This window comes from Tachyglossus aculeatus, chromosome X1 (assembly GCF_015852505.1).
Source record: "Tachyglossus aculeatus isolate mTacAcu1 chromosome X1, mTacAcu1.pri, whole genome shotgun sequence".
Lineage (NCBI taxonomy): Eukaryota > Metazoa > Chordata > Mammalia > Monotremata > Tachyglossidae > Tachyglossus > Tachyglossus aculeatus.
In genome coordinates, this window is record NC_052101.1 from 93,740,369 (window position 1) to 94,317,084 (window position 576,716).

Sequence of the window (576,716 nt, forward strand, 5' to 3'; positions counted from 1 at the left end):
TACAGGGTGCTCATAAGTAAAGCAGCTCCTCCACCTTGTGGCTGGACAGAATAATGTTATCGAAATTCGTTTGTGCCTAACGTCATACGTGAAGGACACCAAAACAGGGCAGGTAATTCGATCAAATTTGAGGCGAAGATACACCCACAAACCCTGTGGCGTCCCCCCATTCCCCCCACCCCCAGAAGCACTTATGTCTTTATCTCTACACTCTCTTGCTTCCCCCTACCTGTAATTTATTGTAGAATCCATCTACCCGGGCCCTTCCTCCCCTCCTCCCCCAAGCCCAACTTGTAATACTAATAATGACTGTGGTATCCGTTAAGAGCTTACCACGGCCCAAGCACTGTACTAAGCACTGGGGTAGATACAAGACAATCGGGTCAGACTCTGTCCCTGCTCTACATGGGCCTCCCAATCTAAGTGGGAGAACAAGTATTTAATCCCCATTTTAGAGATGAGGGAACTAAGATGCAGAGAAGTGAAGTGACTTGCCCAAGGTCACGCAGCAGGCAGGTGGCAGAGTGGGAATTAGAACCTAGGTCCTCTTACTGCCAGGCCTGTGCTCTTCCCCCAGCTCTGCTTATGAGTTCCTTGAGGGCGGGAATCATGTCATAATAATGATGGCATTTGTTAAGCGCTTACTATGTGCAAAGCACTGTTCTAAGCACTAGGGAGGTTACAAGGTGATCAGGTTGTCCCACGTGGGGCTCACAGTCTTCATCCCCATTTTACAAATGAGGTAACTGAGGCCCGGAGAAGTGAAGTGACTAGCCCAAAGTCACACAGCTGACAAGTGGTGGAGCCGGTATTTGAACCCATGACCTCTGACTCCAAAGCCCGTGCTCTATCCCCTGAGCCATGCTGCTTCCCGCTTGTGAGCCCCTTGAGGGGCAGAGTCCTTGTCTAATTCCCCTGGGCACCCTCTTTCCCAAGACTTAGTGCAGTGCTCTGCACACAGTAAGCACTTATTGAATACGAATTAATTAGTAAAATTCAGCCCTTAGTACAGTGCCTGGCACATAGTAGATGCTTGACAAATACCATTAAACCAAAAACACTTAGTCTATTGTACTCTCCCAAGTGCACTGTAAATACCATTGCTTGATTGATGTGGGGATGCTTTGGAACTATCTACTTTTATGGGAAACCTGAAAAAAATAGGATAAAAAAAGTCTTTCCATAGACTGCCATTTATCAGCAGGCGAATAGAGAGAGAGAGAGAGAGAGAGAGAGAGCTGTCCTTCGTATTCGAAGAAGACGCTACCACTGGTGCAGCCCTACTGAAGCAGGCCAGTCTTGGCTGAAAAGACAGATGTGGGCTCTACACACCCTCCCGCATTGTTTCTAGGTAAGGATAAAGCCTTGTTGAGCTAATGGGTTTGTCCCACATCAGGCCTCGCTCTTTTCCACTCCACCCACTTAAGCCCCAGTCTTCACAAAGCCTTTGCCCCAGGGCAGAAAGCTCTCTCCTGATTTCTGCCCATAAGCTAACCCCAATGACAAAAGTTTTTCCCCAATAGGCAGGGTTAATCCATTATGATGCCTGCTAGAGCCATAGGAATGAAGCAGAGGAGACGGAGTACAGCCAGAGACTGCTATTTTTTCATCATTATTATTATTATTATTATTATTATTATTATGGAACATCCCTGCCCCAGCTCTCTCTCCCTCCCTTCAGGCTCGTGTCTCCTCCTGCCTTCAAGACATCTCCATTTGGATGTCTGCCCGCCATCTAAAACTCAGTATGTCCAAGACTGAACTCCTTATCTTCCCTCCCAAACCATGCCCTCTCCCTGACATTCCCATCACTGTTGACGGCACTTCCATCCTTCCCGTCTCACAAGAACGCAACCTTGGTGTCATCCTTGACCCTGCTCTCTTGTTCACCCCTCACATCCAATCCGTCACCAAAAACTGCCGGTCCCACCTCTGCAACATCGCCAAGATCCGCCCTTTCCTCTCCATCCAAACTGCTACCCTGCTGTTCAATCTCTCATCCTATCCCGACTGGATTACTGCATCAGCCTCCTCTCTGATCTCCCATCCTCCTGTCTCTCCCCACTTCAATCTATACTTCACGCTGCTGCCTGATCATCTTTATGCAGAAACGCTCTGGGCATGTTACTCCCCTCCTCAAAAATCTCCAGTGACTATGAATCAACCTATGCATCAGGCAAAAACTCCTCACTCTCGGCTTCAAGGCTATCACCTCGCCCCCTCATACCTCACCTCCCTTCTTTCCTTCTACAGCCCAGCCCACACCCTCTGCTCCTCTGCCGCTAACCTCCTCACTGTGCCTCATTCTCACCTGTCCCGCCGTTGACCCCCAGCCCACGTCCTCCCTCTGGCCTGGAATGCCCTCCCTCCGCACATCCGCCAAGCTAGTTCTCTTCCTCCCTTCAAAGCCCTACTGAGAGCTCACCTCCTCCAGGAGGCCTTCCCAGACTGAGCCCCTTCCTTCCTCTCCCTCTCCCCATCCCCCCCCCGCCCTACCTCCTTCCCCTCCCCACAGCACCTGTATATATGTTTGTACAGATTTATTACTCTATTTATTTTGCTTGTACATATTTACTATTCTATTTATTTTATTTTGTTAATATGTTTTGTTTTGTTGTCTGTCTCCCCCTTCTAGACTGTGAGCCCGCTGTTGGGTAGGGACCGTCTCTATATGTTGCCAACTTGTACTCCCCAAGCGCTTAGTCCAGTGCTCTGCACACAGTAAGCACTCAATAAATACGATTGAATGAATGAATGCACACAGTAAGTGCTCAATAAATACGATTGAATGAATGAATGAATGAAAGCACTGTTCTAAGTACTGGGATAAAAAGAGGTTTATCAGGTTGAGTACAGTCCCTGTCCCACAAGGGATTTACAGTTTGGGGGAAGGCCGGGGGGGAGAAGAAGTATTTAATTCCCATTTTGCAGGTGAGGAAACTGAAGCACAGAGAAGTGAAATGACTTGCCCAAGGTCACATAGCAAGCAAGCATAGCAGCGTGGCCTAGTGGACAGAGCATAGGCCTGGGAGTCAGAAGGTCCTGGGTTCCAATCCCAGCTCTGCCACTTGTCTGCTGTGTTACCTTGGGCAAGTCACTTCACTTCTCTGGGCCTCAATTACCTCATCTGGAAAATGGAGATTGAGACCGTGAGCCCCACGTGGGACAGGGACTATGTCCAACCTGATTAGCTTGTATCTACCCCAGTGCTTAATACAGTGCCTGGAACATAGTAAACACTTAATAAATACCATTTTAAAAAAAAGTAGTTGGCAGAGTCAGGATTAGAACCCAGATTCTCTGATTCCCAGGCCCGGGCACTTTCCACTAGGCCACACTGCTTCTCTCAGTATACCAGCGGGGTTTGCCGCTGGAGTCGACTACACTATACCCTCAGGCAGGAACCTCTGTCCACTCTAGCCACAAACCCAGCGGGTATACTGAGAGAAGCAGTGTTGCCTAGTGGAAAGAGCCCGGGCCTGGGAGTCAGAGGATCTGGGTTCTAATCCTGACTCTGCCAATTACTTTTTTTAAAAAATGGTATTTATTATTGGACACCTCTGTGGTGCCCAAGCCAAGTCAGCTCCTCCTGAAGTCCAAAATAAGTAATCTGAGTTGAAATCATTCACATCAGAATGCCTGCACTGGCAATTACGCTTTTTAGGGCACATTGTTCTCCTACTCCTGAATAGAATTTGTTATATTGGACAAGAAGGAGGTCATTAATGAAGTGGTATACCCACCCCCCACCCCTGCTGTCAACTTTCACAAGCGCATTCCAGTCCAGCAGAGATGAATTGATCACTACCAATAGACAGGGCTCTGGTTCCCAAATTCATCACCCCATTGTGCAGCGCAATGAAATGACAATTCTCCAGTGGTGGGTGTGAAATCTAGTTGGGTGGAGGCCACAAAGTTGAGGGCCATTTTTTTAACCCTACAAAATGGCACTCCAACTGGTTAATAGACTTTTCAAACACAAGTGAATACTAATCATTTTCATGATTCTTAAACCTATTTGACTATCTCCACTGCAGGTCTGGAGGTGATCGGCTAGTTATGCAACCCCAAAACCATCTAATCTATCTCCAAATCATGTCCGTTCAACCTTTACAACATCACTAAAATCCGCCCTTTCCTCTCCATCTAAACTGCTACTGTGATAAACGAAGCAGTTATCCTATAATAATAATAATGATGATGATGGTGGCACTTATTAAGTGCTTACTATGTGCAAAGCACTGTTCTAAGTGCTGGGGAGGTTACAAGGTGATCAGGTTGTCCCACGGGGGGCTCACAATCAATCCCCAATCAATCAATCGTACTTATTGAGCACTTACTGTGTGCAGAGCACTGTACTAAGCGCTTTTACATTTTACAGATGAGGTAACTGAGGCCCAGAGAAGTGAAGTGACTTGCCCAAAGTCACACAGCTGAAAATTGGTGGAGCCGGGATTTGAACCCATGACCACTGATTCCAAAGCCCGGGCTCTTTCCACTGAGCCACGCTACTTCCTCTACTATCCCACCTTGACTACTGCATCAATCTCTTTTCTGACCTCCCTGCCTCCTGTCTCTCCCCACTGTAGTCCATACCTCACTCTGATGCCCGGATCATTTTTTCTACAAAACCATTCAGTCCACATCTCCCCACTCCTCAAGTACCTCCAGTGGTTGCCCACCCACCTCCACATCAAACAGAAACTCCGTACCACGGACTATAAAGCATTCAATCACCTTGCCTCTTCCTGGACCTTCACTTCTCTGGGCCTCAGTTACCTCATCTGTAAAATGGGGATCGAGACGATGAGCCCCACCTGGGGCGGGGACTGTGTCCAACCTGATTTACTTTTATCCACCCCAGCGCTTAATACAGTGCTTGACACACAGCAAGCACTTAACAAATGCCATAATTCTTCTTATTATTACTATTGGTAATTTATTTACTTATACTACCATCTATCTCCCCCTCTGGCCTGTATGTTCCTCGTGGGCAGGGAACGCGTCTACCTGCTCTGCTATATTGTACTCTCCCAAGTACTTAAGCATGGTGCTTTGCACACAGTAAACACTCAATAGATATGACTGATTGATGGTGGCTTCCATTCACTATACCTGCATAAAACCGATTTCCCTCCTCCCAGTTTTTAGCCATGGTCCTTTTTCTTTCTTTGCCATTTGTCAGGAGCCTCAGGATTTCTTTTGCTCTCTTACCCGTCCATCAGTCCACCCACTCTGGCTGCTCCTTCAATGCCTAATTAGACCTGGCACAGGCCCAACTGCATCATTGCCATCATTATCATCACCGGGATTGAATTGAGCGCCTACTGTGTGCTGAGCACTGTAGTAGGCGTAAGGGGGACATTCAGAAACCGCCGTCCACTGCCACCCACCAGCCGCTCCCACCACAGCCTGACGCCATCCACTCCCACCGACAGCCGCCCAAGTCTGGAGGGGACGGTGACATCGAAGGATGCTGGTCCTCCCTCCACTGTCCCCCTCCCTCCCTCACCCCTTTATCCCTTTGGTCCCCCCTCTGTCCTGTCCTTTTTACCTAGCCCTCCTCTCCTTCTCTCTCTGCTCCCCCCTGCCTACTCCTCTGGCCCCTCCCCTTCCCAAGGTGACCTGATCACTTTAAACTAGGCCTTTTATCCTATTTTGTGCTTTGAAGACCAGCTTGAATATGCCACTCACAGAGGTGTTCTCAGGCAGTATAAATCTCCACTACATGGAAGTTCCATTAGGTGTGTATGCCCAGCGATGCCACAATACCAGCCTTATCTGCCCAAGCTGTTCCTCCCTGCTGCTCATCTCTCATCCTTTTGCATTCATTCCCTTCTACGCAGTGTGTTTCAGTAAATCATTTTCACCCCAGCTGGGGTTCTCTCAGATTCATTTATAGCTACTTACCCAGGCAGAAGATATTTTCAATTCTTGGCAAGATCAATATCAGCATCAACAGAATCAATCGAGCCCCTAGCGTGTACAGAAGTACATAAGAGACGTTTGGAGGACAGAAGAATCTAAGCTCTGACTGCTGCCCTGGAGGAGTGCACGGTCTATAATAATTATGGTATTTGTTCATTCATTCATTCATTCAGTCATATTAATTGAGCGCTTACTGTGTGTAGAGCACTGTACTAAGCGCTTGTTAAACCCTTCCTATGTGCCAAGCACCATTCTAAGCGCTGGGGTAGATACAGGGTAATCAGGTTGTCCCATGTGGGGCTCGCACTTTTAATCCCCACTTTACAGATGAGGTAGCTGAGGCACAGAGAAGTTAAGTGACTTGCCCGAGGTCACACAGCAGACAAGTGGCGGAGCTGGGATTAGAACCCATGTCCTCTGACTCCCAAGCCCGTGCTCTTTCCACTAAGCCATGCTGCTTCTCTAATGGGGAAGAATGGGGAAGACAGTAGATACTAATTGGCAAATATGCAGAGTTCAATCAGAGAGTAGATATAAGCATGGCTTATTGGATAGAGCACAGGCCCTGGGAGTCAAAAGGATCTGGGTTCTAATCCCGGCTCTGCCACTTGTCTGCTGTGTGACCTTGGGCAGGTCATTTAACTTCTCTGGACCTCAGTTACCTCATCTGGAAAAGGGGAATTTAGAGTGTGAGCCCAATGTGGGACAGGGACTGCGTCCAACCTGATTAACTTGTAACTACCCCAGCACTTAGAACAGTGTTTGGCACATAGTAAGAGCTAAACAACCACCATGATTATTATATAAGAAATAGACCCCCATGGATAAATCATCTGCAACATGTAAACAAATCAATGAGTGTAGAAGAGTGCTGAGATGGCTGAAGGGGTGGCATGACCTGGAGAAGGTTACTTTCTAAAATAATTTGGAAAAAGGGGAGGGACAAGATTTGGCCCACCTGAAGGTGGGCAGGGTGTTCCAGGCATGGAAAAGGTGTGAACAATGGGGAGAGGCTGGAGAATGAAGGGTGAGGGATAGGACAGAGGTTAGCTTTTGAGCTGGGCTGAAGCACGAGAAGAGAATAGAGATCATTCATTAGAGGGAACCAGCTGATGGACAGTCTTGAAGCCGATGGTCTGTGGAGTTTACAATCCCTCTAGACTGCAAGCTCGCTGTGGACAGGGAACGTGTCTACCAACGCTGTTGTGCTGCCCACTCCCAAGCACTTAGTACAGTCCCCTGCAACCAGTAGACACTCAATAAATACCATTTATTGATTGACTGTTTGATGGTATGGAGTTTTCACTTTATGCGAGAAGCAACACAGAGCCAATCAAGGTTTTGGAGGAAGGGGGAGAGATTATTTTTTAATGATATTTGTTAAGCACTTACTCTGTGCCAGGCACGGTCCTAAACACTGTGATAGATACAAGCTAATCAGGTTGGACACAGTCCATGTCCCACATGGGGCTCACAGTCTTAATCCTCATTTTACAGATGAGGTAACTGAGACCCAGAGAAGTTAAGTGACTTGCCCAAGGTCACACAACAAGTACACGGCAGAGGCAGGATTAGAACCCAGGACCTTCTGACTCCCAGGCCTGTGCTCGATCCACTAAGTCACACTGCTTTTCGGCATTGTGCTTTGATCTGCTTTTCATAATCCTACAGAAGATAAAACCTTCAGTGACAGCTGGAGTCAATGAGGCATAATCTTTTACCAACCCATGGCCAACTTCTAGAGCCTTCCAGAATTTTCATTTTGATTTCCTCCCAGCCCGTGCTAATTAGTTATTGATATACAAGCCCAGATTGAGGCCCTGATGGGTTTTGGACTAGCACATTGCAGTGGGACCCTCCTTACTTCACTCTGAATTCCCACACATGCATGACATTTATGCAAATGTATGCATGTACACAGAAACACATACTCACCAAAGAAAACTATGCTTCATATAATCTGAATTTTAAAAAAATATTGACTATAACCTTCAATGACACATTATCTTCAGTACTTTCCTGGAAACCAAGACTCTAACATACTTTTTTATGGTATTTGTTAAGCACTTACTATGTGTCCAAAACCGTTGTAAGTACAGGGATAGATACAAGGCTTAGTAGATAGAGCTCCATCCTGGGAGTCAGAGGGACCTGGGTTCTATTCTTAGCTCTGCCACTTGTCTGCTGTGTGACCTTGGGCAAGTCACTGCACTTCTCTGGGCCTCCGTTACCTCATCTGGAAAAGGGAGATTAAGACTGTGAGCCCCATGTGGGACAGGGACTGTGTCCAACCTGATTAGCTTGTATCTACCCCAGTGCTTAGAACAGTGCTTGACACATAGTAAGTTCTTAACAAATACCATCATCATCATGGAGCTCACAGTTTAAGTAGGAGGGAGAGCAGGAGAACTGAGTTATAGGGAAGTGAAGTGACTTGTCTGAGGACACACAGCAGAGAAGCAGCGGAGTAAGTATTAGCACCCAGGTCCTCACTGTCAAATGCATCGATGAGGTGCACAGATGGAATACGTTATTGCCTTCTGAAACAGACTGACAACACTGCATGATTTTCCGAACTGAATTTAACATGATATTCATAAAATCCTTAGTATTTTTGTTTTGGTATTTTGTTAAGAAAGTAAACACCCTCATTATGGATTTGCTTTGATTTGCTGCAGCGCCAACAACTTGTTTTTCAGGGAGGAAAAAAAAAACAGTAGGAGTGACAAAGCAATGAGACAAGGCAGCAACGAAACACTGCTGGTGTTGGAATTAACACGTGTGAAATACTTTAATTGCCTCCCCCACCCCGAGATAGTGGGACATTGATTGCAGTTTAAATGACCAGGCTTTAGCCTAGTCACATTGGTGTCCGATCCACTCTCAGTTTATTCACTGACTGGTTATTCCCTTTGTAGATTAATTCCTCTTCTCTTTTTCCTCCTTCCACCTGTCTTTTGGTCATTTCAGCAGCAGGTCATCATAAAAGTGGTCCATCGTGCTTCATGTTAGAAGGTGGGGTAGCAGCACGGACTCCTGGCACAATCGATCAATCAGTCAATCGTATTTATTGAGCGCTGAGTGCCGAGCATCCAATTAAGAGCTTGGGAGAGCACAATATAACAGAGTTGGTAGACACGTTCCCTGTCTACAGAGAGCTTACTGTCTAGAGGGGGGAAACAGACGTTACTATAATAAATAAAGAAATTATGGATTTGCGTGCAAATGTAGTGGAGCTGAGGAAGGGGTGAATAAAGGGTGAAAACTCCAAGTGCTAAGGTGACGCAGAAGGGAGTGGGAGAAGAAGAAATGAGGGTTCAGTCAGGGAAGGCCTCTTGGAGGAGACATGCTTTTAATGAAGCTTTGAAGGTCGGGAGAGTCGGATATGGGGAGGGAGGGAGTTCTAAACCAGAGGCAGGATGTGGACGAGAGGTCAGCAGCGAGATAGACGAGATTGAGGTAGAGTGAGTAGGTTGGTATTAGAGGAGAAAAGTGTGAGGGCTGGGTCGTAGTAGAATGTAACCTTACCCTACAGGCTGTAAGCTCATTATTGGCAGGGAACGTTTCCACTAATTCTATTGTCTCATACTCTCCCAAACACTTAGTACAGTGCCCTACACCTAGTAAGCACTCATTAAATGCCATTGATTGATTGATGGTAGGAAATAAGTGAGCTAAGATAGGAAGGGGCAAAGTGATTTGAGTGCTTTAAATCTGATGGTAAGGTGTTTCTGTTCAATGCGGAGGTGGATGGGCGACCTTGGAGGTTCTTGAAGAGTGGGGAAACATGGATTGAACCTTTTTTTAGATCCTGCTGGGAAAGATGGGAGAGTTGAAAAAGGAACAGGAGGAGGGAGGGACTGAAAGGAGACTGGGCGATTTGGGGGAAATCAGGCCTAATGGTTTCAATTTTTTCAATAAAGTTCATGGCCAGGTCATTAGGGGCAAGAGATGCTGGGCCTGGGAGTCAGAGGACCTGGGTTCTAATCCTGGCTCCGCCAACTGCTTGCCGCGTGGCCTTGGGCAAATTGCTTTTTTTTTTGTGGTATTTGTTAAGCGCTCACTATGTGCCAGGCACAGTTCTAAGTGCTGAGGTTGGCTAGAAGGTAATCAGGTTGTACAAAGCCCGTGTGCCACAGTTTCCTCATCTGTAAAATGGGGATTAAATCCTCCTCCTTCCTACTTAGACTGTGAGCCCCATGTGGGAGCAGAACTGTGACCAACATGACTATCTCGATTCTCCCCCAGCAAACAGTAAACACTTAACAAACTCCATAATTTTTTTTTTAAAAAAAGGTTTAGTCGGGAGGAGGTTGAAACCTGAGCTAAAATATTTCGGACTGCATGTGGGTTTTATTTACCCGGATTTGTGGTGTGTAACCTAGTCGAAAGAGACCTGGTTTCTAGCCCCTGTTATGCCACCTGCTAGCTGTGAGAATCCGGGCAAGTTGCTTAACCTCTCTGTTGCCTCAGTTACCACTTCAGTAAAATGGGAATAAGAGACTTTTTCTCCCCACCACTTAGGCCACGAAACACGTGTGGGACTGTGACAGTGTCAAACTGATTATCTTGCATCTATCCTAGTGGTTGGCATATAGTAAGTACTTAATAAATACTATTACTAACATTATCATTATTGCTGTTGTCATTATTGTTATTCATCAACATCATCATCAATCGTATTTATTGAGCGCTTACTGTGTGCAGAGCACTGTACTAAGCGCTTGGGAAGTACAAGTTGGCAACATATACAGTCCCTACCCAACAGTGGGCTCACAGTCTAAAAGGACTGTGCACATGGAAGAGACAGAGGCAGTTGGGCCCTAAACGTAAACCTCTCCTCTTACTATAGGCCTTATGGCATGGAGAAGCAGCATGGCTCAGTGGAAAGAGCCCGGGCTTTGGAGTCAGAGGTCATGGGTTCAAATCCCGGCTCCAACTGTCAGCTGTGTGACTTTGGGCAAGTCACTTAACTTCTCTGTGCCTCAGTTACCTCATCTGTAAAATGGGGATGAAGACTGTGAGCCCCATGTGGGACAACCTGATTACCCTGTATCTACCCCAGCGCTTAGAACAGTGCTTTGCACATAGAAAGTGCTTAACAAATACCATCATCATAATCATGGACATCACTATTAGCAAAACTCAAACTAGGCTCAGAAGCTCTATTGAACTTTGGCTCCTGTTCTAATTTCAGCCATAATAATAATTATTATTATGGTATTTGTAAAGCGCTTACTATGTGCCAGGCACCATATTAGGTGCTGGGGCGATTACAAGGAAATCGGGTTGGACACAGTCCCTGTCCCGCATGGGACTCACAGTCTTAATCCACACTTTAAAGATGAGGTAACTGAGGCCCAGAGAAGTGACTTACCCAAGGTCACACAGCAGATAGGTGGTAGGGTGGGATTAGAACCCAGGCCGGTGCTCTATCCACTAGGCCATGCTGCTCCTCCATGGTATGGTAGGTAGGAGGTGGTTGGGCAGCTGCAGGCTGGTCTATTCCCTTCAAGCAGGGGTTGCTCTACCTTTTAGGCAAAATAGGTCATGACCTCAGAAGCAGCATGGCTCAGTGGAAAGAGCAGGGGCTTTGGAGTCAAAGGACATGGGTTCAAATCCTGGCTCCGCCAGTTGTCAGCTATGTGACTTTGGGCAAGTCACTTGACGTCTCTGTGCCTCAGTTACCTCATCTGTAAAAATGGGGATTAAGACTGTGAGCCCCCCATGGGACAACCTGATCACCTTGTAATCTCCCCAGCGCTTAGAACTGTGCTTTGCACATAGTAAGTGCTTATTAAATGCCATTATTATTATTATTTTTACTATTACTATTTGTCTAAGAGCCACTTTCACTTCTCCCCTCCAAGCTCAAATGCCTTCTGGGACCCTTTCGCCTGAGGGGGCAAATGTATGGCCTAGTGAATAGAGCACGGGCAAGGGAGTCAGAAAGACCTGGGTTCTAATCCCGGCTCCACTAGGTGTCTGCTGTGTGACCTTGGGCAAGTCACTTCTCTGGGCCTCAGTTTCCTCATCTGTAAAATGGGGTTTAAGACTATGAGTCCCCTGAAGGACATGAACTGGGTCCAACCTGATTAGCTTGTATCTACCCCGGCGCTTAGTACAGCGCCTGGCACAGTAAGCGCTGAACAGAAATACCATAATCTTCAACTTGGGGAGTTGTTTTAACTACTAGAGTGATTATCAATGTTAAATGGATGAGAAAAAATGATTTCCTGTGCCTCAGTTCCCTCACCTGCAAAATGGGGATCCAGTGCCTATTCTCCCTCTTACTTAGACCGTGAGCCCCCGTATGGAACCTGATGATCTTCTATCTACCCCAGCGTTTTGTGCAGTGCTGGGCCCAGAGTAAGCGCTTAACAAATACCACAATTATTACGATTCAGCTGATCTAAAAATCAAACAGCAGAGGTATCTGTGGGATTTGTGTTGTTATGGATCAATCGATAGTGCTTATTGAGCTTCTACTGAGTGCGAATTGCTGTGCCAGGCATTTGGGAAAGTACGACCCACGATCCCAGGGGGAGACAGACAGACAAAATGGATTGACAGATAGTGGGCGCAGGAGGAAGAACAAAGATATAATAGGTAAAAATGCAAAGGTATCTTGATGAAATAGCTGAATAATTGACTATATAAATGAATACACACCTAGGTGCCGAGGATAGAAATCAGGAGGTGGGGGCATTCTGGGAGAGATGTTTCCATGGAGTCGCTATGGGTCAGAGGCCACTCGACAGCACGAGACAAGAACAGATACCGCAGTTATTGTTGTCACTATTATTATTTTGTTTTTATTATCCAGAGCCCTAGATGGTTCCCGAGACCAGTACGGTGCTGTAACCAGACAACCTAAATAGGTGGAGTGGTCACAAATTTGGGCTTTCCATCCCACCACCTGAAAAGCCTAACATAGCCCTCCTTCTGCTGGGATGGTGTGTGAGTGGATCTCTCAGCCATGCCCACTCTGACCCAGGGGAGCAACAGGAAAGAGGAGATGTACTGACTATGGAGAGCCATGCATGGCTAAGAGCTTCCAGTACAGCCAGAAAGAACTCTGTGTTTTCTGCTGTTGGAAAGCCCCATTCTTTCACGGCCCAGTCAGCCAGGGTAGCTAACAGCCACTTCTGCCCTGCTGACTGGTTGGCTTTGGTAGCCCTGGTTAGGTTGGTCCATGTCACCCCTGGACAGAAGCAGAGGTGAGTTTTTTCCCTTTTCCTCTTTCATTTTTCACCCCATCCCCCCTGAGGTGATCTTGTTCACTCTTGGGGGGGTATGGGGACAAGGTCCAGAAATCTTTCCTTTCTGTACCCCTGCCCATTTTTATGACCAAGTTTTCTAGATTTTTTTCCTGTGCCCACTAGAGCCTCTAAGAGCATTCTCCTAGGCCTTAAGATCCTGAGAAGACAGGGCTAGTTTCAGTCACCCTTTGGGTCAAGGATGGCGTTTAGAGGCCCCCCAGTAATATCAGCAAAACATGAACCCATCAAGGACTCAAGTCTAGGGGTGTGCAGGCACCAGTCCAACCAGCGAGGCTGAGTGGATAGAGCACGGGCCTGGGATTCAGATAGACTCAGTCGCATTTCTTAAGCAGAGCACTGTACAAAGTGCTTGGGGAAAGTACAACACAGCAATCAACAGACACATTCCCTGTCCACAGCGAACTTATGGTCTAGAGTTTCCAGCTCCGCCACTTGCCTGCTGTGTGACCTTGGGTAAGTCACTTCACCTCTTCGTGCCTCAATTACCTCATCTGTAAAATGGGGAGTAATACTCTGAGCCAATGTGGGACATGGACTATGTCCAACCTGATTAGCTTGAATCTAACCCAGCACTTACAGAGCCTGGCACAAGCACAGTGTAGTGAATAGAGCAAAGGCCTGGGAGTCAGAAGGTCATGGGTTCCAATTCCGGTTCTGCCACTTGTGTGCTGTGTGACCTTGGGCAAGACACTTCACTTCTCTGGGCCTCAGTTCCCTCATCTGGAAAATGGGGATTGAGACTGTGAGCCCTATGTGGGACAGGGACTTTGTCTGACCCGATTTGCTTGTATCCACCCCAGTACTTAGTACAGTCCCTGGCACATAGTAAGCGATTAACAGATACCATAATTATTATTAGGAGGAGGAGGAGGAGGAGCTTAACAAATATCATAAAAGAAAAATCCCACTAGGCCAGCAGGCAGCAGACTTTCAAGGAAGACCAGGCCCTGAGAGGAATCCCAACCAGAGATTTTAATCAATCAATGGTATTTTATTTATTGAGTGCTTACCGTGTGCAGGACACTGTACTGAGCACTTGGGAAAGTACAGGAGCCAGGCTGACCTTGAAAGTGTTAGAAGCCAAACGGCGAGCTAACAGCTCCCTGCCAGGCAGAACCTTCAGCACAATCATCTCCCTCATGCTTTCTGACGTATTGTGGTACCAAGAGGATGACAAATGGCCACAGGAGCGCAGTTCGGATAACCGCACGCTGGCTTTCACTCAGAACGGCCCATATGTCATTTCGTCAACTTTCCACGCGTGATTTTTGATCCTCAAATCAGTTCTCTGGTCGGATCATCAGTTTTTTATGTTTCTTCATTTTTCATCGTCAAATCAGTTCTCAAATCAGATCATCGGTGCTTTTCTCATTTTTATTTTTGAGTGTGGAGCCTTGAGAAGGGGGTGGGGGGAGGACCGGAGCAAGGTGGCTTAGTGGAAAGAGCCCGGGCTTGGGAGTCAGAGGTCGTGGGTTCTAATCCCGCTCCGCCACTGATCAGCTGGGTGACTTTGGGCACGTCACTTGACTTCTCTGGGCCTCAGTTCCCTCATCTGGAAAATGGGGGTGAAGAGCGCTGTACCAAGTGCTTAGCACAGTGCTCTGCACACAGTAAGCGCTCAATAAATACGATTGATTGATTGACTGTGAGCACCTCGTGGGGCAGCCTGAGACCTTGTATCTCCCCCAGCGCTTGGAACAGCGCTCATCATCAATCGTATTTATTGAGCACTTACTGTGTGCAGAGCACTGCACTAAGCGCTTGGGAAGTACAAATTGGCAACATATAGAGAGAGTCCCTGCCCAACAGTGGGCTCACAGTCTAAAAGGGGGAGACAGAGAACAAAACCAAACATACTAACAAAATAAAATAAATAGAATAGATATGTACAAGTAAAATAAATAGAGTAATAACTATGTACAAACATATATACATATATACAGGTGCTGTGGGGAAGGGAAGGAGGTAAGGCGGGGGGGGATGGAGAGAGGGAGGAGGGGGCTCAGTGTGGGAAGGCCTCCTGGAGGAGGTGAGCTCTCAGTAGGGCCTTGAAGGGAGGAAGAGAGCTAGCTTGGCGGATGTGGGCAGAGGGAGCGTTCGATACATAGTAAACGGTCAACAAATGCCATTATTATTAGAAGAAACCACGTCGCAACGGAGCCCTCGCCCGGGTCTTTAAAATGGAAGGGCGAAGGGTTGGGGATCCCAGCATGCAACGCGAACAGGCCCCCCAACCCCATCTCCGCCCACGGCATGCCGGGAGTCGTAGTCGCCCTGTGGCATGCCGGGAGTCGTAGTCGCCCCGAGCGGCTGGCGGAATTGGTGGCTGAAGGGGAGGTCGGAGCGCGTGGCAGGAAGCGGAAAGGCCCCCCTCCCTCCCGGCTCCCCCTCCGCCGCGCCGCGCCGCTACCACTGACGTGTCTTTCCCGGAGCCAGCGGCCGAGGCGCGGACGTCGGCCGCCGCCATGGGGAGTGAGTACCGTGCCCTCCTTCAGGCGCCCGTTTCCTCAGCTCCCGCGGCTCTCCTCGGGGAAGGCGGGGGACGGGCGGGAGGGCGGCCTTTCCCTCAGCTCGGCCAGAGCTTCGGGCCGACGGTTGGATCTGACACGTCATCCTCCCGTTTTCAAGGCCTTTCTATTTGGGCAGCTTCTTTACGCTCCCTGGATGAACCCCAATCCTTTTTTTTTTTTTCCTTAAGAAGAAAGCTTCCTTTCGGCGCCTCATCTCGCATATCTCTCCCCCTCGTCCCCCTCTCCATCCCCCCATCTTACCTCCTTCCCTTCCCCACAGCACCTGTATATACGTATATATGGTTGTACATATTTATTACTCTATTTTACTTGTACATATCTATCCTATTTATTTTATTTTGTTGGTATGTTTGGTTTTGTTCTCTGTCTCCCCCTTTTAGACTGTGAGCCCACTGTTGGGTAGGGACTGTCTCTATATGTTGCCAATTTGTACTTCCCAAGCGCTTAGTCCAGTGCTCTGCACATAGTAAGCGCTCAATAAATACGATTGATGATGATGATGATCTCGAATGAGTCGGGTGGAGGGGTGGGGGAGACTGGGGAGCTTTAATCGGGCCTGAACCGTTCTACATTCGTTCAGTCGTATTTAATCAATCAATCGTATTTACTGAGCGCTTACTGTGTGCAGAGCACTGTACTAAGCTCTTGGGAAGTCCAAGTTGGCAACATCTAGAGACAGTCCCTACCCAACAGTGGGCTCACAGTCTAAAAGGGGGCTTACTGTGTGCGGAGCACTGCGCTAAGCGCTGGGAAAGCACAGTTCGGCAATAGAGCCCACTGTTGGGTAGGGCCTGTCTCTATATGTTGCCAACCTGTACTTCCCAAGCGCTTAATAATAATAATAATAATAATTGGCATTTGTTAAGCACTTACTATGTGCAAAGCACTGTTCTAAGTGCTGGGGAGGATACAGGGTGATCGGGTTGTCCCGCGTGGGGCTCACAGTCTTAAACCCCATTTTACAGATGAGGGAACTGAGGCCCAGAGAAGTTAAGTGACTTGCCCAAGATCACACAGCAGAGATATGGCGGAGTTGGGATTCGAACCCATGACCTCTGACTCCAAAGCCCGTGCTCTTTCCACTGAGCCACGCTGCTTCTCCTGCAGCTTCTCCTGCTGCTTAGTACAGTGCTCTGCACACAGTAAGCGCTCAATAAATACGATTGATTGATTGATAGAGACCATCCCTACCCAACAACGGGCTCACAGTCTACGTTTTTGTTGTCCGGCAGTTAAATTTCTAGAAGTTATCAAGCCCTTCTGCGTCATCCTGCCAGAAATTCAAAAGCCAGAGAGAAAGGTAAGCTATTCATCTTCATATTTCCCTTCCCCACGGCACCTGTATATATGTACATATGTTTGTACATATTTATTACTCTACTTGTACCTGTCTATTCTATTTATTTTGTTAGTGTGTTTGGTTTTGTTCTCTGTCTCCCCCTTCTAGACTGTGAGCCCACTGTTGGGTAGGGACTGTCTCTATATGTTGCCAGCTTGGACTTCCCAAGCGCTTAGTACAGTGCTCTGCACACAGTAAGCGCTCAATAAATACGATTGATTGATTGATTATTCATAGCCCTCCCAAGAGGTCGAGTTGGCCTTAGGTTCCAGGGAAAACCTGGGCCGAGGGTGAAGATTAAAAATGATGAAAATGCTCGTTTGTTTTTCCCTGAAGCAAAGTTTGAAGGGTCGGGCTCCGTCCGTTATAAATTGTGGGGAAATTTCAGTAGAGTTTTCAAGTGTGGCGCTTCAAAAATGCACAAAAGAATTGAAAGCCCCCTCCAGAATGTCGCAATTCAGTTCTAATCCATATTCCTCTGAATTGCAAAAGAGATGAAATCAAAGTAGGGTGGGCTAAGCAAATTGTTTCCGCATCAGAGAATGGTGAATGAAGATCGAGAGTGGAGGTAACCTAAGCACGGTCCTACTCTGCCATCCTATTTTAATAGTAGGAAGAACTGAGGCATTGCTGCCTCTCTGGCATAGAGAGCAGACTTTTCTAAAACTAGCAAAAAAAAAAAAAATGTGAACTTCTAAGTAGATCTCTGGGATCGCAGGCTGAAGTGTGGTAAAGCTCAACTACAATTTTGGCTGTACTTCTCAAAACAGTATTTTTAAAAAAGCAGAATGTTTATTGTCCAACACATACGACTTGTTCAAATAATCATATTACCCTGGTGACTGATTCCTATGTTGTCCTAACTGTAGCCAACTCCATTTTTCAGTAATGCGGGATAATATCAATGACTGAAAATCCTCAGGTCATTTTAATTCATTTTGGGAAACGTTTCTTCCAACTCTGTTGTGTTGTACTCTCCCGAGCCCTTAGTACAGCTCTTTGCGTACAGTCAGTGTCCAATAAATACCACTGATTTAGCCTGTGAGCACTGCTATCATCAGTCCTTGTACCAGAGCAATGCAAAAGAATCACCTGAACAATCTGAGTTTCAACTTATTTCCCCTTCTCACCTTCTGGTGAACATGCAAATGATCAGTGAAGTGGCCAAGAAAAGAGATATGAGGAGAACGGGGGCCTGCATAATCCCCAAACTGGATCATCGGAGTGCCCAATAAGCAAGAACTAACCGCATACTTAATCCTGGGATTTAGGAAAATATTGGTTACTATAATATTTTTGATACTTGTGAAAGTTACTCCTAGTTTCTATGCGAATTCAGCCTGAAATGGTGTTGATTTCATTAGGTCAAGGTCTAATACTGTTGTTATGGTTTTAGTTAAGCACAAGCACTAGGGTAGATACAGTGACCTTGGGCAAGGCACTTTTTACTTCTGTAACCTCACCAGTAAAATAGGGGTTAAGGCTGGGAGTCCCAGGCGGGACAGGGACTGTGTCCGACCTGATTTCAGCGCTTAGAACAGTGCTTGGCACATAGTAAGCGCTTGACAAATACCGTTATTATTATTACCTTGTGCGTACCCCAGCGCTTAAAACAGTGCCTGGCACATAGCACAGACTGAGCCCCCTCCTTCCTCTCCCCCTCCCCATCCCCCCACCTACCTCCTTCCCCTCCCCACAGCACCTGTATATATGTTTGTACGGATTTATTACTCTATTTATTTTGCTTGTACATATTTACATATTCTATTTTATTCTGTTAATATGTTTTGCTTTGTTTTCTGTCTCCCTCTTTCTAGACTGTGAGCCCGCTGTTGGGTAGGGACCGTCTCTATATGTTGCCAACTTGTACTTCCCAAGCGCTTAGTACAGTGTTCTGCACACAGTAAGCGCACGATAAATACGGTTGAATGAATGAGTGAATGAATGAATAAATATTATTATCCACGTTAATCAGGTCAGACACCGTCCCTGTCCCACCTGGGGCTCATGGTTTAAGTGAGGACCGGGAGGCCAGCGGCGGGAACTGGTATTTCCCATTTTACAGTTGGGTAAACTGAGACACAGAGGAAGTGAAGTGATGTGCCCAAGCTCACACAGCAAGCAGTTGGCAGAGCCAGGATTAAAACCCAAGTCCTCTGGCTCCCAGGCCTGAGCTCTTTCCACTAGGTCACACAGCTTCTCTGTTATCTCGATTCCACTATTTTCTGTTATGGGCACGAGAGGAAGGTTCTTCGTACCGTGCCCTTGGTAAGCGTGTCCCATGCTATGCCAGCATATGGGAGTAAAGAGAATTTCCGCATCTGAATAGTTTGTGTCGCTGAAATTATTTAATCTTTTTGGTGTGGGAACAGATACAGAGAGGCAGCATGATAACAGTAGCCGACTCAGAACTCACCCGATACACGGTTCTATTGTAGCTGTATCTGTAAGAGGCGGATCTAGATTTACAAATCCCAAGAGGGTCTGATTGAGCAAACAATACAGGTGATTTGTCGCTGGATCTTTTGGTTCCAGTTTAGCATAGTTGGCTTGTGTCCCCCTTTTGACCGCTGCTACCTGGGCACGCTACTGGTCCAGTACTACAACCTGTATGAGCTCTGGGGATTTTGGGTGTGGGGAAGATGGCTGGAGGATGGAAAAGTCCCAAGATGTATCAGATGGGTATGCTGATATCGTGGTTCCGTGGGCCAGACTTAGAGAGCGAGCTAGTGATACGTGGATCCCCTAATGTACGTCGCAGTCCCACTTGTGTTAGGTTGGCCCTTGGTATTAGGTTGCAATTTTGGCTCCCCCAATTTTTCAGTAGGGGAAAAAAAAAAATCTCATCTGGAGGGGGGAACAAAAAAGATCACTTACCCTCTGCAGATATTAACCCACTTTCGATGGGAATTGTGAGGTAATAAACAGAAATGCATTCTAAAATAGATGTAGAGGTGTGAAATAAACTTGTCACATTAACTCTTTCAGTGGGGTGATTTGTGATAAGTTTACTAAAGTCTAGGATGATGATGAACCTGACAGTTGAAACGACTGATCTAGGATATTTCTTTGAAAGGAGGATTGTTGCAGTGCCAGCTTAATCTCAACCATGCTTTAACTCCATGTCATTCTCTTTTGGTTCAGATTCAGTTTAAGGAGAAAGTGCTATGGACTGCTATCACACTCTTCATCTTCTTAGTGTGCTGCCAGGTAAGTGATCAAAACTAGTTAAACTCTTCGTTTAAGAGAAAACAATAGGAGTTAGACAATATTATATAATTCCTTTTTTTTTTTTCTTTCCAGATTCCTCTCTTTGGTATCATGTCATCAGACTCAGCTGATCCTTTCTATTGGATGAGAGTGATTCTTGCCTCAAACAGAGGTATTGAACCAATTTGGTGGGGGGGTTTGGGTGTGGAGCAGAATTATCTCCTATCTAATTCAACTAAATCCCAGGTTTGGGCTTTATATGTGGTTCAGACCACTAACAGACAAGGAGTGAACAGTGATTGGAGCAGAAATACTCTCCATTGAGTTAACTTGCCAGATCTCCAGGGCCAACCCCTAAGCATTAAAAATCACGTTTGGGGAATGTGTGTGCACAGTTTTTCATGACAAGGTGCATATCAAAGGTCCAAAATACACAGAACAAAAGCAATGTGCCTTAAATATATTCTCAGAAGTGGCAAAATTTTTACCTTTGCCTCAAACGTATTTTGATAAGATAGCCTATAACAAGAGAGTGAGTAATTTCTTAGCTACATCTTTTTCTTATCTCTAGGTTATGCATACAACCCTAAAATCTATGGTGATTTATGTAATCTCTCTCCAATTACCGGCTTGGGTTATTTTGTGTGCTAATGTTGATATTGTATTGGATTAACTTTTTCTTAAATTCCTCTGAGTATCAGTGGTACAGTTTTTAGCACAATGGAAAGTAGAGATGTATTCATAACTGTTATATATTTCTATAGTTGCCCATTCCCATTCTCAGAAAGTATTTGAATGTTATCCTTTTAATAATGAATGAAGAGGTGAGCCTTTCTTATCTCAACAAAACCAGCATGAATCTGTTATGGTGAATTTAAATGAAACAATCTGCCTGGAGACCATGTAATTCTCTAACAGAATGAGACATTGTCTGGCAAGCTGACCAGAATGAATCAAATTAAACTTCACAGTATTCAAGAGTATTTTTCTCTGTTTCAGGTAGTGGTACTCATGCGTTTCCAAACCCCACTCATAATGTGTGTGTCGGGGTGGGGGGGCGGGTGTGTGAGATATGTGCCTCCCCCCCCCACCCCGAGGTAGAAGTGGGGAGAAAATCCACTTTCACCAGCCCAGAGCTCCCTGAAAATGGTGGCTATAATAGATGGCTTATTAACTGATAACAAAAATGTTTCATCTTGTCTTCTTTCTCCCAGGGACACTAATGGAACTGGGCATTTCACCCATTGTTACCTCTGGCCTGATCATGCAGCTGCTGGCTGGGGCAAAGATAATTGAAGTTGGCGACACCCCAAAAGATCGTGCTCTCTTTAATGGAGCGCAGAAGTGTAAGTGAGGGAAAATGTTCCCAAATGAACAGTAGAAATACAACTTCCCAGGATAAAACTGGGGGATCAGAACTTGACAGGAAACGGGTCGGAGGATTAATTGCGGTGGTTGCTGTACCCCAGCACGTGCTAAATGCTGGGGTAGATACAAGATAATCAGGTCCCACGTGGGGCTCACAAAGTAGGAGGGAGAATTTTTTTTTTTAATTCCAGCGCTTGAACGTTAGATCACTCAGCATTTAGGAAGTTGGGAGATGTCTGTGGTGGGAACAAGTTAGACTAGTAAAAGAGGTCCTGTGATTCAAAAAATTGGCAGCCCTCAATCTGTGTTGATTTAATATTTGATAGCCGCTCATTTTTTATTGGTACTCGTGCTCATCGATAGTTGATGGTAATACTGAAGACCAGTAGCTTATTATGTAACCTGACTCGGTAGTATATTGCAGCTAAAATGCAGTTTGGCTATAAATCGTACACATTGAAATGGCTGCTTCACATCTTTCAGCCGTGTCCTATCTCTTCCCTCAAGAGGGCAGTGTTGGGAGGACCTAAAACTGGAGCAAATTTAAAATAGAAACAAGTGTGTAGTATTTGATGTGATATTTTTCGCCCAGGCAATACACAAATTTATATCAACTGGCTCCCGAAAACTGAGCCTTAACTTGAAATACTTTGGAACCAATTTTCTCGTGGCGGGATTAGTTCCATAACCAAGGTCAGACACGATTCTGAGTAATTTGGGTTAAAATAGGGTACACGTAGCTACGTTAAATGTACCTTGGCTCAGAGAGGTTCCACCGTAGGAAAGCTGACTTCTGCTTCATTAGAAGGGTTGACCCTCCCTGGTGATTCCATCTGGTGATCAGATAACCCTCCCTTCCCTGCTCCCCTGATCTGTGGTGCCCCAGCTGATGCAGCTTGTCCTATTCCTGTAACTGAAGTGGTCCCGGTGAAGGGAGGGAGCTGGAGCTGAAGGAGGTATCAGCCCGGCCATGAAATGTGCCCTATTAAAAAAAAAAAAAATCAAAAAGCAGTGCCAATCAGTCATATTTGTTGAGTTTTGTTTGTTTGTTTTAGACTGTGAGCCCACTGTTGGGTAGGGACTGTCTCTATATGTTGCCAACTTGTACTTCCCAAGCGCTTAGTACAGTGCTCTGCACACAGTAAGCGCTCAATAAATACGATTGATTGATTGAGCATTTACTGTGTGCAGAGCACTGTATTATTTGCTTGGGAAAGTACAATATAACAGAGGTGGTAGACCCGGTCCCTGCTCACAACGAGCCTACCAGTCACGTAGGGAGATGGAGGGAAGCAAGATGCAAATTTTGGAAGGAGGGACAGGAGAGTGTTCAAGGAGGGGCAGGAGGATGGAGTGGATGATGCTGGGATGTGGGGTTCGAGGGGGATGAGTGGGACAGAAGTACCGGATCACCAGTTATCAGGGAAGGTCGTTGTGTCTGTCTTGGCTCCAATGAAGTACTCTACTGTAGGCAGTAAACAGAACTTGTGTCATAAAGGAGGCTAGTGTTGTAAAGTCAAGCCGATAAATGGTAATGATGAAATGGCGAGGGGAGACTAAGAAAGGTCTTCATTGTCATTCATCACCACATAGAACCTAATATTATACCAGAGTAAGTCTACAACAAAGGCAAGAAGTTCCATGGTTTCGGCAATGGACACGTACCAAAGATACAAAAAACGAGGAGATGGGCTTCAAAAAGGAAAGCATCTGTTAAACCAACGTAGCATTGATGCAGCAAATAAAGAAATATGAAAAGTAACAAAGTTGGTAATGGGAACTTTTCCCGTGACCAACCAACAAGTTTGTGAATTGGAATTTGGATGCATATTTTTAGCCAGTGGAACCATGACCTTGCTGATAGAGTGAGGCCTAGTTAGTGGATAGAATACGGGCCTGAGAGTCAGAAGGATCTGGGTTCTAATCCCTGCTCTGCCACTTGCCTGCTGTGTGACCTTGGGCAAGTCACTTCACTTCTCTAGGCCTCAGTTACCTCATCTGTAAAATGGGGATTAAGACTATGAGCCCCACATGGGACAGGTAGTGTGTCCCACCTGATTAGCTTGTATCTACCCCAGTGCTTAGAACAGTGCTTTTCACATAGTAAGAGCTTAACAAATACCATCATTATTATTGTTATCCCGCTCTGGGCTTGGCATGGAGTTGGACCCAACCCTGTAGCTCTTCTGATCTGGGCCTGCCTTTTGGACCAGAAGCAGCATGGCCTAGTGGAACAAGTATGGGCCTGGGAATCAGAGGACCTGTGTTCTAATCCTGGTTCTGCTTCTTGCCTGCTGTGACCTTGGGCAAGTCCCACCTTCTCTGTGCTTGTTTCCTCATCTGTAGAATGGAAGTTCCATACCTGCTCTCCCTCTTACTTAGACTTTGAGCCCCATGTGGGACAGGGACTGTGTCCAACGTGATTAACTTGTATCTGCTGTAGCAGTTGGAACAGTGTTTAATGCACGGTAAGTGCTTAACAAATGCCATTATCCAGAAAATCATCGGATGATGGGATGTGGCATGGGGACCTAAATTGGTGGCCCCTTCGGGTCCAGCCCACATTCTTCTAACTTGCCCCCCAGGATTAAGCCAGTGCTAACCCAGTGTCTGTGGGGTGGTGGGAGGGGAGGCATCCTTTCTATTGCAGAGTTAGACTTCCCGTCCGCCTTCTCTCTTCCCACCAAATCCAGAAGATAAAAGGGTCACGGTAACTGCTGTTCACCCTCCACAAAACCCACCTTTGCTAGACAGTTACTTGTTCTTTTCCCCTCCCCCACCCCAGCCCACTGACTACCCGAGTTCAGTTCCCTTTTGAATAGTAAAAGTGAATATAGGAAGTATGAATTCCTTTTGTGAGATGGCATAAAGATAGGCTTGTACTACTGCACACTCAACTTTCCTGTGCCACGCTCATAATCTCCATGGTCCTATATTGTTTTCTTTTGCAGTGTTCGGCATGATCATCACGATTGGCCAATCTATTGTGTATGTAATGACGGGAATGTATGGCGACCCTTCTGAAATGGGGGCTGGGATCTGTCTGCTTATCACCATTCAGGTAATTAGTAGATTTCCCCCACACACATACTTTCCTCACCTTTCCTCCTCCTCCTCAAGAAACCGTCGTCCAGATCTCATAGAAGGCAAAGGCGAGGACCACGGATTAGCCCCCCCCCCGGAGACGCGGGGAGGGAAATTGAACTACAGGACTGTCAACCACCAGAGAGCAAGTGAAGCCTATGGTCCATGCCCCTAGATAATCCATCCCTGATTTTTGTTCATAATTTGCCCCTGCAGCTTTTTGTTGCTGGACTGATCGTCCTTCTTCTGGATGAGCTCCTGCAAAAAGGGTATGGCCTGGGCTCTGGAATCTCTCTCTTCATTGCCACCAACATCTGTGAAACCATTGTGTGGAAGGCATTCAGTCCCACGACAGTCAACACTGGCAGAGGTAAGAACCTTGGCACTGCGCTTGAATTCTGAATGGCTTTGGTGGGTATTCTAAGTCTCCATTTCACCGCTTCCAAGTACTCTGCCCAGAGTACAAGAAGAGAGTTGAAGTACAGGGCTTTTCAGATATTACCAGCCACCAGAAAAAAGTACCATTGAAAGACGTAGGTAGTTGTGGACATTTGGGTAATGCTAATTCCACCTCAACTTTGTAAAAATTGCAAACTATGGCTAGCCAGGAAACTTAAGGCCCTGTCCTGTAGGGAGGGGAGTCCCTGGTGCGGTCATCGACAGTCAGTTTAGTTAGCTAAGGAGAAGCATTGCTCGTCTCTAGAGGAAGCGTAAGACCGTGTGTAATGCCATTATATTGGACCTGCCAACAGTCCATCTAGCCCAGGGTCTCCTCTCCAGGAGTGGTTGCCCTCCTCGCATCTGTCCTCTAATATCCCTAACTTTCCCTCTAGTAACCCATTATGCACTTCTCATCTGTGAATTTATTCAAACTCCCTTCAAGCCTTCGGATATGTTTTGGCCTGCGTCACCTGATGGAGTAGCAAATTCCATACGCTTACTCTCCCAAATGCTTAGTGCAGTGCTCAGCACAGACTAAGCCCTCAATGAGTACCATTAATCTGCCTACCACCAGCTGGGGGAACCTACCATGTTTGGATATGTGTCTCCTCCTGCTGCTGGGGAATTGGCAAGCAATTCTTCATTTGCCTTGTCCACAGCTTTTATGGTTGTGTAGACTTTGATCACATCCACTCTCAGCCCAAGTCTTTCCAGACTGAAGAGCCCTAAGTTTCACTTGGTTGCCCTCCTCCTCTGTCCAGCTTTGAGAGATCCTTCCTAAGGGGCAGCGACCAGAATGGCACGCAGTATTTCAAATGCAAGCGTACCTTGGAGGGAGTAGGTGGTGGCAAAACCATGCCTTTTGAGGGCTTTGTTTTCCGTCCCCTTCTTGATAATGCTCAGCATTTGCTTGATCTCTTGGAGGTGCTACTGATCATTTGACTGATTTAAAAGAACAGTCAACAGTTCCTCCTAAGTCATGACTAAGAGCTCAGAGCCCATCATCTCTTGATTGTAATTTGGATTGGTTGTCCCCATGGATTGGTTGTCCCCAGATCTCACTTTTCCCGTTGTTTTTGCCAAAAAGTGGGAATGCTCCCCTGACCCGTACTAAGTCCATCTGAATATCACACTCAGTGGTAGCTTATGAACTGGCAGTGGGCACAGTGGTGTTTACTTCCGTCGAGGTCTCAGGGAGAGTCTACTCTGTGACCACAGACTGCCCCCGTTCTTCCCGCCGGCCGTCTAGCAACGCGTGCTGCTGGGCACGGGGAGGACCCGGCTAAAGCGTGTGGATGTCTCAGCGCAAACTGTCACCCCTGTTGCAAAAGCAACTCGAATGTGTGTCCTGTTGGCTGGGGGCCATTCCCCTGTTAACCATGGGTGTCCGAGCAGTGCTCATCCCAGTTTGCAAGGGACCAGAAAAGGTGCACTAACTCCCGCGCTTCCCGAGCGCGGTGAACAGATATACAAGAGCTCCTCTCTCAGAGCCAGACACGTGGATTAAAATGTCGCCGTCACAACGTCCGCTTGGAAGCAAAGCACTAGCCCTGCTGGGACTGATCCTGGACCTGCCCACAGGAAAGCTCAGCAACCTAGTGTTTTTTCGGCCCACTCGCTCCCTCAGCTTTATGGGGCTCCCTGCAGTTTATTGCCCGTCTGCGTGGTATTTCACCACCCAGGAGAGTTTAGTGGCATCCCAGGCTTAACGAGTTTGTGCACATTCCCTCATCTAAATAATTGAATGTGGCCGTTCAACAAATGCGAGTGGTGATGATGATGTTAACCAAAATTGGTTGTAACACTGATCCTTTGGGTACGCCACTACTTACATCTCCATTCTGAAAAGTGGCTGTCTTATCCCTACTTTGTGCTTCTTATCTTCTACCCTCCCATCCTATGACTATTCAGTTTTTTTTCCACACTTTGGATGTGAAGCCTTGAAAAAATCTAAATACAGTTGGTTCTCTGATAATGTGGGGGGTGAAGTCCTTGACAGACAATGTTGGGCACACCCATCTGTCAAAACTATGTGTGTGTCTGCACCTTTTCTGTAAAAAAAAAAAAAAAAAAAAAAATTGTGTGTGCATGCCATAGCATCTTGTTCCCATCACACATACACACCCAGACAGATGCACGTTATCAGATGAACACTTCTTAATTTTGCATCAGCGTTCTATCCAAAACATGCATTGGGGGGAACTAACTGTGCAGTAATGTCTGCGCTCCCCTCTTTCCAAATCCTTTTGCCTTTAATGTAAGCCTGAGTGAAGTCAATTGGTTCAAAGAACTCACTGATCCCTAACTTGATTATAGAGTGTATTAATTTGCTGTGAACAGAAGTAAGACTCCTCCCTAGTGCATAATTACCAGGATCACCTCTGGAGCAGTTTTTATAAATGAGGAGTCAATTTGGCTATCTGCCAGAGTTCCTGTACAGGGGCTGCTTGTAATGATCGATGACACTTTTGGCAGAGTTCTGCATCCGTCCTTTAGGATTCTAGAGGATGCCACCTGGTTCCTGTGATTTGCTTACAACTAAGTATACCACTTTGACCAAAAGCATCCGGTGTGCTCATCACAGATATGGTCCAATTCCCTGACCTGTCTGCTATAAAAAAAAAAAAAAGCTATTTGGGTGTGGACATCTCTCATTAAGCACCAGACTAAAGAAGTTCATCGTGCCTCTTTGGTTTGCCCTTTCCCATCCCTAAAAGGCACCTTTCAGGATCATCAAGTGGCCCTATTGTTTCGTCAGCTGGCTTCCTGCTTCTGATATATTTGAAGACTCATCTGAGATTAGCTTGGGTCCGAGACAAAGTAGAGAAACCAGAACTAAAAAGGACCTTGTGGTTTGAGAAGCAGTAGTGACTAAATGGCATTGAATCATGCGGGAGTGTGCATTTTCTTTCCCGCAGAGGCCTTGTGTTTCTATAGTCTCAAAATTGATAGGCCATTGAATTGGGCCTATCGATTTTCGCACTGAGGGGAAAATGCCAAAATTGCCTTAGTTTTCTCATGCTGCCCAATTTGTCTATGACCCAAAAAAGAGCAGTGTGTGCATTAGTCATCAGAAGTATTTAAAGCATCCACTCTGGGCAGAGCACTACCAGGCACCAAAAGAGAATAAGTGAGAATCCCTGCCCCAGAGGAGCTCCACCAAGGGAGGTGGGACAAATGCAGTGCACTTCTGGGCAGGGAACGAGTTGAATTGTACTCTCCCGAACGCTTAGAACAATGTTCTGCACCTAGTAAGCGCTTGATAAATGCCATTGATTGATTTAGGTCTAATTTTATGTTTGTGTAAATGCCAGGGGCCTAGCTCTTGGAAATACAAGAGGCAAGAATATATGCATAGGAGATTTGTAGTGACAGTGGGTAACTAGAGTGAATGGTATTAATCTGAGACCAATTGGTAATAATAATATCAAGCACTATGTGCCAAGCAGTGTGCTAAACACTGGGCTGGATGCAAGATCATCAGTTTGGACACGTTCCCTGTCTCTCATGGGGATCGTGGCCTAAGAGGTGGGGAAAGCAGGTGTTATTCACATTTTGTGAATGAGGAAACTAAGTCTCAGATAAGTGACTTGCTCAAGCTCACTCAACAGGCAAGTGACAGAAGTGAGACTAAAAGCCAGGTTTCTTGACTCCCAGTCCTGTGCTCTTTTCCCCTAGGCCTCGTTGCCTCTTTCACGAAGTGATTTTTGAAGGTTTGGAGGAGAGACAGCTTTTAGCCAAGTTAAGAGAAGTCAGTCAATCGTATTTACCGAGCACTTGCTGTGTTCAGAGCACTGTACTAAGCGCTTGAGAGGGTACAATATAACAACAGACACACTCCCTGCCCACAATCATTCAAGGTGGGGCAAATGCAGTGATTCCGGTGAAAGAGTAGCTTCTTCAGTGGGTAGCCTGTTGGAAGGAGAGGCTGAGGCCCCAAGGAGGCTCCCGAAGTAATTCAGACATGAGGTGATGAGTTAGGACTTTGGCAGCAGGAGCAGAAGGCAGAGCGAATCCATGAGATGTTATGAAGGAAAAATCAAGAGGATTCGGTGGTGGATGCCTTATCTTGATTTGTCCTAACCCGAAGGGGGATTGAATTTCAGTTGAATCCCTTGGATCAGGTCTGCATTCTACTTTTCTGAGCACAGCCTATACTTTGGGGGGATGAGCTGCCATCATTAGCTCTTCCACTGTGGGACCAGTACTCTGTTCTAGATGTTCTCCGTCTCCAGCTGCACTTCTTGTCAGTGGCTTAGGTTTTTCTGGTCAGTTTATGAAATAACTGGTCTGCGTGGAATTCAGGCCAAAACGGCATTCCTTCCTCCTGAGGCAAGAACCGATAGTCTGGGCAACTTAAAATTTCCATTCCTTCTGCAGAAGATTTGAAGAAGTCCAGAATACGTTTTTTTTTTCTTTTTTTTTTTTTTTAACTGGAAAGATGTGAATTAAACTACTCCTTCTCTTTAAGGCATGGAATTTGAAGGAGCCATCATTGCTCTGTTCCATCTGCTGGCTACTCGTACCGATAAGGTCCGCGCCCTCCGTGAGGCTTTCTATCGCCAAAACCTCCCCAACCTCATGAACCTGATTGCCACCATCTTTGTCTTTGCAGTTGTCATTTATTTCCAGGTCAGTCCAAATCCCAATATCCAGGGTTTCATTTGCTATCAGACTTGTTGAAGTGATCTGCAGTCCATTTTCATGCAACAGGAGCTCTTAGATCTTCTCTGAATGCTTAATTAATCTTGTTCCCTTGACTGGTCCGAGTGACACTTCTTTACCCGATCAGAAAGACTAGGGTTGCTCCAGAAACAAGTGCACGTTTCCCTTGCCTTTTTTTTTTTCCCCTGAGATGGGTATTCCAGTCTTTACATTGTGGTCCATATCCAAAAAAGCCCAATTTACCTTCCAGATGTTCACAAGTGCTTCCTATTGAATCATTAGTAACTGTTGGGGGTAAGCAAGGGCAGAACTACTTTCCAAATTAAGTCTAAAAGTTTTCTCAGGTAGGATCCCGGTATGCTAGAAACCTCACCCTAAAACATTGCACAAGTCCTCATCTAATTAGAAAATTCATGTGGCTCACGAAAAGCTTGAGCCTTTTTGCAGTCTCTAAAGAGCAGTTGCGAATATGTGGCCTAAAGACTGACACTTTCCAGTGTCTTTGGCAGAAAACACCTTCACCTTGAAAGAGGCCGCTTTCGACGCCCCTGCCTTCCAAACCACAATGCTGTATAATAGCCGCCAGATGTATGTCCGGGTCCTAGGCACTCGCCTTTATTCTGATAGTATTTTTAGACTTTAAACAGTCCTATATTTAATCTCTTTAAGGGTCCATGAAGTGGAAAGCGAAGAGGCTGAAAAGTCACTTGGTGGGAAAGCATTTAGCATTCACCTTCCTCCCTTCCCACCCTTCTCCCCGAAGCAGTCAGTGGTGAAGGCCATTAGAGAGTAGCGTTCACCTGGGTCTGGGTGGCCTCTAAGTGCTGAAGAGCTTTCACAGAAGATTGAGCCAGGGCCTATGGCTATTGTTTTCACCATGTGTGTGATTGCTGGCGAGGGGGCCTTTGGGATTATTGCTGTGTGGCTTTACAAGAACCGCATGTGCTCTGTGGTGGTACCGAGGGGCCAAGAGGAATAATAATGAGGGACTGTTTTGATTTCTCAGGGTTTCAGAGTGGATCTGCCTATCAAGTCGGCCCGTTACAGGGGTCAGTACAACACCTATCCCATCAAGCTTTTCTACACCTCCAACATTCCCATCATCCTTCAGTCTGCCCTGGTGTCTAATCTGTACGTCATCTCCCAGATGCTCTCTGCTCGTTTCAGTGGCAATTTATTGGTTAGCCTTCTGGGCACCTGGTCTGTAAGTATCTGTCTGTTGGACTTAATATTTTCTGCTTGTTCTGAACAGTGTGGCGATTGCTGCACTCTTTAGGTATTTTGTTTTTTTCAAGAGTGTAAACAGATGAGTTACGAATTGTGTGGCCAAATATATTGGCTTTTGTCTTATCAGCAGGAGGTGTGCTTTTTTTGTTTGTTTTTTGGTTTGGGGGGGGGGGGGTGTTTTCGGTTTTTCTTTGTTTTTTGTGTCCCATTTTTCTCCCACCCTGAAACCCACCAGTGCAAAACTTCGAGAGTATCTATCCTAAATGGTTTCCTGCTTAAATTTTGATGAATTACCATGTGGGTTTGGTTTTTTTTCCAAATTGTCATCTCCAGGATACTTCCTCAGGAGGACCTGCTCGTGCTTATCCAGTCGGTGGGCTTTGCTATTACCTGTCCCCTCCTGAGTCTTTTGGATCAGTGTTAGAAGATCCTGTCCATGCAGTCGTGTACATAGTGTTCATGCTCGGTTCATGTGCCTTCTTTTCCAAGACCTGGATTGAAGTTTCTGGCTCCTCTGCTAAAGATGTAAGTAAATAAATCCAATCCCGAAAGGGAAATTCAATATTAAAGCATTTGTATTGGGAGGCAGGCAGTATCCACAAGGTACTAAGTAACTATCCTGAGGGTACCAAGAGTGTAAATCAGTTTTGCTTCAGAGTAGGAAACCAGAACATGAATGAATACTAGGAATTCTTTCTTCCAAGCATCTCAGATATTCTAGAGTCACATGGGAGTTATTCAGACTTTCAGATGGGTAAACCAAGGCTAAGTTCTGTGCCTAGCCCAATGCCACAGGGTAAATTAAGAAGTGGCTGCTTGGGTCGGAGATGAGCTGGTGATTTTTCTAAGACTTTATATACTTCATGGAAGTACTAAATATTACTTGGTAAAACTTTCCTTTTTTTTTTTTCCTTGATCTCTGCTTCTGTTGGATGTGTGTGGCATCTAGGTTGCTAAGCAGCTAAAGGAACAGCAAATGGTGATGAGAGGTCACAGAGAAACTTCCATGGTGCATGAACTCAATAGGTGAGTAGCCATCGGTGGCCATAGCTGTGGATTTCTCCCCAAATGCAAAACCCAAAAAGTGGCCACATCTTAATCCTCCTAGGATAAAAATCTTCCCACATCTTCACTCTTTCGATGTTCTTTCCTTTGGGCTCGGTGCCTAGGGGCTAGTCTTTCCATGTATAGCAATTCTTCATGACCATCAACCACCCTATCGACCCTCCTTGGTCTCTGGGGTGCTTCGAAACTTGGAAAGGTGTTCCTGTGCTGGGCCATCCCTGCGACTTCCAGGATGGAAAGCAGCTCACGCACCCGGCTGTGAGTTAATGATCCAAAGAGAGGAAGGTTTTGGGAAGACTGCGCGAAACCTGGAGTAGCTGAAGATGGGTGGGAGAGAGTAGCAACAGAAATTTGGAGGTGGTTTTGATTCGAGTTTTCCCCTTGACCTGTTTCCCCAGGTACATTCCCACCGCTGCTGCGTTCGGCGGGCTGTGCATCGGTGCCCTCTCGGTCCTGGCGGACTTCCTCGGCGCCATTGGGTCTGGAACTGGAATCTTGCTTGCCGTCACCATCATTTACCAATACTTTGAAATTTTTGTAAAGGAACAGAGTGAAGTTGGCAGCATGGGGGCTCTTCTGTTCTAAACCTGTCTCATGGACCCAGCAGTAAAGAAGGTGTTCTAAAACTGCTCAGGAGGGGGGTGGGGGTGGGGATAACCAAACCTCTGTAAGAAGCTCTTATTGGAGGGAAGTCTTCATGGCATAAGAACTTAAGTTTAATATGTGCAAGTGGCATAACCTTTCAGTCTACCTTTTTTTTTTTTAGTATGTGTGCATTTTATAGAAGTGCTGGAAAATGTTCAAAATCCTCGTGAAGATTTATTTTTATCTTGCCGTAAACAAAAATGACCGTCCAAATTGGGGTTTGCTCAGTTGACTTATCTGAAGGGATGAAAAGGGTCCATTTGGTAAGGAGAGAGTTCCTATCTTCTCTCTCATACCTGTGTTTGCAGCTAGTTGTATTTCAGTAGTGCTAGCTGTAGCTGGAATTCTCCAGCAACCAAAGGGTTCTGTGATTCTGGTTGTAAGCACACCCAGCGTTCAGCTGGGGTTGGGTGGGGGCCGCAGGAGGTGTCTGGGTCCTGGCAGGGGTGGGGAAAGGGTTTGAAACTTTTGAAGACAAGTCTCTCCTTCCAAACTATTGTTGAATTTTTTTGATTATTTCTCCGTGGTAATTACTGAGCACTTAATATGTTCAGAATGCTGTACTAAACACTTGGGAGAGTACAGTACAATCATCAGTCTCCCCACAGCAGCCTTGCTTCCTCCAGGGTAAGAAAACTAGTGAGCCTGAGACAGAGTGAAAAATTGAAAACAGTGGCTGTCCTCATTAGCTTCGTTAATTAAGCTTTGAGGACCAAAATAGTAGAAATGTCACGTCATTGCTTCCTAAAAGCTGTCATTTGTGTCTTTTGAGGAAAGTCAAGGTTATTTAGCTTTCAAAAGTCGATCATTTTTGAGTAGATGGTCTGTCTTTGACGACTCTCGGAGATGGGTTGCTCTAAAACAAGATTTGGCAAGGTATGGCTAATGGGCCGTACTTGGGCTGGCCCTGCGCCAGTGGCTTCCTCCCCCACCAGCTCCGCCTTCCTTCTGTTCTAGTCGTGGGGGCAGATAACAACCTCCCAGCACACTGAGACTTAAGTCCTAAGACCCGTAACTTGTGGGAGTTACTTACTGTTCCTGAGACCGGGTTGGAGGCAGGAAAGAGCTGCCCTACTGGGCAGGTGGACCTGTGCCACCACAATTTGTCAGCACCGTTGGCCCAGGGAAGACTTGCCAAGATTGCAAAACGATCGCCCACCTCTTTTCCAGAATCACCCGCCTAGCTCGAGTTGCACCCAATCAGTCAGTCACTAGTATTTATTGAGTGCCTGCTGTGTGCAGAACACTGTACTACATGTGTGGAAAAATTCAGTAGAGTTAGAAGACATGATCCTTGACTTCAACAACCCTCTCCATATCTGGTCTAAGCCTTCTGGTTTTGTGTGAGTTTTTTTCCCCCTCCCCTTTGGTAGAATTTGCTCTGCAACAAAATCATGTGACTCACTGCCCACTTCCCTTTGGTCAATCCAGTAGTATTTATTGAGCACCTACTGTGGGCAAAACACTGTACTAAGCACTTGGGAGAGTACAGTAGAAGTACTGGACATGATCTCTGCCCTCCAGGCGCTCACAATCTCGCAGGGAGGACAGGAAGACCGTGAAATGGAGAGAATGAGTTGTGAAGGGAAGGTCCTGTGGTTTTCAAAGCCAGTCAGTTCAACCAGATTGAGGGCCCAAGATGGTTCCAAAGGCATACTGAAAAATCCCCCAGTTTCTAGTTTTATGACTTCTTTTGTGGTGGTTGTTGTGCATAGGACCAAACATGTGCAGTGTGTGTTAGGTTGCCCATGAATCTGCTTCTGTCACAAATCAGTATTGTTCAATAAAGTCATTCGGAACAGTGAAATCGGGATTTTTGATGTCTGTCTGCACTTTTCACATTGCGTCAAAGTTATAGACTAAACCTTGAGGGAATGTCAAAAAGTCTGGCTCCTTTGACCTAGAGGAGAGGGATTTAGGGCCGAATTTCAAGGCAGGATGCTAACGGGGAGAGGATGATGACGATGGTATTTGTTAAGCGCTTACTATGTGCAAAGCACTGTTCTAAGTGCTGGGGAGGTTACAAGGTGATCAGGTTGTTCCATGGGGGGCTCAGAGCTTTAATCCCCATTTTACGATGAGGTAACTGAGGCACAGAGAAAGTGAAGTGACTTGCCCAAAGTCACACAGCTGACAGTTGGCGGAGCCAGGATTTGAACGCATGACCTCTATCAGAAGGGATAATGAAAGTCACGTGATTGCTGAGAGCCAGGGAACTGGGGTGGTTCAGTCAGCCCTTATGGATTGAGGGCAGGAGAGTTCAATTGAGAGGATGCCTGATTGCCGGGGAGGGTGGGGGGGAGATGATGACGGGAATGTTAATCCAAATTATCTGGACATCAAGTGATCAGTGGTGTTTTTTGAGCATTCAGTGTATGCAGAACACCGTATTAAGCACCTGGTAGAGTGTGATAGAGTAAGTAGCCCTTAAAGATCTTAATCTAGGGGAGCTATGAGGACATAGGGTGACCCCCGCCCCCAGTCACCACCTGAATAATTCGAATTGGGTGGGTAATTTGGACCTTTTTTCACGCGCTAATAAGAGTCACGTTGTCTCTGCTCACAGAGGGCGTTATTGGCTGCATATACCAAATCGGTGAGAGGGGGATCGCTGAAGCCCGCTGTTGGGTAGGGACCGTCTCTATATGTTGCCAACTTGTTCTTCCCAAGCGTTTAGTACAGTGCTCTGCACACAGTAAGCGCTCAATAAATACGATTGAATGAATGAACGAAGACCAGATCTTTCTTAAATTTCGGATTTTATGGCTGCCATCTGTTCCCTGAAGGGCTCCGACTTGCTTCCTCCCTCCCACCTTTTCTGCCTCTCTTCTCTCTCTTTCCCTCCACCGGTAAATGCCAGGTGGATGCTAAACTGCGGCCGAACCTTGTGCAGGCCTGCTTCTCCTGGAGAGTGTGGTCCTGGTACGCTGGAAGAGCTGTTCTTTTAGGACCACCCCCGTGGTGCACGTAACGTATTTCTGCAACCTGCCGGTGGCCTAGGTTCTTCTCCCACCCATCAGTCGATGGGATTTGAGTGCTTACCGTGAGCAGGAGTACGCAGTACTCTTGTACGAAGCGCTTGGGAAAGTACAATAAAATGGAGTGAGTAGATGTGGTCCCTGTCCACGAGGAGTTTACAGTTTGCAGGGGGAGGCAGACATTAAAATGGATTGGGGATAGGAGAAATAGTGGAATATAAAAATATTGACATTAGTATTGTGGGGCTGGGGTGAATATCTGCATCCAGGGCCGCTTCAGCTAATTTGTTGGCTCCTCTAAACTATTACTGAGAACTGGGACTGATATTTATAAGCCTCAGTCATTTCAGTGAGGGGACAAAAGTGACTTTACCGAGGGATCAGAGCAGCAAAATCATGAATATAAAAGTATTTCACAAATCTACTTCTAGGCCGTCAGCTCTTTGTGGGTAGGCGGTGTGCCTACTAACTCTTTTGTCGTATTCTCCCCAGCGCTTAGTGTAGTGCTCTGCAGACAGTGAACACTCAATAAATACCATTGATTCTTGCCTTTTCTTTTTTCTAGTCCCCCTTTCTTGGTTTATGTCTAAAGACCAGTGTGAAAATAACTCTTGCAGGATAGTTTTGATGTGTGGGGCTTTGGGGGGGGTGCCGTATTGCTGGAAGGTAGGTGAAAGCTCTCCGTTCCAAAATGAATAACCTCGTTGGTGATCCTGGTTCTGGCTGGGCCAGAACCTTACTTGCATAGTTCTATCCCAGATTTCTGACCTGATTTGTGAGTTTCTGGCTAAAAAACGAAAGCACTTTGTTCTACGCATTCATACTTTGTGCTGAGCCATTGTAATGTGGAAGCAGTGGTGTCTCGGGGCTGGTTGTAATGCCTGTGTATTGGACATCCCAAATAAATAGAAGCCAATAATGAAATGCTGCTTTTGACCTTGTGTTGACTTCATTGTCACACAGTTGGATTTGAAACTGGGAAAGAGACTTGCCAAAATTACTCCCCTTCCGTAAGGTGTTCGGTCTTACAGATTCTTCCTAGACACCTCTAAGGCCAAAGCCATATGAATCCACAGTAAGGATAGTGCTCTTGGGAAAAGCTCAACATACTACTAAACCACATTAACAGAACTGTATTGTATAACTGCTGAGAAGTAATCTCTCTGCTCTTCCGGGCATTATCAGGTACCAGTATCATCATTTGCTTGTTATCTGCCCCAGCGCTTAGTACGGTGCCTGACACGTAGTAAGTGCTTAACAAATACCATAATTATTATTGATGTGATTATGACTTGTTGGGGTATTGTGTCCCATTTTGGAGTCGCATTTTAAAAAGGAAGTGGAGAAACTGGAGAGGGTACAGAGTGACCCGTAAAGGGAGAGAATGTCCGAGGAAAGACTAAAGGAATCGGGGCTCTGCATGAAGAAGACTGAGGACAACTTGCCCCTATAGCTTTTTGAGCTGTAGGCCTGTTCATTCCTGGACTTTGACGGGACCCAAGAGATTCCATGCAGGACTGGGAAGACAGAAAGATAGGTTTCTGTCCTATTAGCCTTTGGAAGCCTGTCCCCTCCCGATTCTCGTGTGCTCCCAGCCCCTTCTAAAATCCCTATCCCCTTTTCATCCCCTTGCTCCTATTAGCAAGAGTGGTTTGGGCTGATTGTCGGGATGACAAAAATTCAAACAAGGATGTGGAGCCTCTGTCCTTGGCATTCTTTACAAGAAGTCCTGGTTGATTTAGCCATTTGCCTGTCTGCAGGCCCGCTACAACCAAATGTGTAGCAAGAACCAGAAACCTTTGGCCACGGTCTGCTGGTCAGAGCAACATGTTCCCCTAAATGAAACCTGGTCAAATTACAACTAAGTGCTGTGGTTGGGGAGGGGCGGGACCAGAGATGTGATTTTGGGAGGGGAAGGGCACAGCAGAGGTGATGTACCTCTGGTGGTGTGGGAATCGGTGACTTGGCTTGGTTATGGGGTGGTCTCAAGTGGAGGAGGGAGGATAAGCTGGGTTCTAGCTGCCTAAGGGCTAATGTCTCTGCAAGAACACTTAAAAATCGTAGGACAGTATTCGAAAGCCTTTCTCTTTACTGCCACACATGCACACCCTACTTCCCCTCAGAAAACATTTGTACCTGAGTACAAGAATGACCCTGATGTGGCGCGGGGCTTCCTGCCTTATGGCAAAAAGCTTGTCAGTGGCCAGTTTCCGGTATTGATGGGGAATGATATGACTGACAGGCAATCGGTAAGCGTTGACTGTGGCTGACGTTTCTAAAGGGGCTGACTGAGCTGTCTTTAGAGTCCTAGGCTCAAGGAAGGGAAGAGGAGGAGGATGAGCTCTAGAGCATGTGCCCTTCTGAAGGGCATTGGGTTTCCAGGGACAAAGAAACCGCAAAGGGCATTGTGGGATGATCAGGAGGCCATGCAAGAGCTTAGGGGGTGGAAGAGTTGAGAAAATTTCCATTGCCCTCCCACTTCTTAAAATGTGTGTGTTTTTACACCTTACATCTCAGCCTTTCCTTCGACTAGGTTTTACTCTGAAGCTCTCATCTTGGATGTTTGGTAAAGTCACAGTCAGAATTTCCCTCCCCCCCAGTGAAGAAAGGTAGTGGCCGCAGGTGCCCAGCTGGAGAGAGCCACCTGCAGAGTTTTGAACAATGACTGCGTGTTAGAGAGGTGAGATGCTGTGAGATTCACTGGTGTCTGAAAGAAAGAAGGAACTTCGGATCTCTGCCCAGAAGCCTTTGAAACCCGAACAGCAGCTTCTGTCCACTTGAGGGCGCTGTTATACTGTAGTCAAGGCCACAGAGCTGGTCGGCCCAGGGAAATGAGCAACCGGACCACAGATTGCTCATTTCTGCTTCCTTCACCAGCAGTGCAGACTACATAGACTGGACCCAAATGGCAAAGAATGCTTAACAGAGAGGCCCCAAAGAGCCAGAGCCAAGGGAGCATCTGCCACTAGAGGACTGTCCCTCCTGAGGGAGCGATATGACCAAGTGATCCCAGTTAGGAAAAGAGAAGTGACCAACAGATCAGGTCAACATCCTCAGCTATTGTTTCCCATCACTCCTGTGTAGGTCCGTAGGCCCCAGGCCCCCGGTTTTGCCTGCGTTAATTCTCTCATCCCTCTGTGTTCCTTGCCACGATGGGCGCGCCGCTTGAGCCGATCCCCGTTTCCCTGTCTGTCTCCGGGAAAGTTGAACAACTTGCTCCAGGGGTGAGCTGGTGGCAAAAATCAGGATGCCTGGCCTTAATTATCAGTTGTTTCTCCACTGCTCCTGGCTTTGAAGCTGGTACCTGGGGCAGGTGGGTTCAGGGTTAAGGTCTCAATCCTCCGTCCCTGGGTGCAGGGCTGGGTGGCAGGTGAGACCCAAAAGGATCAGAACTCTGCTCCTTGGAAGGCTGAGGAAGGGACGATCCCGGCTCCCAGGAGTAGTGTTATGTTGCATAGATATATTTGAGGGCCCGTGAGACTCTGACATTGGGGTTAAATGCTGGACAAATGTCAATCCAAAGAGAAGGTTTACGCACCCACACACACATCCTGCCCACAAGTTGTTTAAACTTGAAAGGTCATGCTACAGACAGGCAATACAGGGAAGTAGCATATCCAAATGCACTCAGATGGGATAAGCATAATGTCTCTCATCAGTGGTATTTATTGAGCACTCACTATGTGCTGAGCACTGTTTCAAGCACCTGGAGGGGTACAACAGAATTAGCAGACATATTCCCTGACCATAACGAGCTTACAGGCTACAGTTTGAGTTTTGTGTTCAGTTGTGTGTTTGAGACTGGGGGAGAGACATTGGGGAGGGGTCAGGAAGAGAGCACTAAATGTTGTTCAGTGCATTAAGCCTGTTTGCATTCTTAGGGTCACAGGCCAGGAGAGGAGAATCAAGTCAGTCGATCGTATTTACCGAGTGCTTACTGTTTGCAGAGCACTGTACCAAGCACTTGGGCGAATACAATATAGTAATAAATGGATACATTCCCTGCCTACAATGAGCTTACAGTCTAGAAGTAGCCTGGCTTAGTGAATAGATCACAAGCCTGTGAGTCAGAAGGACCTGGATTCTAATCTTGGCTCCACCATATGTCTGCTGTGTGACTTTGGGTAAGTCACTTCTCTGGGCCTCAGTTACCTCATCTGTAAAGTGGGGATTAAGAGGGTGAGCCCCGTGTGGAACAGTGACTGTGTCCAACCTAATTTGTATCACAGCATTTAGTACAGCATCTGGCACACATCAAGTGTTTAACAAGCACGATAAAAAAAAATACGACAGAGTTGTTAGACACATTCTCTGCCCGCAGTGAACTTAGTCTAGAACTCCTGAACTGAATGCAAGCTTGTTCCCTCACAGCTGTAGAATGAAACCACATAGAGGCAACCTGCACCCGCTTATGGTAGCAGAGGGCTCTAAATACTGCTCCATGTTCCTTACAGGCCACAGTTTTGTCTAGAGACAGGGTTGGCTGGTCCAACAAAACAGTGAATAAGGTTTGGAAACTGTCTTTGAAATCTTCTTGGGGGCAGAACTGAGAACCTCAGCGGGTGGGGTTCAACAGGCCAGAGAAGACAGCTCAGGGGAGAAACTGCTGGGTGTGTTAGCAGGTAGAGCCCTGGTACTGGCCATTAGGTAGGGGAAAGAGTCTGGGCCGGAGGGAATTGTGAGATCTAGCTGAGTGGTGTTGGGTTATAGGAATTAAATGTACTTGGTCCCCACCCCCCAGGCTCTGATGCACCAAACCCCCTTTTCTCCCTCGGCATTAGCTCAGTCAATCAGATTTATCGAGCGCTTACTGTGAGCAGAGCACTGTACAAAGCACTCGAAAGAGTACAATATAACAGTTGGTAGACACACTCCCTGCCCGCAATGAGCTTACAGACTAGAAGGGTGGGGGGGCAGACATTAATATAAATAAATAAATTCCGGATGTGTACATAAGTGCTGTGGGGCTGAGGGAGGGGTGAATGAAGGGAACGTATCAAGGTGACGCAGAAGGGAGTGGGAAATGAGGCCAGAGGTAGGACGTGAGCGAGAGGTCAGTGGCAAGTCGATATTAAGGAGTTCCTGTTGGTTGTGGAGGTAGATGGGCAACCACTGGAGGTTCTTGCTGGCACAAGGACTTTGGTTTTGCATTTGGGGAGAAATCCACAGCTAAGGCCACCACAGCAACTTGTGCTCTTCACCCTCCTAGCTGGAAAGTTAAGGCCTCAAGATCAGAGACCATGATGCTCTGGCTTCTTTTTTGTATGATCCCCCCAGGTATTCACCTCTGCACCCATGTACTCAACAAATACCATTTAAAAAAATGCAGTTGGTGGTGTCCATTCTGGGGCCTTCAACTCAATTCCTGATTGGTAACTACTGAGCCGCTTACTGTTTGTTTCAAGCCAGACACAAAGTTGTCCAGGGACAAAGCGCCTGAGGTCCAGGGACAGTTGAACAAGTTAGCCCCTCATCAATCAATCAGTGGTATTTATTGAGCACTTACTATGTGCAGAGCACTGTACTAAGCACTTGGGAGGGTACAATACAACAGAATTAGCAGCGAGGTTCCCTCAAATAGATAAAATAGGCAAGTCCACAAAGTTCTGAAACTTCCACAATGAGCAATTTGCTCATTCTTTGGGACCCCTCCCAGAGGGAAGGCTAGTTTATCCATAGGCTGTCAATCACCTCATCAGCTCACACCCTGCCAACTACAAAGGAATAATTGGGCAAGAAGGTGTGGAAAAAAAAATCCCAGAGCCAGGAAGAGAAATCAGACCCTGCAAGGTTTCCTGGTAGGAAATGAAGTTTATAGCTGGTGTTCACCAGGAGGGCTAAGTTTCTCTGGTGAGCTAGTAGGGAAACACCAGTGGACAGCACGTGCCCAACAGAGGAGCTGCTAAGACAAATTGGTGTGCTTCAATTAAGACCAAGTCCAAGGTCAGGAATAGGTGTTTATTCTTGGATCTGAGTTGAGATTCTGTTGTAAAGCTACTATGGATGTTGTAATCTTTACTCAGTAAATTCCAGACATCTGTTTTTGATCAATGAGCGATCTGCGTGATCTGGGTGTGAGGAATCTACAATATCGGAGAGCTTTGCTGTGACAGGGAGGGGTGGGCATTTGGCATTCTCTCCCAGTTCCATCAGCCAACCTGAAACACGCCAAACCCCACCAATCACCAATGTTTCCATAGGTGAAACTTCCCAGGAAGTTTCCAGAAGGCACCATTGGAGCTCCACTCCCCGCCACCCCCCCAAAAATAATCCAGAACCATAGTGTTCTGCTTCCAGGCCACAGAACTCAGAGGCAGGAGCCACGGCCTCATAAATTAAAATGATGCCTGCGTGTCTAGTGCCAAACATGTACGGGACAGGGAAAGACCAGCCGAAAACCAGAGTGCCTGTTGTAAAACTGGGTTAGTGGCCTTGCCCGCCCCCCGGCCCTTCCCAGTTGGTTTAGACAGTCCTTAGCCCTCATGCTCCCTTTCAGCTCTGGGTTTCTGTGATGAAAGATAAATTGCCCTCCCCAGGCCCCCTGCTTGGGGGGTTAGGGGCCTCAAGTTTGAACAGGCCTCATTCTCAATCTTGCCGGGATCCTGCGACCCAACGTGAATGTTATTGTACACATGCTGAGCTTCTCCTTCCTCCTTAGAGAGGGAGAGAAGCAAAAAGATAATATTTACTTTCCGCCAGTCCCACTTGGTAACGCTCAGGGCTCTGAGAGTCAGTGATTAACCTACAGTTTCATCGAGAGGAAAAAAGATCCTGGAGAAAAAGAGCATTGACTGTAACTCAGCCCAGGCCTTCCACTGGGGCTCCCTAGACAGCTGGAATGACTTTAATATGTGGAGTTTGGAGACCTTCCTTCCCCATTCTAGCCCTTCCCCCGACTGGACCGCTGCTCTTCCCCATGGCAGCAGCAAAGGTGAATAAACATGTCTGTTTTCCTTCTTCTTCCCCTCCCACTCCTCCCCTCCAGCTTTGTGAGTTGCCAATCACCAGAGTAAGTCTCACTGCCCCAGGAGTGGACACTATGTGGATTTCTGCTCCTGTTCCAGGTGAAATCAGGCTGTGTGTGATTGTTTTGGGGTATGTAAGACAGAGTGCTTGTGTGTGTGTTGTGCGCATTTGGCCCTTTTCCAGTCTTCAAGCCCCTCACTCATCTCGCTTTTTCAAAATGGATTGTTAGTGTACCTACTATGATTTTGCACTGATTCCTTAAGTATCCATGGGACAGAAGTCAAAAGGACCGGAGCATTTGAATACATCCGATTTATTTCATTAATCTCTCACCTCTTCCCTGATTCTATCTTGGTTTCTGGCCCTAAAAGTGTTTTGTCCTTTTGCCAGCAAACCACCACCCATAAGAGAGCACTAAATTGAGGCATAACCTCGATAGAATGAGCCTGAGATATACTGAGATTCTCAAGAGGCGACAAAGGTACGGTCAATGGCCGGTGCCCAGGCTTAAGAGGAAGCTTCGTTAGAGCTGTCGACCTGGTTTGACTGGCCTCAGAGGCCTGACTTGCAGCCTCATGTTTCTGCTGCAGAGAGACCCTAAGTTTGTGGCAGCCCCCCCAACCCCCTTGCAGCACTTGGGGTGTGTCTGCTCCCAAGACAACAGCCCTCCCCAGTGCCGAGTCCAGTCCTGAGGAGACATGACTGCAAGGCAACGAGAGGAGCTAAAAGGTACTGGTGTAGTACCGTGACCCAGGCGAGTCACTTGAACACGAGCATCTGCCTGGGAGTGTACTCGTGTGTGTATATTTGGGGGGTGTGAGGGGCGGAGGTGGATGCGCATGTTCGTGTATCTCCTTACAGGTGATTGGAGACTATGGTAAGTAGTCAGAGGAACAGCGTGGCTCAGTGGAAAGAGCCCGGGCTTGGGAGTCAGAGGTCATGGGTTCTAATCCTGGCTCTGCCACATGTCTGCTGTGTGACCTTGAGCAAGTCACTTCACTTCTCTGAGCCTCAGTTACCTCATCTGTAAAATGGGGATTAAGACTGTTAGCCCCACGGGGGGCAACCTGATCACCTTGTATCCCCCTCCCCCCCCAGTGCTTAGAACAGTGTAAGCGCTTAACAAAGTCCATCATTATTATTATTAAGTACTTGGTATAATGAGCAGTTTGGGGAATGCCGGGATAGGTCAAAATTTCACCCGCCAATGCTAAATGTCTGCTAAAACGAGTCGATGGAAGTGTTTCCGCAGGTACGAGAGGGTGGGCTGTGGCTCCGAGGGTCTGAGGGGGCTTTCCCATTCCTCGTCTCGCAGCTCTTAAGGAATCAGGAGGCAGCTCCCAGACAACCGTGTTGGGCTCCTCGAAAGGAGAGGTGATGGAGAACGATAAAAGTGACATGAATCCGGTTTCCTTTTTCATGAATGGATGTCATGGCTTTCCTCTGCATTTGGCCAGTTGATTTCATTTCTGCCTGTGATTTCTGTTATCTAGTGAGTGGAAGTGTCTGGAGAATAATGGGAGTGACCCTTCTGACCCTGCTTCATTGTTCCCCACAGGAATCAGGCCGAACTTGGAGATGAGAGTTGGATGGGGGAAATGGAGATTGGTCTGTATTAGGGCTGATCATCTCTCCTGCTCTTGAAGGGCTCTCTGGGTGGTAGGATTTGGCTAAAGTTGGAGAAATTGGCCAATTCAAATGGAAAAACACGGTTGCTGCCTCTGAGTGCTATAAATGAGTCATAGGAGTAGAATCAGTGGACCAAAAACAAATTGGGAGCTGATAATGATGTACTATTAATTAATAGAAACCTTTCTTTTCCAAAGTGCTTCTATATCAATTATCTCATTTTATCTTCCCAACATCCCGAGACAGGGAAAGCTAAAGTCTATTATTTTTTACTTTATAGGTGAAGAAATTAAGGCCTAGAGAAGGTAAGTGACTTGCCCAAGGTCACACAGCAGGTGACCCCAGGTCTTCTGATTCCCGGACCCTTGCTCTTTATGCTAGGCCACTCTGCTAGACCTTGGTGGGTTGGAAGTGGGGAGCCACTAGGTCCTTCACATTCCTGAGTCTTTTTCCTTCCTGTTCCGCTCCCGGCCCTCCCTCATCCTCTCTCCTCTCTCTCTCTCTTCCCCCAATGTGGTATTCCTTCATTTTCCTCCAGACGAGACGGGGTTCCACTTTCCACCCTCGAGGAGGGCGTCGCCTTGGTGGACTTCCCCTGGATGTGGCTTCCCTTGCTCCTCCGCTCTCCCCCGGAGCCAGCCTTCCAGCTCCTTCCTCCCGCCTGTGTTCCCTTTCGTTCAGCAGGATTCCCCCTGTCACCTCTCATTTGTGCTGCTTCACATCTGTACCGACTCCAGGGTCCAGGCCGGAGCCTCAATCCTCCTGCCGCCGGTACACAGGGCGGTGAGATCAAGAAGAGCCCGGACAATGGGGATATTGTGCTGGTGGCTACGGCCGTGTGTGTCCCCCTCCCGGGGCTTGGAGCGGATGCGGCCCCATCCCCCTGGCTTGGGGAGCGAGGATCCGGGAGTCTCGGCTCCGGTTCCCCCCTGTGTCAGCTGGGCCGTGAGAAACGGGAAGAAGAAGCCAGGGGGCCTTGACCGAGGAAGGGGTGGCCGAGTCAGTCAGTCTGGATGACCGGGGCTGGGATTAGGCCCTGGATTGGATTGGATCGGGTATGATTCCGGTGAGTGTGGTAGCCTCCTTTCAAGGGCCAGTGCCAGAGCAAGGAGGCAGGGGAGTGAGGGAAAAGCTGTTAGAGGAGTCACAACTAGGAGACCCAGGGATCCCCGAATCCTGCCAGAACCCTGACTCTACAGAGAACTCACTTATCACATTCCTCTCCCTCAGAGGTTCTTCTCTTCTCTTTCCTTCTTCCCCTCTCTTCCTGTCTCTCGGGCCACGTCAGCCATGTCCCTTCCTCTCTGTGGCCCCAGGGCCCCTGGTTCCAGCCTGGGTGAGTGACAGGTTAATAACCTGTGCGGCACCCCCTTCCGCCTCCCCCTCCCCCGGAGCTGTGTGGCAGGTGTCCCGGCCCCTAGTGAATGCCACGGTCCAAAAAAATTTCTGTTTATCAGCCATCTTCCTTCAACAATGATTTATTATTGCCATAACTTGCCTGCTCCCGGAGCGCCAGCCTGGCCTCGCGCGGTTCTCCTGTCAGTGACTCGCTGTCTCCGGCCTCTTATTTAGTCTCAAGCCCAATATGATTTGGTTACACGCGCCTCCTTCCACCCGCTCCTGCCTCCACCCCCTCCTACCGCCTGCCTCCCGCTCTTCCCCCCCGCCCCCCATTCCCCAACCTTTTCTCATTTTGTTTTGTTTTGTATGAGTGTGTGTTTCCTGTAACCCCGGGCCGCCTGACAGCACTTGTAAAAACCAGGAGTCGATCAGCTGCGGCTTTTCTCCATTAATCAAGCTGCCTGGAATTAGAAAGTAACCCTGACAGGCTTTTATCTTGGAGAGAAGGAGGATGGCAGATGTATTTTATGGTGGATGAAGCTTTGCCGCTTCTTATTAGGCTGGGGCTCCAGTGGTCCAAGGTGGAGGTGTGAGGGGGGGAGGGGGGCGGTGGGGAAAGAGGAGGTGGCGGAGAGGCGGGAGACGAGGGGGAGAGGCCTGCAGATAAATAGATCCGTCAGTCAGGCAGTATGCAGGTCTCCAGGCGGACAGCCATTGTAGGTGACAGAAGAGGCAATCAAAGACAAAACGAATCAAAAGGTACATCTTATCAGCAGCGGGCCAGCTGGACTTGCACAGCGCTCAGAGGCCCCGCAGAGGGCAAGAGAAATTAATCGTGCTGTCTAGGCCAGAGAAATTGTCGCCGTAGAAGGTCCAAGTTCAGACGAGCAGAGGTGGCCAACATTAAGGGAGAGTTGGAGGGAAGGAGGGAGGGAGTGGGGGGAAGCGAGGAGGCTCCTGAGCTCTGGGCAAGGGGGGGGAGAGGGGAAGAGAAAGCCGAGTGCCACTGTCCTGCCAGTGCCGCCTCCTCCTCCCCTTCTCCGAGCCTCGGTGCCTGGCGCGGCTGTGACAGGAGCATTCATCCTGCCGTGATAGCTGGGCATCAATGATTGGTACCTTTAATAATATAGCTCTCTCTCAGCTGTCACCCTGAAAGCACAATTTTTCCTCCTGCTTCTCTTGATGCAAAGATACATCGGTAATGAGAAGGGTGACAGAAAGTGGGAGCGCAAGGAGCCAAGGAAAGTTTGGAAGAACATTAATCAAAAAGTGAAGCCAGAGGTGACGCGGGCGGCGGAGGGAGACAGCGCCATCAATATACAGGCAGGCGGGGTAGGGAGGGAGGGGGTGGAGGGGTGTTGGGGGGAGGCATGGGTCTTTATTTTTAATGCCCTGTCAAGTTAATGCTATCACGACACTTCCAGTTTTATTAACAGCCAGGTTGGGGTCGGGGGGTGCTTGCGGGGACGGGGGGCATCCAAACTTTCCAGTTAGAGAGGACCTGAGTTTGGGGAGTTGGAGTTTCCTGGGTCTGGGGTCTCTGGCTATACGGACATGGGGCTGCCTCAACTCTGTCTCCTGTTCCTGTCTGGCTGTGGCCAGCTCGCCCTCCTCTCTTGGTGTTCTGTCACCTCTCACCACTGCCCACTCCCTCCCTGCTTCCATCTCTGCCTGGTTGTGGTATGTCCATAGTTTCCCCCCTCCTCTGGCTGGGGAGTGGGGAAAAGGGATGCATAAATGTTCTCCTGGGAAGACCCCTTTCTCCCATGGAGAATCGACTGTGGGCTATTCACAGCCCCCACGTGAGCTTGACGGGGTCATGGCTGTACCACGGAGGACTAGGGGTGGAGAGCAGTGCAATCTAGTTGGGTAAATTGGGAACTTCTAGGGGCTGAGAGAGTCCCACCCAGAAGTCTGTCTGTCCATGAATCTGTTCAATCCCCTCTGGAACCAGCTCATCTGTTCAGTCTGCCCAACTTTCGGTGGGAATGAATTCCACACGTTTCCCACGGGAATTGGCAAAGACGTGTTTTGGGTTGGATATCTTGAACCCACCACCATCAAGCTTCAGCGGTTGCCCCTTCATTCTGGGGGTGTGGGATTCGGTGAACAAGATTTACGCGTTTGCCCCATCCACCCCCTTCGTGGTCCTGTAGACATCAAGGCTTGGACACTTGGCCTCTCCCCCGCCAACGAGCTGGGCCCCAAACTGGGCTCAGAAATCTGTCAGGGAAGCTGGCTCTGGGGCAGGTTGGGTTGGGGGCAGGGCAGAGTTGAGTTATCTGTTGGGGATCATCTTCTGCAGGAGTTTCCACCTCATCTGAGTAGAGTGCCAAGGATTTAGCACAGTGCATCGCTCCTGCTCAGCATGGTGGCCCTAGAGCAGGATCCACAAGGCCCCAGGATTGTCATGACAACAGGGACCTATCCTAGGGTGGGAGAGGATGGGACCAGGATGGGGCAGGGAAGAGGGACAGCAGGGTGAGCAGTCCAAGAAATGGGAAGCTTTCAGGGTAAGGGTAACCACTGAACTTAAGTATAACTACAAATAGGCAGGTGACTATGCAAATCTTCCACATGTGACTCTCAACTCCCAGGTGTGCCCCTCAGAAATAGCCTGCTTGTGTGACAAGCAGAAACCCTCTGCTGGTGCTGGTGAATGAGATGCTTCAACAGACCCAACTGGGACCCCCCAAATCACAGGTAGATTCAAAGCTCTTTTTCCTCTTGAAAGTAGGAAACACCGGCTCCTTCGTTGGCTGAGAGATTGGTGTATTGCTGAGGTTGCTTCAAGCCCTTTGGCTTTCCATTCCTCAAAACCCTTTATTAGCTTTCCGGGTCCTGCTGCATCAAGCCAAGCACACACTCCTCACAGTTGGCTTCAAGGTTCTTCACCAACTCACCCCACCTTACATAATTGGTCTCCATCAGACAATCAATTGTATTTATTGAGCAGTCACTGTGTGCAGAGCACTGTACTAAGTGCATGGGAGAGTACAATACAACAGAATTGGCAGACACATTCCTTGCCACAGGAGCTTACAATCTATTGGGGGAGACAAATATGAAAATAAATTATGGAATGTGTACATAAGTGCACTGGGGCTCTAAAGCCCCTTATCTTCGCACCCAAACCCTGTCCTCCCTCTGTCTTTCCCATCACTGTAGACAACACCACCATTTTCCCTATCTCACAAGCCCGTAACCTTGGTGTTGTCCTCGACTCCTCTCTCTCATTCCACCCACATAGTGTCACCAAATCCTGTCAGCTCTACCTTCACAACATTGCTAAAATCCGCCCTTTCGTCTCCATCCAAACTGCTCCCATACTGCTCCAAGCACTTATCCTATCCCGCCTTGACTACTGCATCTGCCCCCTCACTGACCTCCCAGCCTCCTGTCTCTCCCTGCTGCAATCCATACCTCACTCTGCTGCATAGAACACTGATCAACAAAAACATTCAGTCAATGTCTCCCCACTCCTGAAGACTCTCCAATGGCTGCCCATCCACCTTCGCATCCACCATAGGTTTTAAAGCACTCAATCAGCTCACCCCATCCTATCTCACTGCCCTGATCTCCAACTACAGCCCAGCCCACACACTCTGCTCCTCCGGCTCCAAGCTACTCTCTGTGGCTCGATCTCATCTATCTCGCCACCGACTCCTTTCCCAAGTCCTGCCCCTAGCCTACAACTCCCCGCCCCTCCACGTTCACCAGACTGCCACTCTGAGGGCTTAGTCGGGGAAGGCCTCTTGGAGTAGATGGGATTTTAGGAGAGCTTTGTAGGTGGAGAGAGTGGTCTTTCAGATATGAAGGGAGAGGGAGTCCCAGGACAGAGGCAGGATGTGGGTGAGGGGTCGGCGACGAGATAGATGAGACTGAGGTACACTGAGTAGGTTAGCATTAGTGTGAAATGAAGTGTATGGACTGAATCGTGGTAGGAAAGCAGTGAGGTAAGGTAGGAGGGGGCAAGGTGATTGAGTGCTTTAAAGAATCTGGTAAGTAGTTTCTGTTAGATGTGGAGGAAGATGGGCAATCACCGGTGGTTCTTGAAGCGTGGAGAGACATGGACTGAATGGTTTTGTTTTGTTTTTTAGAAAAATGACCTGGGATCTCTTCACCTGCTACTTTCCAGCTCATTCTCTTCAAGTCTCCTAAGCCTAACCCTAACTATACCTCACTCTTAACTTTCCCACCCCTTCTCTTCATTCATGCTGTTTCCCCAGCTTGGAACTCCCTCCCTCCCTCCCTTTCTAAACCTTTCTAAGACCACAGCTCTTTCTATATTCAAAGCCCTCCTGAAAACCCACCTCCTCCAGCAAACTCCCCCCAGTTCCCAGCCCCCTAAGTCCTATAAACCCATCAGCCATCTCCAGCACTTATGCACCTGGGAAGCAGCATGGCTTAGTGGATAGAGCCCGGGACTGGGAGTCAGAAGGACCTGGGTTCTAATCCCGGCTCTGCCACTTGTCTGCTGTGTGAGCTTGGGTAAGTTGCTTCACTTCTCTGGGCCTCAGTTCCCTCACCTGTAAAATGGGTATTAAGACTGTGAGCCCCACCTGGGCCACCAGGTGAGCCCCACCTGGGCCAACGATCTGGCCTCCTACTTCATTAACAAAATTAAATCCATCAGGTCCGACCTCCCCAAAGTCTCTTCCCCCCTTTCTCCAACCCCCCGGCTCTCAACATTCTCTGCTACTCTCCCATCCTTCCCAGTGGTATCCTCAGAGGAACTCTCCTCCCTCCTCTCAAGTGCTACTCCGGCCACCTGTGCTTCTGACCCCATTCCCTCTCATCTTATGAAATCTCTCGCTCCATCCCTTCTCCCCTCCTTAACTTCCATCTTCAACCGCTCACTCTCCACTGGTTCCTTCCCCTCTGCCTTCAAACATGCCCATGTCTCTCCCATCCTAAAAAAACCCTCTCTTGACCCCACCTCACCTTCTAGTTATCGTCCCATATCCCTCCTACCATTCCTTTCCAAACTCCTTGAACGAGTTGTCTACACGCGCTGCCTAGAATTCCTCAACAACAACTCTCTCCTCGACCCCCTCCAGTCTGGCTTCCGTCCCCTTCATTCCACGGAAACTGCGCTCTCAAAGGTCACCAATGACCTCCTGCTTGCCAAATCCAACGGCTCATACTCTGTCCTAATCCTCCTCGACCTCTCAGCTGCCTTTGACACTGTGGACCACCCCCTTCTCCTCAACACGTTATCTGACCTTGGCTTCACAGACTCCGTCCTCTCCTGGTTCTCCTCTTATCTCTCCGGTCGTTCTTTCTCAGTCTCTTTTGCAGGCTCCTCCTCCCCCTCCCATCCTCTTACTGTGGGGGTTCCCCAAGGTTCAGTGCTTGGTCCCCTTCTGTTCTCAATCTACACTCACTCCCTTGGTGACCTCATTCGCTCCCACGGCTTCAACTATCACCTCTACGCTGATGACACCCAGATCTACATCTCTGCCCCTGCTCTCTCCCCCTCCCTCCAGGCTCGCATCTCCTCCTGCCTTCAGGACATCTCCATCTGGATGTCCGCCCCGCCACCTAAAGCTCAACATGTCGAAGACTGAGCTCCTTGTCTTCCCTCCCAAACCTTGTCCTCTCCCTGACTTTCCCATCTCTGTTGACGGCACTACCATCCTTCCCGTCTCACAAGCCCGCAACCTTGGTGTCATCCTCGACTCCGCTCTCTCATTCACCCCTCACATCCAAGCCGTCACCAAAACCTGCCGGTCTCAGCTCCGCAACATTGCCAAGATCCGCCCTTTCCTCTCCATCCAAACCGCGACCCTGCTAATTCAAGCTCTCATCCTATCCCGTCTGGACTACTGCACTAGCCTTCTCTCTGATTTCCCATCCTCGTGTCTCTCTCCACTTCAATCCATACTTCATGCTGCTGCCCGGATTATCTTTGTCCAGAAACGCTCTGGACATATCACTCCCCTCCTCAAAAACCTCCAATGGCTACCGATCAATCTGCGCATCAGGCAGAAACTCCTCACCCTGGGCTTCAAGGCTCTCCATCACCTCGCCCCCTCCTACCTCACCTCCCTTCTCTCCTTCTACTGCCCAGCCCGCACCCTCCGCTCCTCCACCACTAATCTCCTCACTGTACCTCGCTCTCGCCTGTCCCGCCATCGACCCCCGGCCCACGTCATCCCCCGGGCCTGGAATGCCCTCCCTCTGCCCATCCGCCAAGCTAGCTCTCTTCCTCCCTTCAAGGCCCTGCTGAGAGCTCACCTCCTCCAGGAGGCCTTCCCAGATTGAGCCCCTTCTTTCCTCTCCCCCTCGTCCCCCTCTCCATCCCCCCGCCTTACCGCCTTCCCCTCCCCACAGCACCTGTATATATGTATATATGGTTGTACATATTTATTACTCTATTTATTTATTTATTTATTTATTTTACTTGTACATTTCTATCCTACTTATTTTATTTTGTTGGTATGTTTGGTTCTGTTCTCTGTCTCCCCCTTTTAGACTGTGAGCCCACTATCGGGTAGGGACTGTCTCTATGTGATGCCAATTTGTACTTCCCAAGCGCTTAGTACAGTGCTCTGCACATAGTAAGCGCTCAATAAATACGATTGATTGATTGATTGATTTGATTGATTGACAGGGACCAACCTGATTAGCTTGTATCTACCCCAGTGCTTAAAACAGTGCTTGACACACAGTAAAATGCTTGACAAATACCATTATTATTATTATTATTAATAATAATAATAATAATATTTAAGTGCTAACAATGTGCCAAGCATGGGCCTAAGAGCAGGGATAGATTCAAGATAGATTGGACACAGTCCCTGAACCATAAGGGGTTCAGAATTTAAGAGGGAGGGGGAAACCAGGTACTTTATCCCCATTTTACAGATGAGGAAACTGAGGCCCAGGGAAATTAAGTAACTTGCCCAGGGTCACACAGCGGGCAAGTGGGGAAGCCAAGACTAAAACCTAGATCTTCTGACTCCCAGTCCTGTGCTCTTTCCATTAGGATACCCATCCACAGTACTGTTGAGTATATGTTTATTCAAATATACATTCAATGATTTTGCTTACTTTATTTGTAAATATTTTAAAGTTGGTCTCCCCTATTAGCTCTTTCTAGGCCCAGAATATGTTACTTGGTTTCATATTTCCCAAGGGCTTAATATACTACATAATAATTGCGGAATTTGTAGACCGCTTACTGTCCTGTCAAGCACTGTTCTAAGTGCTGGGGTAGATATAGTTCAATCAGGTGGAATGCGGTAGGAGGGAGAACAAGTACTGCATCTCCATTTTGCAGTTGAGGAAACTGAGGCCCAGAGGAATTGTGACTTGCCCACGGTCACCCAGCAGACAAGTGGTACAGTCAGGATTAGAACCCAGGTCCTCTGATTTCCAAGCCCGGGCTCTTTCCACTAGGCCAGGCTGCTTCTCATCGCACCCGATGGGTATTCAGAGTGTGCTATTTCTACTGCTACTGCAGCAAGAAGCAGCAGGAACAGGTGAAGGAGAAAGTGCCAGGCTCAACACTCTAGGGTTTGAGACATACTGAGCCCCCTCCTTCCTCTCCCCCTCCATACCTCCTTCCCCTCCCCACAGCACCTGTATATATGTTTGTACGTATTTATTACTCTATTTGTACATATTTATTCTATTTATTTTATCTTGTTAATATGCTTTGTTTTGTTGTGTCTCCCCCTTCTAGACTGTGAGCCCGCTGTTGGGTAGGGACCATCTCTATATGTTGCCAACTTGTACTTCCCAAGCGCTTAGTACAGTGCTTTGCACACAGTAAGCGCTCAATAAATACGATTGAATGAATTGAATGAATGAATGAACATACTGGAGCTGTGTTCTCTTGTCGCCTCCTCCTGCTGCAGCTGCTCTCCACTCCACCAATCAATCGATCAGTGCTATTTGTTGAACGCTCACTATGGGCAGAACACTGTACTAATTACTTGGGTAAGAACGATACGACAGATGCGATCCCTGCACACAGGGAGCTTACAGTCTAGAGGGGGAGAAAGACATTAAAATAAATTATGGCTCTGTGCATATGTACCGTGGGGCTGAGGGTGGGGTGAATATCAAGTGCTTAGAGGGTAATAACAATAATAATAATCATAACTGTGGTATTTTTTAAGCACTTACTATGTGCCAGGCACTCTACTAAGCGCTAGGGTAGATACAAGATAATCAGGTTGGATACAGTCCCTGCCTCACATAGGGCTCACAGTCTTAGCCCCCATTTTACGGATGAGGAAGCTGAGGCCCAGTGAAGTGACTTGCTCAAGGTCACACAGCAGACAAGTGGCAGAGCTGGGATTAGATCCCACACCCTCTGACTCCCAAGTCTGTGCTCTTTCCACTAGACCACACTACATATTTAAGTCCTTGGGCAACATTGAAGGGAGAGGGAATAGGGGAAACGAGGGCTTAATCAGGGAAGGCCTCTTGGAGATGGGATTTGAATGAGGTTCTGAAGGAGGGGAGAGTGGTGGTCTGTCAGAGATGAAGGGGCAGGGAGTTCCGGGCCAGAGGGAGAACGTGGGCAAGGGGTCAGTGGTGAGATGGATGAGCTCGAGGTACAGAGAGTAGGTTGGTGTTAGAGGAGCGAAGTGAGTGTGCTGGGTTGCAGTAGCCGAATAGTGAGGCAGAGTAGGAGGGGAAGAGCTGATTGATCGCCTTAATGGTAGATGGTAGAAAAAGGATCTGGACAGCACAGTGAACTATGGACTGGAGTGGAGCTAGGCGGGGAGGTCAGCGAGCAGTCATGGTGGGATAGGATAAGTGCTTGGATCTGCGTGGTAGCGGTTCAGATAGAAAGGAAAGCGTGGATACTAGAGATGTAGCTGTAGGGTCGAATGCGTGGGTTGAACGAGAGAGATGAGTCGATATTGCCAAGGTTAGGGGCTTATGAGACAGGGAGGATGGAGATGTTGTCTACAGTGATGGGAAAGTTTGGAGGAGAACAAGGTTTGAGTGGGAAGATGATGTATTCTGTTTTGGACGGGTCAGGTTTGAGGCTGTCCGTGGGAGATGCAAGTAGACTTCCCGCAGGCAGGAGGAAATGCGAGACTGCAGAAAAGGAGAGCGGTCAGACTGGAGAGGTAGATTTGGGAATCATCCGTATGGAGATGGTAGTTGAAGCCGTAGGTCCTAATGAGTTCTTCAAGGGAGTAGGTGTAGATGGGAAATAGAAGGGAACCCAGAACTGAGCCTTGAGGGACTCCCAGAGTTAGGGGGTGGGAGGTAGAGGAGGAGCCCGCGAAAGAGATTGAGAATGAGGGATCAGAGGGATAGGAGGAGAACCAGGGGAGGATAGTGTCAGTGAAGCCAAGGTTAGATGTTTCCAGAAGGAAGTGGTCCACAGAGTTGAAGGCCACTGAGAGATGGAGGAGGATTACGATGGAGTAGAGACTGTTGGATTTGGGAAGGAGATCATTGGCGACTTGAGAGAGGTCAGTTTCTGTGGAGTGAAGGGGGCAGATTGCAGGGGGTCGGGACAAAGAGATTCGAAGGAGGCTATGTGGAGGCAGTCTTCTCGCTGACCTCCCTGCCTCCCGTCTCTTCCCACTCCAGTTCTTACTTCACCCTGCTGCCCCAATCAGTTTTCAAAAAAAGGAGTTCAGTACATGTCTCCCCACTCCTCAGGAACCTCCAGTGGTTGCCCATCCACTTCACATTAAACAGAAACTCCTTACCAACAGTTTTGAAGCATTCAACAGCTCTCCTCCTCCCTGACCTTGCTGATCCCCTACTACGACACAGCCTGCAAACTTTATTTCACACTAATGCCAACCTACTCACTCTACCTTAATCTCATCCATCTCATCCACCCTCCGCTCCTCTGCCGCTAATCTCCTCACCGTGCCTCGTTCTCGCCTGTCCCGCCGTCGACCCCCAGCCCACGTCATCCCCCGGGCCTGGAATGCCCTCCCTCCCCACATCCGCCAAGCTAGCTCTCTTCCTCCCTTCAAGGCCCTACTGAGAGCTCACCTCCTCCAGGAGGCCTTCCCAGACTGAGCCCCCTCCTTCCTCTCCCCCTCCTCCCCTTCTCCATCCCCCCCGCCTTACCTCCTTCCCTTCCCCACAGCACCTGTATATATGTATATATGTTTGTACATATTTATTACTCTATTTATTTTGTACATATCTATTCTATTTATTTTATTTTGTTAGTATGTTTTGTTTTGTTGTCTGTCTCCCCCTTCTAGACTGTGAGCCCACTGTTGGGTAGGGACTGTCTCTATATGTTGCCAACTTGTACTTCCCAAGCGCTTAGTACAGTGCTCTGCACACAGTAAGTGCTCAATAAATACGATTGATTGATTGATCCATCTCACCTCCAACCCCTCGTCCACATCCTCTCTCTGACCTGGAACTCCCTCCACCTTGGTATCCGACGGACCACCACTCTCCCCACATTGAGCATTATTAAAATCCCATCTCCTCCAAAAGGCCTTCCCCCAACTAAGCCCTCATTTCCCCTGTTCCTTTTCACTTCTGTGTCACCGATGCACTTGATATTCACCTCATCCTCAGCCCCACAGCATTTATGTGCATAACCATAATTTCTTTGAATGTCTGTCTCCCCTTCTAGGCTGGTAGATCATTGTGAGCGGGGAACATGCTACCAATTCTATCGTATTGTACTCTCCCAAGCACTTAGTACATTCGTGCTTAGTACTTAGTACACTTAGTACATTGAATGTACATCTGTAAATTCAACTCCCTTCTCAGGCCCCCAGGTTCTCCCCCTCCTCCTTCCTTCACCCCCAACGATCTGGCCTCCTACTTCATTAACAAAATTAAATCTATCAGGTCCGACCTCCCCAAAGTCACTCCCCCCGCTTCTCCAACCCCCCGGCTCTCAACACTCTCTGCTACTCGCCCATCCTTCCCAGCAGTATCCTCAGAGGAGCTCTCCTACCTCCTCTCAAGTGCTACTCCGGCCACCTGTGCTTCTGACCCCATTCCCTCTCATCTCATGAAATCTCTCGCTCCGTCCCTTCTCCCCTCCTTAACTTCCATCTTCAACCGCTCTCTCCCCACTGGTTCCTTCCCCTCTGCCTTCAAACATGCCCATGTCTCTCCCATCCTAAAAAAAACCCTCTCTTGACCCCACCTCACCTTCTAGTTATCGCCCCATATCCCTCCTACCATTCCTTTCCAAACTCCTTGAACGAGTTGTCTACACTCGCTGCCTCGAATTTCTCAACACCAACTCTCTCCTTGACCCCCTCCAGTCTGGCTTCCGTCTCCTACATTCCACGGAAACTGCCCACTCAAAGGTCACCAATGACCTCCTGCTTGCCAAATCCAAAGGCTCATACTCTATTCTAATCCTCCTCGACCTCTCAGCTGCCTTTGACACTGTGGACCACCCCCTTCTCCTCAACACGCTATCCAACCTTGGCTTCACAGACTCCGTCCTCTCCTGGTTCTCCTTTTTTTTTTTTTTAACGGCATTTGTTAAGCGCTTACTATGTGCAAAGCACTGTTCTAAGCACTGGGGGGGATACAAGGTGATCAGGTTATCCCACGTGGGGCTCACAGTCTTAATCCCCATTTGACAGATGAGGGAACTGGGGCTCAGAGAAGTTAAGTGACTAGCCCAAAGTCACACAGCTATGTGGTGGAGCTGGGATTTGAACCCATGACCTCTGACTCCATAGCCCGGGCTCTTTCCATTGAGCCACGCTGCTTCTCTAGACCCTCTCCTCTTATCTCTCCAGTCGTTCATTCTCAGTCTCTTTTGCAGGCTCCTCCTCCCCCTCCCATCCCCTTACTGTGGGGGATCCCCAAGGTTCAGTTCTTGGTCCCCTTCTTTTCTCTATCTACACTCACTCCCTTGGTGACCTCATTCGCTCCCACGGCTTCAACTATCAGCTCTACACTGATGACACCCAAATCTACATCTCTGCCCCTGCTCTCTCCCCCTCCCTCCAGGCTCGCATCTCCTCCTGCCTTCAGGACATCTCCATCTGGATGTCTGCCCACCACCTAAAACTCAACATGTCCAAGACTGAACTCCTTGTCTTCCCTCCCAAACCCTGCCCTCTCCCTGACTTTCCCATCACTGTTGACGGCACTACCATCCTTCCCGTGTCACAAGCCCGCAACCTTGGTGTCATCCTCGACTCCGCTCTCTCGTTCACCCCTCACATCCAAGCTGTCACCAAAACCTGCCGGTCTCAGCTCCGCAACATTACCAAGATCCGCCCTTTCCTCTCCATCCAAACCGCTACCCTGTTTGTTCAAGCTCTCATCCTATCCCGTCTGGACTACTGCATCAGCCTCCTCTCTGATCTCCCATCCTCGTGTCTCTCCCTACTTTAATCCATATTTCACGCCGCTGCCCGGATTGTCTTTGTCCAGAAACGCTCTGGGCATGTTACTCCCCTCCTCAAAAATCTCCAGTGGCTACCAATCAATCTGCACACCAGGCAGAAACTCCTCACCCTCGGCTTCAAGGCTGTCCATCACCTCGCCCCCTCCTACCTCACCTCGCTTCTTTCCTTCTACAGCCCAGCCCGCACCCTCCGCTCCTCTGCCGCTAACCTCCTCATTGTGCCTCGTTCTCGCCTGTCCCGCCGTCGACCCCCGGCCCACGTCATCCCCCTGGCCTGGAATGCCCTCCCTCCCCACATCCGCCAAGCTAGCTCTCTTCCTCCCTTCAAGGCCCTACTGAGAGATCACCTCCTCCAGGAGGCCTTCCCAGACTGAGCCCCCTCCTTCCTCTCCCCCTCGTCCCCCTCTCCATTCCCCCCATCTTACCTCCTTCCCTTCCCCACAGCACCTGTATTTATGTATATATGTTTGTGCATATTTATTACTCTATTCATTTATTTTACTTGTACATATCTATTCTATTTATTTTATTTTGTTAATAGGTTTGGTTTTGTTCTCTGTCTCCCCCTTTTAGAGTGTGAGCCCACTGTTGGGTAGGGACTGTCTCTATGTGTTGCCAACTTGTACTTCCCAAGCGCTCAGTACAGTGCTCTGCACACAGTAAGCGCTCAATAAATATGATTGATTGATTAGTACAGTGCTCTGCACACAGTAAGCACCCAATCAATAGCATTGATTGATTGATTGGTGTAGACAACTCAATCATAGAGATGGCTTAGGTCTGGTGAGAATTTCTGTGTATGTTACGTGTGATTAGAGGTATGTGGAGATGGATGTGGGTTAAGGAGACCTCGATTAGAGATGGGGAGGTGTATGATTGGTGAGGTAAAACCTTAGGTCAGAGGTAGTTTCTCGAAAGAAAACCCTGCACTCTACACCTTTTTGCTTTGTGAAAAAGTTGCCCTGAGACAGAAGATCCAATTATATTCATGATGATAATAATAGTAATTGTATTTTTCAAGTGCTTCCACTGTGCCAAGCAGAGAAACTGCATAGCCTTGTGAATAGAGCATGGCCCTGTGTTCTAATCCTGGCTCTGCTGCCTGTCTGTCGCGTGACCTTCGGCAAGGTCTTCTGTGCCTCAGTTACCTCATCCGTAAAATGGGGATTAATACTGTGAGTCCCATGTGGGATGTGGACTTTGTCCAACCTGATTAGCTTGTATCTCCCCCAGCGCTTAGTACAGTGCCTGGCACATAGTATGTGCTTAACAAATACCATTTAAAAAAAAAAGCACTGTACTAAGCACCTGGGGAGATAAAAGATAATCAGATCAGATACAGTCCCTGTTTCACATGGAGCTCACAGTCTGAGTAGTGGGGAGAACAGGCATTTAATTCCCATTTTATAGGTGAAGAAGCTGAAGTCCAGAGAAGTTAAGTGACTTGCCCAAGGTCACACAGCAGGCAAGTGGCACAAATGGGACTAGAACCCGGGTCCTCTGACTCCTGGAGCCCTGCTCTTTTAGTGGAAAGAGCACTGTCTTGGGAGTCAAAGGTCATGGGTTCTAATTCCAGCTCTGCCACTTACCAGCTGTGTGACTTTGGGCAAGTCACTTAACTTCTCTGTGCCTCAGTTACTTCATCTGTAAAATGGGGATTAAGACTGTGAGCCCCACATGGGACAACCTGATTACCTTGTATCTACCCCAGCGCTTAGAACAGTGCTTGGCACATACTAAGCACTTAACAAATACCATCAATCATCACTAGGCCATAAAATACAGTCAAGATCTCACTGACTTGTGACCTCTGCTCATTAGAGGCAGCATCGATGGGTTTTCTGGTCAATAGGAGGGAAAATTGAGGGTGGAGTGAATATCACCCAATATAATTGCCCAATTGCTACCCAGCAGCCCTTTCCTCACGGGAGAGGGTAACATATTCAGAAAGTAGCATTACCGGTGACTATGCCTACGCATCCCAAATTCAAGTCATTGTGCAATTATCTGGGTAATCTGAACCAAACTGGATACTTCATGTCCCAAAGTGGATGGGTTTTTTTGGTCTGAATTGTCAGGTTTGGTTATCTGCACTGATCGAATTAGCTGAATAATTGCTAGCTCTCCCCTGCCCAGTGAGCTGTGGAGGCTCACCCAGTCTAGCTTCCCCGGGTGGGCCCCCAAATTGTTCTGCTCCTAGCCGGAAGAACCTGGGAATAGAGCTCTCTGCCTCCCTGGGACCGAGCTGAGAGGGGGAGACATTCATCTCAAGCTAGGCCCAAGCGCTGAGAACTTATAAATTAGAGCCTGCTCCTTCTCCCAGCTTTGAAATGTCTTCTGTTATCCTTAATGGGCCAACGGTCACAAACCGCAGCCCGCGACAGCTCTGACTTCCTATTTTCAAAGCTTATCTTGCCCCCTGGAAATGATATACAATCCATATTCCCTCTCCCTGCCTTTGCCACAGCCTGTCCGCCTGGACCTGGGCCAGTCATTCTTTCGCTTTGTGCCTCGGTTTCCCCTGGTGTCAGGATGGGGGCGGTGGGGGGAGGTACTCTGGGAATGTTTGATATGGGACTCTAGAGGCGTAGAGGAAACATTTATTACCCGCTTCCGCTTTGGGGGCTCTTCCTATCTTCAGCAGGTAAGGTGACCTGCGAGTAATTAAATAATAAATAATGTTAGTAAACAATGATAGTGTTCAAATCCAGAACTGAGGTGGAGCCAAAGCTGTGCTGAGCAAGGGTGGGGGCTTCACGTCCAGCCCAGAAGCCAATGGAAAGGGGGATGAGAGTGAGAGAGAGGGGGCCTGAGGGAGGAAGACTTGGATGGGTGGTACCAGGAAGGGATGACAACATCGTGGGCAAGGATTGAGTAGGCCCAGGGAGGAAGGGATTTGCAGGGGAGACCAGGTGCGTCACAGGGAAAGTTGGCAAGAATGAGGTGGTCAATGCGGAGAGAACTCGGAAGTTAGGAGGCAGGGTGATGACAGAAGAGAGGAATCAATCAATTATATTTATTGAGCGCTTACTGTGTGCAGAGCACTGTACTAAGCGCTTGGGAAGTACAAGTTGGCAACATATAGAGACAGTCCCTACCCAACAGTGGGATCACAGTCTAGAAGGGGAACCACAGAGAGGGAAGGATAGGGCAGAGACAGGTGACCGACTGCCTCCGTGACATGGCATCAGGCTTCTATGAATAGCAGTATTGTACCTCAAGTTGGCTAACATGGTGGCTCCAGAAAGTTTGAAGCTCTTTTCAGATGAGCGATCATGGCATGCTCTTGTCGCCCCACGAGACGGGATGGAAGGCACCGGCCTGAAGCCCAGGGCGGGTGAAAGCAGAAACACCCAGGCCGAGCCGAGTCGTGGGCCCCAACTGCTCGAGACTTGGAGGACAATTGGTGGCCCGTACAGGCTCCAGAGCTCTGTTCGTGACGAGCTCTTTGTGGGCAGGGAACGTGTCTACCCACCCTATGGCACTGTACACTCCCAAGTGCTTAGTATAGTGCTCGGCACACAGTAAGCGCTCCATAAATACCATTGATTGATCGATACCCACAGGCAAACAGATGATTGCGTTGTAGACCCTGGAAGTGTTTGATGATGATGGTATTCGTTCAGCGCTTACTAGGTGCCAAGCACTGCTTTAAGCACTGGGGTAGATGCAAGGTGATCAGGTTGTCCCACGTGGGGCTCACAGTCTTAATCCCCATTGTACAGGTGAGTGACCAAGGCTCAGGGAAGTGAAATGACTTGCCTAAGATCAAACATCAGGCAAGTGGCGGAGCTGGGACTAGAATCCAGAGCACGGGACTCCCAGGGACACGGGACAGCCTGTGCTGTCCACTAGACCCGTTTCTGACATCATTCCAGACCCTCCTCTGTGTCCCACATGAGAAAGTGTAGCTTCCCGTCTGCCCTCCACTCCTGTAGGTGGCCTTGACGGTGGGGCTTGTGGCACAAGTGCTTCCCAGCCCACTCCTGACAGGCCGCCCAGAGCTGTGCCAGTAGATGGCTAAAAGCAGCAGATGTTCGATGAAGACGGATGCCCTTTCTGCCATGTTTCCAAGACGAGTCCCCGAATCTGCCACCATCATTGCCCGTCCCGGTTAGAACCAGTCTTTTCACTTTCATCCAAGCCCTAATCTGGCTAGGCACCAGGTAAGTGGCAACCCTGCATTGTCAGGAGCAGATCGACCAATCAATTGTATTTACTGAGGTCTTACTTTCATTCAATCGTACTGAGTGCTTACTGTGTGCAGAGCCTTGTACTAAGCACTTGGGAGAGTACACTACTATGATAAGCGGACACACTCCCTGCCCACAATCTCAGTCTATTAATATAAATAAAACACACCCTTGGAAGAGAGCAATACAACAGAATTGGTACAAACATTCTCTGCCCACAGCAAACTAGCAGAGGGCAGCTAGGCAGAGCCATGCCTGCATGGACATTCAACTGCATTTGTCGCTAAAACATAATCTAGCCATTCCTGTACTCTACATTATTAGACCTGAAACCAGGTTTCAGGTTGAGAGAACTCAATCGTCTCTCCCTAGAGACAGGGATTGTCTACCTACTCTATTGTATTTTCCCAAGTGCTTAGTACAGTGCTCTCCACACAGTAAGACCTCAATAAATGGCATTGATTAGTTGATTGATTCCTTGGGGAGAACGCTCTTGAGATGACTTTCCATTTCCTACCTACCAACTGTCAGAGGGATTGGCAGAGCTAGTAAATCACAATTGCAGAATCTGTCTCTGGTGGCTCCCAGTGACCTGTGGCAGAACACACGGGAAGAAGGGACAGCTCACCCCCACCAAGCCCCAGCAAAAACACCTTCTCCCCACCCTAGGCTTCCAAATTGCTTCATAATGGAACCCATGCTTCAAGGCTTTCAGCCCCTGGGATGGGAGCCCCTAAATTGCTCTGCAAGGCTTTGAGGTTTGGGTAAATTGTGAATTTCAGGTGCCGTCCTTGGGTTCTTCGTGGAACGACACCAGCAGTTCCAGTGGGAGAGGCAGAGAGTCCCAAGGCTAGCCCCACTCTACCGCTGTCTGCGAGACCTTGGGTAAGTCGCCTCTGCTAAAACGGCCAGCGGGAATCCACAAGCCCATTTTCCCAGGAAGCGATGGAGCCGGGGGCGCTGCTTGGGAGGGGGGGGGGGGATGTGTTTTATTAGAGAAATGATTGAGGTTGGTCTACTTAATAAGCAAGAAGTCATTGCGGGCTATAATAGCTACCTGGGATGAGTTTCTGAAAGTGGAGGATTTAAACAGTGAAATTGTATATCATACGCTGTTTTGTCCTTTAAAAAAAAAAAATCAATGCAACACAAATCTGATGGGAGAGGCCCAAGCTAGGAAGAGAAAAAGGGGGTGAGGAGAGGGGAAGCATTTACATTAAGAAAATAGAAGACAGGGAACAAGGCAATTTCACCAAGAGATATGGACAGGGAGGCGATCATCTTTCATGTTCCCTCCCTGGCACCCATATATTTTGTGTCACATTTGCATAGGAGACACGGAGCTGGGATTTATGTGCATCCACTTGCCTACATCATCAACCAGGCTGTGGCCCTGGGCCATGTCTGAAGGAGATCTTGGCCACAGGGCTTACAACACTCAACCACTTACTATAACCGCCCCCCACCCCCCAACCTACCCCAACTTTAATATTAGAACTATTTTTCACATTGGACCTGAAATAGTGCAAAATATGGGTCTGCTGTAATTGTTGTTAGATTATGTGTCATCCTGATAAGATGTAACAAATATTTCCCTCCCTACCAGGGCTGTTTCCCTCCTCATAATGGATGGAGAAACTTCTCATAGTCTCCGGGGAACCGGTCGTAAAAACTTCGCCAGAAAGATTAATGCAATAATCACAAGCCCTCCCAGGAAATGGGAAGAACGAAATTAAAATGGGTTCTTCCACATTCAAACAAGCCCCCACCCTGCCAGTCTATCCTGGCCCAGAAGAGTTCAGTGTGAAGTCCCGACATCCTTCTGGACACAACCGGGATCCTGAGTGACTCTCAAAACTAGGACAGTGACTGTATTACCACCAGTTATACGAATACATGCAGCTTTTTCTGCCACCACAATCCTTTTAGCAGAAAGATGAGGGTTATTACCGTGGGGATTGCTTTTGACACCAAATAATTCAGCTGGCCCAAAAAGCATTTCATCTCAACAAATTTGTCGAGACTTTTCTTTTTTCCATTCCGGGCCTAGCCATTCAGGGAGCACAGACGAGATGCTGCTATTCAGGTTGCTTCCATAATTAGTCCAGAGGTTTTGAAACATTGGATGGACATTTCATTTTGGAATCGGCACCGAAAGGCAAGGGTATAGCCTCTCAGCCGACTTTGGACCATGTTCCCGGAAATCATTTTGTATCTTTCACCTTCATTTTTCAAATTTATGGCAACTCTTGGAAAAAGAAAACCCATAAGTTATTTGGTTTAAAAACTCATCTCTCAAGCAAAGTGACCATTTTAATTGAAGGGCCAGATGACAGGCAGAGCAAATGTTGGGGAGGGGGGAGAGGACAGGGTCAAAGACTGGCGTGATACATCAACCAATCGATGGTATTTATAGAGCACTTACTGTGGGCAGAGCACTGTTCTAATGCTTGGGAGAGTACAATCCAACAGAGTTGGTAGACACGTTCCCTGCCTGCAATGAGCTTACATTCTAGAGGGTAAAGGAAAATTCTGAGTCCAGAGGATTAAGCATCTTCCTAGTCCATCCACCCAGTTTCTCTTACCCGTAAATGGCCCCAGCTGGTTCGGAAGGAGAGTTCTACAGGTCATATTATTTGAATTAGGACCAAAACCATGTGAATTTGGTGGTCTTCATTTCAGAGCCGGCAAGCACAGACCTGTCCCCAACCAGAATGCCCGTGAGCAGAGATGCCGGAGGTGAGTACATAGGACCGAGCCTAGAAAAGGGAGGTGCAGCATTAGGGATGAAATGCCTGCCGGCAGATGCTGACAAAATGAACACCAGGCCCAAGTGGGGTGAGGCAATCACATCTATTTTAAAGCTTGGTCTTGCTATTTAACAAAATGAATGTGGTCTCTTTGGCTTTTGCAAATTGGGAGAGGAAAAGCAGAGATCGGATCTGCATGCAGAAAAGACATCTGACAAGTCTAACCTCAACATATTTATTATAAAACACTCCAGGTAAGGTTCCATCCAAAGCAACAATGGATGAAGATGTTAAAAGTTCTAATAGCTAAATGAATACCGTAACATGGGTTCCTGACTTGAGGCACATACATCAGAACAAGATTTTCATTTTCCTCCCACTCCAAAACACTAACTATACACTAGCTGTTTCAATGAGAGGCTACTTTCCTGACACCAGTAAACTATTACCAAGTTAAATGCTGCAGGCACTTTACTTCATGTACTTGTCCTGTTGATCAGCCAGGATTTTGGCGGAAGATTTAGCATCATAGAAGAGTTCGTTAATTTCCTCAACATGCTCCTTCTCAATGCCATCTTTTCCATTGATCCTGGCGAGAAGGCTGGCTGGGGTCAGTAGTTGCACAGAGTACCTAGACTCAAATAGAGCCAAAGGGCAGAGATAAGCAAAGCTGGAGGTGCAGGATCATCTTTTAAAGATTACCTTCCACCCCCACCCTCTCTACCCCAAACCTGAAAACAAACCAACACAGCAGCCCCCACTGATTGAGCTTATTTATATGTCAAACGGACAAACAGCTAGGCTGCCACTGCTTGTACCCGCCTCATACACACAGGAACGGAGTCAGAAAAAAGTGTGTGAAGGGGTGAGGGAGTGAGCTTGGGCACTCACCCACTGGCATCTTTTCTTCCCATTTTACTGACGGGAAAATTCCATGCCTATGGCGACTAAGACATAGGCAGAAGCTGTGGAGTGAGTCACGAGTAAAGTTACCAGTGTAACAAAAATCTTCCCAGTGCTTTACCCACTAGATTTTATGAAATTCACTGAATCTTTTCACCTTTCAAATACCTGCCTCCTTCCTGAATCAGTAGAGCGCTTTGATCTTTTTACATTTGGTTCAGACAAAGGAGGGGGGACTTGGTTTTTGTTTATTCAAGTCCTGCTTTCATGCAACAGTTGGAAAACTTGCTCACCAAACACTGCTGCTCTAACTCGCTTTCTGTCAAACACTGCACCCCAAAATCCCCCCCTAAGAAAACACAGAACCCCATGCTAAAACAGTAAAACAGATGCAGGCATTCAAAGGGGCCAGAGCCTTTAAACACCTCCTGCAATGGTCACCATTACCGAGTCATGTCTTTGCCTTGATGTTTTCCTGACATTTCACATCAAGTACACCAGGACTCGGTCAGGCAGATTGAGTGCCAAATCAAATATAATCATTGGTCTGGTTCATCTAAGTCAGCGAAGCCATGGGGAGGCTTGCGGCGGGGGGTAGGGGGTGAAAGTTACATGTCCTACACTGCAGTCTTTCATATCTGCTAAACCACTGGATTTCATATTCCTGCTTTTTGCCTCACAAGCGTGTGCACGTGCCCGACACATGCACTCTCTCTCTCTCTCTCTCTCTCTCTCTCTCTCTGTCTACCTGTAAGAAATGGCTTTTTAGGTATGAGAGCCATCACAAAGACAGTTCCAGGTTAGCTGGGGTTAGGGGGCTTGGCTCACCTCAAAGTGGTCTTGGTGCCAATCTCCCCAAGGTGGTTCAAAGCCTCTTCACTGATGTTAATGCTCTCAGTCTGGGCTCTGATTTTTATGATCTGTTTGATTGGGAAAGAAGGATTCAAGTGATTATTCAGCAGTTGGTTCCTTGTCAAATGCTTTCCAATCCATTTAGTTCACACCTAAACCGGAGGAGGTCACCTCCACTGTATAGATGAGGAAACTGAGGCTGTGTCTGATGGCACAGCAAATCAGGAACAACTGGAAAAAGGCCACAAGACTGTACTCCTTTCCCAATTCCCCACAAGAACATACTCTCACCTTACTGTAGAATCCCTACTGTACAATGCAGTTTGGCTGTAAATCATGGGAAAACGGCACTTTCCCAGCACTCTGAACATGGTATCCATTTTTATTCACTTGATAAATAAGATAGTAAAATAAATCAAAAAGTTACTTTCAAAGGTTCACCTACCCTTGTCACATCACTGGGAGAAATCTAATCTATCAAGAATAGCCTTAAGCTTGTTCCAGTTTGAAGATCTTTGTAAAGTTGGAGTTCAAGATACCGCCAAGAAGCTATGGAGTATAAAGCTGTAACAAAAGTGGCACCAGCATCCCAGCAGTCGGTATTACCAGCTGAGTGATAAGGGGCAGACTGGATAATGATGTTGTGGGTTGTAGTGCTGAGATAACTCTGGAGCTGTGCGCCTCATATAATACAGGTATTTTTCACTTTGGCAGCTTCGTAAACAAGATATCAAGAAGGACTTGTTTAAATTTCAGCCATAACAACAGACTCCAGGGGGGACCGGCAAGGGTGGGGAAAGGGCCAGAAGGAAGACGGTAGATAGAGCTAGGGAGATGTCACGATGACCGGGAGACCCCAAATGAAGGTGCAAAATTGATTGAGATGGAAAAAGCCAAACCCCCGGCTGATTTACGGGAGTCACCGGTTTCCAAAAGGAAACTTGGGACTGATATCGTTCTCCTAAAGCCAGCCCAAACCCCAATCCTGGAGCTACAGAACCTTTGGTCTTGAGCAGTAAGAACAGCTGGAACCAGACATCCGGAAATGGGGAAATTGGGGCGACTGCGGGAGAGATCCCCGTCTCTGTCTGACATGCAAGAGTCGGGCGGGTAACTGGTGGGACAAACGATGTGCTGAGAACTCAAAAATCACACCTCTAGTTGTGGGTGTATTGTTGTGTTCACCCTGAAATGTTCTTTGCCATAAAAGACGGTGGAAGAAAATACCTAAAGTGACTAACACATTTGGGTTTGTTCCCCGCAACCAGTCACATTTTGATGTGGACTGGAATTTGGATCCATGACTCCACTCTCTGCTAAGTCACCGCTGATGGAATTTTCCACATGTAAGGGGCCGGAAATGATAACTGACAGAATATCTTTTAAGTGCACTGACAATTCGGTCCTAGGGAATCATTTCACACAGATCAGGCTTCAAGCACACACAAATTTAGTCCCAGGTGAAAGGTAATTAAACCTCAGGAAATTGGGATTTTTTTTTTTTTACATGATGTAAATGTTCTTTTGCCGCATGGATGTCAGCAATGAACTTACAATTCTTTCAGCTTCTCTGCCAAGGAGAAACAAATCCCATTAGGCTTTTCTTTAGAAAAGACGGGACTATTTATTATCCAAGCCTAATGTCTAATTAAGGAGGTGTTTAGCATCGTGTAACCTGCCTTCAGGGGGATCCACTGTGTTGAATGGGAGCTCTGGCTTCATAAACTTCATAAGCACCACTCTGGCTCCTGCTCTCTTTCTCGAAGCAGGTCGGAGCGATCACGACAGCTCTTGTTTCAGCAATTTGAAAATGGATGGTTCGTAAATTAGATCTTTAATCATTTAATAACCTACAGGGATGGTTTATGAGGGTGACTAAATTGATAAGGTGGTGCCCAAGTTATTTATAATAATACTAATAAACCCAACTATGCTAAAATAGTGGTTTGGCTGTGACTTACCGAGAAAGCCCGACAATCAAAATACTGGCTGCCACTGTCCTTAGCTTACCCTTTTGTGACAAATGGAGAGAGGGGTGAGATAGCCCGACCAGACAGATAAGCCGAGTTGAGTTGTATCTACGACACGACCTGGGCACAGGAGGGTGAAGCAAAAGCAGTGTGTGGTCTGGGTTTCTAAACACGTGGCAGACTATTCCAGTTGCACGACAGACAGCTTGCTTTGCTTTCCCACTCAGGGATGGTCCGCTTGGTCCGTCCCTCTCATTTCAAGATGTGCTGACTGACAAGCGTCAGGCCCCTCTGAGCACGACGGCAGTGAGCAGAGGTACCTAAAAGCTACCTTATACCAAACAAGAAAAGCCTTTGCCTCAATGTTTATATTCGACAAATGCCTTGGCTTCACCTTGGCATTTATCCAGCAGCCGGAGACCATTATCTAGTGACAACGCTCTCCTCCATTGACACTATCTCCTAAATAATACAAAGAATTGACATGATAAACCGTAATGGCTCCTGTACTGTGTCAATCCACAGTATTGAGAGGCTAATGAGGGGGGATCTTTGACACGATGCATCATAATGGCACCTCAGGATTACGATCAATACAAAATGCATGGCAAGGACTGACTGATCAAGCCTGGGATAGCTGGGAAAGAATTCTTGGGGAAAACAATGCGGCAATACCTAAAACTCGGGGGGGGGGGGGGGGGGGGGGGGGCAAGGGAGAGAGGACACACACACACAACCCCAAAACAAAGCCACAAAAAGTTATCCGTAGTTCAGATTTAATTATGACAGGAAGAAGTGCTATAGGAAACAGATAAACTCAGTGGCCAAAGTGCTGCCAATGGAAAACTCCAAGATGACCTGCTGTGCCTTACTAATGGAGGAATGAACTCGATTGATGATAGGGCCTAATTCGAGACGTAGGTGGATGAGAGTAGATTGCCTACTCCGATTACTAGTCAAAGTATAGTTTGACTAGGATAATTTGTGGAGAGAGCATGGACCTGGGTTCTAATCCCAGGTGTGCCAGGTGATTGCTGTGTGACCTTGGGCAAGACACTTCTCAACTGTACAATGGGGATACCTGTTCTCCTTCCTACTTAGACTGTGGGCCCCTTGTGGGACAGGGTCTATGTCCGACCTAATTAACTTGTAGCTATCTCAGAGCTTACAACAGTCGCTTGACTCATAATAAGCGCTTAACAAATACCATATTAAAAGGGGGGGGGGGGGGCAAACACCCTCTCAGCCCCCCACCCCATCCAAGAAATCCACCCCTCCAACTTATGCCACTCTCAAGCTTAAAAAATAACTCTGGTAAAAAGATAGGTACAAAACATATATACAAGACAGGATTTGACATATCTTCTTATAAATTTTTATATTAATATCAGTCTCCCCCTCTAGACCAAAAGCTTGTTTTGGGCAGGAAACACGTCTACCCACTTTGTTGCACCGTACTCTCCCAAGTGCTTAGTACAGTGCTCCGCCCACAATAAGTGCTCAATAAATACCACTGATTGATGGGGGGGGATTCAGACAAGCCATGTTGACAGAGCTGTGGCCAACTTGGGGCTTAATGTAAAACTGAAATTCCCAAATACAAAAGTCTTCTTCCCTTAACCCAGAATCCCGAGAAGAGGCCTCACCTGTTTCATTTCTTGCGGTGTGTACAGCATGGTGCGGATGATCATTACTCTATCCAGGAGGTCCAGAGGGATCCCGTGAGGAGAGATCACGTCCTCCGTGCCTCTGAAAAGCCAAACAGCAAAGATGAATCTCATCAATCTAGACCCACTTAGGGAAACTGAAAAGACGCAAATCTACGTTGAGGTGTTAATATTGATGAAGCAATAAACAGCCCTGAAACATATTTTTCACTTGTCACCAGCTCTTCTGCCGCCCCAGGACACAACATGTGTGCTAAGTCCATGGTGACTGGTAGATGATGCTCCAAAAAAAAAAAAAAAAAATTTACCTGGTTGCCACTGGCAAGAACTGGTTATCCTGTATTGGCTAGTAGGATACCATACTGGATACGGCTCCCTTTAAAGAGCCCCTGAAAAAGATCAGCAAGTATGCTGCCTGTCAGATGGTAAGAGACACAGAAGACCTGCCAGGAAGAGTGACTTATATGTGCAACTGACCTGCTAACCAGGTAGATGGGTGGACCAGGGCTACTAGACTAGGCCTCTACTCCTCCAAAGTCTGAGTTGCAGGATATCGTAAATTGGGTTCAGTCAAACAAAAGTAAGCAATTAAATGAAATAGGTGGCCAGGGATTGGGTGCTTCCAAGTGATTTGTACAGTAGGTGCTCAACAGATACAGAAGACGATTTTAAATGATGATGGTACACACATGAATGCTAAGGTTCTGGCTCCTCAATTGCCTGCTGTGTGACCTTGCGCAAGTCACTTCGCTTCCCTGTGACTCTGTTTTCTCATCTGTCAAATGGGGATGAAACACCTCTTCTCCTTCCCCCTTAGACTGTGAGCTCCTCCACATGGAAAAGGGAATGTGTCTGATCTGCTTATACTTGCCCGCTTAAACAGCAGGCCAACGCGTGTACATTCCACTCAGTGTAACTGAGGTCTGACTACCCAACATCCCTGCCCAACTGGCTGCCATTCACCTTACAGTAAGGTTTTTAAGCTTCCAGTAATGTAGTGTTTCCTGCACTGATGAATGGAGAGACCAAGATGAGACAAATTACTAACATAAAAGAAAAATCCTTCAAAACGCTCTTCTTGGGGGGGAGAGGTTGGAAGAGAAGGAATAAGCTCTTCAAAATCCTCAACAAACCCAGCTCCAAATGCTCAGGGTCTGGCAGGAGATGGACAAATAACAATAATAATATTAATAACAATTGTTAAGAGCTTACTAGAGAAACAGCGTGGCTCAGTGGAAAAGAGCACAGGCTTTGGAGTCAGAGGTCATGGGTTCAAATCCCGGCTCTGCCAACTGTCAGCTGTGTGACTTTGGGCAAGTCACTTCACTTCTCTGTGCCTCAGTTACCTCATCTGTAAAATGGGGATTAAAACTGGGAGCCCCCCATGGGACAACCTGATCACCTTGTAACCTCCCCAGCGCTTAGAACAGTGCTTTGCACATAGTAAGCGCTTAACAAATACCATCATTATTACGATTATTATTACTATGTGTCAAGCACTGTTCTAGGTCCTTGTCCCACATGGGGCTCCCAGGCTAAGGAGGAGGGAGAACCAAACTCCACACAGCAATGTCAAAGTGAGACAAAGACAGGATTTGACATATCTTCCAGTAAATGGCACACTCCATTTGTGCTGGGAAAGAGACCATCAAGCTGGACAGAAAGAAACTGTTACGGGTCTTACCTTACACAACAGCCATTGGGCTCTGATAGCCTACCAGGACTGCTCAATAGGGAGGGATGCCTTGGACCCCAGGTGATTTACTTGGTTAGCATCCTGTGATTTCCGGCGAGCTTTACGGAGAGCAGCTTGCCGAAGCGATTTAACCTAGAACCTTTGGCATCGGAGGTTTCCCTCTTTCCCCCCCAGAGAAAGGCCAGCCATAGGAGGAAAACCCTCAACTCACCCTGTGTAAAGGCCCTGGCCTGACAGGAATAGAACCCTTGAACCCCACCGTCCCCAAAGAGAAAGTGGGTCGCAACGGGACGGGCCAACGGAGGAACACTAGGTACCTGATGACACAGTTGCCACGGTTGGAGGCGAAGATGACAATGGGCGCGATGGAAGACTCCAGGGCCCGGTGCAGGTAGGTGAAGCATTCGATATCCAGCATATGGACTTCATCCACAAACAGCACGCCAGGGACCAGCTCGGCTACGCCCTGGTCAATGTATTTGTTCACCACCTTGTTAATCTCGCCTCGGAGTTTGTCTACGTGAGGAGACGGGGGGGGGGGGGGGGGGGGGGGGAGAAAAAAAATCACCACAACCTCACCCATCTCGCTTGGGCACAACCCAATGAGAAGTCGGGAAGACAGTCTGGTGCCAAATCGAAGGATATTTCATTTGACCTGGGAACGTTGGGCTCCGACAGTGCGTATCAAATGCAAGATTATCTAGATTGTCTCTCAGAACTGAACTGCACATGCCGATGGAAGGTCTCCCCTTAAGTGCTCTTCCGCCTTCTCAATTTCAAACCAGGCTCCTCGGTTTGAATTAGGAAGAGAGCTAACCCACAACACCAAAGAACTTCACCGCACCAGCCTGATCTCACAGAGTTTACCCAACCTCGGAACCACCGTTACCGCAAGCACTCTCACGAGATAGTCAATGGCAAAAATGATAATTCAGGCTGGAAATCCGAGGGGTCGGGGAAAGCGGCAAGACCAATGGCAACAAAGCCCTGCCAGGTGTTCTGCGTACCAGACCGCATGGCAATGGGACAAGAACAAAGATACATTTTGGAAGTATCAATCAATCCTCTTAAAATGTAAGCTCCTTGGGTAGGAAAAGAAATGATAAACATGATAAAATCAATAAATATCATTGATTGATTAAACCTCAAATGCAAACAACAATCTTTAAACTTGAAACCACGTGACTGACCAGAACTTGGACAAGCACTTTGGGTTTTTTCATTTCTCACGGTTAAAAGTACTTATTTATTTTTTTCCACCTTCATCATACAGATTTATAGGGGATGTATGGTGGATGAGTGCCAGAATATACGGCCTCTCTTACCAAGACAACGCATTATGTATTGCCTACCTGTGATTTCTGTCTTCTTTGGCTTCATTAGCTGGCCCATCATGGAAAGTATGTCCTGTCCACCCTTAACAACAAAGCAGTAAAGAAGGCAGGTGAACAATTTCATTTCCAGAACTGCTTCCTTAACCAGCTATGAAAGTTTGTGAGGACAGTTAAATTTCCTTCACATGGAGAGGAAGAGGCAGGGGCCTCTGCACTTTGCCCACTCTTAATGCAGAACTCAGTATTCTGAATTTTTCAACACGCAAATTCCACATCTCTTATCCACCAAATGATTCAGCTTTAAAGGCCTTAACCTGGCCACGATGCTGGTATGAAGAGCACCATGAAACCTGGCCTCTTTTCCACTTCGAACTCCATGGTTTCTCACTCGCCCATTGTTCTGAGCAGGTGGGCTAGTAATTTTTGTCATCTACAATGGACATCAACTCAGGTGAGTGATTCTGTGGGCTGTGGTCTCACCCTGTGTTCTTCAGACTACTTGCAAATCTCTGGAGCAGGCAATAAAATGCTTAATAATGCAATAATGTAATGGCTTATGAATGCAAGGAGCCTAAGACCCAGTTTACTGTTGCTTAAGTTGCTTGGAGTTGAGGGTGGGAGGGGGCAAAAGAGATGGGAGGTGAGGCGTGGAAACCGGGCGACTAGTTGCATTACTTTAGTCAGTGGCATTAGAAATGCGTTAGCAGATAAAGCCAAGAATCCTAGGAAAACCTCCCAGCTCAAATACCTTAAAATAGGGCCAACCTTCAATAAGAACACCAGAAGGTGCAGGCTTAATGCTGCTATACATAAACACTGAAAAGCTCTGACTGCAAAAACCATCCACTTTCAAGAGGCTCCAGGAGCAGAGTCAGAGGAGCGGCCAGCCCATGTAAAAACTGACACGTCTCCAGCCTGAGGTGAGACAGACCATTAACAATTAAGGAATTGCATTCATCAGCAGAGAATGTGAACAAAAAAACAAGGGAGAACCCCGGACTCTTGACAATGATGATTGCTGAGCATTATGGATAGAAGACGAGCAGTTTTTCTCCAGAACGAGATGAGCAGACAACCACTTCCATGGCCCGAGCCATCTGTGACGAGCCTCAAAGGGCTGGTTTGCTGAGGTTATCGACATGCTAGGGTCAGTACCTGGGGCCTGGCGTTGGCAACGTCCAAGTCGTGCAGGGTCACATCCTGAATGATCTCTTTTTTCTTGTGAACGTCGCCCTTCGGCAGGGGGACATACTCTTCGGCCTCAAGATCGAATTCCGTGGCATAGGTATCACACCTGCCTTGCCTCTGCAGAAAGAGGGGATGGAGGAAGAACAGTAGACAGGTCATTTCGTGCCAAGCTCCTGAGTGACACACAGCTGACAGAGATAATGGCCTTGGTTCACAATTACAGTTCTGACGAGCTTTGGTCGACAATTCTGAATATGCCCTACTCCCCAGTTGGCAAGAGCAGCATTCTATCTGTTCATCACCAGCCTCAAAAACCCTGTCGAAATACACCTATTTTCTCTCCTGAGAATCTTTTCCCCCTTCTTTTAACTATATGCAATTCCTGATAAAGGACAAATCCAGCAGATTAAGCGGAGACTGAGAGAACTGTTCGGATTCCTTTGTAGGCGGGTGATTTATTGTCTGATACCAAATATTATGCTCATCCATTAAACGGCAAGTAACACTGTACAGTACATTTTAAATCAGATATGAGAAGAATGCCAACTAATGCAGTATTCCTTTCCACATGCATATATCTTGAGAAGAAAACACCAAAGAGATAAAAGGAAGATTAAATGTACTGCACACTTCAATTCTAGAATGACTAAAATTGTCTTGGTTTCCCACCCTGTACCCAATATGCTCTTTTTTTATTTTTAAGTGAAAAGAGTGCATGGGGGGGATGTTTTGACCTTGTGAAGGTTAAAGGACTGGAAGCAAAGGAAATTAGTTAAACAACCAAAACTTGTAGGTACAATCAGGGTAGCGGCAGCGAGCGCTTTCTTGTTCAACATCTCAGTCCCGAGCTGGACAAATCACCCTATCTCAGCACTGCAGGTATTACTGTAACCAAAAAACAGAATTGCACTTTTCTTTCCATCAAAGTCCTTCCTGGCTAAGAAGGAACCTCTACTTCCCCCCACCTTTACCATGGCCAACTGTCGCCTGTGTTGGGTGTGTTCTTTCAAAGCTAAAAAGGCCTCCCGGGGTCATTCTCCCGGGAAACACAACTCAAAGCCCGGACTTTGATTTTACCTTGACGGCGCCACTGTTCGCTTCTATGTAAATCACATCTCCTGCCTCTACTCGCTCCTTCTGCAAACTTTCAAAGATGCTAGGATCCAGCTAGAAATGAAAAGGCATGGTATGCGGGTTAGCCACCAGATGTTAAACCAAAGCATTGCTGGGAATTGGAGTGGGAAGAGCATTACATTTGGAAGAGCTATGGGTTTTTTCTTTTCTTGGTCTCAGTACTTTCTGTTTTCCTCCAACTAAACCTTATTTTAGGTCTTCAGACTACTGAGAAGTGACTTTTGTGGAGGGTGCCTAGGAAATGGATGGAATGAACTGGATAAAAAGAAAGGGTAGGCCAAACAAGATAAAAGTGCCCCAGATTGGAAGTGGATTGTCTTTCAAGGACACGGCATGCATCTTTTGAGTAGAAATATTTAAAACTAGCTGATTGAACCCTGGGAGAATGGGAGTCTGACCAAGAGGAGCGGGCTAATGACTTAACTGCTAGTCTTCAAACTTTTATTATTCAGTCTCGGTTTGGGTTGTTTTGTTTTTGAAATGAACATGACCAGCGTCTCATGAGTCTCCTTTTTACCATCCCAATTGGGCCTTCTAGGGATATTTGAAAGTCTGGCAGCTCTAGGAAGGCATTTTGCTAGTGACTCTGTGTTCAGATACAAGACAATCTGTGGTCTGTAGCTTGTATTAATAGAATGTCTTTAGGTTTCACACGGCTTTGTTTGTTCTCAGAGTGAACTGCTTCTCTTGGCTGGGAGTCGGATATGTATCAGCCATATTTATATATTCTGTACGTGGGATGTCAACTTTTATATATATATAAAAGTTTTATATAGATACATATTTTTTTTAAAAAATCATTGATTCTGGAAGAGACCGGCATCACTTCAGATCTTGGTGAAGAGAAGGCACCCTCTCCCCTCTGAATAATGCAGAAACATGAATAGTTGAAAGCTCAAGCTCTGGATTATTTTTCCTATAAACCCATCAGGGCTTGTGTGCATAGTTGTTTCATTCTGCTTTGGGCATTCCTACTGTTAACTGCTCAAATGAACTGATTCAAGTCAGGGAGTAGAATTCTTGCCTCAACACTGGGGGACACCAGCTCTGGGGTTTACATGGCAGGCAGGGAGAAGCCCCACTCCCCCACAGCTTTGGGATGCACCCCATTCGCCAAGTAACTCTAGCACCTTTTGGTGGTGGGGTCAATGCAGCTGTAGTTAGGACAAGCCCCTGACTTTAAGGTGCCTTGAAATGCCCGGGCCCTGCACCTTGTGTGGCTTTGTGCAGCCTGGGCCATCAAAGGGGTTGGGTCCCCCCCCCTCAGAATCACCTACCACCCTAGGGAACTTCTGTTTTGACTATTAATAGGGGAGGGAGGTAAGTGGTAAAATAAAAGAGTGGTATTTGCCTAATCAAGCTCTACGAGATGGGGATCGTGTTAAGAAAACAGAAACGGCCTTTCAGCAAATGGAGATTTTTATCTCCATAAGCCTATGACCGGGGCAGGGAACACTACGGGAATCGGTATGGATTTAGAGCAAAGGACAGGATGCTCAACTCTTGATTGGGTTGGGAGGTGGGGGGTGGTGCAGAGAAAGCATGGCACTTCTGCTGGAGGAGTAGCACTGACAACTAGGGCGGTGGGGGCGGGGGGACGACGACACAGGGATAGAAATCCTGCTTGGACAGGAGATGGCGGCCTGTGTTTCTGAAAGAAAACTGAGGAAATAGAAAAGGATTCTCTGGAACTCGACACCACGGTCCACATTCTCATATCCATTAACATATTTGGAAGTCTGTGGCTTTTTGTTCTTGGTTTAGGGGAAGAGGGCAGGATCAGTTCTAGAATTTTCAAACGTTAGCCTTTATTCCACCCAGTATGCTGATGGAGAATTAGTGAAATGAATTCAGTCGACAGATGAGGGTCACACCGAGGGGGAAACGAGTTGTCAAAATGAAGAACGGAGTCTGACAATTTTCACTCACTTTCAATTGTTTGGTTCCTTTAGCTGTTTTGAGTCCTATAATTACATGGCTGATGGTTTTGCCATATCCACCCATGGGATTTTCAGTCTCACACGGAGTCAACTCTGTGACTTCACCTTCATAGACTTCCTTTGTTTCCTTTATCCTCAGACCTGAAAAAGATTTGAGATGAACCAGTGCAGAGTAGCCCACCCCCTTTCCTCACACTTTCCCCCTTTAGAGTTAGAAATTCCCCTCTCTAGCATCGAGATTCTCAAAAAACACAAATTCAAAATTACAGCAAGGCATATTTATGATTGTGTTACTCTAGTATGGAGTGGGGGGGAAGCTCCACAAAAACTGGGAGTGTCCATCAGGAATACGGTTTAACAGAATTTCAGGTCAAACAATGACAATAATTACGGTGTCTGTTATGTGTTCACTATGTGCCGAGCACTGTACTAAGCACCGCAGTAGATAAAAGATATTCAAGTTGGACACAGTCCTTGCCCCACAGGGGCTCATGGTCTAAATAGAGGGCGAAGGATTTAAGCCCCATTTTACAGATGAGGAAACTGAGGCACAGAGAAGTTAAGTGATTTGCCCAAGGTCACACAGCAGACAAGTGGCAGAGCTGGGATTAGATCCCAGGTCCTCTGACTCCCAGGATCATGTTCTTTCCCCTAGGCCATCATACCTGAATGGCTCAGTCACAATGGGGCTGTCAAAATGAAATCTGTTACCCTTTTTCACTAACTCCTGCCCCCTCAAAATAGCATGCAAAATGAAAGCTATGTTTTTCTACCATCTCAAAATCCTAAGGGATAAGGGAAAACAAAAGTCACGTGGAAAAAACACCAGTTGCTTTTTCATTTTGGGAAGATCTGATCCTCAGTGGGTAGGGAAGGAATCTGAATAACACCACAATTAGGTGCACTTACCTACCATCGCCAAACTCATCTGAACTTTCAGATAAGATAGCCAAAGCTATCTAAACTGTCTATTGCCTGAATTAGCTTTGGTCTTAATTAGCTTGTTCTTCGTTTGGGTGCCTGTTTTCTGCTGTTATGCTATGAGATCATGATGCAAAATGTTTCACTGAGGGGCTAAAAGGAACATACTACGGGCTGTGAAGCCAAGTAAATCCCTGGAGCTGGGCTCCATTTCACAAGCTGATCCAGATCTCCAGAATTACACTAATTTGTAGGCCACAAATAAGCGTCTGCTGTTCACAAGAGTTCAGATGCTTAAACTATGAGGTGGGTACTTGTCTGGGGGCAGGAGAGGGGAGATCTCCTGGGGGTGGGGTGAAGTTAAAGATCTTCCCAGGTGAAGACAATTCAGCTATGCCTAAAAAAAAGCCAGGCCACTAGGGATCAAGCAATAGCTAAAGATTATTCAACAAAACAAAGGAAATCTTATATCCAGCACATGAAATAATAGAACTTCTCTCCCCCGCCCCAGAAGGCTGGGGATTATTGTTCCTCCTCTGTACTTCAAAACTGCTCCTATTTGAAAAATTAAAATGCTGGAAGTAATACTCTTCCCTCAACCTTCGCATTAAATCACCAAGTAATTTCTCGGATCAAGTCACATGTTTTTCAGCTACTGCGAGCCAACATGGGCCGGTCTCCCCCTGCTGGTCTGGAATCGGAATTGTAACCGAACAAAGTTACGGGCATTCATCGCCACAGAACAAATGACAATTATCACCTCAATCTTTCCACAAGCACACTTAAGTCCAGAAGTCCAGAAGTCAGATGGCCAGGTCAATAGAGATGGCTTGCTTATCTCTGGATAGCTATTGATGCTAAATGACCAGCTATTAAATCTATTTTCCAAGAATACTAGAAAGACCAGTGGAACAAAATTCTGAGTCGTAGCAGCTGGTACCTGACAACGTTAAAAATGAGGAGGGAAGATACCCTTTGGTCACATTTTTGTGTCTGATCTGATGATCTGGTATCCGGCACTTAGCACGGTGCCTGACACATAGTAAGCACATAACACAATAATTGTTTCTGGAAAAGCCAATCCCAGAATGTATAGAAAATCTGGTGTAATACAGCAATCAATTATCTAGCAGAACTATTAACTGCAGTTGCTACACATTCATTGCCTCTCTGCAACCAGCCTCTTCTCTATCAACCTACCCCCATGACCGATCACCAATGTCATCCTGTCCCTTCTTCCCAATGCCAACTCTCATCTTTCCTTTCTTGTGTCCCTCCTCCTCACCCTCTTCCCCCGCCTCTAGTTGAAGGGAGCCTCACCCCTTTTTCAGGGAACCCCTGCCCCCACCACTCCACTCCAGAGCCCCTACACATCTCAGAAATAGGACAAGGTTGGACTTTAGGCAAGACTTGTTGGCTTAACCATGAAGCCATCTTTTCCCTCATTAAAGATGCAAACTAACAGACAGAATTAGTATGGGAGAGCTTTGTGGTCGATCCCTTGTATACAGACAGTTCCCCCTCAGGGTACTGGATTGTCTAAATAAGAAAAGCTGAAGGTAAGAGGAAAAGGAAGTCTTGTTCATCCTCATACCCGAGAAATGTCATCCTGACATTCACTGCAAAGAAAAGAATTTGGAATCTTCCCCCCTCCCCCGGCCAAAACTGGCTATGGTGATCTCTGGTGAAAGTGCATAACAAAATTCCTACATTGTGGTTACCAATCAGCCAAATCTAACCTTTTTCAAATACATCAATAGGTTGCAGCTAGATGAGATGGGTTTTAGAAGATAATTTAAAAGGGAGTTTTAAAACTGCTAAAAAGAAAATCAATCTTTTATTTTATATCACAAAGAAACAAGTCCTCTAGATGGAATGCTTAGCAATATTTGGTGTCAGGTGAATATGACAGGAAAATTCCACAAAATGGTGGAAAACAAAGAATTCCTATCTTTCACTACCGCCAGGATGTTCAGAAGCAGCTCTGTGTTGACAAGCAGGGAATGTGGTGCGCCAACAATGTGGACGGCTGTTAGTCAGAAGGAGCTGAATTGTTGCTATCTCTAGGAATGACAACACAGATGACACAGGTTTCATCTCTTAGTTCAAGTTTCCAGATCCCTGACAGGGAACTTCATCACGTCAAGGAAACGGCACAGACGCCTTGCTTTTTATTTCTGGTCAACTTACCTCTTCCTCCCCTCCCCCCTACCACCTAAACAGGAACTCAAAAAAAAAAAAAAGAGGCTCATAGGACACTGAAAGCCCCTTTCTGAAGTCCCTTTGAAAGGGTGGAAGGATTTGGCAAGACCTGTCCTCACCTTGCAGTCTCCAGGACCAAGGAGAGGACCCCGACAAATCATAACATGGAAGCTGGGGCCTTTTACCGGTCCTCTTTTCAGAAGTAAAGGCAATTGAGGTATCTAAGCAATCGAACAGCATACGGAGGCTAGTTTTGACAGACTTTTTCAGCTGTCAGCAGAGATCACATACCAAAAAAATCCAGAAAGAATTTTAAACACTTGATGGGGTCCTTTCAACTTCATCCTCAGCTAAAGTGAAGCCGAAGTGTAGTTTCCATTGAACCCAAGCAGAAATGAGCATCACGAAGGTGATAATGCTTCTCTCTGGGGTAGAACAACATCCCATTGTACTCATTTGGATTAAAGAGGTAGGGTAAACCTGACTACATGGGGGAACCAAATTTTGGTCTTAGGCCAGGAAGAAAAGACCTCACCCGAAAACCTGTCCAGCAGGGCCCAAGCCAGCTGCTGAACACCTGGATTTTTCCTTCTCATGTCCAAAAGACAAGCCGGTCCAATGAGACGGCAGCTAAAGATGGGAGAAAATGGACCCTCTCGTTGCACTTAATCTAATCCAAAATTAGGAAACTAGGCTTACTGCTGTGGTTATTTTCCTGAAGGATTTTCTTTTTGCTATAATAGTGTATTCAGAAACTTTATGGCCCACAAAGCCCACTGCAAGAGTCTGGAGGCCTCCTCTGGACACTCATTTTAGAGCGGGAAAAGCGGTAACCTGCTGCCCATTTATTGATCCCAGGGGAAGGTGGTGACTTGTCTGTAACGTCCACTTCCAACTATGAATTTGGTGATGCTAGCGGGGCTGTGAGAAAAATCATTGCCCTTACTGAGGAAACCTCTGTAAAATAACCCGAGGGATGTTTCAACTTCAATGCCTAAGCAGAAGATTTGTCCCTTGGTTGGAAGATGATGCTGTCAACGGTGAGATGGCAAGCATGAGTGTGAGTGTCCATGAAAACCCAGTGGTGAACCTTTTCTGTACTCCTCTGACCTCAGAGCTGAAGTGTGTCCGGGGGAGGAGAGATAGCTCTTGTCGTCAGCTGGACGTATTCACTACAGGTGCTTGTGCAGTAGAGGCGATGGCCCACATTAAGTCACCTGCACTCTTTAAGCTGGTCGCCCTTTGCCCAACGGCACGCACCCCAGGACAGCCGGCACAGTGAGAACAGGCCCAGTCTATGGTCTGAGCAAAACCTAAATGGGAGCAGCCACCACTGTGCCCCCACCAATGTGGTAAGCCACTGCTGAGAATGATACTCAGAGTGGCTTAGTTAGGGTCTGGCACGCACCGCCTGACCCTCCCCAGCCAAGACGCCAGGAACGCGGAAAACGTGATTCCCCAGAAGCTCCATTTTCTGGGTCAGGCCAGTGGAAGGACACATAAGGAGGGAGACGGCTTACCCTACTTATCGCAAATGAGGGATGCCTGAGGGATTCTTGGTGATGAATTCTCAGCATCAAGTAGTGACTCGGTCAGAGGGGACATGGTATGGAAGAGACGCTGGTGCAGAGTGAAGGAGCCGGGTGGAAAAGTGAAAAATCCACCCTCTGCACCGCACCAGCCTGGAAGCCGGGGACAGGGGTGACCACGATTGCCCAGAAGCCCTCTAGTCTTTCGGTCAGGCCAGTGGCAGGACACACCAGAGATGGTTTATGCCTTCCTGGTGCCCAGAACCAGTTTTTACACTACAGTTGACAGAGGCTCTCACTTCCAGCGTACAAAATATCAGCAAGCACAAGGGGCTCGGTAATGAAGGTGCCGGGTGCAGAGAGTGAAAAAGTGGGGAAAAGCAAACAAATGAATCCAAGATGTAGTGAAAACCCACTACTGAAGCCAACGGGAACCGGGCCTCACACTCTCACACTCTTCTCCATGTCGGCCAGGAAGCACAGGGCAGGGGAACGGACCGTGGCCCCCCCAGATGCCCCTCCCCACACGCTTTCCTGAGCTAAGCCAGTGTAGGGACATGGAGGTCAAAAGAGAAAGACCAGACAGAGAGGGAGCTTGCTTGCTGCCCAATCCTAGGTTAGGCCCAACAGACTAAACACTGTGGGAATAAGACAGTATACATCGCTCTCCCGTTCAAAATCGACACTCACCAATTGCTCGTCTGAAGTTTTCCATCAGGACTTCTGTTTTCTTGATCTCAGTTGAATAGACTTCACTGCCCACCATGGGGCAAAAGGGGACCTTAGTACCCAACTCCTGAGCAATAGCCAGAGCTAGAGCTGTCTACAAATGGAAAGAGACTCTACTGTTACACCCACTTCAAACTCACAGCCTTACAAGGATTGAACAGAGAAGTGGCTACAAATCCAGCCTATATTTTTCCTCTTAGAGCCAATCTCACATAAGAGATTCTTGGGGACTTTGCAGGTCGGTTGGTTCTGCCTCCTGAATCACAGATAAGGAGATTGGGGGGTGGGAAGGAGCATTTAAAATGCTGAACCAAAGAGTTCCCTCCAGAACTTGCCATAACGCAAAGGCAAAATGTGGCTTGCTGAGCAATTTGATCTGAGCACTGAGTTGGATCTGGGTTGGCTCTGAGCTGGTTGCTTCCTCCTCTAGACTGTGAAGTCCCTGTGAGCAGGGAACGTGTCTACCGACTCTATTCTATTGTACCCTCCCAAGCGCTTCCTACAGTGCTCTGCACGCAGTAAGCACTTAATAAATACTTCCGATCGATCCTGCAGCGGCTCCTAGCTCACTCCATTTTAGCCGCGGATGATGGGAGGAACCTCCTGGCACCTGCCACCCCAAGACCGGTGGCACGGGGAGGGGAGGCTAACCGTATCTGCGTCTGGCTGGGAGTCAGGAAGACGCCATCTCAGTCATGAGTGGCTGTACTTCTGAGGCATGAATTACCCCACTCCTCACAATCGGCTCTCCCACAGACCCTTTCAGAACAGGGTCAGCAGTACGGGTGGCTAAAATGTCCTTTACTGCCCGGGATCCTTGAAAAACTACATTTTTTATCCTTCTTTCAAACAGTAAAAGTTGCAGCATCAAAGCCTCTTACAGAGACCACTATGAGGGAAGATTTGTGGCAGATACCCATTCAGAATGTAGTGTTTCCTGAACAGCTATGAATAACAGGTAAAGGTTGGGCAGGCCCTTAAATTCTAATTGATTTGGATAAAGTTTCTCTTTCAATTGTTTGAGGGCATTTCATGTAAGCTACCCTTCCCCAGGAGAAAACAGCAGCTGCTTGGGCAAAGCTTAAGAAAAAACAAATTGGAAACGTAAAACATTCTGGAATTACAAACATTTAAGTGGAAGGGCTTGGTTTCCAGGGATTTGATGTTCAAAGGATAGTTCATTTTCATTCTTCCATGATTCTGAAGACAAGCAGGGCAGAAATAAGACTCCACTGCTATTTATCAGAAGTATCTCATTGCAGCAATACAAAAGATTAAAAGTACTGGGCGCTTCTCCTAGACTGCTTAGACAGAAGGCAAAATGACTGGGGCAAACTGGAAATTTGTTACTGAAAACCAACTCACTGAAACTAATAAAAAAAATGCAGATTTGGGGAACAAAACTCAACAGCTCCCCTTGGATTTCTGCTCACTTCTCCTTGAGGGAAAGGTAAGTTGAAAACCCCGGTACTGGATGAAGACGCTATGGTTTGAGAGTTCCCAAATCTCTACCTGGGTAAATTCTGAATCAGTGCCCATGTGACTTTGATTCAAAGTTCAGGAAAACAGCACATCATTAACCATGTTAACCAAATACTGTATGACCACCATCAACGTTTGTCTCTCTTTGCAATTTTACCTAAGCCCCCTGCCCTTTTCCCAAACCACTCTACTGCTATTTTTTTCCTCCAGCTCAGCTAAATAATTCAGGAATTATTCAGGAATTCAGTTTTCACAAAGGTGCTATAAAAGAAACTGTATTGACTATCATCTAGTAGATACAACAGCACTAGCTGCCTGGAAGGCAATATTCTAATGCTGGCTCAATCACCAGGTCGGGTAGCTGAACCTCTCTGGCATTGTTTCCCCAGATTACAAAATGGAAGTGAAACCACCCACCTTGTTGATAGGGTTCTTGAGATGATATCTGCAAAATGCTTAGAGCTCATCTGGGCGTATGCACATTGGTAAGAAATATTCTAGTTGGGGCCCAAGTTCTGCATGGCTCAGCCACGAGGGACACTGTCTCTGAGTGACTAGACAAACCCAAGATACATTCATGAGAGGAAATGAATACCTTGCCAGTCCCAGGGGGTCCTGCCAGCAAGACAGCCCTTCCAGCCATTTTCTTACTTCTGATCAATTCTACTATCACACCACATGCCTAGAAATAAAAGAGAAACAATAGTAAGCCAACACTGTAAAAACATTTCATAGAGATGAAATCTAGGCCTTGGATCAAAGGCAGGAAACCTCCAGTTCATGTCTGGCTCTACCACCAAATCAGCAAGTGACTCTGGATAAACCACTCAAAATTCCTGTACTTTAATTTCCACATCTGTAAAAGGGAGGTGATAACGGCTCTTTTCTATTTCACAGGGACACTTTGATGATAAACTAGTGGCAGTAATGAGCTTTGAGCAACTTCCAACAATGGGCTATAATTTTTTTTAATGTACTATCATTTACAGTATAATGGCTTGCCTATGCAGTTTCCTAAAATGTACATTTTCACACTGGTTCAAAGTTCAACGGTATGTTTATTCATTTAACATGTTTTGAGCACCTACTTTGTATTTAACACTAAAGAGAAGCTTGAGAATACATAAAAGATGCATATAAATCAAAGGACCTTCCCTGCCCACAAGAAGCTTACAATCTAGGGAGGTGTTTACAAACCGGGAGGCATTTACAATACATTCCTCTAGGTTACATGACTAATTCCAGGTTTAGATGAGCTATTCTAAAGGTCAAACTGACTTTCACTCCATCCACCTCAGAGTGCAATTGAAACTGAGTTTACAAAAACTCTTTTGTCTCCTTCCCTAAATCTCAGAGGATTGCTCCAAACCAAGTAATCTGGATAGAGTTGCCAATTAGAACTTGGGCCACTGGGTCAGAATACGATCAAAGCCACCTTGTTTCTTCTGCCCTGGCGAAGTGCTGTTATCCAAGCAGGCTCACGTTATGGGATGTACGTTCCCTAATTCTCTAACAATGTTCTAGGCTGACTAGTTAGTGAAAAGAAGCAGCATGGCTCAGTGGAAAGAGCACGGGCTTTGGAGTCAGAGGTCATGGGTTCAAATCCCAGCTCTGCCAATTGTCAGCTGTGTGACTTTGGGGAAGTCATTTAACTTCTCTGGGCCTCAGTTACCTCATCTGTAAAATGGGGATGAAGACTTTGAGCCCCCCGTGGGACAACCTGATCCCCTTGTAACCTCCCCAGCGCTTAGAACAGTGCTTGGCACATAGTAAGTGCCTAATAAATGCCATCATCATTATTATTAAAATAATACCTTGTGGCAGTACTCAACATACTTTTGGTGTGGTGAAGCTCAAACTACACATTGTATGTTCGCCATTTACTTTTATGTAAGACCACAAGAAGTGCCATTTCTGGGCCAAAACGATTGTTCATCCAGCCCACTATGGGCAACTCATCTATGACTTTATCCAAACCCCTGTTATTCTCAGTCTGAACAACTTCGGGGACCAGTCCATGTTTATCCCGGCTATACAAAAAGTTTCTTTTGGCTCTGAGCTGACCACTTACCCACTCCCTGGGGCTACTGGTTCACCAAATTTCACAATTCTGTGTTTGCCCTGTCAACATCTTCATGATTTGGGTTGCAGCAAATTTGCGGGCACATTTTGCCATTAATAATAATAATGTTAGTATTTGCTAAGCGCTTACTATGTGCCAAGCACTGTTCTAAGCGCTAGGGGAGATACAAGGTAATCAAGGTTGTCCCACGTTGGGCTCAGTCTTAACCCCCATTTTATGGATGAGGGAACTGAGGCAGAGAAGTTAAGTGACTTGCCCAAAGTCACACAGCTGACAAGTGGTGGAGCTGGGATTCAAACCCATGACCTTGGACTCCCAAGCCCGGGCTCTTTCCACTGAGCCATGCTGCTTCTCATTAGACTCCCTTGCTTTTCAAGGTCAGAGATGCTGCGTAGTACATGTTCCCCAAGTGCCCAGAACAATGCTCTGCATACTGTAGGCATTTAATAAATGCTGTTGGTATTACTTTTATAAATTTAACCACACCCTCTCTCTGCCTTCATCCTTGTAGCCTGGAGTCCTAATCTTTTTTGATGATGATGGCATTCATTAAGCACTTACTACTTAGAGAAGCAGCTTGGCTTAGTGGCAAGAGCACAGGCTTGGGAGTCAGAGGACATGGGTTCTAATCCTGACTCCGCCACTTGTCTGCCGTGTGACCTTGGGCAAACCACTTCTCTTCTTTGTGCCTCAGTTATCTCATCTGTAAAACAGGAACTGTAGGCCCCTTGAGGGACATGGACTTTATCCAACCTGATTAGTTTGTATCCACTTCAGCACTTAAAACAGTGCTTGACACATAAGCAAGTACTTAACCAGTCTTTTAGACTGTGAGCCCAGTGTTGGGTAGGGACTGTCTCTATATGTTGCCAATTTGTACTTCCCAAGCGCTTAGTACAGTGCTCTGCACATAGTAAGCGCTCAATAAATACGATTGATTGAATGATTAACCAATACCGTAATTATTATTATTACTCCGTGCCAAGGTACGGTCAATCAGTCCTGTCCCACACCAGGCTCACATTCTAGGAATGCATTTTAATCCCATTTTAGAGAAGATGAGGAAACTGAGGCCACAAAAAGTGAATTTCCCTAGTTCACCCAGCAGGCCGTGGGAAAACAGACGAGAATTCACTTTTCCTGACTCCCCGTCCTATGATCTAGACCACAGTGCTTCCTTAAAAATGATAATAATAATCACCGTATTATTAAGCTCTTACTGTGTGTCAAGCACTGGATAGATACATGTTAAACAGGTCGGGCACCGTCCCTGTCCCACATGGGGCTCACAGTTTAAGTAGGGAGGAGAACGGGGACCGAATCCCCATTATATAGTTGAGCAAACTGAGGCGGCCCAGATTAGTGACTTGCCCATGGTCACACACAGCAGACAAGAGCCTGAGCCCGGACTAGCACCCAGATCCTCTGACTCCCGGGCCCGTGCTCTATCCACTAATAATAACAATAATGGTATTTGTTAGGCACCTACTATGTGCCAAGCGCTGGGATAGATACGAGGTGGATCAGGTTGTCCCACGTGGGGCTCACAGTCTTAATCCCCATTTTCCAGATGAGGCCACTGAGGTCCAGAGAAGAAGTGAAGTGACCTGCCCAAAGTCACCAAGCTGCTAATAATAATGATAATAATAATAATTTTGGTATTTGTTAAGCGCTTACTATGTGCAAAGCACTGTTCTAAGCGCTGGGGAGGATACAAGGTGATCAGGTTGTCCCATGTGGGGTTCACAATATATGTTGCCAACGTGTACTTCCCAAGCGCTTAGTACAGTGCTCTGCACGCAGTAAGCGTTCAATATGTATGATTGAAGAGAAGTGAAGTGACTTGCCCAAAGTCACACAGCCGACCACTGGCGGAGCCGGGATCTGAACCCATGACCTCTGACTCCCAAGCCCATGCTGTTTCCACTGAGCCACGCTGCTTCTCTTCTAAGTGGCGGAGTCGGGATTAGAACCCACGACCTCAGCCTCCCAAACCCTGGCTCTCGCTGCTGAGCCCCGCCGCTTCCGATCTCCTTGAATCTTCTTCGGGGGGGGGGGGGGGGGGGGGTCCTCGGTTTAACACGGCGCCAAATTAGGCGGAGACTTTGCAGCTCTTTAGGACGCCCTTGGGGGAGGGCCAGACAACTCGGGGCGTGGCTGAGCATCGAGAGGGAGATCAATCAATCAATCGTATTTGCTGAGCGCTTACTGTGTGCAGAGCACTGTACTAAGCGCTTGGGGACGTACAAGTTGGCAACATAGAGAGACAGTCCCTACCCAACTGTGGGCTCACAGTCTAAAAGGGGGAGACAGAGAACAAAACCAAACATACTAACAAAATAAAATAAATAGAATAGATATGTACAAGTAAAATAAATGGAGTAATAAATATGTACAAACATATATCCATATCTACAGGTGCTGTGGGGAAGGGAAGGAGGTAAGGCGGGGGGGATGGAGAGGGGGACGAGGGGGAGAGGAAGGGGCTCAGTGTGGGAAGCATCATCAATCTTATTTATTGAGCGCTTACTGTGTGCAGAGCACTGTACTAGGCGCTTAGGAAGTACAAGTTGGCAACGTATAGAGACAGTCCCTACCCAACAGTGGGCTCACAGTCTAGAAGAGATGGGAAAGGAGGAGGGAAGGAGATGGGAAAGGAAGAGGGAAGGAGAAGGGAAGGAGATGGGAAAGGAGGAGGAAAGGAGATGGGAAAGAAGGAGAGAAGGAGGGAAGGAGATGGGGAAGGAGGAGGAAAGGAGATAGGGAAGGCCTCCTGGAGGAGGTGAGCTCTCAGGAGGGCCTGGAAGGGAGGAAGAGAGCTAGCTTGGCGGATGTTGGGAGGGAGGGCATTCCAGGCCCGGGGGTCGATGTTGGGACGGGCGAGAACGAGGCACGGTGAGATGTTCAAGTCTGGCCTGGAGGCGGGGCAATGGGAGGCGAACCCGATCCTCCCAGGTGCTTCTGGAAACTTCGGAGGGGCCTTTTGGCTTCGGACCAGGGTGCCCCACTTGGCCCCCTCTCTTTCCTCAACTCCACACTTCCCCGAAGAGCGGCTCCTCCCGCTCTCTTCCTCCTCCTCCCCCCCCGTCCCCCGCCCCGCCGGTACCTCTCGGGCGTTCTCCTGTCCCACCAGCCCGGAGGCTGCCTGTTTGGCCAGGCCGCCCTCATCCAGGCCCAGCCCCTTCACGTGGCTGTGCGAGGCGATGCGCTGGGTCTTCGTGGTGCTCTTCACCTCCTCGATCTTCATCCTGGGCGAGAGCGGGGCCCGGCCGGCCGACCCGCCCGGAGGCCTCTCCGCTCGGCTGAGGGAACAGACGCCAAGCGACGCGCCGCAACGCGACACGAGCCAGGCGGGCGCAGGCTCTCCCCGTTACCATGCGGCCGTTACCAGGGCGCCTCCGAAGCCCCGCCCCCTCCTCGCCATCCCATTGGGTGGCCGCCTCCCTTTCCTGGCTTCCTATTGGGTGCGCGGGAAGTCCGTCACCGACTCGGTGGGCCCTGCCCACCCACTTCCGACTGGTTACCAAGGTAGTTTCCCGCTCGAGCCCGCGCTTCAGGCCCGGAGCCTCCCTCGTGGAGCGGCTTCAAGGCCCTGCTGAGAGCTCACCTCCTCCACGAGGCCTTCCCAGACTGAGCCTCTTCCTTCCTCTCCCCCTCGTCCCCCTCTCCATCCCCCCATCTTACCTCCTTCCCTTCCCCACAGCACCTGTAGATATGTATATATGTTTGTACATATTTATTACTTTATTTATTTATTCATTTTATTTGTACATATCTATTCTATTTATTTTATTTTGTTAGTATGTTTGGTTTTGTTCTCTGTCTCCCCCTTTTAGACTGTGAGCCCACTGTTGGGTAGGGACCATCTCTGTATGTTGCCAACTTATACTTCCCAAGCACTTAGTACAGTGCTCTGCACACAGTAAGCGCTCAATAAATACGATTGATGATGATGATGATGATGACAGATGCGAACAGGGCAGAGGGATAATGATTCATAAGAATGATGGTATTTGGTGAGCGGCTACTATGTGCCAGGCACTGTACTAAGTGCTGCGGTGGATAATAATAATAATAATAATGGCATTTATTAAGCGCTTACTGTGTGCACAGTCTTTTAGACTGTGAGCCCACTGTTGGGTAGGGACTGTCTCTATATGTTGCCAACTTGTACTTCCCAAGCGCTTAGTACAGTGCTCTGCACACAGTAAGCGCCCAATAAATACAATTGATGATGATGATGATGATGCAAAGCACTGTTTTAAGCGGTGGGGAGGTGACAAGGTAATCAGGTTGTCCCACGTGGGGCTCCCAGTCTTCATCCCCATTTTACAGATGAGGTACCTGAGGCACAGAGAAGTGAAGTGACTTGCCAAAGTCACACAGCTGAGAATTGGCAGAGCCAGGATTTGAACCCATGACCTCTGACTCCAAAGCCCGGGCTCTTTTCCATTGAACCACGCTGCTTCTCTGAGCCACACTGAATCGCATTGGACGCCGTCCCTGTCCCGCGTGGGGCTTACTCTCGACCCCCATTTTACAGATGAGGGAACTGAGGCCCTGAGAATAATAATGGTGGTATTTGTTAAGCACTTACCATGTGCCAAGCACTGTTCTAAGCACCGGGGTGGATACAAGGCGATCAGGTTGTCCCACTTGGGGCTCACAGTCTCCATCCCCATTTTACAGATGAGGGAACTGAGGCACAGAGAAGTGAAGTGACTTTTTTATGGTATTTGCTAAGTGCTTACTGTGCGAAGCACTGTTCAAAGCGCTGGGGGGATACAAGGCGATCAGGTTGTCCCACGTGGGGCTCACAGTTTTCATCCCTGTTTTCCAGATGAGGTAACTGAGGCACAGAGCAGTTAAGTGACCTGCCCAAGGTCACACAGCTGATAAGTGGCAGAGCCGGGATTAGAACCCACGACCTCCGACTCCCAAGCCCGGGCTCCTGCCACTAAGCCACGCTGAGTTCAAGCCAGGAGTAACTTGCCCCTGTTTCGGATCCCTGTTGAGGGTACTCTCCACGGCCCCGTGGCCAGTTTGTTCGTACGCTTTAAAAAGATGGGAAGAACCCGAAGAGGCTTCAAAGAGCAGAAAAAAAATAAAGGAGGGGAATCAAGTTACAAGAACAATTTAAAGGAATTAAGGGTTGCTTAGTCGGGGGGAACTTTTCTTGTTATTACTAAAATTTTGTTATTGTTATTATTAAAATCTAGTTCATCAAGGCAAGTTACATTAAAATACCTTAAAAATAAACAGTGTTCCCTTCTTCTGCTTTCCGTTTCAATTCATCATTGCCCTCCACCTCTGGGAGGTGTGGATCTATCACCAGGGTGTGTTGAAGGGGGCTGCGGGGTCACCCCTGCTCACCCCACTCAATTTTTTTTTAATGGTATTTGTTAAGCGCTCACTGTGTGCCAGGCACTGTACTAATTGCCGGGGTTGATACAAGCCAGTCGGTTTGGACTGTGAGCCCACTATCGGGTAGGGACTGTCTCTATGTGATGCCAATTTGTACTTCCCAAGCGCTTAGTACAGTGCTCTGCACATAGTAAGCGCTCAATAAATACGATTGATTGATTGATTGATTGGACACAGTCTCTATCCCACATAGGGGGTCGGTCTTAATCCCCATTTTACAAATGAGGGAATTTAGGCACAAAGAAATCAAGTGACTTGTCCAAGGTCACACAGCAGACAACTGGCAGGGCAGGGATTAGAACCTAGGCCCTCTGACTCCCAACCCCATGCTCTTTTCACTAGGCCATACTGCTTCCCTAGCCTTTCACCAAACCATCCATTCCTCTTGGTATTGATTTTGCTTTGGTCTTTTAATCACAATGGGCTCAGAAAGAGCCTTCCTTGATTGCAATGGGCATTTCTGGACCGTCCGTGGTAGCTGACTCAGCGGTGATGCCATGTTATTTGAAGCTGTTTTTTTACAACATAACAGTAATGGTATTTGCGTGGCTTAGTGGGAAGAGCACCGGCTTCGGAGTCAGAGGTCATAGGCTCAAATCCTGGTTCCGCCACTTAGCTGTGTGACTTTGGGCAAGTCACTTCACTTCTCTGTGCCTCAGTTACCTCATCTGTAAAATGGGGATTAAGACTATGAGCCCCACATGGGACAACTTGATCACCTTGTATCTACCTCAGTACTTAGAACAGTGCTTGGCACATAGTAAATGCTTAACAAATACCATTACCATTATTATTATTAGCATTCTACTGTTTCCTTTGTCCCCTTTGCTTTTTTTTGCTCCACTGTTGGCTCACCATGTAGTAGCTGTTTGGGAATCCTACTGTCATTCCTTGGATCCATTTAGGTTTCATCCTTGTACTTTCTTCTTTATCACTGCATCTTTACCATGCCTTCTAGTCCTTATTTCTCCAAAACGTCATGCGGTTTTCATTTAAATTAAATTCATTGAAAAGACTAAACAAAATCTGCCTTTTGAAATGGCTACATGGCCCAGTGAGAAAGGTAGTAGGTACCACCAAGAAATAATGAAAGGACCCGCAGTCCCTTCCACACTTTGCACATGTAAATATTCACCCATCAATGGTATTCGCCGAGCACCTACTGTGTGCAGAACACTGAAATAGATATTTGGGAGAGTTCAGCGTAAGTAAGAGACATAGATACCTGCCCTCGAGGAGCTTACAGTTCAACGGGGGAGACGAGCAGAAACAAATGAGTTACAAAAAGTGGGAGCTGGCAAAAGAACAATGCTACAGTTGTTGATAGCAGGAGGATGGCAGGATAATAATAATAATGGCATTTATTAAGTGCTTACTATGTGCAAAGCACTGTTCTAAGTACTGGGGGGTTACAAGGGGATCAGGTTGTCCAACGGGGGGCTCACAATCATAATCCCCATTTTACAGATGAGGTAACTGAGGCACAGAGAAGTTAAGTGACTTGCCCAAAGTCACACAGCTGACAATCAAGCGCTTAGTACAGTGCACTGCACACAGTAAGCGCTCAATAAATACGATTGAATGAATGAATTGGCGGAGCCGGGATATGAACCCATGACCGATTCCAAAGCCCGTGCTCTTTCCACTGAGCCAAGCTAAATATCTGGATGTCTAAATTACTATAAATTGAAATAGATGTAAATGCATAAGTGCTAAGGGTAGTCGTTGGATTGCCACGACCTGGGAAGGTAGGGATTAATCAGGGAATGCCACCTGGAGGAGGTGGGTTTTCAAAATTCTGTCCTTTTGGTTTGTGTGCGGCTCCCCGTACTCTTTTCAATTGTGCCTCCGGGGCTTGGGGTTTGACTGGAATCTTTGCTCAAGAAGAGCCTTTGGGCTTCTGGCAGTGAGAAACCTCTTTCAAAAGTTCAAGAATTCCATACCTGCGCTTTTTTCTCCCAGCAGGAGCCATTGCAGTGGGGTAAACATTCCCAAAACTGTTTGGATTTGCCAACAAGCAGCTAGTACCAACAGATAAGGAAGCTGCTCTGTGTTGGCACATCGGTTCTGCAGATGATTCAGCAACACATGATTGAAGGATCCCAGCTGGACGGGCATATATCCGCACAGGCACTGACTCATTTGAGCTGCATTTAGTTACACCTCCAGTTTAGGTTTGTTACCCCATCCATGCTGAGCGGAACTCATTTAGAAAATAGGTGGGCCTGTCCCGGCTGGGGGCAGGGAGTGGTGCACAGGAGGTATGTGGGGTGGAGGGGAGGGGGTTGTGATGACTCCAGGTTTACCTTCCTCTCCTGCCTTTTACCCTGGGCCAGAACGGGGACCTGTGAGCCCACTCACAGGGACTGTCTCTATATGTTGCCAACTTGGACTTCTCAAGCGCTTAGTACAGTGCTCTGCACACAGTAAGCGCTCAATAAATACGATTGATGATGATGATGATGGAGCCTTGGGAGGCGGGGTGTGTGGGAAGATGATCTTCAAATGTCCTTGCCAGCAAAGTTTGTGTTGTAACAAATAACATCAACATAGAAATGTTGATTCTGGTAGCCTGACTCCTATCCCTTACCTCACTGTCACTGATCCTGTCCTGCCATTTGATGTTCACTATGGCTTGCAAGTAATTCCGATGAAAATGCTAGGTACCTCATCTCACATCCTATAAACGTTCAGTTTGGTCAAGAGGTTGATGGCACACTAGTGCTACATTACTGCCAGCCTTCCAACGGAGATAGCGGCCTTGGTTCAGTCAGTTAGTCAATCATATTTATTGAGCATTTACTGTGTGCACAGCACTGTAATAATAATAATAATAATTGTGGTATTTGTTAAGTGCTTACTATGTATGTGTCAGGCACTGTTCTAAGTGCTGGGGTGGATACAAGCAAATGGGGTTGGGCACAGTCCCTGTCCCACATGGGACTCACAGTCTCAATCCCCATTTTCCAGATGAGGTAACTGAGGCCCAAAGAAGTGAAGTGACTTGCCCAAGGTCACACGGCAGACAAGTGGCAGAGCTGGGATTAGAACCCATGACCTTCCGACTCCCAGGCCCGGGCTCTGTTCCCTCGGCCACGCTGCTTCTCCGTGTGGTCTCGCTTGAGACCACACAGAGCTGTACATCAAGCTAAAAAGATAAAGTGAAACCATAGGAAACTCCTAAACCTACACTTAAACCGTTTATGGGATTGGACGTAATTGGTGTCTGATGTAAGCAAGCTCGTGGAGTTGGATATACCAACTTGAACTTGAATGTCACGCTATTTTCTTGGCCTGATCAGGCCCTGGAGGGAAAGGCAAGCTAGTTCAGGGAGGGTAATGAGAATTCATTTAAGCCTTCGTTCTCCTTGCTGTTTCTGGACAGAATGGAAAGCAATTTTAAGACCTCACTTTCTTCTTTCACGTGTGAGATTCTAGGAGCCTAATCCGGTATTTTATAAATCATTTCAACAGGAAAACAATCCCCACCATTAATACAGCCTGAACAGATTATTCCTCAGGCTTAATCAGCTAATTTCACCAAGGTTTCCCCTGCTCCTCTCAATCTGCTCTACACTCTGGCACAGATGTCATCGGATACTCCAAGTGGGAGCTGGAGGCTTGGGGTTTGGGGTTACGGGACACTGCCAGGTTTCACGGAAAGCTTTCAAATTTCAGTGGGACGTGCCGAAGTCTGAAACTGTCAAACGGCATGTTATTATTACAGCAGGAAAGAGTGTGTGTGTGTGTATGTGTGGTGTGTGTATATGTGAGTGAATGCCCTTTACTTTCTGACCCCTTCCCTAAAATCTGACTTTCTGTTCCTTCTTGCTGGGGGGCTTTGTGCACCATAGCAGTTAAACCAAGGATTTCTGGGGTAATGTTTCAGTGTTTAAAAAAAAATAAATCAAAAGTGGCTGCTTCTTTAGCAATAGCGGAAAAGTTAATACGAAAAACCTATTTTTCTTTGGCTCACTAGGAAACGAGGATCCTTAATTTCAATATTCCGTACTGTACTTTGGGATTCCATGGCCATAAAGTGCTTCACTGTATTTACTGAGTTGAGCTGCTCATTGGTACTACTGGACATGAATCACAGGATTAAAAAGCCCAGGTGCCTGCTCACCGTTGGATCCTGTATCTTTTCCTTTGTCGTTCAAGGGAAGCAGCAACGGGTTGTGCATTCTTCCTCATCAAATCCTGTTTATTAAGAAGCCCCTGATGGTAGTCAGGAGCAATTCTGAGCAGCAATGGCTGAAGGACCTGGGTTTTAATCCTGGCTCTGCCACTTTTCTGCTGTGTGACCTCGGACAAGTCACTTAACTTCTCTGGCCCTCGGTCACCTTATCTGTAAAATGAGGATTAAGACTGTGAGCCCCACGTGGGACAGGGACTGTGTCCAACCCAATTAGCCGATATCTACCCCGGTGCTTAGAGCAGTGCTTGACACATAGTAAGGGCTTAATAAATAATTATAATGGCACTTGTTAAGCACTTACTATGTGTAAAGCACTGTTCTAAGCACTGGGGGGATACAAGATGATCAAGTTGTCCCATGTGGGGCTCACAGTCTTAATCCCCATTTTACAGATGAGGTAATTGAGGCTCAGAGAAGTTGTGATTTGCCCAAGGTCACACAGCAGACGTGGGGGAGCCGGGATTAGAACCCAAATACTTAACAAATAGCTTAACAAATACTATTATTATTATTATTATTATTCTAATCTACCCCAGTGCTTAGTACAGTGCCTGGCACAGAAAGAGTGGGTGATTGGAGTTGTAAAAGCTTCTGCAGGTTGTTCAACAACCCTTGGGCTACTAACTCTAGATTACCACTTGTCATTTCAATGGGAGAAGCCACCACTTCACTCACTGTCCTGCTCTGCTTCATGCCCTACCAACTGAAACCAGTAAGATAAGTGGTTGAGAAGGATTCCTCCAGCTTCCAGGAATTAGAGCAAAAGCACAGAGAACCAGTGTGGCCTAGTGGATAGAGCACGGTCCTGGGAGTCAGAAGGATGTGGGTTCTAATCCTGCCTCTGCCACTTGCCAGCTGTGTGGCCTTGGGGAAGTCACTTCTCTTCTCTGGGCCTCCGTTACCTCAAGTGGGGATTAAGACTGTGAGCCCCATGTGGGACATGGACTATGTCAAATCTGATTAGGTTGTATCTATTCCAGTGCTTAGTAGAGTGCCCAGCACATAGTAGGTGCTTAACAAATGCCATAAAAAGGAGTTGGGGGCATAAAGGGGTGGGGGAAAGGAAGAGAAGGAAAATCCATTACCAATGCCTACATTTGGTGCTTGAGGTTTCCCAACCTCAGAGATTGAATTCAGAGAACATGACTGCTAATTCTTGCTCTACAACTGGCCCGTTGATTAGTTTGGGATGAATCCCCCTCTAGAATGTGAGATCCTTGTGGGCAGGGAACATGTCCACCAACTTACTCTATTGTACTCTCCCAAGCGCTGAGTACACTGCTCGGTACAGTACGGCACACAATACCTGCTCAATAAATATGACTGACTGATTGAATCACTTCTCTTTGTTCCTTTTATCTTCTTTTCAGGATCAGACAGTGTCGGGGGCATTGCTGTCATGTAGGAGGGCCCAGACCCTCTCAGGGTGGCACCTGGAGAGTTTCCAGTCCTCTACCAGTCTCGACTACGGGAGGGAGAGCCAAAAGAGGCCTACCCATTCCATTCCTAGCTTGGCCTGTGGCTAGCAAGTGGATGGCAATCTGCTACGAGTCAAAACTCTCTTCTGCTGGGCAGCAGCAACACAGGAGAGAGTCGAAGGTGGAGACTCAAGTTGACTGCATGGAAGGAGGCAATGGTAAACCGCTTCTGGATTTTTACCACAAAAATTCTACGGATCCACTACCAGAACGATGACTCGACAGCGTAAGACGAGACAAGGAGGGCCCAGAGCTAAGCCGAGGGTGATGGTGGATCTGGGGCATTCATTCAGTCGTATTTATTGAGCGCTTACTGTGTGCAGAGCACTGTGCTAAGCGCTTGGGAGAGTACAATATAACAATAAACAGACACATTCCCTGCCCACAATGAGCTTACAGTCTAGAGGGGGAGACGGACATTAATGTAAAGAAATGAATTACAGATATGTTCGAAAGTGCTGTGGGGCTGGGAGCGGAGATGAATAAAGGGAGCAAGTCAGGGTGATGCAGAAGGGAGTGGGAGAAGAGGAAAGGAGGGCTTAGTCAGGGAAGGCCCCTTGGAGGAGATGTGGCTTCAATAAGGCTTTGAAGGCCGGGGAGAGTAAATGTCTGTCGGATTTGAGGAGGGAGGGGGTTCCAGGCCAGAGGCAGGATGTGGGCCTGGGGTCGGCGGCGAGATAGATGAGATTGAGGTACAGTGAGGTTAGCATTGGACGAGCAGGGATGAGCAAAAGTCATGGAAGCCGTAGTGAAAATGAAGGCTGGCCCTGTTGCTTGTCCTGGGGGGGAGGCAGAATGTCAATCAATCAATCAATCAATCAGTCATACTTATTGAGCACTTACTACTTTGTGCAGAACCCTGTACTAAGCGCTTGGGAGAGTACAGTACAACAGAATTAGCATACACATTCCCTGCCCATAATGAGCTCACAGCCTAGAGGGGGAGACAGACACTAATATGGCATTAATGCTTCTCTGAAAAGGAATGAAAAATGCTAATAAAAAACAAATTCCAAATCATCACAATTTCCAAGTCTTATTCCTGTCATTATTTTACCAGGGACTGTGCCCATCATTTAGAACTGAATGGTTAACCGATGTATGGTAGGGATATTTAAAATAATGAAAAGTGGGCAGTGGACTTTGCCATTAATCAATCAGTGGATCCAACAGTGGCATTTATTAAGTGCTTACCATGTGCAGAGCACTGTACTACATGCTTGGGAGAGTACAATACAACAGAATGAGTGGATGTGTTCCCTGGACGAATGTTTAACAGGATGCCATCCATCCAATGCCTGGAAACTCAAGAAAATGATCCTTTGACCTCCTTCCTAGCAGATCTGATTTTCAAAGCTGCCTACAGGAGATATTTTTTTTTTTTACGGTCCTCTTTTCTCAGCTTGTTACCGCCCACCCCAGAAAGGTACCCGGTAGTCACTGGCTACCTCTCAGTAATTTCTGGGCCATCCTTGAAAACTGGGCCAAAATTTGAAAGTTGTGAAACTCTTTATTTCAAGGACTCGTTTCAATTCTCGAAGTATGTGGTTTTCGTGGATGATCTAGTGAAACGGTTTCTGCAAACACATTCTCCTTGTTAGATTTCCAGCCTTCCAACATCTTTCTCGATCCCTGGGTTGGATATTTTTTATCTTATTTTGTTTTAGAGTACACATTTTCCTGAGTTTTTCCTTGCAAGAAGAACTCGGAATTTGTGAGTACTTACGATACCATACTCTTCTCAGGTTTCTATCTTTCCTCAACGTTTCTTATTCCCTCCAATTTTCTTGTAAATTCAGAAATTAATAATCAATCAATCAATTGTATTTATTGAACGCTTACTGGGTGCAGAGCACTGTACTGAGCTCTTGGGAGAGTAAAAAAATAACAGATTTGGTAGATGCATCCCCTGCCCATGATGAGTTAACATGGGAACGGATGGGTTCCGAGAAGGAGAGAAAGCGGAGGTCATCGGGATCCCTACAAGTTCTTAGCAAGTGTCAGCAGATTGAGAATGAAAAGGGCTGTGGGAAAGGTCACTGATCAAAAGAGCCCAATTTTTTTTATTTTTCTTGTTTATTGTTTTCTAATCATCATCAGTGATGCTAAGCATTGATTAGAGTACCGAAATAAATTTAAGTCCCCTTAAGAATTATATAGAGAAGCTCTCTGTACAGCCTTTTCTCTTAAATTCCATCTGCAGAAGTGGGGAGAATTCCCGAACCTGTCTTTCCATCAGGATGGTGGTGAAAAGGCGTCTACCAACCCTGTTATTACATGCATCTCCCCGGCCCATCCTAATGTTGTTCCTTGATAAACGGGGCTGATTCTCCGAGAGCAACGATTTAGATGTCTTCTTCCCGTTTGAACTCCTGAAGAGTAGTCTATGCCTTGTGTGTCAAGTGAATAATCATCGTGGCTATGTATTCTCATTACAGAAGAGAGTTCTCCCTTGGGCTTTTACAACTTTTCCCTCTAGGCTGTAAGCTCCTTATGTGCAGGGAACATGTCCACTAACTCTGTTGTATGGTACTCTCCCAAGCGCTTAGTACAGTGCTCTGCGCATAGTAAGTGCTCAGTAAATACCCTTAACTGATTGATAGTGGACTACTAAATAAAAGCCCTTATCTGTTCCCAAGCTGTCCCTGCCTCCCGCCAAGAAAAAAAACCCAAGCCCAAAATGAAAGAAGCATATGGACTTTCAAGCAATTCAGATTAATGCCTGGGTTTTCAACGTATCTGTATAAATATCGCCCTGTCCCAGTGATCACTAGTCTTATTTTTCTGACGGGGAAGCATATAAAAATACATAGAGAAGCAGCATGGTGTAGTGGATAGAGCACAGGCCGGGGATTCAGAAGGTAATGGGTTCTAATCCTAGCTCCACCACTTGTCTGCTACGTGGCCTTGGGCAAGTCACTTCACTTCACTGAGCAGCGTGGCTTGGTGGAAAGAGCACGGGCTTTGGAGTCAGAGGTCACGGGTTCAAATCCCTGCTCCACCAACTGTCAGCTGTGTGACTTCGGGCAAGTCACTTAATTTCTCTGTGCTTCAGTTCCCTCATCTGTAAAATGGGGATTGACTGTGAGCCCCCCGTGGGACAACTTGATCACCTTGTAACCTCCCCAGCGCTTAGAACAGTGCTTTGCACATAGTAAGCGCTTAACAAATGCCATTATTATTATTATTCTCTGGGCCTCAATTTCCTCATCTGTAAAATGGGGATTGAGACTGTGAGCCCCATGTGGGACAGGGACTGTGTCCAACCCCTAGTAAGCAGTTATATCCACCCCAGTGCTTAGTACAGTGCCTGGTACATAGATAAGCGCTTAACGAATACCATAATTCTTCTTCTTCTCTGTGCCTCAGTTACCTCATCTGTAAAAACGGGGACTGTGCGCCCCATGTGCGACAGGGACTGTGTCCAACTTAACTTGTATCTCCCCCAGCGCTTAGAATGGTACCTGGCACATAGTAAGGACTTAACACATACTATTATTATTCTTATACTTGGATTTAAATGAGAAGCAGCGTGGCTCAGTGGAAAGAGCACGGGCTTTGGAATCAGAGGTCATGGGTTCAAATCCTGGCTCCCCTAGTTGTCAGCTGTGTGACTTTGGGCAAGTCACTTCACTTCTCTGCGCCTCAGTCACCTCCTCTGTGAAATGGGGATGAAGACTGTGAGCCCCCCGTGGGCCAACCTGATCACCTTGTAACCTCCCCAGCGCTTAGAAGAGTGCTTTGCACATAGTAAGCGCTTAACAAATGCTATCATCATTATTATTATTAAATGATCCGCGTTCCACAGTCCGGGAACGTCCAGTAGCACGGAAAGCGGGGCGGTGCAAGGGTCTTGTAGGCAGGCCGGAACGGAACGGAACGGAACGACGCACCGGGTGGGAGGCGGGGAGGGGAGCGGAACGAATGTGGCCGGGGAGCGGGTTGCCACGGGGGTTGGTTTGCGGAGCGGACTGGCCCGGCTCGGCTCGGCTCGGCTCGGCCCGGCGGGTTAGCGGCACCATGGCCGGCCCGCGGGTCAACGTCAACGTGGGCGTCCTGGGCCACATCGACAGCGGCAAGACGGCCCTGGCCCGGGCGCTCAGCACCACCGCATCTACCGCCGCCTTCGACAAACAGCCGCAGAGCCGAGAGCGGGGCATCACCCTGGACCTGGGCTTTTCTTGCTTCTCGGTGCCGCTGCCTCCGCACCTGCAGCCGGCCGGAACCGAGGCGCAGCCCGCCGCCCGGCTCCAGTTCACGCTGGTGGACTGCCCCGGCCACGCCTCGCTCATCCGGACCATCATCGGCGGTAAGCACGGGGCCCCCGACTCCCTCCACCCCGCCGCCGAGAAGAAAAGACCACCGTTTCCTTTTCATTGCGTCGTATTTATTGAGCGCTTGCTGTGTGCAGAGCACTGTACTAAGCGCTTGGGACGTACAAGTCGGCAACATATAGAGCCGGTCCCTACCCAGTAATGAGCTCTCAATCTAGAAGGGGGAGACAGACAACAAAACAAAACACGGAGACAGGTGACAAAGATGGGGTCCCATTCATTCATTCATTCCATTTTCATTCATTCAATCGTATTTACTGAGCGCTTACTGTGTGCAGAGCACTGTACTAAGCGCTTGGGAAGTACAAGATGGCAAGTCACTTCACTTCTCTGGGCCTCAGTTACCTCGACTGTCAAATGGGGATGAAGACTGTGAGCCCCCCGTGGGACAACCTGATCACCTTGTAACCTCCCCAGCGCTTAGTACAGGGCTTTGCACACAGTAAGCGCTTAATAAATGCCATCATTATTATTATTATTATGACAAGTCGGCAACATATAGAGCAGGTCCCTACCCAATAACGGGCTCCCAGTCTAGAAGGGGGAGACAGACAACAAAACAAAACATATTAATCAAAATAAAATAAATAGAAAAGTAAATATATACGTACACTCATTCATTCATTTCACTGTACTTATTGAGCGCTTCCTGCCCACCTGGGTCTCCAGCAGGCCCGGCTTCCGCCGCCATCGTCACTCCCCGCAGCCCGTTTCCTTCCCCGGGGGCGGGGAGGAGCGGTCTCTTCCTTCTGTGGGAGAATAATAATAATAATGATGGTATTTGTTAAACGCTTACTATGTGCCAAGCACTGTTCTAAGCGCTGGGGAGGAGACAAGGTGATCAGGTTGTCCCACGGGGGGCTCACAGTCTTCATCCGATGGTGGTATTTGTTAAGTGCTTACTGGGCGCCAAGCACTGTTCTAAGCGACCAGGTCATCGGGTTGTCCCACGTGGGGTTAACAGTCTTCATCCCCATTTTAATAATAATAATAATAATAATGGTGGCATTTATTAAGCGCTTACTGCAAAGCACTGTTCTAAGCGCTGGGGAGGTTACAAGGTGATCAGGTTGTCCCACGTGGCGTTCACAGTCTTCATCCCCGTTTTAATAATAATAATAACCGTGGCGTTTATTAAGCACTTACTGTGTGCAAAGCACTGTTCTAAGCGCTGGGGAGGTTACAGGGTGATCAGGTTGTCCCACGGGGGGTTCACAGTCTTCATCCCCATTTTAATAATAATAATAACGGTGGCATTTATTAAGCACTTACTGTGTGCAAAGCACTGTTCTAAGCGCTGGGGAGGTTACAGGGTGATCAGGTTGTCCCACGTGGGGTTCACAGTCTTCATCCCCATTTTAATAATAATAATAACGGTGGTATTTATTAAGCACTTACTGTGTGCAAAGCACTGTTCTAAGCGCTGGAGAGGTTACAGGGTGATCAGGTTGTCCCACGAGGGGCTCACAGTCTTCACCCCCCTTTTACAGATGAGGTCACTGAAGCCCAGAGAAGTGAAGTGAGTCGCCCAAAGTCACACAGCTGTCAAGTGGCGGAGCCGGGATTTGAACCCATGACCTGTCTCCAAAGCCCGTCCTCTTTCCACTGAGCCACACTGCTTTGACAGATGAGGGAACTGAGGCCCAGAGAAGTGAAGTGGCTTGCCCAAGGTCACACAGCTGACAAGCGACAGAGCCGGGATTAGAACTCACAACCTTTGACTCCCAAACCCGGACTCTGACCACTAACCCGATTACCTTATATCTACCCCAGCACTTAGAACAGTGCTTGTCACATAGTAAGTGCTTAACAAATACCGTCATTATTTTTTAAGAGAAGCAGTGTGGCTCAGTGGAAAGAGCACAGGCTTTGGAGTCAGAGGTTGTGGGTTCAAAGGACAGTGCTTTGCACATAGTAAGCGCTTAATAAATGCCATCATTTATTAAGCCACGCTGGGGAACCCCCTGGGGGAGAGAGGTCTCCTCCTGTGGGAGAAGGGGGAACCCCTCAACCCTTCTGTTTGCGAAGGCGACATTTAGGGAACTGGCTCTGGCCCCTTCCCCTCCTCCTTTCCCTCCTCCAGGCCTTCCCTCCCTTTTGGGCCAATGTTGTGGGGCGGGAAGGAATGCGAATAGCCCCGTCAAGAGGAAGGGCGGAGGCTTGGGGTTTATTCCGACATAGGGCTATGAGGACACTCTAGGATTGGGAGTTGCTCCTTCCTTTTTTTTTTTTTTTCTTTTATGACATTTGTTAAGTGCCTGCTGTGTACCAGACTCTACACTAAACTATGGGGTAGATCTAAGCTGATCAGGGTGAAACCAGTCCATGCCCCACATGGGGCTTGCATGAGAAGCAGCAAGGCGGAGTGGATAGAGTACAGGCCCGGAAGTCAGAAGGTCATGGGTTTTAATCCTGGCTCTGTCACTTGTCTGCTGTGTGACCTTGGGCCAGTCACTTCGCTTCTCTGTGCCGCAGTTCCCCTGTCTGTAAAATGGGGATTGAGACTGAGCCCCACATGGGACAGGGACTGTGTCCAACCCAATTAGCTCATATCCACCCCGGCGCTTAGTACAGTGCCCGCCACACAGTAAGCGCTTAAGAAATACCATTATTATTATTATTACATTTTAGAGGTGAGGGAACTGAGGCACAGGGAAGTGCAGTGACTTGCCCAAGGTTACACAGCAGATAAGCGACAGAGCTGGGATTAGAACCCGGCTCCTTCTGACTCCCTGGCCTGCCCTCTATCTGCTAGGCCACTCTCGGTTCTAGGCTTGACTGAGTGAGGGAAGCAATTGCAAGAGCCGGACTTGGTAGGGAAGACCAAATCTGCACCAGGTGAGGAGACCATCTTACGGGTTCCTAGTCACCTTTTTATGGTTTTTGAGTATGAACAGCATGTGTACACTGGGGTTAATCAGCAGTTCTACTTCACAAATACCTGGGTGAAACTCCCTCTGTTTGTAAGTAATTTTTGTCTGTCTCCCCCTCCCCCCATTAGATTGCAAGCACCTTGAAGGCAGGGGTGTATATCATGTGCTCAGGGTAGTGCTTTGCACTCAGTAGAGCTGTCCTTCCAATTGAAGATGTTGCTGCCAGTGGTGAGACTGCATCAATAAATACCATTGACTGTGAAGTAAAAGGTCTTAAATCACATTTGGGAATGAGGGTTGTGAGTGTGAATGAACAGGAAGAGGTGGAGCTAGAATTTAGGAGCCCTTTTTCCTAGTTTGATGCCCCAACAACTACTGTCCTTTCAAGCCCTTTGATTGGAATGGCAGCCCACTCTTGCCCTGCTGTCATGTGTTGTAAATGAATGATTCATATTTGAGTGGGGGGGGGGAGGGGGGAGGAGAACCTTTGTGTGCACCTTACAAAGCAAAGTAAGTTGGTGTGGTGTCCAGCCCATCTCCAAGATGACTGCTGCGTGGATTCTCTCAGAGATGGTGGCACCGTTGACCTCAAAGATGGCCACTGCTCAGCTTCTCACAAAGATGGCGAGGAACAAAAATGATCGGTTTGTGGGGCTTAAGTGGGTCTCTAGGAGCCGAGCTGTTGAGGGCTGGTTGCCAGGGGGTCAGTGGAGCTCCACTTGCTCCACTGCAAACTGTGGCATATGACATCATTACGTTGCCGTGTGTGGCATGATGACCTCAGCCCATTGTGCTGAGTGTAAAATGTGACTCAGTGAAAATGTGAGGAATGTGGGAGGCAGTCGTTCTGGCCTCACACCAGGGTAGCCGAATATCTAAAGCTGGCCTCTGCACACCTACTCCTTCGTTGCGCTCCGTACCCCAGGGAGGACATGTTTTTGTAAGAGAGTGCAGGTGTAAGGATGTGAGTGGAGCTCCGCAGAGCTCCATTTCTCTAATCGGCTCTTGGATCTGAGGTCTAAGGCCTCACTATAATTTATCCGCCTTCCTCACTAGCCTGTAAGCTCCTTGAGGGCAGCTGCATGAGGGATCGTGTCTTCTAACTATAATAATAATTAATAATAATAATTACATTTGTTAAGTGCTTACTACGTGCTGAGCACTCTTCTAAGCGCTGGGGTAGTTACAGGGTAATCAGGTTGTCCCGCGTGGGGCTCACAGTCTTAGTCCCCCATTTTACAGATGCACAGAGAAGTTAGGTGACTCGTCCAAGGTCACACAGCAGACAGGTGGTGGAGCTGGGATCAGAACCCATGTGCTCTGACTCCCAAGCCCTTGCTCTCGCCACTAGGCTATGCTGCTTCTCTCTTCACATGTCTGCTGTGTGGCATTGGGCAGTTCACTTCATTTCTCTGGGCCTTGGTTCCCTCATCTGTAAAATAGGCAATAAGACTGTGAGCCCCATGTGGGACCTGGACTGTGTCCAGCCTGATTGGCTTGTATCTAGCCCGGTGCCTGGCATATAGTGAGCACTTAGCCACTTGCTTTTTAATGATATTTGTTAATAGGATGCTTGGTACACAGTACATGCTACTGGTTGATCAGAACCAAGCCTCATCTGTCGGTGTTGATGGGAGCCTCTGTGATCAAGCCCATGGACTGGATAAGGTGGGACGGGGGCAAAGAATAGGAGGACTTTGCTTTTCTCCCCCCCAGCCTGTCCCCAAAGGACTTATGTACATATCTGTAATTTATTTATGTATATTAATGTCTCTCTTGCCCCGCTCAAGATTGTAAGCTCGTTGTGTGTCTGTTTATTGTTGCATAGTACTCTCCCAAGTGTTTAGTACAGTGTTCTGCACAAGGTAAGCGCTCAAATACAGTTGAATGAACAAATGAAAAGGACCGGAGCCCATGGTGAGATGGGAGTGGAGAGCGGCCAAGTGCAGCTGTTTTAGGGGATAGGGTAGGGGACCGTGGGGGTGCAGGGGATGTGGGCTGGTTGTGAGTGGTAGCTCGAGAGCCACACGGGCTCCGGCTTCTTCCCCAAACCCCCGGCCCACCCCGGCCAGGGGTCAAGTGGAGAGACCCACATCAGGGCCAAGCTCTGACTGGGTAGAGTTATGTCTTTCTTGTTTCAAACCTTTTGGGGCCTGATTCTTGTGGCCCAGCAGTGATAGTAGTGCTGGGGAGTAGGGTGGCAGTGAGTTTACTTGCACAGGTGTGGGCCTGTAAGCTAGATGAGGGAGAGGAGGTCCAGGTGGATGAGGGAGAGCATCAGGTGATTCACCTCTGACTAAGAAAGACTTTGGGGGTGGCGGCCGAAACCCGGCCAAGAATAAGTCGCATTCGTCCCCAAGAGCTGGGTTTGGGCCGGGGTACTTTTGGGGTTTGACCTGGGTGGGCCAAAGGATTCTGGCCCGCGCAGCCCTCTTGTCTTACGATGTCGAGTAGTCTCCGACCCATAGCGACGCCATGGACACATCTCTCCCAGAACACCCCACTTCCATCTGCAATCATCCCGGTAGAGTTTTCTTGGTAAAAATCCGGAACTGGTTTACCATTGCCGCCTTCTGCACAGTCAACTTGAGTCTCCGCCCTCGACTCTCTCCGGTGGTGGTGGTGGTGCTGCTGCTGCCCGGCACAGGTGAGGTTTGACTTGTAGCAGATTGCCATCCACCCGCTAGCCACTGAGCAAGCTAGGAATGGAATGGGTATGCCTCTGCTTGACTCCATCTCCCGTAGTTGAGGATGGTAGAGTACTGGAAACTTTCTAGGTGTGACCCTGAGAGGGAACGCAGCCCTCTACCAATCTGTAACTTAATTATACTGATGTCTGTCTCCCCTTGTAGGCTGTAAGTTTGTTGTGGTCAGGGACTGTCTGTTGTTTTATTGTACTCTCCCAAGCGCTCAATACAGTGCCCTGCACACGGTAAGTGCTCAGTAAATATACTTGACTGACTGATTCTACCAGCTGCAGAGGGGGTCCCATGCAGAATGATTTCACCTGGCATGCTCTGGAATGAGGGTTTAAGGTCGTTAACCATTGACTTAGAACATTCTTTGCATTCAGTTCCAACACTGGGGCAGTTATCACTTCCACACAAGGGATTGAATATGCCCATTTCATTCCCTTTCAATTATAGTGTTCCTCTTTGGGATAGTGCCTCAAAGAGTCTTTCGGTCCAAACTGGGTTTGAATTTGTGGCAGGTCTGTTTGGATAGAGCAGGGCACGTGTCATTCTTTCTGTTGTATTTTCCCAAGTGCTTAGTCGATCACGTCCTTTTGGTGCTCAGCGGCTGCTTACCATCACTGGATCGAGCTCGCTTCTCCTCTTCTCCCCTCCCCTATTATATTTGCCCGTTTTCTCCCTCCCTCCTGTTCCTCAATGGATGTATTTTCCAGGGAAATCAGAGCAGAGTTAAAATTCCATTTCTAGCCAGCTCTTAATTGTTCATGTAAATAAGGGACAGTGAAATGCCCAGAAAATCCCCAGATTTTATTTCAATCCTTAGTTATAGCCCCTTCCCTGTTAAACCTTTTGAAAGAGATAACATTTGAATTAGTCGAGTGGCCCTACCCCTGCCCCCATCACCCTCAGGTGAAAGTCTTAATTAGTAGTATTAGCCAGAAAGGAGGCAGTAAAAAAAGAGAGGGGGTAAAGAGAGAGAGGGGGTAAAAAAGAAACCTTCAAGGGGCACTGTATAGCAAGGACCCAGATACTCAAATTGATGGTTGTTGGAGTAAATAAGACTTGATTGGGTCTCTGCTGCCCTGTTCGGATTGGAGGAGAGCTTATCCATGAAATTAATTTTTGGTGGTTGGATTTCCTGAATAGACTTTTTGGCAATGTCCCCTTATTAATTAATGTTGGTATTTAAGTGCTTACTGTGTGCCGAGCACTGTTCTAAGCGCTGGGGTAGATACAGGGTAATCGGGTTGTCCCACACGGGGCTCACAGTCTCAATCCCCATTTTACAGATGAGGTAGCTGAGGCATAGAGAAGTGAAGTGATTTGCCCAAAGTCACGCAGCTGATAAGTGGCAGAGCTGGGATTAGAACTCATGACCTCTGACTCCTAAGCCCGGGCTCTTTCCACTAAGCCACGCTGGGATGGAATAGTTTAATTCCAAAACAGGGAGTTGGCTGTTGTTCTTTCATTCATTCAATTGTATTTATTGAGCGTTTACTGTATGGTATGGTATGTATGGTCATTATTATTATGGTATTTAAGTGCTTACTATGTGAACTCTTCTGTGCTAAAACACGCCCTTTCCTCTCCAAACTGCTATCATGATAATCCAAACACTTAACCTGTCCCATCTGGACTACTGTATCATTTTTCTACAAAAACATTCAGCCCATGTTTCCCCACTCCTCAAGAACCTCTAGTGGTTGCCCATCCACCTCCGCATCCAACAGAAACTCCTAACCATCAGCTTTAAAGCCTTCAATCACCTTCCCCCCACCACCTCACCTCTCTGCTCTTGTATTACAACCCAGTATGCACACTTTGCTCCTCTAATGTTAACCTACTCGCTGTACTTCGATCTCATCTATCTCGCCGCTGACCTCTCACCCACGCCCTGTTTCTGGCCTGGAATGTCCTCCCTCTCCATATCCAACAGCAAATCTCTCCCCTCACCTTCAAAGCCTTGTATCGAAGGCATGTTTCCTCCAAGAAGCCTTCCCTGACTAGGTCCTCATTCCCTTTTCTTCCACTCTGACCGCGTCGCCCTGACTTGCTCCCTCTTATTCGTCTCCCCTCCCAACCCCAGAGCACTTATCCGTAATTTATTTATTTATATTAATGTCTGTCTCCCCATCTAGACTGTAAGTTCATTATGGGTGGGGAAATGTTTCTTATTATTGTACTCTCCCCAGTGCTTAGTACAGTGCCCTGCACACAGTAAGTGCTCAATAAATATGATTGACTGACTGAAGTGCTGCTGTAGGTACAAGATAGTCACGTTTAACACAGTCCCTGGCCCTCGTAATGCTTTCAGTATATGTCTGAGAGCTCAAATAATGCTGTTAATAGTAATTATTGTGTATTTGTTAAGCGCTGAGTATGTAACAAGCACCATACCAAGTGCTGGGGTCTTGTCTTTGCCGTTGAGTCATCTACGACCCATAACAGCGCTGGGTTAAGTTTAGGTTAATTAGATTGGACATAGTCCCTGTCCTGCATAGAGCTCACAGTTATGTAGGAGGGAGAATAAGTAGTGAATCTCCAGTTTACGACTGAGGAAACTGAGGCCCAGAGAAGTGAAGTGACTTGCCCAAGGTCACCCAGCAGACAAGTGATAGAGCCGGGATGAGAATCGAGGTCCTCTGACCTCCAGGCCGGTGCTCTATCCACTTGGCCGTAACCCTTGCTTTCTTTTTCAATGACAGCACAGACCTAACGCATTACCTTCCTCAGCTGCTTGCTGTGAGCTCACCAGCAGTGGGAGTCCATTTCCCTTTCTTGAGGGAGGGAGAATGAGAAAACCTGAGAAGCAGCATGGCCTAGTGGATGGAGTCAGAAGGACCTGGCTTCCAATCCTGGCTCCGCCACTTGTCTGCTATGTGTCCTTGGGCAGATGGCTTCACTTCTTGGTGCCTGTTACTTTATTTGTTAAATGGGAATTAAGACCACGAGCCCCATGTGTCCAACCTGATTAGCTTGTATCTTCCCCAGTGTATAGTCCAGTGCCTGGTACTTAGTAAATGCTTAACAAATGCCATTTTTTTAAAAAATAAAAGATGGTTATGAGTAGGCTGACCATGTATCCTGGGGAGTTAGAACAGAATAGTCTTGGGGACCACTGGGATGGTTCTAGATTTTGCCCTGGGCAACTGGACAGAGTCGTCCAGAAAGGACTGGAAAGTTTCCAGGCTTCCCTTTTTCATTCATTCATCCAGTCCTATTTATTGAGCGCTTACTGTGTGCGGAACACTGTACTAAGTGCTTGGGAAAGTACAACAAAACAATAAATGGTGACATTCCCCACCCACAATGAGCTGACAGTCTGGGGTGGGGGGAGACCGACTTTTTGATCTCATGGCATTATTTGGAGCTGTTCCAAGCCTTGAGGGAAGTAGCCTCCCTGAGGGCAGGGAATGTATCTACCAACTATTGTGAGGTACTTTCTCAAGGGCTCAGTCTGGTGTTCTGCACTCAATAAATAGCATTGATTGATGTGACCTTGTTCTGGGACTGTGACTCCAAGAAACACTCGGGGACTCAAGGCCTTTTAGCCCTTTGCTTTCGCCCTCCCTCATTGCAGGAGCAGAGTAAGTGTCCTAATACGCTTAGCTGAGTTTGGCACCACGTGTGACTCTAGGCAGTGTAACCCAAGCACTCAGTACAGTGCTCTGCACATAGTAAGCGCTCAATGAATGCAATTGAATTAAGCACATCAGAGGACCAGTTTGTAAATAGGAGAGGATTTCCTTGTGATCCATTTTTCACAGGTCACTGCTGCCTCTTCGTTTAGTGGGTGAAAGTGGGAGGCTAATTACTTGGGTAATCCACACAACCGGGATTGGAAGGGAACGTGTCTCCCCACTCTGTTGAATTGCACTCGCCCAAAGGTTTAGTAAAGTGCCCTGCACCCAATAAGTGCTCGATAAATAGCTCTGATTGCTCATGAACGCCTCTCCTGGGCCTCCCCGCCGTGGCCCCTCACACTCTGCTGTCACTCCTCCACCAAGGGTCTGTTGGCCTTCGGTTGGGGGTGCCGATAGTCACATCAGCCCACATCCTCCCCACCCTCTCTCTGGAGGAGAGGCTGTCCCTGGTGGTCAGCCCCTACCTCCGCCCATCGTGAGCCCCGATGGGTCCTGGCTTGACCGCCGTTCCTAACCAGAATTCCCGGTAGATGGGGCAGCGGTAATACATGGAGGACGGCAATTTAAAAAACAAACCCAAAAAACCCACCATGACCTTTCCAATAACAAGGCTTTAACTCATCCTTTTTTGTGATTAATTTTAGGCTGTGAATCTCTCAGGGGGCCAATAGAGTTAGAGCTTTAAAAAAGATTCAATAATGAAAGCTTTACAAACCCCAGTTGCGGGTGGAGAATCTTGAATCATCCTTAATCTGACTCCAGCAGGGTAGAAGAGTCCTGAAAGATGTTGTTATCACGGCCTTGCAATTTAGGAGATTTTGGTGGCTGCTGGGATGAACAGTTCCAGTGTCCTCAGGTCTTTCGTTCTGTGTTGCTAATGCACAACAGCCTCCTGGCAAGGCTTCTCCTTAATGGGAGCCTCCTGTATTTCTTTCCTCCCATTTTACCAATTCTGGAGGCAGTGTTCTGTCACCTTTAAGACTTGAGAGGAGTGCCTGAAAAACTGCCAAGACCGAGAGAAGAATAGCACAAACCCGACACCTGAAAGAAAATCAGCATCTCTAGAAGTTCTTTGTCACCGAAGCAGGGAAAGGAGCGTTCCATTTCTAGCAAATCATCTTTTTATGGTATTTATTAATAATAATGATAATAATAATGATGGTATTTGTTAAGCACTTACTATGTGCCAAGCACTGTTCTAAGCACTGGGGTAGATACAAGGTAATTGGGTTGCCCCACGTGGGGCTGACAGTCTTAATCCCCATTTTACAGATGAGGAAACTGAGGCCCAGAGAAGTGAAGTGACTTGCCCAAGGTCACACAGCAGACAAGTAGTAGAACCAGGGTTAGAATCCAGGTCCTTCTGACTCCCATGCCTGTGCTCTATCCACTAGGCCAGGCTGCTGCTTTGCTTTTTGGCTTTCTCTGTTTGGCTCATCCCTGAGCCTGGGACACTGGATCACCACTGGACCACACTGGGAATTCAGTAATTCAGGGGAGTTTGGTTATCAACCAGTCAGTCCGTGGTATTCATTGAGCTCCTGCTGTGTGCAGAGCACTGGATGAAGCGCTTGGGGGAGTACAGTACGAGAGAGTTGGCAGACATGTTCCCAGTAGGAGAGAAATCTTTCTTCTTTAAATGAAAAAAAGCCAAAAACCTCTACAGCATATAAATACCTTGTAGAATCTTGAGCCAGACCTGATTTCCTTGCATGTTTGGGCACCTTTCCCCAGGTTGACAAATTCTAAAGTTGGGCTGTTCTTCCCTGCCTTCATTCTCTCGACTCCCGGCTGTGGGTGACCTTGGTATACTTTTTGTGACAATGCACAAGTAGAAACTCATTGGACATGAAACTGTGTGTTTAAATTAATGCAGAATAGTTGAGCAGGAACCAAATCGGAAGAAAAATGAAAGCGGGGAGTCATATTTCATTCGGTTTAGGTGCATTTTTCTTCTCTTGGGGCTTGCCCTTGAGAACCAAACATATCGAGTGTTAAATCAGAGATTTTTTTTTAATATTCATGCTACGAATAGAAAATATCACAGGGACAATTGTCTCCCGCGATTCCTTCTTGAGGCTGGGTGTCTAGCTGGAAGGTTATTGTGAAAGTCAATCATAGGCATAGCTTTTTACCTATAATTATTCTTAATAGAGTACATTCCGACTTTTCATTCTGCACCAACTTTCCACCCTACCTCTTCGTGTTTTTGGTTTGCTCCCAAAGCTCAAACCTCTTTGGTACACAGGTTTGGCTAAGCATTCTGGGGAACTGCATGGAAATCAAGCCAGGGTGGATCTCTTTTCTTTGTCTCCGTCTCCCCCCCCCCCCCCCACCTCCTTTTTTTCTGAATTTCCTGCTGGTTGGAACTGCTTTTATCTAGAATTGAGGCTGAATTTTTCCTCCTGTGTTGCAGTTAGGTCTGCATTCTCCTTTACCCAAATATGTGATTTAACAAGAGGAGGATGGAGACGACTGCTGAGTCCTCCCCTGCTATTGGTAATAATAATAATTGTAGTATTTAAGTTCTTACTCTGTGCTTACTATGTGCCAGGCACTGTATTAACTGCTGGGATGGATACAAGCAAATCAAGTTGGACAAAGTTCCCGTCCCATGTGGGGCTCACAGTCTGAATCCCCATTTTCCAGATGAGATAACTGAGGCCCAGAGAAGTGAAGTGACTTGCTGTGTGACACAGGAGATAAGTGGCAGAGCCAGGATTAGAACCCATGACCTCCTGACTCCAAGGCCCGTGCTCTATCCACTATGCCATGCTCCTTCTCAGTGCCTAAGGAGAACGAAGTGTGGTAGCCATCCTACTTGTGTGGATGCTTCAGAAAATCCGGGTGTCACATTCCTTCTAAGAACCTGGTCTTGGGTTTCAGTTTTAACTGCCAAGTGCCAGTATAGAGGTGAGGTGATCACTACTCCAAATGGCTATACTTCTAGCAGTTACACTCCAGTGACTTTTACTTCTCAATTCTCATAGTATTAAAGGTAATCACGCTTTTATCTGCTTTTTTTTTTTTTGGTGTGTGGTCACTGATTTCTAGGGAGCATTCTATGTTTTCCAGCCATTCTCTAATTTTAGTGTCTCACCATTCCCATAGCACAGGAGAGGGTCAGGTGATAGGACGGTACATTATTGCCGTTTGAACAGATGGAAAAACAGAGGCCATGAGAGGTGAAATGATGTGTGGAAAGCGGCAGAGTCTGGATAGAGTTTCCTGGGCGAAGATACTATTTGCAGTGGAAAGGGGGCTTCTAGAGGAACTTTAGATTTGAGAGTCTACAGTAAGAGAAAAAAGCTTCCATGGCTTCAAGAAAGATTTAGATTATATATAAAGGACTTCATTCAATCATATTGAGCGCTTACAGAGCACTGGGAAAGTACAGTACAAGAGTAGACAGTGTTATTCCCTACCCACAACAAGTTTACAGTTGGGGAGACAGACGTCAATACAAATAAAATAAAATTACAGATATGTACATAAGTGCTGTGGGCCTGGGAGGAGGGAAGGGCAAAGGGAGCAAGTCAGGGCGATGCCAAAGGGAGTAGGGGATGAAGAAAAGTGAAGCTTAATCTTGCTAAGCCTCCCTTTCTCCCCCCTTTGTCTCTTGCTCCCTTCATTCCCATCTCCTGCATGAGGACTGAAATTTCGGCCTTCCAGGAGCCTGGGGTGTAAATATTGTTGTGGAATTTAAGTGCTTACTGTTTGTCAAGCACTGTTCTAGGCACCGGGGTAGATAAGTTAATCAGGTCAGATACAGTCCCTGTCCCACATGGGGCTCACAGTCCTAAGTACTACTACTAATAATGATAATGGCATTTGTTAAGCGCTTACTATGTGCAAAGCACTGTTCTAAGCGCTGGAGGGATACAAGATGATCAGGTTGTCCCCTGTGGGGCTCATAGTCTTCATCCCCATTTTACAGATGGGGTAACCGAGGCCCAGAGAAGTGAGGCCCAGATTTATTACTCTATTTTACTTGTACATATTTACTGTTCTATTTTGTTAATGATGTGCATCTAGCTTTACTTCTATTTATTCTGATGACACCTGTCCACATGTTTTGTTTTGTCGTCTGTCTCCCCCTTCTAGACTGTGAGCCCGTTGCTAGGTAGGAATCGTCTCTATATGTTGCCGACTTGTACTTCCCAAGTGCTTAGTCCAGTGCTGTGCACACAGTAAGCGCTCAATAAATGCGATTGAATGAATGAAGTGACTTGCCCAAGGTCACACAGCAGATATGTGGCAGAGTCAGAATTAGAACCCATGACCTCTGACTCCAAAGCCCAGGCTCGTTCCACTGAGCCACGCTGCTTCTCTGTTGAAGTTCAGTGACTTGCCCTCGATCCCACAGCAGGCAATTGGCGGAGCTGGGTTTAGAACCCAGGTCTCCCAACTCCCAGGCTCGGGCTCTCCTCCCTGCTCCCCCTTGCCCCGGTCCCAGAACAACCATTGAATTCCCATTTAACAGATGAGGAAACTGAGGCCCAGAGAAGGTAAGTGACTTGCCCCAGGTTACCCAGCAGGCAACCGGCCGAGCCGAGGCCACCAGTTTGGTAAAAGAGTCTCACAGGAACTGGGAGTTGCCTGCCCAGGGAAAGGACAGGCAAATCGTGTTTCAAAGTTCAAACTGCAGCTGAAAGTGCAAGTTGCCATCTCACTGGATCTCGAGTGTTTTTGCTGACAGAGTTGCTAATCCTGGGAGAAGCAGAAAGACTGGGGAGGTCAGAGGGATCAGCCAGTCAATCGTATTTATTTAGCGCTTACTGTGTGCAGAGTACTGTACTAAGCACTCGGAAGAGTACAGTAGGACAATATACCAGACACATTCCCTGCCCACAACGAGCAGAACAGTTAGGGGAGACCCGTGGACACATTGGAGGAGTGAGGGCCTGGGGCTGTTTGATTTTGGGGTCACAGTTTTCCTGCCTCTTTAAGAGCAGGTGGATGGTCCTTCCCAAGAAATCGTTTCTGAGTCCATCTGTGGAAAAACAGGCATTTATTCATTCATTCAATCATATTTATTGAGTGCTTACTTTGTGCAGAGCACTGTACTAAGCGCTTGGAAAGTACAGTTTGGCAACAGATACAGACAATCCCTACCCAACAACATTTACATCTTTCAGTACAGTGCTCTGCACACAGTAAGTGCTTGGTAAATACGATTGAATGAAATACAATTGAATTTACCTTTTGCTCATTTCCATGCACAACCTCCCCGGGAAAGTACGTAATAGGCAGGTATTAGGCTAGCCATTTGACCATAAGCTCCTTGTGAGCAGGGAACATGTCCAGCAACTTTGTTACAGTGGATTCTCCCAAGCGCTTAGTCCAGTGCTCTGTACCCAGTTGGCGCTCAATAAGCGCCATTGATTGATTGCTAGCCACTGTTCGGCTAAGGAATCCTAGGGCCTGGGAGGTCGTGACTTGCTCAAGAGCCTACACCGCAGAGCTAAGACCACCACCCAAAATACTCTGCTCCTGAGTCAGTGTTCAGGCCGTTCGAGTCCGTTGCCTTTTTTTTTAAAGAAAGTTTTTTTTTGTCATTAATTTCGTCTTCCTGGTCTTTCAATTGCCAAAGACCTTTGACCGAAGGAGCGCATCTCTTCGCTTAATTAGTGCCCACGTTGGCGTCCGTAAAATGTTTCTCACTTCTCAAATTGGTGACCCTAAGAGGTTGTGGAGGAGGTAGGGGCAAACCTCCGAAGGGTAGCGAAAATTCATTGTGGGTGTTCAGTTTGGGCCTGAGGTGTTTCTCCTCAAAAGTCAGTGATGTTACCTTGTGACCTGCCCCTGCAGCTTGGTGGGAGCGAGTGGCCTGCTGCGTTTCGGGCAAAGAGTCCATTGTCTTCCTCGGAAAGGCCAGAGTGGCTGCTTGCTCATCTTCCTCCACTGCCTCCAGCACACCCCCCTCCAAGCGGGGTCTTGAACCGCTCCCGGCGGAGTTCAGCAGCAGGGGAAGCCCGCCGTCAGGTTAGACGAGTTAATCTTCCAGCAGAAATTCAATCAATCCCCTTATTTCATTTTAAGGCCACTTTGCGTAGCAAAGTAGTTTAACCAGTAGCAGATTTCTGCCTCGCCGATGGTTAATTTCATGCCCTCCAGAGGGTCAGCCCACTAATCCAGGAGGGCACGCAGCTAAACTCGCCCCCCACACAGAGCCACTTCTGCCCTGTTGTTTTCCAGTGTCTTTAATTGAGTTGTGGGAACTGAAATGACCTTTCAAAGAACAGTCCAAAAAGACTTAAGGTAGATTCCAACCATAACCCTCCCAACTCTCTCTCTTTATTTATTTATTTTTTAAACCTGTTCTTTATCCCCCCAAGTGCTGAGTTGACGTAGAACTCTTTTGCTGGCGGTCGACAGCTTGACCCTGCTCATCTAGGCCGGCCGGAGGAAATTCGGACAAACTTGTAGGTTTAGTCATTCTTCTGCCCGTGTGAACCTTTGACCCATGGGCTTCAGACCCAGGGCCGCTTTGTCACCGTCCCTACCGTTTGTTTCAAAGGGCAGCATCTTGCCTGGATGTCTGTTTCCACTTTGCTACCGGAGTTCTCTTAAGTTAGGGTAGTAATTCAGACCTGATTCGGAGGCAGGGCCAGGACTTTTGAACTTGCCCAAGAGCTTGGGGAAGGGGGAAATGAGCATAACGCAAGCCTGTCTTCGCCGATGCAAATGACGGCAATGAAAACAGTCCGAGGAGATCAAGGAAAAGGGAAGGTCGCGCATCCAGGAAAGAAGTTTAAAAGGGAGTACAGGGAGTTTGGCATTAGACATATTAAGCGCGCACACACACTCTCTCTCTCCCTCCTCCCCCGCTTCCTAACAGTCCCCATCACTGTCGACACCACTACATTCCCTGTCCCTACGGCTTGTAGCTTTGCAGTTATCTTGCTTATGCCATTTCCCCCTTCCGGAGCATCCTCCCCCACTCTGTTTTGCCAGACCTTGTCACTCTGCTCCTTAGAAGACGCCTTCTTCTGGAACCCCCCACCTCGATTAATCCCCCACTCTCCCTGTCACCTAACCCTACCCCCACCTCGACCCTCTGCAGATCCTTCAGGACAGATTGTTTTGGGATGAAATGGAAAGAGTGCAAGGCAAGCAGGGAGGGCAGGGTACATATTTTCAGTCATCTTTTCGGTGTGGAGTGTTGGGAAGCCAGTGCAGGAAATAGACCAACCTGGAGGGTGACAACTAAGAGCGGGGGTTGCGCTCCTTGAGCTAAAGCTTTGGGGAGGAGTTTGGGGAAGGTGCCCAAAGGCAGGCTCGAAACCAGCTCGACATATAATGTAGGAAGGATCGTTGTTCAGTAACATCTGCACCCGTGGGTAGGATCTCACTACAAGCAGCGTCATCCCAAATGAAGGACAGCATCAAATATACATCTCACCCTAGGTGTATTTAACAATAATAATAATAATAATGATGATGGTGATGTTGGTATTTAAGTGCTTACTATGTGCCAGGCACTGTACTAAGCGCTGGTGTGGATACAAGGAATCAGGTTATACACAGTCCCCATCCCACATGGGTCTCACATTCTCAATCCCCATTTACAGATGAGGTAACTGAGGCACAGAGAAGCAAAGTGACTTGCCCAAGGTCACACAGCAGACACATGGCAGAGTCAGGATTAGAACCCATGACCTGATTCCCAGGCCGGTGTTCTATCCATTGTACCATGCTTCAACCTTACTTGTGTCACTTAGTTTTATCAGTGTTTATGCACTCTTTGCTAATTGGATGTTCTTCTTCATATGTTCTCTTGACTCTCCCGTTATATCGTAAACTTCTTGAGAGCTGGGACTTAATCTTGTTCATCTCTAAATTCTTTTTTTTTTTTAATGGTATTTAAACGCTTACTATGTGCCAGGCACTGTACTAAGTACTGGGGTAGATACAAGCTAATCAGGTTGGACACAGTCCATGTTCCACATGGGGCTCCCAGTCTTAATCCCCATTTTACAGGTGAAGTAACTGAGGCACAGAGAAGGGAAGTAACTTCCCCAAGGTCACTCAGCAGACAAGTCGTGGAGCTGGGATTAGAACCCAGGTCCTTCTGACTCCCAGGCCTGCATGCTATCCACTAGGGTGTGCTTCTTATCAATTCCTTAAGCTCATACCTTAGGTGTATTTAATAATAATAATACACTGTAAAAAGGGGATGGAAGACTTTGAGCCCCATGTGAGACAACCTGATTACCTTGTATCTACCCCAGTACTTAGAACAGTGCTTTGCACATAGTAAGCACTTAACAAATACCAACATTATTATTATTGTTATACCTAGTCAGTGCTTTGCACCCACTAGGCCCTCAGGAATGACTGTTTATGGTAGTAATGGTGCTGCTCAGTTGTTTGGTTTTTAGAGGGCATGATGCAGGCGAAAAGCAGAAGTGGAAAAGCGTCTAGCCAAATTCAGATATCTCCAAAGGGACTCGGTCTCTCTGACCCATCCCCTCGTATGGTTCGCTGCACACAAAGGGTGGTCGGAAAATCCGTTGACTGCTAGGTAGGAGGCTGATTCACGGGTTCTCGATGTCGAGAACCATTGGCCCACCATTTTGGTCTGTCTTGTTTCCAGTGTATAAACCACTCTCTTACCTCCTTACTCGAGAGTGAAGAGCCAGACAAGAGGCCATTGCTTTATGAGGGTGTTTTGCGTAGGTTATGTAGGGTAAGGGAGTCTGTACCCTGGTTCAACTGGAGTTAATGTGTTCAGAGAAGAATTAGCTTGCCTCCATTCCAGTTACACAGAGGGGCCAACTTTTCATTTGGAGCTCAAGAGCAAATTGAGGGCAGGGCGTTTAGGTGGGAAGCACGTAGGGCGGGTTTGGGAGGGACAGGCTGACTTGAAAGGCTCGTAGGTCAGGGCTGGTTGTGGAAACTCTGGTGTTGTTGGAAACCTGGGAGTCCAGCCTGCTGTGAGGATGAAAACAATGACTTGCCCCTACAGTGCCTTTCTCTGCCTTCCCCCTCCGCCCCCAAAAGCCAACAGTAACAAAAAATTCATTCAGTTGTATTTATTGAGCGCTTACTGTGTGCAGAGCACTGTACTAAGCGCTTGTATAGGCATCCTCGTGAACACATCAGTCATTGGCATCACAAAGTAATGTTACTGAACAACATGCAAAAAAGATCTCTTGATTTAACCTGTTCTTTGGCAGGGATCATTCCCTATGCATGACACCCCCCCCACCCCCAGACATTGCAATTCTGGGATATTTTAGAAGAGGATTGCGGGAATTGAACAGGAGCCAATATCAAAGTGAATGGAAGCAAGCAGCATTGGTAGTAGGTCGGCTTCCCAGGTGCCCTGGGCCCGGCAGGCTCTAGAGCAACCCATGTGGGACTCTTCTAGGGGCTCGAGCTCTTCAGAAGGAAGATACTTGGAATCATATACCTGGGGGCGGGTGTGTGTGTGTGCATGGAATGTTCTATTTATGTTAATTCCTGTTTACTTGTTTCGATGTGTATATACCTATAATTCTATTTATTTATATTGTTCCCTGTTTACTTGTTTTGTTGTCTGTCTCCCCTCCCCCCCCTTCTAGACTGTGAGCCCATTGTGGGCAGGGATTGTCTCTCTTTGTTGCTGAATTGTACTTTCCAAGGGTTTAGTACAGTGCTCTGCACACAGTAAGCGCTCGATAAATATGACTGAATGAGCGAATGAATGAAATGGAATTTTGGGGGTGGGAATTCCGTTAGCCTCCACGAATGTCTGCATTCCCAAATTTAGAAACAATCCTCGATTTGGCATTGGTTTTTTTATGACCTCCCCCCGTTTGAGTGGACAACAAGAGCTTCTGATGATGTCTCAGGCACTGTATGGAAGTCTGGTGACAAAGAATCCTTTTAACTCACTGTGAATCAAGGTGGAACTTTGAGCTGGAGGCAGACTCGGCTCTCAGATGTACCCCGGTTGGCGAGGGGTTGTAGCTTGGGGGAGAAGAACAGAGAAACTGGCTGGGGGACACTGGGGCGGGCAGAGAGGCCGTGGATTCCGGTGGACAGCAGAACTGTCGGGAGCCTGAGGGAGATAAAATCATCAGAATCTCAAAGTCTCATTCCTCTATCAGAGGGCCTGCTGCACTGTTTCACAGTCTTGGTTGCTACCCAAAAGTTGCCCTTCTTAAATACTCCCGGTTCTCTTAAAACACAGGGGCTGCGCTCTCACAAAACCCCGTGTTAAGTAAGACTCACGGTGCAGAACTCGCCACGTTTGATACCACGTATGCAAGCACAAGCTGTTTCTTCCAACACCATGGTGTCCTCAATCTAAACAGGCTTGACCTGTTGGATGAACATTCCCTAATCCCCCAACAAAACATCTTGGTCAACTGGCGTTCTGGCCGACCTCATCAGGGCACCTGATGTATTTTCTTCATCGTGTAGTCATCGCCTAGGATCTGTCTGGGTTCTCCTTTGCTGAATTTTCTCTACAACACTTTGGCTCACAGAGGCCTCAGAAAGCAACTCTGACCTTTGAGTAAACTTCCTGTGCTATCTTTTCAAGGAGGAATCACTGTTTAGTTTTCCAAAGTTCTTTTGCGTGTTGAGAGCTATGTGTGAGAGGGGAGGGGAGCTATCCGCTGCAATAAAGCACCCCCGTGACTTTTGTAATTCTAGGTTGCAAGCTATCCAGATGGCTGCCGTTCATTAAAAACAATCCCAGTCCAAACTCCAGGACTGTGTAATGCACAAGAGGGCAGTGTTTGCTTACAGTCTGGGATTTTTTTTTATGATCAATGTATAGGGTAACAGGTCAGCATAGTTGAAGTGACCCCGGATTTAGTCAAGACAAAATAAAATGCAGGCCACAGACATGCTGGGTTTTAAATACACCCCTTTCATATCCTCCCTCTACCCCCAAAGAAAATGGCTGTTGGCAGATTTTTTTCTGGAGAGGGAAAACGTTACTTATAACAGTTTGGGGTTTAAAAATTATTTTTGAACAGTGGAAATGGGGCTTGTCTGAAGTAGCGTCTCTATCAAAGGCAAAGCCACTGTTTTCTGATTAAAAACACTTTGGGAGGAATCTTGTTTCCCATGAGCAGTCAAATTTATTTTCTTGGTTCTCCCCCCCCCATTTGCATTTATACAAAAATTATCCGATTTATCTGATACCCACAAGTTCAATTATCCTAGAAGTTATCAACACACACACAGTCTCATTTTTATTGGAAGTTCATGGCATAAACCAGCAATGGTAAAAAATTTCTATATAGATATGCCAAAGTATATCTCTCCCATAGATGGACTTTGTGAATAAAATATATTTTTGTTTATCTCTGTCTCTCTTTAATGGGTGGAAAGACATATGGGTTTTTGGGTCCACTAGTCAGACCCCGGCCAGGGCCTTTACTGGGGTTTCAAATGCCGTCTGTTTCTTTTCCCCTTGTCCAAAATGGATATATTTCCCAATTTGGGTCTAATGCATTCTTAAGGCTACTGGGAGACCAAAAGCCTGAAGCATCTAAAGTTGGGGCATCAGCAGTGATGTGGAATAAAGCAAGAGGACCATTTTCCTCCTGACTTTTTGTGAACTTTGAAGTTTGGGGTTAGGCCGAGGACTCAAGAAAGCATTAATTCCCGACCTAAGCTATGTATGGCACCCGCTAAGAATCTATTCAAGGCCACTCATTTATTTGATTCACAAAATGTGTCCATTTCCTGGCTCCTCTGTGTGGAGAGGCAAAATAGAATCTAGATGAGAAGTGCTCGCTGCCTCCTTGATCCTCTGATAGTGATCAGGGCCAAAAGCCTGATTCCAAGGCTGGGGCTTGTGTGAAATCAGATGTCTTCATATCTTTTAAAAAAATCTTTCCGAGAGCGGGTGTGCACGTCTGTGCCTCTAAAGTATAAACATCTACGTTACTAAGTATATTAGTGCGAGTGAGCGCCCAGTGCGTTTTAATTGATATTTGGCATTTTCGTATGACATTTGTAGCAACGTGTGGGAGGAACCATTCATTTCTGGGTGATGCTCCCAAGTTAGCTTTTTGAAATGTGCCGGCACTGAAAAGGAATGGGTGGGAGAAAGCTAGTTTTGAACAAGGTTCACGACGTATTTTTTTCAAGACGATGTTTATTTAAAAATAGCGCAACCTCTAGGTTTTCTAGGGAGCTCCGCCTGTGAGTAGAATGGAGAGTCATTTTTGCGGGTGGAGTCAGTATTGTTTTCCAGCTCGGATCCCTAAGGTGGGGCTGGCAAAGCGAGGGATCGGGACAGATGTTTTCGGTGGTAATTTCCAGCTGTATTCTGGAATATATTGTGTACTATGGGTCACAGTCAACTCATAATGGAGCAAAATTGTGAGAATTCCTGCAATGAAAGACGTGAACGGCGCACGGGATAGATATGATGGCAGAGATACGGTGCATTCTGTGAGGAAAATATTTTCAGTGCTATCTGTAAAATTTCGATTGAATAACCATTCTGAAGTGTTCTCTTAAAACCGTTTCCTTCCATAAGCAGTGCAGGCAGAGTAAATACCAATAATTTTTATTTTCCATCTCCTTATCGGTCTGCTTACTGAAATGTTCTTTCAGAGCCTATCTAATCTCCTCAAGTGAACATCAGGTGATTAGTGCCTGCTCCCAATTGGAGTTATGAACTGTGTTTCCCAACTCGAGTTGATTAGTCCTGCATTAGCCGGTAATTATCAGTATTACAAACAGCGGGGAGAAGTGAAACTGGGCCGATGCATTCTGGGTACTACCCGCCCGAATGTACTGTGTAAAATGGAGGCGGCCAGAGCAAGGGCCGGAAGGAAAAGTCAGTTTAAGAAATGAGCGCAGTGAGGGCATCGCTCTGTCGTGAAGAGATCCCTCGCCAACCTAGCCGTCCGGTCCCGAAACATCGTTCTCCCAGAGCCTCAGGCCCCGGCTCGGGGCCTGCCTCTCCATTCCAGAGCCGTAAATGGGGTCGTGTCGATTTCGTCGCGCAAACTGTGCAGGGTGGACATGAGCTCTCATTGATGTGCTTTGGGGATCTGAGACAGCTTACCCTGATGTATCCTGACCCCCCCCCTTCACCCTGCCACTGGCAAGGCCTCTCTCCTTCTTCCCAAGCCGCATTGGGTTTCTGGTTGTTCATCCGGCCGTATTGAGGGGGAGGAAGAGCTTCCAGCGGCCGTACCTTCTGCAGTCCGCCCGAGGGAAAGGTACCAGGGAAACCAGAAGAGTGCCTTGGACTTTTTGCCCTGTCCAACAACTGTCCGGGCTTCCAAGGAGAATGATGAAAGGACAAAGCAATTTTCGGTTCCACGCATTTAGATTGAGATTGTTGTGGAGAGCTGAAAATTCCCTTCCGTTGGCATTGCATCTGGGAAGGAAAAACCCTTCAAGTATGCAAGAGCCGTGTTTCAAAGAAAAAAACAAAAGTCTTGTACTTTTTGAGGCAAAGTGGAGGAGGGAAGAAATAGATTCCTTGTTGTACTTGGCTGTCCTGCACCAAACAAAGCCTAGTCTCTCTTGCTGACTGTCATCATCGGCATTCTTTTTTTCATAGAGCAATTTGGTCACTAGTGAAGCATCCCTCTTCCGTCCCCCATTCCCCTCCCCCCCCACCAAACCAGGTCCCTGGCCGGAGATAAAATCGCATGGTTGGGTGAAATTCTAATGATGGTAATTGTTTCCTCTTTTCAAGTCTGTGGTCCCCTCATCAAAGCCCCCTGTATTTATGTTGTAAAAAAGGGAGGTCATAATTACCTGAGCCTGTGGTTGGCTTTTGGGGATTTCGTGTGGTGGGCTGCACTGCTTATCTCTCCTTGGCATCCCCAGATGCAAAATGATTTTGTTTTTAAAGCACGGCTCTATTGGCCAAAGCCCCGGTCGGTGCCTTGGGCTGCCGGGGCCCGGGGGTACTCATGTACTGTGCTGGAGCCTCCCGAGTGACTCCGATGCTACACAGGAGGGGAGGGGAGTGATGGAGGTGATGACAGCAAATAAGCAGAGAAGCTGCATGGCTTGTTGGATAGAGCACAGGCCTGGGAGTCCAAAGGCAACGGGTTCTAATGCTGGCTCTGCTGTGTGAAGTTACTTCGCTTCCTTGGGCCTTGGTTACCTCATCTCTAAAATGGGAATTAAGAGTGTGAGCCCTGTGTGGGACAGGGACTGTGTCCAACCTGATTGACTGGTATCTACCCCAGCACTTAGAACGATGCTCAGCCCAGAGTAAGTGCTGAACGAGTAGCATAGAAATAAAATAGGAGCTGGAGGAAGAAGTGAGTGGAGTACATCTTGGTGGGTGGGGAGATTGGAGGAGGATAGATACCAAGGCCACATATGGGAGAGAGTGGCAGAAGAGGGTATGATCTTAGTGGGCCCAGTAAGGTGCAGTGGGGAAATACGTAGGTGGCAAATTCAGGAGCAAGGCAAAATTCAGGATGGAGAAGACAGGACATTGAAAAAAAATGTGACTAAAAGAGCACCAGCTAGGATCTTAAATACATTTCTTAATGGAATTTAAACTTTAGTGCCAAAACTATTTCAGTGCAACAGTTGGCAGGGAATTTAAACACACAGAAGTCAAGAGGTCTCCTGTTCTGGCTTCCACAGCTATCTGCCCACCTAGCTTGAGGGAATTGTGTTGTATATGACTTTACATAAGGCTGAGTTGCTGTCTTAAACGTATATCTTGCGTCTATGAGTTGCACGTGCATGAGCGCGATTGGCCTTGTCTGCAGAGGCCAGGCATAACTTCTGAAAGGAATTTTTCGGTGCGAATCAGCGAGGGGCAAACCTAGCATTGGACATCAAACTAGCATTAGGAGGCATCGGGTGAGCCCGATGGGATTAATCTTTTGAGCCCCTTACTGCTATTCCCACCACACCCTGGAAAACGTCAGTACAGGCATGTCCGTCTGAGAGCATCTCAGACCCTTCTAGCCTTCATTCCCATTCTTCCACTCCTTTGGCCCCAGGGAGGCCTTTGAGTCCCCTTAACAGGTCAGTCAATCAATCCAACAGTAGTAGTAGTAGTAGAGAAGCAGCCTGACTAGTGGATAGAGAGTGGGCCTGGGAATCAGAAGGACCTGGGTTCTAATCCCAGCTCCGCCACTTGTCTCCTGTATGACCTTGGGTAAGTCACTTCACTTCTCTGTACCCCAGTTACCTCATCTGTCAAATGGCAGTTAAGGCCATGAGCCCTGCATGGGACAGGGACTGTGTCCAATCCAACTATCTTGTATCTACCCCAGCACTTAGAACAGTGCCTGGTATGTAAGTGCTTAACCAATCAATCAATAGTATTTATTGAGTGCTTACTGTGTGCAGAGCACTGTACTAAGCGCTTGGGAAGTACTAGTTGGCAACATACAGAAACAGTCCCTACCCAACAGTGGGCTCACAGTCTAAAAGTCTAACCAGTACTATTATTATTAGTATTAGTAGCAGTAGCCATTGTAGGCCTGCTGTGTGCTGAGCACTGTACTCTAAGCATTTGGGAAGAGTACAAGAGATAGTAGACAAAGAGAGACAGTCTATTGTGGGCACTTTAGAGAGTACAGTAGAGTTAGGAATCATGATCCAGGTCCTCAAAGAGTTTACAATCCAGCGGTGGAGACAGACACTAAAATAAATCACAGCTAGGGGTGAGTAATAGAGTAATAATAATAATAATAATGGCATTTATTAAGTGCTTACTATGTGCAAAGCACTCTTCTAAGCGCTGGGGAGGTTACAAGGTGATCAGGTTATCCCATCGGGGGCTCACAGTCTTAATCCCCATTTTACAGATGAGGTAACTGAGGCACAGAGAAGTTAAGTGACTTGCCCAAAGTCACACAGCTGACCATTGGCAGAGCCGGTATTTGAACCCATGACCTCTGACTCCAAAGCCCGTGCTCTGTCCACTGAGCCACGCCACTTCTCTTAGAAAGATATGTAGAGAAGCAGCGTGGCCTAGTGGAAAGAGCACGCTCCTGGGAGTCAGAGTACCTGGATTCTAATCCCGGCTCCGCCACGTATTTGTTGTGTGACCTTGGGCAAGTCACTTTACTTTTCTGGGCCTCTGTTCTCTCATCTGCCAGTTGGGGATTCGGTACCTCTTCTCCCTCCCTCTTACTCTGTGATCCCCACTTGGGATCTGATTATCCTGTACCTGCCTTAGTGCTTAGAACAGTGCTTGGCACATAGCAAGTGCTTAACAAATGCCCCAACTATTATTAATATATTATTATTATTATTATGTACATATGTGCAAATGGGGAATGTGAGAACCCGAGCGCTTAGGTGATGAGGATGTACTCAAGTAGCAACTGGGGGGGATCAGCTGGCCTCAGTTGGAAAAAGGGAGGTCACAATTACTTGAACCTGGAGGTTGCCTTTTGGGTCTGATGGCCTGACACTGCTTGCCCCTCCTGGTTTGCAGGGGAGTTACTGTTAAGACTGAACTATTAAATGTGTCTACTACCCCTCACTGTGCCCCCCCCCCTTTTTTTTTCAGCCTGCCTTTTAGATGGTCCCACTGTAGGCAGACTCCACTTGTTAAATCATTATTTGCTATTTGCAAAAGACAAAAGGGAAGAAAAAAAAATCCTTGGTGTCGAGCCTGTATTTAATGGTTTGGAAACATAAAGTAGAGGTGGTGAAGAAAGCTTCCCATTTGTAAATGGGGGAAAAAGATTTACAAAGGTGAGATGTTTAAGGACATCAAAGAAATCTATCTCAGAGCTGGGGGTTGAGTGGAGACAGCAACCATCTGGTTGGCCATTCTGTGCCGAGATAGGAAGGGTATCATCATCAACAACAGTATGTATTGAGAACTTACTATGTGCAGAGCACTGTACTAAGCACTCAGGAGAGCACAATACAACAGAGTTGGTAGAAACATTGCTTGCCTGTAATGAGCTTACCTTTTAGAGGGTGTGCTACTAATCAGAGACGGCGATCTCATGTTCAAAAACAGGGGCTGGACATTGATTTCAAGGGGAAATTTGGACTTTGCTGCAGGTGTGCATACATGTCTTCACAGGTGTAGAAATACATGGTGAAGCAACGTTTGCCTTACAGTAAGTGTAAGCTCAGCAACTGTCATTTTAAAACATTTAGGGGAAAAATCACATATTGCACAGTAAAAATGTGCACAGTGTCTAATTTTTTTTCTATCATAGATTTATTATTTCCTGAACTAGGTAAGTTTAAAGGAGTCAAAGGTATCTATCTTTGAGCACCGTACATTTCTGCTGGGCAAATTTGAGGAATAAAAAGAAACACAATTTAGAGCTCTCAAGGTACAAGTGAAAGGTCTAAATTTTTTTTCTCTCATGAAAACGTTTTCCTTCAGTAATTGAAAGGACTAAGTGGAACCCTAAATCACTTTTATAAATAACCCCTTCTCCTTGGTTTGGGATGGGCATGTGAAACTTAACCGCAAGGGTAATATTTTCTGTGTTAGAAACAGCCAAAATAGAAGATGAAATTGTAGGTGATCTCTCAACTCGAACAGTGTCGCTGCTACCGTAGTCAGATTCGTCCGAGGCAGAATTGCCGTAAGATGAAATTTGCATATGAATTTTTTCTCTGAACTCTTATGTTTATTCTATAACAGATCCTGGTGGGAAAACATAAAATAACCACAAAATGGCAGTTCTCTTAGGCTCGTTAACTGATTTTACATATTTGTCTTTCAAAAGATTCCGCTGCCTCCTTCCTAACGGGAGACTTAACATAGATGCACAAAGGCATAGGTTTGCAGTTTGTTCTCCCTATGCAGAGGATTCAGAGTCCTCCCCCAACATGTACCAAGCAGAAAGTTTGCACTATTTCCCCAGGGGAACAATCTTTGCGCACCTGATTTTAGTTAAATCCTAAAGTTCCTAATTACCCCAAAGAAGTTCAAAATTAAGCAGCAGAAGGATTTAGGTTTGCAGTGGGAACTAACTAGAAATGCAGTTCAGCAGTCCCGTGTCTATCTTGGGCATACGGGATATAGCTCAGTTCCTGCCAGAGTATATTTCCTTAGCAAACTGAAATCATTCTTGAGAACCCTAAGCAGCCTCAACTCTCTCTTGTCCTGATTTAAAAAAAAAAATAATAGCATTTGATAAAATTTTACTGTCTTATGAATAGACACTGTGGAATTTTTTTTTTTGATCCAGCTTCTCCTGAAGCAGAATCACCCCCTGTCTTCCAGTCGTTCTTTGAAATGCAGACAGAATGTGTCCCGTGAATGAGAAATGTGAGACCCTGCCTGTTCGGGGAGTGGAGTAAGGAGAAGCTGTTAGCAAAGCTACTTAAGGAGTAAACTTTGGAGGGGTCAGACATGGAGCACAGTGTGAAAAGGGGGGGGCGGGGAGCGAAGGTCAGTTCCGTTAAAATAGCACAGCATTTACTCTGCAGATTAGTGGCTTGTATATTTCTTACCAACCTGATGCAATCTCAAAAGCTAATATTTAAATATCTTTGGTCAAAGCGTCTGCTTCAATATCAGGGAAGATTCAAGAACAGGCTCATTTCAAAGTGATTCATTTCAGGAATTCCTGGCCGTTTTCTAAACGAGATGGCAAGCCTACTGAATTTGGCGATCTTCCGACCACCTCAGCCTGCCCCATGGTTCTCCAGTTTGCAGCTCACTCCCGGAAACTGAGTTTCAATAACAGCCTGACCCCAGTGTCTCCAAAAGAGCGAGCAGGCTTTGTGGCTGTAGCATTTCATTAACGAGCGATCGGTACTTTTAAATTAAACATAGAAAGTTATCTCGGCAAAGCCTTGCATTTAGGGGACATGGCTGGATTATTGAATTTGGCCAACGTTTTAGCTATTTCAGCAGGGTTTTGCTGGCGGGGTGGTGGTGGTCTGAACCAATTAATATGCAATAGTGTTTGAGTCAGGATTGTTCTTATCAGGTTTGATGAACAAAACTCCCACCTTATTTTTGGGAAAGAAAAATCCACTGCTTTGATATGTCTGAGAATGTGGCTTAGATCTCCCCACACTTTTAGCATTGAAGTGAATGGGGGATTATTTGTATTTTTCCATTTTTCTATCTGTTGTCAAACTAGCACTTCACTCACCTGATGCAGAAAAGCTGATCAATTCCCACTTTTTCAGCGTCAAGTGGGTATATTTGGAAAAGACTCAGTTTTTTTTTTAAGGATGTTTTTGCCAAATTAGAATTCATGAAGAGTTTGTTACATTGGATTGGGTAGAGTAATTCTTAAACTAAACAAAACAAAAAAAGTCTAAGTAAAAAGACAGCAGTTTAAGCTTATGGAACCATCTCATGCGGTCTTGTAAACCATTAAGTTCATCTTCACTGTTCCAGTGCTTTTTGACTCTGTCTTGTCTCTGCTCCTGGTGGAACAACAACAAAAAAGCATAAATTGGCCATTTTCCACCATCTCCCCAGAAATAACCTGCATCTGTTCTTCTAAAGCCACCTTTTTCTTCTCTTGGACTCATGCAAGCTGGGGGTCTTTCCACCAGTCAGGCCCGAAAGAACCCCTTTTGATGGATGCAGTGTAACAGTCTGAGAAGTCACGGTCGCCAGATGGATACAGACTAAAAATGTCATCGTGAATCCGGTCTTCTTTCTCCTTACCGAATGGGACTTTGAGCATTTTTGAGCCAAAGCCCATACAACCTATTTACTGTCTGTAGCAGCATTAGGAATTGCCTGGTATTTTTTGAGGGCAGGAATTGTGTCTACCAACTGTGTTGTACTCTTTCAAGCGCTTAGTGCAATGCTCTGTGTTCAATGAGTAGCATTAATTAATGTGAGAACATGTGGGACTACAACTTGAAGATATGCTCGGGACTCGAGGTCTTTTATTCCCCTGCCCCAGCCCTCCCTCATTTTAACCACGATGGCAGAAGGAGTGGATAAGCATCCCAATCTTTATACGCTTAGCCCAGTTTAGGGCCACCTGTGACCCGAGACAGCATGTTACCACATCAGAGGACAGGTTTGTAAACAGAATTGGGTTTCCCGGTGACCCTTTTTTTCACAATCCACAGTATCATTTGAATTTAAAGGGTGAAACCAGAGAGCCAATTAATTTGTCAATCTATGATGTGACCAGGCTCTGCTTATGACCACCTCTCCCGGACCTCCCCGCTCATACTCTGCACTTGCCACTCCTCCACTGGGGATGTGTTTGAGTTCGGTGAGGGGTGCCGACGGTGACAGCAGCCTGCACCCTCTCCACACTTGTCAGCTGTGTGACTTGGGGCAAGACACTTCACTTCTCTGTGCCTGTTACTTCATCTGTAAAATGGGGATGAAGACTGTGAGCCCCACATCGGACAACCTGATCACCTTGTATCCCCCACAGCGCATAGAACAGTGCTTCGCACATAGTAAGCGCTTAACAAATGCCAGTAATATTATTATTATTTTGGGGGAGAGAATGTCCAGGGTGGTCAACCCCCAACTCCACCCATTGTGTGAGCCCCGATGGGTCCTGGCTTGGCTGCTGTCCCTAACCAGAATTCCCGGTAGGTGGTGTAGCGGTAATAAGTGGAGGACGGCCTTGCTCTTAGGATCTCTAAAACGGAAGAACTGAATGGCAAGCCTGAGGAGCATGGAAAGTCCTTGTTCAGTAAGGAGAAAGAAGGCCAGATTGTGGAGACATTTTTAGTCTGTATCCATCTGGTGACCGTGGCTTCTCAGACTGTTTTGCTGCATCCAATGTTGATGGACCAATATTTCTGATAGGGGTTCTTTCCCTCCTGACTGATGGAAGGACCCTTACTTGCATGAGTACCAGGGAAGTGTTCATTCATTCATTCATTCACTCACTCGTATTTATTGAGCACTTACTGTGTGCAGAGCACTGTACTAAGCACTTGGGAAAGTACAGTGCCACAATAAACAGTGACATTCCCTACCCACAGCAAGCTTACAGTCTCAAGGGGGAGAGACAGACGTTAATACAAATAAATAAAATTACAGATATGTACATAAGTGCTGTGGGGCTGGAGGGGAGAAGAGCAAGGAGCAGAGTGTTCCAGGGGACATGAACGAGGACAGCATCAGCAACAATGGCATTGAGTGAGTGCCCGTTACGTACAGGACTTGGTACTAGACTCTTAAGGGACATAACCAAGAAGTAGAACATGTGATCCCTGCCCTCTAGGTGCTTTCAGTCTAATGGGGAAGATGAATAAACCATAATAATAATAATAGTAATTAATGGCATTTAATGCCATTAAATGCTTAATGGCATTTAAGCACTTACCGTGTGCCAGGCACTGCTCTAAGCACTGGGTTAGATACAAGGTAATCACATTGGACACATAGTTAGGAGTGAGAATATTCTATAAATACAGAGCACAAGTGTCTACTGTGTGACCTTGGGCAAGTCATTTCACTTCCTCTGTGCCTCAGTTCCCTCTTCTGTAAAATGGGGATTAAGACTGTGAAGCCCGTGTGGGACATTGGACTGTATCCAATTCATTAATCGTATTTATTGAGCACTTACTGTGTGCAGAGCACTGTACTAAGCATTTGGGAAAGTACAGTGCAGCAATAGAGACAATTCCTGCCCACAACGAGTTCACAGTCTAGTGGGGTATTAGCCTGTATATACCCCAGTGCTTAGTACAGTGCCTGACATGGCATAGTGGATATAGCATAGGCCTGGGAATCAGAAGGTCATGGGTTCTAATCCCTGCTCTGCCACTTGTCTGCTGTGTGACCTTGGACAAGTCACTCCACTTTTCTGGGCCTTAATTACCTCATCTGTAAAATAGGGATTGAGACTGAGAGCCCATTGAGACTGAGAGACAGTCTTCTAGACTGTGAGCCTGTTGTTGGGTAGGTATTGTCTCTTTCTGCTGCCATATTGTACTTTCCAAGCGCTTAGTACAATGCTGTGCACACAGTAAGCACTCAATAAATAAGATTGAATGAATGTGGGGCAAGGACTGTGCCCATCCCTTAGTACAGTGCTTTGGACATAGTAAGCACTTAACAAATACCGCACATTATTATTAATAATAATAATAATAAAAATATAATTAAAAGAAAAACAACTGCCCCACAATGCAGTCAACTCTGAGGATACCACCTGTATTATTGGGTGCCTTACCCCACACATATGCCTGACCAGTTCTGACATTCTGGTGGCATCCTTCCCTAAGACTCTGCTGGACACCTCATCCCATCCCTGGGACTGGAGGAACAGTGTGGTTTAGTGGGTAGAGCATAGGCCTGGGTGTCAGAAGGTCATGGGTTGCAATCTCATGTCTGCCACATGTCTGCTGTGGGACCTTGGGCAAGTCACTTCACTTTTCTGGGCCTGGGTTACCTCATCCGTAAAATGGGGGTTAAAAGTGTGAGCCCTATGTAGGATAGAGACTGTGTCCAACCTGACAACCTTGTATCTATCCCAGCGCTCAGAACAGTGCTTGGCACATAGCGCTTGACAAGTACCATAATTACTGTTGTTATTATTATCACTGTGTCCTTCCCAATTCCTTGTGACTTTCCTGAACCCCCTCCCTAAGCATGAATTTATCTTCCCCATCTCCCTAGGCCCTCTGTGCTCTTCCCTCCCCACCTTGCCCCCAGCTTTCGTTCTATTTTTTAGAATGTGTAACATGACCACTACCCCCAGCCCTTTGGGCTGCTGCTGCTTCTTTTTTTTTTCCTATTTTCAAACTTTAATTTTAAACTTAGGCTGAGCGTGCACTCTCTCTCTATTCTCTCTCTCCCTCCCCCCCTCCTTCCTTCAGTCGTTCTTCCCCAGTCTAGCCCAATCCCCCTCAACTTTTTGTGGGAGGCAGGGCTGCAAACTGGAGAAGGGGAAGGGGGTGCTGGCCACCACTACATTTAAAATTCAAGTTGAAAAATAGAAAAAAACCTGGGCAGGTGGCAGGGTTTGGGCCAGGCTTGGGTGGGGGCGGGAGTGTCGGGGGGCCCGGGGAGACGGCGGGAAGTGAGACCAGGGGGATGGGGGCGGGGAGAAATTTGTGGTGCATATTTGTAGCACTCGGCTGGCATATTGGGATTGGTTCTTGAGTGGATCCTAATTTGGAACAGGTAAAGTCGTCTACAGGGTAATGTCCTCTCCGATATGTTCATGACGCAAGCTGATTTTTTGGGCTCATGACCCCATTTTAAGTAGTAGCTTTAATAGTATTTATCAAGTGCCCATTGGGTGCGATGCACTGTAATGAGCAATGGGGAAGTGCAAGAGGACAAAGTGACACATTCCCTGACTACATGAGCCTAGACGCTAATGGAGACAGACCTAAAAGTATTTACAAGTAAAGCAGTCAAAATGAAGAATGGAATGTACTTGAATAAGCCTATGCACTAAGGTGAGGAGGATGAGTATAAATTGACCCCATTTAGAGTGCTGGGAACTAATAGGAGAAGACTCGTTGGAAGAGGTGGGATTTTGAAGTGGGCCTGGAATTTGGAGAGAATTGTGATCTGTCAGATTTGGGGAAGGAGGGAATTCCAAACCGGAGGAATTAGCGAGAACAAGGGAGTGCAGAGGGGCACAATCATCCAGTGAATGGCATTTGAGTGCTTAGTGTGTCCAGAGCACTGAACTGAGCACTTGGGAGACGACAGTATAACAGAATTGGCAGATGTGTTCCCTGCCCATAAGAAGCTTACCATCTAGAGGGGGAAACGAACCTTAATATGAATAAATTATGGATGCGTACATAAGTGCCGACACAAGGAGCCAGTTGAGGTTTGGAGGAAAGGAGAGATGTGGACTAAGCAATTCTGTTCGACATTTTCAGGGAGCGAGGAGTTTGTATCGGAGATCTTTAAAAATAGGGAGAATTCTGTTGGGAGGCAAGATATGGAGTGGATCAACTCTCAAGGTCCCTTACAGCCCTGGGATTATCTCACTCACCCGCACAGATTCTTTAGGTGTTTGAAAGCCCAGGTGCAGGAGTTCACTGGTGCTAGAGAATGAGCATCGGAGTTTCGGTATGTTCTGTGACTCTTGTCTCCCCATCTGAATTAATGAGGATGCTGCTGTGCTCCTTGGAAGATGAGGTGAGAAAAACAACTTCCCCCATTCCTTCCTTTAGCCTCTTTTGGCCTGTTCCCAGCTACAGGGGTGCCGCAAGGAGAGATGGAGAAATATCAACCTTTCGTTCAGGAAAGCAAAGGCTAAGAGGGGCCAGGATTGCCATTCTACAAAATCATGCATGGTGTGGATAGAGCAAACCTGAAATGTCACCAAATCCCTCATTACTGAAGCAGCGTGGCTTAGTGGAATGAGCCCGGGCCTATGAGTCAGAGGACCTGGGTTCTGATCCTGGCTCTGCCGCTTGCTTGCTCTATAATCTTGGGCAAGTCACCTTACATCTTTGGGCCTCAGTTTCTTCAACTGTAAAATGGGGATTTCAAACCTGTCCTACTTAAACTGTGAGCCCCACGTGGGACAGGGATTGTGTCTGACCTGATTAACTCGTGTCTACCCCAGCATTCAGAACGGTACTCGATGCACAGTGAATGCTTAATGAGTACCGTGATTATTACTAGGACAAGGCACCCGATGAAACTTGAAGCTGAAACCATCAAAAGGTAGCACTTCCTCACCCAGCTGGGGGTAAAGGAAGCTGCGTGGGATGAAACGATTGACAGGTTCAAAGAGTTTTGACTCAACTCGTGGAAGAGAGGGTCACCCTGGGCCATTAGAGATTAGAGGGGGAATGTTAGGGATGTAGAGGGAAAAGGAAGGTATGGTAGGCGGTTTGTCCCTAGCTCCGAGGATCAATATCAAGATGACAGTTGTGGTTCCTCCAAGCATCCCGCTACCCTGGTTGGAGGCGGGATACCAGGCTGGAGGGATGATTGGTTCGATCCAGTAATGGCACCACTCACATTCTTAAGATGAAATGTAGCGCACCTTCCCGAGGAGATAGTGCAGTGTCTTGGCACTGTACGTGGGGTAAATGACCATGTCCCCATCACCGCTTCAGTCTAAATCGGTATCCCTCAAGATGTAACTCTTCCTCTCAGGGGACAGAATCAGACCCCTTCTAGGTGGGATATGACGTCGCCCTGTTCTTTGCGTCGAATACCAAATATGGAGTGCTTTTCTGTTTAGGAAACCAGAGTAGCTTTAGACTTCAACAGAATCCCCCCCTTTTCCTTCCCCCCCCATTGGCAGAACTCGCCCAATTGGCAGATGAGAACCCGAGGCCTCTGAGGGATAGCGTCGCATTTAACGCCCCCAAAGTAGTGAGCGATGGCTCTAGAGTGGACTTCTCAATACCTGCTCTGCTGTTCCACTTACTGACCCATACTCTTTATTAACCTGAAATGGAGCATACAGTGATCAAGCGGTGGTATTTATTTGGCGCTGACTGTATGCAGAGCTTGGGAGAGTCAGTCAATCAATCAATCGTATTTATTGAGCGCTTACTGTGTGCAGAGCACTGTACTAAGCGCTTGGGAAGTACAAGTTGGCAACATATAGAGACAGTCCCTACCCAACAGTGGGCTCACAGTCTAGAAGGGGGAGACAGAGAACAAAACCAAACATATTAACAAAATAAAATAAATAGGATATGTACAAGTAAAATAGAGTAATAAATACGTACAAATATATACATATATACAAGTGCTGTGGGGAAGGGAAGGAGGTAAGGCAGGGGGGATGGATGGGGGAGGAGGGGCAGACGAAGGAGGGGGCTCAGTCTGGGAAGGCCTCCTGGAGGAGGTGAGCTCTCAGTAGGGCCTTGAAGGGAAGAAGAGAGCTATAGCTTGGCGGATGTGGGGAGGGAGGGCATTCCAGGCCAGGGGGATGACATGGGCCGGGGGTTGATGGCGGGACAGGCAAGAACGAGGCACGGTGAGGAGATTAGCGGCAGAGGAGCGGAGGGTGCGGGCAGGGCTGTAGAAGAAGAGAAGGGAGGTGAGGTAGGAGGGGGCGAGGTGATGGAGAGCCTTGAAGCCGAGAGTGAGGAGTTTCTGCCTGATGCGTAGGTTGATTGGTAGCCACTGGAGATTTTTGAGGAGGGGAGTAACATGCCCAGAGCGTTTCTGGGCAAAGACAATCCGGACAGCGGCGTGAAGTATGGATTGAAGCGGGGAGAGACAAGAGGATGGGAGATCGGAGAGGAGGCTGATACAGTAGTCCAGATGGGATAGGATGAGAGCTTGAATGAGCAGGGTAGCGGTTTGGATGGAGAGGAAAGGGCGGATCTTGGCAATGTTGTGGAGGTGAGACCGGCAGGTTTTGGTGACGGCTTGGATGTGAGGGGTGAACGAGAGAGCGGAGTCGAGGATGACACCAAGGTTGCGGGCACTGTACTGAGTCCACTGTAGCAGAGTTGGTAAACACTTTCCCTGCCCACAACAAGCTTACAGTCTCGAGGGGCAGGTGGACGTTCATTCAATCATATTTATTGAGCGCATACTGTGTGTAGAGCACTGTACTAAGTACTAATCTAAAGAAATAAATTACAGATATATGCGTAAGTGCTGTGGGGCTTAGTGGGGAAGGGTGAATGAAGGGAACAAATCAGGTCTATGCAGGAGGGAGTGAGAGAGGAGTAAATGAGGGCTTAGTCAGGGAAGGCCTCTTGGAGGAGATGTGCCTTCAATAAAGCTTTGAAGCAGCAGAGATTAATGACCCGTCTAGTCCTCATACAGAGTCAGATTGTGTCTCATGAGAGTCGATTGGGCCTGGGATCTGAAGACTGGGAGTGAGGGATGAGGTTTTTGCTCAGACCAATGTGAGACATTTGATTCTGGGGATTGGGGTTGGTAGCCTCTTGGATGACAGATGGAAGTGGCTTCAGCGGGATCTGTTTTTTGCTATTCAGGTGCAGCCTTTGAACTCCTTGTTGTTAGCTTGGCCCCTGAGCAAAAATTTGGCTAGTCACGGTGGTGTTGGCCATTTGTACTAGCTGTCAAAAGGTTCTGGCATGCCAGCTGAGCTCTGGGATCAAGTATTGATCGGCATGCAGGGCCGATATGTTACCCCAGAGAGCTTTGATCTCATTCTGTACTATTTACTATAACTGGTTGTTTCTAAACTTCTAGATCTCTCTCTCTCTCTCTCTCTGTCTATATAGCTCTATCTCTCTCATATCTCTAGCTCTCTATAGCTCCATTTCTTTATTTCCTCCCTGTATAGCCTCTATTTCTCTTTATCTAGATAGGTCCTTTATATTCCAAGATATCACGAATAGTGAGATTCACTGTGTGTGAGTGTGTGTGTGTGTGTGTGTGTGTGTGTGTGAGAGAGAGAGAGAGAGAGAGAGAGAGAGAGAGAGAGAGAGAAAAGAAAAAGAAAAAGAAAAACAAAGAAAAGGCCAATATGGGGCCCAAGGTCCCAGCCATATTGTGCACACAGAAAGGCTGTTTCATGTGTGGTCATGGTTGTTGTTGGCAGTGACTGATGCTGTTTTCTTATTTGCCTCCTAATCAGTCAGTCTTGTTCCTTGCAAAGCTTTTGCTCTATAAAAGAGCTACTCCTTTCCCGATAGCAGTATGACGTGCTGGTTTCCTTTTAGCAATGGACTTCCAGTTTTCAACTGGGATATAGCATTATCTGGACTTGGTTTTCCTGAGGCCTTAAAACTTCCTTGTACAATTTCGCTATAGCACCATGTCAATAGTATTGTTCTGAGCACCTGCTGTGGATAGAGCACTATATAACTTTCAGGCTCCAACTAGTCGGGGAAGACAAGCAGGCATAAATTGACAGTGTCCATTTTCTATTATATTTTACCTTTGATCCTTTTGGGTGGTTTTCGGATTCTGATTACTGAACTTGAACTTGTTGTGCTTCTGACCTCCATTACCGAGCTCAGGGACTTGATCACTTGTACGGACAGACCCATATCACAAGTCTAAATATTAAGTTTTTAAATGTGAGGTGGAGAAGAGCTCATGTCTGTATTGCTAGTGGACTTGTTGTCTGTTCATTCCACTGAATCTTCTGCTTTTTTTTTTTAACTGGGCAATCAATCAATCAATTGTATTTATTGAGCGCTTACTGTGTGCAGAGCACTGTACTAAGCGCTTGGGAAGTACAATTTGGCAACATATAGAGACAGTCCCTACCCAGAGGAGGGTGGCGGGGTGCTGACCAGAGTTGAGCGAGGCAAAGTGGGCAGCTGAAGTTTCAGGGCCGGGCAGGTCTGGCTGTGACTCAAGATAAGGAGATGGGAGTGTTTTGAAGAGAAGCAAAGCAAACAGGTTTTTGAAAAACAACATAAGCACTTGCCCCATAGCTCTTATGCCTTGCTGCTCCCTGAAGGATCCTCTCCTCAGAGCGCCACCATAGACGCCGGGACTCCGTTCCCGAGAGGCCCGCCCGCCATCAAACCGCATGGCCCCCGCTGCTCCCGGAAGGATCCTCTCCTCAGAGCGCCACCAGAGACGCCCGGGACTCCGTTCCCGAGAGGCCTGCCCGCCATCACACCGCGTGGCCTTGCTGCTCCTGGAAGGCTCCTCTTCTCAGAGCGCTCCTATAGACGCCCCCTGCTTCCACCTCCCCCCCTCCCCCCCCCCCAACCCAACAGTGGTCTCACAGTCTAGAAGGGGTAGACAGAGAACAAAACCAAACATATTAACAAAATAAAATAAATAGAATAGATATGTACAAGTAAAATAAATAAATAAATAGAGTAATAAATATGTACAAACATATATTCATATATACAGGTGCTGTGGGGAAGGGAAGGAGGTAAGACGGGGGGATGGAGAGGGGGAAGAGGGGGAGAGGAAGGAGGGGGCTCAGTCTGGGAAAGCCTCCTGGAGGAGGTGAGCTCTCAGTAGGGCCTTGAAGGGAGGAAGAGAGCTAACTTGGCAGATGGGCAGAGGGAGGGCATTCCAGGCCAAGGGGATGACGTGGGCCGGGGGTCCATGGCGGGACAGGCGAGAACGAGGCATGGTGAGGAGATTAGTGGCAGAGGAGCGGAGGGTGCGGGCTGGGCTGTAGAAGGAGAGAAGGGAGGTGAGGTAGGAGGGGGCGAGGTGATGGAGAGCCTTGAAGCCGAGGGTGAGGAGTTTCTGCCTGATGCGCAGATTGATTGGTAGCCACTGGAGATTTTTGAGGAGGGGAGTAATATGCCCAGAGCGTTTCTGGACAGAGACAATCCGGACAGCAGCATGAAGTATGGATTGAAGTGGGGAGAGACATGAGGATGGGAGATCAGAGAGAAGGCTGATGCAGTAGTCCAGACGGAATAGGATGAGAGCTTGAACGAGCAGGGTAGCGGTTTGGATGGAGAGGAAAGGGCGGATCTTGGCAATGTTGCAGAGCTGAGACCGGCAGGTTTTGGTGACGGCTTGGATGTGAGGGGTGAATGAGAGAGCGGAGTCGAGGATGACACCAAGGTTGCGGGCTTGTGAGACGGGAAGGATGGCCGTCAACAGTGATGGGAAAGTCAGGGAGAGGGCAGGGTTTGTGAGGGAAGACAAGGAGTTCAGTCTTGGACATGTTGAGTTTTAGGTGGCGGGCAGACATCCAGATGGAGATGTCCTGAAGGCAGGAGGAGATGCGCAGATGGGCAGTGTGACCTATTGGAAATGCACAGGCCTGGGAGTCGGGGGAACTGTGTTCAAATGACAGCTTCCCCACTGGTCTGTTGGGTGATCTTGCGCAAACCACTTTACCTCTCTGGGCTTTAATTTTCTCCTCTGTAAAATGGGGGCAAGATAGATTGCAGGCCCTATGGGGGACAGGGACTGTGTCCAATCTCATACCCACGTATGTATCCCAATGCTTAATACCTAGTTTTTTTTTTCCAATTGTATTTAAGCGGCTACTACAGATCGGACAAAATCACTGTTCCGCATGGACTAAGTAGGCAGGAGAACCAGTATTTAATCTCCATTTTGCAGTTGAGGAAACTGAGGCATAGAGCAGTTAGGTGACTTCCCCAAGGTCACATAGCAATTGGCAGAGGTGGGTTTAGGATCCAGGTCTTCTTACTCTTGGGCCCGTGCTCTTCTCTTAGTGCTATGCTGCTTCTCTTACTAAGTGCTTAACAAATTAATCAATCAGTCAGTAGTGTTTATTGAGCACTTACGTCAGAGCACTGTACTAAGCACTTGGGAGAGTACAGTGCAGCAGAATTAGCACATACGCTCCCTGCCCTTAAAGAGCTTACAGTCTAGAGGATGGCAAGTGCCATAATACTTATTAGTACTGGGAGTAGATTGTCAGGATATTTAGTAATTGCCACCTAGTAGACAATCATGTTGCCCCAACGGAAGGGGAATTTGAGAGCTTCCTGGATAATTTCTGCCTTTTTCTAAGATTTGAAATATTAAACTTCTTAATTTTTCTCTGGAAATGAATGATTTCTTTCACTTCATAAGGAGGTGAATTAAATACGTGACTGGGAACACCAGAAGCGATCCAAATTTTCATTTTGCAATAATAAATATTGCTACCGAATGATTTTGTAGTATCTAAATGAAAACGATGATGATTCATATTACCTTTCTAGCACTTAACACCTGTAAACTTGAAAGTGCTTTACAAACCCGAAAGATACAAGGCTTCCAGCAGTTGGTACATCCAGGTAAAACTGAGGTACTGGCTCACATCTTCCAGTATATCTGAAGGAGACATAGGCCTTCTCTCTCTACTGGGCAAAGTGACTGACAAAGACTCTTGTTCTTGCTGAGGGAGTTTCTATTCTCTGTGTATTTGTTCTCTAGTCCCTAGACCCTCAATGCATTGTAGGCAGGCACGTGTCTACTGACTCTGTTGTATTGTACTCTCCCAAGCGCTTAGTACAGTTCTCTGCACAAAGTAGGCACTCAGACACCATTGATTGATCCGTTTGGCTCCTTTTCTTGGCCATGAAATAAAAACGTTTTAGTTTGAGGTGAGGGGATGGTCAAGGAGGAAAATGATGACTGCATTCGGAATAGATGTTTTGAGTGATGATGATTAAAAAAAAGAACTGTGGTGCCGGGGTAGACAATCAGATCAGGCAGTCCCTGTCCCACATGGGGCTCACAGTCCAGAGAGGAGGGAGAACAGGTATTTAATCCCCTATTTTATGGATGAGGAAACAGGCACAGGGAGGTTAAGTGACTTACCTAAAGTCACACAGCAGTCAAGCAGCAGCGTCAGATTTAGAACCTAGGTCTCCAGACTCCCAGTCCTGTTTTCTTTCCATGCGGCCACCCTGCTAGTGCATGGTATGTTTCCGAAAAAAGTCTGTTTCTGTAGGGTTCGAATTAAAAAAAAAAAGCCCAATCTACCAAGGTGATATTTATCCTATATGCTTTGTGCATAAGCTCACAGTTTGATTCCCCATTCCCTCCCCACCCTTCCTTTGTGAAATGGAATCTTTTTAGTGCACAAAACAAGCAGGAACTCAACAAATTGCTTTTTAATTTAAACAAGACTTAGCAGAACACAGGCACACGCTACCTTCTTTGCTAGATTGTGAATCAATCAGTGGACTTTATTGACTGCTTATTGTGAGCAGAGCACTCTGCTAAGTGCTTGGGAGAGTATAATACAATAGAGTGGGTTGGCATAATTCCTGCCAACCTAGAATTTACAGTCTAGCGGGGGCTAGAAGAGCTACAGTGGTAGGGAGGAGGAGGAGGAAGGATGTGCCTTCCTTATGTTGCTGACTTGTACTTCCCAAGCGCTTAGTACTGTGCTCTGCACACAGTATGCGCTCAATAAATTTGATTGATTGAGGCAGACCCGGTAATAAATTACCAGTAGGGGAGTCGATGGAGTGTAATGCTGTACTCTTCCAGGATCTTAGTACAGCACTCTGTACACAACTGTAAGATTGTAAGCTCGTTGTGGGCAGGGAACATGTCTGTTTATTGTTATATTATAATAATAATGATATTTATTAAGCATTTGCTTTGTGCCAAGCACTGTTCTAACCGCTAGGATAGATACAAGGTAATCAGGTTGTCCCATGTGGGGCTCACAGTCTTAATCCTCATTTTACAGATAGGGTAACTGAGGCACAGAGAAGTGAAGTGACTTTCCCAAAGTCATACAGCTGATAAGTGGTGGTCGGATTAGAACCCATGACCTCTGACTCCCAAGCCTGACTGTACTCTCCCAAATGCTCAGTACAGTGCTGTGCACACAGTGAACGCTCAAATCCGTTAAGTGCACAACACATTAATTAATTAGTTATGGTGTTTAAGTGCTTACTATGTGCCAAGCACTGTTCTAAGCACTGGGGTAGATACAAGGTAATCAGGTTGTCCCATGTAGGGCTCATAGTCTTACTCCCCATTTGGCAGATGAGGTAACTGAAGCACAGAGAAGTTAAGTGACTTGCCCAAGGTCACAGAGCAGACAAGTGGCAGAGCCAGGAGTAGAACCCATGATCCTCTGACTCCGAGGCCTGTGCTGTAGCCACCACACCATGCTGCTTCTCAAATGCCAATGGTTGATTGATTGATTGAGGATGCCAGGAGAGGTTAGCGTTCTGGGCCTCTAAGCTTCATTCTGTGGCCACTGGTTTTTCCTACAACCGGTGGGTAGATGATTTTAGCAGCCAGGCTGCACAGTGGTCTTGGAAGGCTGAGGACAGGGTATGCAGAGTGAGCTGGCTGAGAATCTATTTCTCGTCATTTCTGAGATGAATGACTCTTCATCATCCTGTTGGATTATGGCTTTCCCCTGAGTGCCTTTGCAGGAATAAACATTTTGATTGAGATTTGAAGCAGGTTTTATTTTCAACCTCTCCTGGCATCCTACATGAAGAATTTTCCATAATCCCAATGTCCACTCTCTTCTGAAATCCAAGAAAAGTCTGTTGGTGTTGTCATGTGTGTGCTTTATTTTTTTTTTTTAAGTTGAGTCAAAAGGATGTGGAGTCAAATGTAAGTGTATTTAGTTAATCATTAAAATTTAGCATGTTTTTGGTTGTCTGAAAGAAACGAAGCTTGAAGCTCATAGTTCTGAGAGTTTGCAGAGTGCTCGTTCATTTGGGGAGCTAGCTTCACGGTAATGTAAGAGAAAGTATGCTTTTTCAACAGACAATTTAAGTAGCTCTGGTTAAATTAAAATTCTTGGCTTTTATGTAATAGTAAACCTTTCACAATTTGTAGACTTAGCTTTAGTGACTGGACTGCTCTGAGAAGTGGAACAGTCAAAACCCATTCTGTGGGCCCTCTGGGGAATTATTCATTCATCCATTCGTTCATTCAGTCGTAGTTATTGAGCACTTACTGTGTGCAGAACACTGTGCTGAGTGCTTGGGAGAGTACAATATAACAGACACGTTCCCCTGCCCACAATGAGGTTACAGTCTCAGAGGGGGAGATAGACATTAATATAAATAAATTACAAAGAAGACAAGGCCTTTTCCCTAGACTCAAGAGACCTAACAACCTAATAGTCTATCAAGCGGTTGGATAAGTTGATAGGGTTCGCGTATTTATCAACTGCCTCGCTTACAAAGAGATCAGAATGCTTTGGGGGGAAAATCTTTACCCTGTCCTTGTGAAGTGAGTGTTATTCTTATTTAGATATCGAGGAAGAAAATGGTTAAAGGATTTGCCCAAGATCACACACAGCCAGTGGCTGGGGCTGCATCAGGCCCAGGAGAGTCCACTTCCTCCGATTCGTCTTCTCCCGTGCTTTGTCCCATGACCCTCTGCCAAGCCATGATTCCACTTTCCGTCACCAGGAGACCCTTGAGGTCTTATGGCCTTGAGGTGCACCTGGATTGATTCTGAGTTGCAGAGTGTAATTGTGCCATGGAGACGCAAGGAAACCAGCTCTAATCTTGGTCATCTGCTTTTGTTTCTTTGTATAAACAAGAAAATTAAATGCGAAAATCTGCAGTTGGATCGCTGAATTTAATGTGTGAATTTCTACCCGGCTGCAGCGCTAAACATTTATAAGGGGAAAGTAGAGTATTGGGTTGATGGCGTTTCTTTTTTTTTTCCCCCTTTTTCTTCCTTTTTGAAAAATCTTATTTTTGATGGAAAGGCAGCCTTGTCGCCAGCCAGTCCTGTCTGCATAGACTGCCCCCCTCCGCTAAACAATGAGCACATTCAGGCACAACTCGTGTTTTCAGTTATTAAAAAACGGAGCCGTCTGTCTCTGCCTGGGACTTTAATCTTTAAGCCTTTATTCCCTGTACCCCACCCCCTCTCTCTTCCCCCAACCTTTTGTTTGTGAAGTTCGGAGCTACAGGATATGTGGGCCTGGAGTTTCTGAATGTATTGTACGTTCCCCTGGCAGTTACAGATGTTCGTAGCCCTGAGTGATGTTATTTCAGTGGTCAGGGTGGGCGGGGGGAGGGAGAAAACAAGAGAACATTTTTCTGTGCCTCCAGCAATCATTTTGACTTTTCAAAAACTATTTATTTTTACATAGCTGTTAACTGCCCTCCCTACCATTTCCTCGCACTTGTAGATTCAGTCCAACTGACTCTATTTCGGAATGCTTCAAGCTTTTATTGAAGTCTGGGTCTTCCAAAGGTCCCTCATCATTTTTTCCTCTGGGATAGCATGGTTCCTGTGGTATAATTGGGAAAAAAAACAACCAACCAACCTCCCCCCCCCCACCTCAAAAAAAAAAAAACCCTTCCCCAAATATGAAACGGAAAACTCTCTTTCGGCCATGGAGTTGATAAACCAGAGACTATCAGGATAGGCTTTAGACATTTCTGCACAGGACAGCTCCCAATGGCAAGTTGAAAAGAATTTCCCCAAATCAGCATGTCTTAAGTCGATCAGTGGTGTTTATTGAGCACTTACTATGTGCAGGGCATTGTACTGAGCACTTGGGAATTGGCAGACAAGTTTACTGCCCATTAACGAGTTTACCATCTACTGGAGGAGTTTACGCTCTGGAGGAGGAGGTTATCAATCAATCAATCAATCATATTTATTGAGCGCTTACTATGTGCAGAGCACTGTACTAAGCGCTTGGGAAGTACAAATTGGCAACACATAGAGACAGTCCCTACCCAACAGTGGGCTCACAGTCTAAAAGGGGGAGACAGAGAACAGAACCAAACATACCAACAAAATAAAATAAATAGGATAGAAATGTACAAGTAAGATAAATAGAGTAATAAATATGTACAACCATATATACATATATACAGGTGCTGTGGGGAAGGGAAGGAGGTAAGATGGGGGGATGGAGAGGGGGACGAGGGGGAGAGGAAGGAAGGGGCTCAGTCTGGGAAGGCCTCCTGGAGGAGGTGAGCTCTCAGCAGGGCCTTGAAGGGAAGAAGAGAGCTAACTTGGCGGAGGGGCAGAGGGAGGGCATTCCAGGCCCGGGGGATGACGTGGGCCGGGGGTCGACGGCGGGAGAGGCGAGAACGAGGTACAGTGAGGAGATTAGCGGTGGAGGAGCGGAGGGTGCGGGCTGGGCAGTAGAAGGAGAGAAGGGAGGTGAGGTAGGAGGGGGCGAGGTGATGGACAGCCTTGAAGCCGAGGGTGAGGAGCTTCTGCCTGATGCGCAGATTGGTAGCCATTGGAGGTTTTTGAGGAGGGGAGTAATATGCCCAGAGCGTTTCTGGACAAAGATAATCCGGGCAGCAGCATGAAGTATGGATTGAAGTGGAGAGAGACACGAGGATGGGAGATCAGAGAGAAGGCTGGTGCAGTAGTCCAGACGGGATAGGATGAGAGCTTGAATGAGCAGGGTAGCAGTTTGGATGGAGAGGAAAGGGCGGATCTTGGCAATGTTGCGGAGCTGAGACCGGCAGGTTTTGGTGACGGCTTGGATGTGAGGGGTGAATGAGAGAGCGGAGTCGAGGATGCCACCAAGGTTGCGGGCTTGTGAGACGGGAAGGATGGTAGTGCCGTCAACAGAGATGGGAAAGTCAGGGAGAGGACAAGGTTTGGGAGGGAAGATTTCTTAGCCAGCTAGTACCGTTGGTCAGAATTCAGGATGGTAGAATAATAGTAATAATTGTGGCATTTGTTAAGCGCTTACTGTGTGCCAGGCACCGTACTAAGTGCTGGGGTGGATCCAAGCAAATTGGGTTGGAAACAGTCCCTGTCCCATGTCTGGCTCACGGTCTCAATCCCCATTTTACAGATGAGGTAACTGAGGCAGAGAGAAGTTAAATGACTTGCCCAAGGCCACACAGCAGATTAGCGTTAGAGCCGCAATTAGAACCCAGAACCTTCTGACTCCCAGGCCCGGGCTCTATCCATTATGCCATGCTGCTTCTCAAAAGCATTAGATCGAGCTAGTGCAAAAAGACTGTTTTGATCGATTTATCTTTACTATGAGATTAAATTAGATATGTTGCCAATTTGTACTTCCCAAGTGCTTAGTACAGTGCTCTGTACACAGTAAGCACTCAAATATGATTGAATGAATGAATGAATTGTCATCTCCAGGAGCAGGGACAGGGTCTTCCGCTTCTAGCGTAAGTTCTCAAGTGCGTGGTACGGCGTTCCGCACCGTCAGAGCTCAGTAAGTGATGCCGATGAGGATCCTTATGTGTTTTTCTGATTGGTCCGGGAGGCAACTTGGCGGATTATTGAGGCCCCGAGGGTGAAGGTGGATTATTGAGGCCTTGAAGGTGAAGGCAGCTCTGCTCTGCCCACTTCATCCAACTGTGCCCATCTCCCAGTAGCGGAAGAGAAGATGGCTGTGTCTATCGGTATCGCCCATATTTATTGAGTGCCTACTTCATGTGGAGTACTGAACTAGTAAAAGATGTAATCCTTGCCCCAAGTGATTTAGAATCAAATGGAGGAGACAGTGGTCGTCATCAGTTGACGAATGGACAGTACTTTAGCTGGTCTCCCTGTACGATCCCAATCGACTGGAATAATAAATGCTTGGGTGGCTCCAAATCCCACCAGTTTGGCGAGTGGTTGAGGATCTTGCGGTTGGTGTTGTTGAGGACTGCCCAGATTTGCCAGGTGTTTCGTGGCTATCAGAGAGCACAGCAGGCTTTCTTCAATCTGCTGGGCCCCAGTTCATGCTTTAAGTTTCAGGGGCAGGTATAATAATAATAATAATTTTGGTATTTAAGTGCTTACTATGTGCAAAGAACTGTTCTAAACGCTGGGGAGGATACAAGGTGATCAGGTTGTCCCATGGCCTCACAATCTTAATCCCCATTTTACAGATGAGGTAACTGGAGGCACAGAGAAGTTAAGTGACTTGCTCAAAGTCACACAGCTGACAAGTTTTTGGAGATCATGTTTTGATAGGAAAATCCATTTTTTGGATAAATCTTCACAGGACAAGGCTAACGTTCAAGCACCAGAGCAGAGATTGTTCCGTGCAGACAAGATTAAAGATTTTGGGGCCATCTGTCTCCTGCTAGTTCTACCCTGAGCCTGCCCCAACATCAGCGTATCTGCTTGAGGATCCAGAGAATTCAGATTTTGCCCTTCGTTTGGATCCTCTCTCCATGGGCCAGCTTCCTTGGATGGATGGGGCCTTCCCCAGTCCTCACTCTGCATCAAATCAGTCATATTTATTGAGCACTTACATGTGCAGAGCACTCTATTAAGCGTTTGGGAGAGGACAATAAGAGTTACTAGACATGAACCCTGACATCAAGGAACTTACAAACTGGAGGAGGGATACAGGTACTAAAATAAATTACAGGTCGGAGGAAGCAATAAGTGTGTATGTGGACGTAAATGCTGCCGGGGCCAGGGAGGAGGGGCTGAGGGGGAGCTGAGTGCACAGTTGCTTAGGTTGTGTGGAAATCAATCGATTCATATTTATTGAGCATTTACTAAGCGCTTGGGAGAGTACAATATAACAATTGGTAAACATGTTCCCTGCCCACAGTGAGTTTGCAGTCTAGATGGGGAGATGTTAATGTAGAAATAAGTGAATTATGGGTATGTACCTAAGTGCTGTGGGACTGAGGAAAGGATGAATAAAGGGTGCAAATCCAAGTGCAAGGGCGATGCAGAAGGGAGTGGGAGACGAGGAGATGGGGGCCTGGTGGGAAAAGATCTCTTGGAGGAGATGTGCTTTTAGTAAGGCTTTGAAGTGGGGAAAGTGATCTGTCAGATATGAAGAGGGCCACGTGAGTGAGGGGTCGGTGGCGAGATAGACGAGACGGAGGTACAGTGCGTAGGTTGGCTTTAGAAGAGTGAAGTGTGTGGGTTGGGTTGTTAGTAGGGAAGCAGTGTGCATAGTGGATAGATCACGGGCCTGGGAGTCAGAAGGTCATGGGTTCTAATCCAGGCTCCTCCACTTGTCTGCTGTGTGACCTTTGGGCAAGTCATTTCACTTCTCTGGGCCTCGGTTCCCTCATCTGGAAAATGGGGATTGAGACTGTGAGCCCCACGTGGGACAGGGACTGCGTCCAATGCAATTTGCTTGTATTCACCTCAGCACTTAGTACAGTGCCTGGCACATAGCACTTAACAAAAACCATAATAATAATAATAATGATAATAATAACAATAGAGCAGCGAGGTGAGGCGGGAGGGAGCAAGGTGATTGAGTGCTTTAAAGCCGATGGTAAGGAGTGTCTGATGTGGAAGTGAATGGGCAACCACTGAAAGTTCTTTAGGAGAGGGGAAACATGGACTGAACAGTTCTGTAGAAAAATGATCTGGGCACCAGAGTGAAGTGTGGACTGAAGTGGGGAGAGATAGGCGGCAGGGAGGTCAACAAGGAGGCTGAAACAGTAATCAGAGTGGATAGGGTAAATCCTTGGATTAATGTGGTAGCAGTTTCGATAGCGGTTTCCCCTCTAGACTCAGCCCATTGTTGGCTAGGAACATGTCTGCTGACTCTGTTCTATTGTACTTGCTTAAGTGCCTAGGACAGTGCTCTGCACATGGTAAGCCCTAAATAAATACGATTGATTGACCTGGATTAAGAAGAAAAGGTGGATTGTAGTGATATTATGAAGGTTACAGAAATGCTGAAGTAGCATTTGGTGGGCGGGGGTGGTGGTGGAATATAAGATAGGGAGATGAGAGATTAATCACGGAAGGCTTCCTAGGGGAGATGTGATTTCAGAAGGGCCTTGAAGATGGGGAAAGTAGTGATTTGCCGTATGAGGCGGAGTAAGTTTCAGGCAGAAGGGAGGGAATGAGCAAGAGGTCGGGGGCGATAGAGATAAGAACGAGGCACAGTGAATGGGTTGACATGAGAAGAGTGAAGGATGCAAGTTGAGCTGTGGGAGAGGAGGGAGGAAAGGAATGTGGAGAGAACTGATTGCCTTAAAGCCTGTGTTCTGGAGTTTTTGCTTAATGCGGAGAGGAATGGACAACCATTGGAAGTTTTTTCAGGAGTGGGGAGATGTGTGCAGCACAGTGCCAGGGACAGGGATGGTCTTTGATCTCTCTCTTTTTTTATATGGTATCTTAGGGCTTACAATGTGCCAGGCACTGTTCTAAGTGCTGGGGTAGATGCAAGCTAATCAGGTTGGACACAGTCCCTGTCTCACATGGGACTCAGTCTTAATCCCCATTTTACAGATGAGGGAACTGAGGCATAGAGAAGTGAAGTGACTTGTCCAGGGTCACAGAGCAGGAGTTAGAACCCAGGTTCTTCTGACTCCCAGGCCCATGCTCTTTCCACTAGGACACACTGCTTCTCTTTGATCTGAAGGAGAAGGCTCTGCCTGGAGCTCCGTTTCTAATTTCTGTACAGATTTGGGGGGAAAGCATGTTTTTTTTTCCACACAAAAGTTCTCAAAAATATCCTTGCCCTAGGCAGATACGCTCTTCGAGTTGTATTTAAAAATGTAAAAAGAATTATGGCAGAGCCACTGTTGTCTGTCTCGCCCTAATGAGAGGTGGCAATTTTTAGGGTTCTAAGGACACGGCATATTTGCAACAAAAAGGCGTCCTTAAATGAAAGGATCCTAAAGCATGCAGTTCAGTGGCGATAGTCCCAAGCTCTCTTATAACGTAGGCATCACCTTCTCACAAAGCTTGCTTTAAGAAAAGTTAGCCTCTTTGAACTCGGTGTCCGATGCCCAGTACATGCGCGGAAGCTATTTCCATGGAAAACGATGTGACATGCAGCATCCAAGCAGGCTTAGGTTATCGGGCAGGTGTTCCGTAGTCCCCCCAGCTGCGTTCTAGCCAAAATGCGTAGTGAAAATATATGCTGTGGCAAGCAGAACTAAGTAGAGGATCATTTCCCCTACCTCCCACAGAAGGGAGGGCACCTTTTTGTGGAATTAGTAGTTCTGGAGCTGCACCACAGTACCCTGGACAAAGAGGAAGGGGAAAAGAAATACCCAGTGAAAGTGCAGGGAAATTGAAGTTAACATCATGGAACGACTCAAGGAGAATTTAGGCCAAGTGGTTGACAAAACCCCACCGTATGAAGAGAGCCCCAGAATTTCCAGTAGTGTCAGTTTTGTGCATCTCCTAGATGCACCAACCTATAACGTTTCCTAGTGCTACTCTTTTCCCTCTAGGGAAGGTGCAGATAATGAGCAATTATTATCACCATCAATGGTACGAGAGATCAGCTCTTACCGTTCGGTTCGAAGAAAACCGTTTGGCTGCAGAAGATTTTATCGGCCATTCCCATTATTGTTAATTTCAGAGGGATGATGCACCCGGCAGCAGGGTCATCAGTAACTCCTATTTACACGAGTGGATATCCTCCACACTATTGAGAAGCAGCGTGGCCTAGTGGAAATAGCACAGGCCTGGGAGTCTGAGGATCTGAGTTCTGATCCCGGCTCTGCCACTTGCCTGCTGTGGGACGTTGGGCAAATCATTTAACTTCTCTGGGCATCAGTTTCTTTATTTGTAAAATGGGGATCATTACCCCTTCTCTTTCCTACTTGGACGGTGAGCCCCATGTAGGGCAGGGATTCTGACCTGATTAACTCGTATCTTACCCAGCGCTTAGAATGCTACCTGACTCAGAGTAACTGCTTAACAAATGCCATCATTATTATTATTTTTGTTGTTATCAACCAACAGTATTTTCAGCAAATCAGCCAGTAGTATTTATCGAGCTCTTATTGTGTACAGAGCACTGTACTAAGTGCTTGGGAGAGTACAGTGTAACAGAGTTGGTAAACACGTTCCCTGCCCACAACGAGCGTACAGTCTAGAAGGGGAGACTGACGTTGCTGTAAATAAATCATTTTAAATAGAGGGTCTATATAAGTATATGGGGCCGAGGGTGGGGGGAAATTCCGAATGCCCAAAGGTCACAGATCCAAGGGTGTAGACGATGCAGAAGGGAAGGGGACCTGGGGGAAAGAGGGCTTAAGTAGGGCTCCATACTTACTTGCATCCTTCCAAGGAGGCTGTTCCTTAACCTCTGCCCAGGCTCTATGAGGATTTAAGGCCCCCAGCCCCTCTCCCCACCCCACTCTGAGTATATTCTCCACTTCTTCCTGCTTCCAGGGAGAAGCAGCCTGGCTTAGTGGATAGAGCACAGACCTGGGAGTCAGAAGGACCTGAGTTCTAATGCCGGCTCCACCACTTGTCTGCTGTGTGACCTTGGAAATGTACTTAACTTCTCTGGGCCTCAGATGCTTCATCTGTAGATTGGGGGTTGAGACTGTGAGCCCCATGTGGGATAGGGACTGTTTTCAATCTGATTAACTTGTATCTACCTCAGTACTTAGAACAGTGCTTGGCACATAGTAAGTGCTTAACAGATACCATTATTATTATTTTTTTCTCTCCCTACCCTGGTTCTTGTGGGGTTCTCCCGGCGGCTTTCCTTACAGCGCTAGCTGATGATGGTGATGATAACGAAATAATAGTAGTATTCGTTAAGTGCTTGCTATGTGCCAAACACTATAATAGGTGTTGGGATAGACGCAAGATGATCAGGTTCATTCATTCATTGTCATATTTATTGTGCGCTTACTGTTTGCAGAACACTGCACTTAGCCCTTGGGAGAGTATAATACAGGAATAAGCAGACACATTCCCTGCCCACAACGAGCTTACAGTCTAGAGAGTTGGACATAGTCCCTGTTCCTCTTGGGGCTCCCAGTCTAAGCCGATCTGTAGACAGCTCCGCCACCTCCATCACCCAGTACCATGCACAAATGATCCTGGACTCAGATGAACTTACAGGGGGACGGTTTTAGAACCACAGCCAATGAGGAGCCAGACACCGGACTCCAGAGAGCTTGGATGGCCAAGGAAGCCGCTTGGGATACCGATCCTGGCTAGGGGAAGGAAGAATTCCCTTGGAGATGGGATTTAAGAAATTCTCCCACCTCCATTGATTCCATTTTTGCATAAACGGTCCTCTCTATTAGTGCAGAGATTTGAGAGCCAAGTATAGTAGCTTTGGTCTCAACCATACGTTACTAGCTCTGACCTTTCTTCTCCAATCTTGCATCTCTTCCTCCTTTCGGGACGTTTCTACATGGATGCCCTGCCAACACCCCAACCTCAACGTATCTAAAATGGAACTCAGTTTCCCCTCCCCAATCCTTTTCTCCACCTAACGTTTCCATCACAGTCTATTTACACCCCCATCCTCCCCATTGCTCAAACCCTTAACTATGGCATTATCTTTGAGTCCTTTCCCTCATTCAACCCCCATATTCAGTCTGTCACCAAAACCCGTCACTTCTTCCTCCACAACATTTCCAGAATCGGGCCCTTCCTCTCCATCAAAACTACCACCACTCTGGTCCAGAAACACATCATATCCCTGACTCGACTACTTCATCGGCCTCTTCGCAGACCTCCCTGGCTCCACTTTCTCCCCTCTCCTGTCCATACTTCACTCTACTGCCTGCATCAGTTTTAAAAGCAAACGCTCTTTTAGCATCTCCCTGCTCTTCAAGAATTTCCAGTGGTTGCCCATCCATCCCTGCAGAAGCTCCATGTATCTGCTGTGTGAGCTTGGGCAAGTCACTTCACTTCTCTTTTGCCTCAGTTACCCCCTCTGTAAAATGGGGATGGAGACTAAGAGCCCCATGTGGGACAGGGACTGTGTCCAACCGGATTTGCTTGTATCCACCCCAGTGCTTAGTACAGTGCTTGGCACATAGTGAGCACTTAACAAATACCACAGTTATTATTATTATTATTAAGGCTCCCAAACAGCCCCCTTCCATCCTATCAGTTAGTCAGTGGTATCGATTGAGAGCCTACTTTGTGCAGAATGCTTTGTGCTCCTCTCCCAGTAACATTCCAGTTCGCGTGTTTAGCTCCTCTCAAGCCAACCTACTCACTGTGCCTCTTGCCTCTGACCTCTCGCTCGTGCCTTTCGTCCTACCTGGAACTCACTTCCTCCTCGACATCTGGCAGTCTGCTGCTCTCCCAATCTTCAAGGCCATTCTGAAATCATATCTCCTACAGGAAGGCTTTCTCTGCTTAATCATTCATCTCCCCACCTTCTGTAATTAAGTTGGTTGAATTGTACTCCTTCCTGGAGGCTTCTTATGAGGCAGGGAATGTGTTTGCCAACTCTGTTGTATCGTACTCTCCCAAGCGCTTAGTACCGTGCCCTGCACCGATTGACTGATTAATTCAATGATTTATTAAGGTCTCTTCCAGCTTTGTAGGTGTTTGGTTGATTTTAGGTCTAGATTCCTGTTATAAGTTGCTCTCCCATTTGATGGATAGGGTTTGAAAATCTGACATTTGAGAGGGCATCTTTATGCTTTGTATCGCAATGTTGAAATGACAAATCTGTCATTATTTCATAATCTATCTGTTGATTTCAGGCCCCCAGAGTTAAAAGTGGGAGATAAATTGTAGACCTCCATTTTGAGTCCACCCTACAGCATCAGCTTGTCTCTTTGCATTCTGGAACTGGATATTTATTCATTCAGTCATAAGAGAAGCAGCATGGCTCAAGGGAAAGAGCACGGGCTGGGGAGCCAGAGGTCATGGGTTGTAATCCTGGCTCCACCACTTATCAGCTGAGTGACCTTAGGCAAGTCACTTAACTTCTCTGCGCCTCAATTCTCTCATCTGTAAAATGGGGATGAAGACTGTGAGCCCCACGTGGGACAACCTGATTACCTTGTATCTACTGCAGCGCTTAGAACAGTGCTTGGCACATAGTAAGCGCTTAACAAATACCAACGTTATTATTATTGTTTATTGAGTGCTTACCGTGTGCAGAGAACTGTACAAAGGCTAGAGCAAAATATAACAGACAAATTCCCTGCCCACAGCGAGCTTACGGTGTAGAGGGGAAGGCAGACGTTAATATAAATCAGTAAATTACAGATAGGTCCATAAATGCTGTGAGGCTGGGAGGGCAGATGAATCAAGGGAGTAAGTCAGGGTGATGCAGAAGGGAGTGGGAGAAGAGGAAGGGGGACTTAGGGAAGGCCTCTTGGAGGAGATACACCTTCCATAAGGCTTTGAAGTAGGGGAGATTAATTGTAGTAGGTAATATTTTGGGAGTTGGTCACATTTTTCTTTGAAAGAATTCAGAATACATGGAAAACTGGAGAGGAAGTTGACTGCTTCCTTTGCATCAAGTAGAACTGTTCCATCGTGGTTCCCCCGCCAACTGTTGGAGTTTTCCTCGGCCCCCATGGGAGGGAGAAGATACTCACTATAGCAGTCATCGAGCAAGTAATTAACCTCTGGAGCCAGTTCCTCTTTATCTCAGCACGTTTTTGAACTTGAGGCATGAGGCATTTAGTAGAGGAAAGGAGGGAGGAGGGGGCAGTTGGGGAGAAGTGCTGCATCTAAGTCGTTCAAACCGATTCCTCATGAAATGAGCCTCGCGTCGCATTGTCTCTGAAATTGCAACACTGCTTTGAAAGCTGCGTGAAACCCTAAAAAAAGGATTTATTGCAACGATTAGGGCACAACGCATAGAAATAGTTCCGTGAGATAGCCGTAGCTTAGTGGGTAGAGCCGAGGCCTGGGAGTCAGAAAGATGTGGGTTCTAATTCCGGCTCTGCCACTTGTCTGCTGTGTGATCTTGGGGAAGCCACTTAACTTCTCTGTGCCTCAGTTACCTTATCTGTAAAATGGGGATTAAGACTGTGATCCCCATGTGGGGCAGGGGCTGTTTCCAACTTGATTACCTTGTATCTACCCCAGCGCTTAGAACAGTGCTTGACACACATCACTTAACAGGTACCATCATCATCACGAGTGGTACATCATGGCTATTGGCTTACATTCAGAGGGGAAAGAATGTGGCACATCTCTTTGATGGGGTTTTGAAATGTAGGCACTGTAGAAAGTTGATTTTCATAAACTAATTAGGCCTGATCAGTAATTTGGGTAACTGAACAAAGTGGGGTTTGGCTGTCTTAGGCAGGCACTGTACCAATATTGTTTGCTTAGCCAGACTTTTTTTCTGTTTAAACAAACTAGCTCTTTGGATAACTGAGTTCTGGATCATCAGCTTTCTAACGTATGAATAAATGATGCAGCCTAGGTAAGAGGACATCGTTCCAGAAGCAGCATGATATAGTGGATAGAGCTCAGGCCTGGAAGTCAGAAGGTCTGGGGTTCTAATCCCAGCTCTGCAACTTGTCTGCTGTGTGATCTGAGGCAAGTCATCTCTCATCTTTGGGCCTCAGTTACCTCATCTGTCGAATGGGGATTGAGACTGTGAGCCCCCAGTGGGACAGGGACTGTGTCCAACCCGATTTGCTTGTATTCACCCCGGCGCGTAGTTCAGTGTCTGGCCCATATTAAGCGCTTAACAAATACCATAATCATCCTTAAGTATGTGCTGGTGAAGGTTCTTTTGCCTGCTGACACAGGCCAGGCATCGAAATGCCAATACACCACTGTGCTTGAACGCCAAGGTAACTCCTAGGAGCTTTGTGCCTCTGGTGCTCAGTATGTGTCTGTATACCAGACAAGAGTGGGGGTTTTTTTTCCAATCTTTTGAAAAGAATATTTTAGAAGAAAATTCCGATTGCCCCAAACCTACATGACGGATGCATTCTTTATACGAAGCGACAAAATGAAGCCATGTCGGATACCTGACTTAGCTCATGTTGTATTTATCCACGTGGCCTCATGTCAATCTACCTGATTGGCAGAGAGCATATCAGGGTTTTCTACCCCCATTATTCTCCTTACCCCATACCACTTACGCTCTCAAGGAGTCTCAAGATTTCAGGGAGGATAGAGTGGGGGAGGCATGTATACCGGCAATCTCAAATGGTCTGTTGGCTGGACTCCTGGACCAGCCAGTGTTGAAGAAGCAGTGTGGTCTAGTGGATAGAGCCCAAGCCTGGGAGTTGGAAGGCCCTGGGTTCTGGGTTCTCATCCCAGCTCCGCCACTTGTCTGCTGTGTGACCGTGGGCAAGTCACTTCACTTCTCTGGGCCTCAGTTACCTTAGTTGTAAAATGGGGATTAAGACTGTGAGTCCCATGTGGGACTTGGGCTGTGTCCAACCTGATTATCTTGTATCTACCCCAGTGTTTAGTATAGTGTGCCTGACACATAGTAAATGCTTAACAAACGCCTTCTCCCCCCTGCCCCTCCCCCCCCCAAAAAATCAGGAGTCACGAATGAAGGCACAGTCACACTTTGAATCCATCCTGAAAGCCCTGTCTCTTTCAAGCCTAACCGGGTTGGGTTGTTGCCAATTTGCCTTTAGTTTCCTGACTAGTGAGACATGTCACATTAGCGCCACTAAGAGACAGGTGGATTTCATGAATCTGTTTGTGTCTGATGTGTCCTGTGTAGATTTAAAAGGAATCTCACCAGTTTCACTGTACTTATGGCTCGATTGTCATCCACCGACATTTATTATGCCTTGTATGTAGACCCCCCAAATTCTAATAATCCTGAGTGAGAAATCTTTACACTCATCAGAGTCTTTCTGTTTTGGGTTTTATTCATGTGAAAGTCCACAAAGGAACTTAGAAATGCACAGTCCAGTAATTCTATTCCCATAGCTTCTCGTGATCCCTTAAATGATCTATTAAAAATCCACTATATAGACTATCTGACTGTAAAATACTTATTACATATCGATAATATATTTTCCTCCCTCTAGGCAGTAAGCTCCTCATGGGCAGGAAGCGTGTTTACCATCTTTTATATCGTGCTCTTCCAAGAGGTCAGTGCTCTGCATACAGTGGAGGGGGTATGGAGGAGAGAGAAGTGGAGGGGGTAGAGAAGCAGCATGGCGTGTGCAATATAGCACGGGCCTGGGAGTCAGAAGGTCATGGGTTCTAATCCTGGCTCCTCCACTTGTCTGCTGTGTGACCTTGGGCAAGTCACTTCACTTTTCTGGGCCTCAGTTACCTCATCTGGAAAATAGAGATTAAGACTGTGAGCCCCACGTGGGACAACCTAACTACCTTGTATCTACCCCAGAGCTTAGAACAGTGCCTGGCACATAATAAGTGCTTAACAAATGCCATAATTATTATTATTATGTGTGCTGAGCAACGCCTCGACTGTGGGTGGTATAGATTGGAGAGAGGAGAGACTGGAGCAGGGAGACCAGTGAGGAGACTGATAAGATAGATGCCTATGGCCCGGTCCGTATCAGAGTGGAATTGTTACAAGGTGGAGAGGAAGGAGCGGACCACCCGGCTCCACAATTCGGCCAAGGTGCTTAGAAAGCGGCTCTGTGGCTTTCTAGAGAAGCAGCTTGGCTCAGTGGAAAGAGCACGGGCTTTGGAGTCAGAGGTCATGGGTTCAAATCCTGGCTCCGCCAGCTGTGTGACTTTGGGCAAGTCACTTCACTTCTCTGTGCCTCAGTTACCTCATCTGTAAAATGGGGATTAAAACTGTGAGCCCCCAGTGGGACAACCTGATCACTTTGTAACCTCCCCAGCGCTTAGAACAGTTCTTTGCACATAGTAAGCGCTTAACAAATACTATTATTAATAATTATTAATAATAATTATTATTATCATTAGGTGTCTTTGAGTAAGAAAGGTGTATTGCCAGTGGCTATGGAGGAATGATTCTCCTGGTGGTACTGGATAGGGGAGGGGTGAGCTCCCTCTAGACTGTGAGCTAGTTGTGGGCAGGAATATGTCTGCTTGTTGTTATAGTGTACTCTCCCAAGCGCTTAGTACAGTGCTTTGTGCACAGTAAGGGCTCAATAAATACAATTGAGTGAATGAATATTTGAAGCCTCCAGGCAGTTCACCTGGGCTCCCCGCAGGGATTGTGTGATCTGGTGTTTGGGATTTTTACCTCAGTGCTTTGCATAGTGTGTAGCACCTAAGTGAATAATACCATAAGAAATGAAACAAACCTACGCTGGGTTTCTGGGTTTGGACTTGGGGCCTTTCTGATAAGACGGGTTAAGGAGAATGGGAGAGAAGCCAGTAGCTGCCAGTGGAGAAGTTCCGTATCTTCAACCTTCCCACCTGGACTGAAGTCTGGGCCTCATCCGCACCACCTGCTTCGCTCACCCCAAAAACCTGTCCCGGTCAGGGGGAGAATAGGAGAGGGAAATGAAGAGAGGAAATATGTCTATCTCAGGTTCCAGAGCAGGCATTGTTGCACTCTGCTGAGTTATCCCTTCACTCCAGATGCCGTTGAATCGTTTCCGATCTGTAGTGACTCCATGGACACACCCTTTCCAGACCGTCCCATCTTCTGCCATAAAGTCGTTCATCCCTGTGTAGCCATAGAGTTTTCTTGGTGAAGATACAGAAGTGATTTACCATTGCCTTCACCCACGCAGTAAAATACTTGAGTCTCTGCCGTTATCTTTGATCAACGTTTTGATCACTTGACCATTCGTCTTTGATTCTTTCCCATGCCGCTGCCGCCCAGCACAGGTGAATCGACTTTGTTGCTTCGGCTTAGACCTTTCCGTTATGGGTAACCCTGTATGGCTTAGCTCTAAGGTTCATCAGCGTACGCAAACTCTCCGACCACAAAAAGGCATCGATTCAAAGGAGAGTCTGCTGAGTTGGAAGCGGAGAATTAGTGTTAATATTTTTAGACCTCTGTATGTTTCTCCTTCACCTAATTGATGAGGCCACTGCACATTGAAGTTATTGTTTTTTATTGGAATAATTGCTAATATCGTGTTCTAAAAAAAACCCACCAAAAAACCAAAAACCTTGCTTTAAAATTGCTAACTAAGGGATTGCTCTCAACTACTCTCATAGCTGAGGCTATTTCAGTAACTTCCCAAATGCCGTTTCTAAGCAAGAGCTGTTGGGTTGGAAGGGGCAGAAACTAGAACAGGAAGAGCAGATTCCTGTGTGTCTATAGAGCTTTCTGTGTCACTCAGTTTTTCTCTCTGCCTCAGTCTCTCTCTCTCTCTCTCTCTCTCTCTCTCTCTCTCTCTCTCTCTCTCTCTCTCTCTCTCTCTCTCTCTCTCCCCCCCCATTTCTCAGTATCTCATCAGTCAGTTAATACATGGTATTTATTAGATGCTTCCTGTGTGCAGTAAGCATTCCATCACTGTAGACGATACCACCGTCTTCCCTATCTCACGAGCCCGTAACCTTGACATTTTCCTCAACTCATCTCTCTCCATAAACCCACGTATTCAATCTGTCACGTAATCCTAAAATCCATCCTTTTCTCTCCATCCAAACCCTTACCATGTTAATCCCAGCTTTTTTCCTTATCTTGCCTCAGCTATTACCTTAGCCTCCTCGCTGACCTCCCTGCCTCCTGTCTCTCCCCCTTCCATCCATACTTCACTCTGCTTCTGGATCGTTTTTCTGAAAAAAACAAAAAAACCAAAAAAAACAAAAAGAAAACCCCAAACATTCAGCCCATGTCTCCCCACTCCTCAAGATCTTTCGGTGGTTGCCTATCCACTTTCAGCTCAAACAGAAACTCCTTACCATCGGCTTTGAAACACTCAATCAGCTTGTCTCCCCCCGCCCCCAAACTTCTCTAATTTCCTACTACAGCCCAGCTACCCACCTTCAAAGCCTTATCGTGATCACATCTCCTCCAGGAGGCCTTCCGCAATTAAGCCCACTTCCCCTGACTCGCCCCCCCTTCTACATCATGTATGCACTTGGATTTGTATCCTTCGAAAGCTCGATATTCGCCCCACAACACTTACATACATATCTATATATTCTATTAATGTCTATCTCTCCCTCTAGGCTGTAAGCTTATTGTGGACAGGGAACATATCTACCAACTCTGTTATGGTGTATTCTCCTCAGTGCTCTGCACACAATAAGCCCTTAATAAATACCATTGATTGATTGCAGCACTGAACTAAGCGTTTGGGAAAATGCAGTACATCATTCATGTTTATTGAGTGCTTAACTGTGTGCAGAGCACTGTATTAATCACTTGGGAGAGTACAGTGTAATACAGTAATCAAGGCGGAATCGGGTAAGTGCTTGGATTAATGTGATAGTTTGGATGGAGAGGAAAGAGCAGATTTTAGCAATATCGTGAAGGTTGAACTGACAAGATTGGTGACGGATTGAATATGTGGGTTGAAGGGGAGAGATGGGTCGACAGTGAGTTGAAGGTTACGGGTTTGTGAGACAGAGGATGCAGGTGTTGTCTATAGTGACAGGAAAGTTGGGATCGGGGGGACAGGGTTTGGGTGGGAAGACGAGGAGTTCTGCTTTTGGGCTTGAGAGTTACTAGACGCTATTCCATCCCACAAGGAGCTTACTCCTCCGGCCCTTCAGTACTGTAAAAAAGTATGTATTTGGAAAAAAAAAAAAGTAGGGATTTAGGATGGTGCTTTAAAATAAAAAGGGATGAAAAGGGAACAGATGATTGGGTAAATATAGCAGAGAGAAGTAGTAGACATCTGGAGAAATGAGGAAAGGTGAAGAGGTGTGAATTGCTTTTCCATACTCAAGATTCAGATTTTAAGTTGTAACTAAACATAAGCTCATCTTGGTTTTGTGGCAGTATGGTATCTTTTCCGATGCTTTCACTTTCCAAATGCCTACACACCATTCATTCATTCAATCATAATGAGTGCTTACTATGTGCAGAGCACTGTACTAAGCTCTTGGAAAGTACAGTTCGGCAACAGAGACAATCCCTACCCAGCGGGCTCACAGTCTAGAAGTGGGGAGACAGACAACAAAACAAAACGAAGCAAGTGGACAGGCATCAGTAGCATCAATGTAAATAAATAGAATAATAGATATATTTTCCCACAGCACCTGTATATATGCATATATGTTTCTACATAGTTATTACTCTATTTTACTTGTACATATTTATTCTATTTATTTTATTTTGTTAATGTGTTTTGTTGTCTGTCTCCCCCTTGTAGACTGTGAGCCCACTGTTGGGTAGGGACCATCTCTGTATGTTGCCAACTTGTACTTCCCAAGCGCTTAGTACAGTGCTCTGCACACAGTAAGCACTCAATAAATACGATTGAATGAATGAAATGAATGAATGAAAATTTCCAACTTGTACTTCTGGTACAAGTACATACAAGTACATAAGTATGTTGCCGACTTGCACTTCCCAAGCGCTTAGTATGGTGCTCTGCATACAGTAAGCGCTCAATAAATACGATTGAATGAATGAATGTATACATTTCATTTCGTCATCTCTATCTGCCTGAGTTGTTGGGGGTGAGGTAGGGTCCCTGTTTTGCAGATGGGGAAAATTGAAATCAATCAGTTATGTTTTATTGAGCATGTACTGTGTGCGGAGCACTGTACTAAGCACTTGGGAGAATACAATGTAACTGTAAAACAGAGTTGTTAGACACATTCCCTGCGCACAATGAGATTACAGTCTAGAGGGGCAGGTGAAGTGAGTTGCCCAAGGTCACACATTTTATAGAGAAGCAGCGTGGCTCAGTGGAAAGAGCCCGGGCTTTGGAGTCAGAGGTCGTGGGTTCGAATCCCGGCTCCTCCAACTGTCAGCTGTGTGACTTTGGGCAAGTCACTTCACTTCTCTGGGCCTCAGTTCCCTCATCTGTAAAATGGGGATGAAGACTGTGAGCCCCCCGTGGGACAACCTGATCACCTTGTAACCCCCCAGCGCTTAGAACAGTACTTGCACATAGTAAGCGCTTAATAAATGCTATCATTATTATTATTATTATTATAGCAATTCAATGACCCTGATTTTTCAGTCTGTGGCTCTTTCCACTGACAGTATTGCCTTTCTATTTTTGGAGTCATTTTTGAGGCAGTCAAGGCCCTTGGGAGACAAACTTCACTCTTACATCACCCCAAGAGGTCCGTGGCCCAAGAGGCCCCATTAGTTTTTTAGAAATGTCATTTATAGTGACGGAGCCAGGGTCATCGCAAGAGAGCGGGCTTGGTGTAGTGGATAGAGCATGGGCCTGGGAGTCAGAAGGTCATGGGTTCTAATCTCGGCTCCACCACTTGTCTGCTACGTGGCCTTGGGCTAATCACTTCACTTCTCTGGGCCTCGATTCCCTCATCTGTAAAATGGGGATTGAGACTGTGAGCCCCATGTGGGACAGGGATTGTGTCCAACCCGATTTGTTCGTATCCACCCCAGCGCTTAGTACGGTGCCTGGCACATAGTAAGCACTTAACAAATACCACAAGTGTATAAATACCACAAGCGTATCTCAGGTGACCAAAACTGGCTCTAATGGTGATGGTAGTTCAGTCACGGTGTGTGTGGCTACCCTCAGATTGTGGAAGATCTCTGCCTCCATGTACGGTCCTTCCCCCGATTAAAGTCCTGCAGTTTATTTGCTCACTGAATTGTGTAATAAATAATAATAATTATGGGACTTATTAATTGTTACTATGTGCCAAGCACTGTTTTAAGCGCTGCCGTCACGTCGGGGGAAAGTTATTCCCCCGACATGAGGTTTGCCTTTACTTATTTTTTTTAAAATGGAATTTAAGTGCTTACTATGTGCCAGGCAGTGTACTAAGCGCTGGGTGGATACAAACAAATCGGCTTGGATACAGCCCCTGTCCCACATGGGGCTCACAGTCTCAATCCCCATTTTTCAGATGAGGGAACTGAGGCACAGAGAAGTGAAGTGACTTGCCCAGGGCCACCCAGAAGACAAGTGGCGGAGCCAGGATTAGCACCCAGATCCTTCTGACTCCCAGGCCCCTGCTCTATCCACTGGGCCATACTGCTTCTCAAATTAGCCTTGCAAATCTTGTTTCTGCTGCCTTTGACCATTGCCAGCAGTGAATGTGGTGTCTTAAATCTGAAACTCATGAAAGTGGAGTTCGGATCTACTCTGCCTCAGTACAGAGTGACATCACTTACCGTCCCTAACTTTTCCCTTTTACTTTCCTAACTTTCCTTCTTAATACTTCATAAAGGATCTCTCAGTAAAGTGAGGGGATGTGGGAATGAACATGGGCTAAAAGGAAAATGGTAAGATTTCCGTTCAGAGAGTTTTTGGTAACTTTCTGAGAAGGCATTCACTACACACTGGGAAAAGGTGAGGATGCTCCTGTCAACGAGATGGTGCTATTTTTGAATTCAATAACTGAAATGCAAAAGAACCAAACAAAATTCATTTGACCACCCATCCTCATTTGTTCCTGACCCTGACACAGATATAGATTGCCCCACATTACTCCGGAAACAGTGGGTAACTGGACACCATGCTTTCTTTCTTTCTTTTTCCTAGTTGTTGCCAGAAAACTAATCGGTTCTGTATCTTAAGTGCTTGATAAAACTAGCCGAGACGCTAGCTGTAACTTAAAACAATTTCTGTTTTAGTTGCTTTTACCAACGCAATACCCATCACTTAGAAAAGAGATATTTGAGCTCACCTAATTTCTTTGTCTTATCCATAGTCCTTTCACTTTCAATTTCTTGCCATAAACTTGTTGGTTGGTTCATTTGTCTTGTATCTTTTTTTCAAAACTCCCCCCGCCCCCAAAACTAATGGCATTTAAGTTCTTACTATGAACCAGGCACTGTACTAAGACTGGAGTAAATACAAGAAAATCAGGTTGGACACAGTCCCTATCAATCAATCGTATTTATTGAGCGCTTACTGGGTGCAGAGCACTGTACTAAGCGCTTGGGAAGTACAAGTTGGCAACATATAGAGACAGTCCCTACCCAACAGTGGGCTCACAGTCTAAAAGGGGGAGACAGAGAACAAAACCAAACATACTAACAAAATAAAATAAATGGAATAGATATGCACAAGTAAAATAAATAAATAAATAGAGTAATAAATATGTACAACCATATATACATATATACAGGTGCTGTGGGGAAGGGAAGGAGGTAAGATGGGGGGGATGGAGAGGGGGAATTTGCTAATAATGGTATTTGCTAGGTGCTTAAAACTGTGCCAGGCACCGTACTAAATCCTGGTGTAGATACAGGCTAATCAGGATGGACATAGTCCATGTCCCATATGGGGCTCACAGTCTTAATTCCCATTTTCTGGATGAGGTGACCGAGGCAAAGAGAAGTGAAGTGATTTGCCCAAGGTTTTGTGGCAGAGAACTAGTGGACCCAGGATTAGAACCCAGGTCCTCTGACTCCGAGGCCCCTGCTCTTTCCAACCATAATAATAATAATAATGGTATATATTGAGCAGTTACTATGTACTAGGCACTGTACTAAGCGCTGGGGTGGATACAAGGCAAGCAGGTTGAACACGGTCCCTGTCTCACGTGGGGCTCACAGTCTCCATCCCCATTTTGCAGATGAGTTAACTGAGGCCCAGGGAAGTGAAGCAGCTTGACCAAGGTCACACAGCACACAAGTGGCGGAGCTGGGATTAGAGCCCATGACCTTCTAACTCCCAGGCCCTTGCTGTATCCACCATGCCATGCTGCTTATCCTTCTATCATTATGCCTGCTCTTTTAAGACGAAAAGGTCATTATGCCTGCTCTTTTAAGACGAAAAGGTCATGGGTGTTTTCCGTGAGTTACTTTCGCTTTTAGTTATGGGGGAAGCTGCATGGGGTAAAAAGCTTCCAAAGGTGTTGTCCGTGACCTATCCTATAAGTTTGTCATGTGAGTAACTTGAGTGACATAAACAAGTTCTTGTGCTACGGTAGGAGAGCGTGTATGTTTATTGGAAATTCGTTGAAGGAGAAATGAAATGTAGAAGTCCTGAAGCGGCAGTCGGGGGGAGGGAACAGAGGATGGAGAGATACAAGATTAATCGGGGAGGTCTCCAGGAGAAGATTATTATTTTGGGTGTTTATTAAGTGGTGACGATGATGGTGATGGTATTAAGCGCTTACTGTGTTCCAAGCACTAAGTGCTGCTTACTAGGTGCTAAGTGCTGGGGTAGAGGCAGGATAATAGATCAGGTACAGTCCCTGCTGTACATAGAGCACACAGTTTAAAAGGGAGTGAGATCAGGTATTTTATCACCACTTTGTAGGTATCCGATTCACAGTCCCATCACCTTTCCACTCAGCCATCCTGCCATTTCCGAAGGACCCTTGAAGATGGGGAGAGTGGTGTTTTGACAGATGTGAATGCAGAGGAAGTTCCAGACAGAAGGCTGGTGGGGCGGTGGGGGCCCACATGACCGAGCCCAGGGTCTGTGATGAGAGAGAACAAGGCACAGTAGGAAGATTCGTTTGAGAGTAGCCAAGAGGGCGAGTTGGGGTGTAGTGGGAGAGAAGTGAGGGTAAGTAGGAGCAGGGAGAGCTGATTGAGTGCCTTAAGTCTTATGGTCAGGAGTTTCTGCTTGATGTAGAAAGGAATGGGTAACCATTGGGGAGTTTTTGAGGTCTGGGAAGACAGGCATAGAACAGTGATTTAAAAGTAGGCAGAGCGAAGTGTGGACTGGCGAGGGGAGAGACTTAGAGGTAGATCTGTGAGCAGGCCGATGCAGTGGTTTTGAGTCCGATTATGACAAGTACTGGGGTCATCATGGTGGCTGTTGGGCTGGAGAGGAAGGGACGAATCCCGGAGACGTGAAGGGAGAATCAACAGGATTTGGTGACCGGCTGAATGGAGGGATGGAAAGAGAGAGAGGAGTCCAGGGGTATGGGCTTGAGAGGCCGGGAAGTTGGTGGAGTTATCAGGTGTGATAAGGAAATTTAAATGGAGGTGAGGATTTGTCGGGGGAAGATGAGGAGCTTGGTTGTGGACATGCTGGGATGGTTAGATGGCTAGCTTTATTTAACTTGAAGATCTTGGGTTTGAAAACTGTTTAAGGTCAGGTCGAAGGGATTGTGAGGCAAAAGCATCACCAACTCCATTTGTGGCGATCTCCATGAGTGTTCAGCATTTTTGTTTCATACAAAGGGAGATACAATCCCTTCAAAATAAGGAGAATCAAGCCCAGCGCTCTAAAATTGAAAGCCGTGTGAATATGGTGATTTTTTTTGTCATCGTTTTTATTTGAGATGCCTCTATTGAGAAAAGTGCTCTAAAAATATCTTCTCAACACCTGCATCATACATATCTTATCTGTAAAATAGGGCTAAACAATTAGCAGTTGTGACGAATAAAGAATAAGAATGTTTATCTGACATTTTGCATCTATAAAGTGCCGTGGAAAGATAAATCATCACATTATTGTAGATGATATTATTGAGCAAGATACCCTCATTGCCTAAGATATATTAGGTTAAAGGCCCCCCTCCCCCAATCAATTATAAGGGGTGCAGCAGAGATGGAGCTGTGGAAGAGAAGGGGAGGTGGGAGAAGTGGAGCGAGATACCAAGCCTAAGAGAGTAGTGGCAAGAGAGGGGAAGAAGGCCAGTGAAAGCCCCACAATGGGGAACTTTGTCAGAAGACCAGGCTGGAGGTGATGGCAGGCGTGTGGCACAGGAATCTGATTCTGAGAATGGAATCTGGGACGGGAGGGATGAGAAGCAGTGCGGCCTAGTGGAAAGACCGTGGGCCTGGGAGTCAGGGGGCCTGGGTTCTAATCCTGCTCTGCTAATTGCTTGATATGTGACTTTGGACAAGTCACCTAACTTCTGTGCCTCAGTTTTCTCAACCATGAAATGGGGATTCAGTACCTCTTCTCCTTCCTCCTTTGACTTTGAGCCTTGTGTGGGACAGGGACTATGTCCAACCTCATTAATTTATATCTACCCAGCATTTAGGACAGTCCGTGACACACAGTAAGTGCTTAACGAATACCACAATCATCATCAACAACTTGACTCTGCCAGGCTTTCCCCAGCTTGGTTTTTTTCTGGCCTCCTGCCATTTCTCCCTGAAGCTTCCCCGGACCTAATCTCTTCCCGATCCTCCTGCTGCCCTTGGAAGGGTGCAGGTGGGATGGCAGTGCACATGCTGATTAGTCAGAATAACAATCACTGGGGAATTTGTTAAGCTGCTTACTATGTGCCAAGCACTGTACTACGCATCAGGGCAGATACAGTATATGCAGGTTGGACATGACCCCTGTCCCACCTGGGGCTCACAATCAATCTGGGCAGGTGGGAGAACAAGAGAAGCAGCAGGGCCTAGTGGATAGAGCATGGGCCGGGGAGTCAGAAGGGCCTGGATTCTAATTCTGGCTCCTCCATTTGTCTGCTGTGTGACCTTGGACAAGTCACTTAACTTCTCTGGGCCTCAATTTCCTCATCTCTGAATTGTGATCCCAGTGTGGAACATGGACTGTGTCCAACCTGATTAGCTTGTATCTACCCCAGCACTTAATATAGTGCCTGGCACATAGTAAACATTTAACAAATACCAAAAAAAAGTATTGAATTACCATTTTACAGAGGAGGAAACTGAAGCATAGAGAAGTTAAGTTACTGGCTCAGGGTCACATAGCAAGTCCGGGCTCTTTCCACTTGGCCACACTGCTGCTCTGATGCCTGCCAACCAAGCAATCAATCAATCAATGGTGTTTGAGTGCTTCCTGTGTGCAGAGCACTGTACTGAGCCCTTGGGAGAGCCCAGTACAACAGTGAACAGACCCATTCCCTGCCCACAATGAGCTGGTACTCTGAACACGCCATTCATTCAATCATATATATTCAGCGCTTACTGTGTGCAGAGCACTGTACTAAGCGCTTGGGAAGTACAAGTTGGCAACATATAGAGACGGTCCCCACCCATCAGCGGACTTACAGTCTAGAATTGGGTTCTCTCTGACTAGACTCCTTAGTTCCCAGGGAACTAGCTCATCTAGAGTCGGTACAGTCAGCCATATTTATTGAGTGTTTACTGTGTGCAGAGCACTGTACTAAGCGCTTGAGAAAGTACAAGAGAACAGCCACATTCCCTGCCCACGGTGAGCTTACTGTCTAGAGGTTCGTAGCAGGAGGGCCATTTCACAGACCATTCTGGGGATCCTCCTCTGTTCAGAGTTTCCTAGGGGCCATGGAATGACATGGGATTGGCTGGCCTCCTCATGGGCATCTTCGGGGAGTTCTGGAACTGAGCCAACCTGCTCGGGCCAGCAGTTGCGCGCCTAGCCTAATCCACTTCTCCTCACTGCTGTTGGAATCGCTTTGCAGGTGTTGCAGCAAAATGGGCCCGGAGTGTCAGAAGATACTCAGATCCTTTCCCCACATAATGTGCTGCCGTGCAAGGCTCGGCAAAGCCCTCCCGTGGCCTAGCGCAAGTGGCAGAACTAGTTACACTGGGCAGTTCAGAGGTCAACAATGAGGGGGGTTAGTGAACCCCTGGGGGTAGTTGAGAGCACTGTAGTGAGTACAGCTATTACCGTAGGCAGTGGGGACAGGTAATGGGAACTCCTGGGCCGCAGCTGGAAGCAGGCTTTTTTTTAGCAGCTGCAAATGTTTCTGTGTGTGAATAGAGATGTCTCCTAGTGGTGGGGTGTGTGTGTGTGTGTCTGGCTTAGATGAGAAGGAAGCATAATACTTGAGAGGGAGGCATGGGATGGGAGATGTATTTTAGATGAAACCTTGAGAGCAGAAGGAGGAGTGGCGTGGCTTAGTGGATAGAGCACGGGCCTGAGTGTCGGAAGAACCTGGGTTCTAATCCCGGCTCTGCCACATGTCTGCACTGTGACCTTGGGCAAGTCACATCACTTCTTTGGGCCTCAGTTACCTCATCTGTAAAATGGGGATCAAGAGTGTGAGCCCCATGTGGGACAGGGACTGTGTCCAACCTGATTAACTTGTATCTACCACAGTGCTTAGAACAGTGCTTGGCACATAGTAAGTGCTTAACAAGTACCATAATTATTGTTTCTAAAAAAGTGTGAAGGTTCAGAGTTAAATCGCAGTGCCGTCACTTGTCTGCTCCGTGACCTTTGGCAAATCACTTAACTTCTCTGGGCCTCAGTGGCTTCATCTGCAAAATGGGAATTCAGTACGTGTTCACCCTCCTACTTAGACTGTGAGCCCCATGTGGGACCCGATGATCTCGTATCTATCTACTTAGTACAGTGCTTGGCATGTAGTAAGCACTTACCATATACCACTATCATTAAATCACTTTTGCAATCCTCAGATGGCTGGTCTGTCATCATCACCTTATGCTAGTTTTTCTCATTGGACATACTTTCTCACGTTGCCTCATATTATCGATTTGATGGCACAGTCCCTGCCCCACATAGGACTCACACTTTTGATCCCCATTTTACAGATGAAGTAACTGAAGCCCAGGGAAGTGAAGTGACTTGCCCAAAGTCACACAGCATGAATTCAAGAACTAGCCTCAGCTTGGTGTGCTGGGGAGTCTTCTTCCCCACTTTCTTCAGGAGTCCTTCCCCCACTAGGGTCTCATTTCCTCTTCTCCCACTCCCTTCTGCATTGCCCTTGTACTTGGATTTGCACACTTTATTCACCCCTCCCTGAGCTCTGCAGCACTTACCACAGAAATTAGCAGTCATTTATTTATATTAATATCTGTCTCCCCCTCTAGACTGTAAGCTCGTTGTGGACAGAGAACATGTCTACCAACTCTGTTGTTTTGTACTCTCCCAAGCTCTTAGTACAGTGCTCTGCACACAGTAAGCGCCCAGCAAATACCACTGATCGATTGATTCAGGACTCCACTTCTTTGTATTGCAGCTCTTAGCTCCATTTGGTTGCTTGGTGATGCAGTGGGTTCTCCAGGTCATTCCACAGCAGAATTCTTTCCTGCCGCCCCATGTGGAAATGTGACCTGAAAGGCCTCCTTCAATCCCTTTTTCCATCCAGAAAAATGTCTAATTGTATCTTGAACTCATTTACATTACTTGCTTCAATGGCCTTAACTTGGCAGCTTGTTCCATATGCTAATTTCACCCTTTTCATGAAAGAATTCTGCTGATTTTACTTGCTTTTGGATGGTGTCTTTTTTTTGTTGTTGTTGGAACCACTCCCTCACTAGTTCCTTGATTCCATTTTATTAAATCCTGTTCAAATTTCGGAATACTTGCCTTGTCACCTTGGAATTGTTTCTCCAGGTAATCTTAAAAGAGAGGGGGTTCTCCTCAAATGTACCCTGCTTTGCCTCCTTCACTTCTGGGAGAATTCCCTCCCACTTCATGTCTGACAGACCACTGCTCTCCCGATCTTCAAAGCTCCGCCCGAATAAGATCTCAAATCAGTCGACGGTCTTCATTGAGCACTTACTGTGTGCGGAGCACTGAGGAGAGTACAGTACAGTGGAGTTGGGAGGCACATTCCCTGCCCACAAGAAGCTAAGAGTCTAGAGGGACAGACAGACAGTAATAGAAATTTACAGCCACGGACATTGGTGCTGGGGGGCCGAAGGTGGGGTGGATACCAAATTCCCCAAGTGCGTGGATACAAGTGCGGAGACGGGACGGAAGGGAGAGAAGGCTCCAACAAACTTTCACTCACTGCCTCTCCCTTCTATGTCGCCTATACACTTGGGTCCAATGCTCATCCCATTCCCAGCCCTGTAGCACTTAGGTTCATATCCATCTACTCTGTGCCTTTCTCTCTCTGTAATTTATTTTAATCTCCATCCTCTGCACCCCCCTCCACCCCCACAACTAGACTGTCAGCTCCTCGTGGGCAGGGATCGTGTCTGCCAACTCTGTTGTATTATTCTCTCCCAAGCGCTTAGTAAAGTGTCCTGTGCACAGTAAGCAGTAAATAAATCCCTTGAATTGATTGATTTTTGTGTCACAGAGACCATATATCTTGGGTGGATAAAGAGACCCCCAAATGCCACCTCTTGTTTCCTCAGACCTGGCTTTTCCCCTACACCCCTCTCCTGTTTGAGGCGTCAAGGCGATCCTCGAAGCCGGGCAGCCCTGCTTTTTAGTTGAATTTGGAAGAGTCGGTGTTTAGGGACTCACCTCTGAGAGAATCACCTGTTCACTTATGTGACTGATGTGGGCCAGAAGAGGTCAGGGCTGTGGGCTATAGTAATAATAATTATGGTATTTAAGTGCTTACTATGTGCCAGGATTTGTACTAAGCAAATTGGGTTGGGCACAGTCCCTGTCCCACATGGGGCTCACAGTCTTAATCCCCATTTTCCAGATGAGGTAACTGAGGCATGGAGAAGTGAAGTGACTTGCCCAAGGTCACACAACAGACAAGTTTCCGGAGTCGGGCTTAGAACCCACGGACCTTCTGACTCCCAGGCTCTATCCACTAAGGCCATGCTGCTCTCTGGTAGCAGACCACCAGGCCAGCGGGCTCCTCCGCTCACAAAGCTTTCCGGACCACGAGCCAAAAAGTACTCAGTCATTTCTCCCCCTTTTAGCTCTTAGCCTTTCCTTATCTTGTAATAGTTAGGCTTTTAGATGTGATCCTCAAAAGGCCAGGGTCTTTTCAGTTTGAGAAGGTGGAGTTCATTTAAGGGAATTAAGATCCAGTAACCAACTCCAACTGGCGTCCTCATAAAGGACATGAAAGTTTCCAAAGTCATCTCTCCCTTTCCTCTTTCCATGAGGGCTCGTTGAGCTGCGTGTGAGTCAACAGACAGACCCGTCAAGGACCCAAGGCTCTATCCAGAGGAGTTTTCCGTCTTATTTCACCCAGGGTCCCCAGCTAGTTTACCGCAAAGCAGGAGGCCAACTGTGTGATTCAAAAGGAAGGCTTCCCACTCGGTAGTACTTAGCACTGTCTCCAGTCTCTCAAAGAGGCCTTGAAAAGCCTCCTCTTAAGGAAATCTTTCTAAGGCAGTTTTCCTCATTTTTACAGCATGAGGCACAGTGACAAGACCACCGTCGGTCTGAGGACGCCCACCAGAATCGCAGAATGACCTAATAGAAACTGTATATGCTTTTTTACAATCCCCGGAGGCACTTCTGCAAAGGCGGTAGGAAGGCCGGAGATCGATTCGAATTCCTCGCAGTTCTCCGTAACCCACAACCCTTCCAAGGAAGGGCCACATGCCGGTAGCCTGTCTCCCCCCGCCCCCCTGGCATGGTTGTTTTAGCAGTGTCAGTTGACCGTTTCGTGGGGAAGACCCCCCCACCCCTGGGCCCATTGCTCCTCCACCTCCTTTGCAAGGGCCTGCTAGTTTCGTGGTACTTGGTTAGCGTGAATTTCTTTATTATCGTGGGGTCATCTTAGGTTTTCTCACAATGTCCGGAAATGTCAGCTTGTGGAAATTTGGAGCTTACACACCACCCTCTCGTCCTGACTTCAAATCGCAGTGCTCTATCTGAAAGGAGAAAGCTTAGAGAAATGCCAGTGGAAGTTTATTTTCACGGATTGGAGTTTGACGTGTCGATCTAAACTTCTGGGATTTAGTTGGATTTTTCAGAAGAAGTTCATCTCGTGTAATTTGCCCACCCACCTTCCCCACATTTTCATATTATTTGGGAGGGAAATTTTGTAATAGTCCTCACTTGGCATATTGAGGGTGATGTTGGGAGAAAAAGAGACAGTGCCTTCCCCAATTTTGTATAGTTTCTCCAACTTACAACATATGAGAGCAGAGAATCACTGTTATATTTGAAAAACGGTCCTTAAGAAAAAAAAGTTTTATGCTCCGTGCATGAAATAGACAATGCTTCCTGAAACGGGAGATGTGAACCTCAAAGAATTTAAAATAAAGCATTCATTTTATTATTTTTTAAAGAAGAAAAAAAGTAGCATAGTCAGTCTTTTTATCCTAAGTGCAGATGAAATTGATTAAACCTTAAAAACTGGCCTCAGCACACCCGGTTTATTAATTGAAGAATTTCCTCTTCCCCAGAATGGGAAGTGCACATTAAAACAGAGCTTTGCCCCTGAGTAGCAGTGATACTTGAGAACTGAACATTTTCCACAATCCTATTTTCTCCTCTGTGCTAGAGGAAATCCTAACATGGTAAAAAGAAAAAAAGGAGAGAGAGAGAGAGAGAAAAAAAAAAAACGACGTTTAAGGAAGTCCTCTTTCATTTCCTTGTAAAGCATGAAATCAAATTATAGCTCATAGCCCGCAATTATTTTCTATCTACATTTTAAATTCCATTTTCGGCTTCTCTTCACTGCCCGCGAACAGGAGTTGTACTGTTGTGCAAAGTCAGCTAGAAAGATTACCAAAAACAGAACGTGACAAAGTAGAGTTTAGTAAAGAGTCAAAGATTGCCGGTTAAGAGGTCACATGCTCACGCTGAACCGTCGTGTCTGCTTCCATGGGGAATGGGCAATCAGGCAGCCGATGTCTTCTTTGAGCTCTTTGGTTTTTCGATTAGTTTCAGTCCCACCTGGGTAGTCTTTCCCGGTGTTCAATACAGTGATCCACATGCAGCAAGTACTTAATGAATACTATCAGTGCTATATATGAAGTATACAACTCGTATATATCGTTGCCCTTCACGGTGGAAAGTCACCACTCACCACGAAATTCAACCCGCAGTTGCAGGTTGTGTCAGTATGCTGAATGTTTGCAGCATCTGGCGTTTTCAATCAGTCAGTGGTATTTGCTGAACACTTACTGTGAGCAGAGCTCTATACTAAGCGCTTGGGAGAGTACAATACATCAGAGTTGGTAGAACTCCATCTTCAATATTTTTTGTTGGTCGACCACTGTTTTTTCATCTACCCCCTTATCTCTGGTACCGTACGAAGCTTTTGCTTAAAGTTGGTTTTAAGAAGAAGTTAAGGTGGTAGATTCTTGCTTTCAGTACCACTACTTGTGTAACCCCTTGCCTCCTCGTCATAGTCCTAAAGCCGAGGGAGACTCTGAGGGGTTATTAAGGCTGTTCATCTGCTCCAAATCATCCCCTAAAGCCCTCCAGGGAAGGAGATTTCAAAACGCCTTTTGGTAGGTAATAATGATCACTTTAAAGAATTTTTTTTTCCTTGTCTAATGCTTGAAGATGCAATCTAAGTCTTTCTCTTTTTGTTTCGTTTCGGGAGGGATTATCTGGTTGCCATCCTCTAGATAGTTGAAGATCACTATTAAGGCGCTTCTCATCCTCTTTGGCCTGAACAATCGTATTTCCTTTTGCTTTTGTTTAGGAATCGTATTTTCTTACTCTCTTCTCAATGGGTCCTTCTCGAGTCTTCGCCACGTTTTACACGTCCCTCCAAAGTCTTGGAGCCCAGAACAGGCACAGTATTCTAAGAAGGGTTTGTTCGGTGCTGAACATGATGGGAGGATTACATCATGGCTCCCACATTGGATTAGAGGAGGGAGGAATCCTGAGTTACAGAAGATGGAAAGTGATGTTTGGAATCAGTGTGTTTTTAGAGGACAGCCAACCTTTGTCTCTCTGATGTACACAGGTGGGTTTTTGCATTAGTTCCATTGGGTACTTGAGAGTTGTATAGTTTATCAGAAACTATAGCCTCTCAGAAATCACACCAAGATTGTCAAATTGGGCAAAATGAAAATTTAGGCCGTTTTCGCATAGGCATGCTTCCAGGATAAATAAAAATCACAAATTCTCATGTGCTAGAGGTAAACCTATCCAAGGTTATATCTGTAGAATCTTAGTTTATAAGAGTCAGATGACCTGGGATCTAATTCCGGCTCCACCATTTGCCTGCTGTGTGACCTTGGGCAAGTCACTTCACTTCTCGGGACCCCAGTTTCCTCATCTGTAAAATGGGGATTAAATCCTACTCTCTCGTCCTTAGGCTCTGAGCCCCGTGTGGGACGGGGACTGTGTCCAACCTGATTGTCTTGTATCTACCCCACTGCTTAGTACTGGTCTTGACACATTGTAAATGCTTCTTGTTATTATTCTTGTTATCATCGTTATTATGTGGCACTTGGATTCTTTTCAACTAGTTTGCACCTGAGTATACCAAATAAGCTACTTCAATAGAATTCTCAAAATGAACTCTGTTTATTGTGGTAATAGTATTTTACCTTTATATCAGGTCTTACTTCTGAGGATTTGAGTACTTTTCCAACTCTAATGGCAGTAAGTGGAAGACTTTTGTACAGATTGGAAAACTGAGGCCCAGAGAAGCGAAATAGCACAGTTGAAATGAGTATAATAAAACCACTTATCACAGTGGATAAAAGTAGGCCTTGTCTTTAATCAGTCATATTTATTGCATGGTTACTGTGTGCAGGGCACTGTACTGAGCACTTGTGAGAGTACAGTATAGCAAGAAACAGACACATTCCCTGCCCACAAAGAGCTCACAGTCAACAGAGGGAGGCAGCCATTCATATACCTAAATAATAGGTATATACAGATGTGTATATATATGTTCTTTGGGGATGGGAGGGCGGATGAATGAAGGGAACGAGTCCGGCTGACGCAGAAGGGAGTGGGAGAAGAGAAGAGGAGGACTTAATCAAGGAAGGCTTCTTGAAGGAGATGTGCCTCGACTAAGGCTTTGAAGCGGGGGAGAGAAATTGTCTGAATATGAGGAGGGAGGGCATGCCAGGCCAGAGGTAGGGCGTGGGTGAGAGGTAGGCGGCAAGATAGACGAGATTGTGGTACAGTGAGAAGGTTCACGTTAGAGGAAGGAAGTGTGCGGGCTGGGTTGTGGTAGGAGAGTAGGGAGGGGAGGTAGGAGGGGGCAAAGTGATTAAGTGCTTTAAAGCCAATGGTGAGGAATTTGGGTTGGAGGCAGAGGTGAATGGGCAACCACTGGAGTTTTTTGAGGAGTGGGGAAACATGGTCTGAATGTTTTTGAAGGGAAATGATCTGGACAGCAGAATGGAGTATGGACTGGAGTAAGGAGAGACAAGAGGCAGGGAGGTCAGCAAGGAGGCTGATAGTCATCCAGGCAGGTAGGATGAGTGCTTGCATTAATGTGGTAGCAGTTAAATGGAGTGGAAGAGGGGGATTTTGCCTGATGCGGTAGTCAAGGCGGGATATGATAAATGCTTGGATTAGCTTGGTAGCAGGTTGGATGGAGAGGAAAGGATGGATTCTAGAGATGTGAACCGACAAGATTTGGTGACATATTGAATATGTGGGTTGAATGAGGGAGCTGAGTTGAGGATAATGCTTTAGTTCTGGGCTTGTGAGGCAGAGAGGATGGTCTTGTCTACAGTGAGAGGAATGTTAATATGTTTTGTTGTCTGTCTCCCCTTTCTAGACTGTGAGCCCGCTGTTGGGTAGGGACCGTCTCTATATGTTGCCAACTTGTACTTCCCAAGCGCTTAGTACAGTGCTCTGCACACAGTAAGCACTCAATAAATACGATTGAATGAATGAATGAAAGTTAGGGAGTGCTTACTGTGTGCAGAGCACTGTACCAAGCGCTTGGGAGAGTACAGTACAACAATAAACAGACTCATTCCGTGCCCACAATGAGCTTACAGTCTGGAGAGTACAGTCTACAGAGTTGGTAGACACATTCTCTGCCCTTACGGAGCTTACAATGTAGAGGGAGAGATGAGTTCTCTTTGGGTATGTTAAGTTGGAGGTGTCAGAGGGACATCCAAGTAGAGAGGTCCTGAAGGCAGGAGGAAATGTGAAACTGCAGAGGAGACGACATATCAGGACTGGAGAGAGAGATTTGGGAATTATCTATGTAGAGACGGTAGTCGAAGCCAAGGGAGTGAAGGAGTTCTCCAGGGGAGTGGGTATAGATGGAGAATAGAAGGGGACCCAGAACTGAGACTTGAAGGACTCCCACAGTTAGGGGGTGGGAGGCAGAGGAGGAGATTGGGAAAGAGACTGAGAAGAAGTGGCCAGAGAGGAGGAGAACCAGGAGAGGACAGTGTCAGTGTAGCCAAGGTTGGATAATGTTTCCAGGAGAGCGGGGTGGTCGACAGCATCAAAGGCAGCTGAGAAGTCGAGGAGGATTAAGATGGACTAAAGGCCATTGGATTTTGTGACGTAGTTTAAGAACACTACGGGGATCCTAGTAGTGTTAATAAGGAGAAGCATGTTATCACTTAATTTCTTTTGAGCCCCATGTGGGACAGGGGCTGGGTCAGTCTGATTATCCTGTATCTATCCCAGCATTTAGGACAGTGTTTGACACAGAGTAGCATTTAGCAAATATCATGATTATTTCTGTAGCCCTAGTGCAGTATTTTTATTATATTAAAGCAGAATGGAAAGAAGAGGGGCATGTTACCTTGCTTTCAAACTTAATAAATGATTTCAATGTAGACTCAGAGGTCATGGTGTAGCATGAGAAGCTAAATGAAATTACCTAATAACTGTGGCATTTGTTAAGCGCTTAGAATGTGTCGAGCACTGTACTAACCACTGGGGTAGATACAAGATTATCAGCTACCACAGGCTCACAGTCTAAGTAGGAGGGAGAGCAAATGTTGAATCCCCATTTTGCAGATGAGGGAACTGAGGTCCAGAGTATAAAGATAAGAATAATAACAACTGTGGTATTTGTTAAGCACTTACTATGTGCCAGGCACTGTACTAAGCACTGGGGTGGATACAAGCAAATTGTGTTAGACACAGCTCTTGTACCCCGTGAGGCCCCCAGTCTCAATCCCCATTTTACAGATGAGGTAACTGAGGCACAGAAGAATTGAAGTGCCTTGCCCAAAGTCACACAGCAGGTAAGTGGTAGCGCTAGGGTGAGAACCCAAGTCCTCTGACTCCCAAGCCCATGGTCTTTCCACTAGGCCACACTGTTTCTCGAGATGCAACGCTCCGTTATTCTTTGCTGCAAATGCTTGGACTGGAACTCCTGATAGAGGTAGCTCTCCAACAGAGTACTTGTCAGCTAGAAGCAGAACTTCCAGCTAGACCACCTCCTTGGCCTTGAGCAAGGAGGCAACCTTACTGAGCTGCAGGTGCCAGGCCGTTGATTTCTCCCCCTTCTAGACTGTGAGCCTGCTGTTGGGTATGGACCATCTCTAGATGTTGACAACTTGTACTTCCCAAGCGCTTAGTACAGTGCTCTGCACACAGTAAGTGCTTAATAAATACGATTGAATGAATGAACGCTAGCGTTTCAGTGGAATTTTAATTAAAATCACACTGTGCTTCCTTCTCGTCTTTCCAGCTGCCTGTCTTTTTTTTTTTTTTCCCTCTCCTAATGGTATTTGTTAAGCACTTACTATATACCAAGCACTGGATTAAGCGCTAGGGTAGAGACAAGATAATCAAGTTGGACACAGCCCATGTCCCTCGTTGGGGAAGATAGGTCAGACACAGACCCTGTCCCACATTGAATCCCCATTTTACAAATGAGGGAACTGAGGCGGTGAAGTGACTTGCCCAAGGTCACACGGCAGACAAGTGGCAGAGCTGGGATTGGTCCACCGACTCCCAGGCCTGTGCTCTTTCCACTAGGCCATGCAGCTCCTTTGGCTCACTGCTCTGCTTAGAGTAAGCACTCTGACTTGCTACTGATCCTCTGACTTGCAAGCCCATGCTCTTTCCACTAGGCCATGCTCTTGTTGTTTGTTCTCTGTGTGTCTGACCTCTTCCCCCCTCCAATTGGTGAGCCTACTGAGGGCCAGGGATGTGTTTGAATCAGTGTTCTTAAGTGTTTAAATAATAATAAAATAGTGATGGTAATAATAATAATAACGATGGCATTTATTAAGAGCTTACTATGTGCAAAGCACTGTTCTAAGCACTGGGGAGGTTACAAAGTGATCACGTTGACCCATGGGGGGTTCACAGTCTTAATCCCCATTTTACAGATGAGGTAACTGAGGCACAGAGAAGTGAAGTGACTTGCCCAAAGTCACACAGCTGACAATTGGCAGAGCTGGGATTTGAACCCATGACCTCCGACTCCAAAGCCCGTGCTCTTTCCACTGAACCAAGCGCTTACTATGTGCCTAGCACTGCCCTAAGTGCTGGGGTTGATACAAGCCAATCGGGTTGGACACAGTCCCTGCCCCACAAGGGGCTCACAGTCTTAATCCCCATTTTACAGATGAGGTAACTGAGGTCCAGAGATGTGAAGTGACTTTCCCAAGGTCACACAAGAGACAAGCGGCAGAGCCGAGTTGAACCCAGGTCCTTCTGACTCCCAGGCCCATGCTCTAGCCACTAAGCCGCGCTGCTCTCCCCAGTGTGTGGTACAGTGCTTTACGCATAAGTGCTTAATAAATGCTGTTGCTAGTAATAATGATAATAGTAATAACAATAATAATGGTCCTGAGTATCCCTTTTTCCAAAGTGCTTTCACATCAGCAATTTAATTTTCTACTCACAGCATCCCCGGGAGTCAGAGAGAGGCCCCATTATACAGACAATTCCCCTTGCTCACAGGAGGAAACTGAGACCCAAAGAAATAACTTGCCCAAAGTCCACTACAGGCCAGAGGCAGAGATGGTACACATGGCAAGCGTGAAACAGGAATCTGTTGTTCTGCTGGTTTTTCTTCTTTCTGGCTGGCATCCAGTGGTTCTTTTGGTCTGCTATCTTGTCCACTGTTGTTTATTTTTTCTTGACTTTTATCTTAAATGTCTGTTGCTTTGGTTTGTTGTTTCTCCCTTTTCTTTCTCATTATTTCCTTTTCTGGACTTCTATGGGTGAAGATTCGCTTCTCTTCTGTCTTTTTAAATGAAGGCCGTCATCTCTTACCCTGTCCGTTCTCCCTAGAAGGTGAAACTGGCTGGAGATTTTTTTTCTTTTCTGGCTAGTGGGCATCTGTTTTCTCAGGGAAGGATTTTTTTTTTTGCTTTCCCCCTCTGTACCTTCTGAACCTGCTCCAGTAAGACTCAGAAATGCACTAGTGACCCTTGCAGTATTTGTTGAATGTTTATATTTCTGTTGGGGGTCTTTTGATTCTTCCCCTTTCCCTCCTCCACACGCAGCAGCTGACTTCCAGATAAACCTGATGAGTGCTTTCATTTATTCAGCTCTGTCTAGCAGGGTTTCTTTTTGTTTCTTTCAGATTCTTTTGGAGTCTCTTCATCGGACCGTTGTGATTTTGGTAAACCTCTGTCAATTTCTATAGATCGTTGCACTTGCCTCTTCTGCACATGGAGTTCTTTTCCCCTACTGTGTTGGTGTGTGGACATTTTGGAAATTCCTAAAGGAGCTTTTTTTTGTGTGGGGGGGGCGGGGGAGTTGAGTGGGTCACGCAGATTATTTAACTGCTGATAGGAAGCTGGAGTTTCTTTGATCATTTCTGGGGCTGCTATGTCTTAGAAGAAATACAAACCACTTCCTAGCCATGCCTTGGCTTTTCTCCTTTCTAATGCTCCTGCCAAATCACGTTTCCCCTTGGTGTGCAGTTGATCAGCTTGGGGTATTTATGAAGGATTCCTTTTCTCCGCTTTTCAGGTTAAGACAATAACTGGCTTCCTGTCCTGTTGTTTAAGAATGTTCAGAAAGCCTGTCAACAAACATTTATTCTAGACCTACTGTGTGTACAACACTGTACCGAGCTCTGGCAAAAGTGTCCACTCCATCCCCAACTGTCAGCTGTGTGACTTTGGGCAAGTCACTTAACTTCTCTGTGCCTCAGTTCCCTCATCTGTAAAATGGGGATTAAAACTGTGAGCCCCCTGTGGGACAAGCTGATCACCTTGTAACCTCCCCAGCGCTTAGAGCAGTGCTTTGCACATAGTAAGCGTTTAACAAATACCATCATTATTATCCCCTTGCTTCAGGGAAGGTAGTATTATATGTTCTAACTTTGGTTGAAACTCTCCTCCTCCTCCTCCCAAGCATACAGATGCCTTTATTTGTCGCTGAGGACTCCTCTGCATCTCGTTAAGGTGATTCTCTGAGAAGCAGTGTTGCTTAGTGGATAGAGCGCGGGCCTGGGAGTCAGAAGGACCTGGGTTCTTATCCCGGCTCCGCCACTTTTCTGCTTCTGCAAGTCACTTTACTTCTCTGAGTCTGTTACCCCATCTGTAAAATGGGGATTAAGAGTGTGAGCCCCACGTGGGACAGGGACTGTGTCCAACCTGATTAGCTTGACTCTACTCAGCACTTAGAAGAGTGCTTGACACATAGTAAGCGCTTAAAAAATACCATTATCATTATTGTATTCCAGTTAGTTTTCTGTTCAAGTTGCTTTCTTCTGTCATTTTTCTTGGATCTCTTGATCAGTTTTGTTTCCGGTCATACAGTTCTCTCTCTCCGTTTTTTAGCACAAAGTTAACTTTGGTGCCTATTTTGGGGCGACTGCACCTGGAGTGACAGTGGACTTCTCTGAGGTTTAATGTCCATTTCCATTTAATAGAAGCGTTTCAAACTCTTTGTCAATTTTCCAGGAAAATTTTTAGTGGTGGAGAAGGCTGGAACTCTTGGCTAAAATGAGGATGTGGATTCCGTATGGATTTTTATTAATTCATTTACTAATTATTAGCTTGCAAGTTCCTCGATGGCAGGGAGCATGTCTTTTCTTTTCTCCGTCAGTCCTCCAGTCGGCCAGGACAGTGTTCTCTGCTCTTGGTGATGAGAATTAAGCAAGAGTTGGCTGAGGGGAGGTCTGCCCTAGTGATAGTGTAGCGTTTGGAAACCATGCGAGGTCATTTAACATGGTGTGCCGGCCTCTGGTAAGCTCGTTGTGGGCAGGGAATGTGTGTGTTTATTGTTACGCACTTAGTCTCTGCACACTAAGTGCTCAATAAATACAGTTGAATGAGTGAATGAATTTGAGCACACCATCCATCCTCTACTTACCAATAGTAATTGTAGTATTTTTCTCACAATTATCATTATTATTTTGTAAGCTTATTGTGGGCAGGGAATGTGTCTGTTTATTGTTATAGTGTACTCCCCCAAGCACTTAGTTCAGTTCTTTGCACACAATAAGCACTCAAATACAACTGAGTGTGAATGTCATTGTTACTCTCAGTACTTCTTCTCCGTGAGGGTCGCTGTCCCATTTCACCACCTTCTCTGGCTCTAACAATCTCCAGCATCTCTCTTTCATCCAATTCCCCCATGTTTCGCTTTGGTAAGGTGAGGCAGAGTGAAAACTAGTGCTAGGAGCAAGGCAGGAATTGGTTTCAGGGCAAGGGAGTAGACTACCACCAGAGGGCAGCACGGAGCCCTTCTTCAAAGCATCCTTTATCTTTGGCATCCTAGACTTCGCAAGCACACAAGGAAAATTCATCTGGCATAATAATAATAATATAATAATGATGGTATATGTAAAGTGCTTACTATGTGCCAAGCACTTGTCCTAAGCAATGGGGTAGATACAAGGTAATCAGGTTGTCCCACTTGGGGCTCACAGTCTTACTCCCCATTTGACATTTGAGGTAAATGAGGCACAGAGAAGTGAAGTGACTTGCCCAAAGTCACACAGCTGACACGTGGCAGAGGTGGGATTAGAACCGATGACCTCTGACTCCCAAGCCTGGGCTCTTTTCACTAAGCCACGCTGCTTCTCTGGCTCCAGGCACTTACTTTCTGCTACCTTTGGTGGTCCTACAGCACAAGCAGGCCTCGGGCAGGTTACTGCTCTTGGGAGAAGAAGAGGGGGAAGTAGACTGGGGTGAGCAGTCCATGGTATTTGTTGAGCACTTATTCATTCAGTCATTGTCATATGTATTGAGCACTAATTGTGTGCCGAGCACTGTTCTAAGTGCTTGGGAAGTGAACCTTATTGGGTAGGGATTGTATTTGTTGCCAAATTGTACTTGCCAAGCGCTTAGTACGGTGCTCTGCACACAGTAAGCACTCAATAAATTTGATTGAATGAATACAACTCAGCAACAGAGGTAAGCACTGCCCAAAACGGGCTCACAGTCTAGAAGGGGAGACAGACATCAAAGCAAGTAAATGGGCATCAGTAGCATTATTATAAATACATAGGTGGAATACTGTACTGAGCTCCTGAGCTTGAGCATTCAGGTGGATGATCTGTTGTTCTCCATGTGTTTTAAACTAGGTTCTCGTGGATGCACTGAATTTACTCCATACAGACACAACTCCAATTCCAACCACCCAAGCGATGCAGCGCATATCATCTGGCGCCCCTAACCCAGGCACACACTTGACCAGATTTATTCATTCAGTTGTATTTATTGAGAGCTTACTGTGTGCAGAGCACTGTACTAAGCACTTGGGAGAGTACAATACAACAATAAGCAGACACATTCCCTGCCCACAACATCTTTACAGTCTAGAGGTCCAGTGTTCCAGCTGAAAATGGCAGGTAAATTAATCACTTAATCGCATCCCCACCTGGGCTGCGATTAAGCTGTCAACAATGAGGGGGTTTGGGCATTCAACTGAGAGGCAATTTAAATTAGGAATAGATGATGGAGGTGTCGACGAGTTAACTGCGTAAGAGATTATGTCTATTTCAGAGGAACTCATCGACCTCTGACAAGCCAAGGAGTTCTGGCTTCTCCACCACTAGCTAAAATGGTAATAATAATAATGATACTCAAAATACTTGTGATATTTAAGTGCTTACGATGTGTCCTGCACTCTACTAAATACTGGGGTAGATGAAAGATAATCAGAATCCACATGGGGCTCACAGTCTAAGTAAGAGGGAGAACAGGTATTGAATCCCCATTTGGCAGATGAGGGAACTGAGGCCCAGAGAAGTGAAAAAGTGAAATGACTTGCCCAAGGTCACAGAGCAGGTAAGCAGTGGAGTTGGGATTAGAACCCAGCTCCCCCGCCCCAACCAAAGCCTGGGGCTCTTTTCACTAGGCCACTCCACTTCAGGATTAAGAATACTGCATTGAGTTTTCAAAGAAGTGGATGTCTTTACAAATGTGATCGAAGAAGACAGCCCTAATAGAAGAGTTCGAAGGTTTGCAGCAGTATACTGCAATTAGCCTGCCTCAAGGTGCTTTAAGAAGAAAAGAGGAAGACTTATGTTCATCTCAGATCAGACAGGTTGTTCTTTAAAGTTTAAAAAGCATCACCACAGTCTGCAGCTCACTCTTCTACTTTTACCGCCTCTTTCAAAGGCTTATAATCACATCACAACTCATCTTTTATTTGAAATTGTGATATAAGGCTGTGAATGACTTTGTTAAAGATTAAACAATAGTTTAGTGGTACTTATTGTTACACTGTATAGCGTGTAAAGGAATTTCATATTACTTTCCAAAAGGTTTTAGAACAGATCCTAATTTATAACATGTATAGGGAAAATTTATCTCACAATAGGGAAACAGCATGGCTTAGTGGATAGAGCACGGGCCTGGGAGTCAGGAAGACCTGGGTTCTAATCCCGGCTCTGCCGCTCGTCTGCTGGGTGACCTTGGGCAAGTCACTTCTCTGTGCCTCAGTTCCCTCATCTGTAAAATAGGGATTAAGACTGCGAACTCCATAAGGGACACAGACTGTGTCCAACCTGATTATCTTGTATCTATCTACCCTAGTGCTTAGAACAGTGCCTGGCACATAGTAGGCGCTTAACAAATGCCATTAACAAAATGCAACCATATCTTCCAGGAAAATAAGCTGGCTGTATCGTGAGCTATGTCTATAGGAGAGATAAATTCCCATTTATGCATACAAGCATATAGAATTATCTGCAATTTATTTATATTAATGCCTCTCTCCCCCGCTCTAGGCTGTAAGCTCCTTGTGGGCAGGGAATGTGTCTGTTTATTGTTGTACTCTCCCAAGCATTTAGCATGGTGCTCTGCACACAGTAAGCGCTCAATAAATACGATTGAATGAATAGAATTGAAACTGTGTGATCCTTGTAAATGTGGCCTGTTCTTGGCTGGAATGTACCCCCAAGCATGAGCTGCTTGTCTCTTTTCTTTTATATTTTTCCTGCGGGTTCTCCCCTTTTAGTTTCCCGACTGTATTCCCTTGTGAGCCTCCACCCTACCTCTAAAATACTCTTTACCACTGCCCCTGTGCAAAGCACAGGCCTTTCTGTTAGTATCTTTAAGAGAACATGCCAGAGTATATTCAGTTCTTCCAGAACATATGCTTCCACGGTCTGTGTGTTTGGATAGAATGCAGTGACAAAATTCAGGAACGTTTTTCGGGACTGTGCCTACCTGCCTATAGCACGAACAGGGCTATTTAAAACTCTGCATTGGACTGGAGCTAATAGATTTTGTGGCCCCCTGTCCACTTGTGATGTGTGATGTCAATATTAATGACCAGGTCATGATGTCATGTCTACTAATTGTATTTTACTCTCCCAAGGTCTTAGTAGAGTGCTCTGCATATAGTAGGTGCTTAATAAATACTATTTATTCTGATTTATTTACTATGATTGAGCTCATTGTGGGAAGGGAATGTCTGTTGTACTCTCCCAAGTGCTTAGTACAGTGCTCTGCACACAGTAAGCGCTCAGTAAATGCAAATGAATGAGTGAATGGTATCACACTGCATCATAAGAGTAGAGCCATCTCCCTCTTTAAGGGGCTAGAGCCTGGTGAGGTGCCTCTCCTTCCCCCAACTCTCTCAACCCATTAACAGCCATAGTTGCCCAGCAATTGATTAGGCCACTAGCTATTGCTAATGAGGCTATTAGCCTGTCTAGTGCCACTCTTTTCCGCACCTCCCACCCAAAGCTGATTTCTTGGGGCTGCAGCTGGTGTGGAGCCTTTGCGGTTGTGGATTTTGAGGACAGGGGAAGGTGTGGCGAGGCCAGATGAGGGAAGGTGATATTACGGTCCGCGTCCTCCCCCTGGCCTGGAATGCCCTCTCTCCACACATCCGCCAAGCTAGCTCTTTTCCTCCCTTCAAAGTCCTACGGAGAGCTCACCTCTTCCAAGAGGCCTTCCCAGACTGAGCCCCCTTTTTCCTCTCTCCCCCCCCCCCCACCGCCCTACCTCCTTCTCCTCCCCACTGCACCTGTATACATTTGTACGGATTTATTACTCTATTTATTGTACTTGTACATATTTACTATTCTATTTATTTTGTTAATGATGTTCATATAGCTTTAATTCTATTTGTTCTGATGACTTGACACCTGTCCACATGTTTTGTTTTCTGTCTCCCCCTTCTAGACTGTGAGCCCATTGTTGGGTAGGGACCGTCTCTATATTTTGCCAACTTGTACTTCCCAAGTGCTTAGTACAGTGCTCTGCACACAGTAAGCACTCAATAAATATGAATGAATATTAAAGTGCCTACTATATGGCAGGCGCTTTTTTTTCATGATATTTGTTAAGCACTTACTGTGTGTCAAACACTGTTCTAACCACTGGGGAAGGTACAAGTTAATTAGGTTGGACACAATCTCTGTCTCGCACGAGGCTCACAGTCTAAGTAGGAGGGAGACCAGGTATCCCCATTTTACAGTTGAGTCACGGAGATGTTAAATGACTTGCCCGTAGTCACACAACAGACAAGTGGCAGAGCTGGGATTAGAACCCAGGTCCTGACTCCCAGGCCCCTTCTAAGGTCTGGGGTAGATGCAACCTAATCAGGTTGGACACGGTCTACATCCCATATGGGGCTCACAGTCGTCATGCACATTTTCCAGATGTGGTAACTAAGGCACAGAGAAGTGCAGTGACATACCCAAGGTCACACAGCAGAAAAGCAGTGGATCCCGGATTAGAACCCAGGTCTTTCTGACTCTCAGGGCCGTACTCTATCCACCAGGCCACCCTGCTTCTCTTTGTGGAGTACTGGTGGGGAGGGGAGGGGACCCTTAGCCCAGGCAAGACCCCGGGACTCAGGTCCCTTGAGCCCCTTCATTAATCTGGTCCTAAGTGCAATGCAGTGTCAATCAGTCGGTGGTATTTACTGAGCGCTTACTTTATGCAGAGCACTGAACTAAGAGCTGGGGAGAGGACAGTACAACAGAGTTGGTAGGCATGAAACTGTTGTGTGCATGACATGGGGGTAATAATAATAACTGTGGTATTTGTTAGGCCCTTACTACATGCCAGGCACTGTACTCCACGCTGGGGTGGATACAAACAAATCAGGTTGAACACCATCCTTGTCCCATGTGGGGCTAACAGTCTAAACCCCATTTTCCAAATGACGTAACTGAGGCCCAGAGAAGTGAAATGATTTGCCTGAGGTCACACAGCAGATTGTCTCTATATGTTGCCAATTTGTACTTCCCAAGCGCTTAGTACAGTGCTCTGCACATAGTAAGCGCTCAATAAATACGATTGATGATGATGATGATGATGAAGTGGCGGAGCCGGGAATTTGCATCTTGATTGCTAGCTTGTCCTCTACCATGTTTTACACTTTGCATAGTTCATCAATCAATTAATCAATCGTATTTATTGAGTGCTTACTGTGTGCAGAGCACTGTACTAAGCGCTTGGGAAGTACAAGCTGGCAACATGTAGAGACAGTCCCTACCCAACAGTGGGCTCACAGTCTAGAAGGGGGAGACAGAGAACAAAACCAAGCATACTAACAAAATAAAATAAATAGAATAGATAGGTACAAGTAAAATAAATAAATAGAGTAATAAATATGTACAAACATATATACATATATACTGGTGCTGTGGAGAAGGGAAGGAGGTAAGAGGCGGGGGATGGAGAGGGGGACGAGGGGGAGAGGAAAGAAGGGGCTCAGTCTGGGAAGGCCTCCTGGAGGAGATGAGCTCTCAGTAGGGACTTGAAGGGAGGAAGAGAGCTAGCTTGGCGGATGGGCAGAGGGAGGGCATTCCAGGCCCGGGGGAGGACGTGGGCCGGGGGTCGATTCCGGGACGGGAAGGCTGAGTAGGTGCGAGTGGGTTTGTCGTTAATGTAACTTGGTGATAACAAGGGCCTTTTTCCCGGGGTCTGGGGGAGGGGAGTCAGGACCGGACCGGGAATGGGGGTTGGGGGACAGGTCACTTAAGGAAGGTCACTTAAGTGGGTGGGGGTGGAAGCAGGGGGCGTCTATGGCGGCGCTCGGAGGAGAGGAGCCTTCCGGGAGCAGCGGGGGCCACGCGGTGTGATGGCGGGCGGGCCTCTCAGGAACGGAGAGTTCTTTATTAGTTCTATTAACTAACTATTAGTTATAATAGTTAATATAGTTAATATAATATAATATATAATATAATATATAATATATACAATATATATAATATAATATAATAGTTTATTAGTTCTATTAACTAACTATTAGTTATAATAGTTCTTTATTTCTTTATTTTTTGGTGGAAATTATTGAGGTAGTTCACCCACAGAATTGGAGATTTCTAATAAAAAAAAATGCTGGAGCAGCTTTTAACCCTGTGGAGATAAGGATCCTGCTGTATCGTTCAATATTTCTGTAGTCAATTCCAAGAGATGTAAAGCTCTGATAGACCGAAGAATATAGAGGGTCATTTGTAGCCCTTAATTTTTGCTGCTGTGTTTCCCACCCACTCTCTCACCCATGATCTCCAGCCTCAAAATGATTTTCTACCCAGGGTTCATGGGAATTAGAAAAGCGACACATTCATTTGGGAGAAATGGTACGGATTTTGAAAGAGTGCGGCAGTCGTGTCACTTCCTTGTGCTTCTGATCGAAAGTCTGGTGGAAAAAAATAAGTGGCAGAAGTAACCAGCAATGCTCTGTGGCTGTTCTAAAGTTACCAATGTGTGTGAGTTTGGGGGGGACAGTTTCATTAAGTCATGGAAATCTTTGGTGCAGTTGGGGTCAGTTTGGCATCTCCTGCCTTTTGGGGATAAAGATTTCTGTCACGCCTTAATGAACAGAGAAGTGGCGGGGCCTAATGGGTAGAGCACGGGCCTGGGAATGGAGGGATCTGGGTTCTAATCCCAGCTCTGCCACTTGTCTGTTGTGAGACCTCGGACAAGTCACTTCACTTTTCTGTGCCTCCGTTACCTCATCTGTGCAATGGGGATTAAGACTGCGAGCCCCAGGTGGGATGGGAACTGGGTCCAACCTGATTAGTTTGTATCAACCCCAGCAGTTAGTACAGTGCTGGCACAATAGTAAGTGCTTAACAAAAGCCATTTGAAAAAAATAGAGCTTACACATGTCTTCGTAGAGTTGGAAAATCTACAGGGTACTGAAATTGCTCCTGAGTGCTCAAATGATGTGAACTTCATCTTCTTTGACTGCCAGTCGATCCCAACAGGAATGAGCTGTAAAATACACTACGCACATGCAACATTCCCCTTTAATGCCAAGTGAGAAGGCAAGGGATTTATAATCGCTTTTATGAACCAGCTAGGTCATTTAATTTTTAGACCAAAAAATGGCACTTTTCAGTAAACAAAGGGTAGTCTATTTAAATCAGTCCCCACTTAAAGCCATATGCAAATGATCATCGTGGCATTTGTTAAACGCTTCCTATGTGTTAAGCGCCAGGGTAGTTGCAAGATCATCGGATCGGACACGGTCCCTGTACCACACGAGGCTCACACATGCTCTGGCGAAGCCTGTTTGAACAGGCGTCTCTGCGTAGCACGGCCTTTTGTATTTAAAGATTATGCTGCCAGTCACTTTTTTTGCTGGGTGCGTGTGTGGAACAGAAAAGAAGGGTGTGCAACTGGTGGGCCTTCCCTTCGTCTGCTTGGTGGATTTCTTGTTTTTTCAAAACGACAATTTCATTCAAATTGAACTCCATTTTTACTCGCTCTGTGCCCCTTGACGCAGCATTTCATATCACGTTTCAGCGGGTCCTTGAATGGTCTCTTTTGTCCACTTGACGTCCAGTTCTCTTCCGGAGCTAGGAAAGGGAGGGGGCCCCAACCATGAGCCCTCATGCCAGAAGATCCTTGGGAGACCTAGTCCGGTCTGGCCCAGGGCCAAAAGTCTATCACGGGTATTTATTGAGTGCTCACCAGGTGCAGAGCAAGGTACTGAGCGCTTGGGCAAGGACAGTGTAGTTGAATTCCCTGCCCACAACAAGCTCACAGTCCAGAGGAGGAGGAGAACGTCCCTCAGGAAGGCGGGTTTGGGCACTCCTCTTCCAGCCCCGGTACTCCCCTCTAGACTGGAAGCTTGTTGTGGGCAGGGAACGTGACTACTGACTCTTGTATGTCCTTTCCCAAGTGCTCAGTGCAGTGCTCTGCACACAGTAAGCACTCAGTAAGTGCCATTGTTTTGATTATTTTGCTCTAGGGCCGCCACCGATCTTAGGTTGGGGTTGTTTGACTGTTCAAGCGGTGCATGGGGAGACTTGCATGTCGGCATCTGCGGCAAATATGGCCCGTGGCCCTATTCATTCATTCATTCATTCATTCAATCGTTTTGAGTGCTCACTGTGTGCAGAGCACTGTACTAAGCGCTTGGTAAGTACAATTTGGCAACATATAGAGATGGTCCCTACCCAACAGCGGGTTCACTGGCCAGATTCGGATGAAGGAATGAATCCTGGGATTTTGCTGGGGCTGGATCAGGAATTGGGTTGGGTCAGGCAGACAAAATCTGACCTTGCTTGTCACCTCTTGGGGCAAAATCAGCGATTTCTTTGATAACCTAGAGTGTGCTCTCTGTTTCTCTCTCTCTCTCCCTCTCTCTCTCTCTCTCTCTCTCTCTCCCTCTCCCTCTCCCTCTCCCTCTCCCTCTCCCTCTCCCTCTCCCTCTCCCTCTCCCTCTCCCTCCCTCCCTCATGAAACTCAGCTTCTGTGTAAAAATAGACTGTAGGTAAATCTAAACATGGCGTAGTGAATAGAGCATAGGCCTGGGAGTCAGAAGGTCATGGGTTCTAATCCCAGCTCTGCCACGTATCTGCTCTGTGACCTTGGGCATGTCACTTAACTTCTCTGGGCCTCAGTTACCTCATCTGTCAAATGGGGATTGAGACTGAGCCGCACATGGGACAGGGACTGTGTCCAGCCCGAATTGCTTGTATCCACCCCAGTGCTTAGTACAGTGCCTGGCACAGTAAGCGCTTAACAAATACCATCATAATTATTATTTATTATTAGACCTAATGTAACTGATGATTTATTTATGGTTGTACATATTTATTACTCTGTTTATTTATTTATGTATTTATTTTACTTTTACATTTCTATCCTACTTATTTTATTTTGTTGGTATGTTTGGTTCTGTTCTCTGTCTCCCCCTTTTAGACTGTGAGCCCACTATCGGGTAGGGACTGTCTCTATGTGATGCCAATTTGTACTTCCCAAGCGCTTAGTACAGTGCTCTGCACATAGTAAGCGCTCAATAAATACGATTGATTGATTGATTGATTGATGATCCGCTGAATGGAAGGACAGGGAGAATTTGCTTGTGTTTGTTGAGCTGTCATAGAACTGTGAAGTGAATTTTCAGAGTGGCCAACATCAGGTTTTAACAAATGTCAGTTTGTTAATTACTACTATCAGATGCTCTTTATTTTGGCTTGTAAGATATCTTTGGGTTAATTTTAATTTGCTTGTTTTTAAAATAATGATAGTAATAATGGTAATGATATTTAAACACTTACTGTGTACCAAGCATTGTCTTAAGTCCTGGGGTAGATACAAGATAATCAGGTTGGATGCAGTCCCTGTCCCACATTGGGTTCACATTCTAAGCAGGAGAGATTAGGATTTAATCCCCATTTTACAGATTAGGAAACTGAGGCCCAGATAAGTGAAGTAACTTGCCCAAGGTCACATAGTGGACTAGTGGCAGAGCCAGGATTAGAATTTAAGTCCTGTGACTTGAATTGTATCAAGATCTCTCTGTGTCCCTTGCTGTTGTTTGTGCAGTATGCATAGGATTCACTCCTACACTCAGTATTCCTTCTCTAATGTCAAGAAGATGCTCTCTTGAGAGTTTGTTATTAGCAAAAATGGCCCTTGGCAAACTATCGTTTCATGGGAAAATATGGGGATGCATTCCAGCAGCCCCCCACCCCCCCCCCACTTAATTCCCCATTTGTCTCCATAAATACATGTATCCCCGGTTCTCCGATGTTCTGGTACTCGCCCCATTTCTGCCCTCACGGGTACATGCAGATGTGCAAGCGGCGTTTTTTTCTGACACTTTGTCAGAAGAATGTCCCATAATTCCCCAATAGCGCTCTAGCCAAAATGCATAGTGTAAACATGCATGATGGCAGAACTGAATGTAGTCATGAAAAGGTATGTAAATAAATCAGTGCATAGAGGATTCATTTTGATAAGATAACAGCAGATCTCCACATACACATTTTCAGCTGTCTTTCGGGCTTGGAGATGATGCTATTGACAGAGAGATTGCAACGGTGTGCGAGTATGGCTGATAAGACTAACACGCCAGTGACAATTATGTGCATATGAAGATGGAACCTTTTTGCGCAATTCATTGGTTATTCCCACCACCTGGTGCGGTTTGAATTTCTCCCTGCCGATGTCAGTGATGTCCTGAGGTCTCCGCTCCAAGACAGTCACCCTGTTTCTGAGTGCTGAATAACAACAGACCGATCTGCCTTCTGTCATTGTCTCCATTGTCATGGATTCGTCAGGTCATCTGAAGTTTCACTTCATTGTGTCTTGAAGATGTTTCTCCAATCCACCTAATTATGATTACCCCCTTTTAAACCTCACCAAAGAGCAGCTATTTGGGTATTTTATTGGCACTCGTTCTCCTCCCATTTAACACCCAGAGAAAGCCTGATGTGCTGGGCATTGCCTTTGAAGTTGGTGGTCTGACTGCATTCTAGCACCAGCATGGCTTAGTGGCTAGAGCATGGGCCTGGGAGTCAGAAGGTCATGGGTTCTAATCCCGGCTCTGCCACGAGTCTGCTGTGTGACCTTGGGCAAGTTGCTTCACTTCTCTGGGCCTCAGTTACCTCAGCTGTAAAATGAGGATTGAGACTGTGAGCTCCACGTGGTACCTGTATCACAGCACCTGTATATATGTTTGTACAGATTTATTACTTTATTTTACTTGTACATATTTACTATTCTATTTATTTTGTTAATGATGTGCATTTAGCTTTAATTCTATTTATTCTGATGACTTGACACCTGTCCACACGTTTTGTTTTGTTGTCTGTCTCCCCACTTCTGGACTGTGAGCCCGTTGTTGGGTAGGGACCATCTCTATATGTTACCAACTTGTACTTCCCAAGTGCTTAGTACAGTGCTCTGCACACAGTAAGCACTCAATAAATACGATTGAATGAATGAGTGAATGACAGGGACCATGTCCAACCCGATTTACTTGTATCCACCCCGGCGCTTAATACAGTGCTTGGCATGTAGCGTTTAACAAGTACCATTATTTTCATCATTACTATTACTGTAATGGTGATGATAATGCTATGCGCCACACACTGTACTAAGTGCTGGAGTAGATACAGTACCTCAGATCAGACGCAGTCCCTGTCCCTCACAGGGCTCATAGTCTAAGCGGGGAAAGGAGAGCAGGTATTTGGTCCTCATTTTACAGATGTGGAATTGGGGCATAGAGAAGTTAAGTGATTTGCCCAAGGACCTATAGCAGGAAGAGCCAGGATTAGAATGCAGACCAGCCAATTGCCTTTCCACTAGTTATTTTTCCAGTACGATTTTTCCTGCCTTGCCACTTGAAGTTAGGTTTGTCAGGTAGAGGAGGTTTGTGGAACTGCTCCAGTAACTCACAGCGGCCCGGGTCTACGTCTCATAAGAGACACGCACATGCAGACATATCCAGGAGTGCATCAATGTTTCACCCACAATCCCTGTCACTTTGCTGCTAAAGTACCCAGTGTCACTCAGGCTTTTCAGTGGAGACACATAAATGAATGCATATTGGGTTGACTGGTGGGATGGTCTGGCTGTGACGGTGAAGCAGGGGATTAATCAGCCATGCTCACTGTGGGCGGGGAATGCATTTGTTACACTGTTCTTTTGTACTCTCCCAAGTGCTTAGTACAGTGCTCTGCACCCAGTAAGCGCTCAGTACATACAATTGATTGCTCTAGTGGAGTCTTTCTTTTCCGAGGGATTTGAAAGAGAGGAGAGACATGGGTTAGTGAGGGGACTGTGTCTACCAATTCTGTTTTATCGTACTCTCCCAAGCACTTTATACAGTGCTCTGCACCAAGTAAGTGCTCAATAAATACCACTGATTGAGGAGGAGGGAGGGCTTCCTAGGCGGACTGACAGGCGAAAAAGGCAGGTCAGAAATGGGAAAGTCACCAATGAGGAGCAGTAGGGTGGAGCGGGAGCCCCAGTTGGGAAGGAAAAGAAAAAGGTAAGAGGAAGCCCCCCTTTGGAGAGCTAAATGTTCTCTTTCACGGGTCCCAGGATGGCAAAACAATATGTGATTGGTTCACCCTCCACCCCATTCCTCTCCCAGGTTCTGCTGACCACAACTGCTCATTCCTTTTCTGGCTCATTAAAGGTGATTCTGCTCTCCAGCGTGTATTTTAGAACTTGCCGGAATCATCGACAACTTATTACATGTTTCCAGGCCTTTCCCCCTTTTCTGTCCTTTTCATGTCAGCTGTCAAGGATCCGGATTTTCGGGGAAAACACTCCGGATTCTCTTTTGTTGTCCAGCTTGTCCTGATTTGCAATTTGGAAATCATTTAGTTATCAGAGGGCACTGAGCCCAGCTTAGCGGTACATTTTCAGGAAATGTGGCAATGTGTACATTTTAAGCAAAAAAAAAAAAAATTGCAGTTTGCACTGGGTGACTGTTGAGGGTGGACCTTATCAGACAGTTTCATTCCATCTGTAGAGGATGATTTTTTTAAATTTAACCCTGTGTTCTCTTTCTCTAGGTGCACAGATTATTGACCTGATGATGCTGGTAATTGATGTGACCAAAGGGATGCAGACTCAGTCAGCAGAATGCCTGGTCATTGGGCAAATTGCTTGCAAGAAAATGATTGTGGTCCTGAACAAGATAGATCTGCTGCCAGAGGGAAAGAGGCAGGCAGCTATTGACAAAATGACCAGGAAGATGCAGAAGACGCTGGAAAATACAAAGTGAGTTACTGACTGTGGATTGGTGATGATTATTGCAACGAAAGTAGTCAAAAGAGAAGTCCCGTCCCATTCAATTGGGCGGTTACAGCATGAGCTCCTTGACTCCCCTCTCTCATTCCATCTGTCCCCAAATCCTGTCTTCAGTTCACCCTGTGCAACAGTGCTAAAATCTGCCTTTTCCTCTCCATCCAAACTGCTACGACGCTGATCCAAGCACTTCTCCTATCCCGCCTTGACTAGTACATCAGCCTCCTCGCTGACCCCTCCTGCCTTCTGTGTCTCACCACTCCAGTCGATAGTTCACTCTGCTGCCCAGATCATTTTTCTAAAAAACCGTTCCTTCGGTCTACATCTATCTACTCCTTGAGAACATCCGGCTTTGCCCATTCACCTTCCTGTCAAACAGAAACTCCTCACCATCAGCTTTAGAGCAATCAGTCAACTCACAACCTCCTCCCTTAAGTCGCCGATCTTGTACAACAACCCAACCAGTATGCTTCAATCCTCTAATACAATCTGCTCACTCCACCCGAATCTCGTCTGTCTCGCTGCCAACCCCTTGCCCACGGCCTCCCTCTGGCCAGGAACTCCCCCTCACCCCCCATTCATTTTCGACAGACGATCACTCTCCCCACCTTCAAAGCCTTATTAAGATCACCTCTCCTCCAAGAGGCCTTCCGCTACTAAATCCCCATTTCCTTTACTCTGTCTCCCTTCTATGTCACCTATGCGCTTTGATCTGTATCCTTTAAGCACTTGGTGGATTTTTTTGATGTTGTATGTTAAGCACTCACCACGTGCCAGGCACTGTACTAATATCTGGGGTAGATACAGGATGATCAGGCTGGGCACGGTCCATGTCCTTCATGGGGCTCACAGTTTTAATCCCCATTTTACAGAGGAGATAACTGAGGCACCGAGAAATTGTGTGACCCAAGGTCACACAGCAGACAAGTGGCAGAGCCAGGGATTAGAACCCAGGTCCTCTGACTCCCAGGCCCAAATGCCATCATTATTATTATTATTTCCACTAAGCCACGCTACTTGTCATGATATTCACCCCATCCTCAGCTTCACAGCACTTACACACATATCCATAACTTATTTTATTCCCTGTCACCTTCTCTAGACTGTGAGCTCCTTGCGTACAGGGAGTGTGTCTACCAACTCTGTTATATGGTACTATCCCAAGTGTTCAGTACAGTGCTCTGTGCCCGGGAAGCCCTCAATAAATAGCATTGATTGATTGTGGCCAGGGAGTATGTCACTTCTTTGTTTTGCACTTCCCAAGTGCGTAATACAGTGCAGTGCGTCCAGTCAGAGCACCGTACATACGACTACTACTGCTACTATTCCTACTCTGGCTTGTACTGCTAAAAAATGAGGAGGGGACCAACTGGCAATATGTTATCGCGACCCTGGCTTTCTTTTGGGAATGTTCATTCTAGTACCAAGGCATAATTTGCAATGTGGTCTTGCTTTTGGATTGTTAAAAGCAGCATGGCCTAGTGGAAAGAGCATGATCCTTGGAGTCAGAGGATTCGGGTTCTAATCTCGACTCTGCCACTCATGTGCTGGGTGGCCTTGGGCAAGTTGCTTCACTTTTGTGTGCTTCAGCTTTCTCATCTAAAAGCGGGATTCAATAGCTGACCTCCCTCCTCCTTAGACCGAGCCCCCAGTGTGGACTGTGTCCTACCCAATTTTCTTGGCACAGAGTAAGGCTCAACAAATATCACCGTGATTATTTTTATTATAAAAAAGGTTTTGACACTTGATTAGGGAGCAGAGCGCCCTTACAGTGTAGCGCTGTTCACACCAGAGTGCTGCCGTGTGGATGAATTTGAATTATGTTCAGAGGCATTTACTCTCCTGGCGGGGAGGGTTTCTTTCAGTCATGTTTATTGAGCGCTTACTGTGTGCAAAGCTCTGTACTAGGCGCTTGAGAGAGAACAGTATAGCAGTAAACAGACACATTTCTTGCCCACAATGAGCTCACAGTCCAGAGACGAGCTTGCAGCCTAGAGACGAGTTGGGGGTAAAGATCTATTTATTTTCCAAAGTAAAGCCAAAGGCCCCTTGGAAATTCTTGTCCCCTGTGAAGGTGGGGAATGGTGTGGCTGAACTGCTGGGCTCGGGGATCGATTGCAGGTAGGTAAAGTCCTGAGAGGAATGAAGTCGGTAGGAGGAGATGAGCCTCTGTGAGGTGTCGGGGCTACCAAAGCAAAGAGGAGGACCTGGAACAGCCCGGTGACATAAGCTACTTCAAGAATTACTCGTTCTGATATTGTGGGGATAGTGTCCTTGTCCGGCTACACAATGTCGGAAAATCTTATTGTTTTATCAATTTCTCCGTTCGTCTTGATCGATACGAAAGAGCGGTCACTGAGATAGAGCGAAGCTTCCTTTTGGATATGCAGCGCAGAGACAATATCCTGCAGCTTTCACTTCTCCTTCGAGCCTGTCTGTGGAGGGCAAACAAGTATAAAGTGTTTTTGTTTCCCCTGCCATAAAGATTGATATACCTTCCTGATTATTATTATTTTTTTTTTCCCAGAGCAGACACCTGCAGCTCTGTCTGAGACTTCTTAAGTTTGTTAAATTAAAGCCCCATCTCTGTGAAGGCACCAAATGTGTCATAAAAGATTTCATAGTTCTGCCTTTTGTTAGCAAAATTAATCAATCAGATAAAATCGACACATTTAGATAAGTGTTGCATAAGAATTCAGACTTTGTTATTCCCAGCGGAAGTGGATATGAGACTGTAAAAGTGGAGATAAAAAATTATATCTTCTTTTTAGTGAATTATTTGATCTTGCTGCAGTTTTATTTACTTGTCAGAGGGTAGAATAGGTCTTTTCTTCTGCTGCTTTAAAGTCACTATCATTTTTGGTTTCATATATTCTAAATGGAGACTTTGGAGACAGGAATGGATGTGTTCACTGTACAGAAGTGGAACTATTAGAAATGAACAGTTGAGCTAATTAGATGAATGAATTCAGTTTTTAGCAGAATTTTCTACAAATCTCTGTTCATTTTTATTTTTTACTCTGAGATGATACCTTCTAATTTGGGGGTCAGAGATCAAATTTCTTGACAGAAACCTAGGTGATAATGAGGTTTTGAATGATTTTCTAAGAGCCTTTTCAGACTGTGGGCTCCACAAGGGACAAGGGACTGTGTTTAATTCCCTCCCAGCACTTAGCACAGTGCTCCACCCACAGCATGCACTTAATTAATACTATTACTACTATCTTGAATGTCTAGACATTCCAGAAGCTCCTTGCTTTTAGTCACCCTGAAATCAATCAGTGAATCAATCAGTGGTATTTACTGAGTGCTTACTATGTGCAGAGCACTGTACTAAGCGCTTGGTAGAGTATAATATAACAGAATTGGTAATAATAATGATGGCATTTATTAAGCGCTAGCACTGTTCTAAGCACTGGGGAGGTTACAAGGTGATTAGGTTGTCCCGGGGGAGCTCACAGTCTTCATCCCCATTTTACAGGTGAGGTAACTGAGGCCCAGAGAAGTTAAGTGACTTGCCCAGAGTCACACAGCAGACAATTGGCGGAACCGGGATTTGAACCCCTGACCTCTGACTCCAAATCCCTGGCACTTTCCACTAAGCCACGCTGCTACATGGTAGACATGTTCCCTGCCCATGACAAACTAATGATGGAACTAAAGATGAGGGGAAAAAAAAATCCTACCAACTTCCACTTTCTCCATGTCTTCTGTCAGTAGTGCTCTTTATATTTTTTAATTTTTTTAATGATATTTGTTAAGTGCTTACTACGTGCCAGGCACTGTTCTAAGCCCTGGGGTACATATAAAATGCTCAGGTTGGACATAGTCCATGTCCCACATGGGGCTCACAGTCTTAACCCCCATTTTACAGATGAGGTAACTGAGTCACAGAGAAGTTGTTACTTAGTCAAGGTCACACAGCAGACAAGTGGGGGATCCAGGATTAGAATCCAGGACTTTCTGACTCCCAGGCCCGTGCTCTATCCATTAGGCCATGCTGTTTCTCTTTTGGGATTAGACTGGTGAAGTTAAAGGCTTATAGGCAGATCTTCCATTTTTCCTTCATGCCATGAGGAAATTTATTCAGTTCTTCCCCATCTCAGTAATCCTCCCTCCCATCTTAATTTTTATGGCCTTCAGCTGTTTGGGGCCCATTATCACAGTGAAAGTGAAAAGCAGACAACTGGCTGTTAAAAACCTTAAAATGAAGATGTCATTGACCTCGTCCTTTTCCCTTATTCTTCTTCAGGATGGAATCATTGTGTGTTCCTTACCTTAGTCAGTCCCGTTCATTTTGTCTTATGTGAAGGCAGGGTTCATTTTCATCAGAAGTGGTTGAACTTTAGCCTCCTCTCTGGTATCCCTGTCACCAACCCTCCTCCTTCCCAAGGTCACCTTCTAACCATCCCTTGCTCTTAACTCTCCTCCTTCTGACCGCTCCCTCATGCTGCTTCCCCAGCCTACAGTTTTCTTCCCCCCTCCCTCTCCTCCATATTGAAGCCCTTCTAAAATACCACTCCTCCAAGAAGCCTTCCCCGATTAATTCACAACACCCGAGTCTTGCTCACTCTCCCACCTGCCAATTTCCCCACTAGGGGATTCTAGAAAACAAGAGAAAGCTAGAAGAAAGATAGTGTAGATAGCAAATTTTAAAATAGCAGTCTCAATTCAGTCAGTCAGTAGTATTTATTTAAATTCTGCTATGTGTGTGTGGAACAACGTACTAAGTGCTTGGGAGAATTAGACCGTAAGCTCGTTGTGGGCTGGAAAGGTGTCTTCCAAATCTGTTATAATCTTATATTGTATTCTCCCAAGCGCTGAGTTCAGTGCTCTGCGCACAGTACACATTCAATAAATATGACTGATTGGGAGTTAGTAGATATGATCCCTGTCATCCAAGAGCTTACAATCTCGAATCTAAAATAGATGGCAGGCAGGGAAAAGCGATAGAGAATAGAGATATGTACATAAACAAATTCTGTTGTATTGTGCTCTCCCAAGCGCTTAGTATAGTGCTCTGCACATAGTGCTCAATGCCATTAATTGATGAGTAATAATAATAATAATGATGGCTTTTATTAAGCACTTACTATGTGCAAAGCACTGTTCTAAGCGCTGGGGAGGTTACAAGTTCATCAGGTTGTCCCACGGGGGGCTCACAGTCTTAATCCCCATTTTACAGATGAGGTAACTGAGGCACAGAGAAGTTAAGAGAGAACTGAGGCACAGAGAAGCAGCGTGGCTCAGTGGAAAGAGCCCGGGCTTTGGAGTCAGAGGTCGTGGGTTCGAATCCCGGCTCCGCCACAAGTCTGCTGTGTGACCTTGGGCAAGTCACTTCACTTCTCTGAGCCTCAGTTCCCTCATCCGTAAAAATGGGGACTAAGACTGTGAGCCCCACGTGGGACAACTTGATCACATTGTATCCCCCCAGCGCTTAGAACAGTGCTTTGCACATAGTAAGCGCTTAACAAATGCCAATTATTATTATTATTATTATTAAGTGATTTGCCCAAAGTCACACAGCTGACAACTGGCGGAGCTGGGATTTGAACCCATGACCTCTGACTCCAAAGCCTGTGCTCTTTCCACTGAGCCACGCTGCTTCTCCAAGTGCAGAAGGAATGAATTTGAGTACCCAAGTGCTTAAGTGATGCGGAAGCGTTGAAGTATCGGTTGTGGGGCCATAGGGTGGAGGGATGAGAGATTAATCAGAGAAGGCCTTCTGGTAGTGATGTGGTTTCAGAAGGGCTTTGAAAATGGGGGAGAGCCGATGGAGTGCTTTAAAGCTAACGGTAAGGAGTTTCTGCTTGATGCAGAGAGGACTGGGCAACCATTGGAGGTTACTGAAGAGTGGGGAAACCTGTTTAGAATGATATTTTTGAAAAATGATCTGGGCAGTAGAGGGAAGTATAGACTGGAGAGTGGAGAGACTGAAGGCAGGAAATTGCGCAAGGAGGCTGATTCAGTAAGGTGGACTATGGCAAATACCTGGACCAGGGTGGTGGCAGTTTGGGTGGAGATGGAGGTGGGTTCCGGAAATGACATAGAGGGAGAATCACCAAGTTTGAGCAACAGATTGCAAAGGCGGGAGGGAAAGAGAAAGAGAGAGGAGTCGAGACGGGGAGGACGGTTGTGTTGTCACTCCTGTTGGGAAGGAGACGTGGAAGAGTGGATTTGGAAGGGGAGATGAGGAGTTCAGTTTTGGGTTAGTTGAGCTAGAGGTGTTGGCAGGACGACTACGTAGGGCACTGGAGGCAGGAAGAGATACGAGATTGCAAGAAGAGGAGAAAGATCGACCCAACATTTCCTCCCTGGGTTTTGGCTCTCCACACCTCCAAAACCTGGAAGCGGAGCAGGATCCAGAAGCTGAGTTCAGAGGGAGGGGTAAAAAACCGCCCTTCTTTTTCCCACAAGCCTTCCTCTTTTCCTGCCAGAAGCCAAAATGCCGTGGCGTCCAGACCCACGCTGGAAGTGCAGTGAGGCCTGCTTTCCCCTGGGAGCTCCATTGCCGGCCCGTCATGTTCAGGACGCCTCCAGCTGGTACCGGGACCCGGGATCCCGTTTAGAGGAGCAAGGCACCTGGTTCAACATTAATTCCCGTTTTATTACACTACATTGCCCAAAAGTATTTGGATAAAAATAATTGAATTTCCGAAAGCTTTATGGTTAATCGCTGGAATTCTCAACGCACATTTCTATCCTCCTCTGTCCCTCCAGGCCTCAGGCTTATGGCACATAAACAGAGCAAATACCTTGTATACTGGATTAGTGCTTGATAACTTCGTGATCTCAAGACCTCTCTTTATCGACAAGGGGGAGGAGCGCATACTCCCATTTTTCTCCTCTCTCTCCTTCCGTTCTTCCTTCCCTTGCTTTTCCCATTCTTTACTCGTTCCACTTTCTCACTCCTTTTCACGTATTTGGCCCTTCTCCTTCCGGAGATGAAAATCGCCACGTTTAAGGAAACAAGCAAAATGACATTTTGGCCCGCCCCTCGTGTACAGTAATTGATGGCTTTATAGGACCGAGCACTTACTTGGAATCTTCCCCCTTCTGTTTGTGTCATCTGGTTGCCCCGACCTTTTGGAGCCGAGTGGGGGTTGCATGGATTTTTGTTTTTTCATCAGCCCGCGGAGCCTGTTTTCGTTGCTGGCTTTAAAACGCCGGCTCTTGTTTACTTCCTTTCTTAGCATGCCGTTGGAAATGGCAATTTCCCCCTTTGAGGAAAATCTATTGCAATGCGATCTAGAGAGCTGGAAATCTGGATTCCGAGGTTCTATCCACAATCTACCCCGGAGGCAAGGACGGGGGATTGAGAGGCCTGCGGCACCCAGCAAGATTTCCTTTCACGTGTGGCACGGGGAGCATACTATCACCACCTAGCAATGGGTGTCAGACAATCATTTGTATTTATTGAGTGCTTACTGTGTGCAGAGCACTGTGCTAAGCACGTGGGGGAGAACAATATAGCAATATAACATTCCCTCCCCACAACAAGCTGACAGTCTATAGTGGGAGACAGACATTAATATAAATGAAGCAGCATGGCTCAGTGGAAAGAGCACGGGCTTTGGAGTCAGAGGTCATGGGTTCGAATCCCGGCTCCACCACATGTCTGCTGTGTGACCTTGGGCAAGTCACTTAACTTCTCTGAGCCTCAGTTACCTCATCTGTAAAATGGGGATTAAGACTGTGAGCCCCACGTGGGACAACTTGATCACCTTGTAACCTCCCCAGTGCTTAGAACAGTGCTTTGCACATAGTAAGCGCTTAATAAATGTCATTATTATTATTATCATAAATAAATTACAGATATGTACCTAAGTGCTGTGGGGCTGGGAGAGGGGAGTGAATAAAGGGAGCAAGTCAGGGTGTTGCAGAAGGGAGTTGAAGGGAGTTGTCAACTGCCTTGAGATTCTTGAACTGTGGAAATGCAGGGGAAGATGACGTTCTCCATCCCCAAATTATTGCAACTTCCACGGTGGGGCTCTAGCCCTGCCTGGCTTTTCTACACCACTCAGGAGACTTGACTGGCTTGATTCTCTAGACTGTAAGCCCGTTGTGGACAGGGAACATGTCTGCCAACTCTGTACTCTTCCAAGCGCTTGGTACGGTGCTCTTCACATAGTAAGTGCTCAATAGACAGCAGTGAAGCAGAGAAACAGCGTGGCTCAGTGGAAAGAGCACAGGCTTTGGAGTCAGAGGTCATGAGTTTAAATCCCAGCTCCATCAATTGTCAGCTGTGTGACTTTGGGCAAGTCACACTGCTTCTCTGTCTTTAGAAGGTAGGAGGCAGGACATGATTCACGCTCTTATCCTGGCAGCTGCCATCAGAAAAGTGGCTCCTAAGCAGGGATGAATGTAAAAATTGCCTCAGGCTGAAACGGGGGGGTGGCGGTGTGTGTGGAAGGGTCCTTGGGCCAAGGCATCCATTCATTGTTGTATTTATTGAGCGCTTAATGTGTGCAAAGTACCACAGACACATTCCCTGCCCAAAACGAGTATTACCCCACACTATGCATGGTGGGAAGAGAGGCAAGGACCAGGTTTTAAGGCATTTGAAACCACGGAGGCAGCGAGAGTTGGTCCGGTGAGGACCAGGGGAATCCCACAGGTCCCTAGGCAGGAGTTTGCATCCGGCCAGCTGTGTCAGAGCCCCCGGGTGTGTAAGCTCATTATGGGCAGGGAATTTGGCTGTTTATTGTTATATGGTACTCTCCAAGCGCTTAGTACAGTGCTCTGCACACAGTAAGTGCTCAGTAAATACCATTGATTGATGGGCCTGTAATCCCCGTCATCCTCCCTCATGTCTGTTGGGAATAGTGTTGTCTCATTCCTATGGTATCTGTTGAGCGCTCACTATGTGCCAGACACTGTTCTAAGCACTAGCATAGATATGAGCTAATCAGGTTGGACACAGTCCCTGTCTCACATAGGGCTTGCATTCTTAATCTCCATTTTATCAATGAGGTGGTCGCAGGAATGGGCAGCGCTGCCAATAACCGACTGGCCGCCTGGCACAGGGGCAGTTGAAGGCTCATCCCTCTGTGTCAGAGCCAGGCCCTCTCCTCGGCACACATGCCAGGGAGTACTCGCTCCACCGTGGAGTCTCAGGAGCAGGCAGCTCAGTGCCAAGTAAAGAAGGCAGGCTCCCACCTCAAAATGATTCAAACGGGAACATTGGCATTTTTTGCTTTACTCGCACCCTGTTTCCAGACCTCCCTGGCTTCCCTTCAAAATCGCCTCTGTTTTCCCTCTAGTCGTCCCACCCATCACTCGTGGCAGCATTCTACTTGGATGAGTCTCTTCCATTTAGGACGATCTTCTCAATGTCTCATTGGGTAAATTATTTTTAAGAGATTCGGGCTTCCCGACTGATGGGTTACCCAAAGCGGTCTCCATTAAGAGCGTCCTTTTCACTTTTAAGTTTCCACAGGGCAGGGTTTTTTTTAATCTGCACAATTACAGCGATACCGGTACTAGCCCATCACTCTGTGTAGAGACACTTAATAATGAATTAATTATGGTACTTGTTAGGTAAGCGCTTAGTACAGTGCCCTGCACACAGTAAGCACGCAATAAATACGATTGAATGAAGTTAGTGCATATTTCGGGCCAAGCACCGAACCGAGCATTGGCCTAGATACAAGATGACCACATCAGGCTAACAGACTAAGCAGGAGGGAGTAGGATTTAATCCCCGTTTTACAAATGAGGCAAATGAGGCCCAGAGAAGTTACGTGACTTGCCCAAGGTAACACAACAGACAAGTGGCAGAGCCGGGATTAGAGCCCAGGTCCTCCGACTCCCAGGCCTGTGCTCTTTCCACTAGGCCATGTTGCTTCCCATCCCTATTGAATGATGAGGAGAATTTTGATGAAGTAGGTGCTAAAGGAAGTCGACTTCTGGGTTTAGAAGAGTTGAAAATTTCCCCTTCTAAAGACAATTTCCCCTTCTAATCTCCTGGATTACTTGGAATAACAATAAATATTAATAATTTTGGTATTTGTTAAGCACTTACTGTGGGCTAAGCACTCTCCTAAGCCCTGGGGTAGATACAGGGTAATCAGGTCAGACACCATCCCTGTTCCACATTGGGCTGACAGTCTTAATCTTCAATTTACAGTTGAGGTAACTGGGGCACAGAGAAGTTGCCATGTCCAAGGTCACACAGCAGACAGGTGGCAGAGCTGGGATTAGAACCCACGTCCTCTGACTTCAAGGCCCATGCTCTATCCACTAGCCCACATTAGCCCACACTAATTGTAGGTGAAAATAAGAAAGTCTGGACATGAAGAGCAAAGGCGATGATGGCAGACACAGTCCAGCCTGAAAACTGGATGAAACTTGAGTTCACCTGCAGGGGCAACTTTTTGTTTGGATTTTTTTTTTTTCTTGCAAGGGATATGCCCTTGAGGACTTGTAGTCTCATGCTGATGCTTTTGATTTTCTATTTCAGATTCCATGACTCACCTATCATTCCTGTCGCGGCAAAGCCTGGTGGGCCGGAGGCCCCAGAAACTGAGGCCGCACAGGGTATATCAGAGCTAATCGAGGTAAGTAAATTCAACGAAAGAGTTACTCCTATATGGTGATGCCTCTTCATTATCGATTCTTTCAGGATTTGCTCATCCCAACAAGCCCACGTCTTATCAGTCTGGGTGTCAGAAGCAAGTCGGGCAGATTCGTGTTCTAATTCCGGGCATTGAAAGAAATGTTTAAAATGTGTAGCTGACCTTTATTTATTTATTTTTTTCTTGCCCATTTACCAACATTCGTATTTATCAGAGAAAGAGAGTCAACCATCTCTCCCTACAAAAGCCAAACCCAGAAAATGCAAACCCCTGCCAGTTGGGTCTCAAGCGCAAAGCAGTAATGGTTCATCCAGCGTTTATGAGTTGCCCTTCAGTGCTCCCAGTTCTGCAATTGCAGACCACTGCAAGCAGCCCAGAAACAATAAACCAGCAACTCTGAGTGAATAAACCAAGGGCGTACAGTCCGGTGCTCATGAGCCAGCCCACAATAACAAACCAGGACAATGTCAGCGATGGGAGGATTTTGTTTGCAGTTGCAAGAGTCCAAGGGCCTTTTACGAATAGTGTTTACAAGTTGTTTAAACTAATCAGTGTCCATTTTTAGTTAAGGGGACAGATATTTCAATGGGCTTGAATTTCTTTTCATAGTTACTGAGTGGGTGCAGGATGTTAGTGTACTTAAAAGCAGCATCTCCTACACTTCCAGCTCTAACTGTCCCTTTAGATGCTTCTGACACCTGGCAACGAGGGCCCAATCTTTTTGGGTGGGAACAATAATAATAATTATTATTATTATTATTATGGTATTCTTTATGCACTTACTCTGTGCCAAGCACTGTACTAAGGGCTGGAATGGATGCAAAAATATTTGGTTGGGCAGTCCCTGCCCCATGTGGGGCTCACAGTCTCAATCCCCATTTTACAGATGAGGTTACTGAGGCTCAGAGAAATGAAATGACTTGCCCAAGGTCACACAGCAGACATGCAGGGGTGGGATTAGGGGTGCTCCATGCTGCTTCTCTAGCTCTTTTAAAAAGCTGTAGTTCGCCTATGGTAGTTTGTCTGGGAGGGGAAAATGACCATGTTTTTTGGAGCTCCAAGGGGGACAGGCAAAGGAGAGGGGAGAAAGTCAGACAGATGGGGTAGAGGAGGAAAAACAAAGTGGGATTGTGGTAGGGTTTCTGTCCAGCACTAGGGCTCTTAAGGGACCATTGCCATTTATTTCAGCATGTCCTAGTGGATAGAGCACAGGCCTGGGAGTCAGAAGGTCATGGGTTCTAATCCCGGCTCCAGTACTTGTCTGCCATGTGACCTTGGGCAAGTCACTTCACCTCTGTGCCTCAGTTTCCTCATCTATGAAATGGGGGTTATGGCTCTGAGCCCCATGTGGGACATGGACTATGTCCAACTCGATTTTCTTGTATCCATTCCAGGACTTAGTACAGTGCCTGGCATGTAGTAAGTGCTTAATAAATTCCACAATAATAATAATAATAATAATAATAATAATAATAATAATAATAATAATAATGGTATTTGGTAAGAGCTTACTATGTGCCGAGCACTGTTCTAAGCACTGGGGTAGATACAGGGTAATCAGGTTGTCCCATGTGGGGCTCACAGTATTAATCCCCATTTTACAGATGAGGTAACTGAGGCACAAAGAAGTTAAGTGGCCTGCCCAAGGTCATACAGCAGACAAGTGGCGGATCCAGGATTAGAACCCAAGTCCTCTGACTCCCGAGCCCTTGCTCTTTCTACTAAGCCACGTTTCTTCTCTCTAATACTTATTATTATTATTACTCTTATTTATTTCTGCTGACCTGCCCTCAGCTGGATCAGTGGACCAGAACAGAGCTCTACCTGCAGGTTGTCTTTGGCTCTTCTGATCCATCCCTTGGATATTGAGGCAGGTTACCCACCTCAGATTCTGTCCTGAGGAGCCGGGACCTCTACTGGCTGTGGCTGGGCTAGGTTCATTGTGGCTGTGGGCTACTGGTACCCATTTATTGCTTAAGGTGCCCACTACAGGGGCAGCAGAATGGGGTGAAAGAGCATGGGGTTAGAAGTCAGAGGGCCTGGGTTCTAGCCCCAACACTGGCCTGCTGTGGGACTTTGGACAAGTCACTTAACCTCCCTCTTCCACAGTTTCCTCATCAATATAACGGGGGTAGTCGTATCTGCCGTTCCCTAACTCACAGGGGGGTTGCGATGACAAAAACAGGATGAGTAATGTGAAGGAGCTCTGGGAGTAAAAGTGCTCTCTAAAATCAAGGGAGTTTATTCAATTGTATTAATTGAGTGCTTACTGTGTGCAAAGCACTGTACAAGGCACTTAGGAGAGTATACTGTAACAATAAACAGACACATTCCCTGCCCACAATGAGCTGACATTCATTCATTCATTCAGTTGTATTTATTGAGCACTTACTGTGTGCAGAGCACTGTACTAAGCGCTTGAGAAGTACAAGTCGGCAACATATAGAGACGGTCCCTACCCAACAATGGGCTCACAGTCTAGCAGGGGGAGACAGACAACAAAACATGTAGACAGATGTCAAAACCATCAGAATAAATAGAATTATAGCTATATGCACATCATTAATAAAATAGAGTAGTAAATATGTACAAGTAAAATAAATAGAGCAGTAAATCTGTACAAATATATACAAGTGATGTAGGGCTGGGGGGGCGATGGAGAGGGGAGGAGGAAAGGAAAAAGGAGGCTCAGTCTAGGAAGGCCTCCTGGAGGAGGTGAGCTCTCCGTAGGGCTTTGAAGGGAGGAAGAGAGCTAGTTTGGGGGATGTATGGAAGGAGGGCATTCCAGGTCAGGGGAAGGACATGGGTCGATGGCGGGATAGGCGAGAACGAGGCACAGTGAGGAGGTTAGCGGCAGAGGAGCGGAGGGTGCGGGCTGGGCTGTAGAAGGAGAGAAGGGAGGTGAGGTAGGAGGGGGCGAGGTGATGGAGAGCCTTGAAGCCGAGGGTGAGGAGTTTTTGCCTGATGTGTAGGTTGATTGGTAGCCACTGAAGATTTTTGAGGAGGGGAGTGACATGCCCAGAGCGTTTCTGTACAAAGATAATCCTGGTAGCAGAGTGAAGTATAGACTGAAGCGGGGAGAGACAGGAGGATGGGAGATCAGAGAGGAGGCTGATGCAGTAATCCAGTCGGGATAGGATAAGAGATTGAACCTGCAAGGTAGCGGTTTGAATGGAGAGGAAAGGGCGGATCTTGGTGATGTTGTGGAGGTGAGACCAGCAGGTTTTTGTGACGGATTGGATGTGTGGGGTGAATGAGAGAGCGGAGTCAAGGATGACACCAAAGTTGTGGGCTTGTGAGACGGTAAGGATGGTAGTGCCTTCTACAGTGATGGGAAAGTCAGCGAGAGGACAGGGTTTGGGAGGGAAGATAAGGAGCTCTGTCTTGGACATGTTACAGTCTAGAGGAGTCTCCTTATCATTAGCAGCAACAGGATCGAGAACCAAGGTTACATTCACTCTTGGCTCTTATCATATGTGTACCTGGGACCCCAGAAGCAAAAGTCTTCGACTCTGGCCACACTGCTTCAGTTCCTAATGATTTAATGTTTGTTAATCTCGCTGACTTAACAAAACAAACGTTTTTATGTGTAAGGCCTTTGTTTCCTTTTATTAGCCCTAGAGAGGGCTGGTCTGGGAGCATGAGACAGTTGTTTTTGAAAAGAAAAGATCCACAAAAATGCAGCTTTGAAAGTTACTGGTATATCCTCCAACCAGAGTCTCTAGAAATCTTGGCCCAAAGCCTGTTCTGAATTCTCTAGTCTTTTTCCAAAAGAGATAATATTGTAAGATGAGGACTTTGGGGCATTCACAGTAAAACACTGCAGTGGCAACCTGTTCTCTCTTGGATTTGGAAAGTAGCAAAGGCAAAAATCAGCAACAGAATAAACCACCTCTTATTGCCGTCACGAGAAACAAGCAGTGCCGTCGAAACCCAGAAAAGATGGGTTGCCCGGGCTGGTAGTCTAATGGGAAGACAAGACAAATGATCAGAGTACGATTTGGAATGCAAATAGTAGTTTTAGCAGGTGCAAATATAATAGGATTTTTTTGTGATTCCAGATTCTGGACATTTGGGAGGTGGTGTGTGGAGAAGGGAATGCCTCCTGAACTGGCATGGGAACAGGGGACCTGCTCCATTTTTTTTTTTTTTAACCATGCTGACCCTAAACTCCGCCACACTAAACCTATCAGACAAGATGAAAAGCCAGTTTTCTGAGCCCCTTTTTACTCTTTCCAACATAAACTGTTTCGGAAAAAGAAAATAGTTTGATGGCTGTTTTAATAGTTTTTCCATGTAGCCCCAAAGCTTCTCAAGGCTATTGCTTGAACCCGGGCCTCTTGGCTTTTAGCTTGGGTCTCTCTGGGGTGACCGGGGAATGCCTCGAGTCAGGAAGTTTCCTCCCTGTCCAACGTGATGTTCTGCCCCAGTGTGATGCTGCTTTTGTCTGTGTTCCAGCTCCTGAGAGCTCACATTTCTCTCCCTACCCGAAGTCCCTCGGGACCCTTCCTCATGGCTGTGGACCACTGTTTCTCCATCAAAGGTCAAGGCACAGTGATGACGGGAACCATTCTCTCTGGCTCCATCAACCTCGGTGACAGTGTGGAAATTCCTGCCCTGAAGGTGAGGTGGTTTTTTGGGGGATGGGGGGGAGGGGTTGGAGTGTGTGTGTTTCTTTTTTCCCTTCTGTCTACCACAAGAGAAGAAAGCAAGGCAGAGGGCAAATTCCCATCTGCTTCAGTTTGTCCATTTATTTCCTGTTTGAAAGCAACCAGTCCACCAGTAACTGGAAGCCAGAATGCACCATTCAGTCATATTTATTAGCACTTACTGTGTGCAGGGCACTGTACTAAGCGCTTAAGCACCAGAGCAGAGAGCACATGGGGAGATAGCAACACAACAGCACAAGTGATAGCTTTATACCGCCCTCTCAGACTCCCATTCGTGTATTCCCCATTTTTCTGAATTCCAGTACTCTGGAGAACCCTACCTCTGACCCCTGAAATCCAAGGTAGGGTAGAGATCTAGGTGTCAAGGAAGGCAGTTGGATGCTTAGGGCTGACGCTCTTCAAGACGTACAACTGCTCACTGAACGTTTTGAATTGAGTCACTAAATCCTCCGGGTTGACACTGTCTGAAAGCGTCAAAATAGTACAGCTTTTGCTCCAAAGGGATCCACCAGTGGTGTGCAGCATGAAGCCACCCCGAAAATCCTGCTATTTGAGCGGCAGACTTTAGCAGAATTCTGCTGTTGACGATGATGGCTTCTGAAGACTCGGCGGCCTGGACAGGGCCTTGTGCGGAAACTTGGAAAGGCAGGAGAGTCGGTCTGAAGACAGAGGTGGATATCGACCCCGCCGTTGTCCTCACAACATTGTTATCCGTCTGAGGGGCGTGGAGGCCATACTGATGACAGATAAAAACAACTCAGTTGGCTCCACCCGTGCCATCCGAGATGGGTAGTGAACAGAAGGTTGCACTCTGAACATCAAGGTCCTGCAACATTACAGGATCATAGGCCCCGGGGCAATGGCCATCAGAGCGCAGCTGCGATGGTGTGGTTGTCTAATGCAACTGGTTGATAGAAAGATTTCCAAGATGAGCCTTTTTGGAGAGCTGAGCACTGGAATATGCTCCAGAAGGGATTAGAGGTAAAGGTACAAGGTTGTACTGGAATCACCCCCCACTCCATGCACACCCTCCTCCCACTGCCCCCAACCTGCTTTGAGGGCAAATGCAGTATTGCAGTGAAGTAGATGTGCATTATGCAGTTTCAAATGCTGCAGAACAACATATGTAGGATACGCTGTCAGGGGTCAGCTCTGTCACCTCACGCCTCACCATCCACATGCAGAACACACCTGAAGTGATGGGGGACTGAGGCTCATCAGTCATTGTTGACGTGCGACTCCATCGAGTTCCATATAATCTATCCTCCTGCGTCCAGGTAGTTTTAAACTTAGAGGGAAATTGTGGAGCCTACCATTGCATTGGGTTGCATCGGTAGCTCCTTGGCATTTAGCATTGGATCTAATCTCCCAGTCCCCTCTGCCCCCTTTCAGTTTTTATACTAATAACTCCCATTTTCCAGTGTCATTGAAGTGTGTGTGTGTGTGTGTATACACGCACACGTGTGTTTGTGTGAAACTCTGAGTGAGTGTTGGAGCTGGGCATACTCATTCTTCATTTCATTCTTTGGAGCTCATACCTCAGTCATCTTGTTCCTTCTTTCTTGCCCAATGCGCCGTGCACTTTTTCAAAATCAGGGTAAGGATCCAGGAAGGGGATGGTAGGGCTGAGTCACTTTACTTCTCTGTGCCTCAGTTGCCTCATCCGTAAAATGGGGATTGAGACTGTGAGCCCCACGATTTGTTTGTATCTACCCCAGCACTTAGTACAGTGCCTGACACATATTAAGCGCTTAACAAATACCATAATCATTTTTATTATTATCAAGTCAGAGGAGGCCTGCCTGCTCAGGAGGACAAACCAAAGAGGAAACTGGCCCAGATTATTACTTTGTTAAAGTACCTCCTGATACATTACCCTGCCTCTTTCTGAGCATAAGCTGGCCCACCAGTATTTTCATAAAATGTTAGCATCCAACTGCTCCTCTTCATCTTCCATCTCTCTCCCTTCATTTACTCATCTCCCCAAGTCCCACCACCCTTGCTGGCTCCATTCTATTCTGCTGCCCTGGAAAGATCTAGCATGTTGTCATTACCCCAGAAGGCCTACAGATGCACTCTTATGTCACACAGAAAAACACACATGGTTTCCCTCCCTTTTCTCTCTTTTTCCCCTGCTCTCTTTTCACTCTATCTCACTACCAGTTCCTTTCCCACCTCCTCCATCTGGCCTGGAATTTTCTCCCCCTTCCTATATGACAGACTGCCACTCTTCCCACCTTCAAAGTCTTACGTCTATCTCCTCCAAGAGACCTTCCCCGAGTAAACCCTCATTCACCTACATTCTCTTGGATCTGTATCCTGTAAGCGCTTGGTATTCACCCTACCCACAGCACTCTTAGGAACATATCTGTCTCCCCTTCTATCCTGTAAGCTCCTTGTGGGGAGGGATTGTGTTTACCAACTCTGTGGTAACTGTGCTGTCCCAAGTGCTTAGTGCAGTGCTCTGCACATGATAAGGGCTCAAAAAATACTATTGATTGATTAACACCCTCTCTTACTCTCCAAGCCAGAGAGCTGTGACTGACTGCTAAGATTAGCCCTGGCTTTGGAGAACTTTGGTCTTGGAAATAGTTGTAGAAATGGTGCAGTAGTTTGTTAAAGCTCACCCATGTACAGGGGGAGTGGGAAAGAGTAGATAAGGAGGTGAGCAAAACTGGATGGCAGGTAGGGTGAAGTGGGGAGGTAGGTGGTTGGAGTTGTCAGGTGAGCAAATGCTCCTTTTTATATGCACATGGTGAACCCCCACATTTTACATTACTGGTGTACCCCAGGATATAGCCACCCGACGATCCATTCAATCCCACGATACAAGCTGGCAGTTTTTTGAAACCTTTCCCTGGTTTACCCCTACTCCGGGATACAGCCTATGTTGCTTGCCACCTTAGACAGCCCCGAAGCTCAACCGCCCAGGTGACTCAGCAGTGAACTCCAGGTAAATCAATCCTAAATCCCTCCCTGCTTCCTTGTCCCCTGGGCTGAGATTAAGCAGTCAACAAAAAAATTGATCTAAGGAGGAAACTCTGCCTATGGTTTGTGACAGATTTGCAAGGCATGGAAGAGAGCCCTGAGCAGATAACCAAAGAAGTTGTTCAGCTGAAGAGGCACTTAATCTAGAAATGGACGTGGCAGGTGTCAATGAGTTAATTATATTCGTTCAGAGAATCGCTGTCCCACAAAGATCCCATTGGCCTTTGACAATCCAAGACATCATTGCAGGATATCTTAAAAGATGAAGAAGTTATATACTCTCTACCACCCCCTCAGATTTTGGGGTTATGGATTCTTGCATCAGTTTTTAAGAAAGCAGATGAACTTATAAAACTGACTGAAGAGGAAGACCCAACTATGCACTTGTATATTTTCAACCACCCACAACACTTTGGTACATATCAACTTACCCTACTCTTTAAACACTAACTCATATACAGATCCTCTTCTCCCTCTTCCTCCTCTGTAAGTGATTTCACGGTCTGAATCCAAACTCTTTGAGGACAGGGATTGTGCGTACTAACAATAGTACTCTCCTTAGTGCTTATTTCAGTGGTTGGCATGTAGCAACCCACAGCACTTTGTACATCTCTGTACTTCTCTGGAAGAAGCAGCATAGCTTAGTGGAAAGAGCCCGGGCTTGGGAGTCAGAGGGCATGGGTTCTAATCCCGCTTCTGCCTTTTGTCAGCTGTGTGACTTTGGGCAAGTCACTTAACTTCTCTGGGCCTCAGTTCCCTCACCTGTAAAATGGGGATAAAGTCTGAGCCCTATGTGGGACACCCTGATTACCTTGAATCTACCCCAGTACTTAGAACAGTGCTGTGCATATAGTAAGCGCTTAACAAATGCCATCATTATTATTAATGTATATATGCATATGTCTGTCTTCCCCGGAGACTGTAAGTTCGTTGTGGGCAGGGAATGTATCTTGTTATATTGTTGTGTTGTACTTCCCAAGTGCTTGGTACTGTACCCGGCACACAGTAAGTGCTCAGTAAATAGGATCGATCGATTGATTGATTGACCCAGATGGAGAGAGAAGTTCAGAGGTGCGTAGAGGTGCACAGAGGTGTTCCGAAGGAGTCAGCCTGTTACATTGGCACTCTTGGCAGAAAAGAAAATGGCTGTCGTTCATCCTAAATTGGGCACATTCTTGACTAGAGTTGAAAAACTGCTACCACAACCAGCAGGAGAAGTTTCTACTTCGGCAACCTCCTGCAAGGACTCATAATCGTATTACAACTCCTTATGTAGTTAGTGCTGTGATTTTATGCCTTGGATAACTTTCACATAAATGAAACAGTAATTTTAGTGATGTTTAACATTACAGTATGTAGCACGAAAAGGAATTTCGTATTATTTTTCCAGTGGTTCTGGAATGGATTCTAGTTCACAAGTAAGTCTGTGGGGAAAATGCACTCTGTGATTCAGCCATTCATGATATAATCACATTGTCCAGCTGCTGTGTGTTAGGATATGCCCGTATTGGAGGGTACATTTTCTTGCTAATTACCCCCAAAGTCCTACAAATTTATTTTAAAAGTGCATTTTCTGCTATTTATACTTGTTTCTGGTGACTTACATGGGATGTTTCTGGCAGGGCCATTGACTGACTCTTTGTGGGATTCCATGACTCTCTGCGTTTTGCCCTGCACCATCCAGCTGTCTAGACAGTGTGTTTTTCAAAAATGTTCCCTCTTTCAAGACTTTAATGGAATCAGCCTGAAAAAAAAAAGCAAATCATCCTCCTTTTCCCCACCCTGAGGATAAGCAGTATCCTAGGCAAGCTATCATTTTTTTCCCAGTTTACAGCCTGAAGGTGTCTCTGTTGTAAAAACTTACTTAGGGGACCCTCTGTAGGACATACAGATCACCAAGGTCCGGAGCTCTCCACTGATAATAATAATAATTATGATATTAAGCGCGTGCTGTGTGCCAGGCACTATTCTAAGCGCTGGAGTAGATAGAAGCTAATCAGGTTGGACACAGTCCCTGTCCCAGATTGGGCTCACCGTCTTAATCCCCATTGTACAAATGTGGGAATTGACACTTCTGGGCTCACAACTCCAATGCTTAGAACAATGCTTTGCACATAGTAAGCCCTTAATAAATGCCATCATTAATTCCAGCAGGAGATTTTCCCCGAACAATCTTTAATCTCTTGGCATGAAAATGGGGTGTGAAGGCCACCTCTGTGAATAAGGGGGGCGGGGGTGCTGTAGCCGCCTCATTCTTGGAATACTAAAGTGTGCTTAGAAAAGAAAAGAGGAGAAACTCCACAGGTCGCCTATCTAGAAAATGTATGCAAGTTCAGAGAGAGATGACCAGCTCCTATAAATCATTACACTGTCATTTACTGTAAGTGCTTAGTACAATGCTTTGCACACAGTAAGTGTTCAATAAATATGATTGATTTACTGTAAGCTCACCATGGGCAGGAAACATGTCTACTAACTCTGTTGTTTTGTACTCTCCTAAATGCTTAGTGCACATAATAAGCCCTCAATAAATGTCATGGATTGATTGACTGTGTTTTTAGAATTGTTGGTGTCCCCGTTATGTAAAAAATGAGGCACTTTTAGGGCCTGAAGGATAAACAGGAAGGCAGAAGAAGAGTTGGGACTAGCCAATAGGCGTACAGGAGGGGAACAGTGAAGCAGAGATGCCTAGTGGCTAGAGCCCAGGCCTGGGAGTCAGAAGGACACGGGTTCTAATTCCAGCTCCACCACTTATCCGTCGGGTGACCCTGGGCAAATCATTTCACTTCTCTGTGCCTCAGTTCCCTCATCTGTAAGATGGGGATTAAGACCGTGAGCCCCATGTGGGACCTGGACTGTGTTCAACCTGGCTAGTTAGTATCGAGACCAGCTCTTAGAACTGTGCTCGATACAATAGTAAGCACTTAACAAGTACGATTATTATTATTGTTATTAGTGAGTCGGCGGGAGTGGTGGCGGTAGCTAGAGCAGCTTCTCGTCTTGATGGCCCCAACTGCCGTTTCTCTGCTTCTGCCCGGGCTTCCCCGAGGTTCTCCCTGGAGCTTGGCCTTGGCAGGAGTAGCCCCTGCCGTGGTTCAAAGGCGCCCCCACCCCCAATAGAGTGCTTGTACTGTGATGGAAAAAAGATTTGCTCTGGCTCATATTCTCGCTGAAGGACACATACGTGAATCCTTTTTCCATGGTGCGTGATTATGGAACTGAGTGAACTTCTCCTTTTCTTTTGGGGACTTTAGCTTCCAGCTCTCTAGGGTGCGATAGGCCGTGGGCCCCAAGCGAGATCACGACCTTTCGAGCCACAAGGTAACAGCAGAAGCACCTTCCCCAGCATGCCACGGATCACCACGACTCCTGGCGTCGGTTTTCCACCTCTTCCCTTTGGGAATAGAGATTGACGGCTCATGCCTGCTGGGCATCTGGGGACAGTGCAGCTTTTCACTGTCCCCAAATACCCGGAAAGCTGCTGTTTTTTAAAGTGGAGAGCCCCCCTCTCCCCCCACCCCCAAACAAAGGGACATCCATGCCTGATTTGTTAATGGGCTTCGATGTGTTTGACCGCTTGAACCCACGCAAAAGAGGGACACAGCCATTCAAAATAAACAGTGGCATTCCTCACTTCTTCTTGTTCTGATTGAGGCGGAGGGAGCCTTCAGCACATGGATTCTTTTCTCCTGGTGCCCACATAAATTGCCACCTGGGATTGATTATCTGAGAACTGAAATGCTGGGGGTAGGAAGAAGGGAGGGAAGCAAAAATACCTGTATCTACCTAGGAGTAGTTTTTGCATTTAAAGCTCTCGAAACCTCGCCCATTCTCTCTCGAGGCCTCCCATCAGTTCACAAACCCCGGAACCTCAGGAGATGTAGAAGCAGGGTTTTTCTGGCACATGAACTGCCAAATGACGACTGTCTGTCAGGATTGCTTGAAACCCGATTTACTCTTTCCAAATGGCAATAAGTTGCCACTTTCATTGTGCGTGGCCATTTTCTGGGTGGGGAAGAATGAGATATCGGTGATGATCCCCCCCCCCCCCCTTCCAGGAGCCATTTCTCAACTCCTTTTTGTTACCCCCTGGTTATGTCATTCCAACAGCCACACTTAGCCATTTCAGTCATTCATTGAGTTGTATTTATTGAGCACTTACTGTGTGCAAGGCACTGTACTAATCAATCAATCATATTTATTGAGCGCTTACTGTGTGCAGAGCACTGTACTAAGTGCTTGGGAAGTACAAGTTGGCAACATATAGAGACAGTCCCTACTCAACAGTGGGCTCACAGTCTAGAAGGGGGAGACAGAGAACAAAACCAAACATATTAACAAAATAAAATAAATAGAATAGATATGTACAAGTAAAATAAATAGAGTAATAAATATGTACAAACATATATACATATATACAGGTGCTGTGGGGAAGGGAAGGAGGTAAGACGGGGATGGAGAGGGGGACGAGGGGGAGAGGAAGGAGGGGGCTCAGTCTGGGAAGGCCTCCGGGAGGAGGTGAGCTCTCAGTAGGGCCTTGAAGGGAGGAAGAGAGCTAGCTTGGCGGATGTTGGGAGGGAGGGCATTCCAGGCCAGGGGTATGATGTGGGCCGGGGGTCGACGGCGGGACAGGTGAGAACGAGGCACGGTGAGGAAACTAGCGGCAGGGGAACGGAGGGTGTGGGCTGGGCTGTAGAAGGAGAGAAGGGAGGTGAGGTAGGAGGGGGTGAGGTGATAGAGAGCCTTGAAGCCGAGGGTGAGGAGTTTCTGCCTGATGCGCAGATTGATTGGTAGCCACTGGAGATTTTTGAGGAGGGGAGTAACATGCCCAGAGAGTTTCTGGACAAAGACAATCCGGGCAGCGGCGTGAAGTATGGATTGAAGTGGGGAGAGACACGAGGATGGGAGATCAGAGAGGAGGCTGATGCAGTAGTGCAGACGGGATAGGATGAGAGCTTGAACGAGCAGGGTAGCAGTTTGGATGGAGAGGAAAGGGCGGATCTTGGCAATGTTGCGGAGCTGAGACCAGCAGGTTTTGGTGACGGCTTGGATGTGAGGGGTGAATGAGAGAGCGGAGTCGAGGATGACACCAAGGTTGCGGGCTTATGAGACGGGAAGGATGGTAGTGCCGTCAACAGTGATGGGAAAGTCAGGGAGAGGGCAGGGTTTGGGAGGGAAGACAGGGAGTTCAGTCTTGGACATGTTGAGTTTTAGGTGGCGGGCAGGCATCCAGATGGAGATGTCCTGAAGGCAGGAGGAGATGCGAGCCTGGAGGGAGGGGGAGAGAGCAGGGGCAGAGATGTAGATTTGAGTGTCATCAGTGTAGAGCTGATAGTTGAAGCCGTGGGAGTGAATGAGGCCACCAAGGGAGTGAGTGTAGATCGAGAACAGAAGGGGACCAAGAACTGAACCTTGGGGAACCCCCACAGTAAGGGGATGGGAGGGGGAGAAGGAGCCAGCAAAAGAGACTGAGAATGAACGACGGAGAGGTAAGAGGAGAACCAGGAGAGGACGGAGTCTGTGAAGCCAAGGTTGGATAGTGTGTTGAGGAGAAGGGGGTGGTCCACAGTGTCAGAGGCAGCTGAGAGGTCAAGGAGGATTAGGATAGAGTATGAGCCGTTGGATTTGGCAAGCAGGAGGTCATTGGTGACCTTTGAGAGGGCAGTTTTCGTGGAATGTAGGGGGCGGAAGCCAGACTGGAGGGGGTCGAGGAGAGAGTTGGTGTTGAGGAATTTGAGGCAGTGCGTGTAGACAACTCATTCAAGGAGTTTGGAAAGGAATGGTAGGAGGGAGATAGGGCGATAACTTGAAGGTGAGATGGGGTCAAGAGAGGGTTTTTTTAGGATGGGAGAGACATGGGCATGTTTGAAGGCAGAGGGGAAGGAACCAGTGGAGAGTGAGCAGTTGAAGATGGAAGTTGAGGGGAGAAGGGACGGAGTGAGAGATTTCATGCAATGAGAGGGAATGGGGTCAGAAGCACAGGTGGCCGGCATAGCACTTGAGAGGAGGGAGGAGAGCTCCTCTGAGGATACTGCTGGGAAGGATGGGAGAGTAGCAGAGAGTGTTGAGAGCTGGGGGCTTGGAGAAGGGGGGCAAGTGACTTTGGGGAGGTCGGACCTGATGGATTTAATTTTATTAATGAAGTAGGAGCCCAGATCGTTGGGGGTGAGGGAAGGAGGAGGGGGAGGAACCGGGGGCCTGAGAAGGGAGTTGAATGTATGGAAGAGCTGACGGGGATGATGGGCATGGGTGTCAATAAGGGAGGAGAAATAGTTTTGTCTGGCAGAAGAGAGGGCTGAGTTAAGGCAGGAAAGGATAAACTTGAAGTGAACGAGGTTGGCATGGTGTTTAGACTTTCGCCAGCAGCGTTCGGCAGCTCGAGCATAAGATCGAAGGAGGCGGACAGTGGCAGTGATCCAGGGCTGTGGGTTAGTGGTAAGAGAGCGGCGAAGGGAAAGGGGAGCGAGTAAGTCTAGCTCAGTAGAAAGGGTAGAGTTGAGAGCAGTAATCTGATCATCAAGACTGGGTAGAGAGGAGAGGGAGGCGAGGTGGGGTGTGAGGCACTCAGAAAGATGGATGGGTTCAAGAGAGCGGAGATCTCTGTGAGGGAGTAATATGGATTTACAGGGGAAAGGAGTGCGAGTGAGGAGGCAGGTGAGAAGATTATGATCAGAGAGAGGGATTTCAGAGTTGGTGAGGATGGACACAGTGCAGCGGTAGGAGATGATGAGGTTGAGGGTATGACCAAGTTGGTGAGTGGGTGAGGTGGGGTGGAGCAAGAGGTTGGCAGCGTCAAGGAGAGATAGAAGGCGGGTGGCAGAGGAGTCATCAGGGATATCCATGTGGATGTTGAAGTCTCCGAGGATCAGAGTGGGCATGGAAAAGGAGAGAAGGAAGGTCTTGGGAAGAAGCAGCGTGGCTCCATGGAAAGAGCCCAGGCTTTGGAGTCAGAGGTCATGGGTTTGAATCCCACTCCGCCACAAGTCTGCTGTGTGACCTTGGGCAAGGCACTTCACTTCTCTGAGCCTCAGTTCCCTCATCTGTAAAAATGGGGATTAAGACTGTGAGCCCCACGTGGGACAACTTGATCACATTGTATCCCCCCCAGCGCTTAGAACAGTGCTTTGCACATAGTAAGTGCTTAACAAATGCCATAATTATTAATTATTATTATTGGGAGAGACCTAGACCTACTAAGCGCTTGGGAGAGTACAATACAACAAAGAAGATATTTGTTAAGCACTTACTCTTAAGTGCTGGGGTCGATACAAGAGAATCAGATTGGATACTGGGCTCTGTTGCACAGGGCTCTTGGTTTAAGAAAGGCTCAGTTACCCTTCGAGCTTCCCCTGACCGTAGGACTGTCTCCACCACCTCTCAAGCTTGGCAGATGAAAGGTCAAAATAAAGCTGATTCCTTCCTTGGCTTGACCTCCTTATACCCTGGACTGCCCATTTTTTCCAATAATGCAGGAGTTGAGGTCTTGCATAACCCCACGTTAAAGAAAACCTGCACCATAGCAGTCTCTTGTCCCGGCACGAGATCCCGTGTGCACAGACTGTTTCTTCTGACACAAAGATTTACATCTTCTGTTTATTCGTTTTTTTTTCCTACTGACGCCATTGCTGCTTGTATCTCTGATTTGCCTCCCGCTCCCACTGTCTGTATCCAGTCTGTCTCTGCTGTCTCTCTCCGTTAGATTGTAAGCTCCTCAAGGGCAGGAATTTGGTCATTATCTTCTAATGTACTCTTCCAAGTGCCTATGCTCTGCACATGGATGCTCAGTTAATTCTAATGAATGAGATTCATATTGTCACACCTCCACAGCTAGACTATGAAAAGTCATTAAAGGCAGGGAATCACATCATGTATTTATCTGATGTGTTTCCTCAGATGTTCAGTAGAGTGGTGTGCACGCGATAGGAGTCATTGATGATGACGGTCAATGGCTCAGTGATGATCAATTGGAGGAGTAGTATTCCCTGAGTGGCAAATGCTCAACCTTGGGAGTCAGAGGACCTGTGTTCTAATAATAATGGTGGTATTTGTTAAGCGCTTACTGTGTGCGAAGCACTGTTCTAAGCGCTGGGGGTATACAAGATGATCAGGTTGTCCCTTGTGGGGCTCGCAGTCTTAATCCTCATTTTACAGATGAGGTAACTGAGGCACAGAGAAGTTAAGTGACTTTCCCAGTCACACAGCTGATAAGTGGCAGAGTCGGAATTAGAACCCGTGACCTCTGACTCCCAAGCCCGTGCTCTTTCCACTGAGTCACACTGCTTCTCTGTTGTTCTAATGCCCAGATCCCCCGCTTGGCCACTTATTTGTGGTGTGACCTTGGGCAAGCCACTTAACTTCTCTGTGCCTCAGTTCCCTCATCCGTGGGATGGGGATTAAGACTGTGAGCCCTATTTGAGAGAATGACAACCTGATTGCCTTGTGTCTACCCCAGTGCTTAGAGCAGTGCTTGGCACATATAAGCACTTAAATACCATCGTTATTATTATGTGATTAACAAATACCCTAATTATTATAATCTACCCCAGCACTTAGTGAAGTGAATGACACATAGCAAGTTCTTAATAAATACCATAATGATGGTGATGATGATGATTGTATTTGAGTACTTACTGCGTGCAGAGCACTGCTAAGCACTCGAGAGAGTTCAACAGAGTCGGTAGACACGTTCCCTGCCAACAATGAGCTTACAGTCTAGGCTGAGGATACTCTAATGCATCTCCCTACTTGTAACTTACTTCAGTGTCTCTTCCCCAGCTAGATTGTAAGCTCCTCAAGGTCAGGGATCATGTCTACTTACTCTGTCATACTCTCCCAAGCGTTTAGTACAGTGCTTTGCATAATAATAATAATAATAATAATAATAACAATAATAATAATAATAGTGATGGTATTTGTTAAGCGTTTACTATGTGCCAAGTGCTGATCTGGGCACTGGAGTGGATACAGGGTAGTCAGGTTGTCCCACTTGGGGCTCACCGTCTTAATTCCTTTTTTACGGATGAGGTAACTGAGGCACAGAGAGGTGGAGTGACTTGCCCAAAGTCACACAGCAGACAAGTGGCGGAGCTGGGATTAGAACCCACGACCTCTGACTCCCAAGCCCGTGTTCTTTCCACTAAGCCATGCTGCTTCTCTAGAATGGGTTCTCAAATAGTATCGATGGAAATTATAAATATCAAACATTTTATGACATCCCTTCAACTAAAAGGAAAGGATCGGGCGTTGAAAGGGAGAATCCTGTCCAATAGACTCCCTTTTCAAATTTTCTTTCCAAATAAAATGTTCAATAACTTTATATGTCAAATAATGCTTCTTTGACATTTACAGGTAGGAAACATTCATATCATGCATCCTTTTGCTAAACTCAAAGAAAACCTTTTTCCTCCCTGCCCCTGCGTGCTGACCACATCAGCTTCTGTGAACCAGAATGTGATACCACATCAGCTGACCTAAGCATAGACAGAAACAGATCACAACAAGAGTAGGGAAATGCAGATTTAAAGAGGGCACGACCTTAGGTAATTAAAGCCAAAATGAGGTTCGAAGTTGGAGAGCGGCAGATTACTTCCTATCAAGTGCAGTTCTTCTTTCAGCTCTGCCAAGAACTTCCGTTTGCCCTTTGGCAAGGGCTAGTTTCTCCATCTGCAAATAGGGGTGATACTTCACAAGGTGTTGCGTGGACATTTTACTCATTTATGGTTACAAAGGTTGGCAGCAAGATCTAAGTGCTTAGAATTCTAGCCATGAAGTTGGGGGACTTGACTGAATGAAAATCCTTGAGTTTGTTTAGTGCTTGTAGTTTTTCTACAGCACGTTCATCTCAGTTATCTCTTTTTCTCAGCAGAATTTTTTAAGTGCTAGACTGTTCACTTGGAAATGTACAATAAAAGTAAGACAGTCCTTTCCTTGGGGAAGCTTACAGTCTAATGGGGGAAAATATGCAAGCACAAATTGCAAACATACGGTAGATAAAGGAGCAATGTGTAATAAAGAGCAGCATGGGCCATTGGGAAAAGCACAGGCCTGGGACTCAGAGAATATGGGTTCTAATATCGGCTCTGCTGTGTGACCTTGGACAAGTCTCTTCACTTCTTTGTTCCTCAGTTCCCTCATCTGTAAAATGGGGATTTAAAGCCTGTTCTTCCTCCTACTTAGATGGTGAGCCCCATGTGGAACCTGATTATCTTGTATCTTTCCGAGTGCTTAGTATAGTGCTCGGCACATAGTAAGTGCTTAAATGCTACAATTATTATTTTTAAAAAGGCAGTTAGTATAAACTGATACATCTTTCCATGGTAAGGTAGCTGTTGAGTTGGCATGATAGGAAGGTGGTCATTCATCTGGGAAGGCCTCTTGGAAGAGGTAGCTGTTTAGGAAGGCTTTGGAGGAGGGAAGATATGTTCTCTCACAAGTTTGCGGGGCGGTGGGTGGCGGGGGTGGGGGGAGTTCCTCACAAGAGGAACAGCATGAATTATTGTCTTTTTCCCCCTTCTAGACTGTGAGCCCGTTGTTGGGTAGGGACCGCCTCTATATGTTGCCAACTTGTACTTCCCAAGCGCTTAGTACAGTGCTCTGCACACAGTAAGCGCTCAATAAATACGATTGAATGAATGAATGAATAAATACAATTGAATGAATGAATTGAATGTTAGGTCACAGATGGGAAAGTTGCAAGTGAGGTGCAGTTAGCTGTTGTGCTCAGAAGAACCAAAGAGTACGAACTGGGGCATAATGGTCAGTCAGCGGATGGTATTTATTGAGCACTTACTGTGGGCAGAGCACTATACTAAGCGCTTGGGAGAGTCCAATATAGCAGACACATTCCCTGCCCACAGTGAAATTACAGACTAGGGGAGAGTGTTCAAGGAAGGAGGAGACAGCTAGTGGAGGACTCTCTAATTTCAGTCCTTAGGAGTTTTTGTTTGATGTGGACCGAAATGGGTCACTGTTGATAGCTTTTGAAGAGGTGAGTGGAACATTCTTAATGACATTTTATGAAGTAATACTAATAATGTAATAAAATATAGTAATACTTGTTAAGCACTTACTATGTGCCAAGCACTGTTCTAAGCAAAAACTAGGGTAGGTACAAGTTCATCAGGTTGGACACGGTTCCTATCCTACAAGGGGCTCCCTGTTGAGGAGGAAAGGTAGGGAGAAGCGGGTATTATTTTCCCCCTTTTACAAATGAGGAGCCTGAAGCTGAGAGAGTTTCAGTGACTTGCCCAAGGTCACGAAGCAGCATGGTCTAGTGTCTGCTGTGTGACCTTGGACAAGTCACTTAGCTTCTCTATGCCTCACCTCCTCCGTAAAATGGGGATTAAGACTATGAGCCCCATGTGGGACATGGATTGTGTCCAACTTGATTAGATTGAATCTACCTCAGCGCTTAGTAGAATGTCTGGCACATAGTAAGCCCTAAACACATAACCATTAAAACAAAACAAAAACCTGAGGCTAAAATCCAAATCTCCTGACTCCCACAGTTCCACAGCTCCACAGGCTTCCTGGGTATTCTTGGGGAAATTACTTATGCTTTCGGTGTCTTTGTTTCCCTTCTCCTTCCTTTTCCAGAATAGGCAAATGATAATCTCTGTCCCCTTGCCTTCTTCATAAGAATGCTATGGGAACAATTAAGATAGAATCTGGACAGCGCTTTAAGCTCCTGGAACACATATACAATGGTTTTCTGAGGAAAAACATATTTTCATATATATTTTTTTCAATTTGAAGTGTTCTTTAATATCCAAGCGGTTCAGTGCCTAGTGGGAGGTAGATTTACTAAAAACCTATCAAATGTAAGGTAGAATACAATATCGTAAATGGAAATAGCATTTGCTGTTTGCAGTAACAATAGCGGTTTTAAGGCTGAAGAAACAAACACGAGAGTATTCTTTAAAATGGATAAGCCCACTCAGAGAGAAGACAGACACCCAGGAAAGTGGGACAGCAATAAGCAATTCCCCTAAAGACTGTTTTAGTGATGGAGAAATTAGTAGAAAGTAATTGAGGAGCCAGGAGTGGAGGTGGAGAATGAGCAGATTACAGGATTGAATGCTGTGGAATCCCTTGGGGAAGCAGGGCAGGAAAAAGGCAAGAGTGAACCCTGAGAGAGTTTAGAAAATCAAGGGATTATTTCGGGCAAGTCACTGTGACCTTGGGCAAGTCATTTCACTTCTCTGTGCCTCAGTTACCTCATCTGGAAAATGGGGATTACAACTGAGAGCTCCATGCGGGACATAAACTCTGTCCAGTCTGATTACCCGCAGTGCCTGGCAGGTAGTAAGGGCTTAACAAAAACCATAAAAAAGAAAGGTTCCTCATCTGTAAAATGGAGACAAATCCTGTGAACCCCATGTGGGTCATGGACTGTGTCCAACTTGACCAAACTTTTGTCTCCCCTAGCGTTTAGTACGGAGCCTGGCACACAGTAAGCACTTTAACAAATACCATAAAAAAATAACAAAAAAAAAAACAGTGGCAAGGAGGCATCACACAAAGAAGCCGTTGGCTAGGGGGCTATTTGGAGGATGAGCAATGCACCCCCTCTTGTTTAGGCATGGAGTGCCACCGTAGATGCAGACCACCCAAATCTGGGGAAGTCTGCAGATTTAGTGAGCTTGTTCTGGGGCTCGCTAGAGTGGTAGCACTTTTGTACTTTATTCCTATCCTCAACTTTCATGTCCACATGTTTATTTTTTCTTTTACATATTTTTCATTTCTTTATTTGTACATTCGATTATTTGTTCAGCTGGTTTGTCCTAATGTGTTGGTAGTTTCCTGCTTTATAACCCAGTTCTTCCTCTGGCTTTCACCATCTGAAAATAATTTTTGTCTGCCTTCCCCATTAGAGCTTAAGCTCCCCAAGATCAGGGAACGTGTGAGCTACTGTTGTATTCTCCAAAGCGCCTAGTACGGGGCTTAGGGCTCAGTAGACACTCAGTAAGTACTATTGATTGACTTACACTCCTTGCAGACTCTGCACATATGCACCCTTTCTCCTTAAAACTTCCAGATTTTGAGTGTTTTCCTAGATAATTCTTGTGCGTTGGCTATTGGAGACCAGCCTCAAATGTGTAGATTGATTTTTTTTCCTGCATGTTTTAGGTTGTTACCCCATGCAAATACACCTTCAGATTATTTTTAAGTTTATTGGTTTGTGGGCCTGGAATGGTGGATTGTGGTTTGCTTTCATTGCACTATTACAGTGATCGCCTCACATGCGCTCGCGCACACGCACACGCACACACTTGAAAAAAATAGTCAGTTCTGACATAGTGCATATTTTTGCTATGCATTTTCACTGGAATGCGACAACAGAATTCAGGAATGTTGTTGCAAAAACTCACATCTCTCTGGATAAAGCATGACACAATGTCAGATGAAATGGTTCTGCCTATGAACACATTTTTTTAAGGTATTTGTTAAGCATTTACTATGTGCCAGGCACTGTTCTAAGCACTGAGGTAGATACAAGGTAATCAGGTTGGATACAGTCCCTGTCCCCAATGGGGCTCACCGTCTTAATCCCCATTTTCCAGATGAGGTAACTGAAACACAGAGAAGCGAAGTGACTTCCCCAAGGTCACACAGCAGACAAATGGTGGAGTCAGAACTAGAACCCAGGTCCTTCTGACTCCCAGTGCTCTATCCACTAGGCCACATGTGAGGTTCTTCAGGAAAGCCACATCTGTGTGGTAGGACAACTGGGAAACAGTGTGGCCTAATGGAAAGGACGCACGCCGGGAAGTCACAGGACAGTGCTTGACACACTGTAACTGCTTAACAAAAGCCACAATTATTAAGCTCCCTTTGCCCCTCAATCAACCAGGCTATAGTTCTCTTCTTTAAGCTTCCTAGTCACACCTCGTCCAGAAAGTCTTCCCCAATGAATTCACTAAACCTCAAATCACACTAGCCCTACAACCACCCTTGGTACTCAGGTGTTTTATGCTCCATCCTCAGCCCACATGGATGCAGTAATTTCTGCTATTACAGAGCCTCTAATAACCTCCTTTTATGGGGCAGTGTTGGTAGGTAGTAATAATAATAGTAGCGATAACTACTCTTTTTTGGGTAGTAATAATCCTTTTCATTCTATGGGAATTTATGAGTTGGGGGAATATAATTTGAGGATGTATACCCCCTGCAGACAGTAAGCTCTTTGTGGGCAGAGATCATGTCTATTAACGCTGGGGTATAGTTTTTTCCCAAGCACTTAGTACAGTGCTCAGCACACGGTAAGTGCTTGATAAATCTAATCCCAGCTTTGTCATTTGCTGTCTGCGTGACCTTTTACAAGTCATTTAACTTCTCTGAGCCTCAGTTTCCTGAACTGTAAAAGGGAGACTCAGTGCCTATTCTCCCTCCTCCTTAGAAAGTGAGCCCCATGTGGGCCGGGGACTGTGTCCGACTTGATTATTTTGTGTCTACCCCAGGGCTTACTATGGTGCTTGACACATAGAAAAGCACTTAAATATCACTATTATTATCAATGGGATAAATGATTGTGTTATCCAAGGTAGCCACTAGACCATAGGAAGTAGCATGGGCTAGTGGAAAGGGGCTTGGGAGTCTGAGGATTTGGGTTCTAATCCCAGCTCTGCCGCTTGTCTGTTGTGTGACCTTGGCCAAGCCCTTCAACTTCTCTGTGCCTTAGTTCCTTCAGTGGCAAAATGGGGATTCGATACCTGTGTTCCCTCCTACTTAGACTGTGAGCCCCATGTGGGACCTGATGATCTTCCCCAGTGCTTAGTACAGTGCTTGGCTCATAGTAAGTGCTTAACAAATACCATTATTATTGTTACATTCAGATTGTCACCTTAATCTAAGTACTTATCCTGTCCCGCCTTGATTATTGCATCAGCCTCCTCGCTGACCTCTGTCAATCAATTGTATTTCAGTCAGTCGTATTTAGTAAGCACTATTTGCAGAACACTGTTTCCCCTCTCCTCAAGGACCTCCAGTGGTTGTCCATCCACCACCGCATCAGACAGAAGCTCCTTACCATTGGCTTTAAAGCACTCAGTCACCTCGCCCCCTCCTACCTCACCTCGCTGCTTTCCTTCTACAACCCAACCCGCACACTTCGCTCCTCTAGGGCCAACCTACTAACTGTGCCTCGATCTCGTCTTATCTCACCACCAACCTCTCACCCACGTCCTGCCTGTGGCCTGGAATTCCCTTCCTCTTCATATCCGACAGATGATCACTCTCCCCACCTTCAAAACCTTATAAAGAAGCACATCTCCTCCAAGAAGCTTTTCCCGCCTAAGCCCACATTTCCTCTTCTCCCATTCCCTTCTGGGTCACCCTTGCCCTTGGATTTGCACCCTTTATTCACCCCTTCCTCAGCCCCACAGCAGTTATGTACATATCCGTAATTTATATTTTTTTATTAAGGTCTATCTCCCCCCCAGGACTGCAAGATTGTTGTAGAGAGGGAACATGTCTGCCGACTCTGTTATATTGTACTCTTCCAGGCGCTAAGTACAGTGCCCAGCACACAGTAAGCTCTTGATAAATATGATTGATTGATGGACAACCAGTGGAGTTTTTGAGTGGGGTGACATGGACTGAACGGACTTTAGAAAAATGTTGCAGGCAGCAGAGTGAAGTAGACCAGACTGTGAGCCCATTGTGGGCAGAGATTGCCTTTCTGTTACTGAATTGTACTTTCCAAGCGCTTCGTGCAGGGCTCTGCACATCGTAAGTGCTCAATAAATATGATTGAATGAATGAAGTATGGATGGGAGAGGAGAGACACAGGAGGCAGGGAGGTCAGTGAGGTGGCTGATGTGGTCAAGGCGAGATAGGATAAGTACTTGAAGCAACATGGTAGCAGTTTGGTTGGAGGGGAAACGGCAGATTCTACAACTGACAGGATTTAGTGACAGATAATAATAATAATGATGGTATTTGTTAAGCATTTACTATGTGCCAAGCACTGTTCTAAGCGCTGGGGTAGATACAAGATTATCAGGTTGTCCCATGTGGGGCTCACAGTCTTCATCTCCATTTTACAGATGAGGTAACTGAGGCGCAGAGAAGTTAAGTGCTTGCCCAAAGTCATACAGCCGACAAGTGGCGGAGCCGGGATTAGAACCCATGACCTCTGACTCCCAAGCCCGGGCTCTTTCCCCTAAGCCACCCTGCTTCTCCTGATTGAATATGTGGGGTGAGTGAGAGAGATGAGTCGAGGATAATGCCAAGGTCACGGGTTTGTGAGACGGGAATCAATCAATCAGTCGTATTTATTGAGCGCTTACTGTGTGCAGATCACTGTACTAAGCGCTTGGGAAGTACAAGTTGGCAACATATAGAGACAGTCCCTACCCAACAGTGGGCTCACAGTCTAGAAGGACTGTGAAGGATGGTGGTGCTTTCTCTAGTGATGGGAAAGTCGGGAAGGATAGGGTTTGGTCGGGAAGATAGGGAGTTCTGGTTTGGACATCTAAATTTGAGGTGTAGGCAGAACATCCAAGTAGAGATGTCTTGAAGGCAGGAGGAAATGCGAGATTGCAGAGCAGGAGAGAGGTCAGGGCTGGAGAGGTAGCACTCTCATATAGCTCAGTTAGCACTCTTAATGGCTTCCATGAAAATAACAGGTTAAAGTGATAGAGTAGTAAGCAAAGTGTAGTTTCCCAAAGTAAATAATATAAAGTGCATTAATGCATTTCCCAGATACTAAAATTGATCAAAACAATATAAACACATTTAAAAAAGGATAACCACAATAGACTTTGTGAGCATGATTTATCAGTGAGAACTATCAGTGAGATGTACCAACGATACAATATTATGAATTTAAGCGATTAAATTGAAGCAGCTTTTCACATTTAAACCCCCCCCCCCCCTGCAATTCTCCTCACAGTTGACCTTGCCAAACCAAACGTTTTGCAGAAGTTCACTTGATGCTTACTCGAGTCCAGATACTTCAGCACATCTACTTCAACTGCCAGACTTTAGCTCTAAGCCTGTTTTTTTTTTTCCTCTGCCTGGCAGCAATAGCAACACACTGTCATGATGTACTGTATTTATTTGAGGGGTAACTTCAGTGTAAATCCCAGCAGCTGGGCACAGGGCAGTAGATTGTATCTACTGTCATGGTCTTTTTCCACTGTTGCATATTGGGCCATTTATGCTTGTTTTCCCTATTGGACTGTAAACTCCTCAAGGGTAGGGACCGTCTTCTCCTTGCTCTGTACATACCCCAAAAGCCTAGTACAGAGCTCTGCAACCAGTAGATTGTTGAGTCCATACTGTTGATGACGGTGAACCAATGAAAATTTGTATTTCAGGGTGAGGCATCTTTAGCCTCTTCCTCTTTCGACTAGTCCTAGATTTAGGCTAGCTCCCATCTCAGGCATCAAGAAGGTTGCAAATGAAGGCTTAAGGCGTTGCAAGTTATTACTGTCACCAAATAGGAGGTCAGGAGCTATGTCAAGTGGCAGGACTGGGGTACCTGAAGCAGCATGGCCTAGTGACAGGCTTGGGAGTCAGAGGTCATGAATTTTAATCCCGGATCCGCCACTTTTCCGCCCTGTGACCTTCGGCAAGTCATTTTACTTCTCTGTGCCTCAGTTACCTCATCTATGTAATGGGGATTGAGACTGTGAGCCCCATGTGGGACAGGGACTGTGTCCAACCTGATTACCTTGTATCTACCCCAGTGCTTAGAACACATAGTAAGCGCTTTAACAATTACTGTAATTATTGTTATAATTACTAAGTCTCCATTGGACCATCTTTATTCAATGCATTAATTGAGGAATTCCAAATTCAGTTTTACTTTTGCGTGGTAGCTCTTTTGAGAATTGTGAAAGCTTTGATGTGCGTCCCCCCGCCCCCTATCAATTTATGTTTGGGGAGCTAACCAAATGACCATGTAACAACGCAGCTGACCTCCACCCCTACTCCCTGTGTAATGCTCCAAATGAGGAGCAAAAATGAGGACCACGAGTTATTGCTCTTAAGGAAAAATCTGGGAAAGGGATGAAAATGCTTCTCACCAAGCTCCCAGTCCATTTCATTAGACTTTGACACCCCGAGGGACAGTCGATCTAAAATTGCTGACTTGGGTCGGTACATTCTCCTGTGTCTCCAGATTAACCTGGAGCTTTTTTATTCTTTCCACTTTTCTTCCTTGGTGATTATTTCATACAAGGCTTCTTTATTTTTAGAAGAGTTGAATGTTGTCTGGATATGTTTAAAGCCACTGTGCCATTTAAACAAAATATTTGCAATTTTCTTTTTTTCCCTTAAGAAATGAAACAATAATAATAAAAAAAACAATAAAAAAATCCCTTTAATTGTTCACAGACTCCAGTTTCTAATAATCACATTGTGTAAAGGGCAAGTGAGAAGGTTTGCTGACAGTGCCTTGTTAATGGAACTTGCCTGCTTTTCTTTGAAGTTTTGCTAAAACTCCACATTACAACATTTTCTTATTTACATAGAAATTCCAGTCATTTTTGCTTTCCTTTGTTGTTCTTTGGTTTCTTTTAAAAATTATTGAGGGCGATGATTCGGGCAAGGAAAATTCAGAAAGTGTCAGTCAGCCATCCCCGGAAGGTTAATGAACTGCCAATAGGTGATCTTCTTTGGTTCACCGATGTGAATAAACAGTAAGTAACAAATGGTCCAGATAGTCTGCCATTCGACATTTGGGAATAAATACACAGATTCTCAAAATACCTCTCTCTTCTAAGGCCTGCTGGGAGTCCTGGCTGGAGAGCCAGGGAGATGCGCTGCCACTGCTAATCCCTAAGGGTGATTTTGGAAAACGCCTCAGCCGCTGAGGCCACCTAGGTTTTGGCCAAACACAAATCCTGATATTTATTTTACGGTATTTGGTAAGCGCTTTCTGTGTGCCAGGCACTCTACTAAGCGCTGGGGTAGATCTAAGCCTATCAGGTTGGACACAGTCCTTGTCACACATGGACCTCACAGTCTTAATCCTCATTTTACAGATGAGGTAACTGAGGCCCAAAGAAGTGAAGTGACTTGCCCGAGGTCACATGGCAGGCAAGCAAATGGTTAAGGCAAATATTAACGCCATGCGGCCCCATTATGGGCTGACAGGTACTTTGGAGTTTTCCGGTGGCTTCTGTCTCCCTCCCAGGAATTAACTCCAAAGATTTATTCCTTCCCCTGTGGCGGGATGGCCCAGGAACTGGCTGTGTCCTCTGAATCAGGAGGATCCCTGGTTTTTAAGGACTCTCCTAACACAGTGAAGAGGAAAAAGGTGTCCACTTGTAACTCCTGAGTTTTGGAACCCGTGGCCCCAAAGAGTTGGGTTGTTGAAACTCTAAAGCGGGGACCTCTGGCTAGAAAAGATGAGAAAGGAGAGGGGGAGGGAGGAACAAAAAACAGTTTTCAGCTGTTCAGTCTTAAGATGTACTTGTAATGTTTACGTTTACACAGAGCTCTTGTTACTGGGGGGTCTTAAAGACTTTCTTAAAGGTAAGGGTTTAAGTACAGCTTTTGAGTGTTTAGAGAAAAAGAGAACCATTTCTGTGAACTTTCTCTTAAAAAATTGAAGAATCACTGGTGAGCTTTGGATTTGGGGGCTCTGGGAAAAAGCAGCTTTGAGTCTTCTGCCTCCCCTGTGCCTGCATTGTGCCGGGCGGTAATTTGAAGTGAAGTCGTTTTCTTACCATCAAAACTGCGGGTGAAGTATTCCTGCTGAACGGGTGTGATTGGGCGGAAGGTCAGGAGTTTAAGAGCTTGTTTTATTCAAGACTGGGGATGAGACAGGATGGGAGAGGGTTGGTTATGTGTGTGTATGTGTGTGTGTGTGTGTGTGTGTATATATATATATATATATATATATATATATATATATATATATATTTTCTTTTTAGTTTGGAAAAGGGATGGGGAGGTTGGGGCAGGGAGGGAAGAAAGCCAGAGGGAAAGCTGCCAAGCTGAGCACCACTAATACAAACCATACGTTCCATCTCTCCAACTTGTGTGTTTAATGTAATCCTTGCAGGCAGGAAGGTGGCCTGGTCAGTGCTGTCGATTTAACCCTTCAAATGCTGAACCGGAGGCAGCGTGGCTCAGTCGTCCTAGTTGGACTCGGGGTGTCTAGGAAGGTAGAGTTCTACTGCTGACCTTCGGGTAAATTAATCCCAAGTGCCTCAGTTTCCTCCATCTGGAAAAGAGGGGTGGGTGGGGCGGGGAGAGGGGGATTATATTTGCTGACCATCTCCCTCCCAGAAGTACCATGAGACGGAATGCCTACAAGCTTGTGAAAGGCTGTGTAAAACTCTTAAAAACTTGCTGTGGAAACCCAGGGTAACAACCTGGGAAGTGGTTTGTGAATCTTTTTCCCTTCTACCCCCTCTTCAATGCAGGGATGAGGAGGTGTCCCTCAGAGGTCAGATCTGGGTCTGTTATTTAGAAAATAGTTTCATCAGCAACTCAGATGATGTTAGAGACAATAGGGACGTTCTGTGTGAATGATACCAATTTGGGCAGGGTTGCTAACCCCTTGGAAAATGGCAATAGATTTCACGGTGACCTTGACAAATTAACAAAAGACCCAGCAGGAACAGGGTGGAAGCTTTGTTTTTGGGGTTTTTTAAGTGGTATTTAAGTGCTTACTGTGCGCCAGGCACCGTTCTAAGCACTGGGGTAGATACAAGCTAATCAGGTTGGACACAGTCCCTGTCCCACATGGGGCTCGCAGTCTTAATCCCCATTTTCCAGATGAGGGAACTGTGGCCCAAGGAAGTGAAGTTACTTCCACAAGGTCACACAGCAGACAAGCGGCCGAGCTGAGATTAGAACCCAGGTCCAGCCCCGGGCTCTTTCCACCAGGCCATGCTCATTGAGGGTAAAAAGGCAAGCTCTATACACACAAGATGGGGAGATGACCAACTAGGCCTACATACAGCAGAAAGAGACTGGAGCATCTTAGTTGACCACCAGTCTAATGAATGTAAATCAGCTTTATAGAGCTGTTATATAAAGGGGGAATTTGATACTGGATCTGCCGACGGGGACGTGATATACAGGACTCGATAATTAATCCTTTCACTATTCTCAGCATTGTCTTATTAGAGAATTGGGTCTGTGTCCGTTCGCCACATTTTAAAGCCAAGCAAGAGCAACAAACATGGTTCAAAGGATTAAAAAAAAAAAAAGACACCACAAGGAAAGGTTAAAAGAATTAGGGTTATTTAGTCTGGAGAAGAGAAGGCTGAGTTGTGGCTTAATAACCTTCCTCAAATAGATGAAATGTTATTAAGAAAGGATGCCATCCAGCTGTTTTTCCTCAGAGAGGACAGAACCGAAGAAACGGGTTTAAATCATGATGAGATTTAGGCTAGCCATAAAGGTCATCTTCTTGGGGGTAAGTTTGAATCCTGGAACAGTTTACCAGGGGTGGTTGTTGATGTTCTATTTTTGGAGAGCGATAAGAATAGGATAGGTACCCGTCTCTCTGGGATGTTCCAGTAGAGTTTGTTGGGAAGAAAGGGCATAGCTTAAAATGACCTTCTGATGCTCCTCCCTGCTCTGAGTTTCTATGATTCTCTTCCTGGACCAGCAGTGTTCTGCAGATAGTATAAGCATCGACACTGAAATGAATTAAAAAATGTCCCCTGCACTGCTGATATTATTAGCACAGTCTTCAAAGCTACAAGGAACCGTGGATTACAGCAGTTCGTACTCGATTAAATCCGATCGTCTGAGATGGTTGGCAATTTCAAGTGAAGTTTAGGGCCAGGTTGTGGTAGTGTGGATTTATTCTGGGTAAATTTTTTTTTATTTTAGCTCTTCACATCTCTTAATCCCGTCATAACATGTTAATGGGACTGTGTTTCTTCTCTCTCTGCAAGGGACAGCATTGACCCTGCACTCGAAAGAGTCGTATGCACATTCCCTGAACGTAATCTCCTCTTCTGCAGAATCAGCCATTCTCTCTTGCCCCCAGAATCCTCCACCACAATCTTCAGTCTGGACTGGAAGTTCTTTGTGGGCAGGGATCATGTCTTCTGACTCTAGTGCACTGAGCTCTCCTGAGCGCTTAGTACGGTGCTCTTGCTCACGTTGATTGGTCGATCGATTCAGTCCGCTGACTCTTCATTTCTCTGAAGTCCTTCCGCCCCTCCTTTTCCTTCCCTCCCTCTCCGGCCTCCATGGTTACCGGGCCTGATGACTTGTCTGACGGTGAGAGGGTACTCAATAACCCTTCCAAGGCTTGCAGCCCTCAGAGACCCCCATCACCATTCTTTACCATTCTGTGCTTGTCCAATGTCAAAAAATAAAAATAAAAGGCCCTGCCTGCTTTGCCCTTGGCCACTTCACATTCACTCTCCTTGACCTCAGTCTGTAGAATCACAGAGCTGGGAAGGACCCCGAGAGATGATAATAATAATGTTGGCATTTATTAAGCGTTTACTATGTACACAACACTGTTCTGAGCACTGGGAAGGTTACAAGGTGATCAGGTTGTCCCACAGGGGCTCACAGTCTTAATCCCCATTTTACAGATGAGGTAATTCAGGCCCAGAGAAGTTAAGTGACTTGCCCAAAGTCACACAGCTGACAATTTCCAGAGCCAGGATTTGAACCCATGACCTCTGACTCCAAAGCCTGTGCTCTTTCCACTGAGCCACGCTGCTTCTCTAATGACGATCTCATCGGACACCGTGTGTTCAGGCAAGAGTTGACTAAATTTTCTTGCATATTTATGTATTATTTCCTTAAAGATCTCTCAGGATGGAGACCCCACAATCTCTCTTGGTAGACTATTCCGGTGTTTTGTCACCCTGCTGATAATGGTAATGATAGTGAAAATGGTGTTGCTTATTTATCTCGTCTTATACTGTCGAGTCGTCTCCAACCCATAGTGACACCGTGGACGCATCTCTCCCAGAACACCCCACCTCCGTCCACAGTCGCTCCGGTAGTGTATCCGTAGAGTTTTCTTGGTAAAAATATGGAAATGGTTTACCAGTTGCATCCTTCCATGCAGTAAACTAGAGTCTCCGCCCTCCACTCTCTCCCGTGCCACTGCTGCCCAGCACAGGTGAGTTTTGACTTGTAGCAGATTGCCTTCCACTCGCTAGCCACTGCCCAAGCTAGGAATGGAATGGGTAGGCGCCTGCTTGACTCTACCTCCCGTAGTTGAGACTGGTAGAGTACTGGGAAACTCTCCAGGTGCTCCTTATGGCAAACCAAAATCTTTCCTCATAATTGCTGTATTTGTTAAGCACTTACGATGTGTCAAGCACTGTGTGGCGTAGTGGACAGAGCACCGGCCTGGGAATCAAAAGGTCATTGGTTCTAATCCTGACTCCACCACTTGTCTGCTGTGTGGCCTTGGGCAAGTCACTTTACTTCTCTGTGCCTCGGTTACCTCATCTGTAAAATGTGGATTAAGACTGTAAGCCTCATGTGGGACAGGGACCGTATCCAACCTGATTTCCTTGTATCCACTCCAGTGCTTAGTACAGTGCCTGGCACATAGTCGGCGTTTAGCAAATACCTCAATTATTATCCAGCACTTAGAACAGTGCATGGCACACAGCAATTGCTTAACAAATACCATTATCATTATTATTATTATTACTAAGCTCAGGGGTAGATACAAGATCATCACGTCACACTTGGGGCTCGCAGTGTAAGTAGGAGGGAGCACAGATATTGAATCCCCATTTTGCAGACGAGGGACCTGAAGCACAGAGAAGCGAAAGGACTTTCCCAAGGTCACACGACAGGTAAGTGGTAGGTCCTCTGACTCCCGGACCTGTGCTCTTTCCACCAGGCCACGCTGCTTCTCTATTTTCCTACTCGAAATCTTTCGTCTTTGTAAGTCCTAAGTGGGCACCGAGAAGGCTCGTTGGCATTCTCTCCGTAAAAGCCCTTCAGTATCCTGTCATTCCGTAGTCTTCTCTTTTCTAGGCTAAATAACTGTAATTTTGGAAGCACTGCTGATAAATTGCTGACATATTCAGCTGCTGGTCATAGGGACTCCCAGGTGTTTTTCTTATTCATTTGTCTGCTGTCAGTCTTTCCCCATCATGTATTTACAGTGATATTTTCTCATCTTTCAGTGAACTCAGAGAAGCAGAGTGGCCTGGTGGAAAGAGCCACCCACTTCTAGACTGTCTCCCCTTTCTAGACTGTGAGCCCATTGTTGGGTAGGGACTGTCTCTACATGTTGCCAACTTGTACTTCCCAAGCGCTTAGTACAGTGCTCTGCACACAGTAAGCGCTCAATAAATACGAATGAATGAATGAATGACAGATCCCGGACCTGGGAGTCAGATGCCTTAGGTTCTAATCCCTGCTCTGTCACTTGTCTGCTGTGTGACCTTGGGCAAGTCACTTAACTTCTCTGGGCCTCAGTTCCCTCACCTGAAAAATGGGTATTAAGACTGTGAGCCCCATAAAGGACAGGGACTGTGTCCAACCCAATTATCCTATACCTACCCCAGAGTTTAGTACAGTGCATGCCACGTAAGTGCTTATCAAATATCATTCAGAAACAAACAAAAAAAAGCCCCCATCCTCCATGTTTCATCCTGTTTTTCTAGAAACATTTCCTTCCAACTTGCCTAAGTAATGTGGAATTATATTCCTGTCTTCCAAAGTGTAGCAGTTTAGTATGATGGAGCATGTTCTCGGTTCGTTTGCCATGGGCATCAATAAAGATATTGAGTAAAACTGGTCTTAATCAATCAGTAGTATTTGTTGAGTACCTACTATGTGCAGATCCACCTTACCCAGTTCTTGCAATTGTGCACTAGAATAAGTAGACATCCCTGGCTTCAAGGAGCTTACACTCTGACAGGGGTACTAGACACAGATTATAATAATTATAATAACTGTAGGATTTGTTCAGCTCTTTCTATGTGCCAAGCACTGTACAGAGTGCCTGGGAAGATACAAATTAATCAGGTTGGACACGATCCCTGTCCCACATGGGGCTCACACTCTAAGGCGGGGAGAGTGAACAGGTAGTGAACAGATAAGAAAAGTGAGGCACAGAGGAGGTAAATGACTAGCCCGGGAGGGAGGGAGGAGGAACAGGGGATATGTACGTGAATTAGTGCTTAATAGGGTATGTAAACTATGTTCAGAAGTGCAGTGGGAGGATATGAGTAATTTAGTGCTTAAGTGGTTCAAAGTGCTGAGTTGGCAGTAGAGGGGGATGTAAGCAGGGGAGATTAGAAATTAATTGGAGAAGACCTCCTGGTCTTCCTCTTTTGTCCAATATACAGGCATATTCTGAACGACCACAGTATGTAAACTCTGGAGATATGTCATGCACTAATTGGTGAGGTGGTCTAAGACCCACAAGCCCTGCCTGGTATTTTGTCCATTCACTGCAGAGAACTCACTTTTTCCCCCTCTCACAACCTTTTCACCCTCTCCCCGACTCTCCATCTCTCCTGCTCTTCCCCTAGCAGACTTAAATCCTAGTTTCTCTTCTCCGGTTGGGATCTCAGAGTGGGGAAGCACAGTTGGAGCCAGATAGAAGGGGAAGAGTTCTTAGTTGGACTTAACCAATCCTGTGATTCCTGCCCCATTTTGGGCTGCTTTTGAATGAAACAAAGACATCCTTGTTCAGCCACTCGCCAGCACCCTCCCCCAACTCCCCACCCCCATAGACCAACTCTAAACCAGCTTTTTTGCCTTCTTGGAAAGCTGTACAGAACTACGGTGAAGTGGAAGAAGCTGCCTTAATCTGTGTAAGATGTACGAGGCCACCGGGCCACTTGGCCTAGTTTGAAGAGTCTGGGCCCGGGAGTCAGAGGACCTGGATTTTAATCGTGGCTCTGCCAAGTGATGGCTGTATGATGTTGGGCAAATCACTTCTATGTGCCTCAGTTCCCTCATCTGTAAAGTGGGGGTTAAGATTGTGAGGCTCACATGGGACATGAACTATGTCCAATCTGATTGGCTTGTATCTTCCCCAGTGCTTAGTACAGTGCCCTTAACAAATACCATTAAAAAAAAAAAACCACCATGCCCCTTCTCTCTTGCCCCGATTCTGTACTGCTTTGGGTGAAACAGAGAAACCCCTGTTCTCCGATGGAGGAGAAGGTTGACATGGTTTCTGCTAAGATTAGAATTGTATTTCCTCTACAAACTGAGAGTTTTGGATTAAAACAGATGAACTTTAAAAATGATGGAAGAAAGATGACGCTGATAGAGGAATTTGCAAGTATGCAGAGATGTTCAAAAAAACTTAAGCTGCTACTTGTTGGTTTATGAAGAAAACCTTCCTTCCTCTCCCCCTCGTCCCCCTCTCCCTCCCCCCATCTTACCTCCTTCCCTTCCCCACAGCACCTGTATATATGTATATATGTTTGTACATATTTATTACTCTATTTTACTTGTACATATCTATTCTATTTATTTTATTTTGTTAGTATGTTTGGTTTTGTTCTCTGTCTCCCCCTTTTAGACTGTGAGCCCACTGTTGGGTAGGGACTGTCTCTATATGTTGCCAATTTGTACTACCCAAGCGCTTAGTACAGTGCTCTGCACATAGTATGCGCTCAATAAATACGATTGATGATGATGATGAAAAGAGGACTGTTGTGTAAACTAAATTGGATAAATTTTTCACTAATGCTGAAAAACTACTTCCACGGTCAGCAGAGTAAGTTTCTAATTCTGCGGCCTCCTGCAAAGACTAATGGTCACATTACAATTCCTTATTTAATCAACCATATTTATTGAGCGCTTATAATAATAATCATAATGGCATTTATTAAGCACTTACAATGTGCAAAGCACTGTTCTAAGTGCTGGGGAGGTTACAAGGTGATCAGGTTGTCCCACGGGGGGCTCACAGTCTTAATCCCCATTTTACTGATGAGGTAACTGAGGCATAGAGAAGTTAAGTGACTTGCCCAAAGTCACACAGCTGACAATTGGTGGAGCTGGGATTTGAACCCATGACCTCTGACTCCAAACCCTGTGCTCTTTCCATTGAGCCACGCTGCTTCTCTTGTGTGTGGAGAGCACTAAACTAGACGGTTGGGAGAGAATATAACAGAGTTGGTAATGTGACATTGTGATAATGTGATATACTTCAAATGAGAATAAATAAGAGTTTAATGATGTTTTAATGTTACAGAATATTCTCAAGCAGATACGAGTTGATAACATGTAAGTCTGTGGGAAAATGTACCTCACGATACAGACATTAATCATCTAGCCACGTTTTTAGAGAACATTTTATGGCTGTGGCACAGGGTATACGTGCAGTTTACTATTATTTCTTGACCTTTTATGCCTTATGGGAGTGGTACCTCCTTTCCAGGTAAGTCAATCTACTATAGAAGCCAGTTTCTGCCTGAGTTTTTTTCACGAGCTAAAGAGGCCACTCAGTCATATTTATTGAGCGCTTGCTGTTCTCAGTAATTCAACAGTTCAACCTCTGTGATGTCATTTGGTGTCATGGCAAAGGGTAATGAATGATATCATGGAGGCAAAGGTGCTTGGGTATTTGGGAGCAGGGTTGCTAAGCCAGGGTTCGACTTCTATAGCATCATTCATCTTCTGATGATGTGACAACTCTGCCAATCTCCTATCATATATATATATATATATATATGTGTATATATATATATATATATATACACATATATATATATGCATATACATTGGACGAGGAGAAACAGAAGGCTGAGACTGAATTAGGGTTTTAAGCAGAGTTACCTTTCTTGCTTTTAAGTGGCTCCCTGCATCTAGTATTTTGGTTTTTTCCTGGTTTTAAGACAATATTTAAATATTTTAGGACAGAATGAAACATCAAAAAAACCCGAAACATCAAAACTAGAGGGGAAAAAAAAAATCACCAAAATATTCAGCGCAGGGAGCATGCAGAAAAGCAAGACCCATTGGACAGAAAATAATATTTTTTTATCTGCCTGCCAAACAAGAGTAGAAGTTTTGATTATTAAATTGCACTGTGTCATCTTTGGACTAGTAAACTAGTTTTTAAAAAATGGTATTTGTTAATATATTTTTATATTTTATATTTATAGTTATATTTTTGGTATTTGTTAAGTGCTTACTATGTGCAAAGCACTGTTGTAAGCGCTGAGGAGGATACAAGGTGATCAGGTTGTCCCTTGTGGGGCTCACAATCTTAATCCCCATTTTACAGATGAGGTAACTGAGGCACAGAGACGTTAAGTGACTTGCCCAAAGTCACACAGCTGACAAGCGGCATAGCCGGGATTTGAACCTATGACCTCTGACTGCTAAGCCCGTGCTCTTTCCACTGAGCCACGGTGCTTCTCTTAATACCATTTGTTCATTCATTCATTCAATCATATTTATTGAGTACTTGCTGTGTGCAGAGCACTGTACTAAGTGCTGGGAAGGTAGAATTCAGCAATAAAGAGAGACAATCCCTGCCCACAGTGGGCTTACAATCTGGGGGTGGGGGGTGGGAGGAGACAGACATCAAAACAAGTCAACAGGCATCGATATAATTAAATAGAATTATAGATGTATACATACGTACATATGTGCTATGGGGTGGGGGGCAGAGCAAAGGGAGGGAGTCAAGGTGACGTGGGAGTGGGAGCTGAGGAAAAGGAGGGCTTAGTTTGGGAAGGCCTCGTGGAGGAGGTGCACCTTCAGTAGGGCTTTGAAGGGGAGAAGAGTGATTGGTGGATTTGAGGAGGGAGGGCGTTCCAGGCCAGAGGTAGGATGTGGGCCAGGGGTCGATGGTGGGACAGGTGAGATTGAGGCACAGTGAGAAGGTTAGCACCAGAGGAGTGGAGTGTGCGGGGTGGGATGTAGAAGGAGGTGAGGTAAGAAGGGGCAAGGTGATGGAGAGCTTTGAAGCCAATAGTGAGGAGTTTTTCTTCTCAGCTACTATCGGAAAACAGGCCCATTTAGTTCCGGGGCACCGAGGAAGTTTGCATCTTCTCTAGTCATATTTACAGTAGGATCAAGGGTCCTGTCCTGAGTCTGGGTTGAACCGAACTCCTGGGTCCTCCGTGAAGAAGCTCCCCAGGGATAGTCTTGGTCTGACTCAGCTCTCTGAGGGGCTCTACAGATTGGAGGACCCAAAGTGTACCTACCAGGACTGCTTTGTGTGTTCCATACTTCTCAGGCTACCCTGTAATAATGATCGTGGTATTTGTTAAGCGCTTAATATGTGTCAAGCACTGTTCTAAGCACTGGGGTAGAGACAAGCTAATCAGATTGGACACAGTCCCTCTCCCACATGGGGCTCACAGTCTTAATCCCCAGTAAGGAGGATCAGTTACAGATCCATTACAGATGAGGTAACGGAGGCCCAGAGAAGTGAAAAGGCTTGCTCGAGGTCACACAGCAGACAAGAGGCGGAGCCGGGATTAGAACCCAGGGCCTTCTGACTCCCTGGCCTGTGCGCTATCTGCTAAGACATGCTGTTTCTCTAACTGTAATTGAACTGATCCCCAAAAGTAAGGGTGGTTTGCTTTTGTTTTTCTAATGGTATTTGTTAAGTGCTTACTATGTGACTGGCACTGTACTGAGCTCTGAGGTAGATACAGGATAATTCATTAATTCGTTCAGTCGGGTTTATTAAGTGCTTACTGTGTGCAGAGCACTGTGTACTAAACACTTGGGAAAGTACAGTACAACAATAAAGAGTGACAGTCCCTGCCCACAACGAGCTCACAGTCTAGATAAGATAATCAAGATGGGCACAGTCCATATAATAATAATAATAATAATAATAATAATGGTATTTGATAAGCGCTTACTATGTGCCAAGCATTGGGGTAAATAGAAGGTAATCAGGTTGTCCCACGTGGGGCTCACAGTCTCAATCCCCATTTTACCGATGAGGTAACTGGGACTCAGAGAAGTGAGGTGACTTGCCCAAGGTCACATAGCAGATAAGTGGCAGAGCCAGGATTGGAACCCAGGTCCTCTGACTCCCAGGCCTGGGATTCTTCCACTAGGCTATGCTGCTTCTCAGGATGGTTCAGTTGAAGTATTGCGGATCAGTGGTCCCGTGGCTCTGGCTGTTTCAAGTATTGACAGTTGGCCGAACCCATATGTTCTGATGCAGCAGTGGGCTCCAGCCGTGCCCCAGCCTCGGCCTCTTCTGTCTCCTCTTTGGTCCCCAGCAGCCACAACCCCACCTCCTCCTCCCCGTCCCCCCGACGCTACCTCCTTCCCCTCCCCACAGCACTTGTATATATTTGTACAGATTTATTGCTCTATTTATTTTACTTGTACATGTTTACTATTCTATTTATTTTGTTAATGATGTTCATGTAGCTTTAATAATAATAATGGTGGTATTTGTTAAGCACTTACTATGTGTAAAGCACTGTTCTAAGTGCTGGGGGGGATGCAAGGTGATCAGGTTGTCCCACTTGGGGCCCACAGTCTTAATCCCCATTTTACAGATGAGGTAACTGAGGCACAGAGAAGTTAAGTGGCTTGCCCAAGGTCACACAGCTGACAAGTGGCGGAGTCGGGATTCAAACCCATGACCTCTGACTCCCAAGCCCGCTCTCTTTCCACTGAGCCACGCTGCTTCCCCTATTTAATTTTATGTGTTCTGTTGATTTTGACACCTGTCTACATGTTTTATTTTGTTGTCTGTCTCCCCCTTCTAGACTGTGAGCCCGTTGCTGGGTAGGGACCATCTCTATATTTTGCCAACTTGTACTTCCCAAGTGCTTAGTACAGTGCTCTGCACACAGTAAGCGCTCAATAAATATGATTAAATGAATGAATGAATGAAAGGTCAATGGTCCAAACAGCTCATTTTGCCACATCTGAAGGTTTTTTCAAGCTGGTGTTGGTTGCCCATTGTGACATCCATCCTCACGGTTAAGAATGGACCATCTAACACCCCTAACTTTCCCACCCGGTGGGCCGCTAGGGACCTCTTCTTGTTCATGGTTCAGAGGAAGCAGCATGGTCCCACAGCAGAGGAGTGTTAGGGCTGGACTAAGAACCCAGGTCCTCTGACTCCCGGGCCTGTGCTCTATCCCTTTCTTGCGTTCTTTTTCAATGATAGCACAGACGTAAGGCCGTTACCTTCCTCAACTACTTGCTGTGACTTCTCCAGCAATGGAAATCCATTTTTTCTTTCCTAGTGCTGAGGTAGAGAGCATGAGAAGCAGCAAGGCCTAGTGGACGGAGCATGGGCCTGGGGGTCAGAGGACCTGGGTTCTAATCCCGGCTCTGCCACTTGCCTGCTGTGTGACCTTAGGCAAGTCACTTAACCTCTCTGGGCCTCTGTTACCTCATCTGTATAATGGGGATTAAGATTGTGATCCCCATGTAGGTCATGGACTGTGTCCAACCTCATTAATTTACCTCATTAATGTATTTACCCCAGCGCTCAGAACAGTGCTTGGCACATAGCACACGCTTAGCAAATACAACTATCATTATTATGGGTCTATCAAAACTCCTCTTGAACCTGGTATTTTTGGCCTGCCCAGCTTCTTGAGGTAATGAATTCCGTGAGTTTACCACCTGCTGTGTTCAGAAATGTTTCCTTTTTTTTTTGTTTGAACTACCACCTTCACAGTCCAGTGGGTGCCCTCTTAGTATTGTGAGATCTGGTGAGCACAATTTGACACACTGCATGGTTCTATAAACGTCAGTCATTTGAAACAGGGTTTATTCTCTTCCGTCCCAGGTCACTGACCTATATTTTCTATTTTGGAGGCTGCTAATTGTCTTTCATTCGGAAACCGACCGATCAATCAGTGGTATTTGTTGAGCCCTTGCCCTGTGCAGAGCACTGTACTAAGGGCTTGGGAGAGGACGATGAAACCGGATTAGTGGCCACATCCCCTGCTCATAAGGAGCTTACGGTCTAGGAAATGTCCCCTTTCCAGCTGCTTGAGCCTCAAAAGCCTGAAGTTCAACCTTAAAGCAAAGCCTTTCCTGTCTGGAACGCTCTGTACTGTCATCCGCAGGGTCCTACTAATTCTGCCTCCCGGTTCCTTTTTGAACAGTAAGATGGCTGTTTTCCGTTTGCAGAGTTTATTTGCTTAAGCATTGCTGCTGCCAGTTCATTACGACTTTTTCTTCCTTTCTTTTTTTTTCAATATTCCGCTTGCCAAGGGTTATTTTTGATCTGTTTTTGTTTACCAGGTAGAATTATGCTTAGTCCAATTGAAAGCAGACACACGTATTCATTCCCCCTGCCCCCTCGCCCTTTTTTCCCCCCATTCCCCCTCGCCCCTCCCCCACCAAGTGCACACACGCGCACACGTGTGCATCCTGGAGAAAAATCAACATGCAGAATTGGGGGAGCTCAGAAGGCGCGTTTTATATGTTAAATCCGGGTTTGTCACGGTACATTCCCCGTGGAACCTATGGCATGTACAGGGCGTTAGTGGGCTTGTGGGTGCCTTAGCACTTTCACATTTAAAGTGTTGACCACAGCAGAATATGCCAGGGGCAGAGTGATAAAGTAGGGAACATGCAGTAGTTGTGTTGGCCTGATGAAGTGTGACAATTTAACTTTGACCCAGATTGTAATACACCTTAGCAAAGACCCAGAGCTCTTTGAGGGTGGTGGATAAGCATTCCAGGTCATTTACCTCCTTACTCTCATGGACTTTTGTTGGGCATCTCGATCTAGATGAGAAGCAGCCTGGCCTAGTGGGTAGAACACGGGCCAAGGAGTTTGAAGGTCATGGGTTCTGATCCCAGCTCTGTAGCTTGTCTGCTGTGTGACCTTGGCCAAGTCACTTCACTTCTCTGGACCTCAGTTCACTCATCTGTAAAACGGGAGTTAAGACACTGAGCCCTGGGTGGGACAGGGACTGTGTTCAACCTGATTCTCTTGTATCTACCCTACCGCTTGGAACAGTGCATGGTAATAGTAAGCGCTTAACAAATGCTATTATTATTATTATTATTATTATTATTAGATGCTATAATTGGCCCTGAATGAGCATTTTAGATGTACTCTCCTGTCCACTGCAGGAAACATCTAGAGCAATGATGCATGTTATAGAGCAATAGTTTTGTTCTAGAATTTCTACCCTACCAGTGATGCGACACTACACTCTATAGTTCTGTACTTACAGCCTCTTTTTTTTTTTTTTTTTTGATGCCCAAGCAGGTACTGAAGTCTGTGGGGTTTGAATTTTAGAATAGGAGTGAACTCTCAGGAATGGATTAGGCTTACCTAACCCTATTAAAAATATATTGGGCCTATAATAATGCCAGGAGATGTACCTATTCGGAATCTAATGAATATCAAACATTTTGCGTGTCCAGGTCATTTTAAGATTGTTTCATAAAGAAGTTCATCGGGGTTACAAGTGATTCTAAATCGAGAAGAGTTGCCAACACTTTGGAAGACCAAATTCAAAATATCTGAGAAAAATTAGAAAAATATTACTACGAAAATGGGGAAAACTATAATCGAGTGCAATAATATTGAGGATAACTGTGGTATTTGTTCAGGGCTCACAGTGTGTCAAGCACTGTACTGAGTGCTGGTGTAGGTTCAAGACAGTCAGGTCAGCCACAGCCGTGGCTCACAGGGGATTCACAGTCTAAAGGAGGGGGAACTGTTATTGACTCCCCATTTTACAAGATAAGGAACCTGAGACACAGAAAAATGAAGGGACTGTACTCAGCAGGCAGGTGGCAGAGATTCCAGCTCCTCTGACTCCCAGGCTTGTGATCTTTCCACTGGGCCACACTGCTCGTCCGTCCATCCGTTCCCCCCCCGCCCAACTCTAAGGGCAAGGTAATGCACTAAGAGATGAAAAACCATCATTACTAATGCAGGATGGGGGAAAAAACTCGCTGGATATTAATGGAGAAGCAAAACCCAGAAACCAAATATGTCAACCACGAAGTGCCACCAGGAAGACAACCAACACGGTGTTGGGATCTATCTGTAGGATTATGGACTAAGGGATCAACCGGTCAGTGGTATTCATTGAGTGCTTGCTCTGTACAGAGCACCGTGCAATAAGGTTGGTAGCCTGGGAATCAGGAGACCACTCTAGACTGTGAGCTTGTGGCAGGCAGGGAACGTGTCTATTGTTATATTGTGCTCTCCCGAGCGCTTAGTCCAGTATTCTGCACTCAGTAAGCACTCAGTGAGTACAACTGAATGAATGAATGAACCTGATCCCTTGTTCGCTGTCAAGGAGCTTCCAATCTAGCTGGGGAGACCAACACTGAAATCATTACAGGTAGTGGGAAGCAACTTACTACCTCGATTTTTCTTCCGCCTGCTCCCAACTGTTTGTAAATAACGTTTTGTCTGCCTCTCTCCCTTATTAATTAAATTAAGAGCCTTGAAGGCAGGGAATTAGCCTTCTGCTTCTGCTATACCCTTCTGAGTGCTTAGAACAGCACTGTGCACGGAATAGGCACTCAATAAATAGCATCGATTGATTCATTAAATGTTCCTACCAGACACGATCTGTGGTCCCATGTATCCAAAATCTACAAAAATTCAAAATGTGCACGTTGCTCGGTCTTAAGGATTGTATTTTTCTGAGTTCGTCAGATCGTGTCTAGTGACTCTCTCACACTCTCCCAAGCACTTAGTATAGTGTTCCAATAGTAGTAATAATAATTTCGGTACTTGTTAAGCACTTACTATGGGCCAAGCACTGTTCTAAGTGCTAAGAGGGACAGGGTCTGTGTCCAACCTGATTAACTTGTATCTACCCCAGTACGTAGAACACCGTGGCTTAGTGGCAAGATCCCGGGCTTGGGAGTCAGAGTTCATGGGTTCTAATCCTGGCTCCGCCACTTGTCTGCTGTGTGACCTTGGGCAAGCCACTTAACTTCTCTATGCCTCAGTTACCTCATCGGTAAAATGGGGATTAAGACTGTGAGCCCCACGTGGGACAACCTGCTTACCTTGTATCTCCCCCAGTGCTTAGAACAGTGCTTGGCACATAGTAAGTGCTTAACAAATACCACAATAATAATAACAGTGCTTGGCACAAAGTAAGTGCTTAAGAAGTACCATAATAATTATTATTATTATTAAAGGCAGGGATTAAGCCCTAACAGTGAATGGGCTTCTTCTGTAATAATTGTGATTATTGTTGTTCAGTGCTTTTTTTATGGTATTTTTTAAGTGCTTATTGTGTGTCAAACAGTGTTCTAAGTGCTGGTATAGGTACAAGTTAATTAGGTCAGACACAGTCCCTGTCCCATATCTTCTAGACTATGAGTCCGTTGTTGGGTAGGGACCGTCTCTATATGTTGCCAACTTGTACTTCCCAAGTGCTTAGTATAGTGCTTTGCACACAGTAAGCGCTCAATAAATACGATTGAATGAATGAATATGGAGCTCGCAGTTGAAGTGGGAGGGAGAACAGATATCTCCATTTTACATTTGAGGAAACTGAGACACAGAGAAGCGAAGTGACTTGCCCAAGGTCACACAGCAAGCAGTTGGCAGAGCCGGGCTTAGAACGCGAGTCCTTCCCGACTCCCAGGCCTCCGTGCTCTTTGCACTAGGCCACCCTGCTTCTGATCGGTGCCAGGTACTGTACTGAGCGCTGAGGTAGATACAGATTCGTCAGGTTGGACACAATCCTGACCCGCACGGGGCTCACAGTCAGTATGTCCCTTGGAGAGCTAGTTCAGCAGGTGGTGCTCAGCGGGTATTTAGTCCGTGGTGAGAGAATCTCTTAACGGGGGAAACTTTTGTTATAGCACTAGAAAACTACTGATCATGAACAACTGATGTTGGCTGTAGACTGGGTGATCTAGTTCTTTCCAAGCACTCGCTACTGGCAAACCAAGGTTCAAGGCTCAACAGATGCATCGCCCTCCCCCGATCCACCACCGGGTCATCCTAAATATAATTAAATCTTGGTTTAGGGGCAGAGGGGTATCGAGATACGGTATAAAACAATCAGCTAAACCGAAGGCAGCGCTGCATAGAAGGGGCAGGGCTACCCCCCAATTATGCCAGCTTTGTGAGAAGATTCAACTCAAAAGTCTAATAATGAGACTGATAAGAAGCAGCATGGGCTAGGAGAAAGAGCACGGGCCTGGGTTCTAATCATGTCTCCGCCAATCGCCCAGCTGGGCAAGTCACCGAATTTCTCAGTGCCTCATCTGTAAAATGGAGATTGAATACCTGTTCTCCCTCCTACTTGAATCCCATGTGGGCAGTTATCAGAAGATAAGCTTAGTAAAGTCCTTTGTGCACGGTAGATGCTCAATAAATATGATTGAATGAATAAACTAGTTTATCGTACAGGAAGTTCTCAGATGTGTGACACAGTTCGTTCCTGGAAATCAGGGACTTAAGGGGAAATGTGCGTCGGAACCAATTTTCTCATAGGAACTACATAACAAATGGGGGTTGAACCAATCAATCAGAGTGTGTTTATCTCAATAACTGTACTCAATAACTCTTACTCTGTATGCAGGGCACTGTACTAAGCACTTGGGAGAGGACAGTTCAGTTGGGAGACATGATCCCTGTCCACACGGGATTTACAATCTAGTGGACCAAGATCCTGAAATCAAGGTTGGATACCTTATTTTTCCCTCAGTTACCAAGGATTGTGTATTCAGTAGTAGTAATAGTATTAATTAAGCACTCAATAGGTGCAGAGCACTGTACTAAGCACTGGGAAAGAGTACATTGGTAGTACTCAGTTTTATAGATGAGGAAGATAGTTGCATTAATATATTTACATTGAGTTGAGAGGAGCCACGATAGGGTAGCCAACTTTTACTTCGTTGAAACTAAAATTGACATGTTGACTTTTCCTGAAGACTCCTTCTGGCGAACAGTTAACCTCACCCCTCCCCCTGAGTCTTTTTAAACTTTCTCCTCCATCTTCCCCCTCCCATCATATCTTTTAAGATTGTTTTCCCATTTCTCCAAAGCTCTCTTCCCCTCCCCACTCCACTGCCTGCACACACAGAGCTACCGTTGTAAAAGGAAGCTAGTGTTGTAAAGTTGAAACTGATGCTCTCAATAAATACGATTGATGATGTGCTGTAAAATTGAAGCAAGGCATAACTTTCATTCATTCATTCAATCATATTTATTGAGCACTTACTGTGTGCAGAGCACTGTACTAAGCGCTTGGAAAGCACAGTTCAGCAATTTTTTTTTAGAATTTAGTGCCATCCATCTTAAATCAGCATCTGAAGTTGAACATTTCTGTATCAATTGTTGATCATTGAGGAATAGTTCTCAATCAGTGGTATTTATTGATTGCTTATTGCGTGCGGTGCACTGCATTAAACCTTTGGAAGAATATAGGAGATTTGATCCCTGCCCTGTGGAATTTTACAATCTAGTTTTGCCAGGCTGGATAAGGGCAACCACTGTCACCAAAGTCAGGCATTGAAATTGTTTTATTTAACTGAAGCAACATCAGTCAATGTCGTACTTATTGAGTGCTCTACTGTGTGCAGAACACTGTACTAAGCCCTTGGGACAGTACAGTATAACCGAGTTGGTAGACATGTTCCTTGCCCAGAAGGAGTTTTCAGTCTAGAGGGGAAGACGGACATTAATAGAAATAAATTGTGGATATGTACGTAAGTGCTATGGGGCCAGGGGAGAAGTTAATAAAGGGTGCAAATCCAAGTGTAAGGGTGACGCCGAAGGGAGTGGGAGAAGAGGAAATGAGGGCTTTGTCAGGGAAGGCTTCTTGGAGATGTGTTTTTAATAAGGCTTTGAAGGTGGGGAGAGCAGTCATCTGTCGGATATGAAGGGGGAGGGAGTTCCAGGTCAGAGGCAGGATGTGGGCGAGGGGTCAGCAGTGAGATAGACGAGATTCAGGTACAGGGAGTAGGTTGGCTTTAGAGGAGTGAACTGTGCAGGCTGGGTTATAGCAGGAAATCGGGGAGGTGAGATAGGAGGGGGCAAGGTGATTGAGTGCTTTAAAGTTGATGGTAAGGAGTTGCTGGTTGAGGAGGAGATTTATGGGCCACTACTGGGTGTTCTTGAGGAGTGGGGAAACATGGACTGAGCAGTGTTGTCGAAAAATGATCCGGGCAGCAGAGTGAAATAAGGACTGGAGTGGGGAGAACCAGGAGGCAGGGAGGTCAGCAAGGAAACTGATGCGGTAATCAAGGTGGAATAGGATAAGTGCTTGGATTAATATGGTAGCAGTTTGGGTGGAGAGGAAAGGGTGGATTTTAGCAATGTTGTGACAGGATTTGGTGACTTTGAATACGTGGGTTGAACGGGAGAGACGAGTCGAGGATAACACCAAGGTTATGGGCTTGTGAGACAGGGAGGATGGTGGTGCTGTCTACAGTGATGGGAAAGTCACAGGGAAGACAGGGTTTGGGCGGGAAGATGAGTTCTGTTTTGGACAAGTTAAGTTTGAGGTGCTGGTAGGACATCCAAGTAGAGATGTCCCGAAGGCAGGAGGAAATATGAGACTGCAGAGAGGGAGAGGGATCAGGGCTGGGGATGTAGATTTGGGAATCATCCGCACAGAGATGGTAGTTGAAGTCATGGGAGCGACTCGAGTATTTTGGATACGTTCCTCTAACAACAAGCCTGCACAATGGTTTTTAACCAAAAAACATGTATATTTTTGAATTTTTAATTATTTTGTTTATAAATGCGAAATGTGTTCTCAATAAAAATAAACTAGATTAATTCAGCCAAGGCCACATGAGAAATTTAAAATGCTGGTTTATGCAGCAAACTCGGCCTTCACCTTCCTTTTCCTTGTTATTCATAGACTAGAGAAGAAAGAACCTTTGCTGCTTTTTATGTCGCCAAGTGATCACTCAATTCTCTCCCCCTTTTAGACTGTGAGCCCTCTGTTGGGTAGGGACTGTCTGTATATGTTGCCAACTTGTACTTCCCAAGCGCTTAGTACAGTGCTCTGCACACAGTAAGCGCTCAATAAATACGATTGATGATGATGATGATGATGATGCATTATTTCACAGGAAGCAAATATTCTTTTTACACGTGCGGGAGAATAATAACAGTAATAGTGATGGTATTTGTTAAGCGCTTACTATGTGCCAGGCACTGTTCTAAGCGCTGGAGGAACTGATGTTGAAAGTTGGATTATCCCTTCAATCAGTGGTATTCATTGAAAGCATACTCTGGTGCAGAGCGCTGTCATAAGTGCTTGGGAAAGTACAGTACAACAGAGTCGGTAGACACAACAAGGAATTTATAGTCTACAAGAGTCAGTAGTCCTTGTTGGATCCAGGTACTTAAATAATAATCACTGCCACTGTCCGCCTCCTTCGCTCTTATGCTCGAGCTGCCGAACGCTGCTGGCGAAAGTCTAAACACCATGCCAACCTCGTTCACTTCAAGTTTATCCTTTCCTGCCGTAACTCAGCCGTCTCTTCTGCCAGACAAAACTATTTCTCCTCCCTTATTGACACCCATGCCCATCACCCCCGCCAGCTCTTCCGTATATTCAACTCCCTTCTCAGGCCCCCGGTTCCTCCCCCTCCTCCTTCCCTCACCCCCAACGATCTGGCCTCCTACTTCATTAACAAAATTAAATCCATCAGGTCCGACCTCCCCAAAGTCTCTTCCCCCCTTTCTCCAACCCCCCGGCTCTCAACACTCTCTGCTACTCTCCCATCCTTCCCAGCGGTATCCTCAGAGGAACTCTCCTCCCTCCTCTCAAGTGCTACTCCGGCCACCTGTGCTTCTGACCCCATTCCCTCTCATCTTATGAAATCTCTCGCTCCATCCCTTCTCCCCTCCTGAACTTCCATCTTCAACCGCTCACTCTCCACTGGTTCCTTCCCCTCTGCCTTCAAACATGCCCATGTCTCTCCCATCCTAAAAAAACCCTCTCTTGACCCCACCTCACCTTCTAGTTATCGTCCCATATCCCTCCTACCATTCCTTTCCAAACTCCTTGAACGAGTTGTCTACACGCGCTGCCTAGAATTCCTCAACAACAACTCTCTCCTCGACCCCCTCCAGTCTGGCTTCCGTCCCCTTCATTCCACGGAAACTGCGCTCTCAAAGGTCACCAATGACCTCCTGCTTGCCAAATCCAACGGCTCATACTCTGTCCTAATCCTCCTCGACCTCTCAGCTGCCTTTGACACTGTGGACCACCCCCTTCTCCTCAACACGTTATCTGACCTTGGCTTCACAGACTCCGTCCCCTCCTGGTTCTCCTCTTATCTCTCCGGTCGTTCTTTCTCAGTCTCTTTTGCAGGCTCCTCCTCCCCCTCCCATCCTCTTACTGTGGGGGTTCCCCAAGGTTCAGTGCTTGGTCCCCTTCTGTTCTCAATCTACACTCACTCCCTTGGTGACCTCATTCGCTCCCACGGCTTCAACTATCATCTCTACGCTGATGACACCCAGATCTACATCTCTGCCCCTGCTCTCTCCCCCTCCCTCCAGGCTCGCATCTCCTCCTGCCTTCAGGACATCTCCATCTGGATGTCCGCCCGCCACCTAAAGCTCAACATGTCGAAGACTGAGCTCCTTGTCTTCCCTCCCAAACCTTGCCCTCTCCCTGACTTTCCCATCTCTGTTGATGGCACTACCATCCTTCCCGTCTCACAAGCCCGCAACCTTGGTGTCATCCTCGACTCCGCTCTCTCATTCACCCCTCACATCCAAGCCGTCACCAAAACCTGCCGGTCTCAGCTCCGCAACATTGCCAAGATCCGCCCTTTCCTCTCCATCCAAACCGCTACCCTGCTCATTCAAGCTCTCATCCTATCCCGTCTGGACTACTGCACTAGCCTTCTCTCTGATCTCCCATCCTCGTGTCTCTCTCCACTTCAATCCATACTTCATGCTGCTGCCCGGATTATCTTTGTCCAGAAACGCTCTGGACATATTACTCCCCTCCTCAAAAACCTCCAATGGCTACCGATCAATCTGCGCATCAGGCAGAAACTCCTCACCCTGGGCTTCAAGGCTCTCCATCACCTCGCCCCCTCCTACCTCACCTCCCTTCTCTCCTTCTACTGCCCAGCCCGCACCCTCTGCTCCTCCACCACTAATCTCCTCACTGTACCTCGCTCTCGCCTGTCCCGCCATCGACCCCCGGCCCACGTCATCCCCTTGGCCTGGAATGCCCTCCCTCTGCCCATCCGCCAAGCTAGCTCTCTTCCTCCCTTCAAGGCCCTGCTGAGAGCTCACCTCCTCCAGGAGGCCTTCCCAGACTGAGCCCCTTCTTTCCTCTCCCCCTCGTCCCCCTCTCCATCCCCCCGTCTTACCTCCTTCCCTTCCCCACAGCACCTGTATATATGTATATATGGTTGTACATATTTATTACTCTATTTATTTATTTATTTATTTTACTTGTACATTTCTATCCTACTTATTTTATTTTGTTGGTATGTTTGGTTCTGTTCTCTGTCTCCCCCTTTTAGACTGTGAGCCCACTGTTGGGTAGGGACTGTCTCTATGTAATGCCAATTTGTACTTCCCAAGCGCTTAGTACAGTGCTCTGCACATAGTAAGCGCTCAATAAATACGATTGATTGATTGATTGATTATTTAAGTGCTTAGTATGTGCCAAGCGCTGTTCTAAGCACTGCGGTAGATACAAGGTAATCAGGTTGTCCCACTTGGGGCTCACAGTCTCAATCCCTGTTTTATTCATTCATTCATTCAGTCTGCCGTATTTATTGAGCGCTCACTGTGGGCAGAGCAAAGCGCTTGGAAAGTACAATTCAGCAACAAATAGAGACAATCCCCACCCAACAATGGGCTCACAGTCTTGAAGGGGGGAGACAGATATCAAAACAAGCAAACTGGCATCAACAGCATCAATATAAATAAATAGAATTATAGATGTATATACACATCATTAATAAAATAGAGTAATAAATATGTCCGTATATCCACAAGTGCTGTGGGGCAAGGAGAGGGGTACAGCAGAGGGAGCGAGTTGGAGCAATGGGGAGGGAAGGAGGAGCAGAGGAAAAGGAGGGCTTAGTCTGGGAGACTACAGATGAGATAACTGAGGCACAGCGAAGTTAAGTGACTTGTCCAAAGTCACACAGCTAATAGGTGGCAGAGCGGGGATTAGAACCCACAACCTCTGACTCCCAAACCCGGGCTCTTTCCACTAAGCCCCGCTGCTTCTCTTAAATGATTTCCAACAGGTCACTGATGTGACTTCCTTCAAAGCCTCCTCAGCGAACATGTACTTCTTGAATGATTCACCCATAACCTTGAAATCGATAGTAGTGTTGTATTAGGATGAATGTCGGATGGTGGCCGAGATAGGGCCACCTCCTCTCTATTCCCCAGTTCGATATTGTTCCTGGTACTCTATTTGGAAAAAATAGAGGAGAAAATGACCCAGAGATAGAGCTTAATCCATTTGTCTTCAATCTTTGCTTATCTCTAGAGGTACTAGAGTCTATTATGATCAAGTTTGGAATTTTTTTCCAGAAGTGTTGCATGAATAAGCAGTCTCAGATTAGAAGGTGTAGTCCCTAGTCCATGTTCATACCTTTGGGTTTGAGCATATAATAATAATAATGATGATGATGATGATGGTATTTGTTAAACGCTTTGTGCCAAGCGCTTTTCTAAGCACTGGGGTAGATACAAGGTAATCAGGTTGTCCCTTGTGGGGCTCACAATTTTAATCCCCATTTTACAGATGAGGTCACTGAGGCACAGAGAAGTTAAGTGATTTGCCCAACATGTCTGAAAACAATCATTGTTTAGTTTCTCGAAAGCACCTTAATGAAAGTTAACTTATAAAATGAGCAAGATCAATGATTTTCCATCCCGACCATTTGTAGTGTAGATTATTTTTGTTGATAGTCCGTCCCCCCGTCCGTCCCCCCCCCCCCCCCCCCCCCCCGATTATAAAATCTTCATGGTCAAGGACTGGGTTTTGCTTTTCAAATATAGATCTTTACACATCATGGGTATTAAATAAATACCATTGATTAACAGATTGGCATTTCTTTTTCCGTGTCATAGTTGAAGCAAGTGTTTGTTTCAGATATAATGCCTAATTGTTTTGCTGTCCAGAGGAAATACTTACACATTTGGCCTGTTGTGGCAGTATGCCTTTTCAGAGTGGCACTTAGTTAAGAGTTCCACATTTGAAACATTCTCCTCTCCTTTCCTCTCCTTTCAGTATTATAAATTATGGAGAGAATAATAATCATGGGTTTAATGAAGCAAGCTTTCAAATTGGAGAAAGATTAACAGGAGTCTTGAAGACTGAGCACAAACCAGAGAGTTTCCAAAATCAATATTAAGGCAGATCCTTCCCCGTTTGTCCTAATAGTCTACTTCCCTCTCAGAGGGGGCCATGTTGCAGTTTTCCTCATTCTGGCGTGTGGAAGAGAAGGATTATGGTCAAGAAACAACTTGTTATTACTGAGAGAACAACATTTTCATGATGTAAATGATGGAAGAATATCTGATGTAGGATTGTGCCCAATCAAAGGGAAGCAGCATGGCCTAGTAGAAAGAGCACAGGCCTGGGGATCAGAGGATCTGGATTCTAATCCCGGCTCTGCCACTTGTCTGCCATATGACCTTTGGCGAGTCATTTAGCTTCCCTGTGCATCTGTTCCCCCATCTGTAAAATGGAGATTAAGACGGTCAGCCCCACATGGGACATGGACTGTGTCCGACCCAAATATCTACCCCAGTGCTTAGTATAGTGCTTGATACATAGTAATCCCTTAGCAAGTGCAATTGAAAAAAAAAACACAGGCCTAATTAATCGAGTCAATATAGCCATTACACCTCTGTTGTCGTTGAACAGTGCACTAGCCCATCCTCCTTCTATAGGTGACTTATTTCCACAAGTAAAGTGGTGTTCTTCTGCCAAACACTACCCCATTGCTTCAGCCCATGGTCCACACAAGTTATTATGTGCATCACACAATGGCCCAGACAACTGGCAGAACAGATAACGACGCTGGTCCAATCCCGAAGAATTCCGGAAGGGCTAGAACGTCTCAAATGAAGTGAAAAATATTAACAATGCTTGGGAAATCAACAGTGAAGGGATCTTGGAGGAAGCTGTGCCCACAGTCTGTGTCAGGTTTTTAAAATGCTGAAGAACCCTTGGGTAGATAACCAAAGAAGCTGGTGAGCGGGGGAGATGATTCAGTTTGAAAATGAGTGATGCAGATGTTTGACGTAATGGCATCCCGTTCTGAGGAAATGGTGTCAGTAAGAATTTCACAGAATTTGGACCATCCAGTGCATCTTGCAAGATGCTGAAACAGTTGAAGGAGTTTGGATCCTCTACCGCCAGTAAAAATGTAGGGATTAAAATGCCTAATAAGGATAACACTAATAATAATACACGCAGCAATCATTAAGTGCTTGCTCTGTACTAAGTGCAGGTGTAGAGACAAGATACATAGTCTCTGTCACACACAGGGTTCACAGTCTAATGGGGAGAACAGGTATTTAATCCCCAGTTTACAGAGGGAGATGGAGGCACAGAGAAGTCGTGACAAGAAGCAGTGTGGCCTAGTGGAAAGACCATGGGCCTGGGAGTCAGAGGACCTGGGTTCTAATTCTGGCTCTGCCACTTGCCTGCTGTGCGACCTTGGGTGAGTCACTCATCATCTCTGGGTCTCAGTTTCCTCATCTGTAAAATGAAGATTAAATCCTAATTCCCTCCTGGTTAGACTGTGAACCCCAAGTGGGACAGGGACAGTGTCCACCCTGATAATCTTGTATTTACCCCAGTGCTTGGTACAGTGCTGAGCACATAGTAGGCTCTTAGTAAATGCCATTAAAAAAAAATATTTCCCAAGGTCACGGAACAGTCAAGCAGTAGAGCTGGGATTGGAACCCAGTGGATGAATTTATGAAAATAATTGAACACAACACCGATGGAGAAAGAAGTTGACGGACCGTAAGGAATAACTTGTCTAATTTTTCTTCATAAATTTGGAAAACCACTCCCGTCAGTCAGCAGAAGGTTCTACTTCTGAGGTATCCAGCTAGGACTCATACTCATTTTGTTTATGTTGGGATGTTATGTTTTGAATTTTTTTAACAAAGATTGAACAATAATTTAGCGATATTTAGCATTTCATTATATAGGATGTAATGGAATTTCCTATTTTCCAGTAATTCTGGAATGGATCCTAAGGTATAGCATGCAGAATCTATGAAAAAAATATATCTCATCATCCAATCACATTCTCAAGGAACATATCATCGGGACTGTCCATACTCAGGAATGGTCTAACTCTGTGTCTGTCTGTCTATCTATCTACCTATCTAGCTATCAATATCTATTTACCTCTCTATGCATATACACATCTATATATATATATGCATATATATATACAAAAGTATATATACAATACACACACATATCTATCTAATATAGATAAGGCAAGATAGGTAGATATATGTGTGTGTATTGTATGTATACTTTTGTATATATTTCTGATATTTCTGATCTGGAACTTTCTGAATCTAGTTGATCATTTATGTGCATTTGTGTAGCCCAGTAGATTATAATATCCTCAAGGACAGGACTCTTGTTTTATCCTTCATTTGCAGTTCCTGTTAATGCCTAGTGTAGTGTATTGCAAAAGGGTGCTTAATTCGGCAGTTGATGAGAAGCAGTGTGGCCCAGTGGAAAGAGCATGGGCTTGGGAGTAAGAGCTCTTGGGTTCTAATCCCGGCTTCATCACTTGTCAGCTATGTGACTTTGGGCAAGTCACTTAACTTCTCTGTGCCTCAGTTACCTCATCTGTAAAATGGGAATTAAGACTGTGATCCCCACGTGGGACAACCTGATTATCTTGTATCTCCCCTAGCGCTTAGAACAGTGCTTGGCACATAGCAAGCGCTTAAATGCCAGCGTGGCTCAGTGGAAAGAGCCCGGGCTTTGGAGTCAGAGGTCATGGGTTCAGATCCCGGCTCCTCCACTTGTCAGCTGTGTGACTTTGAGCAAGTCTCTTCACTTCTCTGGGCCTCAGTTATCTCATCTGTAAAATGGGGATTAAGACTGTAAGCCCCCGTGGGACAACCTGATCACCTTGTAACTTCCCCAGCGCTTAGAACAGTGCTTTGCACATAGTAAGTGCTTAATAAATGCCATTATTATTATTATTATTATTAAATGCCATCATCATTATCATTATTATGATGATGGTGATGTGGCATAGGCAGCAATGACTGAGCCCTGGCCAAAGACCAGCATGCTTTGGGCATGATGATCTGATGTACCACCCTCTGGCTCCTAAGACTAGGTAGTATGTATATGGCGTCTGTACTGCATCTGGACATTTGGAGCATTCAGTAAACAGCAAGGAACAGCACTAATATCAATGATGCTGGGGTCTGAAAGCAGTACTGGCCCTTTCAACATGCCTAAATCATTTTCCAGGGAGTAATGATAGACATGTCTTTTATCCTGTCGAGTCGTTTCTAACCCTTAGCGACTCCATGGACGCATCTCTCCCAGAATGCCCCACCTCCATCTGCCATCGTTCTGGTAGTGGATTCATAAAGTTCTCTTGGTAAAAATCTGGAAATGGCTTACCATTGCCGCTTTCCACGCAGTAAACTTGAGTCTCCGCCATCGACTCTCTCCCATGCCACTGCTGCCGAGCACGGAAGAGTTTTGACCTGTAGCAGATCGCCTTCCACTCCCTAGCCACTGGCCAAGCTAGGAATGTAATGGGTATACCTCTGCTTGACTCTCCCTCCTGTAGACAGACTGGTAGAGTACTGGAAACTCTCCAGGTGCAACCCTGAGAGGGGCATGATAGACTTACTGTGATGTAAATTATAGTTCATAAAGATTTTGGATGACGGGAAATCAATATACCCAGCCTAGGGCTGTATTAACAAATTAATTGGATAATTCAGGCCTGAAAATGAACTTCGGACTCAATTATCCTGATATTTTAGGATAAAATAAAAAGCAAACTTTAAAAGATGGGGTTGCACCATAGAAAGGGGAGAGAGAATCTATCCTCAGGATTTAAACTGCAATTTGGCGATACAGTTCGTGATTCCAGTTTACTTTTAAAATGCTGGAAAGAAGAGAGGGCTTGGAAAACTAGCCAGATTCCCCTTGATCCATCTGTCTGTTCTAGCATTGCAGAAATTCTGGAATTCAGGGCGGACCATCTGCATTTGCATGTGTTTGGTTTCTCTTAATCCCACCTTCCTGCTTTCCTTCCTTCCCTTATTCTGCTTTGTCTGTGCGGTTTATTTACTCAGTGACTTTCAGTCTTCTCTCTTGAGGAATCAAGTTCTCAGGGGCAAGGACTGAGAAGTGGAGAAATCAGACTGTGGCGACAGCGATACGTTTGTGTCCGGGAGCTCAGAACTGGCTGGGACATTTATCAGGAAAGTGGATTTCAGGGAGTGTTTGTTTCATCTGCCAACCTAATCTCTGTATTAGCCCCAGGTATTTTGTTGTGAGAGCCTATGATGGAAGTGACTTTCTTAATGGCTTCTCAGATACATTGTTAGGCTTTAATTAATTCATGCTGTGTAATGTAGCATGGCCTAGTGGAAAGAGCACGGGCCTGGGAATCAGAGAACCTGGGTTCTAATCCTGGCTCTGCCAGTTGCTGCGTGAGCTTGGACAAGTCACGTAACTGCTCTGTGCTTCAGTTACCTCAGCTGTAAAATGGGGGTTCAACACCTGGTCTCCCTCCCCCTTAGGCTGTGGGTCCTGTGTGTTGTGTGACAGGGATTGTGTCTGACCTGATTGTCTTGAACTCACCCCAGCGTTCGGTACAGTGCTTGGCCCATAGTAAGAGCTTTACAAATACTATTATCATTGTTACTGTTGTTGTTATTATCATGCTTTATCCGGTGACTCCTATCTGGTGGGGGAAATGTCCTAGCAAAGGGCAGGTTTTGTACCCTACCCGTTTCCTTGTGATTTCAGAGGACAGTCTAGGAAGCATTGCCCAGTGGTGTTATGAACCATTATAAATTATAATCATTATAAATCATTCATTCCATATCATTGAAACACACAAACTCACTGGACTTGCTCACTTTTCACATTTGGATCTTTCTGGAGTCTCTGGCGTCCTTATTGGCTTTACTAGATTCTCGTAATTTTTCCCCACTGACTTGCCTCTCTTTTTGCCGACCAGAATTTTGAGCTGTGTTTCCCAGTCTTTATTGCCCCAAGACAAACCCAACATGCATGTTGCCGATTTGTACTTCCCAAGCTCTTAGTACAGTGCTCTGCACACTGTAAGCACTGAATGAATGAATGAATCTGAGGAATAGCCTGGGCTCGAACCACTTGGGCAAGTGTTCGCTGGGTCAGACACAATCCCTGTCCCACATGGGGCTCACAGGCCGAGTGGGAGGGAGAACAGTTGGAATGGAATATTTTCTGTCAAAATGCCACAGATCAGCCGGACCTCTTGAAAAGATTACTAAAATTGAACTACAAGTTGAGGTCTAAGTGCAAAAATTTGATTGAATTTTGTTGAATATGAATATATACATATAATAAAGTTGAATGATAATATAATAATACATTCCACTGTATTGTTTTATTAAAAGAGAGAGAATTGTGCAATTCTGAAGTCGATTCTTATCAGGTGGGAATATGTAAGTTGACTGATAGGAATGGCTTTAAATTGCAGTTTTCTCTAGAGAAACTCAGGAGCTTATGTTTGGGTAATTATGGTATTTGTTAAGTGCTTACTATGTGCTGGGCATTGTACTAAGCACTGGGGTAGAGACAAGCAAATCGGGTTGGGCACAGTCACTGTGAGCCCCGTGTGGGACAGGGACTGTGTCTGAACCGATTTGCCTGTATCGCTTAGTACAGTGCCCGGCACACAGTTCTGACTCTTGAAATCTTGCCCTTTCGTTAGTGGCTCCAGATGAAGGCTACCTGTTTTGGGGATTGTTGTTGCCCTTGAGAACAGACTGTTTTTGTCCTTTCCTTTCCCCTGTTCTGCCATTTGGCGATCATCGGGTGGGAACTGGGCAAAAGAGAGAATTAAGAAAAGTGGCATGAAGAAAGTGAATTCAACTAGGATACATTGGCAGTGTTTTAAAGTGGCAAATGTCTAGCAATGCTCATTGTGGTCTACCAACTCTGTTGTACTCTTCCCAAGTGCTTAATACAGCATTCTCCACAAAGTAAGCCCTCAATAAATATGATCGGTGGATGTAAAAGGAAGTTGCAGTCTTCTGATACATAGAAGTGTCTTTGTACCCATAGTCAGTAGTGTCTAATTGTCAGTTGGGGTTTGGGTTCTTGGCCTCACATTTTGAGTTGCTTATAATTCAAGAAACACCACTAACGTGTTTTGTTAACATTTTGAACAAGACTCAGCAATATGATTAACAAATAGTGTGTGGGTGGCTCTGTCGCTTGCCTGCTTTGTGACCTTGGGCCAGTCACTCTGTGCCTCAGTTTCCTCATCTGTAAAATGGGGATTAAGTCCTACACAGGCTCCGAGTCCAAATGGACTAAGAGCTTCAAAAAAAGAAAAGGGTTTGAAGCAGCAGTTTATGTGCATAAAAATGTGTATCGGCCATTATCCTCTTATGCAGAATCTCCTTCTGGGATGTATTTTGGGTGGTGTTCTTCCTCAGCCGTAATGGACATGGCTCGGCCTCAATTTTTTTTGGCCCCTTTCCCCTTCGGTCAGCTATGGATTAAAGTCAAACAGAGTGATGGGGAAAGGGGGGAATGTGAAAGCCCATAAAATAACCAGTTTGCTCCATAAATAGGTTCACCTCTTGTCCAGCAATTGTCAGATGCCACCTATTTAACCCATGAAGGTCCCCTTTGGCAGCCGTGTCTTTCTCCTGACCAGATTTGTGCTTATTGTGTTGCTGGCAACACATCATCAGGTTGGGAAGCCCTCCAGCCCAGGTTTCAAGGGGGGAGTTAGTGGCAAAAGAGCAAGTTCCAATTGATCACCTGTTTGTAGTTTTCCTAATTTGGGATTTGGCATTTTGATCAATCTGTTTTTGGTAAAGGAAACGCATCTGTGTCCTCATAACAGGAAACCCCTTGTTGTGATCTTTTCTTCAAGGCATTTTTCTTTTCTTTTTGGCATAGCATGGACCTGAGCTGCTGAACAACGTCTTATTAAAGTTCAGTATAATTTATTGCCATTGGTTTGTTTACAAAATAAATAATACCAGACTTCATAATGTGGCCTTTAACCAATTGTTTCTCTCTCTCTCTCTCTCTCTGTCTCTCACACGCGCGCACGCGCACATGCTCTCACTCTCTTTTCCCTTTTGGAAGTTGGGATGGGGGAGGGAACATGGGGAAATAGTGAGCCCTATAAGAAATCATATGTTACATACTCATTTTTTGGCTGGAGTCCGTGTTTTAACTTTAAAAATTCCACTTGAATCATTCAGCAAGAAAAGTTGTCCCAGAAAAGTGGCGTGAGTGACACATGTCCTCATGTGGGACAGGGACTGTGTCCAACCCGATTTGCTTGTATCCACCCCAGTGCTTAGTACAGTGCTGGCACATAGTGAGCACTTAAATAATAATGACGATGGTATTTGTTAAGCACTTACTATGTGCCAAGCACTGTTTTAAGCACTGGGGTAGATACAAGGTAATCAGGTTGTCCCACGTGGGGCTCACAGTCTTAATCCCCATTTTACAGATGTGGTAACTGAGGCCCAGAGAAGTGAAGTGAGTTGCCCAGTGTCACATAGCTGACAAGTGATGAAGCCGGGATTGGAACCTACGACCTCTGACTCCCAAGCCCGTGCTCTCTCCACTGAGCCACGCTGCTTCGCAAATACGCTTAACAAATGCCACAATTATTATTTAGGGTCCGCAGCTCCTCATCTTCCAAATTCTGCCCCAAATTAGTCCCAGTGCTCCAAATGAAAAGCTGACACCTCAGCCCTTCCTTTCTTTCACAGCTCACTTGCCCCTTCTCCCACCCATCTCTCATTCCCTCACATAAAGGAGCAGGTGAGTAGGGAAACTGCCGCTGGCTCCTCAGAGTTCTTGTTAACGGTGCTGCAGGGTTGTCTAAAAGGTGATTTTCTTCTTGCTCTGCATTCATACTGTAAATTCCTTGATGGCAGGGATAGTGTGTATGTCTGTGGTACTCTTCCAAGCACGTAGTCTATTGCTCTGTGCCCAGTAAGCGCTCAATACACGGCACTGATTGGATTGATGATGATATTCGTTAAGCACTTACTATGTGCCAAGCACTGTTCTAAGCACCGGAAGATACAAGGAAATCAGATTGTCCCACGTGGGGCTCACAGTCTTAATCCCCATTTACAGATGAAGTAACTGAGGCACAGAGAAGTGAAGTGGCTTGTCCAAGGTCACACAGCAGACAAGTGATGGAGCCGTAATTAGAACCCACGTCCTCTGACCCCCAAGCCCATGCTCTTGCCACTAAGCTATGCTGCTTCTGATTGGTTTCAGTAGATGGATTTACCAACAGGAGCAGTTTCTTATCTCACCAAGTCGAGCTGCCTTTGTCAATAGCCCTCAAGCCCACGAGAAGCAGCGTAGCCTAGTGGATAGAGCACAGGCCTGGGAATCAGAAGGTCATAAGTTCTGATCCCAGCTCCATCACTTGTCTGCTGTATGACCTTGGGCAAGTTCCTTCACTTCTCTGGGCCTCAGTTACCTCCTTTGTAAAATGGTGATTACGATTGTGAGCCCCATGTGGGACAGGGACTGTGTCCCACCTGATAAGTTTGTATCTACCCCAGAGCTTAGTACGGTACCTGGCACGTGGTAAGCGCTTAACAAATGCCATTTAAAAAAAAAAAAGGTACATTCCATGGAGATTCGTATCCTTGGTTCACCTAGGGGTGCGTGTGTGGCTGAAAAGGCCAATGCAGACTCCATAGTACTGGCCACACTGTGTGCCCAAAACGGCTGTCTCTATTTGCCTCCAGGATTCAGCGTAGACATATGAGCAGTGCAGTTGGTGATTCAGACCAGTTGTCCATCCTTCCCAGGATTTTCCCTAACAGTGGCAACAGGTTGCTTGTTTGCCCTCCTTAAGGCACTAATAAATGACAGATGAGGTAACTGAGGAACAGAGAAGTGAAGTGACTTGTCCAAATTCACACAGACAAGTGGCAGAGCTGGTATATTCATAGGTGTCAGGTGCTTCAGTTTCCACAGCCCTCCAGGATTTCTCAAGTTTGATCCCTAGAAAACTTTACCCTCAATGCACGTAGATACCACGTGACTGGCATCTTGTAGACCGTAAGCTTTTTGTGGGCAGGGGTCGCATCTACCAGCTCTATCGTATTGTACTTTTCCAAGCACTTAGTGCGGTGGTCTGCACACAGTGAGGTGTCCAATAAGTTCCATTGATTCACAAATCACCCTAAGCTATAGGTATTCCTGGGTCATTCAATTAATAGCTACCAATGACTTCAATCAAGCAATCGTATTTATTGAGCATTTACTCTACTAAGCACTTGTGAGAGTACAATATGACAATATAACAGACACATTCCCTGCCCTTGTGTTGAATCCTCTATTGGGTGAGCAGTCTGTCAAGTTACTTTAGCCACTTACCTGGTTAGATAGGTGTTTTTCATTTTGTCATTTTCATTGCTTTACCCCATCCTGTGGGGTAATTCTATACGATCATTTTTTCCCCCCAACCTCAGGCTTTCATTGTCATTTGTGCCTCATTGCCCAGGCATGTGGTCCTTAACCTAAAATTGTAACAGTTGATACTTTCCCGGTGACGTGAAATTCATTATTGCACATCATCAGCATCTGGACTGTGCTCTGATTCTGTCAGTGTTATTTCTTGTGTGCAGAGTACTGTACTAAGCACTTGGGAGAGAAGCAGAAGGAATGGACCCTTCCCACAAGGACCTTACAGTCAGTGTTTTGATATACTGAGACAGATTTCATGCCAAATGAAAAAAAGCCTTAAAGATAATGAGTCATTTAAACTTCACAGTTTCTAGCTATTTGGAATAGATGAATGAATGATTCTATGAATGAATGATGAATGAGTCAGAAGACCTGGGCTCTAATCTCAGCTCTGTCAGTTGCCTCCCATTTGACTTTGAGCAGGCACTTCACTTCTCTGTGCCTCAGTTACCTCATCTGTAAAGTGGGGATTAAACCTCACTCCCTCCTACCCAGACTGTGATCCCCATGTGAGACAGGGACTGCATCCACCCTGATGATCTTGTATGTAGATTGTAAACTTGTGGGCAGGGAACAAGTGTCCCAATTCTGTTGTATTGTACTCTCCCAAGCACTTAGTGCAATGCTTGTAAGTGCTTAACAAGTACCACTTTTTAAAAAAGAAGTGTAGGAAAGCTACGATGATCACAATGAAAGGTAGTATCCGTAGTAATAGTAGTATTTACTGAAACGCCTACTTTGTGCAGAGCACAGCACCAAGTGCTTGGCAATTTCAGAATAACAAAGTGACATGTTCCTTGCCCCCTAGGAGTTTATACTTTAATGGGGAAGACCAACATAAAAATATTTACAAAGAGAGCACTCTCAAAGAAGATAAAAATATCTCTTCTATCCCACCCCTTTTTAAGTTGAGTGCTATGATTGCTAAAGGGATGACATAAAGCCACCCCGTTTAAAATGATCTTGTCTTGGCTTATGCCATCGAGTCATCTCCGACCCATAGTGACACCCTGGACACATCTCCCCCAGAACGCCCGACCTCCATCTGCAATCATTCTGGTAGTGTACCCATAGAGTTTTCTTGGTAAAAATACGGAAGTGGTTTACCATTGCCTCCTTCCGTGCGGTAAACGTGAGTCTCCACCCGTCTCCACCCTCGACTGTCTCCCATGCCGAAGCTGCCCAGCACAGGGGAGTTTTGATGTGTAGCAGATGGCCTTCCACTCGCTAGCCACCGCCCAAACTAGGAATGGAGTGGATATGCCTCTGCTTGACTCTCCCTCCCATAGACGAGACTGGTAGTGTACTGGAACTCTCCAGGTGTGATTCTGAGAGGATGTTTAAAATGATAGTCTCACTAAACGTGGAGAAAGCCGAGGACAGTGATGGAATGTCTTATTGAACTTCATTCATTGTCGTATTTATTGAGCACTTACTGTGTGCAGAGCACGGTACTAAGCGCTTGGGAAGTACAAGTTGGCAACATATAGAGACAGTCCCTACCCAACAGCAGGCTCACAGTCTAGAAGGGGGAGACAGACAACAAAACAAAACATATTAACAAAGTAAAATAAATAGAATAGTAAATATGTACAAGTAAAATGAATAGAGTAATAAGTATGTACAAACATATATACAAGTACTGTGGGGAGGAGAAGGAGGTAGAGCGGGGGGATGGGGAGGGGGAAGAGGGAGGCTATGAATAGCCTTCTGTGGCTATTCATAGGTGTTTAAAAATGCGTACGGCAACTGTACTGTCGGTGTGTCCACTGCCAGCTGGTAGACTGAATGTTTCATGAGTGGGGAGACATACTTATTGGCAAACCTTGAAGCAGTGGGCATGCAATGGCGGTGACATCAGAAAACAAGCATTGAAGCATTGTGGTCATTAGGCAGAACCTCTGCATTACAATGCATGAGTTGATTAATTGTTTGAGGCAGTGGGTATTGGAAAACCAGTGAACAGGGGCATCTTGATTACCTTCTCTTTGACCTGATAGTAGTAGAAGTAATAATATTAAAAAAAATTGTGGTCTTTGTTAAGTACTGCACTAAGCCCTGGGGTGGAGACAAGTAAATGGGGTTGGACACTGTCCTTGTCCCACATGAACCTCACAGTCTTAATCCCCATTTTACAGATGAGGTAACTGAGGCACAGGGAGGTGAAGTGACTTGCCCGAGGTCACATGGCAGGCAAGTGGCGGAGCTGGGATTCGAACCCAGGTCCTACTGACTTGCAGGCCCGGGCTCTTTCCACTAGGCTAGGTCGTTCCTCTAGTCGTAGGAGTAATGGTATTTGTGGAGCACCTACTGAGTCAGTCAGTCAGTCGTATTTAGTAAGCACTTACTAAGTGCTTGGGAAAGTACAGTGTAACAATAAACAGACACATTCCCTGCCCACAACGAGCTTGCAGCACTCTGTACTCAGTGCTTGGGAAGGTTCATTAGAAGGAAAGACATGCTGGATAATTTTGTGACCTGGGGTTTAACAATCTTGGTGTGTGGCACCTGGTTCATTGCTGGCCAAAGCAGAATCGATGGAGACGGTGTAGAAAAATAGCTTCTGATTTGCCATGTTGCTTCCAAAGGAGCCCGTCGTGGGCAGGGATTGTCTCTATTTGTTGCTGAATTGTACTTTCCAAGCATTTAATACAGTGCCGTGCGCACAGTAAGTGCTCAATAAATACGATTGAATGAACGGATGAATTTAGTGAGAAATAAAAGATGCTACTGTACATTCCACTGATCCACTTGTCGGCGTGTCCTCTGAATTCAGTTGAGAGGTCATCCCAACTTCTCAAGCATTCTCATCCAAGTGCTATTTTTTCCAGGCACTCCCCCCAACCCAGGCTACAACCACCTCATGACAAAACCACTCCAAGGATACAACTTGGGTTGCTCGGTGCCTTTCCCCAAGCATCACCTCCCCCGGCCTGGCCCCGAAGTGCCGGCCGAGCGAGCCCTGCAGGTGAGTATATCCCTTCCCACCCCTCTCCCGACCTGGGCTGGGGGTATGCAATCAACGGTGACTGGATCTCAGAGGGAGCTCTGCCTCCGGGTAACGGCAGATTGTCAAGGCGTTGAAGAGACCCTCCCCCCATCCCTCCGCACCCCTTCCACCGATGAAACAACCCAAGAGGTTGTCGAACAGCCAAGGCAACTTTAATTTAGAAATGGATGTCGCAGATGTCGGCGAGCTGATCGCATCTCATTCAGCGGGCTCGTTGTCCAATGAGGATCTCACCGAACTTCGACGAGCCAATACATCAAAGTGGGATGCCAGGATAAATGAAGAAGTTAGGGTTTGCCTACTCTCAGCTAAAATTTGGGGATTCCTTGCACCGATTCTCAAGGAAGGGGATAAACTTGGAAATCCAACTGAAGGAGAAGAACCTACCGAAGAGAGTGGTTCAGATGTGTGCAGGTACATCCAGAAGAAGCCAGTCTGCTACATGGTGCTGTCTAGAGAAAAGAAGGCTGCTGTTCAATTTCATTTGGACCCATTTCCCACTAACATTTGAAAAACCACAACTGCGGCCAGCAGAAGAAGCTTCTACTTCTGTAACCTCCCGCTAAGATTCATAATCATATTACAACTCCTCATTTTTAAAATATTGGGATGTTATGCTTTGAGTTTAATAAAGATTAATCACTGGCTTAGCGGCATTTAGCATTATAGCATATTGCCTGTAAAAGAATTTCATATAACTCTCCCGGAGGTTCTGGAATGGCTCTTAATTCATAACACGTAAGTATGTGAGGAAATGAGCCCCGTGACACAACCTCACTAGCAAATAAAATAACCCGGTTAGATTGCGGGGTGTGCCTGGACGTTTGTTGCGGTCACCACATATGGTGCCATTTCACAGCCGGTCATGGCTCTCGGTGAAGAATCCGCCCCCTGGGTTCATGTCCCCCAGAATTTGCCGTTTTGCACATGTTCCTCTAAATGTCGTAAGTAGTTCTAAACCACAGGCCTTTGTAATCTGCATGATGGCCGTGATCACGGCCCAGATTCTTTCTTCATTAATCTGGTGATTAACTGTAACTTGGTCTGGCCTTTTTATTTTTTACTTTTTTAATGTTCTTTATTAAATGCTTACTATGTGCCAGACACTGTACTAAGCACTGGGGTAGATTCATGGTAATCAGGCTGGACCCAATTCATGTCCCATGTGGGGCTCACAGTCTTAATCCCCATTTTACAGCCATGGAAAGTGAAGCACAGGGAAGTGAAGTGATTTGCCCAAAGTCCCGCAGCAGACACGTGGCAGAGCTGGGATTAGAGCCCAGGTCTTCTGACTCTCAGGCCCGTGCTTTTTCCAGTGGGCCATGCCACTTCTCTCGGTCCCTTTCTTTGAGCCCGTCTGTCTTAAATTACTTTACCGGAAATGAAAGAAATTAGATTTTTGAGACGCATAAGGCTCCATTGCCCCAGCAGTTATTAGTATTCTAATTACCACTAGATGAGGCTCAGGAAATATCTCACTGGATTTTCTTGTCCTCATCTTTCCTACTTTGTTCTCTTTTCTTTCCCTTCCCTGTCTGCTCTTTCTCTATCTAGCCATTCCTTAGTCTTCCCCATACTCCCCTCCTCTCCATACGTCCTCTCTTTGCTACCTGCCTCTTGCAACTCCTCCCCCTGTCCTTTCTATCTGCATCCTGCTTCGTGGGCTCTACCTCCTCCCAGTCATCTCCTGTCGCGCTCTAAATTCCACGGCCATTCACCTGGTTTGTTGTTATACTGTACTCTCCTGAGCGCTTAGTACAGTGCTTTGTACACAGTAATCACTCAATAAATCCGATATGAATGAATGAATATATGGTTTCTACAGACCCATCTCCTGTAGGCTCCCCGGTCCCCGCACACGCACAGCCTCAAGCTGACTCTCGGGTTCAGCCCCTTTCCATCAGTCCCTTGCTGCCGTCCATCCCCTCTTCGTCCCAACCCCACCCCACCATCCTGGATCCAGTTACGTCTGTGACGTTACATTTCCCTGCTCTTTCTTTCCACTCCCACCCGAAAAAGGTACTGAATGATACTAATAATTATTATTATGGAATTTGTTAAGCATTTACTATGCACCAGGCACTGTACTAAGCACTGGGGTTGATACAAGCAAATCGGGTTGGACACAGCCCCTGTCTCACATAGGGCTCACAGTCTTAATCCCCATTTTACAGATGGGGTAATGGAGGCATGGAGAAGTGAAGTGGCTTGCCCAAGGCCACACAGCAGACAAGTGGCAGAACTGGGATTAGAACCCATTACCTTCTAACTCCCAGGCCCTTGTTCTATCCACTATGCCATGCTGAGGTCCTTTGTGATTTCAGTAATCATTATTGAACTGACACTAATGATTATTGGTATTTCTAAAGAACTTACAGCTGCGCCTCTCTTCCACAAGCCTCTCACGTGTACATCTTTAAACTCTTCCTCCTACCTGTCGTTCATTTTAGTGCCTGTCTTCCCTGCTTCATTGTACGCTTCTTGAATTCAGGGACCGTGTTTACTAACTCTGTTGGTTGTACTCTCCCAAGCATTTAGTACAGTACTCTGTGTAGACTAAGATGCATGGTAAATACTATGAATTGACTCCCCCATTGGATTGTAAGCTCCTCAAGGGCAAAGGCTGTGCTGGGTACTGTTATTGTCATGGCTCAGGCACTTAGTACAGTACAGTGCATCTTGTAAGTACTCACAAATACTATTGGTTCATTGAGGTTCTTTGTGTATACTCTAATGATAACAGGACACAGTTGTTTTGGGGGTTAGAAGAGGGGCAGTGTGGAGTAATGGGAAGTCAGGTTCAAGAAGTTAGGACTAGCCAACCTCAATTCAGACACTGACCTGCTATATCATTGGGATAAGTTACTAACTTCTTTCTGTGCCTTAGTTTCCATATCTGTAAAATAATGTGGTGTTATATGGATTTTGGAGGACAAATGAAATAGTGTGAAGTATGCCAGTCGTAAATGCTGAGCACTTTTCTAATTAGGTCTATATATGTCTAAATGTGCCAAAGTCGAACATTCATTTTTCTCATCCAGGCGATGGACTGCCGTATTTTGTTAGGGAAAGTTGGCCAAAGTGTTAAAGTCATTCATAAAAACTCACTTAATTGTCCCAGTTCAGTCATTCTTTGATTCTTAGTGGTTTGGGTATCAATCCATCAGTGGTATCTATCGAGCCCGTACTATGTGCAGAGCCCTGACATGAGCGTTTGGGAGAGTACAGTTCAACAGAGTTGGTAGACACTATCCCTGCCCACAAGGAGCTGACAGTCTAAGCAGGGTAGACAAGCATTAAAATCAGTTGCAGTTAGGGGAAAAAAAGTGCATAAGGCTCATAAGGCCATCTTTGTTCTGAGTGTGTTTTAGGAACTGAAAGAATGAATCCTTCCTAAGTTTGGTAAAAAAAAAAAAAAAAAAAAAAGAGCAGCTCTGCTAGGTGCAGCAACACGCTCCAGGAGTTGTGGAGGGGACAGACCCCCCCCCCCCCCCCGCCTCCTATTTCCCTTTTAGTTTCCAGTTGATGCAGACTTACTGTTTTGTTTCCAGTGAAAAGTTGACGTCCAAGGCGGCAGTGGGTTTTTGTTCGTCCCAAAGAGCCTGCTCGGATTAGGGAGTTGCAGGGGGGACATGGCCCCAGGTACCATTCTGACAGCAGAATTGGCCTCGGCCACCTGTCCTACCACTAAACACAGCCAAATACCCCCCGATGCTGTTTAGAATCTGGGCACGGGCTAAGAGGTACAGTCTCCCATCCTCATGAAAGTCTGTGGGTTTACTACCCACCTGCCCTCTTGCTTGCACAAAGGAGATTGCTGGGTTCACTCTTCATTACATAACTTAACATTAAGGACACTATCAACTCCTACCTCAAGGAAGTGGAAGCTCACAAATGTAAGTGCACACGTTCCCTTTCCTCTCTTTCTGTTCCTTTCGGCCAGGACGATAGGTCTGATGTTCTGGCGGGCAGGTCGTTGGTGTTTTTTTGACAGGCAACCACTCTCCCCACCTTCAAAGCCTTAACGGTCAATTGTATTTACTGAGCATTTACTGTGTGCAGAGCACTATACTAAGCGCCTGGAGCAGTACAGTATAACAATAAACAGACACATTCCCTATCCACAACGGGCTTACAATCTGGAGGGGGAGACAGACATCAGTATAAATAAATGAATGAATTACAGATATGTACATAAGTGCTGTGGGACTGGGAGGTGGGGTTGAATAAAGGAAGCAAGTCAGGGTGACGCAGAAGGGAGTGGGAGAAGAGTTAGGGAAGGCATCTTGTAGGAGATGTGCCTTCAGTAAGGCTGTGAAACAGGGGAGAGTAATTTTCTGTCGCATAGGAGGAGGGAGGGCGTTCCAGGCCAGAGGCAGGATGCGGGTGAGAGGTGGGCAATGAGACAGACAAGATGGAGGTACAGTGAGAAGGTTAGCATTAGACGAGTGAAGTTTGCAGGCTAGGTTGTAGAAGGAGAGTAGTGAGGTGAGGTAGGAGGGGGTAAGGTGATTGAATCGGTGAGGAGTTTCTGTTTGATGCGGAGGTGGACGGGCAACCACTGGAGGTTTTTGAGGTGTGGGGAAACATGGCCTGAACATTTTTGTGGAAAAATGATCCGGGCAACAGGGTGAAGTATGCACTGGAGTGGGGAGAGACAGGAGGCAGGGAGGTCAACAAGGAAGCTGATACAGTAATCAAGGCAGGATAGGATAAGTGATTGAATTAAGGTGGTAGCAGTTAGGATGGAGAGGAAAGGGTAGATTTTAGCGGTTATTAAAATCACATCTCCTTGAAGAGGCTTCCCCAGATTAAGCCCTCAGCTCCCTTACTCCCTTTCCCTTCTGTGTCACCCTTGCCCTTGAATCTGTACCCTTTAAACACTTGATATTCACTCCATCCTCAGCCCCATGGCACTTATGGAAATATCCATAATTTATTTTAATGCTGGTTTCCCCCTCTAGACTGTAAGGTCCTGGTGGACAGGGAACGTTTATACTGACTCTGTCATTTTGTACCCTCCTAAGCCCATAATACAGTCCTCAGCACACATTAAGTTTTCAATAAGTACCTCGTGGGCAGGGAACGGGCCTTCCCACTCTATTGTATTGTACTCTCCCAAGTGCTTAAAACAGTGCTCTGTATAAAGTAAGCACTCAAGAAATGTTGTTGATGGAGAATTGACTTCTCTTTAAAGCTTGGTTAGGAGTAAGGATTTCCTCAACCGTTTATCTTTTGGGTAAATGTTCCTCTGGAATGTGTGTAATGTAAGATTTGCATTTTGTATTTCTTAAAAGAACTTAGGCATTTTCCTTGAAATGGAGCTTATTCTAAAAAAAGAAGAGTTTAATGCTTGTGAAGCTAGGGAGAGTGGACTGCCCAGGCCTGCGCCCATCGTTGTCTCATCTTGGGCAATGCCAAGCCCAGATCTATTCATCCTCCTTTATCTCCCTCTTTGATTACAGGGGTGGAGGGTAGGGGGGTGGGTAAGAGAGGAGGAGGGTTGGGTTTGTGTGACGGTCACTCAGCTCTGTCCTGCTAGAAATCGAAACCAGAATAAAATCTATCTTGAGTGCAGAACACCAATTTGCAATTCTTTTGTATACCTACTTGGTAGGCCTGCAGTCTTTTTGCCCTAGAACGTTTTCTTTTGTGTCTGTTGGCCCTGATACATGCTATTTTAAGCTGTGTATATTTTTTCATTTTTGAAGCTATGCTCAAACGGAGCTTTCGGTGCAGTTTGCTTGATAGATTCTGAATGATTTTCCGGTCCTCTGTGCAGGCTGGTTATTTGAAACATTAAAGTCAGCAGATGGAGCCAAAGACTTGTGGAAAAATGACTTTTGAAAGAATGTTGAAGGTACAAAGCCTAGCCTGTTCAACTTTCGACAAGATCCATGTTTTTTAGAGCGGCTTTTAGTTGGCCCTTTCGTTTGGGGCACACAGTGGGTAACCAAGAGGCCCAAAAAACCCACAGAGTAGAAATTGGGGAAGGGACTAGGGCCCCCTAGGCTGAGTAGCAGGCTGGAAGCCGAGAATTTGGGCAATGTTTGCTGTGGCTCTTTTCTTGGCTTTAAGCAAGCTGCCTCTCTACACTAGCGTTAACTCCCCGATTTCTGTATTTGTTGGTTGGTCTAGTTCAAAACTGGAAGCCCTTGGAAATTTTCAGAAGACACATTCCTGCCCTTTCAAAATCTCACCTCTTCCAGGAGGTCTTCTCTGTTTAACTGCACCTTTCCCCACCCTATATCCCTCCCAACTCCCATTTCAGTGCTTCACGAGCATTCGAGTACTTACCCCCACCCCCAGAGCACTTACGGGCATGTCCTTATACTCCAGTACATCCTACTATCTGTAATTTATTTTGCTCTCTGCCTTCCATGATAGATTGTAAGTTCCTTGAGGGCAGAGATCATGTCGATTGATTCTATTGTACTCTGCCAAGGGCTTAGTACAGGGCTCTGCATTCAGAAGGTGCTCAATAAATCCTTTTGATTTATTGAGCTTAGGGCAGTCCATTGTTCACAGATCTAGAACCAAGCTTTCACTTGTCATAAGAAATGCCACAGAAAATGTAATTACTGATTTTAAGTGAAGGTATTCTGCTGCTCATGCCATCAAGATGAGAAGTTGCTAACTGAAGTGTTACACCCATAGCACATACCGAGCAAGGTTCTGCATTCAGAGATACCTACTGATTTTTGTTGACCAAAGAGAGAAGCACTGTGGAAAGAGCATTGGCCTGGGAGTCAGATGATTTGGATTCTAACCCCAGCTCTGCCACCTGTCTGCTGTGTGAACTTGGACAAATCCCTTCTCTATATACCAGTTCCCTCATCTGTAAAATGGTGATTAAAACTGTGAGCCCCATGTGGGACATGGACTTTGTCCAACCTGATTAGCTTGTGTCTACCCCAGTGCTTAGTACAGTGCCTGACACATAATAAGTTCTTAACAAAGATCATAAAAAATTCAGGTGGTCCTCAGTAACTCACCTTCACATCCTTGTTGGGCACAAATTGGGTAATACTTTAAGAACTTGGGGTCATCCTTTTTGGGATGGAAAGCACAGAAATCTGGAAAGGAGCCCCAGTTTTATCTCACCCTTTGACATTTTTTAGGACTTTATATTCAAATTAGATTCCAAACCGTGAGCCCTTGCTGAGAATTGAAAAGGGAGAAAGAGTAATTATGAGGTAAAAGAGAAAGAGATTGGGTAAGACTCCTTATATTTTTTATTAAGGAAGGCCGGAGAAATTATTCTAGGTTTTCATTTGGAAACAGGCTTTGAAATGTTTGTGAGGCTTTGTTCATGATGGACATTTTTTCCACCTCATAGATCATTAAAGCCAGTCCTGGAGGCAGGATGCAGGACTGATTGGAGAAATAGTCTGATCTGATACAGAACACCGTGTACTAGGTTCTTACCCCAAATTTATTTTCATGTTTTAAAGTCCATTGGCTATCTCTTAATAGACATATTTAGTCAAGGAAGTTGAGAAAACAATATAAAAGGAACACTTGTTTTTCCAACCACATACACTTTAGGCCAGCTTATTGAAACCATAACAAAACCAAAGGCAGTTGAGCAGTATCTACACTTTGCAGGAAGAAAAACAGGTGTCACCATTATCATTTGTATACCCTTTGGACACAATATTTTACGACCATATGAGACAGAACAGAGAACGTTTCAGTAGCATACTAGGCTGTTTTGCCTTTCGGTGAAGTTGGAAAATTAAAACTTGCGACGTAGCTAACAGCAGCTGTTTAATTAAAGCTAGGGAGAAAGTTGTGGTTTTTAATACATAATCTTCCCTCTCCCCTGTCGGAGCAGTATGGGATGCAAAGGACCAACTCCTTTAGTTCTGTCAGTTTGTCTCCATCACTGAACTCTAAACAGCTTTAGTTAAGAGGATGTTTGGGGTTAGGAAAACTTTGTTTTTCAAGTCCACGCAAACCACTCCTCCTTGGGAGGATTGGTTCACCGGTCAGGCAAAGGGCCATGTATAGCGTGGAGCTATTGTTGAGCTAATCTGGATTTATCCAACTTTTTTTTTATGTGTTCAACTATTATTGTAATCCTAATCGTAATTATCATCTCTCTATAACTGCCGTAGTTATTCGCAAGTGTGGCAGTACCGGATCTGGGGGAAAGGGGAAGAGTGTCAATAGTAGACTGCAAGCTAAAAATACCATGCCGTGCTGGTATTCTGCTCTTAAAAAAAATGAGGGGACATAATGGAATATCTAATTGAGTTGATCCTCCCTATGCTCACCTCTGTTCAAGTCTTGTTTAGGACCCCATACTTAATATGCGATGTACAGAATTTGGAATGGGTCTAAAAGAATGAATGAAAATAATGAAAGGGTCCTAAAATGGAACCTGTAAGGATAGCCTGAGAATTAAGGTTATTAATCAATCAATTGTGTGCTTACTGTGTGCAGAGCACTGTACTAACTGCTTGAGAGAGTACTATGTAACAGTTGGTAGATATGTTCCCTGTCCGCAATGGGCTTACAGTCTATTTAGCCTAAAAGAAAAATCTGAAGGGGGCTTCAAGGATAGGGAAGAATATTATGTGGATGGGAAAGTGAACATTTTTTTAAGGTATTTGTTAAGCACTTACTATGTGCCAATCACTGTACAAAGCACATGGGTAGAGATAAGCTAATCAAGTTGGACATAGTCCCTGTCCCTCATGGGACTCACAGTCTTAATCCCCATTTTACAGATGAGGTAACTGAGGCAAAGAAAAGTGAAGTGACTTGCCTGTGGTCACATCGCAGCCGGGCAGCCGGAATTAGAACCCTGGTTCTTCTGACACCAGGCCCGTGATCTATCCACTAGGACACGCTGCTTCTCAATGAGAGCCGAAACAGACAGCGGAGAGGATTTATGGCAAACATCCAGAACTGCCCGATGGGTCGAGAGATACTGGGTACATAACCTAAGCAGGTGGTTGATCTCATTTTCTAGATATTTAAGTCTGTGTCTACAAAGGTTTATGTGCAGTCTTGCCTGGAAAAAAGGGGTGAACAAGATGATCTCTCAAAGTGTCCGTTGACACCCCCACCTCCCTGTAATTCATAATATTGTATCTCCATTAGTTTCAAGTGCTTTACAAATCTGTTTTTTTTTTAAGGCAGCCCTCACTGTCGACCTGTTTTCATTCGTGGTTTTGGTTTTTATGTGATTATGGTTCATAGAGCCCCAATTCTTCAGTTTTTCACAATTTTAAACTATAGAAAAACTAATTTCTCACTAATTTTATGCAGCTGAAGCCTTCTAGCCTAATTCCAGTCCATCCCAAAACTACTTCTTCCTGCACATCTTTGCTCAAAACAACATTGTCACTGAAAAATTTATTTTCTGTACATAGGTCCTGCTCAGAACAGTCCCCCTGAACAATATTAAGCCAAAAAATCAATCAATCAATCGTATTTATTGAGCACTTAACTGTGTGCAGAGCACTGTACTAAGTGCTTGGGAAGTACAAGTTGGCAACATATAGAGACAGTACCTACCCAACAGTGGGCTCACAGTCTAGAAGGGGGAGACAGAGAACAAAACCAAACATATTAACAAAATAAAATAAATAGAATAGATATGTACAAGTAAAATAAATAAATGGAGTAGTAAATATGTACAAACATATACATATATACAGGTGCTGTGGGGAAGGGAAGGAGGTAAGACGGGGGGATGGAGAGGGGGACGAGGGGGAGAGGAAGGAGGGGGCTCAGTCTGGGAAGGCCTCCTGGAGGAGATACTTTGTGCCTCAAGTGTGTTCTGCACAGTTACTGGTGTGGGAACTTACTCTTCCCCCGTGCCCCCAGTTCTCTAGGAACTTTAATGCTTTGCCTTCCATTGATGCTATTCTGAAAAGACCTAACCTGCCATGAAGGGCTGTGTCCTGGATTTATATATAATGACTTTCCTCTGAGCAACTCAGTGTGCTTGCACAGATTTGATTTTTCAAACAACACGTGAAGTGGGGAAGGGCAGCCATTTTACAGGTGAAGATTCCGAGGCCCAGGGAGATGAACATAGCTTGCTAGAGGTTACATATAATGAGTTGGCAGAATTGTCCCTAATATCCAGATCTCAGGACTCCTAATCTAGCACTCTCCCTGTGAGGCTCTATTTCATTGATAATGATGGCATTTTATTAAGCGCTTACTATGTGCAAAGCACTGTTCCAAGCGCTGTGTGGGGGGATACAGGGTGATCAGGTTGTCCCACATGGGGCTCACAGTCTTAATCCCCATTTTACAGATGAGGTAACTGAGGCCCAGAGAAGTGAAGTGACTTGCCCAAAGTCACACAGCTGACAGTTGGTGGAGCTGGGATTTGAACCCATGACCTCTGACTCCAAAACCCGGGCTCTTTCCACTGAGCCATGCTGATCCTTTCCGTACTCCTGTGATGTAGTTTGGAAGTGGTAGAATAATCCACAGAAGCAGTATGTCCTGGGGATCAGAGGACCTAGGTTCTAATTCCAGCCCTACCACTTGCCTGTTGTGTGACCTTGGGCAAGTCACTTCACTTCTCCATGCCTCAGTTTTCTCTGTCTGTAAAATGGGGATTCAACGGTGAGCCCCAAAGGGGACAGGGGTTATGTCTGACCTGATTAACTCGTCTCTATCCCGGCGCTTGACACACAGTAAGCGCTTAACAAGTGCCATAAAAATAATCCCTAAGAGACAGAGGAACAGTCAGTGAAGTGTGTTGTCCAAGGTTAGCAAGTCACTTTCAGCACCACATTAGAACCAAATCTCTTGATTTCCCCAATCCAGAAATTTCTTCTGTCCCTGTAAGCGGGCAGCATTCTTGCATCATTTTCCCTCAAAACGTTGGCAACAAGATCTAGCACCGTACCTGGAAGGGTGAGGGTTGGGAGCTGGGGGGTGGGGGGTAAGACCTGCAGCTGCTGTTTCTATGTGTCAGGTCTGCTTTTTGGAAAGGGACTGTCTTTGTTTGTCATTGGTTGCCACTAAGAAAAATACCAGTGTTCAGTATGGAAACCACCCTCAAAGACTAGGGCAAAGGCTGCTTTGGTTGTTGAAAAGTGGAATGTTCCAGCTAATGAGGAACAGTTGAGAGATATGATGGCCACTGACTTGCGGTGGGGTCTGTTCTGTGTAGCTGCCATAGGACAGTCCCCAGGAACTTGGTAGTAGCTGAAGATTGCAAACAGTGCATTTCGTCTGTGCGGGCGTAGCTAAGACATTTTGGTTTTTTTTTTTTTTTAATCTCTCCTCAGTTGCTTTCAGGGAGCATAAGCCACGTCCGACATTACTTACCTTATAAGCGCTAGTATGGGAAGATGGCTCTCTGTAGCCCTAACTTTTGGGTTTTTTTTTTTTAATTCAAAGTACCTCTTTGAAAAATTGAACCGCATCTTCACAATGATTATTTCAATTTATCAACAGTGGTATTTATCGAACACTCACTATGTGCAGAGCACTTTACTTAGCACTTTCTTCTTCAAATGCCATTGAGTCATTTCCGCCCCACAGCGGCTCCATTGAACACCCTCTTCGAAACGGCCCATCTTCTGTCATGAGGTCGTTCTGGTATGTGTATCCATAGAGTTTTCTTGGTAAAGATACAGAAGTGGTTTACCATTGCCTTCTTCCACATAGTAAAAGCTTGAGTCTCTGCTGTTGTCTTTGATCAACGTTTTGATCATCCGCCTTTGACTCTTTCCCATGCCGCTGCTGCCCAGCACAGGTGAATCGACTTTGGCACTTCAGCTTAGACCTTTCTGTTATGGGTAGCCCTATACAGCATAGCTCTAAGCTTCGTCAGCGTACGCAAACTCTCCTGTCATGATAAGGCGTCGATTTGTAGGAGAACGGGACAGTAATAATAATGATGCTATTTGTTAAGCACTTGCTGTGTGCAAAGCACTGTTCTAAGAGCTGGGGTAGATACAAGGTAATCAGGTTGTCTCATGTGGGGCTCACAGTCTTCATCCCCATTTTACAGATGAGGTAACTGAGGCACAGAGAAGTTAAGTGACTTGCCCAAAGTCACACAGCTGACAAGTGGCAGAGCCAGGATTAGAACCCACAACTTCTGACTCCCAAGCCCATGCTCTTTCTACTAAGCCATACTGCTTCTGCAAAACTGGCAGATGCACTCCTTACCCACAGCATTCTCACAGTCTAGAGGGGGAATCATTCAAATGACAAAGAAAAAAACCAAGGGCAACAGGACAGGTAAACAAACACCTACCCTAGTTTAGATGCCCCCAAATTCCTGTTCTCTGTAACTCTCTACACTGCCCATAGCAGCAGTGCTGTTTTTCATGGAGAAAGTGTGAAGTTCATAGAGGAGCTCCACAAGACCAAGGCAGAAATGGGGTGCTTTGAAAATATTTCAAAATATTTCAGTATTTTCAAAATGCTTTGAAAATATCTGCTTTGGTTTTGCAACTAATATTGATCTGGCGGGAGGGGGGGTGTTCCTCTTGGTCTGATCTAGAGCACTACAAAGCATAGACCCCATTGGTCATTGTGGCAAGTCCTTGGACTGGTTTGTGCCTGGCTTAAAACTGAAATCCTTCAGTTTATATTTTAAAAGAAATAAGGGGCAAAGGAGTGGAAGGATTTGTTCTTCTAGCGACAGCTTAGAGGCTTAGGTGTTTAGGTGATAGAGTAAAAGATAATCGTTTGGAGCTTCTCATCTAGCATATGAATGTTGCTTCTGAAGAAGAGGTAGAATCAAATAAACAAGTTGGGTGTCTTCAGTGAGTGAGAGGTTTATTTTTCGCTCAGAACACTTTTTTATTTTAAGTAGGACTGCTTCTCCCAGTAAGTCACCTACACGTAAAAATGTGTGTTTTCATGTGCTGTGAAAAAAAAAAAATATATATATAGTAGGTGAAGGGATTTGAATGCATATAATGACACGCAGTAAGCGTTCAATAAATCCCATTGATTGATTGATTTATCTCAGCACAGTGGCGTGTTTCAAGTGAGTGTAATTGCTCAGGAGCCCCGAGACCACCTTTTTTGTGGAGTGAATCAAAAGGGGCTCTGCCAACAAGCGATTCGTTTTCCTTTTCCTTTCGACCAGCCTGTCAGTTACCAAGGATCCCAGCATTGCTCAATGAACCCTTTTGTAGGCCACTGCACACTGTAGCGTGGTCAGATCTTCTGAGGGGGGGTGGGGGGGAAGTGTGGGTGCTGGGTACACAAATTGAGAGCAGCTGTCACAGCTGAGCTGTGAGGCCTGGTGGTCAAGACCCTCTGAACTTTTATTTGGGCTAATCCCATTTAGCCTGATGGGTGGACAACACGGCCCACCCCCACCAACCCTGTTAATTAGGTGTCAAGTGTTGAGCTTAGCTGTAAAATACAAACCTAGGTGGGTAGGGTGGGGAGTGCAGGTTGCCCAGTGTTCGTTGTGGGCATACTACATTGTTGGTGTAATGTAGTCAGTCATTACTAAATGGGCTACCTTCTTAGCCAGGAGGTCCAGCAGTGGAAACTGGTGACTGACTTTCCTCCCGCCTTGCTGACATGTGGAGAATGAGCTCCATTTACAGCCGGGAAAATCTTTCCCTGCAAATAAATAAATTAGAGATCTCACCGGCTTTTGGTTTGGCAATCCCAACGTGGAAAGGCAGGTCTAATAACAAGGTTGGTGTTGGTCTCCCTTTAGCCATCTGTTTCTGGTGTAATTTAAACAAAAACACCCTCCCCCCGCCCCGCCACCCCATTTTGATAGAAGACCGAACTGTGTGCTGTGGGTAGGAAACCATTGCAATTTCTTTCTAACCTCTCATTAAGAATAGGGTTCTCTTAGGATTGCCTTTGGATTTGTTAATCTCGACTTCGTAAAGTGGGGCTTAAAGGGGATGAGAAACTAAGGTAAAGGTTTGTTTTATTTTGACATTTTGTAGGGGCTGGGAGAGGCAAGCCATGGAACTTGGGAACTCCCCCATTTCCATTTCTCCATCATCCATGGCAGGGAGAATAGCACAGAATTATGCTTCTGCCGTCATACATTTTCAGTGCCATTATTTTACTTGCCCAGTGACAGAAAGTGCTGGGGAGTTGAGTGGTTTGTTTCATCTCTCCTTAAGAAAAAGTTAAATTTATAATCCCAGATCAGACCTTCCCTATAACTCATGCAGCTCATCCTGTTAACTGTTTTAATATATGGCACCACTATTTCATTAAACAACATACAGGAATAATTAGTTCAGCAACGATGCCTCAGAACAAAAGCCCTTGATTTAGTTTAACTTTATAAGTTGGTCCCTTTTGATCTGCAAGAACACATATGGGGTCTTTAAGAAAGCAGAAAGAAAAATAGAAAACGTTTAGTAAGAGTGCTTGGTTAGGATTTTCAGAGCACAGTAACCCTTTGGTACCAGGCTGCAGCTAGCAACTATCAAGAACTTGGTATGGATGTGGGCAAAAATATCACCTGCCACTGCATTAGGGCAAATGATGTTTTGGTTTTTCTGATGAGTATTACATTTTAGGTTCCTGAGGTTCCGGTCTTTATTATTGCGGCGTTTTCTTCCTCCAGACAGCTTTAAACAGATTATTTTGTTCAGTTCCCCTCCTCCCCTCCCCCCGAACAGACAATAGACAGATACATGCAAACTGATTATTAAAGGTGATTGGTTTTTGCTTCACCACCTCCACCAAATGTGTTTTCTGCAAATTATTTTTTCTGTACTCTGAAATGTTAATTGCTGTAGATTATTTCCTAGGATTGATATTACCCAAAATTTGATCTATTCATCCTTTACTCTTAAGCCTTGTGACACTTAATTTCATGATGGCGAACATATATTCTGGGCATGTATAATCTTCCAGATAGGAAAACAACTACCAGCTTAGATTGGACATGCACTCTTAAAGGAAGCTTTTCAAACCTACCTGTTAGAGCCCTAGGCAATTTGCGTTACTTCCCCCAAACTAGTGGTATTTAACATCACTAAATACATAATGTGACAAAAAGTGCATGATTTTTTTTTCCTATTGAGTCAGCAAAAGCCCAGAGATCCTTGTAGCTTGAGGTACTGACCAAAATACTCCTTTCTAACATGGGTAGTTTAACATTGGCACGCTGAAGCATAAAACAGCCAAAATAGAAATATTCTATTTTATAGCAGTCATTGTGGTTAGATTGTAGAAATCGTCAGCACTGACAAAGCCAATCTAATCTCCGTACAATTATTCAGAGAGCTGTGTATCCATTTTCCTTCCACATAATACACATTATTCAGGTATCATAGTTTTTAATAACCAGCTGGTTTTAAAGAACAGGGTGCATGAAGGATGGCAGAATCTGGATGAATGAGAAGAAATCTTGCACTTCGGTGCTCAAAATTGGAGGCAGGGGCCTTCAAACTTTTTTTTCCCCTGGTGCAATTTTTTTATTCTAAAATGTAGTTTTATTTTCACCCCCTATTTACTTTCCTTGGTGAGCTTTTAACGCCAAGGTCATGACCTTGAAATGACCTCTCCTCTCCGATCTCAATTGCTTCTAACCTACTCCATTAAGTAAAAAGAAATAAGCTAACAGAAGGGTAACCAGATCACTTCTCCCACACCAAGGAAACAGGCAGGCTTTAGGATGCTCTCCTTTAATCTCTCTATCCACACAGCCCTCATTTTAATTTGCAAAATTGAACCCAGATCGAGAGCAGTAAAGCCTGAATACGGTAAATATTCATGCCTCAGTGATCTAGAGTGGCTCCATTACATTTCAGAGATTGGGAGAATTACCTTTTGGATTATGTATATTCATGGGCTGATTTTTATTTGAGATATAATATTACTCACGTTGGGCTATATGTCACACATTCAACCCAAAACAGACTTTTCACAAAGCTGTGAGTGTTGCTTACAGACACTTAAGTCTTGCTCATGTGGCCTAAAGTGGGTTTTTTCTTTCTTTTCTGTGTTCTGGACAGTAAACCCTCTCTTTTTAATTGAAAATAAATACTAGATTACATTGAAGAGTATCCAGAAATATCCACCTCTCTCTGGATTTACGTTCTGCAAGGCTCAAGAAAGTGGCAAAGTGACATTTTGCCACTTTAAAAGGCCAGAATATCACCTCAGCAAAAAGCTCACTATCTGGCAACCTGTGCCTTCAGCTATGGTGCTTAAATGCTTACTGTGTGCCCAGCGCTGGGATAGGTACTGCACACAGTAGGCGCTCAAAAAATACGATTGAATAATTAGGTAAGACACAGTCCTTGCCACACATAGGGCTCACACTCTCAGTAGGCAAGAGTAGGATTGAATCCCCATTTTACAGATGAGGAGACTGAGGCCCAGAGAAGCAAAGCGACCTGCCCAAGGTCACACAGCAGACAAGTAGTGAAGCTGGGATTAGAACCCGGGTCCTCCGACTCCCACTGAACCATGCTGCTGCCAACCCGGCTGTCACTACTGGAGTCTGGACTGGTTTGGATGCCCCGTTTGGAGCCAGGAAGTCCAGTCTGATTCTAGGCTGGCATTGATTCAGAGCCAGTCGGACCCCCCCCCCCCCAGAACAATCCCAGGCCTTCCTCGGTTGAACACCGAGACATGCAGGCTCCTCTCTCACGCCACCCATTTAGCTCCCTCTAGACTGTAAGCTCGTTATGGGCAGTGAACGTGTCTGCTAACTCTGCTGTATTGGACTCTCCCAGGCACTTAGTACAGTGCTCTGAACATAGGTGCTCAATAAGTACTATTGATTGTAATTTAAAGGACAGCCTTCTCTTTAAGGAACTCTACATTGCAAATGCTTAGTGCAGTGCTCTGCACACGGTAAGCGCTCAATAAATGCCATTGATTTATTTGCCCAACCTGTGGTGAGTCTTCCAGCCGGAGATTTAGATGGAGACTAATCTGGGTGGAGGAAAGAGCATGGCTCTGGGAGTCAGAAGGACCTGGGTTCAAATCCCGGCTCCGCCACTTGTCTGCTGTGTGACCTTGGGCCAGTCACTTAACTTCTCTGTGCCTCAGTTTCCTCATCTGTAAAATGGAGTTTAAGACTGTGAGACTCATGCAGGACAGGGACTGTGTCCAGCCTAATTAACTTGTAGCTACCCTAGCACTTGGTACAGTGCCTGGCACATAGTAAGTGCTTAACAAATACCATTATTATTGTTACTAGTACTACTCAAATGTGTGGTCTGCATCCTTCCTGTTTGACAAGCCGGTAACCTTGGTGTTATCTTTGACTCCACTCTCTTTCAACCCACATATTCAGTCCATTACTAAATCCTGTTGTTTCCACCTTCACAACATCGCTAAAACCCACGCTTTCCTCTCCATCCAAACTGCTACTACCTTAGTACAAGCACTTATCTTTTCCTGCTTTGATTACCATATCAGCCTTCTTGCTGACCTCCCTGCCTCTTGTCTCTCCCCACTCCAGTCCATCCATTGTTCTAATCCTGGCTCTGCCACATGTCTGCTGTGTGACCTTGGGCAAGTCACTTAACTTCTCTGAGCCTCAGTTCCCTCATCTGTAAAATGGGGATTAAGACTGTGAGCCCCACATGGGACAACCTGATCACCTTGTAACCTCCTCAGTGCTTAGGACAGTGCTTTGCACATAGTAAGCGCTTAACAAATGCCATCATTATTATTATTACCCTGCTGCCCAGATCATTTTTCTACACAAAGGTTCAGGCCATGTTTTCCTACTCCTCAAGAACCTCCAGTCGTTGCCCACCCACCTCCACCTCAAACAGAAACCCTAAACCATCGACTTTAAAAGCACTCAATCACCTTGTCCCCTTCTACTCTCCTACTACAACCCAGCCTGCACACCTCACTCCTCTACTGCTAGCCTCACTGTACTTCGGTCTCATCTACCTTGCCGCCAACCTCCCGCCCACGTCCTGCCTCTGGTCTGGAACACCCTCCCTCTTCATATCCTTCCTCTCTTCAAAGCCCTACTGAGAGCTCACCTCCTCCAGGAGGCCTTCCCAGACTGAGCCCCCTTTGTCCTCTCCTCCTCCTCATCCCTCCACCGCCCTACCTCCTTCCCCTCCCCACAGCACTCGTATATATTTGTACAGATTTATTACTCTATTTTACTTGTACATATTTCCTGCTCTATTTATTTTGTTAATGATATGCATATAGCTATAATTCTATTTATTCTGACGATTTTGACACCTGTCTACATGTTTTGTCTTGTTGTCTGTCTCCTCCTTCTAGACTGTGAGCCCGTTGTTGGGTAGGGACCGTCTCTCTGTGTTGCCAACTTGTACTTCCCAAGTGCTTAGTACAGTGCTCTGCACACAGTAAGCGCTTAATAAATAAGATTGAATTAACGAATGAGTATCCAAAAGGCAATTTACTCTTTCCACCTTCAAAGCCTTATTGAAAGCACATCTCCTCCAAGAGGCCTTCCCTGACTAAACCCTTCTTTCCTCTTCTCCCACTCCCTTCTGCATCACCCTGACTTAGTCCCTTTATTCATCCCTCTTTCGAGCCCCACAGCACTTAGGTACATATCTGGAATTTATTTATATTAATGTCTCTCTCCCGCTCTAGACTGTAAGCTTGTTGTGGGCAGGGAATGGGTCTGTTTAATGTTATATTGTACTCTCCCAAGTGCTTAGTACAGTGCTCTGCACACAGTAAGCGCTCAATAAATACAGTTGACTGAATTTGAATGGCAGGGGTACTGAGATATGCAGTATTCTTAAGGCCTGGGGGGTTAAGACATTCCCAGACCCTTGATGGGGCACAGGATTGTTATAAGACATAGGGAAACAATGACAGTTTCATGTTGTTTGTGGTTTGATTCATCTTTTATTTGATATTCAGTTTGATATCAGTGGTTAGTGACTGTAACTGTCTAGATAGAAATCAGTGTTCTTTTCCAAAATCTACTAGCAGGAAAGGCAACCACAGCTCTCTTGCTTAACTTCATTGACATCCTTCCCTGTTTCTTTATGCTTAAAATACGTTCCTAGTACTCTCTGGTTTTGAATATCTTAGCTGCTAATATTGCCTGCTCAAAAAGAATCCACTAGGGTGCGGAGCCTGAGAGGAAGAGGGGAAAAAAAGAGAGCTTTTTGCAGCTGTATTTTAATGAGGCTGTGCCCATTTTTCATTTTTTTCTTTTTTGTTGAATAATTTCTACCGTGTCCCTTGTTTGCTAAGTCCAGTTGATTGAATAATTGGTAATCTGCAAAATATTAATTATATCTGTAATGTGCTTTGTAATCCCTCTGATAAAATGTACTCTGTAGGTTACAAAGGATTTATCACAGTCATTGGGTGTGGAGATATAAAAATATGAGTGAAGTGATTTTTCCATTTCACATTAATAGGGGTGCCAGACCTGCAAGTAAGGACATTGGAGGATTAATCCTATGATTAGCCTGTAAACAAGATGAGTTTGATTCTTCCATGTTTTGAGGGGAAGTATGAATTCAGGGGCTGTGGTGTCATAAACTAGAATGTAGCCGTGATTTCTGTGTTTACTTCATGCATCTCTCAAAGCTGAACTTAGACATCCTGGAAAGTGTGAGAGAATCACATAATGCACAAGACATTTGGGTTTTTTGGAGTTTTTTCCAAGATAACTTTTCAGCAAAAAATTCTGCTTTGGTCCACATCTGCCCAAGGGAAGAATAACACTAAGCACCAAGTTAATGTTAGTAGGGTCTGATGTCTTTAAAAAGTATTTCCTTAATGACTCCCTGAAATCCCAACTAATTCTCCATCTTTCTTGTCTTGCGACCCTATCAGCCATCTGAGCACACATGTATGTTGCCAACTTGTACTTCCCAAGAGCTTAGTACAGTGCTCTGCACACAGTAAGCGCTCAACAAATATGATTGAATGTGTGAATCTATAGTAAATATATTCATTTCTTTATTTGTTCAGTTGCTTTTGCTTTTCGTTTCTCTTTTACTCCCATCATTAGATGGCAAACTCCTCAGAGGCAGAGACCACATTTTTAACTTCTATTTTATGTTCCTCAATCACATAATAAAGTGCTCTACACATAGTAGGCGTTCAGTAAATTCATTCATTCAGTTGTGCTTATTGAGCGTTCACTGTACTAAACGCTTAGGAGAATACAATTAAACAGACAGACATATTCCCTGCTCACAACGAGCTCACAGTCTAGAGGGGGAGAAAGACATTAATATAAATAAACAAACAAATAAATAACAGATATGTATATGTGTGCTGTGTGGATGGGAGGGAGGATTTAAAAAAGGGAGCAAGTCAGGGCAATGGATAGTGACAGGAGCCCACACTAGGAAACCTGACATCAGAGTGCTGCCTGACTTAGTGAAAATCTCAGACATTTCCCTCTGTTTCCTCCCCTGTTCCCTCACTTTACCACTTGCTGCTCTGGTAGCGTTAGGAGAATTTTGAGAGCCCAAGGAGGCTAGCTACAGGGTGCAGAGGTGGCATAGAACTTCCAAGAACTGTCAATGGTTGTATTAATACCTGTCATTCATTCATCATTCAGTCGTATTTATTGAGCGCTTACTGTGTGCAGAGCACTGTACTGAGTGCTTGGGAAGTACAAGTTGGCAACATATAGAGACGGTCCCTACCCAGCAACGGGCTCACGGTCTAGAAGGGGGAGACAGACAACAAAACAAAACATGTGGACAGGTGTCAAGTCATCAGAATAAATAGAAGTAAAGCTAGGTGCACATCATTAACAAAATACATAGAATAGTAAATATGTACAAGTAAAAGAAATAGAGTAATAAATCCATACAAACATACAGGTGCTGTGGGGAGGGGAAGGAGGTAGGGTGGAGGGATGGGGAGGAGGAGAGGAAAAAGGGGCTCAGTCTTGGAAGGCCTCCTGGAGGAGGTGAGCTCTCAGTAGGGCTTTGAAGGGAGGAAGAGAGCTAGCTTGGCAGATGTGCGGAGGGAGGGCACTTCAGGCCAGGGGGAGGACGTGGGCTGGGGACGACGGCGGGACAGGCGAGAACAAGGTACAGTGAGGAGGTTAGCAGCAGAGGAGCGGAGGCTGTGGACTGGGCTGGAGAAGGAGAGAAGGGAGGTGAGGTAGGAGCGGGCAAGGTGATGGAAAGCCTTGAAGCCGAGAGTGAGGAGTTTTTGCCTGATGCGTGGGTTGACTGGTAGCCATTGGAGATTTTTGAGGAGGGGAGTAACATGCCCAGAGCATTTCTGCACAAAGATGATCTGGGCAGCAGCGTGAAGTATAGACTGAAGTGGGGAGAGACAGGAGGATGGGAGATCAGAGAGGAGGCTGATGCTGTAATCCAGTTGGGATAGGATAAGGGATTGAACCAGCAAGGTAGCAGTTTGGATGGAGAGGAAAAGGCGGATCTTGGCGATGTTGCGGAGGTGGGACCGGAAGGTTTTGGTGACGGATTGGATGTGAGGGGTGAACGAGAGCGTGAAGTCGAGGATGACACCAAGGTTGCGGGCTTGTGAGACGGGAAGGATGGTAGTGCCTTCTACAGTGATGTTAAAGTCAGGGAGAGGGCAGGGTTTGGGAGGGAAGATAAGGAGTTCAGTCTTGGACATATTGAGTTTTAGATGGCGGGCAGACATCCAGATGGAGATGTCCTGAAAGCAGGAGGTGACCCGAGCCTGAAGGGAGGGAGAGAGAGCAAGGGCAGAGATGTAGATTTGGGTGTCTCCCCTTGACTCTCCCCGCCCAGAATGTCAGCTCATTGTAGGCAGGCAGTGTGTCTATTTATAGTTGTACTCCTCCAAGCACTTAGTGCTCCGCACACAGTAAGTGCTTAATAAATACAATTGAATGAATGGATGGATAGATGAATGACTGCTCTTTGGGCAGTCAAGAGGTGCAATCTTCAGTCTATATTATATGCTGCTGCTTGGATCATCCTCTTGAAGCGTCAGTTGGAACACATCTCTTCACATCCCAACAATGTGCAGTGGCTACCCATTTCATTCTGCTTCAAGTAAATACTCCTTACAGTGACTTCTGAGTGGTCTAGTGGATAGAGCACAGGCCTCTAATCCCGGCTCTGCCACTTTTCTGCTGTGTGACCTTGTGCAAGTCACGTAACTTCTCTGGGCCTCTGTATCCTCATCTGTAAAGTGGGGATTAAGACTGTGCACCCCATGTGGGACAGGGACTGTGTCCAACCCGATTATCTTCTATCTACCCCGGCGCTTAGAACAGTGCCTGGCACATAGTAAGTGCTTAACAAATGCCATAATCATCAGTAGTATTAGTAGTAAAATTAAGGAGTATTATTAATAGCAGTGAAAAAGAGTATGTAGGCACCTTGTGGGATTCCCAATCTATGAACGTAGGTGGGAGAGAGGACTGAACACAGACACATCAAGAGCAATGAAATGAGAGAACGTTAAAACAGCATATAAGGGGCAAGGATCTAAACACTGAAACACACAAAAGTCTAACTAAACACAAAAGTCAATAAGGAGCCATGGCTAGAGGAGTGGGATTTCAGGCTCCTCACGATTCAGAGGCCCTGGCATGCCTGTAGCCACAACAATATCCACCACACGCACTGGCTTTCACGTGGTTGTATGAGGCCTCGTACTGCAAGTACCATTCTCTTTTCCACAGCATACCGGGGCAAGCAGTCCGAGTTTAGTTGGTCGCACGGCGGGGCGGTGCTGAGAACGTACAGGGGGGCAAAGTTGGAATGGTCAAGTGTTCTACAAAGGTGAACAGGGGCCAAAAAGGCACAGCAGCAGCTTTTGTGCGCGGCCTGGACAGACCATGCCAGGGGCAAGAAGTTCAGTCGACCATGGTGGGCACCAGCCCTCCTCATCTTACGCATTGGCTCTCTTCACCGTTGCTCCCAGCTTTTGCTCTCTGTTCTCCTCCCAAGTTTACCTTCTAATTAGGTACAATTCTCTCTTTTCTCTCCCGCCCCCTCCAATCATTCGTTCATTCAATCGTATTTATTGAGTGCTTACTGTGTGCAGAGCACTGTACTAAGCACTTGGAAAGTACAATTCAGCAATAGAGGCAGTGCTTGCCCACAACAGGCTTACAGTCTAGAAGGGGGATGACAGACATCAAAACAAGTAAGCAGGCATCAATATAAATAAATAGAATTATAGATATATAGACTTCAAAACAAGTAAACTGGCATCAATATAAATAAATAGAATTATAGATATGTACGTATATGCACAAGTGCTATGGGGCAGGTTGGGGGGTAGAGCAAAGGGAGCGAGTCAGGGTGATAGGGAGGGGTGGGGGAGCTGAGGAAAGGGCGCTTAGTCTGGGAAGGCCTCTTGGAGGAGGTGAGCCTTCAATAGGGCTTTGAAGAGGGGAAATGTGATTGGCAGATTTGAGGAGGGAAGGGCGTTCCAGGCCAGAAATAGGACGTGGGCCAGGGGTCGATGGTGGGACAAGTGAGAACGAGGCACAGTGAGAAGGCTAGCACCAGAGGAGCGGAGTGTGTGGGCTGGGATTTGGAAGGAGAGAAGGGAGGTGAGGTAGGAGGGGGCGACGTGATGGACAGCTTTGAAGCCAATAGGAGCTTTTGCTTGATCCGGAGGTTGCTTGATGGGCAAGTACTGGAGATTTTTGAGGAGGGGGGTGACATGCCCAGAACGTTTCTGTAGAAAGATAATCCGGGCAGCAGAGTGAAGTATAGACTGAAGTGGGGAGAGACAGGAGGTTGGGAGTTTCCCCACTCTGCCCACTGGTCAATTAAAGGGGGAAAAATGAAAATATTAGTAGGAATAAGTTACTAGGGGAATTTTGTAGGGCACCCTGATTCCTATTAGTCTCTCTAGTTATAAACCTCTGTGAAAATTTTCTGTAGGTTTTTCCTTTGGCAGTCACAGAACATATTCTCTGTGCATTTTCTTATATTGAACACATTTGTTTAAGGCAGAGTTGTTTGGGTGCTTTTAATATCTCTGGGCTTTGCATTTTGTTGTATTGGCTTTAATAAATCCGTACACACACACCCCTTCAGACATTTTCCACTTGCCTCCAATACTATGCTCGGAAGCTAAGCCATTAGGAAAAGCTCATTTGTGGAAAGGATGAGACGATTCCAGCGAATACCTATCTAAGGGTAGATAGTGTAGGATAGAGAAGTCCATTCAAGAGACCTGGGCTGTTTTCTACCTTTTCTACTGACGCGCTGTATGCCTGTGAGCAATTCCAAAGCTTCTCTGTGCTTTAGCTTCCATATCATGGGGATGCTAGAGCCTTTGCTCATGTCTTTCCACGGTAGCCTTATGAGAATAACTATGATATCTGTCAAATGATTGGGACTGAAAGTGTTTTATAAGTTATTGTTGTCATCACCAATAATAACTTATGAAATAAAAGACAGCTCGTATCCCTTGTTTTGTGGCAAGACTTTTGTGTTGACCATAATAAGTCTGTGGGTTCAGTGATCTCTTTGTTGAGCATACACTTATATGGACCAGAGGTTAAATTTAGAATCGTACATGAGGTGAGTGCTTTCGTGTCATTTTATTTACACCTAGCAACTTTAATTTTTTTTTAATCCAGAGGCAGTCTAATTTGCCCCAATTTAGAAACTGCAAAATCTGGATACATCTCATAATGAAGCCCAGGAATATATATATATATATATATATATATATATATATATGTGTGTGTGTGTGTGTGTGTGTGTGTGTGTGTGTGTGTGTGTGAGACTTAATCTCACTTAAAGCCTCAGGAGAGATTTCCTTTCATAAGGAAACTGAATCCAGAAGGGGGAATCCAATCATTCTTTCAGGACCTGGAGTCACCTGTGACAGCCCTTGCAGAGCTCTTCGGGTCTCTTTAAGGGCTGGGTGAAACAGGGATCTGAAACATGGCTTCTCGGAACCAAGTTCTAATTGAGCCAGAAGAGGATTGCTGAGACCAATTGAGCCAGAGGACAGAAAATGTAAGCATATTCTGGTCAAATGGTCAGATTAGGCAACAAAAGTTATGCTATACGGCCCTCCTGACTGACCCATGTTATTTGACCCAGTGATACAACCCGATTTTCTGCTGGGTTCCTTAAATTGAGCTTTTAGATGAAATGTAATTCTAATTGGGCTTTAAGGCACTCAATCAGCACTCTCTCTCCCACCTTACCTCGCTGATCTCCTTCTGCAACCCAGCCCACACACTCTGCTCCTCTAACGCCATCCTACTCTCTGTGCCTCAATCTCATCCATCTCGCCACCGACCCCTTGCCCACGTCCTCCCTCGTGCCTCAAATTCCCTATCCCTTCATATCCGACAGACCACCTCTCCTAAAACCCTCTTAAAATTACGTCTCCTCCAAGAGGCCTTCCATGACAGCCCTCATTTTCCTTCCTGTCTCACTAGCCCATAACCTTGGCATTATCCTGGACTCCTCTTTCTCGTTCAACCACATATTCAAGTCACCACTAAATCCAGTCAGTTCTACCTTTACAACCACTAAAATCCTCCCCTTCCTCTCCATCCAAACTGCTACCACATTAATGCAAGCACTTACCCTATCCTGCCTTGATTATTGTATCAGCTTCCTGGCTGACCTCCCTGCTTCCTGTGTCTCTCCATTCCAGTCCATACTCCATTCTGCTGCCCGGATCATTTCCCTTCAGAAACCTTCAGACCATGTTTCCCCACTCCTCAAGAAACTCTAGTGGTTGCCCATCCACCTCCACATCAAACAAAAGCTCCTCACCATTGGCTTTAAAGCACTTCATCACCTGGCCCCCTTCTACCTCACCTCACTTCTCTCCTACTACAACCCAGCCCGCATGCTTTGTTCCTCTGATAGTAACCTTCTCACTGTACCTCAGTTTTGTCTATCTTGCCCCCGACCTCTGGCCCACATCCTACCTCTGGCCTGGAACACCCTCCCTTCTCATATCAGACAGATAATTGTTCTCCCCCACGTTAAACCTTATTAAAGGCACATCTCTTCCAAGAAGCTTTCCCTGATTAAGCCATTTTCACGTCTTCTCCTACTCCCTTCTGCATCGCCCTGACTCGCTCCCTTCATTCATCTTCCCTCCTAGCCCCACAGCATATTTGTTTGTATGCAATGAGAAGCAGCATGGCTTAGTGGAAAGAGCACGGGTTTGGGAGTCAGGTCGTGGGTTCTAATCCTAGCTCTGCCACTTGTCTGCTTTGTGACCTTGGGCAAGTCACTTAACTCCTCTGTGCCGCAGTTCCCTCATCTGCAGAAATGGGGATTAAGAATGTGAGCCCCACGTGGGACCACCTGATTACCTTGTATCGATTCCAGTGCTTAGAACAGTGCTTGGCACATAGTAAGCACTTAACAAATACCATTTTCATTATTATTATACTCACCCCACCCCCACAACACTTGTGTAAATATTCTTATACTCTACTATTCCCCCGGTCTGTAATTTATTTTATCTGCAATTATTTATTAACATTATTATCATGTGCCAAACACCCTACTAAGCGCTAGGGTAAATACAAGATAATCAGGTCATGCACCATTTAGAAGAGAACCTGTTCTATTTGTCTCAAACCATTTGATTTCCTTCTCAGTTATAACTATCATTGAAAGAATTGTTGTTCTACAGCAAGTTAATCCATCTAGTCAGAAAGGGCTGTTCAGTAGATCTATAATGCTACAGAACTCAGACAACATAGGCTCTCTTGTAATTCCATCACTGATTCAGTGGTCTGGGCTGCGCAGAGCAAGGAGTATTTATTTTTTGAAATAATTTTTCTAGTGGAAAATTTCTCTTTGTGACTCATACCTGCATGAGGCACTTATAATTCTCAGCACCAAACCAGTGCTTACAGGGCGAGATCTATATAAAAAGCAGTAACATCTCTGGGGCCGCATCCAATCAATCAATCCATGGTATTTATTGAGCGCTTACTGTGTGCAGAGCACTGTACTAAGTGCTTTTTATGGTATTTGTTGAGCACTTACTATGCACCAGGCACTGTTCTAAGCCCTGGGGTAGATACAGTTAATTTGGATGCAGTCCATGTCCCCCATGGAGCTCACGGTGTTAATCTCCATTTTACAAATGAGTAACCAAGGTTCAGAGAAATAAAGTGACTTGCCAAGTGAGTTGGGAGAGTCCAATACAACAGTGTTGGTAGACATGGTCCCTGCTCACGATTACCACTAATCTCACTGTAGAGTTCACTCCTAGAATTTTGACATGAGGTCATCTTCCAGGTGGACACATGGGCTATTGGGTTTTTCCCGCTCCCACTCCTGCCCAAGCGCTTAGTACAGTGCTCTGCACACAGTAAGCACTCAATAAATACCACTGATTGATTGATTCATCCTAGTGCCATCCTGAGGAAACTCCTGGCCGTGGGGAGAAAGAGAGTAAGGCAGAACCTTTAGTACCTCCCAGGCAGCAGTTATCATTTGGGCCAATTGGGAGGCACAAAACTCCCAAAGACAGCACAGGCAAAAATCCAAGTCTGTGTGGGTTTAAACCAATGGCTTTTGCCCAGCCACCAAGAAGTAGGAAAAATTTTAGTCTTCCAATCCCCTTTTAGTATAAATGAAAGGAAATCTGGTTACCACTGTGTAATATGTGCCTTGTTCTCGCCTGTCCCGCCATCGACCCCCGGCCCACGTCCTTCCCCTGGCCTGGAATGCCCTCCCTCCACACATCCGCCAAACTAGCTCTCTTCCTCCCTTCAAAGCCCTACTGAGAGCTTACCTCCTCCAGGAGGCCTTCGCAGACTGAGCCCCCATTTTCCTCTTCTCCTCCCCATCTCCCCCCTCTGCCCTACCTCCTTCCCTTCCCCACAGCACTTGTATATATTTGTACAGATTTATTATTCTATTTATTTTACTTGTGTGCATATTTACTACTCTGTTTTGCTAATGATGTGCATATAGCTATAATTCTATTTATTCTGATGGTTTGGACACCTGTTTACATGTTTTGTTTTGTTGTCTGTCTCCTTCTAGACTGTGAGCCCATTGGGTAGGGACCGTCTCTATATGTTGCCGACTTGTACTTCCCAAGTGCTTAGTACAGTGCTCTGCACACAGTAGGCGCTCAATAAATGATTGAATGAATTAATGAAGAAGCACAGATTGTAATTTTTTTAAAAAAAAAGATTGTTCTGTAACTATAGTATCTTTGCATTCTGCTGCTGTGCACAGGGTAGAGTGTGTGTGCACGTGTGTGAGTGTGTGTCTGCATATAGATTTTATATATTTAGAACATGCTGCATGTTGGGCTGCTCCCTTGAGCACGGAACCATCTTGAGAATGTTCCCCATAAGCTGCTCAGAAAGGAGCACCTTCACATCCAGCATAGTTTGGAAAATATGAAACCTCCACCTTTGTTAATAGCCATGAAAATGTCTATACAGATATGAAGTCCCTGTATTTCTCTCCCTCTGCCTTTCTCTTCCCCCTCTCTCATACGTATAGGAAGGCAGAGGGAGAGAAATACAGGGGCTTCATACTTTTTGTTTGTAACCCATGTGATCTGCTTCATTGTTTAGTTGCTTTGGTTTGCATTTTGGCTGGATTTTACCGGACATCTTTGGAACAGCATTTTTCTTAGTGTTGCAATCTTTCCAGCTCTGCTTTACTTTAAATTCCTCAGTGTGTCACTTTGTGGTAATATTCCCGGGGAATTCTGAGGAGTTGGCAACGAATATTTCAGCACTCTCCTGAACTTACCTTCTACTGTGAAAGATGTGGCCTTTCCAAACGTAAAATAGCAAAATAAAAGAAAACTTTCCAACAGGCAAAGTCATGGTCCTTATCCCAACTATAGTGGAAGTCATACTAGGAGGTTTAAAATGCCGAAGGACCTGGATCCAAAGGCATGCCCTCAGAGACCTACAAACAAGGAGGAGGCACCCTGCTTGAACATTTAAGCACTTATATTCTTCCTCAGTGTATGGAATAATGAGAAGATGCACAGGATTTCAAAGATGTCACCATCATCACCACCTTCAAGAAGAAAGGTGAAAGATCAGCTCTGCAGCAATTATTGGGGCATCCTGCTACGCCGAGTGTTCCAGGGTGAACTGCTGAATAATACTGAATAGCTCTCTCCCCCCCCTTCAAAGCCCTACAGAGAGCTCACCTCCTCCAGGAGGCCTTCCCAGACTGAGCCCCCCCTTTTCCTCTGCTCCTCCTCCCCCCCATCATCCCTACTCCCTCCCTCTGCTCTACCCCCTTCCCCGCCCCACATATATTTGTGTGTATTTGTACATATTTATTATTCTATTCATTTTACTAATGATGTGTATATATTTATAATTCTATTTATCTTTTTTGATGCTATTGATGCCTGTCTACTTGTTTTGTTTTGTTGTCTGTCTCCCCCCTTCTAGACTGTGAGCCTGTTGTTGGGTAGGGATTGTCTCTGTTGCCAAATTGTACTTTCCAAGAGCTTAGTAGAGTGCTCTGCACACAGTAAGCGCTCAATAAATACGATTGAATTAATGAATGAATCTCAGTGTAGCACAGTAGCATGGCCAATACAAGGAAAGTTTAGGGGGGCAGCACTGAAACCTCTGAAAGCGTTGGCCACCATCCCTGGCTCTGAACTCTACCATGTAATGTTCATTACAATTCTGAGACTATTTCAGGATGGTCTAACAGGTGTTTTCAGAGCTGGTGGTGCCATTTCTGATCGGTTCCCATCAGCAGTGGAGTAAAGCAGAGATGTGTAGTCGATTAATCAGTGGTATTTATTGAGCCCTTACCGTGTACAGAGCACTGTACTAAGTGCTTGGGAGAGAGTTGGCAGCCATGGTCCCTGCCCACAAGGAGCGTACAGTCTAGAGGGGGAGACAGACAGAATAAATAAATCACAGATGTGTATGTAAGTGCTGCAGGGCTGGGTGTGTGGGTGTGAATATCAAGTGCTTAAAGGGTACAGATCCAGGTTCATACATGATGCAGAGGGAGGAGGGGAAAAGATGGTGTATTTGGGGAAGGCCTCTTGGAGGAGATGTAGTTTAAGCCACTGAGAGCAGTGGTCTGTCATATAGGAAAGGGGAGGGAGGGAAAAGCAGCATTGCCTAGTGGAAAGAGCACAGGCCTGGGAGTCAGAGGCCATGAGTTCTAATCCCGGCTCTGCCACATGTCTGCCGTGTGACCTTGGGTAAGTCACTTCACTTCTCTGGGCCTCTGTTACCTCATCTGGAAATGGGGATCAAGATTGTGAGCCCCGTGAGGGACAAGAACTGTGTCCAACCTGATTACCTTGTATCTACCCCAGTGCTTAGAGCAGTGCTTGGCACATAGTAAGTGCTTAACAAATGCCAGTTATTATTATTTCAGGCCAGAGCAAGAATATGGGTGAGTGGTCGGCAGTGAGATAGACAAGGTTGAGGTAAATTGATGTTAGAGGAACAAAGTGCGTGGACTGGGTTGTAGTAAGAAAGCAGTGAGGTAAGGTAGGAGGGGGGAGAAATAACTGAGTGCTTTGGGCAAGGAATTTCTGTGTGATTTGGAGGTGGATGGGCAACCCTGGAGACAAGAAGATGTAGTTCTGTAGAAAAATGATCCGGGCTGCAGAGTAAAGTAGGATTGGAGTGGGGAGAGACAGGAGGCCGGGGAGTCAGTGAGGAGGTTGATGTAGCAGTACAGGCAGGATAGGATAAATGCTTGGATTGGTATAATAGCAATCGATCAATCATATTTATTGAGTGTTTACTGTGTGCACTTGGGAGTAGTTTGGATGGAGAAGAAAGGGTGGGTTTTAGTGATACTGTTAAGGTTGAACCATCAGGATTTGATGACTTTGAATATGTGAATTGAGTGAGACAGATAACGCCAAGGTTTTTGAGACCGAGGGAAACAGACAGTGAGCCAGAGTGCTGTCTACAATGATGGGAAGGTCAAGGAGAGGAGGACGGGGTTTGGTGGGAAGATGAATTCTGTTTTGGACATGTTTACTTTGAGGTGTTAGCGTGCCATCCAAGGAAAGATGTCCTGAAGGCAGGAGGAAACGTGAGACTGCAGAGAAAGAGAGTAGTCAGGGCTGAAGAGGTAGATTTGAGAATCAACCACATAGAGGTGGTAGTTGAAGCTATGGGATCAAATGAGGTCTCCAAAGGAGTGGATGTAGATGGAGAATAGAAGGGGACCCAGGACTGAATCTTGAGGGGACCCCCTCCCCCCTCACTGTCAGAGGGTGGGAGGCAGAGGAGAATCCTGTGAAAGAGACTGAGAAGGTCAGAGAGATAGGGAGGAGAACCAGTAGAGGAAAATGTCAGTGAAATCAAGGTTGGATAATGTTTCAAGGAAAAGGGGTGGCCCACTGTGCTGAAGGGAGCTGAGATATCAAGGAGGATTAGGATGGAGTAGAGGCTGTTGGGTTTGCCAAGGAAAATAAATTATTCATTTATGTTAATGTCTGTCTCCCCCTCTAGACTGTAAGCTCGCTGTGGGCAGGGAACGTGTCTGTTAACTCTGTTGTGTTGTACTCTCCAAAGCACTCAGTACAGTGCTCTGCACACGGTAAGTGCTCAATAAATACCATCGATTGATTCATCGAGAAGGTCATTGGTGACCTTAGAGAGGGCAGTTTCTGTGGAGGGAAGGGAGCATAAGCCAGATTGAAGGGGGGATCAAGGAGGGAGTTGGAGGCTAGGAAGTGAGGCCGCGGGTATAGACAACTCCCTTGAGGAGTTTGGGGAGGAATGGTAGGAGGGCAATGGGACGATAACTGGAAGGAGCCATAGGGTTAAGGGAGGGGTTTTTTAGGCTAGGGGAGACATGAACATGTTTGAAAGCAGTGGGGAAAAAGCGATTGGCAAGCAAATGGTTGAAGATAGGGAGGGAAGAGGCGAGGAAGCAAGTATTTTGATAAGATGCGAAGGGATGGGGTCGGAGGTGCACAGGTGGAGTGGGTGGATTTTTGAGAGGAGGTGGGAGATCACCTCTTGAGATCCTGATGGGCATGATGGGAGAGTCAGAGAAGGGGCAAGATGAGGGAGGGGCTGGAGAGGAGCAGGGGAAAATTTTAGTGATGGTTTCAATCGTATAGAAAAAAAATATCCCTTATGCATTGTCTATGCCTTGGATCTGTGACCTTTGGGCATTTGATATTCACCCCACCCTCAACCCCTCAGCACATATGTGCATATCTTTAGATTATATATTATAGATTATTTATCCATATTAATGTCTTTCTCCCCCTCTCAAGTATAAGCCCCTTGTGGGCAGGGAACGTGTCTGCCAACTCTGTTATATTGTACTCTTCCAAGTGCTTAGTATAGTGCTCTGTACACAGTAAGTGCTCAATAAATACTATTGATGATGGTGCAGGTGATGATCGTACTATTGAGTTAATAGGGATGGGGGAAATGTTGTTGCTGGGCAGAGGAGAGGGCAGAATTAAAGCAGGTGAGGATGACTTTAAGATAGATGACTTAGTACAGTGCCAAGCGCTTAGTACAGTGCTCTGCACATAGTAAGCGCTCAATAAATACGATTGATTGATTGATTGATAGATGAGGTCTGCCTGCTGTCTGGATTTCCTCCAGCAGCGCTCTGCAGCCTGAACAGAAGAGCGGAGAAAGCAGACTATGGAGGTGATCCACCAGGCTCTGCTGCTTGCAGCATGATGTTACACTGAGGAGAGCTAGGAGCATCACTGAGAAAATTATGTGAGAACAGGAACAATGGATTTTTGTAATTGAATTTAAAGATTTTTAAGGTATAGGCATCATTTAAAGTAGATTCAGAGTAGAAGAATAAACTTAGGACAGGTGCTTTGTTATTTTAATTGTTTTCCCCCAATGCTCTAGAGTGTTTGCAAGTGAGGGCATCATCCAAGGTTAGGTACCCTGTTGAAGCTTGAGTTGCACTAAGGAAATGGATAGAATCTGACATAATAATAATAGTACTTGTTAAGTGCTTACTATGTGCCAAGCCCCGTTCTAAGCGCTGACGTAGATACAAAGTTATCAGGTTGTCGTGGGGCTCACAGTCTTAATCCCCATTTTACAGATGAGGTAACTGAGGCACAGAGAAGTTAAGTGACTTGCCCAAGGTCACGTAGCAGACAAGGGGGAGAGCCAGGATTAGAACCCACAACCTCTGACTCCCAAGCCCGTGCTCTTTCCACTAGGCCACGCTGCTTCTTGGGGTTCTGCTCTCTCTGCTCTGATATAAACTTCTGTCATCTCTGCTTAGCATTGAATGGAAAACAGAGGGATCAGATAGGTCTCACCAAGATATCAATTTAGTCCTTGCATGGCCTAGCGGATAAAGCCCGGGCCTGGGAGTCAGAAGGACCTGGATTCAAATCCCGGCCCTGCCCCTTGTCTGCTGTGTGGCCTTGGCAAGTCACTTCCCTGCTGCTTTCCTCAGTTCCCTCTTCCGTAAAATGGGGATTAAAACTGTGAACCCCATGTGGAACATGGATTGTGTCCAACCTGATTAGCTTGTATCTACCCCAGCATTTAGTATAATAGTAATAATAATAATAATGGCATTTATTAAGTGCCTACTATGTGCAAAGCACTGTTCTAAGTGCTGGGGAGGTAACAAGGTGATCAGGTTGTCCCACAGGGGTCTCACAGTCTTAATCCCCATTTTACAGATGAGGTAACTGAGGCACAGAGAAGTTAAGTGACTTGCCCAAAGTCACACAGCTGACAATTGGCAGAGCTGGGGTTTGAACCCATGACCTCTGACTCCAAAGCCCGGGCTCTTTCCACTGAGCCATGCTGCTTGGCACATAGTAAGCGTTTGACAGATGTCATTAAAAAATCCTATTTTTCAAGCTTCTCTCTGTTCTCCACTTACAAAGGAACTTGAAAGTGCAAAATCTCAAATTTGCTGAGATCTAACCAAATTTAGATTACTTAGACTAATTCCATACTTTAGGTACAATGAGACAAGGTAAGAAAATCACTTCTCAGATGGTTAAAAAAAAATTCCCTAGAAATGGCTGCCAACAGCTGCTCAAAGAAATTAGAGCCAGCGTATATCACACTCCCTGTTAATACAATATTATTTCCTGCAATCTTGGGTCTTTGGCCCACATTTTGCCTATGACTTCCAGTTGTTTTTTTTGGTTTTTGGGGTTTTTTTTTACATTGGTTCTGCAGAAATATAGACATGGAAAGGGATTGCAGATTTAGTTTCAAACGTGTTTTAAAATCCAGAATTTTCCGGAAGTGCTTTAACCTCTTTTTCCAAAGTCGTTTTCCAAGAAAGTGGTTTGTTTTGATTAGAGACACAGTAGTGACCATCCATTTCTGAATTTAAATAGTTGGAAAACAGAAAAATTAACCAATTCCCCGACCTCCTTATTCACGCAAAACTTTTCACAAAGGAAAAGGACTTAGAGCTAGTGTTTTAATTGTGAACCGAGCTCAGTTGAAGCAGCTTTATAAACATCAAGTTGATGGTCCCCGAGGAAGATCAACTCATTCTCTCCACTTAATCATTATTTCAGGGGTTGGAGCAGGGTTTGACAAGAATGGTGTGGAGCAGTCCACCTCTGACTCCCCCCAAGTGATATTGTATAGGATGTCGCCGATTCTCAGTAGCTCCATCCCTGGAAGTATGGCTCAAAGGCCTGTCATCCCGAGAGTTTCCACATCTGTTGGCTAGAAATATAGAAGTAGTTGGACCTTTTCTGATGTTTCCTAAGGGTGAAGCCTCTATTTATTGCTGCCACCGGACACCACATTTGAAACACAGAATCTTGGCTCAAGGAATTTTCATTGGCATCCCCTATATAACCTTTCCATTTCAGTCCAATCTTTCTTCTTAACATTCTGTTTCGGAAAATGCGCCAGAGCCAACACTCTGCAACTCTTTTCAGCAGCAGCCTGGAGGGAGGAAGCGGGGTCGAGGAGTTAGAGCCCAGACTCGGGATCCCTCCATCCTTATTTTTGCCTTAGCTGCTAGCAAGATCCCAGCCAAGTCATTTCTCTGTCTGCAAGAGGGAAAAACATGACTTGGCCTGAAGTTGCACCACAAAGAGCCTTGCAGATAATAATAGTGATGGGATAGCATTGAGAAATCACTTTTAGCCCTTCTGAAGAGTGCTCAAAGTGAACGCGAAGGAGTTTTGATATTTTCATCATCTGGCTGAGAATTTCTAGCCCAGACTTAAAATCTTGACTTGAGTAGCTTTTCTCAGTCCATTCTGCCTCAGTAAGGAGTTTTTTTTTATTATTTAAGTTCTGCAAATATGAGTCCCTGAAAGAAAAAAAATGCTTTTGGTAGGTATATAAAATCTCTTAGTAAGTGTGATTTGACAGAGGTCAAGAGGGATGAAATTGGTTTTAGCTGAGAAAGGACATTGGTAATCTTAGCGAGGGCAGTTTCCATAGAGCTGGGCCAAATTATTCAAGTAGGAGACTTAGGTAGCCCTCATCTCGTCGTGGTTCTCATGAATTTGAAAGGGGATCCCCACTGCAAATCACCTGCCCTGACACACCATCTTCCAACTGCAAGATATCAATGTCAGGCAAGTTCCCACGATGCCCAGTTTTTGGATGGCGGTCCCAGCTCGTGGGCCTTCCATGAATTGATAATGTCATTAAGGAGCAGTACTAGAGCTGGAACAGTGATGGAAATTGGCAGCGATCCATTAGCTACATGTCTGTGTGGAAAGAAAGCTTCAAAATGGATTCAAGAACTCATTACGTTATCACATGTCAGGTTCTCGTGGCTCTGTGATTCAGGCAATAAAATTGGGTCTGCCTGCGTTAGCCGCATCGAAGCCACCACTAAATGGCTTCTTAGCGTTGGCTGAGTATCTGAGGCTTTTCGCAGCTGGGTCATGTTGAAATGACTAGTGCCACTGAAGCGGTGCTTGATTTGGTCACAGGAAGTTTACTGCTGGGCAAAAGATGATCACTGAATGGTTTTAGGATAGCCTGTGATGAACATGTCTCATTTTTCCTCTTTTACTTTTTATTTTCTCTCCCCCGCCACCCCAAACAGGTAGTGAAGAAAGTTAAGTCCATGCAGATGTTCCACACGCCAGTGACCACAGCCATGCAAGGAGATCGATTGGGTATCTGCGTAACCCAGTTTGACCCCAAACTGCTAGAACGAGGTCTCGTGTGCACCCCAGAATCTCTCCACACCATCCATGCAGCAGTTGTCTCCCTGAAGAAGATCACTTACTTCCGGGGCACTCTTCAGACGAAGGCCAAGTTTCACATAACAGTTGGCCATGAAACGGTCATGGGAAGGGTGATGTTCTTCAGCCCAAGTCCTGCTAACTTTGACCGAGAGCCTCTGGAAGATTCCTTTGATTTTGAGAAAGAATATTTGTATCAGGAGCAGTATCTGTCCAAGGACTCGATGACTGAAAGTGAAGACCCAAAAAAAGACCTGTCCTTAGCAGGGCAGGTACCTCAGCAACAGTGGGCCCTCCTGGAGTTTGAGAAGCCAGTCACTTGTCCCAAATTGTGCTTGGTGATTGGCTCCAAGCTAGATACCGATATCCATGCCAACATGTGCCGGCTGGCATTCCATGGGGTGATGCTTCAAGGACTGGAGGATAAGAACTATGTGGAAACCTTTCTGCCTAAACTGAAAGTATACAAGCTGAAGCACAAGGAAGGACAAGTAGAAAGGGTGAGTAGATGAGGTTCTTCTTTTTCTGCATTATTATTTATGGCTCAGTTACAGGATTCATTCATTCATTCAATCGTATTTATTGAGTGCCAAGCACTACTAAGCGCTTAGAAAGTAGAATTCAGCAATAAAGAGAGACAGTCCCTGCCCACACCAGGCTTAAAGTCTAGAAGGGAGGAGACAGACATCAAAACAAGTAAACAGGCATCAAAATAAATAAATAATAGATATGTACATATATGCACAAGTGCTGTGGGGTGGGAAGAAGGGAGAAAAGCAAGGGGAGCGAGTCAGGGTGATACGGAGGGGAGGGGGAGCTGAGGAAAATGGGGGGCTTAGTCTGGGAAGTCCTCTTGGGGGAGGTGTGCCTTCAGTAGGGCTTTGAAGGGGGGAAGTGTGATTGGCAGATTTGAGGAGGGAGGGCATTCCAGGCCAGAGGTAGGATGTGGATGTGGGGTTGACGGTGGGACAGGTGAGAATGAGGAACAGAGAGAAGGTTAGCACCAGAGGAGCGGAGTGTGTGGGCTGGGATGGAGAAGGAGAGAAGGGAGGTGAGGTAGGAGGGGGCAAGGTGATGGAGAGCTTTGAATCCAATAGTGAGGAGTTTTTGCTTCATACGAAGATTGATAGGCAACCACTGGAGATTTTTGAGTAGGGGGGTGACATGCCCAGAATGTTTCTGTAGAAAGATAATCCAGGCAGCAGAGTGACGTATGGACTGAAGTGGGGAGAGACAGGAGGTTGGGAGGTCAGAAAGGATGCTGATGCAGTAATCCAGTTGGGATAGGATGAGTGATTGTACTAGCGTAGTGGTGGTTTGGATGGAGAGAAAAGGGCGGATCTTGGTGATGTTGTGAAGGTTCATACAATTGAATGAAAGGTGAGACTGGTAGGCTTTGGTGATGGATTGGATGCGTGGGATAAATGAGAGAGCGGAATCAAGGATGTGGGGTTAGTAGACTGCCAAGCATCTTCAAGGCCTTCACTAACTCTTTGATGATGATGATGAGTCATGTAGGTGAGGCAGTTGAACTAGCAGAAGTTCCCTGGTCTTTTTCAAAAATGTACTACCCATGGCGTATGCTATGTCTAGCCAGGGTCCAGCTTTGGCAATCAATCAATTGTATTTATTGAGTGCTTAATGTGGGCAGAACACTGTACTAAGCGCTTGCGAGAGTACAACATAACAGAGTTGGTGGACACATGTCCTGCCCACAACGAGCTCACAGACTAGAGGAGAAGACAGACGTTAATATAGATAAATTATGGATATGTGCTTTGGGGTCGAATAAAAGAAGCAAATCAGAGCGACACAAAAGAGAGTGGAAAAAGAGGAAATGAGGGCTTAGGGAAGGCCTCTTGGAGAATACATAAAATAAATGATGGTATTTGTTAAGCGCTTACTATGTGCCAAGCACTGTTCTTAGCGCTTTGAAAGTGGAGAAATTAATTATCAGATATGAAGAAAGAAGGCCAGAGGCAGGATGTGGGTGAGAGGTTGGCGACGAAATAGATGAGATAATAATAACGATAATGATGGCATTTATTAAGCGCTTACTATGTGCAAAGCACTGTTCTAAGTGCTGGGGAGGTCACAAGGTGATCAGGTTGTCCCATGGGGGGCTCACAGTCTTTATCCCCATTTTACAGATGAGGTAACTGAGGCACAGAGAAGTGAAGTGACTTGCCCAAAGTCACACAGCTGACAATTGGCGGAGCCAGGATTTAAACCCCTGACCTCTGACTCCAAAGCCCGGGTTCTTTCCACTGAGCCATGCTGGTACAGTGAGTAGATTGGCATTAGAGGAGCAAAGTTTGTGGGCTGGGTTGTAGTAGGAGAACAGCGAAGTAAGGTAGGAAGGAGCAAGGTGATTGAGTGCTTTAAAACTGATGGTAAGTAGTTTCTGTTTGATGCGGAGGTGGACGGGTAACCACTGGAGGTTCTTGAGGAGTGGGGAAACATGGCCTGAATCTTTTTGTAGAAAAATGATCTGGGCAGCAGAGTGAAGTATGGACTGGATTGGGGAGAGACAGGAGGCAGGGAGGTCAGCAAGGAGGTTGATACAGTAATCAAAGTGGGATAGGATAAGTGCTTGGATTAATGTGGTAGCAGTTTGGATGGAGAGGAAAGGACAGATTTCAGCGATGTCGTGAAGGTTGAACTGACAGGATTTAGTGATAAATGTAATATGTAGGTTGAATGAGAGAGAAGAGTCAAGGATAACACCAAGGTTATGGGCTTGAGAGATGGAAAGGATGGTGGTGCTGTCTACAGTGATGGGAAAATCATTGGAAAGACAGGGTTTAGGTGGGAAGATAAGGAGTTCTCTTTTGGGCATATCATCATCATTATTATTATTATTATGGTATTTGTTAAGCACTTACTATGTACCAAGCACTGTTTTAAGCACAGAGTAGGTACAAGTTAATCAGATTATCCCATGAGGGGCTCACAGTCTTAATCCCCATTTTGCAGGTGAGGTAACTGAGGCACAGAGAAGTTTGCCCAAGATCACACAGCAGACAAGTGGCAGAGCCAGGATCAGTACCCATGTCCTCTGACCCCAAGCCCATGCTCTTTCCTCTAAGCCATTCTGCTTCTCATGTGAAGTTTGAGTTGTCAGTGGGATATCCAAGTAGAGATGTCTTAAAAGCAGGAGGAAATGTGAGACTGCAGAGAGGGAGAAAGATTGGGACTGGAGATATAGATTTGGGAGTCATACACCTAGAGGTTGTAGTTGAAGCCATGGGAGCAAATGAGTTTTCCAAGGGAGTGGGTGTAGATGGAGAATAGAAGGGGACCAAGAACTGAGCCTTTAGGGACTCCCACAGTTAGGGGATGGGAGACAGAGGAGGAGTCCTTTAAAGAGACTGAGAATGAGGAGGAGAACCAGGAGAGGACATTGTCAGCGAAGCCAAAGTTGGATAGCGTTTCCAGGAGAAGGGGATGGTTGACAGCACAGAAGGCAGCTGAGAGGTCGAGGAGGATTAGGATGGAGTAGAGGCCCTTGGATTCCATAAAAAGGAGATCATTGGTCACCTTTGAGAGAGTAGTTTCTGTGGGTGAAGGGGACGGGGGCCAGATTGGATGGGGTCAGGGAGAGAATTGGAGGAGAAGAACTTCAGGCACCTGGTGCAAACAACTCACTCAAGGAGTTTTGAGAGGAATGGTAGGAGGAGGATGGGGCTACGGAGAGAGCCAGTTAACTGGAGAAATGGGTACATGAGTGCTGTGGGGCTGAGGGAAGGCTGAATAAAGGGATAGTAAAAGGCAATAAGGCAATAATTACAATTACACTTCTCTACATTTCCTTTTTCTTTATATCAAAGGCTAGGTGGCCTTTTGGAGTCACCACAAACCTATCCATCAATCAATCATTGGTATTTTTAGGGCAGTTACTGTGTGCAGAGCACTGTACTAAGTTCTTGGGAAAGTACAGTACAACAGATTAAGCAGACACATTCCCTGCCCACAACGAGCTTACAGTCTAGAGGGGAAGACTGACGCTAAAATAAATATATAAATTACAGATCTGTAAATAAGTGCTGTGGGGCTGAGGATGGAGTGAATAGAGGATGCAAATTCAAGTGCAAAGGCGATGCAGAAGGGAGTGGGAGAAGAGGAAATGAGGGCTTAGTTGGGGAAGGCCTCTTGGAGATGTGATTTTAACAAGGCTTTTAAGTAGGACCTGTTAGTCCTTGGATCAGTCACTAAATATTATTTTGGGCAGGTCACTCTCCTGTTGTGTATCTTTTTCCCCAAGGAGATAATGCCAGTAATTTTCCTCCTTATTAGAAATTCTAAAGATGAATGAAATGGAGAAAGGTGCTATCTATGATCATTATTCTTATGCCATTTCAACTATGTCAAAAAAGTCATTATGCTGACTTGATTGTATTGTATCTACCCCTGAATTTAGCTTAAAGTCCTTAACAAATACCATCATTATTAGGTAATAATAATAATGACAATAATAATCAGCTTTGTGGGCATGTGTGTTGATACTGTAAAATCTGGAACTCTTTCTTCTTCCCCCATAGATCTTCAGATATTTCTTCTCTTCACAGTATCAATTTAACACCCTGGAATTTTTCATCCAAAATTAACTCTGCCTCACATGGATATTTTGATTTCTTCCTATAAAGATTATTCCTATAAATAATCTGGTGTGTGCTCCAGAATAACCGATACTCTTACAAGACCTCTCCAGTTTTGGTAGAACGTAGTTTTCTTGTCCTTATCTTAATTCTCCTTATCTTAGTTCATGCTTCTACAGTCATTTTGCCCAACTACTTCTGGTTCTTAATGTTCACAGCACTGACCATCATGTTTCCTCTCCAAGCAAAAGTAATATTTTGTAATCATGTGAAGCCATGCTTTAAAGCACCTCTATATAACTAATTAAAATTTATCAGCCCACACTTTTTATTAGACGGCCTCTCCCATGGCAGTTCACTGGTAATAGAGTGAATTAAGTGAGCATTTTTTTCTGCTTCTTTGGCATAAAGTTACTTGCTCTTAATAGTTTAATGACTATTTCCAATGCCACAGTAAACTGTGCAGGCGTACTCCAAGATACAACTGTGTCACATTCCTTGAAAATTTAATTGTTTCATGGGGTGCTTTTACACCAAGGCTTACATGGGATAAAGTAGGATCCATTCCAGAATCTCTGGATCAGTAATATGAAATTCCTTGATGTGCTTGGTACTGTAATGATACTAAAGCAATTCAAAGCCTAGCAATCAACTTTTGACTAAACGAGGAGTTGTCATATGACTATGAGTCTTTGAAGGAGGCTGCAAAATTAGAAGCTTGTTCCGCTGGTTGTGGTAGTGTTTTTTCAATTTTAGTGAATAATTTCTCCAAGTCAGACTCAACAGTAGCCTCTTCGTTTCTTCTTAATCCCCAGTGAAGCAGGCTAATGTCTTTTGAACCCTTCTGTACCCTTCTGAATTCCTCTCTCCATTATGCTCTTCTTCGATCATAGTTATAAATTCACCTACTGTCTTGAAAACAGTGGCAAGACATTTTAATCTTAAGATTTTAGCCAGTGATGAAGAAACCATATCTTTTTCTTCAACTGTTCTGGTATCTTACAGTGATGCATTGGCTTATCGAAGTTTGGTTTGGTCTTCATTGGACAGTAGTTCTAAAAAGAGACACGGATTGCTCCTTGACACTTGTATCATCCATTTCTAAATTAAGTTGCCTCTCCAGTTCAACAACTTCTTTGATTAGCTGCTCATGGGTCTCTCCCATGCTTTGAAATTCTGGCCAAAGATTCCTCCAAGATCCATTTTCTCTGCTTCCCCTCTGGTGAGCCATCAGCATTAAGAATGTGCTTATGTGACTGTCAAGTAGATATAGCTTAAGTGGCCTGAGGACTTTTGTGTCCTGTTTGTCCTTTGAGGGGCTAACAGACAGAATGCAAGGGTTTAGAGGAAGTAGCAAGGCATCAGATAATTTTAAGGGCTGCAGAAGAGGAAAGGAGAATAATAATGTTGATTACGCTGTCTAGTTGAACCGATCAGTATATTCCCAACCTTTGATTCGCATTTGAAAAAAAAAATAATATTCAGTTGATTTTGCATAGAAGGAATGTGAGTTCAGAACCGGCGGGGGTTGGGGGGGAAGTAACCTACTGAAATAGCTTAGACCTGTTTAATTTTCTGACACCCAAACTCTCTTTCAATTCTCTCCTCAATTTCCTGATGAAATCGCATTGTCAATAAATACCTCAGTATTTCCTCAATATTTGTCATTGTTCTTTCAGCTTTGAACAGGGAACTTTAAGGGCTTTTAAAATAGATGAAAGGTTTATCTAGTTAGCCTTTAACTTCTCTCAAAATATTCCGTAGCCTGCTTCACTATTTGATTTTATGAACTGCAGTGGTGATGTTCTAAGTAACAGGGTACATGACTCTCTGCCCCCCCCACCCCCCCATCCCAAGTAGAATATCGTGGTCACCAAACCTCTTCTAAACCCATATACATCCCCTTACTACTGCACTTTCCAGTGAGGGGCTGTTGCACAACAGTTACTCTCTTCTGAACAAATCCATTAGTCCGGGTGTTTCTAATAATTTTTAGAAAGTGTATCCCTGTAGTCTCGAGGTTTTTCCCACAGGCAACCCTCCTACCCCTTCTTACAACCAGCCCGTCTTTCCATGCACCTCCACACGAGCACATTGGCTGGCCCTGGGGGAGTGGAAGAACAGCAGCCAAAGCAGATGAGAAAATCAATCAATCAATCCATTGGTATTTATTGAGCACGTATGGTGTGCAGAGCACTGTATGAAACACTTGAGAGAGTACAAAAGAATTGGAAGATAAGTTCCCTGCCCACAGCAAACTCAGAATTTAGGGGGACAGAAAAGAGCTGTTTCTACTGTTCTCACCAACGATAATTCTTCAGAATTTTTGCTTCAGTGACCTCATCTGGAAAATGGGGATTGAGACTGGGAGCCCCAAGTGGGACATGGATTGTGTCCAACTCAATTTGCTTGTATCCACCCCAGCACTTCGTACAGTGCCTGGCACATAGTACGTGCACAACAAATACCGTCGTTATCAGTAGAGGTTTGACCTCTGGGGAGCCCTCGGTGGCAGCGGGATCCATTTCTCTGCTCACCTGTTCTGGTTGCTGCTGCTCCATTACTTGCTGGGTTTCCCAGGGTTCTTGCCTCTTGAGGGAGTCCAGAAGAAAACCACTCAGCAGCCAGCAGAGCTGCTACTGTGACCTTAATGGCTTTACCCCCTTTGATACTTGGAAAAACCTCGGCATTCATACAGGAAGGCACTTCTGGGTTACTGTATTTCCTTGATAGGCACCAAATTGGCATCACTTATGTGGTAATTGAAGCAAGAGGTTTAAAGTGGAGGGGTATGAAATGAGACCTCATGGATGCTTATGGGAAGATGGTCAGGGTAATGTTCCATTGATTTTTCCAACAGCTGGAGATATACTGTAGTTTTAATGAAGGGAGTGAGGTTCAGATGCTGTCTTGTGATGAAAGAAAAGCAACAGGGACCGGAACAGGAACATTTGGGTGGTGCTTGAGATCCCTTTTAATATACGAGGTCTCTAATAGAAATCCTGAAATCAAACGGTCCCACCCTACTGCAGATGGATGGCTAGAGATTAGTTATGTGAGTTTAGGATGCCTTTTCTTGGCTCTGAGGCAAGCAGATGTTGTCCTCTGTGCTAAATAAGGGAGAGTGTGTCATTTTTCTCTCTACACCATTTTCTTTCCCCAGAGAGGTGCAAAATAATAATTAGTCAACCCAAAATAGCTTTTTGCCTTTGTAAGAAATTAAGGTCCCTCTTGCAGGGAACATGTTTACCAACTCTGTTATATTGTAGTTTTCCAGGGGCTTAGTACAGGGTTCTGCACACAGTAAGCGCCCAATAAATGTGATTGATTGAAATATGATTGATTGACCTTCACATGGGAAGATCAGCGATGAGATTTCTTGTGAAGCGCAGGAGCGCAGAGGTACTGCACCCTTGCTGTCCATTTCATTTGGAGGTAGTAGTGGTCAGAGTATTTATTAAGCGTTTACTCTGTGCAGAGCACCATTTTAAGTGCTGGGAAAAATTCACAGATGAAAATTGGACACGGCAGGACATCCTCCCCACTTCCCCCGAAAGTGGAACTCTGTGGCTGTAAAACATTAAATCTAACCCGAGCTCCATGCTGTTCAGATGAAATGGATTTCCCAGTAAACTAAAGTTCCTTTTATCTAGGAGAAATCAGACATTCACGGCGCTGCCCTTTGTTTCCATTCTCACTCAGGTCAGACCACTTCATACCAGAATCCTAAATTCATCCGGTCCTGGAACCCTGGATCTATTTTTTCCTCTCAATTAATGTGATTGGATTTGAGACAAAGAATGGTACTTTCTGATACTTGGAAACCAAGACCCAACAAGAACTCTGCCTCTCTGAAATCAGGAGCCAACAGTGCTCTATGTACTGGTTCCTAAGTACAGGAGAAATGTCCTGTGCAGATCTTGTTCCATCTCTTGCTGAGTTTCCATTCCAGTTGTGCTTGACTGCCACCAGGTATTCCAGGTTACGTCAGAGGGCTTGTTCATGCAGCTGAACGTCCTGTTCTGTGTGTTCCAACATTCCATCCATGCCAAAGGAAAATTTCCTGTACAGCTAGCCGAGAAGAGGGCAGACGAGGCAGCATTGAAGAGGTTAAAATGTCTCCATGCTCTGGGGGACTTAGGGAGCAGGCCCTTGACAAAACATCGCAGTTATCAAGACCCACATCTAACCTAAAGGGGGCTTCCCTTAAGGGCCACCTTGGACATCACCACCACTACTGCCCAAGTCACAGACTCTGTTGCTCTCTGGCTCAGGCAAAATGGACTGGGACAATCTGCTGCCCCTCTCTCTGCTAGGTTTAGCACGTCTTTCTTCCTGTGTTGGTAGACTATGAAGTGTGGCCTTGGGAAGGTCACTTAACTTCTCTGTGCCTCAGTTCCTTCATCCAGAAAATGGGGGTTAAGAATGTGAGCCCCATGTGGGACATGGACTGTGTCCAACTTGACTAGCTTGTATCTACCCCAGCACTTAGTACAGTGCCGGGCACATAGTAAGCACAGTATAATAAGCCCAGCATAGTAACAGATGCCATTAAAAAAAAATGAGCCTTTCCAAATGGTGGGCAGAGTTCTGTGCTGGAAGATAAACACTGCTGTTTCTTGGTTGACATGTCTACTGGCCAGTAGACTTGAAGCAGTCGAGGAGGAATCAAAGAAAAATTCTAGTTAGAAGTCAACCATTTAACCCCAAACCAAATGCGAATGCTTGCTATAAACTTTCCTAAGAGTCGCCTCGTTGGAAACTCTGAACCCCTGTCCCTCACCTCCAGGCTCTTCTGCCCTCCTACTAATATTGCTGCTCATCTGTTAATTTCCTTTGAGATGGGGTCTGATGCTTCCCTTTTTTTTTTTTTTTTTTTGGTGTCATTCAACAACCACCGCTGGCTCAGCTCCTTCTACATGGTAGTTCCTGTGGTCCTAAGCAGGAGAGCAGTTGTCTGACAAAGGACTCAATCTTCCCGTGAAAAAGGATCTAGGATTTCTGAATCTCCAAATGCAAATTCAAGGGATTTCAGGCTTTGGTGTGGGAGGCAATTTCTGGGACTGCAGTCAGTCAACCAACAGGATTTATTGAGTGCCTACTGTGTGCAAAGCACTATATTAAGTGCTTGGTGGAGTACAAGCAGATTAGTATACTGTAGAATGAGTAACCTGCTTGTTGGGTAGTTTCTCTTCCCAACTCTTTGAGGACCCAAGTCCACATAATTAAAGTTATGATGTTTAGCTAAGAACAAAAGTTTGCCAGCCTGGCCAAATGGATAGAGCACAAGCCTGGGAATCAGAAGGCCCTGGGTTCTAATCCAAGCCCCGCCACTTGTCTGCCATGTGACCTTGGACAAGTCAGTTAACGTTTCTGTGCCTTTTATCAACCCCAGCAGTACTTAGTACAGTGCCTGGCACATAATAAGTGCTTAACAAATACCATTAAAAAAATTCCTGAAATTTTATGTTAGTATATACGGGTATTGCTAATATTAGACCTAGCTGATTGAGAAAGTAGCTAGCAGAAATGCTGAGATAATTTGGAAAAGTTGGAGAATAGGGCTGGATGTCTGGTTTTGCCAAGTTGACCCCTCTCCCTTTCTACGTGTGATTTGCCCAAAGAATTCTCACTGAAAAAAGTTAAGAAGAAAGCCTGAGCTGTTTAGAGAAGCCAAGTGCCAGAATTCTGCCTTCCCATCGGGATTTTCCCTCTTCATATGGCAACCTGGCCCATTTCCCATCATAGTCAAATGCTTGCTCCATCTAGGAAAAGAAGTAACACCAAAATCCATGGGAAAGAGAGAAACCTTCCTGCTGTTTTAAGTGGGTCAGATTCCATGAACACTGCAGACTCCTACAACAGGACCTGAAAAACTAAAAGTGAGTGGCAGGAGTAATGGGCCTATTTCTTGTGTCACTCATCTGTATGCACACACACACACACACACACACACACACACACACACACACGGGTAAATATCATAAAAATCAATATCGTAAATCAATAATTCAAAGGCAGGATCCAACCTAGGAGGGTACAGGGGAGGAAAGTATAATTCTTAAGCTGAGATTTATTTAGGGCAATGAATGCACACTGTGGCTAACTTGGTTTTTCTCCAGAGATTATCTGTCATTTGGTCCTTGATAAGCCCATCATTATTCAAATGGATGCTCTCCCCTTATGTCTCTGTATTCCTGACTTTCAATGGGAAGAAAAAGACACAGAAAATAAATTGTGTTTCTACCTCCTTATAGTGATATGGAGAGGATGAATGCAAATGCTCTGATCTCCCAAGAAATCTGGAGATGGAGTTGTCTTTCCTGGAAATGCACATTCAAGACACCAACTTCCAGGAATCTTAAAAACTTTGCTGAATTGCTCAGTGATGTTACCCTAAGGAGGAGTTATCCCACAAGCAAGAAGTGTTTTGAGAGTCCCTTTGTATTTTGATTGGATGGTTGGAATAACCAACCCACATTTTTTTAATCAATCAGTGGTGTATACTGAGTGCTTAGTGTGTTCAGAGTACTATATTAAACAGTCCTAGATTCAGCGAGGCCTAATGTGTAGAACATGGGCCTGGGAGTCAGAAGGACCTGGGTTCTAATCCTGCCTCTGCCATTTGGCCTGCTGTGTGACCTTGGGCAAGTCACTTCATGTCTCTGTGTCTGTTACTTTGTCTGTAAAAAGGGGATTAAGACTGTAAGTCCCATGTGGGACAGGGACTGCCTCCAACCTAATTGGCTTATGTCCAGTGCCTAGCATATGGTAAGCACTTAACAAATACCACTGTTGTTATGATTATTATTATTGGGAGAGTACAAGAAAAAAGACCCTTTCCGGGTCGCACATGGAGAGTTTCCACTACTCTACCAGTCTCGACTACGGGAGGGAGAGACAAGCAGAGGCATGCCCATTCCATTCCTAGCTTGGCCAGTGGCTAGCTAGCGGAAGGCAACTGCTACGAGTCAAAACTCACCAGTGCTGGGCAACAGCGGCATGGGAGAGATTCAAGGGTGGAGATTCAAGTTTACTGAACAAAAGGAGGCAATGGTAAACCACTTCCATATTTTTACCAAGAAAATTCTATGGATACACTACCAGAACAATTGCAGATGGAGGCGGGGCATTCTGGGAGAGACGTGTCTATGTTGATGCTGTGGGTTGGAGACGACTCGACAGCATAAGACAAGACAATACAACAGAGTTGGTAGGCGCACTCCCTTCCTATAATGAGCTTAAAGTCTTTGGATCAATTCCTTTCTAGAATTATGCAGTGTTTGGAGAACAGGTACAGTTGGGATGGAGCTGGGGAGCTTGTGTGGATTTTGGAGGGAAAACTCAGACAGATGGGTAAACCATCCTACCATGCTAGGGTTGCATTCTTGGAAAACCCTTCCATAAGGAAAACTCTCTCCATGGCACTCACCCGTTCCAAGCCCACGCACCCAACTCTTTCATCCCAAACTACAATAAGTTGTAACGAAACAGATTCATGTTGTCGGACTCTCTGACAGCGTTCTAGCCATAAGGGGTAGTGAAAAGCCGTAATGTAGCAGAGCTCAGCGTCCCTATATTTGGAGCCCTGGCGCTAATGCCTTCCTGGAAATGAGTTTAGGTGATCAGGATATGAAAATTAGAAAACTAAGACTATGACGATAAGTTTGTACGTGTTGTCAGCATGGGCTAGCGGCTAACGAGGCTGTCTATGGAACTTCTGATGACTTGGGCAGGGGAAACTGGTGGACATAACCAGACTGGCAGTAAACACACAGACGCCACTGGGCACATTGCTCTTGCTTTGAAGTCTGGATGTGGGTTTATTTGGTCCTGCTCGACTGCTGATGGTATGCTAAATACAGTAATAACACAGAGATGAAGGCGATCAGGTGAATAACAATGGCCTGAACATGCACCAGTGGAAAATTGGATCATGTGTTTATTTGGATTTTTTTATGATATTTGGTAAGCGCTCACTAGGGGTCAGACACTTTCCTAAGCGTTGGGGCATGTACAAGTAAATTAGGTGGAACGTGGTCTCCATCCCTCGTGAAACCCACTTATTTGCTAGCTCTTCACTGAATCAGAGAGCGGCAGGTTGAATCCATTTCTTCAGCCACACCTCAAATCCTCGTAGAGTGTTCTGGTAAACATCCCCTCTTTACAATTTCAAAATGCGGTGACTTTCACTGTTGTCTTGCAGGGGCGGCACCCAAAGACCTCTGGGATGGGCATTGCTTTTTTGTTAGTGCTCAGACAGAGACAAGCTTTCATCTCATTGCCAACGTCAGGAACTGCCCCCCTTAATTTAGATTGTTGACCCTGCCTTCTGAAAGCCCCACCCCCCCAGAGGCCCCACCCCCTTTGAACTCCAGAAAATATGGTTACTTTGCACATGGCCTTAGAAGCACCTTATTTCATTATCAAGCGCTATCAAGCTCGGAGCAGAGGTTTTGTGTCAGAGGTTGATGTAGTGTAACTGGACCACTTGTGTTACCATAAAATTTCACATGAAAGGAGCATGCGGAGAGGGTTTCTTTGGTGGGAATCGGTATATGAGACAGCAAGTGGCACTAACCAAAGTAATAAAGCGCTATTTTTTCTCCTGCAAATGGAATTAAAGGAAAAAAGCTGACCGAGGGGGGATATTTCATCAAATCAATGCTATTGTGTCCTCTAGTCTAAGCCATAAAACAAGAGTAACAGAGACATTCCCTTTGAACTTGAAATCCCTTTCTTAGCTGCCGCTATAACCCAAGTGAGAGGCAGAGGCTAGAAAGCAAAACCCCTCTCTGTTTCTGTTACCTCCCTCCTCCCACACCATGCCCCCCGCCCTCTTCTCGAAAAGCCTTAAGTGAGTTTGATTCTGCACCTTGGCTCATAAATTTTAAAAAAATATTATCATAATGTAGGTCAGTGAACTGAAACGCCACTGTACACCATGGGGGATTAAAGACTGAGATCCAGCCCTCTCCCTCTCCCACTAGGTCATATGACAATATAAACAAGAAATGCAAGGAGCCTTCAGCTTTCGCTTGCCCTAATCCTTTGTTTATGCAGCACTTAAACTGACTTTTGGGGTCGTCTCTGTCTGGCATTAAAGCCCTAAAGCTTTTTGAAGTTTCCCTGAAGTTAATAAAATTAGTCTGCCCTCATTGCTAGGCCCCTGCTTTGGAGGAGACTATATCCTTTACTGTCTTTGCGGCATTCAGCTTTTTAAGTTAATAATATTTTATAACCAAAAAAGGGCGGGGGGGGTGGCAGAGTGAGAGGAGAGAAAAAGAAAAGGCAGTGAGCTCTTCCAAAAGGCCATTTAGCTAATGAGTATGACTGTCTTCCTAGATGCTCTGAAAACTCGAAAGGTGATTAATGGGGAAATCCTTTGATTGGAGCTAAGTTGCTGGTAAAGCAACTGGAATTTTGAATTTCATGTAAGGGGATGACAGACACATTTGAACCCTTTGTTATTTTACAAGGATGACTTTTTAAAGAGATTTACCCAGAGCTAGCAAATTGACCCATCTCCTTTACACAGCATCTTCTCTGAAGCACATACTACTATTGATTATTATTTTTTAACCCTAACCATCACCTCCCACTGTTATCCCTAATTCGATCTTTCAAAGGGCTAGTCATTCTATGGCATAGCCAGGCACAATTTCTACAGAGCAGTGCCTATGAATACATATACCAACACACACAGTGAAGCACAATGCGTCCACCCATTGCAGCGTGCGTCTCCAACAGTAGTCCAGAGGCTTGGAAAAGGAGTACGATAGTTATGGATGCACCCAACTCCCGAATGAACACGTAGAAATATGAGCCAAGAAGGATAGATTGTTTGTGACTCAGCGTTCTGGAATCTTGTCTTCCAATTTGGGTTCAGTTCCTTTGTTTCTTAACTTGGCAATCTTAGTGGACTCCCTGGTGAGGCCTTGATGGGTGGGCGGGGCGGTACGATCATTGAGTTGCACCCTTAAGTAAGAACACATTTGATTTGTGTTTTTATTATTTCAAAGTTCTTTCACCTCAGTCACCAAACTTTATTCTCAGAAAAATCCCCGCGAAGTAGCGACAAGTGGGATATGCCCATTTTACAGATCAGAACCCATTTTACAGATCAGATTTAGACACAGGAAGATTGTGACATGACTGAGCTTTAACCACAAGCCAGTAGCATATTCAGGATTTGAACTCGGTTCTCCCAAATTAGAGCCATGCTTCTTTTTTTATGGTATTTGTTAAGCGCTTACTGTATGCCAGGCACTGTACTATGATCTGAGGTAGATACAAGCTAATCAGGATGAACACAGTCCATGTCCCACATAATAATAATAATAATAATAATTGTGGTATTTGTTGAGCACTCACTATGTGCCAGGCACTGTACTAAGTGCTGGGGTAGATACAAGGTAATCAGGTTGTCCCACGTGGAGCTCACAGTCTCAATCCCCATTTTACAGATGAGATAACTGAGTCCCAGTGAAGTGAAGTGACTTGCCCAAGGTCACACAACAGACAAGTGGCAGAGCCAGGATTAGAACCCAAGACCTTCTGACTCCCCGGCCTGTGCTCTTGCCATTAAGCCGCACTGCTTCCCCATCTTCCAGACGAGGTAACTGGGGCCCTGAGAAGTGAAGTGACGTGCCCAAGGTCACACAGCAGACAACTGGCAGAGCCAGGATTAGAACCCAGGCCCCCGGATTCCCAGGCCTGAGTTCTTTCCATTAGACCACACTGCTTCTCAAGGATCTTACGGTCTAGTGGGGGAGACAAACATGAAAATAAATTACAGATAGGGGATGCAGGCAAGTATAAGGATATGGACATAACTGTTATGGGGCTGGGGAGAAAGAAGTCCCTCGCCCCCTCCTCTTCCCTCCCCTCCCTCTTGGCCCCTGAGCCTTGAACAGAGCCATCCAGGGATTGACCATCACTGTTCTTCTCTACCCTCCAGCAGATTGAGCTGGTAGAGGCAAGTGCATGGGTTCCTGCAGTGTCTCCTTCGCCTTACCCCACAGTCCTGGGGTCTGAAAGCATAGCGTCCCATGTGACATCACAAGCGCTTAGTACAGTGCTCTGCACACAGTGCTCAATAAATACGATTGATTGACTGATCACTTTCAGGAGGCTATGGATCTTAGCTTTGTATATGGGACCCTCCCTCCCTAGTCACACAAACATCCCCAGTCTGTGGGGAAGGATGGCTACTTACGGTTACAGCCCTTGTCGGGCCAGTGCTCAAAATCAGCCTGCTTAGATCTGTATTAAGGCAGCTGTAATCTTATCGAATCTCCTTCAGACTACATTGGGTTTGTATTTACAGCATTAATAATGGTCCTGTTTTCATGCATGGGTTTCAAAAATATTAGGGCTCAGACCCTTGAGTGTCTGTTAAACTAGTATCTAGAGAATGCTTCTTCCCTTTTCTCCAGTTATTTCAAGCAATTTACCAATAATAATAATAATTGTGGTATTTAAGTGCTTACTATTCCCCAGGAATTGTTCTAAGCGCTGGGGTAGATACAAGATAATTGGGTTGGATTCAGTCACTGTCCCACAATAGGGCTCACAGTCTTGATCTCTGTTTTACAGATGAGGGAACTGAGGCCTAGAGAATTGAAATGACTTGCCCAGGGTCACATACTGGCAAGTGGCGGAGCCAGGTTTAGAACCCAGGTCCTTCTGACTCCCAGGCCCGTGCTCTATCCACTAGGCCATGCTGCTTCTCAACCCATACCAACCAACCCTTTAAATAATGCAGGTGAGAAGGTAGATACAATAGTGGTAATAGTAATGTGATTTAATCTTGGAGAAGTCAAAGTCCAGAGATATGAAGTGACCAGTAAATGACCTCAGAGCCACAAGCATTGGCGACAAAGCGGTTTTCTGGATCTTTCCCTCATTCATCTGAACCTATTTCTTCAAGAAATTAAGAACTTCAATTTGTACTAGCAACTCAATGTTAGAATTTCTGTAGTTTTGCAATTTCCATGGCCAGAATCTGCCATTTCTAGAAAAGCAGTCCACTACTATTGATATGTTTCTCTGTCAAATTGGTAACTTGCAACCTATAGGAGAGCAGGAATCTGAAGTGTAAAATTGAGAAGAGGTGTAGTAAAGGCATTTATTGAAAGCACCCACTGAGTGAAATGTACTGTATCAAGTGCTTAGTACAGTGCTCTCCACATAGTAAATGCTCAAAAGGTACGATTGAATGAAACACCCGGGCAAGTATAAAAGCCAAAGAACACCCTGCCCACAAGGAACTTACACTATTAAGGTTGTGGAGGAGCATCATGACTCACTCATTGATGAATCAATCAGTGGTATTTATTGAGCGCTTACTGTGTACTAAACACTGTACTAAGCACTTGAGAGAGTACAATACAACAGAGTTGATAGATACATTCCCTGCTCACAATGAGCTTATAGTCTATAGGTTAGACAGGCGTTAAATGAATAATTTACAAGATACCATTTGTAGATATGTACTTAAGTACTGTGGGGCTGAGCGTGGGGTGAATACCAAATGCCCCAAATGAATCTCGCTCTCAAAAAGCATTCCGTAGGCGACTCCAGAGGGGAATATGTGTGAATCAGGAGATATATATATAAAATGGATTTCACTTCCTCAAACTCCTTGTCGTCCCTCCCCCTCCCCTCCATTCATTCAATCGTATTTATTGAGCGCTTACTGTGTGCAGAGCACTGTACTAAGCGCCTGGGAAGTACAAGTTGTCAACATATAGAGATGGTCCCTACCCAACAACGGGCTCACAGTCTAGAAGGGGGAGACAGACAACAAAACAAAACATGGGGTCAGGTGTCAAGTCATCAGAAAAAATAGAAGTTAAGCTAGATGCACATCGACAAAATAAACAGAATAGTAAATATGTACAAGTAAAATAAATAGAGTAATAAATCTGTACGAACATATGTACAGGTGCTGTGGGGAGGGGAAGGAGGTAGGGCGGGGGGGATGGGGAAGGGGAGAGGAAAAAGTTACAGAAAGAAGAGGATTTAGATAGGAATATGAGGAGTTTGATTTTCATCCTATTAATTTTGAGGTGCTGGAGGGCTATCAACCTGGAGATAGCATGCAGACACGAGGAAATGTGAGGCTGCAGGTGGAGGGGAGAGGTTGGAGCTAGCAGTGGTCAATTTAGAAGTTATCCACAAAGAGGTGATAGCTGAAGCCAGAGGAGAGGATGAGCTCCCTGAGAGTGAATATAAAGTAAAATGAGCTAAAGGGACCCAGAACAGAGCCCTGAGGGACCCTCATAGGAACCTGCAAACGACATTGAGAAAAAGCAGCCAGAGGCAGAGTGAAAACCAGGAGATCATCCTGTCAGTGAAGCCAAGATCTGACTGTAAACTTCTTGCAGGCAGGGAATGAATCTGCCAACTGTTACACTGTACTCACTCAAATGCTTAGTACAGTGCTGTGCACACAGTAAGTGCTTAATTAGGAGGGGGAAAATAATCCACAATGTCAAAGATAGCTGAAAGGACAAGGGGGATGAGTTGGAGACCAGATCATTAGCTCTGGTGCAGAAGTCATTGGTGACTTTGGAGACTGCAGCTTTGCAGTGAGAGAGGCAGACACCAGATTATAGTAGGTGAAGAAGGGATTTGGAAGAGAGGAAAAAGAAGCATATAACCCATTCTGTGATTTAGAACAGGAAAAGAAGAAAAGTGGGGCAGCAGCCAGAAGAAGCAGTGGGATTGAGAAAGTACTTTTTAGTGCAGAGGCAATTTGAGCATGTTTGAAGGCAATGAGAAAGGAGCAATCAGAGTGAACTGAAGTGTTTTCGGAAGGTAAGGGAAGAAGGGGTTCTGATAGTTATCGAGGCAGCCTATTGGTGGCCAGTGGAACTTCTTGATCATTTTCATTAAGCATGAAGTAAATGTACAAAGATTGACAGTACATTATGAGCACGTCTGTTGTCTCCACCAGTCATTTGCTAATCTTAAAACCCAGTTTATTCCAGGTAGCAAGCAATCCTTTATCAACTGTCAGCACTATCTTCACAACATTGTTAAAATCTGCCCTTTTCTCCCAATCCAAACTGTTACCATGCTGATCCAAGTACTATCCTGCCTTGCCTACTGCATCTGCCTCTTCCCCGTCTCCTTCTCTCCCGATTCCAGCCCAAACTTCACCCTGCTGCCTAGATTATTTTTCTAAAAATAGTTCAGTCCATGCCGCCCCATTCCTCAAGAGTCTCCAATGGTTGACCATCTACCTCTGCATCAAACAAAAACTCCTTACCTTCAACTCTGAAGCACTCAACCAGCTCATCCCATCCTCATCTCATCTCACAAATCTCCTACTACAATCCAACCCTCACACTTCACTCCACTAGCTCCAGTTTACTCACTGTGCCCCGATTTTGCTGCTGACCCCTTCTCCACGTCCTCCTTCTGGCCTGGAAGGCCCTCCCAGTCCAAATACACCACGCCAGCACTCTCCCCACCTTCAGAGCATCTCCCATCTCTTGTCCCTGAAGATCTGACCATATACTTTGTTGAGAAAATTGAAACCATCAGGTGTGATCTCCCTAAAATCTCCACTGCTCCTTTCCAGTCCCTCCCTCCCCCTACCCCTTCTTGGATTCTCCCATCTTTCCCAGTAGTACCAGGAGACGATCTCCCCCTCCTCTCAAAATCCACCCCCTCCACCTGTGCCTGCTATCCCCATGCCTATGCAACTTATCAAAAAACTTGCCCCCTCCCTTCTTCCCTCCCTGATCACCATCTTCAACTGTCCATTCTCCAGTGGCTTCCTCTCCACCGATTTCAAACATGCTCATGTATCCCCTAGCCTAAAAAAAAAACTTAATTTAACCATTTAATAATGATAATAATGATGGTATTTGTTAAGCGCTTACTATGTGCCAAGCACTGTTCTAAGTGCTGGGGTAGTGACAAGGTAGTCAGGTTTTCCCACACGGGACTCACAGTCTTAATCCCCATTTTACAGATGAGGTAACTGAGGCACAGAGAAGTTAGATGACTTGCCCAAAGTCACACAGCTGATAAATGGCAGAGTTGGGATTAGAACCCACGACCTCTGACTCCCAAGCCCAGGCTCTTTTCACTAAGCCACGCTGTTTCTCTCCAAATTCCTTGAGTGAGTTGTCTGCACCCACTGCCTCCACTTTCATTCATTCATTCAATCGTATTTATTGAGCACTTACTGTGTGCAGAGCACTGTACTAAGCACTTGGGAAGTACAAGTTGGCAACATATCTTCTCCTCCAATTCTCTCCTTGACCCTCTCCAATCTGGCTTCCACCCCCTTCACTCCACCAAAACCTCCATCTCAAAAGTCACCAATGATCTTCTTGCCTCTACTCTTTGAACTCCTAGCTGCCTCAGACACCATGGACTATTTCCTTCTCCTGGAAACATTATCCAACCTTGGCTTCACCAACACTGTTCTCTCCTGGTTCTCCTATCTCTAGATTCTCCCAGACTCTATCTATATCCTTTTTTAAAAAAAAAAATGGTATTAAGCAGTTACTGTGTGTCAAACACTATTCTATGCTCTGGGGCAGATACAAGTTAATCAGGCCGAATACAGTCCCTGCCCCATGTGGGACTCATAGTCTAAGTAGGAGGGAGGAATCCCCATTTTGTAGTTGAGGAAACTGAGGCACCAAGAAGTTAAGTGACTTGCCCAAGGGCAAGCAGAGATTATTCTATCCTATTTATCCAATCTAACCTATCTTTAGAGTCCCCTAAACCCTAACTCTGTCTTATCTCTAGACTGCACATTTACTCTACTTTGAAGTTGTCAGAGAGAGAGAGAGAGTGTGTGGGTTTCACTTTGGGAATTTGGTATTTGCCTTACCATCAGCCCCACAGCACTTAGGTACATGTCTATAAATCATGTATTATAAATTATTTAATATCTCTTTCCTCTCTAGTTTAAACTCGTTGTGGGTGGGTAACCTGTCTACCAACTCTGTTGTATTCTCCTAAGTGCTCAGTAAAGTACTCTGCATGTAGTAAGCACCCAATAAATACAGTTGATTGATTGATTATCTCTTTGGCCACTTATTCTCAGTCTGTTTCATGGGCTGCTCCTCTGCCTCCCACCCGCTAACTGTGGGAATCACTCAAGGCTCAGTTCTCCTTCTATTCTCCATTTACACCCACTTCTTGGGACAACTCATGGCTCGTGCCTGTGAGGATAATTCTTAAAGCTACATCTACAGCCGTGATCTTTCTCCTTCCTTACAGTCTCTTATTTTCTCCTTCCGTTAGGACATCTCTTCTCAGATGTTCAGCCAACACCTCAAACTGAACATCTGCAAAACTGAACTCATCTTCCTACCCAAATCCTGCCCTCTCCCTGACATTCCCGTCACTGTAGAAAGCACCACCATCCTCCCTGTCTCACAAGCCCATAACCTTGCGTGATTCTCGACTATCTCTCATTCAACCCACACATGTTCAATCCGTCACCAAATCCTTCCCATTCAACCTTCACAACATCACTAAAAGCCATCCTTTTCTCTCTACCCAAACTGCTACCTCATTAATCCAAGCATTTATCCTGTCCCAACTTGATCAGTGCATCATCCTCCTTGCTGATTTCCCTGCCCCCATCTCTCCCCACTTCAGTCCATACTTCACTCTGTTGCCCAGGTCATTTTCCTATACAGTCGTTCAGCCATGTTTCCCCACTTCTCAACTACCTTCAGTGATTTCCTCTCCACCTCTGTATCAAGCAGAAACTCCTCACTATTGAATTTAAAACACTCAAAAATCACCTTGCCCCCTCTTACCTTACCTTCCCAGTTTCTTACTACAATCCAGCCCACACATTTCAGTCTTCTAATGCCAACCTACTCACGGCACCTTAATCTAGTCTATTTTTCCACCAACCTCTCACCCACATCCCGCCTCTGGCCTGGAAATCCTTCCCTCTTCATATTGGACAATCACTCTTCTCACCTTCCAAGCCTTATTGAAGGCACATCTCCTCCAAGAGGCCTTCACCAATTTAAGCCCTCATTTCCTCTTCTCCCAATCCCTTCTGCATTACCCTTACACTTGGATTTGCACCCTTCATTCACTCCATCCTCAGCCCCATAGCACTTATGTACAGATCCATACTTCCCAAGCGCTTAGTACAGTGCTCTGCACACAGTAAGCGCTCAATAAATACAATTGAATGAATGAATGAATCCGTAATTTACTTTTTTAGATAATGTCTGTGTCCCGCTCTCGACTATATGTTCCTTGTGGACAGGGAATGTGTCTGATAATTCTGTTGTAATGTACTCTCCTAAGCACTTAGTACCGTGCTCGGCACACTGTAAGCACTCAACAAATACAATTGATTGATGGAGAGAATACTTCTCACAACCCTGTGTACAAGGCAGGGGCAGATAATAATTTGAGAGAGAATATCCAAAAAGCACTCGGAGTTCCTCCAAGAGAGCTTTTTTTAAAAAAAATTAAAAATAAATGGCAAGGGCAGTTAATAGGTTGAGAGAGAATATCTGAAAAACTCTTTGTTCCTCCAAGACAGCTGCTAAATAAATGCCTCATCTTCATCATCATCATCATAGTTATTCCAAGAGTTGTAGCTGTAAATCATCCCTTTGCAGTGCAATTAGCCCTTCAAGCAGCTGTTTCCAGCTCAGTAGAGAAAGGAACCAACACATCTGTGTTTTTCCCTCCCACATATAAAGGCTGTTGTTACTGCTCCAAGGAGCTCCTGCGTCTTAAAATATTCACACCTCTTGAGCTTAGGTTCACTTGGTTGCATCTTCAGCTTTAGAATGCCTCCAGAGGGTGGTTATCTCACCATGCCCTCAACACCCTTCCTGATTGCTTAATTAAGAATTCAGACTTGGGCCCGGTCCTTCCAACATCCCCAGACCTTGAAATCGGAAATCAATACACCTCCTCTCTTTGGATTTTTGGTTTAACACACCAGCGACATGGTTTCTGTTGGAGCTTTAGGATTAGGCTGTAAGCAGAGGTGAATTATTACAGGACTCACATAGAGCCATTTGGTTTATTGACATCTGTCTGCTCTCTCACTGAATCCCGGGAAGGGATGAATGGATAAGGACAGCAGTTCAGCTGGAGGAAAATGTAGCTAGGATTTTGGAAATGCTAAATGTGTCCAGTCTTCTAGGAAGTGAAATGCTGATTATAAGGATTGTCCCTCTGTATAGTAATGCAGCTTTGCATTCTTTGCCTAAGAGCCGCATTATGTTTGGGAAATATGGATCATCTTTTTTTTTAATTTGTTTAGTGGGTAAATGAAGGCATAGAGAGGGCGAGTGCAGCTAAGTCACATTATGGGCAGGGAACGTGTCTGCTAATTCTGTCATATTTTACTCCTTCAAGCGCTTAGTACAATGCTCAGCACATAGTAAGCGCTCAGTGGGTACCACTGATTGACTGATGGATCAGAATCCAACTCAGCCATCACCCCGACAAGAGACAACTTTTTTGTGTGCCAATTGTGGCCGAGACTGTGGGTTCCTCATTGGCCTTTTCAGCCACCCACACTCATATTAATCATTTGATGGTATTTACTGAGCACTTACTGTGTGCAGAGCACTGTATTTACTAAGCACTTGGAACAATACAACACAAGTTCATAGGTGAACTTTACTTCAGTGGTGTCTTGTTCAAATGTGAAGGGCAACTAGTTATACCACTCAGAATTCCATCTGTTGAAGGGGTTTTTTTTTGTTTGGTTTGTTTTTGTGTGGTATTTGTTAAGCGCTTATTGTGTGCCAGGCACTGTAATAAATGTGGAGGTAGATACAAGTTGATCAGGTAGGACACAGTCCCTGTCCCACATAGGGCTCACAATCTCAAGGTGGGGAGAACAGGCATTTAATCCCTGTTTTACAAATGAGGAAACTGAGGCCCAGAGAAGTCAAATGATTGACAGAGGCCACACAGTAGACGAGTGGCAGAGCCAGGATTAGTAACCATGTCCCCTGACTCTAAGGCCTATGCTCTTCCCAATAGGCAACAATGTTTCCCTACTATACAAGGTGTATTGGGAATACACCACATGGATGGTCTGATGCCTGACCAGGGCATTACAGGTAAGTAAATGCCCCCTCGCCCCTTCGTCCCCTGGGCCCAGATTAAGTAATCCGCCTTGAATGGATGTTGGAGGACTCTCTGCCCAGAGTTGGTGTGAGATTTTCAAGGCATGAAGAAACTGCTGAGAGGAAAACCTAAGAAGTTGTTCATCTGGGGAGGTGACTTGATTTTGAAATGGATGATCAGATGGTAGTGAACTGATCACATCTCATTTAGAGGAATCAATTTTCAATAAGGACCTCATTGACCTTTGATGACACAGTACATCATTTCAACATGACAAAACAGATGAAGTTATGGTTTTTCCATCACCTAAAATTTTGGGATTAGAAGGTTGTGAATCCATTTTTCAAGAAAGAAGTTAAATTTATAAAAATGATTAAGGAATGAGACTGGAGAAGCAGCATCCTGGCTCTGCCAACTGTCAGCTGTGTGACTTTGGACAGGTCACTTAACTTCTCTGTGCCTCAGTTACCTAATCTGTAAAATGGGGATTAAAACTGTGAGCCCCCCGTGGGACAACCTGATCACCTTGTAACCTCCCCAGCGCCTAGAACAGTGCTTTGCACATAGTAAGCACTTAACAAATACCATAATTATTATTATTATTTAAGGGAGAGAGGAGTTCCAAGGTTCAGAAAAAATTAGCGGGCTATAAAGTTCTTTAAAGTAAATTGTACAAATTATTTCCTAAAGTTGAAAAACCCTACCCTAATCAGCAGAAGCAGCTTCTGCTTATGCAGCTTCCTGCAAAAATTCATAATTGCAACCTCTCATTTATTTAATGATATGTTTTGAATTGCCCCAATGAAGAATAAACAGTAGTTTAGTGAAGTTTATCATTTCTGTATATAGCACATAAATCAATTTCATATTACTTTTTAGCAATTCAGATAATGTATGACTGTAGACTGTTATTTAGACTGTTCCTAGATTGTAAGCTCACTGTGGGCAGGGAATGTGTCTACCAACTCTGTATCGTACTCTGCCAAGCACTTAGTACGGTGCTGCGCACGTAGTAAACACTCAATAAATACCATTGATGACAATACCATTGATGATATTACCTCAGGACTAATGTACCCCATGATACAACCATTCACTATGCAACCACCTTTTCAAGGAATATAAGCCTTGAATCTTTTTTCTTTTTTCTTAATGCTTACTATGTGCCAGGCCCTGTAATGAGCGCTGGGGTAGGTACAATCTAATAATCATGTTGGACATAGTCCCTGTCCCACATAGGGCTCACAGTCTCAATTCCAAATTTACAGATGAGGTAACTGAGTCCCAGAGAAGTTAAGTGACTTACCCAAGGTCACAGAGCAGACAGGTGACGGAGCTGGGATTAGAACCCAGGTTCTTCAGAGTCCCAGGCCTGTGCCCTATCCACTAGGCCATGCTGCTTCTCATGGGGCAGGCCTATATTCTTTATTAAGGTATTTTTGAAAATCCATATATTTAAAGTATCATACTAAAAAGTATATGGAACTTAAGAAAATACATGGTCTGTGTCTTCAAAGGGCTTGCCTATTCCTTTAACCCAGCAAACTAGTACTTTAAATGCACCCATTGTGCTGAAAGAGAAATGGTGTCCATCCTTTTACAAAACTGGGAATGGAGAAGTTTTCACTTAGTCCCTTTTTCTGTAGAATTTTCTTTTGCGACTTGGAGAATGGGAGGAGACAGTGACTCATGTGAATAGCAGAAATGGGCCAATAAAAGCATTTCACTGATTTGAATGTTTAACTTATCCTATAAACCAACGATGAGAAGAATTTGGTGTCTGTTGGGATTTCACAGGAATATCAAGGGAGGGTTTCAAGCCAGGTTTGTGTTTTCCCGGGATCCAAGAGTAAGAAATGTTCCTGTTTTGTATTCTGGAAGACTAACTTTTGTTATATCTGCCGTTCCAAGACCTAGGTTGCCTGTAAATGACAAAAGCATAGAAAAACTCAAAATTGTAGTCCCAAAGAGGAAGACAAAATATTAAATAAAATACACATCAGAATAAAGGAAGTAAAATGAAGGGGGCAGGAAGGAATATGTGTGTGAATGAATCATCAATACTATATCTTTTTTAGACAAGTTGCCCCAGGCAGGTGCTATTTATAAGCAGACTCTTTCTTCTCAGTGAGAAGAAATCTAGAAACAACAGCAGTGAGTCTCCTGGGAATCTCAATAAGGCCTTGGGCTGATGTGAGCAGACTAATGATTTTGTTTGTTTTTTTTCTTTTGTATGTGTGTATGTGTGTTTGGGGGGGACGGGGTAGGTGATGGATGATTACAGTGTAATTGGCCGTTCACTGTTTAAAAAGGAGACCAACATCCAGCTCTTTGTGGGCCTTAAAGTCAAACTGTCAACAGGAGAGGATGGAGTCATCGAAGGCGGCTTTGGACAGAGCGGCAAATTCAAAATCCGGATTCCTAGTAAGTGTTTGTTCTTTCAGACTTGGATTATTTACTCCTATTCAAAGGCGCCTTGTGTCATGCAGGGGCACTGTTCAAACGAGTACTGTCCCATCAACTTGACAGGAGTCATGAGGGTAATGCTGACCCAAGATTAAAAGGGAGCAGAGTGCAGTGCCTTCGTCCCAATTGGTAGTGCGCCCCTCAGCCCCCCCACCCGCTTAATATTGGAAGATTTTGGACTGGATCCAATAGGGCCCCCTCATCCACAGAACCGAGGAGGGGACTTTCAGGGCCCTGTTTGTTCCACTGATCGCTTGCTGACTCATACTGTACTCGTGTAGCAGGAGATTCTTTGTGCAGAAGGAAGTGTGGAAAGTATGCATTCATTTTTTGGTCTGAGGTACATTCTTTTTCAGAAACTCCCACTCTGAGAGAGGCACAGAGAACCAGATTAGTTGACAAAGCAAGATCTGGAGTTGGGAAGAACCGGCAGTTCTGACGTTCCCCTTATTTGCACGTTTTTTGCTGCGATGCTCCAGGTGTTAAGCTGCTTTTCGTGGTCCAAGATGAATGGTCTCGTTTTGTCTGCTGATTTTGAAATGGAGGGTGGCAAGGGCTTTAATATTTGTATTGAAACCCATTTAAGATTTATATGTGGCATGGTGGTGAAGTGTCTCTATATCATAGGATATGTGGGTTCAGCTTCACTGAAAAGTGAATGAAACTACCATTTCGTAGCATCCTGCATCTGGGGTGTCAGTCCCAACTGGATTTAAGAGATGTCAAGTTTCACTCTATCTTATAGTAGCAGTAATGGTATTTGGGGAGGGTAATGGGTCCAGCCAGATTACCTTGTATCGACACCGGTGTTTAGTACAGTGCTTGTCACATAGTAAGCCACAAATGCCGCAATTATTAGCATGACCATAATCATTAGGGGCAACTTTTCAGTTTGTACGATTTTTAATGAGGCTGAGGACTGGGAGGGGACAAGCTTCAAAGAGTTTATAGTTCAGAAAGCCACCATTTGGGGGCCTTTTCAACCCTACCTGATTGGCAGCTCTCAAGCCTTGTCAGAGACCCTGAGGGAGCAAGGCTGGGAGTCCAGCTCGAAAAACTGTGGGGGCAATTGTCCCTCTGAAATGGGGACCTATGATACTCAGAACCTGGTAAAGTACAACAGAAGCTAAAGACATGGAGAAGCAGCCTGGTCTAGTGAAAAGAGCACAGACCTGGGATTCACAAGACCCGAGTTCTAATCTCAGCTCTGCCACTCCCCTACTGGGTGATCTTGGACAAGTCACTTCACGTTTCTGTGCCTCAGTTTCTTTATCTGTGATGGTGGTCGAATGCCTGTTCTCCCTCCCCCTTAAACTGTGAGCTCCGTGAGGAACTGGGTCTGTGTCTGAACTAATTAACTTGTACTACCCCAGTGTTTAGTACAGTGCTCGTCACATAGTAAGTGCTTAAGAAGTACTATTATTATTATTATCATCATTGTCGTATTTTTCTGCCCACGGAGGAGTTTTTGTATTAGTTACCCTGTGATCTCTTCCATTGTAATTGCTTATAAAAATCTCTTATACATCCCAGCAAAGATAAATTCACCTCTTGCACCTGAGGAGATCACTGATGTTCGAGGAATGCGTGAAAACTGGACTCTAGTAAATACCTCTCACAGAATTGAGGCTGTGATTTTTTCCTCTCACTGAGGCCCCAATTCAGTGGCAATCACTTGATGAGGCCCCATTTCAGTGGCAGTCCCTAAGTTTGTAGGCCAATCCTGGCATCTTCCTCTAGAAATTTAAAGATTTCCACTGAACTGGGGGGCTCATCTGGACATTTCCAGAGGAGGTGTACTTGAGACCCCCGATGGTTTGCGCCGTGAGTTTCCTAGATCCCATAGGTGCCTCTGAAGAGGTAGAGCAAAGGACCTGGATCGCAGATGGATACCGACATTGTATGGTGGCTCCCCAATTCCTGTACCAAACCAGCAGCCTTGTTAGTACATATCTGGGGAGATCTCGTGCGTGTTGAAGAATGGGTTGGAGCCAGAGACTTGAAAATGATGGCCTAGTGGAAAGAGCGTGGGCATGGGAGTCAAAGAATCTGGGTTCTAATTCCGGCTTTGCTGCTCTTCTTCTGGGTGACCTTAGCCAAGTCACTTTGCTCCTCTGTGCCTCAGTTCCCTCATCTGCAGATTGGGAATTCAGTACCTGTTCTTCCTCCTACTTAGGCTGTGAGCCCCAAGCAGGACCCGATTATCTTGAGTCTACTCCAGCACTTAGTACAGTGCTTAGTACGAGGTAAGTGCTTAGCAGATACCACAATTACTATTTCAGGAAATAATCTAGATCCATATGTGGACAGAATGGCAGGGAAGCCAGTTGTTTGTACCTAAACAAGTGCAGTGTGCCTCTGGGATGCCTCTGAAAAATCTGACTTTGAAGGAAGAGGAGAGAAAAATTGGCAAGGAAAGTTCGGTAGTGAAACCACTGATTAAAACAAGTGCAAAATGAATTCCTTTTCATAATGTGCCTCATAACAGGAAAGTGTTATTTGTGTTTTGGTCATTTGTGTGAGGGGAAACACAAATTTCCTGCCATAGGATGGTCTTAATGGAGGCCCTTAGCCAAAGGAGCCTTTGCCATCATCTAGGCAGTCCAGTCTTACCCATCCCAAGTTGCAAAAACAAGCAGCAACCAAACTGAAAACTGGGAATCCTGTGTCACATCATGCTGTCCTTTTGGGTATTGTTTTTGGGCAGATAGTGTTTGATAATTTTTACAGGAGCATATCGAGTCCATAACTTGTTTTTTACTCTCTGGCCTGTAGTAAGCTTGGGGCTCTGTCACATAACAGGATGGAACAGTAGCCAAAGCAAAGCATCTCTTAGGATCTCAACAGCTAGCTGAGTGGAAAGTTAAAGAGTGATTTGGAAATGAACACTTCAGTCAAACAACCCTGTCGGTTTAAAAAAGTTGCCGGGTTGTGGTGGGGGAAGGGGGAGGCGATTACGCCATTTGAGTCAAATACAGTTCACATTCCATTGTTAGGTCAGTGTTGCTTTTTTAATGTGTCTGCATCCTGTTTGTGGGTTTTTTTTTATTAAATATAACTGGTTAGATTCCTCTGTCCCACCCCCAATCTACCATCCCCCTCACACATACATTTGCAGCCTGCCTTTCCCTGTAGATTCCTTCCATAAAGAATTACTCTTAACCTTTTTGAAGTGCCTTAATTGTTAAGGAATCTTCAATAAACCAAAGACATCTGATCCTGGGGGCAGAAAAAAAATTACAAGTTGAAAGCTGTTTCAGCCTAATAGGCATAGCATTTAGTTTTGTGTTATTTAAAAGCCAAGCTCGTGGTGAAATGAGATCCTTTGAGAGGGTAGATGGACCAGTTGGGTCCACTGTCACACTTGATAGCTTGTGTTTGGTACTCTGACCAAAAGAGGGTGTCAGTCATCAGCTCAACTGAGTTGGACCTGGTCTCACAAGCACTGGCTTGGCCCCTTCATTCATGTGATAGGGGCAACCTATGGAGAAGATAGTTTCTGGGAGAGAGTTCAGCTATATAATAATGATGGTATTTGTTAAGTGCTTCTTATGTGCCAAACACTGTTCTAAGCGCTGGATGAGAACATAAGCCCTTTCTGAATTAGACCCATGTTCCAGCCAGTAAAGCATTTTGTCAGCAACTGTCGCCACAGGATGCTTGGGGGACATCCAACCGTGATGGCTAGCGATGACCATTTAACATCCCTAAATTTTCCCTGTACACCCCCAAACTTTCCCTCTAGTAGCCGATCGAGGGCCTCTCTTTTATGAATTTATTGAAAGCCCCTCTTGAACCTTCTGTCACTTTCAGTCTGCCCAACTTCCTGTGGTAACGAATCCCATATGCTTACCACAACATGATGGAGTACATAGATATGTATTGAACAATTAGAAGGGAGTCAAGAGAAGGGGAGCAGAATTGGCTTTTCTCTCCAAGGTGGGTAGAGGTCCCCACAGCTCATCAATTAGGTGATCCCTTCAGGATATGCCTACCAAAGCTGGCCTACCAAGGGTCTCTGGGTAGGCACTTCCCTGTCCAGTTTCCTCTGAAGTTTGTCCAGGGCTATTCAGAAGAAGCTTCTCCCAGGTGAATCTAATGTGTTAGCCCAGGGAAGGGAGACATAATCAACCCCTTCAATCCCAGCAGGTGGGCTACCTCCACCTCAGTTTCCATTGCTGTCTTTATTCATTCATTCAATCGTATTTAGTGAGCGCTTACTGTGTGCAGAGCACTGTACTAAGTGCTTGGGGAGTACAAGTTGGCAACATATGGAGACGGTCCCTACCCAGCAACGGGCTCGCAGTCTAGAGGGGGGAGACGGACAACAAAACAAAACATGTGGACAGGTGTCAAGCCATCAGAATAAATAGAAGTAAAGCTAGATGCACATCATTAACAACGGGCTCACAGTCTAGAAGAAAGACTAATTCAGGTCCCACCGAGATTTGAACTCGGATCGCTGGATTCAGAGTCCAGAGTGCTAACCATCACACCATGGGGACAACCATCTTCCCATCTTTAGTGCTGATTCCCCTGACACTTAGTAGCGTTGGTAAGGGAACTGTCTGATTTCACAAAAACCTTAAAAAGGGAGGAAGACTAGTCAGGCCACTCCAGGACAAACCTTTTGGGAGTCTGAGCAGTTTACTCAGGACTGGTTGAAGATATGCCCCTCACATATTCTGTATGCTTTCAAGTCTCCTGTTCGGTCTGATGCCAAATCCTGCTGGTTTTGCCTATTGGGTATCTTCTGGATCTGCCCCCTTTCTTACCAACCCAGCCTATTTGATACAGGTAGAAATGGGTAGCCAGCGGAGTAAGGGAACGATGAGCGCCATGTAAAATAGAAATGCCTGACCATTGGATCCAAGTCTTTCCACAGGTGTGTCCTCCTTACCTTTCTACTCACACCCTTTGCTCCTCCAAGCTAGCCTCTTAAGGGTAGCTTGCTCTTTACTCACCTGCCTCTGATCCTTTGCATATACTCTTCCCCCTTCTTGTAACTCCACCATTAAAATCTGCCAAGCCACATCCTTCCCCTGCTTATCTTTCCATCTGTCCTTCCTGTGACTTTCCCATCACTGTAGACAGCACTACCATCCTCCCTTTCTCACAAACCCCTAACCTTGGCATTATCCTCGACTCATCTCTCTCATTCAGTGTCACCAAATTCTTTCCGTTGAACCTTCGCAACATCTCTAAAATCCACTTTCCTCTCCACCCAAACTGTTGCCACATTAATCCAAGCATTTATCCTATCCTGCCTTCATTACTGCATCAGCCTCCTTGCTGACCTCCCTGCTTCATGTTGCTCTCCAATCCAGTCCTTAGTTCACTCTGCTGCCCAAATCATTTTTCTACAAAGCTGTTCAGTCCATGTTTTCCCACTCCTCAAGAACCTCCAGTAGTTGCCCATCCACCTCCCCTTCAAACAGAAACTCTTCACCATAGCTTTTAAAGCAGTCGATCACCTTGTCCCCTCCTACCTTACCTCACTGCTTTCCTATTACAGCCTAGCCTGCACACTTTGCTCCTCTAATGCCAACCTAGTCACTCTACCTCAAATTGCTCTGTTTCGCCGCCGACCTCTTGCCCACATCCTGCCTCTGGCCTGAAATGCCCTCCTTTTTCATAGCTGTCAGACAATCACTCTCCCCACCTTCATAGACTTATGGAAAGCACCCCACCTCCAAGACACCTTTCCTGACTAAGCCTTCATTTCCTCTTCTCCCACTCCCTTCTGCATCTCCTTTGCACTTGGATTTGCATCCTTTATTTGCATCCTCCATCAGCCCCCCCTCATCCCCACAGGATTTATGTACATATCTGTAATTTACTTACATTAACGCTTGTCTCCCCCTCTAGACTGTAAGCTCATGGTGGGCAGGGAGCATGTCTACTAACTCTGTTATATTGTATTCTCCCAAGTGCTTAGTACGGTGCTCTGCACACAGTCAGTGCTCAGTAAATATTCCCCCCTTCAAAGCTCTCCTACAATATCACTGCCTCCAACAAGCTATCCCTAGTTTAACCCCCACCTCCCTTGTCATGTAATCCCATCAGCCACCCTTGTTATTTAGTTAGATCTCAATCGTTTTATACTACTTATTCATTTGTTTATTTTCTTTACTTTGGTTATTACCCATTGAATCTATATTTTTCCTCTTGTTCCTATTTTATATATACAGTCTGTGTCTGCCTGTCTCCCACATTAGATTGCAAGCTCTTCGAGAGCACGAATGTGTCTTCTGCTTTTGATATATGTCTCCAGGTACTTAGTAATAATTGTGGTATTCGTTAAGCACTTATTGTGTGTCGAGCATGGTACTAAATGCTGGGGTAGATACAAGATCATTAGTTCCCACATTGAGGTCACAGTCTAAGTAGGAGGAAGAGCAGGTATTGAATATCCATTTTGCAGATGAGAAAACTGAGGCACAGCAGGCAAGTGGTGAAGCCGGGATTAGAACCCAGGTCCTCTGACTCCCAGGCCCATGCTCTTTCCACTAGGCCACAGGTTCTCTGCTCAACAGTAATCAGTCATTCAATGATATTTATTGTGCGCTTACTGTGTGCAGAGCACTGTACTAAGAGCTTGGGAGAGTACAATGCAACAGAGTTAGCAGATACGGTCCCTGCCCACAACGAGCTTACAGTCTGGAGGGGGAGACGGACAGTAGATACTCAATAATGATAATGGACTGACTGATTTCAGGGAGGAATGCCAAGATTCACACATACTGGATTTTACAGAAGACTTCAACACTATCAGCAGAGCTGGCCACTGGCAAATGCTAAGCCTGTTTTATTGCCCTTAAGTTCACAAAGATCCCAAGACTACTTCCCAGTAGTGCGACTGAGCTATTCAGGGAACATCTAAGCACTTGAGTATTCTGCTCAGTAGAGAGAAATACTCAGTATTTCTACTCAGCTAGACTCACTCGCTCCCCTTTCCCTTCGCCGCTCTCATACCACTAACCCACAGCCCTGGATCACTGCCACTGTCCGCCTCCTTCGCTCTTATGCTCGAGCTGCCGAACGCTGCTGGCGAAAGTCTAAACACCATGCCAACCTCGTTCACTTCAAGTTTATCCTTTCCTGCCTTAACTCAGCCCTCACTTCTGCCAGACAAAACTATTTCTCCTCCCTTATTGACACCCATGCCCATAGCCCCCGCCAGCTCTTCCGTACATTCAACTCCCTTCTCAGGCCCCCGGTTCCTCCCCCTCCTCCTTCCATCACCCCCAACGATCTGGCCTCCTACTTCATTAACAAAATTAAATCCATCAGGTCCGACCTCCCCAAAGTCACTTCTCCCCCTTCTCCAACCCCCCGGCTCTCAACACTCTCTGCTACTCTCCCATCCTTCCCAGCAGTATCCTCAGAGGAGCTCTCCTCCCTCCTCTCAAGCGCTACTCCGGCCACCTGTCCTTCTGACTCCATTCCCTCTCATCTCATGAAATCTCTCGCTCCATCCCTTCTCCCCTCCTTAACTTCCATCTTCAACCGCTCACTCTCCACTGGTTCCTTCCCCTCTGCCTTCAAACATGCCCATGTCTCTCCCATCCTAAAAAAACCCTCTCTTGACCCCACCTCACCTTCTAGTTATCGTCCCATATCCCTCCTACCATTCCTTTCCAGACTCCTTGAACGAGTTGTCTGTACGCGCTGCCTAGAATTCCTCAACAACAACTCTCTCCTCGACCCGCTCCAGTCTGGCTTCCGTCCCCTACATTCCATGGAAACTGCCCTCTCAAAGGTCACCAATGACCTCCTGCTTGCCAAATCCAACGGCTCCTACTCTATCCTAATCCTCCTCGACCTCTCAGCTGCCTTCGACACTGTGGACCACCCCCTTCTCCTCAACACGCTATCTGACCTTGGCTTCACAGACTCCGTCCTCTCCTGGTTCTCCTCTTACCTCTCCGGTCGTTCCTTCTCAGTCTCTTTTGCAGGCTCCTCCTCCCCCTCCCATCCTCTTACTGTGGGGGTTCTCCAAGGTTCAGTGCTTGGTCCCCTTCTGTTCTCGATCTACACGCACTCCCTTGGTGACCTCATTTGCTCCCACGGCTTCAACTATCATCTCTACGCTGATGACACCCAGATCTACATCTCTGCCCCTGCTCTCTCCCCCTCTCTCCAGGCTCGCATCTCCTCCTGCCTTCAGGACATCTCCATCTGGATGTCTGCCCGCCACCTAAAGCTCAACATGTCGAAGACTGAACTCCTTGTCTTCCCTCCCAAACCTTGCCCTCTCCCTGACTTTCCCATCTCTGTTGACGGCACTACCATCCTTCCCGTCTCACAGGTCCGCAACCTTGGTGTCATCCTCGACTCCGCTCTCTCGTTCACCCCTCACATCCAAGCCATCACCAAAACCTGCCAGTCTCAGCTCCGCAACATTGCCAAGATCCGCCCTTTCCTCTCCATCCATACCGCTACCCTGCTCGTTCAAGCTCTCATCCTATCCCGTCTGGACTACTGCATCAGCCTTCTCTCTGATCTCCCATCCTCATGTCTCTCTCCACTTCAATCCATACTTCATGCTGCTGCCCGGATTATCTTTGTCCAGAAACGCTCTGGGCATATCACTCCCCTCCTCAGAAATCTCCAGTGGCTAGCAATCAATCTGCGCATCAGGCAGAAACTCCTCACCCTCGGCTTCAAGGCTGTCCATCACCTGGCCCCCTCCTACCTCACCTCCCTTCTCTCCTTCTACAGCCCAGCCCGCACCCTCCGCTCCTCCGCCGCTAATCTCCTCACCGTACCTCGTTCTCGCCTGTCCCGCCATCGACCCCCGGCCCACATCATCCCCCGGGCCTGGAATGCCCTCCCTCTGCCCATCCGCCAAGCTAGCTCTCTTCCTCCCTTCAAGGCCCTATTGAGAGCTCACCTCCTGCAGGAGGCCTTCCCAGACTGAGCCCCTTCCTTCCTCTCCCCCTCGTCCCCCTCTCCATGCCCCCCATCTTACCTCCTTCCCTTCCCCACAGCACCTGTATATATGTATATATGTTTGTACATATTTATTACTCTATTTATTTTACTTGTACATATCTATTCTATTTATTTTATTTTGTTAGTATCTTTGGTTTTGTTCTCTGTCTTCCCCTTTTAGACTGTGAGCCCACTGTTGGGTAGGGACTGTCTCTACATGTTGCCAATTTGTACTTTCAAGCACTTAGTACAGTGCTCTGCACATAGTAAGCGCTCAGTAAATACGATTGATGATGATGATGATATCTCCTCCTCTCACAGCACCCACCCCTCTTATGTTGTTGTTGTCTTATGCTGTTGAGTCGTGTCCGACCCATAGCGATGTCATAGACACATCTCTCCCACAGTGCCCCATTTCCATCTGCAATCGTTCTGGTAGTGAATCCACAGAGTTTTCTTGGTACAAATATGGAAGTGGTTTACCATTGCCTCCTTCCACACAGTAAACTCAAATCTCTGCCTTCAACTTTCTCCCGTGCCACATACCTTTAAACTCTATTGCTTCCCCAACCTGTAATTTATTTTAGAATCAGTCTCCCTGGCTAAACAGAATCAATCAATTGTATTTATACCATGTGCAGAGAGCACTGTACTAAGCGCTTGGGAGAGTACAATATAACAGAATTGTTGATAGACACATTCTCTGCCCAGAACGAGCTTCCAGTCTGGGGGGCGGGGGGGAGTCACCGGTATAGAGGGTCTTGAAGGCTAGAAGGCTCCTTGAAGGCAGGGATTCTCTATTGCACTCTTCTAAGTGCTTTGTACAGTGCTCTGCCCAGAGTCAGTGCTCAGAAGATGCTGTTGTTTGAGATGAAAGTGCCCGTCTGATCTGTCGTCATCTGAGTCAAGTAGTCAATGCAGTGTGGCCAGTTTTATTCCCTTGCATGCACACTTGAAAAGATGATCAGATAATTTGATAGCTGCACATAGAATATGCTTATGATCTACTGGGAAAGTCTGCCAACTCAACAGGCCGCAAGCATCATGGAAAGGCTCTGAGGGTGTCTTCCAGAAGCTATTGCATACTGATGACCACACTCTCAAGGAACAAATGCAAAAGGATATTCTGCTAAGTAAAAACTGCTGTACCCCATCTGCACAACCCTCTGAACTTTTAGAAAACTGGTGTTCTGTGGAAGACAAACCCTGGGAGAAACCATACACACAACCAGAAATTTTTATCAGCAGCACATAGCTGAATGCTGCCACTGATGCACAGATAGACAAAGATGTAGAAAACCAAATTAAGAAAGCCAATCTGTCCTCTGGGAGATTGACTGGGTGTAGCAACAGTGGGGCTACAGGCAAATGAAACATCTTCGTAACGCTCCTAAAGAAAAACGTTCCATTTGGCTGTGAGGCCTGGCTCTACCCCAGAAGGCATGTCAGCCTTCTCAAATACGCTTGGTTTTTCAGTAATGTATGTTTGTCGCTGCACAGTTTGGATAGAATGCCGTTAGAGGATTAGTGAATGTTTTTCAGACGATGCATACCTCTATCGAATGCTGTATTAGAAGAAACAGGATCGTCCCGAACAATCTGGTGTAGCAGCAGACTGTATGTTGAATTAATATATATATGCACATGAGTACTGAGGGTTGGAATAAATTATAATAAGTGGCTGCTGAGTTGGTGTGATTATGGTGTTGTGAATTAATTGGAGAAGGTTTCCTGGATGAAGTGGGATTTTAGAAGGATTTTAAAGATGGGGGAGAGCTGAATGAGAAGGAGGAGGAGATGGAAGAGCTAAGAGTGGGGTTCAGTTAGAAGGTGAGATTAAGAGGAGTGAAGAGTGCTAATTGGAGAAGCAGCCTGGCCTAGTGGATAGAGCACAGGCCTGGGAGTCAGAAGAACCTGGGTTCTAATCCCAGCTCCACCACTTGTCCACTGCATGATCTTGGATAAGTCACTTCACTTCTCTCCACCTCAGTTACCTCATCTGTAAATTGGGAATTAGGACTGTGAGCCCCATGTGGAACAGGGACTGTGTCCGATCGGGCAACCTTGTATTTACCCCAGTGCTTAGTACAGTGTCTGGCACATAGTAAGCACTTAACAAATACCACTGGGGAAAAAAAATGGGGATGGGGCCAAAGTGGTGCACAGGGCTAGGGAGCCGCCCCCCACCCCCCCATCTTTCCCAGTGAGCCTTGGAGAGTGGGAGAAGGCGAGGACCTCTTGGCAGGGAGAAGCAAGGAAATCAGTGACATCTGGAGTGAGCCAGATTTTGATGATGATGGAGCAGTGATTAGATCAGGAACAGGTCAATGATGTAGGGGAGATTGCCCACTGTGGAGCAGGAGTTCTCCAGGCCACATTTAGATGGGGTTGTAGGGTGTTGGGGGTGGAAGAAGGGACAGCACAAAGGGATTGGATGGGAGTAAACTGGCAGGGTGCCATGCTGACGATAGATGACATAGGATGGAGGCGAGAGAAGGACAGGGATGTGGTCAGTGGAGAGTAGGATCAGCAAGGTCATGGTGCAAGCCCAAAACCCTAAGGAACACAGCTTTCAGTCTCTGGCCCGTAGTCACTACAGCTACCAGCGTGGCCTAGTGGATAGAGCATGGGCCTGGGATTCAGAAGGTCATGGGTTCTAATCCTGGCTCTGCCACTTGGCTGCTGCATGACCTTAACTTCTCTGTGCCTCAGTTCCCTCATCTTTGAAATGGGGATTAAGATTGTGAGCCCTATGTGGGATAGGGACTGTGTCCAACCCTTGTATCTACCCCAGCGCTTAGAACAGTGCCTGGCACATAGTGAGCGCTTAACAAATGCCATAATTGTTATTATTATCACTACCAGTCCCTGCCTCGGAGAGACAGCAGCCTCTGGTCTTAGCCTCGGAAGGGAGCGGGCAAAAGCGGTTTTAGAAGGTGAAAAGGGATGGGGTCAGAGGCACAGGTGGAGCGGGTAGATTTTTGAAAGCAGGCGGAAGATCTCTTCTCGAGTTGGCTGAGATTTGGGGGAACGCACACCTGGTGCTCATCAAGAGGGAGAGGTGGGAGAAGTGAGGACACGGAGTTTCAGGAGGGAGTTAATGTTCTGGTATAATTGGTGGAGGGGGTAAATGGAGGGAGTTTAGAGATCATAGGTCTCTAGGGAAAGAGAGGACAGGTTTGTGAGAAATGAGGATGTGAGAGAGATGATAGGTTAAGAAGGAAAGTTTTGGTGGGAGAGTAACTGTCACAGTTCCTTCAAAGATCTCATTGCCAGTGGCAGAACACTGAGTTGGGTGGACTATTGGGCTGACCCAGCAATTGAATATCTTTTATTCTTTTGCCTGAGAGGAATGAAGTAAATGGGTCTCAGAATCAGGAGATCTGAATTGTCCTCCCAACTCTGCCACTAGCCTGCTGTGTGACTGTAGTAAGTCACTTAACTTCTCTATTCCTCATTTGTAAAATGGAGATACCATCTTCTCCCTATGTCAAAAAGATATAGTCAGGGGAAGCTTATTAATGATAGTAATAATAATTGTGGTATTTGTTAGGCACTTACTATGTGCCAAACACTGTACTAACCACTGGGGTGGATACAAGCAGTCGGGTTGTGCACAGTCCCTGTCCCACATGGTGCTCATGGTCTCAATCCTCACTTTACAGATGAGGTAACAGAGGCCCAGAGAAGTGAAGTGATTTACCCAAGGCCATACAGCAGACAAGTGGCAGAGCCGGGATTAGAACCCATGACCCTCTGACTCCCAGCCCCGTGTTCTATCCACTAGGCCACACTGCCTCTCCTAGCCTAGATAATTGATGTGGAACTCTGGGAAAGTAAAAAAGTCTCTATTCATAATATTATCATTATTATTGGTAGTAGTAGTAATACTACAGGGAAGTTCCCCATAGGGCCCTAAAGAGGCTAAATTAACAGTTGTAAAAGGCGGCTTAGCAGAGACATTGTGGTTTGACTGGAGAAAGTTGCAGTAGTGTAGATGAAAGGTGGTCAGTCTCTGCAATGTTATGGGCTGATAGTAAGATTGATATAGACTCTCCCTTCCCCGCAACAAAACACTACACTTAAGCCAAAGTTTTTTTGTTTTTGTTTTTGTTTTTTTCCAATTATTCAGAGCTGAAGGCTCACCGGATTTGGCTTAATAGGCAGTGCACTTTTAAGCAATGTGTCATAAGACCAAAGCAAGAAAGATGGTATAGCATCAGCAGAATTAAGCAATGATTGTATTCACCCTCGGTTATAGCTGTTAGACTTGATGCAGTGTGTTGTGACTTTTCAAGCAGTTCTGTCATTGTCACGAGTTGTGCAGAATTTAGCCTCCAATGGCAAGCCAAGATCATTAGCTATAAGGTCCTTACACAGTCATCCTAACAGTGATTAGACCAGAGTTATTGCAGTTCAACCCATCTGGCCTGGGCATGTTCTGTGCACAGCACTGTGGGAGCTCAAGTATTAAATAACAAAGTCACCACCACCACCAAACGTCTGTGTTAGTTGCCCTTTTCCCCATAGCCAAAGCTTAGCTATGCTTGTTCTTTTGTACTCTTCTTAACAAACAAACAAAAGCCCAAGCCCACGAGGGCCACTTCAGACATAAATCTTTTTGTCTGTTCTCATTGTGAAAGTTGGCTACTACAGCCTGTTCAGAGGCTGAGACAGGAGAGTTGCCAGGGAAGCATCGCTTCTTTTTGTAAGTCTCTCTTGAGCAGCCTAAATTGTGGCAAAGTCCCACTGACCACCACTAGGAAGCACGAATCCCAAGATGCATTTACCCCGCCCCGATGAAGCGAGCCAGCCACATTTGAATCAAGCCAGCCTTTTGAAGCAAATACTGACCTCTGTTAACCCAGCCATCGAGATTTATTGTCTTTGGAAGATATTGGAGGCTGATTGGCAAAGCCAAGATTTCTACATTTCCCCCTTGACTGAGAATAGAAGCCAAATTATAAATTGATTACCTAGGCACTCGACTTTTCCCTGAGCTGGTATCTGAAAAGAGGGTGCCCTCCGGACCTTACAGAATGATGCCTCACCCAGAGCCGTGGAAGGAAATACCCCTTTCTCTGGCCAAGGTTTATTGTGACCTCGATTTTAAAGAACTTTTTAATGAGGTGCTGATTTGTCAAAGTTTAAGTCAATGCAGCCTGAGTTTCTAAAAATATTACTTTACTTGTATCGGGGCATTCGAGTGCAGCGACCTTGAGCCGTGCGTGTTTTAAGCGAGCGTCATTGACGGTTCACTCGGCTACGTGACTTTTCTGCCAATGTAAGGCGTCTTTGGGCCCCAGAACTAGTTAGCTCAGTTGAATAGAGCATGATGCCAATATGAAAATGGAAATGGGTGGAGCCCTTCCCAGACCAGAAGGTATCCCGCAGCCAGTGGAAGAGCCAAAGTGGGGCACCCGCAGACAGAGCTGGCAGTAGAAATTCCACACTCCCTGAAGCCCAATATTAGATATCCTTGAAAAATGCTGAGAAACCACATCCACCAACAAGCCAACCTGGGCACTGATCAGAAAAACCACGTGGCAGAGTGGAAAGAGCACAGGCCTGGGAGTCAGAGGACCTGAGTTCTAAACTTGGCTGCCACTTGTCTGCTGTATGACCTTGATGATGATGGCATTTATTAAGCGCTTACTACGTGCCAAGCACTGTTCTAAGTGCTGGGGTAGATACAAGTTAATCAGGTTGGACACAGTTTCTGTCCCACATGGGGCTCACACTCTTAATCCCCATTTTAGAGATGAGGGAACTGAGGCCCAGAGAAGTGAAGTGACTTACCCAAGGTCACACAACAGACATGTGGCAGAGCTGAGATTAGAAGCCAGGTCCTTTTGACTCCTAGGCCCATGCTCTATCCACTAAGCCATGCTGCTTCTCCTGTTGAGCCAGTCTTCTCTGGGCCTCAGTTTCCTTATCTGTAAAATGGGGATTAAATACCTGTTCTCTCTCCTGCTTAGACTGTGAGCACCATGTGGGACAGGGATTATGTCCTACTGGATTGGAATGTCTTGAACCTACCCAAGTGTGTAGTACAATGCTTGGCACGTAGTAAGCACTCAGCAAATACAATGATTGTTATTTATTAAGCCCTTTCTATGTGTCAGCACCTTTGAGCGCAGGAGGCAGAGCTACAAATGATAAGGAGTCCTGAAAAGAGCAGCCAAAACCACAACCAAAATTCATCTTCAGATCTTTGCTGTGTGTCAGGGACCACTGGTCATGCATTGGCTTAAGTCACACCTGCAACCTTAAGAAACACCACTGTCACCAGCATTGTTTTTCAATACAAAGTACAATTTTGAAACGTGCACCCTAAATTGGGGGGTGGGGGGTGGGGTGGGGGGGGAATTTGCCAGTCAAGCTCACAGTTCAGAAAATAAAGCAAGAGAGAAGGACTGATGACTGTCACCAGGACCAAACCAACCTCCTTCTCTCCCTGGCGAGGTTGGATCCCCTGACAGATGGTACATTTTGATCAGTGCTCCTCAACCTCGAATTCCTCAACACCCACTCTCTCCTCGACCCCCTCCAATCTGGCTTCCGTCCCCTACATTCCATGGAAATTGCCCTCTCAAAAGTCACCAATGACCTCCTGCTTGCCAATTCCAACGGCTCCTACTCTATCCTAATCCTCCTCGACCTCTCAGCTGCCTTCGACACTGTGGACCACCCCCTTCTCCTCAAAACACTATCCAACCTTGGCTTCACAGACTCTGTCCTCTCCTGGTTCTCCTCTTACCCCTCCGGCCGTTCACTCTGTCTCTTTTGTGGGCTTCTCCTCCCCCTCCCATCCCCTTACTGTAGGGGTTCCTCAAGGGTCAGTTCTTGGTCCCCTTCTGTTCTCTATCTACACTCACTCCCTTGGTGAACTGATTCGCTCCCACGACTTCAACTATCATCTCTACGCTGATGACACCCAAATCTACATCTCTGCCCCTGCTCACTCTCCCTCCCTTAGGCTCATGTCTCCTCCTGCCTTCAAGACATCTCCATCTGGATGTCTGCCCTCCATCTAAAACTCAGTATGTCCAAGACTGAACTCCTTGTCTTCCTTCCCAAACCCTGCCCTCTCCCTGACTTTCCCATCACTGTTGACGGCACTACCATCTTTCCCGTCTCAAAAGCCCACAACCTTGGTGTCATCCTTGACTCTGCTCTCTCGTTCACCCCTCACATCCAATCCATCACCAAAACCTGCTGGTCTCACCTCCGCAACATTCATCATCATCATCATCAATCGTGTTTATTGAGCGCTTACTGTGTGCAGAGCACTGTACTAAGTGCTTGGGAAGTACAAGTTGGCAACATATAGAGACAGTCCCTACTCAACAGTGGGCTCACAGTCTAAAAGGGGGAGACAGAGAACAAAACCAAACATACTAACAAAATAAAGTAAATACAATAGATATATACAAGTAAAATAAATAAATAAAAAGAGTAATAAATATGTACAAACATATATACATATATACAGGTGCTGTGGGGAAGGGAAGGAGGTAAGATGGGGGGATGGAGAGGGGGACGAGGGGGAGAGGAAGGAAGGGGCTCAGTCTGGGAAGGCCTCCTGGAGTAGGTGAGCTCTTAGTAGGGCCTTGAAGGGAGGAAGAGAGCTAGCTTGGTGGATGGGCAGAGGGAGGGCATTCCAGGCCCTGGGGATGACGTGGGCCGGGGGTCGATGGCGGGACAGGCGAGAACGAGGTACGGTGAGGAGATTAGCGGCAGAGGAGCGGAGGGTGCGGGGTGGGCTGTAGAAGGAGAGAAGGGAGGTGAGGTAGGAGGGGGCGAGGTGATGGAGAGCCTTGAAGCCCAGGGTGAGGAGTTTCTGCCTGATGCGCAGATTGATTGGTAGCCACTGGAGATTTTTGAGGAGGGGAGTAACATGCCCAGAGCGTTTCTGGACAAAGACAATCCGGGCAGTAGCATGAAGTATGGATTGAAGTGGGGAGAGACAGGAGGATGGGAGATCAGAGAGGAGGCTGATGCAGTAGTCCAGACGGGATAGGATGAGAGCTTGAACGAGCAGAGTAGCGGTTTGGATGGAGAGGAAAGGGCGGATCTTGGCAATGTAACATTGCCAAGATCCGCCCTTTCCTCTCCATTCAAACCGCTACCCTGCATCAGTCTCTCATCCTATCCCGACTGAATTACTGCATCAGCCTCCTCTCTGATCTCCCATCCTCCTGTCTCTCCCCACTTCAATCTATACTTCACGCTGCTGCCCAGATCGTCTTTGTGCAGAAACACTCTGGGCATGTTAATCCCCTCCTCAAAACTCTCCAGTGGCTACTAGTCAACCTACGCATCAGGCAAAAACTCCTCACTCTCGGCTTCAAGGCTCTCCATCACCTCTCCCCCTCCTACCTCACCTCGCTTCTTTCCTTCTACAGCCCAGCCCGCACCCTCCGCTCCTCTGCCGCTAACCTCCTCATTGTGCCTCGTTCTCGCCTGTCCCGCCATCGACCCCAGGCCCACGTCCTCCCCTTGGCCTGGAATGCCCTCCCTCTGCACATCCGCCAAGCTAGCTCTCTTCCTCCCTTCAAAGCCCTGCTGAGAGCGCACCTCCTCCAGGAGGCCTTCCCAGACTGAGCCCCCTCCTTCCTCTCCCCCTCCCCATCCCCCCTGCCCTACCTCCTTCCCCTCTCCACAGCACCTGTTATATACGTTTGTACATATTTATTACTCTATTTTACTTGTGCATATTTACTATTCTATTTATTTTATTTTGTTAATATGTTTTGTTTTGTTGTCTGTCTCCCCCTTCTAGACTGTGAACCCGCTGTTGGGTAGGGGCCGTCTCTGTATGTTGCCAACTTGTACTTCCCAAGCGCTTAGTACAATGCTCTGCACACAGTAAGTGCTCAATAAATATGATTGAATGAATGAACCTTTTATGGTTAAGGACTTTTTCAACATAGGGAGTTTGTGGGGATCCTTTCTGACCTCCTAGACTGTAAGCTCATTGTGGGCAGGGAATATGGCTGTTCATTGTTATTTTGTAGTCTCCCAAGCACTCAGTACAGTGCTTTGCACTCAGTGAATGCTCAGTAAATGCAATTGGCTGACATACTGACCTCCTCCCTCCTATCCAGCACTCCCTTAAAGTGGTATAGGTTGCTCACTGACTACTTCTCACTGACACCCCCTTTATTTTTTATTTGACCATACATGAGAGAACGGGAGCCAGCCTGGGCATGCAAATGGAATCAAGAATTGTTATTTTCCGTTGCTTTTGATGAACATGTACTTTGTGAAGAGCTTTGTACTAGGTGTTGAGGCAAGTTTCAAAGTTACTGAATTGGACACAGGCCCCGACTCATTCACAATCTAAGATGGGAAGATGAAGTGAAGGGGAATAGATGTGGGCAATGGAAACACAAGGAAAACCACGCAAGAAGCAACGTGGCCTAGTGGATAGACCTCAGGCCTGGGAGTCAGAAGGACCTGGATTCTAATCCCGGCTCCGCCACGTGGTTGCTGTATGACCTTAGGCAAGTCACTTCACTTCTCTGGGCCTCAGTGACCTCATCTGTAAAATGGGGATTAAGACTGCGAGCCCCATGTGGGACATAGACTGTGTCCAACCTGATTTAGCTTGTATCTACTCCAGCAGTTAGTACAGTTGCCTGGCACATAGTACGTGCTGAACAAATATCATAAAAAAAGCGAAAGAAATTGCATGAAAGAAGCAAAAATTTTAAATTTACAGACAATGAAACAACATCAAGAGCAGCAATATATTACTGCTGAAAGGATATTTCCAGGCTCCTCACTGCTCTATCAAAGACTGTTCTCGGCCTAGCAGTCTCAGCCTTTCCAGGGTTCCAACAGTTAGGAAAGTGTATTGCAGGCCTAGATTGTAAGCTCACTGTGGGCAGGGACCGTGTCTACAAACTCTGTTATGTTAGGCTCTCCCAAACGCTTAGTACATGAGAAGCAGCATGGTGTAGTGGATAGAACCTGGGCCTGAGAGACAGAAAGTCATGGGTTCTAATCCCAGCTCCGCCACTTGTCTGTTTTGTGACCTTGGGTAAGTCATTTTACTTCTCTGTGCCTCAGTTACCTCCTCTGTAAAATGGGGATCGAGACTGTGAGCCCCAAATGGGACAGGGACTGTGTTCAACCCGATTTGCTTGTATCCACAACAGCGTTCAGTACAGTGCCTGGCACAAATAAACGCTTAACAAATACCATCATTATTATTACAGTGCTCTGCACAAAATAAGTGTTCAGTAAATACTGTGGATTGATTGATAGCTCCGTCGTGGTTTGCTTCCACAAGGGAGCACTTCTCCCGGCAGAAGTGGCAGGTTGGGCGATACCTTGGTTGGCTCCTGGTGCTTTAGCGGGTGCCGCGTGGCTGCGGTTTTAAATTCTGGCAGGACTTCTCCCCAACGATGGGGTGTCTCCGATGTTTTGAGGCAGGAAGGAGACCATTACCACTCTTCCCTCATTTTCCCTTCTGCCAGATCTCAGGTACAAGGTGGGGACGACACTTTTTATTTCTCCCTATTGCCGGAAAGGATGTTTTCCTAACATTTCCAACAGTTTGCAATCAATCGAAACCAGAGAAGGCAATTGTGTGTAAAGGTCGGGGCCTGTCCAGAGTAATGGAACGGAGCAAAGACAAGCATTTCCAGACAGAGAAACGCAAGGGCAGCCACCCTAAAGGAAGGAGGTGAAACTGCCACCGTTTGAGAGCTTTAAAATGCCACTTATCCAAACACCAGAGAATGTAGCACAGTGAAACACTGTGTTTACATTAGAGTAATTTACATCTTCACAAAATTTACACCGTTTGTAGACCCTGTTTAGTTTTCCTCGGTGTCCGTACACCGACTGAGCTGGAAAACAGCACCCAGCACAATCCCTGTGAAACTCGACAGGATAGGGCTGAATGAACTTTCAATTCGCTGTTGAATATTTGCAGAAGACTCAGCCTTGCCACAGCACCTCCTCACTTCCTGTCCTGAGGAAAACAAATCGCTGTGAATTCTTTTCATCCTGAGAAATTACTCAGTGGTGCCATAGCCAAAAGACCCTCCCCCAGATTGGAAGGGGTCACAATCACAAACGTCCTCCAAAGGGGAAAAGAGGAGACACCTCTTTGTCCTTTAATGTGATTTAGTGAAGGGCTTCTCCCACTTGCTCTCGTGAATTCTACTCCCCTCAGGGCAGTTTCTCCCAATGTTTCCTCTCCCCTGCCCTCCGGTCAAGGGAGTCAGAGTCAAATTGAGGGAAATGTTGTTTTTTTTTTAAATGATTTCTTTTGTGGGGGTTCAATGACCTGACAGCAGCGGAAGGTCACACGCTGCTAGTGGAAGCATCAAACTGGCCACAGTTGATGTTCAATAATAATAGAGTTAACTTTGGTTTTTCTGCAGGTCTGGGGGCAAGGGGAGTAACAGATGATGGCTGGGATGTATTCCTAACTCTGGGGTGGGGGTTCCCTTGCAAATCACCCCCAGAATTAGAAACAGAGCTAAAAACAGGTGTACATCCCCACAACTGCATTTTCTGACCTGGAAGGGACTCTCTGCCCAGACTTCAGACTCCAAGGGCCTCAGAAACTGAGATGGCAGGAGACAGAGGGAGACTTCTGGATCTTCCTTCTGACCCAGGGATGGTGGAAAACAGAAACCCCCACCCCATGGTCAGAAAATAAAGGGTATAGGCTTTCCTCACACTATATCTGGATCTGGCATAGTACTGATGACCACCTAACCGACATTTACTGTAATAATATTTGAAAACCTCATTTTTCAACTCTTTTCTTTAGATAGTTATCAATTTCCCTGCCTCACTTACTGTCAGTGGCATTGCTGCTTTTCAGTTGGAGCTGCAATTTTATTGCCTGCAGGAAAGCATTGACATAACTTGTCAGTTGAAGTCAATTACAGAATGTTTAAGTCAACATTGGACCCACTCCCTGAAGTTTTTAGCAAAATTCCATTACTTATCAAAAACTGTGTTTAGCGACTAATCGGATGATATACAGAATGTAGAACATCAGACTGGGTTGGTATCTTTTAAAAATATTTCTCTTGTGAATTATAGCAGGTAACAACTGAAGATTATCCCCTACATCATATATGCCGACATCAGCCAATGCTCCTGCTGTCACAGACATCGAATGCTTTCCCCCTTTTGGTACTCTAGTTTCTGTTGACATAGGAACTGTTTCTGACTCATCTCTGTGGAATATATAGAGAAATTAAAGTGGCCTCCGTCAGGGTTAGCCACTCGATTGATCACTGCTTTTTAGGGAGCACTTTCTGTGTGCAGAGCACTGTGCTAAGCACTTGGGAGACCACAGTTTAACAGAGCTGGTAAGAACTCCAAATGTCCTGAGCCAGACTGTCACCCAGGGCATTTGGGCCTTGGGAGGCACAGGAGTGTGGGGAAAGAATAGAGAGGAGGAGGAGGAGAAAGGAAGGAGATGAAAGCCTAGAGGCATTCCAACCACTGAAGGAAAGAAGAGCTGGACTTGAGGGAGAGAGTCTGCCTGTGGAGGGAACAGGAAGGTGGGGAAGGGCGGGGATTGATCTGAGAGCAGGAGCACTGATTGTGAGAGAGAGAGGGGCCTTCGGGGTTATCATTCCATGCCCAGTAGAATGTTAAATAATCGGGCCATTTTATTCCAGCTCTTTCCTTCAATCAAGCAATCAATCAGGTCTATTGAGTATTTTTTGCATGCAGAGTACTGTGATAAGCGCTTGGGAGAGTAATAATAATAAAGATGGCATTTGTTAAGCGCTTACTATATGCCAAGCACTGGGGTGGATACAAGGTAATCAAGGTGTCCCACGTGGAGCTCACAGTCTTAATCCCCTTTTTACAGATGAGGTAACTAAGGCACAGAGAAGTTAAGTGACTTGCTCAAAGTCACACAGCTGATAAGTGGTGGCGCCGGGATTAGAACCCACTACCTCGGAGTTCCAAGCCCGGGCTCTTTCCACTAAGCCATGCTGCTTCACATAACAAGTTGGGTAGACATGTTCCCTGCCCACCAGGATTCAGAAAATTCCCATAATTCCCGTTCCTAGTTTGGGTTCCACAGATGTAGTGTAATCTCACTCCCACTTTCTCTTTCCTTTGTTCCTTTTTTCTCTTTATCTTCTAGAGTTCTCTCCCTGACACTTTCCTGCCTTCATCTGTCATCATTCTTTCTTCCTAGCTCCTTTCTCTGTGCGTATGTGTCAGTGGATAGGTCTCCCTCTGGGTGTGTGTTTGCCTGTGCATAACTGAGTTTCAGTGTGTGTTTAGGTTTGTGGAAGTGTAGGAGGTGAAATTGTGTGTGTGCTTGGAAAATGTGCGTTTGGACTATAGATGTGCTTGCGGGATGCCAGATATCTCAAATAACCCCTTCCCTCCCTGCCCCGGTCTCCGCACTACCCAACCCTGGTGCCCGTATGCTGGGGCTGGAGCTGGTGAGTCACAGATCCATTAGGGGTGGTCATCAAAGCTTCAAGCACAGATGGCACTGTGAGGGAGATGCTGGATTGGTGAGGAACGATAGCGGGGGTACGGGTTGCTACCTCATGCTGAAGTGGTTTCTCCCCTTCTCCCCCCAGTCCATCTCTCCATCTCCCTGTTGTGTTGCCCAGGGATGGCAAGCCGGATCCGGGCGTCCTGCTCGAGAAACCATTTTAATTTGGGAGATACAGGACCAGCATTGCCAGCTTTGCTTCATCGGTGACCACATTTGAGAAGCGCTGGTCTCAATTATATTTTCCATTTTAAAAAGTGATCAGCAGAAGCACATTTCAGCAGAGGGAATGCAGTTAAACTCAAAGGAACTTACCCTTGAAAGTTTGGATCTGGTGGGAAAATGTCCATTTCTAGGGTCCGGAATGCACACAGAGCTGGAGTGCACTGACTCCCAGTGGCTCCCTCCACGCTCCTGACTCCATTAGGTACATTGCCGAAATAAACTCTGCAAATAAGCTTTGCCTTTGTTTCGGCTCTTTATTACATTCAGAACTTAATACAATTATATGTGGTTACATGAATGTACATTAAATGCCTGTTTCAACAAGAATAGGCTTGCAGTTCTGTCTGTCTCTTGAAACAGATGGTAATTAAGAGTGTGTTTTCTCCCGAAAAGCAGTTCTGTATGTTTACTTGATTTGGTGATTTTTCTTTCCCACTCAGACATTTGCTCTGGAACAATCCTTTTAAATTTTGAGACATGTGAAAAGCCCAGGTCCCCTGAACTTCCTCAGGGGCATATGTGTGGGTGTTTAAAGTGCATGAAGCCTGAAGAGCCATTTGGCTGCCACACAACTCTTCTGGTACAGCACTTTCCATAAGGAACCTGAAGTATTTCCTGACTCTGACTACAGAGTGTCAAGGCTGATTCATGAATGGGCCTATTCTAGAGCTCACGAACGGCTAAGGGAAGTGCAATCCATAGAACCTAGAAGTAAATAATTCTGGGTAAGAGGTAGGTAGGGGACGTTCAAGAAACAAATAAAGAAAAGACCCTCAATCTTAATGTGAAAGGTTACTTCTTATCTACTAGCAAATAGTTGTCCCACCCGGCCCCTTCCTTGCCATGGCCAATTTTTCCTATTCAATGAGCTATGTGTGGGGAAAACCTGCCCCTGAACCCTTTTACCTCATTGTTGGAGGTAAGTCACTCTACCTGTCTCTCTTCTGAGTTAGAAATTAAGAGCAGTTGAGAGAATTTTGGGACTCCTTCCTCGTCACTTAAGGCAAGGGCTTCTGATGACCACAGTCCCTTATAAAAAAAATTCTCCCTTTGACAGTCTTCCCTCCAGAGGGAAGCAGAGGATTGTTCTTTTGACCCCTAGTCCTGGTTTCTCTCAGAGAGTTGGGCCCCCTGGATCAATCAACCAATCAATCAATCGTATTTATTGAGCGCTTACTTTGTGCAGAGCACTGTACTAAGCGCTTGGGAAGTGCAAGTTGGCAACCTATAGAGACAGTCCCTACCCAACAGTGGGCTCACAGTCTAAAAGGGGGAGATAGAGAACAAAACCAAACATACTAACAAAATAAAATAAATAGAATAGATATGTACAAGTAAAATAAATAAATAAATAGAGTAATTAATATGTACAAACATATATACAGGTGCTGTGGGGAAGGGAAGGAGGTAAGATGGGGGGGATGAAGAGGGGGACTAGAGGGAGAGGAAGGAAGGGGCTCAGTCTGGGAAGGCCTCCTGGAGGAGATGAGCTCTCGGTAGGGCCTTGAAGGGAGGAAGAGAGCTATCTTGGCGGATGGGCAGAGGGAGGGCATTCCAGGCCTGGGGGATGACATGGGCCGGGGGTCAATGGCGGGACAGGCGAGAACGAGGTACGGTGAGGAGATTAGCGGCAGAGGAGCAGAGGGTTCGGGGTGGGCTGTAGAAGGAGAGAAGGGAGGTGAGGTAGGAGGGGGCGAGGTGATGGAGAGCTAGCTCTCTTCCTCCCTTCAAGGCCCTGCTGAGAGCTCACCTCCTCCAGGAGGCCTTCCCAGACTGAGCCCCTTCTTTCCTCTCCCCCTCGTCCCCCTCTCCATCCCCCCGTCTTACCTCCTTCCCTTCCCCACAGCACCTGTATATATGTATATATGGTTGTACATATTTATTACTCTATTTATTTATTTATTTATTTATTTATTTATTTTACTTGTACATTTCTATCCTACTTATTTTGTTGGTATGTTTGGTTCTGTTCTCTGTCTCCCCCTTTTAGACTGTGAGCCCACTGTTGGGTAGGGACTGTCTCTATGTGATGCCAATTTGTACTTCCCAAGCACTTAGTACAGTGCTCTGCACATAGTAAGCGCTCAATAAATACGATTGATTGATTGATTGATTGATTGAAGCCCAGGGTGAGGAGTTTCTGCCTGATGCGCAGATTGATTGGTAGCCATTGGAGATTTTTGAGGAGGGGAGTGACATGCCCAGAGCATTTCTGGACAAAGACAATCCAGGCAGCAGCATGAAGTATGGATTGAAGTGGGGAGAGACAGGAGGATGGGAGATCAGAGAGAAGGCTGATGCAGTAATCCAGACGGGATAGGATGAGAGCTTGAACGAGCAGGGTAGCGGTATGGATAGAGAGGAAAGGGCGGATCTTGGCAATGTTGCGGAGCTGAGACCGGCAGGTTTTGGTGACAGCTTGGATGTGAGGGGATGTACTGGATGTACTGTGTGCAGCCACTTGTCTGCTGTGTGACCTTGGGTAAGCCACTTAACTTCTCTGTGCCTCAGTTATCTCATCTGTAAAATGGGGATTAAGACTGTGAGCCCCACGTGGGACAACCTGATTACTTTATATCTACCTTAGCACTTTGAGCAGTGCTTGGCACATAGTAAGTGCACAACAAATACCATGATTATTATTATTTTTATTATTATTATTACTGAACCATCACTTCCTAACAGGTGAAAAGATGGTCGATCAGTCAATCAGTTGTATTTATTGAGCGCTTACCATGTGGAGAACACTTACTAATCACTTGGGCAATTACAATATGACAGTATAACAGAGTTGGTAGACATTCCCTGCCCACAGTGAGCTTACAGTCTAGAGGGGGAGACAGACATTAATATAAAGAAATAAATTATGGTTATGTATATGAGTGCTGTGGGGCTGAGGGAGGGGCAAATACAGGGAGCACATTGGAGTGACGCAGAAGGGAGTGGGAGAAGAGGAAATGTAGGCTTAGTCGGGGAAGCCCTCTTGGAGGAGATGTGCCTTCAATAAGACTTGGAATGTGGGGAAAATGATTTCGGATATGAAGAGGGAGGGTATTCCTGACCAAGGCAGGATGTGGGCAAGAGGTCGGCGGTGATAGACGAGATCGAGGTACAGTGAGTAGGTTGGCATTATTCATTCATTCATTCAATCATATTTATTGAACGCTTACCGCTTGCAGAGCACTGTACTAAGCGCTTGGGAAGTACAAGTTGGCAACATATAGAGATGGTCCTACCGAACAGTGGGCTCACAGTCTAGAAGGGGGAGACAGAGAACAAAACAAAACATATTAACAAAATAAAATAATTAAACATAGTAAGCGCTTAACAAATGCCACACACAAAAAAAGTACTGTTCCAAGCACCAGGGGGACATACATTAGAGTGAAGTGTGTGGGCAGCGTTGTAGTAGGAGAGCAGCAAGGTGAGGCGGGAGGGGGAAAGGTGATTGAGTACAGTAAAGCCGGTGGTGAGGAGTTTCTGTTTGATGCGGAGGTGGATGGGCAACCCCTGGAGGTTCTTTGAGGAGTGGGGAAACATGGACTGAACATTGTATGGTCCATACAAGGGTGACAGTGAGGGGTGGGTGGGGAAGAAAGGGGGTACCAGTATGGAGCAGATATCAGTGAAGAAACTGGGGAAGCATCCTCCAGCCTCCTTTCTCAGTGGCCGCTAAAAAAAATGGACCCATTTGAGATGCCATGTGACCTCTGATCAGTAACATGGAGATGATGTTGGGGTGGTTTGGTGTGGAGGAGGAGATTTGTTCTTGCAAGGCAGAGCTTAAATGAAAGATTTTTAGAAGTCACCCCAGTGGTATTTATTGAGTGCTGACTGTATGCAGAGCACTGTTCTAAGCGTTTTTTTGTGGTATTTGTGAAACAGTTACTGTGTTTCAAACTGTTTGAAGCATTGGCGTAGCTTCAAGTTAATTAGGTCAGACACAGTCCCTGTCCCTTTTGGGGTTACAGTCTAAGTAGGAGGGAGAACAGGTACTTATTCCTATTTTGCAGTCGAGGAAACTGAGGTGCAGAGAAGTTAAGTGACTTGCCCAAGGTCACAAAGCAAGCAATTGACAGAGCTGGGATTGGAACTGAAGTCCTCCGACTCCCAGGCCTGTACTCTTTCCATTAGACCATGCTGCTCCTCTGCTTGGGAGAGTACAACAGAACAGAGTTGGTAGGCAGGTTCTCTGCCCATAAGGAGCTTACAGTGTAGAGGAATGTGGTACGGGAACCCAGTTAGATTCCTCCTAGTCCAGTAAGTAGATCTAGGTATGATAAGTTTTTACGTTGAGGATGTTGTCAGGCTAGAGTTATGTTGGATTCTCATAAATGGTGCCAATGATATGCCATTTAGATTATTGTTTCCTCTGGAGTTTGAAATAAAACTAAATTTCTAATTTTAGATCATAAGCATCCATCACCCTTTTTTTCTTAGATTTTGTGTGGAGTAATTGCAGAACTCTTGTTCAACTTCAAGAATGTAACTTTCTTCCTTCAACCAATCTCTTGCCAGCTGTCTCATAGGAACGCTTCTGCCAAGGCAAAATTGACTCGTACTGAAAGATATTGGCAGGTCTGAAATTTGTGTGCACCTGACATTTTCGTCCATTTTGGGGAATTTCGGGAAAGGAAAAGCCTTCTCAGACATCCTCTGCTCATAAAGTAGAAAATGCTAAGGAGTCCAGGGCTAGAACTTTTAGAATTCATATTGTAAAATTTAAAATAATTATGTGTTGCCATACTGTTTGTGTAAGTGCCCCACAGCATTTATGTACCTGTCTATGAATTATTTACTCATTTTGATGTCTGCATCTGCCTCTCCCGCTAGACTGTAAGCTCGTTTTGGGAAGGAAACATGTCTACCAATTCTGTTATATTGTACTCCCCAAGCGCTTAGTACAGTGCTCTGCACACAGTCAGCGTTCAGTAAATACCATTGATTAATTCTACTAGGAGATCTTCGAAAAAGTCCTGTCTCGTAATTCAACTCAACTTGGGGATTCGTTTATGTGTGTCTCTGTCTCACAAACACACACATGCACACACAAACATGAGGAGAGTGACATGTTTGGGCACAGGCTGACTTAGTCTCAGTCCAGGACTAGTCAGCATGGCTCACTGGAAACAGCCCGGGCTTTGGAGTCAGAGGTCATGGGTTTGAATACCGGCTCTGCCAATTGTCAGCTATGTGACTTTGGGCAAGTCACATAATGTCTCTGGGCCCAGTTACCTCATCTGTAAAATGGGGATGAAGACTGTGAGCCCCCTGTTGGACAACCTGATCGCCTTGTAACCTCCCCAGCACTTAGAACAGTGCTTTGCACATAGTAAGTGCTTAACAAATGCCATTATTATTATTATTATTATTATTATTATGGACCTCTACTTGAGAAAAGCACATTCACTGGTGTTATCAGGGGTCTATTACGACAGACTAAATTTCTATTAACTCATCCACCCAATTCATGACTGAACAGGAATTACAAATTCTGTTGGCACTGGAAGACTATAACTTTCAGTAGCACCTAGGCCTCTTCCCACCCTTCCCACCCTGCTCTGACCATTAGGGAGCAGGGAAATCAAAGTTGCAAAAAAGCCTCAGGGGTTCTCTTCTGTCTGATCTCCCTGGATTCTCACACAGAACCATAGAACTGCAAGGGCTTCCAGAAGTCATGTAATCTACCCACCTGACTTCACCCAACCCATCTCAATTAGAGATGCAGAAGGAAGATCCATCTCAATTGCCAGTTCCAGGACCAGACAAACCTTCCTGTCAGGGAGTTTTCCTTTCTGATTAATCTAATTCCCTCTTGCTGCAAAAGCCCACTTTTTGTTCTAGCTTCAGAAAGGAAAGAACATCTGATCATCATCCTCCCCATTAGAACCTCCAAAGTCTTAATCTCGGCTGAAGTGATTTTTCTGAAGGTGCTTCCGTAAGTATTATGATGATGATGACAGCTTCGACTTTTTCTCACTACCCCAAACAAAATGAATATAGTTTACTGCGTACTGTTTAATTTATAAAAGCATGCTCTGTAGTCTTCAACTAGCACTCTCAGTTCTTCCATAATGCTGGTTTTCAGGATATGTTTAGGAGGCTGAAGCGGAGGCTATTGATTTTGTTTGGTGTTTAAGCAAAATCAAATAAAAAATATGCGATCGAAATCTTTTAAGGGATACCAGTGAACTCTCAAACCTGACAGTGCCCTTTTTCTAAAACAACTGAAACAAAACCTACTAAGGCTAATATAATAAATGGTGGAAACTTTTTAGTCAATCATTTGTGTATCATAGGTTGTTAAAGGACAAAGCAAACATTTTTATGACTGATCACGTCATGTCATGATTTTGTGACTGGTTCACAAGTTGTTTGAGGTGATTTGTTTATGATTTGGATCTGGAGTTTATTCCGTCAAAATCCCCTGGGCTCCGTTTTCACATGGGACTACAGAACAACACACCACAACCCCCTCTGGGCTTCGGGACTTTGGGCACATTCCTCCCAAATGATAATATGTGAGTGTGTCGCGCTGGATGCTGGGGATTTAAGAGGAGATTAGGTTTCACACGATAGTCCCTGAAGATAGAAGAATTCCCCTCATCCCTCAGGGAAGAAAGAGCCTGGGGAACCATGGCATGAAAGGAGAATGGTCCAAACTACGCCACTGTCAAAGATGATAATAACCATCTGTCAGAAATTGGGGTATTTCATTGGGAATCTTCTTGTGGCTAATTTTACTTAATGATGACAATGATGACGTACACAGTGTTTACATAGTGATTTCTCTATGAGTCTCCAAGTGTCTGAGGCACTATCGAATTGATTATGCGTAGTGTAATTGTGCGTTTGATGCCACTCCAATATTAACATTGATATTTATTGAGCACTTACTCTGGGCAGAGCACTGTACCAAGTGTTTGGGAGAGTACAATACAGTAGAGTTGGTAGACCCAATCCCTGTCCACAAGGTGGAGCGGACTGGGAATCCCCAAGGGTAATTGCTTGTACTCAGAATAGCGGAGTTCTCTCTTTCCTCCTCAGCAGGGGTTTCGAGTCGGGGCCATCTGAGCCTGCGTTGATAAGATTTGGCTGTCACCCTCCCGAGGGATTTTCTTTATAATAATAATAACAATAATAATAATAATAATAATGGCATTTTATTAAGCTCTTACTATGTGCCAAGCACTGTTCTAAGCTCTGGGGAGATTACAAGGTGATCAGGTTGTCCCACAGGGGGCTCACATTAATCCCCATTTTACAGATGAGGGAACTGAGGCCCAGAGAAGTTAAGTGACTTGCCCAAAGTCACACAGCTGACAAATTGGCAGAGCTGGGGTTTGAACCCATGACCTCTGACTCCAAAGCCTGTGCTCTTTCCACTGAGCCACGCTGCTTCTCTGCATGTCTTTATGGACACGGTCCATCAGAACTTCCTCCAAACCCAGAAAAGATGCAAATATGGGACCTGTTTGGGCATGCTTGCTGGGCCAGTGTGTGCATTTCTGTAATAAGACAGGGATTGATATCTTCAGCAGGTCACAGGTTAGGTAAACAGCCATCCCTCGGTTCAAGACTCTCTATGTTCAAATGTTTGTTTATATGGAACTCAAAAGGTTAGGTTTTGCCTTCTTGACATCCCCTGGGAGCTTTCCTGACCACAGGCTAACCTCGTCTGCTCCTGAAGAAGTATGTATTTTGTGTAGGAGGTGGAACATCCCCTTCTCAGGCAGCAACCCCCAGATTTATTCTGGGAGCCCTTAAGATTGGTTCAGTTTCTAGGGCTGGCCTGGGAACAACTCACCTCTCATTTAAAGGGAACCAAGGTTTCAAATCATTTTAAATTTGTACCTTCTCTCCCCCTCGTCCCCCTCTCCATCTCCCCCCCCCCCCCGTCTTACCTCCTTCCCTTCCCCACAGCACCTGTATATATGTATATATGTTTGTACATATTTATTACTCTATTTATTTTACTTGTACATATCTATTCTATTTATTTTATTTTGTTAATATGTTTGGTTTTGTTCTCTGTCTCCCCCTTCTAGACTGTGAGCCCACTGATGGGTAGGGACTGTCTCTATATGTTGCCAACTTGTACTTCCCAAGTGCTTAGTACAGTGCTCTGCACACAGTAAGCGCTCAATAAATACGATTGATTGATTGATGTGTAGTTTAATATGAGGCCATGAAACTCAAAAATCTTTCTCTTTTTTCTGCAAGAGGGGTGGGTGGGAACATCTGGGCAAAAGCAGACAGGTTGGTCAGCTCCTTGAAAACAGTGAATCGATAAATTGGTATTTACTGAGCGCTTTTGCGTGCAGAGCACTTGACTGAGCACTTGGGAGAATTCAGTAAAACAGAATTAACAGATACGTTCCCTGCCCATAACAAGCTTTCCTTCTACTCCATGAACGCAGGACGGATGTTGGTCAGTTGCCCAAAACTCCTGCCCATGTACTAGGAGTGTATAACCATCACCATCTATCCTGCACTCCACCAGATTTCCCCGGGCTGGCTTCTGCGCATCGTCCATGCCACCACCAGCATGGCTCCTTCTGTACCCTTGCCACCACTCCTTCATCTTCTCCTCCCACCCACCACCCCCCTTCATTTGATGAGGCCCCCAGACCCACAGCACTTATGTATGTCTCTGTAATTTATTGATTTATATTAATGTTGGTCTCCCCTTCTAATAATGATGGCATTTATTAAGTGCTTACTAAGTGCAAAGCACTGTTCTAAGCGCTGGGGAGGTTACCAGGTGATCAGGTTGTCCCACGGGGGGCTCACAGTCTTCATCCCCATTTTTCAAATGAGGTAATTGAGGTGCAGAGAAGTTAAGTGACTTGCCCAAAGTCACACAGCTGACAATTGGCAGAGCCAGGATTTGAACCCATGACCTCGGACTCCAAAGCCCAGGCTCTTTCCACTGAGCCACGCTGCTTCTCCCTCTAGACTGTAAGCTCGTTGTGGGTAGGGAATGTGTCCGTTTATTGCTGTATTGTACTTCCCAAGCACTTAGTGCAGTGCTTTGCACACAGTAAGCACTCAATAAACCAAATGATAGCTTACATATGATATCTGTGGGGATTGGGAAAGGATGGGTATCAGTGTGCTTAGGTTCAGACCCAAGTGCATAGGCTACACAGAAGAGAGGGAAAAAGGGTGGCTATCAGTCAATCAATCATATTTATTGAGTGCTCACACTGTGTGCAGAGCACTGTACTAAGCGCTTGGGAGAATACAGTATAACAGTTGGTAAGCATGTTTCTTGCCCACAGACTAAATGAGAAGCTAGTCAGGGAACCCTGCCCCGAAGCTCTATGCCCATTTTTTTTTTTTTTTGCCCTCCCACCCACCCACGGAATTGGCACCTTGTCCCAGTCTGGATGACACAGTCCCCACTGAGATAAGATTTGTGTCCAACATAGGGCTTGCCTCTTCCAGATATAGGCCCCCAACATCGGAGTTATCTACAGGAAAATCATTTCATGAAATACGCCCACCTCATAGACACAGCCAAAGTCCAGGATGGCCAAGTGATCCTGACATAGTAATTTATTGATGGCCTTAAAAGTTCTTGGGATTCTCCTGAGTATGAGGCATCTCATTATTGTTAGGAAGTGGGAGTAGACTCACTGTCTGTAGAGTTTATAATAATAGGTTATTGTTCTAACCAAACGTATGGCAGGACCCTTCACCCTGCTTCCCTAAGAATATTCTGTATTGTGGGGAAAAAAAATGGCTTAAATCCTAGAATGTGTTTCTCTGGTCAGGCATGTTTCTTCGTTTTTCACCATTTGCCCATACTGCTGTAGCAGCCAGGCACTGTGTTGTTGTTGTTGTTTTATTCATTAAGTTCTTACTGTGTGTCAAGCACTGTTCTAAGCGCTGAGGTAGATGCAAGTTAATCGGGACGAACACGGACCCTGACCTATGTGGGTCCCACAGTCCAAGTAGAAGGGGGAACAGATGAGAAAATCGAGGCCCAGAGTAGTTGTGACTTGCCTAAAGTCACACAGCAGGCAAGTGGCAGAGCTGGGATTAGAACCCAGGTCCCCTGACTCCCAGCCCCATGCTCTATCCATTAGGCTAATGGTGCTTCCCGACTATGTTATTAATGCTGTGTTACTTAGCTGTTCTGAACTACTTTTAAAAAAGGCTCTGTATAATATGTGGTTAGATGGGGTTAATGTTGGGGCACCCAGGGGCCTCAGGGACCCCTCAAGGCTTTATACTAGACCTCAGAGCCCTCACAGGTTTCAATATCTGGGGACCGACCCAGGCCCTCCCCCATGTGGATCAAAGTGTTTGCGAGGGTCCTGGAATCAGTTTACCCTCTCTGAAGCTCTCTGAGGTTAGAAGCAGACTTCCTGGGGGAGTTCCAGATCACAGAGGGACATGTGGGCTGCAGAATCCTATGGAAGTGCTAAAACGGTACATTCTACTGGAAAACTGTAAAAGTTGTTATGTTGTTTCTCACAGATCTCCTGTAAGCGGGCCAGTTTTGTACTTCTTGTTTTGCTTTTGCTATTCAGAGAGGTTAATCTAGTTGCCCAAGTTAAACAGCAAGAAGGAACTGTCAATAGAATGCTTGAGCTGCTGACTCATGCTCCTTTAGACCATTCTTCCTGCTGTTTGAATTTGGGTAGTTGAACCGTGAGCTCTTTCCACCATTGTCATGTTAGCATTGTGAAGCAGTGTGGCTCAGTGGAAAGAGCACGGGCTTTGGAGTCAGAGGTCATGGGTTCAAATCCCAGCTCCACCACGTGCCAGCTGTGTAACTTTGGGCAAGTCACTTAACTTCTCTGGGCCTCAGTTACCTCATCTGTAAAATGGGGATTAAGACTGTGAGCCCCCTGTGGGACATCCTGATCACCTTGTAACCTCCCCAGCGCTTAGAACAGAGCTTTGCACATAGTAAGCGCTTAATAGATGCCATCATTATTATTGTCCAAGTCTCCCACTCTGCCCTAGTCATTCATTCAGTCATTATTTATTGAGCGCTTACTGTATGCTCTAGAGCACTGTACTAAGCACTTGAGAGAGTACAATACAACAGTAAACAGACACATTCCCTGCCCACAACGAGTTTACAGTCTAGAGGGAAAGAGCTATTTCAGTGACGTTGGCATGCTGTGCCATAAACCCGATAATATAGGAAGGCAGCGTGGAAACAGCATAGGACTGGAAGCCAGGAGACCTAATAATATTATTAGTATAGTTATATAATAGTGTGTATTATATAATTATAATGTTATAATAGCAATTATATAATATGTGATGCATGTGCTGCATACCAAGCACTGCGTATAAACACGGGTAGATACAGGATAATCAGGTTGGACACAGTCTAAAGGGGAGGGAGAAGTCAGCACTTAGAACAGTGCTTGATGCACAGAAAGTGCTGAACATATTGCCATTATTATCATCAACGGACATAGAAGCCCCATTTTATAAATGAGGAAACTGAGGCACAGAGAAGTTAAGTGACTCGCTCAAGGCCACATAACAGACAAGTGGTGGGGCTGGGATTCAAACCCAGGTCATCCTGCTTCTCAGATTAGAAGAATCTGAGTTCTAGTCCTAACTCAGCCACTGGCATGCTCCGTGTCTTGGGGCGAATTACTTTTTCCTGTGTCTCAGTGTCTGTATTAGCAAAATGGGGATAAGATACCTGCTCTCTCCACCTCTTTGATCGTGAAGCCTGCTGGGTCAGGGATGTGTCCAGTCTGATCATCTTTTAACCACTCCAGCGTCTAGTATATAGTAAGCATTTAATCAACGCCATATTGCATTACCCTCGGGTTTCAATCAGGGGTCCTCGATGTGCCTTCCAAAGCCATTTGGGACAGTGCAGGTGGCACAGTTCTAGAAACAACTCTAGATGGATGACAGCTTAGAGTTGATGTTGGGCACATCATATCAAAGTCCAGCTGTCGGAGCCCATCGTAATGAAGACCATCGGTCTGAACCCCTAAATTCCTTTAAATCATAAGACTTGACTTAAACCCAGGGTTTTGAGGTCAGTCAGCATTCAATCAATCACGTGGGACATGGACTGTGTCCAACCCGATTAGCTCGGGTAGACCCCGGCGCTTTGTACAGTGCCTGACACGTAATAAGCACATAACAAATGCCGTAGCCGGAATGGGACATAATAATAATAATAATAATAATAATAGCATTTATTAAGCGCTTACTATGTGCAAAGCACTGTTCTAAGTGCGGGGGTGGTTACATGGTGATCAGGTTGTCCCACAGGGGGCTCACAGTCTTAATCCCCATTTTACAGATGGGGTAACTGAGGCCCAGAGAAGTTAAGTGACTTGCCCAAAGTCACACAGCTGGCAATTGGCGAAGCCGGGATTTGAACCCATGACCTCTGACTCCAAAGCCCAGGCTCTTTCCACTGAGCCACGCTACGTCCGAAGCCAGCCTGAGAAACTTCTCTCTCCTAAGCCAAGCGCACCCATTTGGTAGGAAACGTAGCATTCTAGGAAATGAGACTGTCAGAGGACCCAGGCAGTAGCTAGGAAAAGGGAGGGATTGAGGAGACTGAGAGTAAAGGAGTCGCAGGGGGGTGAGGGGTGAAAGTTGAGGTTTTAGAAAATCTCTATAAAAATAAAAACAAACCATCCATCTTGCTTGCTGGCATTTTACCCTGGCGGTGCACTTTGGGGATGCTGCCCTGATCTCTATCGAGCCTGTTAGGCTGAAACCTAATCCAAGTGAGCACTTACTGCTGCCAAACTTCTCCGGAGTCTTCTCTGCTCTCCCAGAAGTGAGTGACCCACAGGGATCTTTGCCCTGAATAGGAACTTGGCATCCTCCATGGGAAACTGCCAACTTGTTCACCCTGACAAGACGTGGGTTTCAACCAAGAAAAGAAAGAGGGCTTGAAAGAAAAGAAGGAAAAAAAAAATGAAAAGAAAAGGCTGGTGTGTGTCCTCCCCTCTAGCCATTGAACCTTTTCAGAAGGGTTGTAAAAATTATACGAACCCCATCTAAGAACTGTTACAACAATGTTTATCACCAGCATTGGAAACTAAGACAATAATTTTATAAATAATTGTAGATAGCAAAGATATGGGAGAAAATAGCATAATTAAAAAGAATTTTACAAGACGGGCAGTTCACAAAGATGGATGGAGTAACACAATACGTTAAAAATATCTGTGATTAACACAAACACGAGCGAGCAGACGGAAAACATCTGCCTGGCCGGCAGACCATCGGGAAGGCCCCCGCTGTCATCCTCCATTGAAGGGAAATGGAGCGATCCCATCCCAGCTCCGTTACGTCACCCAGCGACTGGCAGCAGGACATTTCCTCCCCAAGGCTGAGAAGGAGGAAAATGGTCCCTGGGTTGCTCCAGGTAACAGAAGAGGACTAATGGAATCCGTTGGGACCTGTTGGAAAGGAAAAGGAAAGTCAGGCAATTTGATTCCTCTAGCAAGAAGGTCCTAACTTGCTCCCCGCAGCACTTATGTACATATCCATAATGTACATTTTAATATATGTACATACATACATATATATTAATGTACGTATATTAATGTCTGTCTCCCCCACTAGACTGAGCTGAGAAGCAGTGTTGCCTAATGGAAAGAGCACAGGCCTGGAGTCGGAAGACCTGGGTTCAAATTCTGGCTCTACCAATTGCTTGCTGTGTGACCTTGGGCAAGTCACTTCCCTACTCTGGGCCTCGGTTACCTCATCTGTAAAATGGGGATTAAGACAGTGAGCCCCACTGTGCCCAACCTGATTAACTTCTATCTACCTCAGCGCTTAGTTCAGTGCCTGGCACCTAGTAAGCACTTAACAAATGCCATTAAACAAAAGCTCATTGTGGGAAGGGAAAGTGTCTACCAACTCTGTTATAGCATACTCCCCCAAGCGCTCAGTACAGTGCTTTGTACACAGCAAGCACTCAATACCATTGATTGATAGGTGAATTTGCTTTTTCAGCCCTAGGGCTTGTTCGATATAGGCTCTCTTCCAGTGCGGTATATAGAATCCGTGGGGTGGTACTAGTCCATGCAGCCTTGCAGGTAGAGTCATGAAATCGTTCAGCCTGTAAACATTTTCACTGGCCAGCAAAAGTTTTCACTAGCCTTTCCTGTCAGCATCAGAGTGACACTGTATTAGAAGGCTGGGAGTATAATTCACCTGAAATAAAGAACAAATGCTGTGGATCCATTTGTTTTTCAAATGATTTTTAATTGACCCAGAATAGGATTCCATTCATTCACATTCATCACTTTATTTGAGATCTTTTTTGATAGTGTTCTTTTCCGGATTTCTTTGGTGTCTTCATCCCACCCACTCCCTTCTGCGTCATCTTTGCACCTGGATTTGCACCCTTTAGTCACTGCATCCTTAGCCCCACAGCATGTATGTACATATTGAGAAGCAGTGTGGCCTAGTGGAAGGACCATGGGCCTGGGAGTCAGAGGACCTGAGTTCTAATCCCGGCTCTGCCAATTGCTTGCTTTGTGACCTTGGGCAAGTTACTTAACTTCTCTGTGCCTTGGTTTCCTCAACTGTTAAATGGGGATTCAGTATCTGTTCCCCCAACCTTCTTAGACTGTGAGCCCCATGTGGGACAGGGACTGTTTCCAACCTGATGAATTTTTATCGACCCCAGCGCTTAGAACAGTACTTGGCACATAGTAAGTGCATAACAAGTGCCATAATAATAAAATCCATAATTTGTTTATATTAATGTCCATCTCCCCCTCCAGAGTCTAAGCTCCTTGTGGGCAGGGAATGTATCTCCCAACTTTGTTACAGTGTACTCTTCTAAATGTGTAGTACGGTGCTCTGCACACTGCAAGCACTCAAGTACTGTTGATTGATTGATTGATTGGCAGGGTCTTTTGGGGAAAGAAAATCTTAGGTTCAAGAAGTGGCACTTATTGAGCTCTTACTATGTGCAGAGTGCTTAGGTTGAGGCGAAGCTCTCAAATATACCTGTTTCCTTCCTGAAGCCTGCACCAACTTGCATGGGTGTTGTGGAATTTGAAGATTTTTTAGTACTATTCGCTCTCCTCCCTGATTCTTCCACATGAAAGTTGATGATGAAAGTTGGAGTGCTGATTCAATCCTGCTAGCGGGACTGGTCAATAAAGGCTCAATAAACAATTTAGTGTTGTTTAGCCTTTAATCATCATAATTGTGGCATTTATTAAGCGCTTACTATGTGCCAGGTACTGTACTAAGCACTGCATTAGGTACAAACTAATTGGGTTAGACAAGGTCCCTGTCCCACATAGGGCTCACAGTCTTAATCCCCATTTTACAGATGAGGTCACTGAGGCCCAGAGAAGTGAAGTGACTTGCCCAGGGTCACACAACAGACACGTGGTGGAGCCAGGATTATAACCCAGGTCTTTCTTACTCCCAGGTCTGGCCTCTATCCACTAGGCCACACTGCTTCTCAAAGAGGGGACCAATTTTTGTCTCGTACACTTCTATAAGACTGCAGGAAATCTGCAGTATTTTGCCAAGTAGTGACAGTAGACTGGGCCCAGTATCTCCTGCGAGGGGAAGTGGAGTGTTGCATTCTATTCGAAGCCCTTGTTAAGGAAAATTGGCTTTGTAGTACCCACCCTGGGTCCAGCATCATATGTGTTCACCCAACTGTTTCTTCCAACAGCACCTTGCCCAAAACCAGACAGATACACAATAGTGGAAAGAGATTCTTTAATTCTGCTATCTCCCCCCAGACTGTAAACTCATTGTGAGCAGGAAATATGTCTACCAACTCTCCCAATTCTATAATCTCCCAAGTGCTTAGTACAGTGGTCTGCCCACAGTAAGGGCCCAACAGAGAATACATCGGTTTATTGATTGATTGTTCCAGCCAAAATGCATTCTGGGAGTGCAGTTTCATTCTGGCCCAACCGTGATTTGCTCAGTAACTCTAGGGCCAATCAATTAACCACTCTCAGCCTCAGTTTCCTTATGTAATCTGTGGGTCTAACAGCAGCTGACTTAATCCCAGACTAATTTATGGGGATATAATGAAGTAAAAAATTAAATCAAAGCTTTAAAGGATCTTAAGTGTCTTGGAAATTTGAGATGTATTACTCAAAACTATCCATTTGCTGTTGGAACATGTATGGGGGGTGGGGGAGTGGAGGGCGGGGAGGCAGAAGGAAAAGACACAGACTCAGCTCCTCAGCCTTTCGATGGCCTCGGCAGGTGGTCAGAGGAATGTGCACCCAGTGTCAACTTTTATTAGAGGAGAGGGAGATGTTGTCCTGTCCTCCCTCTTTTTTTTCCTTTTCCCAATTGGTCCGTCATTCCCACTTTTGGGGGGAGGGAGGGAGGGAGGCGGGGTGGTGGTGGTGTGTGTGTGTGTGTGTGTGCGCGCACGCACACACGCGCATGTGTTGTTTTTAGAAGGGAGGGAGGTGAGCGAGCGGCCAGCTCCTTGACAGGACGGTTGTAAAACATTCATAAAACCTTTATTGGACTTGCCACCCTTCCAGATAAATATTTTCCAACTTTATGGGCTTGTTTTAGGGTTTGGAGTTTAATAGTGGCTTTGTAGCTGCCTTAAAAAAAATTTCAAATAGCATTTTGGCAAAATCACCCTCGGTCCCCCATCCTTCGATCCAACCCCTCAAGACAGCCAGGCATTTTCTTTTTTTTCTCCACAACTCTAAACTCCTTCCCTTTCCACTTCACCTGTTCTCCTCACAATTCTAGGGTAGATGTAAAACAATAAAGTAAACTCCCACTTGGGTTATTGCCCTGGATTTACATTTGATCTAAAGTTTGGGATCCAAAGAAGGAAATTGAGATGCAAATGTCAGTTAAGTGTTATCAGTGTAATCAACCATATGAGACTTGGTCCTAGTATGTGATATCCTAGTACGTGAGGTGTTGGCATTTCGGGCACCTGCCGTAGTAATTTTCCCGCCTGCTAATGTGTTTGAGTAACCCTCAATACATTAGTGGGTGTCAGTGTCCATGGTGAAGCCGGTAGGCTTGGTTGCAAAGCTAGACTAATAAAGTAGCTTTGCAAAGCTCCAAGCAAGGGAATCCTGTAGTAGAGCCTCCATCTAGTTTAGATGTTGCCTGGCCCACCCCCACCCCACCCTTCTCTCTAGGATTCCATGCTACTCGTTTCCTGTATTTAATAATTATGGTATTTGTTAAGTGCTTACTATGTGCCAGGCATTGTACTAAGTGCTGTGGTAGATATAAGCAAATTGGTTTGGACTCAGTCCCTGTCCCCCATGGGGCTCACAGTCTCAATCCCCATTTTACAGATGAGGTAACTGAGGCCCAGAGAAGTGAAGTGACTTGCCCAAGGTCACACAGCAGACAGGTATCAGAGCTGGGATTAGAATCCATGACCTTCTGACTCCCAGGCCTGTGCGCTATCCACTTGGCCATGCTGATGCTTATTGATGAACCCTCCAACAGGAAGGTGACTAGCTGCCCTAAAATGGACGGGACAGTTACACTCTGGGGAGTTCTGTCTCTGTCTCACCTGACAGGCCAATGAGGGAACCTGGTAGGGTCCCGCTATCGGTAAGGATGGTGGAAAGAAGCCCTCGGGGCAGTAGCAGCAGCTGAGGCTCGAGAGACATGCTGAGGCTGGAAGGACAGTGAAGGACAGAGGTAGCGGAGGCGAGACCATTCCTCTCCGGGGAAGTGGATGTGTTTATCCTGGATAGTTGAGGATACCCTTTAGTTCTGAGGCCCAGGGCTGGAGAGAGCCATGTGGGTGAATGCTCCATCTAATGGCTCCTCAATCCTTTACTCCGTTTTCTATATCTCAAGATGGTGTTTACTTTTGTTTCTCACGATTCTTGACATGTGGTCAGTTTTGTATCCACCCTGACTTCTGGGTCTTTTACGTTGGTTGTGGCATGTAAATGGTCATAAGCAGCATGGCTTAGTAGAAAGAGCATGGGACCCGGGTGTCACGGGTTGGGTTTGAATCTGCCACCTGCCTGTTGGTGACTTGGACAAGTCACTTAATTTCTCCGGGCTTTGGTTTCCTCATCCGTAAAATGGGGATTCAATACGTCTTCCCCCTCCCACTTGGACTGAGAGTGCTTTGTGGGACAGGGACCCTGTCTGACCTGATGGTTTTGTATCTACCCCAGAGTGCTTAGTACTGTGCTTGGCGTGTAATAAGCGCTTAACAAATACTATTATTATTATCATTATTAAGAGCCTAAGCAGTGCCATTACAGGGTCAGATCAATGATTCATCCAGCCCAGTATTTGTTTTATTGTTTTGTTTTAATGGCATTTATTAAGTGCTTACTATGTGCAAAGCACTGTTCTAAGTGCTGGGGAGGTTACAAAGTGATCCAGTTGTCCCACGGGGGGCTCACAGTCTTTTAATCTCCATGTTACAGATGAGGGAACTGAGGCCCAGAGAAGTTAAGTGACTTGCCAAAGTCACGCAGCTGACAATTGGCAGAGCTGGGATTTGAACCCATGACCTCTGACTCCAAAGCCCGCGCTCTTTCCATTGAGCTATGCTGCTTCTATCTCTCTCTGATAGTGACAGCAAGATGCTGAGAGTCGGTGAGTTGATTTTCTCCTTGACATCCACCCTAATGATTAGAGATAAGTTATCTAACAATCAAGACAGTCACATTGACACAGCCCCTAGCCCACACTAACTCTGTCGTACTCTTCCAAAGGCCTAGCACAATGCTCTGCACACAGTAAGCATTCAGTAACTACCATTTGATTGATTGATTGGTGGAAAGGCAGAAGTATGAAGAAGGAAGATTTTGTTGGATTCTAAGGTTGGATGAGCTATTGGAAAGAATTTTCTGACATGGTCGATGAATCCTGGGAAAGGCTGCTGGGGAATCTTTGCACCTGGGGCTGTTTGACAGAAAGCCATCTCTCTGGAATGCCTCAGGTGCCAGCCTGCTCAGAGGCAAGGTGCTGGATTTGACAAAATGTTGAAGTCCCTTCCAAATTTATGACGCTAGAGGATTTTGATCCGTGGCCAACTGGTGCGAGGATTAATTTTGAACAAACTGATGATGAAAAGCCCAGGTGGAAGAAGAGGTCAAAGAGTTTTAGTCACCCAGGAGCACATGCTTCCTTTCAGTTAAAAAGCACCCTCAGTCCCCCCAAAAACGGTACAAAGGCAGCAGCGGTTTGGAAACTCCCATGTTCTCATAGCCCCTGCCCTGTTGTTATTCTCTGTGTTTAAAATAACAAAATAAAGGTTATTTTGGGTATGAAACAATGCCCTGGACTTTTCAAAACTATATTTCCGTGACTTTTTCCCTTTTCAGCACTACCTCTTCCCGAGGGCCAACTCCTAAACCTGACCACGCCTGAATTTGAGTCCTGCCCTTTCCCTAGGCTCCTGAGCCTTACCCACTTCTGGCAGCCCTCATATGCTCCTACAGCATTATTAACCTGGGGATTTATAAGCTTTCAAAGACAAAAGCAGGACCTTAGAAGTAACGGGAAGGTGAATTAATAGGGTTAATGGACCTAAGTCACCGGTTTCTTATATCTACGGTGTGGATGAGTATGAACGCGATGATGGGTGGGAATATTGTGAAAAATACAAGGTACTGTCACCAAATAAAAAGCATTGCGCCTAACAAATACCATTATTATTAACAGGCACAGTTGATGCAGTTTTCTTTGCCTCTGGCCCCCATCCTTCCACCCACAGGTCAAGGAGCAGAGGAGATGAAACCAGGCAGCTATGCGAACTTCCCTCCGAAGTAGCAATCCCAATTAATCAATGTATTTATTGAGTGCTTAACTGTGTGCAGAGCACTGTACTAAGTGCTTGGGAGAATCCAATATAACAGTTGGTAGACACATTCTCTGCCCACATATTTATTATTCTGTTTATTTTATTAATGATATGTATATATCTATAATTCTATTTATTTATTCTGATGCTATTGATGCCTGTCTACCTGTTTTGTTTTGTTGTCTGTCTCCCCCTCTTCTAGACTGTGAGCCCGTTGTTGGGTAGGGATTGTATCTATCTGTTGCCGAATTGTACTTTCCAAGCACTTAGTACAGTGCTGTGCACACAGTAAGGGCTCAATAAATACCATTCAATGAATGAATGAATCAGGGGAGACCAACATTATAAATAATGACATTTATTAAGCGCTTACTATGGGCAAAGCACTGTTCTAAGGTCTGGGGAGGTTACAAGGTGATCAGATTGTCCCACTGGTGGCTCACAGTCTTCACCCCCATTTTACAGATGAGGTCACTAAGGCACAGAGAAGTTAAGTGACTCGCCCAAAGTCACACAGCTGACAAGTGGCAGAGCTGGGATTTGAACCCATGACCTCTGACTCCACAGCCCGTGCTCATTCCACTGAGCCATGCTGTTTCTCTGAGCTCTCCAAGTGCATTTCCTCATTTAGAATCCAGGCCATGGGGAATGCAGGCTCAGGAGTACCATCCGCAGAGGGGCCAAGCCGGATTCTGGTGGCTCCACAGTTGGTGATGGACGGTTACCACCCACTTGGTTCAGCATCCAACTGTAGTCCTCCAGGCTTTTCATTTCTGAGGGGCAGCTGCCACCCCTGTCTCTGCCACCATCGTCCAAGCCCATGGCCCTTGAAGGCAGAGGGCTGCACACTTGGCCAGAGCCCTGATACCAGAGAAAGAAATGACTGCTGCTGTCGCCAAAATAAAAAGGGGTCCAGAAAAGATGGGCATTTTTTTTTCTCCTGCTCCGAGCATTCACAGAGGGTGGCAGGAGAGGGAAATCTCCATCTGGTTCTTGTTTGAGTTTGTTTTCTTTTCCAGGGGTGGCAGCTGGCCTCTACCACTGTCTTTGCTGCTCCCCACTCTGGCCGGGCCCACAGCTTTTAACTTTGGAGGGCTTTGGGCTCATCCAGAGGCAGGTGCGGAGGAGACATTTTGGAACTTTCCGCAAGGGCCAGATTTTCGACGCCCAGTCCGATCCAGAGCCACTCCAATGCACGTTTGGGTTGGGTCCGATCCCCTCAGACCCTTTTTTTTTTTTAAACTTCCTAGTCCCATCTCTGCATCAGGGAAATACAGATTGGAGCTGAAACTAAAGCAAAAAAATTTAACTAGATATTCCTGTGGTTTAGTGGAAAGAGCACGGGCTGGGGAGCCAGAGGTCGTGGGTTCTAATCCCAGCTCCGCCACTTATCAGCTGTGTGACGTTGGGTAAGTCACTTCACTTCTCTGGGCCTCAGTTACTTCATCTGTAAAATGGGGATTAAGACTGTGAGCCCCACGTGGGATAACCTGATTACCTTATATCTACCCCAATGCTTAGGACAGTGCTTGGCATATAGTAAGTGCTTAACAAATATCATCATTATTATTATTGTTATTATTAGGTATTCTTTCTCTTCCTCCCCACTTCCTACATGCCTGGGCTTATAATGGACAGGTGGCAGGAAGAGGGGGATGTTTGGAACCCAAGTGAGCTTGGTGTTACACTGCTTCAACCTGAGCTTACAGAAATTGGGATTCCCCAGGTAGGATGGATTCTACGTAGGGCTCCCAGACAATTTAGTTGATCAGTCTTGAAATGAGACTCATGCCCTGACTCTAGGCCCAATCCTTTAATACCTACCCTCAGAGAGGAATGCATGTGTGCATGTGTAGCCTTCTCATTGAACCTTGATCTCATGAGTCCTGCTACTGACCTCACACCCACATCCTGCCTCTGGCCTGGAACACCGTCCTTCTTCGTGTCTGACAAGTTCCCTCCCTGCTTTCAAAGCCTTATTGAAGGCACATCTCCTCCAAGAGGCCTTCCCTAAGTCCTCCTTTCCTTTTCTTCAATGCCCTCTCCATCTCCCTGACTTGCTCCCTTTATTCATCCCTCCTCCCAGCCCTGCAACACTTAGGTACATATCTGTAATTTATTTATTTATATTAATGTCAGTCTCCCCCTCTAGACTGTAATCTTGTGTGGGCAGGGAATCTTCCATGTTGTTATAGTGTACTCTCCCAAGTGCTTAGAACAGTGCTCTACACATAGTAAGTGCTCAATAAGTAGAATTGACTGACTGGGACAAATTAGAGGGGAGGAGGAAAAGTGGGGGAAGTGGGGAGGGAGTGGGTGGCATGGGGGAGATGGGGAAAGGAGGAGATGGTGGGAAAATTGGGAGGGGGGGAATAGGAAAAGAAGAAAGGGAACTGGGGAAAAAAGAAGGCGGCCCTGGTAATGAGGAGGGGAGAAGAGAACAGGTGCGCGAAAGAACCACACAAATCTAAAAAAATCTTGTTTTTTATGGGTCTCAGTGCTAATAATTATCTGACAAATTTATATGTGGTCATTTTCCAAGGAGCTCACAGCATGTGTCATAGAATTTCTTTGCCTGGAGGTAGTTGTAGTATTTATTATTTGCCCGCTGGGGACAATGCACAGTAGTAAGCAGCTTGGGAAGTACTAAACAAGGAAGTGATACATTCCGTGCCCTCAAAGAACGTCCACTCTATTGGGGAAGACAGACATAGAAATGTTTCCAAGTAGAATAGACTAAATTACTTGAATGTACATACAATTGAATAAACATAGAAGATAATGAGGGTGGCTATAGGTAAGTTCATAAAAGCATAGTACAGGACTCTGAACACAGTAAGCACTCAATAAATACCATCGATTGATAAGTGCTGGAAATTGCTGATGGGTTTTTGTTGGGGAAGGAAAGGGTTAGAGTTGAGATGCTTTTAGGGGAAACAACTCCCCAGGATAATGATTGGATTGTGTGATAGGATTGTTATTGTGATTATTATGGTAGTTGTTAAGTGCTCACTATGTGCCAAGCACTGTTCTAAACACTGGGACAGATATCAGTTAATCAGGTTGGACACAGTTCTTGTCCCACATGGAGCTCACAGTCTAGAGGATAGGGTGAAGAGGTATTGAATCCTCATTTTACAGATGAGGAAACCAAGGCCCAGAGAAAGTGTGACTTGTCCAAGGTCACCCAGCAGGAAAGTTGCAGAGCCGGGAGTAGAACCCAGGGCCTCCGACTTCCAGACATGTGCTCTTTCCACTAGGCTGCGTTGTATCTCATAGCAACCAGACATGCACAGTAACAAGGATGATGATTTTTATGTAGCGAATAACTCATTTGAATAGTCATGCCAGGCATACATAGCACCCGAGTGCATGCCAGTCCTGCCTAGTGGACGGCATGGGTGGAGAAGAAAGTGACCAGCATTCCTCGGCCTTCTTAACGGCGCTCACGTGAACCGCATGGGATAAAATGTGAAGCCCAGTGTGCTCTTGCTCGCTGAGGCCTGGAGGCCAGCGTCTTGGGTCTCTTGGTCTTTGGGTGTGTCGTCAAGGAGGGGCGAGGGTCTGCAAGGGACAATAACAAGCATTTCCCGCTGTCTGATAACTCCAAGCCACTCCAGGCTAATAACTGAAGACCGCCGGCATCCCATAATAATAATAATGATGGTATCTGTTAAGCACTTACTATGTTCCAGGCACTGTACTCAGCGTTGGGGTGAATACACGCAAATCAAGTTGGACACAGTCCCTGTCCCACGTGGGGCCCACAGTCTCTATCCCCATTTTACAGATGAGGCAACTGAGGCACAGAGAAGTGAAGTGACATGCCTGAGGTCACACAACAGATAAGTGGCGGAGCAGGGATTAGAACCCATGACCTCCCGACTCCCAGGCCCGTGCTCCACCCACTACACCATGCTGATTCCCCTGCAGTCGAGGAGCAGGGAGAGGAGTCGTGGGGGATCCCGGTTAACAGTTTGTATGATTTAGATGCTGGGAATTAATCAGCAAAGGCTTGGAGGAGGAGGAGGTAGAATTTTAGGAGAGCTTTGAATGTGAGGACAGCTGTGGTTTGTTGGATTTGGGAAGGGAGGAAGTGAGCAGAGGTCGTGTATACCAACTCTGGTGGATTGTATTTTACTAAGTGCTTAGTGCCCCTCTCAGGATCTCATCTGGAGAGTTTCCAGTATTCTATTGGTCTTGGCTATGGGATGGAGAGTCAAGCAGAGGCATACCCATTCCATTCCTAGCTTGACCAGTGGTTAGTGAGTGGAAGGCAATCTGCTACAAGTCAAAACTCACCTGAGCTGGGCAGCAGCAGCAGGGTAGAGAGTTGAGGGAAGAGACTCAACTTGACTGCGCAGAAGAAGGCAGCGGTAAACCACTTTTGTACCTTTACCAGAAAAGCTCTGTGGATACACTACCAGAACGATTGCAGGTGGAGAGGGGGCATTCTTGAAGAGAGGTGTCCATGGAGTCGCTATGGGTTGGAGATGACTCAACAGTATAAGTGCCTAGAAGCAGCGTTGCTCAGTGGAAAGAGCATGGGCTTTGGAATCAGAGGTCATGGGTTCAAATCTTGGCTCCCCTAGTTGTCAGCTGTGTGACTTTGGGCAAGTCACTTAACTTCTCTGTGCCTCAGTTACCTCATCTGTAAAATGGGGATTAAGACTGTGAGCCCCCCATGGGACAACCTGATCACCTTGTAATCTCCCCAGCGCTTAGAAAAGTGCTTTGCACATAGTAAGCGCTTAATAAATGTCATCATTATTGTTAGTAGTACAGTGCTCTGCACACAGTAAGTGCTCAATGAATACCATTGATTGTTGTTGACTGATTCCAGGCTGAAGGGAACTAGTGTGAGCGATGGGTTGGAGGCAGTCCTGTAGAAGTACAATTGCAAGATTGGCTAGGGAGGAATGAAGTTAGGAAATTGGGGAATAGCAGGTGAGGAGAGCAGATAGGTCAGTTGGGGCCTGATGGAAGAGAGTATTGAAGCCAATTGTGATCAGTGTTGATTTGATGCAGAGGGATTTGGGAAACCAGGGGAGGGCTTTGAGGAAAGGGCAGATGTGAGCCAAGCGATGCTACAAGATAATCTGTACAGCATTGTAGAGTTTAGATTGGAGGCCTGTAGCAGTAGGTTAGAGTTCTGTGCAAAGGCATGATATTGGATTAAATAAACTCACAAGATCCCTTCCATCGCTCTGATTATCTCATTCGCCCTCAGAGATTTTTTTTGGAGGTGCAGGAAAGGTCAGATTGCAGGGGTTCATTGGTACTGAGTCAGAGGTCATGAGTTCAAATCCTGGCTCTGCCAATTGTCAGCTGTGTGACTTTAGGCAAGTCACTTAAATTCTCTGTGCCTCAGTTACCTCATCTGTAAAATGGGGATTAAGACTGTGAGCCCCCCGTGGGACAACCTCATCACCTTGTAACCTCCCCAGTGCTTAGAACAGTGCTTTGCACATAGGAAGCACTTAATAAATGCCATCATTATTGATTATTTACTGGAAAACGAGTGATGGAGTTTTACTCTAAGTGGGTTCTCTGCCTCCATTCTCAGGATACATCAGTGGTGCACTTCCTTGGTTTAGGCGTGGGTATTGGGGCACTAAGAGATGACTGCTATGAAAGATGGCAACACTAGACCTACTACTTCTAAACACTTTTCAGCACACGAACATGGAGCCATATCGGTTGCTTACGAAGTATAATCAAAGAAACAAAAGTAATAATGATCCCGCTGGCCTGAATGTGCCCTTGCCCTACATCCCTGGAAAGTTAGGTTGGTTCCAGACAGCTGGTGTCTTCTGGGATGAGGGTTCCTGAACCATCTTGGGAAGGACTGGTAGGATCCAGACATGCTTGAGTCTTCTGACAGGCCTTTGGGTGACCTTGGTGGAAGGAAGGGGTGAATCTAAGGAGAGGCGAGACAGGGGATTAACTTCTAAACTTGCCAGATGGCCTAAGATGTCTACCTCCACCCCCTGGAGCAACCTGGGATGGAGTTCAATCAATCGGTGGTATTTATTGTGCGCCTGCAGTGTGCAGAGCACTGTCCTTAAGCGCTTGGGAGAGTACAATATAATAGAATTGGTAGACACATTTCCTGCCCACAAAGAACGAGCTACAGCTAACTAGTTAAATGGTGGGTAGCATATTCAACTTTAACATTCCCTGGATAGACCCTACCAAACCAGAAGGACCACCCTCGGGGGTTTTAAGTCTGCTGCTGCTACTACTACTATCAGTCAGTCAGTCAATCGTATTTATTGAGTGCTTACTGTGTGCAGAGCACTGTACTAAGTGCTTGAGAGGGCACAATATAACAGACACATTCCCTGCCCACAACAAGCTGACAGTCTAGAGGGGGAGATAGACATTAATATAAATAAATATATGTGCATGAGTGCTGTGGGGCTGGGAGAGGGGATGAATAAAGGGAGCAAGTCAAGGTGACCCAGAAGGGAGTGAGAGAAGAGGAAAGGATGGCTTAATCAGGGATATTTGTTGAGCACTTACTGTGTGCAGAGCCCTGGACTAAGCACTTGGTAGAGTGCAATAAAAGCAAAAGACAAAGTCTTTCCCTTCAAGGAACTTACAATTTCAAGGGGGAAAACAGGGAGACACAAATGATTTACAAAGAGTGGGGATCAGGAGAGAGAACAAAACAACCTCTGAGAATATCAGCAGTATGGAAAGATGAGTAGATGAGGAAGTTAGTGAAAGATATGTAGTGTAAGCAAATCTGAAATTAGCTTGATTGCTTTGCAGTGTTAGGAATCAGGTATTTAACCTGTATTGCTTCCAGGTAAATGGCATGCAGTATGCCCTCTCAATTGAGCAGGTCAATTAATCAGTCATCAATTAATCAGTAGTATTTAATCATTCATTCAGTCGTATTTATGGAGTGCATACTGTGTGCAGAGCACTGTACTAAGCGCTTGGAAGATTTCAGTATAACAGAGTTGATAGGCCTATTCCCTGCCCACAGGAAGCTTACGGTCTGTGGGGGGTGGGGGGCGCATTAATATAAATAAATAAATTATGGATGTATATAGTGCTGTGGGGCTGAGGGTGGGATGAATCAAATGTGCTATTCCAAGTGCAAGCAGATGAATTTTGAACTGGGAAGTCATTCTCAAAGCTAGACATTTTGTTCCCCAGCATATCTCAATTCTTTCCTCCAAGAGGCCTTCCCTGATTAAACCCTCTTTCCCCAACTTCCTTTTCCTCCTGCATCATATATGCACTTGGATCTGTACCGTTTGAGCACTTGGATTCACCCCATCCTCAGCCCCACAGCGCTTATGTACTTACCCTTAATTTGTATTAATGTCTGTCTCCACTCCTAGACTGTAAGCTCATTGTGGGCAGGGAGCATGTCTACCAACTCTGGTATATTCTCCCAAGCACTTAGTACAGTGTTCTGCACACAATATGCACTCAATACCACTGATTGATTGTTAGGAAGGACCTTGTATCAGGTGGTTTTTCCTCATCACCTCTAAAAATATGAACATTGTTTAAATGTCCCTGACCGTGGGTTAAGATTTTGTTATTTGTGTTTTAAAAATCGGAATTTAGTTTCAGCAGGTCTGCACACCCGAAGCTCTATCAATGGGTTCCCATCATTTAATCATGAGAAAGCACCTCCCAACTCAGCTCTCAGAAGTTATTACGCATTTCTACTGGGTGGTCTGTGGAAATCCTAGTGGCTTAAAATTTCTTTGGACACTATGCAAATGTCTTAAGTATTGCAGAGCTAAGAACTCAAGTTGGCTTTTCAGTGATTTTAGAGACAGCTTGCCTGGATGCTCACACTTAGGAATGTCAATCTCTATGATCCCTGGCTCCATATAAGAATGTTAACCTCCATTGCTCAGATGTCCACAGTGTACTGCATTGATACCTGCTCCCTTTTCTTTAAATTCATCCATCATTAGAGTAATTGCCTCAGAAAGGCAGGTGCTTTGCCTGCTATTTTCTCTCTGTGGCGTGGGTAAATGCGAAAGTTTAATGTGAACTGCCTTAATTGTTATGGCTATCGCCATCGCCCAGCTCATCAGCTCACCTTTAAATCACAGGTGGTTGTTGTCCTTTTATTTAATATCTCATCATTTGAAATTTCTTTTAATGTAGTCTTCGGGTTTATGAATTAAGCTCATGGACAGATGCTCCTGACTTCCCCCTCCCACCTGCTCTTTCCGAAGATCTACTTTGAAGCCTAATATAGAAAATGTAAAGTGCATTTTTGTCAGACTAAGAGGAAGGGAGGTTTTAATGTAAACCCCATGTGCCTCATAAAAATAAAAACTCTTTTCCCATTATTCATCATTTTCCCCAGTCCTCCTTTTTCTAATTGTCTAAGCGTTGTAGTCTGAGTTCTGTCAGAACAAATCCTAAATTCTCCCTAATTGAATTCTCACTGGTGAACTGGTGAAGTTCCCTGCACTGAAGAACTCAGTGTCCTCACAAGGCTGACTGGATTGGATGCTTTCTTTGTTCTTGAATCGCCACAGCTCCTGGATTTTGAGCTTGAAGAGTGTTCTGGATGATAATGTGCCCCCCACCCCCTACCCAAAGCCACCAAGTTATTTCATCTTCCCGCCATCACCAGTCTCACAGATAACCACATCTCTTTGGTGATCCATTTGTCCAATATAAGTGGTTTTTAATCTAGAGTTGGGTTTATTCAGCTCTTATAAAATCACAGCCATCTGGTTTGTACCCTGAGGGCTCCATTGAATCAAACAGCATTTCTCTCTTCACAGGCTTTCATGAACATGAGCCAGTAGCAGTATAGGGTTTAGGGGTTTTCGTTTGGTGATGGGTAAAGTCATTCACCAAACTGCCGTGAGAGAAATTTTTCAAAGCTAAACTGTCTTGGGAAAACAGAGAAAGTGGACAAGCTCTAAACCCCAATTTCCATTGACTTTTGACCCCTCTGAATCCAAACATTCTTTTGGCGTGTATTCCAAAATTGACCTAAGCCAAAGGCCAGGAGTCTTGAAATGTCTTATTTGCTGTTATTTTGAGGGCTACTATTGGAACCTTTTGTTCCTGGTGGGAATGGGCGAATTGGAGGTGGGAATTAATGTTCATGAAGCACAAATACGGAACACACAGTGGAAAATAAAATTGAAGGGGAACCAGGCTAGATATCCCTCCTATGCCCCACTGCCAAATGGCTCATGCCTTTCCAGTTGCTAAAAGCTTCATGTTCACCCAAGGCCTACTCTTAACTCATCCCCCGAAAGGAGAAGCCCAGAACATTCTTGCATTGGAAAACTCCATTGGATCAGCTTCCTTGTGTTTCCTTTGTATTGGACTCTCCCAAGCGCTTAGTACAGTGCTCTGCACATGCTAAGCACTCAATTAATTATGGTATGCTGGAGATGGGCCAAAAGCTCCAACTTGCATCACCATTATTGTGCTGTCATGTTATTCCCTAAAGTGGCCACCTTCAGGGTGTGGTGGATGGGAAATGAGATCAGCATTCCACAATTTCCACATGCAGAAATAAACTATGCCATAACAGTCTTGGAGGTAAGGATGGTGTCTCTCATATGGACACTTCTATTTTCAAACTAGTAAAAGGAAATTATTCCAATAGAAACTCATGATGATAATAATTAGAGAATCACCAAACACCCATTTCCCCAATCGCCATGATTTCCTCATGACTTCATATCTAAGAAATTACAGGGCTGGGTGTGGGTTGCTGCTGCTGCCACTGTTAAAATTAATAGAAAATACAATAGGCTTGTTTTCATGTTGCATTTTTCAGTTGATGCAGTGTCCAGCACTAGTTTTTAAAAGACCTTGCCCACCCTAGATTTTAGTACAGCTCTGGGCACATAGTGAACAGTCCTAGCTACTCGGGAGGCTGAGGCTGGAGGATCGCTTGAGTTCATTTTTTCAGTGCTTAGAACAGTGCTTTGCACATAGTAAGCGCTTAATAAATGCCATTATTATTATTAACAAGTACCATTATTATTATTAAGTCATAGGGAAGTTTCAAATATATCCATAGATACTCTGATCTGGAATTTCATTTTGTACCCCTGAGACTCCTGAAGAAACCTTCCCTCTCTATCTTTTCTTCCCTTGGACCTTTGGTCAGGCCCTCTGCTTTTTACAATCTCCTTCAGTAGAGTCTTTGTTGCCGAGAATTTCCCCTGGGGCCATTGCCCGTGTTTAAATTCCCATTTCTAGTTGCTAATGTATGGGCTGTTCTGTTAAACAACTTTTCCTTTCTGTGCCATTGTCTGCATGATGTCTACTCATTTTATTTGGTTTGTACCTCTCTTTGGTAATTGAAACTTGTGAGCCTTGATGTACCATTAAGTAACTCTGTGTGGATTTTGAATTAGCATCAATTAAATAGGAAGTGGCTGGTCTATCCATCTGCAAATTTCCTTCTCAGAACCACAAAGCATACAGTTTGTCTTTCTTTCATTTCTCCTCAAGCCATGTGTATGCGTTTAATGAAGTTTTTCCTGTTAAACACAACTTCCTATGTCATCAGAGAACTTTAAAGTTATTAAAAGTGTAACAGAAGTTAGAACCCTTTACACTGCAAGTGCATTTGGGTGGAGATTTATGCACTTGAGTCAAAAACTATTGGGTATGAAACAGTATTTTTCAATCATCCAAATAATTCACCATGCTTTATAAACAAGTAAATAGAATGATTGTGTTTTTCTATATCAAAGGCTAACAGAGGCTATTAGACTCCTCCAAGGGCATGCTAAGAACTGGGAAGACGATCCAAGACCCTCCAGTGCCCCATTCCCCACTGCTCCCCACCCCCGCCCCCCCCAACACACACTCACACACACCCACTCACACACCCAGAGACTATCTCTTTGCCTTCTGGTTAGTTTCTTAAATCAGTAAGCCTATCCGTTTTCTGTTGAGAAATGGCAAACATTTTTAAATCAAATACAGGAAGTCCTCGGACTTATGACGCAATTGGTTTCTGAAAATTGCATCTTAAATCTTATGCATTGTAGCTTGGAACCAGTTTTCTCAGATGAACAATGTTTAAATGGGAGATTGATTCCTGAATCAAGGTCTGATATCTTATTTTTTTTTTCTAGAACTGGCTAGGATTGTGTACTTGGCCAATTATAGATGAGTAATATAGCTGCATTAATCACTCAATCAATCAGTTGTATTTATGGAGAATTTGCTGTGTCCAAAGCACTGTTCTAAGCCCTTGAGAAAGTACAGTGCAAAATATTTGGTAGATACATTCCCTGCCCACAGTGATCTTGTAGCCTAGAGTAATTATAATGTAATTATATTGTCAGAGAGGTTCTGCCAAAGAGTCTTGTCTTATGCCGTCAGGTTGTCTCCGACCCATAGCGACACCATGGACACATCTTTCCCAGAATGCTCCACTCTCCTTCTGCAATTGTTCTGGTAGTATATCCATAGAGTTTTGTTGGTAAAAATACGCAAGTGATTTACCATTGCCTTCTTCCGCACAGTAAACTCGAGTCTCTGCCCTCGACTCTCTCCCGTGCCGCTGCCGCCCAGCACAGGGGAGTTTTGACTTGTAGCAGATTGCCTTCCACTTTCTAACCCCTGGCCAAGCTAGCAATGGAATGGGTACGCCTCTGCTTGACTCTCCCTCCTGTAGCCGAGACTGGTAGAATACTGGAAACTCTCCAGGTGTGATCCTGAGAGAGGCTACCAGAGAGGAGCCAATTTTTACTTCCTCAAAAGCAAAATGCACATCTCGGCCTTCCCTGGTGACTCAGCCTGACAAACAGGTATCCCCTTCCTTCCCCAACCCCTGGCCTCTCCCACTACCCCCTTCCCTACCCCCTTTAAACTTTGTCCCTACTTCTACCCCTGACAAACACCCATTGCAGCTTTTTAAATTCTTTCCCCATTTTCCCAGGCCCTCCCTACTCCCTGACCATCACCAGCACCACTCCCTCACCACCACCACCCCCCGCCCCCCGCAAAATAAAAGCTAAGGCCATAAAGGAGATTAGTGTTGTAAACTCAAAACTCATGTGTTGCAAAACTGAAATGAGGTATAAATTTAGAAACTTAAGTGCTTTTATTCAAAACACCTGAAATCAAAGATTTCCCATATACTTAAATCTGTATTTTACTTTTAAATATTTGCCAAGATTTAAATTCAGAATTCAGCCCATTGAGAATTTAGAATGCCCAAACTAGCTGATAAAACAATTGTTCATACTGTTCTTCTTTCTCCTCGCCCCCATTTTTGCTATTGCTGTAAACTCAGTTAATAATAATAGTCATATTTATGGTTCCTGTTGGTTATGGTCCCTGTCCCTCATTGGACTCACACTCTAGTAGGAGGGAGAACAGGTCAGTCAATCAGTCTGTGGTTTTTACTGAGCACTTATTTTGTGCAGCACATTGTACTGAGCACTTGGGAGCGTGCATGATAACAGCGTTGTTAGACATGTTCCCTGTCCACAAGGAGCTTACAGTCTAGAGGGGGAGACAGACACTGGGAGTCAGAAGGACCTGGGTTCCTGGGACCTAGATCCCAGCCCTGCCACATGTCTGCTATGTGACCTTGGCCAAGTCACTTAAACTTAACTGTGGCTCAGATACCTCATCTGTAAAATTGGGAATTAAGAGTCTGAACCCCATGTGAGACAGGGACTGCGTCCAATCTGATTGTATCTACCTCAACGCTTAGAACAGTGCTTGGCATGTACTAAGCACTTAACAAGTACTGTATTAAAAAAATAAATAAGTAAATTATGGATATATACATAAGTGGTGATGGGTATTGCACTTTTGTGAATAATCTATAAGGAATTGTCCTCTGTCCTCAAAGATGTCACTGATGGTGAAATTCACCTATAGGTGTGAATGTGGTTGAAAAGGCCTTTGCAGAATCCACAATCCTGACCAAATTGTGCCTATATAATAATAATGATAATGATAATGATGGTATTTCTTAAGCACTTTCTGTGTGCCAGGCACTGTACTAAGCACTGGGGTGGATACAAGCAAATCAGGTTGGACACAGTCCCTGTCCCACACGGGGCTTATAGTCTCAGTCCCCATTTTACAGATGTGGTAACTGAGGCCCAGAGAAGTGAAGTGACTTGCCCAAGGTCACAGAACAGACAAGTGGCCAAGCCAGGATTAGAACCCAGGACCTTCTGACTCCCAGGCCCATGCTTTATCCACTGGGCCATACATACAGGCTGACCTTTGTTGTGCTCTCATGTTTGGCATGTACAGGGCCTTGAGCAAGACACTTAGCCTGTCCAAGCCTTAGGTTCCTCATCTGTAAATCTGAAAAGGGTTTTCACTTTTTTGTGTCATGATCCTTTAAGAAGCTGTGAATAATCCAAGTAGCAGTGAAATGCTTTGAGAGAATTTCCTAGGACGCAAAAGGGTAAACACTATTACTAGAAGAGTTGGAAATTATCTTTTGGAGAAGAGGGAGCTGCAGCATCTAGAAAGCCGATCTACTGAGTAGGAAGAATTAAGGACTGGAATTCAGAGGCAGAGCTATTGACTATCATGGTTTATTTTTTTGATAAGGGCAATGTCAAAATCTCACAGAGCGTGTAGAATGAAAATGTTCTGAATAAGCAGGGCTGTGTTTGTTGGGTGTGAGCTCTTTCTGTACTAATTGGACCCAGTTGGGTGTTATGCTGTATTAGTAATAGTAAGCTTTTGGAGAGGGAATGTGTCAGTTCACTGTTATACTCTCCCGAGCACTTAGTACAGTGCTCCACACACAGTGAGCGTGCAATTTTTTATGAATGAATGAATGAACGAATAGTAGGGCCAGTAGATCTGTGAACTCTAGGGAATCACCTTATGCAGGAATACACAATGCGGGTATGTGGCTGATGGAGGTGTTGAAAGAGGCTTTTGAAGCTCTGTCCCTGTTGTCGGCTGTTCCCATCCTGAAACACTGGCAGGTCAAAGGGAAAGGATAAACGTTTGAACTCAGTTGTTTTCGAATGAAGCGCGTGTGGCAGGACCACCGGAGCTGGGGTTACCGGCCTCCGGACGATGCCCCCTGGTGACCCCCACCTGAGGACCCCAGAAGGCTCCTCTCATATTCCTCTGCGAGTTCTGAAGAGACGCCACCGCCTGCACACCTCCCCGGGCTCTGCTGGGTTGCATTCCCTTTCCTTGTCACCAGAAAGGACAGCCAGCAGTTAGGTGACTACTCCCTTTGCTATGGAAATGGGACTGATACAGTAATCAGGATGCTACATATGGAGCTTTTAAAATTACTGCTTTTCAGCCTTTTGTTAGCCTTCATTATTCTCCGAGATTTTTTTCAAGTCATAAAAATGACATTTTTAATATGCAGACATTTTTTGAAAAAAAAGCAATATGAAGAAGAATACTTTTTTGTCAATAAGCTTTACCTTTTAAACCAGTTATCTTAGTTTCTGCTCTAGGTATTTTAATTGAAGATTAGCTACTGTTAAAGAGTATACAAATTTGGGCAGTGTATATTTGGAGTATTAAAATTCAACTCAATAATGGTAGGAATAGAGCAGGATGCCCAATGTAATTGCAGATTGCACATCAGGGAATGGCCTGCTAACATTTGCCTCAGAACTTAGCCACCTCCAGTGCTGGGAAGGGTTTTTTTTTCTTTTGTCCTGATGAAAACACCTTCTCCCTTAATAGGACTGATAAGTTGAGCAGTAGAAGTCCTGCAGTTGGAGACCAGCTGACCACAGATGCCTTGAAATGAGTAAGATGTAGAGTGGATAAGGGGGTGAGGGGAGGGGGGAATCTTGGAGAAACAGAGAGCAAGGAAATCAGAATTACAGAAGTCCTTGGCAACAGGCACTGGAAAACTCTCCTAGTGTGCTCTCTCTCACCTAGGTAGCCCTGAAGAAGGGATAACATTCTTTAATGCTCAGGAGCAGCCTGGAATGATCTGACCAATTCCTGGTTTCTAGAGCATGGGACTGGATCCGTCCAATTTTTTCTAGTTTTGCTGAGTCATCCAATAGAGAATTTCAACTCTGTGTTCATCTCCCACCGACAAGAGATTTATTCAATAACTCCATCAGCTCGTTCTTGCCTGTCTCGCCATCGACCCCCAGCCCCCTGGCCTGGAATGCCCTCCCTCCACACATCCGCCAAGCTAGCTCTCTTCCTCCCTTCAAAGCCCTACTGAGAGCTCACCTCCTCCAAGAGGCCTTCCCAGACTGAGCCCCCTTTTTCCTCTCCTCCTCCCCACCACCCCCCGCCCTACCTCCTTCCCCTCCCCACAGCACCTGTATATATATATATTTGTACAGATTTATTACTGTATTTATTTTCCTGGTACATACTATTTATTTTGTTAATGATGTGCATATAGCTTTAATTCTATTTGTTCTGACTATTTTGACTCCTGTCTACATGTTTTGTTTTGTTGTCTGTCTCCCCCTTCTAGACTGTGAGCCTGTTGTTGGGTAGGGACCGTCTATATATGTTGCTGACGTGTACTTCCCAAGTGCTTAGTACAGTGCTCTGCACACAGTAAGCGCTCAATAAATACTTACCTCCTTCCCCTCCCCACAGCACCTGTATATATGTATATATGTTTGTATGTATTTATTACTCTATTTATTTTACTTGTACATATTTATTCTATTTTATTTTGTTAATATGTTTTGTTTTGTTGTCTGTCTCCCCCCTTCTAGACTGTGAGCCCGCTGTTGGGTAGGGACCATCTCTATATGTTGCCAACTTGTACTTCCCAAGCGCTTAGTACTGTGCTCTGCACACAGTAAGTGCTCAATAAATACGAATGAATGAATGAATGAATGAAATACGATTGAATGAATGAATAGCAGAAGCCCATTCCATATTAGGCTCCTCTATGAAATTCACTGTGGATTTGCTACCACAGATCTCACAGACTTCATTTCTTGGGCGGGGGGGGGGGCTTCCTTCAATGATAAATGAGTCCCACCTGTCAGCATCATGTTCAATCTGTCCCTCTTAACATCATCATTCTCTTTGAAAGAGCCTTCCCCTCTGCAAGTATTGCATTCTCAAACTGCCTTTTTCTCCATCTTTCTAGTTTCAGGGGGAAAACCGGCCCCTTCTCCTTACACCATGATTTGCACATTGTCTCCTTCAGCTGTGCATTATTTAATATAGTGATTACATGATCTAACACAAGATAAAGGCCTGCTTGGATAGGCCCACGTCATCCTGGACCAAAAAATGGAACCAGTTTGGGCTCCCTGTCCCAGCAGTCTACAGGGACCAGCTGATCAGGCACAAAGTCAGCTTGCATGGGTGGCTCCATCCCTGTCCCCAGAAGTAGGGTTGGAGTTCCTGCAGACTGTGTGGTTGTTGGGCTGGGCCTGGGTCCAGAAGCAGCGTGGCCTAGTGGACAGAGCACGGGCCTGGGAGTCAGAAGGACCTGGGTTCTAATCCTGGCTCTGCCTGCTGTGTGAACCTTGGGCAAGTCACTTAACTTCCCTGTGCCTCAGTTCCCTCATCTGTAAAATGGGGATTAACTGCGAGCCTCATGTGGGACAGGGAGTGTCCAACCTGATTAGCTTGTATCTATCCCAGCGCTTAGAACAGTGCTTGACACATAGGAAGCACTTAACAAATGCCATCATTATTATTATTATTATTATTATTTGGGTCCCTCAGTCCTGGGGATTAGTTTGGAGCGGCCTGGGCTCCACAGGGTTGATCTGGGCTCAGAATGACAGGCTGGGCCTCAAGGAGTTTGAATGAAACGTGTTCATATCAATTAGTAAGGAAAGACACTTCCACACTGAAGTTTTTCCTTGGCCTGGATTTTAACCTTCCTACCTCTAGAGGGGTAGGATAATGGGAGATTTCCTGCAGACCTGCCAAACCATTGCCAGCTGTCGGCTTGAGCTCGTGTCGAGGCTTCCCTGGGCTCTGCGAAGCATTTCTGCCTATCCAGGCATGCGTTGGTAAGATTAGGAGCCCTCAAGTGAGGCGGACACTTATCGACATTCCAGAGAACATTCGTTCTCAGGGGCTTGCCCTTACTGTGTGCCAAGGAGCATGGCCACACTAATGAGAGTTGCAGCCCTGGGTCTCCCTGATGATGGTGACATTTGTTAAGTGCTTCCTATACATCAAGCACTGTCATAAGCACTGGGGTAGATACAAGTAAATCACATTAGATGCAGTTCTTGTTCTACGTGGGACTCACGGTTTAAGTAGGAAGGAAAACAGGAGGAGGTAATCTGGCAAACATAAATTTAGAAAAATTTGTGTCAGGCGGTTAGAATACATAGCAAGCGCTTAAATGCCATAATTCCTATTATTAGAAATCTGTTTAAGGTCAAAAACTGGGCCAGGAAAGTAGGGTCTAGCAGAAAGCACAAGAGTCTGGGAGTCCGGAGCCTTGGGACCTAAGCCCACTCTCTCACTGGCTTGCTGTATAACCTTTGCAAGCCACTTTACCTCTCTGTGCAGTAGTTTACTCCTCTATAAAATGGAGATGATAATACCTGCCTCTCCTTACCTCAGAGGGATGTTGTGAGGATAAAATAAGATCACTGATGCGAAACACTCTATGGGGAAAGGGGAAAACCAATGGATCAATCATATTTATCAAGCACTGTGTGCATAGCACCATATTAAGCGCTTGGGTGAGTACAGTGTGGCTCAGTGAAAAGAGCATGGGCTTTGGAGTCAGAGGTCATGGGTTCAAATCCCAACTCCACCAGTTGTCAGCTGTGTGACTTTGGGCAAGTCACTTAACTTCTCTGTGCCTCAGTTACCTCATCTGTAAAATGGGGATTAAGACTGTGAGCCCCCCGTGGGACAACCTGATCACCTTGTAACCTCCCCAGCGCTTAGAACAGTGCTTTGCACATAGTAAGTGCTTAAGAAATGCTATTATTATTATTATTATTATTATTATTATTACAGTACAACAGAGTTGGTCAACACGTTCACTGCCTAGAAAGAGCTCACAGCCTGAAAATTATTTTATGAATTTGTAGAAAAATGAGTAAGAAGTCTTATTTAGGAACAGGTGAGAGTAGGAGAGTTCAAATAAGTGATCCATGAAATGATGGGGAGTCTTGGAGTTGTAGGTTGAAAATAAGCCACCCCATTATTGGGTCACTTAATGATTAAGCCAGTCCAGGATCCTGTTTACTGGTTTCACCCCAGAGGCTCCCTCCAGGCAGCTTAATACATCATTCTGCCCAGAGTAATCATTCAGCAAATAGTGGAAGTGGGGATAGGGGTGAAGGTGATGATAATAATGATGGTTACTTCGAAGGAAGCTTCCTTGGAAGGGCCCCTTTGTTCCTCCATTCTCAAGTGAAAAATCCCAAGGAAAACTTGCCCAAGGGGAAGGGAGGAGGGCCCAAACTCCAGACAATCGTCTCCCGTGGGACAGGGAACAAATATTTTAACCATCAAGGAAAACAGTGAATTTTTCCACCAAAAACTTCTCAAAAGACTAGTTGGAGGTTTTTGTAGCAGAATCATCAGAGCTGCTTATCTTTGATCTTACTATTTCTCTCACCATTTCTCATCTCTTGGAAATATCGCCTTTCCATTTTCTCTGAGGTCAGCAGGATGGGCAGAATTATTGTTACTTGATCAATTGATTGCTTAATAGTTATTTAATGTCCACTATGTACTAGGAACTGTACAGAGCATGCAGAAGATATGGTCCCTGCCTTCCAGGAATTTTTATTCTAAGAGGGGTGATGGATGTGTGTGAATGTGTGTGTTGGTGGGGAGGGGGAAAATTTAAAACAAGATTTCTGTTTTGTGAATATAGTTGTTGTATTTGACGTGGTCTTCAAGGAGAGTGTTGATGGGTTGACAGTAATTCTTGGGGAAGGTGGGATTCTTTCCCTGTCCCCATTCAGGTTTTGCGAAGGAGGCGGGCTTCAAGCAATATGTTGACTCAGTCATATTAATTGAAGACTTACTGTATGCAGAGGACTGTACTAATTGCTTGGGAGAGTACAGTATAACAGAGTTGATAGACACTTTCCCTGGCACAACGAGTTTACAGTCTTTATTATTGTTTTTGTTAATCAACTTTTGAGCACTGTGTGCAAAGCACTGTACTAAGTGCTTGGAGAATACAATATAAAAATAAACAGATACATTCCCTGCCCACAGCGAGCTTAAAGTCTAGAGATGAGTTTAGCTCTTACTATGTGCCAGGCACTCTTCTAAGCGCTGAGGTAGATACAAACTAATCAGGTTGGACACAGTTCCTGTCCCACATGGGGCTCCACAATCTTAAACCCCACTTTACAGTTGAGGTCACTGAGGCTCAGAGAAGTGAAGTGAGTTGCCCAAGGTCACACAGCAGACAAGTGGCAGAGTCAAGATTAGAATCCAGGTCCTTCTGACTCCCAGGCCCGTGCTCTGTCCACTAGTCACTAGCCACACTGCTTCTCAGTCTTGATGAGAAGTTAGACATTAATATGGATAAAGTATGGATATGTATGTAAGTGCTGGGGGCTGAAGGAGGGGGCGAGTAAAGGGTGCAAATCCAAGTACAAGGGTGACACAGAAGGGAGTGGGAGAAGGGGATCGAGGGCTTAGTCGGGGAAGGCCTCTTGGAGGAGATTTGATTTTAATAAGGCTTTGTAGGGTGGGAGAGTGATTGTCTGTTGGATATGAGGGAGGGCATTCCAGGCCAGAGGCAGACCATGGCCAAGAATAAGGAGAGAGAGAGAACTCTCACCAATTGGTTTGGCCTTTACAGGTCTGGAATTTAGCCATCGTAAAACAGCTGTATGGGAGTCAATGGCAGAAGCAGTCAACTAGGTCAGCTGAGTGGGTTATAAGATTCTCTTCACTAGGGGAGTTGAGGATTCCCCAGCAAAATCTTAAATTGACATGGACCTTTTCCTTGTGGACAGAGAGGATGCTACTGACTGTGATCACTACCGGGCTGTAAAAGTGACGATAAAGAGGGGGAGGTGTGACTGGCAATCCCTTTCGGGCAAAACACATGTGTAGATTGTCTTTTTGTGGTGTGGTGTGTGGTGCCTAGCTGTTTTCAATTCTTCCTCACTCACAAAAACATTCAGTGCCAGGTGCAGAGCAACGTTCATTATTCCAGGAATGGGAGGTTCATAGTAGTCCTCACGTATTTAGTTTGGATATAGATAAGATCATCCTGATGGCAAAGTTTTAAGACCTTCGAATCAATCAATCAGTTGTATTTATTGAGCATTTACTATGTGCAGAGTCAGTCAATCAGTGGTATTTATTGAGCATTTATTATGTGCAGAGCACTGTATTAAGTGCATGGTAGAGTACAACAGAGTTGGTCGGCACATTCCCTGCCCACAATGAGCTAACAGTCTAGAGGGGGGAGACAGACATTAATGCAAATAAATAACTTATAGTATATAATTTGTAGATATATACATCTCTATGGAATACGATACTTAAGGTAAACTTGGGACTTCTTTTCCCAGAAACCCCTTGGAGCAGGAACAACTAAGTGGCATCTGGAGTCTATTCCTGGGTCTTTTATTTAATCTCTCTGACCTGGGTGTCCTTGGTGGTGAAGTGGGTATAGTCCCACTTTGGAAGACTGTTATTCCGTCAGTTCACATCAATTCAATGAAAGTAGTACTGCAAAGCCTCTCACTGTTTGTTTTTTTTAGTAATTACAAATATTCAAAATTCTACAAGTGAACAAATTCAAACCAAAATCTCGAGATACTGGAACTCAGCCTTGTTAAATGGACCATCCAGCGAGCCAGACTTTTTCGTAGCAAGCTTTAATGATCGAAGTTACAAGCCCTGCCAGAAGTTGCCCTTGTGGTTTTGAGTAAAGAGGTTAATTTATTTTTTACCTTATTTGTGTGTGTTTTGGCTGGTCACATGAAATAGCCTGTAATCTAATTTTCCCTTTTCCTTGCAATTACAATCTCCAACTAGGCCCACCCATCATGCCAGCCTAGATTGCCCTAAGTGCTCCAAAGCTGCCAGCTGACTCCCCTCCAGCCCCACAAAGATCAGCAGTTCACAATTTATAACTGGGTTCTGACCAAACTGCAATTTCTGGTATAGGCAAAACCCACAGGGTTGTGGGCTGACAGGTAGAAAGTTGGGCCCTCTCATTGCTTAGGATTTCTTTAGCGCTGCTTGGAAAAGCAGTGGACTAAATTAAAATGGGCCCTATAACTCCCTGGGCCATAGATTGCCAGTGGTAATAATAATTAATAATTATGGTATTTGTTAAGCGCTTACTGTGTGCCAGGTACAGTTCTAAGCACGGGGGTAGATACAAGATAATCGGGTTGGACACGGTCCCTGTCCCACATAGGGCTCACAGTCTTAATCCCCATTTTACAGATGAGGGATCTCAGACACAGAGAAGTAAAATGACTTGCCCAAGGTCACACAGTAGACGCGTGGTGGAGCTGGGATTACAGCCCATGACCTTCTGACTCCCAGGCCCGTGCTCTAGTCTCTAGGCCATGTTGCTTCTCTACTCCAACTTGCCTCCTGAAATATAGGAAAGGAAGGGTCAATTTGGGCACCATAACTATTCACATTAGTCTAAACTCACAGGCCCAAGGCCTAAAGAGAGATTCAGCTCAGCATGCAAATAAATCAGGCCATGGTTCCCACTAAGAATTGAATAACAGTGGAAAACCCAGCCAGAACTACTGCTACTTCTTCAGTCAGTTGGTGCCCACAGCTTATCCTTGATTAAGAACAGGGGTTAATTTAGTCTACCACAAATGAATAGCCACTCATTCTTTTCTCAGGTGATTGTAAGTAGAAAGCTTGGGACCAGGTTTAAATTGAAGCTGACTGGGAAATTGGCAAAAAATGGGCAAGGGAGTGGAAACACATGAGAAAATCAGCAGGAAAAAATTAGGACAAGAAGCTGAGTTCCTAATAAAAAGATAGTTCCTCGATCCCCTGTCTTGTTTGGGTACTGGGAGAAAGGGTGGTCACTTTGGTTATGATGTAATGGACTGTTATAGAACAATGGAAGATTGACTTCCTGCAGGTCAGGTTTGTAAAAGAAAATCTGCTGGAGTTGAATGTCGCATCTACTTGGAAAGAAATGCTGAGGCGGGGACCACCAAACTCTGCACACAGTAAGCGCTCAATAAATACGATTGAATGAATGAATCCCCATAGGTAGGTTCACTGGGCAAAAACGTTCCAGAACCGTCTGCTCCAGTGGCTGTTTTCCTACTGCTGGAATGGCCCACTCTGAGCATCTCTCCCTCACCATTTGTAAAGTACTTAGAACCTTCCTGGCTCCTGCCCAGACCCCAAAACCTGCCAACTAGAGCCAGGCAGAGTATATTGTTGAAAACAGCTTGCATGGCTGATTGAAGCCATGAGAAGCAGCATGGCCTAGTGGATAGAGCAGGGGACTGGGAGTCAGAAGGACCTGGGTTCTAATTCCGGCTCCTCCATTTGTCTGCTTTGTGATCTTGGGCAAGTCACTTCTCTGTGGCCTCAGTTCCGTCATCTGCAAAATGGGGGTGAAGACTATGAGCCCCCTGTGTGTCCGACCTGATTATCTTGTAACTACCTAGTGCTTAGTATAGTGCCTGGTATATAGCGCTTAACAAATGCCATTAAAGAAAATGCAGAGCCAGGTGAAAGATTTGTCAGTTGGAGGTGAGGAATCATTTGTAAAATGTTCTCAAGTTTGACTTTTCAAACTCAAAGCACCCTAGAGATCGGGAAACACCTGTTTGCTATCCAGTTCAAGCCAGGAGTAGTAACTTTTTTACCTGGTGTTTGCTTTAAAAAATAAGTTCTGCCAAAACAGCAGTTTTGATCAATCTGATATTAGAATCCAGGGATGTTAACAATCGCATGGAGCAAATGTTGAGGTGCTGACCTCCGAACGCATCCTGTAAGTATACAGGACATCAGTCTTCTCTTTAGGTTTTCCCAAGGGTGCTGTCTCTACCTCACCCTCCCCCCTTTCCCACCCCCACACATACAGGCCTGAGCAAGTGTCCACAGTCCATTGTCTCTGCAGGCTGAAACTCAGCCCACCTAGTCCCCTAATGATAGCTCACCTCCTCCAGGAGGCCTTCCCAGGCTGAGCCCCCTCCTTTCTCTCCCCCTCCTCCCCCTCCCCATCCCCCTGGCCTTACCTCCTTCCCCTCCCCACAGCACCTGTATATATGTATATGCGTTTGTACGTATTTATTATTCTATTTTATTTGTACATATTTATTCTATTTATTTTATTTTGTTAATATGTTTTGTTTTGTTGTCTGTCTCCCCCTTCTAGACTGTGAGTCCGCTGCTGGGTAGGGACCGTCTCTATATGTTGCCAACTTGTACTTCCCAAGCGCTTAGTACAGTGCTCTGAACACAGTAAGCGCTCAACAAATACGATTGATTGATTGACTGGTTTCGATGCACGGCTGCAGAGCACCATTAGTTCAATTTTTGCTTCCTCCTGTGGCCACCAGGGAGAGATGAACCAGGTATAGAACTGGAGGAAAGAGGATTGCTTGCAAAGGCACAACAGGGCAACTGAAGTGGAAAGCCATTTTAGGAAAATTACCAGAATTCATACCGAGATAGCAAGTTGGACAACATTTTGATGTCAGCATCATCGACAACAGCTTTTATTGAGGGCCTGCTGGGTGCAGAGCACCATACCTGGCACTTGGGAGCAAACAATAGAAGGAAAAGACACGGTCCCTGCCCTCGAAAAGATTACAATCTCATGGGAGAGACGTAAATTGCCAAATATACAATAGGTAAGAGTAAGAACATTTGATACGAAAGGCAAAAGTAAGCAATTAAATGACCAAATAAAAGATAGAACACAAATAAAAATAGGAATAAGCCAGTGGGGAAATAATTAACAGCTATTCATACGAATGCTAAAGTGGCCGTTTGGGTCATATGATCAGGAAGGTGGGGGCATTAATCAGGGAAGGCATCTTGGAGGAGCTGACGTTTTAGGAGGGACGTGATTTGGAAGATATGAGGCGGGTGCATTTCATGCGATCATTTAATCAATTGCATTTATGGAGCACTTACTATGTGCAGAGCACTGTACTAAGCGCTTAGGAGAGTACAGTATAGCAGAGTTAGTAGACGCGTTCCCTGCCCACAAGGAGCTTCCTCATCTAGAGTGGGAGACTGGCATTAAAATAAATTATGGATATATACATAAGCGTGGTGGGATTAAGGGCGAGGGCAAACTGCAAGGGTGACGCAGAAGGGAGAGGGAGTCGGGGAAAGCCTCTTAGAGGGGATGTGATTTTGATAAGGCTTTGAAGGTGGAAAGTGCAATCGTCTCTCCGATGAGAAGGGAGAGGGAGTTCCAAGTCAGAGGCAGGATATGGGCAAGAAGTTGGCTGCAAGCTAGATGAGATAAGGGCAAAGGTGTGAGCAGTGGGTCAGAGATGGATGAGCAAGGCACAGTTAGATGCTTGGGAGGAGCAAAGAGGGTGAATGGGGATGCAGTGGGAGAAGAGTAGGCAAGAGGGAGACAGCTGGTGGAGAGTCTTGTCTTAATGAAGTTTTGGAGGAGTAATTTTTTTCCAAGCAGCCCTTTAAAACGATGGTGTTTAGGTGAGAAGCATGGTATAGTGGATAGAGCATGGGCCTGGGAGTCAGAAGGCCATGGGTTCTAATCCTGACTCTGCCACGTATCTGCTGTGTGACCTTGGGTAAGTCATTTCACTTCTCTGGGCCTTAGTTATCTCATCTGTAAAATGGGAATTGAGACTGGGAGCCCCACGAGCGACAGAGACTGTGTCCAACCCAACTTACTTGTATCCACCCCAGCACTTAGTACTGTGCCTGGCACATAGTAAGCACTTAACAAATACTATTATTATTATTGTAGGGGGGGACCTTAAAAAAGGGAGACCAGAGAGGAGACTGTTACCATAATCCAACTGGTTGGTGGTGGTGGATTTTTTTTATGGTACTTGTTAAGCGCTTCTATGTACTGTACTGAGCAGTGGGGTAGATAATCAGTTTGGACACTGTCCCTGTCCCACATGGAGTGCACAGTCTAAAGTGGTGGGAAGAGGATTAAATCCCCTTTTTACGTATTTTTGTGATATTATAATGGAAGAACCTCCAGAAGTTGGAGATAGACTGAGCATGGAAGGTAAATGACAGAGATTAGTCTAAAAATCACACTAAGGAAGTTGAGGAAACTGAGGAGGGGAGGTCAGAGAGGTAGGAAGCAAGTCAGAAGCAGTGCAGCCTAGTGGAAATAGTGAGGGCCTGGGAGTCAGAGTACAGAGTACCTGGATTCTAATCCCAGCTCCATCGCTTGTGCGCTGCATGACCTTGGGCAAGTCACTTAACTTCTCCGTGCTTCAGTTCCCTTATTTGCAAAATGGGGATTCAGTGTCTGCACTCCCTCCTGCTTAGACTTAGAGCCACACGTAGGTCCTGATTATCTTGTATCCCCCTCAAAGCTTTGTCCAGTGCTTGACTCATGTGAAGCACTTAACAAATATTATCATTATTATTATTATGTGGAGGTGTCTAATATATTTACAGCTCTTTGGGGCTGGATGAACACAGGTGAATGGGTCATCTGCTCTGGGTCCTGTACCTCTAGGTGCCCAAGTAGTTGCTTAGGGGTTGGTTTCTGTAAGTTCCAGTACTTCCACCACACTACTCTAATTGACTCTGAGGCGGGTAGGAGAGTGGCTGTTTGGCATAGTGGAAGTAACAGAACTTGTGGAAGTCTCTTGGAGTAATGCAGGTGACACTGGTGCATATGAGATCCAGGTGGGAAATAATGATAAATAATTGTGATGTATGCTGAGCGCTTCCTGTGTGCCAGGCACTCTACTGAGTGCTGGGGTGAATATAAGCAAGTCCCTATCCCACATGGGCTCCTAGTCTCGATCCCCATTTTACAGAGGAGATAACTGAGGCACAGAGAAGTGAAGTGACTTTCCCAAGGTCACACAGCAGACGAGTGGCAGAACTGGGAGTAGAACCCATGATCTTCTGACTCCCAGGCCTGTGGTCTACCCACTAAGCCATGCTGCTTCATGAAAGTTACTCTTAGGCTCTAGGCCCAGGAGAGTGGTACTGCAGAAGTAAAAGAGCTTCTACTCCTCATACACCTCCCCGCCGCCCCCCCCCGCCCACTGACTCCCTCTCCACATCCGATACCCTATTGTGAAGGCTTCCTGCCCCACAATCCACCTCTGCACTTGGCTGCCAGCACCCGTAATCTGGTTTTATAATCTGTTCAAGGTAACCTCTTTATAATAATAATAATAATAGTAATGATTATTACTATGGTATTTGTTAAGCACTTTCTATGTGCCAGGCACTGTACTAAGCACTGAGATGGATACAAGCAAATGGGGTTAGATACAGTCTCTTGTCCCATGTGAGGCTCACAGTCTCAATCCCCATTTTACAGATGAGGTAACTGAGGCACAGAGAAGTCACACAGCAGACATGTGGCACAGACTTAGAACCTATTACCTTCCGACTCCAGCCCCGTGCTCTAACCATTACACCATGCTGCTTCTCACTCTCTTACCTGAACCTCACTGTCAACTCTCCTGTTTCCTGTTTCTCATTCCTTGCTCAAGTCTTATCCCTATATGGAACTCCCTCCTTCTTCAAATCTGCCAGGCCACAGGTTGCTCCATTTTCAAAATGCTCCTGAAATCCCACCTCCTCCATGAGACTTCCCCTAACTAATTTTTACCAGCCTAGGTCATGGTATCCCACCTGGAGAAGGCAGGTAGGGTACTAGCTGGAGGGTGTGATGGGGTGAGAAGATGGATTTCATTCATTCATTGTCATATTTGAGTGCTTACTGCGTGCAGAGCACTGTACTAAGTGCTTGGAAAGTACAATATAGCAATAAAGAGAGACAATCCCTGCCCACAATGGGCTTACAGTCTAGAAGGGGGGAGACAGACATCAAAACAAGTAAACAGGCATCAATAGCATCAATATAAATAAATAGAATTATAGATATATATACACATCAAAACAAGTAAACAGGTATTAATGTAAATAAATAGAATTTTATATATATATATATACACACAAGTTCTGTGGGGCAGGGAGGGGGTTAGAGCAAAGGGAGCGAGTCAGGGCGATGGGGAGGGGGAGCTGAGGAGAAGAGGGGCTTAGTCTGGGAAGGCCTCTTGGAGAAGGTGAGCCTTCAGTAGGGCTTTGAACGGGGGGGGGGGGGGGGGAATTGTGGATTTGAGGAGGGAGGGCATTGCAGGCCAGATGTAGCGATATGGTGAAGGTTGAACTGACAGTATTCAATTCCCAAGTGCTTAGTTCAGTGCTCTGCATTCAGCAAGCTCTCAATAAATACAATTTATTGATTGCTTAGGGGGATGGAGGAGGGTTACCTAGGTGAAGTGGCAGGTTCTGAGATTCTGGTCAGAATGTGGTAATTCAGAGTTGGAGCCATAGTGGGTGGAGTGTGTGGTTCAGCAGCTGGTAATTAGGTGTTTAAGAAAGATGTTTCCAGCGTCCTCTTGTTGGCAGATAGTAGGGCAGAAATTAAGAGACTGAAAACTTAAATGTCACAAAGCATTCTATCTTTTGTTTTCCCTCCCCCTTTTCTTTTCCTTGTAATAATTAGTTTGAATTTTCATCTAATGTTCTAGATCAAGTTGGGCAACTTCAGGCTGTTTTTTTTTGTTTTTTCCTCCCTCATCCTTTCAGGAAAATCTTCTAAATAACATGTTTTTTCATAGCACCCATCCTCCCAACCATGAATACATTAGAATTTCAATTTCCATGGTGTGTAAAAGATTTCTGCAAGAGGTCCTTTTTGTTTTTGAAGAATTCATCACCCTAGTTAAGAAGCTTAATATAAATTAAAGGAAGCATTAAAGAACATTAAGACATCAAAATGTGGTGTTCTTTTTCCTTTCAATTCGTCCAAATGCAAACAACTTGAATAAAATGCAATCAAAGGGCCTGCTTGGAGAACATTGAGTGGCTTTCATAAGCAGCGGCTGTAGAGAAGCTCTGTAAGAGCCCAATTCAAATAAAAATACTTTTTTCTTGTTCTTCCTCTTCCTAATTATTTTTGTCATAGTGACAACAGAGTACAAGCCTGATAAAAATTTAATCACCTTATCTTTTTTTACGCAAAATTGCATATTTGTTTACACACAATATACCTATCAGGAAAGAAATTGAACGTGCCATCTGCTAGCACCCTTCCTTCTTCTCTAATGGCATTGAAAACCTTAGCCTCGAAGTGCTGGGTTGGTTTTTTTTGTTTGTTTGTTTTAAAAGAAGTAACAAGAAACATTTGTTTCGTTACTGTAAAGTCTCCTTGTTCAGGAAGGATTTAAAAAAGGCAGCTCACTCCCGGCCAGTTCAGAAAAGCTGATGTTTGGTTAAATTCATCTGTAAAAATGGGGATTAAGACTGTGAGCACTACATGGGACAACCTGATTACTCTGTATCTACTCCAGCGCTTAGAACAGTGCTTCGCACATAGTAAGCATTTAACAAATACCATAATTATTATTAGTGGAATTGGGCCAGGTCTTCCAACTTCTACTTCACTTGAAACTTGGTAATAGAAACAGGACTTTAGGCCCTCAGGTCTTGCCCCTTTAATTTATTTAATTATTATAAATATTTTTATTTAATTAACAAATTGGCCTTGATCCTGGTCAGACTTGATAAACTGCGTAATTTTTTTTTCCTCCCTCCTGAAGGTGTATGTCTTTTTGAATGTCTGGATGAGAAAGGGATTATGGATTTGTATTTTGACTTTTCATCCTTTCTGTCTTCATTGAAATGTTAACCACTAATTGTCTTTAAACTAAATGGCTTTGGTTTTGATCTGCTGCCGACATCGAGGCCTTGTTCTATGATAGTTGTCTGGTACTATCCCTCCGGCCATTGTGCCCCTTCTCAGAGTGTGCTTTCAGTCAATCAATCAGTCCTATTTATTGAGCACTTACTATGTGCAGAGCACTGTACTAAGCGCCTGGGAGAGTACAATCTAACAGAGTTAGAAGACACGCCCCCTGCCCACCACGAACTCCCTTTCTCCCCAGCGCTTCCATATCCATGGGCAAAACAGGAAAAAGAGAATTAGGACTAAAGTGGATGGTCTACTGTGGATCTCCCCTCTGCTTGGGGAAGAGCCCCATGGGTTGATACATGAGTGTGCAGACCACTGTACTAAACGCTTGGAAAGTACAATTCGGCAACATATGGAGACAGTCCCTACCGAACAATGGGCTCACAGTGTAGAAGGGGGAGACAGACAGCAAAGTAGAACAAGATGACACCTTGGTGTCATCCTTGACTCTGCTCTCTCGTTCACCCCTCACATCCAATCCGTCACCAAAAACTGCCGGTCTCACCTCCACAACATCGCCAAGATCCGCCCTTTCCTCTCCATCCAAACCGCTACCCTGCTGGTTCAATCTCTCATCCTATCCCGACTGGATTACTGTATCAGCCTCCTCTCTGATCTCCCGTCCTCCTGTCTCTCCCTTCTTCAGTCTATACTTCACACTGCTGCCCAGATCATCTTTGTGCAGAGACACTCTGGGCATGTTACTCCCCTCCTCAAAAATCTCCAGTGGCTACCAGTCAACCTACACATCAGGCAAAAACTCCTCACTCTCGGCTTCAAGGCTCTCCCTCACCTCGCCCCGTCCTACCTCACCTCCCTTCTTTCCTTCTACAGCCCAGCCCGCACCCTCCACTCCTGTGCCGCTAACCTCCTCACTGTGCCTCGTTCTCGCCTGTCCCGCCGTCGACCCCCGGCCTACGTCCTCCCCATGGCCCGGAATGCCCTCCCTCCACACATCCGCCAAGCTAGCTCTCTTCCTCACTTCAAAGCCCTACTGAGAGCTCACCTCCTCCAGGAGGTCTTCCCAGACTGAGCCCCCTCCTTCCTCTCCTCCTCCCCATCCCCCCGCCCTACCTCCTTCCCCTCCCCACAGCACCTGTATATATGTTTATTACTCTATTTATTTTACTTGTACATATTTACTATTCTATTTATTTTACTTTGTTAATATGTTTTGTTTTGTTGTCTGTCTCCCCCTTCTAGACTGTGAGCCCGTTGTTGGGTAGGGACCGCCTCTGTATGTTGCCAACTTGTACTCCCCAAGCTCTTAGTACAGTGCTCTGCACACAGTAAGTGCTCAATAAATACGATTGAATGAATGAATGAAAAGTAGACAGGTGTCAGTACCATCACAATAAGTATAATTATAAACCTACACATCATTAATAAAATAGAGTAATAAATATGTACAAAATATGCACAAGTGCTGTGGGGAGGTGAGGAGGGTAGGGCAGAGGGAGGGAGTGGCGGTGATGGGGAGGGGAGGAGGAGGAGAGGATAAGGGTGGGGGCTCAGTCTGGGAAGGCCTCCAGGAGGAGGTGAGCTCTCAGTAGGGCTTTGAAGGGAGGAAGAGAGCTAGTTTGGTGGATGTGTGGAGGGAGGGCATTCCAGACCAGAGGTAGGATGTGGGCCAGGGGTCGACGGGGGGGGCGGGGGGAGGCGTTAACGAGGCACAGTGAGGTTAGTGGCAGAGGAGCGCAGTGTGCGGGCTGGGCTGTAGAAGGAGAGAAGGGAGGTGAGGTAGGAGGGGGCAAGGTGATGGAGAGCTTTGAAGCCCATAGTGAGGAGTTTTTGCTTCATGCGAAGGTTTGTAGGCAGTCAACCTTCCAAGATCATTTCCATCTTAAGGTCTAGGTCAGAAAATTGAAAAGAGACTGAGGCAGTACACTTTGGGAAAGTGTCCAGAGGTACATACTGGCTTGATTTGTAGGTGGTACTATGTGGCCACAAAGTGGATCCTGAGGACTGGGACTAAGCCTCTTTATCCAGCCATGGACTCCCTCCACCCCACTGCAGGTATCACCCCTTCACCTGTACAGGGGGTTAAAAACCCTCTTAAACTCCCACCTCCTCAAACCCAAACCCATTGGCTTTAAAGCACTTCATCACCTTGCCCCCTCCTACTTAACCTCACTACTCTCCTAATTACAACCCAGCCCGCACACTTCGTTGCTCTAATGCTGACCTTCTCACCATACCTTGATCTCGTCTATCTCGCCACCAACCTCTCGCCCACAGGCCTCTGGCCTGAAATGCCCTCCTTCCTCATATCAGACAGATAATTGCTCTCCCCCACTTCAAAACCTTATTAAAGGCACATTTCCTCCAAGAAGCCTTCCCTGACTAAGCCCCCCTCTCCTCTTCTCCCACTCCCTTCTGTGTCACCCTGATTTGCTCCCTTTGTTCATCTTCCCTCCCATCCCCACAGCACATATGTATATATATGTAATTTATTTATCTATACTAATGTCTGTCTCCCACTCTACACTGTGAGCTCAATGTGAGCAGGGAATGTGTCTGTTGTTATATTGTAGTCTCCCAAGTGCTTAGTACAGTGCTTTGCACACAGTAAGCACTCAATAAATATGATTGAATGAATGAATGAATGAAGCACTTCCCTATTAATTTCCACCACCACAGGTTGTATCATCCCCAAAACCACTCTTAGCTCGTAATATACACATGGCCTCCTTGGCATTTTTAAGCACTTAGTACAGTGCTCTGCACACTACTGCGCTCAATAAATACGATTGAATGAATTTACATATACAGGTATAGCCCAGGTTACAGTCACCCCACAATATTTGCAACCTGGGACTATGTCCTGCCCTATTTACTGACTTACCCCAGTATTCCTAAGCCCTAGCCCCTGATGTTACATCCAGTCCATCAATCGATGTTATTTGTGGAGCTCTTACTCTGTGCCAAGCACTGTACTAAGCACTTGAGAGAGTACAATATAGCAGTTTTGGTAGACCCGTTCCCTACTCACAAGGACCTCAAATCAGTTCCCTTCCCATCATTTCTATCCCTCACCCCTCACTCCCTTCCCGTTCTGTCATATGCCTAACTCTGTTCCTGCCACACAGGCCACAGGGTTTTGTCTTTCTTTAAATTAATAATGATAATTATGGTATTTGTTCAGCACTTACTTTGTGCCAGGCACTGTTCTAAGCACTGGGGTAGATACAAGATAATTGGGTCAGACTCACTGTCCCACATGGGGCTCACAGTCTTAATCCCCATTTTACAGATGAGGGAACTGAAGCCCAGAGAAGTTAAGTGACTTGCCCAGGGTCCCGCAGCAGACAGGTGGCGGAGCTGGGATTAGATCCCATTACCTTCTGATTCTTAGGTCCGTACTCTGTCCACTAGGCCATGCTGCTTAATCCTTGTGAGGCATGTGTGGTGTCACAGCCGGACACACGGCACCAGCCCCAAAAGACTAGTGTGTGACACCGTCCCTCTACCCCGTTCCCATCTGTTGTAGGAATTGGCACTGGGACAAGATAGGATTAAAACTGTGAGCCCCCATGTTGGACATGGACTGTGTCCAACCTGATTAGTTTAGTACAGTGTCTGGCCCATAGTAAACACTCAACAAATAGCATAAAAAAAATGGGGACAAAACTGTTGCTCCGGGGGTGGCTGTCAGTACGCATTATGGAAGAACTAAGCGTAATAATAGACATTGCTGACATTTCCTATGCTCCTTATCTGCACTGGCCTTTTTTATCTGCCCATTTTGACTTTGTGTTTTACCAGGGAAGATAGAAAGTAGAACACAGCTATTTGTTGTTTCATACTGATCTCTATAATTGTTAAAGGATCAGAAGGGCAGAAGTCCTAAGTTCAAGCATCTTTAATGTGCAGAGCAGACTGCTGGAATACCAGAGGTCAATGTCAGACACTGGTTATCCAAGTTGCAGGAAGCATTTGACTGAGATAAGGATTGAAGAGGTGAATCGCCTCTCAACTGAGTCTTGTTCGCTAGTTCCTCTTCCAATTCTCACCCCGTACTGTGGGTGCCCCCCTGTGTTGCTGACACCCTGTGTGTATTTCTTTGAATCCTCAATTATTTGTTCAGTCATTTCATCCTGGCATGTTCATTTTACTTGTCTCTCTTCCTGCTCCCAAACTTTGTAAGAAAAATTTAACTGTCTCCCCCAGTAGATAGTAAACTAATTGAGGGTAGGAAACATGGGTCTTGCTTCTGCTGTACTCTCTCGAGTGCTTAGTACAGTGCATCATCTTGAAACGATGCTCAGCACACATTGCTCTATTCCGAGGGCTCCCAATCTCCAACCGCATCAAGCTAAAACGTCTCACGATTGGCTTCAAGGCTGTCCCTCATCTTATAGATCGGCTCTCTTTGTATGCCTTTCCCCAGCTTACACGCTTCATTCCTCCCAAGCTCACCTTTTAACTGTTCCTCACTTGGTGATGATGATGGTGGTATTTGTTAAGCACTTCTATGTGCCAAGCACTGTTCTAAGCACTGGGGTAGATACAAGGTTATCAGGTTGTCCCACGTGGGGCTCACAGTCTCAATTCCCATTTTACAGATGAGGTAACCGAGGCCCAGAGAAGTGAAGTGACTTGCCCAAAGTCACACAGCTGACAAGTGGTGGAGCCAGGATTAGAACCCACGACCTCTGACTCCCAAGCCCGGGCTCTTTCCACTAAGCCACGCTGCTTCTCACTTGCAACTCTTCCACCTCCAAAATGCTGCTTCCGCCATCTGGATTTCTTCCCCTTTTCCGCCACCCCGCCCTGCCCCCACCATCAACCACCACCAAATCCACCATACCACAGTTCTCCCCATTTTCAAAGCCCTCCTAAAAGCCTACCTCCTCCAGGATCCTTTCCCCAAAGAATTCACAACACCTCAGGCATGTCAACTTTAATCATTCTTAGCCCTTATGTTTTTAATTACCCTCCTCAGCATTTATGTATCTGTGTGTATTTCTTTGAATCCTCAATTATTTGTTCAGTCATTTCATCCTGATGTTTGTTCTACTTCCTGTTATGTGCTTGTTCTTCCTCCTGTTCCCACTCTTTATAAGAAAAATTTGACCATCTCCCCCAGTAGATAGTAAACTAATTGAGGGTAGGAAACTTGGGTCTTGCTTCTGCTATACGCTCTCAAGCGCTTAGTACAGTGCCTCATATACTCAGTAGGCCCTCAATAAATATCACTAAATCACCTATCTCAAACTTAAGATGATGACCAAAGGCTTCTTCCCTAGATCACTGATAAAAGTTTCTGAGGCTGTGAGGGTTTGGAGCTACTATGTGTGTTTTTGGGTCTTTCCATTGTGCATTTACAATTACCAAGAAATTAGCTGGGGCCTCTTGCATTTTTAGATAGGCATCAAATGTGTATAAAATATCCAGAAATTTCTTTTCGTATTCAAAGGGGATTTTCTCACAGTGAGAATTTATTCAAATATGCAAGTGTGGTTTATAAAACTGGTATATGACCAACGTAACGATACCGCACTGCCATGTTCAACAGAATACAACATCGCTTAAGCTCAAAAGGGATTCCGGGACTTCCTGAGAAGCCAGGTTAGCCGAACATGGAGCCAGATGTGTGAGAGTGTCTTCCTGTGAGTGATTGCTTCACCCACCATCTTTAGCGGTCTGCCCCTGGAGAGTCTGAGTCACAGCCTTCTTGGTGGACCAGAAGGCTAGGGCTTGGCAGGCCGGGAAATTGCCAAACTCATTTTCATGGGATGTGGAATTCCCTGTTCAGTTGGCCTCATGTGCTCACCTAGTGTTCCGCAGGCTGAAGAGCATTGGTCTTTTGTGACTTAAATAGATGTCACCTTAGCACTAAGGGTGAAAGAAAGGACATTCGATCCAAATGACCCAGTCAGAGAGCTGTCAGCCTCCACCGGGACCATAGGGAGGCCCAAGTCTCATGATGGAAACCTGAGCCGTCGTCTCCAAACCTTCCCATTCTTTATAGTTTGGTTTGGGCTGCTATTGTTTTAAATGCGTTAAATGCCTCTAATTAAGAGGAGGAAAATGATGTAGCATTTAAAATTGGCCACGGTACCCCGGGGACCCATTACGGTACAAATTACCCTAAGCTGTTTGGGAAGGAATCGGTTCCCACTGTGTGTGAAGCAAGGGGTTACCACTGTAAATGGTATAGGACAAGAGGAGCCCTTCTTGCAAAGTCTGGCCCACGACATGAAAGTGACGCCAGCAATTGGAAGCAATTTGCAGAACTGTTTGATGATTATATTAATTATGGCACCAACAAACAGCGCTTGGGAAACAGTTTTGTTTTCTTACATTCTTTCTTGATTACCCACAGCCAAAGCCAAGATACAAAACGTGCCTTCAAGAATAGCCAGTGAGAGTGCAGGGAGAGCCATTGTGCCTTTGTGCTAAGTTGGCACTTGGCTCGAAAGGGCCACGGACCCTCTCGGCGGGAAAGTTTTCCCAAGTAACAGCCGCGGGCTGCACTTCACCCAGGGTCAGCCTCCTGGATTGAAAACAGCTTCTGTCTTCCACCCCCAGCTCTTGTTGCAATAGGCGAACTTTCCTCAGAACCGAGAGATGGCGGCATCTGCATGAGGGGGCCATTTGGAGCAGTCAACAGACGCTTCCTCTTCATTCTTACCCACAAGTCTGCTCACTTGGATTCAGCAGCTAACCTGCTCTTCCCGCTGGGTTTTACTCCAATAAGAGATCGTCCAAGAATCGTTCTTGAATTTGTGCAGAAGAGCAATGGGTAACGCTCTTACCCTTCTCTCCTCACAGCTGGACTTCTATCCCCAGCACAGAAGAATCGGCTTGCAGAAGTCTGAGACGATTCAGAACCCTTGGGTCATAGAATCATAGAGGAGGAATAGATTCTAGAGGCCATACAGTCCCCCTGTCTGCCTTCAGGCAGGATCGTGTAAGGTCATCCTTAAGGAGTAACAGTGGAGTGCAGGTAGTATGAGAAATAATCCTGCAAGTGGCTGCCCTTGCAGCGGCCACTGGCACTTTCTGTCCTGCTGCAGCTGGGTTTAGTAGAGTTGGGAACAGTATCCCCTAGCAGCCAGGACTCTTTTGAGTGTTCTGTCGAGTGGCAGTGAATATGCGGTCTTGGATGAAAGAGTAGAGTAAGAGTAGTTGTAGGTGAGTGCATTTCGGAAAGTGGATTTATGAAAAGCAAGTCAAAATCCTGGGAGAGGAAGCAGAGTGGGCCTAGTGGAAAGAGCTCAGGGCTGGGAGTCAGAGGACCTGAGTTCTCATCCCGGCACCGCCACTTGTCTGCTGTGTGACCTTGGGCAAGTCATTTCACTTCTCTGTGCCTCAGTTACCTCGTCTGCAAAATGAGGATTAAGACTGTGAGCCCTGTGTAGGATGGGGGATTGTGTCCAACCTCATTAGCTTGTATGTACCCCAGCACTTAGTACAGTGCCTGGTACATAGTAAGCACTTAAATACCATTTGAAAAAAAAAAAGTCCCTGTCTCTAGTTGGGATGAATAGAAGAGAATGACCATGGCTAGGGCTAGGAAGGGCCTAGACAGGGATGGGAGTATGTGAGGGAGATTGACAACTCGATGAGTACAGATTTCAATAGAAGAATGAGCCTAGTACAGTGCTCTGCACACAGTAAGCGCTCAATAAATATGATTGAATGAATGAATGAATGAAAGGCTAGTACGTTTGTCCACATCGTAATGTCGGCAATCGGCTCCTCAGAGTTGTCTTTGCTAGACTCTGATGATGATGTAGCCTTCCGTTGAAAATGACGGAAGAACCGCAGTTCTGTCCTGAAGACTTCAAGTCAGAGAACCTATGCGTCTGTGTTGATTTTAGCGACAGTAGTTTGCATGGCCCAAGCTCTTTCATTCCCTGCCATTCACATTCCCACTGGGCCACAAAGTGGATAGAGCACGAGTCTGGGAGTCAGAAGGATCTGGGTTCTAATCCCGGCTCCACCACATGTCTGCTGTGGGACCTTGGGCAAGGCCTCAGTTACCCCATCTGTAAAATGGGGATTAAGAGTGTGAGCCCCATGGGGGACAGGTACTGTGTCCAACCTGATTATCTTGTCTCTACCCCAGTGCTTTGAACAGTGCTTGGGACATAGTAGGTGCAACCATTTTTGGGTAGGACTCATTTACGACCAAAGATCAATCGATCCATCGGCGATATTTATTGTATGCTTACTGTGTGCAGAGAGTACTTAAGTGCTTGAGAGTACAATACAGCAGTTGATATTCATTCATTCGTTCAGTCATATTTATTGAGCGCTTACTGTATGCAGAGCACTGTACTAAGCTCTTGGAAAGTACAATTAGGCATGTCCCTGCCCACAAGGAGCTTGCAGTCTAGAGAAAGCCCATGAACCAGCAGCCACTGGACCCGCCAACCGTGCGGAACCCCTTAGGTGGTTCTTTGGCCGGAGGCCTTCACCACCGATGGCCTGGCCCCAGCAGGTGCTCCTCTACGCTGTAAACTCCTCATGCCAGGCCACCATGAGTCCTGTTTTGGAAGGAACAGCTCCACCGTTGGTTGTTCTGTCCTTCCACCCACTTTGAGCTGGGGAGGTTGGCCTCAACTCCGCCATTGCTGGGGCCACCCCTGCCATCAGTGGCTCATCTAGGAAGCCAACTGCCAACTCCATTTGCCTGTAATGGTGGAAACCAGGAGGGGGCCGAGGGAACGGTCAGTGGGGGATAGTGGAGGGTGGTGAAGAGGGGGTAGCGGAAAGCCCACCACCCTCCTTTTTTTCCCTCTCTTTTCCTCCTTTCCACTCTGATCTTGCCCCCTTTAGGCCCCTTCACAAGCCAATGGGGAGGAGACGGCTTCGGTCAGGCAGGGCGGGGAAAGCTATGTCCTTCAAAAGAGTGATGAAAATAGGGCAGGGTCTTTTTTTTTTAAGTTGCAGTGGCATCGAATGATGTCGCACCATTGTTGTTGGTGTCAAAATGAATGTTCAATTTTCTCGTCTGTGTCACTGTTTTCTAACTCTGACCTATTATCCAGTTCTGCCAGAAGGTAGGATATAATAATAATAATAATAATAATAATGTTGGTATTTGTTAAGTGCTTAGTATGTGCCAAGCACTGTTCTAAGCGCTGGGGGGGATACAAGTTAATCAAGATTGTCCCACATGGGGCTCACAGTCTTAATCCTCATTTAACAGATGAGAGAACTGAGGCACAGAGAAGTGAAGTGACTTGCCCAAAGTCACAAAGCTGACAAATGGCAGAGCCGGGATTAGAACCCACAACCTCTGACTCCCAAGCCCGGGCTCTTTCCACTGAGCCACGCTGCTTCTCTAATATGCAGGGAGATATGCAGGGATATGCAGGGAGAGCTAAAAGAGGGAAGCCCTTGTGTCCAGAAGGAGGACTGTGTTTTCCTTACTGGAACATCCTCCATCCTGCTGTTAGTTCTGCAGGTATCAGAAGATTCTCAAGGTGCATACTTGGGACTTAGCTGAGAAGCCTAGGGCAACTGTTGTAAGTAATCTGAGCTCTCTCCGATCTAAGCACTTCTCATTAAGGAGCAGGGTTGAGGTGAGAAGAAATCAGGATGGGGTGTGGGGGAAAAAATCTGTAACATTGGTGTTGTCCCTCCCTCCCTCCATTAGGCATCTAGTAAGTTTCAGAAAATTCCACATCTTTCACCCCACCCTTTCTTTTGCACTGAGTATTGCAACGTCCTCATTTTCCCAAACTGTGAAATAGACCCATCAGGCCTAATCCTTTCTGAACTCCACCGGCTAGCTCCCCAATCCTGCCTTCAAACTCACTCCAAAATAATAGCCACCAAAAGCTCAGAGAAAGAGGTGGGTTAAAGACTACCAAAAGAGTAACCTTTAGTGAATTAATTCATTCAATCGTATTTATTCATTCATTCAGTCAGTCATATTTGAGTGCTTACTGTGTGCAGAGCACTGTACTAAGCGCTTGGAAAGTACAATTTGTCATCAAATGGAGTCAATCCCTACCGAACAATGGGCTCACAGTCTAGATGGGGGGAGATCTTCATGTAAGCAGTTTCTCCAGGAGAGTTATGTTAACTTCTTGGTATTACCAGCGAGTGACAAATGGGAAAGGATTGGGGATGTTTCTAGTTGTCCCCTCTACAACATCAGACCATCCATTAATAACATTACAAATGCAAATATTATTATTATAATTAATGTGTACGTGTTTCCCTGCAAGGTGGGCAATTCCATCCGTTAGTGCTTTGACGCTGAAGTCTATCTTTGCACCTGGACCTCCTCATTTTAATCCATTAGCAGGTTGGCAAAATAAACTTATTGTCCAATGGAGGGAAAAGAAATCTATTAATATTTGCTATAAGGCCGAGTAGTACAGGCAGCACTTAATTAATGGAAGAGATTTCTCACTGTGTACTCAAGCCAACACAGTCATTGTTCAGGAGAGATTAGACCCTTAATGTAAGTAAGTTAAACTAGACTTCCATCTAAAAATATCCGTCATTTCAGCTATTAAAGGGCTGATGTCTTCTTCGGTGACAGATATATTTCCCTTCATTTCCTTGGTTTTGTAAAATGTAAAGTATGCATTGTGTGTAATGCGAGAAATCCACGGAGGTAGATGAAACGTAGATTGTGTCTCTGCCTGTCTCTCTCTGCCTGCTCCTTTGTGCCCCTCGGTATCACAGAGTCTCTTCAGCCCATATAGACCTCCTGGCACCAGGGAGAAAAAAACAGCAAATGCCATTTGTCAGGGTATGATGCCAGCTACCTAATCTGTTTGCAGAATGAGGGCTGTGGGATCTGATTAAGTAATTTAGATACCTGTGAATTTAATAATACCTGAATTGGTCTGGCGGGCGGCCTAGGGTTTCACTTGTAGGATAGACACATTCTTCCATCTCTCCTGCTAACTTACCCTTGCATAATACCCTGTCTGAACTCGAATGGGTGTGGAGCCTGCAGTTTAGGCACAGTTGTGCCTCAGTGTGGGGGCCGGCTGTCATGGCAGGAAGTTGTCCTTTGTCAAATCCTTCTTGCCTCATGCACTTTCTCCCTAAAGTGCAGCTTTTACCATTTCGTCTCCCTCACTCGATAATTCCGGGACTCAGTGGTCTCAAGAACCAGAATTTGGGGGCGCATGGAGAACGTTTTAAAACATCTCTACCCGACTGGAGAAATCGAAATCTCTTTAGGACCTCTGTTTTGTGGTAAAAAAGACAGATCAGGGAGAGTGAAATGGGCTAAAGCCCAAAAACCAGGAAGTGAAACTGCTTTGGGAACTGGCCGGTTTTACTGCAGTGTCCCCATCAAGTCAAACCTGCCAGCTGCCCTGTCAGGGGATGGGGCACTCAGAGTTCTTTTCCACAGCACTTGCTTCCTCTTACCACTGGATCAGGATGACAGCGTGATCATTGGCCAGACAGCATCTGATGAGGCCTTTCGGCAAAGGTGAGAGGGAGAGAAACACATACTGCTTTGCTGGTTCCTTGTCCCAAGTATTTTTTTCATTCAGCTGGTAGGCACAATCAATCTACATCAGTCATATTTATTGAGCACTTACTGTGTGCAGAGTACTGTACTAAGCACTTGGGAGAGTACAGTATAAGAGTGTTGGCAGCCACGTTCCTTGCCCACAATGAGCTTACAGTCTAGAGGACACACTACAGACTCATTTCTGGAGTCGCTCTAGATTGTAAGTTTGTTGTGGGCAGATAATGTGTCTACCAGCTCTGTTATACTTTCCCAAGCGCACAGCAAGCGTTCCAAAAATTTGATTTATTGATTGGAGATTGGCCACTTACTCACTTCTACAGTGGCCACACTAGCAAAATGTTGAAAGTTCCTAGTAAATTCTTGGTAAAATTCATGCATTTTCATCGAATAGAACAAAAGGCAGTGCAATTAGCGACTAGAACTATCTTTGGTTATTTCTTAATTTTGGTGTTAATTGGCAGGGCTTCCATGGAGGCAGATTAGGGGAAAGAGAAGGCAAACAGAAAGGGAGAGGCAGAGAAATAAAGCAGACAGGGAGAGACCTAGAGATACGGGAAAACACATACACATAAGTGATCTTTCTTCCTGCAAAGTAGCTGGCAGCAGCCAGGAAGCACAAGAAGAGACAAAGTGGAGGTTCCACACCCCTCCCCGCCCTGCCATTCCTGCTCTGGGCTGGTGGGCTTGTGCTGGCATTTACTATCAACAGTGTGGGGTGGCACTCCAGAAACCCCAGTAGAGGAAGTAGCCTCTTCACTTTGGATCAGTGAGCCAAACAGCCAGCAGGGGTGGGGGAAGGGTAGCCTCTCTCTCCTACTTTTCTGCTGCAGACAGTCTAGCACTGGTCAGGTGTTTGACATGCATGCTATGGATGCTGTTTGAAGAGTAAGAAACTCCTTCTTCTAGACTGTCTTTGTGGGCAGGAACGTGTCTACCAACTCTGATGTAGTGTACTCTCTGTAGCATTTAGTACAGTGCTGTGCACACAGTAAGTTCTCAATAATAATAATTGTGGCATTTGATAAGGGCGTACTATGTGCCAGGCTCCAGGGTGGATACAAGCAAATGGGGTTGGACATATTCCCCGTCCCACATGGGGCTCACAATCTTAATCTGCATTTTACAGCTAAAGGAACTGAGGCACAGAGAAGTGAAGTGACTTGCCCAAGGTCACATAGCAGACAAGTGGCAGAGCGGCATTTGAACCCAGGTCCTCCTGACTTCCAGGCTCGTGCTCTATCCACTAAGCCACGCAGCTTCAATAAATACCATTGATTGATTTCTTTACTTCAGACCAGCAATTTATAAGTGAAGCCCTTGCCCTATGCAATAACATTGAAACTCTTAAGTCAGAATCCTAAACAGGAAAATTTCTAGCGGCTTGAATGATAAGAAGATCTCACTACATCTGGCAGTGAGGAGAAGGGCATTTATTTAATTTTTTCTCTCTCCCCTTGAGTAAGGCTGTCCTTCAGTTGGAGTATCTCTGGAGCCTTTCCTGATTAATTGCCAACATCCCAGTTCATGCTAACCCAAAAGCCACCCTTAACATTATGTATCCATCTGCAGCACTTTGGTGTTTCTGTGTATTGTGTTTCTGTTGTTGAATTCTCAGTTATTTGTTCAGGAATTTCTTCCAGACATATTCAGTAAGCGCTCAATAAACGTGATAGACTCAAGCTATTTTCTGTTGTACCTTGTTCTTCCTCCTGTAACTTGGAAATATTCTGTGTCTGTATTATTGCCATTAGATTGTAGGCTCTTTGAGGGCAGAGAACATGTGTTTTCCTTTTGGTATACTCTCCCAATCAGTCGATTTAGTCAATCAAGCACTGCACTGAGTCAGAAGGTTATGGGTTCTAATCCCAGCTTCACCACTTGTCTGCTGTGTGACTTTGAGCAAGTCACTTCACTTTTCTGTGCCTCAGTTACCTCATCTGTAAAATGGGGATTGAGACCGTGAGCCCCATGTGGGACAGGGACTGTGTCAAAGTCGATTTGCTTGTATGCACTCCAGCACGTAGTACAGTGCCAGGCACATAGTAAGTGCTTAACAAATATCATTATTATTGTTACTGAAGGCTTGGGAGTGTGCTATTGTTGGTAGATGTGATCTCTGCCCTCAAGGAGTTTACAGTCTTCCAATTTCCCAACCACTTTGTACAGTGCTTTGTGCTCAGTAAATACCATTGATTGATTGGAAGGATGTTTGTGTGGTATAAAAGGATGACTGCTACTAGAATGTCAATCCAGCATGGAGTCCTCAGACTGCCTAAAAAAGAATAGTCATGGTAGAGGAGGCGGGTCAGCCTTAGGTTGGAAATGGATTCCTGTCCGACCTTTTTGTGACACCCCCACAGATGACAATTAGTGCAGAGTTAGCAAGGAGAAGGTGACTAGGAGACCTCCTGTCTCCAATAACTCATAAGCATCTGGGTCTTTTTGTCAAGCCATGTTATGAGAATACTGATCTGAATTTCAGTAGAGGGGGAGAGTAACTGATTAAGTGTTTGAGATAAGGTTATGTGACACCACAGGTTAAAAATACCTGAACTGAAATTGGCCCCATGCCCGAGCACTACATTTCAACACATTCAACTAGGTGGCACCGATTGTGCTTCCAAAGGAGTCCTCCGTCGTCTGCTTTGGGGAAGGAAAGGGCCCATCTCAAAGCAAGATCTGAGGAGACATTTCCCCCTACTCCCACTGAACCCCCTCCCTTGTTCGTCTCCCCCCCTTCTGCATCTTTGATTTGGGCTTGGCTGTTTTGCATGCTTCCCCTCTCAGGGTCGCACCTGGAGAGTTTCCAGTGCTCTTCCGGCTTTGGGAGGGAGAGTCAAGCAGAGGCCTCCCCATTCCACTCCTAGCTTGGCCAGTGGCTAGCGAGTGAAAGGCAATCTGCTACAAGTCAAAACTCACCTGTGCTGGACAGCAGCAGTGTGGGAGAAAGTTGAGAGTGGAGACTCAAGTTGACTGCTTGGAAGGAGGCAGTGGTAAACCACTTCCGTATTTTTACCAAGAGAACTCTATGGATACACTACCAGAAGGTTTGCAGATGGAGGTGGGGCGCTCTGGGAGAGATGTGTCCATGGCATCGCTATGGATCGGAGACGACTCAACAGCATAAGACAAGTGTGGCGTGCTTGATCTCAGCTGGATAGCTCTCCATTGTGACACAGTCATAGGAATCAAGTGCAATTTACATTTAAATTTACTTAGACTGTGAACCCCATGTGGGGCAGGGACTGTGTCCAACCTGATTAACTTGTATCTACCCCAGCACTTAGAACAGTGCTTGACCTGAAGTAAGCACTTAGAAAATACCATAATTATTAAATCAGTCCAAAAAGGGAGCATCTCCATGAGCAGAAAAGCTTTTTAAATGCAGTTTTTTCCATGTCTTCTGACCTCCTTTTCCTCCTTCTCCACCTTCTCTTCTGAAGAAGGTTGATCCCCAGGATGGGGTGGGCAGTGGGAAAGAGGCAATGAGTTATTTGTCAATAATTTTTGTTTGCCTCTCTCATTAAACACAAGCTCCTTGAGGATTGGGACCATTTGTCTTTCTACTGATTTACTCTCTCGAGGCTGTAGAATAGTGCTTAGCCTTCAAGTGCTCAATAAATTCCATTACTTGATCAATTGAGCTAGGGCCAGAAGCCAAATAAGTTTGGGTCTTTGGGGCCAGAACCTGTTTGAGCCTCAGAGTGGATTAGGGTGATCCAAAGGGGAAACAGAGCTAACAGGATGAAATTAAGGACACAGTAAACTCAAAGCCGTGGCAGGTTTGCCTTTTGTTACAGTAATAATAATAACTGTGGTATTTGTTAAATGCTTCCTATGTGCCAGGCACTTTACTAGGGGCGGGGTAGATGTAAGGTAATTGGGATGGTCACAGTCCCTGTCCCACATCAGGCTCACAGTCTTAACCCCCATTTTACAGATGAGGGAACTGAGGCCCAGAGAAGTGAAATAACTTGCCCAAGGTCACACAGCAGACAAGTGGTGGAGCCGGGATTTGAACCCAGGTTCTTCTGACTCCCAGGCCTGTGCTCTATCTACACTGCTGGAGTTGTGACTGAATTTCAAAATCCATTGCTGAACTTCCTTGAGTCATATTTGAGTCATTTGAGACAGTAAAAGCTAGACAGAATCCAGCAAAGACAAGTGCAGGATATAGTCCAAGATTAATAGTCGTAGTAGTTGGTTTTAGCATTTATTGAGTGTCCTCTCGGTGCAGTGCACTGTACCTAGGTGCTTGGGAAGTACAGAATATAAGTGATATGTGCCCTGCCCATAAGGAACTCACATTCTAATGGGGAAGACAAACATGAAGAAATTTACATCATAATAAAACTGTAATATGTAGATATGTAGCTATTACAGTTTTATTATGATGTAAATTTCTTCATGTTTAGCATTAGTGCTAAAGAGGCAAGGTAAGGTAATCTGGTCAGATTTTTCTCATCTCTGTTGTCTGTTAGTCCCTTAAAACCAAATTTTGGAAAAATAGCATGGGTTTGTGGAAGAAGCCCTGGTCTGAGAGCCAGAAAACCTGGGTTCCAGTGCCAGCTCTACCAGTGGCCTGTTGTGTGATTTGGGACAAGTCACTTAATCTTTCCGGGCCTCAGTTTCCTCATTTTTAAAATGGAAACAATTGTACCTGCCTCTCGCTATCTCACACAGATTATTTTTATGGGATATGTTAAGGACTTACTTTGTGCCAAGCATTGTATTAAGCACTGGAGTAGATACAAGATCATCAGGTTGGAAACCCTGTTCCATATGGGGGTCCCAGTCTAAGTAAGAGGGACTAGGATTTAATCCCCATTTTACAGATGAGGAAACTGAGACACAGGGAAGTTAAGTGAGTTGCCCAAGGTCACACAACAGACAAGTGGCAGAGCCGGGATGAGAACCCAGGTCCTCTGGCTCCCAGGCCCGTGCTTTTTCCACTAGGCCACGCTGCTTCCCCATGGCCTATGTTTTGAAGATCAAATGATACCGTTGATGTGAGAGCATTGTGCAGTTCAAAGTGTTTAATTTTTTAAACATGATTTGATGCCTTTGACCCTCACGGCAGCTGCTTTGAGTTTTCTCACGGGGGTTGGCTTGACTACGTGTTATTCGGTTTTGCGGACATTACCGGGGTCTCCAGACCTACTGTTCAAATCCACAAGCAGGGAAGAAGCTCAGAAGAAACCTACCATGACCCCTGTAAAATGCAGGGCACATTTACTGGCTCTCCTGTTATCTAAACCCTTCAACCAGTCAGTTTCTGCTTGCCGGATATAGTTGGAGGAAGATGCTATCATTTCAAGATTCAAAATGACTACCATCTGAGTAATGACTCCTGTGTGTACATATGTGTTCGGGCCGGCCAGCCCCCCATTGGCCCTCTCCATTAACTCATCTGTAGGTAAACTTCACCATCAGTGGCGTCATCTTCAAATACAAAGGACAGCTCTAGCTAAAATTATCAGCTCACTGACGGATGGAACCATCTGGGCCAATCGAGGATCGCCAAATGGATCCTGAAATCCTGGGAATTTCATTTGGTTTCATTTTGTCACCTTGTCATTGCTCGAGTGGCCACAAGCGAATTAGATTTTGTTGCTAGGAACGTAGAGGGAAATGTCATGGATAAGAGATGGCATGTCCCTAATTTGTGGATGGACTTCAGGGAGGGCAGTCTTCTTTTTCTTCCAAAGAACCCGTTGCCACTGTAGGAGACAGAATCTTGGGTCAGATAGGCTATTGGCCCAACCCACCAATGGCTTTGCCCATGGGCTGGTGTTCTTATGATATAGCGTAAACTGGGACTTACCTCTATTTCCTTGATTTGACCTCTGTTATGTTTTGTGTTGCAGGTGGGATCAGTCCTAGCACAAAGCAGCTTTTTACCACCACCTCCAAGAGAAAAGGCAAGGCGGGAAAAGAAGACCTGACCAAAGAGGAAGACCGCAGCAAGACTGAGCCATCCCAACACGTCACCATCCGCCTTTCCTTCAAGAGATATGTGTTTGACACACAGAAGAGAATGATTCAGTCACACTGAGGCTCAGGCCTGCATCCCGGTGCTCAATTGCCCCGGAAGGCTCCAAACCAAAGCATTTGTAGTTGAAGGGAGTAGGTTTCTTTCTTGGAAGCCCTGAGCTTGGGAACAAAAACAAACAAAAATATTTTTAAAAGGCTATCTCCCAGCTTGCACAGCTAGTTTTTTTCAAGGGATGGCTCATAACCACATTTGTAGGTATAAAAGGTCCCTTGAAAAATTTAAACAGTAAGAGGTTGTTTCCAGGTTTTGCATTTTGAAAGTAGGAGCTCACTACCATGATCATTCACTAATTGTGGTGGTGCTGGGCTTGAGGTTTACAGTAGCCAGTAGGTATAGAAATAGGGTTTGGGGTGGTTTGTCTGGGTTTTTTTTTCAGTTATTTTTTCAGTATAGACCTTTCCCTTCAATGTCCGGAAACTGAACCCCACAAAATAGCGCAAGACAATCCAGAAGTGGATTGTCAAAGAACAGCAACAAAAAGTGACCCAGAGGAAAGGGTGAGCACTAAATTAGATTGAATGTCAAATTGTTTCATCTTTAATGATTTATCAGTATTACCAGAGGTACAAGGAGGTTTTCAACATTTTTTTCAGGCCCGCATTCCTCGAATCGGGTTAAGTAGTTGAAATTGTTCCCAAGGCACACTGATTTCAGGGACTAGTAAAAAGGTCACTTTTTCAGAGTTAATGGACATCTTGGGAAGTAGAGAGTTTGAACAGTAATCTCTGAGTCATTGCTACAGAAACCTGCCTGACCTGTAACAAATAAAAAAAAGGCTTTGTTTATTAATAAACCAACGGCTTGCCCTTCAGAATGGTTTCTGATTGGTTATATGGTGAAATTATGTCCCAGTTTGACATAAAGAGATCTGCTTTTCCCTTGAATCACAGATTTTTCTCCAAACAATAGTTTTCCAACTGTGGCAGGGCCAGAAGTGGTGGTGCATGTGGTGGTGAAGACTGAATGAGTGGTGTGTATGCCTGTGTCTGTTTGTATTTGTGTCTTTGTGCCCCCATTCTTCTTCAATTGTGCCCCCCCACCCAATTCTTGGAGAAGCAGCATGGTTTACTGGATAGAGCCCGGGCCTGGGAGTCAGAAGGACCTGGGTTCTAATCCCAGCTCCACCACTTGTCTGCTGTGTGACCTTGGGCAGGTCACTTCACTTCTCTGGGCCTCAGTTCCCTTATCTGTAAAATGGGGATTAAGACTGTGAGCCCCATGTGGGACAGGGACTGTGTCCAACCTGATTACCTTGTATCCACCCCAGTGCTTAGAACAGTACTTGACACATAGTAAGCACTTAACAGGTACCGTTATTATTATTATTATTTGGGGAATAGTCAACAAGCTGGACCTTTTAATGCCTTCACTTTGGCAAGAGAGTGTACCCTTCCCTATTTGCCATAATAATAATAATAATGATGGCATTTATTAAGCGCTTGCTATGTGCAAAGCACTGTTCTAAGTGCTGGGGAGGTTACAAGGTGATCAGGTTGTCCCACGAGGGGCTCACAGTCTTCATCCCCATTTTACAGATGAGGTAACTGAGGCCCAGAGAAGTGAAGTGACATACCCAAAGTCACACAGCTGACAATTGGCGTAGCCGGGATTTGAACCCATGACCTCTTATTCCAAAGCCTGTGCTCTTTCCACTGAGTCATGCTGCTTCTCCAAGAAATCACTCCCATTCATGGTGGTGTAATAATCATTCTAGGCCATAAAATTTGCTCATTCATTTGTGTTGGACACCTGGGTTCCTCTGCCAGGCAAGTAGCTAGGACTTGTTTATTGTTGAGGTCCAACAGTGTGGATGGGCTGGAAGGCCCCAGACAAAGTCCTCCCAGCCTTCAGGGGAAGTGTGAGTGGAGGGGGAGCAGGGGGAAGATGGTTTGAACTGCCAAGGTGCATCTGCTTCTGCCCATGGCGGCTCCTGCCTGGCTGCCGCAGGTGTGGTTAGCAGCCCCAGGAGCTGTGGCATTTGGGGGGACCCTGGCATCTTTAGGGGGTCAGTGGCAGTGGAGGCAGGAGCCATTACAGGTGGAAGCAACTGTACTTCTGTGAGTCCCAGCCCACGGACCAGAGTAAATCAATTGTTCAGCCAGACCCAGCTCTCAGGCCTACTTTGTCCACCACTCCAGAGAGGCACAGTTAGTCCATTGACTTTATATTTTTTTTCTTTGAATGGTATTTGATAAACGTTTACTATGTTCCAGTTACTGCACTAAGCGCTGGGTAGATACAAGCTAATCAATTTGGACACAGTCCCTGTCCCAGGTGGGTCATGCTGTCTTAATGTCCATTTTACAGATGAGGAAACTGAGGCTCAGAGAAGTTAAGTGACTCGCCCAAGATCACAAAGCAGACCCATGGCGGAGCCAGAATTAGGACGCCGGTCTTCTGACTCCGGGGCCCGTATTCATCCAATAGGCCACATCACTTTCCTGACTTGTCCAGTTCTTTCATCCAAACAGGAGATAAAGGGCTTTGGGGTCCACGACTAAGTAGCAGTTTGATGACCATTCCTTACATTTAGCCCCCACATCTTGAGCCCTTTGAGTGACCCTTATTTCTCTACCTCATCTTGAGAATAGGTGAGTGGAGCCAGCTCTCAGGCTTCGTTGTTGCTGAGCATCCTTAAGGAATGGGGTTGGTGGGGAGGTGATTTGGGGAGTGGATTTACTCATGCTTTCACTGACCAAGACTCATCTGCTCTGCGGTTCTCAAGGCCAAATCCCCAGTGAAGAGCTTGGGCTGGCTCAACCCACCCTGTGGATCGTTTCACAAGGTACGTCCCTGTCAGTGGTGGTTATTTCTTCCTCTTCCCTAAATTTGTTCTGTTTCCAAGAAGACTGAAACATGCCCAAGAACTTTGACTGTAACATGCTCCGACTGCAGATTTTTTTTTGCTGCTGTCCTGGGGCTGTTTGATACATGTTCAGAAAAGGGTGAAATGGTGGAACAAAATGATTATGGGAAAATCAAAGCTTTTAAAGACATTTGTAGGATGAACAGATGTTCAAACGTTCTTTTATTCGGTCTCCAGACAGACACAGAGGCTTTGCTTTCATCCTGGTAATCGGTGCATTATGCTTTAATTTGTGAAAATGGCATTAAAAATTATTAACAGGGTCATGTTGTGATCAACTGACTCCATGTCATTAAGCTGCACTGCTAAAGAAGGGCAGCAAGGAAAAGGGGTTTCATATTGGAGAACCCTGTGTCTCTGAACATGCCTTGGGAGATACAACCCTCAAGATAAAAACAAATCTCAATCAGAATAATAATGGTGGTGCTTATTAAGTGCTTGCTCTATGCTAAGTACTGTATTAAGCGCTGAGGTAGATAAGCAATTAATTAGTTGGGACAGATTCCCTGTCCCACATGGGGCTCACAGACTGAGAGGGAGAATAGGTCTTTCATTCTCATTTTACAGATGAGGAACCTGAGGCACCAAGTGGCTTGCCTGAGATCACATAGCAGGCAAGTGACAGAGGCAGGATTCAAGGCCAGACCCGTTGACACCCAGGCCCAGGGTCTTTCCACAAGGCCGTGCCGCTTCTGTAGAAGAATCATGAACTAGATTTTCTAAAGAAACCACTGAGGTCTGAACTGGGCCGATCCCAACCAGATCATTCACGATTCAGGTTGACGGTTCATACTTGACCCAGGTTTCCTGGAACTATGGAGTGAGGGAGCAGCAAGACAAACGAAGGTAGAATTGGATGTGCAGGTTTCGACCCAGGAGCCAACCTGGTCCATGAATGGCTGACATTTTGCAATTGGGTTGTAATTTAGGGCACCAGGCTTCAAGCTGAGCAGGGTGGAATGGGGCCAGGAAATGGGTTGGAGAACTGAAGGCCAGCGGGGTGCCAGAGGAAATGGCCAGGTGGCAGGCGAGAGACATTTTTCGCTGAGAAAATATGAAGAGTAACCCTGGGCAATTCTCAGATGCAAATGCCGTAGTCCATGGTCAGCTCAGGATTCCAAATGGTCTGGTACGAAAATGTCTCAGTGCCACTAGCATTACCTAGTGGATGGAGCCCGGGTCTGGGAGTCAGAAGGACCTGGGTTCTAATCCCAGCCCCACCAACTGCCTGCTGTGTGACCTTGAGCAAGTCACTTCCCTTCTCTGTGCCTCAGTTGCCTCATCTGTAAAAAGGGGATTAAGACTAGTGGGACAGGGATTGTGTCCAACCTGATTACCTTCTATCTACCCCAGAGCATAGTACAGTGCCCGGCACATAGTAAGCACTTAACAAGCACCATAAACAGCGATGCTATTCTGCCTGCCAGCACTTTAATGAGTGAGCCAAAAGGCACCAGATCCTGTCACATGTCTGCATACTGGAGGTTTATTTCCAGCATCTGTTCAAATAAAGTGCCAAATTTTCTAAAAAGGGCTTTGGACCTCACCATCAGTAGTATTTATTAAGCGCTTACTATGTGCAGAGCACTGAACTCAAGCACTTGGAAGAGTACAGTTCCACAGAATGGGTAGAAATGGTCCTGCCCACGACGAGCTTATGGTCTAGAAGGCTTCCAGAAAGATCTTACCTGTTCAAATTCCCACTGCAGGCCCAGAGTTTGTAGCAGGGAGGGAATAACTGCCCTATGAGTCCATTTCAGTGAAAACTTTGGGAAGCCACAGTGTGCTTAGGAATCATTCAAAAGATAATATTCTAAAAAATGTGGGGGTAATTCTTATTTTAATCGCGTTTCCAGAGAACGTCCTGGGTCCAGTTAATTTACAAGTTTGCTATATTGCTGGATAGTGAGGAGGGCAACAGTTCTTCCAAGATCCTTTGGTGCCAGAAACAGAATAATAGTCAGGACTAAATAATAATAATAATAATGGTATTTGTTAAGTGCTTACTATATTCGAAGCACTGTTCTAAGTGCTGGGGGGGATACAAGGTAATCAGGTTGTCCCACGTGGGGCTCACAGTCTTAATCCCCATTTTACAGATGAGGGAACTGAGGCCCAGAGAAGTTAAGTGACTTGCCCAAGGTCACACAGCTGACAAGCGGCGGAGCGGGGATTAGAACCCATGGCCTCTGATTCCCAAGCCAAGTTCATTCCACTGAGTCACGCTGCTTCTCTGACTAAATCTGGCATCACTCACAAAGGAGAATTGGGAAGCTCTTTTTCTAAAAGTTAACTCTGAGTTTAAGGTCCCACTCAATAGTCTGCACCATCCTTAACTCTACAAGTGCCTGCATAAAAGTGAATGATCTCATAGTTTAGGCATCTAGACTTGGCAAATTTGGCCACTTTTTTTTTAAATGATATTTGTTAAGCACTTACTATGTGCCAGGCACTGTACTAAATGCTGGAATAGATACAAGCCAATCAGGTTGGATGCAGTCCTTGTCCCATGTGGGGCTCACAGTCAAAGTTGGAGGGAGTGGATGGAATCCCCATTTTATAGATGAGGTAACTGAGGCAAGGAGAAGTTAAGTGACTTGCCCAAGGTCACACAGCAGACAAGTGGTGGAGCTGGGATTAGAACCCAGGTCCTTCTGACTCCCAGGACTGTACTCTATCCACTAGGCCATGCTGCTTCTCAAGCCCATTGTTGGGTAGGGACCATCTCCATATGTTGCCAACTTGTACTTCCCAAGCTCTTAGTACAGTGCTCTGCACACAGTAAGCACTCAATAAATATGATTGCATGAATCAATGAACTAACTTGGGACAGCCCATTTTTCTTCCCCAGTTTCTCCTTCTCCTTGTTTCCTAAAAACTACATCTTGAATTGAAATGTTAACTGGAACCAGTTTTCTCTTAGAAACACTGCTCTGAATGGGTAAATTTCTTCTTGATGCAAAGTCAAATATACTATTTTTACTAGAATTCCAGAATAATGATGATGAGAATTCAGAATAATGATGATGATAAATTACATGACTTGCCCCAAGTTCACAGAGCAGGTTAGTGGTGGAGCCAGGTCTAGACCCCAAGTCCTCAACTCCTAATCCTATGCTGTTGTGCTGTACTCTCCCAAGCACTTAATAGAGTGCTCTGCATATAGTAAGTGCTCAATAAATAGATGCCATAGATACTATTCCCACTAAGCCACACTGCCTCCCATGCACTCAGTCAACTATAGATGAGTAATATAGCTGCGTGAATGTAGACATTCCCTGATAGGATAGCCAACATTTACTTCATTGCAAGTAAAAATGGACAGGTCTACCCTCCCTGGTGACTCCGCTTGGAGATCAGGTAACTCCACCACCATCCCTCATCTTCTCTGCTCCTCCACCCCCACATTTAATCTCCCCATCGCAGCTTTTACAGTTGTTTCCCCAATTCCTCATGACTCCCAGAAATGTGTGCCTCTCCCTACCTCACCAGGTCAGAGGTTGTGAGTTCTAATCCCACTCCACCACTTGTCAGCTGTGTGACTTTGGGCAAGTCACATAACTTCTCTGTGCCTCAGTTCCCTCATCTGTAAAATGGGGACTGTGAGCCCCACGTAGGACAACCTGATCACCTTGTATCCCCCCCCAGCGTTTAGAACAGTGCTTTGCACATAGTAAGTGCTTAACAAATATTATTATTATTATTATTATTATTATTATCATTATTATTATTACATGTACTTCCAGAGCTACAGCCATAAAGGAAGGTAGCATTGGAAAGTCAACACACAGTGCTATAAAGCTGAACCAGCATGTAGATTTAGAAACATATATGCTGTTTGTCCTAATTCAAAGTATCTTAAATCAAGGACCATATGTAAAATAGGAAGAATAAGTCCATGCCTGTTGGACTTCCCAGATAGTGAAGAAAATTGCTTGCTAAATGCTTTGAGCTCTTTGCAAGAAAGATGCTTTGAGCTCTTTGCAAGAAAGATATGGAATAATGCACAAAGTGTCATTACCATCTTAGCTACTACACATGAGGTCTTGGTGGTGCCCTTTTTAGGGTATTTGTTAGACGCTTACTAAGTGCTAGGCACTGGTCTAAGCACTGGAGTAGATACATGGTAATCAAGTTGGACACAATCCTTGTGCCACATGGGGCTCCCAGTCTTAATCCCCATTATACATATGAGGTAGCTGAGACACAGAGAAGTGAAGTGACTTGCCTAAGGTCACACAGCAGACAAGTGGCAGAGCCAGGACTAGAACTCTTCTAATGTATATTCATTTATTAATTCATTCAATCGTATTTATTGAGTGCTTACTGTGTGCAAAGCACTGTACTAAACACTTGGGAGAGTACCCTATAACAATATATGTATAGAATCTCCTTTTCTTTCCTTGCAAATGAGGGTTCCCACAGTTTACTGATTTTTCTGAGCTGGGTTGTCCCAGGAAACTCCTTTTTCTCTTACCTTGATGTTTTTGTGACCTGGAAGAAGAAGCTGGATTGTTCGAGGGCCACCTTTCCCAGTCTAGACCATCTGGCCAGACCCCTCCAGCATCCCTGGTGGTTTAGCTGGTGAGCACCCCCAAAGGATCAAGGAGAAAGCCCCCCACCCACCCATCCCCCTGCCCTCAGGGAAAGCCTCTCAGTTCCCCACCAGCCCCTTCTAGGGATGACATTTGCTCCTTGTTCCGAGCCTCAGCTGTGCTCTCAAGCATCTCAGAAAACCTGCCCGATAGGTCCTAACCCAGCTGATGGGCTCAAATCGGGTGACGCGACTGTTCATTCAATTCATTCAAATGTATTTATTGAGCGTGTACTAAGCTCTTGGGGGAGCACAATATAACAATCAGCAGACACATTCCCTGCCCACAATCTCTGGACCCATGACCTAGAGTTCTTCAGGAGGAAATCAAGCTCGATGGTCCTCTGATGGAAGTTAAAGTGGATCAGATGAAGGATTCTGTGGCCCCTTTTGGGTATTGAGCCATCTTTCTCCCAAGGAGAAATGTTGGACTGCACTGTGAACGTGACGTCACGCTGCTACTGTATCTCCGTGAGTCAATTGTCCAAACAAAGGTAAGGAAAATCTTGGGAAGACTTGGGATGATCCTGGCTCTTTGGGAAATGTAAGTCAGGGAAGCCAATGGATGTTTATAACCTGTGGTGGTCCTGTCTCACCTCTGGTTCCCCTTGGAGAAGCCTTTTTTCATGTTGGATTGTGTCTGCAGTAAACAACCATAAGGGGCGGTTGAGAGGAGAAAGAGCTGGGCGGAATCCACTTCCTACCCCCTGTTCTCATCCCAGTGGTGCTGATTAGTCAATCGGTCAATCATATTTATTGAGCGCTTACTTTGAGCAGAGCACTGTACTAAGTGCTTGGGGGAGAGTACAGTATAACAATAAACAGACACATTCCCTGCCCACAACAAGCTTACTGTCTAGAGACAGGTTATTCCAACCAGAGATTATTCTAGTCCTATCCTGTCAGCATGTCAAGGGACTCACTTTGGGGTGTTTCTCAGAGGTGACAGGGAATTTGGAATATCAGCCTCCGTTTCAAGTCTCTGCCCTTACCCAAGGAACTCATCCTCTCAGCCAGTCATTCTCCTCAGCTTAAAAATGCTCCCATTGCCGAGAGCAGCCTGGGTTGCCTCCCTGCACCCCCTTCTGAAGAGCCAGAGGAATCTGTGTGTGACGTGATTAACCTTCCAAGCGGTCTCCAGCTCCTCCCCACCTGGCCTGGGCGGCTCTTGCTTTGGGGGGTCCGGTGGGCTGCCTGATGGGGTTTCCTTTCCCAGGAGTGACATCACGCTCCACCCCCCGCCTCCATCCACCGATTCATTCCCGCCCGATGAGGAGGAAAGAATATGGTCATTTGTTGCTGGGCTGCCATTAACTTTAATGGGGCCCTTCTGAGCAGACAGCCGATGAGATACCCTCTTTATTAGATGCCTTCCCTCCTGACAAAGGAGATTTGTTCAGAGAACACGACTTGGATCATGTTTCGAAAGTGGGGGACCAGAGAGGCAACAATAGCCTTGTCCAGAATTACTCGGTTCGAGTGCGATCAAACATGCCCTGTGAAAACACGGCCCCAAACTGCTTGCTCCAGTTTGTTCCTGAAACTAATTTACAGCCTCTGCCTGGCTGCCGAGTTGTTTTTTAATTAGAAATTTTAATTGCTACACACCGCCTATTAAGACGTCGGAGCTGTAACGGGCTGTTCAGAGTGGCCGATGGATTTGCCGTTTCTCAGGGGAGCTAGATGGCAGGGATCATCCCGCCGTTTTCCTGCAGGCACCCACTCTGAAACAAGCTCTTAAAAGCCATTTGTCCCTGTCCTTCCCAGGCTCCCCCTCCCCAACCGATCTGGGATCGTGGGCGGAGAGACCGAGTGGATTTTTCATCCAAGGAAAACAAGGCCAGCCGAGAGAGGTGCGGGATTCTTCTCCCGGCTCTGGGTGACTGGAGACGTGTAATTTCCTCTCTCTCGGCCTATTTCCCATCCGTGAAATGGGAAGAATTCTTGGTCCCTTCTCCCCCACAACCCTATCAGAAATGTTGTGAGGATGATTGGCAGAACCAGGAACGACCTCGGTCATCTTGCATTCCAGCAGGGAACACGGGTGTCTCTCCTGAAAGCATGTCACTTCTGGCTAGAAACAGGGGGGTTGCTTAAACAGTCATGGAGCTTCATGTGACTGACTGTCCCCAAGGTCTTCCCATGCCATTGTATTCTCCCGGACACTTAGTACACATAGCATCCACCCTACCCCCTGTCTGCCTTCCCCTCTGTAATGGCTATGCACTTGGCTGAGTACCCCTTATGTGCTTCGATAATGACCCCAGATCACAGCACCTACTTAAGTATCCTTATATTCTACAAAATCCCCTGTCTTCAATTCATTTTAATGTCTTTCTCGCCCCCAAAGACTGTAAGCTCCTTGTGGGCAGGAATCGCGACTACCTAATCTGTTGAATTGTACTTTCCTGAGCACTCGGTGCAGTGCTCAGTACTGTTGTGCCCAGTTAAGTGCTCAATACCATTGACTGATTGCTAGTCGACAGTCAATACTATGGGTTGACAGATTGATTGACTGATTGATCGATTGGGTGTTTCATGATCAAGAGGCTGTACCTGGAGAATGCTGGACACAGTGACGATTGGATGTGGAGAGCCTCCGAGGGTTAGAGCTTAATACCTCGTTTTGTCCACTTTTCTCATTCAGGAACTGGTAGGTAGCTTAGGAACTATCCACCCTTGAACAGCCCCCTGGAACATTCCGTAAACTTTCTGTTGTACCGAATGATTCTTCTAGACTGTAAACTCGTTGTGGGCAGGGAATCTGTTATACTGTTGCGTTGTACTCTCCCAAGCGTTTAATTCAGTGCTCTGCACACAGCACTCAATAAATACGATCGAATGAATGACTGACCCCACCAGGTCACCACTTACCTTCCAAATGATGGCACCTTCTGCCGTTCATGCCCCCCTGGCAGCATCAACCTGGATCGCCATCATCTCTCGAGGCAAGAGCTGGGATTTCCCAAAAGATCTTCTTGGTCAGCTTCCACCAAACTTGGTTCCTGCTGATTTGTTGACAGTCCTAAGAGGATAAGGCTTTTTCAGGAATTAGGTTAGAGGGAGAGATGCTCAAAGATGGGCATTTCAGGAAGGAATCATGTCTACTAATTCTGTTAAATTGTACTCTCCCGAGCACTTAGTACAGTGCTGTGCCCACAGTAAGTGCTCAATAAATACCTAGATCTAGACTGTAAGCTCCTTGTGGGTAGGGAATGTGTTTGTTATATTGTTATAGTGTACTCACCCAACTGCATAGTCCAGTGCTCTGCACACAGTAAGCGCTCAATAAATCCAATTGACTGACAGTGATTAATTGACTCCGCACACTAGAGCCATCTTCCCCATTAGGGAGCTAAGGCTATGGAGCATGGGGCTGAGGGAGGCCAGACTGGAGTGATGGCCATAGCACTGTACACCTTCAAAGCCCCTTGATGATCAATGGGGCTGCTTATGATGATGATGATGGCATTTGTTAAGCGCTTACTATGTGCAAAGCACTGTTCTAAGTGCTGGGGAGGATACAAAGTGTTTAAGTTGTCCCACGCGGGGCTCACAGTCAATCCCCATTTTACAGATGAGGGAACTGAGGCTCAGAGAAGTTAAGTGACTTTCTCAAAGTCCCACAGCTGACAAGTCAGGGGTCGGCATTAGAACCCACGACCTCTGACTCTGGCCCTTTCTCTTCCAAAACAGGGTCCCAGTTTCTGGAATTCCAGTCCTGGGCCAACGCTACAAAGACGGCCACTAGCAACTTGTGTTCTTATGTGATTCCCGGGCCCTGCATTCTGTAGCCACAGGAATTCCCATTCCTTGCTAGAGCTCAAATTTCAAAGTCTGAAATCCTATAACGGTATGAGTTAGTGGAGAGAGCACGGGTCTGGGAGTCAGAAGGTCCTGGGTTCTAATCCCAGCTCTACCACTTGTCTGCTGTGTGACCTTGGGCAAGTCACTTCACTTTTCTGGGCCTCAGTTACCTCATCTGTAAAAATGGGGATTGAGATTGTGAGCCCCATGTGGGACAGGGACTGTGTCCAACCTGATTAACTTGTCTCTAACCTAGTGCTTAGAACAGTACTTGGCACATAGTAAGCGCTTAACAAGTACCATAATTAAGTTGTTATTATTAAAACAGCTGTGCTTGAAGCAGTAGTCACAAATGAGCCCCCCTGCCCTCATAATACAAGAGTGATCTCAACTGACCCTCTGCCATGTTTGCCTGACCCAGGGATAAAGGACCAGTGCTCAGATAGAAACTCAATTGAAATTGCACATAGGAACTTATAATAATAATAGTTATGGTATTTGTTCAGCGCTTACTATGTGCCAAGCACTGTTCTAAGTGCTGGGGTAGCTACAAGGTAATCAGGATGTCCCACCTGGAGCTCCCAGTCTTAATCCCCATTTTACAGATGATGTAACTGGCACAGAGAAGTGAAGTGACTTCCCCAAGGTCACACAGCAGACAAGTGGTAGAGCCGGGATTAGACCCCAGGACCTTCTGACTCCCAGTCCCGTGCTCTCACCACTAAGCCATCCCATTAACCCCCCAGGTCAATAATTTTGTATCTGTGTCAAAACACTTGTACATTCAGTGATTTATTTTGAGATGCAGTGTGGCCTAGTGGAAAGAGCACAGGGTGCCTGGGAAGCAGAGGACCAGGGGTCTCATCCTGGCTCTAGCCTATTGTGGGCAGCAAATGTGACTGTTTATTACTGTATTGTACTCTCCCAAGTGCTTAGTACAGTGCTCTGCACACAGTAAGTGCTCAATAAATAAGATTGAATGAATGAATGTCACGTCTGCTGTGTGACCTTGGACAAGTCACTTCATTTCTCTGCGCCTCTGTTACCTTATCTGTAAAATGGGGATTAAAACTGTGAACTCCACGTGGGGCATGGACATGAAGTGTGTCCAACCTGATTAACTTGTATCTACCCCAGTGCTTAGAACAGTGCTTGGCGCAGAGTAAGCATTTAACAAATGTCTTCTGTGGGCAGGGAACGTGTCTGCCAACTCTGTTGTATTGTACTCCCCAAGCTCTAAGTACTGTGCCCTGCGTACTGCAGAGAGTAAGCAGTCAATAAAGACAATTGATCAATTTTGACCTCTTTATTTGTAAATATTTTTTGTCTGACTCCCCTTTTAGAATGTAAATTCTCAATGGGCAAGGGAAGTGTCATGTCTTCGTTTTGTACTTCCCAACTGCTCAGTACACTGCACTGCACCTGGTGGGTGCGAAATAAATATTGCTACTACTACTACCTGCCTTTCCCAGAAACCAGAACACTGAGGTGCTAGGGCATTGCAAAGAACTTTCTCAGACTATGTCTACACACATACATTTCAATCAGTGTTATTTATTGAGTGCTGTCTGTGTGCAGAGTGCTGTGCTAAGCACTTGGGAGAGGACAGCACCGTTGGTAGACACGATCCCTGCTCTCAAGGAGCCTCCTTGGGAATTTAGGCCCCCCAGATACACTCTGACCTGAGTAAGCTTGATGATGTAGCCCAAAGGATATTTTTAGGTTTCTATATATTATTCTGATCATTTTTTATGGTTGTTTGTTAAGCACTTACTCTGTGCCAGGCACTGGGGTTGATACAAGCTAATCGGATGGGACACAGTCCATGTCCCACATGGTGCTCACAGTCTTAATCCCCATTTTCCAGATGAGGTAACTGAGGTTCAGATAAATTAAGTGACTTGCCCAAGGCCACACAGCAGACAAGTGACAGAGCATCATTTGCTTGTCTAGACTCATGTGGAGTAGAAGTCCAGCCACTTCCTGAGTTTGAGTGAGGTCACCTGGGATAAGGAAAGACAGAGAGAGAGACCAGGTTGTTCTGAATCAGGAAACTAAGAAGGGACCTGACTTAGCCTGACTAACCAGGTGTCCCTGAGAGATTTCTCCTGGAATGATGGGCCTGTCTGTCCTGGGAGATTCCTTCTTGTTTTGCTGGGCTGGGCTCATCTCCCTGTGGAATGGTCCATCAGAGCAGGAAAGCCTCCTCCTGCAGCCACGCAGGTGGAAATTAGCCCAACTGTACTTTCTGCACAAACTAACAAATGAGGGGAGAATCTGAGCAGCCCCTAGAGACTGGAGTTGGTTAGCTGCTGGGCTAGGCCCTTCTATCTGTAACTGGCATCAGAAGAAACCTGAGTGCCCCATTAATGCTCAGCAGCTCCTGTCCACTGAGGCGCAAGGCAAACAGAGACGGACTGTTTTGCAGACAGACTGACAGCCCTTTTAAGGTTTATCTCCCTGGCTTGCGATGGGAAACAAGGAGGCTCTCTGAAACAAGAAGCTTGAAAGTAGGAGTCCTGGCGCATACCCTGCAGCCAGAGAGAAGGGCAGTCATAGGGGCGACTCTGGGTAGGGGAGGGGAAGAGCTACCGCGGGGAAGCTGGTTGGAAGCCCCTTGCTGAGCTAGGGAGTCAGTAGCCTTTAGGGGCTGATGGGGGCACGGGGCACTTAGCTCTCCTGTCCCCTGGGGCCTTGTGAAGCAGGTCCAGAAAAATATCCATCTTCATTCTCTTTCTGGCAGCGACTCAGGCTTGGAGAGCCTCTTGGGGGAATCTCATTCATTCATTCAATTGTATTTATTGAGAGCTTACTGTGTGCAGAGCACTGTACTAAGCGCTTGGGAAGTACAAGTTGGCAACATATAGAGACGGTCCTTACCCAACAGCGGGCTCACAGTCTAGAATCTCCTTAAAGGTGCATGTCTCAAAAGACTAGGACCCTAACTCGGCCGATAGAAGGGACATCATTCCAATGGATCCCTGTTGAATTGCAGGGGAAACAGAAGCTCCCTGGCCATGGGCTTCGAGTCTCTCTGCTAGCTGCCTCCCTTTACCTGTCTGTTTTCTTCTCCCAATATACTCTAGCTCATTCATTCATTTTCTTTTAAACCAACACTTAATTGGGGCAGGGGCTTGCCAGAGATTTGGTTATTCATGACCCTGGAGCCTCTGGCATTGCTGGGTCAGTCATCAAAGTAAAAATACAATCTATAATAATGGCATTTATTAAGCACTTACTATGTGCAAAGCACTGTTCTAAGCACTGGGGAGGTTACAAGGTGATCAGGTTGTCCCACGGGGGGCTCACAGTCTTCATCCCCATTTTACAGATGAGGTAACTGAGGCCCAGAGAAGTTAAGTGACTTGCCCAAAGTCACACAGCTGACAATTGGCAGAGCCAGGATTCAAACCCATGACCTCTGACTCCAAAGCCCGCGATCTTTCCACTGAGCCATGCTGCTTCTCTAGATTTTTGATCTATATACATGTTGATGTCAACATCTAACAGTACTGCTGCTCTTTTAAATCTACTTATGACTATAATCCCATTATTGGTCATCTCCAGGAAGCCTTCCCTGACTCATTGTTCATCTCCCCACCATATTCTCCTCCCCTGCTGCCCCACCTAAGCACTTAGTCCTACCCACTAAGCACTCAGGTACACACCCCAACCACCATTATCTACCTAGCTTTGTTCTCCATTGCATCCCCTATCTGCAATTTATTTTAGTGTTGGTTTCCCCTGGTAGATTGTAAATGGGCACGGAATGTGTCTGTTATGTTGTTGTGTTGTACTCTCTCAAGTGCTTAGTACAATGCCCCGCACACAGTAAGCACTCAATAAATATGATTGGTTGATTGATTCCTTGACAATAGGAATTGTTTCTCCTTATGCTACTGTACTCTCCCAAGCTCTTAGTATGATGGTTGCTCCACAGTAGACTCTCAATAAATGCCACTAATTGATTGAATAACGTCAATAATACTGCTATATAATCAAAGTCAGAGAAGCAGTGTGACTCAGAGAAGCAGTGTGGCTCAGTGGAAAGAGCACGGGCTTTGGAGTCAGAGGTCATGGGTTCAAATCCCGGTTCTGCCAATTGTCAGCTGTGTGGCTTTGGGCAAGTTACTTTACTCCTCTGTGCCTCAGTTACCTCATCTGCAAAATAGGGATTAAGACTGTGAGCCCCACATGGGATAACCTGATCACTGTGTAACCTCTCCAGTGCTTAGAACAGTGCTTTACACATTGTAAGCACTTAATAAATGCTATTATTATTATTATTATTATTATTATTATTATTATCATGGGAAATCTAAACTGTAAAGAGAGAATCATGGTGCATGGTGCATGGTACATTACAAATCAAAGCACAGTTCATTCATTCAATCATATTTATTGAGTGCTTTCTATGTGCAGAGCACTGGTACACAGCTTAGTAGCCCTTGGGAGGGTACAATATTACGATAAACAGACACATTCCCTGCCCTCAACAAGCTTAGTATAGAGGGGGAGACAGACATAAATATAAATAAATATATTACAGATACATACAGATATATACATAAGAAGCAGCATGCGTAAGTGGAAATAGCATGGGTTTGGGAGTCAGAGGTAGTGGGTTCTAATCCCAGCTCCGCCACTTATATTTCCCAAGTGCTTAGTACAGTGCTCTGCACACAGTAAGCGCTCAATAAATACAATTGAATGAATGAAAGTATGACCTTGGATAAGCCACTTAACTTTTCTGGGCCTCAGTTCCCTCATCTGTAAAGTGAGGATTAAGACTGTGATCCCCATGTGGGACAACCTGCTTACCTTGTATCTACTCCAGTGCTTAGAACAGTGCTTGGCACATATTAAGCACTTAACAAATACCATTATTATTATTATTATTATTATTATTATACATAAGTGCTGTGGGGCTGGGGGAGAGGCTGAATAAAAGGAGCAAGTCAGGGTGATGCAGAAGGGAGAGGGAAAAGAGAAAAGGAGGGTTTAGTCAGGGAAGGCCTCCTGGAGGAGATGTGTCTTCAGTAAGGCTTTAAAGAGGGGGAGAGTAATTGTCTGTTGGATTTGAGGAGGGAGGGCATTCCAGGCCAGAGGCAGGATGTCGAGGTATATAGACGACTCTCCCTCCTCCAATCTTTTCCTTGACCACTCTCCCCACTCGGTGTCACCGTCCTAAATTCCTCTCCTTCAAAGTCCTCCTGAAAAGCCACCTCCTTTAGGAAGCACTCCCTGATTCATGCCCCCCACCTTCCCGTACATCCACCGCTCCACCAGCCACTTTGGCGCATGAGTCAATTTGCGGTTGTTCCAGGTGACGTGATGGAGTCACGAAGAGGTAGGAGGTTCTGATTAGGGAGAAGGCTCTCTTTGCCTTGAACTCTCTAAGTGTGGTGCCACCACCTCTTATTATTAATAACACTAATAATAATAATGGTGGTCTTTGTTAAGTGCTTACTATGTGTCAAGTACTAAACTAAGAGCTGGGGTAGATACAAGCTAATCAGGTCAGACACAGTCCTTGTCCCACGTGAGGCTCACCATCTAAGTAGGAGAGAAGACAGGTATTGAATTCCCATTTTACAGTTGAGGAAACTGAGGCACAGAGAAGTGAAGTGACTTGCCCAAGGCCACATAGTAAGTGGCAGATCCAGGATTAGAACCCAGGACCTCTGACTACCAGACCTCCTTTCTGCTGCTTTCTATTGGCTACAGACTCGCCAACTCAGTACAGGCTGCAGCCAGCAAGTTCTTGTTTTTTGGATGAATTGAAGTCATGCTTTGTGGCTTGAATGATTCATAAGTATTGAGTTATGTTTTCGTGAACAGCTGTTTGCCATTTACTGTCAATGCCCGTCCCGTGTAAGCAATTTTGAAGGGATGAAGTTGGTTAGGAAATGTTCCCTGCGATTGTCAAATGGGTTTCCCACCCCTTACCTCTGTCCCCAACAGGGCTGCAGACGGTGTACGAGAGCTTCAGCCAGCCATCTCGGCTGAGGTCCTCGGTGCTGAACGGGTCTCATCTGTGGTGGGGGCTTGCGACATCACCCATAGTCTTGATGTCAAGACAACCTGTAGAGACACTGTAAAGGGAAGCTCCCTCCCTTTGCTCTCAATCCCACGTTCCTAGCCCTGAGACTTTTCCTAAGAGACACTTTTTGCCTGGCATGTCTTCTGTTTCTAACATTCTGAGTGCTCCTGGCATAGCTTCTTCTCCAGGGAGGGCAAGTTGGGGGAATCCTTCCAGACCCCACTTGCAGTTCTCAAGACTCCCTCTTCGTTGTCCACCCCACTGAGTGCCTTTACCCCTATGCTGGTACCTATCACCAAAGCTTATTTGTATGATGTAGCTGTCTGGGAGCGGGGGGTGCGTTCATTTGCCTGGCTGTCTTTACCCATCCAAGTCTAGAGTTGCCTAGACAGGCTGTAAGAGACCAGAGAGAAGAGACCATGTTGGTTTAACTTACTTTGCAGAGGGTCCAGCATAGCGCCATGCCCAGGCAGATTATGGTATTTGTTAAGAGTTTACTGTGTGTCAAGTGCTGTTCTGAGTGCTGGGCTAGTTGCAAGTTTATCAGGTTGGGTGCAGGGGATGATGGTAAATTTCAGGAGAGAAGATTTTGGCTATACCAAGAGAAGCAGCGTGGCCGGGTGGTAAGAGCACGGGCCGGGGAGTAAGAGGACCTGGCTTCCAATCACAGCTCCACTGCTTGTCTGCTGGGTGACCTTGGGCAAGTCACTTAATCTCTCTGTGTCTCAGTTACCTCACCTGTAAAATGGGGACTAAAACTCTGAGCCCCTTGTGGGACATGGACTGTGTCCAGTCTTTTATCTACCCCAGCACTTAGGAAAGTGCCTGGTACATAGTAAGTGCTTAACAAATATAATAAAAAAATACCAAAAATCCAAAACAAGGACAAACCCCTTGGCTGAAAGCATTGTGAGATGTTGAAATGGGCTAATGGGAGAGACAGAGGAGTCTTCGTTTAGAGGAGGAGCAGCTTCATGAAGAGAAGAGTCAACATGTGCCTGTTTACTTGTTTTGATGTCTGTCTCCCCCCTTCTAGACTGTAAGCCCGGTGTGGGCAGGGATTGTCTCTATTGCTGAATCATACTTTCCAAGTGCTTAGTATAGTGCTTTGCACACAGTAAGCACTCAATAAATACAATTGATTGAATGAATATTGAGTGTCAATTATGTGCACGGCACTGTACTAAGCACTTGGGAAAGTACAATAACGTTAGTAGAAACAAATCCCAGCCCTCAAGGACTGGCAATCTAGTTGGGGAGACAGACCTTGAAACAATTTACAGAGAGGAGGGAGAAGAAGTGGCTCTGTGCAAGAGTGAGGGCTTAAATAGTAGAGCATGCAAGTTCATTCAATTGTATTTATTGAGTGCTTACTGATCAGCACAGGGTGGTAGTGAGTACACCAAGTGGTGAGTTGATGCAGAAGTGCTAAAGTGGAAGTTGGGGGGGTTACAACTTGGTGGAGAGCTAAAGTTCTCAGAATCAGCAGTAGCCACAACAGCGCAGTTCTAGGGACTAGCACTTAAAGGCTCTAAATGTTAGTTCATTCATTCAACCATATTTATTGAGTACTTACTGTGTGAAGAGCACTGTACTAAGCGCTTGGGAATTACAAGTTGGCAACATATAGAGATGGTCCCTACCCAACAACAGGCTCAGTCTAGAAGGGGGAGACAGACAACAAAATAAAACATGTGGGCAGGTGTTAATGCCAGTCCTTCTTCTGACTTGTTGCTGTATGTGTAGCAAGTCATTTGGTTCGGTGCCTCAGTTTCACTATCTGTAACAGAGCGTAAGAATGGGAACTAATTTGAGACTATGATTTTTGCAGACAGGTGAGGTCAACTCTAGATTGAAGAACCTTGATGCCCGTAGGTGATGCAGTTTCATGCGACTGGCCCCATCTCTTCAAGACGCTTTGAAAGATGAGCTCTGAATAAAGGTCTGAGTCAGAGAGGCCTCATCTAAAGAATGAACCACAATGTTTAAGAGGTGATAATTTTATTGGACCGTAGGTCTTCAAGACTGACCCCAACTTACCAGGTAGACAGGTCCAATGGGAATACTGAAAAATAGCTGCCTGTCATGAGCGAGGAAGTGCACAGTGGATACCAAAGCCATCATGTGCTGGATTATGATGTTAATAACAATAATAATAATAATAATAATAATAATTGTGGTATTTGTCAAGTGTTTACTATGTGCCAGGCACTGTAGTAAGTGCTGGGGTGGATACAAGCAAATCAGGTGGGATATAGTTTCTATCCTGCATGTGGCTCACAGTCTTAATCCCCATTTTCCAGATGAGAGAACTGAGGCACTGGGAAGTGAAGTGACTTGCCCAAGGCCACACAGCTGTCGACACAGTGTTACATCTGTGTTACGACACAGCATCAACACTGTAGGGCCTGAACGTAAAAGACAACGGATTGCACTTTTCAGTGTGTTGCACCCCTGCCCACTTAGTCATTGCAGCATGGCACAGAGCATAGAGCCTGGGCCTGGGAGTCAGAAGGTCATGGGTTCTAATCCCAGCTCTGCCATTCATCTGCTGTGTGGCCTTGGGCAAGTCACTTAACTTCTCTGTGCCTCAGTTACCTAATCTGTCAAATGGGATTTAAGACTGTGAGCCCTATGTGGGACAACCTCATTACCTTGTATCTACCCCAGTGCTTAGAACAGTGCTTGGCACATAGTAAGTGCTTAACAAATACCAACATTATTATTATTATTGCACAACTAGCATGGGAGAGAGAGGAAAGTGGCACTAGGCAAGACTGTAAACTCATTGTGGGCAGGGGAATGTGTCTGTTTTATTGTTGCATTGTATTCGCCCAAGCAATCAGTATAGGGTTCTGCACACAGTAAGCACTCAATAAATAAATACTTCAGGCCCACGGCCCATCAGTGTCAATGGGAGAGCTGGGTCCACTTGGTACACTCCCTCTCTTTTTTTAATGGCATTTGTTAAGCGCTTACTATTTGCCAGGCACTGTACTAAGCGCTGGGGTAGATACATGCTAATCAGATTGGATCCAGTCCATATACTACATGTGGCTCACAACCTTAATCCCCATTTCACAGATGAGGTGACTGAGGAGAAGAGAAGTGACTTGTCCAAGGTCACACAGCAGACAGGTGGCAGAGCTGGGATTAGAACCCAGGTCCTTCTGACTCCCAGGCCCGGGCTCTAGCCACTAAGTAACGCTGCTTTCCCATGTAGTCCTGATCGGTGTCCACCCGCAATGGGTAGAGTCAAGTAATCAGCAGATCCATCCCACAGGGAAGCTGTCTAGTCCAGTGGATAGATCAGGGGTCTGGCCATCAGAGGACCTATGTACAATTCCCAGCTCTGTCACTCATCTGCTGGGTGACCTTGGGCGAGTCACTTCACTTCTCTGGGCCTCAGTTACCTCATCTGTAAAATGGGAATTAAAAGTGTGAACCTCATGTGGGACAGGGACTGTGTCCAACCTGATTAACTTGTACCTACCCCAGCACTTAGAACAGTGCCTGGCACATATGTTAAATGCTTAACAAGTACCATAATCATTATTGGTATTATTATTAGGAGGTGGGGCTTTGGCAGCACCTCGGGTGTCCCAACCAGCTGCTGTTTTAGAGAAGCCTGGCCAATGAGGTCTCCCTAGGAGAACTTCAAGCCAACCTGCTCTTTCCAGGATTGTTAGCAGACAGGCTGCTGTGCCGTAGGCAGAGCCAAGACCCTGGGGAAAGTAGTTCCTAAAATTTCTCCCAGATTTCCCTTGCCAAGTTTAGGGAAAATGACCACATCACCTCCTCCTTGTCTCTGGTTTGCAGGTTCATCTGCTTTCCCCTGCCCCAGACTTTCCCGACAGTTTCTCTGACCCAACCCCCTACCCCCTTTCACACAATTTGATTTTCCTATGTGTTCTCCTTAATTCATTGTCCCCACTCCCCCCAGGGCTTCCTTTTTGATTGGTGAAGAGGAGTTCTGGGACTGGATGAGGCCAGCCAGCACTGCCTCTGCCAGATTTACCCAGAAGCTCTTGCTTCTTACAGCAAACTGAAGCATCTTAGAGCAACTATCTTTCCCCAGAGCTCAGAAGTGCAGTAACCACATTTGTCTGAGTAGGAAGGGGGCAGGGTAGGGTGAGGCTTTTAGAGGGCAGGGCCAAAAAATGCAGAATAAAAAGACAGAAAGAGCCTGAGAAAGAAATTGTCAGAGATGGTGAGAACCAGAGATAGGACACAGCAGCTACTGCTCTCTTTTCTCCCTAAGGCTGACTTTTTTTCCTTCTTACTCGATGGCCTAGTGAAAAAGCACAGACCCAGGTCCTGGGTTCTAATCCTAGTTTTGTCATTTGTCTGCTGGGTGACTTTGGGCAAGTTGCTTCATTTCTCTGGGTTTCAGGTTCCTCATCTGTAAAAATGGGGGTTAAATATCTCTTCTCCCAACCTCTATGTGGGGACCCTATGTGGGGATGGACTGTGTATGATCTGATTATTTTGTATCTACCCTGACATTTTGTACAGTGCTTGGCACATAGTAAGCACTGAACAAATACCACAGTTAATCTAGGTCTTGGGAATTTGTACCCTTCCTAAATTGGGACTTTTGAAAATCATACTCAATTCCTTCCACTCAGGCCCTCTGGCGCTCTTGCAGCAGCAGAAAACTTTCTTCTTTTCTGTGGGAGAAAATGAATAGCATAGAGGTAGTAGACCCAATCCCTGCCCTCAGTGATTTTATAATCTAGCAGGGAAAACAGATACCACATGATTCACAGCAGAGTGAAGTATGAACTAGAGATAGGGAGAGGTGTGAGGAGGCCGATGCAATAGTCCAGCAAGGATATGACAGGTGTTTGAACCAGTGGGATGTCCTTTTGGATGGAGAGGAAAGTGGGGATTCTGGAAATGTTGTGGAGGAAAAACCAACAGGATTTAGTGGCAGTAAATACTTGGCTGGAAGAGAGAGATGGGTCAAGGAAAATGTCAAGATTGTGGGCTTCAGAGATGGGAAAGATGGTGTGGTGTTAACTGTGATGGGAAAGTTAAGTGGAGGATAAGATTTGGGAGGAAAAATGAGATGTTCAATTTGGGACATGTTGATCTTGAGGTGGTGGCAGGTAGGATATCCAAGAGATCTCTTAGAGGCAAGTGGAAACATAAGACTGTAGTAGAGGTGAGAAGCCAGGACCAGCAGTTTTGATTGGGGAGTCACCTGTATAGAGGTGGTAGTTAAAGGAATGAGAAAGGATCAATCAATTAATCAGTGGCATTTATTGAGTGCTTACTATGTGCAGAGGAGGTACTGTGTACTAAGCGCTTGGGAGAGCACAATACAACAGAGTTGGTAGACATGTTCTCTGCCCACAAGGAGCTTACAGTCTAGTGGGAGGATGAGCTCACCAAGGGAGTGAGTTTGAATTGAGAAAAGAAGGGGACCCAGAACAGAGCCTTGAGTGACATCCACAGAGAGAGGATAATAATAATAATAATACTGTTGATGGTAGTTGTTAAGCACTTATTATATGTGAAGCACTGTTCTAAGTGCTGGGGGGGATACGAGGTGATCAGGTTGTCCCACGTGAGGCTCACAGTCTTAATTCCCATTTTACAGATGAGGTAACTGAGGCCCAGAGAAGTGAAGTGACTTGCCCAAAGTCACACAGCTGACAAGTGGCGGAGCTGGGATTAGAACCCATGATCTCTGACTCCCAAGCCCGTCCTCTTTCCACTGAGCCACACTGCTTCTCCAGGAAGAGGATGAGAGGATGAGAGGCGGAGGAAAAGCTGGCGAAACAAACTGAGAAGGAGCATCCAGAGAGGTGAGAGAAGAACCAGTAGAGAACAGTATCTGTGAAACCAAGGTTAGATCAGTTGATCGACCAGTGGATTTATTTATTTATTTTAATGGTGTTTGTTAAGCACTTACTATGTGTCAAGCACTGTTCTAAGCCCTGGGGGTAGATAAAGTTAATCACGTTGGAACTTGTCTCTGCCCCACATGAGGCTCACAGTCTAAGTAGGACGAAGAACAGGTATGGAATCCCCATTTTACAGATGAGAACACTGAGGCACCGAGAAGTTAAATGATTTACCCACGGTCACCCAGCAGGCAAGTGGCTGAGTTGGGATTGATCCCAGACCCATACTCTTTCCACTAGGCCACACTGCTTCTTGAGCACTTACTGTGTGCCGAGTACTGTACTAAGCACTTGGGAGGGTATAATAGAGTCGGCACCATTGATTGATTATCACAATCCCTGCCCTCAAGGAGTCTACAGACCAGCAGACAGTGTTCCCAGGAGAAGGGAATTTTCGGCGGTATTAAAGGCAGCCAAGGTCTAGAAGAGGATCAGGATGGAGTAGAGTCCATCCAATTTGGCAAAGAGTTGGTCATTGGTGGCCTTGGGGAGAATGGCCTCACTAGAGTGAAAAAGATGGAAAGTGGACTGTGGAGGTTCAAGAAGAGTGGTGAAGTAGAGGAAATTCAAACAACCTGTTTGAGAAGTCTGTTCAGGAACGGGCACAAGAAGATGGGTCAGGATAGTTTTCCAGGCACTAAAACAAATCAAGGCCAATAACACAGGTGATGGTTAATAATAATAATAATAAATAATGATGGCATTTGTTAAGCACTTACTATATGCAAAGCACTGTTCTAAGCACTGGGGTAGATTCAAGGTAATCAGGGTGTCCCACATAGGGCTCAGACTTCATCCCCATTTTACAGGTGAGGGAACTGAGGCCCAGAGAAGTTAAGTGACTCGTCCAAAGTCACACAGCTGACAAGAGGCAGAAGCGGGATTAGAACCCACGCTCTCTGACTCCGAAGCCCTGGCTCTTTCCACTAAGCTATGCTGCTTCTTCCAGAGAAGTACAGAGATGTACAAAGTGCTGTGGGCTGCTATATGCCAACCACTGAACTAAGTGCTAAGGAGAGTACCATAGCTAGTACACATAATCCCTGTCCTCAAAGAGTTTGAATTCAGACCGTGAAATCATTTACAGAGGAGGAAGAGGGAGAAGAGGATCTGTATATGAGTTAGTGTTTAAAAAGTAGGGTAAATTGATATGTACCAAAGAGCTGTGGGTGGTTGAAAATATCCAAGTGTACAGTTGAGTCTTCCTCTTCAGCCAGTTTTATAAATTCATCTGCTTTCTAAAAAACTGATGCAAGAATCCATAACCCCAAAATCTTAGGGGGTGGTAGAGAGTACATAACTTCTTCATCTTTTAAGATACCCTGCAATGATGTCTTGGATTGTCAAAGTCCAGTGGGATCTTTGTGGGACAGCGATTCTCTGAATCAGATATAATTAACTCATCGATACCTGCCATGTCCATTTCTAGATTAAGTGCCTCCTCAGCTGAACAACTTCTTTGGTTATCTGCTCAGGGCTCTCTTTTATGCCTTGCAAATCTGTCACAAACCACAGGCAGAGTTTCCTCCTTAGATCGATTTTTTTTGTTGACTGCTTAATCTCAGCCCAGGGGACAAAGAAGCAGGGAGAGATTTAGGATTGACTTACCTGGAGTTCACTGCTGAGCCACCTGAGTGGTTTGAGCTTTAGGGTTTTCTAAAGTGGCAAGCAACATCAACAGAACACATATTGAAACCTTGAAATGTCAAGAGTTGAACCAATGACCGTGACTAATTTAAACCCAAACCCAACTCCTAATTTTAATCCTAAAATCAGCTCTAAACCCTAAGGCTTGATCTCCTCTAGTTCTAATGTGCTCTTTTGACCAAAGATGTCACTGATTACATTTCGATTTGGTTGGTTTTTCAATGACTGGTCTTCAGGCATGTTTCCTTGAGATGCTTTAATATCCTTCTGTCTCCCTTCAACCTGTTTTTGTCTACGATCACTGCCTATGAATGGCATTAACCTAAGCAGAGGTTAATGGAGCACAAACATCCTGAGTTTTCTGGACACGTCTGCACGTCTAGAAAATAAACCCTCTGCAAAGCCAGATAGCATGTTCCCAGTGACATTTTTTGCAGGCTAAGTATATTTTTCTAAGTGTAGTGGATTGTTCTTTATTTCCTCCTTGCTCAGGCACTGAGTTTTCATTCTTCTAGAGACCTGACAGCTCTGGCTGGTGGAGATGCCAATTCTAGCCCTTAAACTGAAAGTGGATAAGGTGAAATGAAGGGCTGGGAGGTCATGGAATGTTTGTCTCCTTGAGAGGTATCTTTTTTGGATACCAGGGGCAAGACTTCTCTATCACTGGTGCAGTCTGGCTAAGACCACAGAGAGGAACCTCGTCACCATCATCACCAGCCTTTATTGAGCAAAGAGCTCTGTTCTAAAAAGAGAAATAAAAGACCCAGTGCCTGATCTTGCAGACAAATGAGGGATCCAAGTGGACACAGATTGCCAGCTGATGAGGTGATATTATAATAATAATAATGGTATTTGTTAAGCGCTTACTATGTGCAAAGCACTGTTCTAAGTGCTGGGGGGATACGAGGTGATCAGGTTGTCCCACGTGGGGCTCACAATCTTAATCCCCATTTTACAGTTGAGGTAACTGAGGCACAGAGAAGTTAAGTGACTTGCCCAAAGTCACACAGCTGATAAGTGGCAGAGCCATGATTAGAACCCATGACCTCTGACTCCCAAGCCCATGCTCTTTCCACTGAGCCATGCTGCTTCATGCTGCTTGGTGATATGACCAAGAAGATGGGAGGATTACTCAGAGAATGCCTCTTGGAGGAGGTGGCATTTTAGGAGGCTTGGAAGGTGGAGAGGGATATGGTTTGGCACAACAGAACAGAGTGCCAAGGCAGCAGAGCCTCATGGTATCCTGCCAGGCTGGAGATGTAATTCTTGGCTTTTTCCTGCTCTCCCAAAGGTTCTATGTTTCCCAGCCTACAACCTCAAATTCCCCACCTGCAAAATGGTGACAGTGTCATGTATGGTCCTCTATTATCTCACAAGATAAGTAGATATAAGATGTATAGAAATTTTAATGATTTCTTTGGTTGATTTTTCTTTATGTTCATGGTGTGTTCCCCTATGCCACCCCTCACCTGAGGGAATGCTTGAGCACCATTGGATGGGATGGGTTTTACAATAATAATAATGGTATTCTATTACTACTACTACTACTAATAATAATAATTATTATTATTGTGGTGTTTGTTACATGTTTGCTATGTGCCAAGCACTGTACTAAGCGCTGGGGTTGATTTGAGATTGTGAGGGATCGTGAGATGTGGGAACATGGGGCTCGCAGAGTAAGTACAAAGGAGAACAGATATTGAATCCCTGTTTTGCAGATGAGGGTACTGAGGGACAGAGAAGTGAAGTGACTTACCCAAGGTCACACATCAGCTATGTGGCAGAGCCGGGATTAGAACTCAGGGCCTTTGACTCCTAAGCCCATGCTCTTTTCACTAGACCACACTGCTAGAGTTAAGCGCTAACCATATGCCAAGCACATACAGATATAAAAATAAGCAGGTCAGACACAGTCCCTGTGCCACATGGCATTTACAGTTATAAGTAGTAGGGAGAACAGATTTTGAATCCCCATTTTACAGATGAAGAAACTGAGGCCTGGAGAAGTTAAAGGACTTGCCCGAGATCACACAACAGGCAAGAGGTAATAGCCGAAATTCAAAGCCAGGTCCTCTGACTCCCAGGCCCGTGCTCTTTCCACTAGGCCACACTGGCTGGACCGGGGAGGGGAGGTGATATAAACCTTCCCTTTCCTTCCCCCTCCTTTTCCTCCCAAAACAGCAAGAAATTCCATAGAATTGAGCCAATGAAATAGCTCTTCTGTCGCAGGCTTAACAATCCTCTGCAGGATGCTCCCTGATTGCACTTGTGGTAATGCCAAGACTTCACTTGCTTTCCAGATCCAAAAGTCCTTACATCCCACTGCTCCTGTAACCATAGCTGCTGCCTACTGTTATAGAAAACATGCTAAGTCATCTCCAAAAGAGGCCACAGAATGGCCTGACAGCCGGTCTGCCTGCTGGCCCGCCAGCCAACTTTAGGCCACAGGGACCCAGATAAGAGTGTGTAGAGAGTGTAAAACAAGCCATAATTACTTACAACAATTAGAGGAAAGTTCTGCTGACAGTGGAAAATACAACAAAGAAATAATAGTCTGTAGGCTGAGCATCTTAAAGCTGGAAGGAACTTTGAAAGGCCATCGACTCCAGGCCCCTGACTGCAGGCAGGTGACTGATTGGACCATCTGGATCAGAGGGTTGGCTCTTCCTTCCTTGTTAATCTTCAGGGTTGGAGACGGCACTATAAGAATACCTACTTCACCTGCGCATTTATTGATTATTGGTTTAGTACCGGGTTATCATCAATTTATGTCTGGTTGGCCTCTCTATTAGATTATAAACTCTTCGAGGCCAGGGATCACATCTTCTCCTTCTTCTGTATGTCTTCCAAGCAGTTAGTTTAGAACTCTGCCTCCTCTAAGCACCCAATCAATACTTGTACAAGGGTCTTATTGCTCTGATAGTCACCAAGTTCTTGGATATGCCAATGCTTGGCACAGTTTTTGGCATATAGTAAGTGCTCAACAAGGGCCACAAGTATTATTATTATTATTATGTAATGGATAGCAGGGATCCATGATTATAATAATGATGATTGTGATATTCATTAAGTGCTTACTATGTACCAAGCACTGGGGTAGATACAATTCAGGCAGACCAGTTCAGTCTAAGAGGGAGGGAGAGCAAGTATTTTATCCCCATTTTGCAGATGAGTTAACTGAGGCATAGAGAAGTTAAGTGACCTGCTCAAGGTTGTACAGCCCTGTGCTCTTTCCATTAGGCCATGCTGCTTCTCTGAAGCAACTTCTGCAATATAGTAATAATAATAGTAGTAACAAACTGTTGTATTTCTTAATCAGTCGATCATATTTATTGAGCACTTACTGAGTGCACAGCACTGCACTAAGTGCTTGGGAGAATACAACATAACAAATTTGGTAGATATGTTTCCTGACCACAAGTAGCGATTAGTATATGCCAAGCATATACTGGCATATATTCTAGACATTCTAGACTGTGAGCCCACTGTTGGGTAGGGACTGTCTCTATATGTTGCTAACTTGTACTTCCCAAGCGCTTAGTACAGTGCTCTGCACACAGTAAGTGCTCAATAAATACGATTGATTGATTGATTGATAGATTGTTCAGGTCATACAGAATCCCTGTCCCATGAGGAGCTCACTCTCCCACTAAAATTTAAACCCATTTCTGCTTCTTCCATCCTCTGTGGCCATATAGAAACCCCTTCATAGACTTGAAGACAGTGATCAAGTCATTCTTCAAGTTTCTCTTCTCTTGACAAGCTATCCCCACTTCCTCTGTCCTTTCCTTTGCCTTATTTTCTCTTCCTTTAATCATTTGTGTGGCTCTTCTCTGGAGTTTACTCATCTCCATGTCCCTTTCAAAATATAGGAACCAAAACTGGGTACCAAACTCAGAACACAGAACATATATAGAATTCATTCAATCGTATTTATTGAGTACTTACTGTTTGCAGTAAGAGAAGTTTGCAGTTATGAGAAGCAGCAGCGTGGCTCAGTGGAAAGAGCATGGGCTTTGGAGTCAGAGGTCATGGGTTCAAACCCCAGCTCCGCCAATTGTCAGCTGTGTGACTTTGGGCAAGTCACTTAACTTCTCTGTGCCTCAGTTACCTCATCTGTAAAATGGGGATTAAGACTGTGAGCCCCCCGTGGGATAACCTAATCACCTTGTAACCTCCTCAACGCTTAGAACAGTGCTTTGCACATAGTAAGTGCTTAATAAATGCCATAATAATTATTATTATTATTATTTGCAGAGCACTATACTAAGCTCTTGGGAGAGTGCAATACAACAATAAACAGACACATTCCCTGCCCACAAAGAGCTTACAGTCTAGAATGGGGGAAGACAGACATCAGTACAAATAAATAAGATTACAGATATGTACATAAGTGCTAGGGGCTGGGGGCGGAGGGGAGAGCAAAGGGAGCAAGTCAGGTTGACACAGAAGGGAGTGGGAGATGAGGAAAGGTGGGGTGTAGTCTGGAAAGGCCTCTTGGAGGAATTGTGCCTTCAGTAAGGCTTTGAATGGGGGTTGTGGGGGGAGAGTAATTGTCTGTATGATTTGAGGAGGGAGGGCATTCCAGGCCAGAGACAGGACGTGGGTCAGGGGTCGGTGGCAAGATAGGCAAGATTGAGGCACAGTGAGAAGGTTAGCACTAGAGAAGTGAAGTGTATGGGCTGGGTTGTAGAAGGAGAGAAGTGAGGGGAGTTAGGAGGGGACAAGGTGATGGAGCACTTTAAAACCAATGGTGAGGAGTTTTTGTCTGATGCAGAGGTGGATGGGCAATGACTGGAGTTTTTTGAGGAGTGGGGTGACATGTCCTGAATGTTTTTGTAGAAAAATGATCCGGGCAGCAGAGCGAAGTAGGGTTGTGAATCATCTTCAACTGCCAGTGATATATCTTGGGATAACCACATACACAAACACATGTGAACATATAGAAGCCCACCTCTGCTCTTTTCCCTGGACGTGCCACCCATGCTACCTTCTAGACTATAAGCTTGTCCTTTAGACTGTCAGCTTGTTGTGGGCTGGGAACATGTCCACCAATCCTGTTATACTGTACTATCCCAAGCCCTTAGTACAATGCTCTGCACACAGAAAGCACTCAATAAATTCCACTGACTGGAGGAAAGCTGCTTGAGAGAAGGGGTGTCTAGGAGGTGCCAGAGGTAGCATGTTAGTGGTTAAGGAAGAAGCAGGATGGTATGGTCTCTGGACAGGCTCTCCTGATTCCTCCTAAACTGCTCACTCCAAATCTTTCTGCTTTGGTCTTTCTATTGGGGAAATAGGACTAAAAAACTCCCAAGACCAGAGGAAGATAGATGCAAAATGACACTTCGAGATTTCTGACTGAAAAAGCTCAAGCACAAGGACATAGTGTTAATTCCAAATGGACACAACACATTTGCTGTGGCTTCGGCAAGGGCACCAAGTTCATGATTCAACGGACACTTTCTGTTCAATATTCTGATCTCTCGGTCTCAATCAATCAATCGATCAATCAGTGGTATTTCCTGAGTGCTTACTAGGTGCAGAGCACCAGGGAGAGTTATTATTATTATCAAGTGACATCGAGTCGTTTCTGATTCATAGCGACATATATTTTCTCCAGAACATCCTGTCGTTTTCCATAATCCGTAACCTTGCTAATGGTTCTTCCATTATCATTATTATGGTTTCTATCCATGTAGCTTCAGGTCTGCCTCTTCCATAGTTTCCTTGGACTTTTCCTTGACAATCTGTATTTTTGTGGCAGTTATTACATCAGCACATTTTATGATTTTTTTCTGGGCTTTTCATAGCAAACCTTCTTAACATTGATCTTGGATGTATTTCTTGACTACTAGTTCAAGTACTGGGGAGAGTACAATAGAGAAATAGATGATGCCCAAATGCCTTTGCTTTTAATTGGAGTGGAGAAAATCGACCATAGCAAGAACTGAATCCAGGCCCTGAAGAAAGCATGGCTATGAGGAGCAGTGTGGTTTAGTGAATAGAGCACGGTCCAGGGAGTCAGAAGGACCTGGCTTCTAATCCCGGCTCTGCCACATGTCTGCTGTATGATCTTGGGCAAGTCACTTCGCTTCTCTGTGCCTCAGTTACCTCATCTGTAAAATGGGGATTAAGAGTGCAATCCCTATTTTGGACAGGGACTGTGTCCAACCTAACTTGTACCTACCCCAGCATTTACCCTCTTAGGGTTGCAACTAGAGAGTTTCCAGTACTCTGCCAGTCTCGACTACAGGAGGGAGAGTCAAGCAGAGGCCTACCCATTCTATTCCTAGCATGGGCATTGGCTAGCGAGTGGAAGGCAATCTGCTACAAGTCAAAACTCACCTATGCTGGGCAGCAGCAGCAAGGGAGAGAGTTGAGGGCAGAGGCTCATTTACTGCGCGGAAGGAGGCAATGGTAAACCGCTTCTGTATTTTTACCAAGAAAACTCTATGGATACACTACCGGAATGATTGCAGGTGCAGCGAGGCTCAGTGGAAAGTGCACAGGCTTGAGAGTCAGAGGTCATGGGTTCTAATCCCGTCTCTGCCACTTGTCAGCTGTGTGACTTCAGGCAAGTCACTTAACTTCTCTGTGCCTCAGTGACCTCATCTGTAAAATGGGATCAAGATTGTGAGCCTCACTTGGGACAACCTGATTACCTTGTATCTGCTCCAGCACTTAGAACAGTGCTTGGCATATAGTAAGTGTGTAACAAATGCTATTATTATTATTATTATTATATGGAAGTGGGGCATTCTGGGAGAGATGTGTCCATGGCATTGCTATGGGTCAGACATGACTCGACAGCATGAGACAACCAACCCTAGCATTTAGAACAGTGCTTGGCACATAGTAAGTGCTTAACAAGTGCCATTATCATTATAATTATTATTTCTAGTCTTTTATAAGCAATGAGAGGGAAACCCAACCCCTCACCCAAAGGACTCCTAAGAGCCAGGCTAGTTCTGGAGTTGATTCAGACTCCTGAATCCCTAAAACTACAAAATTACTGAAATCCCTGAAACAGCAAAATCACTGAAATCTCTAAATCCTCTTAGACTGGGAGCCCCATGAGGGACAGGCACTGTGTCCAATCTGATAATCTTGTATCTTCCCCAGTGCTTAAGCACAGTGTTTGGCATACAGTAAGTGCTTAATAAGTGCCATTTAAAAAACAGCAATCTGGAGAATCTTGAGGATACTTATTAGTCCACAATGCTTAGCCAATTCAAGACAGGGTTGGAAAAAGTCATAGAGGGAAAAGCTATGGTTGTTAGATGGCCCATCTCTCACCATCAATCAATCAATCAAGCAATCAATGGTATTTATTGAGCACTTATTGGATGCAGGGTGCTTGGAGGAGTACAATATAACAGAGTTGGTAGACGCCTTCCCTACCCACATCAATCAGTGGTATTTTTTGAACACTTATTCTATGTAGAGCACTGTTCTAAGCACTTGGGAGAGTACAATACAAGAGGATTAGCAGACATAACCCCTGCCCATAACGAGCTTACAGTCTAGAGGGGGAGACAGACATTGATATGAATAATAATTTATAATGCTGTGTCCAGGAGAGCAACAATCAATCACATGGCTCCTTCACTGGTCTGAGAAGCAGCATGGCTTAGTGTATATAGGATGGCCTGGGAGTCAGAAGGTCATGAGTTCTAATTCTGGCTCCTCCACTTATCTGCCGTGTGACCTTGGACAAGTCACTTGATTTATCTGTGCCTCAGTTTTCCTCATCTATAAAATGGGGATCGAGACTGTGAGCCCCACTTGGGACAGGGACTGTGTCCAACCTGATCTTCTTGTATCCACCTCAGTGCTTAGTACAGTGCCTGGCACATAATATGCAATTAACAAATGCCAAAATAATAATAATAATAATAATAATAATAATAATAATAATAATAATTATTATTATTATTATCCAGTCATGACCCTGATCATGGTCTTGTGGTCTCTGGAGAGTCTGTGGTCTGAGAATGCTGCGCCAAATCTCCCATAATAATAATGATGGTATTTGTTAAGTGCTTACTATGTGCAAAGCACTGTTCCAAGTGCATGTTCTCCCCCACGGTCTTCTCCCATGACCCCAAGGTCAACCCAATTTTTCACCTTAGTCAGTTCTCTCCTGGGCCATGCTGCCTTCTGACCACTGGGGAAGCTGGACTCAGTAGCTGGTGCCATTGGGGTTCTCCCCCAGGGCAGAAAGCTGGAGAGAGAGCCCCAGGTTGACTTCAGGGGCACACAGGGGCAGAGTCGGGACAGCAGAAGGAATTTCAATACCTAGTACATGGTTGGTGTTTGTCAATCTCACTCTTAATGTGACCGCCCTGAAATGGTTGTAAAGGCTTCACCTAGGTTACCCTCCCTGAGCGATTCTGAGGCAGAGCAAAGACCCATCGCTGCCTCTGTCCTTGCAAGGACTCAGCTACAGGTCTATGAAACCACTGCTTTGGAGAAAAAAAAAGGAAAAAGGGGAAAGCAAATGATTGGCAGTAGCCTTTTAGATTTTTGTTGTTAATGCACCAGTAATAAGATAAGGCTTATCTGTGAATGTCCATGGAATCAAGACTTTGATGAAAACAGGCTTTTGGGTTAATATATTTTTGATAGATAAAGCAGAATAAAATGGAAAGACCAGGGGGAATGTATCAGGAGGAGAAACATTCTTCCTCTTTAAATCTTTTTTTTCCAACATGTTAGAGAGGATTTGCATGTGTGTCATGTTCGTGCATATAAATGCCATCGTCACATATGTACCAAATGGATATACCATGTGCTTGTATCTCTTGATCTTTTCTTCTTCATGGGAATAGGCATATATTCTACATAATGTATGTTCCATAGGTGAGGTCTATGGGTGTGAGAAAGGCAGCCAATTAAGATGAAATCTCCTCTTGCGTGCTCAGTTGAGATGAAAAAATCTATCCTCTTTCCCTATACTTCCGCTCAAGTCTATCCCTTGTCAGGGGTGGTAAATGTGGAAAGATAAGAGATGGCAATACAGCATAGATTTTTTTTTCCTTCCTATCAGGTATCAGGCCCTGCCATGTTGGAGTCATTTGGACACCTCTCCATGTTTCCACGGGGCTTCAGAGAGGGGAGCTAGAGACACCACTTGAATGAATACATTTCCTGTAGGTTCTGCTCAGGCCTGTTGTGGGATCTGTTCTGCCTGAGATGATTTGTTTTGGATAGAATGGTCATGCAACTGTGCAAAATGTGGTCTTGGGCCTTTTGGAACCAACAGCAACAATGAAATGCTGTGCAGTAATGAGTCACAGTATTATTTCTTCAAGTTACCGATGTGTTTTAGAAGTTTCTGAATGAAATTCATCAGCATACTCCCACTCCTCCTCCCCATCTCTCTCGTTCATCCTTAGAGATGCACCACTAGGCCTATCTTTTTCTCCTACCCATCGGCCTCTGGTCTGTGTTTCCCACTTCCTCCTACCCTGGTTACTGGCCCTTCACATTGGCGATTGTGTCCAACACCGGAGAACCCTCTCCCCTTCATTCATTCATTCATTCAATCGTATTTATTGAGCGCTTACTGTGTGCAGAGCAGTGTACTAAGTGCTTGGGAAGTACAAGTTGGCAACGTATAGAGACTGTCCCTACCCAACAGTGGGCTCACAGTCTAGAAGGGGGAGACAGAGAACAAAACAAAACATATTAACAAAATAAAATAAATAGAATAAATATGTACAAATGAAATAAATAAATAAATAGAGTAATAAATACATACAAACATATATACATATATATAGGTGCTGTGGGGAGGGGAAGGAGGTAAGGCAGGGGGGGGATGGAAAGGGGAAGGAGCCCTTCCCCACAGCTAAATGTCAGCTCGCTCAAAGTGCTCTCTTGGGACGTCTAGTCCAACACCCTCTGTTCCTCCCTCCCCAAAGTGCCTTTCCCTGGGACACATGGGGAAAATGACTGAGGGCAGGGTACTCAAGCAGCTGCTGCCTGGGCACTCCAGCAGGCATAGTAAGAACACTTTCTAAATCTCCACCCTTATAGACGTGGACAGAGCAGCCTGGTGTTCAGCAATCTGGGCCTGGGAGCTCTTTGTGAGCAATCAATCAAGCAATGGTATTGATTGAGCACTTACTATGTGCAGAGCACGGTACTAAGAGCTTGGGAGAGTACAATGCAACAGAATTAGCAGATACATTCCCTGCCCACAGGGAGATTACAGTCTAGAGAGAGCAAAGACTTTGGTTGGGCCAGAGGCCAGGAGGCATTTGAAAACTGCCACGTTAGACCAAAGAACACCATTACCCACTTGGTGGAAGGGATGGCCCACTAAGTGCACACCTGCAGGATGTTTGACTTTCAGAAGTAGCGTGGCCTAGGGGATAAAGCTCGGGCCTGGGAGTGAGAAGGATCTAGATTCTAATTCTGGCTCCTCCTCTTGTCTGCTGTGTGATCTTAGGTAAGTCACTTCACTACTCTGGGCCTCAGTTACCTGAGAAGCAGCATGGCCTAGTGGAAAGGGCATAGGCCTGGGAGTCAAAGGGCCTGGGTTGTAATCCCGACTCTGCCACTGGTCTGCTGTGTGACTTGGGGCAAGTCACTTCACTTCTCTGTGCCTCAGCTCCCTCCTCTGCAAAATGGAGGTCAAGACTGTGAGCCGTATGTGGGACAGGGACTGTGTCCACATGGTTATCTTGTATCTACCCCAGCAATTAGTACAGTGCCTGGCACAGAGTAAGCACTTAAAATTATTATTATCATTATTATTATTATTTCAGTGGTGTCGTCTATTTCAAAGGACAATGAATAGTAGGTATACATGCACTCTCTCTCCCTCTCTCAAATCTCAAGGGACAACAAAGGGGATGTGTGCTGGAGGAAAAGGAAACATGAGATAGAAAAGCAGAAGGCAGCATGGCATAGTGGAAAGAGCATGGGCCTGGGAGTCAGAAGGTCATGGATTCTAATCCTGGCTCTGCCACTTGTCTGCTGTGTGACCTTGGGCAAGTCAGTTTAGTTCTCTGGGCTTCAGTTCCCTCATCTGTAAAATGGGGGTTGAGACTGCGAGCCCTGTGAGGGACAGGGACTGTGCCCAACCTGATTTGCTTGTATCCACCTCAGTGGTTAGTACAGTGCTTGGAACATAGTAAGCGCTTAACAAATACCATCATTATTACTGGGGCTAAGTGAGGTGTTTCTGGAGAATTGCTCACATAGAGGTGGTAGTTAAAGTCATGGGAGCTAATGAGCTCCCCAAGAGAATAATTGAACAGCAAAAAGAATAGTATATCCAGAATCCTGGAAATCCCGGCTCTGCCAATTGTCAGCTGTGTGACTTTGGGCAAGTCACTTAACTTCTCTGTGCCTCAGTTCCCTCATCTGTAAAATGGGAGTTAAGACTGTGAGCCCTCCGTGGGACAACCTGATCACCTTGTATCCTCCCCAGTGCTTAGAACAGTGCTTTGCACATAGTAAGCACTTAATAAATGCCATTATTATTATTATTATTATTTCCCCTTTCCCCTTAGATTACCCCTCTACCACCGACTCCTTATCCCTTCATGACAGTATCTTCTCCACCTGAAGCCTCTGCAGGAAATGGCAGGGCATCTTCATGGTCCCCTAGGCCTCCCTCAAGAAAACACTGCCCTCTGCAGACTGTAAGCATCTTGTGGGCAAGGATAGTGTCTACCAACTGTACTGTAGTCTCTCAAGCGCTTAGTACAGTGCCCTGCACACAGTAAGCACTCAATAAATGCCACCAATTGATGAACACAGTGCTCAGTAAATACCACTGATTGATTGATTGATTGATTTGAAAGAACACAGAAGAGGCAGTCTGGCTCAGGCCAAATACCAAGCTAGAAATTTATCTGGCGAGTGTTGGGAGGTCTTGAACTTTATTTCTGATTTGGCTTTTGTCTTACTGTGTGAGACAAATCACATAAACTCTTGGAGGTTAAGTTTTCCAGTCATTGACATAGGAATGGTACATTGTCAATCAATCAATCAATCAATCAATCATATTTATTGAGCGCTTACTGTGTGCAGAGCACTGTACTAAGCACTTGGGAAGTACAAGATGGCAACATATAGAGACAGTCCCTACCCAACAGTGGGCTCACAGTCTAGAAATACTGGTACATTGTCCTTCCTGTCCAGTTAAAGAATCACTGAGGATTACGAATTCCTTGGCTAATCCAAAATATTCTGGTCACATTTTTAAAATGGAATTTAAGTGCTTACTCTATTCCAGACACTGTACTAAGTGCCTGAAGAGGGTTGGGATGAGTGATGTGTTCGGTCACAAGTGGGCTAGAATTGTTTGTGTCCACTCAATTTCTCCACCCAACAGCTTTGATGCTAAATTCAAATTCCCTCTTCTGATTGGACTGGACAAATTTTCAGGCCTGCAGGTCACTTGGTGGGGCTTCAGAACAGCCCTTTCCACTCAATTAAATGTAAGTAGATTAGCCTTGGGGCATTTCAGAAACACTACCAGCCTACCAAAACTTTTATTAGCTTTTCTTTCTACAATTCAGTAAGCCACCTCCCTTTACCAATTAGATTAGCTCTCAGTTCCACCCCCCAGCAAACCACTCTGTCAGCTCCCAGCTAGCCAGCAGCTTGGACACATCTTCTAACTAGCCCAAGGCCTCCATAGATATTCCCTCCCCCCTCCCACCCCACCACCCGTCTTGGCCACAAGGAGAGTTACAGTGAACCGTAGAAAACAGTCACTGGTCTCAGGAAGCTTACATCCTAACAGAAGACAATGCATCTAGAAAAACTCGACTCCCACAAACAAATAGTAAAATAATATTAGCACCATCAAAAAGAGAAACAAAACAGACCGATAGTCCAAATGTCAAGATGCTTTTCAGACCTCAAAACTCAAGTGGGTGCTAGCCTTAGGCTAAAGAGCTTTTCAGTTCATTCAATGGTATTTATTGAGTGCTTACTGTGTGCAGAGCAATGTACTAAGCCCTTGGAAAGTACAATCTGGCAACAGATAGGGACAGTCCCTACCCAACTTTCCCCATGGTTCTTAACACAGTACAAAGAAAGAATATGCTTCTGACCTTCTGAAGCTGATTGAGAAACAGTAAAATTGGTTCAAAACTTGTGCCTAAAAATTGCTCACTTGAAATGTAGAAGCAATGTGGCCTAGTGAAAATAGCAAGGGCTTAGGAGTCAGAGAGCCAGAGTTCTCATCCTGGCTCTGCCACTTGCCTGCTGGATGACCTTTGGCAAGTCACTTAACTACTCTGTGCCTCAGTTTCCTCAACTGTAAAATTGGGAATTCAATAACTGCTCTCCCTCCTAACTTAGTCTGTGAGCTCCATGTGTCTGACCTGATTAACTTGCATCTACCCCAGTGCTTACAAATACTATTAAAAATACTAACAAAACAATAGTAATGATAATATAATAATTATAATCCCTAGGAGCTGGAGGCAAACCGGATCCAACACCTTGTACTGGGATAGAGTGAGAATGTGCGGTGTATCCCAGGTTTCTGGAAAGGCAGGTATTTCCTGCTCATCTTTAACTGTAGCCTACTTAGGAAAATCCCATCAGTTGCCCCTGTACTATCAAAAATCTCACCATGTGGTCAGAATTTATGGATTTATCTGATCTGCTCATTATTTATTTGTTATTAATTTAGAACTAAAATCTCACTCAACTACTGTATTACACTAAGCGCTTAGAAAAATACAACAGACCCAAGAGACATGTGCCCTCCCCATAAGGGCCTTACACTCTGTTGCAGGGAGACAGACATAGAGATATTTATAAAGAAACCAAAAAAATTAAGCTGGGCTAACTCTTTGCCAAACAATGACTGATGACTTGTTTATTGAAAGTGTTATGAGTCCTATGGCCACTCTGAGGTACTGGAGAGGATTTTTTTTTTAGGTTCTGGGCTAGTGAATCGAAACAGAAATCTGGCTCCTATTTAAGGTTTCAGCCTGTACATCTATGTTATTCTAATTCAGAAGGTCCCCTCAGAGTTCTGGAGGTTGTTCCTTTCCCGTCAAGTTCCAGGTCAAGTTCCTTCCTCTGGTTCTCCTCTGTCCCCCTGCCCCAGTCTTTCTCAGAATCTGAGACCCTGCTCTTTAAGGGCTTTATTCTTCCTGGGGCTTCTCTTTCCCAGGCTCCCTGCTTCCTTCCTTCTTCTCCTCCTCATTCCAGGCCTTAAAGATTTCAAGTACGTTCTGCTGGGTATTGCAGGGAGATGATTCTGTTTTGGGACTGAGATCCTAGTTACACAGACCTCAGTGGCTTAGCCCACACAGGACACTTCTTTCTCTTCTGCTGGTTCCAGTTCCATCTCTTCTTCATCCTCCTCCTCCTCTCTGTGCTCTCTCCGTCTCTCCACTGGCTCATTCTCCCTCCCTTTCCTTGCTCAGAACCTAACTCTCCTCTCTACTTTTTTCTTCCTTTCTCCTGCTCTTTTCCTTTCTGGCTCTTCCCCATCTCCCCCACCCTATCCCCCAAATCTCTCTCCAGTTTCCTTATTCATAGGCCCCAGGTTACGATTACTCTTCACAAACTCCTCACGCTAGGCTCAGCCGGGGAAAAAAAAAAAAAACCAAAGAGAGAATGAGCAACTGCAGCAGAAAAGTGATTAAAAAGAATAATTAGCATTTACCCCCGATAAATGAGCAAAGCCATTAATTAGACTGATTTACTCCTGGCTCCCCCCACCTCCATTCTCTTTTTTTTCTCTCTCTTTATCACATGGCAGTGCTGTGACTGCCCCTTTGGTGTGTTTTCATCAGCTTTTCAGCAGTTGTCAGAGCAAGCGGCCTCCTTCCCTGCAGCCAAGCCCATCTCCCGCAGCTAATGGATATGGAACAGAGCCAGGACTGATAGCTGGGAGATCTTCACTGCTTTACAGGTGTTTCCATCACTCCCACCACAGCATCAGGACCTGGTTTTCCTTCTTCTTCCTCCTTCTTCTCTACATCTCTCTTTCTCTCTCTCTCTCCCTCCCTCTCTCACACTCCCTCTCCCTCTCTTTCTCTCTCATGCACATCATCTCTCCCATCTCTCTCTTGTTTTCTATTACATGCACATTCTCTTTCTCTTCTGTCTCTCTCTCCCTCTCTTTCTCTCTCTCTCTCTCTCTCTCTCTCTCACACACACACACCCACACACACACACATACACTTGCTCCTTCTCCCCATCCCCACCATCCACTACTCCTGCTGCCAGCAGTGTTCTAAAAGCAATTATCATTTTTTTTCCTGAGTTGGGTTTTAGAGTTCCCTCCCCACTCCTCACCAAAACAACAACAACAAAAATAACAAAACAACCCCCCCCCCCCCCACCAAACCCATTTCCCCTGTGTGTCTGGATAATCAAATCTTTTTTTTTTTTTTGGCTTGGTGTCAATTGTAGATGCGGCTGCTGTCGCCTGTTTGAATGTAATTACTGGGATGAAAGGGAGAATTTTAATTAAGACAATTTCTTCTCCCTCCTTTCCTTTTTCACCTCCCTCTTCGTTTTCCTCAAATGAAGAGCTGTGGACTGTTGGAAACACTGATCTCATGGGGCAGCCATATTGAGGTCGTGGGCTTGTAGCCCACAGGTCTTCTTCTTCCTCTTTTTCCCAGAACAGAGAACAAGGGTGAAAGTTTTTTTTAAAAAAGCCTTGCCTACATGCCCACAGTGCCACATCATGATGCCACAGCATAATATGATGATGCCCTGGGGTGGGCTGGAGGCTAGGTGCTCCAGCCCCTTCCCGGCTTCCACCTGTTGGACAGAAGGGGCCTCTCTCCCTTTCCCCCATTCCCTCCTGCACTCACAGCCCAGAACGGCTGTCTCTCCCCACAGCCCTGGGGAAGCACAGGCTGCAGCTGGGGTCGTGCAAGGGCTATAGGGCTGAGCCAGCCCCTCAGCCTTGGCCCGGAAGTCTTCCTCCTCCCCCTAGCTCTGTTTGTCTGATCGCCTCCTCCCTGAAACCACCTCCCATGGATCCCACCCCACACACTTCAGTGAGGAGGCAGTGGGAGAGAGAGGGATGGAAGGAGGGAGCAAACAGGCTATCACCTCTTACTTTGCCCTGGAAACTGGGCTCGGGTCAGGGGTCTGAGAGTGGCCATGTCTCCCCACAAATCCCTCTGGTGGTGCAGACCTCCCTTCAAGACTGGTGCAAAGTGAGCATAGCTAGGTGAGGTGGCCGGAGGCCATGCTGTGAGGAGAGCAGGGTCTTTTTGTGTGGCTCCCCTCTAGCATAGTCCAGCTCATCCAACCCAACTTCTCGCCGCCCACCCAAGCACTCACTGCTATGCTGCTTCTGCTTCTAGATACTTAGTGTTCTCACAGAACCTTAGAATTCAGTGGTAGGAACTGAGATGGAGGGAGGCTTGGTGCTAAAAATAAAATGCTGAGCAAAATGGCATCTCTACATGACAGGGGACAGACCAGCTGAAAACTGGATTGTCTGGTATAGAACCAGATGACTGGCCACCCTAGTTGCAGCCTGGCACCATCAGCGGTCTCTTTCCTTCCCTGATGTCTGCTGTTGATAGTCTTGTCATCCTCTCTGACCAACTTCAGAAGGTCAAGCCAGGTTCTTCAACAGGCTGGGAGGGGGATTGTGAGGGGAAAGAGGCTTGGGGGTTCACATGTGCTCCAGAGAGAGTGAAAAGGGGTCAGCTTTGGCTCAGGCCTAGGAACATTTAAACCGGCCTGGTCCAAACCTGTGAATGAAAATTAATAATATAAATAGTAAAAATTCAGCTACAGCTTCCTGTGCATTAGAATGGACTTTGGGTTGAGATTGGAGTGAGTGGTCAGGCTTTGGACCCCAGCCCTCTGCTCCTGGCCAGAATCCTTCTCTACCAATCAGTCAGTCAGCAATACTTATTGAGCGCTTACTGTGTGCAGAACATTATACTGCATTCTTGGGAGTGTACAATATAATAAACTTGGTAGACACGTTCTCTGCCCATAACGCACTTCCTAGCAGCAATAATAATTGTGATATTTGTTAAATGCTTAATATGAGTCAAGCACTGTACTAAATTCTGGGGTAGATATAAACAAGGTAATCAGATCAGACACAGTCTCAGTCCCTCATGGGGCTCTCAGTCTAAATAGGAGGAAGAACAGGTATTGAATCCCCATTTTACAGATGAAGAAACTGAGGCACAGAAAAGCCATGTGACTTGCCCAAGGTCCCACAGTAGGCAAGTGGCGGAGTCCCCCTCTAGACTGTAAGCCCGTTGTGGACAAGGATTGTCTCTCTTTATTGCTATATTGTACTTTCCAAGTGCTTAGTATCGTGCTCTGCACCCAGTAAGTGCTCAATAAATATGACTGGATGAATGAATGATTAGAACACAGGTCCTCTGACTCCCACAGCTGTGTACTTTTCACTAGGCATTGTTGCCCCTGGATGGAATTAAGCCAAGTAGTCAAATTAGGGGGATGAGGGAGAAAGTTGGCTGGTGTATTTTTCTTACCTTCAAAGTGTTCAAGGTTCAGGACTCAATGGAAAGATCAAACCGGCTCATGTTGTTCCCAAATTGGCCTGCTCACCTCATATCATGCAGACATTTGTCTCAGGAGAGGACTGACTTAGATTCTGCTACATTTGGGAGTCTTCGGCCAACTAGCTGATTTGTACTTCCCAAGCGCTTAGTACAGTGCTCTGCACACAGTAAGCGCTCAATAAATATGATTGAATGAATGAATGAACTTGTCCCCAGATCCCCATCTGGGCAGCTGCTTGGGCCAGGAGTGGGAACGTGGAAAAGGCCACCAGTGAGCAGTCCCATCCCTTGAAGACCCTTCAGGGAGGCAGGTTCATTCCAAATGAGGTCAGAACCACCACACTGGTCTTGCTGGCTCATCCCAATGAGTTCCCAAGAAACAGACTCCAAACAGCTTTTATGCAGAATTTGCATTTTATTTATTTACTCTAAAAATGCCCATAAGTTTCCTTAGACGTTTCTCTTCTTTTCCTCTTTAGATAGACTGTAAACACTACCGGTTGGCTCCAGCTGAGCCTTGATGTGAGCAATGAGGTCTTCAAGAGCTTCCTTCTTCAGCAGGGTCTGCAGCTCTGTAGGAAATCTTAAAGAGATCACTACTGGGGCTCCAAGGTCAGAAATGTCATCATCAATCCATCAGGAAATTCTGGACAGTGAGTCCCCCTAAGCTCATGCCATCAAAACTGTTGACCAGGACCCTCCAACTGTGGTTCTGATTCTATCCCTTTGCACTTTATCATAGCATTTTCCCCCTCTCTTCTTCCCTCGCTAGACTCCCATCTTCAGCCGTTCACTTTTCAATTACTTTTCCCCCACTGCTTTCAAACATGCTCATGCCGCCCCATCCTAAAAAAACCCCTCCCTTGACCCCATGACTCCCTTCAGTTATCACCCCATTTCCCTTCTGCCATTTTTCTCCAAACTCCTTGAGACGGTTGTCTGCACCCGCTCCCTCCACTTCCTCTCCTCCAACTCTTCCCTCAACCCCCTCCAATCTGGTTTCCATCCCCTTCACTCCATGGAAATGGGGCAGAGGGGGAACCGGAGGGTACTCACAAAAACATCCTCCTACGTTTATTTTCTAAATTTAAAGTTCATTTCCTCTAGAACCTTCCCTGGGAGGTGGCAGTTCTATGGAGAAAATTCCCCAAGATTTAATTTTAATTTTGGAAACAAACCATCAGGAGTCATGGTTCCCTCAATATGGTCACCGTCTCCTGAGCATGCAACGTTTAGGCCAGAGACCATTTGTCAGGGGTCACTCGGCCCCACCGCCAAGAAGATAACCCTTTTCCCCCTTTCAAGCTGGTTCGCCTCCTTCCAGCAGAGGAGAAACTTGCAGATCAGAGAGGGGATGCAGGGGATGAGGTGGAAGTGGGATTCGATTCTCTGCTGGCTGCCTCACTCGGCTTCCCTAAGCGTGGAGGAGGAGGGGAGCAGAAGAGGGGGAAGGAAGAGGGGTAACCAGTCAGCCGTTCCCAAGCTCCTAGCGTCTCTCCTTGTTCCACCCGCCCGCCCGTGTGCTGCAGCACCTCAGGCAGGACTCCAAGAATGCAGGACAAATGAAAGGAGGAACGAGTCTAGCAAGCTAGGCAGCTGCATAAAATTATTGATTGTAACCCTACCCGAGCCCTCTGGAGGGAGGCAAGACCACACGGCCCAAACCAGGGATATATATATATATATATATATATATATATATGTGTGTGTGTGTGTGTGTGTGTGTGTGTGTGTGTGTGTGTGTGTGTGTGTGTGTGTGTATTTGGGGGTGCTTGAAGAATCTATTTTAAGAAAAATGTCCCAGGTCAGTTGAGCAGAGTTTGCCAGAGGTGGGGAAGTGGGGTATTTCCACCACCCACCCGCCCACCTCTCGGCCTGATGAACAGGACCAGGCAGATGGGAGAGATAGGGGCCGATGCAGGGCTGGGGTCAGCAGACGGAGGCAGCCAAGCCTGCAGCAGCCTCAGGGCCTGGGGCTGAGAAAGCCAAGTGGGGGAGGGGTCCCTGGCAATGCACATCCTTTCACTCCTGGCCGCCTTGGGCCTCCAGGTCAAGGTTGGAGGGCAGGAGCGACTCCCTCAGAAAAAGTAAGCCCTTGTCAGGTGGCATTGCAAGACATGTTGGGTTTGCTCTGATTGATCACGTGTGTACGGGGTGTGTGTGTGCGTGTTGGTCAGCCACAGGGAGAGGCCCACTGAAGGCCACCCGGACTTCCCACAGCAGGAGTGGCCCGTGTCATCCCCGACCCCCTCCAGCTCACCCAGCTTCCTTCTCCATCCTCAGGCAGCAAGGAGAGGGAGCTGCGGGTCTCTGGGAACCGTTCCCCATGAAAACAAACACACCCAGGGAGCCGTGTTTGGTGACGCTCACGGGCCAGTTCTCTACATCCTGCCAAACGGAATGTTTGCAGAAAGGCGCGCAGGGAATGGGGTGAAGAGCTGCTGGTGTGTTTAATTTGGGTGGCTTGAGAGTCCCGCTCAGCTCCTTCCTTGCTCTCTATCTGTTTTTCTTACCAGGGTCAGGAGGAGTTTTGCAGTCCGAGTGGTTCACTGCAATTCTCTACAGGATATCCTCATTTTCCTTTAATGGGGAGGAAATTAATGAAACATACAGGCCCCGAGGCCCTGAATACTATGCATTAATATTATCCCAACTCATTTTGGAATGCGCTCGCTCACAGACTAAACTTTTCACTGGACAGAGGAAGCCGTGATCAAATTCAGGTGCTTGCGAAATGGAAGGGTGGGTGAGGTTGTAGAGGGTGGGGGTGAGGTGGGGTGGGAGAGGGGAAGAGGAAAGAAAAAAACCAAACTGGGGCTGTTTCCGTTCTGAGCTGTGTGAGAACTGGAGGAAGGCTGGTTGTTCCGGTGGACATTAGAAAGATGTCCCCAAACCCCAAGTGGACATTAGAAAGATGCCCCCAAATCAACCCTTCCTTTTGCCCTGGCCAAGATTATAATAATAATTGTGGTATTTGTTAAGCGCTTACTATGGGTCAAGTATTGCATTAAGTGCTGGAGTAGATGCAAGATAATCAAGTCCCTCTTGGGGCTCACATTCTAAGTAGGAGGGAGAACAGGTATTGAATCCCCATTTTGCAGATGAGGGAACTGAGGCACAGAGAGATTGTGTGACTTGTCCAGGGTCACACAGCAGACAAGTGGTGGAGCCGGGATTAGAACCCAGGTTCTCTCCTAGGCCCGGGCTGTTTCTACTAGGCCACGATGCTTATGAGGGAGCTTGGTGGAAAGATGAAGGAGTCCCAGAGGGCAGCAGAGAAGCCCAGATCATAGTCACGGTGGGTTTCCGGCAGAGGGCGGCAGCGCAGCCATCTCATTCTTCTTTTTCTCCTTCTCCTCCTGGTTCTCCTCCTCCTCACCCTCCTCCTCCTCCTGCTCTACTTCTTCCTCCTCCTCTACTTCTTTCTTCCTCTCTCTTCGCCATATCACCGCTTGTGAGCAGCCTCAGCCGAGGAGGCAGAGGATGACAAGAAACTCACCCAAGTTCATTTTACTACCCTGTGACAGATTAATCAATATTGAGCACTTACTGTGTGCAGAGCACTTTACTAAGTGCTTGAGAAAATGAGATACAATAGAGCTGGTAGATCCAACCCCTGCCCACAAGGAGCTTGCAGTTACAGGCATTAATGATATTGACACTGATGAAAGGTTCAATAAGAGAAGAAGAGATCAAAGTGGTTTCTTCCATCTTCAGATTTTGCTTTTCAAGGCTGCCACATTCTCCACTCACACGGAAAATGGAGCATCAGCTGTAGCTCGACCTGGAGTTGAGAGTCAAAGACTTGATACTTTATTTTCCACCTATCTAAGGATAATTTTTTTTTTGTCTCCTTCTCCCTCCGCCCTTCACCCCTTTTTTCCACCACCTGACCGGTTGCTTTGTGCAGTGTATCCACCCACCCTGACTCACTGCTACTCTTTCCCACTATTCTGCTCCTCCCACTGGCCTACCTAGGTGGTGACCCTAAACCTCATTCTGTCCAGCTCATGGTCCTTCAGAAGCGCATGACCTCATGGCTTCTGCCACCCAGCAAGTTTCAGCGATTTATCTTATTCTCTCTTCTACCTAACGACTCTCCAAGCAACCCACCAAGTTTCAGGAGCGCATCCAATCTGCCTCCCATCCAGCACCTTGGAGTCCAGTCACACACCCATCACTCTTCCATTCACGCTTACTCTACCACGCCCACCCAGTCACTTCCCTTCCTACCTTTACAGTCTCTTTCTCACCCATGCATCTCTCCTTTCATCTCCCAGAAGTCAGGGAGTTGGAGCAGTTCATTCATTCTTTCAATCATATTTATTGAGCACTTACTGTGTGCAGAGCACTGTACTAAGTACAAAATGGCAACATATAGAGACGGTCCCTACCCAACAATGGGCTTATGAGGGTAGACGAAAAAGGCTAGAAGTCTTCAGTTTGGAAAGGCGTAGGCTGAGTGGGGCTGTTTGAAGATCACAAAACTGAAGTGGAGGCAGTGGGTATAGACAACTCTCTCAAGGAGTTTGGAGAGAATTGGTAGAAGGGAAATGGGGTGACAACTAAATGAGGTCATGGGGTCAAGGGAGGGGGTTTTATGATAGGGGAGACATGAGCACGTTTGAAAGCAGTGTGGGAAAAGTAATTGGAAGGTTGTGGATGGATGAACATGGAATTGTTGTTCATCAAATCCCACACCACCAAGACTAGGGGCCCCTGATGAAGCTAGAAAGTGGGGGGTTTGAATGAAACAAAAAAGAAACCACTGGTGGTAAGCATATGGAATTTGGGCACATAGGAAGTTGTGCAGTCCGAGAATATCAGGTTAAAATGAGAAGTAGTGGGTCGCAGTGGAAAGAGCACAGGCCTGGGAGTCAGAGGACTTAGGTTCTCATCTGGGCTCTGCCACTTGTCTGCTGTGTGACCCTGGGCAAGTCATTTCACTTTTCTGTGCCTCAGTTACCTTACCTGTAAAATGGGGATTAAGACAGTGAGCCCCATGTGGGACAGGGACAGTGTCTAACCTGATTAGCTTGTGTCTACTTAGTACGGTGTCTGGGACATAGTAAGTGCTTAACAAATACCACTTTTTAAAAAATTAGCATTTGGATGAATTCATGGGTGGGGAATGTTGGATAGTCCACCCCTAACCATGAGGAAGGAAGGCCAGGAGGGCAACCACCACACAGTTCCTTCAAGTCTCCTTTTATCGCTGTCAGAGACAGAGTCCTGAGGTGGAAGGACCACGGGTATGATCAGTCACGGCCCCGCTCATGGGTTTATGTGCTCCTCCATATACTTATTCTGTCTCCCTAGCACTCTCTCACCTATTCCCCAGTCTCTCAGTTACTGACCCAGTTTGGCTTTCTGACATAGACCATTCACATACCTTAAAGATACTTGTGTTTCCTTTGGTGACTATATGGGCATGGGTCGAGGCAGGTTCACGGTGGCAGGAATAAACCAGAGACAGACCAAGACACTAGTCCGTGTCTGAAAGCCTGTGCTCCCGCCCACCCTGTCCCCATGACCGTACACTATCAGTGGGCTGGGCCAGTCTGGACCCCAGACTCAACCTTGACCTCCATTCTCAGACCAAACTTCCTTCCTCCTGGTACCAATGGACTGGAGTTTGGCACATGGCACTTCCCGCCCTCTAGAAAGGCACCAAATCCTTGGCAAGTTCCTGGGGGAGGGATTTTGGGGCAGTTTGATGGGAATAATCAACTGCATCGGAAAAAAAAAATTAGAAAGGTCATCTTGGTTTCATTCTCTCTGGGTTTATCGGACATTTTTTCTTGCTTTCTCAGAAATATGTTCAAATACCAGAAATTTTCTATGGCTTGAAAATGTGGAAAAAAAAGGACAAAAAAACAGGCCCCAATCCCTCTTCTCCTCAGAATCATAGGGCTCCGGCGATTTGATTTTAAACGTTTCTGAACTGTTCGCCTTTGCAGAAAAACCACAACTTGAATATTACCACATTTTACAAACTGAAGGGCCTGCCTTGGGATACAGGGACAATTTATTAGTGGAAATATCTTTAATTAATTTGTGCACAAGTTCGTGTTTTTCTTTAATTCTTCTCCCCGGGCTCTTGACCCATAGTAATGAAATCCGAGAGCCCTTTCAGAAAATGACTTTCTCAGCATTTTTGTTCCTTTTAAAGTTAAGTGTATCGCATAATGGCCATGAAATGTTATCCTTTATTAGGAACACACTTTTCACTGAAAGTCTTCAAATAGACTTTATTACTGAGAGCTCCAGACTCCGCTGCCTCCCCTGCCTCTCTGCCTCCGCTGCCTGGAGCTTAGCTGAGCCTGCTTGGAACTCAGAGCTCAGGTGATGTTCCTCATTGGCCTCTTTGCAGTCTCGTGACCATGGGATTCTACCCGACGAAGGAGACAGTGGGTCAGACCCCAGCGCCTGGGCCCACTGGGAAGAAATGAGATTCACCATATACCTCCCCTGAAGTGAGGCTCTAAAAGGGCAAAGGGTCCTGAGAGTAATCCAAAAACCTTTAAAGTGAAAGCGGAAATGGGAAGAATGACTCAGATGGAGAGAATGATTAAAACGTCAAAGAGGAAGAGAGTGAAAAAGATAATTCTTGGGCCAGAATTTTTTTTCTCCTCCTCCTCCCCCACCTTCCTCCTCCTCTTCCTGCTTCTCCTCCTCTACTCCCTCCTCCTCCTCCTCCCCCCTCCTCCTCCTGCTCGCCCCTCCTCCTCTTCTTTTTTTATCCCTTTCCACTTCTCCTCCTTTTCCTCCACTTCCTGTTTTGTCTTTCTTCCTCTTTGCCTCCTCATCCAATGCCACCACCACCACAACCAACACCAACCTGCAGGTTGAATAGATACAACTTAAGTCCCCTAAGAATTTAAAATCTGCATTATTTTGTCCCTATTGGGTGCTGTGGCATTTGCTGGCTCTTCTTCTGTCTCTTATCCTGTAACTGTAGGTGTCCTGCAAGGCTCTGATTTGGGTCCCCTACTCTTCTAAGCTGATGAGTCCCAAATCTACCTCACTAGCACTGACCTTTCCTGCCTTCCAATCTTGCCTTTCCCCTGGCCTCCAGGATATCATCACAAAGATGTCCCACAGCACGTTGGACTCACAGTGGCTAAAACTTAGCTTCTCTCCTAAATACATTCCTCCTCCAATCTTCCCCCATCACAATCAGAAAGGCTACAACCACCCTGTCCCAGAAGCTCATAAATCTGCTGTCATCTTTGACTGCTCTCTGCTTTTACTTTTCACAGTCATGCGGACACTAAATCCTGCCGGTTTTTCCTCCACAATATATCCCAGATGCATCCCTTAAGGCCACCACCCTGGTCCAAGTTTTGGTCATCTCCTGATGAGACTGCTTCTGAATCGGCCTCTTCACTGGTCTCCCTTTCTTCGGCGTGGTGGTCGAGGCTGGGTGCCACATTGGAGGAGGCAACAGGCACCTGGAGTCGTGTGGCCGCCTGGTGGTGAGAGAGGCCTGGTGACCGCTCCGCAGGAGCTCAGAGGAGCTTCGTTTCTTCCAGTTTCTTCTGAAAACTAGGGGTAAGGCAAAAATAAGGATAGACTGCCAAAACTACAACTAAGAATAATCATAACAGCAATAATAATAATAGTTTTGGTACTTGTTAAGTGCTTTCTGTGTGCCAAGCACTGTTCTAAGTGCTGAGGTAGATGCAAGATAATTAGGTTGGACACAGCCCCTGTCCCACATGGGGCGCAAACCCTTATCCTCATTTTACAGATAAGGTGACTGAGGCACAGAGAAGTGAAGTGACTTGCCCAAGGTCACACAGCAGACATGAGGCAGAGCTGGGATTGGAACCCAGGTCCACTGACTTCCAGGCCTGTGCACTTTCCACTAGGCCATGCTGCTTCTCTATAGAGGACATATTGGATATGAAACTGATAAGAACAGATACTACACTTGATCTTAGCCAAAGGGCTGAGAAGCAGTGAAGAACATACAGTTGTTTTCTGCATAAATAGATAGATTGGAGCTGGAGAGCCACAGGGCATATGCAGACCAAGGTGGCTATTTCAGGGGGCACCAGTCTGTCTCTCCCTCTAGACTGAAGCTCCTTGTGAGATGGTGACTGCCAACTCTGTTGTACTGCACTCTCCCAAGAGCTTAGTACAATGCTCTTCACACAGTTAATGCTCAATAAATACCACTGATCAATTGACCATGCCTACCTACTCTGTTGTACTCTCCCAAGTGCTTAGGACTTTGCTCTGCAAACAGTTAGCGCTTAAGACATACCATTGATTGATGGTCATTTCCCCTCCGGGCAGATCTGAAAGACCCGATCCTAGTAATTACCTGACCGTAAAACTATCCTCCAACAACCTGAAGGCCCCCTCTCCAGAATGGGGTGAACCCGGCAACTACCATCATTCACCAGCCTGTGCCACCTCTCTCAGTGTTTCAACATCGACTCCACACCCGGCCAGAAAGACTGCGTCAAACTGCCGGATGCCACAGGATTGCCCAGGGCGCTCCAGAACCAACCCAATGTGCTAGATTGTGGACTCCTTGAGGGCAGGGATTAGTATCTACTTACTCTATTGTACTCTCCCAAGCACTTAACACAGTGCTGAGTATCCAGTAAACCCTCAATAGATACCACTGATTGATTGATTGTGGGATTAGTTGATTGCTTGAATCTAAACTGGAATGGATCCACCCTAATCTTGGCTCACACCCTGATGGTGGTCCTGATGATATGAAATGGATCTGAACTCCAGGGCTGTAAGACAGGGGAGGCCCTGCAGAGATGGACCTGATTGGCTGCCTGCTGAGCCATTAGGAGATCTTCATTCCAGCATTTGCTGAACCACTTGGATGTTCCCCAAGATCATCATCATCATCAATTGTATTTATTGAGCACTTACTGTGTGCAGAGCACTGTACTAAGCGCTTGGGAAGTACAAGTTGGCAACATATAGAGACAGTCCCTACCCAATAGTGGGCTCACAGTCTAAAAGGGGGAGACAGAGAACAAAACCAAGCATACTAACAAAATAAAATAAATAGAATAGATATGTACAAGTAAAATAAATAAATAAATAAATAAATAGAGTAATAAATATGTACAAACATATATACATATATACAGGTGCTGTGGGGAAGGGAAGGAGGTAAGATAAGGGGGATGGAGAGGGGGACGAGGGGGAGAGGAAGGAAGGAGCTCAGTCTGGGAAGGCCTCCTGGAGGAGGTGAGCTCTCAGTAGGGCCTTGAAGGGAGGAAGAGAGCTAGCTTGGCGGATGGGCAGAGGGAGGGCATTCCAGGCCCGGGGGATGACGTGGGCCGGGGGTCGATGGCGGGACAGGCAAGAACGAGGTACGGTGAGGAGATGAGCAGCAGAGGAGCGGAGGGTGTGGGGTGGGCTGTAGAAGGAGAGAAGGGAGGTGAGGTAGGAGGGGCGAGGTGATGGAGAGCCTTGAAGCCCAGGGTGAGGAGTTTCTGCCTGATGCGCAGATTGGTAGCCACTGGAGATTTTTGAGGAGGGGAGTAACATGCCCAGAGCGTTTCTGGACAAAGACAATCCGGGCAGCAGCATGAAGTATGGATTGAAGTGGGGAGAGACACGAGGATGGGAGATCAGAGAGAAGGCTGATGCAGTAGTCCAGACGGGATAGGATGAGAGCTTGAACGAGCAGGGTAGCAGTATGGATGGAGAGGAAAGGGCGGATCTTGGCAATGTTGCGGAGCTGAGACCGGCAGGTTTTGGTGACAGCTTGGATGTGAGGGGTGAATGAGAGCGCAGAGTCGAGGATGACACCAAGACCCAAGACCCAAGATGGGGTGTGATGCTGAATGTTGGGTTTCTTTTTCTTGAAGAGCTCCTGTAAAGGAGCTGTAAAGGCCCAACCCTGCTGAGCAAATGAGAGAGTTCATACTGTGGACATGAGTTGGGCCTGCAGCCCAGCCTAGCCCAGTGCACTCTGGGACATGTAGTTACCTTCTTTTTTTTCTCAGATTCCCAAACCAGTCCTTGGGGTTGAAATATCAGTGGGGCCATATCCTTTTCAACTTCTACCTCAGGGCCAGGTGTAGAAGGGGTTTATTAAATACAGACTGTTTCATGATGATGACGAGCAACATTCGCCACATTACCGACTGAATACATGTGGTGAGTGACAGAGGAAGAACAAGTCATGAGGCACAGGACAAACCTCTGCAGATGAACAGGTTAGTAAATAAAAACTTCGTGTCAAGGACATGAAACCTAGGAGTCAAATGACATAAACATATGTCCAAGAAGTACAGAGATTTACCTAAGGGTCATGGAACTTGGCTGTCCAGTTTTTCATCTTCATTCATTCATTCAATCATATTTATTGAGCGCTTACTGTGTGCAGAGCACTGTACTAAGCGCTCAAAGAATTTAAAGAGGTTTTCTGGAGGACTCCGACCTACCCCAGGACCCTTTGTGGACATCTCCAGACTGTAAGCTTGTCTCTAGACTGTGAGCTTGTTATGAGCAAGGAATATGTCTGCTAATTCTGTTGTATTGTGCTCTCCCAAGCACTTAGTACAGTGCTCTGCACATAGTAAGTGCTCAGTAACTACCATTGATTGATTGATCGATCCCAGGTCCCTCTGGTTGGATCTCTGTTCCCAGCTAACAAGTTCAGGCACTTGTGCACAGACCTTTTATGGTTTCCAGTCCTATGGCTCCCTCTCTTCTCAAACTCTCCCACTTAATCTGGGTCCTCCCTGTCCCCCTCTCTCCCATTGCTTAGCCCTCAGAGAATTCAGTCCCCAGTTCTTATCGAGGAGATTCAGAGAGGAGGATGATAAAACAAAACAGAACCTTATCTAGTGGTCGAAAGATGATAAGAACCCCTATCTGAAGGCTACAGTGTCCCTTGTGGTAGGGCTGCAGAAGTTCCTTTGAAAATAATCAACAACACCATCTCTACTAAATCTCCCTCTGCACAGCTTGGGCCTTTGATATCAAGCCCTCCTGGCTAAATTAGAGCAGGATCCAGCAGACCCCAGAGACAGAGTCTTATGAAATATGAGAACTCAGGTACTCAGCTTTAACTGCCAGAGGTGGGTGGTAATAGGGTGGTCCTTTGGTGGCACTGCTCTTGGTGAGATTGCATCTATGAGTCGGTACATTTGCCCACTTTGCTGTGGCATGAGGTGTGGGGTGACTAGATTAAGCAGCCACAACGTATTTTAACAAGCATCTTTCCAGAGGCCAGTAAAGAGGATGGAGTCCGGCCCTTAGCTGGGTCATTCAGAGGACAGAGTGACACTGTGGGTAAAACTTGACCAAGGCCCGGGAGACTGGGTGGAAGAGAGCAGCTGCTCTCCAGCTCTGAGAATGAGAAGAGTAATGGATGTGGTGCTGTCTCTGCCATCTCTGATTGCTACCTGGTGGACAGAAGCCAACAGTTTGCTCTTTGGCAGGGAGTTAGCACTTCAGATTGACTCTTGGGGTGGAGGAGTAGGGCGTGCCTTGAGTCTCAATAATGATTTTCACTGCTGAAAAGAGTGCTGAGGCCTCCTAGACCCAGTGGGGCATCTTAGCACTTCACAGTGATTCCAAATCCTGCAGTTGTTGGGCTAAGCCTCAGTAAGGGTGGTTCATGGAGCTGAGACAGGGGACTCTAGATGGGGTAGTGAGGCTCTCTGATATAGGGGAGTGGGAATTGGAAGATGATTTCTATCAATCAGTCAATCAATTGAATTTATTGAGTGCTTACTCTGTACGGAGCACTGTACTAAGCATTTGGGAAAGTAAACAGAGGGGGTAGACATCTTTCCTGCCCACTGTGAGCTTACAATCTGGAGGGGAGACAGACAATATGGATGTGTACATGAGTGCTGTGGGGCTGAGGGAGGGGTGAATGAAGGGTGCAAATCCAAATGCAAGGGTGACGCAGAAGGGAGTGGGAGAAGAGGGAATGAGGGCCTAGTCGGGGAAGACCTCTTGGAAGAGATGTGCCTTCAATAAGACTTTGAAGGTAGGGAGAAAAATTGTCTGCCGGGTATGAAGAGGGAGGGCATTCCAGGCCAGAGGCAGGACATGGGCGAGAGGTCAGTGGAGAGATAGATGAGATCGAGGTACAGCAAGTAGGTTGGCATTAGAGGAGCAAAGTGTGTGAGCTGGGTTGTAGTAGGAAAGCAGAAATGGAAAGTAGGAGGGGGTGAGGTGATTGAGTGCTTTAAAGCCCATTTTTTGAATGGTAGTTGTTAAAGCGCTTACTATGTGGCAGGCACCGTTCTAAGCACGGGGGTAGATACAAGCTAATCAGGTTGAACACCGTCTGTGTCCCATATGGGGCTCACAGTCATAATCCCCATTTTACAGGTGAGGTCACTAAAGCACAGACAAGTAAAGTGACTTGCCCAAGGTGGAGCCAGGACTAGAACCCAGGTCCTTCTGACTCCCAGGCCCGTGCTTTATCCACTAGGCCATGCTGCTTCTCCATGGTAAGGAGTTTCTTTTTGATGTGGAGGTGGATGGGCTACCACTGGAGGTTCTTGAGGAGTGGGGAAACCTGGCCTGAAAATTTTTGTAGAAAAGTGATCCAAGTAGCAGATTGAAGTATGGACTGGAGTGGAGAGAGACAGAAGTCAGGAAAGTCAGCCAGAAGGCTGGTACATAATCAAGGTGGGATAGGATAAGTGCTTGGATTAATGTGGAAGCAGTTTGGATGGAGAGGAAATGGTGGATTTTAGCAATGTTGTGGAGGTTGAACCAACAGGATTTAGTGACGGATTGAATAGGAGAGAAGAGTCGACGACAACACCAAGGCTAAGGGCCTTTGAGGCAGGGAGGATGGTGGTGCTGTCTACAGTGACAATCAGAAGAAGAAGCTCAGCTCTTTCAGGAATGGAGGACATAGGCCTTGCGGTAAAGTTACTGTTCTCTCTCCCCCAGAACTGTCTGGTTATCAAACACTAAAATCATTATATGGTATCAGAAGCAGGGGGGAAACAGGCTTGGAAATTGTTACTGGGAAATACCAATATGAGCAGCAGTTGAGAGCCAAAGGGGAGGAGAAAGGGAGGGTGTGAGAAGCAGAAGCTCCTTTATTTCCATCTAACCCCTCCCCTCTGCCTTCAAACTGGCTCTGAGCAGTACCCCGTGCTGCAAGTCCCTTAACTTCTCTGTGCCTCAGTTATCTCATCTGTAAAATGGGAATTAATAATGTGAGCCCCATGTGGGCCAGAGACTGTGTCCAACCCAATTTGCTTGTATCTACCCCAGTGCTTAGTACAGTGCCTAACACATAGTAAGCGCTTAACAAATATCACAATTATTATTATTATTATTGTTCCAAACTCCACCCTGCCAGATAGTCCCAGATCACCTCAAAGTTGTGGCAATCCGCCAAGATGTTTCCAGCCTCCCAGTGGTCCAGTCTGGTCTTGGAAGAAGTGGTGAAGGGAAAGAGATGGAAGGTAGAGCCCTACAAAGGAATTGGCAATTTTAAAGCATGGCGACAGACACACACACACGCACGTGAGCACACACACATACATGTGTCCCTGTCACTCTAAGTAGGGGAGAGGTCAGGGAAGTTAAATATGCATGTCCTAAAGCCCCCATCTGGCCTTCAGTGATCAGGCAAACCTGCAGAAAAGTGGAGAAAATTCAAGCAAAGGTTTGTATCACATTTGGCAGCCACGAGATCTGAAGCTAGGGATTCCATTTTCTTGCAGACGTGAGGGACAAGGAAGCCTTGGAGATTTAGAACAACTTCAAATCTGAAGGCAGTAAAAATAGGCAACTAAAGGAAATATTAGTCAAGTGTGGGGAGTACTGTGTATGAAGAATAATGAGACATTTGAAAGGTACCAATTCTTCATATGTGTACTCAAACCAGATGAAAGGATTGAGCAGCACAGCACAGAGTTGAAAACACCAGGTATTACCTGTGCTTTTGAGAATTTAACAGATTCGCTGATGAATGATCGGATTAACTATGGGATTACAGACAATGCCCTTATGAGAAGCTATTTCGTGAAGGGGACATAACCTAGATAAGGCTCTCCACATCCACAGAACAGCAGAGACTGTACAAGTGACAGAAACTATCCAGGCACTAAGTAGAAAAGAGTATGGATAGAAAAGCCCATTCCAAAGCATGTCCAGAATAGGCATTTTGTAAAACACAACAAATCATACCCACCGATCAATCAATGGTATTTATTGAGTTCTAACTATGTACTAAGCTCCTGCGGTGGGGGGGGGGGGGGGGGGGAATTTAATATGGAAGTGTTGGAATTAAGAAGAACTTATGAGCGAGACCATCCCATAAGGAATCATGGTTTCATATCAACTGAGAAGCAGGGTGGCCTAGTGGATAGAGCACAGGCCTGGGAGTGAGAAGGATCTGGGTTCCAATCCTGGCTCTGCTGCTTGTTTGCTGCGTGACCTTGGGCAAGTCACTTCACTTCACTGTGCCTCAGTTACCTCATCTGTAAAATGGGGATTAAGACTGTGAGCCCCGTGTGGGACAGGGACTGTGTCCAACCTGATTAGCTTGTATCTAGTCCAGTGTTCAGTACAGTACCTGGCACACCTTCTTCTTTAAATGCCATCAGGTCGTCCCTGCCCCATAGCAACTCCATGGACATGCCCTCTTCAGAATGTCCCATCTTCTGTCATAAAGTCATTCCGGTATGTGTAGCCGTAGTTTTCTCGGTAAAGATATGGAAGTGGTTACCATCGCCTTTTTCCATGCAGTAAAAACTTGAGTCTCTGCCGTTGTCTTTGATCAACGTTTTGATCACTTGATCATCCACTTTTGAGTCTTTCCCATGCTGCTGCTGCTGCCCAGCACAGGTGAATCAACTTTGTCTGATACTTTGGCTTAGACCTTTCCATTATGGGTAGTCCTACATGGCATAGCTCTAAGTTTCATCGACATGCACAAACTCTCCTGCTGTGATAAGGTGTCAATTCATAGTATTCATACATGGCACATAGTAAGTGCTTCACAAATACCACAAAAAAAAAACGGATCCTGAAGCTCAGAGTTTACTTTAGCAGTATTATCAAAGACTGAAACAACACCAGAATTGAATCCAATTTACATAAAAATCACTGGCTGCTCAGAGACAAAAACATAGCAGAGAATGGACGATGTGTTGCCAGCATCAGGTATAAAAACACCAGAATACCATCTGACTTTCATTGTCGGAGCTAAGTGACTTCAATTTAAGATCTGGCAGTAAGTGAGAAAAATTAAGCTGGTCAGGAGAATGCTCAACCTACCATCAGGAATATCAGACTAGCAGAATATCACTATTTATTCCAAGGGTGCTTGCTTTATGAGCATGCTCTCCAAATGAGAGATGAAGTTCCTCCCAGAGAGACATGTATGAAAGCGCCTTCTATTCTGTGTTATAAATCTGATCTGAATAGATAATAAAGTTCCTCCCATTATGTACCCATGCAGAATGGTACCTTCACTCTTTGGAATCAATTTAAGGCAAATCATCTCAGATCTTGTGGATGAAGCAGATTTTTAGGCCAATGTAGCAAAAACTACAAAGAAGAATTCATTAGAGAAGTTGAAGCTACTGTTCAACAGAGAAAAGGAAGAGCTTCTGAGGAACTTCAGTGAGAACAAAAGAGTTTTTAGGGACAAAAAAGAGTTTAAAGACTCAGTCCTGGGTGTTCATGAGTGCTGCATTCTATACAGAGTTGACATTTCTTTAAGTATAGTGATTATTATTTATGTGTAAATGTTGGGAGGAGAATTTATTTCAGGATTAAGTGGGAAGAAGTGGAGGGGTTAATACTGAGAGACATATCCTTATATAGGATTGGGTTAGTAAATTGTGAATTTGGAAGTCAGTCCCTAACTGGAAGAAGCAGCTCAACTCTATAATGAAGGACAGACCTACTATCAGTCAATCAGTGGTCTTTACTGGGCACTTACTGTGTGCACTAGACACTTGAGAGAGTACAATACAACAGAAGTGGTAGACACATTCGCTTCCCACCAAGATCTAACAATGTAGAGGAAGAGACAGACATTAGAACAAATTATGGATTATGGATTAGTGTTGTAGAGCTGAGGATGGGGTGAATATCAAGTACTTAAAGGGTACAGATCCAAATAATAATAATAATAATAATAATAATAATAATAATAATAATAATAATAACAATAATACTTATGGTATTTGTTAAGTGCTTATTATGTGCCAGGCACTGTACTAAGCTCTGGGGTAGATACAAGCAAATCAGGTTGGACACCATCCCTTACCCACATGGGGCTCACAATCTTAATCCCCATTTTACAGATGAAGTAACTGAGACACAGAAAAGTTAAGTGACTTGCTCAAGGTCACACAGCAGAAAAGCAGCAGAGCTGGGATTAGAACTCAGGTCCTTCTGACTCCCAAGCCCATGCTGTATCCACTAGACCAAGCTGCTTCTCTCAGACTTTGAAGATTGAGAGAGTGGTGCACTTTCATACATAAAGGGGCAGAGAATTCCAGGCCAGAGGCAGAATATAGGCAAGGGGTAGGTGGAAGATAAATGAGATCAAGTAACGGTGAATAAGTTGGCATTGGAGTAGCAAAGTGAGCATGATAGGTTGTAACAGGAAATCAGAGAGGTAAGGTTCGGGAAGAATATATTGGTCAGCAATGGTTTCACCTGATTAGAAGATTCCTTCCAGTCTAATGGGAATAACGATGGTCATAAACTGATGAATATACAATAGTTAAAGGTGAGAAAGGGGATACAGATGCTTGACTCGTGCCAGCATCAAGGCTGAGGGATGCCAAGACTGGAAAGGTGGAGGGATGAATCAGGGGGAAGTGGCTTTTTAGGAAGGCTTTGAAGCGGGGACGGATGTGGCTCGATGGGTTTCATTCAGTTGTTCTGAAGGCTAAACGTAGCTGGTCCTTGGCAGAGAGTTGTGATTTTACAACAGGGAATGAAAAGGGTAGTAGTACCTAGTCCTGGGCCTCATTTCCTGTGCTTGAAGACTGTTAAATCAAGGGCTGGGGTCCTGGACAGTTCCACTACTTGGCTCCAAGCTTTCTGCTGTGGAGTTGCAAAATGTATGTGTGTGTTTTAAACCATTGATTTTCCCCCATTCTCCTCTGGACTCTCCAGAATTCTGCCAGGAAGCCTGTCCTTGTGAATTCCTCTCTCCTCCCTTCGTGCCACCCCTTCTTCTCCCCTTCCCAAACTCCAATTTTCTGCAAACCCATGAAGCTAACGGAGTGGCAGTTTCAGAACCTGAAAAGCCATGGTGCTGTGAGAGGCTGGCCCAAAAGCCAGTCAGAGAGTCAGTCATATTTAGTGAGCACATACCGTTTACAGAGTACTGTTCTAAGCACTTGGGAAAGTACAATATAACAATAAACAGACACATTCCCTGCCCACATTGAGCTTACAGTCTGGGGGAGGGGGGGACAGGGGCTATGAGGGCTGACATGAGAGGCAGAGGAGGGGTATGGCTGGCATGAAAGGAGGAGCCACGGAGATGAGAGGACTGAGGTCACATCTCTTGCCTGCCATTCTGCTGCAGCGATTGGCACACTCATCAGGGATTGCTCACCCCCGGCCCAGTGAGGCAAGAGTGAAGGGTTGGGTGACACCAGGCTGAGATAGGAGAAATACTCTTTCTGAAATGCTACTCTCTGGAGTAAGGGCAGCAGCAACAGAAATAGCAGTAGTAAGCGCAGCAGCATTAACATCAGCAGGAGCAGCAGACGATAGAAACCAGGACAATCACAGGTCAAACAAATTGTTCTGGTTATTTTTCCAAGATGTTCTTCTGGGTTGAGAGTGTTCCCTTTGGGAAGGTTATTCACACTCAGATTTCAAGATTTCAAGTCTAAGTCAGATGTGTAAAGACAAAGCTGAGGGAGGCCGAGGTCAGGCAGCTGGAGCCAAAACTCCAATTTCGCTATATATTTTTAAAGGATTGAAGAAACTCAAGCTGAGGAGAAACACTTTTTGTGAATTTTTCTTCCAAATGTCTAAGAAAACATTTTTTCCTCCAAAAAATGTAAGCACGCCCCTGCTTCCAGGGCCATGGAGAAGCTCCAGCACAGCACATTTTGGCGTTGGAAGCATAAACGTCTCCGGGCCTAAGGCACCTGCAGCTGTGGGGTCTCTGAGGCTTAGGAACAGGATCCCTTGATAAAGATGGGCCTGGGTGTGTTCCCCTCTCTACCCAGGAAGCAGCACATGGCCCAAGGTCCTGGGTGGAGGGGTGAGGGTAGTTTAGAGGCGTGGATTCTACTGTCAGTTCTGCTTCTGGGAATATAAATCAAGCAAGCAAGGAAGAAAGCAGTTGTATTTATTGAGCACTTACTGGGTGCAGAGCACTGACTAAGCACTTGGGAGCATACAGTATAATAGAGTTGGTAGATATAATCCCCACCCACAAGGAGTTTACAGACTAGTGGAATATGCAGGTATTTGCTGCACTATCTGGATCTGTTAGTCTTTCTAGGAAACAGAGATAACCATTCCTGCCACAGGGAAATTCTGTCATTTTAAAGAGGGGAGGAGGAGTAGGAGGATCAGAGAATTCAAAAATCATGAAGTTGGAAGAGATCTCAGGATGTTCCCGCAGCCTAAAACAGCTTCTCACTTCAGCTTCACTAAACCATGCCCTCCATGCCCTCCCCTCCTTCAAAGCTCCCCTAAAATCCCCCTCTTCCGATAGGCATTATCTGATTACCCCCCACCTCCCCAGTCATGGCACCCCTTCAACCACTTCAACACATGTCTATTTAAATCAAAAAGTTCATTTATTTATTTGTCATTGATTTATTCATCCACCTGGGTTCATTATTCCTATCTCTTCTCTCCCTCAACTTTTGTATTTTTGTCTCTTCAAAATAATGATAATTGTGGTATTTGTTAAGAACTTACTAATGCCAGGCACTTTACTAAGCACTGGGGTGAATACAATTAAATCGGACTGAACACAGTCCCTGTCCTGCATGGGGCTCACAATCTCAAATCCCCATTTTACAGATGAGGTAACTGAGGCCCAGGGACAGCAGATGACTGGCTGAGCAGGGGTTAGAAGCCATGACTTTCTGACTCCCAGGCCCGTGCTCTATCCTCTGCGCCATGCTGCTTCTCTTTATGTTGGCTTGTTGTCCCCACTGGACTGTAAACTTCTTGAGGGCAGAGATCATGTCTCAATAGCTTTGAACATTTGAACATCCCTTGTAGAAGGCATGGCACACAATAGGTGCTCATCCAGCACAGGTGGTGGTGATGATGATGAAGGCATGAAGAAGACATCTGGTCTAGCCTCCTCAGTCTATCAATGGTATTTATTGAGCTCTTACTCTGTTCAGGGCACTGTAGTAAGTGCTTGGGAGAGTACCATATAACAGAGTTGGTGGACATGTTCCCTGTAGTAAGTGCTTGGGAGAGTACCATATAACAGAGTTGGTGGACATGTTCCCTGTCCTTGAGGAGTTTACAGTCTTAGAGGGATAGATTACCTTCAGTCAGCTAAGCTCACTGTGTGCCGGGAATGCATCTGTTTACTGTTATATTGTACTCTCCCAAGCGATTAGTACAGTGCTCTACACACAGTAAGCGTTCAATAAATATGATCAACTGACTGAGCTGAGAAGTCTGCAGTTCAGTTTCTCATTCAGGGTGTTGAAGATTGAATATTTCCACTTGGTACTGTACCTTGACTGCCTTTGTCAAACAAATTAGCTTATGTACATATCCTTAATTTATATTAATGTCTGCTTCTCCCTCTATACTGTAATTTCATCATGGGCAGGGAACGTGTCTACCAGCTCTGCTATATGGTACTTTCCCAAGTGCTTAGTACAGAGCTCTGCATCCCGCCTCCGCCACTTGTCAGCTGTGTGACTTTGGGCAAATCACTTCACTTCTCTGGGCCTCAGTTACCTCACCTGTAAAATGGGGATTAAGACCGTGCGCCCCACATGGGACAACCTGATCGGCACATAGTAAGTACTTAACAAATGCCATCATTATTATTGTTATTACAGTAAGACCTAAATAGATGCCATTGATTGATTGATGGATCGGGTTTGTGCAGTGCCTATTCCCAGTGCTTTACCTTCTTATCAGAAGGTTGTTTAGGTTCTAGATCCAACTCTATCACTACCTCATTGTCCCCTCTCTGGGCCTAGCTTGTCCTCGTGAAAAAGCAGGGTCGGACTTTGCAGGGAAGTTTAGGTGGTCAGCTAAATGGAGCCCCCAGTTTGGATCGCCAAGCTGACCTCAGTGTACCTATTAAAGAGGGGCTTCTAAGGTGATTACTCAATCACTAACCTCTGTTGTTTCCTGCAGAGCTCTTTCTAAGTTCTTTTTTTTATCAAAAAGTTCTAGAAATTTGATAGGGGTGATGAGGTGATGGGCACTACTAGGGAGGATAATAAAGAAAAACTGTCACTTCCCTGGTGGTAGCTTTGTCAAACCTGCTGCTTTCTGAGATAAAGGCCCAGCTAGTGGTTTGGGTTCTCTATCAGAATGTTGATTTTCCTGTTTGATTATGTATGAAATATAGATTCAGAACTTCATGGAGGGCCCTGAAAGGGAATCAGTCAGTCACGGGTCAGATGCTGACAGGTCAGCTGTGAGTGCCACAGCTGGGCTTCCTGAAGATGAACCCACTTGGAAGCCCTCAGAGCCAATAATCATGTTTTCATCAGGAGCTTTTGGTTGCTTTTTCTCTGTCCCACCTGCCGACGCCCTCGCACGCCTCAGAGAGTTTAAACAGCCACAGCTCTTGGGGCCACAAGGCAAACTATTTCTCATTTTTGGTCCAGTTCCCCAAGAGAATATTGAGGGACCCTCCGCTGTGTCCTCACACTCATAACTGTGGCATTTTGTTAGGTGCTTACTATGTGCCAGGCACTGTACTAAGAGCTGGGGTAGATACCAGATAATTGGTGGGACACAGCCACTGTCCTACGTAGGGCTCCCAGTCTTAATCCCCATCTTACAAATGAGGTAACTGAGACACCGAGAAGTAGAATGACTTGCCCAAGGTCACCCAACAGACAAGTGGTGGAGCCAGGATCAGAATCCAGGTCCTCTGACTCCCAGGCCCATGCTCTTTTCACTAGGCCATACTGCTTCTCTAGTTCTTGTGCAAGCCAGTGGGGCTCAAGAAAGAAGCTCTAGAAAAATACAAAAAGGTAAGAGGAATTACTTAGTGAAGTCTTGCTGATTCTCACTTGCTCACTTGCCCAAGGCTAGCAGCACATTGTTCCAGAAAAATAGCAAAAAATGCTTAGGGCAATTACTCTACTAAGAACCACCTGAATGGGGACTTAATGCATTTTTAAAAGTTATTTTCCAAGCTGAAGAAGTGGCATAGCCCATGAGCTACTACCCCTTAGCATATGGTCTCTGAGGGCTGGAAGATCCATTGAATATTTAGCTCATTTCCCTGCTCCAGTGAGGAGACCGAATTCCCCTTTTACAATCACCAGGGTTCAGGATGTAGGAAGAATGTTCTGGCTGGAAAGATGGTTAAACACTGTAGCTGAAACTACAGTTTTGACCCATTTCCTCTTCCCCAGCCTTCAGAGCCTCAGAGGAGAGAGATATCAGGGTAAACACCATCATTTGACTTATGTACCAGTGAAAACCTTGCTATCATTCTTGTCATTATCAATCATATTGGCTGAGCAGCTAGTGGGTTTACAGCCCTATCCCAAATAATAATAATAATAATAATAATAATAATAATAATGGTGATAGTATTCGATAAGTGCTTACTATTTGCCAAGCACTATACTAAGTGCTGGGGTAAATAAAGGATAATCAGGTCCCACATGGGGCTCACAGAGTAAGTAGGAGGGAGAACAGGTATTAATTTCCATTCTATAATATAGTAATATTTTGAAGCGCTTACTATGTACCAAGCACTGTAGTAGTTATTGTAGTAATCACAATCTAAGGGGGAGGGAGAATAAATATGATTGAAAGAATGAATGCAAATAATAAACTCAAGTGGATAAAGAAATGACTAACGCATAAATGGAAAAATATAAAAGTGCTAAAATGGCTGAAGGAAAATTAGCGGGAAGTGGGGCCGTTAATTGGGAGCTGGAATCCTAGAATATGTGGTCTTTCAGAAGGGGTTAGAAAAAGGAAAAGCAGTGTGGCATAGTGGAAAGGACATCATGGACCTAGGAGTCAGGGAACCCCGTTCTAATCCCGGCTCTGCCACTTTCCTGATACGTGACCTTGGGTAAATCGCTTAACTTCTCCATGTCTCAGGTTCTTCTGTGAAATGGGGATTCAATACCTGTTGTTTCTAAGACTGTGAGCCTCAGGTGGCAGAGGCTGTGTCCTACCTGATTGTCTTCTGCAGTGCTTGGCACAGAGTAAGCGCTTAACACATACTTTTAGACTGTGAGCCCACTGTTGGGTAGGGACTGTCTCTATATGTTGCCAATTTGTACTTCCCAAGCGCTTAGTACAGTGCTCTGCACATAGTAAGCGCTCAGTAAATACGATTGATGATGATGATACTACACATACTAGTATTATTAGGAGATGCTGATTTCCATCGCCTTGCCCCCTCCCACCTCAACTCTCTTCCCTCCTTCTACAACCCAGTCCAAACACTTCACTCCTCTAGTGCTTACCTTCTCACCGTGCCTCAATCTCACCTGTCTCGCCACCAACCCCTAACCCACATCCTGCCTATGGCCTGGAACAGCCTCCCTCCTCTAATCCAACAGACAACCACTCTCCCTGACCTCAAAGCCTCATTGAAGGCACATCTCCAAGAGGTCTTCCCAAACTAAGCCCCACTTTTCCTCATCTCCCACTCTCTTTTGCATCACCCTGACTTGCTCCCTTGCTCGTCCCCCCCTCCCAGCCCCAAAGCACTTATGCACCTATCTTAAATTTTATTTATTTGTATTGATGTCTGTCTCCCCAACTCTAGACTGTGAGCTCGTTGTGGGCAGGGAATGTCACTGTTTATTGTCATATTGCACTTTCCCAAGCCCTTAGTACAGTGCTCTGCACACAGTAAGCGCTCAATAAATACAATTGAATGAATGAATGAGCAAAACTGAAGCGCAAGGTCATTCCAAGCCGGAGAAAGTCAGGAACAATGGTCAAAGAAGGGAGAGGAGCCAAGACACTGAGCTGAGGTGTAGCTGGTGATGAGAGGAGTTGGGCAACTGGGAGCCAGCTGCTGGAAAGCCTTGAAGCCAATAACAAATTATGCAAGTCCTCAGCTCCAACAAATACTTGTTGTGGCCAGTACAGCCAAAGATAACTCCTTGTAGTCCAACAGTGTCCTTGTTGTCTCTCTCGCAAATGAAGTTCCCCCTCTAGGTCAGACATATCACAGCCAAGTTTCCTCTCCCCTTATGATATCCCTCAGCTTTCTCTTTAGGATAAACAATCCCAGTTGCTTTAACCGTCCCTATTTTCCAGTCCGATTCCACTTCTCGCCACTGAATCAGCCCCGTCTTCTCAACGTTCTATTTACACCTGGTGGGGCCTACTGAGAGGAGATACTGAAGCTGTACCCAAACCTTTCCCATTCCCGAAAACTGCCTTCTACACAAGCTGCTGAGTTCCTGTGCAGGGGCCATTTCTGCAAAGGGGGGAACCAGTGTAGCTGCCCCAGGAGCCCTCAAACTGCTGACCTCCGACTTCTTGAAATATTTGGTGGAGGCAAAACCTCAGCTGACCCCAGACAGGATCTGGAATAATAATTTTCATAATCCCTCAGTCGTTATCTTAAAAGGGAATGTATTGTTCTCCTAATTAGCTCGGTCCACACACTGTGCATTTTTCCACGCGAATGCACTGTGCATAAACTAATTAAAAGAAATTTGCAGCTATAAGAACTCTCTCACTCTTTCTTGCTCCTTCTCTCTTTTGCTCTCTTGACTTGGGGAGGAATCTTTTGGCCCCTTCTTTTCTCTCTGGCCCACTCTATGGGGTGCTTTGAAGCCCCCCAGGTGGCAGTCAGAAGATGTATCTCTGTCCTGGTATATGTTTTTTTGTGTGTGTATGAGATTGAAGGTTGAACTTTTGCCCATCTCAACATAGAGGTGGAGGGTTGATGAAGAGGTCCCTGGGCGGGCCAGGTGAAGAAGGATAAAGTTATTTTTGCATTACTGAACTGAGCTGGGACTGGGCCTTTGAAGTGTTGCAACTCTAGGAGTCTAAGTTGTTGATATCATGTGCAGCTAATAACAATAATAATATTGTGCTATTTATTGAGTGCTTACTCTAGGCCAGCACACAGTGCTAAGCTTTGGGATAGATAGAACACAATCAGATCAGAACACAGTCTCTTTTCCACATGGGACTCACAGTTGAAGGGAGACAGAAAAGAGGTATTTAATCCTTATTTGAAAGATGAGGAAACTGAGGCCCAGAGAAGTTTATGTGACTTGCCCAAGGTCACACAGTAGGCCAGTGGTGGAACAGAATTAGAACCCAGGCCTGGGCTTTCAGGCCTGTGCTCTTTCCAATAGGCAATACTGCTTCTCACAATACCCTCCCCCAGGAGCCTCTCCAGCACTAGGGAGGGCAAAGCTTGGCTAGGGGGTCAGGTCAGCAGTAAAGACGTTCCTGACACTGAAGTGCATTTGAGGGACCAGGGGCCCCAGGAGAGTACAGAATCATTTTAGAGAAGCAGCGTGGCTCCATAGGAAAGAGCCCAGGCTTTGGAGTCACAGGTCATGGGTTCAAATCCCGGCTCTGCCAATTGTCAGCTGTGTGACTTTGGGCAAGTCACTTCACTTCTCTGGGCCTCAGTTACCTCATCTGTAAAATGGGGATTAAGACTGTGAGCCCCCCGTGGGACAACCTCATCACCTTGTAACCTCCCCAGCGCTTAGAACAGTGCTTTGCACATAGTAAGCGCTTAATAAATGCCATTATTATTATTATTATTATTTTACACTGATGAGCCAACAGGAAACAAATCTCTGTTCCAGGATCAGTTGTAGGAGGAGTAGGAGGAGTAAAGGTCCTTATTGAGCGCCCACCGAGTGCAAACCACTATAGGGAGGGCTTGGGAAAGTACAAAGAATGCAAGAAACATGTTTCCTGCCCTCCAGGAGCTTCAATTCTAGAGGTCAGGGTCTGGCAGAGTCTCTGCAGTCTGTTGGCACAAGGCTAAGGAAAAAAGTTCAAAATAGATTCCCTAACCCTAACCCTCCTGTCCCCACCTTCCCCATGCTGCTGGTCCCTACTGAGTAGCAAAGAAGGATGCAGAAGCCGCCCCCGCCCCCCACCTCCTCCATCCCAACTGGCAGCCCAGCTGGACGCCAGAGCGATCTGCACTCTGGTTGCCTCCTATCTGATGTAGACAAGGGAGGGAGCCAACAGACAGCGCTTCAGCCCTCAGCAGGATGGGAATGTGGGAGTGGACCCTACCAAGGGAGGCCGGCCTTCCACGGGCAGCCTTCATCTCCCGGACACTGCCCTGTCTGCTGTCTTCCCCCCCACCCCCCCAGATCCCTCACCCCCTCCACACCATCATTCCGGTTTGGAGGAGGGTCTCTGCTCAGAGATGAAAGGGTGCCTCACGTTTGATAGTTCAGGAGTTGGCTAGAGCTTCATAAAACTCTGCCTCTGAAGCTTCAAAGCCTTTCCCCTGACTGGTGCAAACCCCTAAAAATTCCTAGAAGAATTGCCAAAGGCCACTGGGCTCTGTTATTTATGGGGGATGGGGGGAAGGGATGGGACAGTGAGGATGTTCCAGATGGGCGGTGGATCCAAATATAGAGATGATAAAAATCAATGCAGTCATGTGGAAGACAAAAGGAATGTTTTTGCAGCAGAACTACAGGCAAGAGCCTGTGCCATTGGAGCCCCAGAGCTCTGGGATTCTGGGATCTTCCCCTCTTGCCATGGCACCCTTTGGGGAGGGGAGGGGATGGGAGAGAGAAAGAAAAGGTAGGTGTGAAGTTGACTAGAGAAACATGCCCCAACAGGTGTCCACAGTCACAATGAGGGGTCCTCAAGGGCATCTCAACCACAGTCAAAAAGCAGAAGAGGCCCCAGGGAACTTCTGCTTTAGACAAGTGCTGCCCCATGGGCTACTCCTCATGGGTAACTTGGGAGCCCCCAATCATCATGGGTCCAGTTTGGTATTGACTGACTGTACCCAAGCACCCACCCAAGAAGAGGGCACCCCCATGCAGACAAAGTCAAATTAAATATGGTAGCCCCTCAGATTTCTCCGGGCCCAGGACCCTGATTAGGAATCTTGTCCACCAAAAGAGGCCCTGGGAGTCAGAAGGACCTGGATTCTAAACCTGGCTCCACCCCTTGTATGCTATGTGACCCTGGGCAAGTCACTTCACTTTTCTGTGTCTGTTACCTCATCTGTAAAATAGGATTAAGACTGTGAGCCCGATGTGGAACATGGAGTGTGTCCAACCCGATTAACTTGTATCTACCGCAGTACTTAGTACAGTGTCTGCCACACAGTGAGCAACTAATAAATACCATTAAAAACAAAGATTTGGCAAATCCCTGCTCCAAATTCCTGAGCCCAGAAAGTTCTCCTTCCCTAGTGCCTTTTTTGCCCACGTTATCTCTGGCCCTCTGCACTTTCCCATTCTGCCTAAAACTCCCCAGCTATTCATTCCAACCTATTTTTCAGCACACTCCCTCCCATTATCTCCTCCTTGGACATTTCTTCTATTCCCGAGACCTTGGAACAAATAACCTGGTTCAGAGTACCTAGAGTCCCCAGAGCCACGAGTCTGCACTGTTTGATGCCTCCATCTAGCACACTGAGCAGGCAACCCTGGCCCTTGATTTCTGCGCCCTTGAACATTTGCTGCCTGAGCAGCAAGGAGCCATCCCTGCCTTCCAACCCAGGAGCGTTTTGGCTCCCCGAAAGGCCCCCACGTTTAGCCTTGAGCCTCCTTTCTTTCCCAGCTGCTGGCCCAAGGAAAGAGAAAAGAGAATTTTTCTCTCCATCGGCAGAGACCTCGGAAAAACATCTACCTAGGAATTTGGGAGTCTTCCTGAGCTATTCTGAAAGGAACTCCAACCCGTGGATTTTCAGGCCAGTGATTCCATAAGGAACATGCCGTAAACATGCTGGTAATTTAATCAGCTTTTCGATGTCCAGCGACTCTGGGGGAGACAAGTGTTGGGTGACCTGGGGTGGAGGGCGGGGAAGGAGGCAGGAGAAAATCTTCTAGCAACACTGATTTGCCTAATGTTTTCTGTTTGTTTAGTTATTCTCTTTTCCCCTCCCTCAGAGAAAGAAACCAAACTGGAGCAAAAAGCCCTCAGAGAACTTTAAAAAGAGTTGAAGTAGGAATAGAGGGACAGGAGGAGGAGCAGCTAATTTGTCCATCTCTTGTGTGGTTTATTAAGCCTTTTGTTCTGGAACGCATGGGTTCAGTGGGAAAAGGGTTTTGATATATAATGTATTTACTTTTACTAATTAATTAAAGCAGTATTCATATGAAAATGCTGTCTGATAATGGCTTTCACAGCAACAACTGTGTTTTTTAAAGTAGCAACTTTTAATTACAAATTGACTGGCAGAAATATATAAACTCCAATATTGTACCCTGGGTTTCCTTTTAACCACAGTACTCTTGCTTGATTGATCGGATTAGGGCTTTTCACACACAGTGCATACAAGATATTGTTTTTAATGAGAAATTAAAAGATTACCAACAATACCCACAAACCATTAAAAACACAAACCCTCGATGAATGGTAATTAGATGGAATGATTTGAGGCAGATAAATTGAAAGCAATTAATGCGTTTGTTGAGGCTATGACGCTGGTTTACAGAATGCCCCAGGAGGGTCCATGTTTGGGAAGAGCGGGTGAGGAGTTGGCAGACGATCAGCCTGCCCCTGGCTGACCTCCACCAAATTTCTGGGCATGGATAGCCAGAGTGGGACAGGAGTGGCAAGGGGACGGAAGCAGAAGTGGCGTGATCTAGTGAGAAGCCTAGTGGAAAGAGCATGGGACTGGGAATCAGAGGACATTGGTTCTCATCCTGGCTCCACCATGTGTCTTCTGTGTGTTCTTGGGCAAGTAATAATAATAATAATTATGACATTTATTAAGTGCTTACTATGTGCCAGGCACTGTATTAAGCACTAGGGTAGATACAAGCAAATCGGGTTGGCCACAGTCCCTGTCCCATGTGGAGCTCACAGTCTCAATCCCCATTTTACAGATGAGGTACCTGAGGCACAGAGAAGTGAAGTGACTTGCTCAAGGTCACACAGTGGCCAAGTGGCAGAGCCAGGATCAGAACCCATGACCTTCAGACTCCCAGACCCATGCTCTATCCACTACACCATGCTGCTTCACTTAACTTTACTTCACCTCTCTGTGCCTGTTACCTCATCTGTAAAATGAGGATTAAGATTGTGAGCCGGACATGGATGGGATCCAACCTGATTATCTTGTATCTCCCCTAGCGTTTAGTACTGTATCTGGCACATAGTAAGTGCTTAACAAATACATTTTTTTAAAAAAGAAGAGTGTGAATAGCTGGCAACAGGAAAGTTGAGAAAATTGCCCACAGGCATTCCCAGCTTGAGCAGTAGAGAGAAGACATCTGCTGAGGAGAAAGGGCACCTCTCTCGATCTCTTTTAAGACGCATGCTCTGATTGATTTCCCCCTTCCCCCCGCTCATCTTCTCCCTCATGGGGTTGGTACTATGGGGTCAAAACTGTGGGGACAGCTGGAGCTAGCTACTCCTTGCCCCTCAGAGACTGCTGGGGTCCAGAAAAGGAGCAGAGATGCTGGCTCCAGTTTTCGTTCCCTGCCATAAGGCCACAGCTCCTCAGTTGGGCACTGGTATGAGAGGGAATACCTTGCTTTCTAAACCTGCTTTACTCTGAACTCCCCCTCCACCTCAAATCAAATTCCTCCCCCCGGCCAATGTGTCCACATTAACCTCTGCTAATGCTCATTTTAGCCCACCCCTATTTCTTTGTAAATTATGTGGAGCTGCTCGTATCATTTGAGTTCTGGTGTATCACAAGACGCCTGCCATGTGTGTTACCTTTACCTTTATGTTTGTTTCTTTGTGTCTATTCATCTGTAAAATGGGGATTCCATCCCTGTTCTCCCTCCCCCTTAGACTGTGAGTCCCGTATAGGAAGGGGGCTGAGTCTGACATGATTAACTTGGATCTACCCCAGCACTTAGAACAGGGCTTGGCACCTAGTAAGTGCTTAACCAATTACCCAATTACTCCAGCAATTATAAAACTCCCTATGGGCAGGGACAGCCCACTGCTCCTACTCCAGGAGAGGGATAGGATTAAGCTCAGAAAAACCCTGCTGATGAGCTGGGTGCAAGTTCTCTTTAGGTTACTCCTGTGGCCGAACTGATTATCTTGTATCTACCCCAATGCTTAGTACAGTGCTTGGCACAGAGGAAGCACTTAACAAATTCCACCATCATTATTATCTATTTATGACAACGCAAAGCTTGATTCATCCAATGCTGAGTCTGCTCCTTGGTGCCTATCAAAAGATACAGTCTCTGAGGAAAACTCATTTGCCAAAGGCGAGGGGAAGAGGCAATGAGGAAAGGAAAACAGAATGATCCAGTAGAAAGCTGCCTGTCTTCACCCACTTGGAGGAGCTCTAATGTTCAATGGCTCAATAAAATCTCCAAGTAATTGCAAATGAAACCCGATGCCTTGTAAAAGGTATATCCACACAGGCCTGAGTAAAGGTTCCCTGCTGTTTGGAACAGCAGTAGAGTGTGAAGAATGGGAACAAGTGGAGAGCCAGGGCATAGCAGGTACATGTGAGCTCCAAACAGCCATGTAACCTTTAAAGCCCCTGGTGAGGAGGTAATAATAATAATAGTAATAATGATGCTATTTGGTAAGCATTAACTAAGTGCCAAGCAGAAGGGTAAATACAATCAGATCAGACACAAGCTTATAGTCTTAGGGCGAGGGAAAACAGATATTTCAATCCCCATTTTGCAGTTGAGAAACTGCACTGAGGCACTGAACTGAGGCACAGAGAAGTTAAGTGACTTCTCCAAGGCCACAGAGCAGGGTTGGTGGTGGAGCTGGAATTAGAACCCAGGTCCTCTGACTCCTGGGCTCATCCTCTTTCCACTAGGCCATGCTGCCTCACAGTAGGAAGGGAGAGAGAGACTGTTTTAGAGACTAACATTTCTTCTAGTTTCAGGGAGGGAGACTGGAAGGCTAAACCACAATTTCTCACATTTCAATTGCACTTTGGTTTCTTAAAGCTTTTTCACATGAGCACTTTCACTCTGTCCATATGTTAACTCTGGGCGGAAAGGAGGGAGAGAGAGAGAGGCAGGGATATTGTCCCCTTTATGCAGATAGGAAAATGACTCCCCATGGAAAGCTCAATAATTACTGTGACTGATAATGATGATGAGAGGTTAAGAGAGGTTAAGAGAGCCCAGAGAGGTTAAGAAATTTGCACAAGGCCACACAGACTTAGACCCTCAGCATTGTATTTCAAGTTCCTTTGTATCTGCTCCTTTATACTCCCACTGTGTACAGAGCACTGAAGCAAGCTGTAGGGAGCCTCAAAGCAGAAAACAAGATGTGGGTCCATGTTCCCAAGCCCTTAGCAGTGTGGTGGTGGGAAGGAGACAGAATTAAACAAATAAGCAACATACTAGTAAACTGTTACTATTGAGTCCTTACTGAGGGCTTGCAGAGTACTGATCACCCCATGTTCAAAGCCCTTTGAAAATCACATCTCCACTAGAAGGCCTTCACCAGTTTCTGTAGACTGTAAGCTCCTTGTGGGCAGGGAACATGTCTACCAACTCTGCTATATTGTACTCTCCCAAGTGCTTATATGCACTTGGCACATAGTACTATGTGCTTGGCACATAGTAAGCATTCAATAAGTACCACTGATTGATTAATCTCTCATCTCCCTAATTGTGTAATTTTTTATATTAATGCCTGTTTCTCTCCCTCTAGACTGTAAGCTCGTTGTACGCAAGGAATGTGTCAGTTTATTGTTGTATCGTACTCTCCCAAGTGCTTAGTACAGTGTTCTGCACACAGTAAGTGCTCAATAAATATGACTGAATGAATGAATGTTGCTGCTGACATTCCAGCACTTCCTCATCACCCCCTCTCCCCCCACCGTAGTATTTATGTACATATCTTAAAATTCTGTTGATTCCCTTTCGCTGTAATTTATTTTTGTGTCTATCTCTCCTGCTAAATTGTTAACTCCTTGAGGGCAGGGATGAGCATGACTAACTCTATTCAATCAATCAAACGTATTCACTGAGCACTTACTCTGTGCAGAGTACTGTACTAAGCATTTGCTCTCCCAAGTGCTTAGTACAATGCTCTGGACACAGTAAGCACTGCATATATGCCATTGAGTCTGTTACCTCTATTATTAAGCAGTCAGCAGCAGGAGAGCAGACTAGAACTCTCAGCTGATGCCTCTCTATAGAAAGAATCTCTGAATACAGAACAGAAGAGACATAACTACAAAAACTCCTGGTCATCAGCTTCATCATCATCATAAGTGGTATTTGTTGAGCCAAGTATCTGAAGTAGATGAAATACAATCAGCTGGATCCTTCTAATCTACCTGCTCTCTTATGCTGCTTCAACCCAGATCATTACCTTTGCTTCCTTCCAAGCAAATCTCCTAACAATCCCTCACTCTCAAGTGTCCAGACTCAGACCCTTTGCTCTCTTCTTTCCCCCTGCCTGGTGCATCTTCACCAAACCAAGCCCTTTCCTTCTTGAAGGCCCACCTCAAAACCACCTCCTCCAAGAGTCCTTCCCAAATTGACCCTCCCTCCCCCCATACCCCACCAACACTCTGGGTAAAGCCAACCCTTCAGCCACCTTAGCACTTAGCACTCCTCTTTTCTTCTGCTGTCGAGTCATTTCTGACCCACATCGACTCCATGGACACATCCCTCCCAGAGTTCCCCGCCTCCATCTGCAATCGTTCTGGTAATGTATCCGTACAGTTTTCTTGGTAAAAATACAGAAGTGGTTTACTATTGCCTTCTTCCACGCAGTAAACTTGAGTCTCCACCCTCAACTCTCTCCCATGCCGCTGTTGCCCAGCACAGGTGAGTTTTGACTTGCAGTAGATTGCCTTCCACTAGTTAGCCATTGCCCAAGCTAGGAATGGAATGGGTAAGCCTCTGCTTGACTCTCCTTCCCATAGCTGATACTGGTAGAGAACTGGAAACTTCAGGTATGATTCTTAGAGGGGGTTAGCACTCCTATTGCATACAAAGCTCTAGCCACAACACCCTACTGATCTTTGTTTTTTGTCTTTATGTTGTCTGAGTATTTTGTTTCATCGCTCTTTATGTGTCTGTCACCAGACTCTTCCCCAATTATTATTTTCAGATTGTAAGTCTCCTCAGAGACAGGAACCATGTTGAATTCCCAGCTGAGCATCTTTCCCATCAGTACAGTGCCCTGTGCACAGTAAGCCCTTAACAATAATAATAATAATAATAATGGTAGTTGTTAAGCACTTACTATGTGTCAAGCACTGTTCTAAGCTCTGGGTTAGATGCAAGCTAATCAGGTTTGACATAGTCCCTGTCCTTCATGGTGTTCACAGTCTTTATCTCCATTTTATAGATGAGGTAACTGAAGCTCAGAGAAGTGACTTGCCCAAGGTCACACAGCAGACTTGATGGATCCAGGATTAGGACCCAGACCTTTCTGTCTCCCAGGCCTATGCTCTATCCATTAGGCCATGCTGCTTCCCCATCAAATCCCATTACTATTATTACTACTGCATCTCCATAAAGTCTAACTTCAATCAGTGGTATTTATTGAGCACTAAATGTGTAGGGCATTGTACTAAGTGCTTGGGAGAGTACAGTACAATAGTGTAGTAGATACAATCCTTATGCAGATGATTCCCAAATCTATATCTCCAGCCCTGATATCTCTCTCTCTCTGCAGTATCGCATTTATTCTGGCCTTCGAGACATCTCTACACCTCAAACTTAACATGTCCAAAACAGAACACCTTATCTTCCCACCCAAACCCTATCCTACCCCTGAGTTCATTGTGGGCAGTGAATGTGTTTATTATTATATTGTACTCTCCCAAGTGCTTAGTACAGTGCTCTGCACATGGTAAGTGCTCAATAAATACAATTGAATGAATGAATTATCCCATCACTGTAGACAGCACCACCATTATTCTGGTCTCAGAAGCCCATAACATTGGTTTAATCCACAACTTATCTTTCTCGTTCAACCCACATATTCAATCTTTCACTAAATCCTAACAGTTCAACCTTCACAACATCACTAAAACCTGGCCTTTCCTCTCCATCCAAACTGCTACCATGTTAATCCAAGAATGTATCCTATCCCACCTTGATTACTCTATCAGCCTCTTTGCTGCCCTCCCTGCCTCTTGTTTTTCCCCACTCAAATCCATACTTCACATTGCTGACTGGATCATTTTTCTAAAAACATGTGCAGTCCATGTTTTTCTCACACCTCCAGAAACTCCAGCAGTTGCCCATCCACCTCTGCATCAAATAGAAACCCCTTACCATCCGTTTTAAAGCCTCAATCACCTTGCCCCCTCATATCTTACCTTGCTGCTCTCCTACTGCAACCCAGCCCACACAGCTCACTCCTCTAATGCCAACCTACTCACTGTACCTCGATCTTGTCTATCTCGCCACAACATCTCGCCCACATTCATTCATTCATTCATTCATTCATTCATTCATATTTTTTGAGCGCTTACTGTGTGCAGAGCACTGTACTAAGCCCTTGGGAAGTACAAGTTGGCAACATATAGAGACGGTCCCTACCCAACAGTGGGTTCACAGAAGGGGGAGACAGACAACAAAACAAAACATATTAATAAAATAAAATAAATAGAATAAATATGTACAAGTAAAATAAATAGAGTAATAAATATGTACAAACATATATACATATATACATATATACAGGTGCTGTGGGGAGGGGAAGGAGGTAAGGTGGGGGGATGGGGAGGGGGACAGGGGGAGAGGAAGGAAGGGGCTCAGTCTGGGAAGGCCTCCTGGAGGAGGTGAGCTCTCAGTAGGGCTTTGAAGGGAGGAAGAGAGCTAGCTTGGCGGATGTGCCGAGGGAGGGCATTCCAGGCCAGGGGGAGGACGTGGGCCGGGGGGCGACGGTGGGACAGGCGAGAACGAGGCACAGTGAGGAGGTTAGCGGCACAGGAGTGGAGGGTGCGGGCTGGGCTGTAGAAGGAAAGAAGGGAGGTGAGGTAGGAGGGGGCGAGGTGATGGAGAGCCTTGAGGCCGAGAGTGAGGAGTTTTTGCCTGATGCGTAGGTTGATTGGTAGCCACTGGAGATTTTTGAGGAGGGGAGTAACATGCCCAGAGCGTTTCTGCACATAGATGATCTGGGCAGCAGCGTGAAGTATAGATTGAAGTGGGGAGAGACAGGAGGATGGGAGATCAGAGAGGAGGCCAATGCAGTAATCCAGTCGGCGTGGGTTAAGAGATTGAACCAGCAGGGTAGCAGTTTGGATGGAGAGGAAAGGCCGTATCTTGGCGATGTTGCAGAGGTGAGACCGGCAGATTTTGGTGATGGATTGGATGTGAGGGGTGAACGAGAGAGCAGAGTCGAGGATGACACCAAGGTTGCGGGCTTGTGAGACACAAGCCCTTGTGTGCCACATCCTGACAGTGGCCTGGAACACCCTCCTTCTCCATATCCGGCAGACAATTACTCTCCCCAACTTCAAAGCCTTATTGAAGGCACATCTCCTCCAAGAGGCCTTCCCCGACTAGGTCCTCATTTCCTCTTCTCCCACTCCCTTCTGTGTCACCCTTGTACTTGGATTTGCTCCCTCTATTCACCCCTCCCTCAGCCCCATGGCGCTTACGTACATATGTTGGCAACGTATGTTACCAACTTGTACTTCCCAAGTGCTTAGTACAGTGCTCTGCACAAAGTAAGCGCTCAATAAATACGATTGAATGAATAGCCATTATTTATTTATTTCTATTATTTATTTATTTATCTATTATTATTTATTTATTTATTTGCACACAATGAGTGTTCAAAAAATATGATTGATTGATCATGGCCTTAAATCACGGAGTTAGGCAGAACTGTTCCCCTTTCACAGATGGGGAAACTGATGACTGGAAGGGTCAAGAGGCTTAGCTTTGAGGGCCCTCTGCTCAACTTGGATCGTGCCTCAGACCCCATCTTTTTTCCTGGGGGAATCTAAGCGACAGACTAGTACTTAAAAAGCTAGTACTCATAGATGTGATGGGTTAACACAGAAATGGTAACAGTCCCAACAACTGTGATTTATTGTGAAAATGTTGACATCCCAAACCACAGAGACATGAGTGAGCTATGTTCCTGGGGCTTTTTGCAGAAATTATACCCAGTATACACATACGCAGACCAATCAGACACATTATTCCTTGGGAATATTTCCCAGTTCCACTCCTTTCTATCTTATGGAACCAGCAATCAGGTGACTCCCAGGGAGTCAGAGAAGCAGAATGGGCCTGGGAGTCAGAAGGAACTGCGTTCTAAACCCAGCTCCACCACTTGTCTGCTGTGTGATCTTGGGCAAGCCACTTCACTTCTCTGTGCCTTAGTTACCTCATCTGTAAAATGGGGATTAAGACTGTGAGCCCCACATGGGACATGGACTGTGTCCAACCTTGTATCTACCCCAGTGCTTAGTTCAGTGCCTGGAACATTGTAAGCACTTCACAGATGCTATATAAGAAAGAAAATAAAGAAGAAAGACGCAGTCTTGTAACTTTCTGGGTGATCTCGGACAAGTCGCTTAACTTTTGTGGGCCTCGGTTTCTTCATCGGTAAAATGTGCATAAGATACTCTCCGACTTTCATGCCCCTAAATCAATTGTTAGGCCTGCTGGGATGCATTGAGCTGGTCATCCCATTAAAAGGCTGTAATGGGCATTCACTACATACAGAGCTGAGGACAGAGGAAGAATAAAACACTGCTCTTGTCCTGGGGAAGCTTACCATCCAATAGAGAGAGTAAATAGACACAAGCGTCCATAAAGATATATGAAAATCCAACTCACAGAAGCATAGATCAGCAGCAGTATCAGCACTATAGACTGAATGCTTACTGTACTGTATGTGATCCTTGCTCTCAAGAAGCTTGCAATCTAAGGAGGGAGACAGACCTATATCAGCTCTAGTCTCTCAATTTTTTTTCATGGTATTTGTTCAGCACCTACTATGTGCCAAACACTATACTAAGCGCTGCGGTAGATACAAGCTAATCAGGTTGGATGCCATCCATATCCCACATGGAGCTTACAGTCTTAATCCCCATTTTACAGATGAGGTAACTGAGGTGCAGAGAAGTTAAGCGATTTGCCCAAGGTCATACAGCAAACACTTGGCGGAGCTGGGATTAGAACCCAGGTCCTCTGACTCCCAGGCTCGTGCTCTTTCCACTAGACCATTCTGCTTCTTCTCGCTTTTCATGATTGTATACTAAAGATAAGTGGATAAATCCATAACTAACAAATAAACAACAAGGAGGGCCATGAGGGCTGACAGGCCCAGAGGAATGTTACGACTGGGAAAGTGAGGAGATTTACCAGAGGAAACTTGCTAGAGGAAGTGGCCTTTTAGGCTTATGTGTAAACCCATCAAAAGGTGTATAAACCACATATGACAAAGTCAGTCCTCCATCAGTCAAGAGAGTTCCCAGGGTTTTGAGGGCACAGACCATGTAGGAGCTGCTGGGGATGCATGTTAATGAATGGACATGGTCCCTGCCCTCAAGTTGGTTACAGTCTATCAGGAGATACAAGATAGACACAGACACAGGCCCAGATAATAATAATAATAATAATGGCTTTTGTTAAGCGCTTACTATGTGCCAGGCACTGTACTAAGCACTGCGGTGGATACAAGCAAATCAGGTTCATCCATGTCATACATGGGACTCACAGTCTTAATCCCCATTTTACAGATGAGGTAACTGAGGCACAGAGAAGTTAAATGATTTGCCCAAGGCCACACATCAGACAAGTGGAGGAGCCGGGATTAAAATCCATGACCTCCTGACTCCCAGGCCCGTGCTGTATCCACTATGCCAGGCTGCTTCCCCGGAGGGAGTAAAGTACTAGAAGCAGCGTGACTCAGTGGAAAGAGCACGGGCTTTAGAGTCAGAGGTCATGGGTTCAAATCCCAACTCCGCCAATTGTCAGCTGTGTGACTTTGGGCAAGTCACATAACTTTGCTGTGCATCAGTTCCCTCATCTGTAAAATGAGGATTAACACTGTGAGCCCCATGTGGGACAACCTGATCACCTTGTATCCCCCCAGAGCTTAGAACAGTGCTTTGCACATAGTAAGCGCTTAACAAATACCATTATTATTATTACTAGAAAAACTGATAACTGGACAGAGCTGGTCCTGCAAATTCATGCTTATTCAAAATTGGGCTCCACACGTCGCTAATTTTTTTCACATTAATGTACATTTACTAGTCGATAGCCCAATGGGTGCTCTCTCCTGGAGCAGACCTTGATTAAATTAGGAAGATTGCTTCCTAACAGGGAAACCTGCTCTGCTTTCATGCAGTAAACATGATTTTGTGCTTTGCAAATTTCCCTTTTTAATTTTTTTTCATTTCAGGAATTCTCATTTTTTTATTATGAATAAGCGAGTTTAAATCAATTTCAACAGCTGGAATTAATTTTCCTGTTACTGACTCTTCACTTGGGCCTGTCAGAGAGCAGGGAGGCCTCCCATTAGCATAAACATAACTGCAAGCTCTGGAATTTGCATTAATGTACTTTTAACAAGTTGACAGTCTTTTGGCAACCAGAGCTGAGATCTGAGAAGCGGCAGGGGGAAAGAGTGTATTATACCTTCTACTGGACAGACTGTGAGATGCTGTCAGGTAAAACCTTCCAATCCTTTTTCTGCTTCAGAAATAGAGAACAATCCATCCTGTCTTGCAAGCAGGTGCATAAACACCAACCCACCCCTTTCTCCCCCAATCCAAAATCCTGCCGCCCCCCCCCAACCCCACCAAAGACATGAGTGTGATTATGAGATGCTTGCAAGCCCTTCTGGAAGCACAGAGCTGAATCTTCCTCGCTTTTGGTACAGGGCTAGTGGTGATGAAGATGCTCTGGAAGCCAGTTTTGTGGGTGACATGTCCTAGATTTGAAGGGATCAACTAGTCAGAACGTTTGTGAAGGGATCAGTATCTTTTTATTTCCCTTCCCAGTTTTGGCTTTTAAAATGGTTGAAATACATCAAAAATGGATCTGCCATTAGAGATCCCCATTGATACTGAAGGGCTCTGCAAGACAAGTAATGTGGAGAGCCAGTGACTTAGGAAGGAATCTCAGGAGCTGGACAAACCTTACCCCTGCAAAGAAAGCCTGCATGGCATAGTGGACAGAGCATGGGCCTGGAAGTCAGAAGGTCATGGGTTCTAATCCTGACTCTGCCACTTGTCTGATGTGTGACCTTGGGCAAGTCACTTCCCTTCTCTGTGCCTCACTTACCTCATCGGTAAAATGGGAATTGGAACTGTGAGCCCCATGTGGGACAGGGACTCTGTCCAACCCAATTTGCTTGTATCCGTGCCAGCACTTAGTATAGTGCCTAGCAAATAATAGGCCCTTAACAAATACTGTTATTATTGTTATTACTTCCTCTCTAACAGTGGACTGACTCATGAGACCACTTTTTTGCCTAGGTAGAGGGCCAGGACTGATTTTCTCTGGGCTACCCCTCCTTTGAGGAGTAAGAGGAGAGGAGGCTAATTTATCCCCTTCCCCTAATCTAAAAACCTCTTTTTAAGATAGAAATTGTAAAACTTCTGGTTTCTCTCATTTCCTCTCTGAGCCAGGCAGACAGGCTGAATGGGATGATGGAGAAGAGCCCTAGTTTCCTCCTCCCCTCCTCCTTCTTCTCCCCCTTCTCCCTTTCCTCCCTCCCCCCTTTCTCTTCCTTCTCTCCTCCTCTTCCTCCTCCTCTCTCCCCCTCTTCCTCACTCCTTCTTCTCTCATTCCCCCCTCCTGTTCCCCTCCTTCTCCTTTTCCTCCTTCTCTCTCCTCATCTTCTTCACTCCTTCTTCCCACTCCTTCTCTTTCCCCCATTCCCCCTCCTTTTCCTCTTCCTCTTCTTCCTCCTCCTTCCCTCCCCCATCTTTGCTTGCTCTCCAGCAGAAGCAGCGAGCACTGGCTGGATCCAATCCCTTTTGTACTCTGTTGGTTCAGTAATGGATTGCACCTGTGTTGCCGTTGGGGCTTCGGAGGAGAAGGAAACTCCATACAGTAATAGACAGGAAATTCCCTGAATCAGTGGACAGGTAGTTAGGGGAAAGATAACATCACAGCGTATCACATGCTCATTAAGCCATTGCACCCTAATGATAATTGACATGTCTCCATGGTGGGAAGTGAAGCGTGGGCACCTGAGGGAGAGACCCTTTCCTGCTTCCTCATAGCATGGAAAGAGTTAAGGGGCTTCAAAGGCCCCCTCCCCTCCTCACTTCCTGGCTGAAGCCACTTGTCTCCCTGCCCAGTAGTGGGCATAGATGTTTGCTCACCCCTCCCTTATGTCTTACTCTCTGGAGGGCCTTCTTCGGATAGGTTTTGCTCCCTGCACCTCTGTTTCATAATTTAAAGTTGTTTTTCATTTCACATTTTCACAATTTTAATGCTTGGAAAATTGGACTGATAGAGGAGCAGGGGAGAAATTGAGATCCAGGCAGCTAGGGTTCTAGAGATATTTGCTCTTGCCCAGCTCAGGCAGGGTCCTACTATCTGCACCCCACCTGCTACCATGATGCCCTTCTCTTGTACCAGCTGAAGAAAACCACCAAACATCCACGGATGCCTCTCTCTCTTGCTCCATGGCCTCTTCCAGTCTGTGATTCCAGTTCTCGGCCTGCCCCGAGGGCCGATGTCCTTTCACCTTATAACGGGTCTTATTTAGAAAATGTGTTAAGGGCTTGAACCAAACCAAGAGCGAGGGATTCAGAAGCCAGAGCTTATTTATGGTTACGGTTGCTGTTCCCCTTCCCCCTCTCTCTGAATCAACATCTTGGTAGAGTCAAGGCTGCCCCCTCCCCTCAATAGACATGATGGCTTCCATAGACTTCCTCTCTGCTGAAGCCTGAGTGAGAGAACCGGGGAGTGGGGTAAGCAGCAAGTTCATGGGACCCAATCACTGAGGAGGTGTCAGGATCCATCAGATCTGACGGCCGGGCCTCAGTAAGTTCGTGGGAAAAATTGGCTGTGTTGGCTCAGCAGGGTGTAGTTCACGTGGCTGTTTCCTTTCCACTGCAGCACGTTGAAGCCCTTTTTCCCCCACTCTTAAAACACAATGGGCCTGATGGTGGTCCCTGGACACAGCTTCTGTGAAACAGCCAGGAACCCACCAAGCCAAAGGAAACCAGTCCCAAGTCTCTGTCAGCTGTCCGCTGAGAACAATCATTGCGGTGGGCTCCGAATTCAGCCAGGCTGGAGGGGTAGCAGTTGGGGGTGGGGTGGGGGGGGAGGTAGGGGTGTGTGTGTGTGTGTGTGTGTGTGTGTGTGTGTGTGTGTGTGTGTGTGTGTGTGTGTGTGTGTGTGTGTGTGTGTGTGTGTACACTAGCTGAATGGATTGTGACAGGCTAAGAGGCCTGGGTGTGAACATGTCTGCCAGAGGTCACAGCTGAGGTCATTTTGATGGAGATTTTTTTGCCTAGGGAATTTTTTGAGGATCTCAAGAGAGACTGGAGGAGACTCAGGCCTAGAGGGAGGGACCATTGGAAAAATGCAACAGTGAAAAGAGGTGGGGGAAGGGGTTGGTGATTAGTTGGTCAGAAACCAGAGAGTCGAGGACAGGAGCCATCAGACCCGGCAGTGAGGGGACAAAACCTGCACTGTGTGGGCTGCAGGCTTTTGCCAATGAAAGAGAGAGCTGTTTATTTTGGTTACCCCATTTCTTGGGATGATCTCAGACTGAGGGAGGGGGAAAGCTGCAATGGCTACCTGAACTGGACTAGTGAGAAAGCAGAGAAAGGAGAGGGCTACACAGAGGCTCAGTCTTTGGCCGAGAAATGGTGAGAAGAAGGGTCTGGGCTGCCAGATTGTTTTCTTGGCTTGTTCAGAGGAAGATGAAGCAATTTGCTTTCTAATCAATTGAATCATTCTGAGGGAGATTGTCAGGGGTGAGAGATAGAAGAACAGAGTGGGAAAGGAGGGTCCAGTCGGGGATTTTACCAGAGATATTGCAAAGCTGATTCATGGGGCTAATCGGATCTCATTGTTGTTTTTCTCATGGTATCTAGTCTGGGCGGCTGGTGAGCTTTTCTTGTGTGTGCTTATCTTGCCATCAGAGCTGGGGTTTTCGGTGCCCGGAGGAAAAAAACATTCAAGAGGAAACTGTCCTTTGCTAAGAGACCTGAGCATGGCCTAGTGGATAAAGCACGGGCCTGGAAGTCAGAAGGACATGGGTTCTAATCCCAGCTCTGCCACTGTCTGCTGTTTGACCTTGGGCAAGTCACTTAACTTCTCTGTGCCTCAGTTACGTCATCTGTAAAATGGGAATTAAGACTGTGAGCCTCATGAGGGACATGGACTGTACAACCTGATTAGCTTGTATCTATCCCAGCACTTACTACAGTGGCTGGTAATAATAATAATAATAATATTGGTATTTGTTAAGCACTTACTATGTGCAAAGCACTGTTCTAAGCGCTGGGGTAGATACAAGGTGATCAGGTTGTCCCACGTGGGGCTCACAGTCTTAATCCCCATTTTACAGATGGGGTAACTGAGGCCCAGAGAAGTGAAGTGACTTGCCCAAAGTCACACAGCTGACAATTGGCAGAGCCGGGGTTTGAACCCATGACCTCTGACTCCAAAGCCTGTGCTCTTTCCATTGAGCCACGCTGGTACATAGTAAGTGCTTGACAAATGCTAAAAATAAATACATACATATATGTATATATATATGTGGTGCAGGAGGGAGCATACTATACTATGCATTTTTGAGAAGCAGAATTGGTCTATGGATAGAGCGCAAGCCTGCGAGTCAGAAGGATGTGGCTTCTAATCCTGGCTCTGTCACCGTCTGCTCTTAGACCTTGGGCAAGTCACTTAACTCTTCTGTACCCTCATCTATAAAAAGGGGATTAAGACTGGGACATGGGACATGGACTGCGTCCAACCTGATTAGCTTGTATCTACCCCAGTGCTTAGTACAGCACCTGGCACACAGTAAGTCCTTAACAAACACCATTAAAAAAAAAATGTAGTTGAGGAAACACTCTTCAGACTAGGCCTCTAATGTGGGCTCTTCTGCTTCTAGAGCAATCAATCAATCAATCGTATGTATTAGGCTCTTACTGTAGTCAGAGCTTGGGAGAGTACAATATAACAATGATGTAGTTCTCGCATTGCCAAATTCAGGAGGCTCTGCAGTCTGGACATTCTGTGGGAAGCCCTTCCTTCACTCAGGGGTCTCAGGCCTGGAATCTTCGTCCCTTTCCCCCATCTGCTTGGACTCCCCAAATCCTGCCTCCACCTTCTAATCTCATCTTGCATCTCGGGCTTCTGCTCCAGCCTCTGCCTCGAACCCATGCTCCTAGAATCATTGGGCCTCCTTCCATACTTGCATTTAAAGCCCTCCCCAGATTCTGCCCCTGCAGAAAGGCTCCCTAGACTAGTTGCACTTGGTTGAGGACTCTGACTCCCCCAAACAAACTTGTCCAGCAATGGTCTTTTCCTAAAATGGCGAGGTCCAGCAGGAAGAAAAATAGAAAAGAATAATGATAATAATAATTGCGGTATTTGTTAAGCACTTACACTATGCCAAGCACTGTACTAAACGCTGGGGTAGGTACAAGATTATCAGGTCCTACATGGGGCTCACAGTCTAAGTAGGAGGAAGAACACTTACTGAATCCCCATTTTGCAGATGACAGAACTGAGGCACAGAGACTTGTCCAAGGTCACAGAGTAGATAGTGGCAGAGTGGAATTAGAACCCGGGTCCTCTGACTCCCAGGCCCGTGCTCTTTCTATTAGGCCATGCTGCTTCCCTAAAAATGGAAAAATGGAAACAGAAAACAAGACTAGAGCAAGAAAAGAAAAAGACATAAAGGAACCAAAAGCAAAGCCTTGCTCTAAAATGCAATACATACATATTAGAGTGGAATTGGTGGATGTCATTGGCATATAGAGTGCCATGGGTAACAACGGGCAGTTTTGAGGGAAAGGAGCCCAGGATTTTATGGTTCAGATGGCAAACTCTGGGGGACAGAGGTGGGCAGCCCCTGGTGATTGTAAATGCTCAAGGGCAGGAACTGGGTTCTGTGTCTTTGCTGTAGGTCACCTGGCACGTTGGGCTACAAAGAATATTAAACACCCAAAGGGCCAAAGCTGGAAAATACAAAGAGGGTATGCCCCCAACACCCCCATCACCCCACCCAGCTTCCCCCCTACACCAGCCTGTGCATTTCTCTGGAAGAATCTTTGGAGCCACAAGCTGCTTCCAGCCCCGGCTAGGACAACCTGCCACTGACCATCTCTATCCAGATCTGGTTCTTACTGATGCCCTGGTCCAGCCAGTCCTAATGTCACATTGGCAAAGGACATTGACTAATCGGTAGTTTTCCATGCTAGGCTACTTACCCCAACCAACCAGCCATGTACTGAAAGTCAATGTTACCTCACAAATTCCTCTTGGGCATAATCAAAGCAACCAGTCTGAAATAGGAGGGGCCCATTAAACCAATGGCTTGTTTCACATGCCTTTTAGCATTTCCAGTTTAGAGAGGCAATAGGGATGGAGTCCAGAAGTAGCGTCCAGAGTCCAGCAGAGTCCAGCAGAGTCCAGAAGCATGCTTAGAGAAGCAGCATGGCTCAGTGGAAAGAGCACAGGCTTTGGAGTCAGAGGTCATGGGTTCAAATCCCAGCTCCACCAATTGTCAGCTGTGTGGCTTTGAGCAAGTCACTTGACTTCTCTGGGCCTCAGTTACCTCATCTGTAAAATGGGGATTGAGACTGTGAGCCCCCCGTGGGACAACCTGATCACCTTGTAACCTCCCCAGTACTTAGAACAGTGCTTGGCACATAGTAAGCACTTAATAAATGCCATCATCATCAGAAGTGGGATCACCAAAATCTGTACTTAACTCACCCACTGATGTTCTAGGTGACTTTGGGTAAGTCACTTTCAATTTTAGTGCCTAGTTCTTTCAGCTATGAAATGGGAGTCAGAAGGTCATGGGTTCTAATCCCAGCTCTGCCACTTATCTGCTGTGTGATCTTGGGCAAATCACTTTACTTCTCTGTTAATGCCTCAGTTCCCTCATCTGGAAAACGGGGATTGAGACTGTGAGCCCCACGTGGGACAGGGACTGTGTCCATCCTGATTTGCTGGCATCTACCCCAGTGCTTAGTACAGTGCCTGGCACATAGTAAGCACTTAACAAATATCATATTAATAATTATTATTATTATATGCCTTCCAGGGATCGGTTCAAATGATATAAAATAAATAAGAAACCGCATGGCCTAGTGGAAAGAGCACGGACTTGGGAGTCAGAAGGACCAGGGTTCTAATTCCGGCTCTGTCACTTGTCTGCAGTGTGACCATGGGCAATTCACTTCACTCCTCTGTGCCTCAGTTACCTTATCTGTAAAATGGGGATTAAGACTGTGAGCCCCAGGTGGTACATGGACTGTACCTAACCTGATTAGCTTGGAAGCGCTTAGTACAATGCCTGGCACATAGTAAGTGCTTAACAAATATCATAAATCGATGCCTTATCATGGCAGGAGAGTTTGCATATGTTATTTTAGGGTGCCTTAGGTTTCCTATTCATAAAATGGGGAGAAGAATCGCTTTCATCCACTAATGACTGTTGCGTGCTTTGAAAAGCACAGCTGAAAGGAGCCACAAATGTACAGAATGTAAATTGAACCTTGGGACCTTGACCCCTGGATTCTGGGAAGAGAAAGTGGTTCATGACCCATTGGAGATGCACAGTTCACGTAGGTCAAGTTTGCAGGGAATCTAGCACAAGTCACCGGAACCCTGACTTACTGTGTAAAATGGAAGAGGGGTGGGAAGGGGATCCTGTATTGAGATGGGCAGCCATATCCATTTCAACTGCATTGGCAAAGATGCAGCCCAAATGGGCTGCCTCGGGACCAAGATGAGCTACTCTCCGCTAGCAACCATGGAGCCAGGTCAGCCTGGAGCTCCCCTGGAACCCAGCCCTCTGGTGACTGCATGGCCCGATACCATCAGCAAACGACCAAGTGCCCGTGACTTAGGAAATGACAAGTGTACACTTTGTCTTAAAAACAACCTCTCCCCTCCCCCTCCCACAAACCTCCAAAAAATACAACGGCAAGAAGGCAAGTTGGAGCTAATCAGTAAGATGGATTCTGGGTGCTGAGCATTTCACAAAAGATAAGTCCCTGACATTTGATTCTTTTCAGTTCTTTGGAGGCTGTGATAAGGAGGTGACAGTTGCTCTGTCAGAGTTACTCACACTTTTTGAGCAGTGGAGTTCTTTCACTGAGCTTGTTCAGATAAGACAACCATCTAAACTCCCACCCGAGTAATGGTGTCACCAGTTCCCTTCTTCCTAGGGACCCAGGGATGATCAGGACAGGGTTCGGGGGGATGGTGATTGGACAGGATTCATGATCAAAATGTAATTCAAAGGGGTCCCTGCCTGTCCTGGGCCAAGATAGGAGTTAGCAGTTACCAATCTTCCTTAGATTGAAAGAGGGACTGGCAACTTTAGGGCCCTTAAATAACAGATGTGATCTGCTCAGATTATTTTTCACTGTTTTAAACTGCTGGGTAGTCTGTTGGGATGCTTAGGGAAGAGTTGGAGATAGTGGATGGTCCATCACTAACGATGAGGACAGATGTCCAGGAGGACAACCACCAACCACCCCGTTCCTCCAACCATCTGATGCCCCGGTCAGAGACTAAATTCTGGGCTGGGTGGATCGTAGTTCTGGTCTATGGATGCCCCACCAGCACCTTAAACTCACCACTGCTAAAACTGAACTCTGCATTTTCCCTCCTAAACCTCCTCCTCCTCCTATCCCAGTTGAAAAAACCCACCATCTTCCCTGAACAGAAGCTGCTACTATACAACTCCTCTTCTTCCTCTTCCTCCTCCTCGTCCTACTATTACTACTAGGCACACAACTTTGGTGTTGTCTTTGATTCTTCACTGTTTTTTGATGTTCAAATTCAGTCTGTCACTAAATCTTGCTGGTTTTTCCTCCACAATATTTCCTGGATCCACTCCTACCTCTCCACCCCTATGGCCACCATCCTTGTCCAAGCTCTTATCACACCAACTGGTCTACTACATTCAACCTCCTTCCTGGTCTCTCTGCCATCACTCACCTTTCTCAAATGTCTTTTGGCACACATTTATCCAATCCTCTGTCTCTCTGCATCTAATGGAAATTTCTGACCATTGGCTTCAAGACTCTCCATCAGTTCTGTCTTTCTCCCTTATCTGCTCTCATCACTCCCTATTCCTCAGCCCAAATTATTGATTCCTCCCAAACGTACCTTCTGATTGGGCCTGCCTCTGGACTCTCCCAACTTTGGCTTCTTATTCATTCCCTTCCTGGGGCTTTTTCCACCTTTGAATGTGCCAGGCTACAGCCCTACCCAGCTTCAAAACCCTCCTGAAAACCCACTTGCTCCCAGAAACATTCTCCAGTTAAATTCCCCACCCCAGGTCATGTCACCACAATGGCCACCCTAAGCACTTATTTATTCATTTAGTGGAAACTATTTTCCCTCCTGCTTCCACTGTATGCATACAATTAATATCTGCCTGTCTCTTCCCATTAGATAATAATAATAATGATGGCATTTATTAAGCACTTACTATGTGCAAAGCACTGTTCTAAGCATTAGGGAGGTTACAAGGTGATCAGGTTGTCTCATGGGGGGCTTACAGTCTTAATACCCATTTTACAGATGAGGTACCTGAGGCCCAGAGAAGTTAAGTGACTTGCCCAAAGTCACACAGCTGACAATTGGTGGAGCTGGGATTTGAACCCATGACCTCTGACTCCAAAGCCCGGGTTCTTTCCAATGAGCCATGCTGCTTCTCTTAAAAACTAATGATGGTATTTGTTAAGCACTTACTATGTGCCGAGCACTGTTCTAAGCACTGGGGTAGATACAAGATAATCAGGTTGTCCCACGTGGGGCTCACAGCTTTCATCCCCATTTTACAGATGTGGTAACTGAAGCACAGAGAAGTTAAGTGACTTGCCCAAAGTCACACAGCTGACTAGTGGTGGAGACGGGATTCGAACCCACGACCCCTGACTTCCAAGCCCAGGCTTTTTCCACTGAGCCACACAGGGACCCTGTATTTTGCCTCTAGCATACTCACTCAAGCACTTAGTAAAGTGCTCTGCACTCAGTAAGTACTAAATAAATACTATTGATTCATTTTTCCCCACATAATAATAATAATAATGGCATTTATTAAGTGCTTACTATGTGCAAAACACTGTTCTAAGTGCTAGGGAGGAAACAAGGTGATCAGGTTGTCCCACGGGGGGCTCACAGTCTTCATCCCCATTTTAGAGATGAGGTAACTGAGGTCCAGAGAAGTTAAGTGACTTGCTCAAAGTCACCCAGCTGACAATTGGTGGAGCTGGGATTTGAACCCATGACCTCTGACTCCAAAGCCCAGGCTATTTCCACTGAGCCACGCTGCTTCTCTAACACATCTGACAGAGACTCGGTACCATTGGCTTTAAAGCACTCGATCACCTTGCCCCATCCCATTTTACCTCACTGATTTCTTGCTACAGCCCAGCCTGCCCACTTCACTCTTCTGGCACCAGACTACCCCCTCTGCCTCGATCTCATCTATCTTGCCTCCTAAGTCTTGCCCATGTCCTCCCCTCTGGTCTGGTACTCCATCTCCCTTCGTATCTGAAAAACCAACTCTCTCCACACTTTCAAAGCCTTATTGAAGTCACAGCAACACAGCACCACTGGGGAGGACATGTGAGGAGAATGTGTGACAGCAGACTACCTAAACATCTGCTGTATGGTGAACCGAAAGATAACAATAATAATAATAATTGTGGTATTTGTTAAGCACTTACTATGTGCCAGGCACTGTACTAAATTCTGGGGTAGATACAAGCAAATCAGATTGGACACAGTTCCTGTCCCACGAGGGGCTCAAAGTCTTAATCCCCATTTTACAGATGAGGTAACTGAGGCATAGAGAAGTGAAGTGACTTGCCAAAGGTCACACAGCAGACAAGTACAAACTGGGGATTAGAACCCATGTCCTTCTAACTCCAAGGCCTGTACTCTATCCACTAGGCCATGGGGGGGCAGAATAGATGGCTTAAAGATAGAGTGAAGCACAGCCTCAAACAAGACAAAATAGCAGACCATTGGGAAGCCACTGCAGCAGATCCAACAGGCTATATGGGGCACGCTGCTTAGCACTTACGTGTAGACCATGTATCAGGGTGTTTCAGTCACTCATCACTTGTTTCAGCCACACTTACACATATGAATAGGGTCTTATCAGTAATAATACTTATGGTATTTGTTAAGCGCTTACTACATGGCAGGCACTGTACTAAGCACTGATCCTCTCCTAAAGTAAAACACAGTAAAAGAGTAAGAACAAAGACAAAACACGATTTAAAAAAGTAAATTCAATAAATAGAAAGAGAAATATCCACATGGGTGGCTGATTGGATGACATGGTAAGGAGGGTGAGAATTTATCAAGATCCAGCTCCCGAAGGGGAATGTCTTTTTAGGAAGGCTTTGAAGGGCTGGAGGAATGTGGTTTGGCAGATTTAAGAGGGGAGGGAGTTCTATAAAGAGGGAAGACATGAGCAAGGGTCAGAGATGTGAGAGTCACAAGTGAAGTTCAGTGGGAAGGTGAGCTTGAGAGGAGCAAAGAATGCAAACTGGGGTGCAGCAGGAGAAGGCGGTAGGTAATAGCTGCTGGAGAGTTTTAAAGCAATAAATTAGGAGATTTTTGCTTAATGCACAGAGAAATGGGTAGGTATTGGAGGTTTTTGAGAAGGGGAGTTATGCATTCAGAAAGACATCAAAAGAAAATCCTGAAAACACCTAATATGGCTTAGACTGAAGAGGGGAGAACCTTGAGGGGAGGGGAGGGGAGGGTCAGGAGACTGTTCCAGTAAACCAGCTGAGAGGTAACAAGGGATTGAAGAAGGATAGTATTAGGAAGAGTGTAGAGCAAGGGGCGAGTCCATGAAATATTGAAATATTGACCAATCAAATGTGGGAAACAAATAGAAAAGGGGTCAAAGATGATACCAAGGTTGCAATCGGAGAAAATGGTGGTTTTATCATGTGATGGAAAAGGTAGGAGGAACAGAAGGTTTAAGAGGGAAAATGAAGAACTCAGTTTTTGGCATGTTGAATTTGATGTGCCAGCAAGACATCCACTTTACAGGTTGAAATATCCATAGGCTCAAGAGAGTTCTAGAAGAACTTGTAAGTCCCTTTGAGGGCCAAGGGCCAAGTCTGAATTTATGCCAAGCAATTTTTCCCAGTGCTTTATATAGTGCTTTGTGCATTCATTCATTCATTCAATCATATTTATTGAGTGCTTACTGTGTGCAGAGCACTGTACTAAGCACTTGGGAAGTACAAGTTGGCAACATATAGAGATGGTCCCTACCCAACAGCGGGCTCACAGTGTAGAAGGGGGAGACAGACAACAAAACAAAACATATTAACAAAATAAAATAAATAGAATAAATATGTACAAGTAAAATAAATAAATAAATAAATAGAGTAATAAATCTGTACAAACATATATACATATATACAGGTACTGTGGGGAGGGGAAGGAGGTAAGGCAGGGGGATGGGGAGGGGGAGGAGGGGGAAAGGAAGGAGGGGACTCAGTCTGGGAAGGCCTCCTGGAGGAGGTGAGCTCTCAGTAGGGCTTTGAAGGGAGGAAGAGAGCTAGCTTGGCGGATGTGCAGAGGGAGGGCATTCCAGGCCAGGGGAATGACGTGGGCTGGGGGTCGACGGTGGGACAGGCGAGAATGAGGCACAGTGAGGAGGTTAGCGGCTGAGGAGCAGAGGGTGCGGGCTGGGCTGTAGAAGGAGAGAAGGGAGGTGAGGTAGGCGGGGGCGAGGTGATGGAGAGCCTTGAAGCCAAGAGTAAGGAGTTTTTGCCTGATGCGTAGGTTGATTGGTAGCCACTGGAGATTTTTGAAGAGGGGAGTAACATGCCCAGAGCGTTTCTGCGCAAAGATGATCCGGGCAGCAGCATGAAGTATAGATTGAAATGGGGAGAGACAGAAGAATGGGAGATCAGAGAGGAGGCTGATGCAGTAATCCAGTCGGGATAGGATGAGAGATTGAACAAGGAGGGTAGCGGTTTGGATGGAGAGGAAAGGGCGGATCTTGGCAATGTTGCAGATGTGGGACTGGCAGTTTTTGGTGACGGATTGGATGTGAGGGGTGAACGAGAGAGCAGAGTCTAGAATGACACCAAGGTTGCAGGCTTGTGAGATGGGAAGGATGGTAGTGCCGTCAACAGTGATGGGAAAGTCAGGGAGAGGGCAGGGTTTGGGAGGGAAGATAAGGAGTTCAGTCTTGGACATGTTGAGTTTTAGATGGCGGGCAGACATCCAGATGGAGATGTCCTGAAGGCAGGAGGAGATACGAGCCAGGAGGGAGGGAGAGAGAGCAGGGGCAGAGATGTAGATTTGGGTGTCATCAGCGTAGAGATGATAGTTGAAGCCATGGGAGTGAATCAGTTCACCAAGGGAGTGAGTGTAGATCGAGAACAGAAGGGGACCAAGAACTGACCTTTGAGGAACCCCTACAGTAAGGGAATGGGAGAGGGAGGAGGAGCCCACAAAAGAGACTGAGAATGAATGGCCGGAGAGATAAGAGGAGAACCAGGAGAGGACAGAGTCTGTGAAGCCAAGGTTGGATGGCATGTTGAGGAGAAGGGGATGGTCCACAGTGTCGAAGGCAGCTGAGAGGTCGAGAAGGATTAGGATAGAGTAGGAGCCGTTGCATTTGGCAAGAAGGAGGTCATTGGTGACCTCTGAGAGGGTAGTTTCCGTGGAATGTAGGGGACGGAAGCCAGATTGGAGGGGGTCGAGGAGAGAGTTGGCATTGAGGAATTCGAGGCAGCGCGTGTAGATGACTCGTTCAAGGAGTTTGGAAAGGAATGGTAGGAGGGAGCTAGGGCGATAACTAGAAGGTGAGGTGGGGTCGAGAGGGTTTTTTTTGGATGGGAGAGACATGGGCATGTTTGAAGGCAGAGGGGAAGGAACCAGTGGAGAGTGAGCGGTTGAAGATGGAAGTTAAGGAGGGGAGAAGGGATGGAGCGAGAGATTTCATGAGATGAGAGGGAATGGGGTCAGAAGCACAGGTGGCCGGAGTAGCACTTGAGAGGAGGGAGGAGATCTCATCTGAGGATACTGCTGGGAAGGATGGGAGAGTAGCGGAGAGAGTTGAGAGCCGGGAGGTTGGAGAACGGGGGGAGTGACTTTGGGGAGCTCAGACCTGATGGATTTAATTTTATTAATGAAGTAGGAGGCCAGATCGTTGGGGGTGAGGGAAGGAGGAGGGGGCGGAACAGAGGGCCTGAGAAGGGAGTTAAATGTATGGAAGAGCTCATGGGGATGATGGGCATGGGTGTCAATAAGGGAGGAGAAATAGTTTTGTCTGGCAGAGGAGAGGGCAGAGTTAAGGCAGGAAAGGATAAACTTGAAGTGAACGAGATTGGCACGGTGTTTAGACTTTCGCCAGCAGCATTCAGCAGCTCGAGCATAAGAGTGAAGCAGACGGACAGTGGCAGTAATCCCGGGCTGTGGGTTAGTGGTACGGGAGCGGCAAAGGGAAAGGGGAGCAAGGGAGTTGAGCTGAGTAGAGAGGGTAGAGTTGAGAGCAGTAATCTGATCATCATAATAAACACTTAATGAATATTGGTACTGACTGATTGGGAGTGCCCTCCAGAGCTCTGTTTTGGTTGCCCTTCTCTTCTCATTTTACACATACTCCCTTGCAGAGCTCATCCACTCCTATAGTTTAACCACCACCTCTATGCAGATGACTCCCAAAGTGAGCTCTGATTGCATTGGCTTCTCTCCTTTTCTGCAGTCTTACATTTCTTCTTGCCCCCAGAATGTCTCGCTGCCAGTTCAGCTCAGTATGCCGCAAACTGACTTCCTCTTCTTCCCTGCCAAATCCTTTCCCATCCCAGTTGACAACACCACCATTCTCCCCATCGATCAATCCCATAACGTTTGTATTATCCCTGACTCCTCCCTCTCTTTCATCCCCCAAATTCAGTCTGTCACCAAATCTGGTTGTTATTTTCCTCCAAATTTCCTCACCATCCAAATGTCTACCACACTGGTTTAGTGCAGTAAATGTCATCCTCACTGGTCTCTCTGCCTCCAGTTGTTCACCTCTCCGTTCTGTACTCCACTTTGCTGTTCTGATTATTTTCCTAAGACACTGTTCTGCACACATCTTCCCACACCTCAAAAACCTCCATTACTCAATCAGAAACTCCTGACTATTGGCTCTATCACATTCAATCAGGTCTCTCCTTCCTACTAACCCACACTCTTCTCCAACTACCCTGCATTTTACAGTTTTTGATCCTCTCAAGATAATCTTCTCACTGTTCCTCTTCGTTCTCATCTCTCCCGCTGCCAACCTCTGGTTCATAACCACTCTTCTGCATAGAACTCCCACCCGTTTCACATCAGGCAGACTACAGCTCTCCCCATCTTCTTAGCCCTATCTGAAATCTCATCTCCTCCAGGAGGCCTTCCTCAATGAATCTTTAATCCCTCCAATTTATATCCCTCAAGTGCCATTTTACATACCCTATTCCTTGAGCATTAACTCACATACATATCCCCTTTTCCTTTCTCCTCTTGTCTGTTATTTATGTGAGTGTCTGTCTTCGCCACTAAATTATAAGATCCTTGAGGGCAGGAATCATGCTGACTCTATTGTATTCTCCAAAGCAGTTAATACAGTGCTTTGTACACAGCAGGCACTCAATAAATAGTACTGATTGATTGACTGTTTAAAGTTAGGAACAGGAGCAGAGAGGTGTGTTGGAGGATGCAGGGGAATTGAGCAAAGGCTTTCTCAATATGAGGCAACTTGAAGGCAGGGATCATGCCTTTCAGGTCTCCCAAGCACTTAGTACAGTGTTCTGCACACAGCAAGTGCTCGGGACTACTGATTGATTAATTATGGGAGCGATTTGAACTTGTTGGATGACAGCAAGCTAGATTGTAAGCTCCTTAAGGGCAGGGTCTATGTCTACCTACTCTAGTGTACTCTCCCAAGAGCTGAATACAATGCTCTGCACACAGTAAGTTTTCAATATTCATTCAATCATATTTATTGAGTACTTCCTGTGTACAAAAACACTGTACTAAGTACTTAAACACTATTGATTGATTGATTGATTGTTTGAAGGCAGAAGGGAAGGACCCAGAGGAGAGTGAGATGTAGTGATAAGAGAGGGGAGAAGACTGGGATTAAGTAGTTTTAGGAAGTGAGAGAGGTGTGAGATTCAAGGCCCAGATCTGGGGGTTAGAGCTGGTTAGAAGGAGAATATGGATGGGGGAGCAAGAGAACACTGAGAAGGAAAAGATGGCCCTTGAAGAAGTTCTCATCCAATAACCTCTATCTGATCAACAAAATGGCTAATGAAGTCATCAGACGTCAGAATCGGAGGAAGTACAGGTTTAAGGGTTGGGTGGGGGTAAGGATTGGAAATTGTCATTGGGATTATGGACAAGGGAAGAATAATAGTATTGTTTAGATCAGAGGGCAGAGTCATAGCATTAAGGGGCAAATTAGTTGTGGAAAAGGGCAGCCTGGTGGTTTGGATTCCCTCCAGGAATGCTCAGCTGCAGAAATGCCGGAGGGAAGGAAGCAGACTCGGAATGGGTGATGCAGTGGTGAGGCTTGGCAGGGTGAGAAATGGAGGGACAAGTGATTGTGAGTCATGTTTAATGAAGAGAATGGTGCTGAAGGTATGGAAGTCCAGGGATGGAAAAAAGCTCGAGAGAAGTAAAGAGGGTCTAAAAAACCTATTGCCTCTGTGATGGATGGATGACATTTTTGGAGGGTGACAAAATGTGAGCCAAGTGGCAGGTTCAGAAGTTAGTTTTGGAAAGTGAGAATTCAGAATTGGAGGTATAGGGGATGGAGTTTGTGATATCGGAAGTAGTACAGCAGCTGTTAATCAATCACTCAATAGTATCTATTAAGTGCTTAGTGTGTGCAGAGCACTGAACAAGCACTTGGGATAATGAAGGACAACAGAGTTGGTAGACATGGTCCCTGCCTACAAGTAGCTTACAGTCTAGAGGGGACTAGCCAACTCGATTAATAACCAGCTAGAAGTAGTAATAATGGTATTCATTATTGCCTCTGAAGGCAATTCATGTTATTAAGCACTTGAGAAACTACAACAGAAGCATAAGACATGTTCTCTGCCCACAAGGAGCTTATAATCCAACTGAGGAGACAGACATAATTATATTTGCAAACAAAATAATCAGAATGAATCATTGAATGTACAATTAATTGACTATACATTATTTTCACAAGTGCCAAAGGTGAGTATAAATAACAACATAAGTGCTAGAGATGGTCATTGGGTTAATACCACTTTGGGAGTTGTTGAAGGCTGTAGGATCTTAGGAAAAGCTTTGTATATGGGGAGAGCTGTAGTCTTTTGGATTTGGGGCAAGAGGAAGTTCTAAGATGGGGGAAGAGTGTGAGCGAAGGGATGGAAATGGGAGAGACTGTAGGCCTTGTGTGGGCAGAGATTGTCTCTCTTTACTGTTGAATTGTACTTTCCAAGCACTTTGCACAGTGCTCTGCACACAGTTAGAGCTCAATAAATACAATTGAATGAATGAATGAATGAGAAAGCAAGGAATCAATCAATCAGTGATATTTATTGAGCACTTACTGTGTGCAGAGCACTGTACTTCGCACTTGGGAGAGTACAATATAACAGAGCCGGTAGACATGTTCCCTTCTCACAAGGAGCTTACAGTCTACAATCTTGGCAGGAACAAAGAGTTCAATCTGGAGGTTATCAGGAGAAGAGAGCTGATATGGAAGATAGGGAGAGTTGCTTGATGCAAAGGGAAATGGGAAGACATTGGAGGTTTTTCAGAGTGGAGAGATGTGGGCCAAATGATGCTTCAAGAAGTTGATCCCTGTAGTGTCATGTAGTACAGGTTGAAGGTGGGAGAGGTTGGAGGCAGAGAGACTAGAAGGGAGGCTGATACGTAGATCTGACCACAATCAGACAAGAACTTGGACAAGAGTGGTAGCAGTTTAGTTGGAAAAGAAGGGGTGGACCTGGGAAGTTTTGAGTACGAAGAACCAGCAAGATTTTTCAGAAGATTGATTGTAAGAACTGAAAGACAGTGAGGAGTTGAGGATGATACCAAGGTTGTGGGTTTCTGGGACAGGGAGGATAAGTATGAAGATGAGTATAACCTAGCAGAAAGAGAGTCAGGCTAGGATTTGGAAGACTAATCCCATTTCTGCCACTGACTCGTTGTGTGCAAGCCACTTAACCTCCTTGTGCCTCAATTTCCTTATCTCTAAAATGGGGGGAAGAAGGGCAGTGCCTGACTCTCTTGCCCTCACAGGCATGTTGTGAGGATAAAATAAGATCACTGATGCTAAAAAGCTCTGGAAAAATAAAAGAGCTAGACAAGTCAAGGTATTGCCTTTCCTTTGGCATCTGGCAGTGTGTCATCCCAGCCCCCAGAGCAGGTGGAGAGAGTTTCCTCCTGTCCTTTGCCTAGATCCTGGTGGGGATAGTCTACTCCTGTCCCCAGCCCAGAGCCCCCAAATCGTGGTCAGAGAATTTACCAGCCACCCGCTTCCATCTCATTGCTTCCTGCCCGCAGTGGCTGGTTTCTTCAGTGCAGCTCCTGAGTTACGGGAAAAGCCCTGTGCAAGGGATCCCAGCTGAGGGACTGCACTTCAGAGAATCCTGAGCAATTGTCCCTCCAACCCACAACTTTTGCTGGGGGCAACTGAGAAGAACTTCAGGGTGAAGACTGCCTGGTGGCGAGTGGGTAATGGAGAAAAGCAGGGAATTTGGAATCCTGGTTCTAGTCCAGATTCGGCTACTGAAATACAGTACAAGGTCTCAGTTTCCCCAACTGTAAACTCCATCTAATCCTGACCCTAGAGGAATGAGAGACTCTGGTGAAGCCCCCAGAGCATTGTGTATCAAAGAAACTATATGAATGCAAATGTGAAACTTCTTTCTAACCACCGGTTTATAACAAAAAACCACCATATAAAACCTTTCCTTGGGTTCTGGCAACCCCTGCATACAATTCAATAAACATTAAAAGATGTCCGTACAAAGAACACCCAATTAAAATGGTCACTTAAAATCAGCCTCTTCTGTTTCATTATGAAGGGGTTTTATTGTATCTCTGCTATTTGAGGTATCTAGCTTTCTTTTCTCCTCAGATTCTCGGAGCTTAAAACTAGGAACCTGAAAGTCCCCGATGGGAAAGATTGTCAGCCAATGAATGTTCACAACCCACCCTGCAAGGACAGGTAATTGATACAGGGAGGCTTATGTGGTGATATTGGCCCTTGGCTGCAGTGAAAATTGAGACACTATCACTGGCACAAGAGGCGCCCCTTCTCTGTCAGTAGGAGGAAATAATGTTTCCCACTTTAATGCCTGATGGTCAGTTTCACCCTATCCAAATGAGGAACTAATTTCTGCAACTCTACCCTTCAGACCTCCAGTGCCGGGACTGGGGGTTGAGGTATGGATGCATCCAGTGGGCAGGAACTTTCTGAATGGGGTCTCAAAGCTCTGGAAGATGGCTTAAGCCTCTTAATAGTTTTGAGAGATTCCGGACAACAGGCTGATTTTATTTGCTGGGGTTGTGTCTCCTTCAGGATAATCCTGCCTGGAAGTGAATTTGGATACATGCCATTGTTCCTATACTCTCTATCCTAGTGCAGTACCAGGACTTTTGCTGGAATGATAGGCTCCTTCTCCTACTTTATAGATAAAGGAATCAGGGCTCAGAGAGGTTAGGTGGCTTGCCCCCGGTAACACAGAAAGTTAACGCTCATAATCCTTCTCCTTTCTCCTCAACACACTATGAAACCTTGGCTTCACAGACTCTGTCCTCTCCTGGTTCTCTTGTTATCTCTCCGGCCGTTCATTCTCAGTCTCCTTTGAGGGTCCCCCTCTCATCCCCTTACCATAGGGGTTCCTCAAAGGTCAGTTCTTGGTCCCCTTCTGTTCCCTATCTACACTCACTCCCTTGGTGAACTCACTCACTCCTACAGCTTCAACTGTCATCTTTACACTGATGACACCCAAATCTACATCTCTGCCCCTGCTCTCTCTCCCTCCCTCCAGGCTCATATCTCCTCCTGCCTTCAGGACATCTCCATCTGGATGTCTGCCCGCCTTCTATAACTCAATATGTCCAAGATTGAACTCCTTATCTTCCCCCCCAACCCTGCCCTCTCCCTGACTTTCCCGTCACTGTAGACAGCACTACCATCCTTCCCTTCTTACAAGCCCACGACCTTGGTGTCATCCTCGACTCTGGTCTCTCATTCACCCCACACATCCAATCCATCACCAAAACCTGCCAGTCTCACCTCCACAACATCGACAAGATCCACCCTTTCCTCTCCATCCAAACCGCTACCTTGCTGGTTCCATCTCTCATCCTATCCCGACTGGATTACTGCATCAGCCTCCTCTCTGATCTCCCATCCTCCTGTCTCTCCGCACTTCAGTCTACACTTCACTCTGCTGCCTGGATCATCTCTGTGCAGAAACGCTCTGGGCATGTTACTCCCCTCCTCAAAAATCTCCAGTGGCTGCCTGTCAACCTACGCATCAAGCAAAAACTCCTCACTCTTGGCTTCAAGGCTCTCCATCACCTTGCCCCCTCCTACCTCACCTCCCGTCTTTCCTTCTACAGCCCAACCCACACCCTCCACTCCTCTGCCGCTAATCTCCTCCCTGTACCTCGTTCTCACCTGTCCCGCTGTAGACCCCCAGCCCACGTCCTTCCCCTGGCCTGGAATGTCCTCCCTCCACACATCCACCATGCTAGCTCTCTTCCTTCCTTCAAAGCCCTAGTGAGCACTCACCTCCTCTAGGAGGCCTTCCCAGACTGAGCCCCCCTTTTCCTCTCCTCCTCCCCATTCCCCCCCCCGCCTTACCTCCTTCCCAATCAATCAATCAATCGTATTTATTGAGCGCTTACTATGTGCAGAGCATTGTACTAAGCGCTTGGGAAGTACAAATTGGCAACACATAGAGACAGTCCCTATCCAACAGTGGGCTCACAGTCTAAAAGGGGGAGACAGAGAACAAAACCAAACATACCAACAAAATAAAATAAATAGGATAGAAATGTACAAGCAAAATAAATAAATGAATAAATAAATAGAGTAATAAATATGTGCAACCATATATACATATATACAGGTGCTGTGGGGAAGGAAAGGAGGTAAGATGGGGGGATGGAGAGGGGGACGAGGAGGAGAGGAAGGAAGGGGCTCAGTCTGGGAAGGCCTCCTGGAGGAGGTGAGCTCTCAGTAGGGCCTTGAAGGGAGGAAGAGAGCTAGCTTGGCAGATGGGCAGAGGGAGGGCATTCCAGGCCCGGGGGATGATGTGGGCCGGGGGTCGATGGCGGGACAGGCGAGAACGAGGTACAGTGAGGAGATTAGAGGTGGAGGAGCGGAGGGTGCGGGCTGGGCAGTAGAAGGAGAGAAGGGAGGTGAGGTAGGAGGGGGCGAGGTGATGGACAGCCTTGAAGCCCAGTGTGAGGAGTTTCTGCCTGATGCGCAGATTGATTGGTAGCCATTGGAGGTTTTTGAGGAGGGGAGTAATATGCCCAGAGCGTTTCTGGACAAAGATAATCCGGGCAGCAGCATGAAGTATGGATTGAAGTGGAGAGAGACACGAGGATGGGAGATCAGAGAGAAGGCTGATGCAGTAGTCCAGACGGGATAGGATGAGAGCTTGAATGAGCAGGGTAGCGGTTTGGATGGAGAGGAAAGGGCGGATCTTGGCAATGTTGCGGAGCTGAAACCGGCAGGTTTTGGTGACGGCTTGGATGTGAGGGGTGAATGAGAGAGCGGAGTCGAGGATGACACCAAGGTTGCGGGCTTGGTTGCGGGCTTCCCCTCCCCACAGCACTTGTATATATATATATATGTACAGATTTATTACTCTATTTATTTTACTTGTACATATTTACTATTCTATTTATTTTGTTAATAATGTGCATATAGCTTTAATTCTATTTGTTCTGACGATTTTGACACCAGTCTACATGTTTTGTTTTGTTGTCTGTCTCCCCCTTCTAGACTGTGAGCCCGTTATTGGGTAGGGACCATCTCTATATGTTGCCGACTTGTACTTCTCAAGCGCTTAGTACAGTGCTCTGCACACAGTAAGTGCTCAATAAATACAATTGAATGAATGAATGAATAATCCATGAGCAGCTGACCTGGTCCTTGACCACCAAGAAACCTTGTGTCCCTCAAAAGACATAGAAACCCTGGGACTTGACTGCCAGCAAAGGGCTCGGCCCTTTCCCTCTTCTGAGAAAAAACTCAGCACCCTCCTTTCATCTTCTTCCAACAGCATGATTTTGACACTGCCAGCTCTTAAGCAGTGAGAAAATTGAAAGCAAAAGTGGAGGGATGCTCACTGCTAACACAGACCTGGTACCAACCTGTGGGAGAGTGGAGATGAGAAGGGCAGGGAGAGAAAAAGTGAGGACTGGGGTTGGTGGAAGATGGAGTCTCTGGTTAGGGCAGCAGGCCGGGGGCTGACAGTAACTTTTCCACATCAAACAGCTTCAGCATGGCCTAGTTCTAATCCTGCCTCTGCCACTTGCTTGCTGTGTGACCTTGGCAAATCAGTTGGCTTATCTGGGCCTCAGTTTTCTCATTTGCAAAATGGGGATGCAATGCCCATTCTCCCTCCTACTTAGGCTGTGAGTCCCATGTAGGTCAGGGACTGTGTCTGACCTGATCAACTTGCATCTACCTCAGGCTGGCACATAGTAAGCACTTAAAAAATATGATAACAACAACAATAATAGCAATAATCGAGCATAAATTCCTCACCATAGGCTTTAAGGCACTAAATCAGCTTTCTCCCTCTTACCTTACCTCTCTCCTCTCTCACTACAACCCAGCCCACGGCAGTTCGCTCCTCTAACAGCAACTTCCTGAGTCACTCCCATCTCTTGCTCTCGACCTCTTGCTCAAGTCTTCTGGCCTGCCTGAAACTCCCTCCCCCTTCACATCCAGCAGACCACCACTCTGCCCATCTTCAAAGCCCTACTAAAATCACACTGCATCCAGGAAGGCTTCCTCGACTAATCTCTCATCTCCCCATCCTATTGCTCTCCTATTGCATCAACTATGCACTAGAGTTCTTGCCTTCTAAGCACTTAGGTGCTCACTTCCCTATCTCACCCCCACAGCATTTAGGTACATATCTTTAAACTTAGTTGCCTCCTCCTACAGGTAATTTATTTTCATGTCTGTCAGATTGTAAGGTACTTGAGGGCAGGGATCTTGTCTACCAATGCTCAGCCTCTGCTCTCTTCCTGGGGTTCAGGACCGAGTCTGCCTTGGGACATTCACTGAACTGCTCTAAGCATCATCCTAGAAGGGTCTGGCACTCCCACCAAAGTGCTGTGTGATTTCAGACAAACCACACAACTGCCCTGAGCCTGGAGCCTCAGTCTTCAGGATGATTGAGATCCAACAGTCTAAGAGGAATTCTATGGGGATTTTCTTCCATCAGTCTCCCAAGAGGATCAATTGTCTCCTTAAAGTAATGGAAATTGTCAGTTTTGGCACAAAAACAGTGGACTATAAAATGAAAATGACACAGATGCAATTAAAGGGATAGTCCAGAATTGTTTTGGTCCAGAGTGCCAGGGACATTGCGGGAAGGGGGTGGGTTTGCTAGCTGAATGTAGCCAAAATGGGAAAGCTGTGGACCCCCATTCAATTCTCCCTGGACTTGGGAAGGAAAGCAGGACAGTTTCCATCTCAGGGCATGAGATTCCAAATAAGAATCGATTTGAAACCAAAAATGAAATGGACCAAGCTACATTTCCTAAATTGTGCTAGCTGAAGGACAGAGAAAGTCAACAAACAAGTAGAAGCTAATAAATGAGAGTTTAAAAGTTCTTTCCATTTGAATAATCAAAGGTCTTGTGCTTCTTGGAGGACATGAAGTGCTAGGTAAGAGGTAAGGGGTTTTTAAAAATCTGATTTTTATCTTGACAGTGTCCCCTCTTAAAAAGTCAAAGCCCCATTCCCACACACTCCTCAAGATCCTGGGTAAACAACAAGAACTTACCTTGCATTTTATATGCCCCTTAAGTGCTTCATAATCATTTTATTTGTTATTACTCACCCTTCCCTATACTGCTCTCCCCTCCTTGGTGAAGGAGGAAACTGAGGCCCAGAGCAGTTAAGCGGTTCACCTCAGGTCACACAGCACAATTGGTAGAAAAGAAATGTGACAGGTACGACTGGATGGATAATTATCTCTGCCTGTGGCAAAGTGGGATGAAGGGAGTGGGAAGAAAGACCTGGAAGTAGAGGGAGAGCTATTGGGTGGTCTAAAATGTGAAGCCTCCTCTAAAATGTGAAGCTTTCCTCTAAAATTAGGAAAGGGGTAAAGTATCCAGAGGAGAGAAAAAAGCAGGAAGACCCAAGGAAGCTACCTTGCAGGTGAGGCTTTGCAGCACTTTTTATCATTCAAAAGGACTGCACCGCCACCAGTCCAGTGTTTAACTGGAAATGCAGACCGTAAACTCCTTGTGGGCTCCTTGTTGTCTACTGACTTTACTATATTTCCCCAGGCACTTAGTACAGTGCTCTGCACATAGTAAGCATTCCGTCAATACCATTGATTTATCGATCGATTGATTAAAATATAACAGCCTAGATGATGTCACTGAACGTAGAATCTCAGGGCTGCAAAATCATTACAGTCTGACTATAGAGAGAAGAAAACACCAGCATTTTGCATTCTGTTGCATGTCTTGTCCTAAAGAAGGAGTAGTGGGGCTGGAAGAGACAGAGGTGAAGGAGTATAAATTAATCGGTATCAATCAGGCCAATTGAGAGCTATGCCCAGTATTGTTGTCTCAGGCAAAAGCCAGAGACTTTCAGCCAATGCTAAAACCCAGAGGCACCTGAAGGCAGGTTCAGGCACAGGCCCTCTGAGACTAGCATCCTCAAGTCCTCAGGGCTTCGGCCTACCCCTGGTGAACGTTACTGAGGGAGACCTGAGATTTCCAAAGGATCACTTTCTTCCTTAGTGATTGTTGGCTGTGTTGGCTGGGAAAGGTCATCCCTGGAGGTTGTAATGGCATCGGCTTTGGAGTCAGAGGTCATGGGTTCAAATCCTAGCTCTGCCAGTTGTCAGCTGTGTGACTTTGGGCAAGTCACTTCACTTCTCTGTGCCTCAGTTCCCTCATCTGTAAAATGGGGATGAAGACTGTGAGCCCACCATGGGACAACCTGATCACCTTGTACCCTCCCCAGTGCTTAGAACAGTGCTTTGCACATAGTAAGCACTAAATAAATGCCATTATTATTATTATTATTATCATGGGTTCAAATCCCGGCTCTGCCAATTGTCAGCTGTGTGACTTTGGGCAAGTCACCTAACTTCTCTGGGCCTCAGTTACTTCATCTGTAAAATGGTGATGAAGACTGTGAGCCCCCCGTGGGACAACCTGATCACCTTGTTACCTCCACAGTGCTTAAAACAGTGCTTTGCACATAGTAAGTGCTTAATAAATGCCATCATTATTATTAGTATTATCGGGCTCCAAAGAGTCCCTCCACCCCTTCCCCCACCCCCAGCGGTCTCCCCCTCTAGACTATAATAATAATGATACCGATAGTATTTGTTAAGCGCTTACTATGTATCAAGCACTGTTCTAAGCGCTAGGTAGATACAAGCTGATTAGGATGGACACAGTCCCTGTCCCAACTGGGGCTCACAGTCTTCATCCCCCATTTTACAGATGAGGTAACTGAGGTACAGAGAAGTTAAGTGACTTGCCTAAGGTCACAGAGCAGATAAGTGGCAGAGCTGGAATTAGAACCCAGTTCCTTCTGATTCCCAAGCCTGTGCTCTATCCATTAGGCCACGCTGCTTCCCATGGTTGTAAGCTCCATGTGGGCAGAGCTTGTTGTGGGCAAGAAATGTGTCTACTAATTCTGTTATATTTGGCATCTCCTAGGTGCTTAGTACAGTGCTCTGCACACAGTAAATGCTCAATATATAACATAGATTGATTATATTCTGCTCTCCCACTTGCATAGTACAGTGTTTTGCATACAGTGAACACTCAATAAATGTCATTGATTGAGCGACTGATTGACTTCTACTGCAGCCTGATGAACCTCCCACTATTCCAACTCTCATGGGGCCCAGCCAGGCTGAACATCTCTAAGACTTTTTAGGCAGGGGAGATAATGAAAGTCAGCATCCAGGGGAGTTTCCTAGCACATCCTTCCCCCAGGGAGTCCAGTTGCCCCAGGATGTTCACCCCTCACAACCAATCTGTCACCAGAACCTGCCGGTCTCACCTCCACAACATCTCCAAGATCCGTCCTTTCCTCTCCATCCAAACCGCTACCTTGCTGGTTCAATCTCTCATCTTATCCCGACTGGATTACTGTATCAGCCTCCTCTCTGATCTCCCATCCTTCTGTCTCTCCCCACTTCAGTCTATACTTCATGCTGCTGCCCAGATCATCTTTGTGCAGAAATGCTCTGGGCATGTTACTCCCCTCCTCAAAAATCTCCAGTGGCTGCCTGTCAACCTACGCATCAAGCAAAAACTCCTCACTCTCGGCTTCAAGGCTCTCCATCACCTTGCCCCCTTCTACCTCACCTCCCTTCTCTCCTTCTACAGCCCAGCCTGCACCCTCCGTTCCTCTGCCGCTAACCTACTCACTGTACCTCGTTCCCTCCTGTCCCGCCATCGACCCCCGGCCCACGTCCTCCCCCTGGCCTGGAATGCCCGCCCTCCACACATCTGCCAAGCTAGCTCTCTTCCTTCCTTCAAAGCCCTACTGAGCGCTCACCTCTTCTAGGAGGCCTTCCCTGACTGAGCCCCCTTTTTCCTCTCCTCCTCCCCATCCCCCCTGCCCTGCCTCCTTCCCCTCCCCACAGCACCTGTATATATGTTTGTACAGATTTATTACTCTATTTATTTTACTTGTACATATTTACTATTCTATTTTGTTAATGGTGTGCATTTAGCTTTAATTCTGTTTGTTCTGACGACTTGACACCTGTCCATATGTTTTGTTTTGTTGTCTGTCTCCCCCATCTAGACTGTAAGCCCACTGTTGGGTAGGGACCGTCTCTATATGTTGCCAACTTGTACTTCCCAAGCGCTTAGTACAGTGCTCTGCACACAGTAAGCACTCAATAAATATGATTGAATGAATGAATGAATGAATGCGATTGAATGAGTGAATGTTGGTATAAAGTGAAATGAGCCTAAGGGCTACAGTACAGAAGCTATTTGGATTCCTCTCTAGAGCAATCCCAGGTCCATCTTGAAGCAGGTTAGTACTCCTGGAATCTCCACAGCCTTCCAGGAGCTCTCCAATTTGGGATAATGGTAATAATTGTAGTGATTGAAGTGCTTACTCTGTGCCAGGCACTGTACTAAGCACTGGAGTGGATACGAGATAATTGGGTTGGACACAGTTCCTGTCCCACATGGGGCTCACAGTCTTAATCTCCATTTTACAGATGAGGGAACTGAGGCACAGAGAAGTGAAGTGACTTACCCAAGGTCACACAGCAGACAAATGGCAGAGCCAGGATTAGAACCCAGGTCCTTCAGACTCCCAGGTCTGTGTTCTATCCACTAGGCCATGTTGCTTCTCAATAACCAGGGTAAGGGTCTTCAGGGGCACTCCCTACAATCAGATGCCTAGGCCATTCCCAGTCCCAGACTGCCTCTCCCCCAGGGCTGAGAAGCAGCATGGCCTAGTGGAAAGAGCCTGGGCCTGGGAGTCACAGGACCTGGGTTCTAATCCTGGCTCTGCCACTTATCTGCTGTCTGACCTAGGGCAGGTCACTTAACTTCTGTGTGCCTCAGTTTCCTCATCTGTAAAATGGGGATTAAGGCTGTGAGCCCCATGTGGGACAGGGACTGTGTCCAACCTGATTAGCTTGTATCTTCCCCAGTTCTTAGTACAGTACCTGGCACATGGTAAGCACTTAAAAAACACCACAATTATCATTATTAACCAGTGGACTGTTCTTGATAAGGATCGTCTCTCCATGACAACTGGAGGTTTGTCATATAACAAGCCCTTTGTGGAGGCAGGGGGAGGAAGGGAGGCAGGAGATGGAAGCAGTGCAGCCTAGCGAAAAGAGCACGGACCTTGTAGTCACAGGGCCTGGGTTCTAATCCCAGCTCTGCCACTTGGTTGCTGTGTGGCCTTGGGCAAGTCTCTTAACTTTGCTTTGTTTCAGTTTCTTCATTTGCAAAAAGGAGATTCACTGCCTGTTCTCCCTCCTCCTTTAGACTATGAGCCCCAGGTTGGGTGGGAACTGTGTCAAACCTGATTATCTTGTATCTTCTATCTACCTCAGTGCTTAATACAGTGCTTGACACATAGTAAGCACTTAACAAATACCAACACCACCACTAGTATTACTATTTTTTATGTTATTTGATAAGCATTTACTATGTGCCAGGCACTGTATTATTCTCATTATTTTTACTAAAGGGAGAGAGATTGCCCAACCATTTTGGTAATACAGAAGAGAATATTTCTCCCTCTTTTTCAGGTCTAGACACACGGCAGACATCTCCCCCGTGGAGCTCTTTTCCTATCGCTCCCTTCCATCTGGCCTCCCTAGCGCATCTTAACTACGTCAACCAGGGTCAGTTGAAGGCCCGCAGATTCCAGAAGTCCTTGGGATGTCTGGCCCCTGAGTGCTGGTCCACTGTCCTGTCAGCTTCCTTCCAGCCAAGTTGGGATCAGGGGTGAGAGATGGCCAGAGTCCAAAGGGGAATCAGACAGAACTATTTTCAAGCCCAAATTATACCAGTAGACAGATCTGCACTCCTGAAGTCACATGCCAGTTTAATGGGAGAAGAGGGAAGACTGGATTTTGCATTTGCTCCATGCCTTTTAAGTAGGTAATAGATTTGTTCTTTCTTAACACATTACTCTCCACCTCCCTGCTTTGCCCAGACAACTCTTAAAAGTCTGTAGCCTTCTCCCCATGATATGCCATCATGGGACCTGTGCCACTCACTCTCGGCAACCTGCCACCCAACTCACTACTCCCTGATCAGATCCTGCCCCTAAGTGCAAAGCACCTTCCCCAGCCACAGGGACCCAAACACCAAACTTTCTGTTGCCTCAAAGTCAGGCTGACCTGCCTTCAGCCAGAGCCTGCGCTGTCTCCTCCTGGCGTCTCACATGAGGGATCTGCAGTCAAATATTAAAAAGGCAGCAAGAGCATTAAATTATCCAGCAACGGAACATTGTCATCCCCCCATAAAACTATCTTGACCTGGAGTTTTCTGCGGAGTCCATTGCTCTTAAATGTGCAATGAGAAAGGAAATTAAAAATTAATCTTTATTTCCATCTCTGAAGAAAACCTTAATTCTCTGCATTGAAATTATACTCGTAATCCAGGGTAATAAATTATAGTTTTTAATTGCAGCAAGTCACAGCCAATCAAATGGGAACAGCGATCTCACTCCCTCTTTCTCTCGCTCGTTCTCTGTGTCTCTTTGTCTGTCTCCCTCTTTCTCTCTCTCTCCTTTTCCAAAGAGGAGGAAATGGGACTTGGGGACTGAACTGATTATGTGGGAGAGGGAATCTACACTCAACTTGCACTTAACCAGGAAGGGCTTTGCTTGGGAGAATACACATGCGCGCATGCGCGCGCGCACGCACATACACACACACACACACACACACACAAGCACACAAATCACACCTAGACAAGTGCACCAGCGTATCAGGCATTATCCACCTGGAAAGAGTTACTTGGTTAACTGCGCATTTCAAAATTGTTATTAGCTTATTTGTACAGGGATTTTGGAATTTAATTAGCCTCTTTTGAACTGCTCTTAGCATGTTTGACTAAAGGAACAGAAAATCGCTCCACAACTTGTTTGCTTTCCTTGTTCATTGGCTTTTCCACTAGTGACTGCAGCTCAGGAGAGGAGAGAAGCTGGCTGCCACACCAGCCCGTTTTCAGCTCTATGTGTTCATATACCAATGCTCATCCCAAAATCCTGTGTTTGGGGCATTTTCTTAGACAGAGCATGCTGTGATCTCAGAGAATTCCAGCCCATCTGACCTCTGGAAGAATATCTAAACTGAGAGAAGAAAGAACAACTGTGGCAAGCACACACACACGCACACACACACATATATACAGACACACATACTCACAAACCGCAGCGGTTGTGACCGCTGCCTCTAGTCCTCGTTTTATTGGTCCTGAATTGAGGAAGGATGACTAAACTTAAGTACTCAATAGTTTTGTTTTCTAAAATTAAACCGCCTCTGTGGCCTGCCATGAGTGTGATTCTGTCACTGCAGGTGGGAGACCACATTAGTCTTGGGAGCAGAGCCTCTGCAAGCACATCTCCAGCTTCACGTTTTGGTGAGGCTCAGAGCCTACCCTTAAACTCAGATGTAAAGGCATTTCTAAAACCACCTCTCAGATCTTCTCACCTGCCCTTCTCAACAGGAAGGGTCTTGTGAGAGCCCATCCAATATGAGTCTGGGGGCCAAGGTTGCTTCTTATTTGCTCTTAGGCTTGGCTCCAACTAGTTCTTCCTAGGAGAAGTAATTGGAATGAACTACAGCTGGGGCAAGCTAACACATTGGACTGGATGGAAAAATAGTGTTGACTCTGCATGACCTTGGAAACCAGTTCTCTTAAGATGTGGGGTGTCAAGTCTTTGCAGAACCCTGCTGTGAGGAAAACTCACATCATGGTACTCACTTTGGGTCCAACACCACCGTGCATATGCACATGCCATTTCTTCCAACACTGCATCAAGCTGTATCCAGATAGACACATGTTGTCAGAACATTCCCTAATTCTGCTGTTGGGTTATAGCTACAACTCATAGTGAAAGCATGCATTTTGGCAGAACTGAGTGTACTGTCCCTACTCCTGCAGTGCTGTGTAGTCTGGAGTCCCATGTCAGCTCTCCTCTGCAATAATTCTGGTCTGCTTTCCAAGAATGGAAAAAGAGAAATCATGAAGTGTCTTAAAGGATTTTGAAACACAAAGTCCTTCCCCAGAACAAGGTTAATGGCAAGAATCATACTAATTCCCACAGGTTGAGGTAGTGCCCTGAAGGTTCTTTTTATTCCCTAGGTCCAGGAACAACTTTAATGATGTACTAAGGAGATAGGGGAGAGATGGCCCATCCTGCCATTGCTTCTAAATGGTTTTGCCTGGTCCATTCTCCAAGTGTAGATTACAAGTGATAGACAGTTATTCAAGTTGGGACCAAGGCAAGTTCCGATAAGTCACACAAACACACATCATTCATTCATTCAATCGTATTTATTGAGTGCTTACTGTGTGCAGAGCAGTGTACTGAGCATTGGTTTGGGCTCTCTCCAACAGGCACAAACCCAGTTGGGTTGGCCTATCCACCTTTTTCTGATTATCCAAACTAACCTTGGCTTAAGGTAAGTAGCCGCACAAATAACTGAGAGTCAAGTTATCCACCAGCTGACCCTCATTGTGGCCTTGATCACCACCCTTTAATAAGCAATGGCAAGTAGTTGTGGTCCAATAAGGGCTTGTAAGGAGGAATGCCTACTCATCTTTGGAGGGGTCTTAGCAGCATGAAAGGGAGTGTGGGGGTTTGAAACAAGAAGTCATCAATGAATGCCATTGATTGAAAGGTCTGGCTGGGAAATATCCTTGGAAAGTTTCTCTTCAAAGTGCATGGACCTTGATTGGGAAGCAGTCTTCCCTAGAAAAGGAGTTGAAACCCCATCACCTCTACCATTCTAAGTCTGGCCTGCCTGTGGAGGGTGAGTGTGCCAGGGAATTGGAAAAGAGAATTGCAAAACTTCTGGCTTATTTCTGCATTTTTTTCTATCAGCCTTGGTCAGAAGCAAACAGTGATTCAAAAGAGAGAAATGATGGGACGTGAACTAAAAAAGGAAAAACTATCTTAATGTATGATGGGAAGGATTGGCTATGGACATGTTTCGGAGAAAAGAAGTCTGGAATTGTGAGGGATAATATACTGTTGGTCAGAGACCATGATGATGATAATAGTGGTTGTTAAATTCTTACTGTGTAGTAAATGCAGCACAATCAAGACACAGTCCATGTCCCAAATAGGGCTCACAGTCTAAGGGGGAAGGAGAACTTAATGGATGAGGAAGTCAAGGTATAGAGAAGTTAAGTGACTTGCTCAAAGTCATGGGGCAGACTTGAGACTAGAACCCCAGTTCCCCTGATCTTATGCTCACCTCCTAGTGTTTAATGGCAGTGAGGTGCCAAGCACCATTAGCAAAAAGGGGACAGACCCTAGAATTAGGTCTCAATGGGCTTGAAAACTCCTGACTCTCAGCAGTTCTAGCTTCTGTGATGTAGCTCCTCCATGGTTGGGAACTTGAGGAATGCTTTGGCACCATCAGTAGTCACAGTGAGGGTATGCTGGGGGCAAGCAGGAAAAAAACTTAATCAAAATCACTGCTGGCCTCTGGAAGGGGAAGGAGAAAACCAGGCGTTTCCCCTGTGGGGAAACTGTTCTTCACCAGTTCTCCCACTCCTTGGGAGAAGCTCTCCACACTGGAAGGAGTGGCTGCCTCTCCGGCCATCTCCCCATAAAGAACCATTCCCTCTCCCAGCCCAGGAGTGTGTCAAACCTCTAGTTCTTCTAATGAAGTTGTCTGGGAGGCTTCCAGGTGAAATAAAGGATTCGACTAAGGCTAATTAGCTGTTGCCTGTCTGCTTGGAAAGGATGGCTGATCACCTAGTTTACTGAATTGACACTCTTTTAAAAAACATTACAAGTCAAGGCAGGAAACCAAGTAATTTATTCTTCTCTCCACTTTCTCTTTCTCTCTTTTTTTTTTCCTGAGGCTCAGGTTTAATATCTTTATTGGAAATTGGTCCCCTTTATTGCATCTTAAGTTGCTTTATTCTATCAAATCTGGAGCAAGGCATTTTTCATTTGGGATTGTAATGTGGTCTAAATGATAAGAGCTCAATTCAGAAGTCTTTCTCCCCCCCCCCACCACCCACCCACCCCTTTCCCTCAGCCTGACGATAAAGCTCATAGTCAAATCACAATAACTGTTCAGATAATCTCAGGTTTGATTCATTGTGTGACCACTAGCTTCATATGAGGGCTGGAAGTGGGGGATGCTGGGATATTTTAAATTGAGGAGGGCATCCTTAGGACTGGTCTGGTACTGCAGTGGCACCTACCTAGGGAGGTTTTGATAGGCTAGTAAATGTCTCCAGGGGACTCAACAGACTTTAGTGCCACCTACTAGCTCAGTTCCACGCCTTAAACCACTTCCCTCCAGTCCGGACCCATCAGCCATTGGTTCCATCTGGCAATTTGGTTTGATAAATGCTGATTTGTCCTGCTGCTCAAGTGAAGGGGGTGGGCTCTGTACAGTATGGGGTCCATACCAATGGAGTTAAATTGTCCTATGGGAGGTATGGCTGGCCTAGAATGAGATATCCCATTTGGGGATGACAGAAACCTCGGGGGAACCTCCTACATTACCCACTCTCCAGAAGAGCCTCTCGGGTGATGAAACTCCTCACTGGCTTTTAATCCTGGGGGATGATGCTTCCAGAGGCCCCCACCTGGAAGCAACCCATATAGCTGTAATTCTATTTATTCTGACAATTTTGACACCTGTCTACATGTTTTGTTGTCTGTATCCCCCTTCTAGACTGTGAGCCCATTGTTGGGTAGGGACTGTCTCTATATGTTGCCGACTTGCACTTCCCAAGTGCTTAGTACAGTGCTCTGCACACAGTAAGTGCTCAGTAAATACGATTGAATGAATGAATGAATCCCGGGGTGACTGCCTCCTGTGAGGGGATTACGGCTCTCCAAGGTCACCTTGGGACACATTCAGTCCCACTTCAGGCATCCCTAGCACATTTTTTTCCAATGCCCTGCAAGGCTGAAAGCACTATAACAAATCATTAGCAATCAGATAATTGAATTAGGCTGTCGATAGACACATCCAATCATTGAATGATAATTAATCAACATGCCAAGAATTGAACAAACCAATCAAGTATTCCTAACTATCCTGTGGCCCTAGCTTTATTGCAAACCTTAGCCCCAGCTTAACCCTAACCCACTTCATAGCTGAGGGAACTAAGATCACTCTCCAATGATGCTTTTGCACCATTCCACGTACCCCACCCCTCTCTTTCCCTTCTTTTGAAGCCTACGTCATCTGCCTCTACCACCCACTCCAGATACTAGTCACAGTCATCTACCGCCCCCAGGCCTCACCTCCAACTTTTTGAATCATTTTGATCCCTTGCTCACATTCCTTCTCTCTTTCTCCATCCTTACATTGATCCTTGGGGACTTCAATATCTACAAAAATATTCCTGATGACCCTTTTGATATTTGCTTTCTATCAATCCTCAACTCCACCAACCTCCTCCTTCACCCCAGCTCTCCCACTCATCAACTTGGACAGATACTTGCTCTCATCATCCCCAGTTACTATACAGTCTCTACCCTCACTAACTCTGAAATCCCTCTATCAGACCACAACTGCCCCACCAACCTTCTCTCCCACACACCTCCTCCCCGCAAATCTGTCCTGTTCCCCCACAGAGTCCTCTGATCTTTTGAAGCCATCTAATTTTCTCAAGTTATCATATCCCATTTAGTCTCCATACCCAAACTACCTTCCCTTGATGACCAAATTGATGCACTCAACAACACCCTTTCATTCATTCATTCAATCATATTTATTGAGCACTTACTGTGTGCAGAGCACTGTACTAAGTGCTTGGGAAGTCCAAATTGGCAACATAGAGAGACGGTCCCTACCCAGCGACAGGCTCACAGTCTAGAAGCGGGAGACGGACAACAAGACAAAACATATTAACAAAATAAAAAAAATAGAATAGTACATTTGTTCAATCATTCATTAATTCATTCAGTTGTATTTATTGAGTGCTTACTGTGTGCAGAGCACTGTACTAAGCACTAGGGAAGTACAAGTTGGCAACATATAGAGACGGTCCCTATCCAACAGCGGGCTCACAGGTGACAAAACAAAACATATTAACAAAATAAAATAAATAGAATAGTACATATGTTCATTCATTCATTCAATCGCATTGATTGAGTGCTTACTGGGTGCAGAGCACTGTACTAAGCACTTGGGAAGTCCAAACTGGCAACATATAAAGAAGGTCCCTACCCAACGACAGGCTCACAGTCTAGAAGGGGGAGATGGACAACAAGACAAAACATATTAACAAAATAAAATAAATAGAATAGTACATATGTTCAATCATTCATTCAGTTGCATTTATTGAGTGCTTACTGTGTGCAGAGCACTGTACTAAGCACTTGGGAAGTCCAAGTCGGCAACATATAGAGACGGTCCCTACCCAACCCTTGCTACTGAACACAACACACTCCTTCCCCTAGCCCTTCATTGATCTCGTTCTACTAGCTCACAGACCTGGGTTACCTCCACAGTACACTTCCTTCACTTTTGTGCATGAGCCACAGAGTGCCACTGGCGGAAATCTAGATAACATGCTGACCTCGTCCACCTCAAGTTCATCCTTGCAGGCTTTAACTCTACCCTCTCCTCTCCCTGACAAAATTATTTCTCCATTGTTATTGACACTTATTACCACTGTACTCTCCAGTTGTTCCAGATGTTTAACTCCCTCCTCAAACCCCTGTTCCCCCGCTTCCCCCATTCCTGGCCCCTAATGACCTGGCTACCTACTCTGTTTAAAAAATTGAAACTCAGGTGTGATCTCCCTGAAATCTCTCCTGCTCTTCTCCAGGCCTTCCCTCCCTCCTGCCCCTTCTTCAACTCTCCCATCCTTCCCAGCAGTATCTCAAGAGGAGATCTCCTGCCATTTCTCAAAAATCTACCCCCTCCACCTATGCATCTGACCCTATCCCTTCATACCTCATCAAAACACTTGCCCCCTCCCTTCTTCCATCCCTGACCACCATCTTCAACTGTTTGCTCATCAGTGGCTTCTTCCCCATTGCTTTCAAACATGCTCATGTCTCCCCATCCTAAAAAAACCTTCCCTTGACCCCTCCAGTTATTGCCCCATTTATCTCCTACCATTCATCTCCAAACTCCTTGAGCGAGTTGCCTACTGTCTCAATTTCCTCTCCTCCAATTCCCTCCTTGACGCCCTCCAATCTGGCTTCCAATCCCTTCACTCCTCAGAAACCACCCTCTCAAAGATAAAAAATGATCTCCTTCTTGCCCAATCCAATGGTCTCTACTCAATCCTAATCCTCTTCGACCTCTAAGTAGCCTTCGATACTGTCGACAACCCCCTTCTCCTGGAAACATTATCCAACCTTGGCTGCATGGACACTGTCCTCTCCTGGTTCACCTCCTATCTCTCTGGCCACTCATTCTCAATCTCTTTGGCAGGCTTCTCATCTGCCTCCCACCCTCTAACTATAAGGGTCCCTAAAAGTTCAGTTCTGGATCCCCTTTTATTCTCCATCTACACCCACTCCCTTGGAGAACTCATTTGTTCCCATGGCTTCAACTGCCACCTCTATGTGAATGATTCACAAATCTATATCTCCAGCCCTGATCTCTCTTCCTCTCTGCAGTCTCACACTTCCTCCTGCCTTCAAGACATCACTCCTGCCGTCCTGCCATCACCTTAAACTTAGCATGTCCAAAACAGAACTTATTATCTTCCCACTCAAACCCTGTCCTCCCTGTAACTTTCCCATCACTGTAGACAGTACCACCATTCTTCCTGTCTCACAGCCCCTTAAACTTGGTGTTATCCTTGACTCTGCTCTCATTTAACCCACATTCAATCTATTGCTAAATCTTGGTGGTTCAACCTTCACAATCAATCAATCAATCAATCGTATTTATTGAGCGCTTACTATGTGCAGAGTACTGTACTAAGCGCTTGGGAAGTACAAATTGGCAACACATAGAGACAGTCCCTACCCAACAGTGGGCTCACAGTCTAAAAGGGGGAGACAGAGAACAGAACCAAACATACCAACAAAATAAAATAAATAGGATAGAAATGTACAAGTAAAATAAATAAATAAATAAATAAATAGAGTAATAAATATGTACAACCATATATACATATATACAGGTGCTGTGGGGAAGGGAAGAAGGTAAGATGGGGGGATGGAGAGGGGGACGAGGGGGAGAGGAAGGAAGGGGCTCAGTCTGGGAAGGCCTCCTGGAGGAGGTGAGCTCTCAGCAGGGCCTTGAAGGGAGGAAGAGAGCTAGCTTGGCGGAGGGGCAGAGGGAGGGCATTCCAGGCCCGGGGGATGACGTGGGCCGGGGGTCGATGGCGGGACAGGCGAGAACGAGGTACAGTGAGGAGATTAGCGGTGGAGGAGCGGAGGTTGCGGGCTGGGCAGTAGAAGGAGAGGAGGCAGGTGAGGTAGGAGGGGGCGAGGTGATGGACAGCCTTGAAGCCCAGGGTGAGGAGTTTCTGCCTGATGCGCAGATTGATTGGTAGCCTCTGGAGATTTTTGAGGAGGGGAGTAATATGCCCAGAGCATTTCTGGACAAGAGCATTTCTGGACAACATCACTAAAATCCATCCTTTCTGCTCCACCCAAACTGATGCCACATTAATCCAAGCACTTATCTTATCCTGCCTTGATCAGCCTCCTTGCTGACCTCCATGTCTCCTGTCTCTCCCCACTCTAGTCCATACTTCACTCTGATACCCGAATCATTTTGCTACAGAAACATTCAGTCCATGTTACCCCACTCCTCAAGAATGTCCAGTGGTTGCCCATCCACTGCCACACCAAACAGAAACTCCTTACCATTGGCTTTAAAGCATTCAATCACCTTGTCCCCCCTACCTCTCCCCACTACTCTCCTAGTATAACCCATCCCACAACTTAGCTCCTCTTATGCCAACCTACTCACTGTATCTCAATCTTGTCTCTCACCACTGACCTCATCCCATGTCCTGCCTCTGGCCTGTAATGCCCCCTTTTTCCTCTCCTCCTCCCCATCCCCCGCACCCTACCTCCTTCCCTTCCCCACAGCACTTGTATATATATATTTGTACAGATTTATTACTCTATTTATTTTACTTGTACATATTTACTATTCTATTTCTTTTGTTAATGATGTGCATCTAGCTTTAATTCTATTTGTTCTGATGATTTTGACACCTGTCTACATGTTTAGTTTTGTTGTCTGTCTCCCCCTTCTAGACGGTGAGCCTGTTGTTGGGTAGGGACCGTCGCTATATGTTGCCGACTTGTACTTCCCAAGCGATTAGTACAGTGCTCTGCACACAGTAAGTGCTCAGTAAATATGATTGAATGAATAATGCCCTCTCTTTTTATACCAGAAAATTACTCCCCCAACCTTCAAAGCCTTATTGAAGGCACATCTCCTCCAAGAAGCTTTCCCTTCCTAACCCCTCATTTCTTCTTATCCCACTCCCTTCTGTATTGCCCTGGCTTGCTCCCTTTATTCACCACCCTCCCCCATAGCCCCACAGCACTTATGAATATACCCATAATTCATTTATATTGATGTTTGTCTCCCCCTCTAGACTGTGAGTTTGTTGTGGATGGGAAATGTGTCCATTATATTGTTGTGTTGTACTCTCCCAAGCACTTAGTACAGTGCCCTGCATACAGTAAGCACTCAATAAATATGATTGATTGATCGATTGGTGTTCCCCTTGGAGATGCTTCCTTATTGGCTCCAAGTGTACTCAAGAATGGGTTTTAAGCTTCAGCCTGAAAGCTTGGACACTGGTCAGTTCCATTCCTGGCAATGTGAGATGGAACGAGCATGGGCCTGGGAATCAGAGGACCTGGGCTCTAACCCCAGCTCTGCCACTTGTCTGCTTTGTGACCTTGGGCAAGTCACTTCACTTCTTTGTGCCAGGTACCTCATCTGCAGAATGGGGAGTCAATACCTATTTTTGTACTTAGACTATGAACCCCATCTGGGACGTGATCATCTTACTTCAGAGCTTAGTACAGTGCTTGACACATAGTAGCACATTATTATTATTATTATTATTATTGCCACTGCTCAATGACATAACTAAAGAGAAGCAGCACTACATAGCGGATAGACCATGGACCTGGGAGTCAGAAGGTCATGGGTCCTAATCCCTGCTCCACCACTTGTCTGCTGTGTGACCTTGGGCAACTCACTTCACTTCTCTGGGCCTCAGTTCCCTCATCTGGAAAATGGGGATTGAGACTGTGAGCCCCACGTGAGACAGGGACTGTGTCCAACCTGATCTGCTTGTATCCACCCAGAGCTTAGTACAGTGCCTGGCACATAGTTAAACACTTAACAAATACCATTATTGTTATTATTATTGTTATTATTATTAATAAAGGTATATTGCAGGTGCCAGAGTCAAGGGACAGAATTGCCCTGTAAGGTTTCAGCATCAAGTGAATGCTCTCCACCATCTGTCTCCCTCTTACTTTCCTGCAGTTTTCTCCCGTGACACACCAGACCACAGCTTTTCCCCAGCAAACCTTCTAACTGTACCCCACACACCTGTCTCTGACCCACTCTTCACACCTTTCCCTCCATAAGGAACTCATCCATTCCCCAATCCCAGGTCCACCAAACTATATCCCTCCCCACCTCCAAAGTCTTCCTAAAAAGCCACCTCCACCGAGAAGCCTTCCCTGGCTAATCTCCTTCTTGGTCATGTCACCCCATCAGTTACCTTTGCATTGAATTTATCATCTGTAGCCTGGCTTAGTTTACTTTTGATCCTTTGTATCTTTTCTCTTATCCTTCTATCTTTTGTGTAACAATTTTTTTTTTGGTCTGCCTGTTTCCCCCATTAGATCATAAACTCTGTTAGGGCAGCTCTTGAATGCCCAACTCTTCTGTCATGAACAAAGGGATACCCTGGGAAGCTTCCAAGATCCAACTGAAGAATTGATTTCACCATACAGGCACCAGTGTGTTCCCAACCTTAGCAGTACACCTGTGCTTGGGTGATGAAATAAAAAGTAGTGTTACCCAGAACTTGTCACCACACAGGCTTTGCAGCCTGAGAACCCTCCTCTACCTCCATTCCTATGGACTTCTGGGAGGAAGGGAAGGGGAGTACTCATTTGGGATAGAATGGGCTTCCAAGACAAAGAGTCGTAATTGTGGGTTTTTTAAAAAAACTTAGTATGTGCCAAGCACTGTACCAAGTGCTGGGGTAGATACAAGATCATCAGCTGAGGTACAGTCCCCGTCCCATAATTATTATTATTATTGTTATAATGGCATTTGTTCAGTGCTTACTATGTGCAAAGCACTGTTCTAAGCACAGGGGGGGATAAAAGGTGATCAGGTTGTCCCATGTGGGGCTCACAGTCTCCATCCCCATTTTACAGATGAGGTAACTGAGGCTCAGAGAAGTGAAGTGACTTGCCCACGGTCACACAGTAGACAAGTGGCAGAACCAGGATGCAAAGCCAGGTCTCCTAACTCCCAGACCCGTGCTGTTTCCCCTAGGCCACTTTGCTTCTCGAGGTGGGTCTGAGCTAGTACCAGAGCTTTATTATAGAATTTGATCCATCCAGCCCTGGTGGCTGGCTCAGTCTGGTGCCTTGCTGTCCCAGGAACATCTGAATGCAGTAACCTCAACCCTCAGCATTTTTCCCGGAGACTTCCACCTAACTGCTCCAGTGCTCAATCAATACCACTGATGGTCATGAGAATCACTCAGAAAGGAGCAGCCTTCAGGAGCCCAAAGAGAAATCAGCCCCATCACTATTATAAGGCAGCATGAGAAGCAGTTTTCCTAGTGGAAAGAGCACAGGCCTGGGAGTCAGAGGACCTGGGCTCTAACCCCAGCTCTGCCACTTGTCTGCTGTGTGACCTTGGGCAAGTCACTTCACTTCTTTGTGCCAGGTACCTCATCTGCAGAATGGGGATTAAAACTGGGAGCCCCACTGTGTCCAACCTGATTTTCTTGTATCTACCCCAACATTTAGTACAGTGCCTGACACATAGTAAGCACTTATCAGTTACCATAAAAAAGACAAGGGAATGGAACCAGACTCTGAATCTTCTGTATTTCCTGTGAATCTCTGGCATTTGGAAGCTGAAAGGGAGTAGGGGTCACATAGGGGATAATCAGCTGAATTTGTGCCTTCCCAAATTTGTGCTGAATTTGTGCCTCTGAGGGACGAGACCTGTGTTCCTTCTTAGAAGTTCTGCCAGCTAAGTGCGGGTTTTAACCACCATAATCAATGTTTCAAAGCAGAATGTTTTGTTTAAATATGAAACAGAAGGGCCTCTACCACCTGTTGCGTTAACAGCTGGAATTGGAACCTAAAACCTGCATCATTTTCCAAATGCAGTGGGGGATTACAAAATTTCAATATTAATGAACAATACGAGTGGCAAGATCAGTGGATTTGAATAAATTCATGGACCAGGAGCCTATAATGGATTACTAGAGAGAAAAGGTAAGGCTGTAGATGATCCATCTCTAACCACAAAAATGGATGCTCAGGAGGGTAAATGCCACCCTGTTACTCCAAGCATTTGGCTTCTACTGCCAGAGGTAGAAACATTGGGCTAACTGGACCACTGGTCTGACTCAGTTTGGGCATTGTACATGGATTTGTGTCCTTAGTCGGTTTGATGGATTTTGCAACTTGTAACTTGTAGGAACATGGGAGGGAGAGGGAGAGAAGTGGGGGAATCTGCATTTGGAGAGAAAATGCAGCTTCCCGCAAGTGACAGGCAGCTCTTTTTTCTCCCTCGATCACTGATTCAATTGTATTTATTGAGCACTTACTGTGTGCAGAGCACTGTACTAAGCGCTTGAGGGAGTACAATATAACAATAAACAGACACATTTACTGCCCACAACGAGCTTACAGTCCCTAGAAGTGATTCTAGATATGTGTCTAATGCACTAGTTTTGGACTCAATGAGTGAGCATCTTTCTTCTAAAGAGCGCAAAGCCTTGAAGAAACATCAGCATTTCAGAACAACCTTAGGCTTGAGAAAATTTTGCACTAGAGGAAACCGAGGCACAAAAAGTAAAAGTGACTTGGGCATACAGTTCATCATTGAGCCAAGATTAGACGAGATCCCTGACCCTTGATTCAGCACTACAAGGTTGATAGAAGCCTCGACCCATCTGGTAGCCGTGGTGGTGGCTTTCCTTTTCTTCCCAACCCTATTCCAATCTGATCTGCCATCTCTTTGTCCCATTCTGCCCACCCCATCCTTTCCTGCCTTTTCCTTCCCCCTGATGTTTCTGGACTCGGCTCACTGAGCCACAGTGGAACAAAATGCTAAGGGATGATCACAGCTGGGCCTTGAATGCAAGCTTTGAAAGCCAGAATGAATAATAATAATAATAATGGTATTTGTTAATTGCTTACTATGTTCTAAGCACTGGGGTAGATACAAGGCTATCAGGTTGCCCCACATGGGGCTCACAGTTTTAATCCTCATTTTACAGATGAGGTTACTGAGGCACAGAGAAGTTAAGTGATTTGCCCAAAGTCACACAGCTGACAAGTGGCAGAGGGGGGATTAGAACCCAAGACCTAGTGCAATGCAATGCATCTTTTGAGTAATCGGTAAATACATGATAATGATGGCGGTGGTGGTGGTGATCTCATCATTCCCATTCAGGGGAGCCAGCAGAATTCAGAGGACTGGAATTCAAAATTCCAAAAGCCCATCAATTCTAATCCTCCCTCCACCACTGAGTTTGGTTTCGCTACTCACCTTTTTAGCCTCCACTTCCCTCTCTGTCAGAGGCTGAAACTTTTTTTATAGTTAAGAGCTCGCTATGTGCGAAGCACTGTTCTAAGCACTAGGCTAGAAACAAGGTAATCAGCTTGGACCCAATCCCTGTCCCACATAGGGCTCACAGTCTTAATCCCCATTTTACAGATGAGATAACTGAGGTATGGAGAAGTTAAATGACTTACCCAAGGTCACACAGCAGACAAGTGGTGGGGCCACGATTAGAACCCATGTCCTTCTGAGTCCCAGGCCCATACTCTCTCCACTATGCTATGCTGCTTCTCTAAACTTAAAATTAAGGGTGCCATTCAGCACCACAAGAAATATCTTATTCATTAAGACCGAGTCTTCTTCAGGTCAGTCCGAATTTGAAGCTGGATATATGATAAAACCTCATCCCTCAAAACCCTCTTATTCTTTCCCCAAATAAAAAGGATTGTGGGGGTTTTTTGATGGTTTTTTTGATGGTGTTTTTTTTTTTTGTTCTTGGTCAATGATTATCTCAGCTGGTCCAGGGCTGTATGAGAAACATTATGGTAACTTCTTAAGGTTCTTTGGGAACCATTAAAGAGTGATAACATCAGATATTTCTGACCACAGGAATCAAAGAAGCAATTCAGGGTGCCTAGGTGGCTGGTACCCTCCAGAGTATTCCCATGAATATTGCTTAATGACCCAAGCTTTCTGAGTGAGCCGGGTAATAACAGAATCTGTGAGGCTTGACTTGGCTATTGGGAGGAAATTTTCATCTAGTCAAGAATATTTGGGCGAAAATCTCCATCCAGCTACCCTCTGCCCTGTGGGAACCTTAGTAGTGTGCTCTGCACACAAGAAATGCTCAATAAATACCATTGATTGATGACTGTATCCATCAAACTTTACTCCAGGTACACCCCAGTTTAAGTGACTGAGACCAGGGTGAGCTCATGGGTCTCTGGAAGCCCCAACCTAAAGTCTGACCATGGGTCAAAAGACTCCATGGGCTGAGTGGTGATTGGTTCTCCTCTTCTGGGGTAAAAATAATTAATAATTACGGTATTTGTTAAGCACTTGCTATGTGCCAAGCCCTGTACTAAGTACTGTTAGTGCCATGCTGACCTAGTCTGAGGAATAAAATGGGTTATCTCCCTATTATTTTCCCTTCTGGGCTTCTTCCTACTCTGGGGATCAGCTGTGAGTGCTGCCCAGATCTCCGAGTCTGTGTGCATTCACTGACACATGTGATGGAGACCTGGAGCCAAGGATCAGGATCTAGGCCAAATTCATTATCATAAAAGTAACCCAAGCTCCCAATCCTGGGACTAAGACATGGTATCCTGCTTCACACTTCAGTTTCTCTCTCTGTGAAACGGGAATGGTGAACCTGGTTGGAACTCCCGGAATAAATGAAGCATACGGAATTTGTTCCTACAGGAAGATGTACAACTTGAAAGTATGAGCACATTCAAGAGGGGTTGGGATCAATTCACGGTAACAATTCTGTAACAGATTACTAGAGGGAAAGTTAGCTATGAGAGAAGGTCCATTCTTAAGTCATGAGGATGGATGTTCAGAAGGACACTGAACCTCTGAGCATCCTGTTGCCACGTTGGATTCAGAATCCTGAGCTGAATGAACCATTGGTCTCATCTTTCACGGCACTGTGCATGGGCTCATGTTATTATTCATCGAAGGATCAAAAGCCAAATGTACAGGCGGTGTTGCTTTTTCTGTCTTCCTGACAGTGATACAAAGGGTAATTCAGAGGGATCCTTGGTTCCTGGAAATCCCCTTTCTCCAGTACTGCCATCACCCTCCTCAACGGTCCAGTGGCCCTTGCTAAGTCAGCAGCCATACACCAGTTTGGTCTTGAGAATAATACGTTCAAATGTTTAACCAAACATTTTTGCTTCAAAATTGTTACACAGAGGTGGGAACTGAGCACTTTATTTCTGTTTCTCAAGGAAACAGAGTAAACCCAGAAAGTTCTCAATGGCTAGAATGGGATTTACCAGTACTGTCTTAATTCATCATTCATTAAATGGTATTTATTGAACACTTACTGTGGACAGAGCACCATACTAAGTGCTGGGGAAGAATACAATATGAAATAAGCCAGACTGTTCCCTGGTCCTAAAGGGACTCCCCATTTAAGTGAGTCAGCTGGGAGATTGATGATAAACACATGAAGAAAGCTTGATTACCTAAAGATAAGATGATGTCTTAAGCATAAGGACAATGACCATTGCAATTAAAAACTCGAGGACATTGAAGTTGAAGGAGTCGTTTCCGCATTCCTCTCTGCTCAGGCAGGTCTGCTGGGGGGGTCCAATAGCCACAGTGGTCACAGGCCTAGAGGTCTTCCTAATGTTCTGATATTTCAGCCTTTTTGCTTCTTCTTCAGCCTTTCCCGACCCCCTCCTGTTCTGGAAAGGCAGTTTGGGACCCCCAAGGGTGACATTGTTGGGTCGGGGGTGGCGGGGGGAGAGTGGAGCAGGTACCAGACAGCGAGACCCAGCAGTCTGGTGGTAAGGGGGCTCTGAGCCTGTGCATGGTTAACGCTGCTTCGGTCTCTCCCAGCCCTGCTCTCCCAGCTCATTCTGGAGCAATAAGTAATTGCTTGGATAAACTGAAATTCACAGATCGTTCAGGCACTTCATTTTAGTCAATGATCCCAATTATTATGGATAATGGGAATTAAACTTTATTTCTGTCATTGGACCTTCCTTTCAGATTGCTTACAAAGACAGAAAGCCTCAAAAATTATCTTTGGTCTGCTTTGGGCTTGTCCACAATGGTCAATTCCCACCCTCGCTTCTAGCCACATTTTCAGTCTCTACAGGGGTGTAAAGTCTCTCCCAAAGAGAGCCCCATGAAAGCCAAAAAAGTAGGGGAACAGAAAGGAAAAGCAGATTATATTCCATTTGCATTAGGTTGCTATTTGATTCTTATTAGTCCCATCCTAATTTGTTTTAGGCTCTAGCCCTTGAGCCTGACTTTAATTCTTTCTCTTCCCCAGACCCACATCCCTCCCATGCCCCCTGCCCCTTCAGTGTTGCCTGAGATTTGGCCTGATGTTATTTCCTTTTCTGGACAGGATTGTTCTCTGCAGGGTTCCCGGCAGGAGGCTTGCCTCAACCAAGAGGATCCAAAATGATCACTGTCAAATTTCTGTTCTGGGACTGAAGAGGCACATGTCTTACTTGTAATGCTAGCTGAGGCCTGCTATTTATTACCTGTGCCTTGATTCCAGTCCTTCAAAAGACAGAGACTCCCTGGAAATCTCTAAACTCCCACCCTTCGTAGAGTTGGCATCTTTTCATTTCTCTTTCAGTGACATCGTATCTCTGGGCACAGTAATCACAAGCACTCTGGGACACTGAGATAAGATGCAGCCCGTAATCTTCATTACTATAGGCCATAGGGTAAGGTTGGGGAGTACAACACCCCAAAAGGAGATCAGATGTTGATGCCATGACCCTTGCTACCACAATTCAAACACACGTACACACTCCGCTTAACTTGTCCTTGCTCCATGGGTACCTAGCCTAATCAGTCTTTGGAATGGGTAAGAGTGGCACTGCCTTTCACTCCAGTAACTCTTGGGATTGTCTTTGCTCTGCTTTGCACTTTTTAGCTCAGAGGAATTTCACCATTGAATTACAGCCATACTGGGTGAAGGTACCTCTCTCCTGAAAGCATGAATTTGTTGGAAATATTCAGAAGTCAGTGTGGGAGGTAAAAAGTGGAGACAGTTCAATAAAAATAGGTATTGAATGGGGGTGGTGTGAAGGGAGGGGTTTTGGCTTCAAGTTACACTGCTCTGTTCTGAGACCTCGCTCAAGTCACTTTTCCACTCTGCCTTTGTTTCTTTGAATGGCAAAGTTGGGGTTGGGCCTATGCTCACAGAGATGTTGGAAGAATAAATATGTTTATTTTTCCAACTCCTCCTCCTACTAGTGGTCACCATTAGGTTCAGTTTTACAGGCTCCCAGTAGCTTCCTGCACACGCCATACTGCCCTTGTTCTCTCACCTGAGGCACCAATCCTTTGCCCGTTCCCTCTTGCCACACTCCAGGGGAGCAGCTTTTGGGTTAATTCATATTGTTCCTGTTGAGAGATGGCTGTGTGTGTCTTGGCTCTTTCTTCTAGGGGTAGCACGTGTCGGGGGATGGGTGTCCTTCCAGGGAGAGATCATTGCCTTCCCTGGCACATACAAGCGGATAGGGACAGAGGCAAAGCTCCTAGCATGAAAGGCTGCTTGTGCAGGGTTTCTTGGTCACTGAGCATGACAGCCCTTCAGGGGTAATTATTGAGGGAAAGAGAAGTATGTTCTTGTCAGCAGGCCTACAGGGTTACTCTTTAATGAAGCAGATATTCAGGTAGATTGCTAAGCAGCTGTTACATCGTAAGTATTCTTTGATAGCCAGCCCAGCCTTTGGGAAGCCCAGGGATCATGGGGCTTGCTCAAGGGTCCCTCCTTGAAATCAAGCTACACTGCTGTGTTCTGAGACAGGAAAATTCTTTTCAGGCACTGAGTCCAAGCCCTTTCCATTTTTAATATGTTTTTAATTTAATTTTCTCACCAAAGTCTTCTTCCTTCTCCCGTTCTCTATCAATCAATCAATCATATTTATTGAGCGCTTCTCTATTTCTCTCCTTCTCTCCTTCCCAACCTCCTGCCTGCTTTCAGCTCTGTCACTGAGGGCCCTTGGCCAACTTCACTTCTGGAGGTCTTCATTTCATCTGTCAGTGAACCAGAGGACCTGCCCCCAGACAGTGCCTGGAAGCTGCTTTGAGGTCCTCAGATGAAAAATCATGCCAGTGTGGCCTTGTGGATTCTCATCAAGTCCCTTTCCCAAAGAAATGTTTGAAGAAAATTCCCTCCGTTCTAGAATGGAGGAATTTCCTGGCTTAGGGGTGGAAATAGGCATTTGTGGCAGCGGATCAGGCCTCCCCTAGCTGAGACTGGCCACTCATTCATGTGCTGAGCTTTGAAAATAGGCCTGGCTGCTAAGGTGTTGCAAAGACAAGAGCTCTCTGGAAAGAGGCCAGCCAAAATGCAGGACCCTTCAAATATAGTGTCACCAAGGGCTTCCAACCATTTCTCCTGTCTCTGTCACAGTCACCATCATACCCAAGGTCTCTTTCATTTCCAGAGCACCCAGCATGGAAGAGACAGTGGCCACATTGGCGAGGGTTAGGCATTACTCTCTGAGTGGGTTTTTCCTATAGAAAATCTGGTTTTGACCTGAATCTTCCCAGGCCAAACCTCACCTTCAGCAGAAACCAAACATTTGCAGGGGATAGCACAGTGCAGACAAGGTTAACAGTGACCTGGACAAAGGAGAAGGACATTGGTCTGGGATATGTAGATACAAACAATGGCTTAGGTTTAGCATTAATTCCAACTCATTGGTGACTATAGCTGATAAATACAATGACAGCCACAGGGAGTGGATGGCCCTGAAGACCCAGAAGCTATTTTCATGTCAGGTGAATAGTGTGGCAGCCTGAAAAAAAATAAAAAAGAATCAGAGCAAAAACCACCTGCTGCTTACTAGCCTTTGGCTTCAGCCTCATTTTCAAGTCGACAAAAGGGAGATTGGTAACTATTCATTCAATAGTATTTACTATATATTGAATAGGCTCAATTGCAACAAAAGAAATAGGATTCTTTTGTTGCAATTGAGCCTGGTTTGCTTAGAAAATGCTGAATTGGACTCATGGAAACAAGGAGCAGGTTCTGGTCCCTCTGCTCTTCTCACTTCATACTCATTCTCATGGAGAGCTCATCCACTCAGATGGTTTCTGCTTATCTGCTCACATGGCTTTGGGCAAATCACTAATAATAATGATAATAATAGCTATAATTACAATAACACCTTCAATCTGTACAGCATTTTAATTTTTCAAAAACAATTTTAAATCTCTTATTTCATTCACCAACCTCCTTATGAGGTAAAGATTGTTATTCCCCTTTAGCAGATGAAGAAACTGAGCCCCAAGAGACATATGTGCCTTGCCCAAAGACACTCAGCAGGCCAGTGGGACTAGAAGCCAGGTTGTCTGGCTCCCAGACTGGGGTGCTTTCCACTACATTTCCAGTTCTCAAGCAGAAATGATAATGCCTGCTTCCCTTGGGTGCTGAGCGGGGAATACAGAAAATAGTGGCTGTGTCTAACTGGGACAAAAGCAACATTTATTGAAAAAAATTCAGAATCTATCCATCTCCAAACATCAATTGGAAGCAGCTTCAGTTTCAGTGAACGAAAGGGGAAATTTGCAAAGTGTGCTTTTTGCTGTAGTTTACCATTGGAGTGAGGTCAAACAGACAGGGAAGTTTGGGTTGCGAGTTTTCACCTTACTACACACTGAAGCGGGTGTCAATGGTCAGGTAGCTCTTTCATAGGCTTCTGTTTCTTGACTAACAACATCCTTTAAAGTCTCCCGCTGCCCACTTCCAGTCCTGCGCAAGCTCTTCAAGGGGGCAGCCATGTGTGAAACCACTTATAGAGAGGCCCGTGTCCAAAGCCAAGGAAGAACTTTCACTGAAGGTTGATGCTATAGACTGTGAGCTCACTGTGGACAGGGAATGTCACTGTTTGTTGTTGTGCTGTACTTTCCTAAGTGCTTGGTACAGTGCACTGAACCCAGTAAGCGCTCAATAAATACAATTGAATGAATGAAATGCTCCTTGTGGGGGCTTCCTGAATTGGGGGCTCTTTCTCCATTCCATCATTCCTAATGCAAAGTCCATTTCTTCAATGCTGCCTGGGCACTTTCTAGCAGACTCAACATTCAATCAGACCAATCCCCTGATGGCCTGCTGTCACTGGGTGGTAGTTGATTGGTTCCCAGGAGTGGGAATGGCAGGGGGAGGGTGACCTAGGGAAATAGACTCTGGCCCTAGAGTTAAGACTTTTAGGTTCTCTACCCAACTTGGCCTAGTTGCTTAACCATAGGCAACGCAGAACACTGTGTCTTTATATTAGTAGCATTAGCTATTGGATTGTAAGCATCTCAGGGGCAGGGACCAGTCTTCATCTCCAGCCCCACTCTCTCTTCTTCTCTGCAGACTCATATTTCCTCCTGCTTTCAGGATAACTTTACCTGGATATCCCATCTACACCTCAAACTTAACATGTCCAAAATGGGACTCCTCATATTTCCACCCAAACCCTGTCCTCCCCCTTCCTTCCCATCACTATTGACAGCCCCACCATCCTCCCTGTCTCATAAGCCCATAACCTTGACATTATCCTTGACTCATCTCTCTCATTCTAAACTGTAAACTCACCGGGGGGCGGAAACTCTGTTAATGATGATGATTCAATCCACATAATCAATCTGTCAGTTCTATTTTTACGACATTGCTAAAATCCACCTTTTCCTCTCCAAACTGCTACCATGTTGATCCAAGCACTTGTCCTATCCTGCCTTGATAACTGCAGTTGCCTCCTCAATGACCTCCCTGCCTCCTGTTTCTCCCCATGTCAGTCTGTACTTCACTCTGCTGACTGGATCATTTTTCTGAATAAAGTTCAGTCCATGTTTCACCACTCCTCAGGAACCTCCCGTGGTTGTCCATCCACCTCCACATCAAACAAAACTCCTTACTGTTCTCTTTAAACCACTCCATCACTTTGCCCCCTTTCTATCTTACCTCACTTATTTCTTACTGCAGTTCATTTCTCTCACTTCATTCCTCTGACGCCAGCCTACTCACTGTACCTTGATCTTATTTATATCACCGTCAACCCCTTTCCCGTGCCCTGCCTCTCACCTGGACCTCCCTCCCCCTTCATATCTGACAGACCATCACTTTCTCCACCTTCAAGCCATTAAAATCTCATCTCTTCCAAGAGGACTTCCCTGACTAAGCCTTGGTTTTCTCTCCTCTCTCTCCATTCTGTGCTGCCCTTGAACTTGGATTTGTACCCTGCATTCACCCCTCCCTCAGTCCCACAGCATTTAGGTATATATCCATAATTTATTTACGTATATTAATGTCTGTCACCCCCCTAGACAATAAGCTCCTTGTGGGCAAGGAATGTGTCTGCCAATTCTGTTATATTGTACTCTCCCAAGTACTTAGTACAGTGCTCTGCACACTGTAAGCACTCAATAGATATGATTGATTACTGAACTCAAGTGCTTAGTACAGACCTCTGCACATGGTAGGTACTCAATGACTATTAATTGATTGTTCAGCATCATCTGCAAACATTCATTAAATATAATCCTGTAGCTAAGGCTATGAAATTACCAGGTGTATATTAGATCAGGTTAAATACAACGGTGATCTCATGGACAATAAGTCATTAGGTGGTGGTGAGAGGGGGCAAGTGATAGAAAGAAATCTATACACTCCATTCTCCCATAACATGTGTTTTCATTACATATTTTCACTATGTGTTTTGGATTGGAAGCTGTTAAGGGATTAAAGAGTGTTCAGAGGACCTGGGTTCTAATCCTTACTCCATCAGTTGACTGCTTTGTGACCTTGAGTAAGACATTAAACTTATCTGTGCCTCAGTTACCTTATCTGTAAAATGGGGATTAGGACTGTGAGCCCCATGTGGGACATGGACTATGTCCAACCTGATTATCTTGTATCTACCCCAGTGTTTAGTATAGTGCCTGGCACATAGTAAGTGCTAAACAAATACTATTTAAAAAAAAAAACTCTAGGAAGAAGCAGTGCGCTGTGGGAAGAGATAGTTGAATGCATGCATGTGACATTGGTCAAAGTGCCCATATTCTAATGGCAGGAATGTAACCCTTGCAGAATCAGAGAACTGGTTGGAGTTAGAGTCTGGGTTTGATCCTGGAGATCCATTAAACATTCTGAGGAGAGTATAATGGTTTTAGTGGTGTTTGGGGCTGCAACATGAGTGATCAATTGAAGGGGAAAGAGACTGATCAGTGAGGAGATGTTTGAAATAGTTTTTGTGGTGTGCTCAGGGAATTGATTTGATAGTAATAATAATAATAATGGCATTTATTAAGCGCTTACTACGTGCAAAGCACTGTTCTAAGCACTGGGGAGGTTACAAGGTGATCAGGTTGTCCCACGGGGGGCTCACAGTCTTAATCCCCATTTTATAGATGAGGTATTTGAGGCACAGAGAAGTTAAGTGACTTGCCCAAAGTCACGCAGCTGGCAATTGGCAGAGCCCAGATTTCTAATCAATCAATCAATCAATCGTATTTATTGAGCACTTACTGTGTGCAGAGCACTGTACTAAGCGCTTAGGAAGTACAAGTTGGCAACATATAGAGACAGTCCCTACCCAACAGTGGGCTCACAGTCTAAAAGGGGGAGATAGAGAACAAAACCAAACATACTAACAAAATAAAATAAATAGGATAGATATGTACAAGTAAAATAAATAAATAAATAAATAAATAGAGTAATAAATATGTACAAACATATACATATATACAGGTGCTGTGGGGAAGGGAAGGAGGTAAGATGAGGGGGATGGAGAGGGGGACGAGGGGGAGAGGAAGGAAGGGGCTCAGTCTGGGAAGGCCTCCTGGAGGAGGTGAGCTCTCAGTAGGGCCTTGAAGGGAGGAAGAGAGCTGGCTTAGCGGATGGGCAGAGGGAGGGCATTCCAGGCCCGGGGGATGGCGTGGGGCAGGGTTCGATGGCGGGACAGGCGAGAACGAGGCACGGTGAGGAGATTAGTGGCAGAGGAGCGGAGGGTGTGGGGTGGGCTGTAGAAGGAGAGAAGGGAGGTGAGGTAGGAGGGGGCGAGGTGATGGAGAGCCTTGAAGCCGAGGGTGAGGAGTTTCTGCCTGATGCGCAGATTGATTGGTAGCCACTGGAGATTTTTGAGGAGGGGAGTAACATGCCCAGAGCGTTTCTGGACAAAGACAATCCAGGCAGCAGCATGAAGTATGGATTGAAGTGGGGAGAGACACGAGGATGGGAGATCAGAGAGAAGGCTGGTGCAGTAGTCCAGACGGGATAGGATGAGAGCTTGAATGAGCAATAGTGGAAAGTGTGCTTGGCGTGGTCTGGGACCCTGTTTCGGCATTCACTGGGGATGTCCCATTAGATTGTAAACTTTTGGGGAGAGATTGTGTCTACAAACTCTATTATATTGTGGTCTCCCTATTGCTTAGTACAGTGCTCTTCACACAGTAAGCACTCAATAAATCCTATTGATTGATTGATCCCCAACCTCCTTGCCCAGTTCTCAGTAGCAGCTTGGGGTTGGGTATATTCCTGCCTCCTGAGATCAAGCCCCAAACTCTGATTACCAGTTCTGACTTTCTGATAGAGCAGATGGCCGCATTCACTGGAGGGAGGTGTCAGGATGGACCTCTGATGCTCCCCCACTGCACTTGATTCTCCCTCTCCCTGCATGGAGGTGAGGATGTGAGGAAATTGAAATCCAAGCCATGCTGGGTAGAAAGAAGCTCTAAGATTCAGCAACTCACCATGGGTGGCCAATCCCCTAGGATTGAAGGGGGAAATTATCCTCCCAACACCACCCCACCAACCCCCAGGATTAGCACTATGGGGAAAACATTATTTTGGCCCTCAAAATTTGGGGGCAGGGTAGGCAGCTATAGGTAGTCTGAGCTGGAGGGTTTGTGAACACTCCAGACTGGCTTTGGGACCAAGGTGGATGGAGAGGGGGACTATCTTCTTTGTTAAGTGCTTACTATAAATCAAGCACTGTACTAAGCACTGTGACAGATATAAGATAACCTGGTCAGACACAGTTCCTGAAATAAATGGGGTTCACGGTTCTGGGGCTGGTGTAATGGCTTCTTTTAGTCCACACTCAGATCCTGACCGGAGCTGGGGCCTTTGGTGTCACCAGTGTTCCCAACCCCTGGAAGTCCTACCTCAGTTCTTTCCTAAGGCTCAAAATGAAAAGTCATACCCTCTGTAACCATCTAACAGTTGGGAGACTCTTCCTTCTCTTCCCTGACTCATCTCTCATCCCCACCACTCTATTTCCCCACCTACTGCATTGCCTAGGTATGTGAGTCCTCACCCCCTAAATACTTAGGTACTCACCCCACCCTCACCCACACCACCTATCTGTACGTATCTTTAAACTCTGTTGCTTCCCTTACCTCTAATTTAATCAATCAATCAATCAATCATATTTATTGAGCGCTTACTATGTGCAGAGCACTGTACTAAGCGCTTGGGAAGTACAAATTGGCATCACATAGAGACAGTCCCTACCCAACAGTGGGCTCACAGTCTAAAAGGGGGAGACAGAGAACAGAACCAAACATACCAACAAAATAAAATAAGTAGGATAGAAATGTACAAGTAAAATAAATAAATAAATAAATAAATAAATAGAGTAATAAATATGTACAACCATATATACATATATACAGGTGCTGTGGAGAAGGGAAGGAGGTAAGACGGGGGGATGGAGAGGGGGACGAGGGGGAGAGGAAAGAAGGGGCTCAGTCTGGGAAGGCCTCCTGGAGGAGGTGAGCTCTCAGCAGGGCCTTGAAGGGAGGAAGAGAGCTAGCTTGGCGGATGGGCAGAGGGAGGGCATTCCAGGCCCGGGGGATGACGTGGGCCGGGGGTCGATGGCGGGACAGGCGAGAGCGAGGTACAGTGAGGAGATTAGTGGTGGAGGAGCGGAGGGTGCGGGCTGGGCAGTAGAAGGAGAGAAGGGAGGTGAGGTAGGAGGGGGCGAGGTGATGGAGAGCCTTGAAGCCCAGGGTGAGGAGTTTCTGCCTGATGCGCAGATTGATCGGTAGCCATTGGAGGTTTTTGAGGAGGGGAGTAATATGTCCAGAGCGTTTCTGGACAAAGATAATCCGGGCAGCAGCATGAAGTATGGATTGAAGTGGAGAGAGACACGAGGATGGGAGATCAGAGAGAAGGCTAGTGCAGTAGTCCAGACGGGATAGGATGAGAGCTTGAATTAGCAGGGTAGCAGTTTGGATGGAGAGGAAAGGGCGGATCTTGGCAATGTTGCGGAGCTGAGACCGGCAGGTTTTGGTGACGGCTTGGATGTGAGGGGTGAATGAGAGAGCGGAGTCGAGGATGACACCAAGGTTGCGGGCTTGTGAGACGGGAAGGATGGTAGTGCCGTCAACAGAGATGGGAAAGTCAGGGAGAGGACAAGGTTTGGGAGGGAAGACAAGGAGCTCAGTCTTCGACATGTTGAGCTTTAGGTGGCGGGCAGACATCCAGATGGAGATGTCCTGAAGGCAGGAGGAGATGCGAGCCTGGAGGGAGGGGGAGAGAGCAGGGGCAGAGATGTAGATCTGGGTGTCATCAGCGTAGAGATGATAGTTGAAGCCGTGGGAGCGAATGAGGTCACCAAGGGAGTGAGTGTAGATTGAGAACAGAAGGGGACCAAGCACTGAACCTTGGGGAACCCCCACAGTAAGAGGATGGGAGGGGGAGGAGGAGCCTGCAAAAGAGACTGAGAAAGAACGACCGGAGAGATAAGAGGAGAACCAGGAGAGGACGGAGTCTGTGAAGCCAAGGTCAGATAACGTGTTGAGGAGAAGGGGGTGGTCCACTTTACTTTACTTTACTTTACTTTACATTTACATTACATTACTTTACTTTACATTTACTTTAGTATCTGCCTCCCCCTCTAAATTGTAAGCTCCTTGAGGGCAGAGATCATGTCCACTTATTGTATTGTACTCTCCTAAGTGCTTAGTACAGTGCTCTGCACACAGGAAACTTTCACTAAATACTACTGATTGATCTATCTAGATTCTGTCTGGTGCACTTTAAGCATATCTGTCCTGTTCCCATAGTGACCTCCAAACTTTTGACCAATTTTCTTAAGTTATCATGCCTTATTTATTCATTCATTCATTTAGTCACCATACCCAAGCAACTATCCCTTGACACCTAAGTTGATGCTCTTAACACCACCCTCCCTTCTGAACTCATCTCACTCACTCCCCTATCCTTACACTGATTTCCTACCACTAACCCACAGCCCTGGGTCACCTCCACAGTTGCTTTTTTTCACTCCTGTGCATGAGCCGCGGAGCGCTGCTGGGGGAAATTCAGACAGGCTGATGTTGTCCATCTCAAATTCACCCTTGTCTACATATACTCTGCCCTCTCCTCCACCTGGCAACATCATTTCTCCCTCCTTATTGACTCCCATTCCCAGTACCCTCACTAGATGTTTCAGACATTTAACTCTCTCCTCAAAACTCCTGTCTCCCACTCTCCTATGTCTTGCCCCTAATGACCTGGCCATATATTTTATTGAGAAAATTGTAACCACCAGGTGTGATCTTCCTAAAATCTCTCCTGCTCCTCTCCAGTCCCTCCCTGCTTCCATTCTCCCATCTTTCCCAGCAGGATCTCAAGAGATTTCCTGTCTCCTTGCAAATCCACCCCCTCCATCTACACCTCCAACCCCATCCCTTCACACCTTATCAAAGCACTTGCCCCCTCTCTTCTTCCCTCCCTGACAGCCATTTTCAACTGTTCACTCTCCAGTGACTTCTTCCCCACTGTTTTCAAACATGCTCATGTATCCTGTATCCTGTATCCCCACCCTTGACCCCACAACTCCCTCCAGTTATCACTCCATCTCCCTCCTGCCATTTTTCTCCAAACTCCTTGAGTGGGTTGTCTACACCTGCTGTCTCTACTATTCTCTCCTCAAATTCTGTCATTGACCCCCTCCAATCTGGACTAGCAGGAGGATGCAGAACATGAAGCAGTGTGACCTAGTGGAAAGAGCATGGGCCCTGGAGTCAGAGGATGTGGGTTCTCATCCCGGCTCTGCCACTTGTCTGCTATGTGACCTTGGGCAAGGCACTTAATTTCTCTGGGCCTCAGTCCCCTCATCTGTAAAATGGGGATTAAGATGGTGAGCCCCATGTGGGACAGGGACTGTGTCCAACCTGATTACCTCGTATATACCTGAGTGCTTAGAACAGTGCCTGGCACAAAGTAAGTACTTAACAAATACCACAATTATCATTTTTATTATTATTATTATTGTGCTGGCAGAGATCTTACCTTGACTGTGTGTCAAAGGGCTTCCCATCAATGACCTCATTTCATCCTCACAATATCCCTGTAAGAGAGGGAGGGGCAGATATTATTAACTCCATTTTACAGATGAGGCAACTAAGGCATAAGGAAGTTAAATAACTTTGCCTAAGGTCACAGAGCAGGCCTGCTGGCAGTGCCAAAACTAGAACCCAGTTTTTCTGACTCTCAAACTTAGGCTCACTCCACCAGATATTACTGCTCCAGATAGGATAGTAACTATCCTCTGCTTGACTCTCCCTGCCTGTGACTCAACAATTCCTTTACAGTAGGTCCATTGGAGTGTGAAGTTTGCCAGGCAGAATTTAAGGTTGTACAATTCCAGGCTTGGAGAAGCTATTTCTGGTACTCAATCAATCAGTGGTATTTATTGAGAGCCTATTGTGTGCAGAGCATTGTACTAAGTTCTTTGGAGAGTACCACATAACAGGGTTGGTGATAATAATAATAATAATAATAATGACATTTATTAAGCACTTACTATGTGCAAAGCACTGTTCTAAGCACTGGGGGAGATACAAGGTAGACACGTTACCTGCCCACAGAAAGCTCATAGTCTAGAGGGATGGGATAGACATGAATAAATCAATTATTAATTAAATTAAATTATGAATTTGATACATTAATAAAATAAATGTGCCATGGGGCTGAGAGTGGGGTGAATATAAAATAAATGTTCTGCGGGGCTGAGAATGGGGTGAATACCAAATACTCTAAGGACATAGATCCAAATGCATACATGATGCAGAAGGGAGAGGAAGTCAGGGAATAAAGGGCTAAATCAGGGAAGGCCTTTTGGAGGAGACAGCTTAATGGAGTTCTTTTTTGGCCTTAGGATTGTGCAAGTATGGGCTAGAGACCACCCACCTCCCGCACCTTCTGCTTGGGGCCTTCGTTGGACTCCCTTTCCTTTTGTGGGCTACAGGCCACCTCAGTTTCTGCCACAGACTGGTTCCCAATCAATCGATCAATCCATCATATTTATTGAGAGCTTACTGTGTGCAGAGCACTGTACAAAGTGCTTGGGAGAGTACAGTGTAACAGAATTGATAGACACGTTCCCTGTCCACAATGAGCTTACCATCAAGAGGAATAATAATTGTGGTATTTATTAAGCGCTTACTACGTTCCAGGAACTGGGTTAGATACAAGATCATCAGGTTCCACATGGGGCTCATAGTCAAAATAGAAGAGACTGTAAACTCGTTGTGGGCAGGGAATGTCACTGCTTATTGTTGTATTGTAATTTCCCAAGCACTTCTCACAGTGCTTTGCACACAGTAAGCGCTCAGTATATATGATTGAATGAGTGAACAGGTATTGAATCCCCATTTTGCAGATGAAGAAACCGTGGCACAAAGAAGTTAAGTGACTTGCCCAAGACCATGCAGCAAACAAGTGGCAGAGCAGAATTAGAACACAGGTCCTCTGACTCCCAGGCCCACGCTCTTTCTACTAGGCCACATTGCTTCTGTCCAGTACTAAGAGAGCAGATCCCCTATTGACAAGGGGAGTCCTGTGGGGATTGGGTTTTTTCAGGAACTGGTCCTAGGGGAATTGCCGGACTTTTCTCTGGGAACAATGCTTTGCTCAGTGTCCTGGAGGGAGAGTTAGACTCTCACCCACCCCTTTCCTTTCCAAAAGCTCCAGTTACATTCTCTTGATCTGAAGCTTGCAGTCTCCTTTGCCCTTTATTAGACTGGGAAGTCTGAGGGAGGGGCTGTGCCTATTTTTTGAGGATAGGATTCTCTCAGCCCTTCTGAAGATGGGAAACTGGAGGAGACAGTGGGAATTTCTGGGATTCAGACCATCAGGAAATAAAGATCTATTGAGAGCCCATGGGTATTAAGCACGTGAGGTGTGGGTTAAAGAGTAGACCCCTGTCTTACTGTGTGTAGAAGAGACGAGCCCAAAGAACATGTCATCTACAGCCTGGAGAATAGTTGTGCAGCATCCCTAAGGATTGGGATCAGCAGCAGAGGCGGTAAAAGCTTCTGGTCTACCCCGTCTGCTGCTCCACTTCAGGTAATTTAAAGGAACAGTGCTTTGTTATTCTCACTGTATAATGGACAACTGAACCATGGTCCATTAGAATGAGAAAAGTACTCAAAGGACCCTTCACAGAAATATCAACTCCTTTTCAAGTCCCCAGCCTTGACTCCCTTGGTTGGTTTTTCATTCCCTAGTAGTTAAAGAGGCTGTTTGCATGTGTCTCCTCCATATGTTCTTACACACTGTTTCAGAGCCCGACTGATGGGCCAGCTCGCTAATTCATCTCTGACCCTGAGATGGGCTTTCCTTCTGTGTTGCCTTGGCAGTGTGCCCTCATGCTTGCAGGTGGGAGAGTTGGTAGATATTTAGAAGAAAACCCAGAGAGGAAAGTTCAGAAATTGAGGGAGTTCCATCAAGGGAGCAAATGGATGCCTACTGTGAACCTCATTTCTGCTTGGATAGAATGAAACCCAATGTCTTTCTGGAGTTCAAAGGGCACTATTTTCAAGCCTGTTCAGTTCTGAGGGAGTCAGCCAAAGCAACATGGCACGGGCCTGAGAATTGGAAGGTCATGTGTTCTAATCCCGGCTCCGCCACTTGTCTACTGTGTGACCTTGGGCAAATCACTTCACTTCTCTGTGCCTCAGTTCCCTCACCTGAAAAATGGGGATTGAGACTGTGAGCCCCACATGGGACAGGGACTGTGTCCAACCCGATTAGCTTGTATCCACCCCAGCACTTAGTTCAGCACCTGGTACACAGTAAGTGCTTAACAAATACCATAATTATTATTACACACACACACACACACACACACACACACACACACACACACACACACACACACTAACCCTAGGGTTCTAGGAACTGTCAGTCTCCCATTTCACTGGGTGGGAAACAAAAGTTCAGAGAAGCGGAAGTGACTTGCTTGAGGCTAAACAACCCGTTGGGGGTGGAGTTGGGAGTGAAACCCAGATGTCCTTAGTCCCAGCTTCGCCTTGCATCATGCCTGCAAGCTCAGCATGGCCGCTGCACTCCCCTCCAGGAGGGGCTGCATTTCAGGGACAGAGGAGAGATTCCTGGGCAATCAACAAAGGGCTTGGAAAGCAGCCCTGAAGGAGCAAGATGGGGTCGAGGAGAGAGCCAGACTCTTCCAAAACAGCACGTTGGTCAGAGAAAATCATCTGTGTTGCTCCACCAAGGCATGCCAACTGCCCAGCTATGACCTTACCTGGAATGCCGTCATTGGAGGGTGCTTCTCCGCTCCCCTATAACCCAGGCTCCCTCTGTCAAGTGGTGGCTTGAAGGGAGAGGGGATAGGAAGTGGAGTGGAGGGGAGGGGCTATGCAGGGAGAACAGCAGCATTTGATTAGAGCTCAGCCCCTCTGGCCCTAGATCTAAAGAGACGGCTCCAACCACCCCTCCCTTACAATAATTTTATTTTATGACAAAAAGGGCCCATATTTAAAAAGCTCATGATTATGTTTTCTGTTCACCAAGACTTTTCCTGTATTTGACCTTTGGATAACCTCCAAGCCTTGCAAACATTTGAAAGGAGTAAAGAAGTTCATTTTATTACAGGGCCTCAGTGTACATTCTTTCCAGCCTATCTTTAACATCAGTTGACAAGAATTATATAATTGCAGTCTGTGATCCCTTTAAGGCTAAAATGGATTCATTTTCTCCCAAAGAATACTTCAGGATTCAGAGTGAAATATCTATCTCTATATCTATAGATTGATCAATTCTTCCCTCCTCTCCCCACTCCTCCCCACCAGGGTCAGTGGTATAAAAATCTAATGCCTTGAGCCAAGCCCAGTCAAATGCCAAGCCTCAAACCAATGGCCATAGTAGGGCAGCTGGCCCCTAGCCACTTTTCTCAGTTGTCAGAGTGGCTCAGTGGAAAGAGCCCAGGCTTTGGAGTCAGAGGTCAAGGGTTCAAATCCCTGCTCTGCCACTTGTCAGCTGTGTGACTTTGGGCAAGTCACTTAACTTCTCTGTGCCTCAGTTACCTCATCTGGAAAATGGGGATTAGGTCTTGTGAGCCCCACATGGGACAACTTGACTACCTTGTATCTACCCCAGCACTTAGAACAGTGCTTTGCACATAGTAAGCGCTTAATATATGCCATTATTATTATCATTGTCTTTTGGGGGAAAGATTTTCTTTTTTACATGTTACTGGTGGTGGGTAGTGGGGGTGGTGGGCATTTCCCAAAGGACTAAAAGTGCAGAAACTTTACCCCAGAGACAAAAACAGAGCAAGAACTAGTCATTATTTTTATGTCACTTGGCATATAGCTTTACATTCATTACTCAGTTTTTCTTCCCCATGGGGCTTTGAGATTGGTTATATGCCTCTTCTCCACTTTACCTATAGGGAAACAGAGGCAGACTGGCAGTCTAAGCCCCTTTGTGCAGTGAGGCAGCTGCTGAGTCTCTTCCGATGCAGTCACCAACAAAAATACAGTAGCGTCTGGGTCTGAACAGGACAGGCATGTTTTTAAAGGGGATTTTTTTTCCATCTCCAGAGGCCAGGTAGTCTGGCAGCAGGATGAGTGGGGCTGCTCATGGTCACCAGCATCCGCGGGCAACATCTGTCAATTGGATTAACTTCTGCTTCAATCAGGAGGCATGCATGAGGACCCAGTCGCCACTCCCTGGGCATGACTCCAGTCATTTCTGGTGTCCTCTGCCCCTTAACAAGACGATATGGGCCCCAGGGGTCTGTGGAACACTCTCAGACCCTCCCGTCCACCAGACAAAGAGACTTGCACTCCTGTCTGCGCCTGGAACCAATCTGTGCCAAACAGGTTTAGATCAGAATTCTGGAGTTGGGCTGGAACCATTCTTCTCCTCACCACTCAGGGATATTATCAAGTTCCTTTTCACAAGAGCCAGTTTTCAGCCAGTTTTGTTCTAAGTTTTCTGAGAAACCAGAAATGTACAATAAAGTGTCTAGGATTTTCTCTGCCACCTAGCAAGAAAGAATGCTCAGAGGAACTCGCCATCTTTCCTAACTAATAAGAGGATTGCAGTTGCTTGAAACAGAGACTAGACATTTGCCGTGTCATTTCCCTAAGGGGGTGTCACACTTTCTTAAAACTTAAGAAAGTTTTACTGTATGCAGCAGAGTACATACAGCAGATGATCACAACCTGTCTGAACTCCAGTGAGATAGGAAAAGACAGTAGCTTTGTACCCAACATTTGTTTGTGTTCCTCCTCCTTCTCCCCAGGAAACACATATCGGATTTTTTTTTAATGGCATTTATTAGGCGCTTACTATGTGCAAAGCACTGTTCTATATTTCCTACATGTGAGCCAACCCTCCTAGGTTCTAAAAGCTCCCAATTTGTATGGAACTCTCAGTTCCCCCAGGTTAACCAATATAAATTAAAATCTAAATTATATGCATGTTTCTCAGCCTCAGTTTATAGACTTCCCAGGAAGCATCTTCAATGGTCCCGCTATTTGAACATGCTTTTCAAAGCAAGAGGTGTTTAGTTCTCTGTGTACCATAATACAACATGCCCTGTACACAATCAATAGCTTCGGTACCAGGCCACTGGCAAGATCATGTTGCTATTTGAGTCTGTTTGTTATCCCACATTCAGTACCTGACACCCACTCCCCACCTTCATTAACTTTGTCTTCCCGCGGGAAAAAGGAGAAACTAAAAATACTCGATTTTCCCTTTAATGTTATTCCAGACCAATAACAACACTTCTTGCTTTGCTAGTCTATGCTGGCAATTTGAAAGTGTTTTTTTTTTTTTTAAATAGATGGTACATTGGCGAGGTATTTAACCTGGGGCTAAAGGTAGCGTTAGCAGAGTTTAGCAGCCAGGGAGTCTGGTGGAAATCCATTTACGGACTCCTCAAAATAGACGCATTGATTTATTTGTGTAGTCTGATCTTGAGGCTATGAGGGACAAAAGTACTGCAGAGATGGTGTTACTCTGGAAGAGCATATGTCAATAAATAAAGATGGGTCCTTGGGCAGCCTTTTGAAAAGGGGTCTATTTTGCTCAAACTCCAAAGTGATCAGCTCGTCCCTCAAATGCATAAATATCTCTGGCAGTTATGGGAAAATCAGGGAGAAGTTTGGGAAATCCAGAATGAAGACCCATTTTTGCATGCACATAATTTGTCTTGGTTTTCTTTATGCCGTGAAACAATCCAGTGACTGCTGCAGAAATTATTTCCTAACAAGAGACAGAAATGCATTTTTAGGATTAATTTGCAAATGTCAGGTAGCTTTGATTCACTCCCTTACCCGATCAACTAAAAGGATGTGCTGACATACTGCTAGACTTTAAGGGAAAATTAAAAAGAAAACAGATTTTTTTTCCTTGATGTGCTTAAAATATCAACGGCAGGTAATGGGAGAATTTACAAATCTCAGCTGCCATGACTGCTATTTACTTGCCCAAATGAGTCCAGAGGATAAAATGTTAGTAGGTGTTTGGGGGGGCAAGCAGACACCGTACCCAATTTTGGCTCCAGATGACCTCAGGATAAACTATTTAACCATTCGGCGGTACCTTGGTTTATTCCTCTATAAAATGGGGATAATGACACCTCAAAGAGCTGATGTGAAAATTAATAATAATACCGCCACTTGGTACTTTTATTGTGTCTGAGGAATCCCAAGAGACTTTTGAACTCCTGATTGTAAAGCCGTTTAGAACTTCAGTTGAAAGGAGCTATAGAATCGTGTGCTTTTACTGAGCAGTATAACTGTGCATTATTATTATTATTATTATTATTATTATTGTTCCGCATTTCACTACTCTGTGCCAACAGCGTACTTGACGCTGGGCAGAATGGATCCTCCAGTGCCTCAGTTAAGGAGGTGAGAGATATCGATTGTTGCTCGTTCAGAATTTGAGATGTTATTTGGAGCGGGTCTGTTTTAGGTTCATACAAGAGTAAATCTGAAAGCTGGGTGCCTTGTTTATCTCCGGTGATAAAGAGGAGTGCAGAGTAGCCTAGTCTGTAAGCTTTGGGGATAGAGTTGTAACCTGCTGTGTTTTCTGCCCTTTTCTGCGACTGATACTCAACTTGACCTGGCAAACTTCCTGCATGTTGTTCCCTGACTCCCCCTTTTTTTTGGCGGGGGGACGGGACCCCTCTCCTTTCCTTCGGTCAGTGTCTGGATCACCTTCCTGGAATCCAGAGCTCAGTGGAGTTTAAGAAAACCCCGAGGATCCCTGACCCAGTCTGAATTTGAACAGTTAGAACTGTGAAAAGTTTCCGAGAAGAAGCGTCGGGCCCAGCTCCCAACTCGCTGCAGACCGTTTCGGCAGCTCCAGGGAGCCAGAGAGGATTCTTTCATTTGCTGCTTTCTTTCTTTTCCCCTTTCTATTCCTCCTCTGGTCCGGGTTGTAATGGGAAATCGAGGCACTCCTCTTCGGGGACTTGTGACGAGGGTTAAGAGGATCGATTAGTGAAATGGGAAGTGTCGGTCCTTCGTTCCTCTCCAATTTCGCCTTGAGCCCGGGAATAACTCGCGCTCGCCAATAGAGGGCAGTAGCAACCTGTTTCTTCTGGGCTACTTTTCCGGAGTCCGCTCGAACCCAAGAGGCGAACGCCTGAAAATTGCACTCTTTACTGTGCTGTAAATTCACATTGCAAGGAAATGATCAAACGATTTTGGTGTTTCGATATTTGATTCATAGTATCCTTGCTTGTTACCTTTTGTTAAGTGTATGGTTTCCTTAGGGGGAGAGATCTGATGTCCTTTTCTTGATGGTGACATCAGGGACCACAATTATCAGTAGGCAATAAATAAACCTTTTTTTTTTTCATTAAAAGGCACACCCACATTGTTCAGAACGAAAATTTCAGCAATTTGGTTTCCCTATAAATGATTTGTGTTCTGCCTCGTCTTTCCTACGTTTGAAGATACTGATGCTTTTTTCAAGAAAGTGAAACTGTATCTGTCCTCCAAATTATTGTGCAGAATAATCTCTGCCTTCAGAAAAGACCTCGGGTTACATATGCATTTTACATCGTATATATTGATTTCTCATTTCCTAAAACAGCAATTCCTAAATATACACACGAGTTATACAAATAATTTATATGTCCTGCTAAGTTCTCTATCTGAGCGTGTACGTTTGTGTATGGACCTTCATTGGGAGTTTTTTAATGATGTCGTATTTCTGTTATGCTGTAGTTCAAGTCTCATATTAAGAGTAACCCGTTTCATTATCTTTGAAATTAGGTACCCTTCATAGCATTTTGATACCCAAGGCTTAACATGAACCATCCTTTTTCCCCCTCGATTTGGCAGTGATTTTGTTCTTTGATTTCTTGCTACTTTCATCTAATTAAAAAAAATTTCATCTAATTAAAAAAATACAAAAAACAAAGATTCTTTCTACAAATACCCATTATTGTGGATCCATTTCTTTTCTGCAGCAGTACACATTGAGAAAACAATCACACACTGAACATTCCTTGTGCGATTTTGTCTTGGGCTTTTCTTTTCCTGAACTTCCTGGGTAGGGGGTTTCAACTAAATCTTTTGCTGGACATTTGAGCAGGGCTCTCAAACTCGTCTACAGCATTGGATTTGGCCAGAGCAGAGCTTTATATCATTCATTTGTATACTTCTGGACATGTGTGAGTGAAACTTCTGTGCACTGTGAGAATTCTTTTAGTTCGTGAGTATGCAGGTGGTTGTCTTTAAATGATTTTATAAGGCGTGGTTGGCTTGGTTGGCTCTTCATTACTTAAAGCCGTTCCAATAATGATGGATGTTTTCGTTAAGTATTCAACTGGTGGAGGGCATGGGGCACACTCACAACCATCTGCGTGAGTCCATGCAAACATATGACACCAATGTTGGCTGCAGAACTGAAATACTTGGTAATTTTTTTTGATAACAAATATGAATCTTAAGCACATGCAATTTTTCCACGTGATATTTTCTGATTTGAAAAACAGTCCCCCAGAATGCTGCCCGCAAACATTTAGTATAAAATGATCACTTAAAAATAATTTATTATTTGCTGGGCATATTCACAAATATATAAATTAGGTCATTAATATTATTACTGCTACTACTACTATTCTGAGCGAAATAGAATTTGAAAACTGAAGTCTTTTGGATGAGTTTGATTTTGTTTGGGTTGTTTTAATTAGTTTCTGATTGACTAGGAATTTCTCAGAAAAACAGATAATCATATCCAAATCAAATACCTCCTATTCTCAAGATAGCACTGATTAATTTGTTTTGAGCCACCATTCGCAGAAAAATAGCAAGTTGGAATGTGTTGGGAGGCGGCAGGATTTTTCTCCAACTAGTGAATCCAACAGTGCTGTGCATTTTATAGGCTCCTTGCTAACAGATAAACTTTTCTCCTGGCTATACCAGGGTTTCAGGAGAGGAGCAGACAAGCTCTGAGCCCTTCGTTTGGTGGCATAGAAAATTTGCATAAAATATCGCTCTAAGCACTGAAGGATCTTATTACATAGGGTTTTGATGATAATCTTTGTTTAAATAATATTTAACACATGCTGCACTTTTAATTAAGTATCTGAATAATCTCAAATTAATACCAGAGGTTTAAAAATAAGTTTTCATTTTAGTGTACTGTAACATAATAGCAGACGTCTTGGGCATTTTTTTCCCTCCCCTTTGATTTAATTAAAAGCCCTTTTGTGTGTCTCTTGTCACTTCAGAAATGCACATAAAGAAAACAGACTGGGGACATTTTATTTATCAGTTCTCCTTGTTTTGTTTTTTGCCTCCTGAATTCAGTGCTCTTTGATTAGGGCATTTAATTGAAATCAACTAGATTGCGGCTTTGCAAGTCCCTGCCTGCCAAAAAGGGCAGTTCGAACATGTCAGATTTGTGTTGGGCTCTTTCTTTCTTTCCTTCTTTCTTTTTCTTTCTTTTCTTTTCTTTCTTTCTTTTTTCTTTTTTTTTTTTTTTTTTGGCCATATTGGTCCTGAAACAAAAGTCAGTGTTTGGGATCAGCAGTCTGTGGTAGGGAAATGCTGCCCCATGCTCTGCAGCCCGTGACTGCAAACTGTCAAGCCTTCAGCGGTTAGTTGTACACACTGAAGCTCCAGATCAGGGGTGGCTGCGAAAGTTTGATCCCGAGGCAGAAGAGGGCTTTAACGGGACCAGGTTTGCATGGAATAATCAAGGCATTGCCAGCATATTCCCATTTAGTTAGTCTATTTATTTGTTTATTTTTCAATTAAAAGGCACTGATACAACTGACGTTGTTTGCCTTTTCTGGTAACCATTCTGATGATCAGGGCTTCAGGATTCTGCTTTAAAGAAATTCTAGAATGCAATGAGTTTGCCACTTCGCAAAGTTGGGTGAGTGGGCAAGAAGGGCAGAGAGACAATCCAGCTTGGGAGCCTTCTTCTCTAGATTCCTCTTTATCCCATCCCCATCTATCATTGTAAAGGAGACATACATATAACTGCTGCACTTTGCATATTGAGGGGAGCTGCCGGCTTTTTTCCCTTTACTTAGATAATGACAAGGAGGACTGTTGACTGCTGTTATCTCTGATGACAGCCTTATCTGCATGGCTCTGATTCTAGTGCTCAGAGTCAGAGATAGACAGTACCTATGAAACTGATCAGTGCTCCAATTCACTCTTGGCCTCAAAGCAGTTCCTCAACTCGCTGGACAGAAATGGATTTGGAAAACGGGGTCTTGGGAGAGAATTGGAATTGGTTGATACTGCAGCTGTGTCTGTTATTTTCACAAGGCAAGAAAGGAGATGGTGGTGGTTTGGGTGACTCGCTGGGGCTAGCCCAAGTCAGGCGAATACAAAAAAGCATGGACTCACTGGTGAAACGGATTCTCTGAGGTGGAAAAGAAATAGGAGGGAAGGGGGCAAAGCAGAGAGTGCATACTATTGTCTGGAGGTCCTTCTTTCCCCAAACTCCTTTAGCCATCAGTGAAATTTATTGAGCACTTTGTGTATGCAGAGCACTGTATTAAGTATTGGGGAGAGTACAATACCATAAAGTTGGTAGACACGCCCCCTATCACAAGGAGTTTGCAGGGGTGTGTGTGTGGGGGGAGCACTACTGTGAGCTTTTTTACCAACAAGGGTAAACCCGGCGGGTACAAGGATGCATCAAACACCTTGGGGCTCACCAAGTATAAACCATTAACCTAGTAGTTGAGCTTTAATGATAATGGTATTTGTTAAACACTTACTATGTGCCAAGCACTGTTCTAAGCGCTGGGGTAGATACAAGATTATCCGGTTGTCCCAAGTGGGGCTCACAGTCCTAATCCCCATTTTACAGATAAGGGAACTGAGGAACTGGGAAGTGAAGTGACTTGCCCAAAGTCACACAGCTGACAAGTGGTGGAGTCAGCATTAGAACGCATGACCTCTGACTTCCAACCCTGGGCTCTTTCCACTGAACCACTCTGCTTCTCTAATTAGGCTTGTGCTCCTGTCCTGTCCTACTCCGTGCCAAGTTCTCTTAAATCCATTACAAAGAATCAGTGCTGAGGAAGTATAAAACTGGGAAAATATTGAATTTCAAGATAATGGGCCCCTTTCTCTTCCCCTTTTCTGTTTTCTGTTGTTTATCTCACATAGGGCTTCCCTTGGAGGCAGCAGAATGCTGAGACGTTCAGGAGAAACCACAGTTCTTCAGAACACACGGATGCGGCAGTGCTGGGTGGAAGCCATTTTGGCTGAGAAGTGATCTCATTCTTGACAACAGGAGTGGTGGAGATGTGAGCACTGGACCCGGCTCCATCCAAATTCCCCAAAAAGAAACTTCTCCCATTTAATGCCTGAGCCAAATATTTCACGACAGCATTCCCCTCTGTTCTGTCCCTATGCGAGGGAGGTTTGGGGTGGTCGGGGGGAAGGGAGGAGGGGTCACCAGTCGACGTTACTTTTCATGGCGATCGCTATCACCTGCAGAGGGATCCCAAGAGCCACATCCAATATCACACTCCCATTCCATTCTGGGCATGTTCCAGAGAACATTTGTGACACTGTGAGAAGTGGAGGTGATGTGCCTTCTCGTTGGGAGAGTTTAGAGGGTCATACCCCATTTTTGCTGAGAGGTGATGAAATGATGGAAAATTCCTAGTAACCTAGACTGGTTACCAGATTCTCTGATTCCCTCCTCCCCTCTCTCCCCCTCAACACCTACCCTTCAATGGTCTCCCCCAAAGAAGACTAATTGTGACAAAAGATCACGGGACTAAGATGCAGGGGAAAGGGACACAGTAGCTTGCTACAAAGTGCATCAGAATCCTCACTCCCCCACAACAGTGGAGAGCTGAGCAGAGCCTAGGTAGCTAATCTCCACTGGTTTAAGAGTTTGATGGCAGAGCGGTTAATGATTAGGAAAATTACCAGCATGTACGTGGGAATTCATCCAGGGTAGTAAATGCCTCAAATGCCATCAGGTACCGGGAATGCAACAAAAATCCAAAGTGTATTTTGCCCACACTGCATTTGCCCCTAATGCTGATTTCCTCTGGGTCTCTAGGGAAACCCTACCCCTCCATTTCTGAGCTGTGTAAGCAGTCTCTGAAAAAAAGAGGTTTCCTGCTTCACAGAGCCCGTGGGATCTCTCTCTCTCTCTCTCTCTCTCTCTCTCTCTCTCTCTCTCTCTCTCTCTCTCTCTCTCTCTCTCTCTCTCTCTCTCTCTCTCTCTCTCTCTCTCTCTCTCTCTCTCTCTCTCTCTCTCTCCTCTCCTCTCTCTCTCTCTCTCTCTTTTAGCCCTTTCTTTTCAAGAGCCACGATCAGCTTTGGGCTAGATGGACTCCGGTTTGGGTTTGGAGACTCTGAAATCTTTGACTTTTACATTTTTCCACAGGCTTTCTTCCGTACCCTCCCTGTTCTAGTCAGATTCCTAAGCTTTCAAAGACGTCCCGGAGGATGTCACAAACAAATCACCAGCCTCGAAACTTTTTGATTCTCTGGTTGGGAGAGTGTAAGAGGAATGGGGGCAGGGAATGCACGGGCACTTTGGTTCTGCAGCTAAGGGGCAGCAGTGCCTGCAGCATCAGAGAAAGGCAGCGCTTCCTGCAATGGAGTTTCCATTAAAGTTTCGGGAGCCCAGAGACCCAGCAGCCCCTCCTGCCTATGTTTATCTGCTCGGCATGTGAATTGGAAAAGCAGAGTGAACGGCTGCTTTTTAAAAAGCTAATTTAAAAGCAGGCGCAGTCTTCTGTAAAGATGCTTCTGATTGTCCAGAGCTCCTTAAAGGGACAAGGTTAAATGCCTCTGTATTGAGGAAGCGGGATTAGCTGAAAAATGAATAACTGCTTTTTATTTATTTCATACTTAAATGTCCAAGAATGTAAGTCAGTCAGTTCCAGATCATTTCAGAACTCCAGGGAATTGTCATCATTGTCTTTTGCTTCATAAAGCTTCTTATCTCTTCCTTTGGCATATTAGCTGTTTTCTAAATTCCGCCTAACTTCCTAAATGCAGCCAAAGTGCGGGAATCCGTATTTTCGGTAAATGTCGCTGTTCGCTGGATCAGATGTATTCCACCTCCAGGTAAAAGGCAAGCTGCAATCAGACAAAACTGGTATGGATTTTATGTCAGGAGATGGCATGATATGGGAAAGAATACATTCTGGGTTGTTGTATTCTGTTGGTGTCATTTAATCTGATTTAAATATTGGGACGTAAGGAGATGAAGCCTTTCTATTTCGCTTTCTATCTACAAAGGACTTTCCAGCCATTTATCATTTATTCCCCCAGTCTTTTCATCAGAGTCAATCGGAACTATTATCCCTGTTTTAGAGCAGAAGACACTGAGCAAGACAGGGATGTCAGTTGCTGAAACATGTCCCAAATATCACAGGGGCAGAGATGGGACCCAGAGGTTCTGACTCCTGGCCCAGAAATGTATTTGTTTGTCAATGGAATAATGAATTTATAAGTCCTCAGAGGCAGAAAGAGGGTTTTCCCCATTGGTTTGGATGAGAAGCTTTGGTGCACGAAGTTTGGGGAGAGAGGGAACTGTCTGAGGATGTTTGTTTTTAATATCCTGTTAAGAACTAAACGGGAGCAACATTATTATTATCATTGTTGCTATGCCACTAGTGAACTCAGTGCACTACCATAACTCAGTGTCTCCCCTTTCCAAACTGCAAATACAGCCCAATATGATGCAGCCACAAAGAAGTCAATGGTCATTTTCCATCTCAGTGCCACAAAAAGCCAGTTGGCATCAAGGAAGCATAGAATATTGGGAAATGCCCATGTGCACGTCCATGGGCCGCCCAGCCCAGGATTCTGTCTCCTACAATGACAACAGGGTGCTCGGAGGAATGATGGGATGGTTGCTCTCCTTGCATAGGGGTATCTCACTTCCCCAACTTTCCCTCTAGCAACCCATTATGGACTCCTCATCTGGACACTTATATAAAACCATTCTTCAACCCACTGTTATTTCGGTCAGCATAACCTCCTGGACAACTCATTAGCATGGGTGCTTCTTGCGGACAGGGAATGTGTCTTATAATAATAATAATAATAATGGTGTTTGTTAAGTGCTTACTATGTTCCAGGCACTGTATTAAACGTTGGGGTGGATACAAGCAAATTGGGTTGGATACAGTCCCTGTCCCATGTGGGGCTCAGAGTCTTATTCCCCATTTTACAGATGAGGTGACTGAGGCACAGGGAAGTGAAGTGAGTTGCCTAAGGTCACAAAGCAGACAAGTGGCGGAACCAGGATTAGAACCCATGACCTTCTGACTCCCAGGCCCGTGTTCTATCCACTATGCCATGCTGCTTCCCTAATGCTCCCCTTATGCTTCTCCCATCTTTTCCCAAGCACTTGGTACAATGCATTGCACTCAGTGAGTGCTCAACAAATACCAAGAGTTTTATGACTACTAGTACTAGAGAAGCAGCGTGGCTCAGTGGAAAAGAGCCTGGGCTTTGGAGTCAGAGGTCATGGGTTCAAATCCCGGCTCTGCCACTTGTCAGCTGTGTGACTTCGGGCAAGTCACTTCACTTCTCTGGGCCTCAGTTCCCTCATCTGTAAAATGGGGATGAAGACTGTGAGCCCCATGTGGGACAACCTGATCACCTTGTAACCTCCCCAGCACTTAGAACAGTGCTTTGCACATAGTAAGCACTTAATAAATGCCATTATTATTATTAGTAGTAGTAGTACTGCTGTGGAAACAAATTCCAAATGCTTACCACCCACTGTTTCCTTTGGTTTCTGTTTTGAACACACCCCTATCCAGCTTCAGTGGATGTCCCCTCATTTGTGAGATTGTGGGATTTGGCAAACAACAAAATGATTGGGTCAAGGTATTGTGTGGGGTGGGGACTGGATCTCACCAAGTCGGATTCTCCCCAATCACTACCTCATCCTCTGGAAATAAACTGAGTCCTTGTGAGCTGGCTGCATTGACACTACCAGGGTATCTCTGTGAACTCCAGCGACCCAGCTTAATACTGCATTGGGGGTAATGGGCCCCATAGAGAATATGGCCACTGGCTCCTGTTGTTCCATACTTGCTATGTGATATGGGACACGCCATTGCACTTCCCTGAACTTCAGTATCCACATATGAAGTGATTCTAAGACAGCAGGCAAAGAACTGTGCCAAAGGAATTTTAGAAACTTCCCCCCCCAACCACCACCCCAAGTAGACATGGTTTTATCTCCAAGTCTCTTCTGACCTTCCTTGAAAGCACCTTACAGCAATTTATCTCCTTTCCAAAACCACCCCACTTCAGACTCCCAAAAGTCACTTTGTGAAGGGAGTCTCCCCCCCCCCCCCGCCCCCACCCAAGTTTTCTGGACTCATGGTTCCAAACAGTCCAGCATAATTAGAAAAAAGGCTGACATCCAGCAAGGGGAGGTCAGGGCACTGAAACCTTCAACTGGGGATGAGCCCTCAGCAGTGAATGTTAATTCCCAGCTCATTATAGTTTATCTGCTTCTACCAGTTTGGTCCTGCCTCATTTCTGGCTGGGCTATTTTCACCCCGAGGTCAAACCTGAGGGCTTTCTGAGATAGTATCCACCAGCCTCCTACTTCTGTCTCTTTAGTGTGCAGCCACCGGTGGCGAGCTCTCTCTCTCTCTCTCTCTCTCTCTCTCTCTCTCTCTCTCTCTCTCTCTCTCTCTCTCTCTCTCTCTCTCTCTCTCTCCCTCCCTCCCTCTCTCACATAAATAAGATGCAAACACTGTATTGCAAACCTTACAAATAAGACCCAAACATTATATTGCGAACCCTACAAATTAAAATCCCCTTACTGCCAGGAAAGGCAAAAGTTAAGGTGTTGGCATTACAATTGACTGACCTGGGGCCAAATCAACTAGTAAAAACCTTGTTAATTCACACTAAAGACCAGGAGAGTGGCTGGGGTTTACTGATGTTGGTAAGTGAACAAATGAAGAGAAATACTTCATTCATGTATTTTGTGTCATATCTTTTTCATTACATTTGATTATAAGACTTCATAGATGGCCTCCATAATAGGATTAATTCTCTGAGTGATATGAAACCTCAACACAGCCTCGGCTCTGAAATATTGGCTGCACAGTGTAGGTGAGAGGGTTGTGATTGTTTAGGAGAATTATTGGGCTTGATGGGTTAGTATCATAGATGGTAATTCCAATATTTCAGAATCTTCCATGATTTTGGCACCAAGCTCTCAAATAGGTAAAGAGAGGGAGGTGAAGAATAGTCAGGGAGGCAGAGGGGTCTAGTGGAAAGGTCACAGGTCTACGAGTCAGGAGACTTGGTTTAATGACCTAGCTCTGTCCCTGGTCTACTCTGTGACCACAGGCAAGTCATTTAACCTCCTTGGGCCCTAGTTTTCTCTTATGTAAAATGGGAGTAATAATGCCTGCTTCTCCTTATCTAACAGGCATGTTGAGAGGATGAAATGAAAGTCCTTTGGAAAAGAGGCAAAAACACTATATACATGTTAATAATAATAATAATAATGATGATAATAATTGTGGTATTTGTTAAGCACTTACTATGTGCTAGGTGCTGTACTAAGCCCCGGGGCAGATACAAGGTAATTGAGTTGGACATAGTTCCTGTCCCACACTGGACTCACAATCATAATCCCCATTTTCCAGAGGAAGTAACTTAAGTACAGAGAAGTGAAGTGACTTACCCAAGGTCACAGAGCAGGCAAGTGGCAGAGCCAGGACCATAACCCAAGTCCTTCTGATTCCCAGGCCCAGGCTCTGTCCACTAGACCATGCTGCTTCCAGATATTATACTCAAGGTATTATATTGTTAATCCTGGTCTAGTGTAAAAATTACCTTTTCTCTGCCCCTTCCTGAATTCTCCTCCTACCATACTCCTAAGCCATGTTCCAGGGCTTTAGCACAGAGTGACACCCTCATATCACTGCTCTACTTGTATTTATAAGAGGGTGGGCAATTCTCCTCCCCCAGCATAACCTGAGCCAACCACCCAGCCTGGATCTTTGGGTTCTTGGAGGGGAATAAAAGACCCAAGAGAGTGGCTTTTATTTTGACCATTATTAATAATTACAAGAATAATAATAATGATCCAGATATTTCCCTCTCCATTGATGGACAGGTCATCTTGATGAGGCCCTCCCATCCACAACACAAGGGCAATAAAGGGTATCTTTTGAGGATGGGCAGGCAAAGATTGTGCCATGCGCAGAGGCACACTTTCCCAATGATTCAACCATCAAGGAGGTCCTGGTCACTCCTGATCCCCTCCAACATTTCCTCAACACATGTGAAAGAGATTCACTGAAGAGTATGAGGAAATGCAGACTACAGCCACAAAAGTGTCTTGTCCTGGTTCTTCGCCTATCTCTCTGGCTGCTCATTCTCAGCCTCTTTTGCCGGCTCCTCCTTTGTCTCCCATCCCCTAACTGTGGGAGCCCCTCAAGGCCCAGTTCTGTGTCCTCTTCTATTCTCCTTCTGTACCCACTCCCTTGAAGAGCTCATTTGCTCCCATGGCTTGAACTACCATCTCTATGCCAACGATTTCCCTTCCTTTGTAGTCTCTCATTTCCTCTTCCCTTCAGGACAGCTCTACTTGGATGTCCCACCAACACCTCCAACTTAACATGTACAAAATAGAGCTCATCTTCCCACCCAGACCCTGACTTTCCCATCACTGTAGATAGTACCCCCATCCCTGTCTCTTGAACTCGTAACTCTGGCATTATTCTCGACTCATCTCTCTCTCATTCAACCCACATATTCAATCAGTCACCAAATCCTGCCGGTTCAATCTTCACAACATTGCTAAAATGCAGCTTTTCCTTGCCATCCAAACTGTTACCACATTAATCCAAGCACTTATTCCACCCTGCCTCGATTACTGCATCAGCCTTCTTGCTGACCTGCCTGCCTCCTGTATCTCCCCGTTTCAAACCACACTTCACTGTACTTCTCAGATCATCTTTCAATCAATCAATCATATTTATTGTGTTTACAGTGTGCAAAGCACGGTACTGTGCACTTGGGAGAGTACAACACAACAATACAACAGATTCAATCCCTTCCCACAATAAGCTTGTAGTTCAGAGGGGGAGACAGGCATCAATATAAATAAATAAATTATGGATATGTATATAAATGCTGTGGGGCTGCAGGTGGTGAGTAAAGGGAGCAAATCAGGGTGACATAGAAGAGAGTGAGAGAAAAGGAAATGAGGGCTTAGTCAGGGAAGGCCTTCAATAAGGGTTAGTGGTACAAGATCGAAGAAGGGATGGGGGATGAAAGAGTTGCGTTCAATATAGAGAGTGGTGTTGAGGGATTCAATTTGGTCATCAAGGGAAGGTGGTTTGGGACAAAGGCTATATGGGGCATGATGACTTGAGAAAATTGGATGGGGTCAAAAGATCGGAGGTCTCTGTGGGGGAACAGGACAGATTTGTGGGGAGGAGGTGTGTGGGAGAGAAAGCAGGTGAGGAGGTTGTGGTCAGATAGAGGAATTTCAGAGTTGGTGAGAGTAGAATGAGACAGGAATTTTACAGTGACTAGAGATGATGAGATGATTAGAGATGAGTGGGTGAGCTGGGGTGGAGCAGGAAGTCAGTAGGGTTGAGGAGTGATAGCTATGAAATTGTTCAGTCCATGTTTCCCCAGTCTTCAAGGGCGTCCAGTGTTTGCTCATCCACCTCCACATCAAAGAGAAACTCCTTATCACAGCCTTAATAATTGGGGGCGAGGAGACGGCCTACCATCACTCCTTGTTTCACTTTTAAGTCATTTCTGAAATAGAAACAAAATATTCTTCTGCCCCAAAAGTGATGTTTTTCTGTGTTTCAGCTGGAAACTGAATAACTTGAGTCCAAAATGTTCATCCCATTAGGAAGCTTGGAGTGTCTGAAAAGCAGCATTTAGGAAAGGAATAATAATAGTGATACTTGTTAAGCACTTACTATGTGTCAAACCCTGGGATAGATACCAGAGAATCACTCCCACTGTCTGCCTCCTTTGCTCTTATGCTCGAGCTGCTGAATGCTGCTGGCAAAAGTCTAAACACCAAGCCAACCTCATTCACTTCAAGTTTATCCTTTCCTGCCTTAACTCTGCCCTCTCCTGTGCCAGGCAAAACTATTTTTCCTCACTTATTGACACCCATGCCTATCATCCCCATCAGCTGTT

The 576,716-nt window shown here is 45.9% G+C and overlaps 3 protein-coding genes and 6 non-coding genes across 9 annotated transcripts; 4 read left to right on the plus strand and 5 right to left on the minus strand.

Moving 5' to 3' along the window:
* Positions 1-15,611: 15,611 nt before the first annotated feature.
* On the plus strand, positions 15,612-34,596 carry SEC61A1 (SEC61 translocon subunit alpha 1). Its single transcript, XM_038772418.1, has 12 exons — positions 15,612-15,683; positions 16,975-17,042; positions 20,226-20,291; positions 20,385-20,463; positions 21,506-21,637; positions 24,611-24,720; positions 24,960-25,113; positions 29,656-29,816; positions 30,856-31,053; positions 31,410-31,601; positions 32,026-32,102; positions 32,540-34,596. The coding sequence occupies exons 1-12, from the start codon at positions 15,677-15,679 to the stop codon at positions 32,724-32,726; spliced, it is 1,431 nt and encodes a 476-aa protein (XP_038628346.1). The 5' UTR covers positions 15,612-15,676; the 3' UTR covers positions 32,727-34,596.
* Positions 34,597-65,197: 30,601 nt separating this feature from the next.
* RUVBL1 (RuvB like AAA ATPase 1) lies at positions 65,198-89,953 on the minus strand. Its single transcript, XM_038740335.1, has 11 exons — positions 89,720-89,953; positions 85,126-85,212; positions 83,010-83,142; positions 77,657-77,808; positions 75,671-75,760; positions 74,561-74,710; positions 73,424-73,487; positions 72,389-72,587; positions 70,355-70,457; positions 66,715-66,806; positions 65,198-65,614 (listed from the first exon to the last, which is right to left on the minus strand). The coding sequence occupies exons 1-11, from the start codon at positions 89,858-89,860 to the stop codon at positions 65,455-65,457; spliced, it is 1,371 nt and encodes a 456-aa protein (XP_038596263.1). The 5' UTR covers positions 89,861-89,953; the 3' UTR covers positions 65,198-65,454.
* An 11,743-nt stretch (positions 89,954-101,696) lies between these two features.
* Positions 101,697-421,414, plus strand: EEFSEC (eukaryotic elongation factor, selenocysteine-tRNA specific). Its single transcript, XM_038740228.1, has 7 exons — positions 101,697-102,022; positions 195,628-195,835; positions 206,325-206,421; positions 210,898-211,062; positions 305,501-306,142; positions 331,612-331,768; positions 420,416-421,414. Exons 1-7 carry the CDS (start codon positions 101,734-101,736, stop codon positions 420,601-420,603), a joined length of 1,746 nt encoding a protein of 581 aa, XP_038596156.1. The 5' UTR covers positions 101,697-101,733; the 3' UTR covers positions 420,604-421,414.
* LOC119920678 lies at positions 260,639-260,775 on the minus strand. Its single transcript, XR_005448408.1, has one exon. It is a non-coding gene; the product is annotated as a small nucleolar RNA SNORA7 (small nucleolar RNA).
* Positions 336,244-336,319, minus strand: TRNAQ-CUG. The gene has a single exon. It is a non-coding gene; the product is annotated as a tRNA-Gln (tRNA).
* On the plus strand, positions 378,408-378,545 carry LOC119920444. Its single transcript, XR_005448190.1, has one exon. It is a non-coding gene; the product is annotated as a small nucleolar RNA SNORA7 (small nucleolar RNA).
* On the minus strand, positions 385,819-385,956 carry LOC119920330. Its single transcript, XR_005448085.1, has one exon. It is a non-coding gene; the product is annotated as a small nucleolar RNA SNORA7 (small nucleolar RNA).
* Positions 421,415-451,669: 30,255 nt separating the features above from the next.
* On the plus strand, positions 451,670-451,807 carry LOC119920504. Its single transcript, XR_005448246.1, has one exon. It is a non-coding gene; the product is annotated as a small nucleolar RNA SNORA7 (small nucleolar RNA).
* Positions 451,808-470,759: 18,952 nt separating this feature from the next.
* LOC119920335 lies at positions 470,760-470,945 on the minus strand. Its single transcript, XR_005448090.1, has one exon. It is a non-coding gene; the product is annotated as a U2 spliceosomal RNA (small nuclear RNA).
* Positions 470,946-576,716: the final 105,771 nt, after the last annotated feature.

Bases quoted from the DNA above. Each gene is read 5' to 3' on its own strand.
- SEC61A1 (XM_038772418.1), top strand. The intron at 17,043-20,225 runs GTAAGCTATTCA...CTTTTGGTTCAG, and splicing joins TTCAAAAGCCAGAGAGAAAG to ATTCAGTTTAAGGAGAAAGT. The intron at 31,602-32,025 runs GTAAGTAAATAA...TGTGGCATCTAG, and splicing joins CTGGCTCCTCTGCTAAAGAT to GTTGCTAAGCAGCTAAAGGA.
- RUVBL1 (XM_038740335.1), bottom strand. From the start codon at position 89,860: ATGAAGATCGAGGAGGTGAAGAGCACCACGAAGACCCAGCGCATCGCC. The intron at 75,761-77,656 runs GTGAGTGAAAAT...TTTCATTTCTAG, and splicing joins AAGGAACCAAACAATTGAAA to CTGGATCCTAGCATCTTTGA. The intron at 73,488-74,560 runs GTACTGACCCTA...TTTGTTGTTAAG, and splicing joins TTGCCAACGCCAGGCCCCAG to GGTGGACAGGACATACTTTC.
- EEFSEC (XM_038740228.1), top strand. From the start codon at position 101,734: ATGGCCGGCCCGCGGGTCAACGTCAACGTGGGCGTCCTGGGCCACATC. The intron at 206,422-210,897 runs GTAAGTAAATTC...TCTGTGTTCCAG, and splicing joins GTATATCAGAGCTAATCGAG to CTCCTGAGAGCTCACATTTC. The intron at 211,063-305,500 runs GTGAGGTGGTTT...CACCCCAAACAG, and splicing joins TGGAAATTCCTGCCCTGAAG to GTAGTGAAGAAAGTTAAGTC.